The 576716-nt window shown below is 38.1% G+C and overlaps 8 protein-coding genes and 2 long non-coding RNA genes across 31 annotated transcripts in view; 4 read left to right on the top strand and 6 right to left on the bottom strand.

Annotated features, from left to right (window-relative positions):
- The window catches only part of cacna2d3a (calcium channel, voltage-dependent, alpha 2/delta subunit 3a), a 261628-nt gene extending 244543 nt beyond the window's left edge, over window positions 1–17085 (top strand). For all 3 annotated transcript variants that reach the window (XM_083554430.1, XM_083554429.1, XM_083554428.1), the window contains 3 exons: window positions 14204–14319; window positions 16002–16081; window positions 16467–17085. In XM_083554430.1, coding sequence (XP_083410556.1) covers window positions 14204–14319; window positions 16002–16081; window positions 16467–16559 — 289 coding nt within the window. In that variant the 3' untranslated portion in view covers window positions 16560–17085. The remainder of the gene's footprint in view (window positions 1–14203; window positions 14320–16001; window positions 16082–16466) is intronic.
- Window positions 17086–73323: 56238 nt separating this feature from the next.
- wnt5a (wingless-type MMTV integration site family, member 5a) lies at window positions 73324–86798 on the bottom strand. 6 transcript variants are annotated; one of them, XM_083553377.1, is made up of 7 exons: window positions 86110–86756; window positions 85796–85977; window positions 84186–84250; window positions 82448–82587; window positions 80630–80877; window positions 77842–78134; window positions 73324–75525 (listed from the first exon to the last, which is right to left on the bottom strand). In XM_083553377.1, exons 4-7 carry the CDS (start codon window positions 82570–82572, stop codon window positions 75067–75069), a joined length of 1125 nt encoding a protein of 374 aa, XP_083409503.1. In that variant the 5' UTR covers window positions 82573–82587; window positions 84186–84250; window positions 85796–85977; window positions 86110–86756; the 3' UTR covers window positions 73324–75066. The 6 variants fall into 6 exon arrangements, with proteins under 6 accessions (XP_083409503.1, XP_083409500.1, XP_083409502.1 ...); XM_083553374.1 differs by having other exon boundaries at window positions 85796–86756; XM_083553376.1 differs by lacking the exon at window positions 84186–84250.
- A 14716-nt stretch (window positions 86799–101514) lies between these two features.
- On the bottom strand, window positions 101515–325270 carry LOC310733293 (ERC protein 2). Of its 10 annotated transcripts, XM_083554436.1 has the most exons (20): window positions 325142–325270; window positions 319038–320037; window positions 311388–311813; window positions 301808–301879; window positions 298422–298466; window positions 296000–296155; window positions 292652–292759; window positions 291920–292087; window positions 270405–270572; window positions 255312–255449; window positions 251505–251645; window positions 242919–242942; window positions 241564–241757; window positions 235165–235252; window positions 210442–210602; window positions 176697–176844; window positions 166863–167051; window positions 157856–157926; window positions 123978–124115; window positions 101515–103256 (listed from the first exon to the last, which is right to left on the bottom strand). In XM_083554436.1, exons 2-18 carry the CDS (start codon window positions 319698–319700, stop codon window positions 157900–157902), a joined length of 2916 nt encoding a protein of 971 aa, XP_083410562.1. In that variant the 5' UTR covers window positions 319701–320037; window positions 325142–325270; the 3' UTR covers window positions 101515–103256; window positions 123978–124115; window positions 157856–157899. The 10 variants fall into 10 exon arrangements, with proteins under 10 accessions (XP_083410562.1, XP_083410564.1, XP_083410566.1 ...); XM_083554438.1 differs by lacking the exon at window positions 242919–242942; XM_083554440.1 differs by lacking the exon at window positions 292652–292759.
- LOC310733425 lies at window positions 150320–150699 on the top strand. The gene is made up of 2 exons (XR_014535737.1): window positions 150320–150509; window positions 150553–150699. It is a non-coding gene; the product is annotated as an uncharacterized lncRNA (long non-coding RNA).
- Window positions 325271–331513: 6243 nt separating the features above from the next.
- tlr9 (toll-like receptor 9) lies at window positions 331514–336152 on the bottom strand. The gene is made up of 2 exons (XM_083554431.1): window positions 336050–336152; window positions 331514–335286 (listed from the first exon to the last, which is right to left on the bottom strand). Exons 1-2 carry the CDS (start codon window positions 336062–336064, stop codon window positions 332107–332109), a joined length of 3195 nt encoding a protein of 1064 aa, XP_083410557.1. The 5' UTR covers window positions 336065–336152; the 3' UTR covers window positions 331514–332106.
- LOC310733436 lies at window positions 333412–335957 on the top strand. The gene is made up of 2 exons (XR_014535749.1): window positions 333412–335667; window positions 335796–335957. It is a non-coding gene; the product is annotated as an uncharacterized lncRNA (long non-coding RNA).
- A 341-nt stretch (window positions 336153–336493) lies between the features above and the next one.
- On the bottom strand, window positions 336494–368784 carry LOC310733304 (acylamino-acid-releasing enzyme-like). The gene is made up of 23 exons (XM_083554473.1): window positions 368579–368784; window positions 364974–365103; window positions 360917–361043; window positions 360728–360815; window positions 360480–360555; window positions 360239–360330; window positions 360047–360118; window positions 355740–355877; window positions 355482–355573; window positions 346258–346298; window positions 346030–346148; window positions 345885–345945; window positions 345672–345769; window positions 345199–345250; window positions 345020–345108; window positions 342394–342532; window positions 341978–342061; window positions 341709–341789; window positions 341102–341190; window positions 340655–340845; window positions 339143–339245; window positions 337706–337812; window positions 336494–336973 (listed from the first exon to the last, which is right to left on the bottom strand). The coding sequence occupies exons 1-23, from the start codon at window positions 368621–368623 to the stop codon at window positions 336868–336870; spliced, it is 2220 nt and encodes a 739-aa protein (XP_083410599.1). The 5' UTR covers window positions 368624–368784; the 3' UTR covers window positions 336494–336867.
- A 3362-nt stretch (window positions 368785–372146) lies between these two features.
- On the bottom strand, window positions 372147–376935 carry abracl (ABRA C-terminal like). Its single transcript, XM_083554635.1, has 3 exons — window positions 376786–376935; window positions 375251–375318; window positions 372147–372813 (listed from the first exon to the last, which is right to left on the bottom strand). Exons 2-3 carry the CDS (start codon window positions 375309–375311, stop codon window positions 372635–372637), a joined length of 240 nt encoding a protein of 79 aa, XP_083410761.1. The 5' UTR covers window positions 375312–375318; window positions 376786–376935; the 3' UTR covers window positions 372147–372634.
- Window positions 376936–381625: 4690 nt separating this feature from the next.
- On the top strand, window positions 381626–397439 carry slc25a27 (solute carrier family 25 member 27). Of its 2 annotated transcripts, none has more exons than XM_083554524.1 (10): window positions 381626–381732; window positions 381814–381910; window positions 382042–382230; window positions 395998–396082; window positions 396250–396372; window positions 396453–396565; window positions 396684–396768; window positions 396847–396939; window positions 397118–397220; window positions 397319–397439. In XM_083554524.1, the coding sequence occupies exons 2-10, from the start codon at window positions 381826–381828 to the stop codon at window positions 397388–397390; spliced, it is 948 nt and encodes a 315-aa protein (XP_083410650.1). In that variant the 5' UTR covers window positions 381626–381732; window positions 381814–381825; the 3' UTR covers window positions 397391–397439. The 2 variants fall into 2 exon arrangements, with proteins under 2 accessions (XP_083410650.1, XP_083410649.1); XM_083554523.1 differs by having other exon boundaries at window positions 381638–381736.
- A 4946-nt stretch (window positions 397440–402385) lies between these two features.
- Window positions 402386–508366, bottom strand: bsna (bassoon presynaptic cytomatrix protein a). Of its 5 annotated transcripts, none has more exons than XR_014535682.1 (13): window positions 507961–508366; window positions 483584–484079; window positions 464679–465884; window positions 433522–434013; window positions 425731–432321; window positions 421718–424079; window positions 420503–421294; window positions 415331–415430; window positions 413833–413967; window positions 413153–413209; window positions 409461–409621; window positions 406937–407030; window positions 402386–402955 (listed from the first exon to the last, which is right to left on the bottom strand). XR_014535682.1 is itself a non-coding variant. In XM_083554326.1 (11 exons), exons 1-10 carry the CDS (start codon window positions 508128–508130, stop codon window positions 413169–413171), a joined length of 12378 nt encoding a protein of 4125 aa, XP_083410452.1. In that variant the 5' UTR covers window positions 508131–508366; the 3' UTR covers window positions 402386–402955; window positions 413153–413168. The 5 variants fall into 5 exon arrangements, 1 of the variants encoding a protein (XP_083410452.1); XR_014535683.1 differs by having other exon boundaries at window positions 420510–421294; XR_014535685.1 differs by having other exon boundaries at window positions 420510–421294; window positions 422483–424079.
- Between the last annotated feature and the right edge of the window lie 68350 nt (window positions 508367–576716).

Below are 576716 nucleotides of genomic sequence, written 5' to 3'. Positions count from 1 at the left end.
TGTGTGTGTGTGGATGATTTTTATCAGTGCATGTGTGTCAGGTATCATGTGCTGAACATTATCCATGCACCTCCATGTAAAAGCATTAGCTTTGCAAATTCAATCAGAGACAGTAAGTCTCTGTGTATTGTGCCCTATGATTTCTGAGCTATTCGGCTGAAATATTATCCGCCCGTATGCACTGCCATTTCTCCCGTCTTCACAAACTTAAAAACACAACACCTCCGCCGATACCATATAATAAACATCACAGGCTTTTATTAACTCACACTGACATTTCAATCGCTGGCCTCAGCAAGGGCCAAGACACCAAAATTGAACGGTGGAGTTGTTTTTTTTGAGAAACGTCCACTTTTGTCCCAATTCAGCCCATATTTCACTTTTAGTGGCTCAAGTGTGCCGCAAAATAGCAAAACACAGCGATGCTGAGGATTGCTTTACAGTATGGTTAAAATACGCTTTTTGGAAAGGGGGAAATGTTTATTTGGAAGGAACCGATAGCAATAGTTTATTGCACAAATGTGTTTGGGTTGAGGTAAGTTAGTTTCATTGAAAGCAGGGGAAAAAGTCCATTAACATTTTTTAGGTGTAACAATTATTTAATCCACTTGGAAATTGTTACATTCATCTTAAACCTTGGTTCTATCTTGGTTCCGTTTTTATTTTATTTTTTTGGTTGTATTGTTTAAATGGCTGTTTAGAAGGACATACACCCCATGGTCTTTAATGGTCATTACAACTAATTATTGGTCAGAAAATTAGCATGAATACATACAGTTTTGAATTAAAATCCTTTTTTTTTTTTTTTTACATTTAAAGCTTGTAGGCAAACTTATACATTTTAATCATTTTTACTGAATGAAATGTCAGTGAATAGCTTAAAGATGTTATGAACCCATAAATGTGTTGAATTTTACAACAAACATTTTAATCATTACTCAAATCAAATTTATTTTATAGAAGGGAATTCTTTAGACCTGCCCTCTAAAAATAATCACTGCAGACGTCACAGAAAGTAAATTTCTTTTTATTTTTGTACACTTTCTGATCAGTCATTGGTTGGTAACAATATAAAAAAAAAGTTTGATTATTTGCATTTTTGGTTCTGCCTAAATTTTCTTTTGCACAGAAAGTCTTTAATTAGAAGAGTATGTGTTTTTCTATCAAACACACCAGCTTTTAGTGAAGAAGCCTAAAGAAGCCTACAGTAGGAATCTTCCTGAACTTGGACATTTAACTCAGGGTCCATCACAAGCGAACAACTGGTGCATTCTTAAAACAACAAAAAACATGTGGCACGATATACGGTAACTCCGTATGGCCACTGGCCACAACTCGGCTTGCATATATACAGCGGTGGAATGGCTTTGTCAAGTGCGTCCAAAAGCACATCCCACAGGCCTGCATCCACTCGACCTCCTCAAGGCCTGAGTAATATGAAATCAAGCTAATCTGGTTAAGTGTGTGTGCCCTGAGGCTAAGATTAGCTTAATCTCATTTGGATGGAGGAAATTGATTAGAAACATACACACAGACTCACACACACATTTTTATTGTTACTTTGTGAGGCACCTTCATTGACTTATTCGACAAAATCATGCTACACTTTCCCACAAAGAGATGTACAGCACGATTTGCTCTTTTGTATTCGATTAGAAGGGTTGCCAGTTTGTATATCTATAAGAAATTTTTTTTTTTTTTACCACTTTTTTTTTCTGAAAATTTAAAGAAAAGATGAAATGGTGTGTTTACCCTTTTGTATTACAATACCACTGAATACCATTGACGCAACTAGTGTCAGTATTTGTGGTTTTTGAGTTACAGTTGAGGTGAGAATGTTGTTGAAACCTGGCAACCTGTCGACAACTGCTCAGTTAGCTGTCTCTTGAAACCCCACATTAGTGAGTGTAGAATGTTGTTCTGTCCTTAAAGCTAGCAAAAATATGCAATATTGTGACATACCGTATTTTTCGGACTATAAGCCGCTACTTTTTTCCCACGTTTTGAACCCTGCGTCTTAAACAACGAATCGGCTTATTTATGAATTTTTCATGGGTTTTTCCCGGTTTTACAAACTTTAAGCCAAAAAAATGAACCCCATATCCTTAGACCAATGAAATTTCCGAAAAAGTTTTTTTTAAACGCAAGACGATGGCAAAAGATAAACTCCCAAGTGAAATTGTTGTGAAAGGAAGGAGGAAGACAGTGAACAATGACTTTTTTTGGTAGGCTACTGTTTAGATACAAGCCGTTGTAACGCGTTAAGTCTGGGTGAAGTGATAGCTCGCTAACTCCAGTTGCAACAGAAATCATATAAGCACAGACTTGGCAACAGCGTTACGGGTTAGTCAAAGAAACTTCAGAATTAGAAAAAAGGCTATTCCCAAAATACCGCTATGCTCCTAAAGAAAGCGCAACATATTTCACCCGTTACACCGTGTAACAGACACTGTCTTTCGTTAAAGCCTGTGTAAAGTTCATTAGTTTCAATGTAGACAGCGGCTATAGACAGGTGCGGCTTATTTTTGTTCAAAATAAAAATATTTGTAAAGTTCAGTGGGTGCGGCTTATATATGGGTGCGCTTTATAGTCCGGAAATTACGGTATATGTTTTTTTTATTTTGTATAATTTTTTGTGTTCTTTTTTGGTGAATTTATCTGTTCAATCTGAATAACATATTTGATTACAAGCTTAAGGCATATATAAGGAATTACGTCCAAAGTATCCCTAAAAACCCCTTTTTTCTAAGAGTGTGTTTTAAACATGTCCCCTGTACAAATGTGTTCGTTTAGACCAAGACAAATGTGGTGTATAGAGAAGTCATGTCAAGTATTGTCATTTCAGCTAAACACAGCTGTTCACTACACAATGAAATTATACAACATTCTTCCAAGGTCAAGCTGCTGCAGAAAACACGTGAACTAAATGATACTGCACAGAAAAATACAGTAGAATGACAGTATAATGACTAAAACAGGGTAAGAGGCACAGTGTGGGACAATGCAACACTGATCAGTACACAGTTCTAGAGTGAAATAAAAGTGCAATAGATAATATAATAATATATTCTGTAACTGTAAACAGAATATATTATATATATATCATAATAGTACCTTGTTACTGTATAAATAATTTAAGAGATCATTTAAATAATATATTTAATATTTATTTGTAAGGTTTTTTTAGTTATTGAGATTGGATTTAGATATGGTTAGATCATGGTGGACGCATGGCATTAATTATGGGCATTCACATCTACTTAAATTGAAGGTGTGTGTGTGTGTGTGTGTGAGTGTGTGTGTGAGTGTGTGTGTGTGTGTGTGTGTGTGTGTGTGTGTGTGTGTGTGTGTGTGTGTGTGTGTGTGTGTGTGTGTGTGTCTTAGAGAAGAAATTAGAATGTAGTCTACTTCAGTAATAGTTCATGATGGGTGTAGGGGTGAGGTTTCTTTTCTCAGCACTGTGTGGGGGCTTAACATACAGAAACGCTTATTATTTGGAACCCTGGGTCTGCAAACACACACACAAACACATACACACACACACACACACACACACACACACACACACACACACACACACACACACACACACACACATTTTGTGGCCAGACAGCACCATATGTGTATCTTTTATGGACTTCTGTCTAATCTCTTCTAAATGTGTGGTCACACATCACTGCTCAGTCACCTTTTAACTACTTCCTTAGGCCTGAGTGTTTCTACACTGCTACATGCCTGTACAGAAAGAGAGAGAGAGCGAGAGAGAGAGCGAGAGAGAGAGCGAGAGAGAGAGAGAGAGAGAGAGAGAGAGAGAGAGAGAGAGAGAGAGAGAGAGAGAGAATTTCATTTTAGAAGTACTAAAACAAATAGTATGGGTACTGAGATGAATAAATCCTTCTTTGTGGCATTAGTTACAAATTTTCTTCTTTACCTTCTTTTCTGTTGCTTTGAGCAGAGTAGATAGATAGATAGATAGATAGATAGATAGATAGATAGATAGATAGATAGATAGATAGATAGATAGATAGATAGATAGATAGATAGATAGAAATAATAAAGTATTAAAAATGTAAACATAAATGATCCCCTAAACTATTGAGGCATTTCACATTTAAGTCTTTATACAGATTTTAGTTGGGAATAAAAAAATAAAAAAAGGAGTTAGAAGTCTGTGAAGTGTATAAACGCAAGTGTCTGTGGTACAAATAGTTCCGAGCATTCACTGATGATGTTTCTTGGTGTTGAGATAAGGGTAAAGATAAAGTTTTTTCACCTAGAAACCCCTCACATTATTTATTGTTAAGCTTGCAGGAATATGATTTGCATATATACATGTGCAAATATATACATATGCAAATATATGTGTGTGTGTGTGTGTGTGTGTGTGTGTGTGTGTGAGTGCACCGAGCGCTTGTCACTGGAGCATGGTGATGTTCATTGCAGTCACACACCTGTGCACTTTGTTGTCCTTACTTTCTTAAGAGTACTGTCAGAAAGGGATGTGGGTGGTTTATCATCAAAGCCTTTTTTTACAAGGAGTATAAACTTTCGGTTACAGCCGCCTTGCCCCTATCACAATGATATACATCAGCCCTCCACCGCCAACATTTATAAAAACCTCATTTTAAGTGCACTTAAACCTGCAGGAATGCGCAGAGAGGCGTTTTACTCCAAACTTCTGATCCAGTCCAAAAAAATTATGAATTTACAATTTAAGTTTTGATCGTGTTTCAGGGGGCCATGCTGGGTTTTTTTGGGTTTTAAAAATGAAACCTTAATGGAGCACTTTAGCTTTAAAGCTGTGCATTAGAATAAAATAAAGCTGAATTAATTTGAAATCATGAGGATGAGGTTTAAACTGAGGTCATGCATTAGATGCAAACATAGATTATATGTAATCTGATGACAAAGTAATATTTGCTTAAGAGTCAGAGGTCTGTTGTTTGGATGCACATGCTGTGCATACTGTGTTAAAGTAAATGATTTAAACACTATCATTAGGGTTATTTAAGGGTATGACTTCACAAGGCTAATAAAGACTGCGATTAGATTTAAAAAGCGTTATAAAAAAATATTGCAACTTGTCAGAAGTAAAATGGTCAAATCATGAAAATAATATATCATCGAAATGAGATCATTGTGTGTATTTATGTGTGTGTGTGTGTGTGTGTGTGTGTGTGTGTGTTTCGGTCTACTGCAGCACCCTGAGAACTTTCATACTTGCCAGCCATTCGCATCATTTAAAGTATTTCGGACTCTGTGTGTGCCGCGGTGTGTTTGTCTGTTTGCACATGTGTACATGCATATGTGTGTGTTTAATTTGGAGTACAAGACCAGACGCAGCTCAAGTGGGAAGTGTGTTTATCACTTCCCATCAAGACGCAGTTCGTTGCCAGGATTACTATCTCTGTTTTATATCTTTAAATACGTTGGACTTAATCAAGCTTTTGTGAAGCTGATCTAAACTCTGGCTGTTTCCTGTCCAAGTGTACCAGAGTTCTGTGTCAGCTGTTTCGAATCACTTTTGCCGAGTATTTCGTGTCATATTGGCTGCATGTTGAATTGTGTAGGGTCTATTACAAGTTGAATAGAAATAGCAAAAGGTTACTCGAGGTTGCACCGACGTTAAGTTATTGTTGGTCGGATCTTGGTTTGCGGTTGGTGGTATGGGTTTGAAGTAGGTGTATTCTAGAAAAACCTTGGATTTGATAGATTTTTAGAACAGCTCATTTCGAGGCAGCAGTTATATTGGGTGTTTTAGTTTTTTGTTCTATTTTCATGTCAGTAGTTGGACAAGGATGAGGGAAACCAGGGCTACACGAATGGTCTGGAAAGCATGACTGTTAATCGTTTCTGTAGAAAGATTTTCATAACTAGCAGGAGTGTCACTCCAAAGGGCACAGTGCGGGACTGACTACTCGTGGGCACTCGTGGGCTCTAAGTGCACGTGGTTTTTAAGTTCACATTTTTAAAAGATCATTAGAGGACAAACAGTATAGACTAGTAATATATGAACAAAAAGAACTATTGTGTAATTATTGATATGGTGACATTTATTGTTAGGAGATGCCTATATCATTTTTTTTTGGAAAGAGACTGCATTGTCACTTTGTAACAATCAAGTGTGAAGCTGCTCAGAAAATGTCTTGAGGTCAGAATGACTTGTGGTTTCTTAGTAACATGACAAGTTGCATTTGCTACAAGCTACAAACTGTGACCACAAAGTTGGAGGCGCACTATTGACTAGAATGTCCTTGGATGTGGTAGCATGACATTTTTCTTCACTTGATCTAGAGGACTCAAACCTGTTCCAGCATGACATTTTTCCTGTGTACAAAGCTTGTTCCATGAAGAAATGGTTTACATTGGTTGCAGTGGAAGTTTGATTAGCCTGCTCTAGAGCTCTGACCTCAACCCTACTGAACACCTTTGAGATTAATTGAAATTCTGACTGTGACCCATCCCTCCTCACCTCACCTACTGTACATCAGTACTTGCCATTACTAACACTCTTGTGGTTAAATAAGTACACATCTCCACAAGCACACTTCAAAATCTAGTGTAACATCTTCCCAGATGAGTGGAGGTTATTATAAAAGCAAATGGAGAGTAAATGTTAAACGAGATGTTAAAAGCACCTATGGAAGAGGTGTCCACAAACTATAGTCCATATAGTGTAGATCTAAATCTTTCGAGTGATTTTGTAACTAGGAAAAATCTGATCTTTATTTTGGGTACTCAAACTAAATTGTAATATCTAATGATAGCTCAACAGTTAAGCTATTAAAGAATGCTTAATGCAGTATATCATTCCTTCTCTTCAATAGTGTAAGAATTTGTAAAATAAAAAAAAGTAAAAAGTACACGTAGACACAAAAACTTCTAAATACAGACAAGCAGCTGCTTTTTTTTTTATCATATGCCATATGCCATTTTTCACATACCAAACAATTTAAACAAAAATGGTAAATTCTTTCCTGAAAACAAACAAAAATATTGTCTGTCTCTTTAAAATAAAAAAAGACTGTCACTGATAGACTGTATACAGTAAATCTAAAAGTTCTATTGACTTCTTGACTGTTCTAGTGGAAGTTCTTCCCCAAAGAGTAGAGGTTAATATAACGGCAAACAGAAACTGAATGTGAAAAGGGATGGTATGTGACTATATGAACAAAACAAAACAGAAATCTTTAGGCCAGGTTTTCTCAAACTGTTGTCCATAAAGTGTTTTTTTGTTCATATAATCATATAACATATATAGTAAAAGTGTGAACCTTCAATGCAACACACATTTATTCACAACATTCTTTCTTTACTCAGATATTAAAATAAATAAAGAAACTTCACTGAAAAATAATTTTGAATCAATACATTTTTGTTTTACTGATGTGTCAAATCTCAAATCAAGCACCAAACTCCATTATGATGCACATATCTGACAATTAAAACAGTCTGTGAGGAAACACAGCAAAAGTTCTGTTTGGTGTCCAGACTGATTTACATAATTTAAATCACCATAATCACTTTAAAACTTTTACAAGAATATTTTGTCTTCATGCTCTATATTGAATACGGTTTCACTAATAATGAACATACATTTGCAGAAAAGCAGTTATGTTAACCATGCCAATGATTAGAGTATTAAAAATGTGAAAATAATAATAATAATTTAAAAAAATTGTTGTTGATTTTTTTATTTACCCCTTACGAAGAAATAAACAGTCAAAAATGTTTATGGTAGGTTTAATTTAACAGAGAGAAACAAAATAATAATAAAAAATCCCGAAATATATTATACATTTATATTATATATAAATTAATTTTGATATAGTTAATATAGTTTACTATATTTGCTAGAGTGAAATAAGTATTTGATTCCCTACCAACCAGCAAGAATGCTGACTCCCACACACCCAAATTACTCTTGTCCCTTTAGGAAAGAGCTCCTATCAACTCACACAGAATCAACCTCTTCTATTCAAATCTCTCCACCACCATGGGAAAGACTAAAGAGCTGTCAAAGGACGTCAAGGACAAGATTGTAGACCTGCACAAGGCTGGAATGTGCAACAAGGCTATCAGAATGTTGCCTGGGCCATATGTTGTGGGTAATTGTCATGCTGGATAACACATCCACCACCCATCTTCAGTGTTTTGGCTGAGGTCAGGAGGTTCTCATCCAAGATTCTGCAGTGCATGGCCCCGTTCATGTGGTGAGGTCTTCCTGTACCCTCAACAGAGAAACAGCCCCAAAGCAGAATGTTTTCTCTTCAATGTTTGACAGTGGGGATGGTGTTCTTGGGGTCATATTTATCATTTCTCTGCCTCCAAACATGGCAATGATGCCAAAGAGTTCAATTTTGTTCTCATCTGACCACATCACATCCTCCCAAGCCTTCTCTGAACCATTCAGGTGTTCATGTACATTCTTGAGCAGAAGGACCTTGGTGTGTCACCAATGGTTTTCTTGGTGACTGTGGTCTCAGCTCCCTTGAGATCATTCACAAGCTCCTCCTGTGTAATTCTGCCCTGATCCCTAACTTATCTCAGAATAATTCTTACCCCATGAGGTAAGATTTTGCATGGAGCTCCAGAACGAGGTCCACTGACTTACCTTGCATTTCTTCCATTTTCGAATTATCGCACCAACAGTGGTCTCTTTCGCACCATGTTTCTTGCTGATGGTCTTGTACAATCTTGTCCCTGATGTCCTTTGACAGGTTTTTTGGTCTTACCCATGGTTGTGAAGATGTGTGAATGGAAGAGGTTGATTCTGTGATGGTGTCTTTTATACACATAATGAGTTGATTTTAGGAGTTCTTTCTCAAAGATACAGGACTATTTTGGGTGTTCTTGGTTAATATGGGATGAAATACTTATTTCACTCAGTGAAATACAAATGTATATATATATATATATATATATATATATATATATATATATATATATATATATATATACTAGAAAAATTTTACATGGATGAAACTTGGATACATTTTAGAGAGTTTAGAGCAGCTTGTATAGCAGTTTAGATTTATAAGGTGTATATATATATATATATATATATATATATATATATATATATATATATATATATATATATATATATACAGTGAGGAAAATAAGTATTTGAACACCCTGCTATTTTTCAAGTTCTCCCACTTAGAAATCATGGAGGGGTCTGAAATTGTCATCGTAGGTGCATGTCCACTGTGAGAGACATAATCTAAAAAAAAAATCCAGAAATCACAATGTATGATTTTGTAACTATTTATTTGTATGATACAGCTGCAAATAAGTATTTGAACACCTGTCTATCAGCTAGAATTCTGCCCCTCAAAGACCTGTTATTCTGCCTTTAAAATGTCCACCTCCACTACATTTATTATCCTAAATTAGATGCACCTGTTTGAGGTCGTTAGCTGCATAAAGACACCTGTCCACCCCATACAATCAGTAAGAATCCAACTACTAACATGACTGTTAACTACTAACTAATATTTGGCCAAGACCAAAGAGCTGTCAAAAGACACTAGAGACAAAATTGTACACCTCCACAAGGCTGGAAAGGGCTACGGGGAAATTGCCAAGCAGCTTGGTAAAAAAAGATCCACTGTTGGAGCAATCATTAGAAAATGGAAGAAGCTAAACATGACTGTCAATCTCCCTCGGACTGGGGCTCCATGCAAGATCTCACCTCGTTGGGTCTTAATGATCCTAAGGAAGGTGAGAAATCAGCCCAGAACTACACAGGAGGAGCTGGTCAATGACCTGAAAAGAGCTGGCACTACCGTTTCCAAGGTTACTGTTGGTAATACACTAAGACGTCATGGTTTGAAATCATGCATGGCACGGAAGGTTCCCCTTCTTAAACCAGCACATGTCCAGGCTTTTTTGTTTGCCAATGACCATTTGGATGATCCAGAGGAGTCATGGGAGAAAGTCATGTGGTCAGATGAGACCAAAATAGAACTTTTGGGTCATAATTCCACTAAACGTGTTTGGAGGAAGAAGAATGATGAGTACTATCCCAAGAACACCATCCCTACTGTGAAGCATGGGGGTGGTAGCATCATGCTTTGGGGGTGTTTTTCTGCACATGGGACAGGGCGACTGCACTGTATTAAGGAGAGGATGACCGGGGCCATGTATTGCGAGATTTTGAGGGAACAACCTCCTTTCCTCAGTTAGAGCATTGAAGATGGGTCGAGGCTGGGTCTTCCAACATGACAGTTACCCGAAGCACACAGCCAGGATAAGCAAGGAGTGGCTATGTAAGAAGCATATCAAGGTTCTGGCGTGGCCTAGCCAGTCTCCAGACCTAAACCCAATAGAGAATCTTTGGAGGGAGCTCAAACTCTGTGTTTCTCAGCGACAGACCAGAAACCTGACTGATCTAGAGAAGATCTGTGTGGAGGAGTGGGCCAAAATCCCTCCTGCAGTGTGTGCAAACCTGGTGAAAAACTACAGGAAACGTTTGACCTCTGTAATTGCAAACAAAGGCTACTGTACCAAATATTAACATTGACTTTCTTAGGTGTTCAAATACTTATTTGCAACTGTATCATACAAATAAATAGTTAAAAAATCATATATTGTGATTTCTTGATATTTTTTTTTTAGATTATGTCTCTCACAGTGGACATGCACCTACGATGACAATTTCAGACCCCTCCATGATTTCTAAGTGGGAGAACTTGCAGAATAGCAGGGTGTTCAAATACTTATTTTCCTCACTGTATATATGTGTGTGTGTGTGTGTGTGTGTGTGTGTGTGTGTGTGTGTGTGTGTGTGTGTGTGTTAGGGCTGTCAATCAATTTAAATATTTAATCGTGATTAATTGCAACTTAATCGCACATTTTAATCTGTTCTAAATGTTCAGTGGGGGAAATAATTATTTGATCCCCTGCTGATTTTGTACATTTCCCCCCTTACAAAGAATTTAACAGTCTAAAATGTTTATGGTAGGTTTATTTGACACACACACACACACATATATATATATATATATATATATATATATATATATATATATATATATATATATATATATATATATATATATATATATATATATAATATATATATATACAGTGAGGAAAATAAGTATTTGAACACCCTGCTATTTTGCAAGTTCTCCCACTTAGAAATCATGGAGGGGTCTGAAATTGTCATCGTAGGTGCATGTCCACTGTGAGAGACATAATAAAAAAAAAATAAATTGAGAAATCACAATGTATGATTTTTTTAACTATTTATTTGTATGATACAGCTGCAAATAAGTATTTGAACACCTGAGAAAGTCAATGTTAATATTTGGTACAGTAGCCTTTGTTTGCAATTACAGAGGTCAAATGTTTCCTGTAGTTTTTCACCAGGTTTGCACACACTGCAGGGGGGATTTTGGCCCACTCCTCCACACAGATCTTCTCTAGATCAGTCAGGTTTCTGGCCTGTCGCTGAGAAACACGGAGTTTGAGCTCCCTCCAAAGATTCTCTATTGGGTTTAGGTCTGGAGACTGGCTAGGCCACGCCAGAACCTTGATATGCTTTTTACAGAGCCACTCCTTGGTTATCCTGGCTGTGTGCTTCGGGTCATTGTCATGTTGGAAGACCCAGCCTTGACCCATCTTCAATGCTCTAACTGGGGGAAAGGTTGTTCCCCAAAATTTCGCAATACAAGGCCCCGGTCATCCTCTCCTTAATACAGTGCAGTCGCCCTGTCCCATGTGCAGAAAAACACCCCCAAAGCATGATGCTACCACCCCCATGCTTCACAGTATGGATGGTGTTCTTGGGATGGTACTCATCATTCTTCTTCTTCCAAACACGTTTAGTGGAATTATGACCCAAAAGTTCTATTTTGGTCTCATCTGACCACATGACTTTCTCCCATGACTCCTCTGGATCATCCAAATGGTCATTGGCAAACTTAAGACATGCCTAGACATGTGCTGGTTTAAGCAGGGGAACCTTCCGTGCCATGCATGATTCAAACCATGATGTCTTAGTGTATTACCAACAGTAGCCTTGGAAACGGTGGTCCCAGCTCTTTTTAGGTCATTGACCAGCTCCTCCCGTGTAGTTCTGGGCTGATTTCTCACCTTCCTTAGGATCATTGAGATCCCACGAGGTGAGATCTTGCATGGAGCCCCAGTCCGAGGGAGATTGACAGTCATGTTTAGCTTCTTCCATTTTCTAATAATTGCTCCAACAGTGGACCTTTTTTCACCAAGCTGCTTGGCAATTTCCCCGTAGCCCTTTCCAGCCTTGTGGAGGTGTACAATTTTGTCTTTAGTGTTTTTGGACAGCATTTTGGTCTTGGCCATGTTAGTAGTTGGATTCTTACTGATTGTATGGGGTGGACAGGTGTCTTTATGCAGCTAACGACGATCAAACAGGTGCATCTAATTTAGGATGATAAATGTAGTGGAGGTGGACATTTTAAAGGCAGACTAACAGGTCTTTGAGGGTCAGAATTCTAGCTGATAGACAGGTGTTCAAATACTTATTTGCAGCTGTATCATACAAATAAACAGTTTAAAAATCATATATTTTGATTTCTGGATTTTTAGATTATGTCTCTCACAGTGGACATGCACCTACGATGACAATTTCAGACCCCTCCATGATTTCTAAGTGGGAGAACTTGCAAAATAGCAGGGTGTTCAAATACTTATTTTCCTCACTGTATATATATATGGGTTTATAATCACTCCTGTTCAGGTTCTAATATTTATTCAAATTTAAATTTCTCATAGACCATTCTCTTTCCTCAGCTTTTTCTTTTTCCAAAACTCTTCTTAACTCTGTCTTGCAAGTCTTCCAACAGTTAGCAATACAATACTTATAGTACAATCTCTATTTATAATCTTAATCTAATTTTTTTTTCCCAAAGCAGACAATAGCACATATTGTTTCTGACAGTTGTGTGCTTTATCTGTCAGTGGTGTGTTATTGTAGCTGTTCACATGCTAAATTGTGTTGGCAATTATGACAAATTTTGAAGTGTGCGTATGTTTTTTTTTAAGAGATGTACAAGGCAGAGAAATTCTTGGATTTTTGTAAACGTAATTCATTATAAGAATATGAAAACATGAGATTGGGCAGAACGCGCTTTTCAGCAAACAGTTGTGTCAGTGTGTAACAGAGCAGCCACATGGAATGCGAGTATTCAAGTATTCATAGTCCATTCGGCGGAGACTTCGAGGCATTGACATTTCATTCATCTCTGATTAATCAAGACAACATGTTAAGCAGTGCACCTCTGTGCTTGATTTAGATACAGCGAGGTCACTGTTGGGTCTTTGGTTCTATCTGGTTGTATCTGGGATAGTTTGAGCTCGCTGGCGCTGAAGTCCTATCTGAGCGGACAAGAATCCACCAAGCGTGTGATAAAACCGATGCACGGGAAAAACTATAAATCAGTCATGCTTTAAAAAAAACAGGGAGACAGAGATAAAGAAAGAACAGACAAATCATCCTCTCTTCTCTTCTTCCCCATAAGTCTTGCAGAAACGCATAAATCAGCCCGCTCTGAATCCATCACCCCGACATCTAAAAAAAATCTTTTATATTAAAACAAAAAAGAAAATCGAATTTGAGTGTGGTTCCAATTTGTCCTTCCCCTTGTATTTGAGTGTTTTATATTTTGCAACACTTCACTGGCCAGGCTTCGGCTTTCCTCTGTGAAGTTTGATTAAAGTGGTGAGCGAGGATGAAACAATGGCAGCACATCTGGTGGAGCGGATAAAAGTATGGAGAGCTACACTGAACTTGGCATGCACAACCTCATTAATAGATATACAAATCACACCCTCTCGGACCGTTTAAAATATGTGGTGTGTGTTGTCTGTGTGTGTGTATATGTGTGTAAGAGAAAGAGATGAAGAGAGCTGAGAGATGAGGTGGCTGTGAATGGATGTTATCTTTTTGGAATATGTACATATAAAATATCTAACGGTTTGAGTGGAGTCAAGGATTTGATATATGCAGTGTATCACAAGGCACACACACACACACACACACACACACACACACACACACACACACACACACACACACACACACACACATATATATATATATATATATATATATATATATATATATATATATATATATATATATATATATATATATATATATATAAAATCTTATCTGCTTGTTTTCTCTCTGTACTGTGTTTTCTGGAATCTTAAGGTCGTTTGTCATTCAGCAAATTCCCAGCAGTAACCTTTTCTTGGTGGTGGTGGACAATAAGTGTCAATGCAGAGAGTTTGGACCCATCACTATGGACCCCATTGAAATTATGTATATCCTTTAAGATATGAAAGTAAACAGGAGGAAGCCTGAAAAATCTGTGACACAGTACACACAAATGAAATGATATGCTACATCAAATCTTATATTGTTTTATTTCAGGCTGAAACTGTTGAGTCCTGCTAAGGTGTGTTAGGAAGCCATGTACACCTGCTTCTTCTTCTAGTTTAGCCAATCATGTGATAGCAGTTCAAGTCAGAAAATCATGCAGGTAGAGGTCAAGAGCTTCGAATAATGGTCACATCAAACATCCTAATCAAAATAAATATGACCTCAGAAATTTTAACTTAGTAGTTGTTTCATTTTACTGTTTCACTGAGATTTTCAAAAAGCAAAAAAGACTGAGTGAACTGAAGATAAAAATGCCTTGTAGATGAGAGAGGAAGTCGATTTGCAGTCTGTATAGTTAATTAAGCACTCTTTACAATCACAGTGAGCAGGAAAGCATATCAGCATGCACAAAACATTCAATCTTGAGGTCTACAACAGCAGAAGACCACATCAGGCATGGGAAGCAAGAAACTGAAGCTACAGAACTGAAAGTCGCTCTTTTTTATTTTTATATTTTCAACTGTTTGGCTGATTGGATAAATGCTTAAATTGGCACATCATTGTTATTATTATTATTATTATTATTATTATTATTATTATTATTATTATTATTATATTATTATTATTATTATTATTATTATTATTATTATTATTATATTATTATTATTATTATTATTATTATTATTATTATATTATTATTATTATTATTATTATTATTATTATTATTATTATATTATTATTATTATTATTATTATTATTATTATTATTATTATTTATACAATTTGCTGCCTACATTAATCAACATATAATGCAACTTTAAGTTTTATTTTTACATTTCTTACAAATTTTTTTTTTGGTTTAACTCTTTATTAGATTTAGTATCAGCCAACCAAATAAACATTTCAGTTAATGCATCTATTTAACACACGTTTTTTTTCTTTTCCTTTATCATGTTAAAGTCCTGGGTGCTAGGTCTGGTATAATTTTTCAAATTGATTTTTATTTATTTAGTCCAAGAATTGCAAAAAAAAAGCTCAAATATAAATGTTAGAGGGAAGAAACTTGTGAATTTTTCATTTGTAATTTTTTGTCGAGAGTTGATTTGGCCTCATTGTTTGAATAGAGATGAAAAGGCTAAGAGATGTTTGTGCTGAAATTAAGCGTGCTCTGCGGTGACTCTGCTGAGGTTCTCAGTACAATGAACGCTCTCTTGAGCAAAACAGATGGCGTGTTTCACAATGACCCAGAATGAAACCATGATCAACACCAGACACTCGCTCTCAAAATGCTCGTATGGGTCCAGTGTGTTTCTGAGGCATAAAATCTGACAACATCATTTCCCATCGCTGCTCTTTGTCAGCTCTGGAGATGTCTGTCTAAAGCGTATCATAAGAAAATGGTGCAAATGATAAATACCCGAGTGAAATCTGAGCTGATCTGAGTAAATTTCAATTACTTAGTGCTGTCTAACTTAGCAAACAAGCTGCCACTTTATGGTTAAGATGGATTCTTAAAAGAAAAAATAATCTCATTGCTGACATCCAGTTGGGGTGAATGTATTTTTTATAGTTATTTCTATGAAATGTCTGTTGCATGGAGTGGGTTTTCCTTAACCTGGCTGCACATAATGAATCCCTGAAATGTGAGCGCTTAAAATTGCAAAAGGACAGAAGACGTCCAGACACATGCCACCCTTTCCATCCTGAGGTAACGTCAAAAAGAAATATTCACCTAACATTTATTTGATGTAAATCCATGGTTAATTGCTGCAATAGATGCTGTTTTCGGGTTATTGTGTATAGAGACATTTGCATGTTTTCATTAAGGGCTTCATTTGGGTTCTCCAGTTTCCTTCCCAAAACATTCAGGTGGATTGGCTAAATGAAACTTCCCATTAATGTGAATATGTGCATGCATGGGGTGTATTCCTATCAGTTTTCTCAGGATAGACTTCGGATCCAACCTGACCAGGATAAACCACACAGACTATAAATGAATAAAAGGTTGAATAAACCTGTTATAATTTTAAACACTTGCATGTTCACAAATAATGTATGAAAATATTAAATGTAATCTGACCTGTTTTTCACAGGAAAACTCGATGGAATGTGGCCAGGCGTTCAACCTGACTCCGTCTGTAATGGTGACATTCTTTGCTTTGTTAATTGCACTGTTGCCAAGGTGACGAGAGTTCCTCATCCCCTAAAAACCATGGATCACCTCGGCCAGACTCGAGCTGATCCAGCATGCAAAAGCGATGACATAAACAACCCCTGACACTGAGCAAATAAGTAAACATAACTAAAATGGTGCAGCCTTGTGGAGATTCTTTCTTTTTTTTTTTTTTTTTATTCTTTCAATCTTGAATTTAAATTCAGGGGCATTTTTCATTAACATTATTCATTAATACTGAAATAAATATAATGGTAATATATTGAAACTTGGAGTATTGCTGGTGTGCTTGTTAAAATTATTGGAAAGTGTTTTAAAAAAAAGTCTAAATAAACAAAGAAATATGAACTAATGATGAACATTATGCATCAATATACTGTAAAACCAGTAAAGGTTCGCTTTAGAAATTACAAGTGTTAACCATACAACTGTGATCATGGACTACAATGTCTACTAATGTCAGTGGTTCTGTATGAGCTTTGCCTTATAATGAATGAAATTAGTCCTGTTTGTGTACTTTTTAAAATAAAATGATCCTTTAAAATTCATCAAAAAGTTGTGGTTGACACTTAAATGCATGTATGTGTGTGTGTGTGTATGTGTTGTGTGTGTTGTGTGTTTAAGAGAGAGAGAGAGAGAGAGAGAGAGAGAGAGAGAGAGAGAGAGAGAGAGAGATCAAATACCAGAACTTTTACTTACACTGCATGAGAAGAACATGTTCTCATCCTCCATGCACATCTGCACTCCATTAGGATGGTGCGAGACAGACAGAATGACCCAAGCAGAGAGAGCAATGTTCTTATTCTGCACTACACAAGGTATTAGTGTCTATGTGCTTATGCGAGAAACAAAAATGAGGAATCCCATTTCATAGAAAAAAAAATTGGAGCTCTCCACGGCCCATTGCTAATGAACAATAGCACCCTTAACCATATTTTCCTGTCTCTCCAAAGTTATTGACATTTTGAAAAATTAAGTGGTAGGAATTTTGACATCCAGAAAGCATCAAGGGCCAAATAGCACTCGAGGTGAAGGAATACACCATATATCTCAATCATTGATCTGTAATATTTGGACTATTACTCTGCAATATATTTCACTTGATTTTCTACAGTTATTAGCATCAGATTTACAAAATATTGGGCTTTTAGGCTTTTTTGCTAGCACAGAAAAATGTCAAATGGATGAAGAATTGTGATGGGACTTGAAATTACTGGAAATTTGGCTTTGGATAACTTGGCTTACATTTTGCTGACAGTTACTTAAAATTTTGGCAACAATCTATTAAAAAAAACGTTAATGGCAATTGCTTACAAATGGTTCTTCTGAATATACTTGGGGCAATTTTGTATTAAACCAAATATATAGAGGCAGCATTTTATAAAAAAAAATTTTCTCTTATGTCAACTTTTCTGTTGTTTTATAATATAATGACTTTATGGCATGTGACTTCTCACACTGCTGGCTGTGTCTTAATGCTTTATTTCTATATGGAATCGTTTCTAAAAATGAAGAGAATCTGTCATAACGCTTGTCCTTTTCCTTAACGTTCGCTTTTTTAAAGCCACATCGTGTTCACATCCATTTTTATCTCTCAACTCTGCTGTATTTGTGTTCTATGTCTCAAACCATCTCACTCTGTGCATGTTGTCTCCACAGTAACAGACCAGCTTAACAGATAGTGACTATAGCTTGTTTTGTGATACACTTGTCTAGTGATACAGTCCATTTTTTATCTTGAGGACTTGAGACAGAACATACTTTAATTTGTCACTCATCATAATCATGGTTTTGGGGAAGTATATAATAAAAGAATGAATCATTAAATAACTTCCAAAAGATGCAACAGTCACCTTATAGAGATGTCAATGTATCAGAAATCAAGAATTTATATTTGACATGATTACTAGAATTTAGATTATTATTAGGATTACAGCAATGGTGTCACAGTAATGAACAGGTTGGAAAAGCTACATGCTTTTCACTGTTCAATTACATTTCGATAAAAAAAAAAAAAATAGTACACAGATATTTAAATACTGATAAGCAGATGCATCTTTTGATCATTGGTTTCTCCAAATACCAAACATGTTGTTCAACAATTTTCCTATGGAATCAGTATAGCATTTTCTGAAATACCAAACATGTAAAAAAAAAAGAACAACAACAATTCAAACATTTCCTGAAAATAAAGCACATTATATAAATCATGTAACACAATTGTGTTTGATTGTATAAGAGTGAAACAGAGTGTTTAAATCTACAGTTTAAGATAGAAAGAAATCACTTCAAGCTTCACATCTTCACACCCTTCTGTCTATTTTTCCTATGACCACTATTGGCGCTGTTGCATTTTATTTTTTATTTTTTTGGCTTCCACAAAAATAATCCTCAAACCATTTGTTATCAGATATTAATCTGGTGTGGATGTCAAAACTGAAACTTTATACTGGTGTCTTTGTAAGTGCACCAGCTACCACACTGCCCTGCACCAATGAATCTGCTGCTTCACACTTGTAGCATTTATTTCTATAGCGCTTTTCACAACAGACATTGTCTCAAAGCAGCATACTATTCTTTTTCTTTTTCTGTGTCATTTCTCTGTCTATCCTAACTGAAGAACACACAATACATTCAGTATGATAGACTGCAAATGATTGAAAGAAATGTAAACTCTAATACTCTGTTTTTTTAGTAATGAATCATTTCGTAATTTAAACTGAAAGTGATCTGCTTTGACAAAAATACAGTAACGTACACACACACACACACACACACACACACACACACACACACACACACACACACACACACATAGACACACAAAATAATATCTTAATAGTGCAATAATATCTATTCTGTGTTCCAGCTGATTTTTGCTAGAAGATTGACATGTTTGGACTATTTATGTGATTGCTTTAATCATGGGTAATTCTGCTAGTCTTCATGCTGCCTATTTTCCCCCCTTAGCCCTACAGATAAGCCAAACCTCAGCAGTGTGACCATAGTTTCAAGACAAATTATGCAGAAATGAAAACAGATCAAGGGCACACACACATTAACTTGGGAGATTCCCTCACATGCTAGTGTTTTACCTCAGATAATAAGAACACACTGCCTCCTTTTTTTTCTTTTCTTTTTTTTTTTTTTTTATGTGCGTCTATTTCAGCGAACCCCTGCATTTCGCATACTTGTGGTGCAAAACTCACAAGACGAGAGGTGAAAGAGTATGAAATGGCGGGTTAGAATCGGGTTCACCGAGTGCAACTGCGAGGGACCTTTGGAGACCGCACAAGTTTTGAAATTATACTTATTTCCCCAGCGTTCGTCGTAATTAGATTTCAAGTTCGGTGTTGTGGAGGAAAGGTAAGACGTTATTTAAAATTGGTAGTACAAATGTTGTTACATCGAATCAAAGTGGAATGCTTAATGACTTGTGTGGTTTCGGTAGGATTTGGAATGAGGTGGTCAGCAGAGGGTCACGCTCCGGGCTGCTGTGGCACCGTGGTTAACGGAAAGGATCGTGACATCATGGCCTCAAGGTTTATTCCATGGCCTGCAGACAAGATGAAGTTAGGAACGATATGAGGAAGAAGACCACCCACATCAGAAGCACGGCGCACCACTCGACTCGTTAGGCTGGGTCAAAACAACAGAGAGAGAGAGAGAGAGAGAGAGAGAGAGAGAGAGAGAGAGAGAGAGAGAGGGAAAACAGCAGATAATAAGACATCTGCCTTGTGGTCAGAATTACCAAACTACTATTTCATTACCATCAGTGGTTCTTACTTCATTCCCATACCCATCCCACACTTCATTTAATACCAACCCACTGTTCCTATTGAATTTTTTTTTTTTTATTTGAGACCTTATACTGACTAACAGCATGTCTTTCATAATCGACATGTATTTTCCTAAAACTTATGTCATGGAGCGAGTTACTTATATTAAAAAACATAGTCTGGATTTCCATCAAATCAACGGTGAAATGCCCTTAATTTTCAAGATCTGGTAGCGCTGAGCTATTTCAGCACACAAAGACACTGTATGTCACTGCAGTGTACTTCATTATTGTAGATGTAGAAATTCTACAGTAGACAACATAGAATTCGAACTGGAAGCTTTAAACAAGAGGGATGGTGTTGAATTATGGAGGCCACTATGCTTTCGGAATATATAATTTAGTATTTTTTGATAAGTATTTTTGTTGACCTCCTGCCTTGCTTTTTGCTTTGATCTGCATTTTCATCTGTTATATATATCATCTTTGCATAGACCAGTGTGCATCTTTCCAATTCAGTTAAACTGAATTCTGCAATTTTGACTATATTAATTTTCCTGAACACACAATTTGGCTTTTTGACCAAATACTGTAGTACACTGTAAGAGATTATTTATAATCACATGATTCAGTGTCTTCCAAATGAGATTTCTTCCTTGTTTCATCTCAGGGAGTTTCCTTGCCACGGTGGCCTCTGGCATGCTCATTAGGGATAAACATGTGGGATACATTTTTAGTATAAAAGGAACGTTTATACTCACAATCGATTTATTTCTGTAAAGCTGATATTTGTGATAGAATGAACAACTAAACTGTATTGAAATAAGATGAAGGTATCTGTGCTGTACTGTATATACAGTACTGTACATTGCATGCTACATGGATGTGAAACTGGTTTTGTTCACTAGAAAAAAGCTTGTCTAAGGCTTGGTTTAATAACCTGCTTATTTGAAAGCTGATTTTAAGAAATTGTGCAGCAGCATGAATCAGGTCATGGCAGCCAAGCTATGGTTTGAGTACAATACCAGGAAAATAATAGAAAAGAATTTCATTGTTTTCAGCATCATAAGAGACTTCCCACATCATAAATTGTGCTCATAAATACACTCATCATGATACTCGAACAATAATGCGGCAGAAGCACAATGCATTAAATCATGCAGATACTTGGCAAGATCTTTACTTAATATTCACATTAAGCTTTAGTATTGGGAAAAAAGGTGACCATTAACCATGACATTGTTATTATTTTTTAATTCTTCAAAAATCGTTTGTTTGGGTTTTTACACACTCTCTAAAATGGTGCAAAAAACATGCAGTGAGCAACAGTTCTGCAGGCAAAAGCATCATGTTGATAAGAGAGGTCAGAAAATCATGGTCAGACTGGTTCAAACTGACAGGAAGGCTACAGGAAATCAAATAAACACTTTCTTTACAACTGTGGTAAAGAGCAAAGGAAGCTGAGGCTGTAGTGGGTGCAGGCTCATCAAAACAGACAGCTAAAGTTTGGATGAATGTTGGGTTTTTCCAAACTTCATCTATCGGGTTTTGTGAATCTGTGCCCAATGTAGCCTCAGCTTCCTTATCCTGTTTGACAGCAGTGGAGCTCCATTTTGCAACTTTTCTAAGACAGTGCTTTAGTGAGCAAGCCAGAGGATACAGTGAGAATAAGAATCTACCTGAGACTATATATAAAAACATTGAGAGGAAATAAGTAAGCCAGTTGTGAGTGGCAAGGAACAACTCCCTAAGATGATTTGATCCATTATTATAGTTCCATTATTGTTGAGTTTATACATTTTTCACTGACGGTCACTTAAGTGTAAAACTGTTCATAGCAATTGAGTTCCTAAGCCATTGTAGCAAATTGTTTGTATTAATTGAAGTCCAAATCCATCTTCATGGTTCTTGAGTGAAATCAGCTACAGTAATCGTGTGTCTTTAGGCTGTTCATGTAAAGCCACCTTCAGCTGAAAAGCAGAGAAGTCCATCAAGTAATATGGCATCAAGTAACAGTGAAACCTTTTTTTTCAGATACTCCTATATAAAATATACTGCACTCTTTATTAGTGGAAATGGACCATCACAGGGGAACTGCTTACCAGGTATTATATCGAATGGTTGATCATTTTCAATATTGTGTAGCATTATACAAACATGTTTTTGTGTGTGTGTGTGTGTGTGTGTGTGTGTGTGTGTGTGTGTGTGTGTGTGTGTGTGTGTGTGTGTGTGTGTGTGTGTGTGTGTGGCCCCAGTACAGGTGATGTAGAAACTTATGTCATCCAGAAATATTTAGCCACTAAAGCTCACATGGTCACAAACTGCTGCTGCTGACTAAGCATGTGATACCTGAAGTGCAGACCTTTATCAAGACACAGAAAGTGAATTATTCTGCTAGAGCCCTGACACTGAAGGATCTAAAATTTGCACATTTGATTGGCTTGCAGACTTCTGTGGTTAAATGAAGATTATGGTGGAGATTCAAAATAAATACAGTGCAAAAAAAATCTGTGAATTTAAAAGTAGTATGCACCACTTGAAAAGAGCTGTATATGGACCAGTAAACTCCTGTAAATTCCACAGTTTTTTGGTCAAATTCAGAAACATACTGGCCGGAAATGTCAAATCCACACATCTCTATACATGCCATCCTGAAACTTTTTGAATGTACTGTGGACAGTGTGACTGATGTAAACCTTTGTGGTACGACTATTTGTCGTTTCTCCCATTAGGGGTCGCCACAGAAGATCATTCGTCTCCATACTACAATGTCCTCTACATCTGACTCTTTCAAACCAACTACATGCATGTCTTCCTTCACCACATGCATGAACCTCCTTTTTGGCCTCCATCCTCAGCATTCTCCTACTGATATACCCCATGTCCCTCCTCTGCAAATGTCTGAATTATCTCTTAATCCCATCGCTTAATAGTCTAGAAATTACGGTAGATATAATCAGAAATGTACAGTGGATTGTATAAGCAGTGTAAAGAGAATACATAAAGTTCAGGACTTCTACTGCTGGGTTGTTACTGTAATACACTGGTTGAGTTTACCTAAAGGAATAATATTAACTTCAAAAGTGTCCTAACGCCACTGACATTACTGTTATCTGCTGTTCTCTCACTGTAATATACAATCTGTAGAAGTCCATTGTTCTCTCTCTCTCTCTCTCTCTCTCTCTCTCTCTCTCTCTCTCTCTCTCTCGCTCTCTGATTTGCTTTTTCTTTTATTTACCCCCCTTCTTTCTTTCTTTCTTTCTTTCTTTCTTTCTTTCTTTCTTTCTTTCTTTCTTTCTTTCTTTCTTTCTTTCTTTCTTTCTTTCTTCTCTTCTTTCCTCTTGGCAGGCATAGTGATAATGAGCAGAGCCATCCCACCACAGAGAAGAAAATCAAATAAAAGCAAAATGACAAATTTGCCCCCTGGGTGTCAGAAGAAACAGAGCAGCCTGTCAGCGTGCACACACACACACACACACACACACACACACACACACACACACACACACACACACAGAGTGCAGCACTCTACATACTCCTCGCTGGGCAGCCGGATTTCACCTCCAGCTGTACTAACACTCTCGTGTGTGTGTGTGTGTGTGTGTGTGTGTGTGTGTATGTGTGTGTGTGTGTGTGTGTGTGTGTGTGTGTGTGTGTGTGTGTGTGTGTGTGTGTGTTAGATGAACAATTTGCAAAAAATTATAAAGAAAATCCTGTGTCTTATTCTGCAGAAAATATGGATGTTAATATGGAGGTAATAAGTGTGCAGTGTTTCCAAAAGCCATTGTTTGTTTGTGTTTTTGTTACTCAACCTGTGTAGTGGAACACAATGCAACCAGATTCACCGCCTAAAGCTACAGACTGCGAAACACACCACATACGAGCTAAGTTCTTGATATGTAACATCTCGAACCCATATGAACACATTTGGAATTCCTTGTCACGCTTCACCATCCAAACGCAGCAGGCTTTCACTCCAAGTGAGTCCATATGATGCTCACCTCATCTCTGGTGGCTCCTAACAAGGCAGGGATGACAGAATGTTATACTTATTCTCAAAATAAGACACTCTTGATGGTACTCCACATTATATAGTTTTTGCATGTGCACATCGGTTTGCTCCAACTAATAAGACAATGGCTGAAATTATATTTAAAACTTCACAATGCAGGATTTCTGGGGAAGTTGAGCAGCATGAATAGAAACTCCAATCATCTCCTACATATAATCATGCTTGTCAGAAGTGAATTAAATAATGTGCAATACTTACTGCATGCAGTCACTTCAGATGTAACCCATGCAAATGTCTTGCAAATACAGCCACTAAAATCACAAGATCAGTTTTTGTTACTAATCACTTCTCATATATTAATGAAAATATTGGGTACTCTGTCCTGCATAGCATGTAAGAAATAATATGAGGAGAATTTGACAATTTTAATCCACAAAGGCCAGTCAGGTGCTGGTTCTCAAGACTGGATTACTGCAAAGACATCTACTTCTCAAAGACATTTGACCTCTGCAATTGATCCAGAATGAAGTTGCATGAGGTTGGTTACAACCTTTCCCACCACCCCGTTGGAAAAGACTGATGATGGATTACAAATCCAAAAATTAACCAGCATCCATCTACCTCACTGCACTAATCTCACCAAATACTGTGCTACACTTCCTCCAATCCTCAACCATTGCTTGAATAGTTACATTATCTCTAAGGGTACAAGGAAGGCATGGTTCAGGATTCTTTCCAGTCTTGGCACTGGCAAGGTGTAGCAAACTTTTATGTGAAGTTCAAAACAGCTGAGTCACTAGCAGTCTTTGAACAACATGTTAATGTCTAACTCTTACAGCAGTCCTTAATTCTGCAAAAAAACAAAACAAACAAAAACAAAAAAACTTGCAAGTAAAAAAGTTCCTTCCCAACAGAGTGCTGGTATTCTTAGGCTGTGTCTTAATCACCAAGCTTTAGAATGTATATATTATTAGCCGTGCATTTGGTACCTGGGCCTTCAGTGGGGACTTACCCAACTTAATCCATCTCTTACCACTGCTATCATGTTGCAATTATACAAACCATCAATACTATACAAAAGACGCAATATAACAACGTGTGGCATCAGAGAGAGAGAGAGAGAGAGAGAGAGAGAGAGAGAGAGAGAGAGAGAGAGAGGCATTTAACATATGGAGGGTTAATACCATTTTACTTAAGCAAGAAACCCAGTTAAGAAAACTCCAAACCTCTACACTATCGCAACTGTGCCACGTACATCATCTGGAGCAGTTCGGAATCAATATTTGTCTAATAACATGACAAAAACATTAAAAATTCAAATAAAATACACCCTACTTACCAGAGATGCATACTCATAATTTGCACTGCTCCTCAGAGGCTGTAAGCCAGTGGTACGGCTCGTATTTACTGGTCTGGAAGTGGCAAACAAACCCTTTCCCGGGCTGAGACAAGCTAGCTAGCTTCAGGGTTGGCCAACCTCTCACGATGTCTAGCTTTTCTTCAAAATGTATTTTTAAGTATGTCCGAGACCAAATCAATTTCTCTTCCTTTGTAGGCATAAAAAAATCCAACTCTGATGTATTAATGTGTGCAGAGTGCTACTGATGTGTTTTGCCAGTCGAACTTGGCTGTAACAGTTTTCCTATGACCAACCAACCAGAGGACGGAAAAATGCTGACGCTACTCTGTAAAGAGAATTTAAAATCTGATTAGTTAAAAACAGAGCTATTTCTTAGGAAGACTATGGTAAAAGGGCCAGCAGTATTGACTTTGAAGGCCCATGGCAGCATAAGTGATAAGGGCATCTGCTATATGCTGTTAATGTAAATGTAATGTAAACCAAGAGGGGTTGTTTTTGGAGTGTTTTTGCACCTTTTTATAGTAACAAATCCTTTCGACAGCAATGGATATAACAATAATGATATCTCTGTATGATCGCATTATTGTGGATAAACTAAAGTGATGAAACAAAGGAATAAACAGTCTCTCTACAACCTGGGAACTCATGAAATGAAAGGCTCTAATGAATGCTGAAAACTATTACATCATAACACATTTCACATATCTACTGGTTTTCATTTGACCAGCTTCAAAGGCAATTTGCTTGCACAGCTGATGAAGGATTTTGATAAAAATGTCTTGTTCTACTTTATTTTCTTATTATCCTAAATCTCAATTTGTCCACTTTGATTGAGCATGCTCCTGTTCTTGGCTGACAGTAGTGAAACCAGATGAGGTATTTGGTGTTGTAGCCCATCTGTACTATAATCTTTATTTTACATTTTATTCAGTGTCTGTATGATGTGATATGCATATTTCACTCCTGCTGCATGACTGACTGAGTGATTAACATCAAGTACAACAGTGATTGCTTTCTTTTTTTTTAGGATATTCCAAGTGGTTGTACTAAATATGCCCAATGCTTGTGCAATGGCTATGATAAATTTCCCGTTTCCCAAGCTTTAAAATGGACTTCTTTATTCCTACAGACAGCTATTTCTTAGTTTTTTTGTTTGTTTGTTTGTTTGTTTGTTTTGTTTGTGCCTTGATAATAACAAATGCGATCCGCAGCTGGGCAACAAGAAACAACTTGCCAGGCTCTAAATTGTTTAAAACATCTTGATATAAGTATTCAGAAATGTAAAAATAGTGAAACTGAAACAGAAAACTGCCAAAATAACAGTTTTTATAAAATTCCTTTCACAGCTGACACTGGAAATAGGATATATATGTACAAACTCACACATGAACACACATACAGATGCTTCCCACCTTGCAATCAAGTTATCTTCGTACCATAAATTTGTTCGTAAGTTGTTACTGTGTTCGTTATTGAATACGCATCTCTAATTATGATGTAAGAGCTATAAATACTATCAAATAAACAATAAAATATACTAAAACAAATCGAAATAATCAAAATACTGTATACAATATTTTGTATTAAGTAATAAAAAAAATTGATTAATTAAAAAATTCACTTAAATAAATGCATTTGCCCTAATCCAGTACGCATCGTGTAGACTCGTTATGCCACTAGCTAGTGACGGCTCTCCTCCATTTTGAATTCTTCAGATTATAAACAAATTTCACTTTGAGGACAGGTTTGTTCGTATCTGCAAAAGTTCGTAAAGTGAATGTTTGTAAAGTAGGGAGCTCCTGTATACACACAGTCACCGTGCACTTTATTAGAAACTCCTGTACAGCTGTATATTATCCTATAATAAACTACTGTATACACTTAACTTTAAACATAAATAATGGAAAAAAGTGTCATTTCTTACTGTGGTACAGCATGGTTTTGGATGCCAGATTGGCTGATTTACAAGAATTCAGAATCAAAGGACCAGTCTGCATTTTAGTCCAGGCTCACAACATTTCATGTTATAGTCACAAAGTGTAATCTATTGATTCGTGTTCATAGACACGAATTTCCCTTTTTTTCATGTCACTAAGGATGACTTTCTATGTAATATACAGATGGCCCCTGAGTTACGCTTATGATATTTTTGACTTACGATGTGTCATCGTAACATACCTCCATCGTAAGTAGAGGACTATCTGTATTTCAGTAGCAAATATTTTTGGTGCCTCCACCAAAGTTTTCTTTCTGCCACTGGACACCACAGATGCTGTATTGTTTTTTGTTTTTTTTCCCTCTAATTTGTCATTGATTTTTTTATTTGTATCACTTTTACTCAACATTTAAGCAGGAGATTTTATCCTTGTTTTTATTGCTTTATAGTTGGTAAGCTATTCGCTATTATAAACCATTATTAGTTGTTCCTTCCAGTCAAAATACAGTAAAAATATTTTTTTAATATGGAGTGACACAGAAAAAAAAAGGAAATTTGTGTCCATGGACACAAATCAATATATTAAAGTTTGTGACTATATCACAAAATGCCATGAGACTATTTATGGCATATAGCAGACACCCTTATTCAAGCACTGTACTGGGTATCAAATTTTTTTTTACAGCTGAGCAGTTAAGGGTTAAGGGTCTGACTCAAGGGTCCAGCTGTGGCAGCTTGGTGGAGCTGAGATTTGAATTCACAACCTTCTGATCAGTCCATTAGTTTAAACACCGAGCTTTCACATACTAAATGTCACTAGTGTTAACACAGAATGATCTGGAAAACAAACTTTCTGATGTGGAAATGCCTTCATGCTAAGACTCTTGATGTCACCCAAATGAGGATGGGTTCCCACTTTTGAATCTGGTTCCTCTCAAGGTTTCTTCCTCATAACATCTAGGGAAGTTTTTCCCCGCCACAGGCTGCTCATCAGGGATAAATGCACACATTCACCTTGACTGTTGATTTCCGTAAAGCTGCTTTGAGAGAATGTCTGTTGTGAAATAAACTTGAATTGACTTGACTTGACTAAGAGAGGTCAAAGAATAATGACCGTTGTCTGAAGGCTTTGCCTTTTTATCAGCATTATTTAGCATGATTTAGCATTGCACTGTTGTCACATGGCAGGCTGATTAGATAACTGCATACATTTGCAAGTGTACAGGTGCTCTTTATAAACTGCATGGTGTGTGTATGTCAAATAAAACATTATAATATTATGCATAATGTTGCATACAAGTGGCTGTGTCTCAGTAACACTTTAACCAGTTTAATCAGGTAATTAGTACTTTAATGCATTCTTTTTGCATGCACATTTAGATTTCTTTTCAGGTGGGGATATAATCTCCAGCATGAATAAATGACTCTCTGTTTGGGTGAAGCTTGTCTATGTGGAGTGTATGTTTTAGATTGGTTTCACATGCTGCTTTTCTTGACAAGTCTAAAGTAAAGTATCACACACTTATAGCACATGTTTAAGTCATTTACACTCAGTGATTGCTGTGCAGACAGTTTGTGTCTCACTGATTTATTCATGAGCCTTATACTAACACATTGCAAAACCACACAGTAAAAATGGCATATGGACATGTGTAAAAATAAGAACATGCAGGTGTCCTCCAGTCTCTGCATTTTTCCACCCACCCCAAAAAAAGAGGGCAGTATTTGCCCCATGGTGTGTGTGTTTGCATATATGTGTGTTTATTGCCCTGCAAAAAACTGGGGTAGGTTTCAGCATCAATCTGAGATTGTTAGACTTAATTTTTGAAATATGAGCCTGGCCAAATTTGTTGTCAGCTTTAGAACAATTGACATTTAAATAAGCAAACTAATCATATGTAAAATAAAAACTCATGCACTTAGTTACACTAGATGGGCAAAGGTTTGACTCTTCCAGCCGTTGGAGTCTCTGGATGTGGTAGAATTAAATTTTCCCTTTACTTGAACTTGGAAACCCAAACCTGTTCTAGCATGACAATGTCCCTGTGCACAATGCAAACTCAATGAAGTTATGTTATGCATGGTTTGAAGTGGAAGATATTGAGTGGTCTGCTATATAACATCGACCACAACTCTATTGAACACTTTTATGGTGAATATGAACGCTGACTGCACCCCAGGCCTCCTCACATCACCTACATCAGTACCTGACTTTACTTACACCCCTTTGGCTGAATAAGCACAAATCTCCACAAGGACACTCCAAAATCTAGTGGGACATCTTCACAGGAGAGTGGAGGTTATTCTAAAAGCAAATGGGTACTTAATGTAAAATGGGATGTTATACAGTCCCAAAATAGTCCCAAGAAGCATGAATTTGCACCACTGGTGAAATTAGGCCATGCTGAGAAAGAGAAAGAGAAAGAGAGAGAAAGAGAGAGATTTGGATGAGAGTGGTGTTTCCTTATTTACAATAGGAGAAATGTTAGGCTATTGATTTCTTCTCTGAACTCCACGAGTGAAATATGAAACGAGAACTAGAGAAGGATAAATCACTCACTGGATTACTGTTAATGTGCTTGTTAAAGCGCTTTAAACATTTCTGCTTCAGTGGCTTTCAGCAGCACTGTACTGTAAGTGCAAGAAAACAAAACCATTGTACAAAATGTCAATATATGAAATTAAAAAGTGGGAAAAGTGTGAAAGAGTGAACACACCTAAAACTTCACCTTCTCCTTAGTTCACCTCTCATTTTCCTCTCTGTTTTTGTACAGCAGGACGTTATGTTGCCGTTCACCTTAAATACCAGTGATATAAAGTAAATGTTTACTCCCCCTTTTACCCTTTTAACCTCGCAATGTCATTTAGCATTGGACACACAAATCCTTTCACTTCAGCCCAAGTGTTTTGAGTTTCTCCTACTTTTACAGTTTTAGATATTATGTCTTCATTGTTCATTTTGCTGAGATCATGCTCTGGTCACACACACACACACACACACACACACACACACACACACACACACACACACACACACACACACACACACACACACACAGAGAGAAGTGTGTTTAATCTCAAACAAATATGCAAAGGATTATGCAGATTCAAAAAGAGTACAAAAATATTGTGTGTTCTTTATAAAAGGAAAAGCACATAAATGTGTGATTGGGTGGGTAGGCAGGTACGTAGGTAGGTAGGTAGGTATTTTGCATTAATGCTCATTGAAAGGAAAGAAGTCACTGCAGTCACTGGCATAACATTTTTCAAAATTGCTCTTTATTAGTTCTTTCCAACACATACAGACTTTAAATCAGCTTTAGAAATGTTGTCTTCATTGATGTTCTCCTAAAATTTTAGGTTTGAATGAAAACTGCAGGTGCTTACATCATCAGGAAATTATGTCAGAGCTTTCCATGTGCTGAATGTGATGTAAATGTACAACACAGATCATTCATATGGAGTTTCACTGCTGTGAAGCCTGGAACTAAAGGATCTCTTGTCCCCTGCTCCACACACAACCTTGTGTTTTGTGAAGCGTGTCACAGTAAAATGATCAGCTGGTAAACACACACACACACACACACACACACACACACACACACACACACACACACGTATACAGTGAGGAAAATAAGTATTTGAACACCCTGCTATTTTGCAAGTTCTCCCACTTAGAAATCATGGAGGGGTCTGAAATTGTCATCGTAGGTGCATGTCCACTGTGAGAGACATAATCTAAAAAAAAAAAAATCCAGAAATCACAATATATGATTTTTAAACTATTTATTTGTATGATACAGCTGCAAATAAGTATTTGAACACCTGTCTATCAGCTAGAATTCTGACCCTCAAAGACCTATTAGTCTGCCTTTAAAATGTCCACCTCCACTACATTTATTATCCTAAATTAGATGCACCTGTTTGAGGTCGTTAGCTGCAGAAAGACACCTGTCCACCCCATACAATCAGTAAGAATCCAACTACTAACATGGCCAAGACCAAAGAGCTGTCCAAAGACACTAGAGACAAAATTGTACACCTCCACAAAGCTGGAAAGGGCTACGGGAAAATTGCCAAGCAGCTTGGTGAAAAAAGGTCCACTGTTGGAGCAATCATTAGAAAATGGAAGAAGCTAAACATGACTGTCAATCTCCCTCTGACTGGGTCTCCATGCAAGATCTCACCTCGTGGGGTCTCAATGATCCTAAGGAAGGTAAGAAATCAGCCCAGAACTACACGGGAGGAGCTGGTCAATGACCTGAAAAGAGCTGGGACCACCTTTTCCAAGGTTACTGTTGGTAATACACTAAGACGTCATGGTTTGAAATCATGCATGGCACGGAAGGTTTCCCTGCTTAAACCAGCACATGTCCAGGCACGTCTTAAGTTTGCCAATGACCATTTGGATGATCCAGAGGAGTCATGGGAGAAAGTCATGTGGTCAGATGAGACCAAAATAGAACTTTTGGTTCATAATTGCACTAAACGTACCATCCCAAGAACACCATCCCTACTGTGAAGCATGGGGGTGGTAGCATCATGCTTTGGGGGTGTTTTTCTGCACATAGGACAGGGCGACTGCACTGTATTAAGGAGAGGATGACCGGGGCCATGTATTGCGAGATTTTGGGGAACAACCTACTTCCCTCAGTTAGAGCATTGAAGATGGGTCGAGGCTGGGTCTTCCAACATGACAATGACCCGAAGCACACAGCCAGGATAACCAAGGAGTGGCTCTGTAAGAAGCATATCAAGGTTCTGGCGTGGCCTAGCCAGTCTCCAGACCTAAACTCAATAGAGAATCTTTGGAGGGAGCTCAAACTTCGTGTTTCTCAGCGACAGGCCAGAAACCTGACTGATCTAGAGAAGATCTGTGTGGAGGAGTGGGCCAAAATCCCTCCTGCAGTGTGTGCAAACCTGGTGAAAAACTACAGGAAACGTTTGACTTCTGTAATTGCAAACAAAGGCTACTGTACCAAATATTAACATTGACTTTCTCAGGTGTTTAAATACTTATTTGCAGCTGTATCATACACATAAATAGTTAAAAAAATCATACATTGTGATTTCTGGATTTTTTTTTTAGATTATGTCTCTCACAGTGGACATGCACCTACGATGACAATTTTAGACCCCTCCATGATTTCTAAGTGGGAGAACTTGCAAAATAGCAGGGTGTTCAAATACTTATTTTCCTCACTGTATATATATATATATATATATATATATATATATATATATATATATATATATATATATATATATATATATATATATATATGTGTGTGTGTGTGTGTGTGTGTGTGTGTGTGTGTGAGAGAGAGAGAGAGAGAGAGAGAGAGAGAGAGAGAGAGAGAGAGAGAGTATCTCAAAAAAGCCCTCCACCCTTCACATTTCAGCAACCATTTTGGTATATGTTTTCAAGAGAAACTTCTAAACTATACCACCGTAATTTCCGGACTATAAAGCGCACCCATATATAAGCCGCACCCACTGAATTTGACAAAGATTTTAATTTTAAACATAAATAAGCTGCACCTGTCTACATTGAAACTATTGAACTTTACACAGGCTTTAACGACAGTGCCTGTTACACGGGTAAAATATGTTGTGGCTCCTTTAAGAGCAGAGCGGCATTTTGGGAATAGCCTGCCTCCACATTTTCCTGGTATTACTGCATGTGTGCAAGACCGGGGAATATGTCCTTATTATTTTCTGATGCTCATTTCTAAGTTTCTTTGACTAATCCGTAACGCTGTTGCCAAGAAAAATAAAAAAGCACGAGTTTTGGAAACCTGTCTGTGCTTATATGATTTCTATTGCAGCTGGAGTTAGCGAGCTATCCCTTCACCCAGACTAAACGTGTTACAATGGCTTGTGTCTAAACAGTAGCCTACCAAGAAAGTCATAGTTCACTGTCTTCCTCCTTCCTTTCACAACTATTTCTCTCGGGAGTTTTTCTTTTGGCATCGTCGTGCAGCTCAAAACACAGGTGAGGTGCGTTTTTTTAGTTTCCGTTCGGAAATTTAATTGGTCTAATGTTATGTCGCTCAGTTTTTTGGCTTGAAGTTTGTGAAACCCGGAAAAACCCAGGAAAAATTCATAAATAAGCCGCTTCGTTGTTTAAGCTGCGGGGTTTAAAACGTGGGAAAAAAGTAGCGGCTTATAGTCTGAAAAATACGGTACTTTATAATATTAACAAGCATAGGTTGATAATGTGCATTTGATCAGATGTACTTGAGCACAACATTATATGTGATATGTCTTAAGTGTAGGCCTCGCTAAAAAGATATTTCTTTAATCTGCGCTTAAACAGTGAGAGTGTGTCTAAGCCCCGAACACTTCCAGGAAGGCTTTTCCAATGTTTAGGAGCTGAATTAGAGAAACTCTACTGCTTTTAGTGGACTTTTCTGAAAACTACTAGAAGTTCAGATTATTTAGATCTCAAAGAGAGTGACGGATTGTATCTTGTAAGACTGGATAGGTACATAGGAGCCAAACCATTTAGTGTTTTGTAAGTAAGTAGAAGTAGTTTGTAGTCGATTTAAAACTTAACCAGTAGACAGTGTAGGGATGATAATAGTGTTATACAGTCATATTTTCGCGACCTCTAAGTGAGAACTCTGGCTGCTGTAGCTTGTTTATTAATGATGCAGGACAACCACCTAGTCATGAATGCATGGACTAGCTTTTCTGCATCAGACATAGACAGCATGTTTCTTAGCTTAGCAATATTTCTAAAATGGAAGAAGGCTGTTTTTGTAAGTTGATATGATTTTCAAGAGACAGGTTACTGTCTAAAATAACTCCTTTTATTGTTGAAATAGTAGTTACAGCACATCCTTCTAAATGCATGTTAAAAAGCTGGAGCTTTTGTTTACTGGTTTTTTTTGGGCTAATGAGCAATATTTCTGTCTTATCAGAATTTAATAGTAGAAAGTTATGCGTCATCCAATCCTTTATTTTTTTGCAAACTCAGTTAACCTGGCTAATTGAGATGTTTAATCTGCTTTTGAGGAGATATATAGCTGGGTATCAGCAGCATAACAGTGGAACCTAATCCCATTCCTTCTAATAATATTTCCCAAGGGAAGCATGTATATTGTGAAAAGCAGGGATCCTAGAATTGAACCTTGTGGCACCCTATAATTTATTGCATTAGCCTAAATAGTTCTTCATTTAAATCTACAAAATGGTAACAATCAGACAAATAGGATTTAAACAAACTAAATGCCTGTCCCTGAATGCAGATGTAATTCTGTAAGCAATCCAGGAGAAAGTTATGATCTATAGTGTCGAATGCAAACTAAAGATCTAGTAAAACTAACAGACAGATGTAGGCTTAATCTGAAGCTAAACACAAGTTATTTGTGTTGATTCTTACAAAGCAAACTTGGAAAGTGCTAATTTAAGTGTTTTATCAAGAGGTAGGTTTTCAACGGTTGCTTTAAAGATAGCCAGGGACTACTCTGTACGGACATCTAGGAGAAGTTCATTCCACCACCTCGGTGCCATAACAGAGAAGAGCCTGAAGTGAGATGATGCTGGTACATTTTTGGCCTTTGTAGGCAAGCATCAGTGTTTTGAATCTGATACGTGCAGTTACTGGAAGCCAGTGAAGGGAGCGCAGCAGTGGGGTGGTGTTGGAGAACTTGGGCAGATTGAACACAAGTCATGCAGCTGTGTTTTGGATAATTTGCATTTGACAAAAAGCATTTAGGGGAAGACCTGCCAGCAGATAGTTGCAGTAGCACCTGGGCAGCCTGTGTGGACATAAATGGTCGAATCCTTCGGATTTTGTAGAGAATAATTCAACAGGAACGAGCCTGTTAATTATTCTGAGATCTTGATCTGGAGATAAATCACCTGGGATGACCAGCAGTTCTGTTTTGCTGGGGTTGAGTTTTAATTGATCCATCCATGAGGATATGTCTGTCAAGCATGCCGAGCGGAAGCTGTGGTATCTGATGGAGGAAAAGAAAAGATGAGTTGAGTGTCATCTGCATAGCAGTGGTAAGAAAATCCATGTGAGAATATGACTTCACCAATGGAGTGGGTATAGAGGGAGTAAAGGAGGGAACCAAGTACCGAGCCTTGTGGGACACCAGTGATGAGTCTGCACAGGGCAGATGTGATCCCTCCATGTTGCCTGGTATGAGTGACCTTCAGGTAGAAAGAAAACCATTCCCATGCTGTTCCGCGGATACCGAGGCTCCTGAGGGTAGACAACAGACTCTTGTTGTTGACTGCATCAAATGCTGCTGAAAGGTCTAGGAAGATAAGTACAGATAACAGCTTGGCTGATCAAGCAGCATGCAGTTTCTCAGAAACAGCCAAAAGGGTCGTCACTGTTGAATGTGCCACTTTAAAACCAGACTGGTTTGGATCATAGAGGTTGTTCTGTGAGAGATAGACAGACAGTTGGTAAAAAACAGTGCATTACAGAGATTTAGAAAGAAAGGAGAGAAGTGATACCGGTCTGTAGTTGCTGATGTCTTATGGATCCAGAGCAGAATTCTTTAGGATGGGAATGACCCTTGCTTGCTTAACAGTAGTTGGCACATAGCTAGATGTTAAGGACAATTAAGCTTTTCCTTGTAGAAGGCAGTGTTAGCAGAAGTCACATCCAAAGAAAATGTGAGGTCTACATGGAGTTGTGATTTTTTCCACTTCCTCTCTGCTGATCTTAGTTCTCGTTGATTGCTGTGCAAAACTTCTGACAGGCAGGGCGTGGGACAATAAGTCTTCTTGGGTTTTTGTAGTCAAGGGGCAGAGGAGGTCGAGAAGAGTTGGTTGAGAAGAGGAAGAGGAAGGAGTCAGTAGCAAAGTCTAAGGGTAGAGAGGAAAGGGAGACAGGGTCAGGAAGAAATGGAAGAGTACAGAAAGCTACAGAGGAGGGAGAGATGGTGTGAAGGTTAGGATGGTTAAGGGAGACATGTAAATTGTTTTTAGGTAGAAAAGGAAGAGTAATTAAAAAGGAAACCAGGTGATGATCAGAAATTTGAAGTTGAGTGGCAGTCATGTCTGTAGCTGGGGTAGGGTGGGTGAAAACCAGGTCAAGGAAATGTCATCCCTTTTTTGTTGGAGGGCAGCTATTAAATGTCAAGGAGAAGGTATTTAGAAGATGACTGTAGTTTGTCAGATGGGAGGTTGAAGTCACCAAGAGCTGTGAGAGGGGTGCTGTCAGAAAGGAAAGTAATGAGGAGTGTGTCCTCAGCTGTATGTAACAGTTCTTTTAGTAATTTAATTAGAATGATATCTAACATACATTTTATTAATTTGGCTTTGGTGATAAGATTGTATAGCTCTTCCTTTCTTATACTTGTAAAACATTGTAATTGTAATTGTGGAGCTTTAGGTGAGACTGGATCACAAGATGCTGTCAGAGGATGGACGTCCAAGATTGTGTTTCTAATACATAATTTTTTTCAGTGAAGAAATTCATAAAGTCCTCACTACTAAACTGCGATGGAATACTCTATTCTAAACTGTGATGGAATACTCAGATTTTTTTGTTATTATAGCTACTGTACTAAAAAATAACCTTGGATTGTTTCACTGTTTCTCCATTTTCTCTCCAGGTTACAGGTTGCTCTCTTGAGGGCATGAGTATGATTATTATACTATGGTGCAGATGTTTTTTCTGTAACCTTTTTAATTTGGATTTAGTAAGATGTTAAGATAGATCGGGCAGGTTACTTTTGATTATGTCCTTAGTGGTTGAAACAATAGTCCTAATCTGCGGTATGAGGTCATGTATGAAGTAATGATCTGTGATATTACTCTGAGCTAAAATATTAATATCGGTTACATTTGCTCATGGGATTTTATTAATTCTAGTTATTAAATCCGATTAGTCTGTCTAGTGATGTTTTGTTTAACCCAAAAGGAAATGAGTAAGTAATTTCTGAAAATACAACATTACGAAGGTTACTACACCAACCCTACGACCATTCTGATGGGGCTCATGCTTATAGGCATATCCTGACAGTGTAGACTGATTTAGACCAATGTTATCATTTGGTTTTATCAAGGTCTCTTTGAGATGTGCTGCATACCGTTTTAAACAAAATCCTGAAGTCCCTCTTCAGGATCTCTGTTTCCATCAGTCTGGTGTCATTCAGTCTGGCATGGAGGACAAAAGCTCTGAAGTTTTTATTCGGGATCGTGAGTACCTGCACAGCAATATTAAGAATACGAGCACCAGAAAAACAGCGAGTGTGTACCTTACCTTTGGCTGCAGTAGTGCGGATATGCAGGACAATAGATTCTCTAAATCACAGTATCACATTGTGTCTCACAGAGATGAGCAAAGCAGACTGGGACTTGGCTTGCATCTTCTGCTGCTGCATCCAGGGTCCGTGGTGCCCTGGTGCCAGAGTTAACGATACCTGGTTGGGCCACGTTCTAGGTGTGCCAAGCAGAGAAATTTTAAACGTGAGTCTCAATATCAGCATTGCTGCTGTAAATCAAGTATATGACACAACTGCCTGACCTTTTTGGGAACTATGAACTACCGGCTATTAAACCCAGACTCTCTTTCTGATGAAGGGACCACCTTGGTAACTTCCTTCCTTAGGAGAGTGTCTACATCTTGTTCCATGACCAGAGCCTTCTTATTCCATGACATCCGATCGGCATATACGACAGTGTGTTCGAGTTCCTGCCAATTTCCAGCAACTTCGGACAGCCATTGATATATATATATATATTGAGAGAGGCTACAATTCGCACAGGCTCACCAAAATTGGACAATAGAAGATTGGAAAAACTTTGCCTGGTCTGATGCGTTTTGATTTCTGCTGCGACACTTTGAATGGTAGGGTCAGAATTTGGCGACAACAACATGAAAGCATGGATCCATCCTGCTGGTGGTGGTGGTGTAATGATGTGGGGGATATTTTCTTGGCACACTTTGGGCCCATTAGTACCAATTGAGCATCGTGTCAATGCCACAGCCTCCCTGAGTATTGTTGCTGACCATGTCCATTCCTTAATGACCACAGTGTACCCATCTTCTGATGGCTACTTCCAGCAGAATAAGACTCAGACTGGTTTCTTGAACATGACAATGAGTTCACTGTACTCAAATAGACTCCACAATCACCAGATCTCAATCCAATAGAGCACGTTTGGGATGTGGTGGAACGGGAGATTTGCATCATGGATGTGCATCCGACAAATCTGCAGCAACTGTGTGATGCTATCATGTCAATATGGACCAAAACCTTTGAGGAATGTTTCCAGTACCTTGTTGAATCTATGCCACAAAGGATTAAGGCAGTTATGAAGGCAAAAGGAGGCCCAACCCGGTACTAGTAAGGTGTACCTAATTAAGTGGCTGGTGAGTGTATATATCACAAGATAATGCAATAGTGTTTGGAATACAGATAGTCGTCGACTTACGACCACGATTGGGACATATAGACCGGTCGTAACATGATTTGGTTGTAAGTAGAGTAGGTTATATGTACAGTACTGGAACATGAGCTGCGTGAACAACGATTTGGGAACGCTTTTGCGTTGTCCACACTGTCACTCACGTGTGTAATCAGTCCAATGGAAAGCTTGGTGTCACCAGCGGGGTGCTATGAAAAGTACAAAGCACATGGAGTAAAGCCAGCACTAGCTTCTGTGTTTTTTTTTCCAGGAAGCAGTCTATGTCTGTTTGTCTTATGGTAAGCGGTAAATAAGGAAAATTAAAGCAAGCAACAACTCTTACAAGCTGTGTGTTGCTTGCTTAAGAGTGGAGCAGGCTAGTTCGAGAGCCGACTGCGAGGAGGGTGCCCCCGCTCCTCATGGTTCTGGCCCTGTTCTTGCTGAGGCAGAGCAGCCTGCTAGTTCCTAGGACCAGCGTGCTAAATCTTGCTCGCAAGCTTTGGAAAGTGTCTTTTCCTTGCGACGAGAGGGGGGGTTCTGCGAACCTGTTTGTTACAAGGAGCTATTGAAGGTGGTGACTCGGGCTGTAGCTGTTGATATCAATTGGCCGGCCCATCACAACCTCCGCACCGGGGGTTGCCATTCTTCCTGGACCTGCACATTGAAGTGTCCAGGTCCTGGGCTAAGCTGTTTTTGAGTATCCCTATACTCTATTATCGTTGTATGTCAGTGCCCGGTTTGAAGAGAGGCTGTCTAGCTATTTCTCCTCGGGTCTCTCATTGTCCCACAAAAACCCCAGCACTGCCAACCAACCCCTTTGGGCTGAAGTCCTAAGAAATTACAGATATGAGGACCGTCATTTCCAATAAGAGGGCTTTTGCCAAGAAATGCTGCCATAGGATATTCTGAGGGTTATTACCTCATTATATGGTGCCTGGCCCACTTTGGCGCTCTCACAGCTCCAGCAAGTCCCCTTCTCGGTTTTCTGCCCTGTACCATAGCGGACCTGGAGGACTCGCCGCCTCTCACCAGAGGTTAGTCTCGAGAGACTGATTGCCTAAAGAGACTACCTGGCAGCCTGGAAAGCTTTGCCAGATGTGACTTGGCAGGTTCTGCGGACTGTAGACAGAGGCTATAAGATTTGTCTGCCCCAATTCAATTGGGTGTCTCCCATCCTGGTGGGACCTGAGGCTCTGGTCATGGAACAAGAAGTAGACATTCTCCTGAAAAAGAAGGCCATTGAGCTAGTCCCTTCATCAAAAAGTAAGTCTGGGTTCTACAGCCCCGTATTTCATAGTTCAAAAAAGGTCAGGGGGTTGTGTCCTAAACTTGATCTATGTCAGCTGAACCGCTGACTATAGAGACTCAGGTTCAAGATGCTTACCCTGAATCAGGTCGTGTCTCAGATTAGGTCCGAGGACTGGTTTGTCACGATAGATGCATACTTTCATGCATATATGCTTCAATCTCATAGGAAGTTTCTGAGGTTCACTTTCGGGGCCAATATTGCTAATATTGGGCTAAAATTACCAATATTGGGTCCTTCCATTCGGTCTTGCCCTCTCACCCCGCACCTTCACGAAGAGTGTGTATGTGGCCCTGGTCCTGCAGAGACTTCAGCGCATCCGCATATATATATATATATATATATATATATATATATATATATATATATATATATATATATATATATATATATATATATATATATATATATCCTATATTGACGATTGGTTCATTTTAGCTCAATCAGAGCACTTAGTAGTCCAGCATTGAGATGTCATGTGCAGTTGTCTCTTGCCCGCATTTCATCCATCCTTACGGCCATCAGGAGGGTGAAAGAAGGCCAGTCACTCACTTTCAAGCAGTTCCAGAGCCTTCTGGGGCTGATGGCAGCAGCGTCCAACATGGTTCCACTTTTCCTCCTTTTCCCACTTTTCCTCCTCCTGGTGGCTTAGGACCCGAGGGTTTTCTCGGAGGGGCAATCCACTCTGTACAATCATGGTCACGTGAAGAGCCCTTCTTAGATGTGTGGAAAGATCCTGGGTTCCTGTCTCACGGCCGTGTGCTGGGAGTGCCTGGTTACTGCGTAACGCTAACGACAGATGCTTCCCTCACTGGTTGGGGTCATGAGTGGTCGCTCTGCCCAAGGTCTTTGATGAGGGCTCATGCTAATGCTTCTAGCAATTCTAGATGTCTCCAGGTTACGTATGTAACCATGGTTCCCCAAAAGAACAAGATGCTGCATCTCCATGCCACATGCTTTCCATTTCACTGATTACACACGTGATTCAGAGCGTTGACACCTCGGAAGCATTTCCAAAGCATTGTTGGCGCAGCTTCTCATTCCCCCTGGTAACCATGGGTACATACGTAACATGGAGATACATTTTCCTATAACTGTACATCAATAAAACGTCAGAATGAAAATATTGATTTTCTTTCAATATTGATTTTATTTCATTTGCAATCCTGTATTATATTGTTTGGACTATGAGCAGTTTTGTAAATTGGCCCAGTGCTACAGCAGACACACTGAGTTTTTTTTTACAACCACACAATTTAGTATTATTATTATTATTATTATAATAGACGAAATTTTATTGTACAAGACTGAATACTTTTTTTTCTATTATTCAAGCCATTACCTTTGCTTTCACAATAAGCTTGATTTTTGTTCTTTCTTTACAACAAACATTTCAGTTGAAAGAAGTTGACAGAGTGTTTGGAAACATGATTTTCACACATAGAAATTGATTTAAAGTTTTGATGAATGTTATTTAATCTAAAAGAAATTGCATTAAATACTCTAGATGATTACTCTCAGATGTAAAAGAAATGTTATTGACAAATCATTGTTTCTTTCCCCTTTCCATAACACATTCTAATGTAACAGTATAAATATACTGTATTTTCTTTTATTCTCTCTCTCTCTCTCTCTCTCTCTCTCTCTCTCTCTCTCTCTCTCTCTCTCTCTCTCTCTGTTGTTATTCTACTCCTTTTTTACAATTTTCCTTCACAGACAGTTCTGAATAAAATGTTGGTGTTGTGTAAAATGAGATAATGATGGGTATAATGGGATTATGTTGATTCTAATGAGGTAGTTTTGGATATAATAAGGTAGTGTTGAGTATATTGTGATATTGCTGAGTAAAAGTAGGTACCGAGTTTAATGAGTGCTGAGTAAATTTAGGTAAAGTGTAAAATAAGATAGTGTTGTGAAACGTGAGATAATGCTGAATAATGAGTTAGTTTTAAATAGAGATAGTGTTGAGTAAAATGGCATTGTTTGTAGTGAAGTCGCTATGGTAAAAAACGTGTCAAAGAAAGTCAGCAAATTTGCAAATGTGTCAAAACAGATGGTTCAACCGATCTGCACATAATGAAACAAATGTGTGAGTTTATTTAAAATAAAGAAAACACTCAAATAATGAAATATCCTTTGCTGAACTATCAAGTCAGCTAATGTGTGCACTGGAATGAACAGGAACCGTAGCTCAAAACACTGGTGGCCTTATCTGACACAGTTGGCAATGTTTTTAAAGAAATGGGAGGAATAACCAAATATTAAGAAATAAATTACACTCACAGTGTTTCTCTAACAATTTCCCTTGCTGTCAGCTTGCTTGCCTTTTTATTTGGGTAAAGTAAAAAAAAGTCTAGACAGAAAAATTTGAATTCATCTCCTCTGTGGAGTTACACTATAAATAAACAATTCACTCCATCCTGGAAATGGTGGGTGGTGGAATAAACTGTAGAGACAGAGAGAAAACAAAAGTCACTATAGAAACAAACACTGTTATTGAGAGGAAGGTGAATAATTATACTTGGATTTGCTGTATTGTATTATTTGGACAAGGGACATTCCACAGTTTTGTATGCTGGCTCAGTGCTATAGAAGACACACTGGGCTTTTACAACCCCACATTATAGTTTTACTATGATTATCATGGCCTAAATGTTATTGTGCAAGACTGGAAAAATATAGATTTTATCCTCTTATTCCAACTTTATTTTCACAATCAGCCAGATTTTTTTTTTTTTTTTACAAAAAATAGTTGGTTTAGAGAAATTGATGTGGTGTTTGGTACAGTGGCTTTCACACATAGGGATTGATTAAAAGTCTCAGTGAATGCTGTTTAATAGAAGAGAAAAAAATGCTCTGATGTGTTGCATTAAATACTCTCGATTACTCTCATATGTGTTAGATAGAAATATAATTACTTTTTCTCTTTCCATAACACATTCTATTGTAATAAAATAAAAAATACTTTAGTTTTCTTTGTTCCTTCTTTATTGTTATTACTTTTTTATTACTTTTTTTACACACAGACATGTTTTATTCTTGTCGGATCATATGTTTGGAATAAGAAGAGATAACTGGCATATTCATTGCTTAACACAGTGAGACTTACATGATGTGTACTACTGAGGATTTAGCGTTTCATGCCTTTTTTAATGAATGGCAATGAAGTTGAAAAATGAAGAGTAATAGTCGTCTAATGGTCATCCATTTTTCATTTTTACATTACGTTCGTCGGGCAGACTTTGATCCAAAGCAAATTACAAATGAGGCAGAGGAGAATCCAAGCACTTAACTGTTAAAATATCTGAGAGTGATACAGTCGAAGCAACACAAGGCTAAACTGTTGCAAATTGACCAGAAACAAGCGTGAAATTGTTAGAGTATAAATAAAAGAGCATAGAGACAGAAATAGAAAGAAAAAGAACTAAGCAGAGGAGTTGAAGAAAATACCCCAAATGTAAATGTATCATTAAGCTTTGCATCTAAAAATGCACAAAAATAAAATGCAGTATTTTATATTTGAAAAGTGCAAAAATGCAATTTGCAAGCAGAGCATAAGTGTAGTACATTCACATCTATTATTACTAAAATGATTTTTTGAACTATAGTCTATAATACATCCAACTGTTGCTGTATTTTGCTATAGCAATTTTACCTGCTATCCAGCCAGCATGCTAGTAAAAGTTACAAAATAAAGACTACCACTACTAGGAATAGGATAATATTTCAATACTGGTGTTATATCGAGATGATTCACTTTTAAAATTTGGATCATTAAATAGTATACATTTTTACAGAACCTATTTTTACATTATTCATAGATTTTTAATATGAAAAAAATGAAAAGTCAGCATTGTGCAATTACACTTTCAGAAACCTATGATATCTCATGAAGAAACGTTTCATATCAGAATTGGTATTGGTATGGGATTCAATACTGATAAATCTGGTCTTTAATGTATTTGGTATTGATATTGATATAATCCATCCCTAGCCAGTACTCCTAGAATCAATCTAGATATCTAGCAACAACTTACTTTTTTCACAGTAAAGCATCTTCATCTTTACTTCTTGCAACTCCAAATCTGTCAGGAACAATTGTTAAAATATTCCAAAAAGATGGTGTTTGATTTGATTGTGCTACAAACTAACATAAGGTCTCCTCTAGTAGGATAACCTGTTCACAAATCCTCATGTGACACAAGACTGAATACCTTTTAAAGAATAGATATTAAAAAATATGTCATACAGCATATTTCTCCTTTGTATGTTTTAATTCGATGAGATTCAGATTTAACTCATGAAATTAGTTAACAATCCTAAATAACCAAGATTTGTAACAGCAATTACTGACATATTATCTTGATGTATTTAGAAAAATGAATTGATACATGATTTAAAGAAAATAAGGAAAATAATAGAAAAGCTGATGGTAAACAGCAAACATACCAGATCAAAAAAAGAGGAATTTACAGGTGCTGCACTCTGAGAATATTTTACTTTACTAATATTTATTCTTTTGCATATCCTGACCTACTTATACTTCCTTCGCTCATGGTGAAATACAACATGCTGCGGTGGTGGTTGATATTTTATTTCTTGACTTGCATTGTGCAACATGTAGAACAAAATAAAAACCAAAACATATTTTATGTGAAAAACATTCATTCATTTTCAGATAATTGTGTCTATTTTGTGTTTGACTATGTCCTATTTCCAGTATACCATGCAAAACCACATGTCCTATTCATCATGTTCATGTTTTTGTCTGCTTGACAGGATCGAACAAATATGTGTATCATGTATTGAAGCAGTTAAAATTTGATGCTTTGATTTTGATTCTCACATACTGACCACTGGATTTTTAACATGGCACCTCATGGCAAAGAACTTTTTTCGAGGATTTGAGAATTAGAATCGTTGCTCTCCACAACGATGGCCGAGGCTATAAGGAGATCAATAACACCCTTAAACTGCTTTACAGTACAGTGGCCAGGGTCATGAAGAGATTTTCCAAGACAGGTTCCACTTGAAACAGGCCTTGCATGGGTCGATCAAAGAATTAGAGTACTTGTGCTGTGCGTCAAGGGCGGAAGTTGGCTTCATGACTGAGGCTGCATGAGTGCTGCTGGTACCGTAGAGCTGTGGTTCATTGAGGGAAACATGGATTCCGACATTTACTGACATTCTGAATCAGAACATGATGCCATCCTTCCAGAAATTGCAGATTTCCAACATAATAACAACCCCATACACACCACCAAGGTGACAACTGCCTTGCTGAGGAAGCTGAGAGTGACAGCAATGAAGTGGCAAAGTATGTCTTCAGACCTGAACCCTATTGAGCACCTGTGGGGCATTCTTAAGCAGAAACCGGGGAAATGCCCCATGCCATGTGTATAACATTTACCAGCTCTGTGATGTAATTATGGAGGAGTGGAAGAGGATCCCAGCAACAACCTTTTTTGCTCTGGTGAACTCCATGCCCAGGAGGATTAAGACAGTGCTACATAACGTGCCACATAATAGTGTTCACACAAAATATTGACTTTGGACAGAGTTTTAAAATGATTACTTAGGGTGTACTGACTTTTGTTGCCAGTTATTTAGACAATAATGGCTGTATGTTGTGTTATTTTCAGAGGACAGTAAATCTATACTACTATACAAGCTGCACATGGACTACTACAAAATATATACAAGTTTCATTTTTACAGTGTTGTCCCTTGAGAACTATATACAGTATAATAAAATGTTTGCTGAGGGGTGTACCCAGTTTTGTGAGCTAACATACACATACGCTGACACACACACTGAAGCAGAGTGTAGAGATCTGTACAAGCATTAAAGGATGTGTGTATATTATTTTACATATCTACATTAGTATCTACAGTAAAATATCAAAAGGACAGCATTCCTGGCTGATTTAAGAAACAAGGTAGCACAATGTTTATATCCTAGATTTAAGCTCTTGCAGAGACAGTGTATAGCTTGATTTCAAAAGTATTGTTTGTTATAAGTTGAATCAGCTTTAACACTGCACTTAGCATAGTTATGTTATGAGAAGAGACTACAGAAAGAGATTTGGGTTTTGGTGATGTATGAATCCTGATTCATGTTGACACCAGATAGGAGACTGGAGAGGATCTAAGAATAAGATAAGACCTTAGCCGTATCTGTAATCGCTCATTCTTTCACTTATTCACTAATCCCCATAAAGTGTATGTCAGTGGAGATCACTATATGGAAAGAAGATTAAGTGTAAAAATTAGTGTGCGAATTTGAATGCTGAGGTAAGTATCATGTATCAGAGAGAAGAGGCTTTCACAGACAATTTTATCATAAACATTAAACCTACCATAAATTAACATCTGTGGTGTATCCTAATATAGCATTTTTTTTTTCAAACTGTTCTTTTGTCACATATTTATTGTGTGTTTATTATAACAAGAACACAGCAAATGGTTGTCATGCTCATTTACCACTGTTTTAAATTACATTAGCAACAGGAATAAACATGTTAGCAACAGGAATAAACAAGTATATGAACAAATATTATACACAGAACATTTTTCCAGGGTTTTCTGTCAGCGTCCGCAAGCTGGCCCCAGAGGTAAATGGCATAAAATTTACTTTGTCTTACCTATTTGCTAACTTAGATTTTAGCATTTCTGTATAAATGAGTGAATGAATGTAGGAAAATAACTTTTAATTTAGAATTTGGACACCACTACAAAAAAGCAAACACCTGATATAGAAGGAATATGTTCTGGTGGTTTGTGACTGTGCATCATTATGTGTCAACTTATCCCAGAATACAACAATAGAAAAATTTATTTATGAGAAATTACCAATTGGGTGAAGAAATAAATCCAAAAACAAATGATATCTTAAAAAATCAGACATTTGTAACCTGTAACTATGATTAATATTGTCATAATTTTTCAAGTTTGACATGATTGTGTGTATTTGTTTCTATGCTTTACGACACAAAGTTTAGAAATGGAATATAATAAAATACCACACACATACAAATATATATGCATGAATACGTAAGGTTTAGGTTTAGTATTTTTTTATAACTAAAAATCAAGACTTCAGGACAATTACAGCAGATATGGCAACATATTTGGACAACCATCAAACCAGGACAGCATGGAACTGTCTCACACATAAAAGAGAATATGACAATGCTCTGAAAGAAACAGATGAATTACACTAGTCTAAACAACCCAAAATGCAAAAAGTGGAAGTCACACTCTAACCTAGTATTTACTGTATATACATTAAATCATGTGATGATATGTAAATGTATGTAGTTGAACTTATCCTTGTTCCAAACAATCTTAAATGAGAGAAAATCTAGCATAAAATTGACAGACAAACAAACAAACAGTTGGTACTAGCCACAACAATGAGCTAACCTAAACAGTTCAACAACAGCAGAGGGGATGAAGTAAATATAACAGGAAAGCTGCTTAACAATAGCAAAACCCTAACATAAACCATCAAGTAAGCAATCAGGCAATCTAGCAGGCATGCAGAAAACTAAGCCACTGAGATAATGCTTGGGCTCCCATTTTAAATTTGCATCCTTGTGGTTGGCTCGCTTTGTTTCAATTTGTAAGGTCAATGCATAAAATCATGCAGATCCAGCTCAAGAGCTTCACTTAATTTAAGGCGGTTTAAACATTAAAATGAAGAAAAATGTGATCTTACGATCCTTGTCCGTGGCATGATTGCTGGTGCCATATGGGCTGCTTTGAACATTTAAAAAAAACTTGTGGAGTCTCTACAGACACTTTACACATAATGGTCCTAAAAAACAAAAACTTTATGTGAGCAGTAGTTCTGTGTGCAAAAACATCTGCATTTGAATGCAGAAACTTTGAAAAGGGAGGTCATAGAATGATGACCAAACTGGTTCAAACTAACAGGAAAACTACAATAATTCAAATAACCACTCTTTTTTAAGAACAGAAATTAGCTAAATACAAAACCAGCTCAGAGCTTGCAACATGTTAAACCTTGAGGTGAATGGACTATAGCATATGACCACATTGAGTTCCACTCCTGTCAGCCAAGACAGAAATCTGATGCTACAGTAGGCACAGACTCACCAAAAATGTCAGTTAAAGATTGGAAAACCTTGTCTGTTGTGTGTTCTGAAATGCTTTTCTGCTCACCACAGTTAAATAAATATAGTGGCTTGTGAGTGTACAGTGGCTTTACAAAGTTTTCAGAACCATTCACGTTTTGTACACTTATGTCATTTGTTAATTTCATTTTAAATTAAATAATATATTGGTTTTGGCACTAAATGTACACCCAATAGTTATAATACTAATTTTCCATTTAGATAACATTTGTATCCTGTGTTTTGTTGAAGAAGCTTTGGATAATTCCAGCTGTAATTCTTCTTCTGTACGTTTCTACAAGCTTTGAGAATTCTTCCTGACAGATACTCTCAAGCTGTATTGCACTGGATTGGGAGTGCCTGTGAACTGTCACTGTCAGTTCTCTCCAAAGATTTATTTTTTCAAGCCTAGGCTTCGGCTGGGTTATTCAATTACATGTCTGAAGCCATCGCATTATTGTCTTGGATGTAATATTTTGGTAATTATAAAGTTAAATGGTTAACCTTTACCCTAGGCCTAGGGTGAATGCACTGAAAAGTCTCTCCATCCATGCTGCTCAGAAATACTCCCATAGAATGATGCCACCATCATGCTTTGAGATAAGAATGGCATTACCAGTTGATGAACATTACCTGGCTTTCAACAGATATAGTTCTTGGAAGTCAACACAGTTATTTTTTGACAAGAGGAACACTTTTCTCTTTCTTCCAAGTCTTTGAAGTGCCTGCCATATGCTTTTACACAGGTCTGATATCCATCTAGACACTCCACATGTCATGTCTCCCCTTACTGAATGATGTCTGAAGTTCTTTTATTTTGACTATTCGGTTCTTACACACCTACTTGACTAAGGCCCTTCTGTCCCAGTTGCTAGATCAGATGGAAAATATGTATTCTCAGAATTAAATTTTTTTGTTGACTACTCTTGAACAAAAGTCATAGGTCATAAGACCATAAGGATGCAGATTGATTCATAAACAGTCTTCATTTTTAAAATGAGATGATGCTTTGCCACAAACCAAGATTAAATTAATTTATTGAAGAAGAATACAGAGAAGGAAAAGGAGAGGATCATGATCCATCATGCAGTGTTATGGCTGTCTAGGCCCGCCTGGAAAAATTTGTGTACTTTAGGTCCTAAAAGGTTAATGCAATAGTTTTCCTGGACCACTTGAACTAGAGTTTTAAAATTTATTCTATGCTTCAATTGCATCTCAATTGCTTTATTTCAAATCCAATTTGACCTTATAAAGTTAAACAGTTAGACCTTATACAGGCAGAATTACTGTCCACATACTTAGAATAAATACATAGAATTAGACAACATATTTATTCCTTAATAATACTTTTAAAGTTAGCTTGGTTTAAAATGGAGCTGGAGTTTTATTTTGTGCGCATATTCTCACCATGTCTAAATGGGTTTCCCATGAGCTCTCCTGTTTCCCTATACCTACCAAAAGCATGCCTGTGGGTGGAGTTGGTACCATGAGTTTTACTTAGGTCAGAATGTGTGTCTGCAAACCCTAAAATGGACTGGTGTCCCGAAAAAAGGAGTATTCCCACCTGGCGCCTAGCACTCTCAGGATAAGTTTCAGACCCACCATAACCCTGACCGGATGGCAGGTTTCTTGTAAATGTCCTGCAGTGACAATGTGTTGAATGTTCTAAATGCCTGTTGAGATATATAACCATTAGGATCAACAAAAGACAAATGGTTATAAAAGGCAAATGTATTAAACACATGTCAGTTAATACTTTAGTGCAAAGTTTCAGCTTTGCACTACAGTGTCCCTTGATGTGAAACAAGTAACATGATAAAATATCTGGTTGTGCAACCTTTATAGAACACCACCTAATGTGACAGATATACATATAAGCCATCAGTAATATCATCTGATGCGAACCATAATGGTAGCATTCTGTTGGTTGCCATATAACTCACCTACAGTGTGATAAATGTAGACTTCAATCAGCAGGACAAAGCTAAAAATGGGAGAAAAGTAAACATTAAGAATATCAAATAGTGGTGAATGGCCTTTCTTTGGTCAATAATTCATACTTGCACTTGTTAAGCAGCAACACGGGAAATGTAGAGTGATCTCATAGGGATTTGGAACCCATGTGCTCCACTTTTTTCAGATCTCGAAAAGCCAACAGTGTGATTTATAATGGGCAGGAAAAAATATGTGCACCTCGCATAAATCATAAGGCGAAATAGGACTCTTTTGCATATGGCACTTTTTAGGCCCATGTTCGAGGCATTTTAGGAAAGCAAGTGAGAGTGAAAAAGAGAACAATATGCAAGGGGGAATTTTAAAACTTAAGGTCCTAATATCTGAATTTTTTTTTCTTTTTTTGTCATTTGTGTAAGATGATTTGTTGCAGAGCTGTATATGGATGAAATATTGTAGGACTTGGGAGTATGTTTTCCTGTTTTTTCTTACCACTGAAGTAAAATACTGCACATCAGGTGTATATCATTCTTATATCATTAAATATATGACTTGAGAGCAGCAAAGCAGTGTTTTTCCCAGCTTACTGGTCTGTTACCTCTACTAAATCACTGTATACACATCTTGACCAGTGCCACCAACTCAATGTTTGTGCACAATGGAAAATGTGTCTGTGAAATACTAATACCGAATGTCCATAAAAACAGAAAAGTAGAGAGAGAGAGAGAGAGAGAGAGAGAGAGAGAGAGAGAGAGAGAGGCTCATCATTTCAACAGTTTATGTTAGCTGTATCAGCATGTTCTTGTCACGGCTATCAGGGTTAAACATAACACCTCCAGAAAGAAAGCTTTTAATTAGTTTCACTGTTTTTTTTTCCACCTAATTGTTTCCGCCAGTACAGTACTTTGATAGAGATTGTGTGCAAAAAGCATAATGCTCTATCAATCACTGCAACTTTCTGAATCATATATGAATGCTAATCTGATATTTTAGATAAAGAGTTTCTAAAGAATAGCCAGGCCAGCCTTGGATAGAATAGAAAGAAATGGCTAGAGTTTACAAACCTTTTCGAAATCCCCAGAAATCCTTGATGAAATCTCTCACAAGTAAAAACCTTTTAAGAATCTAAGGACCTTTTAAAAATAAAAATTATAGAAGTTTATAATGCTATTTCAAATATGCTATTCTTTAAAAACAAAAAACAAACAAACAAACAAACAAAAAAAAACAAGAAGAATAAAATCTAATAGCCTTTTCTTTGTCACCTATACATTAAAGCACAGTAAAATTCTTTCTTTGCATATCCCAGCTTGCTTAGATATTGGGGACAGAACACAGGGTCAGCCATGATATGGCACCCCTGGAGTACAGAGGGTTAAGGGCCTTGTTTAAGGGCCCAAGAGTGGCAGGTTGACGACACTGGGGCTTGAACCCCTGACTTTTCAATCATTAACCCAACACCTTAACCACTGAGCTACCACTCCCCGTAAAAATAAGTAAATAAAAAAAAAAATAAAGAAATACAATTTTTATTCACAGGGACTTGTATAGAATATGTTCCAGGTGAAACATGAAACTTATTGTGAAACATTATTTAACAGAAGACAGAAAAGCATTAGATGTTTTATATGGTTATAACGTCTCTAAGCAACATTCATGCCTTCATGGAAGGAACCTTCAGAAACAGTCAGTCATTTTTCTGCCACTAAAAAGTTTCAACACAGTCTCACTACATTTTGTGATATACAGTAATCCCTCGCAACATCACAAAAGTTTCATCTTATCTCACTGTAATGCAGTTTTTTACATGGAACATATCATTTGCTTTATTTTTTGCTGTATCGCGGGATTTTGCGGTAAATAGGTAGTATTGTTAAGAGTTATTAAAAAAAATTTTGCAGTAAAATAAGCATTTTCTAGCCTAAAAAAATTAAGTTTTCAGAAGAGCTGTAATGCTTTTCTTGGGTATGCAGTACATTAATTTAATCAGTAGTACTGCACACTTAATTCATCTTCATCATTCAAGTTGTAGCTTCACTGGTGAGTACCCAAATAGAATTTTTGATGTAAAAATTACTTTTTGGTTTGGAACGTAACCCCCACGATAGGCGAGGGATAACTGTAGTCATAAAATGTAATCTATTGATTCGTGTTCATGGATATGAATTTCCCTCTTTTATCGCGTCACTCAGCACGACCATCTTCATAGCAACAGAGGCTGAGGATCAAGGGTAATGCTGACAAAAATGCCAAATCTAATCTTTTTTCCCTATTTTAATCAGAGAATAAGGCAGAAAATATAAGGTTAGGGTTACAGTTATACTGTAATAAGGTTGTGTTTCTCTAATTAACGCAGTCTCCTTAATTAACCAGGAGAATATATTTATATTTTGACTGAAAGGATATAATAGATATAATAACAAATAGCTTACAGAATATAAAGCAGTAAAAACAAGGATCAAATCTGCTGATTAAATGTTGAATATAAAAAGAATATAAAATCAATAACAAATAAGAAAAAAACAATACAGCGTCTGTGGTGTCAGAAAGAGAAATGTGGCGGCGGCACCAAATATATTTTGTATTAAAATACATTACATAGAAAGTAGTGCTCAGTGACATTTAAAAAAAAAAAATGAAATTCATGTCCATGAACACAAATCAATAGATTAAATTTCATGACTATATCTGTGAGACTGGGCTCAAAGCTGATACTTTCCATTTTCTCTGTAACATGACAAGACCTCTTTTTTTACTAATTCCCTATGGAAGAGAGAAAAACTAGTGGTTATTAAAAAAGTAATCAATTGTCCAATTGATGCTATGCAACATTAAAAGTAACTGGACCAAATTTACTGCATGTTGTTAATTAATTAAACATTTGAATTATGATCAATCTGCTTTTGTGCAAGAGAAATAAAATACTTTGTGATATGCTGCCAATGAAACAACAGCTCTGGGGCATTGTATCACATCATTGTTGATAATTATATTACGACAATGTCCCATTGTGTTTTATTCCATAGTTTATTCACCAAAACCTTAAGGACATTTTCAAGGTTCCTCTTCGTAAGATCATGTGTTTATGTAGCTGAACATGTGTTATCATCTTGAAACCATTTTGGATCTATTTCTTCATGTGTATGAGGAACTTTATCATTGGTGCTGAATAGTGGAAACACTGTGGTGTGGAAAGACTATGTGTGATTCACACCTATGATGTCATTAGAGTTGTCAAAGATAATCAATGAATCCGAGAACAACACTTCTAAAAAGGCAGAATAAAGTGAAAAGTTTTACTACAAAGGTAGTTTTTCTTTTTAGTTTTCTAAAAAAGAACAAAAAGAAAGGGTTAGCTGGGGTTAGATGGTGAGCTGATTTAGTGTGTCTGTAGTAAGTCTACAGTTTAGGATTCCCATCTGTTATGAATCGGACATGATATACACCTTCATTCCCCGGTGTACACTCCACTGACCTGTCTGTGTGTTACCTTAAATTTATATTTCCTCAGAAACAACTTGGCATTCTTGATATACACACCCAAAACTATCCCCCCAAACATATACACACACACACACACACACATATATATATATACACACAAATCCTACTAATTCCTTAAAGTAAGCCTCCACACTGGAAAGTTTACATCCTTTACATGGATAATAATAATTTTATTCCAACTGTTGAAATCCTGAATGTTTGTTTTAATGTTAGTGTTTCAATAGTAACGACTAATTTGCAGGAACTTCTATGGCAGCTTCTGAATAAATATGGCAATACACAGATTCAAAAATGTGTTGTTAAAAAAAAAAAAAAAGTATAACATATTGATATGGCATGTTTTCACATGTAAGTGTTTTAGAAGGAGTTTCCAGCAGTAGTTTATAGTTTCTTGATGACATGACAAAACAAGTTTTTTTTTTGTTTGTTTGTTTTTTGGGGTTTTTTGTAAAGAAAAATACCTGACGCTAGAGAGGATATGACTGTTCATAGCTGTTATAAAGCAAGTAATAATAAACATATTGCATGTAACCACAAAAGGTTAAAATATGCATTTGTTCAATAATGCATAAAATGAAATTGTTCAGGCATTAAGGCAGTACAGATGTTATAGAGATTATAGCCATATTGTGTTATAGAAATTATGGCAGTTTAGTGTCAGAGATTTTGGCAGTATAGTGTTATTTAGATTAGAAAAGGCATAGGAGGAGCTGTATGAGAAGCTGGACACTAAGGAATGAGAAAAGGATTTGTACCATTTGGCCAGGAAGAAGGACCGAGCTGGGAAGGATGTGCTACAAGTTAGAGCAATAAAGGATGGAGAGTGTGTTGAGAAGATGGAAGGAGTATTTTGAGCAGCTGTTGAATATGGAAAATGGGAGCGAGAGAGAAAGAGAGAGAGAGAGAGAGAGAGAGAGAGAGAGAGAGAGAGAGAGAGAGAGAGAGAGAGAGAGAGAAAGAGAGAGAGAGAGAGAGAGGGTTGGATGATGTGGAGGTAGTGAAGAAGAAGGTGAATAGTATTAGTAAGGAGGAAAAGACAGCAGCAATTAAGAGGATGAAGAGTGGAAAGTCAGTTGGACCAGATGGCATACCAGTAGAAGCATGGAGATGTTTAGGAGAGATGGCAGTGTAGTTTTTAGCTAGGTTGTTCAACAAAATGGAAAGTGAGAGGATGACTGAGAAATGGAGAAGGAGTGTGCTGGTATCATTTTTTAAGAATAAAGAAGATGTGCAGACCTGCAGTAACCACAGCGGAATAAATTTGATCAGTCACACCATAAAGTTATGGAAAAGAGTAGTGGAAGCCAGGCTGAGAGAAATGGTGACCACCTGTGAGCAACAGTATGATTTTATGCGTAGAAAAAGCATTATGGGTGAAATATTTGCTTTGAGAATGTTGAAAGAGAAGTATAGAGGTATATAAGGTCAGTAGGAGTTGCATTGTGTTTTTGTGGATCTAGAGAAAGCGTATGACAGGGTGACGAGAGAGGAGTTGTGGTATTGTATGAGGAAGTCCGGTGTGTCAGAGAAGTATGTGAGGGTGGTGCAGGACATGTATGAGGACATTGTGACCGCAGTGACATGGGCAGTAGGAACGACAGACTGGTTTAAGGTGGAGGTTGGACTGCATCAAGGATAAGCTCTGAGCCCATTCCTGTTTGCAGTGGTGCTGGACAGGTTGACGGATGAGGTCAGACAGGAGTCTCCGTGGACTATAATGTTTGCAGATAATATTGTGATTTGTGGTATTAGGGAGCAGGTTGAGAAGAGCCTGGAGAGGTGGAGGTACGTGCTGAAGAGAAGGGGAACGAAAGTCAGTAGGAGTAAGACAGAGTACATGAGTGTAAATTAGAGGGAGGGCAGTGGAGGGGTGTGGTTGCAGGAAGTGGAGGTGAAGAAGGTGTAGGAGTTCAGGTACCTGGGGTCAACAGTGTAAAGTAATGGAGAGTGTGTTTAAGAAGTGAAGAAAAGAGTGCAGGCAGGGTGGAGTGGGTGAAAAAGAGTGGCAGGAGTGATTTGTGATAGAAGAGTATCTGCAAGAGTAAAAGGGAAAGCTTATAGGACTGTGGTGATACCTGTTATGTTGTATGGTTTAGAGAAAGTGGCATTGACTAAAAGACAGGAGGTGGAGCAAGATGCTGAGATTTTGATTGGGAGAGATGAGGATGGACAAGATTAGCAACGTGTTTATTAGAGGGACTGTGCATGTAGGATGTTTTGGGGACAAAATGAGAGAAGCATGATTGAGATGGTTTGGACATGTGCAAAGGAGGGACATGGGGTATATCAGTAGGAGAATGCTGAGTATAGAGCCACCAGGAAGGAGGAAAAGAGGAAGGCCAAAGAGGAGGTTTATGGATGTGGTGAGGGAAGACATACATGTAGTTGGTTTGAAAGAGGCAGATGTAGAGGACAGAGTATTATTCGCTGTGGCACCCCCTATTGGGAGCAGCCAAAAGAAGAAGAAGAAGAAGAAGTAGTGTTGAAGAGATTGTGTCATTGAAGTGTTGTAAAGATTATGTCAAGATAGTGTTATAGAGATTATGGCAGTCATTCCAACCAAATACAATGAAGTCCACTGTGGGACAAAACTACATTCCCCCAGGACTCAAAACTAACAACTAACAAATACAACATAGGCAGCATAGGGTTATAGATATTTTGGCTTTATAGAGTTATAGAGATTGTGGCAGGATAATGCTTGGGACTCAGACATAGTCTCAGAATTTATTAATTGGTTAAAAACATATTTTTTTATTTTTGTTATCATGTTTTTCTTCGTTAATGAAGCAGACCTGGATCTCTATTTTTGTTTTATCGTGGTGTTTTGGTAAACTGGGATTTTTGGATGCTGTCACCTACTCTCAAGTGTTCATTCAGGTTTGGTGATGATGCAGTGACTGTTTGCCTTATATCCTAGAGCTCCTTCATGTCTGTTTTACTTTCTGGTAAAATCTCCCCCAATTAGTTATGCTGTCATAGCTAGCCTTGCCAGAGTCTGTGCTTGCACTCTGATCACTCTGTACACTGTTCTTAACCATTAGGTGACAATAAGCATACCTAATAATATAATATATAAATAAACAATAAGCATACCTAATAAAATTTGATTTGATTTGAATAATCTATGTTTCTCTCTATCTCTGTGACTCTCTCTCTCTCTCTCTCTCTCTCTCTCTCTCTCTCTCTCTCTCTCTCTCTCTCTCTCTCGCTCTCTTGTGCTCTCTCTCTCTCTCTCTCTCTCTCTCTCTCTCTCTCTCTCTCTCTCTCTCGCTCTCTTGTGCTCTCTCTCTCTCTCTCTCTCTCTCTCTCTCTCTCTCTCTCTCTCTCTCTCTCTCTCTCTTCAAGTTTTCTTCAAGTGGAAACCATTCAGTGCTGCTGAGGATGATTCCACATGAATAGCCAAAATAAAACATGAGGTTACTGTGGCTGGTTTAACTGGTTAAACTGTGTCTATTTAAACTGGTTAAACTCAACAACCATAAAGATGCATTTGGACTGTAAACAATTGCCACAACTAGTTTTGAACTTAAGTGTCCATCAGTGAAAAATTGATAACCTAAAATTTGGGCTCCCTCTCAGGGATTCTGTCTTATATCATCACAGGGAGTTTCCATTGTTACTCTTGTCACTGGTTTGCTCATTAGGGATAAACTTACAGGGATAAACGCACTTTATGAATTTATATTATCAATTTATTTATTTATTTTATGCTTTTTTGGGACAATGACTGTTGAAATCACTATACAAATAAAACTGATTTGAATTGGAGGAATAAACACTTACAACATGCTTTTGTAGAAAAAACAGTCAGGATTGTGTTGGGCCACATTATACAGTCCCATTGTTGAATCTGCTGTTTGAAAGAAAAACATCAAAATTGGGAGAATGTGCTGATGGAGGTGATCTGTAAAGTCTCAGGTTTTGAGTCTGCTGCAAATGTTTGAAATTGAAATATGAATTTGTTATGAAGAGAAGCTGAAGTAAAGTCCATAGCATGTGCTCCAGAGGAAATATAAGTAAATTCGTTAGGGTTGAGGACACTTCTGTAACAGACAGAGGTGGGCAAAATAGCCAAAGACCTTATTCAGGTTAAATGAAAGAAATGTCTTAAATAAAAATAGAAAATATATTGTAAATAACCACTGAAATAAGTATGATTTGGGACAGATTAGCAGTAACAGTGAGATGATGATTATTATGATATGATCAAAACAAAATAAAAAACATGATACAATCAAAACCAAAATTTATAAATAAAGACACAAACTATTTTAAATTGTGTATTACAAGCATATTATATAATACAGAGTATAAGTTATAATACTGTAAAATAATGTAAACAATATTCATAAGTTCTCTGCTTGGTAACTAGGTAACATGGTTGTAGTAAAAATCAGGGTTAAGAACCTGTTTCCAACCACTGGAGTATAAAAATTTTAGGTAATAATCGGTTAAATAAAATAGACACTATTATTCTGACAAATGCTAAATTGAGATCATATTCATATTGGTACCATGCAGAAGCATTCGCTCCTCATAAACCTTTTAGTTTTTTCTTTTGTGTTCTAGCCTGAAAATTGATTTCAAATTCATTAAAATAATATGCCTAATTTCTTTGCAAAAATTATCTTGATCTTGACAGTAACGGTCAGTTAAAACAGAGAGCATTGGTTGCATTAATATTCACATATTTTTCACTATGCTTGTTTGAAGGATCATGAACTGTTAAAAAATGTGAAAAAAATAAATTATGATAGAAACCTACAGAATATGAGTTGTGTCTGTTTTTTGGTATTTTATTAGGGATAAGGTGATGACTGACTTTTGAATTTCCTTATGGCACATAAGTGTATTATAAGTCAAACATTTCTGGACATCAAACTTAGTCTCTTCTCAAACAGTTGGAATTTCAAAACTGTGTAGGATGCCTTTGTATGCTAGAATTTGGAACTAAAAGTTAAAATCTTTTCCAGCATGAAAATGGCTTACGCACAAATCAAGCTTTATAAAGACATAGTTTGCGAAGGTTGGAGTAGAGAACCAAGTCCTGCATCACTGAACACATTGGGGATGTACACTGACTGCACCCCAGACCTTCTGGCCCAACATCAGCAATTACCTTGTGGCCGAATGAGCAGAAAATCCTCACAGCTACACTACAAAATCAAATGGAAAAAAGATTAGTATAACAGCAAAGATAGATGTTCAAAAATAATATATGGGTTTAGGAGTCCACAAACCGTTCACCATATAGTGTATTGATTAATTAATACATTTATAAATTATTAATTAAAAAATTAGGATAAGATAAGATAAGATAAGATAAGATAAGATAAGATAAGATAAGATAAGATAAGATAAGATAAGATAAGATAAGATAAGATAAGATATACCTTTATTCGTCCCACAGTGGGGAAATTTCTTTGTTACAGCAGCAAAGAAAACAAATAAAAATAAATGCAAATATATAAAAAGAAAATACACATACTATAAAAATATATATATTTATTAATAATTTTCCATGTTATATTCAGACTCATTCAACTCAGTAGAGTACCATAGATATATCAGATCTTGTCTCTCATCTCAGCGATTTCAATTAGGTTTTTTAAACATAACCTAAGTTAGCTTTCTTTTTATCATTTACTTATAAAAAAAAGATGCTTGTTAAATTAACAAACTAGAAAGTGCAAAGTTTGTGTCCTGTGGCGAAAAAATTTAAAAGCCTTTATGCTTAACACACAAAGCACTGACACTCCTTCAATAACTACTCCGTAAACATTTGTGTATCATTGATTTCAATACTTATAGCAAATTTGGCCACACTTTAAGGTTCAAGAAGTTGAGAGCAGTGTGGGAAAATCAAAATAAAACTTTTTTTTAACTCTCGTTATACTATTCATTCTCATTCTCTCTCATTCTCTGTCTCTGTCTCTCTCTCTCTCTCTCTCTCTCTCTCTCTCTCTCTCTCTCTCTCTCTCTCTCTCTCTCTCATGTTAGTAGTCAACAAAGAGACAGAATTGGAAATGGCATTGCCAGAACCCATTCGTCAAGCTTTCCTAGGGCCAGTGAGCCTCCCGATGCCAGGAGCTCATGTTCTAGGCTGTGCGCCAGGTACTCATGGTGCTTGGCATAATGCCAGACCTTCAACCTTCCATCAGCCAGATTCCATTGCAGGGCACCCTATCAGCATGGGCATAGTGCAATAACATTCTATTGGCTAGTAGACACACACACACACACACACACACACACACACACACACACACACACACACACACACACACACACACACTCACTCACTCTTATTTTGCCTTACTTGTATACCTGCACGTTTATATCCAGATCGACATCCAGAAGTGCTTTGTGGTCTTCATTAAAATCATTTCCTCGTGTTAGTTCACTAGGTCAGAGTCTAACAATACTATTGAGTTTAAATTCTGTCACAGGGAAGATATTACCCAATGAAAAAGAAAACACAAGTGAAGGCACATAAAAAAAAAGAAAAGAAAAGAAATTGGGTTTGTACTTGAGTTTTTTATTAGTGCTCATATTACTTCTAATTATGAAAAATATATATATATACAGTACAGACCAAAAGTTTGGACACACCTTCTCATTCAAAGAGTTTTCTTTATTTTCATGACTATGAAAATTGTAGAGTCACACTGAAGGCATCAAGGGCTATTTGACCAAGAAGGAGAGTGATGGGGTTCTGCGGCAGATGACCTGGCCTCCACAGTCACCGGACCTGAACCCAATCGAGATGGTTTAGGGGTGAGCTGGACCGCAGAGTGAAGGCAAAAGGGCCAACAAGTGCCAAGCATCTCTCGGGGAACTCCTTCAAGACTGTTGGAAGACCATTTCAGGTGACTACCTCTTGAAGCTTATGAAGAGAATGGCAAGAGTGTGCAAAGCAGTAATCAAAGCAAAAGGTGGCTACTTTGAAGAACCTACAATATGACATTTTTCAGTTGTTTCACACTTTTTTGTTATGTATATAATTCCATATATAATTCCAGATGTGTTAATTCATAGTTTTGATGCCTTCAGTGTGAATCTACAATTTTCATTGTCATGAAAATAAAGAAAACTCTTTGAATGAGAAGGTGTATATATATATATATATATATATATATATATATATATATATATATATATATATATATATATATATATATATATATATATATATATATTTACACACACACACACACACATGTACATGCACATATACACAGCTGCTTTGAGAATGTTGAAAGAGCTATACAAATATAAAAATGAATTGAATATATATATATATATGTGTGTGTGTGTGTGTGTGTGTGTGTGTGTGTGTGTGTGTGTGTGTGTGTGTGTGTGTGTGTGTGAGTGTGAGTGAGTGTATAATGTTTTGCCCAAGTGGAGTAGAAAAAACTTGCCTTATTATTTTGGTGCTCTTACTTTATAAGGCTTGGTAGTCTGTTTGCAATCACAGAACTAATTTACGGAATGAATGCACAAGCATGTACCACACACACACACACACGCACACACACACACACACACACACACACACACACACACACACACACACACACACACACACACACACACACACAGTCATTTTGTTAGGCACCTTTTCCTTTTGTGAGGACTTTCACAAAGTAAGAAACAGACTAAAACACAATGCCTACTTTCACATTCTCTGTTTTCTCTTTCTGTAACAACTTTATATCAAGAACAAACATGAAACGTACACACAAGACACGTTGCAATTTGAAATGAACGTATGTATTTACAAAGTTACTAAAGATAGATAGGAAAAGTGCACACACAAGCTCACACACACAAAACACAAAAATGGGAGGCGGTGAGAGAGAGAAAGAAATTAAACGTTCATTTACGAACATCTGCAAAAGCAACATCTGGTAGGTTACACTTCCCATTTTTTCTATTTGCACATGATTCATATTAAGAGACTGAATTAGGGCTTGAACTATTTTGAATTGTAATATGATTAAATGGGTGTAAGTGTTTAATTTGGAGGCATTATGAGATTCAAATTAATTCTGGTAATTAAGTGTGCAATAAATACTGCCCATTTTTGGTTTTTTATGCGTGCGGTAAGTTTCCAAGATTCTTTGCTGTTTGGATTGAAGCATGTTTGATTTTACAGCGAGCCGCACACACAACATGATTTATGATTGGGCCGGAACAGGAATCATAGACACAAAGAAATCACAGAATCGTGAAATTAAATGAGGGTGAAGAATTTCCGTCCGAAAAAGCACTGTTGACTTTAATCAGCTCTCTGTGAAGGCCAAACCACTTAGGATTTTGTGAATTTCTCAGTGTGGAAGCTCAGTGCATGGCCAAAAAAAGTACAAAATGTATTATTTCAACTGATATATTTTTTTACTGACCTTTCATTTTACTGATCTTGCATTAATTTATTTTTTTTACATATTCACACTCACATATTCATATTCAACGTAAAAAAAAAAAAAAAGAAAAACACAAAACATTAGAGAATTTGTTTCTAATCAATGTTTAGGTGCCCCTGATAATAAGGTGAAATAAAAGTATGTTAAACAGAATATTCATATTGCAGCCTTCAAAAAGTGTGAACCAATAAAGAATTTTATCCATGTATAAGTCCCATATTATCACATCACCTTTATTGTCACTGCGGGTCTTAACAGTGAAATAAAATACAGCCTAGTATAAATGTATATATTTTAAATATATTAAATATTAAATAATAATAAAAAACATCCATCAGTTATAAGAAAAAAATATTAAACTTAATATATACATATAACATACTAATAAAATACTATATTCTTTGCACTATATTTTTACAATAACTGATTTATACTTCATAATTTATTATTTGCAATGATGATGTTGTTTACTTGGCAGGTGTACCATTCATATCTTGAGATCGCAACAAATCTCTCAAACTAATCTCTCAAGCTATAATATAGAATATATTCCATTTACAAATCTAGCTAATTAATATTTGATATAATTTCTAGAAAACATTAATAGGAGATAGTGTATAATAAATAAAATTATATTTATTATTATTATTGTCTTTTAAAAATGTAAGAATTTTTTTTTATGTGCCGTCATTTCTCAAAGTTCCTGCTTCACTTTTCTCTTGCAACATGTCTCAGTAAATTATGTAGGATAATGTCAGTAGTCTGGAAAGTGGCTCAGGGTTAAATTCTTTTTTTCTTTTTTTTCAGAGGGAAAAATCAATTACTCATGAGCTCAAAAAGGTTACTTGGAATCTAGTGAAACATGACAGGAGAGAAACTCAGCACCTGCGACTCATAATTCATATTTCATAAATGCTACTAAGTCAGTGAATGATCAAGGAACCTTATTTTAACACACTGTGCTAATACTCAAGTGACTACTGGTGAGTATGAATCCATGCCACGTTTAGCCCTAATTCAATTAGAAAACGAGAAGAGGAATGTTAAACATACATGTTCATGTGATCCATTGCTGTTTATGTATTTTCAATCATTTAGTAAAGAACTATGGCACTGATTTAGTACTCTTGAGCCCCTTTTTATGGTTTTTCATTTGTGCGGCCCATATTTTATACAGGGGTCATGTAATGTGAATCAGGTTCAGGTTATGTTCACTTACACAGACAAGGTCAACACACTCCTGACAGTAGAGATAAATACTGAGCATGTTTGAAATATGAACAGTAGAGCATAAATATAAACGCTCCAACATTACAAAAAATAAAATAAAATAAACCATGCAGCAGAATAAAATATTGCAGTATTGCATTACATAACTGGGTTGCTGATTTTTATATTTGTTAATACATTTTTTACTTTTATACAAATTACTTAATATTTTTAGACCCTCTACTATTAAAAAACTGGGCTCCAAAATATTCATTCATTCATTTTCTCCCGCTTATCCGTAATTCGGGTCGCGGGGGCAGCAGTCTAAGCAGGCCCCCGCCTTCGACTGCTGCCCAATCCTCACAGCACCGTCCCTTACGGTCCCTCCTGCAGGTGGTGAGCCCACGGGAAGGCGGCCCCACGCCACTCCGACGTCACAGACCTTGATATTTCCCTCGTAAGGGACCCCCGGAGCATAGAGGGTTAAGGGTCTTGCTCAAGGGCTCAAGAGTGGCAGCTTGGCGATACCGGGGCTTGAACCCCAGACCAAAATATACGCATTAAAATTATTACCCAATATATATATATATATATATATATATATATATATATATATATATATATATATATATATATATATATATATATATATAATTCTTTAATAATTAAAATATTATTTTATTATATAAAATATACTTTAATTTATTAACAATTTGTTAAAAAAATATAGATAGATAAATATATGTGTAAATACATGGCACTTTGATGCAGTCAAACAAGCAATTTTACTTCAACACTATAAACAAATGACACAGTACAAAGTAAAGTCATATTCAATATTATAACATTATATTAACTAAAACTGCTTTTCTATCATTTTTTTTTCTGTTTTTGGAGAAGAACATACCAATCAATCAGCCAGAAAAAAAGAGTGTTTTTGTTAAAAGAGTTAGTTTGTAGAGTGAAAAACACTGGATAGCTTTTACAGGCTCCATTACTTTACATAAAAGGCAGAGAGTGTATTCGAAATTCCTCACAGAGAGACGTGTACTGTAAACCCTGATACCTGTTTTTCTTCAGTGCATTATGTACAGAAATGATGAGAAATGCATAGAGCAGTTCTTTCATTTAGTACTCGTTTGTTCTGGAACCATTTTGTCTTACTACACGTATTACAAAGACATTCAAAAAAACCTCAGTGTTTCACTACAGTTCAACAAATCTGTCAATTAAGCATACAGCTCATACGGCTTTAATCCCTCGGACAGACACAGACTGTGTGTGAACAAGACAGAGCTCCTAGGGATCTGTTGGTATTCAAGTTGATGACAATTTTATCATTGTTTAAGATTGTGCAGAAGGATTCAGAAGCAGCAACAAAAAGATAATCTACATTATAATAATACTGTAACTGTATACAAGAATGAAAAAAATTACAACACACTTCCATGTTTTTGTAGCAAAATGTTACAATTCAGAATGTTGTGAGGTGTAGAAATTTAATTATATAACAACGGTGAATGAAAGACCATAAACCTGCTACTGAAGTTAAATGAATGAATGAATAACCTATTCTTAGACACCATAGAAGTCCTGTGTGTTTATTATAAAAAAGTTACTGTAAAATGATGTAATAATACAAGTTATGATCCTATTAAAGTCCTATTATTTTTTTGAATCACACACACACACACACACACACAGACAAAGAAAAAAATAGTAGACATTTTCATAGCTATCCAAATGAGATCATTTGATTTCACACCACTTTAAATGAAGCGTATTAGCAGCAGCGTGTATTCACACTACGACATTAGACAAGTCATAATTCATGTTTGGCTGTAAGGCATAACTGCTGTAAATTTCTAAATCAAGAAAAAAATTTTCATTTGGAAATGTGAATCTTTAAAACACAAAATATGGAGAAATAATTTATAGACATTAACATTGTTTTCAGCCTGGTTAAAGTTCCTGTTCTGCATTACAAAAAAGTACAATCTTTTCCCTGGATCACCTGCACTCACTTTTATTTATTTTCCTTGAGTGGAAACTGGAATAGTCAGAACATGTGGGTAAAGTCCCCCTTGGACCCTGTAAAACTAATACGCATTCAAAGGTGTATATTCTTGTTCGTTTCCGTTCCAGCTCTGGAATGGCTGTTTTCTTTGTGAGGGGGGAATGTAAGGGTTTCTCAGCTCCAGGCCTCACTGATTTGCTGATTGTTTTCCTCTTTGCCGTGACTCCTGTTTCCTCATGTAAGCCTTCACTACGATGCAGGCTAAACAATGTAAAAGGATTCGAGCAGCAAGTGCGACTTCCTAATACTGGAAAATTGTTGGTATTTTTATTGTGAGAAACAAGCCTGTGTGATCGCATTCAAATCTGAGTCAGCAGATTGTACTGTGTATTAAAATACATAATCACACATGATGACTGGTTTGGGCAGGAATTATAAAGTAAGGGAAATGCTGTTCAAAAATTTAATTGAATTAACAAAAACAGTTACTTTTACCACCTTGAAATTGTTGATTTTCCTACACTAGCACACGCTGAACTGTTTTTTTTTTCATATTACATTTATAATACAGCAATTTACATTTTGCCCATAACCAGAGCGACTTACAGTAATTTCATTTTTACAGCTGAGTTAACCTCAAACTTAATTATTAATATATTAAAAATTTTAATCTTCTTATATTAAAGCACATTGCAAAATAATTTTTTTTAATTAAATAATAATAATAATAATAATAATTATTATTATTATTATTATTATTATTATTATTATTATTATTATTATTATTATCTATAATAATACAATTATATATAATATAATTATATAATAATAAAAAATATATGAAGCTTTAATATATGGAAATTTAAACAATTTGTTATTTATACATTATATTTTATATTACAATAAAACAAATAAGGATATAAATAAAAAGGATAAAAACAAATATTTTAATTACTGCCAAAGTATGAGTGGAACTGCTGCCACTATAATAGCTGCCACTATTGGGCCCTTGAGCAAGGCCTTCTGTGCTCCAGGGGTGTTGTATCATAGCTGACCCTGTGCTCTGACCACAGCTTCCTAACATTGCTAGGATATGCAAAAAAGTTACCAAACACTGACACTGGAGACTAATTCCAAAAAATTTTTTAATTAAACACTGCCATATCATATTACTTCTTTTGCAAGACAACAAACCTTGTATTATTAGCCTTTGATTAAGTCCCTTAACTTTACCATAAAAATGATTACATACTAAACCTTGCAGCTAGAAGAACCATTGACACTGTGTTGTTATAGACAGTTGATCAACACCCTTTGACCAATCATAATCGAGAATTTAATAAAGATATATCATGAAGTTCTTTTATTCGATTTATTCGGGAACCACTGTGGATTCTAGTTCATACAGAGCCAGTGAATCTTGAAAACCCTGGCCATCAAACTGTGCAGTAATGCAAAGTCTCAGTGAAGTTAAAAAGCTTCAACTTTTAGCTCTTTTAAAGTAAAAATTTTTGTGAGGCTTCATGAATTATTGGATGACTGCAGCTACCTTTTTGAATCAGACTGAAGGGCCTTAAATTTGGAACATGTTACTCTAAGTAGAGAGCAATAAAATGCTTTAATTCGAATCCATAAAAACAATCTCTTTTTACAAGGCTAGATTGCTGTTTATGGACGTATACTGCATGTCATATTTCTATGCTTTGCACTGTTTTTTTTTATTGCTGTTTAAACATGTAACTTGTTTTAGATGTGTAAATGATAATGGCTTGTGTAAGCATCTAAAGACAGTTAAAAGGGTTCTTTTTCCATCATTAGTGGAAATGCTTTATATAAGGTTAACTAACGAAAAATAAAATACAACAAAGAGCAGCAATGTATTTATGACTGCTGAGTGGTTTTTACATGGAAGGTTTTGCGGTATAGCACTGTCACTTTGATTCAGACCAGACTCAGGTTGTGGGAATAATGTTCATTCAGTCACAGCTATAACTAACATTGTTGCAAAAATTTCATTCTCCAGCTTATGCCCGCCCCTTTTTCTTTTGCTGCGTAGTGTTTTGTTTGACGCTATGGGGTTTAAAAGACATGAACAATAGCAACCTTCACTAAAATATTTAATACAATTTGAGTTGCCCAAATGGGGCCATAATTTCTGCTAATGCAAAACAGAAAGAGAGAGATTAATTGATTAAGAAAAAATTGTATAAAATATTTCTGGGAAAATTTCTTGTATTGATTCGTATTGTTATGAGACTTCATACACTTCATAAAGTAACACTCTTTCTCTCTCTTTTTCTATTTGTCTCATGCAACTTTTTTCTTTGCCCAATTTCAGAGTCTACACTAAATAGGTCCTGCAAACTCTGTAGCCTTTACAAAAGCATGTTATAAATTTCCTTATGGTTTCTCAGTTTATGTGACTCAAGAGCAGGGTAAATACTGCCATGAATCCTGTGCAGAAAATTCACATGTTAAATATCATAATAAATGACCATAATTAATACATTTCTTTGTTTATCATTAACATAAACTTTTTAATTGTACACCAATTAATTTAACATGTGTAGATGTATTACTGCTTTACATATAGATCATATGATTTTAATGTTTATTTGTGCTTTTCATTCATAATCTTTTTTTATAGGTCTTATATACATATATGAATAGATATGTTGTGTAAGCGATTTTTTTTCCACAATTATTTTCATAGAAAGAAATTATATCAGAATTTAGTTCCACCAAATTTAATGAAAAACATTTAGAAACATTTGAATGAAAATAGAAAAACATCAATATAAATAATGAAAGTATAATAACTTGGTTGCATATGTGTGCACACTTGAGGATGTGGTTATATAATTTGGACCAATTATCTTTGGTCTCATGTTCAAAAAGTAATTATCATACATTAATCCACAAAATGATTCTGATTTAAGAAAGCAACTGATTTTGCATGGGTTTCTACACATCTTGGTCTGCAAAATGCTTAGAAAGCATGCATGATATCTCACTTGTTGAAGGGTATCAATTAGGACCATATAGTCCATCTTTAACATGCAGAGAAAGTGCAGCACCATAGTGACATCTGTAAGAACAGGAAATTTCTCCAAGACCCTTAAATTGACAAGACAAAAACTGGGAGACTCCCAAAACCTATGGCAACATTAAATGATCTGCATGAATACCTTCCAAATACTAATTAATCTCTGCACGTGACAACCATTACAACCATTTCTTATATTCTAATCCCCCTGAAATATAGCAAAATGTGTTTATGGTTTGATGATCTGATTCCAAGTTATGTATGGTGCAAAAAAATAAATAAATAAATACATTTACCAGTAGATCGCCATACCCAAGGTAAAACATGGTGGTGGCAGCTTCATGCTGCTTTATCTTAGTCAGAACTGGGTCAGGAAATCATGAATAGCTACAAATAAAAGTCAAATTAAGTTTGAAACCATCAGATATCTTTGATTAATGTGACCTTAACTTTTTTTTTTTTTGTTGAGAAATCTGAGGGGTGACTATGAAACTCACTGTGCACAAGAGATTCCCTTATAGTGTAATGAATCTAGAAGTGGTGTAATAATAATAATAATAATAATAATAATAATAATAATAATAATAATAATAATAATAATAATAATAATAATAATAATAAATAACAAATGCTTCAATGTGCACACTTCTGCAACCAGGTTATTGTGACATTGTTTTCCTAAAGAAAGCATCCAAAGGTTTTACAGAATATAATGTTTGTTCACATTAAGGATGGTTAAATTCACAAAACTGCCATGTTAATAAGATTGCAGTGACTTTTTATATGCATTGTAGACTATGACTATTTCATGCTAATTATTCACATATAGGACCTGCATTGTTATTGTTCACATTTTTCATTTTTTTTACTTTATATATTTTTACCATCAGTAGGTAATGTGATCTCTTTTATATGATTTATTTTTTCACATATTTATTATTTAGTATATATGTATTTGCATTGTTTTTGTTATTTCTACATATAGTTTACCAATGATTGATTGATTTAAACATTGATTTTTCAAAATTATATGTTGGTTAAATTTTCACATTTTCCTTTTTTTTTTTTTTTTTTTTTTTTACAAGCTTTTAAATCTCATGTCTGATTTTCTTCCAATTCTTTTATTGCCATATTCTCCACATATGGGACATCTGCTGATATTTTATCATATTTTAATGATGTCATGTGTACTTGAATTCACACCTGTGATTTCAGGGTATAAATATGGCAGAATAGATGTCCATTTATTTCTGTCACATCACATACATATCAAGTGTGAAAGGCTTGTGATCACATTCGAAATCTATGAGATGTTGTGATGGAGACAGGCTGCCTGGTTAAAACAGAGCACATGCTTCAGCAGAGGCCTTGTTCTTCAAAGCGTTTTGGCCAAAACAACAACAATAAAAAGCCTTGCCAGCTAGGTTTCAGCATTAGGCCTGTAAGCCATTTGATTGTTGCTTTCAGGGTCGGACTTTTGAACTTGTCTGGAGGGCTGTAAAGTGATAACTTTGTGAAACTGTAATGCTAATGTTTTGCCACATTTTTGCAGCTGTTTCCATCTTAAATGGGACCACCTGAGGTTTGGGGTCCGTTTGCTTTTGTGCATTCGTCGCTAAGCTACGTGCCTCACACTGAGCTCTGCAGTCTCCCTCGCCCCAGGGCCCGGCTCTATGCACTAATGCTAGGATCAGCACTGCACTTAGCTTGCATGGGCCCACCTATCGAAAAATCTCCGGTTTTCTTGTGAGCACACGCATGTGTGTGTTTGTGAGCCCTGGATTCAATTACTGGCCTGCATTAGGCAGCTGCTTTGGTTTAGAAAAACACAACTCCTCATGTAATTATCATGAAGAAGCTGCACAGGAATGTTGATCAGATGTGAGGAGGGCACTGTGCAGAAGAAATGAAAAGCACACAAAAGCTGAAAGCATCACACATTCTGCTCTGATCCTCTTTGCCTGTTCTGGGGCCTTGATGTAAAGGACTCTAGTGGAGACTCTGATCGCATTAAATGAACAGGAAAAATCAAACTTCAAGTAAGAATTTAACACATTTTGCACTGCTAAAGCATGCATGTTATTAAATCAGCCTAATTTACTTTATAAGAAAAAATGTGTTAAATGTCTTTAGTATTAAATTATTTGCACTGAAAACTAAATATTTGGAGTTTTGCCTAATCCTCCATCTCTAGTCATTTAACACTAACACTACTGTTCAGAAGAACCTATGATGTAAATATCCAGTGAAGTTAACAAATATTTGCAGCGGCAAAGCATCCAGAAATATTTATGACCATTGACAAACATAAATGACACTGACCTTCTGAGACTAAACGTGGGCATGTGCAGTGACGTGTCAAAGTATAACTTTATCCAAATATGGATCAACATGGTGCAGCTATTACTAATGGAAATGGAGACAGGAGAGTGCACGTAATCCTTGATAAAGTACACATTATAGACCGGCACTTAGCAAAGAGCACATGCTGTTACTGCTTTACCCAGTACTATATAATGAATATGCATTCTAGTAAATTACTGTATAAACTCTCTCCAGAATGTTTCATTTATCTGCCTGATTTTATGTCATCAAAAATGAAATGCGAGTCGCATCGCCATTGGCGACTTTATAATACAGCAACTGGTGACTTGCAGAGATAAAATTGCCAAATATGCGCAAATAGGATTTAGTGATCCCTTTAAAGCACCTGCTCATTTATGCAATGATCCATTACAGTGAGCATTAACAATTAAGCAACGCTTGAATGTCATAGCCATTAATGGCAATCCTCTGTCACCAGATCTGAATTTAATAGTGCACAACTAGTATGTGGAAGAATGTGGATATGCAAAAGAGTCTCGAAGGAATTTGTCCAGCACCCTGTGGAATCTATGCAATGATGAATTAAGGCTGTTCTGGAGTCAAACGAATGGGTGTTCCTAATAAAGTGGCCACTGTACTGTACATAGTTTTGTGTGTTGGGGGAATGTATAGTAAATTAACAAATCTCATCATAGTCCATTTCAAGTGTCTTTTTTTCTACACCACAAAACCACAATGTTGAAACAAGTTATCCTCTTGCTTGGAGTATACCTCTGCCATAAAGTCATCTCGTACGACCTTTTAAGTCGACCCGCTTCCATTTAAAACAGTTTGAGAGGCTCATGAAGTGCTAAATGATCTCTCTTGTGCATGTTTTGCTTTGTGGCCAAAAGATAGATATCAGTTATTTCTTCTCGCCATTTTTCTGTTTAGCCAGCACTTCTTGGTAAGACGTGCTTCCTCTTTGTCTGTTTTCCCAAGCAGATAGCCATCTTACGTAAACATCCACCCATGATCTGTGCGCTGCGCTCCACTGTGAATGCAGGCAGATCAAAGGAGGATTCAACCAATTCTACTGACTCACTTCAGAAGATATTATCACTTCATGTAATCCAAAGTACTTTGATTCAAATTTAGGGGATTTATATGTACCTGCTGGCAGATCGTATCTGGACAGACTACAATTGTAGTAAGACTTCTTTGGAGGTGCAGCTCTGCAAACGAGAGCTCTCATAGGAAATGAGAATGTAAAAAATTCCTATAAAATGTTTTATGAAACACAATATATGGCCAAAATATATGGACATTTGACCTTTACATCCCTAAGTTAGTCTTCTAAAAACTTCAAAGTTGAAAGCATTAGATTTCCCTTCACTGGATCTAAGAGGCCTAAATATATCAGCATGATGAAGCTCCTGTGCACAATGCAAGGCCTAAAGATGAACTTGAGTGGCCTGTTAAATAAATCCCACTGAACAAATCCTGGAGGAATTGGAACATCCCAGGTCTTATTATCAAACATTAATGCCTGACATCATTATGCTCTTGAAGCTAAATTAAAAAACACTTCAGCCAAGCTCCTGTTTTTTTTTTTTTTTGGTAAAGGGTTGTTCAATAAGCATCTTGTGGTGGTGCTCAGGAGTCTATATATTATTTTAGCCAAATAGTGCATATCTGTTTTGTCAAACCTGATGATGCAAATCTGGGGATCTGCTTCATGCAGAATCAACAAAAACAAAAACAAAAAAAACAACAGTTGTAGCTTCATATGACTTCCACACATAAAATGCCTGCTGTTTTACCACTCTGTATTAAACAGCACTAAAGGGTTCTTTCATTTGGTTGCAGATAAACTGAGTGTTAGACATCAAACGAGGGCTCGAGAGGCATCAGATGCCATGCCTGCAGATATTTTCAGATGAGATAAAGCATGGCAGCCCCAGAGCTCAAGGTCCCCTTGATGTCGGGAAAGTGCTCTTAATCTGAGCACGCCGATCCTCGGCTTGGACCGCTACACTCTTTATCGCATGAGGAATGAAAGTGGCGGTGGCTTTGAGAAGGCTGCATGACAAGCTCGGCCACCATGCCAAAGTGGATGAACTGAGGAAGATTAGTGGGAGAAAAGCAAGGGCACCTTCTTTCTAAAACGGGGATTGAAGGTTGCATTTGGGAAAAAGTTTTAAATCATAGTATTGTATAGTTCTTTAGGGAAAAGCTTGTGAGATTTTTAAAACCAGGCTTCCTTTTCCGAGAAGCGGAAAACCATCGCAGACTAAACAGAGGGTCAGGCATTATAACGGTGGCGTGACTTTTAATCAAGCATAGAAAAATGGTATCGTTTTTCATGCTTCCTAAAAAAAACTTCTCAATCCTACACTTCAGAGTGGTTTCTACATTTTCTTTTTATTTGTTCAAAAGCTTCATTTGGTTTCTCAACTCAAAGAATCGTTATTTCAGAACGTGTCATATGCAGAAGCATTGACACTCAGGATGATCATATGACATATAAAAATACAGAATATCTTACCTTAATAATTTTTGTACAAATATAGAAGAGCTATCACTTTATCTTACATACACACACGTTTAACGTGGTGTATGTAGTTGCATGAGTAAAATAATAGATGACTGAAAAAAAAAAAGCTGATTCAATGATTCAAGGGTTTGGTTTCAGATGCTGGACTTTGTTAATATTTAAAATTTATTAAAGAACATTAACAGTTTGATTAAAAAAAAAAATACATATATAAAAAAAAAATCATTCACAAAAAAATACCTTTTTAAAAGCCTCAATGTTTGTCAGCTAATAAATATACTGGTTGGATTTTATAATGAATTATAGTAGTAATGATAAAATGAAAGAATGAATAACTAGTGGTAACTGTATAGTAGTTAAATGAAAGTTTATGACAAGAAATCCCAAAAGGATGAATATTTTCGACTTTGATCGAACAAACAAAAAAAGGCAAGTTTGTCGGATGGATGCAGGTGCCAACGATGATGTGCCTTTCAAGAATAAACATGTGTAAAGAACCGAAGTGTATTTATCATTTTAAACAAGTGTTAGCCATTTCCCAGTGTCAATCCCTTATCATAAATCAGCACCACCATTGTGCATTGTTCACACTCTAAAGATAGCCTGTACATTTTCGTACTCAACCATGTAGCCACCCAGCTTCCAAAAGTGCTTTTCATCCCAAAACTATGGCCTGATTTTGTGTAACGTAGCTCAAGCAGCAGCACCTTCACCAGACGTGCCACTAGAAAACAGGTGCGTAAAACTTAAAAGCCGTGAGTGACATTTTATTCAGGCTGCTTGGGTCAGAGAGCTTTGGTTGCATGGTCACTCAGTGCAGAAACGTGTGTGTAACAAAAAAAGAACACGTGTAATAGTTCCACGCTACATTTATAGTAACGAACTGGAGCTGAAACACGAAGCATTCTTTACACCAGGATTAACGCAAAGACTTCCTGATCTAGAACAGAGTGTAGCTTGTGACGCTTAAGTGTGCTTGGGTTTAAAGACACATCAATCAGCTTATTCTTGCAGCACACAATAACCATGATATATCCACTCTTAGTGATATACAAACCCAGGCAGACAGTGGTTGAGACTGAAACGAAACACTATGGCACCGCATTACTCAAGTCACTCGGTGTGGTTGAGTAAAATGCCAGTGCGGCACTTGAACCTCTTAAAGGACCAAAATGAACCGATTTACCCTTTTGTGGATAAACGGGAAGGTTTTGCTTTTGTCCGGGTCGTCGGATTGCACTCACATGCGAAAAATTCCATTTTTGAAAAAAACATTGGGGGAACAAAAGAGAAAGGAAAAAAATAAAAAAAAAAGATCACAGAAAATAAATACTCTTTCTTTAAACTTCTTGTACCTATTGCTTTAAGAATGTAAAATATAAAACACACACAAAGAGGTCAGTCTTTTCTGAAACAGTATAATTGTTTTGATTCTATAAATATAATTTATATAGTTCTTTTCCTTTCCATTGCCCAACTTTCCCAAAGGTTCTTCCATCTCCTTGTGGAAAAAGGGATCCTACTTGCAGACAACTCGTGCTCTCTTTCAGCAAAAAAATTAAAATAAAATAAGATGCAATAAAGAGCAGGCTACTTGCACACAAACTGATCGACGACCCTTGTGCAGCGCTTGCACTTGACGTAGCAGCACCAGTGAAACTTGCAGTGGCAGCGTTCGACCAGTGTGGCCTTGAACTGGTCGTAGCCACGACCGCAGCACATGAGCGCGCAACCGTCCATGCCCTCGGAGGTCTTGTTGCAGAGACGCCCTTGCGTGCCCAGCGAGCCTGTGCTGTGGTTCTGCACACAGTAGTCCGGGCTGGGCTCCACATACACCAGATCGTGGGTGGTGGGCGGGTTGAACTTAGAGTGCACCTGCACCAGCTTGCCACGTGTGTTAACCTTCATGGCCGCTGCACTATCATACTTCTCTTTAAGCGCATCACCCACTTTACGGAAATCGGCCAGCTGGAGCCAGCAGGTCTTCAGGCTGCATGAACCCGAAACCCCGTGGCACTTACATGATACATGGGCCAGGTCAGATGCCATCTGAGGGAGAAAGTGGCAAAAATTTAGTGTTTATATTTAAACATTTTTTTTTTTTACATTTAGACAATCAAATCCTAATCCAACCCTTTAGATAACAGCTACAGTGATATTTAAAGGCAAGTCACATACAAATTTATATATATATATACACACACACACACACACACACACACACACACATATATATATATATATATATATATATATATAAAAAAGTAACTTTAAAAAGAATCAGTTTTAAATAGAAAATATAGTCATCTTAAAAGTTAACAAAGACCGGCAAACTTTTAATAAAAGTTAAATGCAAATTAAAAAGCACTTTAAAATTTATTAAAAATAGATCAAACTAAATTACTACAATTCATCTCAATCACCTTTAAATAAAAAAGTAATCTTTCATTGTGTTATTTAAAAACAATCAATGTAAGAGGTTTCCTTTTCTGTCTGTGTGTCTGTGTGTCTGTGTGTCTGTGTGTGTGTGTGTGTGTGTGTGTATATAGTTTGTCCCTGTGTATAATATTGTATGCTAAACCTTTTTACATTTAAATATTATTTACCTTGACCCTCAGGGGTGTAAGGAAATAACAATTAGTTCAACTCTGGCATTACAAGCTGCTTGTCTGCCTTTATGTCTCCTAAAATGTATCATGTGATTATCCAAGTTACGTGCAAAAGGTTCACTTTACTTTTCCACTCTATGTACTAAACTCATTGCTGGTCATTATCATACACTCCTTTTAATAATCCACACCTGCCTGCTAAACTTAATCCACTAAAACCAGGGTTTAGTTTCAGGTCTAGAAGAAAATTATTAGTCTTTTTATAACCAGCCTTAAAAACTCAAACTCAAAAAAAAAAAAAAAAAGTACATTAGTTTCTGTGCATTGTTCTGATTGTTTATACATTGTGTCAATGTTTGTTCTCGTCATCAAGTTGGAACACAGTCTGACAATCGCCACTACAGCTTAGCCTAATTCAGTCAGTAAGCACTGAGCGTGAGCTAACAAATTTTCCTTTAGAACACATGTGATTAAGGCATGTACCTGCCTCAGGTAGAGCATTCTCATGAATAAAGGAAAGTGAGGTCATGATCAGTGACCAAAAAAAATGAAGTCAGAGCTACAGAAACATGCAGATCAAAGGGGGGTTCTTGACACGCAGCAGGCTGGAGCAAGCTGTTACCCAGATGAGAGCTTAGCATGCATTCTTATTATTCTCATAGTTTCACGCTCAGCTGGATTTCAACCATATAACACACACCGCTGACATGGAACCTCGGTTTTCAAGATTAGAAACAGTTGGAATGTTAAATTGTCCATTATTCTACCTGCAGGTTGGTACTGACCAAAATGCTGTAGAAAACTGTTGCTATTCCAGTTATATAATATGATATGTTTAGCAGATTGAATAATACATTTGTGGTCTGTTTATTCATATCTAGGAAGTCATGCACTGTACATCCACTGTAACATTTTGAAATGGACAGAGCAACAAAAGTAAATGCATAAATACATTTCCTATTTCTATTTAGTCTGTAAGATTATTATTAAGAATGATATGAAATGCTAAAGATTCAATATGCATCACTTGGACAGAACATAAAATGACCATGGTTTTGTATAAAACCATGGTCATTTTTTTGTTCTGTCCGTACAGATTTGCATAGGCAGGTGAAAACTCTAAAATCAAACTTGGGTGCAAACCAGAACGACCAGTCTGAGAGAGTCTTAGTGAGGAGAGCTCAGCTCGAGAGAACTCTAGTAGTCAGAATGTAATTAGACTTCCAGTAGGAAGCTGAGCCAAAATACAGAGCTGTAGTGCTGAAAACATGCCATGAATTCTGGATATATGGACTGATGAGAAATTTAATCCTGGATGTGCTACATGAAATGTTTTGAGTTAAAACTAGTTACTTATTTAATCATTTACAAAGTGCAGATTCTGTGTTTTTGGCAAAGGTTTGTTTTTCTGCATATTTCTAGCCAGGGAATAGAAGTTTTATGAGTATATCTTCAGCTATATGTAAACCTCAGGCAAAATCTATTCCCATTTTCGATCATTTAATTGTTTGCATTTAAGAGCAAAATCACTTTTGCTCAGATTTGAACTCAAATGAACTAATTGCTGTAAAAAGGTCCTGAGAAAGTCTTACCACTATTCTAATATCCATTGGAAAAAGATCATTCTCTGATGACTTTTCACAAAGACATTGAATACAACACTCATTTTACATGTATGCATGCACCAGTGCATTACAAACATACTTCACCAGCAATCTCAGTAAGTATAGAGCAATGCATGAAAGCAAAAGCTCACCATCCGCCCAGCTTCGTTGTTATGGAGATTCATCAAGAGTCGTGCGTTCTCCGTGGTAGTTTTCTCGTATGCCTTTTCTCGTTCACGAGCATCGACAAACTCCCTGCTGAAGCGATAGCCGTAGTTCAGGTTGTCTCCACAACCTCCCCAGAGCCAGTCTCGTGGAAGATCTTTGGGCCTGGCCGCCCTGCTGCAGCCACAACTCGACAACTCACCCTCCCTGCATGCTCGGCTCACCGCATTCATTACGCCTGCAGCGCTGATTGCATATGTAAATGCTGCCTCGCGGCTTCCTGTGCAAAAAACAAACAAGCAATTTTAGGATCAGAGGAGAAACATAAGTGTGTCATCAAGTTTTGCAAACATATTCTCCTCAAGATAACATCTCAAGAACCAATTTCTCAAGCCGTTATAGAAATAGACTAAGTTATAGAAATAACTTAAAGCGTGTTATGTGTTTGTGTGTGCACGCGCATATAATATATATATATATATATATATATATATATATATATATATATATATATATATATATATATATATATATAAAAATAAATTAATTAAATAATATTCCATCCCGTACAAAGCTGATTCCGAAATATGACAATGCCCCCTGCTGGTGGACAAACCTTCCAGGAATTCAATGGCTCCAGCCATCTAAAAGAGCCCACGGTTTGCAAAACGGCCCTCAAATAACCTGACCCGCAACCATTCAGAGGCAATTTTCATATTACGCCTGAGGGATATCCAAAAAGACCACAGACTTTCCAGCATTAAAAGGTATACTGTATGTGAAGTGGACTATTCCCATCAGCGAGTCTCCATTACTTCAGAAGACCTCATAATAGCCTATTAAAAGCAGTAAGGTTCTTTTTTCACAGACATGGGATTTAGAATGTAATGAAATACTGGGGCTTTAGGGAGTTTTCTGTCACTGAAGTAAAGACACCATTCCATCTAAAACAATGCAGGCGATGAAATAAACGCTTGTAAGATATATATAAAAAAAATAAAAAAAATAAAAAGTGAGACGGTGCGGAATGAACGTTTAAATGTGATCCAGATGGAAAGGTTCTTTGGGAAGGTTTGGCCTGCAGCGGAAAGGTTACTACTTTTTTTCATATGTTTTAGAAAGGTTTAGAAAAGATAGCTGAGCTGGTGATAGACAGATTGTCCTTGAGATACCTCCCTTTTTCTCAGCAAACTAGGGTTCCATCCCCCTAGTGACCCTAATTGTCCTCCTCTCCATAATCTGCAGGACAAGCAGAGATGGATGAGGTGATCAGAGTGTCTTGGTTCTGCCAGGGTTGTGTTGGATTTCCGTAATTTGCATTCCAATAAAGATGTGTTACGATGTATGAGTTTAACTGCCCATGTCAAGGTTGACCCTAAAGCAAACAGTAGGATGAACTTATAAGGAGAAGTTGGACAGCTACAAAGACTACTGAGAATTTAAAAAACAAAAGCAATTTATGCAATGAATCAACTAAATCTGGTGATGAACTTAAATTAACCTAAACAGTGACACTTGCTGAAAATAATAACATGCGAGTTTTGTAATAGTTCTGCATTTCTCAACCTAGAAGTTCTAGCTGTTTATGTCCTTCAAGATTAGTATGTATCTGGGGAGGTTTATCTAAGATTAACAAACCACAGCTCTCAAATGCATTTTGCACTGACAATAACATGCAGTAACTTTATCAAAATACAACGCATCTATAAAGCACACCCTCAGTCCTCAGCCAGACCGCTTTGTAACAAAGGCACACCATTTTATAGTGAATATTTGAACCTAATCCTTTCGTTAGCTAGCCTGATAAATTTTTTTTCCGGAGTTGAACAGGGTTGAACTAACTAAGCCAAACTGAATATGATTTTATCATTAATGCGTTCCCATCAGGAAAGAAAAATAAACTTCTAGCATCTTTGCAATCCCTATACTATCAAACCCTCATAGAAGGGCGGGGTCAGTTTAGAACGCAGTCCGGTATAAATGTAGGCTAAACGCAATTACTCACCGTTTTCAATGTCGGTTTGCTAGCCATTTAGAGGCAGCCTTTATTCTGATTCATTGTAAAAACATTCTTCTTGACCACTGCTGTTAAAAATGGACTACCACGTGCACGCTCCTTGCATTAAGTACCCGTTGCCCCCTTGACTAAACAAGGAAAAATCGCCGTACTGCCAAAACAAAGCCAATCAATGGAGAAAAAGAAAAAAAGGGTGTGTGTATAATATATATATATATATATATATATATATATATATATATATATATATATATATATATATATATATATATATATATAAAAGATACTGTTACAACATCTTCTTTTGGGGGGAAAAAAGGAGCCAAGTACCAGCTCGACCCTCATCTGCAAATCACAGCAATACATTAAATGCAGTTCGATTGACTAGCTACAGATTTGATCAGCTCTATTTTCCGGGCTTTGTTTTTTTCAGTCATTAATCACAATCTGAACGGAGGTACACACACTGTACATTCGACTCAAACCTCTAGCCTGGAACCGGGAAGTTTCGAAAGAAGCTTGCACCTAATAAAGATTGGTACCAGCCAAAGATGTGGTTTTACATTGAGATTGATGACCTACACATTTTGTAGTGTCTTTTTAGTGTTATGCATGTCACAAACAGAGGCCTCAATCTGCTGATCTTATGGCATAAATAGAATAACTAGAATTACGAGAAGCATTTAACAATGTTCCGTTCATGTTTTGGTTACACCCCCACCCCCACCCCCACCCCCACCACTTTTTGATAGACTTACCAATCTGCATGACACGGCCAAATACTGAGGAATTATCCACTGTGCTGCAGTTCCAGCGTCGATGGCGGAACTGGTACTGGCACTCCCGGATCCCTGTCTTGGCGCCCTCGCCGATATACTGCATGTGGTCCTGGTACAGCTGGCACAGCTTCTTCTGGCCTTTGGACAAGCCTGCCAACTGACTGCAAAGCGGCTGAGCGCCTATGATGTAAGCCTCGGGAACCAGCAGTGGGTTCATAGCCAGAGACCTGCAACACGCACACAAACACAAGCACATTCAATTAGTCCACCAGGAAATCTGATACACTGTGGAAATTATACGAGGGGGAAGCGGAGTGACCCCAACAATTCACGTCTTGTACAAAGTAAATCATTAGCACGTGTGGGTACTCGCAGAATAGAGCAGGGACTCTCTTATTCACTTATTAGATAGAAGACAGAAAATATAAGATTAGATTTAAGAGGAGAGAAAAAGATCAACATTATCTACATTATAGGAGGCTCTTATCGAGGGTAAGGCATTTCATATAGGTCTGGTTCAGATAGGAATAGGAGTTTAGGATTAGGAGAAGAGAAAGTGGCCTTGTGTGTAGTTGGCAAAAAGCTTGAGCGAACACTGAAATTTAAAGATAAACCCTAGGATTGGGACTGCAGTTCAGATAACAGCCATACTATACACGTTGTCCATGTGGATACATCAGGAGAAGTACTGGGATAACATTACTGGGAACGAAAAAAGTCCCTGTTTTGTGCACTACTAAGTAATGTCCAACTCAATCAGCTGAGTTTGGTTGAAAAGACACAGTGGCAAGCATCATATGCGGTAAAAGTAAACAGGCAGAAAATCGCAATGAAATCAGACCTTCCATCTTGGAAAGGGCAGCCTGTTTTAAATACGAGCCCTTCATTTTCTTCCAGCAAATCAAACAATTAAAGATGTTACGAGACAGAATTTATTGCCTTCTTCCTTTGTGTATGGAGCATGCATCCAAGCAGACTCGCTCCATTCAACTTCACAATGAAACTGTATCGGATTCAGGCGTCATTGTGGAACCTATGAAGGCTGGAGTTGCTAAGATTAAAACAGTCAAAACCAAGAGGGATTTCCCTGAATATTCAATTCTGGACGGTTCTACACCACTATTTGCTTTTCCATTAGTTAAGAAGTCTCACATGGACAATATTGAAAACTGCGCTGATGCATTTTGAGCAAAATAAATCCGGTAATCAGCAGAACATGTTTTTTTCCTTTATATTCAGTATATCTGATATCTGGTCCGGCACAGACCGATTTTGCCTTTTTTTTTTTCTATTAATGGAAATCGGATGGACAAGCCCATAGAAACACACACACACACAAACACAAACCTACACAGTCCGTGCTTATGCATATTTGGAAATTCATTGCAAAACCACAGCATTCTATGTTTTATATAATATTCATCATTTTGGTTTGGCAATACAGGGAAAAAGAAAATAAAGAGAGGGAAATGTCAGAACTGAGCAAAGGCGTATGTGCTAAAGTCAGCATGTACCCCCCCCCATTTATTTTAGAATGCGGTGGGACACAAAAGATGGAACCAGACCGACTTCATCCACAATGTACAAGAGATGAAGAAGATGAAGACGATGAAGGAGATATGATGTGAAAGAGGGGAGAAGAAGCGCTAGAGGCCAAATCGTTGTCTCTTTTCTGCTGATCCATTATCCGTGCTTCGTCTGGCCAACCTAACAGTCCACAATTCTCTTTCTCGCTCTCACACACACTCGCACACAGCTGTGTTTGTCTTACGCAGTGTGTATATTCTAGATACATACCACCATGAGGTAGCCTCCACCACCACTTGCATGAAGAAGGCAAGAAATGTGATTGCAACCACTCCATGTCGCGTGCCCATGGCTTTGACCCAGCCTGAGGAAGATGGCCTGTTCATGACGAGCATCCTGAAATAGCAGCTCTGAAAAAAATAGTAAATAAATTAAAAGTTGGTTAGCTGGTGGAGAACAAAACAGCACTTTGTCAGAGAAAAATGTGTTACACAAAGGAGCTCTCTACGCTTTAGCTGGTACCCATGAACATGTTAGTATCTAACCATTTGAAAGCATCTTCTAACGTACGTATGTGTATACGTGCGCTTTCAACAGTGCATAAGATTCAGCAGCTGAAGGATTTCACAATACCTGCCTCTCGCAAATCATGTAGAACTAACAGATAGACAGAGCTGGAAAAACTTTTTCAGCTCCTCTCTATAGCGTTCAAGCTGCTATCCCAGATGAACCGGAGAGCAAATTTAAACAGTCCTCTCCCCGTTTTCACCGTTAGCGTTTCTAAATGAACAACAAACCCACTGGCCAACCCACCCAGAGAACAAAGAATGTGGACGGTATCTGATATTTTGTACAAATATAAGCCTTGTGTAATTTACTGGGGTTTTTTGTGACCTAGATGTTTTATTTCTATACTGAAACCGATGCTGATCGAGAGCACACATTTTTTTCCGGTTTAATAATATTAACCCGGATCCGAAAACATCACTTAGATGATCGTAATATGAAGTTTGTTGTCAGCCTACTGTTAGTTAAAAAGTATATAAGATTGATTTGATGGACGTATTTTAAATTACAGCAATGTGCATCGACCAGGGTCAGACAGGGCAGGCCTGTGCCGCTGCCTGCTCTGAGGGGAGCGGCTTAAAATAAGTAACTAATTATTTCCTTTCAAAGTCATTGAAAAGAGGTTGAGCTTTGCAGCTTATGTGGAAGAAGGACTCAGGGTGTCTCTCTCTCTCTCTCTCTGTCTGTAAAAGGTTTTGTTCTAAAACAGCACATCAGTTACTGGGCTGCATGCATGTATGATTATGCTTGATCTGGTATGGGTTAAATAAACTACTTTAGTGGATGATGTTACAATGTTACATAAACCCTGCGAAATTAGTCAGACTGAACAATACATATTTACAATTTAGATAGTCGTGTATGGCAGTACTTGATTATTGAAGCATTCTATATTTCTGCACTGCAAAGCCTATTATAGTGGTCATTAACAAACACCACATTGTGCAGCTTGGAATGGAACTGGAACATGGCCACATTAGCACGTTTAAAATGCACGTGTAAGCAGTGGCACGTATAAAATAACGTAAAAAAAAAAAGAAGAAGAAAAAAACAAACAAATCTCGTGCGATATTTGATTCAGGCCTACGTTTCGTTTCAGGCGACCAGATTCGACATAGTGAAATGTTTAATTGCGACCTTGAATTTAATATTCAAATTAATTTAAATATATTACATTTTATAGATATATATAAAAATATATAGATATACATTTACCCGATTGTCGGTATTAAAGCAGGATATTTTTTTTTTTTTTTTTTTGGCAAGTCAGATTCAGGGATATGGTTTAACTGCCTAGCGTCGCATGGAATTACTACAATTAAAAGGAATAAAGCCTTTAACCACGCAGTTAAACGAAGAAAAAAAATCCCTGGAAAATTTTGAAACGAGTGCCGGGGATTGTTTTTCTTTTTATACAGATATATATATTTTTTTTCTTTACCCAATCTTGATAGACTGCATTCCTTTGCGCTGAAGCATTTCGGTGTATTTCAGCTTAACGCGCGCCTGCAATTCACAGAAATTGTTTCAAATGTAGGGAACAAATTAAAGTAAAAAATGTTTGCGCAATTTCTGCAAACCCCCAAGAAAAAAAATAAATAAATGTTGAAGGTTTTCCAGGAGCCGGTTACAGTCCAGTTCTGATTTTGGAATCATTTATATTGAGACTCATTTGTCATGGTTTACATTTTGCAGAGTTTAGTACGAAATGAGGCCCCGTTAATAGTCATTAAACTGTGCGCCAAGTTCACAGTCTCTGCGCCGAACATGTGGTTTTATTTTAGCAGTTTTAACCCCGTTGATAGGATAGTTAAGAGTGTGTTTTCATTGAAAAGCGAGAGAGGGAGAAATGGCCACCGAATGTAGGTATATAGTAAAAAAAAAAACTCAAAAAAGGCTTTTCGCTTAAACTTGGCTTTGGGTCCAAATCTGCTTATTTGCATAAAAGAAAAGCCCAACGTTAACAATACATCACAATGATCAAAACTAATATGTATTTAAGTAAGAGTACAAATATTTTAATTTGATTTCAATGGGAATGTGCTAAAGGTTTAATAGCAGCACATACACGCAATAGTAGCACTGAAATTGTCATTGTGCGCCCTGACTTCTGACACCTGCACACTTCTCGGTACAAAAAAAATATTAATAAAAAAATGCTTCAATCGTTGAATATTGTTGCATAAAAAAAACCTCTTTCATTAATAAATAAAGTCAGCGATCTGAATTGATTGCAATGTATCCGTTATCCTGAAAACATCCTATTCAATGGGTGCATGTACAAATTCCTGATATTAGCCATTTAAATTTTCCTCTAAAATTAGCCAACACTTTGATCCACATTTTTTTCCTAACAAAAAAATAAAAATTGTTTTAAGACCAAATGCTATAAATACGCAATTGACACAAACTCGTTTCAGTTTCTCGATCATTAATGAGTAGCTAGATATAGATTAATATTAGAATAAACACGCAGGAATAAAGAAAAAACGAAACGTTAAAATGAAGAGAAAGCTAATTATCTTTCACCTCCTCCAAATGTTAAAAAGAAAACAGTGCAAAAAAAAAAAAAAAAAAAAAAGTATTGAACATTTTATTCCCTCGAAGGAGAAAAAACGTCATAAAAAATGCCCATTGAATTCTTTGCGTTGCGGTGCCCTAATGCGCATCAGTCCTGCGCAACAAAGGGCGCATAATAGAAATAGTTTCCGCTCTTAATGCGCAATTGTTTCAATTAAACATTGCTGGCCCACAAAGTGGGTGACAAAAGCTCATATAAAGCGGTAGTCACTAGAGGGCGCCAGCTCCAACAAAATAGACCTGCGAACGCCTCTTTCACTTTAATCTTATAAAAAGGTAACAAAGAATGTTGGATTTAATTGAAAACATTTAACTGTACACAATTTTGCACGCTAAAAAAAACGTATTACCTATATGTACACAAATTATTCTTTTTAAGAATATACTACATTTGTGTCTATTATATAGGGAGCATGAAATAAGCGCGTTGACAACAGAAAAGTAAAAAAAAAAAAGCCAAATTTCACTTACAATAAAGTGGTTCGTGCTGGAGGATCCTCTCGCAATGGATGGATTTGGAATGAAAATTCCAAAGCAAATCCCGCTTATATTTTTTTTATCCGACTTCCGAAGTTGTCTAGAAGTCCGAAAACGGTCTCAATCCACAGCGCGGTAAAGGAGCAGGAGCTCACAGGTCCGACCTCTAAGTGCTGCTGCTAGATGGGCAACGAAGTGTTTGGGAATGAGGGATGGTGAGTTCTCTCTCTTTTTTTTTCTTTCTCCCTCTCTTTTTTTTTTATTTTCTTTTACAGTGGCGTGGCCACGCACTTTGCGGAAACACTTACCGAGACATAAATTCACAAGGAAGCAGGGATGCCGCGGGCGAACGCGTCTTCTGGTCCTCACAAGTTCCCATGTACGATTTTTACACAAGATCCTGAGAGTCTGAGACGCTGCTGAACATGGGGAAAGGAAATCGCGTTTTCGACCCACAGGTTAATCCAAAAAAAAAAAAAAAAAAGAAAGAAAGAAACGAGGCGGTTCTGGGTGTTTTTTCTTTTCTTTTTTTTCTGAGCTGAGCTCTGCTCTACCTGTTCCAATATCCACACGGTGATGGGACCAATCGCGGCGCGTCTACTGGACTCTCCATTCCACCCGCAGCGCCAAACACTCCATAATGTCAACGAGTCTTTTAAAAAATAGATATATAAATCTATATTTATTTCCCCCAAAAAGTGTGAAAACAAATGGAGAAAAGGAGAGGAGTAAATTATTCTTAGTGTTATTTCCCGACCGGAGGCGCTGCTCTGACCAACTAAGAGCGGTGAAATGATGGGAGCACAAACTGGCGCACTTCTTTAGCTGTCACCTGCTTTCTTTCTCTCTCTCTCTCTCTCTCTCTCTCTCTCTCTCTCTCTCTCTCTCTCTCTCTCTCTCTCTAACTACCCGTCCCTCTCTTCCACTCTCTTTCTCTAAATCCCGCTACTGATGCGCGCACCAAAAAACCCCACTTTAAGTTTATGCGCATGCGCACACGTCTCTTTCAAACTTCGTCGGCTCGCGTAAAGGAACGCCGAATTAGAATAAAACCCGCCCCCCAAAAAAATCGGGCAGAGGAAGACTTCTCACTATTCACGTGGATTAGGCATTGATCGGGTTGTATTTAAAACAGTTGTAGTGAAACACGCGTAATCCGGTGCGTCATGGAGACACGAGACACGTGCGCAACTGTTTGAATGGAGAAGGGAATGAATCGGATTTCTTCGGTCGGGTGCGTGAAGGATCGCTAGCATGTGAATGAATGAAACAATGAGAGTGACACATTTCTCAGATACCCAGAGCCAAAGATGCTGCAGTGTAGAACCGCTGGAACCACACACACACACACACACACACACACACACACACACACACACACACACACACACACACACACACGAAGATGATTGCTTCTGGGTTTTTTTTTATATACAGGAAGAGTGGTTAAGTGTGTAAAAGGTGCAACAACTTCAGAACCACCGGGTACAACTGTAAAAGTGGGCGGAACAGCGTGGAACAAACACGGGCGTCTCTATGACCTAAAATAAACTCATAAAGTACCCGGGGCTATTGCAGCATCCGTGCCAAAGTCGAGTCTGAGGTTTTCATTGCGGTGTGTGTGTGTGTGTGTGGGGTGGGGGGGGGTGTCAGATTACCGCCCAGGAACACTGGAGAGACCAGACCGAACCTATAAGCGCGCGCGCAAAAGAGAGAGAGTGAAAGAGGGAGAGAGCAAGAAATAGAATGTGAGTGTGTGAATATGTGTGTGTGTGTGTGTGTGTGTGTGTGTGTGTGTGTGTGTCCAATCTGAAACTGCCCAGAAAATGGTTCACTTCACATCGGATGTATTTCTTAATGACATTTCATTCCATAGCTGCTGCGTCACAGACACATTAGAGGCGCGTAGAACCTCGAGCGACGTGAACTCTGCAGAAAACACCCTCAAGTTACCCGATCGCACCATGTAAATTCTCTAAACTTTATTCAAAAGCGATCTACAAATATATCATGATTTTATACTTGTTGAGGTAAAAAAAAAAGTTAATGAGAACCAGGAAAACAAAGGGAGAGAACGAGAGTAAATCGTTCCTACATAACCACACTGTCTTCTGTCATGTTTTTGATTGTGTTGTAAATTCACTTGGCCCAGATTCTGTCCTCATCCCATCTCCATATGGTGGTTTGGTTTTCCTGATGAAAATACAGTAAAACTGTAAAACGAGTTTTGGGTAAACTGGAGGTTTTAGTAGACTTCAGTGTTGGATTGCAGATTTAAAGTGTTATATCAGAAATTTGTGAGTAGGAAAAAAATATATATTGTGTAACTGATGACTGACAAATTCTATTTATTTCAGATGATTTATTAAATGGCCTCATTTTTTATTATTCAGAAAGTCATTGTAATCATTGTATTAATCTGATTGGTCACTCAAAAAATAAATAAATCAATGAAAATTAATGTTAATTTGATTTGTTAAATGGTGAAATCGAAATGTTTCATGCAGTAAAAAGAGTCGAACAGGTTGTAAAATTTTGTGTAGGTTTACTACTTTTTGCCTTCTGTTAGACCAGCCTACTGTATATATTGCTCATATAGACAATTAAGGAGTTGGGACAATTATTTGTTTGTTTATAGCAGATCTCTTAACAGGGAGATGTGCAACTTGACTATTTGAAAAAAACTATTTTTAGAAAGTGTCAAAGTGTAGAATAAGATGGTCAGCTTGAAATGGGCTGCTTTATACCATTTATAAATATACTATATAATCTAATATTTGTTATTATTTTTAAGTGAGAGGTATAACTAACAAAATACATGTTAACTCATGGCTTAAAACATGTTTTTTTATGGTAAGCTTATTGAATATAAATCCAGAAATCCAAAAATCATCAAAACCATGTTACTAACTACTGTAATCTTCTGGGTAAATATTTTATTATTGCTTCTCAGAGTCTCTTCTAAATTTGACTATTTAACAAACATTTAATATGTTAGTGTATGAAACATTGTCTTAAGGACAATGAAATAAAATAAATAAATATTTTTTTTAGATTTTTGCGCGACGTGGGGCCGCCTTCCTGTGGGCTCACCACCTGCAGGAGGGACCGTAAGGGACCGGTGCTGAGAGGATTGGGCAGCAGTCGAAGGCGGGGGCCTTGACAGCCCGATCCCTGGACACGGAGAAGTGTCTGGGAAATCTGCCTAGACTGCTGCCCCTGCGACCCGAATTACGGATAAGCGGGAGAAGATGAAATGAAATGAAAACTATACGAGCACCTGACATATACTCTACAACAAGTTTATTGTTACTATAGGATCCAGAATTATTGTCAGAGCCATTCAGTAATGGAAATTCAATAAAAACCTTCTGACCGATTTGAGTTGAGAACTCTACAGGGCTCCATATCAAATATAATTATCACTGACTGGTGCAGTAGATATTCTTAGGTGCAGTGGTCTCCATTTCAAACATTTTTGGAGATAATACGGTATATAGGATGACCTGGAATACTGCAATGAAGCATTTATGTTTTATTATACAATGTTACATGAATGTATTAAGGTAAAGTTAGCCCTTAGCAAACCTTGTGTGATAAGGATGGGATGATATGACATATTTTTGTATCACTTACAATTACAGGTATGTCTGGAATCCCTCTATTGAAGACAGTGTTTTTTAGAAAAGCTAAATGCTAAGGTTTGTCAGTACAGTATATTATAGTCGAGCCCTATGTGTGCATTCATTTACAATGTTCAATCGGCAAAGGTCTGTTCGACAATGTTCATCTGTGAATGCACAGACTTGCTTTTGTTTTATAAAAGAATGCAGGTTACTCGCTTTCTCAATAGGCTCCTTTGTGTTATGGTGTGGGAGATTGTTTAGATTGCTCCGGAGGGCTTTATTTTGTGTGTGTCTGTCATTGTCATTGTTTCGTTAAGAAACTGAGAAACGGATTTGTCTGGATGCACTGAGTCAAAACACTCTTCTTTTCATGTATTTATGCAGCATGGTAGGATGAGGAAGTATGTTTGTCTGTTGGGACAGTAAGAGAACAACTGAGAAACAGAATTGGGGGGGGGGGGGAGCACCAAAGAGCGTCTGAGATACAGATATGGACTTGTTGGATGATTAGACGATTAGTGTCTTTCACCATGAAAGGGAGAACAAAATCACAAAGCCTTGCTTAGACAACCACAAATTGCTCCACATCCTCCTCGCTCTCATTCTTTGCTTCACTTCCCCTTTAGCCATTTCTAGCATCAATTCTGCTTTCTTCAGTATCTATGTAACCTTTTACACTTATCTCTAGCAATGCCACCCAAATCCCCCTGCCCTTTCAAAGCTCACCACAGGGACTCAGTAAAACAACCGAGAATATCCGACCACCAGCCAACATCCACCCACTGCCCTACTTCCTTACATATACCCACACCCACACCCACACCCACACACACACACACACACACACACACACACACACACATACATAACCCCCTCCCGCTAAGCAAAATGTCTTCCAACCACCTCTAAACCATCTCTACCTCCCTCCAGCTGCCGCCACACACACCACACACGCTGTCTAACACGCTGTCTTCCCTTCTTCACTACACTTATGAACACCACCTCATTTTTCTCAGCCCCTTAACCCCCCCCCCACCACCACCACCACCCTTTGAGTGCAAAGTACGGCAACATCTGGATGAGTTTACGAGAGAGCAAGAGAGAGGGGGGGATCTTTGAGAAGGTACATACATGGTCAGCTAATGAATAATTAAACACTTAATAATGTTGGCATTATTTAAAAATAAACATGATTTTTAAATAATACATAAGAAAGGGGTCAGCATATACAAACAAACAAATATTTCTAGCTATTCGAACACATAATCACTATTCTTCTCTTTTATTGAACTTTTATCGGCATTACTAAACTTTCTTTTGGCTTCTCCCGTTAGGGGTCGCCACAGCGGATCCTCCGCACGTTTGATTTGGCACATGTTTTACGCTGGATGCCCTTCCTAACGCAACCCTCCCGAAGTTATCCGGGCTTGGGACCGGCACTAAGAGTGGCTGGGGATGGTTCCCTGGCCGGGGATCGAACCCGGGTCACAGCGGTGAGAGCGCTGCATCTTAACCACTAGACCACCAGGGGACCTTAATTAATGAAACAAATAAATAAACAATAAATAACTCTAACTTTTTTAGTTTTTTTAATAACAACAAAAAAGTCAAATCTAGATTCATATCCTTATTTATATCCACAACACAAATTCCCCCAAAAAATGTCAAAACCCAGAATACAATTATTAGCAAATTTCATAAACCCACATTTTATTCACAATAGAACATTAAAAACATATACAATGTTTAAAGTATACAGTCTTTTGAAATCTGGGAACTCAGGAGACTAGTTGAGTTGGAGTTTTGCAGACTATTGTCCCATTAATGTCTAATACAGGATTATACCTGCTTTAAGTCTTGCGACTTTTTTGTCATATTTTTAGTTTCATGATGCACCAAATGTTTTCAATTACAGCAAGTTCAGCACTCTGACTTTTCTACTATGAAGCCATGCTGTAGAAATAAATGCAGCATTGTCTTGCTGAAATGTGCAAGGCCTTCCCTGAAAAACATATAACCTGATGGAGGCATATGTTGCTCTAAAACCTGTATGTACCTTTCAGCATTGATGGTGCCTTTCCAAATTGGCAAGCTGTTCCAATCCATTAACACTAATGCACTCCCATACCAACAGATATGCAGGCTTTTGAACTGAGAACTGGTAACAAGTCAGATGGTCTCTTTCCTTTTTTGTCCAGAGGACCCGATGTACATAGTTAAAAAAAATAATTAAAAAAAATTCACTCTGTGTGACCACAGAACATGTTTCTACGTTACCTCAGTACATTTTAAATTAGCTTTGGCCTACAGAAGATGATGGCCTTTCTGGATCATGTTTACATATGGCTTCTTCTTCGCATGATAGAGCTTTCACCTGCATGTGTGAATGGCATTGCAAATGATTGCCTTTTGAGGTGTTAATGAGCCCATGCGGGGATCTTCATTTCAGCATCATACCTGGTTTTAATGCGTTGCCACCTGAGGGCCTGAAGATCACGGTCATCCAGTATTGATTTTTAACCCTTGTTCTATGTACACAAAGATTGCTCCAGATTCTTTTTGATGATATTATGCACTTTAAATTATGAGATTTTAAAAGTCTTTGAATTTTGATGCTGAGGAACATTATTCTGAAATTGTTCCACAGTTTGTAGATTTCGATTTGTGCGATTGGTGAACCTCTGGCTATTTTTACTTCTGAGCATTTAAGCCTCTTACAAAAAAAAAAAAAAAACTTAATCATGTTACTGATTTGTTGCCATTTAATCTGATTAGTTGCATATGGTTAATTCAGCTGTTTTTTTTTTTAATAACACACACTTTTCTAGACCTTTGTTGACTGTCCCAAATTTTCTCATACATGTTGTGGCCATCAAATTCAAAATTACCTTATTTTTTTCTTAAAATGGTACAATTATCAGTTTAAACATTTGATATGTTTTCTATGTTCTATTGTGAATAAAATAAGGGTTTTGTGAGATTTGCAAAGCATTGCATTCTGTTTTTATTTACATTTTACACAGCCAACTTTTTGGAATTAGGGTTGTACATATTTCAGTTGTATAAGAAATATATCCAAACATAATATGTACTATCTAAAGTTTTCCATAAAATGTAAAAAAAAAAAAAAAAAAAAAAATACAACTGACTTTAAGTATTTAGTAAACAAACATGATTATTCCTAAAATCTACATTGGAAAACATAATGCAAACAGGTCCTAGTTACCATCAATGTAAAAATAGAGGATATTGATTGCCACATGTAATATTTAACAGTTTTTACAAATATGGACAAAACCTTGCACCAAAATCTAACTATATGTCAAATTGTTAATCTTTAGGAGCATCGCAAATCCACATAAAACAATTAAAAACCAGTGAATGGTTACTTGATTAGCACCCCAAACTTTTCATAATACTTCAGTGTTATTAAACAATGCAATGCTTTTAATATCGCTAAACGTTTGTGTTATGTATACCTGATTTTTATTACAGCCTATATATGAGAAAGGGTATTGCCTCGGAATTGTGAATGTAATTTATTTTGTAAAATAATAAATCAAATGAAAACTTATACAAAAACCTGCAGACATGCTCTCACTGCTAAATTTTGCATTGAGAAGATAATTCTTGTTTTTTATGTTTAAAACAATAGAGTTGTATTCTTCTGAGTATTTCAGCTCATTTCCTCCAGCTTACCTGAACTGAACTTACCAACTTACCCTCCCACTTACTCGGTTACATCATATGGGTAAGCTTCTTCCTCTTCTTCTTCATCTTTTCTTGCACTAGTAAGGGGTCGCCACAGCGGATCATCCGCCTCCATACTACTCTGTCCTCTACACATGCCTCTTTCAAACTACCTACTTGCATGTCTTCCTTCACCACATCTATAAACCTCCTTCTTGGTCTTCCTCTTTTCCTCCTTTCTGGCGGCTCCATCCTCAGCATTCGCCTACTGATATAACCCATGTCCCTCCTCTGCACATGTCCAAACCATCTCAATCGGGCCTCTCTCACTTTGTCTTCAAAATGTTCTACATGCATGGTCTCACAAATAAACTTGTTTCTAATCCTGTCCTTTTTTCATCACTCTTAATGAAAATCTCAACATATTCAGCTTTGCTACCTCCAGCTCCACGGCCTGTCTTTTACTCAATGCTACTGTCTCTAAACCATACAACATCGCAGGTCTCACCACAGTCCTATTAACTTTCCCTTTTACTATCAGAGATACACTTCTATCACAAATCACTGTCACTCTTCTCCACCCACTCTAATCTGCCTGCACTGTTTTTCTCACTTCTCCACTACTTTGCACTGTTGATCCCAGGTACCCAAACTCATCCACCTTCACCACCTCTTCTCCAGCAACTGTACTCTGTACTGTACATGTACTCTGTCTTCTCCTACTGACTTTCATTCCCTTCTCTCCAGCATGTACCTCCACCTCTTAAGGCTCTTCTCAACCTGCTCCATACTCTCACCACAAATCACAATATCCTCCACAAACATCATAGTCCACATAGACTCCTGTCTGACCTTGTCCATCAACCTCATCACTGCAAAAGGAAAGGGCTCAGGGCCGATCCTTGATGCATTCCAACCTCCACCTTGAACCAGTCTGTCATTCCTACTGCACACTTCATTGCTGTCACACTGTCCTCATACATGTCCTGCACCACCCTCACATACTTCTCTGCCACACCTGACTTCCTGATGCAATGCCACAACTCCTCTCAGCACTCCTTCTACCTTTTCGGTACTTCTCCATCAACATTCTTAAAGCAAATATTGCGTCTGTAGTGCTCTTCCTCAGTATTAACCATACTGTTGCTCACAGATGGTCACCTTTTTCTTCTTAAAGACCAGTACCAGCACACTCCTTCTCCATTTCTCAGGCAATCATATGGGTTAGCATATATATCTATTTCAATGTTATGTGCATCCTTTTTGATATTAAAAATACTATTACATTTTTCATTATACGAGTGTCACCTATTATTTTTTGCCATTTCCCTAAAACAGACAAATTGAATATACATTTTGTCTGTGTATAAATTGTATAAATAGAATTCTGGGTGCTGTAATGAAAAGCACCTAATGTATAATTTTTCTTAAATTGCAGAACATTTCTCTTGTGTTAAATTGTTGGGTGGTGATCTGTTTATTTGAAATTAAAGTTCAAGTAAAAAAGATCATGGTTAAAGATCACGGGTAAAGATAATGGACACTGATCAATGCCTAAATGATAAAAAAAAAAAACATAATCTATTCCTAATCATTGTCTTGGCCTGGTTGCAACTGTAAGTAGAATGAACAGCAGATATGGCTGATCAGACCTCTACAGAGAAAAAAACATAAACATCTTTGCATGAACAAAAAATGGACAAAGCTTGACTGCTCAGTCTCCTGGAATGGGAAATTGCAAGCAGTGGAATGAAGAAGAGTTGGCAGCAGATGTGAAACAAATGCAAGAGCTGTTAGCAACAAATCAACAGTGCAATGAAGAGCTTAGTACAGCTTACATCCAGGGACAGACATTAATGTGCTTTCAGTGGCTGCTTCTTACTCTCTCAACTTAAGTGTTGAGGCCACACTGACTGAAAGCGTTGATAGCTTCCCATCAATGTGTTCTGAAGATCACAGTATACTTTAGGAATGTGGCACAGCAGTAGCAGGCATGACAGGCTGATACTAACATGCCCATGAAAACCAAATTAATGTTTAAGAGCTTTTGTGCTATTTGTCTTGTTGTGGTGTGAACGAACACTTCAGTATATGCTAAACAAATTACAAAATGTTTTTGCTGATAAATATATTAAAATTGTACAGTATATTTTATATGTACAGTATATTTTATATTTACAGTTTATATTACTCTTTTCACATTAAATGTGGGCTGTTCATGTAGTTTTTTTTCATTCTGCAAGTTATTTCCTTCTTCAAACCATCTGTTGTGTGTTGAAAAGATGATTGTTTATGTATGTTTCTGTGTGCAGTCATTTCCAAAATCTTGGTTTTGGCTCAAGCGTGTACAGCCTAATTTCAAAAGCCTCGCTGGCAATTTATCATCTAAACCAATTTGACCAGTTTAATCAGTTAATCTTCACCCTCGATCAACTATCTCGATCAAATAAGGTGTAACAAAACAAAAATCATGCAGCCACATTGGGTTTTGCGGTGGCTTCGCAACAAAGTTAGTATGCAGTTAATACGTATAGGTGTAAGACAGTAAACCTGCAAGAATTTGTAGAAACAAACATAGATGGCTTGTTTCTCAATACAGTTTAATTACACTGGACTGGCATCCATTGACCAATGAGAAGCTTAAAGCTCTCACTGCCATATTGCTACAAGGGAGAAAGAAAGTACATTTGCAGGCCAATTACAAACAATCCATGTCCTGGAACCAGTGGATAGTAAACCCTACAACCCTACATCAAACCTTACAATGATATGTGTTGACAAACTTAGAAATTCTCCACAGCTCAAAACAAATTTTTTACAAACTTTAAACACTCATCTGCATATTAAACCATTTTGCTAATCCAGTTTCTTTTTATTTAGTGGGAGTTGAATGCAACTAATGCAACCATAGTTCCCAGAGGGAACAAGACTGCGTCAACAATGCTTTGGGAACGCTTCGAACTTGTCCACGCTCTATATCACGTGTGTAATCAGTCTAATGGAAAGCGTGGGATCACTGGTGGGGTGATGTCACGACCAGGAAGCTATAAAAGCACATGGATTGGAGGCGGCGCTAGCTTCTGAAAAGGGAAGGAAGGCTGCAGGGATGCAGGCAGTGTGGCTTGGAGACACAGCGTCTCGTTCCTTGTTCATCGGGGAACTATGGTTACATTTGTAACCTGGAGACATTACCCGTTATGGACCTCAAGGTCCGTCAACAATGCTTTCGGAACGAGTGTTCAGTAATGCCATGCTGACCCGTTGCTGCCTAGTGTGGAAGAGCACAGTTAGGTCGAAAAACAGAGGGGCCAGGAGTGGCACTATGGTCAAGGCTGTAAAACCTGACAAAGGTCAGCGGGGTAGACCAGCCCACAGTGTTGCAGATGTTATGGTGAAAACTCTATTGGACAAAGCCTTAAAGGCTGCCACACTCTAAATAGAGTGAGCTCTGGACCGAAAAGTTGTGGGGAGACCATAGGACTCATTAGAAGATGTGATAGCATCCACAATCCACCTGCTGAGGGTTTGCTTGTTCGCAAGCTTGTACCCTTCTTCGGAGGGCCATAGCAGATGAACAGCTCTAGATCGTACCGCAGAGGAAATGTCTCACCAACGGGTCTTTATCCAGACATGACAGGTCGCAATGGCGGACACGTAAACCTTCAGGGTGAAAGTAGACAACCCTTTGGCGAACTGTTCTTGGAGGAATTCCAGCACTGCGCTGACCGGACAGTTAACTGGATCTAAGTGGTGCCGTTTGCACCATGCTGTGAACAGGTGCCATCTCGCACCATTGTTTATCGACTGATTACGCACGTGATTTAGAGCGTGGGCAACACGGAAGTGTTCCCAAAGCGTTGTTGACGCAGCTCAAGTTCCTGAAGGGGAACTGTTGTGGAAGCAGTCAAGACCATTAACTTGTTCCCTTTATGACTTCTTGTTTTAAAGGTAATGATTTATTTCTGGGAGGTTTAAATGCAGCCTTAATAAATGTTAGTGCCTGACCAGCTTATTTCACAATCTATCAGTTTAATTTAAAAGCTCTTCTGTATATTAAAAAAATATATTATTGCTATTAAAGAATAGAATTGTGCACATAAAATTTGAAAAAAAAAATACATAAAACCAAACGATTCTGGCAGACACAAAACTCCAGTCTTGAGTACTGCCAGCCTATTGGGACAATGAAATCAGGAGTGGTCCTATGCTCAGTGATTGACAAATGTACAAGGAAATAGATCATTTAGTTCAGACATCCCCAGATGAGCAAACCATTCTCTGTCTATTGTGATTGATGACCCATGCAGACAATCTTTTTGTACTATACAATAAACTGATCACCCATAAAACCACCTGCCTAATAATGTGTAGGTCCCTCATATGATTCCACAAGACCTCTGCTGTATATCTGGCAACAAAAGTTAACAACAGATCCTTGAAGTTCAAGGTGGGGCCTCCATTGATTGTCCATGTGGGTAGTACATGTCAAAGTAACATCTCAAATGAATCCCAAAGACCCAAGGTTTCCCAACAGAACATTGCTGGCTTGCTTTCTATTGTACATCCCAACAAACAACATGTCTTTTACATGATATTAAACAAATGTGATTCATCAGACCAGGCCACCTTATTCTATTACTTCATGGTCCCGTTCCGATGCATACATGCCTATTGTAAGCACTAGCATAGCCTCAAATACAGCATTCTGCAATGCAATGCTTCTACATAGCCACTATGCAGTTATATATACATATATAAATTATTGGAACTATAGTCAATGTTCATCTATGTAGACATGTAGACAAATTTAGCATTTGGTGAAAAAGGGTTTCAGATATCAGGCAGTCATTGGCTAAGATTAGCATTAAAGTAATAAAATATTCCTCATATTTGTTATTGTTATTTTATTTTCAAATGACTTCTAAACCTGTGAATTCGGAGGAATGTGTAAAAAGAATGACTGTAATTCATATACTTTCTTTCGGCTTCTCCCATTAGGGGTCGCCACAGCAGATCCTCCGCATGTTTGATTTGGCACATTTATTTATTTTTTACGCTGGATGCCCTTCCTAATGCAACCCTCCCCATTTATCCGGGCTTGGGACCGGCACTGAAAGTGGCTGGGGTTGGTACCCTGACCGGGGATCGAACTCAGGCCGCAGCGTTGAGAGCACCGCATCCTAACCACTACACCACCAGGGAACTGACTGTAATTCATAAACAGTTAACTTTTTTTTTTTTTCAATGAAAACCCTTTAGCTTAAAATCTATACATCAATCACATCTGGAATAGTTCATTTTAAATCCATTGTGGTGTTACATATTTAATATTTAAATACTTATGGACTTCACTATATATAGTATATTCCACCTCCTGACATGTGCAATACTGATAATATTAGTAATAATTAACGTTATTCACTTCACTTGCCATTGGCTTTATTGCTATAGCTGATCAGCATATTCACAATCTTAGCAACCAGTCTGTTGATATCTACATTTAGGTCAAACAGACTATAGTTCTGCCTGTTAATGTTACTGACAGGCCAACCATGCTTGTTAATGATCAGACTGGATCTCATTGTGGCAAAGCAGACTGACCACACACCTTGAAATGATAGGTTTAGCTTCTGGTAGTAAGTAAGCCCAGGATACTGGCATTTTCACAAACAGACAGTTCTTCTGAGTGCATGCTTTCTATGCATTGTTTGATGTAGTGCAAAGTGGAAAAGTTTTTTATTATATTTATTATTTTCACAGACAACTAGAAGCATATTTTTCTAGATATGTCAATATAGGATTCTAGTTGGTAGTTTGAAAACCTTTTAAAAGAATAGAGAATGCCTCTAACCTTCACACCAAACTATTATTCTGTCGTAGGTTTGTATGTGTTGTATCCAGTTTGTTCCTATCACTATATATAGACAGCTATGTGATTTGCTTGTGTTAACACTGTGTCTGCACTGAAGACCATTGTTCAAATATGCCATACTGCAGCCATATTATTTCTGTAAATATACTTGCAGCATTAATTTGTAATAATAATGTATTATTTTATTTGCTTTTGGAGATGAGAATAACTTGCCAAGATCCTAACCAATCTGGCTTTAAAGTGGTACCCACAACAGAAACTGTCCTTGTGACCATTATTGAGAAGATTCCTGTTACTAAATTAGACAAATTGACATTAGACTACTTCCTTTACACCCTAATGACAGCCTTTGACACAGTCAACCACAAGACTTTCCTGCCCATCTCCATGAGTATTGAAGTTTATGGCTCTGCATAGCAATTTTGCTTCTTAGCTGGAAGGGCGGTCATATCAGGTGACATGAAAGGGATCTACAGCTCCTCAATGCAGACTCTCCACTGGTGTTGTGTCTTCTTCTCTTTTTCCAGACCTATACCCATCTCTCTTTGTCAAGTCTTTTTATGAAATTAGTTTAACTGACACTGCTATGCTTACACTCTTATCAGTTCCTTTGTTCCCTCAGACACTTGTTGTTAAACAAATTTCATTCTGTCTGGAAGACATCTCATCCTGGATGACAGTTCATCAGCTTAGCAAGGCTGAGCTGGGGTGCATACCCAGAGATGCATCCTAATGCCTATATTTTGTGGTCTCCTAATAAATAACTCATGGATTCTACCACCTTCCAAACTTTCAATTTTAACCCTCGGCTGCAACTTGGGTCCTGGTAGCTCTGCCCCTGTGCACCATCTAACACTTGCAACCAATAGGGAATGCAGTTGTGCTACTTAACTTCAACATTCGCAAATTCTCCTGAACCAGCAAAAATGTACTCAGATGACTTATATAGCTGCCTGCATCAGATGTAAAACACTGGTGCTCACTTTCAAAGCCAAAAATGTACCAGCTCCTATCTACTCTAAAACACTCTGCTTTGTACCTTACTTTGAGCTGCTAGCATGGCTTAAGTGGACCAAACATATCTTAAGACATGCATTAAAACTGTTCTCTGTCCTAGCCTGCAGGTGATTTTCTGTTTTAAGAGTTGTCTGCATCATTGGTTGACTTCAAACAAAGCCTGAAAACCTACTTCTTCATTAAGCACTTGGATTAGTAATCTGTTTAGGTATTTTACAAAAATCTGGTCTTTCTTTTAATAAAATACTAACTCCCTCGAAAGGTTTTTGAGCAGCTGTTAAGTACCTGAAATAGTGAACTGTCATGTCCATATTGCCAACTACATTTATAGACTACAAAGCTCATCTGTGAGTCACTCTTCATGAGGGCATCTGCTAAATGTTACAACGTAATTGTTGTGTCCAGCAAGTTGTGTCTACATGGTGATGACCAGCTTTTCAGTGTGCACCATAAAGGGGCATTGCTGTATAAAGACAGGGTAGTCCATTGGGTAAAGGAAGTGAATGTTCCTGTATATTTGAATATAGGTTGTGAGGAGTGTGGTTTTTTTTTGTCAATATGGTGTTCACTGTTCACAGATTTTACAGACTGAAGTACAGATGTACCAACTTGTTTGTGACTGTTTTAAGGCATAATTAGGCCACATTCTGTGTGAAAAACCTTGTGTGTTGTATACAAAACTGCTGTACATGTCTAAACTTGTCTAAAATTTAAGCAGTGTGCATGTGGGACCATGGAAAATGTACTTCTCCCATTCGTACATATACATTTAAACAAAAAATCACACAAATAAGTGGAACCAAACAGAATGTGTGGCTGTGGCTATTCCATTCCCTGTACTAAACATTTGAAAATTAGCAGAGACCAGTATTACATATTATTATGTCTGCCTCCCAAGCCGGGATCAAAATTAGCATGTGCATGTTGGTGGTAGAAAGTGTTGCCAGGCACATGCTTTTTGAGCAGCATTAGAAAACTGACGTGTACAATTTTTAATACATTTTAACAGATTTTTCACAGGTTTATATTTTATAGGTTTGTATTATAATATACTAAAGAAAATTTGACAAAAAAACAACAGACTTACCCTGTGAAGTATCACATAATTTACATAAGCAGACGGAGACGACAAAGTTTGTCACCAAATACGGTTTTTGCTAAGTTTTGTAGGCTTATCAATTTGAACTGTTTTTTATTTTTATTTTATTTAAACATAACATTTCCTATGGGCTTTGGTGATTAAATTGAGGTATCTAATCAATTAAATAATAAGAAAAAAATGTAGCATTAAATGAAACTGACATACAGATTGTTTAAGGTCAGAGGTCTACTTAAGGATTTTATCCGAGATTTAGCTTTATCTGTTAGAATAAGCATTATTGTGGTCTGTCAGATTAATCTTAAAATCAATTTTAAGATTAATCTGTGGGCTTTAATGAATTATTAATGAATTATTATTAATAATAATATTTTTTGAGTGGTGATTTAAACAGACGAAACATCCAGGATTGTGCACTACTTCATCACATTTTTATTAAACCATTTCATTTATACACAACACACACACAATACAGCACAAGATACACCAACTGATAAAACTAAACCAGGCTACTGTTATTTCTGTGATGAAATAAAAATAATTACAGACACAGCCATGATGTTTGCTATATGTATTTTACATCAGTTAAATGTGACTTTGTTTCAACATTGTATCATGCATTACTTATTGAATAACTGTTCTGACTATTTTGACTTTTAACTCTGACAGTACATTCCAGTGTTAAGACAAATTTTAATACATTTCACACATCATATCATCTCATTACATTGTACGAGTCTCAGGGGCAAAAAAGGCACAAGGTGGTCTGTTTTAGAGAAAGTAAAACCCTTATTGAACTAGTCTACATCACTCACTGCAGCTTCTTAAAGCGGAAGCTCCTAGCAAGCTAGATCTGGGTTTTGTGAAGAATTTTAACAAGACCACAGTTTAAACCCCTAATTTTAAGTGGGCCTTTTTTTGGGTGGGCCAGGTCTCCTCTTTAGCTTCGCCACTGGTGATAGTGTGGTCAGCTTTGCTATTGCTAGATGTCTTTGCAAGGAAAAAACAATACTCCACAATTCCCAAGAACCCTGAATACACACAGAATGCAACCTTCAATTGAACACAGTGTTAAACAAATCATACAATGCATATATAATCATACGCATACCTTTTTAGCTAGCGAGGCCTCCTGGATAATTACGAATCTGTAGAATCAATCATACTAAGTTACTATTGGCACGTTTTGTGTAAAAATTAAACACCCTATTTACAATTTCCTTCCTTCTTCACTAGTTTTGGCTTCAGGTAGTAACTGTTAAAGACATTACAGCCAGAGGTCAAAGTTTAAGGGTCTGACCAGTGATTTAGTAAGCCTTTACCCTCATTAAGAAGCAGTTTTAGTACTATTTCCTTTGACACGTTCCTGAAAAACACACAACATATAACTGTCAAAGCAAAACACATACCGGTGAACTCAAAATATGTGATATATGTGTTACTACAAATGGGTCAGAATGCTTTTTGTAGCCTGTTGAAGTAAAAGAAGGATATTTTTCTCAACATTCAACAATCTATCCTGGTACGGGTGAAGCAGGCAGAGGATGAGAGAACATATGACCCATAAAATTTTGCTGCTTTTTTTGTTACATCACCGGATGAATCACCACTGTGTTGTTACAGAGACATTAAAGAAAATAGCGGTGGGAATCTTGCATACTATCAACAAGTGGAATGGAATACTGGAATACTGTAAATAATTTTATAAAGAAACAAAATGCTTAAAGAAAATACATATAAACAAAAATATAATAACATAACCAGAACATTTTCATATCAAAATCCTATAAGATAGACATAAAGAACAGCAAAACCATTTAGAATGTAAACGACCTTGATTACATTTTGTTTGTTATACATATTAATATTCACAACACCAATAAAAATAAAGGAATAACTAATGATGGAAGGGTGGAAGGGTTACATATGAAGGGGGCAACGTTTTTGTGGTTGGGTCATAATGTACGTGGGGTGTTTAAGGAGTGCGTATGGAGTAAATTGTGTTGCTGGTGGTGATAGGGGCCAATTATGGTACAAATGGTGACGAGGAACTTCAGAAATGTAGGCAGAAGAGGAGCATCTGATGAGAAGAGCAGCAGCTGTCAACGATTAGATTTCTGCCCACTTCCTTCTTAACGGAGAGCTGGAAATCTTGATAGAGAGTAAGAGAGCGAGAGAGAAAAAAAGTACGAAATTAGAGAGTTTAGAGAGAAGCAAAAGCAAGAAAATGATACAAACTCGACAGATAAAATATAAGCAGATTTAGCTCTTCTGAATGACTGAAACCATGTTCTTTGACAGTCAACTTGTTCACACACATATGCACACACACGAGCATACACACACATGCACACACTTTTGCGAACACTCTAACAACCTCAAGCAGGAAATGTTTATCGCCCGACTTCCAAACATTGAAAAAAAGCAACAGATTTTGTTTTACCACAACCAGACCCTGGGATCCTGAGTTTTTTATTTTTTCCAGCATTCCAAATACACCTACATCCACACCCTCTCCCTCTACCTTTACAATTCTCACAACACCCGTAACAGCCCTTGTTCCCCCATCCTCCACCCCTCAGGCTGCTCTCTCATTAGCACAAGGGCAATGCACAGTCTCTGCAGCCCTGCTCTGGGCTAGAAAAAGGGAGGAAGCATGCTCAGTAGCAGCCATAAAAGCTACGCTGCAAGGTGACATGTTGAGGCAGGAGAGTAGATGACAGCCCATGTGCTGTCCAAATGTTTGCTTTAGATAGAAAGGGTTACCCCGAAACACTCTGTAAGTGTATTGGTTCGCTGAGTCAGGTCAGTGGCCTATACTGACCTCTTGCCACTGCAGCACCTGTGCCAGGTCTGGGCTAATTAAATAGAACCGGAAAGAGGTAAAGTGCGTGCGAGCGGGTGTTGTATCTCCAGCCGTGAATGTGGAATTAAGTAGAGGTCTCAGCGGGACGCAAAATTCCGACAAGCATGCTCCACTAGGCTAATTATCTGTCTTTTCCCTCTTTTATTTTGATATAAATAGTGCTTTCTATGTCATTAACGTGTCCTCCTTTATGTCTTTTTTCCATTGACTACACTTACCCCTCCTCATTCTTCCTCTTTCTACATGGTCTCTTTTGAAGCTTTTTTATTGACACTGACATTAAAGTCATTGCTTAAAAAGCCTTTAGATTATTCCACTTCAACAATAGGGTCAAGCAGTACTTACACCTAAAAAGCCTTTAAAATTGTTCCTGAAATATAGCAGCATTTCTTTTTTAACCCTGAAAGTATCTTATTTAGACTCGTTACAATTTATCATCATGATACAGGATACAGGGATTTCTGTTGAAGGGCATACAAGCTAACATTGTGTCTGACTTTTTTAATTTTTGCTGGGGAGCCAAGCTGGGAAAAAAAATTCTGATAACAAAACAAAATATAAACAAAGATTGCAATCAATATTCCATATCCCATATTTTTGTCTGTCTGTCTGTCTGTCTGTCTGTCCGTCCGTCCGTTCGTCCGTCTCTCTCTCTCTCTCTCTCTCTCTCTCTCTCTCTCTCTCTCTTATACATATATATATATATATATATATATATATATATATATATATATATATATATATATATATATATATATATATATATATATATCAAGATGTGTGTAAGGTGCAATATATGGAGACTAATATGGAATATAGGATATTGATTTAAGTTTTTGTTTATATTTACTATCTATCTATCTATCTATCTATCTATCTATCTATCTATCTATCTATCTATCTATCTATCTATCTATCTATCTATCTATCTATCTGTCTGTCTGTCTGTCTGTCTGTCTGTCTGTCTGTCTGTCTGTCTGTCTGTCTGTCTGTCTGTCTGTCTGTCTGTCGATATTATGGGTAAAAAAAATTGTGCTACCATAAATTAGACCACAAATGTACTTTCATTACTTTTCACTAACCCAGGATTGTCAGCATAATTTTATTTTGTACCTTGCTTTTGTATTTCCTTTTAAAACAGGAAGTCAGAGTGATGTTATTTTGATCATTGTGTTGGCTTCACGTTTGACTGATTTATTCAGCAGCCTTAAGCAAGTAATATAGCCCACACCCAATGAACTATATCCTTAGACTTCGTAGTTGCTACGTAAAATAGCCCAAAAGGTAAAGAGATTAATGAGAGCTCTGATGGTGGATAAAGATGTAATGAAATTTTTGCCCTGCACTCTAAAACACTCAATTTGGCAAAGCTCCCATGAAAAATCCTTCCTATATAATCAAAACCCTGTATGCAATGAATAAACTATTTTTCTCCTTCAACAAAGCAATGGTTGTAGGCCCCAAAAACAAATAACATGTTTACTGCTAATTAGTTACTGCTGTGGTGTGAAACTCATCTTTAAAGGTGAGACCTTGGGGTTCTAGGGAGCATTTAATTGGATGATCGTAAAGGTTTCCATAGCTATAAGTCAACAAACAGCTTTTTCCTATAAGTTATAATAAACAAATATTTTTCCAGATAGTATTGGATTCCTTTTTTTGACAGCAAGGGACAGTCACAAAAAGCTCTGAAAAACTCATTTCGATTTCAGGAACATTTCCAGCATTGAATAGCTTTTAAAATCATGTTAGTTTTGCCACATGGTTGTCTTTAGTCAGTCAGCATATAACACGTTACGCTATGCAAGTGTTCATCTGTCTAAAGACATTTTTGTGTTCAGTAGCTGAACATATGCATGTGCAGAGCTAAGTGGGACTTTGGAAAAAGTCATATTGTGAATGAAGTAACACCTTTATGCTATTAAGGCTACCTCTCAAGCACGATCTGTAAGTCATTTCTACTCATAAACTTATTTGTAGCGTTTGATTGAACTGCAGTAATACATGTGGACTCATTTGTGTTACCCATCAGTCTTGAGCAACAGTATTGATTAGAATAGCCTCTTATTGAATGTGAAAAAAGCATATACTTCAGTTTTATATGAAATATCTATAACAGCCACATGGTGATTGGTTTTGAGTTTCAGAACGTTAGTGCAACATATCACTGTATTACCACTATCAAAAAATAGAATGTCTGTTGTTCTTTAGAAAAAGAGTTGCAGAGCAGAGCTGTTCTTTCTCTTTTGCTTCTTCTCAATCCAACACCCCCTCCTCTCCACTCATTCTGGTGGTGTTTTATAAAAAAAAAAAAAAAATAAATAAAAAAAAAGTATATGATATATGCCGGGTTGTGTCGAGGCGCCCCTGTGACTGTGCAAACCATTTTCAAAATAACCAGCCGTCCTCAATGGCCTTTCAAAACCCATCAGATTCCTTTACATGACAAAGAGAAGAAATGAAATAAACAAATCCCTCTGTTTATTCTTTTTTGTTTTCTCCCTCCTTCTCTTCGTTTCCAGCTTCAGTGGTGGGACACACAGAACTAAGAAAAAGAAAAGTGCCTGTGGAGGTCTATTTCACATTCAATGATTGGCTCTGTGATTGGTCACAACCTAGTCCATCTAGAATCATCCATTACACATAAATGAATAAACAAACTCAAAGTAATTAAATGGAGGTGCCATCATTTATTATGCAACTGGTGGAGAAAAAAGCAAAGCAAGGAAAGGGGATTTGTAGTGGAGGCTTTTTTTCTCAGGTTTCTCGGTTACCCGGCCTGCCTGCCCAGACAGTCTAAATTAATGATTTTGGGGCCCAAGAATCAACAAATAAGTCTGAGGTCTCGTCATAATGGAAAAAGGCCTTGACTTGGACACATCTGATGGATCTGGTCCATTTGAGGTCCTGTCAGCACCTAAGCAAACGAGACCTGAACTAGCCCTAGCTTTAGGTAGCTGACACGGGGTGAGGGGCACATGAACTTGTATATGTGCGAACTGCATACATGAGTCAGTGTTTGGTTGTTATGCATGTAACCATGGTTCCTTTCTGACATTTTCTTTTTATCGTGGTTTGATTTATACAAACTCAAAGAATTAATAGTGATTTACCACTGCTTATTTTTTATATCTATATTGTGATCTACAGTTTAGAAGATCAGTAAAGTTGAATCCATGTTTGCTATCAAATAAGTTAATGATGGTACACCATGCATGCAGAAAGTATGGATCAGAAATGTCAATGTAAATTTCAATGTAAAATTTGCAACACCAATCACGTGCAAGGCATTTTTAAGTAAATATTACTCTCAACAATTGCATTATTCAATCTTGCAAATTCACAGATTTAATGACTTTACCATATAGCTTTAATCAAAACTATACTTTTAGTATCGGAAATTAAATTTAGAGCTTGAGGGCTGTTAGGTTTATGGAATCCAACATTGGACTGTTTCAATATTAAAACAAGTTCCATGTTTAGCAGCTGTAATTAGCTGGTAGCTCTAAATTATTTCAAAAACCACTGAACCTTTGACAAACAGTTTCATTTGCAATAATATACTAGATACTATATATAGTAAATTTGCAAACTAGTTTAATATTTGGCATCATCTGTACTTTGAAAGAAAAATTTTGTATTAAAAAATTTGGCAAAAATACTGGTATTGGTGTCAATGATACTGGTTTTGGAAGTACATCGTATTGTATTGGGGGGAAAAAAACTAAATGTTGTATTGTATATAGTAAATATGTTTATAGTTAATAGTATTCAGAGAAAGAAACCAAAGAATTAAGTGAAAGTTAACATAACATTAAAGTGCATATTATCATCTGTGCTGAAAGAACTTACTTTGTAACCTTGAAAACGTCTTGAAAATATCTCTGCAAAAGCCCATTTAAGCCTTCAGATATATACAAAGATCTTAGCACTAATATTTCCAATGATCATAACAAGAAAAAATCTGCAGGAGAAATGAAAAGAATGCTTTTGTTTATCTAAAAGGGTTAAATTTGTGTGCCAGCAGCAAAGATCAGCTTTATAATGAAGCAGCCATGCCTGTTGCTAGCTAAGTTACTTGGGGTCATTTTCCATTTCCAATTCCAGGTTGGAACATCAAAGAAAAGGCTGACTAAGAGTAACAGGCTGTGAGCGGTAATTTGCCCAGACTTCACACAGTGTTATAGACAAGATCCTATTAAGAAGCAGAAAGAATGAGACATTCACAATGTATCCTTAAGCTGTGTCTTTGCCTTCTAGCTGAGCAAACTGCTCGACTTCAACAAAACATAAGCAATCGATAATAAAAATGATGCCTGATATTACAATATATGGTGATATAAAGTAGTAAAGTGTTGTTGTGGCAGTGTTTTGTCTGGGAGAGAGCAGTTTCCTCTTGGTCTGCTGGCTAATTAGTGCATACTACGTTTGCCAGGTTTCAAGGTGTTAATAACAGACTGCATTGCCTCCTCACTAACACCTGTGCAGAGACTGGTTCCCTCCTTTTCCCTCCTCCTTCCTTTCCAATTTGCCTTGCTCGTCTAGCCAAAGTAAAGCATAGCACACCTCCACTCCATTCCAGATCTTTTTCCCTGCTATTTTCGTCTCTCATTGTAGCCTGTGTAACATCACCTCCTTCATTTCTCAGCCCTTTTACATAGTGAAAAACATTAGAACCAAATTTGTCATGATGACTGGGTTTCCTTTTGTGCTAACAGCAGGAAATAAAATAAATAATAACTAATATTAAAATTTTTTAAAAACGTTCTGTGGAATCATATACCATAAAGCATTAACTAAAGTCTTTTCCTCACCCTTTGTGTTATATGATCTGGGTTTATCATATACTAATATCAATACACTAATAATAATATCTATATCATGACATTTGTATGGTATGTTCTGTATTTATATAGCACAGAACGATTTTTTAAACACAACATGATTATTTGTAACATTTTGGAAGCTTTTTTTATAAGGAAGAATCTTCAAAAGATAGAGAAGAAAAAATAAAAGGGCTGGTGAAGAAATGATTAATTATAGCAATGATAGGAACTAACTTTTTTTAGGCATTTTATGAACACTACATTAACGTGTTGAGGACATTCCATGGCATTTAATTTAAATAGTCAAAAAGCATAATGTGTCATTCACTAAACAATGAAAGATTATCATTATTAGCAGATTCATTCTGGATAAAATCACATTAGCGCTATTGCAAAATAACAGCCGTAGGAATGATAACAGTAACCCTATTTCACATTGGGCCTCATCACCAATTCTTCCCTATAACAGCAGCCCCACTGTGTTTAGTTCATTACTTCAAGGACATGTACAACTTTGTTCAGCTGTAGAAAACAAATAAATATCCATTTGCATGATTTTTTTTATTGATGTGATGCTGCAAAGTTCATTAGTTTAGCTATATTAATTTTTAACTGCATCAGTATGCTCATCATTACGTTATTAGTGCTCCTGAATTTTTATCATTCTCATGATTCAAGCCACAGTGCCATGGTATTCCTGTGCGTGCTTTACTCTGTGGCATGCACATCTGTGGCAGTGGTGCCTGGTGGTGTTTGGGGCCATGTGGGCTGACTTAACCAGGCAATTTAATCAAAGTTTTTTTCCTTTTTTTCTCTGTTCTTTGCTAGTACAATAAATGTAACCTTGTTTCATTTGCATGTGATATATTTATGAACTTTCTGTGAGAATGTAGTGCATCTACGTGACAGGGTCTGTTTTGATTTGCCACAATAACCTCTTCAACTTCTCAATTACTTATCCAGCTGACCCTGTACTTTCAGAGATCAGTTAAAAAGCAAAGTCCACAGACTTCTTAGCTCAGAACCTTGGTGTGAATAACCAATCCAACTCTGGACTGTCAGTGTAGTGCAGAATGTCTGCCTGCATGTCTTATACCCATTAAGCTTTATTCTGGTCCTACCTATCTATCATTGCCAAGGATTTCATATTTGTAGCCATTGTTGCAGTTGTACCCCATGATTGTGAACAGTGTGAATTATTTTGAACATTGCATTATACAGTATCTCTCTACCTACAGTATATACTCAGATATGTACTCTGATAGATCTCAGCCTTAGCCTCTAATGTGTCTTTTATACACCTCAGAATCTTATTGTCTATAATCCTTTATGAAATTACACCTGTTGGTCTCTGTGACACACTTTTTTATCAGTACAGAGAGTTTTGTCTGAGGGGTAAACAACATACACTCACATGGGTGCTGAAAAGCTATGGGAAACGTCTGTAAAATGTTTTAAACGGCAGTCGAATTGCCTCGTCCTGTAAAAGTAGGTGATTCTAAACAACATTTAGTAACAACACTGGCAGAATGTCTTACAAAAGCTAAAAACCTGATTTGCAAAAAAACGAGTATGCTCCTTACGCACACAATTAATAATACCATCAATATCTGATATCCACTCAACTAATGTTTCCATACTGCTTTAAGAAAACAATGATTGCAAAAAGGCCTTTGGTAGGGGAGAACGATCTACTCTTAAAGCCATAAGTGGCAAACTTTGATATTAAAACAGATTTGAGATGTGTATAAGTCTTGTACTCTGTGTATAATCTGCCACCATTAAGCTGATTAAGCCTTTAAACTTTATTAGAAGCATAATCATCAATATTTAAAGAGAAATTTTGTAGTTTGTGTAATCAAAGCAAATTCTATTGCATTGATATAAACTATACATTTCCAAACAGATTCTAAACAAGCATAAAAGCTCCAAGCGTACACTCCCCCATGTACATGTTTCCCACTAAAAATTGCTAAACTCAATTACCAGTCCAGAATTTTTCCTTTCTCCACCACCTGAAGGGAGGAAAAATAAGCCACTAAGGAATGAGTTCTCATGTCTGCCCTAAAAAAGGCGACTGACAGCTGACTCCAGTTACCTGCTCGCAGCCTGTCCTATCCACAGAGGAAGCAACAGAGATTTGCCCTCTCACTACACACGGTCAGACTGTCCAAGAAAGAGCAGGCTCACAGAAATATTGGCAAAGATCGGTTTTCCGCGTTGCCATAGTGACTGATGCTGAGTGGAGGCCTGGAAGTGCGGGATATTTCCTGACAGGCAAATGAGGTGAGAGGTGATGTGTGTGTCTGTCCTTGAATGTTGGCTCAAAATGCTTGTTAAAAGAGCATAGCTTTCTGAAGGAGCCATGAACTACTGCAATGCCAAACTTTAGAACTGCAAGGCTTGCAGTTCCCATTTTAAATATTCTTTAAATACATATAGTTCAGTGAGCTTCAGTATTTCCTTTTACACACAGAGTCCTTCATGGTACACATTAAAACAAGGGACAATTTAGTTGACTGGCTAATGTTTCTACACTCAAATATTTATTCAGGTACTAGAATATACAAGCAGATGCAAAAATGGCACTCAAGCACACAAGCTTTCATGTTGACATTTATACAAAGGCACAAACAAAAACTAATGTCCATGGCATTATATTAAAGACAAAAACAGTGTTGAAATTAACCAACCACATGTCATGTCCTCCTAAACAATTGCTTTATAGATTCTTTGTTACTTAACCTCATTTCATCTTTTTTCTCCTTCATTCCCCTCTTTTCCTTTGCCTTTTACAACTTCCTCCAGGTGGGGGCTGCCGCTCAGACCCAAACAAAACTCCATTTTTCAGTTATTGGCCCTCTCGGCATGTAATGGAGAATCAAGCTAATTAGCCCTCCAGCTGCTTTCACTTGCGCTTTATGTAAACAATACCTGCTTGCATCTCTCTCTCTCTCTCTCTTTCTCCCCCAATCTTTCTCTCTGCCTGCTGGCATTAAGGGGCCAAATGCCTGCTTGGCCTCTCTCCACCATTCCATACTCTACTTAAACCTCTAAACCTCCACCTATGGATCTCCCATGTACTGCCCCCCCCTCCTTCCCAGACCCAGACTCCAGATGAAGTCTTTAAATGTCAGCCTAAAATATTTTCTTTGTTTGACAGCTTAAACTCCAAACAAAACAAAAGCAGAAACAAAGTAAAAGCGTCTCATCTAAAGAACGTAGTAAAATGGATTTTACAATGACAGTTAATGGGCATAGGATGATGGAGGTACTGAGCCGTATCCAAATTGAAACCATTGCTTGAATTTAAACTGCAAGAAAAAGAGAGAGAGAGAGAGAGACAGAGAGAGAAAGAGAGAGAGAGAGAGAAAGAGAGAGAGAGAGAGGGGAGAGTGTGTGTCTGTGTGCACAGTCTAATTACATAATTTCCTTCATCTGAGCAAATACTCAGTGACCAAGAATAAATACAGGACTACAGTGTGATCAGAAACGCTGAGGGCCCTTGTGTGTTTTTGACTGTACTGTCTGGAGCAGAACACTTTTGTGATACACATTGCAGACCATAGACTGGGTTGAAGAAAGTGTGAAGTAGTATGCTTAACCAGGCTGGAAGGAGTGTAAAGCCAAAAGAAAAACCAAAATAAAAGATTGACGATATGAATAAAATAATGAATATCTACAGTAAGTAAGTAAATAAGAAAGTATTTATGTAATAGAAGCCAGTACTAAAAAAATATATATATAATAATAAAAATTATTATACGCAAGTATTGTATAAATAAGTGGCATCAAAAGTGTGTACACCCTAAGTGATAACTTAGTTATTTGACCATGCAAAGCAAAATCAAGGCAAAAAAATTCTGAGCTCACACAAACTCTCACAAAAGTCACCACCAGGGGGAGTTTATAATTGAATAAGATCTGCATATTAAATAAATAAAGACAGATACATTTAACTAGCAGATCCCAAAACATAAGAAAGGATGTAGAATAAAGAGCAATATATTAAAATACTCTAGTCAGTTCTGTTCTCAAAAGCAAATGAATGGACCACAGTGACATCTCATCTGTCATCCAAATTGAATTAATTAAAACGATTGAATGAGATAGATGCATTCTTACTCTCACTAATTCTTCCTGCACTTTTTTGTTTATGGTGTGATGGTAGATGGTGGTGGGCCTCTCAACTCTGCTGGCTCAGGTCAATTAATAACTACTGAGGTGGAATTGGAATGGTACACTACTAAGTATTTTGTAGTATGTTTTGACATGTTTGCTCCTACACACTATGCAGAGGTGCCAGGGGTTGTGTGGGGGAAGGGTGGGGGTTGGCGCGCGGTTGGTGATTCTGGAGCGGGTGGTGTTGGGGCATTTTTGGCAAGTGATGTTATTTGAACACTTATTTCTCACTGATGTTGCTCAGGGTAAGTGAGAAAGTATGTTCATAAAAAGAGCAGGATGTTCATGCAGGCCCTAAGTGTAGGTTTCAGCAACAATAATACAAGCCAAGTGGGATGTTATTTGGGTTACAAAAGCCTCATGGTCTCTTGTGCTGCCTTTGGCTCTCTCTCTCTCTCTCTCTCTCTCTCTCTCTCTCTCTCTCTCTCTCTCTCTCTCTCTCTCTCTCTTTCTCAATGTGTGTATGTGCTTATGCATGTATTCCTGACATAATGGGTAACCCTAAATTAGGATTCCTGTAATTTTTGACACTACTGCCTTTTAATCTGTTATTAATTTTCTACAAAAATATAAATAAAAATGAATAAATATTCATTTTGTTGTTAATAAAGTAAACTTCATTGTTATAGTATAAATAATTTCTTGGTTATACTATCATTTATTGTTATACACTGTTATAGAAGGGAATTGTGAAAAATCTTATAGATGAAAATTTAGTTTCTTTTTTGAGTTTGGTTTCAATCAATTTATACCCTAAATCTATGTATTTCTATAAAGCAGCTTTTTGGCAATGTCCATTAATAAACACGCTAAAGCAAATACAATTCAATCCATCTGCATCAATAAAACAAAAAGGAAATTAATGCAGCAAAACAAAAACATGGATTTCATTTGGGTCACCTGGCCAGGTCAAGTCAAGTCAAGTCAAGTTTATTTGTATAGCGCTTTTCACAACAGACATTGTCTCAAAGCAGCTTTACAGAAAACAACAGTGAAGGTGAATGGTGTGCGTTTGTCCCTGATGAGCAGCCGTGGCGACAGTGGCAAGGAAAAACTCCCTTAGATGATATGAGGAAGAAACCTTGAGAGGAACCAGACTCAAAGGGGAACCCATCCTCATATGGGTGACATCAAAAGTTTGGTCATAAATCTTTCAACAATACAGAACAATTTGTGATCATCATAGATCCAGCATCAGCTTCTCCATGCCAGGGCCTTTAAACACTCGGCATCTACTTCTCCATGATCATCCATAGGTCCATAATCTTCACGAGGTGGGACGTGTCAAAATACATTTGACCCAGCTTTAAAGCATTTCTTATGGGTATGAGATAAGTGACATAAGATCTGATGAAATCTATCACAGCACCATCAAAGAGAAAGAGAAATAGGAAAGAGAAACTGAGGGCACCCGCATTCTCAGATAAGGTGAGCGGCTCAGGCTGTCTGAAAAGCATCAGGACCCCCATAAGTCAGGCTGAATTAAGATCCAGTCAGGCTCCTAGCTGGATTGGCTCCTGTCTCATAAGGGCCAGAAAAAAGGGGTTTACATTCCTCTCACCTATGTGGGAGTAAAAAAATATATCTAATATCCCTCTTTTATACCAGTATTTATTTTTGTTTTACCAGCTTTAGAACCTAACCATTGAGTAACTATAGTAATACTATAATAACAATTTAAAAACAATCAGTATGAAAGTACTAAAAGTAAATGATTTTAAACGTTCTTTTTATTTATTTTTACTATATAACCACTAACAAAAGTTGAATGCATTAGCAACTGTGCATAGATTTATTTTTCATAATCCAGTAGATGCAGAAAACCTTTGAAGACAGCAAGAAAAATGAACCTTGAGAGGAACCAACAATAAAAAGAGAACCAATCCTGTTCTAGATGGTACCCATTAGTGCGATTCTAAATAATTACAGTATACATGTAAAGAGTAATGAAGGCAAACAGGTTGTTGAAAGGATTATCCATATGTGCCTGTAGATTTCAGTCCTGTGATGAGCCTTCATGATTACAGCAGCTGTTCTATAAAGGTGAGCAGGTGAGGTACACATGGAGCTCTAAGAAAGATGAGAGGTGTGATTATCCTTATGGCAATCCATATGAGACATGATTTTCTTTTGTACTTATTGTTTGTTTTGTTAGTTTGTAAAAGATTTTGCATCCTGCTAGAATTCTTATTTGGCATCTTGCAGTCTACAGTAAACATTGATAATTATTTATCCCAAATAAGTCATGGTTTTTTAAGGGTTCCAGTTGGTTAAAAAAAAACAAAAAAACACACAAGTTAAAACTTTTTTACTTTTGTTCTCTAGAATAGATTAAACCACTATTGACAGTCAAATCCTTAAGCAAAATATGCACAAAATAGCACACGTTTTTATTGCTTTCAGGCATTTATATTGAGCATGTTGTTGCTCAAATATAGAAAAAGAAAAGTGTTCATTTAATTATTATGAGCAATGTATCCTTAATTTAGTTTGTCATAAGTTGGTTTTATTTGGTTATTTAGATTGTATTGATCACTTCTTTTAAACATGACTGAATGAACAAATGAATGAATGAATGAATGAATGAATGAATGAATGAATAACTGGATTTTAGTTCTGTAGACCAGCAGGATTTGTGGTGCTGGAATTCGTGTGCTTTGGTCAACTGTGGAAATAAAGTGACTCGTTCAGGCACCTTGTTGGTCAGAAATGGATAAAATATTGCCCTTTTAAACAAGAAGTAAAGACACAATTGCTGCTCTGTTGTTCTGGCTCTAATCATTTCTTCCATATTTGTCTTTATTTATGGGCTAAGATGTAATGCTTCTGTCTAGTTTCATTCTAAATAACATAAATGCGGTTCTACTCTGTCTTACTTAAGAGCATCTCACCATAAAAGCTGCGACTTCAGCTTGATCATAGACATTATTTATACCCATGTTTTCTAAAGCACAAGTGGACGTTTCAAGAGCAGTTCCAAAGCTAACTCTTTGGAGCACTTAAAGTACAGAGACATGAAAGAGAACAGAATGGATGCTTTCTTGGAACTGAGGATTCACTAAATGGATTCCATTGCCCAAGCAAAAAAAACCCCAACAACAGTTGTTTAACACTATGTTGATATGTGCTGGAAAAGGGTTGCAGTAATCACGTTATCCCACCAGAATCCCAACTATAATAAAGGGGTTTATTAACTGGCAGACCAAGTGCAGCTCCAGCAAAGCAATCAATGGCCATAAACGAGTAGAGCATTAATGGGATATAGTAAAATAGATTATTTGCAGCATGAATGAACAGCTGACACATGTGCAGCAATCATGCTAACATGGATCTGAATGTCAAAAGAGTGCTTCCACCATCATGCAAAATCTGTGCAACAAGTAAATTTAAGTGTATTACTATGGTGGTCTTAATAAGGTGCCTACAGTGTGTATACATTGTGTAAGAAGTGTGTGTGTGTGTGTGAGAGAGAATGTTCAGTGATTGAGATATTTATATTTCATTTCAAATTTATTTAGAACCAAATCATTTGAACCAGTAAAGAAAATAAATCTGATCCTTAAGATCCCAATCTGCTCTTGAGGCAAAACATAGAGAGCCGAGTTAAGAGAGAAGGTGTTCACCTTTAAGCATAAAAAATAAAAGAGCTAGTTTGGGGTGTGTGTGTGTGTGTGTGTGTGTGTGTGTGTGTGTGTGTGTGTGTGTGTGTGTGTGTGTGTGTGTGTGTGTGAGTGTTTGTGTGTGTGCATGTGCATGTTAAGGCTATTGGGTTTAAGGCTGTTGAAAGTTTGACTGCCATCTTAGCACATATTCTAATTAAAATGATGACCAAAGTTCCACCAGAGTTTGGGGTAAAAGGACAAACCTGAATCATCTCATTTTTTCGTAGGAAGCAGGGAGATTCTATAAACAGAGCTAAGGAGAGTGCTAATCCGTTCCCATGTGCTTGCATAGTGTCCATGGTGTCATGAACAGACAATGAATACGTTCGACTAGACTGTGAGAAATGACTTAAGCAGCCCATGACTAACTGAGACCGCATTTCCGTTAAGCTTTGCTCACACAGTAATGATCATCATTATGTGACAGATGGGACAGTCATACTTGCTCTGTCTTATAACAACACTCGTTGTGCAATGGCTCCCTTTTAAAAAGGCCCTGCAGTAAAAAAAAAAAAACAGACAAGGACCCGGACAGAATGTGTTTGAATGAACATATCCTATGCTTTCACAGTCTTACAAATCCCACCTCAGTTCTTAAAAGTGTGCAGGTGACAAGGATCAAGCATGCAAAACACAAACACCCTACCATTTCTTTCCCCCCTCTCTTTCTTTCTTCCTGCTTTCCATGAAACCATGTCATTCATCCTGGACATGCCAATCATCTGTCTTACTTTCATGATTGTATCCAGATTGTTGCACTAGTTCCTGCTTTCAAGGGCTCGCAATATGCAATACTGCTCCATTCACAGAGACACCTTGTCCTTCTTACTAAACTTCTGGGCTGCTTATAGATTTTAAGTAATTTTTAGATGCACTAAAATCTCTAGATGGACAATGTACATAAAAAGAGTAAAACACGACCTACTAAATTCTAATTTAAATGACTTTATAATGAAATAGCTTGTCAGCTGAACCAAATCTAGCATTACTATGAGACAAATTCTTGTCTGTTTCCAGTAGAGTAATGCATTAAGCTCTCTTAGAATGAAGAGGTGGATTTAGCAGCATAATCTAATGAGGTCTTTTTGCACTTGTCTTCTGTGAGATAGATTGTAGCCCCAAAGAGCATAGCTATCAAAAACGATGCTATGCTCCGCATTACATTAAAGACCTAAACTCATGACAAATTTCTGGGAATTCTTCTTTGTGATTTAGTTGTTTTCACAAGGAATGTAGCAGTCTGCATTTGAAAAGGTCCATATGGCCTAGGATGTGGGCTATGCACAGATATAAAGAAGACAGAGTTCAGTATCTGCTTGTAAATCTTCTCGAGTTTGAAAGTTCTGGAAATATTTCTATGTTGCTGTCAGCGATTAAATTTACAGCCAAGGTGGCTCTGGCTGAGGAGTCTACAGTCTCGAATGAAAACAGAACGTAAAACCATACAATCAAAGAGCAAGAAGTCACATCCTGTTTGAGACCCCGCAAAAGAGCCCCTTCATGACGTCCTGGCCAATAAGAAGCCTTCCTGGGATTTAGAGCTCAATTAATAGCTTCCTCCTACATTTATGTCCCGCCTCCAGCAATAGCCTGTCTTCAAGAACTAGCTGGCGTGTTTGGCATAGTTCAGTTGACCACAGTAAATTAACATCAGTTGTGCCTCGGTATGTTTTAGTGCTCTTTTTCCTTTCTATTACTTTTCTAACTTTCAGCTTGTACATGGATAGAGTTTCACAGGTATAATTACTGCTCATTCCTATACACCTGGAGCCAGACATGTGTTCAAAACACACACATACACACCCACACGGAGGGAGAAAGAGACAGAGAGAGAGAGAGAGAGAGAGAGAGAGAGAGAGAGAGAGAGAGAGAGAGAGAGAGAGAGAGAGATAGGAAGAGACAGACAGACAGCTTAACACCTGTGAGAAAATGACTGTGGTGAGCTAGCTGGAAAGTCATGCTCAGACAGCTGAAGTGTACCGTGCCAAACAGCATTAACTAATCATTATCTACGGAGGGCCTGAATTGAAGAGTCAGTAAGTACAGGTTCTTATTTACAGTCTAAAGCAATTCACTAATGAAATGGATCAGAGGATGAGACGAGCACAAAACACTCACGCTGGAGTAATGCGTCGCAGCTGAATATTCATCTGCCACACTGGCACAAACTTTTACACTTTGTGCAAAGTGGACAAGTGAAAAAAAACGAGAGAGAGAAAGAGAAGAGAGAGAGGGGGAAAGAGAGGGAGAGGCAGTGAGGAGAGAATGGGAAGGTGGTTGTTTTTAAAGTAAGCAAACTGTCACAGAGGAGAGAATAACCTACAAAGTGCTCCATATTAAAACTATTAACGGGAAAACAGAGATCATTTATGTGAACTTTGAGGTGAAGAGGCTCTTACTTTCAGTTCTTCTCTCTCTCTCTCTCTCTCTCTCTCTCTCTCTCTCTCTCTCTCTCTCTCTCTCTCTCTCTCTCTCTCTTTGTCTTTCCCTTTCTATTTCTTTCATCAGCACATACACACTTTTTGTATTGTCATTCTCAAGTCTTCTAAACAGTCAATCTAAACATAATGTGTGTCTGAGGTGAAGTGGCAGATGCTATTGTCATGGAAAACAGAGGTCTGCATGCAGGGCATACTTTTCTTCAGCTTTTCCAGACAATGTGTGTGGGTTCGTGTCCGTGTGCATCTTTATGCCTACCTACTGGTACAATGGACATGAACACACACAAACACATACACACATTTGTCCTGCCATCTTAATAAGGACGATTAATTATTATAATTATTATTGCTGCTAATTAACGTTATACCTAATCTCCTAAATGTAACTCTGCATTGACATTTTAACTATTGTTTTAAAATACAAGCTTAAAAAAAACATCTTTTTCAGGGACTGGGCAATAGGATATTCCTCTCCTTGAGGGGTTATTTAGTCCCTTACAAGCTATAAAAACATGACCCAAACCCCAAAACAACACCCCCTCCCTTAACCACCCCACCTTGTTCTTGCCATCTGTGGAATACAATTTATGCTAGTGCTTAGCATTAATTAGCATGACCGGATAACAAAATCCGTATGAAATATGCAGGCATGTAGAAAGAGTGATGTAACCAAATTCCAAAGTCCAGACAAGTGTCAACATAGAAATCAGATGTTTAATTCAAGCAGTCATATTGTGGTTAAACAAGCAAAAAAAAGACGCTAAGAGCTCATGGTTGAAACATTTGCGCCAATGACTTCTTTTTAGTTTACAAAAAAATTTGACATCTTAAACATTAATGGGCTGCACATTTTTTTTTCAGGAGAGGAAAAAGAAAGGAGAGGATACATGCTACTTTACTAAGCACATCTAACAAATTTGTTTGAAAATCTTTAGCAAATACACTTTCTTAAATATAACTAATTAAAGTAATAACATTTTAGTATAAATGCAATATACTGCATATATAATAATATACATTACCTACAGCAATCAGCTATAACATTACAACCACTGAGATGTAAAGTACATAAATCTTGTTACAATGACACTTGTATCGAACGTTCTTTTTTATTCTTTATTACCGCATTATCTGTGTAAAATCAATTGTTAAAATCGCTGAATTGATTTAAATATATAGTTCGTAGCAGGTTAATATGTTAAAAACATGAAAAATAGGCAAACAGAAGGATCTGAGTGACTCTGAAAAGGGTAAATCTGTGATGTTTAATTGACTGTCAGAGCATCTTCAAACTGGCAGCTTTTATGAATGACCCTGTTAGATAGTGGTTAGTACCTACTCAAAGCTCATTGCACCTAAGGTGTTAAAATCAAAAGCCATTCTGTCTGGTCCCATCACACAGAAAAGCTTCTCATGCTGACCCCCAAATCCACTGCTATAAGCACCTATAATCTTACCACAAATCTGGAGGCACTCAATTGTACAGGACGTCTTCGGATGTGCTATAATAAAGTTTTGTATTCACTTGAACTTGGAAACCCAAACCTGTTCCAGCATGGCAATAACCCTGTGCACAAAGTGAACTCATTGAAGATCTGGTTTACATGCTTTAGAAAGGAAGATCTTAAGTGGCCTGCTATAAAGCTCTGATCTCATCCCTACCGAACACCTTTGGGATGAATTGGAACACTGACTGAACCCCAGGTTTCCTTACCTACATCAGTACCTGCCTTTCGTAATACCCTTATGGCTGATGAACGCAAATATGCACACTCCAAAATCTAGTGGAACGTTTTCCCCGAATAGTGGAGTGAAATATAAGAGCAAATTGGGACTATATGTGGAATGCAATGCTCGAAAATCACATACTGTACTTACAGTATGACCAGGTGACCCTATATATATATATATATATATATATATATATAAATAATAACGCATTAATGCAAATTCATTTTAACGGGAATATTTAATTAAAGCACGATTAATGCAGCACTCATTTCTGTTTAAACATCCTTTCTTTTCTCAGATATAAAAAAATAATACAATCATTGTTAATCATTAAACATTTGTTTACCTTATGCGCCAATTAGCTAAGTTTATATTATTTCCTATGAGAAATTTCGCTTTTTGTTGCAAAATATTTTGTCTTCAGGCGCTAGGTTGTGTATGGTTTAATAATAATGAACATACATTTACATAAAGCATCCATATTTGTCCATAACCATGTTCAGCAAAAGTACACACATCCTTCACTTAAGTAGAACTACAGCTACTCATGTCATGAAGTACTGACTATACTTTTTTCACTCAAATTAAAGTAAAGAAGTTTGGGCAGTAAAAACTTAAGTACACTGTTTTAGTGTCACGCTGGTAACTGCACCTCATATCATATTAATATATTAATAGAAAATAAATTCAAATTGTGTTACCTAATGAATGTATCCAGGGTGAGCAACCACCATATAGAACAAAAGCAGAGAAAAGATGATGGTGATCAGGAATGTATCTGTTCTCAGTCATGTTTACATCGTTGACTCCCTAGTATATGGGAGTCATGTGATAAAAGAACAAACAACTCGGACTAGAAGAGTAGAGAGGTAAACTATATATGAATATATGTTATAAATATGATTTATAGTAAATGTAAAACATGTGTGTGTTTTTTTTGTGTGTCATTTATTGACCCCTAGCTTGTAAAGATAAATAGACAGAAAGAGGGAAACACATAAAGGTTAATTCCAAAGAAGCTGTAATAATAGTTGTTGCATCTCTGCTCTTTCATTTAGTAGTACTTTATCTCACACAGCAAGAATTCTCACAGCACTACTTCAAAGACATGACAGTGCACAAATGCTCAGAGGGGAAAATGTGTGGCCTGTTAAACCTTTGCCCTGGCCCTGGACAAACGTAGCTAGATTACTGTGTGTCTGAAGCAGGTGATGCATGAGTACAGAAAAATATATCTCTCTCAAATCACTTCATGACCTAACTTCAACCTATATTTAAACAGAGCACATACATCACACACACACACACACACACACACACACACACACACACACACACACACACACACACACACACACACACACACACACACACACACACAGAGTGCATGCATGTACACATGGAATGCTCACACTCATACACACTCATGCCTACATAAGAAAATCACACTATAAGGACACTATAAGACTTCTAAGGCCTTCAAATTTCCCTAGGTTTTGATCTGATGGAGAATTTGTGTAAGCCGGACCTCACAACCTCACAGGTTCGGTACAAATAGTACTAGGGGAGTACAGGAGTAACAGCAGTGTTCATTCATAGTTATGCACATTGCATCACAAGCATTTGAAAGCATTTATACAGAAAACAGCAACAATAATAAGTTGCTATGTCTATGTCCTTGAGAGCAATATGAATTATTTCATTTATGTTTTTCAAATGTATTTCTGGCTAAACATCTATCTATCTATCTATCTATCTATCTATCTATCTATCTATCTATCTATCTATCTATCTATCTATCTATCTATCTATCTATCTATCTATCTATCTATCTATCTAGCTAGCTAGCTAGCTAGCTGGCACATGTTTTTACGCTGGATGCCCTTCCTAACGCAACCCTCCCCATTTATCCGGGCTTAGGACCGGCACTAAGAGTGGCTGGGGTTGGTTGCCTGACCGGGGATCGAACCCGGGCCGCAGCGTTGAGAGCGCCGCATCCTCTACACAGTATATTTCATAAACAATTTAGTAACATTCTTACAATGATAATGAAAAAAATTCAGCTGCTTTATCACTAATCCAATTCATACTGAATTGTCATGAAAGATCTGCTGCCATGCTATTTCACTTTGTACTATTTTGTGGATGCGTGGGGGGTAAAAAAAAGCTTTCCATTTAACAAATCAACATATAGTTTTCAATGGAATGCATTCACACAATAAAAAAAATACATTCTTATGAATCTCATGCATTCATACGTATTTGGGTGCGCTCGTTTCAAAGTCTGCTCTCACTGTCATTCGGGCTGATGCACATTTTCCGCTCATCTTAATTGCAATCAATTTGAAATGTTGTTCTAGGTAATTATGCTCAATTCACTCACAGTGTATTTAGTTAACATTAGGGATGGCTGGTATTTTAACCTAGTGTGGCTAGTCAGAACATTATATCTGTGAATATGTGGCCAGGAATAACTGTTCTGAGACTAAAAGCCCTGGCAGCATAACAAAAACAGTGCCCTGAAAAAGTGAGAGAGAACGAAAGAAAGAGAAAGAGACAGTGAGAGAAAGTGAGAGAGAACTGACACATTTGAATTTACTCAGCTGCTGGTGAGCTCATGAGCAAGAGGAAACTTGAAAAGGAAAAAAACTAAAAGTAACCCTGATTTCAACAGCACTGAAAATCATTAGGACAGGGGAGTAGCAGGAATACATAAGTATTCCTCACTCTGAGCATGACATGCTGCTCATAATATACAGAAGCATAATGATCATTAGGGTCTGAGTGATGGCATGTTAAAGAAGTAATATGAAGAGGCACTATTAGTGGGTAAAAGGTGTTTAACAGATGATACTATGTAGAGAAATTCATTCATTAATCACTGACCATTTAACTGTCGTTGGATGGATTCGTTTGCAACAATTAATAATAAACTCCAGAGCAAATGATGGCAAAAGACTGCTACAAACTCAACACTGTAGGGTTCAAGAAAGTACATATCAGGAGAAAAATGTAACAAAAAAAACTCCTTGTACATTACATGCAATGTAAGGGGAATAAACTATAGTGAGTAAATATAATTCTGCTTAATAATACTGCATTGGTTGAAAAATAATCAAGTAAAAAAAAAAACAAAGAATCATCTTGATGATTTGCAATGGTACCTGATCATTCACTCCTCTTCTCCTTATTTTCTTTCTCATCATCCCTTTCCCCTTCCGTTCGGGTTAAAGATGAGGCCCTCCTCACAGAGATAAGGATGAGACAGTGCAGTGATTATTATAGCTTCGACATTAGACTTCCTAAAAAAATAAAAACACACAAGACGCCCACAAAGACAAGATTAGGACTGTAAAATGAAAGATTAATTTGGGAAATTAATAAAAGTATAAATTCAGTTTCACTGACGTGCATATGATGCAAACGCGATGACTCAGGATGATTAAATAATAGCTACTTTACAGTACACATTTGTTAGGGCTACATGACGAGGTTTTTTTTTCAATACTCACAGGGTGTGTGTTTTGATTTGAAGCTTGATAGTACATCTGTTGTGTTAAGCCAATTTGTGCTGACTTGATTGCTTCTTTGTGCTCTTTGTAGCATCAAAAGCCTGAAGCACAGTAACTCTTCTCAAAGGCATGAGAAGCAGTGATGATCTAATGACTCTTACATGTCGTAATGCAAATAGTATCCTCTATGGAATCCTAACTAAGGACGATCCGTCATCTTTTCCCAGCCCTCTTGTTCATCCTTTCCACGGTTACACCATTCACATCTCATCCATCCTCTTTCCCACCCAACCCTCCGAAGCACTACTGCTCCTTGACCTCAGCCCAATTCAACTCTCTCATTATGCTATTAACACCAATTCAGTCATTTGGGCCATAAGGGTATGTGTGTATGTGTATGCTGAGACGTGGAGGCAATTACAGCTACACAGTACAGCTTTTTACTTTATTTTTTTGTACATTTTTTTTTCCAGAGACTGCAATCAACCAATCAGCCTTCAAACACAGGAGACCTAAAGCAAGCTGAGAGGTTGAAAGAGGTTGAAACCTCACGGAGACCCTGAAAGCTCCGGGGTCAACGGCAATTTTCACTATTCACTCGTGGAGAGAAGGAAAGGGCGGGGTGGGGGAAGGAATGAATAGAGAGAAGGAAAGAGAGAGAAAAGTTTTACTTTCTGCAAAACACCTCATCTTCTGTACGCATTATGAAATAGTGCAATTGATATCTTGAAGAGTGTTAAGATTTTAAATACCAAGTGTATAACGCAAAAAGTGATACAACCCATAATGTACAAGAATTATTTTTGTTAACGTTTTCAATTTCATTAGTAGCAATTTAAATCAAATTACTTGTCAGCAAATTCTCTTAACAAAATTGTATCTGTCTTTTTTTTTTTATTCTGCTTTCCCAAGCCTTACAAAGACTGCCTGTTCTCAGAAATAATATGATAAGCATCTGTACATTCACTTGTAGAGAATATTGCCACTGGTAACCATAATTTTTTTGGTGTAACTTAGACAGTTTGACATTTAATTATATTTTAAGATGAAATCCCGCACCACTTACATTCATACACATAAACAACAGCTTATAATGGGATCGTTAACCGAGTCGCCGGTTCCGTGTGACTGTATCCACACATGATCACATTTAGTGCCATGCGAAGGTAGAGTTGGTCTCAAATTTCAGCAGTGCATTTGAACATAAGTGTTTTAATGAATTAATTACACTTTCATTTAAGTGCAGTGCCTCTTGACTTCCTGTGTGACACAAACCTGAAATGCACCTCATCACCTTTTGGCATTTACGAAAAGGCTCCACACAAAACCTCCCCCCTCCTTCAGGCTTGTAACAAGCACCACATGAGGCCCCCCTTAAAGAAGCCCTCCAGCTCCAACAGCAAATTAGTCTAAGGAACAAGGAACCTAGGGCCTGGAGAGCTGATGTAGGAGAGCACTGAAGTGCATTTGAATAAATAAAACCAAATAAATTCATTTTAAAAATAGGAATTACAATATTTGCAAATCAAAACCAGGCTAATTATCAACATTTAGTAAGGTTTCGGTTTATGCTCAATTTTTGTGAACATGTTAAGACACTAGTCAGTGTCAATTCTTTCAGATTTACGTCACTTAATACACACAATAAAAAAAAAAAAAAATAGTTTATTATCAAGTTTACAGCCTCTAACCAAGCTACATTGTTTGTTTACAAAAACATTTCATATTTAATGTCTTAACTAATGTTAAAATTTTTTTAAAGTGTAAAAGAATGACCACATAATTTAAGATTGGACTATTTAAGATAAGAGATGAGTGTGTCATTATGCTTCATTACATTTAGTACAGTCTTGTTTTATGCATACTTTTCATATAAATGTCCTAAATGTTGTGAGTGGCCAAAAGCTAGCCACATGTACACACATGCACACATGTGCACAGATCCACACATCCTGCTTGTTCTGCAAACGATCACGGCTTAAGAGGCTAATTTCAGCCGATGGCTTACAGGTGGCCAGCACAAGGTGAGTTCTATCCATAAACACACACACACCCCCGACTGTAAGTATTCGGGTTGCACAACATTAAACCCAATCAGCAAATGAGAATCATTTCTCAAGGCTATGGGTTATGTTGCTTTATCAGAAGCTCAATGTATGTCCTCTTCACAATTTACTTTTCCATTTTATATTTAATGTAAATTTTCCTTGACCTTTTTTTTTTTTTACATATTTTAGACTGCGACCTGCAGTCTAAAATATGACCTGGTGTTTTTTATACACACCAATGACTTACTGCATACTTACACACATATACAGAAACACATATTCAGAGATGTGCATCTTTAGACAAGTGAAATGTGTACACACACCCACAAATTCTCAAGCCTCTATACACATTTGTACCCACGCCATGCTCTCAATGAACAAACAGCTCTGCTTTTTTACAACTCGCAATAGCGCACAAGTAGAAAAGCAAGAATGTAAGTACAGTAAATCCTATCGCATACACGCTTCTGCTTCTCTCATTCTTCCTGTCTCTGTGCAGATTGAGCTATGGGTTTCTTTGAAGTGTTGTTCCAGGGGAAGGTCTATCAGGCTTGCAAATCATATGCGCACACGTACACACACACACACACACACATACACGCACACACAAAATCACAGTGAGACATAGAGGCATAGTGAGACTTTGAAGTGGGTTTGTTATGCAAGCAATATGACGAAAGGTGTTTGGAGTGACTAACTGTTATTTCAGTTTTTTGTTGTTTTCCTTTTTAAAAGCAGCCAGGTCAGGCATGTTGGGACCTTCACCTTTAAAATGTGCTTGCTATGGAAAAAAAAAATTGAAAGGCAAACATGCGCTTATAATAATGAAGAAAAAATTAAACAAATAATAATCATTTACTTACTATTTGGCTTTAAAACAGCATCAATTCTCATAAATATGCTCTAGTGCAGCCTTGATCTATCACATGCACGCACACACACGCGCACACACGCACACACGCACACACACACACACACACACACACACACACACACACACACACACAAAGCTTGTATAGCAGAATACATTTACTATCTTCTGAAAAGAACTCAACATACAGTTATTATTGTAAAAAAATATATATTATTATTGTTGCAACAAAAGTGAGTACACCCTAAATGATAACAGCTGTACGTTTTGTAACCATGCAAAGCAACATGTCCTGTTCATTATGTTTGTATTTTTGTCTGCTTTATAGGACCATACAAATTTGTGTATCAGTTAAAATTTGATGTTCTGAGTACAATTCATACTGACCACTGGATGTTCAACAATGCAAGTCATGGCAAATTACTTTTTGAGGATTTGAGAATAAAAATTGTTGCTCTCCACAAAGATGGTAGAGGCTATAAGAAAATCAGCAACACCCTCAAACTGAGTTACAGTGTAGTGGCCAGGGTCATACAGAGGTTTTCCAAGGCGAGTTCCATTTAGAACAGGCCTCAAAAGGGTCGTTTCAAGAAGTTGAGTCCTCGTGCTGTGCGTCAGGTGCAGTAGCTGGCTTCAAATAGAAGCATTAGTGCTGCCAGCATTGCTTTAGAGGTTGCAGAAGCAGAAGGTCCGCTTGTTAGTGCTCAGACCATAAGCTGCACACTGCAACAAGTCGGTTTGTATGGCAGTCTTCCCAGAAGGAAGCTTTTTCTGAAGCTGGCTAACAAGAAAGCCTGAATGTCTGTATGCAAGTATGCTAAACACAACCTCTTCATGAGCATGAATTACTGGAACCATGTCCTGTGCTCTGATGAGACTAAGATAATAGAATATTATGCCTTGAATACAGTCAAGCATGGTGGTGGCAGCATCATGGTCTGGGGATACATGACTGCTGCTGGTACTGGGAAGCTGCAGTTCATTGAGGAAAACATGGATTCCAGCATGTACTGTGACATTAAGAACATGATGCCCTCCTTTCAGAAACTGGACGAACAGCAGTTTTCCAACATTATACCGTCCCTGAACACACCGCCAAGGTAACAACTGTCTTGTTGAGGAAGCTGAAGGTGATGGAGTGGCAAAGTATGTCTCCAGACCTGAACCCTATTGAGCACCTGTGGGGCATCCTCAAGTGGAAGGTGGAGAAGCGCCATGTGTCTAACATCGAGCAGCTCTGTAATGTCACTATGGAGGAGTGGAAGAGGATCCCAGCAACAACCTGTGCAGCTCTGGTGAATTGCCCATGCCCAGGAGTATTAAGGCAATGCTATATAACAATGGAGCTCACACAAAACATTAACACTTTGGACACAGTTTTAACGTTCACTTAGGGTGTACTCAATTTTGTTGCCAGTTATTTTGAAAATAATGGCTGTATGAGTTATTTTAAAAGGATAGAAAATCTGTAATGCTATACAAGCTGCACATTGACTACTCTAAAGTATTTGGTTGCTAAAATGTGAGGAGTGCAAATAAATATATTCCCTGCATTTGACAGGCATCCTATCCAGAGTGTATTCCTTGGTCCCAGCATCACCAAAATAAGCTCAGTATCCAACACAACCATGACCATTATAAAGTAGTAACAGACGATGGAAAAGAAAAGAAATATTTCTACATCAAAGATTTGCTTTTGTCTGCTAGGAATAAATTGAGAAGAGATCAAATAATGATCTTAGAGAAGATGTAAAGATTTGGGAAGGCACAGTGTGACAGATTGCATCCTTATGGCTTATGGATCCCTGTTTCATTCGTCAGCTCTTAGAGGTTACTCTTACATGTCTGTGAATGTTTCCTCTGGTCTGCTCATAATTCCCAAATTAAATGCACTAAAGCATTAAATCTTGAAATATATATATATATATATATATATATATATATATATATATATATATATATATATATATATATATATATATATATATATATATATATTTCAAGATTTAATGCTTTTATAGGGGAGCCTGATACGAATACCATTCTCACAAGTTAAATCTTCGAAAAGGTGTTATGAAATGTCAAGTAATTATGTTTTAATTACATAAACCATTAGGACTCCAAACTGAACTTTTTGCTATGTTTCCACATGGATGGTTTTAATTGCCGAATGTGTGCATCGCGGATTCTGGTGCTTGATTCAGCTTTCTGTACTTGTCAAAACCAAATTGAAATGTTTTTGTGTTTTGAGTGATTTGTACATACTCTGCCTTTAACATGATGTGTCAAAACTCCTCACCAATTTAAAAAGAAAATAAAAAAATAAATAAAAACTGCAAAAAATGTTTTAGTTTACATTGGTGTGGCTTGGCAGTGCTGGTTCTGGTGTGGCGGCTGTAAAAAGCAGCTGCGTGTAAACAGAGCCCACCATGAACGCACTTGTGTGGCACTCTGGGATACCGCAAACTGGAGGAAGAACATGCCTGTGCACATTGCCAAAGAGGTGAGAAGAAAGCAGGAAGAAAACAAGAAATGTGCAGATTTGAGCATGAGCCAAATCTTCACTCAACAGTTTCAAAGAGAAAGACCATGGGAGAGATGAAGACAGAAAGACAGAGAGACAGAGAGAGAAAAAGGGAAAACCCGCTTTTTCTGAGCTGGTATAGGAGCACACGGGTGCGAGTGGGGTTGAGGAGCGAGTGGCTGATCGGCCTGACTAATTGCATGTCTCTGTTGTCTCATCTGTCAAGCCTGTTCAATTGCACATAATCCCTGTGCTGATACACACTATCCCCTGTATGAACCACAACCTGGCAGCCTGTGTATACACAAACACACACACACACACACACACACACACACACACACACACACACACACACACACACACACACACACACATAGTCTTCCCACAGTAAACGCCACGCCAATACCCGAGCCAGTGTCACACATACAAGCCCCAAAATGCATCATGGTTTATAAACATAGCTGCCACAACTCTCAACCTGCTTCACCCGTGTATATATATATATATATATATGGGGGCCCAAACTTCTGTCTTGCATACCCCCCTTAAAACTGTTAATTGCGCCCCTAATTACACGGCTCTTCTTAATGCTGTAGATTAGAACCTTCCATTCACTTGAATGGGCTTCCAAACGTTCGGCGGTCAATTATTTTTGTTTAACAGACCGCTGCTAAAAATAATTGACCGCTGCCTGTTTGTCAATACCTATGAATGGTAACAAAAATAATAATTTATAATAATAAGTAAAAAAAACTTTTGTAATGGATTTATTCTTTGAATTGCAATGCATTGATTTTAGTGAGGTTAGTACACACCCAGCCATAAATGCAATGGTTCTAATAATTGACAATCTTTTCTTTCGGTGTTTCAGTTTTTGGTTTTGGCCGTGGTTTCCTCATTTTTGGTTTTTGGAATTTTCATTTCGGTGCATCCCTAAAATATTATCGTTGGTGTGGCCCTCTGACATAATTCAGGTTTCTCTTGTGGCCCCTTGTAAAAATGTATTGCCCACTCCTGCTATATACCCTCTCAAGCCAGTAGTTCTTGGTAAGGTAACTGCTAAGGTATCTGTGTAGTCTTGCCTGACATTACCAAGCTGTATACTCTGCATGATCTAATTCAGATTTTGGGTTTTGTGTACTGGTTTTCTGGTGTTTAATTCTTCTGACCTGATTGTTTTTTAAATGCATTTTTCTAACCTGTAACTGACCATTATATCTTTGTTTTAATTTTCTTTGAGTATCTCTCTGAAGTGACCAATGATTCTATAAAATATTGCTGGTATTTGACAAAAACCATCAGATGATTCATTGAATTGTTTATATTTATAGATTTTGCACTTTCTTTGGGCCACAAGTTCTAATAGCATCATGCTGTTCTCATCTAAGTACAGTTAATAATAGGGTTGCAAAATTGAGGTTTATATAACAAATTGTGCTAGTTTAAAAAATTTTTCACTGGCTTCCAAGATTTTGCTTTATAGCAAATAGTTATAATGAAATCCAATGTGTTGGCAACACAAAGTGTTGGTGTATTTGGTGAATATAACTGGTATATGATGCTGTATATTGCATGATCTGTGTTCCATTTTGGTTTAGTTTTAGGTACTGTTATATACACCTGCTATATTAAATACAATTAAACGTAATTTGACTAGTATGCCGGCTGATTGTATGTTGTTACCTCTTAACTGCTTATTCTGGAATTACTCCAAAATACACTAGATAGTAACACGCAGAATATAACAAGTAGAATGACCTTTTGAGTTTATTTTGTTTGAGGCTAGGTCATTATATCATCTGGTCTCACTAAATTCTAGAGACACAATCCACTGCTTTGTATTTATCTGGTTGTTTGCTTGTTTGTCTGATCAACGAGTTACTAATTCTTTTCACTTTTGTATAAATGACATCATTAATTATGTTACATTGTATTTATCTGTCTTTTTATCTCCATTTGTTTGAAAGTATAAAAAAAAAAGAAAGAACAAAAAAGGCTGAAGACACTGAAACATGTTTGTGTATGTAAGCTTCTGATTTGTGTACATTTTGTAAAGATATAAAAGAAATGGAGAATAGAAGAGTAGAGAAATTCGACTGCTATATACTGTACATACATAATGTAAACTATGCCATTTCTGTTATATCAACGATAAACAAATCTTATTTGAGCTTTCAAGAGTGGGATCGAATGGATCTGAAAGAAAGTGTTTTCGAAACACTGACAAAATGTTTATGCTCTATGCCTTCACTCACTTTTCCCTCACTTTATCCATCTATCACTCATTGGATTGTTGGAAATATCCATAAGCTGCCAGTCATGCAGTTTTTTTTTACATCAAAGTTGATTTGGTTTGAAATAGCCACAGATAAAATATAAAGCACAGTAACAATATAAAGCAAATAGTAATGTGGTAACACACACACACACACACACACACACACACACACACACACACACACACACACACACACACACACACACACACACACACACACACACACACACAGAAAAAAGAAAAAGAAAAAAAAGCTGTCATTGGCTCCTTACTGGGAAACCGCACACACACTGCTGATCTGCTTTTGCATCTGAGTTGGCTCAGAAATTAGCAGGCTTACACCAGGCCACTGTAGAGTATGATCTTACATCACTGATTAGAATTAGAAGCTGTCGTCCAACTGTACAGTGCCATGTTGTTAATATAACATGGCAGCAACCTACTGCTGATTACAACTAGATGGTAACTGTAAATGGAGCACATGCACACTTGAAAACATTGGTTGCCCGGTAATGGTAGTAAATACCTCATATATTTGTCTGGCCTCTGTGTGTGTGTGTGTGTGTGTGTGTGTGTGTGTGTGTGTGTGTGTGTGTGTGTGTGTGTGTGTGTGTGTGTGTGTGTATGTGTGTATGTGTGTGTATGTGTGTTCAGTATATCTTATCGAGGCCCAAAATACAGTATGACAGATATTCCTATTCCCACAAGCATAAAAATATTTGTAGGTTTTGACCTTGGGGAGAAATTTGGCAGGCCACCTTACAAGGAAAACTGCTTTTTAGAATCTTTGTGACTTTTATATAAACATTAAAACACAAGTTTTATTTTCAGTTGCTGAGATTAAGATAAGCATTAGATTTACGTCTTGTCATAACGTTAATTACCAGCATTAATAATTGTCAATGGAAAGATCATATGACTAGCCCTTTTACCTAAAAGCATTGTTGCTTTCATTTTGAAGAAAAAAATTAAAACAGAAGAATGACCAAATAACCAAAATGCTTTCTGTTATAGTGCCTGTAAAAAGATAAAAAAAAAATCCCTAGATTTTTACTGTTTTTTAAAGATGTTCTATTTGTTCACATTCAACTCAGGAGTTTAACAGTATGAAGATTTGCTTTGACCAAACAAATAAATAAATGTACAGATCTTAAACTTTATTTTCAGAAAAAAAAATTATTCCTTAGCATCAATAACAGATTTACACACTCTTGTTTGTTACTTTGCCATGTTTCTTGTAAAACTTGGCAAAAGTGTTCTTGGATTGTTGTATATCTTTTCGACCTTGCGATCCAGTTCATCCTAGAGCAGTTCAAAAGGATTTAGGTGCGGTGACTAAGCAGGCCAGTCCATGATAGATAACACTCCAGCCGAATGTTTGCTATCTAAATAATGCTTTTATAGCTTGGGCGTCTGTTTGAGGTCATTGCCTTGTTCTATGGTGAAGTTGGTTCCAATAAGCTTCATAATGTTGAAATATGGAGTATAAACCATGTTGGTTCAGGATTCTTTTCACCCACAATAAGTCTCCAAAATTCCCCGCTCAAATAACCCCAAATCATTAAGCTTTCACTTCCATGTTTGAGTCATGGTAAGCCGTCTGCTTACATCTTCTCTAACTTCTGTTGTCAAATATCAAATTTAGACTCATCTGTCTACAGAACATTCTTTAAGTCATTCACTGTCCAATTTAGTGTGTTTTTCTCTTTCACTTAGTCTTTTGTGTATAAATAAAATGAACATGGATGTGTCTTAAAGAAATCAATGTAGAACTATGTTTCCAAACTTTTTGAAGGTGCTGTGAGTGTTTAGATTAAGTTAAACTTAAGTGAAAATTAGCATTGATACAGGAAGTCATGTGAGGTAGAATAAGAAATTCTGATGATGGCATAGAGAATATGCAGGCTGGTGTGCTGATATTAATCAATTCAATTCAATACATTTTTTTTTACTTGTATAGCACTTTTAACAATCAACATTGTTTTAGAGCAGCTTTACACAGATAAAGCAGTTATAAAGTTGTATAAAAGAATGTATAAGTTTAGTGCCTATAAGTTTGTTGCTTATAATTTGACTAAGTTTAAAATACTTTGAAAAACAAAAGCTGATTTAAACACTGATTGAAACATCTCCCTTTTACACTATTATATTTATCGCCATTTGTCACCTCACCTACACATGTACATGACTTTACTATTCAGTACATGGATAAGCACAAATGTCCACAGCCACACTCCAAAATCCAGTGGAAAATCGTTCCTGAAACATGGAGGTTATTACAACAGCAAATGGGGACTTAAAAAAGAGGTGAAAAGGGGTGTTTGAATAGTACAAATTTGATGGACAGGTGTCACCAATCTTTAAAGTCAATAAAGTGTGTGTGTGTGTGTGTGTGTGTGTGTGTGTGTGTGTATACAGTACACTGTCTATAGCTACATAATGCATACAGAAAGTGAAAATCAGTAGTGTAAGAGAAATCATGTTGAATTAATGAATGAGTGTAACAGTAATGTCTCGGTCGAGTTAAACATGCTCCTGTGGTTCCAGTGACCACTGTTCCTGCCCCTCTTCCCTCTGCGGATCTTCCCACTTTGTCCAGGCCTGCCTCTGGATAGTGTTCTTTGCGTTTGGAGCCCACTCTGTGCAGCTGGGGACGGTTTCTCATCAACGCCTTGGGTGGTTCAATGAAATTCCGGAGTAAGAACAGGAGCTTTGAGGATGGATTTGGACTGTAGTTAATGTCAACAGTCTGCTACATTGTCTCAGGACTACAGTTTGCCTCTGTTCACCATCACTGTACCCCACAACATCGTATATCTGCATTAAATGGACATTCGGTGCAACCCAGATGAGGATGGTTTCTTTCTTGATTCTGATTCCTCTCAAGGTTCCTTCCTTATGCCATCTCTGGGAGTTTTTCCATGCCACAGTCGCCACTGGCTTGCTCAACATTTTATATCACCACATTATCTGTGTAAAGCTGCTTTGAGTCAATGTTAATTGTTAAATGTGCTATAGAAATAAAAAAATTAATTGAATTGAGTTAATGTAATTGGCTGATTTAGAAGATATGCAAACAGCAGTACTTGTGTACAATAATAAGACATAATATTATAAATTTTGGTTTGACTGGATATTTTGCTTATTATATCCTGCTTCTCACCTATAAAGTCAAAAATGGCTGTTCACTTGCTTACCCTAGTGAACACCTGTACACACCTTCTTAAGGTCTTCTAGTTATGGTTTACAGGTCATTTAGTGTTAAAGCATCAATATTTTTGTGGTCAAGCTTTCTTTTCATATACAACATTATTCAAAACCCATCTTTTTTCTTAGTGTTTTTAGTTTTTTTTTATCAGAAACTAAGAATTATTTTGACATCTAAATGTACCACTATTTAACTGCATTGCCTTGGTGTGTACAAATATTTGTTTATTTGATAAATAAAATGTTAGTATTTGTACATGTTAAAATACGATTAATAACTGCAAATTTTTTCTATACTCTATATTCTCATTAAATGATTGTTTATTGCAAATGAGGCTCTTAAAATTATATTTGTAATTTTTTTTTATAATTGAATATTATAATTATAAATAATAAATATATTATAATTTAATATTCTTAGAAAGATTTTGATTTTCTTATATTAAACGTTTGATTGATTCGAATTAATTAATAATCAGTTATTTAGGGTTTTCGCCAATTAAATTTTTTGTTTGTTATATCAGATGTGCCATTTGGGATGACTATTTTTATATTTGTTAAAACTGTATCTACATGTACAAATGAGTTATCTTTTATTATATACTTGTTTTATAAAATTTATTTTACTGATGAAAAAATCCTAAAGTAAGCATTTATCTTTTTCTTCTTATTATTTTTCTTATTACTATTCTTTATTCTTCTTCATCTTGAACTTTTTTCCAAAAAATATCCTCAATAATCTTTCAGTATGCAAACAGCAGAATGGGATTTTCACTCCTGTATCATTTATAACTGACATAATATTAAGTAAACGCTTAACAAGATCATTTTGCATTTCAGAGCCTCATCCGAATCAGTGAGAAGAAAAGGATGAAGAAAAGGCGACTAGCAAATTACTAACTCCAAACATCATTTTGTAAATGAGCAATTATAAGGGAAAACAAGCTAACCACATGTTTAACTTTTGCTTTCTTGCTTTGAGTTAATTTGCTTTAAAAAGTATACAAGGCAAATTACAAGGTTTTGGGAAGCTGCTGCATACACAGGGTGTTTTGTGTGTATATGTATAAGAGTGGCTTGTGGCCCCATGTGAGGACAACATTTCGGATAAAAAAAATATGTGGTAGTTTCTCTCTTGTGTGTATGTGTGTGTGTGTATATATATATATATATATATATATATATATATATATATATATATATATATATATATATATATATATATATATATATATATATATATAATCTTATAATATATTTATTTCTCTACATAACATATATATATATATATATATATATATATATATATATATATATATATATATATATATATATATATATATTACTAATAATAAGAAGTTATGTAGAATAATTGAAGAATATTTAGAAGAAAAAGAAAAACAAGGCATTAATTAGTTAAGAAAGATTAAACTCTCTCTCTCTCTCTCTCTCTCTCTCTCTCTCTCTCTCTCTCACTCTGTGTGTGTGTGTGTGTGTGTGTGTGTGTGTGTGTGTGTGTGTGTGTGTGTGTGTGTGTGCTCATGTAAATTTACAGGCAGAGGAAAAACAGACCATTTATTGGCCAGGCTGCTAGCTGAGTGTGGCTTTTTTGAACAAACTTTAACAAGTATGTGAAATCCAGATGCAGGCATGGGAGGCTGAATTAAAATGCTGGAGCTTGATGTCTGACAGACAAAACTCTGGCCCTAAGGGGGATGTTTTTGACTGCACACACACACACACACACACACACACACACACACACACACACACACACACACACACACACACACACACACACACACACAATAAACCAGAACTCATATAAAACAGCAGGGCCAGGTTGTCTAAGAAAGCTATAGAATATTGAGTGCATAGAATCACATTAGCTTTGGGTTTATACATGCAAGTTATGCATGCACAGGCAGCCTACACACACACACACACACACACACACACACACACACACACACACACACACACACACACACACACACACACACACACACACACACACACACATTTGCAAGTAGGGACAGTTCATAGTTGCCAATCTACCTTACAATAAACACTTTCTTAAACAGCTTGCAGGTAAATCATTTCAAATGAACTACAGTGTCAAGCTGCATTATACCATAATATACAAGAATGCAAGTCCTTAAACTATAAAAATTATTCATGGAAGTAAAACAATAAGGGGAAATTTTATTTTTGGAATAAAAAGTGTACAGTACATTTAGATCAGACAATAAAAATGCACTGAGAGTGTCCAACACGCTGTGCATAACATAAGGCATACATTAGTGTTGATAACAGTAAATAAACTGTACTTATTTATACATTTTAGACTGAAAAAAAGCTTTATCAAAAAGTGGCTAACTCTTAATATTTTGACATAAGTCTATGATGCTGCTGGACAGAAAATGATAATAGCAGATTTTTTTGGGGGGAAAACCAAATGCACGGATCTGTAGAAAGCTATGGATCCTTCTACACAGTGTGTAACAGTCTAAATAATATTTTAAATAAAATAAGATAAAAAACACATACTGCATTAACTTATTGCATGACCTTATAAATAAATTACAGCTATGGAAATCAAAATGTGGTCCTACATTTGAAATGTGGGCAAAATAGCTGGGAAATGTGTTATTTCTGAAAGAATAGATTTGCCATAAAAGACAAATTAGGCACTAATAAAAAGGGAATGTACATAACTGTGAATAGGTTTCTTTGATGTCATATAGGTGAACAAATGAGTGGTTAGATTAATATGGGTATAAACTGTGTCAGGATTAATCCCCCGTGAACTGTTTCCCATCAACCACAGCTCATCCATAGCCCCAAATTCACATACTACACTTATCACTTGCACTGGTTTTCTGTTTCACCTAATTATTCTTGTTCTCTTGCCTTGTTTTATTTCTGTATTTCACAATCATTAAAATATGAAATCCTGCACTTGCATATGCATTTATTACATGACACATTGCATATATTTTTTTTTTTCAGGTTAATTTAAAGGGATGCAGAATGTTTGCTGCAGGTGTGAAATAACATCCTTTTATTATTATTGTATACTGACCAAGGTTGGCACCACTTTTAAAACTTAAATAAAAAGAGTAAAAAAATTATTTCATTTATATCAACCAATAAGTTTACTCAGATTTTTACACAATGGTCAAAATATACAATATAATTTCTTCATAGGAACAACAAAGGAAGTTTTTTATTTTTACCTTATAACAAGTGTTTTTTGTTAAACCATTCCTAACTTGTTTTTTTTTTTGCCTCTGATAAATATACAAGTTTCTAGTATATGTATGTTGTCTATCTCCAATAGGTTTACATTTTTCTTCTGTTTAATATTGGTATGTTCTTTTTATGTCTCTAAAATGTGTACATTTTACTACTACTTCAGCTTTACACCAGTTTTCATAGCACAGTACAAATCATTATAGAAACAAGTTATAGAAAAGTTTCTTCAAAGGGAACCAAATGAGTCACTGTCCCAAAAATGTTCAAACTCCCTCTCTGCTTGTTAGCAGCCTGGACCCGATGTTTATTTAGTTGTCTTTCTCTTCGATTAGTCAAGCAAAGTGACTCAAAAGAAGAGACGATAGAGAAGGGAATAAATCAGGCATCCCATTACACAGGCCTAATTTAAAACGTCTGTTCATTTGTTTGTGTATAACTTAGCCGCACCCTATCCTGCATGTATAACATGTACAAGGAATTTAAAGCCTGAAACAGGAAAGAAAGGAGACGGTGTAGGGAAAGAAAAAGAAAAAGAGAGGGAGACAAGACAAGCTATAATAACAGGAAATGGTGAACAAGAAAGACATAAAAGACGGTTTGGTGTGAAATCATGCAAGCACCCAAGCAAACATATAAGACGATAGTTTAAAATGAAAAGAATGAGAGAGAAAAATAGGAGATGAAAAAGAGTGTTCACTTTTCTAAGATATAATATACTGGACAAAAGTTAATCACCAGGTTTGCAGATATGGGAATTATACCAGGTCTGTAATTTGGAGGTGATTTATGACTTGAACTTTTGTCCTCTTGAATGGCAGTTTTGGAGTGACTATGGTTTTCAAGTTCAATTTGCAAACTTTTTTTTTTTTATCTAAAAAAAAATTACAAAATAAAAATAATTTGTGACAAAAATTATAATTTATTAAAATGTTTTGCAGATTTAGCTTATTACTTATTATAATCCACACTGTCATGTATGTTACTAGAAAAGTAATAAGGAATTTTTAGAAGATAAAATGTTTTTATCCTACATAAATTAAACAACATGGTTCAATAATTTAGCTTTCCTTTATACCACTGAATATAGGGACATACAAAGATTCCAATCAAAGGCATGCTTTGCCTTGCAAACCATGTAAAGGTTGCATTTCAAGGTCTGAAATTATACCTACATCACATATTTTCTCAACAATTAAAGATCATATATGTGCATAGAAACAACTACAGCATTCATAAATATGCACATATATGAAGCTGGTATGTATTACAATACACTATAAAACTCCCATATGTTTTGCATTGCTTTGTATACTTCCATCAAAAGTGAATGTCTCTTTCCTTGGCAGTTGTTCTAACACACACAAAAAAAAATCTGAGTGATTTTGTTTGATTTCATGTCAATGAAGCTTTATTGAAATTCAGTCCAGATTGCAATAACATCTGATGATATCAATATGCTAATCAATTAAATAATAATGATAATATTAAAAAAAGTTTATGATAATGATAATGTATACAATGGAATAAAGAATACTGAATAGATCAAATGAAATCACTGCTTCAAATGTCAAATCAAATGTCATTTAAAACAAACCTATAAAAGCATGTGCATTTATTTTATGCATGAAAACACATTTTACTGGTTATATACAGTGTATATAGCTTTTTCAATTAATAGCAAAACTACACAAGCAAAGAAATCATATAGCACCAGTCTTATCTACAGTTGGATAAATGTAAAAGTGATGTTATAGCTCACTCCTAGCATGGTTGGTTTGCTTTAAAAATGTATGTACAAAGTGGAGTCCTAAATGCAGTATGTCTGCCTTCCAAAGCCCAAAAGAAATGATGTCAAATCCCTATTTAAGTCAAAGCAGAGGCAACATGGGACAGAAAGCCTGACTACGAGACAGACAGAACAAAATGAGAGCCAGCTGTAAATGAACAAATAAACAATCGCATTGGGAATTACTGCATTCAATCAAGAGCAATTCAACGAGCTGATCATTTACAGTCACTCACAGTAAACTGGAACATACTGGCTATTCCTGGTCATTATTTCCCATCTTTTCTATTCACCAGTTCATTTCCTTTCTATTACTATTTTCAACCTCATTACCTGCATATAAGACTTATTTCCTTTTGCTTTTTGATTTGTTCTTCTCACTGTTCACTGTTTGTTTTCAACTTGGACATGTTTTTTAGATCAAAATATAGTTATACCTTTCTAATCATATTCTCCTTTGCTGTGTCACACCTTTTAATCAGTCTGACCTACATAGCAATGCCTACCACCATGCTATTTGCCAGTGCTTCATTTCGGTCCTATCTCAATTGAAGCAAATCATCCAGGTGAAGCAGAACAAGTGGTACTTTTATATACTTTTATATACCCTCATGTCTTCACGCTGGCTCACAACACACTGTGCAAAAAACAAAGGGTATCGTAGCATTAAATGTTTGCACAACGACAACCTGAACACATGGGGGAAACGAGGGGAACATCTTTCCTATTTCTCAGTCTTTTGTTTCAGTAAGCAGCTAACACGCAATATCATTTGCAAAATAGCAGCTCTATAGAAAGAGTTGTGCTGGACTTTGTTATGTACTGATTAAAAAATAAAGCGTAATTACATGCCAATTATTCAAGTTAAACAGTCACACACAAGTATAGATGCTAACGACACCTAGCATAACATATAAAATGTGGCTCATCTCTACACTAGTTGTGTGGAAAACTGTGAAAAGATAACTATTTGTATGTGTAAGTGTGCTGACAAGTAGGTACAGAGGACTTGAATTAAAACCTACAAGTGAACACTGTAGGTGTTAATTCAACACTGGAGCTTTTGGTGTGTGTCTGTGGGAGTGTGTGCGTACAGATCTCAAGTTGGCTGTGTTCCGGTAAGATGAGGAGAGGAGAGCATGGACACTAATCCTCTGCTGAATGTCGTCTTACAAGTGCAGCTTTTACACGAAAGCTAGATAAAAGACGCCATGACCATGCTTGAGCCTCTTACACACACACACACACACACACACACACACACACACACACACACACACACACACACACACACACACACACACACACATACATGCACTTAAATCCAACACCCGAACCTAAAGTATAAAATTCACCTCAGAATTGGCTGTGAGGCAAAAAAAAAAAAAAGCTCTGGGAATGATCAAGCTTTTAGCTAACCCTCCCGGCCACCCTTATTCTGTTACATTAGCCACACACATGCTAATCTAAAGTGACAGTGCCACAGACAGGGGCTTAACTCCCACACGTCATAACATGCTTCCCCCTCTTTAGCACGTGCTATTGACAGGACCGCACACACTCTGGCTCAAAACACCCTCACTGAAATATTTAACAGCGGTATCACATAATTCAATAATCTCCAGTGTTAATGGTTATTTTTAGTGCTGTGGGTGTGTTTGTTATGTCTGCCATATCAAAATGGTAATCCCTGCAGACCAGTGGTTGTGTACAGACTGAAAGGTTACAGTACCATAGTCAGTATTAATTTTTGTATTTATTTATATAAGTGAATCACACAATAGGTTATAATTTAGAAAGCTTTCAAAGCAATATCGTTTTTCTTTCTCTTACAGGTGTGAGGATTTAATGGTGCTTCCCTTTCTCTTGGCATGGAGCAGGATAAATAGGTTTTTTAAATAAAGGCAAAAATGGAAAGAGAGATGAAAGCTCCTGCTGGTTTAAGTGCTTTATCTGATTTCAGTGTATTAGACTGTGGAGACGGTTTTGGCTATCCTGGACTGATCAGCGAATGTGGGCTAGAAAGAAAATACTGTAATCCCTCTAAATTGTCTCAGAAAAAAAATATTAATGTTATTTTTGTACTTTTCTGCTTCCTCAAGTGTCAATCTTGATCAGAAATGTTTAAATACTGTTAGGCAGGTTTATACTGCAACTTACCTAAGATGGAGGCTGTGTCTGGGAGAGATTCTCTTTAATGTCACCACATAGAAAAAACATAGCATGAGAATGCAAGTGTGTATCTGGGCTTGATTCTGTAATTCAGTGGAGTAAAAAACTTTCTAAGCAGCCTAAAGTTTTAGATTCAGGCATACAACTGTTTAACTAGTTGTATTGGTCATTTTTATCAAAATAAATCTCACTTACAAGTTTAGTAAGACAAACATGTGTGTGCGCGTGTGTGTGCGTGTGTGTGTGTGTGTGTGTGTGGATGTTCCTATGCCTCAAAGTCCTGTGATATACAGTATATAAAACTATCTGCAAATATTTATAACATATTAATCACTTTAAAGTGATAGAGATTACTATTAGTTACTATCAGGTTTATTGAAGTTATTATGTCGCTATTCATATCTTTAATAGCTCAATATATCCAGCAGTAAAATCTTGCACTTTTACCATTAATGCCAAGAGTTGTTAAAAAATTCAGAAATAAACTTCAGCAAAAGAATAATCTATAAATAAAAACATAAAAACAGCTTTACTTGCTGAATATGCTTATAATAAATAGTAGATTTTGGTTTGAGTGTGGCTAGCAGAGAAGAAAAATTATCCTGGACATCCTTGATCTCATGGTGCCAAGCGGTAAACCCAAACTGGAAGAAAAGCTGCAATCTGCTTCTTTTGTCCTATTTGATATGAATATACAGATTATGTAAGAAACATCACGTGTCAAAGCATACTCTATAACTCTGTTTCTCTTCAGAATCAGATAAATCAAAGAAATCGGTCAAGAAGAAAATATTGCAAAAAAGATACAAAATTATTCTGTGATTAACCCACCACAGATGAAATACCCATGGACCAAAAATACCCATCACCAGAATCAAAGAAAAAAAAGAGTAGCATCAATGAGAATGGAGAGAAACTCCTCTCTACCTGCATCAGTTAATGACATATCAGTCAGCTTGTATGAAAGTTGAAGCTTAAACGTATATAAGTAAATTGTACTTTAGACCACGAATCTGAGAACCAGGTAGGCAGCATCTGCATTGCAAAGAAAGTTAGGCAAAGAAAAGGCAAAGAAAAGAAAGCCTCTTTAAACCAGAAACCAGATTAGAGAAGCCAAGGACAGAAAGAGTATCCAGAAGCCAACTGAGCAACAAGGAGACGTTTCAGAGTTGAGAAATGGTCTGTCAACAGAATCAAAAAAGGAACAATGCACAAGGAAACACGAAGGTAAACACTGCAGCATAGAGAGTCCAAAAATGAACAACAATACAGGTTATGGCAGGAGAATGTGAAGAAACAAAAAACAGACCTGCATCACCAAACCCAACAAAAATAACACAGTTTGACTAGGCTGTAAACTTAAAAAGCTAACAAAGCAACAAACACCAAAAAACATCTAACAGATTAGAAATAGCTTGGCAGTAGGACATACATGCCTGCAGAAGATCCAGAGATTTCCCAAGAAAATATTATCTGTTTGAGAAGATCAAGAGGAAGAAAAGAAGCAACTTCTATTAAACTGGAAGGAGATTAATAAACTGAATCTGGAATTGAATCCTAAATCATTCTCACTAGATTTCAGAAACAGGCTGAAACTCGGTTTTGTGGTCAGTAATCAGGTTTTTGCAGAGATTCTGCACAAACCAAAACACTATGCTGAGTATCATTATTGTGTGACTGTACTCTTTCTGTGAATGCTGATATCTACGAGGTGGTATCAAAATGTTTCTAGACTAGCTCTGTTTACAAGAAAGTATTATTTATTTACATTTATACACTATCACCTTCAAAATAGTCCCCTTGCAAAGCAATACAGTGCTTGCAGCGTTTCTGTTACTTTTGGAATCCCCACAATGGTGTTAAAACAGCGACCTTTGAGATGGATCTTCAGCTTCAGGATGATGGTCAAGTCTGCATGAGCCAAATCTAGTGAGTAGAGTGGGTGCGGAAGTGAGATTGTCATTAGACTGGACTCTCTTTCCCAAAGCATTGTTGACCCAGCTCGAGTTCCTTAAGGGAATGTCTCTAGTTTACATATGTAATCCTGGTTCCCTGAGGGAATGAGACGCTCCTCGGACCAGAGGGCCAAAGCAGACAAACAGTTGCTCCGACATTCTCCACAGACTTGTTCTGTGAAAGTATAGGTCCAGTGTTCGCACTGGACACAGTCGGGTCAGCTTTTCCTGGTCTGGGCCTGGAAAGAAGGAGGAAGAATGCCTGGAGCATTACAAGTCATGGGACAACCGAGGTTACCTTGAGAACATACCCTGTTCTAGGGTAAAAGAAGGCACTGGCCATGCCTCGAGTAAACTCCAGGAAAGAGGGGGCTACAGAGAGGGCCTGAAAATCTCCCACTCTCTTGAGAGAGGCAATGGCCAGGAGGAACACAGTCTTGACTGTGAGGAACCTCCAAAGCACCTGCGTCAACACCTCGAAGGAAGGTTCCGATAGGGCCTCCAAGACAACAGCCAAGCCCCATGCAGGCACTCTAGGTTGTGCCGAAGGCCTCAGTCTCCGGGTACCATGGAGAAAACGTGTCACCAACAGGTCCTACCCAGCGACTGCCCCGCAAGAGGGGCATGGTACGCCGCAATGGTGGAAATGTAGACTTTTAGGGTGGAAGAAGCCAACTCTTTGGTGAACTGTTCCTAAAGGAATTTCAGCAATGAACCAAATGGGCAGTTAACTGGATCGAATTGGTGCAGATCGCACCATGCCATGAACAGGCGCCATCTCGTGATGCATGACCTCCTCATGGAAAAAGCTCTGGATGGTACACTTCGGTGGAGAGACCGGAGGTTAGGAGCTGTGCCCCCTCAGGGGCCACAGCCAGAGCTTCCACAGCTCTGGGTGGGAGTGAGCAATTGTGCCCCCTGCCAGAGAGAGAAGATACTTCAGTGGATACTTCTAATCTCAACATAGTAGCTCTGCACAAATATGACCATTACATTCAAAGTAAAAAAATACCAAAAGGAGAAGTTGAAGCTTAAATCATAAGCAAGAAAAGTGAAAGCAAGGGCAGCCTTCTTGCAGCTTAGGATCTGGTACTTCAAGGAATTGACTTTAAAGACATCATAGACATAATGGACCATCTTGTCAGCTACCACAAAACTCTTCAGCAACATGTGGATTAGCCTACAGATTTGATTCCTTCAGAAATTAATATCTGTGGACAATGCAACAGCCAGAGGATAAAGAAACTATGAGAAGATATTGATGATGGATTGGCTACATGCTTTGCAAGCCTATCACAAATGTGCCCATGTGAGCACTTACTTCGCATCGTAAGGCAAGCAGAAAAAATGACCACACAAGCCCTTGAGTCAATCCCTTGTATGTGACCTTTAGTTACATCATTTACATTTACATTACATTTGCGACATTTAGCAGACGCCCTTATCCAGAGCGACGTACAAAAGTGCTTTGATTCTCTAGCAATGAATGGATCTACACTGGTACGCAAGATTACAAACTTAATATAAATATAACTCTTGAATTCTACAAAGCAAACTGTACGGACATCTAGGGGAAGATCATTCCAACACCTTGGTGCCAGAACATCATGTATGATAATACAAATATTAAACACAAATGTAACTCCTTACCTTTCTCTTATTAAATTTTTCATTGATTCAGAAGAGGCTTTGTTTCTTGGAGGATGCATTTTTTTTGTGTGTGTGTGTGTCTGTGTGTGTGTGTGTGTGTGTGTGTGTGTGTGTGTGTGTGTGTGTGTGTGTATACATGGCCTTTTTCCGGAAACTTTTCCAGGTGCGCTGACGATGCACTTGCAATCGGCTTTGTGTTTTAGAGCCATCACAGCTTAGTAAATGCTACTTTAATCCTTTCTAATGTCCTTCACACACATACACACACACTCCTTCTTCCTTACACGTACACATTCTCTCTCTCTCTCTCTCTCACACACACACACACACACACACACACACACACACACACACACACACACACACACACACACACACACACACACACACACACACACACACACACAATTCCGCTTCTATTTGCTATTTTACTGCTACCTAAAACACTAACAGGTCAGAACATGTAAACTCTATTTGAACACTATTTAAGGTGTATGTGTACTTGTGAGTGTTGTGTGTTTTTGTGTGTGTGTTTGTGTGTGCGAGGTGGGGGTCGGGGGGCGATTAGTGTAGGTGTGGTTTTTCAAGCACACCTGAATCATAAAGCGTCTCTGAAATTTAAAACAATACCCTTTCTCTCCCCCATTAGTAATGGGAAGAACACCAAAAATTCACTTCACTCCATTTATCTCTCCTTTACATATTTAAATTGGAATTCCTGTTTATAAAACACACATTAAGGATGTTTAAAAAAGGATGGATGTGTGTAAACGTTTTTAGAAACAGAGAGAAGTAGCTACGGAGTAAGCATAGTTCCCCCTTAGGAACTCCAGCTGTGTCAAAAACACTTTGGGAACGCTTCTGCGTGTCCACACTCTGAAACACGTGTGTAATCAGTCCAATGAAGAGGCACGACATCACCCTGCCGGTGACCAGGAAGCTATTAAACTGCATGCGGTGGAGTTGGCACTAACTTCTGTAGTTAAGGAAGTGTGGTGTGTGTCTGTACTACCAAAGGTAAGAAGAAAATAATGGATAATGGAGCATGCACGGTTGGCTCTTGATGCTTCACTCCTGGAGAGCACTCTTGGAGAAGGGCACTCTCGCTCCTTGTGGTTCTGGCTGGCAATCAAGTTCCTGGGGTTCGCAGGTGGACCTGGCAGAGGGTTTGGAAATGGGCTTGTCCCTTACTCCTGCTTTACCTGCTAGTTCCAGCGCCTTTTCTCACGGATTGGAAGCAAAGGTTTATTTTACCTGTGAAGGGGGTGTTGAGCTTCACCTCTCTTCTTCCGAGGAGGGGGAGGGGATGGATTTGAGCGAACCCATAGACACACCCTCCCAGCCAGTCCTTTTTGAGGAGCTTCTGGAGGTAGCGACTCGTGCCGTGGCCAAGCTAGTTATTTAAGTCAAGTCAAGTCAAGTCAAGAGGCTTTTATTGTCATTTTTACTATACACGGTGGTACACAGTACACAGTAAAAACGAAACAACGTTCCTCCGGAACCCTGGTGCTACACTAAACAACAAAACAACAACAGCATAGAGCTACAACACAAACATAAAGTGCATCGAGTGCAACCTGGTGCAAACAGTGCAAACAAAAAACAGTACAGACAGACAGTGCAGACAGACAACACAAGACAAGACCAAGTATATAACACAAAAAACCAAGTATAGCGCCGACTAGTAAACCTGCTGTATACTTGATTATACAGTACTGTGTAAGGAGAAATGTAAAAACTATACCCAGGAGAGAGTACAAACAGAACAGAACAATGTAGTGCAAAACAACAGCAGCAAGGAGGTGCAAAGACAGCATGTAAAACTTCTACTCTAATACAAAGGTGCAAAGACAGCATGTAAACATTCTACTGTAATACAAGGTGCGAGTATAAATAATAATAAATAGATAAATGGTGGTGGAGTGGATCGAGATGAGTGATTGTGTTTAGTCCAGGTTGTACAGTTCAGTACACACATTTGAGTGAGTGTGTGTGTGTGAGTGAGTGAGTGTGTGCGAGTTCTGTTTCAGTTCTGTGTATTAAGAAACCTGATGGCTTGTGGAAAGAAACTGTTGCACAATCTTGTTGTTGCGGCCCGAATGCTTCGGAACCGTTTTCCTGATGGTAGGAGTGTGAAAAGTGTGTGTGATCGTCCACAATGCTGTGTGCTTTGTAGTGTAAATGTCCATGATAGAGGGGAGAGAGATTCCGATGATCTTCTCAGCTGTCCTCACTATCCTCTGTAGGGTCTTGCGATCCGAGACGGTGCAATTCCCAAACCAGGCAGTAATGCAGCTGCTCGGGATGCTCTCAATGGTCCCTCTGTAGAACATGGTCAGGATGGGGGGAGGGAGGTGGGCTTTCATCAGTCTTCTCAGGAAGTAGAGACGCTGCTGGGCTTTCTTGGTAATGGAGCTGGTGTTAAGTGACCAGGTGAGGTTGTCTGCCAGATGAACACCAAGGAATTTGGTGCTCTTGACGATCTCCACAGAGGATCCATCAATAATCACTGGAGATTGGTCGCTCTGTGCTCGCCTGAAGTCCACAACCATCTCTTTCGTTTTGTCCACGTTCAGAGACAGGTTGTTTGCTCTACACCAGGCAGTTAACTGTTGCACCTCTTCTCTATATGCTGACTCGTCGTTCTTGCTCGTTAGACCCACCACGGTCGTGTTTTAGCGAACTTGATGATATGATTTGAGCTGTGCGTTGGTGCACAGTCATGACTCAGCAGAGTGAACAGCAGTGGACTAAGCACACAGCCCTGAGGGGCTCCAGTGCTCAGTGTGGTGGCGCTGGTGCTCTTTGGGGCAACCAAAGAGATCGCTAGGGCCATTGGCCGTCTATAAACACCCTTGTAGCCTTTTAGAGGCACCACTGACCAAAGCCACCTTGCTGGAGCAGCTGGCAGCATTTCAGTGCTTGCTCCCACACCATTCTCTTGGGGCTGCTCGGTGGGCGCAGCACATCCACCCATCTTGATGTGCAGAAACAAGAGAATTGCCACTCACACTGCCCCTGTTAGGGATCGCGGGTGACGAACTAGGCCAAAGCCCAGGTAGCTGATGGATCTAAGGACCATCATCTTCAGTAAGAGGGGTAAAAAATCCTGACCCTTCAGGACTGTCTGGGGATCCTGCTGGAGAGAGGCAACATGCACCTCAGCATACGGTGCCTGCCCCACCTTGGTGCCCTCATCTCCAGCCCGGCACTGCAGTGGAATTGGGGGTCTCGCTGGAAGCCACAAGAGCTATATTAGGGCATAGCTCCAGCTCTAGGCACACCAAAGGTCAGTCTTGAGAGACTGATTCCCTTAAGAGGGATGTCTAAAATCAGGTCCAAGGACTGGTTTGTCACAATAGATCTGAAGAATGTATACTTTAATGTACCCATCCTGCCTTCACATAGAAAGTTCCCGAGGTTCGCTTTTGGGGGCGAAGCTTACCAATATTGGGTCCTTCCACTTGGTCTTGCCTTCTCACTCTGCACCTTCACAAAGTGAGGCTCTATTGGTTGACACTAGCTCAATCAGAGTATTTGGCGGTTCGGCATAGAGATGTTGTTCTTGCCCACATTGAGGTATTGGGGTAAAGGCTAAACACCAAGAAAAATGTGCTTTGCGGACACAGCTGTCTCCTGCTCAAATCGAATCCATCCTCATGGCTGTCAGGAGAGTAAAAGAGAGCCAATCACTCACTGTAAAGCAGTTTCAAAGATTGCTGGGTCTGATGGCAGCGGCATCTGACATGGTTCCGCTTGGCCTCCTGCATATGAGACCCCTCCAATGGTGGCTTAGAACCAGGGCATTTTCCCGTAAGGGCAACACACACCGCACAATCAAGGTCATGCAGTGAGCCTTATAGGCCTTAGACGTGTGGAGAGATAGCGGGTTCCTGTCACAGGGCTCTGCAATGGGCGCTGTTGTTGCAAAACAATAACAACGGATTCTTCCCTTATGGGATGGGGAGCGGCAATGAGTTGCCACACTTGGGGGTAGGGGCCCCATCTGCTGTGGCACATAAATTGCCTGGAGATGCTGGCCGTGCTCTGAAGCATTTCCTTCCAGATCTAAAAAGCCAACATGTTCTAATCCATATGGACAACACTTCTGTGGTATCTGACATCAACCACCAGGGGGGTCTGTGATCTCACCTCCTGTAGAAGCTGGCACATCAGATCCTCCTGTGGGCCTAAGGAAACCCAGGATGGAATCAGACGCCCTTTCAAGAGTCAGGAGTCAAAAAGCTTTTATTGTCATTTCAACCATATACAGCTGATGCAGTACACAGTGAAATGAAACAACTTTCCTCCAGAACCCAGGTGCTACATAAAACAACATAAAACAACAATCACAGAAACAGAAAAACACAGGGCCAAGAACTAGTGGAAAGATCCTCGCCACATAAAGTGCATGTGTGCAACTGGTGCAACAGTGCAAAAGACAACACAAGACAGTGCAAGACAACACAGGACAGTGCAGGACAATACACAATACACAAAACACAAAATAGCTCCGCCAGTAAACCTGTCGTAACAAAATAAGGTGCACAGTAGCAGAAAAATGTAAACAGAAAAATGTAAACAGAATTGTGCAATTCAACAATAGCAGCAATCAAAATAAAGTGAACAGTGGCAGAAAGATGTGGACAGAATATTGTGCAAAAGAACAAATCCCGAAATATGTGCAAAAAACGGCATGTAAACATTTTGTGGTAATGATTAGTGTGAGTGGTACTGAATAATGGGTATGCGAAGTGTATGATGTGTGTTGAGTCCGGTTTGTACAGATCAGTCACACAAAGTGAGTATGAGTGTGTGTTGAGTCCGGTTTGTGCAGATCAGTCACACAGTGTGTAAGTGTGTTTGTGTGTGTGTGTGTGTGTGTGTGTGTGTGTGTGTGTGTGTGTGTGTGTGAGAGAGAGAGAGAGAGTTCAGTTCAGATGTTTGTTGAGGAGCCTGATGGCTTGAGGAAAGAAACTGTTACACAGTCTAGATGTGCCGGCCCGAATGCTTCGGAACCGCTTCCCTGATGGTAGGAGAGTGAAAAGTGTGTGTGACGGGTTTGTTTAGTCGTCCACAATGCTGTTTGCTTTGCGGATGCAGTGTGTAAGGGCCAAGGGCCTTTCGAGGCAAGGGCCAAGGCCCTGTAAATGAAGACTCTGCCCTGAAGTGGTGAAGCAGATTTGCCAAAGAATCTACAGAGCACAAGTGGATCTGTTTGCGACTCAAGAGACTCCACACTGTCATCTCTGGTTTTTCCTTACTTATCCAGCTCTCCTGGGCTGGACACCATGGTGCAGGTGCACCTGTATGCCTTCACCCTGTTGCACTGCTCCTGGGAGTTCTGGAGAGACTTTGCCTGTTGTCTCCCTCTATTCTGAAAGGGTTGTCTCCCTCTATTCTGAAGGTTTACATGTCCACTATCATGGCCCATCATGCTTCGCTTTCTAAACAGGGTAAGAACCCACTAGTGACACGTTTCCTCCGCAGCGCCCGAAGGCTAAGGCCTCCAGTGTAACCTAGAGTGCCTGTGTGGGACTTGGCCGTTGTTTTGGAGTCCCTGTCCGAGCCTCCCTTTGAACCTTTGCCCAAGGTTCCTGTGAGGTTTCTCATGGTTAAGACTGTGTTTCTTCTGGCCATCTCCTCTCTCAAGAGAGAGATCTTCGGCCCTCTCCGTGGTCCCTTTTCTCCTGGAATTTTCTTATGGCCACTGCCTTCCTCTACACCAGAATGTGGTATGTTCCCAAGGTGCCCTCTACTCGGAGTGTGGCAGCCTCTAATGCATTGTCCTCTGGAGTTTCTCTCCAAGACATCAGCAACGCTGCAGGCTGGTCTACCCCGCTGACCTTCATCAGGTTTTATAGCCTTGAACTTAGTGCCACTCCTGGCTCCTTTGTCCTTCAATCTAGCTGTATCCATCCACACTAGGCAGGGACTGGTCAGTCTGGGGGTATTGGACACTCTTTCCCAAAGCGTTGTTGACGTAGCTCGAGTTCCTGAAGGGGAATGTCTCCAGGCTACGTATGTAATCCTGGTTCCCCGAGGGAACGAGACATTGCGTCTCCAACAGGGTAACATACGCAACCTGGAGACGATGATGCATGTATTCATGAATTAAACAAATAGATGGATGAATGAATTAATGAATAAATTAACAAACAAACAAAAAAGATTGAATATACAAACAAACAAATAAATAAATAAATGCATAAATTTACAAACTGTCTAAAAGGTGGCTCAACAGTTCAAATCGATTACTCAAGTCACAATATACTGGAATTCTACTTTACATCAAATGATATCACTCGAATCGAAAGGAAAGGTATATGATAATCAGAGTAAACACAGTAGATCTACCATGAGGCCTGCAAGGGGTTAATTTGTTAGTTATCTGTATACAGACACTAACAAAGCCCAGATGGCCAATAAACAAAGCAAGCCAAGTCAGTAAACAAACAAAAAAACCTTCTTCTATATAAAGTGACACCTAAACACTTTGGAGAAAACATTGAGGAACAATGTGTTATTGTGGCTTGAAAGAAAAAAAAAAAAAAAAAGCATCATGCTTTGGCACACGGTGCCTTATACTGCTTTTAATTTGCTATGCTTATTAAGAGATCTCAACTAGCAAAGCTTCCATAAGAACGGTGCTGCAAAGATTGCTAACACATTTGCAATGTTTCAGTGTTATTACCCCATTTTCAATCCTTTACTACCATGCACAAAGGAGCTCGCTGTATATTACAGCACACCAAGTAACAATTACACACATGTATGCACCACAAGATGTGGTGCATACATGTGTGTACCACAAGATGTGCACACACACACACACACACACACACACACACTCACACACACACACACACACAGGCATGCATACATTCACACATAGTAGAATCATCTACATGTACATGTACATATTCATGTGTAAATAACCTCAGGGCTCGCTACATATCATTATGTGTATAAATCAATTTATTTACTGTAAAATTTATTCTCCTGTAATTGAATTTTATTTTTGTAACTCATTCAGCTTTTTCTTAGAAAATTTAATTTTCCTGTTGAGATTTTAAATCTCATAATTTGTAATCTGTATAACATTATCCTTTTGGCAAAAAAAATTATAAATAATAAACACGTCATGTTTTAATTTGTCAATGTTACAATGTAGATGTGCTTATTGAATGAATATTTATGAATTCGGTTTATACATCTTGGTCTGGATTACTCAGATTACTTGCATCTTGCAGGATTCTGAAGCTTGTGGCTCTGAAAAGTGGCAATACAAAGTATAAGGACTTTTGAATTTTTAAAAGAAAAGAACAAATTTCAAGTTTGAGGGGAAACTACATTTATTTTATGACATACTCCCCTGCTACATTTATTTACTATTCCCAGCATTTAACTAACACCTGGGAAAATTCGACATAGAAAGATTTGTCAGCATGTTTGAACCATCTTACTGTAGGACAGCCTGCTTACTGTAGGACAGCTCCACTTCATCATCAAGTAACCACCACATCTAGGATCGTCACTGATGGGCGTACGGCCATATTTGAAACGTTTACACCATTAAAATATCTTACTGCTGCGATTCTTCTGTAGACATTCAGAGGAGTTTGTGTACCTTCATTCACAAGAAACTTCATCACCACATGCTGTTCCATGCATAGACTAACACTGTTGTCTGCCATCTTGATTATGGTCTCTGGATTGGCCCACGACATTTATTTATCAGTAATAGGACATGCAAGCCACTTACTACTGTGTGCAGTGCCACCATGCTAACATCCATTTTTATACCTGTAATATTAAAAGACCCTGTTATACTTTAACACTCCTCATATAAGGTTTTTGGTACGTTGTGAGCATAGCGTGAGACCAACATTAGGAGTCCATAAACTTGACGTTATACTAAATAAGCTGAGGCTTAATAACAATGCTGTGCTCATTGTATCTATATGTGCCTCTTGAGTATTTGGAAGGAAACCAGCACATTCAGCTAGCATAACTGGATAACAGTCATGCTCCACTATCATCCACACTGGATGATAAACAAGTAGACTTTGGGAAACAATTAAATTAATTAGATCCTGATGGGAGTATGGTGTTGCAATATTCCTGATAGAATTTTCTCATCAATATATTTATTTATTTATTTACAAAAAAATTTAATTTCTCCTCTTTATCATTAAAATCAGATGCTGTGTATTTTCTGGTGTTTAAGTACAAATGTCACATTCAATAATCTGCTCAGACATTCCTTACAAATACAGTATTGTCTCTTTCCTGCTTTGTTTTGTGTTTGTGTCCCTCCTCGGGAAAAACATTCCTCTTTGATTAGAGAGGCCAGGAAGGCAAAAAAGAAAAACTGTAAAAGCATCCTGAGACCAGCTAGTCATAGCTAAGCACATACTTTTCGACTTTATGTCTGCTTTGCTAATTAAGTTTTATAAAGGAACCTGCTAAAAAAAAATAAAAAATAAATAAAAAGTAGTAGAAACCGAAATTGTAATGCCTTGCGTTAAATAGAGGGGGGAAAAAACCTTGAACACTCAAGCAAAGTTTTGTCAGTATGGTGCAAGCACTCACACATGCACTGAGAAAACCCAGGCAGTGAGATGAGTTATGCTGATAAGAGTAAAGTAAAGCGGTGGAATACAAATCTGCTGGATTATGGGACTTGTGGGTGGATGAGAGGTGGAGGGTTTCGATTACCACAAATACTGTGTGTGTGTGTGTGTGTGTGTGTGTGTGTGTGTGTGTGTGTGTGGTTGCAAAGCCAGACTTCCCAACCACTGACTGCACTGGGAGTAATTAATTATCAAGAGTGAAACTGATCTATATGTTTTAATAATTAATGCAGTCAAAGTTCTGTTCATCATACCTTTAAGAGTAGAAAGTTTTCTTTTGCTGCAGACACACAGTGAGAGCACTCTTACAAACTATCACCAGGACAGCAGGGTTACACTTGTGGTTTCTTTAAAATAGTCAGGAACGGCATGTATTTTCTGACATGTAGTGAAGTAAAAAGTAAAATATTACACATTAAAATGTAAAAAAAAAATGTTAAAGTTTCCCAAATGATATCCACATAAACATCCGTGCTGTACAGGAATGAAGTAATGAACTTACTTTATTACTGTAAACCCTTAAAGCCAGTGGTGTAAAGTATTCAAGTTCTATAAATGTACTTTGTTACTGTACTTTGGCTAGCAAAAAAGGCAACTTTTATCTTTTACTCTCTACTCTACATTTATAATAAAATTTATAATTCAATACATGTTCTCTTTACTCCACTATATTTATATTGATAATGACCGTTACAATTACATTTTGCAATCAGTCAGTCAGCTGTGAATATTTGGTTAGTCCAGCATTGAGGTGTACAATTTGATTTGTATTTTAGGAAATAAAACCTCAAAAATTGACTGTGTTAGGCTTTCACTAACACGTGTCTTGGTGTTGAGAACTAGCGCATCTTTGAGTCTACGTTCAATATGAGTCAAATACTCAAGTACTGCTTAAGTCAGATACTTTAATGCGTGTTAAATCACCAGAATATATTTTATAGTCTTGATTCTTCAAAGTAGCCAGCTTTTGCTTTAATGACAGCTTTGTACACTTTTGGCATTCTCTCAGTCAGCCTTATGAGGTAGTCACCTGGAATATTTTTCTAAAAATCTTGAGGAGTTCCCAGAGGTGTTGAGTACTTGTTGCCTGCTTTTCCTTTACTTTCTTATGGCAAACTCATCCCAAACCATATTAGCTGGATTAGATCAGATGATAGTGGAAGCACAAATGTCTCTTACATAACCTGGAATTGTGTGTGGGGGGTCAGTAAGCTGTTGGAAAACAAATGATGGTCCCACGAAGTGCAAACCAGAAGAGATGGCATGTTGCTGCATAATGCCATGGTAGCCATGCTGATTGTGTGCCCTTAATTTTGACTAAATCACCAACAATGTCATCAGCAAAGCAAAGCAACACCACACCCTCACACTTTCTCCTTTAATGCTTCACAGTAGAAAGCACACATTCAGGAACTGTTTGTTCACCCTCTGTATGTCTAACAAAGACATGGTGGTAAAATAAAAATTTTCGACTCATCAGACCAAAGAACAATTTTCCACTAATGTCCATTCCTTGTGTTTCTTGGCAAAGCAAGTCTCTTTTGCATGTTGTACTTCCAAAGTAATGGTTTCTTTGTCACAGCTTGACAATGAAGGCCTGACTGAAACAGTCTTCTTTGAACTGTGGATGTTGAAATATGTTTGCCAATTGAACTCTTAGAAGCATTTACTGTATGTACAGCTACGATTTCTGAGGCTGGTAATTCTAATAAACTTATCCTCTGCAACAGAGGTAGCTCTTGATCTTAATTTTCTGTGGCAGTCTTTGTGAAACTGTTTCATCACTGGTACTGGGATGCACAGAAATAATAAATAACTTACATTATTTCTGTTTGATTTATTATTTGATTCTGAACTATGTTTTATTTTGGAAAATTACCGGATTCTCTACGGCACATATGTCTATTACTCACGCTTGATGCATGTCATGATGCTTGCCTCGGTCACATGTCTTACCTACATCCGCTACCTTAACACATAATACATTACTGTTAAATTAAAACCCCCAAGCTAGCAAAATGAACAAAAAACAACACAGTTAATTCACGTTTATTATTTTTAGAAAATACCAGTTATTATGCCAGTCGTATCGTTTTATTTTGTTGTATTTACCCCCACACCTTAAAGGCAGGTCCATGAAAATATTGTCTGACATTAAACCGGTCCGTGGCGCAAAAAGGTTGGGGACTGCTGGTCTAAAGCACATTAAGAAGGCAAGAAATGTCACAAATGAACACTTTATAAGGCACAGCTATGAACTAAAAGCTGTTCAAGGTGACTGCACCGTAAATCTGATGAGAGAATGACATGAGGATGCCAAGCTGTCATCAAAGCTTTGGACAATCTAAAATATAAAAACATATTCTGGGTTGGTTGACGCTTTTTGCTTAATACATTCCATACGCGTTCTTTGATCATTTGAATGTTTTCGGAATTAATGTTCAATGCTAAAAATAATAAAAATAAAGAAAAAACATGGAAGTAGAAGGTGTGCTCATACTTTGACTGGTACTGTATTTTACTAACAGTAATGCAACCTTCTCAAACAGTCTATCATATCTGACCATGGTGCAGAGACAGAAATAATTTTTTTACAGTCCAACATTCTTCACTTTAATGTTTTTGCCATAAAACGACCTGAAGCCTTTTAATTAATATACATACACACACATTCATACAGATACACACTAACTCACTAACTACAGGTAGGCTGGGTTGTTAAATTTTACAGGTGTTTGTGTGTGTGTGTGTGTGTGTGTGTGTGTGTGTGTGTGTGTGTGTGTGTGTGTGTGTGTGTGTGTGTGTGTGTATGTGTGTGTGTGTGTGTGTGGGACAAGTCTTCTGGTTCTTCTCACTCTGTCATTTTAACAAGGTATAAGCTGTAAAATGTTCATAGTCTGTGGAAAGCAAACATGTATGGGACTTTGTGGCTCAACAGTAATTCCAGTTTTGCTTCAAACACTAGCTTGGGTCCAATGCACACAGCATTTTTTTAATGCAAGTGCCATTGAGAGTTTAACATTTCCTGAATAAACCTTGCTTTATTTTAGCTAGCCCCCAGGGGCTAATTCAATTACAAGCAAAGCAGTGCAAGCAGCAGAGAGAAAATGAGTGGGGGTTGATTGTCATCATTATCACTCACCCTTTTGAACAGAAGATGAGCAGCAGGCCAGAGTAGACCAGGAATCAAGCCCAGATGCCTTCTTCATCATCCTAAAAAGAAATAATGATTTTTTTTAAAGAAGCAATACATTTATATTTACATTGTGGCATTTGACAGAGGCCCTTATGCAGAGTGACTTACAAAAAGACTCAGTAGCAATACATTCTAATACATGTTTAATAGTTTATAGACTATGTTTATTATTATTCTAAAAAACTCTTCTGGGATTGAATAGTTGGAAAATGAAAGATTTGAATTTTTATTATTTTAAATAAATGTATGCACATATGTATGTATGCATGTATGATTATATATATATATATACATAACAGTTTTAACTATATGAATAGTGACATAGGACATAGTTTAAGGGCTAAAACAAAAGTCAGAGGTAAACCACACACAAGCCAGATCATTAACTCGATATTTTCAGCGACACATTAGTGTGTTGGTGCAGCAGGTTAGAACTGCCAACTCACAATGTCTGTATCCCTTGTACAGTTAAACGCTTGACTTACTCTTTGTGTGACATTTTACATGCTCTTACTTCCTTACTCCAAAAAAAACAAGGCAGTAGGTTGCCAGGCCACACTAATGTACCCCTATAAATGTGTGCCCTGTGATCCTATCCAAGGTGTCCCACCCAGTGTTCTTGGGATGTGCTTCAAGAACAGCCACAAACGTGATCATCAACCAGGATTAAATATGGCTAGCAGAAGATGAATGAATGAAAAAATTTCAGTTTCTCATACAAAATGGAAGTTGACTGTTTTCTTGAATAAAACAAATAATATATATATATTGATAAATGTTCAAAGGAAGTACACTTCCTGGTAGTGGAGTCAGGCTTTTGGACATTGTAGAGCATGGCTTTATAGGTCATGTATCAAGTATGTGAAAGCCTCACTGTATATTTCATAGTATTCCACTTAGGGCATTTAAGTATGGCTTTGTGTAGAAAAGAGACAGAGAAGGAACCGAAAGACTCCGAAGATTAATGTAATACATTCGATATGGACCATCGTTAATCACACTGATTATTGTAGTGGACTGATGGGAGTGGGGGGGTGCATTGGCCAGCTTGCATAAACAGAAAGCCAACAATGTCACGCACATTGTCAGTGTTAACCCAATGTGGGTTTGCTTTTAGTATCTTAAAATGTTTAGTTATATAAATAAAAAAAATGATTGTAGCAAAAGAGAAAGTTTTATTTTTATATATTTATATTAAAATACAGCATTATGTAAATTCATAAAATTTTCAGCGCTGATCATTCTGCTAAACTATTTGGAATGAAAAGACAACAAAGACCGGAGAATCTTGAATTAAAAGTAGCACAGTTTCTTTGAAACAATTCAAGTATAGCAAAATGCAAAAACTGGAGATGCGATATTTTCTTTAAAGACACACTGGTGGTTTAACTTGCACTGATGGGAAGGAAGGTATTAAGTACAAATCCATTATGCATTCACAGTATTTAAATCATTTCACATCTGAGATGTTCTTGGATCTGCTCTATCCATCACTAACCTCATTTTTGTCATTAGGGGATTTGTGTCATAATGGATTATCCTTGTTGACAGTCTGAGTGCTCATTATAGCATTTGACTCAATAAAGCAATCTGGCCGGCTCATAAATCATAACTTATTCATTTCCAATATTAGCTGATAGACATGGCCAAAAATGCTGGTGGTTATGGAAACAGTTATAGTGTGTGTGTGTGTGTGTGTGTGTGTGTGTGTGTGTGTGTGTGTGTGTGTGTGTGTGTGTGTGTGTGTGTGTGTATATGTAGCTGGGTGGTGGTGGGGGTTTGTTTGCAATGGCTATGAGACTAGATCCATCTGACAGCTTTGGCCAAGCAGGGTTCTCCAGTTCTTCGTCATCATTAATCACCCTCCCGTTCACTCTTGCACTCTCATTCAGAAGAAAACAGAGTGATTAATCATGCTCAGTCAAAAGAGGCAGATAAAGGAGCGAACGAGGATGAGTGTGTTTGAAAAAACAACAGTCACACCTCAGGAGCTTGACTCTGACCTACGATGAACTTCCCAGAAAAGGTCAGGGGGTCACATATGGAGACGAAAGGGCAGAAATGCGAGAGAAATGGATGATGTGTGGTGTGTGTGAAATGAGGACTTTTTTTTTTTTTAAAGAATGTACTTGCATAAAATGCACACTTGCATCCCAGCACTCAATTTAACCTTTGTTAAAACCATCCACTAAACCACTATATGTACCTTATATTCATTTAGCTGTGCTTTCCCAGAATGTTTGACATGTCACTCACTCTTCCAGTCCATTATACACTATTCCCATCTGCACTTTTATGGACTTACTGTAAAACATGACCTGAGCAGACTTTTACAAGCTTGTCTGTTATTCCCCATATACCTTTAACAAGATCACAATGTTTTCAGTACAGCACACAGTTTTTTAGCTAGCCTCTCTTCACCAACTTAAATCTTGCCAAAGTAACAGAGAGTCTTTAAAGTTAATTTTCATAAAAAAAAAAAAAAAAAAAAAAGTTCAGCTGGTAAAGACATATTTATTCATGTATATAACACATACATTTGGCACATCTCTAAAGCATCAAATGGGTGGTATGGTAACATTTACCAGTCAGCTTTGTGTCATGGTGTTGTGATAAGATTGCTGCTTGTAATCATGAATTTACATACCCTTTTAAGACATACACTTGTACATCATGTGATCATAGGCATGCTTATACTGGGCATATAATTCTATACTTTTGTCATCCACAAATGCAGGTTATGGAGTTTAGCAGGTTAGCAGGTTAGAAGTCATGCGTGAACATGAATCAAAACCCTCTTCATTCTCTCAGGGCCAAAGCTTGCTTAAAAAGTACTTAGGCAAAATGGAAAACTGTTCCGTGAAAACACACTTTCAATTTCTTTTTGGAAACCATGTATACTATGTCCTCTGGACTAAAGAGGAGAGGGACCATCTGGCTTGTTATCAGAGCTCAGTTAAAAAAAAAACTGCATCTCTGATCGCATGGGCGTGAATTAGTGCCTGTGGAATGGGCAGCTTGCACATTTGGAAAGGCTCCATCAACATATTAATGCTATATACAGATTTTAGAGCAACAAATTATTTTATCCAGATAATTTATTTTCAGGGGAGACCTTGCATATTTGAGCAAGACAATTCTAACCACATACAACATCTATTACAATAGAATAACTTTGTAGTAAATGAGTCTGGGTGCTAAACTGGCCTGTCTGCAGTCATATGGGACAACATTCCTCTTCCAAAACTTAAGCAAGTGGTCCCTTCCTTTATTAGATATATATATGAAGAGAAGACATGATGCTACACAGTGTTAAACATGGCCTTGTTCCAACTATTTTTAAATGAAATGATTTTTGTTTCCTGAAATGGTATGTTTTCCTGGATAAAACATTCGACAATTTTTACAATAACACACAAACAATTTAGTGTGTTATTGTGAATAGAATATAGGTTTGAGATTTGCACTGTATTTTAATCTACATTTTGGAATTGCTGTTGTAATTGTCTGAGTATTGATAATATAAGTGGCAACCTTTTTTGGAGCATTTCATTAGAATTTTTACTTTATTCCCACTTGAGCATGATTAACTTTTAACACTAATTCCTGGGCAAAACAGTTCATTCTGTTTTGATCTCAACATGGATATTTATTTGTATATGGCAAAAGTTACCTCATAACATTTTTAAGACCTTCATGTTTTGGTATTTACTTTTTGTTGTGGCAGGCTGAATAATCTGATAATGACACATAATTCGATTAAAGTGTGAAAATTATGAAATGCAGTAAATACATTATACCCCTGTTACAATAAAATACATTTCTGTAAAGAACACTGTTTAATACTTGAATGTAAAATTACATGATTTACAGTGAGATGGCTACTGGAAACTAAACTGGCAGGCAACACAACAGCCATTCATTTATTATAAATTTACAAACAAGGGTTTTGTAGTGAAGGCTAAGCAGGTTAAAACAAAACACTTTATAAGCTGATCATTCTACCCTGTGAGTGTATATAGGTACAACTAAATATGATTATTATTTTTTTTATCAGAATGATCATTTATCAGAAAAATCCTAATCCACAACCCTTTTGCAGTGTGTGTGTCAATGTCCATGTGTGTGTAATTACCCTTATTTGTGGTCAGAGTAAACCTCAACATTGACTGAAACTCACTGTTGTGGTCTCACACATTCTCTAGTGAATGAGTAGCTTTGAATAAATATTAAAATAATTATGTATCCTTTTGTGGACATAAGCATGATTGTGTCTTGTGTCCCAACATTTCTGAGTAAAAACTAAGCTTTTAAAAACAATATAAAAGATAACTGCTTCCATATATCAATCATTTATGAATAGTAAATTTGGAAACAATCAAGAACTGTAAAAAAAAAAAAAAAAAAAAAAAAAAAAACATAGAAATGGCATCATAAACTAATTGCACTGTTACCCAAGTAACCAATTGTTCAAAACAATCAAATCAAATCATATCATGCATCTGGCAACAGTAATTGTTTTTCTTCATGGTTTCTCCATGGCTCAAATCAAAAAATGAGTTTTATCCAGCCCCAAACCAACCTCTAACACATTTTCACTCGATAATAAGAATCTGTTCAACTTTTAAAGGTTGTTTGCAATCTGAGAAACAAAAGATGGCAAAACAAGCTTTTAATGTCTGAAATTATTAAAACACAGCATCAATCAATTTTTTGATTCTTACATTTTCCCTTCAGCAACATGGTCTAAAGCAAATCATAAGAACCTGCCTGCTACTCTAGGGTTGATGTAAGGAACACAAATGTTTGACTTTGGCAACCTCAAACCCATATATATATATACAGTACGTCCTTTCTGAGAAATTAAATATAATTGTAACTTTTTAAGACAATATCTGCCATATTCAGGAAATGTCCTATGAAATTTGTGTCAAATAATGAAGGAGAACTCCATTACTACTTCTAGCAGGGAGGAGTAACATTCTGAGGTGCTGTGACAGTTGTCTTGAATTACAATAAAACAGTAGGAGATTAAATATATGCCTTAGCTACAAAAACTGATGACGGCAGCACTAAAGTCTTTAAAACATTAGATAACTCTTATTATAGCTAAATGAAGATTACACTTTAAATAAAGCAGTATAAACTAGTGATTTAATGATGGACAGAAAGTTGAAACAAAAATACATACATTTGACATACAGTGATGCTGCAATGAGTAGATTGAGGTGTTTTGAGAGGCACACTCACTTCAAGAGCGGAACAGCATCACTGAAAGACACGGAGATATCAGGAAGACCTTCAACGACCTTCAACTCCCAAAAATGTTTCTATTCGGCAACTTGTGTATGATAATCATCAGAGAACTATCCAAATGATCTCGCCCTATTCCGCACCCACCCTACTCACCAGATTTGGCTCCTGCAGGCTTCAAACTCTTTCCGAAGATGAAGATCCAGCTCAAAGGTTTTGACACCATTGTGGAGATCCAGCACGAATCGCAGAAGGAACTCAACATGTTTCAAAAAGAAGACATCCACAACACATTCCAGAAGTGGTAGGAATGCTGGAGCACTGTATTTGTGTGCAAGGGGAATCTCTTGAAGGTGATAATGTGTAAACATAGATAAAAAACAGTAAATTTCAGCAACCATTTTAGTATATCTTCTCAAGAGACAATACTATAGAAATGAAATGAAATATATTTTAGAGTGGTCAATGTGCTGCTTAATTCTCTCTCCTCTGAAAATAACTTAACATACAGCCATTATAATCAAAATAGCTGACAAAAAAAGTGAGTACACCCTGTATGTGATAACAACTGTATGTTGTGTAATCATGTAAAGCCACATTTCCTATTCATCATGTTCATGTTTTTGTTTGCTTGACAAAACTATACAAATTTGTGTATCTTTTATTAGAGCAGTTAATAATTAGTGCTTTAAGTTAAATTCTCTCATACTGTTCATGGAAAAGAACTCTCTGAGGATTTATAAATTAAAATTGTTGTTCTTCACAAAGATGGCCTGAAACTGAGTTAAAGTACAGTGGCCAGGGTCATACAGAGGTTATCCAAAACAGGGTTCACTTGGAACCGGCCTCGCAATGGTCGAATAAAGAAGTGGAATCCTTGTGTTGTACAGTATTTTTTTAACATAATAATAACCCCAAAACCACTGCCAAGATGACAACTGCCTTGCTGAGGAAGCTGAATGTGAAGCTGATGGAGTGGCCAAGTGTATCTCCAGACCTGAATCTTATTGAGCACCTGTGGGGAATCCTTAAGCAGAAGGTGGAGAAGCGCCACGTGTCTAACATAAAGCAGCTTTGGGATGTCAATATGGAGGAGTGGAAGAGGATCCCAACAACAAACTGTGCAGCTCTGGTGAATTCCATGTCCATGAGAATCAAGCAATATAACAACGGTGCTCACACAAAATATTGACACTTTGGACACAGTTTTGACATGTTTAATTAGGGTGTAGTCACTTTTGTTGCCAGTTATTTTGACAATAATGGCTGCATGTTGAGTTATATGTTGAGGACAGTAATTGTACAAGCTGCACATTAACTACTCTAAGCATATCAAATGTTAATTTATATAATATTGGCCCATAATAATAAAATTGTTGCTGAAATGTGAGGGGTGTGCTCACTTTTGTGATATTTTTTCTCTCTCTCTCTCTCTCTCTCTCTCTCTCTCTCTCTCTCTCTCTCTCTCTCTCTCTCGCTATGTGTATATATATATATATATATATATATATATATATATAATTCTCTGGCCAATTGTAGGCATTTGTGAGCTCATGTATGTGGAGAATTTTGGCAAATACAGAATTTCCACAGGTGTGTTATGCTGCCCCACCAGTTGGAAAGGATCTGGTTAGTTGTCTCAGAGGAAGCATGTGTTAGCTTTTACCCTCCCTGCTTGTTAGTTGTCGAATGTTAGGGGCAAGCTGGCTGGTGAGTGGGAGTCTTATTTAAGCAGTTAGACATGAAAATGATGTGGGTGAAGTGGCACAGCAGGGGTGGTATGGCATTTAAAATCAGCCCAAAGTGCACTTGCATTGTCATCTGCCAAGAGCGGCTCTTAGCACAAACACAATGTCAAAATGATATTTTCCTGACCTCAAGCAAAGATTTAAAGGCTTGTCATTTTAATTACTTGTTTTTTTGTGGGAGTACACAAAATGTCATATAAGTATTAATGTCATATAAGTAACATGAACTATATATAAGATATTCTAGCATCATCTAAGCATACTGGCATATACTTACAGTATTGTACATTTTGTTTTGTTTTGATATTTTCTTAACATGATGCCTTTTTCATAGAGACTGTGCTGAGGCATCAAGAATGTCAAGGGTCTTTTGTATTTTGCAATCCTAAATACACCTTGTGATAATGCATTTGCTATAATATTACCCTTTATTACAATTTCGCTGATATTTGCTAGGTTTTCACCAAAAATTATTTAAGAAAACATACAATACCGTAAATCCATTTCTTTAAAAGGTTTCACTCATCACTCTGAAAGTGGGCCATTGTAAAAATACTATAGGAATGTATTATAGTTTGAGTTTGTTTGAAAACAAAGTCTTATCTTTGTGTGTGTGTGTGTGTGTGTGTGTGTGTGTGTGTGTGTGTGTGTGTGTGTGTGTGTGTGTGTGTGTGTGTGTGTGTGTGTCTGTGTTTGTGTGTGGGCTAAAGGGAATTTACTGGCTCCCTGAGTGCTATAAATCTTACTGTTATTACTGTATTACAACTGATGGAGGAGAAAGTGTGTGTGTACGTGTGAGTACAAGTGAGTGTTTCTGCACATATGTATATGCAGAGACGGAGCGAAGGAGTTCAAAATTATTCTTTCTCTAAATTGATATGATTATGACCTGTCAGGCACTGTGTCTGGAACATTGCCTTCACACAGCCCTCTTAGTGCACACATAAACACACTACCCACAGTGATGATGGTGATGATGATGATAGTGATAATTATGAGGATGAGAACGACAACGACAACGATGACATTTAGCTTTCTCATTACCTAACCATTTGATTATTCTTGGAGCGACTAGGAATAATACACTTGAAGTTTGTGTATAAGTTGTGATAACTGAAATGTTCACACAGAAAATCTTACCCACACTCCTTCTATACACACTGATCAGTGTGAATCTGGGTTAGGCATCTCGCAGATAAAATACCGTCTCTAACACTTATAATCGAGCCGTACCCCAGACTTCAATAAAATTCCTTTTTAGCTTCCTGTTCTCAAGAGCAGACCAATATTTGCTAGTGTGTACGTGCGTGCATGTGTGTGTGCGTGCGTGCATGCGTGTACCATTTAAGCTACATTTCCTGCAAGCAATATTAAAAAAGAAAGAAACCAGCATTCTGATATCCATAACACCCACATGGCAAGAATTTGCAGAAATTGCTCGCAAAAGAATAATCAGAGAGACTTCCTCTCTCTTTCCTTTGGTCATTTATGGGCAAATTCTGCTGCTTGTGAAAGAATTCGGTGCCGATCTAATCTAGGGCACACTTTCATCAAAATTGCAAAGTAATGGTGGAGCAACAGCAATTGTAGTCAGTTACTGGAACTGAGTCCCTGTTCACTGCCAGAATGGGAGAATTCAGGTCTAGTCAAGTCTAGTTAATGCGCAAACTCAGCGTACAGGCTAATAAAACACCCAAAAAGCTGTTCCTAGTGTACCAACTGCACATTAATCTGCCAAGCACAGGCCTAAGGCCATGCAGGGCAGAGAAGCTTATAATAACGACATCAATGATGAGTGTATACTACACACACACACACACACACACACACACACACACACACACACACACACACACACACACACACACACACACACACATATTTTGTAAAACACAACATATGGAACAAAAAATATCCCCAAAATTCCAAGTATGGGACAATTTGTGTCTCACCTGCTCAGGTTGTTCAGGCTGCTCCGGCTGCTCAGGTTGAGAATTGCTGTGAGTGGAAAATCCTCTTGACAGTCTGCGATGTTGTGATGGACCCGGGTGACCAGGATGTGGATGATGAGGATGATTGGGATAATGATGGGGATGACTATCTTCATAATTCTCAGCAATGAGCTTCATCCTATTTTGAGTCTGAAAATCAAGCCATTTTCAACACATTAAACCTTTCAGAAAGTGTCTACAATGACAAAATTGTATCTATTTTAACATTTGTAACATTTTGACCAAAATTTAATGCAAAAGAAAAAGCAGAGAAATTATTATATTTGAAAGTTATTTGCAGTATATTGTTAAGTAAATCATATTTAAATTACTCAGAGTGTTTTGATATTCCACTCGTATATGTAAGGCATAAAACATTTTTATGTGTGTGTGTATTAATAGTTCATGTATTTATAATGAAAGAATCATTCACAGAGTAGTGTAAAACAGTTACAGATCAGAAGCTGACTTATTCTTTTATATTTTATATATATATACATACGCTGTGATGTTCCTTGTAAACACTCTGTCACAATATATAAATATATATAAAATACCATATTATTCCTCTCATACTACAGGAATTTGCCAATGACAAATTTGATTATTTATTAATGAAAAATGCGCATGTGGAACATACAGTATATAGAACAAGTTAGTCCTCTTTTTCACTTATGTTATAGTGGCTATAAATAGTTTCAGTAGCTGCTTCTTTTTTCTCCTTCCAGCTTGTATACCAAAAAAAACTTTCCCATTGAGTAATTTCTTTATTTGCAAAATACAAACACCACAACATTTAAACAAATAACTCCTTTAGTAAATTTTCTGTAAACTTTCGTCTGTAGCAATTACCCACAAACTATAGGACATACACTTAACGCAAGAATCAGGTGTTTGTCATTAGGTTACAATACAGCTTAATTTACATTTTTTTATCAAATTAATTGTGACTTAACTATAAAATAATGGCACATAAATTTAGTCAAAACCTTTTCGTTCTATGCAAATAAACATTCTCCACTGTCCAACATTCTTAATTTTATATTTGCAAAATTAGCGTCGCTTTAAAACTTAGTCTGCAGGGCATGTTTTCATGCAAATAACTCAGCACTGTCTAATTAATTTCATCTTTGTGAATATTTTTTTCTCATCTGCATGTCTTTTATTACTTATCTACAGTGTCATAACAAGTCTAAAAGAACAGATGAATAAAACATGTCTGATTTAAACAGAATAATCAATCTCTATATAAAAGGGCAAATCCAAGCACTCTACATGCATCTGATTTTAAAACAAACTCTTGGTTTTCACAGTTTTTAGCAATTCGTTGTAAGGTTGAGCCTGCACAAGTTAAGCTGAATTCTTATTAAATATCATATGCATTTCTTAAAAAAGATCTATTTAACAATACCCCTGGAAATGTTGGTTTCCTTCCATCACCTATCGTTTCAATATGCTTATGATTTTATACAATAAACTGCTAGTTTCTTCAAAGGTAGGTCACAGCTACTTAGTGTGTATTATTGTGTCATATCATGTGTTTTTATTGGCATAGCTGGTCATGCAGAATCTGTAGTTATACAGTGTTTTTATTAGTCCTTAATCATTTTTGAAAGGCACATGCATGCTATTTTGTTTATATGCAACAAAGTATTTATTTTATTATTATTATTATTATTTTATTTTAATTTTTTTTAATTTTTTTTTATTTAGGTATTTAACAGTAAAAAGATTTACTTCAACCAAAGAATTATATAAATGTACAGATGGTAAACTTTATTCCATTGAAAAATCCTCCTCCAGCATGAACAACAGCTCTACTCACTCATTTGGACAGTCAGTTGTTCCAAACATTCAGCTGAAATACTTTGCCATGCCTCTTTTAAAAATAAAAAGTGAGTTTGCAAGTTGGAGATTTTTTATTTTAGTTATACAGCTGAGCAATTGAGGATTAAGGGCCCTGCTCCAGTGCTGGAATTTGAACCCATGACCTTCTAATCAGAAGTTCAACATCTTATCCACTGAGCTACCACTTCCTGTTAGCACCAACCTAAAACCTTCAAGCTTCCACCTCCTTGTTTGACCACAACAATTTCTTTCAGTTATTCACTATCCAATTATTGCATGTTTTAGCTTTTAGCTTTATTTTTTTTTGCACATGAACAAAAGGAACATGCATGTGCCTCATAAACTATTAAAAACTAGGTTTTTTTTTTACTTTTGGCAGGAGCTGTATAATGTTTCAGACTATATTCAATTACTTGTTATGACAGATAATATATGCAAATGTTGACATGCCTTTATATACGTCTAAACATGTAGTAGACCTCCGACATTGTGGTGATGTCATACATTCTCACTCAATGGCAAGTGAAAATAAACGTAATGAACTGTTTTGCTTTGACATAAAATAACATTACTCACTGCAGAGAAATTACTAATTTATATTCTGATCCTCATGAATCATCAAGAAACACTTTTAAGATACAGAGAATTGGTGTAGTCAAACATTTAATCCTTAAACTCAAAGTTTTTTTAGTTATTTTACCAAAAAGCATGATCCTTTATTAAGTATTCCGTAATTAACGAAAGTTGGCCTATGATGAATTTTGATATGGCCCGCCATCCCAGATACAAGTAGAGGAAGAAAAAAAAAGAAAGAACAAGCAATTGACATAGAGCTTAATCTCTTTGGCGTTACCTTCTTCTATGTGGGACTTTCAGTTTGATGAACTTGTAGAAGTGTAATCTTAATAGCAAAATAACTGACTCTAACCTACATGATCTTCTGACTCCGTATAATATATATAATTCACCTGCAGCCCAATTTGGAAAAAATGTAAAGTAAGAAGCTGCTTCATGTCTTTCATTAGAGGTCACTGATATTACAAGCATATGACTTATATGCTTATATTTGCTTATAGCTTGAGTAGCTGTATAAGACACTGAACTCTACTGTGCAACAAAATGCGATTGTTTCTATAAATTCCATTAAAACCTTTTTAGAAACTTTTGAAAATAAAACTGCATTAGTTAAACAAATTACAGATTCATGTTACTTATTTATTTATTGACTGATTTATTAATTTATTATAAAATCATAAATTAGGGGACCATGCCAACTTAAATTTTACTATAATACCAAATCATTTTTGATTTTTATCTCTTCATTGGAAAATGTTTGAGTATCTCTGGGCTAAATAATTGGTCTAATAATGGTTTTCTAATATATTTCCTTCAAAGGATGTTCTGTTCCCTATCCTCACCACCTGAGGTCTCTCATTCAGGAAATGCATCAACCAGTTGGACAGTTTTACTCACTAGCTGGCTAGAAACTACTAATCAATACAAAGTTGTATAGTAGTATAAATAAAATAAATACAATACATTGTAAAAAAAAAAAAAAGAGAGACAGATTTAGGCACAATATATTTTTATGCAGCATGTATATGACTGTAGTACACTATGTAAATAAAAACTGTCAGATAGCTTTAGATGCAGATGAAAGTCAAATGTACTGCTAAATATGGCAGATCAATAATTAGGGATTATAATAAGTGACAAGTCAGGTGATTGATAAACAGGCAAAACTAGGTGGAGGCAGAGATCATTAAACATATAAACTAAAGTTAAAACTGGGAAATATACAAAGAGAATCTAGGAATTGTTTAGGCTATTAGTTCAAAAAAGAGACTGATCTGATAAATACAAATAGGACTAGGGTTATGTGATAGCTAAAGTGATGTGGATTGTAATTTGTGAATATACAAGTCATTATGGGAATAGTGGTTTGGGATTTCAGTGGCAACAGAACACCCAACCCACTCCTCAACAGTGAAGCTCTGTAGCAGTATGATCATAGTGATATGCATAAAGTCTTTGATCACATGAGGCTGTAAGACTGGGCAGGGATTAAAGGCCATTCATCTAAAGATGTATTTGAATCTCTGTTCATTGGGGCATCAAAGTGCTGTAAATGCTGATAGCCAAATCGCTTTCATTGGGTTCATATCCCTTATGAAGAAGTGTTTGATTTTGCTATGCCACAGTCTACATTTGAATATGGATCTCATTGTGTCAGTTGGCTGTCCTTCCAGATTCGGTGGCATTAAAGGTGTATCACCTGGAAAACATTAACACTAGGAAAATGAGTTTCCAGAAAGAAAATGGGTTACCAGAAAGCAAATTGGTCTCTTGCAGTATTGGTTAGGTTGTTAAAGTTTGTAAATTAAATAGGTAATGATGGTCAAATTCACTATATTGTTTGATTTCATGATTTGGTTATTCAAGACTTAAGCTGTCTGTGGTTACCAGGATTGTTGTCATGTTTCAAGGACTGCCAAACTGTTACTCTTGAGCTCAGTTTTCCTAAACTTCATATGCTGAGCTCAATTGTTAATTACTTTGGATTGAAGCTTTTGTCAAATGAGTAAATGAAAAGGCGGGAGAGAAGGTCTAGGATGAAAACAAACACTATAATATACAGTGGTCAATGGCAAATAGGTAGTGGAATAGGTACAGTACAGGTAGGTAGCCCCCAGCTAGGAAGGCTCTGGGGAACTTTAGCCTGTGCACACATAGAGCATGACTTGAAAGAAAAAAAAAACATTTTGGCCAGCATAGTTTCCCACTAGTATTTTACCAAAAAAAGTGATGGATGTGTACTGGTGACTACTGGACAGTATGTGGCAACTAATGCATTGCTTCATTGAGGAGATTGTTGTGGGTGTACATCAGTTTTAGTTTCAGGGCACTGACATGTTGGGAAATGTGCTCTAGTGTGAGTGATTTTTTGGTTCACTTTTGAGGTGATAAATATGGTAAAGCAAGATTCAAAATGATGGATTCTGGGTATTCCTATACTGAGGGTGCAAAGTATAGTCTTAAGACCTCTGCTTTTGTGCTCTAGCAGTGTGGGCTTGTGTTCATCTCGTGTGATAAAACTTTAGTTTCAACAAGAAATTTTTAGCCACCTCAAGCTAATGGCTTTTGTTTTCCAGAGATAGTTTTACTATTATCAACTCTCAAGTTCCAGCTTCATGACAATAACATTGGCAGGTGATTTCCTTGGTGCTAACCAGAATCCACTTTGTGGTAAATAAAAATGTAGGGCTTAGCCTTCATGAAGTATGGAAAGCGAGCTGAGATTTCCACTAATGCCTCTATGCTTCTTGCAAATCCAAGAAATTTTGCTACTTGACAGTGAATGTGGCTTATACATCCTTGTGAAGAGGTAGAATTTGAAGAATGGTTCTTAATGTGAGGCATTGTTTCCATTTCTTTACTTTCTCTCAGGTCAACTGCTTTTACAGCATCTATTAAAATCATTTATTTAATAATTATATATTTAAGTTGGTTTGCAACAAAGTTACTTTGCCAAATTGGTGAATCCAAATCATATCATTAAATTATAAATACAATTAATTATGGCTATCCAATTAATTACATACAATTAATCAAATAATATTATAAATTATTATTATTATTATTAATAATAATAATACCATATAGTATTAATATATATTTTTTTATTAATTTGAATAAAGAAAAATATATTAATACAATTTAATATTTTCCAAAGTTTTGTTTATGTCATTTGTACAGTTAGACTTGCATATACATTTTAGCCCCAGTGCATGTATCTGTACAGAGAGTTTACTGATTTTGCAATTGATACTTCTTGCTGTTTTTTCACAACAAAGGAATGGCTTTGATCAGTTGAATACACGCAATGCATATAAATTCCAGTGACACCCTAACAAACAGAGTGAGAACGAGAGGAAAATCAGAGGGTGAGGAAATCAGCCATGTCTCCTCGAGTCACAGATCTCACTATATTCCCATGTTCTTTTGCTTGACCCACACACACACACACACACACACACACACACACACACACACACACACACACACACACACACACACACACACACACACACACACAAAGTGTACAGTTACAGCACTGCACTGGTGGCTATCGGAATACCACCTCCATCGTTTGCCTCCACATCAAAGCGTGGAATTCCAGAGAGCATCCATCACACAGCAGCGACTGGCAGAAAACTCTAAACTCAGACTGATTTATGGGAACCCGCTTTGCAGGTAGTGAGAAAAAAAATACAATGCATTGAATGTGTGCTTATTCATGCACAGTGACCGGATACCAGAGCTCACAGAGCGAGCAAGGCAAATTGCATGTAGCTATAGTAATATATAGCACTTTTCATAATTATGTATAACTAAAAACATCCCTAGAAAAGGCATTCTAATCTGGTTTGCACAGGAGAACTTGCACAGGGTACAATTTATGTGGTGTGTGTGTGTGTGTGTGTGTGTGTGTGTGTGTGTGTGTGTGTGTGTGTGTGTGTGTGTGTGTGTGTGTGATGAGTGCTGAGGAGATGGCGATCTCCAGTATTTGACCTTGACTTGTTTATCAGGTCCTGGTCAAGATATCTGTCAGCATATCTTCTAATGGCTGACACACTACACTATGAAGTGCAGATTGATATGTATGTGTGCGTTTGCGTTTGCGTGTGTGTGTGTGTGTGTGTGTGTGTGTGTGTGTGTGTGTCCAAAGAAATAGCATGTGAGAACCACAGAAAATGAGCAAAAAAAAAAAAAAAAGAGGGACAGTTATCACACATCACATGCACAGAGGAATTTGAGGAATTTTACACACATGCTATAAAAAGGAAGCAATGTACAATTCCACAACTGGTGGTTGTGGTACGCAGTGTATCTGATTTTGATTTTAAGCTTAAAAGTGTGTGATGTGTTCCTAGAGTAGAATTCTTTTCAACCATGTGCATATTTGCTCTTGATTGGACTATAATCTGGTTTTATCTGGGCCTTGTTGTGAAATTGTTTTGATGGGGCAAATTCCTATTACCATATGTAGCGTATTACCATTACAGTAGCGTAATATTAGCATATAAAACATTTCTGTTTGCAAACCCGTTTTATAAACAGGCAAGCAGCGTTTAAACTATTGTATGTAAGTTACATCACATTTGAACTTAATTATCTCTTGGTCACCTTACATTGAGTGCAAAAATTAAGCTAAACAATAGGCTTGATCAATAAATAAATCAAATAAATGTACAGTATTAATGTCCAGTCACTCTCAACAAACACACCTTTCACACCTGTCAAAGCTTGCAAAGTCAGACAAGTGTATATTAATAAAGTTTATTTTACATTTACTTATTTATTTTACATAAAACTAAATTGGATTAGATTCATGTGATACATAGAACCCGGACGGTTCATGTAGCAACAGTGCAATATAAAAGACTCCCGTTTATTGTTTCATACCTGCGTTTATATTTTATAGTGTTACTGCTGACAGAGAGAAAAAAACCCTCTAACAGAGGGAAGATGCTCTTACAAAACATCTGCATTTTTTGCCTATTAAAGACATGTTCTAATGCTTAAAGTGGTCTACACTAAGAAAACTCAATCTGTTAATGACAGAAACTTTGCATACTCATGGAGGTACGATTTGCATTACATAAATCAATTGACTTAACTGTTTAAGCAGGATTATTCTTTGCCTGAATATTTATATACATTTTGACCTACTGGCAGAATCATATTATGAATCACTGTTTTACTCTGTAATCTTATTTGAAGATAATTCCTTAAACAGTGAGTTTATACATAGTGCCTGGCTTATATAGGTATATGTTAATGTACTGAATATATAATATTTTAATATTATTCTCTTTTTTTTTTTTTTTTTTTTTTTTTTTTAGTAATACAAGATATAACTGATAACCATAACTGATGCATAAACAATGATACAATACAGATAGTTCACTTTATTTCTATGGTTTAGACAGACAGCAAATTATCAATTACTTAAAGTGCCTTCCGAATTCTAATGTATGGCCCTTTCACAAACAGGCCTTAGTAGTGCAAAAAAAGAATACAAAAAAATATTAAATAAAACCATAATTTTTTTTCCTGTTCTGTCTCCATAAAGATGCAGTTCTACCTCTGCCATGTTAATCTATATTCTTTGTTAGTCTCAGGACATGCCAGAACGTGATTGAGAAACAGTTTAGGGAAGAGAAATCAATATACTTATAAAAAATCTGTCACAAATTATTGGCAACATATAGCGCATCTACTAATAATTATATATAAATAAATCAAGGTTTAGCTATGCAGGTATGTTAAAAACGATGTATCACGTTCCAACGACAACTTTTACAGTATACCGATGCACAGATGCGAACCGCTGAATCTTACCGTTCCTTATATACATATCCATTATACAGTGAAAAAAATAAGTATTTGAACACCCTGCTATTTTGCAAGTTCTCCCACTTAGAAATCATGGAGGGGTCTGAAATTGTCATCGTAGGTGCATGTCCACTGTGAGAGACATAATCTAAAAAAAAAATCCAGAAATCACAATGTATGATTTTTTAACTATTTATTTGTATGATACAGCTGCAAATAAGTATTTGAACACATGTCTATCAGCTAGAATTCTGACCCTCAAAGACCTTTAGATTATTTCTCTCACAGTGGAAATGCACCTACGATGACAATTTCAGACCCCTCCATGATTTCTAAGTGGGAGAATTTGCAAAATAGCAGGGTGTTCAAATACTTATTTTCCTCACTGTATATAAATTTGCAAATAAACCATTTATAACTCTGTTTCTAAACTTTTGCTATGTTAAGATAAGGATTGGGCGGAAATTGTTATTAAACAGAACAGTCTAGTTAAACCTCATACAGTAATGATGGAATATGATTTGCACTGTCCTTAAGCACCAAAAAAATATGAAAAAAGCATGTGTAGAAATTAAAAGGACATGGGGGGATACGATACAAATCATCTGTGTGTTCACTATTTAATACAAAAATTGTCTATTTGACTTATTAGGTGGCACTGATGTTATATTTTCTATTGCATCTGTTTAGAGTTTCTGAGCCATGAGAAAAACAGGCAAAAGCATGTGTTTAACCTACAAAGAAAATTCTTCCTCTTTTCCCAGAATTCTGTCTGAATCAGCCTTGTTAGCGATGGCCACTAGCAATGCTACTGATGTGGTCTGTTGTGACCTACATGATTGATTACAACTTATTAAACCTATATGAGTCAAGTAATCAACGAACAAGTCATAGCCTAAACACTAAGGCTGACTTAATAACAATGGAGTGTAATTAAACTTCCTATAAATCTGGAGAAGGTACTGCAAAACATCAAGCATTCATTTGGAAGTGCTATAAAAAAAAGTACTAATGGCAATAAAAAGCTGAGCGTATGAGAGTGAGGATGATGGTTCACTGGTTTTTCAGTGAACGGGTGAAATTACGAGTGATACACCAAATATCTCAAATTCCACACTCCCCATATTTGATAGGTCAAAAGTCCATTTAAGGAATAGGATGTAGCACATACAATGCATTTAATGCAGAAATTCTGAAACATGGAAACATAGGTGTATGTGGATATATCAATTTATGTAATATATTCACTTATACCATGTGCTGTCTGAGCACTTAATTCTGATTGGGTGGATGGAACACAGATTTGAGAGATTAGACTATTTACATTATATATATTATATATATCATATATATAATATAAGTATATACCGTAGGCTAGTAGGTATAAAGTAATATAGTAGGATAGAATTAAAGATGAATACAGTAAAAAATTTCCTCATTTCCTTTTTATTTTTATAGGATTTTTCTTTATGTAATCTTTGGTTTTTTTTTTTGTTTTGTTTTTTTAAGGTGTTTCCAGAACACACAACTGATCTGATCAACTTTTACCTGTTGTTTGAGCTGGTACATGAGCCTGTCCTTTTCTCTTTTCAAGGCCATCACCTCCTCTTGACTTGTCTTCATTTTGGGAGCAGAAAGTTCTAGTAGGGCGATGTTTGCATCCTTTTCACTGATGGCTGCCAACAGAGCTTGTTGCCTGGTGGGAAATTGAGGATAAGAGTGGTTACAACCTACGGTAAGTCATTACATTAACAAAGAACAGATACAAACACACAATACAGTAAGTTGCGCACACATGTACACACACAGCCTCGCAGCAGGGGAGAGTATCCAGCCAGCAGGTGCGCTAAGATTGTTAGCATACCGATGAACCGCAGTATCCACAACCCCCTGCTCCCTTCCCGTCATCACAGGGATTTTTGTCTAATGGCTGAGTGTTTGCCTGAGGTCAGACAGTGAATTGTCACCAATCTCCGCTTTGTCATTATACCTTACAGACTAACTCATCTGTTTCGCTTTGATACACACATACATACACACCTACGTTTTATGCTCCGGAAATGAGCTCAAGACTGGTCTAATCATGACTCAGATACAGTGACTACATTGAAAACTACTATACAGCATGTGTTGCACTGCCTTCAAGCATTACTATTGAGAGCTCATTGTTCCATTACATGGTGAGTATAATAATATAAAAAATTTTTTTAAAATAATTGCACATGAGCTTTTTGTTTGTTTGATTGTTTGATTGTTTTTGGTAACATGAACTCTTTCTATGACCTGAAAATACTAAAAACAATTAATAAAATGAATTTTTTTTTAAATGTATTTTTTTTATGGTTTGCTTATCAGCTCCCGAGCCAGATGTTTTGTGGAAGCTTCTGGCAAGCTTTCTATCATCTCTTAAATGTGACCAGGCAGCGTAACCAGGCTTCATAACAATGCTTTTCCTAAATAAAAAACCTGTAATTTTTACTTGACATGTATTAGCCACTTCCCGTAGGCTCACTACCTGCAGGAGGGACCGTAAGGGACGGTGCTGTGAGAATTGGGCAGCAGTCGAAGGCGGGGGCCTGCTTAGACTGCTGCCCCCGCGACCTGAATTACGGATAAGCGGGAGAAAATGAATGAATGAATGAATGTATTAGCCATGTAATATGTTTATCATGTTTACTTTTTTTTACATTTGTTATATTCCTGAAAGACCAGAAAAGTTTAGGATCTACTATATAAATTTGGTTCACTTGAAGTGCTTTTGATTTCGCTTAAGCAGCATTTCATTATAATGCCTGGACGATTTTCATTTAACATGAAGAATGGTCATTTAAGAATGAACAATAAATGTACAATTCCAGAATGCAATAATTTGCAAATCTAATAAACCATTTTTTAATTCACAATAGATCATAGAAAACATATCAAAGATATAAACTAAGAAAATGTACCATTTTAAAGAAAAAAAGAAGGTAGATTTTCAATTTGACATCCCTAACATGTCTCAAAAAAGTTCAGGCAAGTAAACAAAAGGCTGGAAATGTAAGTTCTACTAAAAGCTGAAGTAACATTTTGTAATGAATTTCGTTAGTTAGCAAATTAGCAGAGGTTCACAAATCTGCAAAATAAAACTGCATCAACAAATTGTGGAATAAAATCAGTATAATGTTCCTTAAACTGCAAGACTTTGCAAATTTGCAATCTTATCATCTACAATAAAAAAATCATCAAAACATTCCAAGAATCTGAACAAATCTCTGTGGGCAAGGGACAAGGCTGAAAATTAATATTGCATGTTAAAGCTCTATCATGCAAAGAAGAAGCCATATGCCACAGCGGATCATCCGTCTCCCTACTACTCTGTCCTCTACATCTGCCTCTTTCACACCAACTACCTGCATGTCTTCCCTCACCACATCCATGAACCTCCTCCTTGGCCTTCCTCTTTTCCTCCTTCCAGGTGGCTCCATCCTCAGCATTCTCCTACCGATATACCCATGTCCCTCCTCTGCTCTGCTACCTCCAGCTCCACCTTCTGTCTTTTAGTCAAAGGAAGCCATAGGTGAACATGATCCAGAAATCTGTGAATCTAAACCAAAGCTCATTTAACACGTACTGAGGCGGAGTGGAAAGTGGACAGACAAATAAAAACATCAGCTTGCACTTCTAAAAATGCACCATCAATACAGAAAGGTACATACAGGTTTTAGAGCAGCATGTGCCTTAATCTGACAATGTCATTTTCCTGGAAGGCCTTGCATATTTTATCAATACTAAACTGCATACTGCATCTATTACAATAATCTGGTTTCATAGTTCGGGTGTTGAAATGCAAACCAGACCTTTTAACAACTGAAAACTTTTGGTGCATTTAAACAAAAAAGACCCAGGACTGTTAAGCAGGTAGAATTCTGTATCAGACATAAATGGGACAGCATTCCTCACCAATATGCCAGCAACTGGTCTCCTCAGTTCCCAGACATACAGTATCTTACAAAAGTGAGTACACGCCTTACATTTCAGCAACCCTTTCAGTGTATCTTCTTAAGGGACAATGCTATCAAAACAAAACTTATATATTTTAGAGCCGTCAATGTGCAGCTTGTCAAGTCACTATTGTCAAAATAGCTGATAACAAAAGTAAATACACCCTAAGTGAACATGTCAAAACTGTGTCCAAACTGTCAATATTTCTAACTAGCATTTAGTATATAGACTGTTGCTATATATATATATATATATATATATATATATATATATATATATATATATATATATATATATATATATATATATATATATATATATATATATATATATATATAACGCTAGAAATGTTATATTAGAATTATTTAATTGCAACAATTAATTCTGTGATCTGAATTAAATATAATTTCATATGAATTCAACTATTTATCTAATTAAATACAAGGAATAGCTCAGAAAACCAAGAGCACTTTATAAGCTCTAAAATCGTATTGCATAACGATTCTGTACACCTAATTAAGATACAGCATGCATCTGGATTCTTCCTCTTCATCTTCCTCTTCTTTCTAAATAATGCATTCTAGGATGGCTAACTGCTGATATGAATTAAAAACCATAACTGTTTAGTAAATAAACAAATGCCCCGAAATGTTGAACGATCGATTTCCATTCATTTTCCAACACCTCTGGTGTTATTTCTCCTATGTTTTGCTAAAAGTAATTCAATTTCTTCTCTTATTATACACACAGTCTCTCATACACACCCCCCAGAAAAAAAGGTGGGAACTATTTTGGCATGTGCTGTGCAGTGCCTTAAAAAAGAAAAAAGACACCGCAAAAGAAAATGAGCATATCGTAACTGCTCCCCTGAGCCGGATTACGCTATGCTCATGTTGTTACGCTGTTAACGTATACCAGAGACATAGTCTTTGCCAGCAGAGGCCTGGGTTGGAAAAGGGGGCTTGTATACATTACTGTTTCATGGAAAAGTCTAAATACAGGTGACTGGTGATCCAAGGCTTTTTTTCTTTCTGCTCTTATGCAGCGTATATGGGCATGGAATGTAGTTCTATAAGTCATAAATTCATAAACAACGTCATTGTGAGAGTCAGCAAATGGTGTTCCATGACAACACAGGATGTTGAAGGCATCTAACAAAAGAAGATAAGTGAAGGTGCAGTCTAGTGTAGTAAAGGGCAAATAAGGTAGAATCTTAATTAGTCTTATTGTGCAAACAAAAGTAATTTTGGCAAAATGACTTAAAAACAGAATCTTAAACAAAAAAAAAATGTGTAAAACAAACATTTTGTAGAAATTATAAACCTCATTTTAACCGTTATATCATTTCATATCATATCATATACAAATATCATATTATTTATACACAAAAAAATATCCTATTCAACCATTTAACCCATGTTTGATTTAACATTAACATTGATTTATATGAAAAAACAATATACTAAAATGTAATAATAATTTACCGGAAACTAAATGCCGGTAATTTTTTACAGTTATGAATTGAGTTTCATTCTCTGGAGCATGCTAAATACACAAATCAGCCATATCATAAAAAAAAAAACACTGACCGGTGATTATGACTGAATGCAAGACAGCACAAAGCAATAGTTTTTTTGTTTTTGTTCTGCTCTCTTGACCATCCAGCTTTCCACTGTCTGCTCCCTGGACAATCAATTGGACTACATAAGCCTCTAGCAGACTACACAGAGAAAGTTTAGAGACTGCTCTGTTTTTGTTTTCATAGAGACATGGCTCAGTGACAAGAGTTCTGGACACTGCAATTGAGCTCAACAGTTTGTCACTGACAGAAACGCAGCTTTGTGCAGTGGAAACCTGGCCAGTCTCTATTCCCCAAAGCTCTTGAGCACACTGACTGGCACATGTTCTGGGAGGTTGCAACTGATGCTACCTGTAACTCCACCAACTTGGAGGAATACATAGCATCAGTGACCAGCTACATCAGCAAGGGCATCAATGACACCAAGGCCAATTACAACTACATGCTATATACAAACGCTATGGATGAATGCAAAGCATTATTTGAGACCGTGCCTTCAGAGCAAGTGGCAAAGAAGTGAGGGCAATTGAAAAGATGAAGCTCATATAACATCACAGTATCCACAGCCACTTTAAGATCACTGGTGAGACATTTGGTATAATCTGGTGAACTGGTCAAATAATAAATATGCATTGATGATGTTTCTTGTATCTTTATCTTTAATCAGCTGAAATTTTTTTTTTAAATAAAATGTACAAAAAATGAAGCTTAACCTTGAGGATGACTGGCAAGCAAAATAGCAACTTGGGAATCACCTTAGATTTTGCCATGATGTCAGCCATGCTTTAGTAAAAGCAAGGCATCTTCCAGTTGTGTGATTAATATAGCGAAGTCTGGCACTAGCCACTGTGTGAAAGTAGGAAAGAGGCCAATAAGCTCCTGCCTGATAATGATGAGAGATGTATTCCTCCAGAAACAAAGGCAGTATTTTGATTAGCTGGTCTATAGCCATACCCCAAATTCAGCAATGCAACCATTATTTCTCAACATTGATTGTGCTAATCGCACTACCTGTTGGAAAGACAGGCCTAAATTGATGCAGGGGTTTTAAATCACAATTAATTGGAATAGGTATGCGGCCAAAAACTAATGCAGTTTTGTGGTCTACATTAATCTGCTACGAGTCAAAAGGTGGCTTCATTTTTCAGCAAAAGAAAATAAAACATTGTTGTTGATGTACAAGGTGACTGCTTTCTGAGTACAGATGTTTTATTTGCTATTTTTATCAGGGTCAATCAGTAAGAGACATTTTACTAAGTCTTTTTTGGCATTTCTTTTATTTCTTTCTTTTTTTTTTTTTTTTTTTCCGAAAAACCCTTGAACTTATAAAATGTTACATGATGCTTATTGCTTTTTAGAGTGGCAGTGCATTTACAATAATAGAAGCAGAATGTAGTTTAAATATTTTTGTTTTCATCAGTATGTCAGCTCTGTACTGATTGGATGGTTAAAGCAAATCACATATTTACAAAGCATTTTAGAGCACACAACAAATTGAATCTTAAGACAGATAATAGCAGAAACCAAGAATCTGGGCACAGGCTTGCAGAAATTAGACAGTTGGTCTTTTCCTAATATTTAACTGTCCAGTTTCAGATTTTATTCATTCTAAAGTTTGATGGGAACATCAGCTCAAGCTTGAATTTTTTCATTGTGCTGCTACATAAAATATGTCTTTCCTGTATCATGCTTTGTGTCACGCACTCACTGATGTCAAATAACAGATGGTCATTGGCATTAAGGGTTTAGGATGGGGTCAAATAGTCTTTCGGGCCTCATGAAGAATTGAAGGCAGCAAGTGCCATCTGGGCTAAGAAATGGAGACATGGATGAGGAAGGAAGGAAAGGACATAGGGTGATTTACGGTTCCGGGCAGCACTAAATCTTAGCAGTCCATTTCACATTGCTATTCCACCCATCAGGCTTGGAAAATAGATGTTTACAATGTGCTATGACTTTTTACTTTGCATTATTTCACCAGTAGCAGGAAAATAATTAATTAATTTATATATATATATATATATATATATATATATATATATATATATATATATATATATATATATATATATATATATATATATATGCTGATCTTTTATCTCCCGCGGTTCATATGTTGTGTCTCCCTCATGACCCTTTGACCATCACCATCTCACAACCTGATGAACTTCTTAAACAGCCTACAAATTATCCCATTTTCACACAAAGAATAACGTACAATGTGCAAACGTATTTTGACTCGCTGATTTAAAACAATCAAAATGACCACAAACAGAAAGGTAATAATTTTAAATGAAAATCTCTGTCTATGCATGTTTTTGTCAAACATAGGTTCTTACAAAAATAGTAATCCACACATATAATAAAAATATATTTGAATAACATTTACAGTAATTAGTTATATTGTATGTGATAACAATAAAAAAAAACTATAATGTTAGGGATGTAAGTTTTAATAACGTATTTTTGTAGAAAAAATTAAATAATGTACATGATTCACACTTTTGGGCCAAAACGAAAGTAGATTTTAAAACATAAGCCAGAAAGATCAAGCATGTACTACAGTAATCTCTGACACCCAGAAAGAGATTCTACATCAAGTCCCTTCTTGTATCTACCAGAATGCACCCAAGTAACTCCACCCTAAAGCCCCTGAAGAAACTTCCTTTTACATGGGAACTGTCATGTGTAACACCCTAATTTGCCAGATGGTATCTGTGATTCTTTCAGAGTTCATTACAGCCAAATCCCCTGTGTTGATGCTGTCAGACCGCGCTTTGTACTGAGCCTTTGGTGGTTTTTGGTGCTTAGTTCATCAGTTATCACACTAGGGTGATAATGTCAAGTGAACTAGGGGTTGATGTCACTGTGTTCTAATCCCACAAGCCCTCAGTGTAAGTATCTGGCAGGAGATGAGGCTACTGGATTGAAACTACTGGACAACCTCCAGACAACCTTCAGCTGGTCTCTGGACAAGATCAAACCAATCAAGTGCTCGGCTCAGGCTCCTGTGAAAACCAGTTAAACCTTCGCCTGGCAGCCTGCTGTCTGTGAATCCACCTAACCGCAATGTGACATGCAAATGCAAAGCTAGTTTGGAGTAAAAAGTGTGACATGTGGCTCCTACTACATTTTCCCAGGCTTCACAGGATAATTAGGATTATATTAGTGACAGACATTTTAATGCTGACAGAAAGTGAGAAAAAGAAAGAGTGCAACTGAATCACTAAAAGTGTTCCATCATGGTAGGAAGGGCTAGACGTGAGATTAAGTGTATGCAACTGTATGAAAAATAGTGCCACTTCCCAATACTTTCCAGTGCAGAGACTGCTCACACTTAGCTTTGCATTCCACACTGACAGACAAGTTAAAGGAACCCAGGCCTTCATGGGCGAGAGGGCTGGGACTCCCTCCTGTAAACAGTGTGCTGAGTAATGCCCGTTACCTCACGCACACATACACACATGCACACATTCCCTGGCCTGTGTCTACTGTGGTAGAATCAAGTCAGGCAGAATCAGAGACACGTCTAAAGCCTGCTCTCTGATCCCCCTTCAATAGTGCAAGAGTGATGGTAACATAAAACAAATTCTCTCAAGTGCACTTCCCACAACCTCAAGGCCTTCTCCATTTACTGTACCATCCAGAGAACACATATGTAGACATCTACTCCCGAGCTCTCACTTCATGCACCCTAAAGTTTCAGGAATGAGTAGCCCAAATGTTTCAGTTAAGATTATAAACAGCTTCCTCTGTGGCAAAATGTGGTTAAGGTGGGGAAAAGGTTTACATACTGGTTTATTTACTCTAGCCAGAACATACACCAATTGTCCACTACATTAAAACAATTGGCAGGTTATGTGAAAAAAAATTAAAATTTAGTTAAATGCCACCTGTAACAGGGTGAGATATACAAGTTGTCCCCGATGGTTCAATCGATCTTACAATGGCGATAGAGATGCAACAGAATTGTAAAAATATTTAAAAACATTGGGTCAATACCAGGATGTACACATCTGCCTTGTAAGATGCTTTACTCTGACCAGCGGTCGATAGATTTTAGTTGTCTGTTTTAGAGCGTGTATTTTTTTTCTGTGTTTTTGGTGTTTCAAAGACCAATTTTTTTTTTGCCCGCTGCCACATACATATATACTGTATAGCTTATACAGCACAGTAATGTAAATTGCTCTGTTTTGCTAAATTATGTGCTGTACTTTGTTAATAATCTAACAAATTACAGAACATTATTTTGCAAAACAGAGTAATTTACATACTATCCCATACTGATTACCATTCTTTAAGCTTAATGGATACGCTAGGCCATGTCCCGACAATATTTTCAAGTTACGATAGGGTAATCAAAACACATTTCTATCGTAAGTCGGGTACTACCTATATTTAGAAGAAAGCAAACTGTCAGATGTCAAAAGTTGCAATATTACAAGCAGGATAAATGGACAAGTGCAAGAATCTGAGAGACTCTGAAAACTAGACAACTGGCTAAACAACTGGGTCAGAGCATCTCCAAAACAGTAGGTCCTGTAAGATATTCCTGGTATGCAGTTATTAGTGCCTAACAAAACTATACTAACCAAGGACAAAGTGTGGGGAGTGAAGGCTACTCTGTCTGGTCTGATTCCACACAGGGGCTTCTGTAGTACAAAATGCCAAAACAGGTAACTCTCTGATAGAGTAATTGGCTGAACAGAAAGGGCATTGCAGCTTACTGCATATTCTAGCTGCATAGCTGCCCCTTTTGGCTGACCACTGTCCACTACCACAAAACACCTACAATCGGCATGTGAGCATCAAAACCGGAAACTGGAGCAATAGTAGAAAGTGTCCACTCTGTTAAATAACTTTTTTATTACACCATGTGGACAGCCAGGTGTGCTGTGGGTCCTGGCATTCATGTGGATTTTACTTTTGACACATACCAGCTATCTAAACACATCTAAAAGCCACACCTCACAACTTACAATGACTTGTTCCAAAGAAATGCCACACACCATCAGCCATTAAAAAATAGCACACTGACACAAGATAAACACATGATTACCATGTATGGACCAAGATCAGACTAAGTGACTGGACTGGAATAAGATTTCCAATAAAACCGTTTAAAAATACACATCACTCAACAATTCACATAAAATGAATATCAAAGTGAATAAAGATAAGAAAACATGAGAACTTTGCTTACTTAGGCCTTTGATCTGCTAATCCATTACTGACCCAAACTGACAGAGCTCCAAAGAAAAGTACCAAATTACCTCCCCATGGCCTTTGACCCAGTGGAGTGATGTTTTTTGCTTATTTTTCTTTTTGTGCATTGGTCCTTTTCACCTGTTCTCACAGCTACTGCTGTAGATAAAAAGATTGGGGAACTTCCCTATACTGTACTTCGAATGCTCAGTGGTCCATCTCAAAATTATTATCACACATATGATGATACTTCTACTGATCAATCAACAGGCCAACGATACAAATTGGTAGGCAAACACAAACATAAAATTATGGTTGAGCAGGTAGAAAACAACATGAACAGAGCTAGCAAGAACATGAATGATAAAACAAAATAAATAAAAAATATCAGAAAACATGAAGCATATGTAATAAACAGTTTGTTTTGGTAATTGGCTGTAAACTAAACAATTTATTTTGCAATGACCGAAACAAATATATATAATATGCAAGAATAAGTAATTGTGCTAAGAGTGGACACATGCGTTGTGATGCCACAAATGGGCCAAGTGAAGAGAAGCTGGCATTGTTTCAGGTCAATGGCCCAGGCTCTTTGGGGACAGGGTGCTGCAAGCAGGTTTGGCAGGCCATGCTGTTGAATTAGCTGGTTGTGGGTGGAGGCCATGCTGCTGCCCCCTAGAATGAGCAAATTGTAGGTGACGGCCATGCCACTGGCCCCTGCCAGGTAGGTTGTCAGAGAAGGTTGTGCTATTTCCTGCTAACATGGACAAGCCATGGGAGTAGGCTGCACCATCAATCTCTAGTATGGGCAAGTCATGGGTGGCTGCCTTGTTGACCTCTGACTGGGGCTTGGCTAGGAGAGTTGTCTTGTCAACCTCTGGCTGGGGCTTGGCTTGGAGAGGTGCCTTGGCAACCTCTCTGCCTATTGACCCCAATCAGGAACATGACATGGAAGACACTCTTGTTGACCTTGTGCTGAGTTGTAGTAGGTGCCTGTGAATGTCAGAAATGTATGACTTGGAGGAAGGACCCAAATGCAGGATGGCAAGAGTACTCTCAGAGGCAAGCAAACCGGTGAGATAATCTGGCAGGGAGTAAATGCCTTAGTTGTTAGAGTGGCGCAGGAAAAACGGCAAAGATCCTAAAACCATAAGATTCAGTCACAATATAGCTTCTCTCACCTAAAACCTTCCTGAGCAGGTCAACCAGTGGCGGGCAGTCAGGGCCAGCAAAGACTTCTCTGCTGGCCTAAACACTATCAGAAGCAGTGACCTACATTTACAACATAAATTCTAAGATTTAAGGGAAACTGTTACAGCCAAGTTCGACTGGCAAAACACTTCTGTAGCGTGCTGCACACTTTAATATATTAAAGTTAATATTTTTTATGCCTACAAACAATGAGACATTGATTTGGTCTCGGAAACATTTAAAAATCCATTTTCAAGAAAAGCTAGACATTGTGAAAAGCTAGCTAGCTTGTCTCAGCCTAGGAAACAGTTTGTTCGCCACTTCCAGACCAGTGAATACGAGCGGTACCTCTGAAGAGCGGTGCAAATTATAAGTATGCATCTCTGGTGAGTATGTTGTATTTTATTTACATTTTTATGTTTTTGTCATGTCATTATACAAATATTGATTCTGAACTGCACAGTTGCGGTTGTAGTGTAAAGGTTTAGAGCTTGCTTTAGTAAAATGGTATTCACCCTCCATATGTGAAATGCCTCTCTCTTTAAAAAGTCACATGTTGCACATGTTGAGTTTTTGTATAGTATTGATGATTTCTATAATTTTGATGTGATAGTGGTGGTATTAAGAGGTGGATTAAGTCGGGTAAGTCATCACTGAAGGCCCAGGTACTGAGGTCAACAAAACCTGCGTGTTTAATGTTCTTTTCACATTGGATAATTTAAAGAGAGCAAAAACATGTTATTGAGACTTCTCAGGCATGGCATTCACCAGACTCACAATAAAATTGGCATTGCATAAAGAAATCTTCAGACTGGTAAAAGACATAATAAAGAGGTTAAAAAAAAAAAAAAAAAAAGATCCACTGAGGGAAACTGTCAGAGTTGAGCTAAGGCATGAAGATAACTCTGTCCTTAGCAGCTGCCCCCATTATTTTACAGTGGTCTGTTAGCTATAATGCACCTGATAGCTGAGGTATATGCAAGTGCAGGATAAGAATGTTTATTATAATAAACAGGCAAACGATCGAAAATGGAAGGCAAACACAAATATTTAACAGGTTATGGTTGGGTGATTAGCAAACAGTGTGAACAGGGCTAAGCAAGGATGTGAACAAGAAGCAAAATAAGATCATGAAACCAGGAAACATGATATATGAATATATCTGTATATAAAGGCAGGGGTATACATACAGATCATTAAACGTTCAACATCATCTATTAATGTCTAAGGCCTCTAAACTTTGTTTTGAAGCATAAAAAATTACCACACTACACTTTATAAACCTGAACAATGTTTATCTATATGTGAAACAACAAATTAGTAGTTCTTTAGCATAAGGATGGGTACAGACAAGATTACTGTGTTCAAAACTAATGTGTTTAGTCATGCCTTTTTATTTAGTGAGAAAAACAGGCATATGGTAATGACAGGTTGAACAAACAATTGCAAACATGTACATGGGATGGGAAAACCCTGATGAAAGAAATGTTGTGTGTGTGCGTGTTCTTGTGTTAACATTTGCTTGTGTGTGTGTCTGTCCGATCAGCCATCCTGTGATAATGGAATCCCTGCTTTGTGATAAAAAAATGACATAACTGCCACAGGTGCAGAATGTGTCTGTGTGTGTGTGTGTGTGTGTGTGTGTGTGTGTGTGTGTGTGTGTGTGTGTGTGTGTGTGTGTGTGTGTGTATGGCCTTGATCTTGTGCTACTGCCTTGGTAAACACACTCTTGACTCAGTCTGCCTTGTAATTACAGCAGCAAGAGGAGAACATCATTTAGTCAGGGAAGGAAGTCTATATACACACACACACACACACACACACACACACACACACACACACACACACACATTTATGGACACTCATATACATTATACTGTCCCCTGACACACACTTCAACTTGAAAGCAATTTATTTCACAATCCTCTTACGGATTTTTACCTCAGGCCAGGTTCTATAGCTAACTTTGACAGTCCTCTCTTTCTCTTTCCCTCTCTCTGTCTTTATCTCTCTCTTTTTTCTCTCTGCCACTCTCTTATTTTTTTATCAGTTTCTGCTTTCTCATTCCTCAATCATTATAAAGAAAAAGAATTTCATTAAAACAAGCAAAATCAAATCCCTATATGCTGACAGAGGCATAGATTTGCCTTATGATAAGAAACAGAACTGGCTACTGGGGAGTGTTTTAATCCAGTAAATACTTGATAAATTCTGAATAGTTTAGTAGTACCTTCCTGCACACTATACTGTATATGTAGGTTTGTTTGCAAGAGAGCTAGATAAAATAATGACTCCTATTTTTGTTTATAAATGTGACCAAAAGCATTCAGCATTCACACTAAGAAGAGATTTGACAGGCATGTTTACACATAGAGAGCAGACTGCTTCCTTCGTTCTGCAACATTTCACCAAAAATGTAACTACCCAATATACATAAGTACTCAGACACAGGGCATTTCATGAATAGTCTTTTTGAATAGAAATGGAAAGATAGCACTTTGATCATTCAGATTAGTTAGCAATGCCAGCTTTAGTTTTAATGATGGTATATCATATATTTTAAGCCTACAAGGTTGCATCATGCTTTGACAAAAAGATGTAGAAGTCTATGAGTTGGTATCAAAATGTCAAGACTAATGGTTCTAACAGGTACTATTCTGCCTACAAGGACACCAAGTGAGAACAAAGAGCAAATGTGAAATTCTGCATGAAACTGGTCAAATCTGTCACAGAGACGTTTGACATGACATACATTTGACATATGCGATGCTTCAATGAGTTGTTTGAGGTGTTTTAAATCGCACTTAAATTATGTGGAAGAACATCACTGGAAGAAGATGAGAGATTAAGAAGACAAGCTTAACCCCTGAAAATTACGAAACCATTAGGCAACATGTGCATGATGATCATCAGAGTGCCATGCAAGGAGACTATTTTGAAGTTGACAATGTCTAAACGTAGATAAATAAAGTTCTTTCTTGTAAACAGAGCTAGTCTCAAATCTTTCTAATACCAGTTCATAGATCAAAGCTTTCAGATACACAATAGGGGAAGAAAAAGAAGAGATGTGAAACAGCCTCCTATTACCATTATGTTTGTATGTGGACATTACAAGACACTTGCAATAGCTTAGTTAAAGTGTAGCTAAAAGTAACACAAAACATTGAGCAACATCAAAGAAATAGTCAACAAGGCCATCAACGTATGACCTTTAGGTCTGGGAATCCATTTCTTACTGGCAGTGCTCTAAAAAACCAAACTAGACTCCATGTCCTATTGATATTTTCAAACTGATTTGTAGCAAAGCTTTCAATACTTCACCTTCTGGAATATCCTCAACCAGAAAAGTTCAATTAGAAATGATATAGCCATGTTCTCAAGAGAGATATAAGCTCTCAGGACTCAAGAATGTTTAATTCATGTTGCTGAAATGCAAGTGTGAGTTTGCCAAAAATAAGACAGCCATACAATTGAAGCAATCTGTCCCTGTTTTGCATAACTCATGAGAATAATGGGCAAGGCTTATTGCCTAGATGATGCCTTGCATCATTACCTTGAGAAAACATGCTTCAGGGGTCCTACTAGTAACTGCAAAGTAAACAACTTTTAGAGACATGTTTGTCTAATATGCAAAGTTGAAAAAAAAAAAAAATTTATGTGGCTGCTGATGTATGGAATTGTAATCAGTGTGTGTAAAAGTCAAATGCATCTATTTAGGTTTGTCAAAAGCAGTCACGTTGTAAAAAGACTACAAATCACTGCTGGCACTGCTGAAATAAAAAACATTGATGCTCCCTGATAAAGTACTGATGTTGATGCTATAGATTTGCTTATAACCATTGTGCATGATAAGCAAATTTAACACAGTATTTCAATATTGTATGCTGTGGGTACATCAACTTTTGGTGAGGTATGTGATTCTGACCTCTTTTTTCACGATGTATTCACATTAGTTTGCATGTACCAAAAAATGTGTACAGAAATGAACATATAATGTGCAGTTCACCAACCATCCAGTGTTCCCAGGATATGCTTTGAATTCACCATTACCCAAAAGAGGATAAAGCAGTTACTGAAAATGAATTGAATCTAATCTTGAACCCTAGTTCTTTTATCTGGGCAGAAAAAAAAAGTGTAAACAGAAATTTACATTGACTGATGTCCATTGGAAGGATGCTTGTACAATCCATATTTACCACCAGTACCTATATCCCACTAATGTAAGAAAGGTGGTCAGGCCATGGTGTGAAAGCTTGTTCTAAGGTCAGAAAAACATTCATTACTTCTTCCTCAGGAAGGAGGAATTGGGAAGAGTCTCTCAAAGCATGTTATTATCTGGAGCCACATTTGGCAGACATTTCCTAACTGACAGTTGAACTACAATGTTTAACTTTGGTTTCAGCACTGTGTCAGAAACACATCAGATTTTGTCTTTACAAGCTCACATGCACTGCCGGCAGACTCGCACTGCTATCCACCCTCAAAATGGTAATGGTTTGAACTGTGCAACTCATAGTACAGCATGCACAGTTCTACTCAATTTGGTCATGAAGGCTTTCACTGATCTATGGTGTGAGTCAAATGCTATTAGTTTGACTGGAGAAAGCGATATATTCAGCCATTTATATGTTCAGGGATATTTTTAACAGATACTCACCTAAAACTGGTACACTGATGAGGAGGTTGATGAGGTTCTGATGAGGTTGGATGATAAGTCATTAAACATAATAGCTCTTTACTAATTTGATTTATGGATGCCACCAAGAATGTTGAAATGAATCCTGCAAATATATCTTATAGTGTCACACTTTTAAATTGTCTATCTAGGTGTTAAATGCATGCAGAAGGGGGAATAAAATAGAATACCATGTTACATGTGTAACTATGGTTCTATAAACACATAATAGCCACATGTTGTTTATAGAATATTTTTGTTATGATGCTCCACTTACAATTTTTCACACATTACAATATATTATAAGCCATGAGTTAGCCTGGTCACATGATTTACTTGTGCTAGTAAATGGCTATACAGGGTGTTGCATTGACAATGGTGGATGTGCCTCGTTGCATCGTGACACAAATTATGTCGACTCATAGAGGAGAAAAATGTCTTCCTTGTGTTGCACATGAGATCATTGCTCCTAATTCAGGTCTATATAAGTCCCTGTCCTATATATGATGATTAATGATTTGCCATAATGCTACAAAACATTGAAAATTACATTGAATCACACTTTCTCACACAGAAAATGACTCAGACTTCATCTACAAAACCTGTAATATAGCTGTCAGACCACACACTGACCTTGTGAACTAAAAAATTACTTTAAACATCATCTGGGAATGATCTCAGTTTTATAGATTCAAGCTGATATATATGTTAGAAAAACAAACACCTTCCCAACAACACAAACAGGTGCAAGGTTTGTCAGGCCATTAGGAGGTCCCAGTACTTAAGGTATGAGTTAATACTGACAACAAAAGAATATAACTATTAAAGAATAAGTTTAGTATTACAATCCCATCATTTCTGAAATTAGTGAAGATCTTACCATTGAATAATAAAGCTTTTTGCCAATTCTGCAATTTTTCAAATGCTAATCATAAAAGGGTTCATAGACTATTTGTTGTAACTATAATGCTATATAAATTTCCAAATATTTTCCTGTGTGATCAATAAAAAAAATTCTGATTCTAAATCTGATATAATAATACTTATTACTATAACAAGAAAAAAAAAAACTAAGCTTGTTTTTAGAAACAAAAAGGCACTACACATAAATATATTTTAATCATGCTTGTCCCAATAATTGCACCTAAATTACCTTTATTTTTTTATCTATTGTATTATTCACTAAACTCAAGACAAGGAACAAAATAACTATACTTGAACCAACACCAGAAAAGTTAACTAAAAGCATCAATAAAACAAAAAGAGAGTATATAGATTACAATTTTCCTTGATTTTTAAAAACATTTTAAGTTTAAAATAAAAATCATGCGTTTTTATATTTTTAATGTATATATCTTTTCCTTGCTCTTCTCAACAACACACTAAGGTTGATGTGGTTTTGGCATATTCAACTAAAATTAACAAAAGTCCAGTTTCGTAACATTCCTTTCTTGCAGACTTCCAGTATCCAAGCTAATAAATTTACTTAATGACGAAAACATTTAGCTTAGTGATTAGTTTATGACATTAAATAAGACATAATTTTGAACTTGTTATGTTTTGTCTTGCACTGGCGCTGCACATTACCACTTTGGATCTGCACCACAGACTCAACAGAGGAGAACAATGTTTTGAACTGGATGCCTGGAGAATAAACCAATAGTTTTTCTTATAACTTGTTTTAGACAGGCTTTTATTTTTTATAAATTTGCACACCAGATTGTAAATAAAATGGAAAATGTATGAACACCTGTGACAACATCTAGCTTTACAAGTGATATGTAGATGAACAAAGAAGACTGTACTATGTTTTGCTTTATTTTCGGAAATAGAAAGAAGAACACCAGATTGTCATCTAGAAACCAAGCACATCTTTTATGACCAGCTGAACTACAAGCACACATTCAAAATCTTTCACAACATTAGTACATTTTAATGGTGTCCTCCACTAAACCGTATTTGTCTGTATAAATCATTAGTCAAAGTCATGATTTGAAACCTACATTGGTACCTCCTATATTGGGGAGGAGCAAGTCAGGGATGTACTGCTTTGAAGTAATAAATCATTTAAATCGAATAAACTTAAGATATGTCCTGTAAGCTATATTAAAGCATAAATTAAAAGGGATTTCTGCTTCAGAGTATAAGAATATATAAATAATATACCATGACTTGACAATTAAATATACTTTCAATATATGTCAGTATATACAAAAAAGCATTTATTCAAGTGTAACTCCTTATAGGATACTTAAATTATTGCTTTAAAATACACATTTATGAAAATGCGAAAAGGTATAATTATCAAGGTGCGTGAAAGTAAAACTGGCCTTTTAATAATCTTTATATATGAAGTTTTATTTTTAACCTGAACTGAGAAGCATGTAAAAACAAAGATCTCCTCTCTAAATGTCTATCAATCTCTCATTCAAGCTGAAATAATAAGGTTGAAGATTAGTTTCGCGTTCCAGATTTCTGTCTTACTAAAGCAGCTCACACCTTAGACACCTACACATACAGGATTCTGACTCAGACATTAATGGGCATAGAAAAACATCCCATATATAAGCAAACACAAACCTGAACCATGCCCTAATGCCAGTCCCTAAAGTAAAGCTTTACTAAAGTAACAGACATATTATAAAAAAATAAATAAATGAAACCAAAAAATATTTATATATATATATATATATATATATATATATATATATATATATAAATATATATATTTGTACAAATTGGCAGGCATGGCTGAAAGTGATATGTTTGATAAGTGTGTAACAGATTCATTACTGTTTTTTTTATTTGTTCATTTTTTGTACAGAAAAAGAATTGAACAGCAGCCTGAGCCATTCTAATTGCAGTTTGTTATCTCTGGCACTAGGCAGGCTGCTTAGAGGCAACAAGCTCAAACAAAAAGTCAGTCATGTTGGCTGCCGGCAATTACCAGCCTCAGGTCTCACCGCAGCCCACTAAAGTTAGCTGCCACAGTTAGCATTCCAGCCATCCATCCATCTTTCACTAAACAAAAGTCAGATGGTTAGGGAATGGCCAAACCAAACTCTATAATGATGAAGAGGATGTCAATGGAATGTAGGGGAAGAAGGCCACACTGGTGTCAGAAAAAAGTGACCATTTTCAGAATGCATATTTAACAAGAACATGCAAAAACAGGAAACATTTAGAATGTATTTATATATATATATATATATATATATATATATATATATATATATATATATATATATATATGTGTGTTATAATGACATCATTATTTATAAAGGAAGAAGCTCACCATTGTCTGATCTGCTGTCGCTAAAAGATTATTATAAAATATAACATTTCAATCCATTTTTATAAAAAAGTTTAATACGTTCAAACAAGGTCATTCCTTCTCACATTTCTGTGTAAAAAGCCCAAGTACCTTTTAAAAAAATAGCATACACATAAATCTTGGATTTTAGACTAATGGATAGTAAATAACCTTTTTTTTAAATAATAGCTTTTTATGCATAGTTATCTGGTAAAGATGTAATCATTACTGACTTTTCCAAAACTAAAGTTTTCATTTGGCCTGTTCGGGATGTGTCATTTAAATACACTTTCGCCTCAAGGCTGTATCTATAGCACATGCTTCCAAATCTCATCACCTACAGCACTAGAAACATCAACCGAGACAAGATAACTGTCATAGAATTATCCTGCTTTCTGCACATTGTCAACCTGATGTACAAAATATATGATATATATAGAGGAAATAACCAGATAGTGTGAAGAGAAAACACCAAATCTGGCAGTCAAAACAGTTTTTTCCAGGAGTACAAAAAAAATGTTGTACTTAAATTTTAAATATGAAATATTTTACAATTACATTATAGAAGCTTTCACTTTGTGTAGCCGAGTACGTTTTCAGGCATGTATAGGGCATTTTAGTGGCCTTTTGGGTTAACCAATAAATTTCAGCTTTGCCTACCCCTGACATAAATAATAATGTTGTTCTATAATGGCTAATCGAAACATTTAATAGCAAATATTCACATTCCCAGGTTCTGCTTTAAAAGTCACTACCACTCACAACTTTTGCATCCTATCCACACTGACGCACTATAAATTGAACCTAGAACTCAGAGGCAGTGACTCACTTTTGGTCCAGCATTCACCATAAAAGGTGCATTAAACCTTCTGTGGCTACAGGACAAGCACAGCTTTTTTTGTTTTTAACCACCTCTTAAGATAAAGAGCCCTTTTTTTCTCTGGCATTCAAAGAGAGTGCATTTTTCGGCAAAGGACGAACGAGAACAAGGAGAGGGGCTTATATGTAGCAGTTGTGTACCAATAAACGTAATGAATTCCATGTGCCATTTAGTTTTTTTTTTTTTTTTTCCTGGGGGCTAATTCTGACATTCCTTCGTTTTTATGTCATTCTTCTGGTGGGTCATTACTGTGGCCCACGTACCCCCCAGAGAAACTTAATAGCACTGAGAGAAATGCGTATCACAGCAAGATGATACTGATAAAGCGTGTGTGTTTGTATTTTTATGTGCATGATGCTTTTTGTGTAGTGTGCATATGGGTATTTATAACCAAGTATCTTTAGAAGTGTGTGTATATTTAAATCTGTTTGTGTTCTCTTGCTTACATGTGCATTTGTGTATGTGTGCTGTGGCTAAAATGTTCATAGACGGCTACCTTAGCTATTGAGTTACACACATATGTTCTTTATGGGCAGCCTAATGGAGCTGGGCACTTCCTCTGCCCCCAAATGCAGGCTGATGTGTTACAGTATTGTTTGAAAGGCAAAAGAGTGGATTAAGGGAGTAAGCAAATGAAGCAAGATTAGAAAAAAGCCTTTTTTATCTGATAGAAATCTGAGCTAGAATGTAAAAGAAAGTAACTCTACACATTCCATCAACCTAGCTTGAACAAACACACAGCTGGGATGTTGATATTGAAGATGGATATGTGCATGTGTATGCACCTATTTGTGTGTCTTGCACGTCGTTTGGTTTTTTTTTTAGCCCTTTGTCTTTGAAGATTTATGGATGATGTGTGTAAAAAAATACTTTGAAGAAATGTATGTGTAGCCTTATTTTTGTTTTTATAAGACACTCCTTTAACTTATATGTCTGTAAATGCGACATGCTTTTATTCAAAACAACACAACTGTGACCATCATGTGTAAAGGAACGCTCTTATGTGAGAACAAACACTTTGGGTATGTGCCCTTCAAATACAAATACAGACACGCACACACACTATACTATGAGGATCTTCTATTGAGTGCATTCTTTAGCCACCCCCCAGTCAGCCACCAAGTCCAATCCTCGCACATTCATATCATACCTGCCCTTCCTGTCCTTTTCAGCTATTTTACCTATGAAATAATGAACAATTAGACTGGGTGTAAATACGTTCCCGAAAGTCGACACAGGACATCTATGTGTACATGCATGGAAGATGACACACCCTCTGCCCCAGAAACTTTTTGTCTTCAAGCATAGCACAGTGTCAGTGAACCAACAAAAAACATAAAAATAAAAAAGCCACAACATTCAGTTCTGGTGGTGCAACAATATCAAAGTATGCTTTACTTTTACTGTAAAGGGTCGATGCATTAATCAAAACAAGTGTCTTTCTTTCTTTCTTTCTTTCTTTCTTTCTTTCTTTCTTTCTTTCTTTCTTTCTTTCTTTCTTTCTTTCTTTCTTTCTTTCTTTCTTTCTTTCTTTCTTTCTTTCTTTCTTTCTTTCTTTCTTTCTTGCACATTTTGTACAGTCCAATTAAAAGAATGAATGAAAACAGGTCGGAAGTCTTACGCAGCTTTAACCCCTTTAACTCCCCAGACCCATTAAGAAGTCCAGACTCTCAGAACTTAATTCCTTTCAGATTAGTTTCACAGTGAGTAATTCACAATAGGTACTTAATGACATACTCTAAGATGAATAACTGAATAGTAAGCAGGACATCAGGAATCATGTCAGGAGGTTATGTAATATTGGAGTTGAGAGCTATCTTATCAGGCATAATAAGGCATAAAAGACAAAACATAATTATGTCATGTGATCTTTGGGTGCATCATTACTCATTACATTAGCAAACCTCCAATCATTGTGAAGATTATTTACCAACCATTTAAATCTTCATGTTTGTGTCTAATAAAGAAATAAATTGTATTTACAGTGTTATAAGAAAAGTGTCGAATGGCCTGCTACATTTTGCTTCAGTTAAGTTCAGTTCAGTTAATTTTTCACTGCTTGACTCTCCATTTGTACAAATCTGTATTTAATTAAAGCTGAAACAAATCCACAAATGCACAAATGCTTTAAACAACGATGACTCAACTTGCTATGTCTTCATATAAGCTTGAGCAGGTGCCTGCAGCTGTAGTTCATATGCTTACAGCTTTTCAAATGTACAAGAAGACTGAGCACCAAAGCTATATAACATGAAACAGTGTGTGAAACTGTAACTGTAACCTGAATGCCTGGAGAGAAAAAAAAATGTTGAAAGGAGGGAAAAAAAAGATGCACTCTTAGGGCAAGTATGCAGTGCAAAAAAGATACAGATGGTGAACCAAAAGATTTACACTTGAAGGAAGAAAGAATGAAGTGATGGACTGAGAGGAGAATCCAGTGAAGAAGAACACATGGATAGGGCCCCCCATAACCACATATGCTAAGAATAGAGACATCAGAATCTGCTCAGGAACTTGTTTGTAGGGTTGAGCAGGGAGTAGAATAAGTGGGGAAAATCAAGCTGTTAAAACCTGCTGTTGCACAGTTGCCTGTCATATGTGACTCTGTTAGCCACATGCTCAAAACCTAAAACTAACCTTAACCCTGCCTCTTTATATAAATTTGCATTGTGGAACACACACTTGTCTTTTCTCATTTTATTTTATTTTAATTTATTTCAAAAGTTTACTCAATGACAAGCTGCAGATCTTCTCTGAAGGTCATCGTTACATTAAATAAGATCCACAATCTTTTTTTTTTAAACATGGATGCAAATTTACTCTTACAATTACCCTGAGGCACCTGAACTCATGCTCTTTAACTTAAACTAAGCAACAAACAAATGTTCCATTATTGGTTCTTTAAATAACTAAAAGGAGAAAAAGTTTAAAAATAGAGAAATAAAATTATTATATAAATAAAATTCAAAAAATCTTATAGATGACATCAATCAACCTTTGTCCTCTAACAGTATAATACATATTTCATTGAAAAATACACACATACACAGAAGTTATACAATATTATACCATATAGTAAGCCCTAGAAATATCTAGAAAGGTTTAGTGATACAAGTCTTTATCCCTCACATTGTATATATATACAATATGTGTGTGTGTGTGTGTGTGTGTGTGTGTGTGTGTGTGTGTGTGTGTGTGTGTGTCTGTGTGTCTCTCTCTCTCTCTCTCTCTCTCTCTCTCTCTCTCTCTCTGCGTCTTAGTGCATATGTCACGCAGACTAAGGCAGAGGATCAGATCCCACTATTATTGTCCGTTCTAATTTCTACTTCATGAAATGCAGCCAAAATGCTCAGTGTATGATAGGAGATGGAGAGAAATGGAAACTGTACAAGGTCTCTTCACTAAGGAATTTATCAATCTATTACATGGTTTCAGTGAAGCCATTATGGTTTTGGGTTTCTTTCCAGATCTTCTGTAAATGAAGGTCTTTTCTATTTGACAAATGGCTTTTGCCAAAAAGCTAAAAAAGAATAATGAAGTAAGCAAAGGAAGAAGGTGGATATCTGCAGGAAAGAGATTTTTTTTTTACATTTATTCTTAGTGTATAAAACTTGGACACTTTCCACAGGAAAAAACAAAAAAAGTTGTCTACAATTATTTTGTAATCTTCATCAATTAAAATTCTTATCCGAATAATAACATTTTACTTTTAATCATTTTACAATAATATTTTACCATTTTCCTCAAATGTGGTTGAAAACGAACTAAACCAATATTTTAAGGTTAAAAGTTCTGGAGTTTGCACCAGAATTAAGTAACAATATTAACATATAAGCTAATGTCAAATTTCTTATACATGATGGTAGTTAATTATTCTATGAGTAGGATCTATCAAAGTAATTACAACTACTACTCAGGCCTTCCTTTGTCTTTCAGAGAAGTGCAACTCCAGCAGTAATTATTGCTTTTTTGGCCAGTGTCCTCACTGGTGTGGCATTTTGCAATCACTGCCTGACTCTAAAGAATATCAGACTTATAATTTTTTAATTGTTACAGCAGAGAAAACAAAGTGCTTCACTACCAAGTCTGCCCTGCAGCGATAAAAACCTGAAACACATGGAGTTTAATCATGCTAAGCTCAACAGAATATAGATGTCACAAAGAGTAAAGGGTTTGTGTGTCTATTAACCCCTTGGACAAGTCACTGTTACAAGTGACATGTAGCTCAGTGGTTAAGACATGGTCTGATCGAAAGGTTGTGAGTTTAAATCTCAGCACCATCAAGTTGCTACTGTTGGGCACTTAAAGCAAGACCTTTAACCCTCAAGTGCTCAGTTGTATAAATAAGTTCATTCTCAAAGTTGCTCTGGATAAGGCCAAATGCCGTAAATGTAAACATGTTCTCTACTGCACCTCGGAACAACCTTTAAACATGTATAACATTTAGAAAACACTTCAAATATAGTTACACTCACCCAAGTTCACTGTCACTCTCTGTCATACATGTAGCAACATAAACCACCAAAATTATTGCATCAATACCCGCTTGATTCATTTTGACTTGATTAGAACTTAATCAGAACTTTGGGTTTGATCAAGTATCTCATTCACAGCATGTACAAAATATTTCTCACTTTTTTAACAAACTGTTCTTGCCACTAAAAACAAAGTACTAGCCTGGGCAACCAAAGGCATTATCTTCAGAACTGCGTGCATCCTTTGGGAGCAACATCTGCCACTGAGCTTAAGGGAAAGCAAGATTAAAGACAAGGTCCTTAGGCTGTTCAAGTGAGGAATCGGCATCCTGAGCTAAGCATTGTGACAAAGCGATGTCCTAAAGCCAGCAGGGAGGCAGTGTGGCCTCCTCAGACAGACAGGAAGTCAGAGCGACAGAGGAGGGAGAATGGGATATGGTTAAAGGGTGATCATCACCAAGCAACTTCTAGCCTGTTACTCCCAAAGCTTGCAATTCCTCTCTAGGATTGTCACATGCTTGGATAAATAATTTTTTTTTTATATCCTTTTTAAAAGTCTGGCTTTCTGTCATGTAATATGAGTGCATCAGATTGAAAATTGAATTCTAACTGCAAACATATACAAAACAAAAACAAGGAAACAAAACACTAATTTACATGAAACTTAGACAAGAAAACCATAACCTGGACTTGAGCAAAAAAATGAAAATAATGGGAGGAAGAAGCAAAACACATTGAATTTTTATGGGTGGTTCATTTTAACAGAGAGAAAGAATATAATTATTTATTATTGACAAGCACCTACTGTGTAATTCTGGGCTGATCCATTACTTATCTCAAAATCAGTCTTACCCCAGGTGAGATTTAGCATGCAGCGCCAGAGCGAGGGCGAATGACTTATCTTGTATTTCTTTCATTTTCAAATTATTATTATTTATGATAATATATAATATTATAATTATTATCCGGGGGTGGATGAGATCCGCCCTGAGTACCTCAAGTCTCTGGATGTTGTGGGGCTGTCTTGGCTGACACGCCTCTGCAGCATCGCGTGGCGGTCGGGGACAGTGCCTCTGGAATGGCAGACCGGGGTGGTGGTCCCTCTTTTTAAGAAGGGGGACCGGAGGGTGTGTTCCAACTATAGGGGGATCACACTTCTCAGCCTACCTGGGAAAGTCTATGCCAGGGTACTGGAGAGGAGAATACGGCCGATAGTAGAACCTCGGATTCAGAAGGAACAATGTGGTTTTCATCCAGGCCGTGGAACACTGGACCAGCTCTATACCCTCTACAGGGTGCTGGAGGGTTCATGGGAGTTTGCCCAACCAGTCCACATGTGCTTTGTGGATTTGGAAAAGGCATTCGACTGTGTCCCTCGCGGCGGCCTGTGGAGGGTGCTCCGGGAGTATGGGGTCGGGGGCCCTTTACTAAGGGCTGTCCGGTCCCTGTATGACCAAAGCAGGAGCTTGGTTCGCATTGCCGGCAGTAAGTCAGACTTGTTCCCGGTGCATGTTGGACTCCGGCAGGGCTGCCCTTTGTCACCGGTTCTGTTCATAATTTTTATGGACAGAATTTCTAGGCGCAGCCAGGGGTCGGAGGGTGTCCGGTTTGGTGACGACACGATTTCGTCTTTGCTCTTTGCAGATGATGTTGTCGTGTTGGCTTCATCAGACCAGGACCTTCAGCATGCACTGGGACGGTTTGCAGCCGAGTGTGAAGCGGCTGGGATGAGAATCAGCACCTCCAAATCCGAGGCCATGGTCCTCAGTCGGAAAAGGGTGGCTTGCCCACTTCAGGTTGGTGGGGAGTTCCTGCCGCAAGTGGAGGAGTTTAAGTATCTTGGGGTTTTGTTCACGAGTGAGGGAAGGTTGGAACGGGAGATTGACAGACGGATCGGTGCAGCTTCTGCAGTAATGCGGTCGATGTACCGGTCTGTCGTGGTGAAGAAGGAGCTGAGCCGCAAGGCGAAACTTTCGATTTTCCGGTCAATCTACGTTCCCACTCTCACCTATGGTCATGAGCTCTGGGTCATGACCGAAAGGACAAGATCCCGGATACAGGCGGCCGAAATGTGCTTCCTCCGCAGGGTGGCTGGGCGATCCCTTAGAGATAGGGTGAGAAGCTTAGTCACTCGGGAGGAGCTCAGAGTAGATCCGCTGCTCCTCCACATCGAGAGGGGTCAGCTGAGGTGGCTCGGGCATCTGTTCCGGATGCCTCCTGGACGCCTTCCTGGGAAGGTGTTCCGGGCGCGTCCCACTGGGAGGAGACCCCGGGGAAGACCTAGGACACGCTGGAGAGACTATGTCTCCCGGCTGGCCTGGGAACGCCTTGGTGTCCCCCCGGAAGAGCTGGAAGAAGTGTCTAGGGAGAGGGAAGTCTGGGCATCTTTGCTTAGACTGCTGCCCCCGCGACCCGGCATCGGATAAGCGGGAGAAGATGGATGGATGGATAATTATTATCATATTATAATAATATTAAATATTAATATTATTCTAATTAATATTAAATATACATTTATTTGTATTTAATTGCTTGAAATAAGTACTTGATCCCCTACCAACCAACAAGAATTCTGACTCCCACACACCCATATTAGTCCTGTCCCTTTAATTATATCATTATGTGTATAAAAGACATTCGTCATAGAATCAACCTCTTCCATTCAAACCTCTTTACCACCATGGGCAACACCAAAGGACTGTCAAAGGACGTCAGGGACAATGTAGTAGACCTGCACAAGGGTAGAATGGGCTACAAGACCAGCAGCAAAAAGCTTGGTCAGAAAGAGACCACTGTTGACATGATCATTCAAAAATGATAGAAATGCAAGATAAGTCAATCGCCCTCACGATCAGGGGATCAGGGCAGAATTACATGGGAGGAGCTTGTCAATGATCTCAAAGGAGCTGAGGCCACAGTCACCAAGAAAACCACTGGTAACACACCAAGGTCCTTCTGCTCAAGAATGTACATGAACAGGCCCGCCTGAAGTTTGCCAATGAACACCTGAATGATTCAGAGAAGGCTTAAGAGGTTGTGATGTGGTCAGTTGAGATAAAGCTACCATAAAAAATCTAGACTGTTTATTTCTTTGTAAGGGGCTCAAAGGGGGATCTAATAATTGTTTCCCCCACTGTACTAACATACTGCTGTTCGGAAAACAGTTGCTTAAAATTAAATATTGTTGAAACAAAATAATCACAGATTATCTTACATCATGGTTCACTTGTGCCTGAACCCTTCCTGCCAGTAAACTCCTTTCACTGCCCATTCTCAAAATCCATGGTTGCGTCTGACAAGCGTTTTTCTTTTCACCAGTCCAACATATTTTGCACTCCAACCTAAGGTTTATCCGCAATTCAAAAGCCAAACATTTTTCAGAACATTTTGTGTAGAAGAAAAAGTTGGCCATGATTCTTTCCTTTCTTGAACATACATAACAAACAGCTTCCAAGAACACAAAAATATTGGTGATCCAACTTGCTCTTAAGAATCCATACATCCTGATTTGTGTGGGTTTTTTTTTTGGAGTCATAAATATAGACATTGAATAAAGGAGTAATTATTTACCATAGAGGTCGTCAGCCACCAAATCCCTTATGCTAACACTAAAGCAATATCATTACAATGCCAATTCAGACTGATTTCACCATAACAAACACTCAAGTGTTTATGGCAGGTCACATAGGGTTTCCTTCTAATAAAGATTTCTGGGTATGACATACATTACATGAATAATAATTCATAATATGAATTATTTACATTAATATAATGTATTAATATTATCAATACATAATATGACTTATTTACAAAGTACATTTTATGCATATTTGGGCCCAGACATTTGCGTGCCTCTCTATTTAGAATTGGAGTTCCTTGAAGTCAGAAAATAAATAATTAAAATGATGGCAAACAGGTCTACTAGTATACAGTATAACAAATACATGTATATTTTTATATTTATATAATGATTTCAGAAATTAGCATTAGGTGTACTTGAAATTTCAGTATGAAACCTAGCAATATATCAATGTTTGTCAAATTGAAAGAGAAGTTTGATGAGATGTAAAGAAAGATAAAAGAAAGTTTGGCAATACAGCAGTTTACTACAAAGTCAAACAGAGCTACTGCAAAAATCCTTAAGATTTCAAAAGGCAGGAAAGAAGACAGGATTTTCTGGGTTTCTTGACTGTGATTGTGTGCGAGAACGTATAGCTTTTACACAACATGACATTTGTGTAAAATTAAAAGTGCATGTTCAAGCAGTTATTAAGATCTGTCACCTTACTATTGTGATAAACTATGATACATGATCATGTAATTGAACAAAATTCCGGGTTAAATGCACATAGACCACCCCCACCCCACACCACCGCACCCCCATGAAGAGGCACCAATAACATGGCTCAACTGCTCTCCCCTTGAGAGTCATGTGACCTGTTTTGGCGGTCTTTTCCAGCTGTATTTCTCCCAGACTTCTTTACTTTCAGCTAAAAGGCCAAAACTGCTTTTGGGATCGAAGCACTCACTCAAATTAGTGTCTCAATCCTCAGAAAATCTATCCAAATACCACAACCTCAAACACTGTCGTACTGTTCAAGGAATATAAGAGAGGGGGTGAAGAGTGAGGGAGAGAGAGAGAGAGAGAGAGAGAGAGAGAGAGAGAGAGAGAGAGAGAGAGAGAGAGAGAGAGAGAAATCAGGAGAGAGGGCACAGTTGGAGACAAGGGCGCCCTTGGCTTTGCCATCTGAATCCACTTAGATGTAAATTGGTTGTCTATCTGAATTAAGGGGAGCTTTGTGAGGGCAGCTCCACTAGCCTGTCACTCACAGGAGAGCATGCTTTCTTTCCCTCACTTACTCTCTCTGAAATGTTAGAACAATTTCTCATGTAATAAAATACAGTGAAAGAAGAACATCATCCTGCTATTTATAAAAGACAAGAATTATTTTGAATTATTATAAGAACAAATTCTTTTGAAGAGCAATCAACACACCCAGATAAACATGTATGTTTTAATTGGATATTTAAAATGCCTACAGAAGTTAATATTTTTCAGAACTTTATTTCAAAGTTTAAAGGCAGTATAAAAACAATTACTAACAAGTTCTTATAAATTTGTCTACCTGGTTTTGTTTTTGTTTTGAATGATGTTCAGAGACCTATGAGAACATATAAAGCTCCACCCAAGCTCTGGATAGAACTCAAAGTTGTGTAACCATGCCCCTGTCAATTAATATGATTATTTAAGATATGTGATATGCATACCCAAAAAAAAGATATAAGTACCAGAATACCTTCCTTTTAAATAGATGGACCTCATTACGCTAAACTCCATGATGCCATTAAAATAATTGATTAACGCTTCTGGCCTCAATACACATTTTATATAATACAAAATAATACATATATAAAAAAATGCATATTTAAAAGATACATTACATGTATATATTTATGTATGCATGTATAAATGTACATTCAATGCATCTTATGGCAGAGCGTTCTTTAAAACACTCCAGGGCACTGAAAGACACTCAAGCAGTCATTTATTGAACACTATATATATATATATATTAAATAATTCCCCTGTGTGTTCAATAAATGACTGCTTGAGTGTCTTTCAGTGCCCTGGAGTGTTAAAGAACGCTCTGCCATAAGATGCATTGAATGTAGTGAGCAATGCAGTCAGCTACAACCACCAAACCAACACATCACTGAAATGCTTGCAAAACTTGTTTCAAACACTGTGAACACTAGTGAGGTATGCTGAACCCCTGATACTTCCCATGACTCCAAAATATTTATACCTAAATTATCTGAAAGCAAGTCCAGTTACTACAGAAGATTTCTCCTACAGTATTCAACATTCAGTACATTATACACAATCATTCCAGGTTTACCAGTGATGCTTTACCTTCCTGTTAAAAGGAGTTTAAAGAAATGGACAGGCACAATCTGGGAAGTTCAGGTGAAGGTAAGATATGCTATGAGTAGTTCATTTTCTTGTTCAAGGAGGTATTTGTTGGACCATTAGAGGTTAAGGCACCTGGATAGAAACTTGTAACAGGCCAGCTGTTGAACACATGTCCATCTTCAATACATTGGCAATGAACGATGATTGAATCAATAGGCCTTGATTCCTGTTTATTAAAGAATACTGCAGGAGAAAAATCACACATAATTATATGTGCTAGCAGAAACAAGTCTGATCAATCATCTTTGTGAAAAGAGACCACATTACTCAAATCTGGAAAACCCCGTTTCCATACGAATTTAAAGCCTAGCACTTTGCACTTTGGAGTCATCCCTCCATGCATGTTGCAATGACTGAATACATTAAAATGACCCAAAGGCAAAGTTACATCTATCCATCCGGGTCTCCCAGTCCCAGCAGCAAGGAGTCCCCCAAAAACTTCTATCCTATTGCGTTCTTTTTTCAAATAAACTTTACTCTGCATAGATTAATTATAGTATGATGTGCAGAATAGCGAATAGCCATTGGCTGTAAGGGGGCCTCCATCTTTTTGCTCTTTACATCAATCATTGGAACCAAGAACAGATTAGAAGAGTTCAACAGCTTTTGTTGCCAAGCCAGGTGGGCTCTCTTCTTTACCACATTTAAGTTCAAAGTGTCTTACAGACCTGGAAGTAATAACAGCAAAACAGATGCATTGTTTGATTATGCAACCCATAATCAAGCCCACCTGGCTGGTTTCTCTTCTATTAATTATTGGCTTGCTATTGGTGGCCTAGGCTTCATGTTGACATTCAGAAGTTCATGGTGTTTTATTCAATGTGTCCCAATCCAAGATTCTCAGATAGCTTCCAGCTGGCAAACTTTAGCATATACCCATACCTCAAAGACGTTACATTCCTCTGTCAGTAGATTTTGTCACAGATTTCCCAGAAGTGAATATGAACATATTGGTTGTGGTAGATTGTTTCTTTAAAGTGTGTTGGCTGACACCTCTTGTTGCTTCATATAGAGGTTGGAATCACCATCCTCCTGTTGTTCCATCATTCAGAATTTAATGGTCAATCATGAAGCTGGCTTGTACCTCAATAGAAAACAATTGGTTTCTCCCTTTGGCCAAATATACCAAAAACTCTCTGTGTTGTTAACCATGTTTCTTCCTCTGTACACCAGGTGATGAGGAAGTACCAGTGGTTTATGACCAGCACAGTATGAAAAGTATGTAAGTCATCAACCATAAAACTAGAAAGGGTGCTTAAATACTAAAAGGTCAAGGCATCAGAATACAGGCCTGGAGAGAGGCTCTGATTATCCTCCAAATAATCTTAGACGTTATCTCCACAAATGTAAACTTTAGTCATTTTATTTTTATATATATATATATATATATATATATATATATATATATATATATATATATATATATATATATATATATATATATATATATATATATATATATATTCGATTGTTTAAATTACAGTGTATTCAGTAATGCCCTACATGTGTGCCTTTTACTGTCCTTTTGTTAAGTGTTTGTGTTACAAAAGATTTCTTTTTGGGATCGCCACACTCACACATTCTCACTAAAAATAAAATTAATATATATATAGCATTTACTCCTGCTAAAGAAACAGAATTAGACAGAGTTTGGGACAGAGATTTCCTGCATCCTTACAACTCTTAGAACCTGATGAAAGCAAATAATTGTAGTTTTTCCATGAATCTTCTCAGTTTCATAGCTTAATTTATAACACTTTTAATTTTGGAAGTAATGAGACCTTTATAGACCTTTATGTTAAAGTTTTGTATTCCACAGCTGTAAGTTCAGCAAATCCTGTGTTTTTTTATGTAAGAAGGAAACTTCGAAATTTTACAGTGTAAAGGGTTTCAACCAGAACAACATCCAAAGACAAACATACACCCACCACTTACACATTTAAACACACACACACACATGCACACAATAATGTGTAGTAAAATATACTGAAACAGAAAGTTACTGTAAATGTATAATGTCAATCACAAGTATAGAGTGTATATGATCCACACAAGTATTCCTAACTACTCATCACATGTGTCAAAAACAACCACACAAAAACACGTGCACACACACTTGAAGTGTTTGTATTCTACACAGACAATGTATTTACAGCCTGCTATAATTAAATGTTATCTTTGATTGACATTTACATCTATTTTTCCCTGAAGTTTCCAATACTGGAAAATTTAACATATTGCAAATAGTGATACTTGAGTTACTAACCCATTTGCATTAGACTTCCTTTGCATTAGACTTTCCACTGTAAATTTGTTGGTTTTCTCACCATTTTCTTGTAATAATTCTGAATTCAAACTCAATCAAATTAGGCTTTTACCGTATTTTCCGGACTATTAGCCGCTTTTTTTTTCCCACGCTTTGAACCCTGCAGCTTATACAATGAAGCGGCTAATTTATGGATTTTTCCTGGGTTTTTCCCGGTTTCACAAGCTCCAAGCCCAAAAACTGAGCCCCCTAATATTAGACCAACAAAATTGCCAAACAGGTTCAGCTGAACCAATGAAACACTTTATATTAAATCAGATGCGCTCCCACTGATTTGGGCCGCACCACATCATAAATATGGATGAGGTTTCTCTGAGGTTTGACCTGCCGCTCACTTGGACTGTCAACATTAAATGTAAGTCATTCGTCATGCTGAAAACAACCGGGCATGAAAAAACACATTTCACCTGTGTTCTGTGTGAGAAAAGTTTCACCGATGGTGATTTTTAAACGCACGACGATGCCGAAAGAAAAACTCCCGAGAGAACTTGTTGTGAAAGGAAGGAGGAAGACAGTGAACAATGACTTTCTTGGTAGGCTACTGTTTAGATACAAGCCGTGTAACAGGCACTGTCTTTCGTTAAAGCCTGTGTAAAGTTCATTAGTTTCAATGTAGGAACCTGTGGCTTATAGACAGGTGCGGTTTATCTTTGTTCAAAATAAAAATCTTTGTCAAATTCAGTGGGTGGGGCTTATGTTTGGGTGCGCTTAATAGTCCGGAAAATACGATACCTTAAAGTCAGTAATGCTTAACTAAATTAACTTTAATTGTTTATTGCTCACACTGATGATTATCATGGTTAAAATTTTTTAGGTGGTTAAATGAAAGTTGTGTATTTTTTCTAGAACCTTTGGTTCATTATTTTAATATGGTGATGTTTTACCTGGGTGAAGCACATAACACACAGAGCATACAGATGCTTTAAGACTAATGCTTGTCTATGGTCTGAAAAATGCAAATAAACATGTTCCAGGTTTGCATAATAAAATCACCTGACTACAGAGAACATGGTCATATGTTTAGCTTATTATGCAATTATAGAAATGACTAGTTTAAAACATCCATTGTTTATTTTGACATTTTGTTTGTCGGTCAAAATGTCTGGAACATTTTACACTACAGCAGCACCATGGGATTTGTCCTGTGGCGAATTTTGTTCATTTAAGCAGCTCACATCGCAGACAAACTACAAAACACACACCATGTTTGATTCACTCTGGGTAGTTGGATCTATTCAGTCAATTCTCTTTCGTACAGCGATTCAATTGGTTTAGATAAAAAAGTACTGGGACTTACCTTGAAGTTATTAATCCATAACCAAACGTGATTGCCAAGCAACATTGTGCTGGCGCTTTCCTATCTAGTATATAGTGTTTAGTATCTTTATTGGAAGATGAAGATAATGGTGACTACACAAGTTTCTGCATTTAATATTTTAATGTCATCCCTATAGTTGGCAGTTACTAAGTTCATTAATCTGCTTTAGTGAAACATTGACAGCCTGGGAAACAGCAGGTAAAGCACTGGTACTGGTAAAGCACTGGTAAAGCACACATCATGTGTGTCACTCTGGTCTGAATTAATTTACAAAGTATTTGCAAATTGTTACATTTGTATTCCTAATTTATTAGGTGTGAAGCATTGCTGATCATTTAAATTTTTTAGTGAAGTGCACTAAAGTTGAGCTTACTTCATTTCTAGAATTTCTTCCAGCTGTTTCCGACGCTCCTGCACCATGCTGCTGAGGTGACTTTCTCTCTCAGCAAGAGAATTTTGAGTGGAGGACAGTTGCTGCTTAGTAACATCCAGTTCCTGTCTTGTCTTCTCCAAAGCACCCATGAGGTCTTCCAGCTGGAACAAAACATCAGTGAAACACACAAATCCACATGTTAAGCAAAAAAATACAGTATATAAACATCAGAAATGGCTATCAAAAAGTACATACAATAATTTTTTTATGTAATGCAACATATATGAAATGGGGAAAATCATTTATGTAGAATAATTGTTATTTTGTTTCTTTTTGTTAAATGTAATATAATGTAATATACACACAAGAGACAATTTGAAAAAAATTATTAAAATTGATGAAGGTATTTGCAAATGTATATGAGAAGTTGGTATGCATTGAAATAAAATGCAGTTGAAATCTAGTATTCTGACATCTTATTGCAGCATGAATATTCCTAGTAGTCTCACATTTTTATCAGAAAACTTTACTTTATTTCACAATACAGCTTCCAGCCTCATTAATCAGCTACTTCTAAGATAGATTGATTCAAGACATCTTGAAGCTGATATCACGTAAGAAAAATGTGCTCGAGTCACAGGAATCATGCAATATTAAGATATGCCTCTGTTTTCCAGCAAACTACACCCTGCACTGAAAATTTTAGAATTTACTTGAGAAAATACTTGTGACAATTTGCACAAATAATTTTTAAGTAAATGTTACTGTAATATCAAATACAACACACTTGATATTATCAAGTAAAATTTACTTACCACTAAAACTAATACTCATCTGAAATGGAGTACATTTTACTTAATTGATTTCTTTTTTATTTGATTAAGTCATTCTTTTTTATTTTTTTTATTGGCAGGAACATTGTTGATACACAGTTGATGAAAAGGTCAGGGGTGCACAAAAATCGACCCTTTACCTTCTTTGCTCCATGGTTACTGTACCATGATCATGACTGTACCATGACAAGAATTTCACTGTTCTGTAGTTTTTTAACAAGGAACTTTTTTAGAAACATACACAAAAATGTTTTATTAATAAGATGATGGGATGACGCATTAAGCCATAAATGTTTATCTACAATAGTTTAGTATAGGTAATTTCTGCTTTATTTAAAAAATATGCCTGAATGCTAATTTCGTGTTTGCTTTTTCTATAAAACATAATCTCCATTAGCAACATAAACTGCATTTAATACACCAATGCATTTGTTTTGACAGGAAAAATAAAATATAGTGCATATATCAAATGAGTAAATATGTATATAAGTGCATAAATTACACAAAAACAACATGATGAGATTCTAACCTGACAGAACTACATAGTATTGACATAACTGAAACAAATCTGTAATGAATTACAGAGAAGTCATGAAAATAAAACAATTTGCCCTAACTGTTCAGATTGTGTATGCTCTGTAGACAAATGTGTGCCAATGTGTTCAGTCTTTGAATGAACAAGGACAACCTGAGTATAAACAGGGTTCTGACTGGCCTTTGTGAAAACCCCAACTGTCTGTGAGACAAAGCACAGTTAGAATGTACTGTCAAATGGTGCACGCTATACCTTTTCAGATCATTTACTATTTCTACATTTACTATTTTCTACATCCAGTGACTATAAAGCATTTAAATATTATAAGTAAATGTAAAAAAAAAATTGTGAAAATGTATGACATGTAATTTAAACCATATTCTAGTTCCAATTCCAGTTCTTAAAATTTTTTTATTTCACACTAAAAAAATGTTTTTACTGTGTGTGCAACATGTAAATGTCTCAAGTCTGTAGGTATAAATGAAGTCTAAACACCAGTTTGTGTAAAATTGGTATTTAATCCTCAGTACATGCCCCTAACTTACTACTTATACCGATTTTGTGATACTAATTATGAAGTTATCAATGTGAATAAACTGGATATATATTTATAATTGTACATTTGTGTCTGAATTTTCTTACAGCCGCTTTGTGAAATGTCAGAAAGATATACAATTTACATTTTACAATTCATATGGACATACTGTATAAGAGCCATGTTTTCGGATTGTATGTTAAAGCTGAAATACTATATTTTTTCAAGCAAAAATTTTAATCATTATCAAAAGTATTGTTTGCATACGTACGTTGTTTTATGCAAACCTATATATCGGATACCCTTGATGAAAAATCAGAGTTTAAAGCATCTACGTGTGACCCTTGGTATGATAAACAAATCCCATAACCTCTGTATGTACAGTATAAATCACAGATAGCTTTTGGTTCTCTCTTTCTTTATCTCAGACACAGACATCATTAATAATGAATACAATGTATTTTAGACAAATGAGTGGCTTTGTGGATGTAAGATTCAAAGCCTCATAGCGCTTTTAGCCTGTTTGCATGCTAATGTGGCTCAGATTTAAACATTTTCTCTCACTGGCCAGTTATAATCCACTGCCCACTCCCAAGTATCCCATTGGCTAAGGCCGGTTTTGCCAAGGTTTACCTATCTAAATGCATTGCCTCCCATGCTATTGAGCTCTGGTTCACGCTTTGTACCTCCAGGGCTCAGATGTGAGGATTACATATCAGACTTGAAATCTTATTTCATAAACCATTTACTTTTTTTCAAATGAATAAAAAACCCCACTATTTATTAAACAAGATTATTATAAAAACATTTTAATTTGAACCATACAGCTAATCTGAATGAATGCACAATGCACAAAGATTTATGACCAAACTTTTGATGTCACCCATATGAGGATGGGTTCCCCTTTGAGTCTGGTTCCTCTCAAGGTTTCTTCCTCATATCATCTAAGGGAGTTTTTCCTTGCCACTGTCGCCACGGCTGCTCATCAGGGACAAACGCACACCATTCACCTTCACTGTTGTTTTCTGTAAAGCTGCTTTGAGACAATGTCTGTTGTGAAAAGCGCTATACAAATAAACTTGACTTGACTTGACTTGACAATGTCACTAAACTTGCATAACATGGGGGAAAAAAAGAAAGAGTGTGGCACAGACAGTTCTTGTTAGGTTTTTCAGGTGACATAGGTCTTTTAGCTTATTCACTTTTGTAGGAGTTGGAAGAAGTGGCTTTCCTTCATAGGCTTTTAAATATGACTAACATGTTCATGGCATAAGGTCAACTTTAGATGGCTTTAGCAGGATTGCTGTCTGAAATAACAGGCCAAACCTAACCTCTATGTATCAAACCTCATTTCTCTCTATACAGAACAGTATCCATTTCTGTCTTTTCCCTGTGTCTCCTTTTCTAAATCTGATTTGAATACTTTTACTTTATTGATCTTGTAAATTATAGTGTCTTTTATTTTAGATTCCAAATTGTTTGAATGTAAACAAGGTAAAGGAGTTATGCAGCAAGTTGGTGAGGATAAACTTTGAAACAGTCTATTTGACAGAAGCACTCTGCCCAACATAAGCTTAAACCAGACTGGAAAAACATTACAGCGTTATGGTTGGCCAGTAGTTACAAACTGTGCACTTGCTTTCTTATTTTGCTCTTTTAGATGTCATGTGCATGGAATGAGTAGTTGAGATGCATGGGTGCTCCAATTACTTCCTCCTTCTACTCTCTCTCTCTCTCTCTCTCTCTCTCTCTCTCTCTCTCTCTCTCTCTCTCTCTCTCTTTCTCTTGCTGTCGCTCTCCCTATGTCTTTTCTCACTCACTTTCCCACACAAATATTTAATCCAACCAAGCATTACATCCTATTATCAGACCTGAGCGGTCAAAATAATAAAACAGTTTTACCTATAATTAAACAAGTTTAATGTAGACATTGAGTATGTGCATTTAATAATGCAGATATATGGTCCTGTCATTTGGTGCATGCTAATGTGTACATACATGAGAGGCTGAAAATTAGGTTACACCAGTTCATCGGCATGTATGATTATAAGTGGGAAATGTAGAAAAGACAGGTAACTTGATTCCTTTAAAAATGGCACTCGTTTTAAGGTTAAGTACAAAGTTCAGCTTTGCCACAGCACATTCAGATCATCCATTGGCACTGAAAGAAAGAAAGAAATTGAAGTGAAGCTGCACAATGCACAATGCAGAAAAGGACACATGCACATAGCCCAAAAGCTTAGTTTTTCTTAACCTGAAAAAAAAAAAAAAGGGCAACCAGTTGTAACTAAAGAGTGCACTGAATGCAGGCAACAGCATCTTGGCAGAGAGAATGACAGAAAGGTCTGCTGAAGAGTAGAAGAAATAAATATGCTGGTGTGGGAGAGATTAGTAAAAAACAAGCTTGATAAGAAGTTTTCACAATATCTAATATTTCACATTTTTTTGGCTGCTTTTAAATGCATGCTGACGTCCCTACTAACCACTGAAACTTCAAGAACTAGTCCCAGATATAATTGAGTTATTCTTACTGTATTTTATAGCTGATAATGTATAGCATTTGCTAAATATTATGTTTAAAAAAAGAATAATGAAAATAAATATTTTAATTTCAATACATATAAATGATTTACTTGGATGGTTAGAGGTTTATGTGATCTAAACGTGTATTGTTTTGCATATCAATTTTGGTTGCTTCATTCTTATTAAAATAGTGATAGTAAAAAAGTTATAGCTTGCATTGTAAACACAATGAAAAGTGTCGTGAAAGAGAGAGCAGTATTCAAGATGCACACTTATCAACTTTATAATGAACTGGACAACTGCATATTTTCCAATCACCCAATCAACATGCAGCAGTGCAGGGCATAAAATCATGCATATACAGGTCAAGAGTTTCAGTTACTGTTCACATCAATCATCAGAATTAAAGAAAATAAAGTATAGCATGATCTCAGTAACTTTAAAAATGGTGTGCTTGCTGATGTCAGATACATTGGTTTCAGTATTTGGTGATCCAGAAATTTCATGCTCAATAGTCTCAGGAGAGCAAAAAAAAAAAAAAAATCTACTGTGGGCTGATAAAAAAGCTCAGAGTAACAGGCCAGACTTGTTCATGGTGGTAGAGGGTTTACAGTAACTCAAATATTCACTCTTTTAATTGTGGGGAACAAAGTAATTTCAGAACACACAAGTTTTGGTGTGAATGGGCTAAAACAGCAGAAGGACATACCAGGGTCCACTCCTGTCAGGAACACTAATTTGAAGCTACAGTGAGAACAGGCTAACAGAAACCTGACAGTTAAAACTTGAAGAATATCTTTAGATAGTCACTGCCTTTATCAGAATTATGGTATACTTTGTACTGCTGCCATTTTGCTGATTATCAAACTGCATGTGTCCGGATGTTTCTAATGAAGTGGACCCTACAATAAAAGCCTCTGTATCTAATTTACTAAGGAAACTGTATGATAGATCATGGAAATTTGGCATCGGTGCTAATCCAGTATAAAGTTTTTGCTCACCTCCTAAAGCTTTTGCCTTCTGAACACTGCTAGACTAAATAGTGCTGCCACATGTGCATGTACCTGTCTCTGTGCTAGAGCATGTGCATGCTCCTCCTGAACCCACAAAATCTCTCTATGCATAGAGGCGTTCATGCTTTCACGCAGAGCTTTCTCCAGCTCTTTGATTTTCTTAGCTGTCTCTTGCACCAAATCTTGGGTAACATGAGCCTGGGTGGAAAAAAGTGTAACATGGCAAAAACATTTAACACAAACCAAATTTATTCTTGGAACGTTTTTGCTTTCGAGAAACATGATTGTAAATGTAAAAATAATTAAAAAAAATATGATACAAAAAAAACACTTTTTGTCATTGCAACTACATATTTAATAATTTACGAACAATTTAAGAAACAAAATTGGTTAAGCATCAGAGAAAAACACTGGAAGCATGTTTTTTCTCCCTGAGAAAAGACAATAAAGTCAAGCTCATAAAATATGATTTCCGCTTATAAACTGTTTGACAGAATAAAAAAATCTAAGAAGATAGAAAGGGAAAGTAAACCATTTTACCAGGAAATAAAGTGAGCTGGATTAACGCTGTGGATAAATTATTATGAAAATGGATGGCATCCACTCAAGAGAGTGATGTACAGTAATTTATCCCAACAGTAGACATGAAACTTGAGAGTAGAAATGTAGAAAAAATACAAACTGACTCATCACAATGTAACTGCTTATGTCAGGTTCTGTGTGAGATATTTGATTTGTATTTGAATAAACATAAGTCTTAATTCTTCATTTAAATGAATGATAAAATAAAAAAAATGCAATGTTTCAATCAGAAATACATTTTGTAATAATTGTATTATGCATATAGGTGATTCATATGTGGCTGGAAATTTGGAACCATTGCAATTTGGTTGGAATATATTTGTGGTTTATGCACCCTCATTTGATTTGGTTATGTTACTTAATATTTTATATCATGTAGATTTGTACTTTGACTGTTTTATCTAAATAATGAGCACTAAGAGGCATGAGTTTTTTATAGCTTGTGTGTGCTACTGCACTGTGAGGAAAAAATCTCTATGTCTTTAATACTGCTTATCTCTTGGGCAGCTTTGTCATGCATATCTGTATGTATAAAATAGTTTTTCATAAACACCAATCAATTTTCTAGGAAAAACAAACCCTCCTCTGCACATGTCTAAACCATCTCAATCGGGCCTTTCTCACTTTGTTTCCAAAAGGTCTACATGCACTGTCCCTCTAATAAATTCATTCCTAATCCTGTCCAATCCTTCAGCACTGCCACCTCCAGCTCCACCTTCTGCCACTGTCTTTAAACCAACATAGTAGTTTATAGGTCTCACCACAGTCCTATAAAAACTCTTCTCCACCCACTCCACCCTGCCTGCACTCTTTTCTTCACTTATCTAACACACTCTCCATTACTTTGCACTGTTGACCTCAGGTACCTAAACCCATCCAGCTTCTCCACCTCTTCTCCCTGCAACCGTACCAATTTACTGCCCTCCCTCTCCTACTGACTTTCATTCCTCTTCTTTCTAGCACATACCTCCACCTCTCTAGGCTTGTGGTGTTTATTTACAGCGTGCTCAAGTGCAAAGTCTAAAATATATATAATACCCCAGAAAAGAAAAAGTGGCAAAATAACAAAACAAAGACAATTACGAGGAAAGTAAAGAAAACTATATACAAAATAGGCACACCTGCTCATGTGCATTCACTACAATGGTTCTCAGACTCTGTTATCTCCACAATGCAACACTGCTACAACTCCCCTTCGAATTGAAGTGGGAGACTGGTTTATAAAGTGTAAGCCCCTCCCCTTGGACTCAACCATTTCACCCAAAGGGGTTTGGTAATTTGTAGCCAGTCACAGAATGGCTTATTAACATTATAAATATCATGATAAGTAATAAACATGATAACAATAATAATACTAATAATAGCAATAATAATAAAAAATAACAGAAACTATAACAATACCAATAATAATGATAATTACACAAAAAAAATGTCCCATCAACATAAACTTGCCGACTTCCAGTTTTGCCGCGCATGCGCGACGCAGCGCTGCAAAAGCACATCGTCCAGATACGCGGCCGACCATTCTTCCCCGCCTTGCAGCACTTGGTCCATCAACCTTTGGAACGTTGCTGGTGCGCCGTGTAGGCCGAAGGGAAGAACCGTGAACTGGAACAGTCCTAGTGGGGTCCTGAACGCTGTGTAAGGTCGGGATGTCTTTTCCAGAGGCACCTGCCAATATCCCTTACACAGGTCTAAGGTGGTCACGTACTTGGCTCCCCTGATCTTTTCCAGCAGATCATTAATGCGTGGCATCGGGTACGCGTCGAACTGGGACTGGGAGTTTAATCGACGGAAGTCAATGCAGATGCGGAGGGTGTTGTCCTTCTTCGGTACGATGACCACCGGACTACTCCATTCACTGCTTGATGGCTCTATTACTCCCATCTCCAGCATAGTCCTAACTTCTGCCTTCAGTGGTGCCACCAGCCTCTCAGGTACCCGATACGGTCTCCGTCGAGATGGGGTTGTATTGGTCAGGCGGATCTTGTGGTGTACCAGGTTGGTCCGTCCAGGCCTCTGACAAAACAACACCGGGTACCGACCAAAGAGCGTTTGCAGCTCAGCCTGTTTGGGTGCCTTCAGGTGTCCGAGGTCTACCTCTGCTGGCTGTGTCTGCCCGCTAGCCTTTGGTTCCGGATGATCCTCCTCCTAATCTTCCTCCACCTTCTGATTGAGCAGTACCAGGTCTGCCTTTTTGCTGGGAGGCTCTTTCCACTCCTTTAGCAGGTTGATATGGTAAGTTTGTTTTGCCTTGCCTTTGTCTGGATGATGGATTTCGTACGATGTCTGCCCCATCCTCCGTACCACACTGTAGGGCCCCTGCCACTTCATAAGGAGCTTACTCGTGGATGTTGGCAGCAACAACAGTACTTTCTGTCCTAGTCGTAGCTCTCTGGAACGGGCTTGCTGGTCATACCACGTCTTCTGGTACTTTTGAGCCTTTTGGAGGTTCTCCGCTGCCAGCTTCCTGTAGTTTTCCAGACGATCCCTCATCTCTAGGATGTACTGGACTCTGCCCTTTTCAGCCTTATTTTCTGAACAAGGGTCCTCCCAGTTTCTCCGGAGGAGATCCAGAGGTCCTTGGACCTGCCAACCATACAGGAGCTCGAAGGGTGAGAAGCTAGTCGATGCTTGTGGCACCTCCCGGTAGGCAAATAGCAAGAAAGGTAGCCATTTGTCCCAGTCCCTTCCAGTTTGACACAAACTTCCGCAGCATGCTTTTGAGCGTTTTGAGCTTTTGAGCGTTTTATTGAAGCGCTCCACCAGTCCATCTGTCTGCGGGTGGTATGGACTGGTCTTGATAGCGGTGATCCCCAGCTGTTGGTGTAAATGTTTCATCAGCCTTGAGGTGAAGTTGGTCCCTTGGTCCGTGAGGACCTCTTCTGGGATTCCCACCCGAGAAAACAGCTGAATGAGAGCATTTATGATCTTAGGGGTGGTGATGGAGCGGAGAGGAAATGCCTCTGGGTACCTAGTGGCGTAGTCACTGATGACAAGGATATACTGATATCCTGTACTGCTCTTTTCCAGTGGCCCTACTATGTCCATAGCGATGCGTTGGAATGGGACGGAGATTACGGGCAATGGTTGTAAAGGGGCCCTGTCTCGTCGTCGCACAGCACTAGTCTGGTGACAGGTGGGGCATGTGGTGCAGTACTTTTGTACATCCGTGTACAACGCCGGCCAGACGAATCGTGAGCTGATACGTGCGTAGGTCTTCTGCAAAGCCAGATGTCCCGCCCAGGGAACTGTATGTGCTAGATGCAGCACCACAGGGCGACAACATCTAGGGACCACCAACCTGGTTACATCCGAGGCTTGCATATAAAGTATAAGTCATTGTTGTTAATGACATACTGCTCCCCACACACGTCCGCTTGCTTGCCTTGCAACGCTTTCTTAAATAAAGGTTTTAACGACTCGTCTGCACGCTGCAGCTCCACGATGTTCACTGGTACAGTCCATCCACTGACCTCCAGTCCTTTGGTTTTAATCTCCAGCACCGGGGTACCAAGTCCTTTCTCTAGCCGACGTTGGCGACGTGATTTTCTGGGCCCCTTGGTCCCGCCCTGCAACAAGCTACTGTCCATGTCAAGGCAACGGCTGCAGTCCCATCTTAGCTTGGGCCCGAGTGATGACTGGACAGGCTAGCTGGATGTTGGATTTCGCTTGTTCTTCCTCCCAGTTTGCTAGTACCAGTTCGGGTAATACCGGTACATCCCGTCCCAAAATAATATCTGCCGGTAGGGTTTCCACAGCAGCCACAGTGAGTAGGTAGGTCTGCCCGTTTATGGACACATTCACCTCGGTTTGGGGGTACTGTTTCACCTCTCCATGCACACATTGTAACTTTGTGTGATTCGTAAAAGACACATTGGTCACGTGACATCTTTTCACCAGTGACATTGAACTCCCAGTGTCCAACAAAGCCTTCAACTCCTTCCCATTAACGGTCACTGGAACGAGTTGGGGGTTCACCATACAGTTCACTGTACTGTCCTCCTTCCTTGGGACATAACAAAACCCTCTCAGCTTGGCCTTTCTTGCTGGGCACACGGTTGCTTTGTGTCCTGGCTGTTGACAATAGTAGCACGTGAGTTTCTGTTCTCTGGTGTCTTTGTCCCCCTTGCTGGCTTGAATGTGGCGGCGAGATTCTCCAGCGCTCCATCCACTGGTAGAACTCTTTTGGTCACCTTTCACCAGTTGGAAATGACGACTCTCCTGGTGAGCGTTCCGATACTGCTGGGCAAGTTTGCCAGCAGCTAGCCCAGTTCTTGGCTCCCGTTCCTTTGCCCATATCCTGATCTTGTATGGCAGGACACGGAGAAACTGCTCCAGGATGACCATCTCACCAATCTCCTCCTTGGTGTGTAGTTCCGGTCGCACCCAATGGCGGTACAAGTGCCTCAGCCGATTATACGTCTCTGAGGGTGTCTCTGCAACTGGGGTCGCAGTCGCATGAAACCGCTGACGATAGGTTTCTGGAGAAACGTTAAACTTCTCCAAAAGCGCCTTCCACTGTAGACCACTGCTTGGTCTTCATCCATCGCCAGGTAGGCCTCCAGTGCTTGCCTGGTCAACAGCGGAACCAGCTGGTAGCTCCATTCGTCCTCCGGCCACTTCCAGGTTCTGGCGAGCCACTCGAAGTGATGCAGATAGTTCTCAATGTCTTCCCCTTGGTGGAAGCTTGGCAACTTGGGCTCGGTTCTGAGCATTGGCTGACTGGTGGGCGTCGGTGTGCTCTAGACCCTCAGTGCAGTAGCACTTCCACGGGGAGCTGGTGTAGGAAGCTCCAGTTGTGGGCTTCCTGTTGGAGTGTGCGAAACCCTTGGGGACAGGCAAATTCTCCGGGGTGCTGGTGTGGGCAGCTTCATTCGTGGGCTCTCCAGGCCCAGTTATAAGGAAGCTGGTTGGATGGCTTGCTGCATGGTCTCCTGCAGAGTCTGCAGCGCTTGGAGGTAGCGTTGCTCTTGCTGCTCCTGTGCTTGCATGAACTGCCGGAATACCTCTGCCATCCCTTCTTCGAATGGTTTAATGGGCGGCCCTGCTCCAGTCCTGGATGCCGTACCCTTGGGTCATACAGGAGGCAACCAATCCTCCTCTCTTTCTTCCTCAGTTAAATCCACTGTTCCCCAGGCTCCATCTTCATCAGTGGCTGCCTGGGTCTGGGAACGAAGCACCATCCTGGCCTTGCGTCCTCTTGGCACTGTCCTGCGAGTAGCCATCCCACTTCTGACACCAAATGTGGTAGAGCGGCCTTACGGGTTCACCTTCTATCCACATGATGGCAATACTCGCTGTGATGTTCCGTGTAAAGTGGTGTTTATTTACAGCGTGCTCAAATGCAAAGTCCAAAATATATATAATACCCCAGAAAAGAAAAAGTGGCAAAATAACAAAACAAAGACAATTACGAGGAAAGTAAAGAAAACAATATATATTATACAAAATAGGCACACCTGCTCATGTGCATTCACTACAATGGTTCTCAGACTCCGTTATCTCCACAATGCAACACTCCTACAACTCCCCTCCGAATTGAAGTGGGAGACTGGTTTATAAAGTGTAAGCCCCTCCCCTTGGACTCAACCATTTCACCCAAAGGGGTTTGGTAATTTGTAGCCAGTCATAGAATGGCTTATTAACATTATAAATATCATGATAAGTAATAAACATGATAACAATAATAATACTAATAATAGCAATAATAATAATGATAATAACAGAAACTATAACAATACCAATAATAATGCTAATCACACAAAAAAAAAATGTCCCATCAACATAAACTTGCCGACTTCCAGTTTTGCCGCGCATGCGCGACCCAGCGCTGGCGCTTTAAAGCCAGCTGCTATTCAGCGCTCCGGTTGGCTGCTATCCAAACCCAACCCGGAAGACCGACGCAACAAACAGGTGAGTACACAAAGTTTTAGGAAGTCCTTCCGTTTGTGTTTGTGTGTGGGTGTGTGGGTGTGTGTGCGCTTATTGTCCGGGATGAGAGATGAAAGAATGAAGTGTGTGTGTGTGTGTGTGTGTGTGTGTGTGTGTGTGTGTGTGTGTGTGTGTGTGTGTGTGTGGGTGTGTGTGTGGGTGTGGGTGTGGGTGTGGGTGTGGGTGTGGGTGTGTGTGTGTGTGTGTGTGTGTGTGTGTGTGTGTGTGTGTGTGTGTGTGTGTGTGTGTGTGCGAGCGGCATGCTACCTGGCGTGTGTGTGCACCCACAGCGCTGTAGCGAGAAACAGAGGAGAAGTGAAAGTGTAGTGTGTGTGTGTAGCGTCGTGCTGACCATAGGGACAGTTCACTCTGTCACAAGGCTCTTCTCAACATGCTCCCCACATTTTCACCAAAATACAGAATATCATCTGCAAACATCATAGTCCACGGAGACAACTGTCTGACCTCGTCTGTCAATCTGTCCATCACCATCCTTGATGCAGTCCAACCTCCACCTTAAACCAGTCTGTCGTTCCTACTGCACACTTCACTGCTGTCACACTGTCCTCATACATGTCCTGCACCACCCTTAAATTCTTTTCTGATACATCGACTTCCTCATACAATACCACAACTCCTCTCTTAGCACCCTGTCATATGCTTTCTCTAAATCCACAAACACACTGAGCAACTCCTTCTGACATTCTCTAAACTTCTCCATCAACATTCTCGAAGCAAATACTGCGTCTGCAGTGGTCCTCCTTGGCATTAAACCATACTGTTGCTCACAGATGGTCCTTATCCAGATGGTGCTTAAAGATGGTAACCTCTTCCCCTTAGCCTGGCTTCCACTACTCTTTCCCATAACTTCATGATGTGACTGATCAACTTTATTCCTCTGTAGTTACTGCAGATCTGTACATCTCCCTTATTCTTAAAGATCAGTACCAGCACACTCCTCCCCATTCATCAGGCATCCTATAACCTTCCAAAGTTTTGTTCAACAATCTGGTAAAAAACTCCACTTCCATCTCTCCTAATCTCCACGCTTTTTCTGGTATGTCATCTGGTCCAACCGACTTTCCACTCTTCATCCTCTTAATTGCTGCTCTGACTTCCGCCTTACTAATCCTATCCACTTCCTGCTTTACCATCTCCACATCATCCAACCGTCACTTTCTCTCTCTCTCTCTCTCTCTCTCTCTCTCTCTCTCTCTTTCTCTCTCTCTTTCGCTCTCTCTCTCTCATTTTCCTCATTCATCCACTGCTCAAAATACTCCTTCCATCTTCTCAACACACTCTCCCCACTACTCAACACATTTCCATCTGCATCCTTTATTGCTTTAACTTAAGCACATCCTTCCCAGCTCAGTCCCTCTGCCTGGCCAATCGGTACAAATCCTTTTTTCCTTCCTTAGTGTCTGAATTCTCATACAGCTCCTCATATGCCTTTTTTTTTTGCTTTTGCCACATCGGTTTTAAACTGGTGCCACATCTCCTTGTATTCCTGCCTACTTTTATCATCTCTCTGTTGATCCCACTTCTGTTTCTCCAACCTCTTTATCCTGCACTTCCTCATTCCACCACATGCCTCTTTGTCTTCTTTGTCTTCTTCAGCTCTGTTCCCTTCACCAACAAGCCCATTCCTAGGTACACTCTCCACCACTTTATTTAACTTCATTTTCCTTCACCTAGTTTTCCTTAGGTTTGTTATCTGCAAATTTGATTTGGCACATTTTACGCTGAATGCATTTCCAATGCAACCCTCCCCATTTATCCGGGCTTAGGACTGGCAGAGGGCACTGGCTTGTGCAGCACTAATGGCTGGGCTGGTGACAACGGGCCAAACTGATACATTTTCACCATAGGAATCTGTGGATATCTACAGGATCTTTAGATCTAAAACGATTTGAATATTAGCCATGTTAAATATATTTCATCTGGTGCCTGTATTAACTGTCTTTAAGTATAAAATAAATAATGATGCACCACATATTCCACTCTGTCTGTGGTATGTACCATAGAGTGTTGTTTACCAAAATGTTCATCTTCATTCTTGTGGAAGTTTAAAACATGCTGCACTTCTATTTGATGGCCACTTCAGGCTTGTGCTAATAAAAAAGTTATCCTGTGGCAAAATTGTGTTAAGGATGTTTTAAATGTTTGCTTAGCCATGTAGTGACTGTTGTAATGCATTAACTTTTAATACTTCTCAATTTTAACTGGATTATCTGTTTGAAAATTGTAGGAGTGGATCATGGCTGCATTATGCTCACCTCTAAAGCTATAGAAAATGTTTTAACCTTGGTCTTTGGTTACCTATTATCAAGTTATATAATGCTATTCTTTTATTTGTATGCTTTAACAGCAACTGCCTCACCCTAAAGTTTGAGTGTTGACAAAATCTCAATCAGTTGCATTATTCTGAACGTAATTAATGCCTTAAATTGACTTAAATAATCTGCTTTAAAGATACATACTATTTCTTGCCCATTGCTTGGACAAATAGTTCATATTATTAACGCTGTAATTAAACAGTGAATTATGTACAATCAGTCAGATTCAAATCCATGTGAATGGAAGAGATAGCAGAAGACAATAAGGATATTTTGACATATTAGATCTTACTTTAAATGAAACCCTTCTGGTATGTAACATGTTCATTCTTTATTTTTTCCTTTATTTATATTCTTTTTGAACTCAAGAGCTAATAATATTACTTTGAACTTCAATAAAATCTTTTAACTACAGATTTAGCAATGCTACAATTTAGTACACATTTGAAACTAGTGTTTTTAACTGCAGTGTGTGTGTGTGTGTGTGTGTGTGTGTGTGTGTGTGTGTGTGTGTGTGTGTGTGTGTGTGTGTGTTACTTGTCTGCAATTCATTAAGCCACTTTAATTTATTTCTTAAATGTTCTTAATGATGCAATACAATGCTGCAGTGCCCCAATGACACCCACAAACACAACCACGAATTTGACCTTGCTAACCATTTGAAATGTCTGATATATTTCTGCACCATTATACTCTTATACACTACAAAGCATGCCTTTCACATGCTGACATGCATACTCACACACACTTCATGGTAAAATGCCCAAAAGTGCAACCAAAACAAAAACAGAACTGGAGCACTAGCCTGAGTCCCTGGCGTGGGAGTGACACAGTCAGGTTGTGTGCATCACAAGCCTGGCACGTTGATTGGACTTGACAGCTTGGCTGTAACCTAATGCAGCCGGATCAAAAGAGCAAACAGCGATGCTGGGTAGATGTAGGAGGGGGCAAAAAACTGAGCCCTTTTGCTAACGCCAAGCACAACCTTGGTACCTACACGAGTTCAATATGTTCCCTTCACATTCAGTAGAGGAAGGCAGAGATAATTGTGGCTGGAAAGGTTAGGGGGTTGGCATTCAGCACCTTCGTCTCTACAGACTTTGGTAATTATGTAATCTGACATTTAGAGTCTCATCGGAGAGAACATAATCAGTTAAACAAACTGCCAGAGAGTGAGAAAATGCTGATTTTCCTCTAAATATCCAAGGAGATTTTACAGACCTACTTTTGACACCTAAAAACCAACAAAAGGGGGGCAAACACCCTAAAACCTGTTAATGTCATTCTTTCAGAGGTTTTTTTCTCCAATATAAAATTCATGCCAGGGATTCCACAATCCACACAGGAATTCATTTGCCATGCTGCCTTCGTTGTTGGATTTGCTTTAAATTCTGTCACTGTCCAATAATAAGCATGTACATAAAGTGGCTCACACTATTTTGCTTGTTAAACATTTAATTTTAGGTTTAGCCGTCATTTGTTATTATAATGACCTATAATATATTATAATGACAGCAAAAGGATGTTCACTAGATTTTGAAACATGGTTTGGGGAATTGCCTATTCAGTCTCAAAAGCATTAATAAGGTCAAACACAGGATTTAGATGTGAAGTCGGCTACAATGTTAAGTTTGCAAAGGTGTGCAGTAGAGTTGCGTAGAGTCAATGTTTTGTCAAGTTTACTAAAGTTCTTTCATTCCAATATTGCCAAACCATTTCTTTATATTAAAGTATCTCCAATTTTAAACTTTTCTTTCTCTATATATAGAATATGGGAAAAAGCTTCTACACTGGCGATCAAAATTAGAGAGCAATTTATAAACAATTGAACAATTCTGAAATAGTCATCTTCATTGCTCAACAGTTAAAGGAGTTTTTGTCCTGTCTATACCATGCCACCAGAACACCTTTTCCACAAAATAACTAAGCATTTAAAAAAAAACATTATTTTGTAGAAAACACACTAATCAAAATTAGAGAACACTTTTAGATACCTCCCAGTTATTGGTGTTAATCTGGCACCTGGTGCTAATTTCTAAAGTGACTGAAAGCCTCCGGCAGCAGGTTGTCCAGATGAAGGCCAAAGGGATGACCCTATCAGCCATATCAAGACAAGTTGGTCGTTCCAAATCTGTGATTTCAAAAATATTGACTCTTTACAACATCACAAACTCATTCAAGTCCGCCAAGAAGGCTGGTCGTCCACGGAAGACAAGTACAAGTAAGGACAAGATACTGCGAAGGATCTCAATGGGCAATTGTTTCCACACTGCAGCTGGAATTGCTCACCAGTTCAGCGCTGAACAGGGTAAGAATCTGTCTCGTCATACAGTGTCTCGCCGTTTAAAAGCATTTGGACTGAAAGCCCACTCTGCAGTGACCAAACCTCTCATTAGCAGAAAGAATCAAAAGGCTAGACAAGCATGTTGTGTGGACAAAGGAGAACTGGTCCAAAGTTCACTTCAGTGATGAAAGCAAGTTTAATTTATTTGGGTCCGATGGGAAACGTTATGTTCGGCGACAATCTAGAGAAAGACTGAACCCAAAGTGTGTAAAAAAAGTCTGTGAAAAGTGGAGGAGGAAGTGTCATGGTTTGGGGCATGTTTTCTGCAGCAGGAGTTGGGCCTCTTATACAGCTACATGGCAGAGTAAATGCAAATGTTTATCAGAACCTTTTTCAACAACATATGGTTCCTTCCATGCGTTTATCACCCAATCAGCCCGCAGTGTTCATGCAGGACAACGGTCCATGTCACACAGCAAAAAGGGTAAAGCAGTTCCTTGAAACTGAAAACACTGAATTAATGACATGGTCTGCCCAGGGTCCTGAACTCAACCCAATAGAGAACCTCTGGAAAATCCTTGGTGACAAAGTTATGGCCAAGAAACCCACTACAGTCACCGAACTGTGAAGGAGACTGGAAGAAGAGTGGAGCAAAATCACACCAGAGCAGTGTGAGAGACTAGTGCTGTCCTGTGGCCGCAGATGTGCTGAAGTCATTCAGAGCAGAGGCCTGTACACTTCCTACTAATTGCTGACTGTTGTAACCTTCAGAACATTTTGTTGTAATCTTTTTCCATGCTACAGTCATTGTTGTTCTCTAATTTTGATTAGTTTTCTGCAAAATAATGTTTTTTTTTTAATGCTTTAATTAATTTGTGGAAAAGGTGTTCTGGTAGCATGGTAGAGACAGGACAAAAACTCCTTCAACTGTTGAGCAGTGAAGATGACATTATTTCAGAATTGTTCAATTGTTTATAAATTGTTCTCTAATTTTGATAGCCAGTGTATATACCACTTGCAATTGACATGTCAATGACCAAGTAAAAAAAACAGGAGGTAACACTTATTAACTTATTTAATATAACCACATCCCTCAATTCCATGTGCTGTTAACAACACTGTTCACTGCTAACTGAGCGGCTTTCTACTTTTGATATTTAAAATAAATTTAACACTTACATATGGATTAAAGTCAACTTTTAAACTATATTTCTGACTTGATTTGTATTTTACAGGCTGTTTGATTAGTCATTTATATAAATTCCCTGTAATGCTACTTCAATAGCTCTAACACAAGGCCAAAAAAAACGGTGTTTGTGAGTTAATAGTCTTAAACAGTTTCCTTAAACAGCTCAGGTTTCTTTGCATGTATGTGTCTCAAGTTATCAGGGTTGTTAATTGTGAATGCGTAGTGTAAGTCCATTATTTGTTCACTGCATACAGCTGGCTGCAATCATGCACCTTGAACTCTGAGGCAAAATCAAATTATTTTAAATTAACTTTAATGAAATCAAGGTAAAAAAAAATGTATGGCTATACCTAATGCCTTAACTATATTTCACACAACAATTACTGGAAAAAAAATGCTATACCGAATACCCACAGCTAAATACATTAAGGTGCTGCAAAAATAAATTCTCAAATAGGTCTTTTAGTAGTGTTTTGTAGTGTTTAATTGTGCTGACTATAATGCAAATATTGTGAATGTTCCACAATATTAAAAAAACAGTTACACATATAATGTACAATAAATAAATCATTGATGATGGCACCACCACTACCACCACCAATAATAATAATAATAATAATAATAATAATAATAATAATAATAATTATTATTATTATTATTATTATTATTATTATTATTATTATTATTATTATTATTATTATATTAATTGTTGAGATCATGGTAAAATACATATATTCCTCTTCATCTTCCGGCTTCTTGCATTAGGGATTACCACAGCGGATTATACCATACCCCTCTGTCCTCTACATCTGCCTCTTTCAAACCAACTACCCTCATGTCTTCCCTCACCACATCCATAAACCTCCTCCTTGGTCTTTCTCTTTTCCTCCTTCCTGGAGGCTCTATCCTCAGCATTCTCCTACCGATATACCCCATGTCCCTCCTCTGCACATGTCCAAACCATCTATAATCTTGTCTCCCTCACCATGTCTCCAAAATGTCCTACATGCGCTGTCTCTCTAATAAACTTATTTCTAACCCTGTCCATCATTGTCACTCCCAACGAAAATCTTAACATCTTCAGCTCTGCTACCTCCAGCTCCACCTCCTGTCTTTTATTCAATGCCACTGTCTCTAAACCATACAACATTGCAGGTCTCACCACAGTCCTATAAACATTCCCGTTCACTCTTGCAGATACCCTACTATCACAAATCACTCCTGTCACTCTTCTCCACTCACTCCACCATGCCTGCACTCTTTTCTTTACTTCTCTAACACACTCTCCATTACTTTGCACTGTTGACCCCAGGTACCTAAACTCCCCCACCTTCTTCACCTCTTCTCCCTGCAACTGCACCACTCCACTGCCCTCCCTCTCATTCACACACATGTACTCTGTCTTATTCCTACTGACTTTAATTTCCCTTCTCTCCACCACGTATCTCCACCTGTCCAGGCTTTTCTCCACCTCACCCTACTCTCACCACAAATCACAATATCATCCACAAACATCATAGTCCACGGAGACTCCTGTCTGACATCATCCGTCAACCTGTCCATCAAAACTGCAAACAGGAAAGGGCTTAGAGCCGATCATTGATGCAGTACAACCTTCACCTTGAACCAGTTTGTTGTTTTTACTGCACACTTCACTGCTGTCACACTGTCTTTATACATGTCCTGCAACACCCTCACATACTTCTCTGACACACTTGACTTCCTCCTAACATTTCTCTAAATCCACAAACACACAATTCAACTTCTTCTGACATTCTCTATACTTCCCCATCAACATTTTCAAAACAAATATTGCATCTGTGGTGCTCTTCCTTTGCATGAAACTATACTGTTGCTCACAGATGGTCACCTCTTCTCTTAGCCTGGATTTCACTACTCTTTCCTATAATTCATGGTGTGACTGATCAACTTAATTCCCCTGTAGTTACTGCAGGTCTGCACATCTCTCTTATTCTTAAAGATCGGTACCAGCACACTTCTTCTTCATTTCTCAGGCGTTCTCTCTCCTTCCCAAAATCTTGTTAAACAATCTTGATAAAAACTCCACTGCCATCTCTCCTAAACATCTCCACGCTTCTCCTGTTATGTTACCTGGTCCAACCGACTTTCCACTCTTCATCCTTTTAATTGCTACTCTCACTTCCTCCTTTCTAATCCTATCCACTTCCTGCTTCACCATCCCCACACCATCTAATCTTCTCTATATCTCAAATTTTTCTCATTCATCAGCTGCTCAAAATATTCCCTCCATCTTCTCAACACACTCTCCTCGCTAGTCAACACATTTTTATCTGCATCCTATATTGCCCTAACTTGCAGCACCTCATTCCCAGCTCAGTCCCTCTGCTTTACTCCTTCCTCCTTCCCTAGCGTCCAACTTTACATACAGCTACTCATATGCCTTTTCCTCGGCTTTTGCCACATCTCTCTTCACCTGCTTACTTGTACACCTGCCTACTTTTTTCATCTCTCGATCCCAATTCTGTTTTGCCAACCTCTTTTTCCTAACGTTCTCCTGAACTTCGTTAATCCACCACCATGTCTCTTTCCTTGATTTCTATTTCCAGATGTCACAGCAAGTACCTTTCTAGCTTTCTCCCTTATCACTTCTGCAGTAGTTGCCAAATCATCCAGCACCTCTTCACCACCACCAAGCCCCTGTCTGACCTCTCACACTACAGTCTTCCTCCTTCAGTTTACACTATCTTGTTCTTTTTCAGTTCTCACTCTTTTTTTCTTCACCTGCAAAACCATCCTACAGACCACCATCTGATGCTGTCTAACTACACTGTCCCCTGCCAACAACTTGCAGTCTCCAATCTCCTTCAGGTTGCATCTCCTGCATAGAATATAGTCCACCTGTGTGCACCTTCCTTCTCTCTTATACATCACCCTATGCTCCTCCTTCTTATTAAAATAAGTGTTCACCACTGCCATTTCCATCCTTTAAATCTCCCATTTATGTCCAAGATTTAAGAAAAGATTGTCACTGCCCAGTTATGTTCCTACTTGCAAGAGAACAATATCTTTGAAGAGTTTCAGTCAGGTTTTAGGCCCCATCATAGCACAGAAACTGCCCTAGTTAAAATTACTAATGACCTGTTTTTAGCTTCAGACCAAGCCTTCGTCTCGCTGTTAGTTTTACTAGATCTTAGTGCTGCGTTCGACACTATAGATCATGATCTTCTCCTAGATCGCTTACAGAATTACATCAGCATTCAGGGACAGGCATTAAGCTGATTGAAATCCTACCTGTCCGATCGTTACCATTTTGTAGATTTAAATGGAGAGCTATCCAGGCTAATGCTAGTAAATTATGGTGTGCCACAAGGTTCAGTTCTAGGACCCCTGCTCTTCACAATATACATGCTTCCGTTAGAAAATATTATTAGAAGGCATGGAATTAGCTTCCATTGTTATGCTAATGATACCCAGCTATATATCTCATCTAAACCAGGCAATACAGCTCAATTAAATCGGATAACTGAGTGTTAAGGAAATAAGAGATTGGATGACCCATAACTTTCTTCTTTTAAATTCTGATAAGACGGAGATTTTGCTCATCGGCCCAAAAACTAGTATACAGAAAATCCAGCATCTTAACCTGCATTTAGACGGCTGTTCTGTAACCACTAGTTCAACAGTAAAAGACCTGGGAGTTATTTTAGACAGCAACTTATCTTTTAAAAATCATATCAACCAAGTTACAAAAACAGCCTTCTTTCACCTTAGAAATATTTCTAAGCTAAGAAATCTGTTGTCTATATCCGATGCAGAGAAGCTCGTCCATGCGTTCATGACCTCCTGGATAGACTATTGTAATGCATTACTAGGTGGATGTCCTGCATCATTAATAAACAAGCTTCAGTTAGTTCAGAATGTGGCAGCAAGAGTTCTTACAAGGTCAAGAAAATATGATCACATAACCCCAATCTTATCGTCCCTACATTGGCTTCCTGTTAAGTTTCGAATAGACTACATGCACATTATCAACTTGTGCTGTTAATATCATGAACAGCAGCTACGCTAATTGCTCTCCACTGCTTCTCTTTCTCTCCCCATCCCGAGGCTTCCTGAGGTTTGGCCAGCTCCAGTCACCTCCCACCTCGTGAAGATTATGGACTTTAAAGAAGTAGATGCCGAACTCGCAAACAACCTGAACCATCTAGAGACGTACCAGTGCCAATTGGATCCCACTACATGTGTGGAGTTTTGACATTGGACCTCCTGGAGTGTTTAAAGGCTCTGGCATGGAGAAGCTGTTGCTGGATCTGTGATGATCACAAATGTTGAGCTCAGTAGCTCCTACTTTTATACCTAAGACTGTAGAAAGAACATTTACTTATAATCTTATACTCCAGTACTCATGTTAGTTCTCTCTCTCCAGTGTTCTGTATTGTTGATAGATTTATGATCAAACTCTTGATGTCACCCAAATGAGGATGGGTTCCCCTTTTGAGTTTGGTTCCTCTCAAGGTTTTTTCCTCATAACACCTAAGGGACTTTTTCCTTGCCACAGTCGCCATGGCTTGCTTATCAGGGATAAATGCACACCATTCACCTTGACTGTTGATTTCTGTAAAGCTGATTTGAGACAATGTCTGTTGTGAAAAGCACTATATAAATAAACTTGACTTGACTTGACTTAGGCAAAATCTACCACTATCTGCCCTGCCACATTCCTCTCCTCAAGGCCATACCTACCCACCACCTCCTCATCACCCCTGTTCCCTTCACCAACATGCCCATTAAAGTCTGCCCCAATCACCAATCATTAATTCCTAGGTACACCTTCTACCACTTTATCTAACTACTCCAAAATCTTTCCTTCTCCTCCATCTCACAACCCACTTGTGGAGCATAGGCACTGATGACATTCATCATCGCCCCTTCATCCTCCAGCTTCACGTTCATCACTCTATCAGAAACTCTCTTCCCCTCCACTACACTCTAACTGTACTCTACCTCCAATGTTCCTGGCCTTACTCCCTTTTCACTTGGTCTCCTGAACATATCTCCCTTTTTCCTCTCCATCATCTCAGCTACCTCTCTCCCTTTACCAGTCATTGTACCAACATTTAATGTACCAACCCGAACCTCTACCCTGTTGGCTAACGTTACCTGTGGTGGTTGTTGGTGACCCGAGCCTCGATCGATCTGGTATGAAATTCTGATTCGTGATCCGCATATTTGATTTGCTACATTTTATGACGGATGCCCTTCCTAACGCAACCCTCCCTATTTATCTGGGCTTGGGACCGGCACTAAGAGTGCACTGGCTTGTGCAACCCTAATGGCTGGGAAAGGTACATATATACTAAGTATCCATTATTACACAATTGTACGAGCAACTAATAATTTCGAAGGCATGAGCAAACCCACGCTGCCGGTTCCCTGCTTTTGGCCGAGGGTAGCATCAGTCACTTAGTTCATTTCGTTTCGCTCGGTCGCTCTCCTTGTTCAGTGCAGCAAGAACTTAACTTTTTATATATTTTTATACTTATATTTTTATTTTACTATAAATCATGAAAAATGTCTCCCAAGTAAATCAGTGATGGTGCTGGGAAAACAAAAGTAAATAGAATTACCATTGAAACCAAGAAGGAAATAGTCGAAAAGTACGAGCGTGGTGTGTGTCTCACACTCGCAATCAACCACTACCACATGGGTAAGTGTTAAATGATGTTTACGGTACGGTAATTTGCGGTGTATTTGTTTGGTAAAATAGGCTACAAATACTTTTTATGTGCAGAAATAAAAGATGGAATGACGTTTCGGAATGGATTAAATCACTTTTACAATAACTCTTACTGGGAAAACTAGTTCGAACATACGAGCAAATGGACCTACAAGCAATATTCATGAACGAAATATGCTCGTCCAACGGGGTTTTATTGTATTGTATAAGTATAAGTAAAAAACACTATAAAAACACTGTGTTTGTCTATTTCTGTGAATGTCTCCTATATAACATTTGCTAAATTCTGCTGTTTAAGTAGAATTTATAATAGCTATTTTATTTTATTTTATTTTATTTTATTTTTGAATCTATCATTCATATCTTTTGGCCGCACCATGCTCCTTCTGCAATCTATAGACAGTGAACGTTGGCTAACCTGATCCTAAGCATATTTTTACGGTCTTAGCTTACTTTAGGAAAGCAATACAATACTGTTTATTTCCTGTTGGAATGTGGTACTAAATGCTGTAAAGTATTTGTTAAAATATTTATTGTGGTTGTGTGTGTGTGTGTGTGTGTGTGTGTGTGTGTGAGAGAGAGAGAGAGAGAGAGAGAGAGAGAGAGAGAGAGAGAGAGAGAGAGAGAGAGAGAGAGAGAGGGAGTAAAAGAGAGAGTAAAAAATACAACATAAGGATGAAAACATAGAATAAATCTTACGTTAAGGGTTATGGGAGTAAAAGTATGCATTTATTTAGAATCAGTAAACACATACACTGAAGCACACTACAAACAAGAGGACTTCATCTCGCTCTCTCTCTCTCGCTCTCTCTCCCCACCTATCTGTCTATGTATTCCCAGGGTAGCCATTTTGTAGTTTGTGTGGAGTTCATTTCTGTCTTGCTAAATCTTTTTCTTTCACAGAGATGGCTAGGAGCCTACCATATGTGCACTAAGAGGAAATGTAATACATATAACACACACACACACACACACACACACACACACACACACACACACATATATATATATATATATATATATATAAACACACACACACAAAGCAAAAGCAAAAAATTGAGAACAATAAAGAAGTTAAATAAAGACAAAGAATTCCCTCTTGATATGTGTGTGTGTGTGTGTGTGTGTGTGTGTGTGTGTGTGTGTGTGTGTGTGTGTGTGTGTGTGTGTGTGTGTGTGTGTGTGTGTGTGTGTGTGTGTAAGGAAGAGAGACAAACAGTTCAAAAGTGCCTCTGCCTACCTGTGCTGCTCCATCAGGCGGTCTTACATCTCCTGTCCGGGGATTTGTTGTGCTTGACAGGTTTTTATTGATCTGTTCTGTCACCTGCCTGTAAAGACAATGTTAGTACAAACAATATGACACATTTTGCAGTCAATGTGCATCAATTTTCAAATAAAAATAATTAATAGGCAATTTTGTATAATGGATAGTAATTACTGACAATTTAAAAAAGCATGTTTGTGTGTGTGTGTGTGTGTGTGTGTGTGTGTGTGTGTGTGTGTGAGTAGGATCCATCAAGGGCCACAGAAAAATAATATATAATAATTTTAATATTACAAAAAAATAAACATTGACATCCTTACAGAATAATCATGTTTTATATTGGTTTCTGGCAAAATACTTTTTCACACACACACACACACACACACACACACACACACACACACACACACACACACACACATATATATATATATATATATATATATATATATATATATATATATATATATATATATATATATATATATATATATATATATATACATATTTATGTAAGCATCATAGGAATTTAATTCAAAGGAGTAATCCAAATCCCTAATGGAAGTCAAAACATCCTTGAAAGCATGAACATACACTATCACATGCCCCTTGAGGTCAAAGCTGGTATAGCTGGTATATTTATTGCACAACATCTCAAGTGTGAAATTAAATAACAATCTTTGTATAAATTGTTGATTTATTGATCTGGAAAATTTCTTTTTTGCCTGCTTCAATTAAAATTTAATTTTCAAGACAACATCAACAACATAAATAGTAAAATTAAATAAATTTTGTATAAATAGTTGATTTATTATTTCTAGAAAATTTCTTTTTTGCCTGCTTCAGTTAAAATTAATTTGTCAAGACAACATCACTTCCATGTTCTGTGGCGGTGTTCCAAATGACACTGGCCAGAGATGGAACCGATTTTGTAAGCATTGAAACATGAATGATAACTACTGTATTTTGTAGATGAGATAGCATATAAAGGAAATAGGGAAAGAAGGTTGGCCCAATAATTAAGTTCTTAAAAGCCTTTTTACCCAATAAGGAGTAGACGATGTCAGGGTCAGACGTTCCAAAAAACATTAAAAAAAAAGTCAGCAAGGCTTGAAGCGAGGCCAAAGGAGAGATAAATAACAAATGTGGGCAAGTAGATAGCAAATGTGAGCAAGTTCAGCACGCTGAGTGGGAACACTTACTGGGCTAGACAGGAATTTTAACAATCAACTGGTAGTTGCAGTCATTGGGTATAATTGCGAAACTGAGTTCGGTAACACAAAGAATCGACATTCTAAGCCTATAATAAAAAGCTATGTGATTGATGGCGTTCAAGTAGTGGCAGATCGTTCTCGTGAGGTTGTTAAAGAAGTGTAGAGAAGGATAAAACAGCAGCAGTTCCACAACCGGAAAAAAACACAGTATGTTAGTTGTTAGCCATTGTAAAAAGATTGGTTGAATCAAGGCAACGGAATTCATAAAAAACAAACCCACTGAAGTGATGGGCTAAGTTCAGCACTATGGCCAGACACTTGTCCATTTTATTTTATTTGGATAGAAAAATAGAACCAATCACTTCCTGAAAGTTTAAAATTACACGATAGTGGGTGGGGGGTGGGGGGTGAGTCTTGAGGATGAAGAAGATAGGGGAAAAAGTGAGGGGTCAGGATACCATTGTATGATAAAATATAGCAAGTAATACAGCTTGGCTATTGCAGCTACCGCATTGGAACATTCCCTTCAATGCTTTAAAATTACTTCTGTATCTGGTGTGTATAGTTGATTCTGCAACCTCATGACACCACTATATTTAAGACTCATTATTCCATTGTTAAATAAATAAATTAATCAAGCATTTTTAAGGCTTTAGGTAAGCAATTTTATGCTCTTTAAATCAGTGAACTTCCTAAACTGACATTGTACATCAGTTGGGGGAGGCTGACAAATGCTGGGTGTGTTTGCATAGTGATAAAGTGGGTTTATAATAAAATAAATATGATTAAGGAAGGAGGGGGGTATATAACACTGTTATCAGTGGCTTATCCCAGAAAAAGAGACAAGAGATAAGAAAGAGGAAGAGAGACAGATAGAGAGTTGCAGAAGATGCTCTTTCTGACTGAAATAGGAAACAGATTTCAAGAGAAATAGAGTGGCAGCCAAGACGAATCTACTGCAGCCAAACACAGCTTGCCAAATTCAACAGCCTTCTGAACATCCCTGTTATCCATCTCCCTGTAGTACAACCACACACACGTACATACACATGTGCACCTCTTTGATAGTGGATTTTTAATATATAGTTATTACATAGTATATATATATATATATATATATATATATATATATATATATATATATATATATATATATATATATATATATAGTTTGTTTAAACTCACACAACAAAAATCTTTGGGCTCTCTTTCTTAGGTTTATCCAGTGCCTTCACCCACGTCCCTTCCGACCTTGTCAAAATTGTCATGTGAATCACATGTTCCTGACCCAGAAACGTACTCTGGTGGCCTGGGGAAGTGCAAGTCAATCCTGCTCCTGTGTTGCCTTGTGTTCTACCAGTGACCACTGATGAGGAGAATGTCTTCGTCCCCATTGACCTGGTTATAGGAATTGCTTTGGCATAGATTATGTCCCTTTGAAAGCCCTGTATGCACTCTTCTTCATCAAGGAATTGTAGAAATTGAGTATTTTGTGGAATTTTGCATTCTAACATGGGAACCTGGATGGAGTGCTGCAACTCTCAAAAAGGCATTTCTGGATGGTCCCAGAGATGTTTTAAAAGAAAAAAAAACTAGTTTTAAAAAATGAGTCAGGCTCTCTCAACTAGCTAGTACTCTTTGCTGTCCAACTTGACAACAACATGTGGGAGCAGCACAGTGAATAATCCAACCAAGCTGCCATTTATCCATTTCTTCTCTGGGGACCTCAGTCCACCATTTCACAGTCGATTAGGCCACTGGCCATACACCCAATAATTGATCCCCATCCAACTTTGCCCTGTTTAAGGAAGAATCCATATACCTGCTGGGGCCCAGCTTACTCCCACTGAACATGACCTACTGAAGGTGGGTGAGTGTGTCTACTGTGGCCAGTTGGGTCTGTTCCTATACACCTGCCAAAGCCTAAAAGCTCAGCTAGATAAAGCAGCTTTTTACCGGTCAACCTGCTTACAGTCTGCCCCAGGGACTACCAGATACTCTACTGACCTTAAACATGCAGACATGTCTATTGTTATTTTCAAGTACCACTGGTCCTCCTCCTACTGCCACACAGACCATATGATTTAACGTTTTCTTCCTGTAGCCCCTCTACCTTCCTAGAGATGAATTAATCTGCCCCATCCATTGAGGGAAGCCATGGAAAAAAAACTCAGTGATTTACTGGCAGCAGGTCTTATCCAACCCTTGTCTTCCCCCAAGGTGCCATATTCAAGAAAAATGGCATTCCTTTGTTTTGCAATAACAATCATGCCATGAGCAACATTACATTTAAGAACAAATACCAAGTACCCAGGTCAAGTCTTACAGCAGTTGATAAAGAATCAGCTGTTCGTCAAAGCTAAAAAATGTAAATTCCATGTGTTGTCACTCAGTTTGTCAGCATATATCATCAAAAACAGGTGAGTCTGAGCAGGCCCTGAGAATATTGTTGTGGTTGTGGTTTATGGTTGTGAAATGGCACACTTTTTAGGCTTTGCCAACACCTCTTTATCTGTGACTACATCCAGGTGGGGTTCCTTCCTTACTTGACTCGCCTCCATTTTTCTGGACTGTGGAGGCCTGCCAGATGTTCAACAGTTCATCATAATGGTAGACACCTCAGACTCTACTTTTGGATAGGGGTGGGGGTGGTGCCATCCTACCGTTTAACCCCTGCAGAATTCCACCTGTGTTCTTTGTTCTCTTGCCACCTGTTATTTCCAGTATAAATATGTGACCAAGGTGAAACAAGTAATGCGAACAAAGAGTTGAACAAAAAGCATGAGGTGATGAGATGTTGTAGTTATTGCATTAGAGCATAAATGTATATAGGTACAACAATTATAGCTGCAATGTCAGACACCCAATTAAATAAACACAGAAAGAGTGGCCACTACATTAACTCGTTTTGATCTGATGAATTGGGTACACAGAGAGAAAAAAGGAAAGAAATAACAATGGGGGGGGGGGGGGGGACAAAAGTGTGAAAAATTCATTTCAGCAATATCAATACCAACAATACCATCCCCATCCCTACTGTGAAGCATAGTAATTGCCCCATCATGTTGTGGGGGTGTTTGCTGAAAGGTATCTGGTGCACTTTAAAATACTAAAACAAACCCTCAAGCCATCTGCCAGAGCAATGGTCCTAAGCATATCTTCAAAGCTGTAAAAAAATTGTCCATAACAAAGCCCTAACCTAAGTCCTAACCTAAACTAAGCAAACTGAAACAGAAGATGGCTGTTTGAGCAAGAAGGCCCACAAACCTGACTGAGTAGGTAAACACAAGCTCTGTCAGGAACAATTTCAGGAAAAATGGGCAAAATTTTGACAATGTATTATAAGAAACTTCCCCAGGCATTTTATTCAAATTCAATAAAAAAAAATGCAATGGCAATAAACATCTTCTCGTCTAGTGAAACTCTATGATAATAACTAGAATACATATATATATATATATATATATATATATATATATATATATATATATATATATATATATATATATTCTATTTATCATCGTAAATTCTTATGAAAGCAGATGGCACACTAATTTAATGTATAAAAGTAAAAAAATTTAATATAATAAGCTTTCTATGTAAATACAAACAACAGGCATGACTGTAAGTGTATTTAAAAAAAAAAAAATATATATATATATATATATATATATATATATATATATATATATATATATATATATATATATATATATATATATATATATATATATATATATACTAACTGAATAGCTTTTTTGATGAAAGGGGACCTGTGAAAAATGGCCAGACTGGTAAGGAAGGCTATGGTAACTCAAATAACCACTCCTTATTATGGTGACCAAAAAAGCTTCTAAGAAAACGCAAGACACTGAGACGTGTTTTTTCTGGAATGGCTACAGGAACAAATGCCATACACGGATCCACATCCCTGCCAAGAACAGGAATATAAAGCTACAGTGGGTGTAGGCTCACCAAAACTGGACAGTTGAAGTTTGAAGAAAAAAAAAAACATTACCTGGATTCTCTGTGTAGGTGTATTAGATAGATTTTGGTGTCAGCAGCATGAATCTATCGGCCCAGCCTGTTATTAGATTATGCAGCTGCTGGTGTAATAGTGCAGGATTTCAGAGAATCTTTGTATTGTTGTATTATTGATAACTGGTCCAATGAGCATGACATTGCACTCAGTGTACATTACTTGTGTCCCTAGTCACCAAATCTGAACCCACATGAACACATGAATTTGGGATAAGAGATTAATTGCATGAATATGTAAAAATGTGACAAACAGCAGTAATTAAGATATGAAATCATTCCAACATTAAACAGAATCTCAAAGGAACTGTGCCAACACCGTGTAGAATCCATAACATTAAGAACTGATGTTTGACAGCATAGCGTTTCCTACTCAGTATTATTATAGTATTCCTAATAAAGTGGCCACTGAGTGTATATCCACCAACTGCAAAATGGAATTAATCTTCATAACACACAGACCATAGCTGACAAACATATTAGCACTTTTCAGGCCCCCCACAGCGTATACTATCAAGAAACCACAACCCCTTTCTAGTTTGGAACCAGAGTCTTTAATCCGGGTACACGCCGACACTAAATCATTCTGTGTACCTCTGCGTATGCATGGACTGCTGTGGGTGTGTGTCACTGTTTGTTGTCCTAACCCAGCCACTGCCAATGTGTAAATCACTGGGTAATTGTGTGCTTGTTTGCCAGTAATTAGAGAGAAGGAGAAGATATGTGTTTCTTTCCTCATTCTTTCTGCCACAGTGAAGGAGTGAAGTGGCTTCTGCTGCTGCTGTGTTGGCTGCATAACAAACTCTATTAAAGATGCATCATTCATGTTTCAACAGGAAATAAGTTCTAAGCCATCGAGTTCACGAAGACACATGATAGCTCACATTTGCAGTGTACAGTTACACAAGTATTTCTAAACTGCCGGATAACTGATGTATTAACTACAAGCTGAGGAACAGGTCATGGTCATATTGTTCATTTGCTCACAATAAGAGTTCATAAAAAAGGTGTTTTAAACACAGTCCAGAAACATAGGACATAGGATATACAATAGACTTGAAGTCATGTAAAAGTCAGTAACTAATTAAAGATAAGCAAAATATATGTTGGATATAAGAGTTACCTCTCTAGCTCAAAGATTGCCTTGTCCTTTTGCGTACGCTCCGACTCCAACTCTTTAAGAAGCCCCATAAGTCTATCCACCTCTGCTTTAGATTTTCCGGATTCTTCTTTATGGAAGGTCAACTCTTTTTCAAGGACTTTTAATTGCTCTGAGATCTGTGAATTCAGCTGTGATGCTTCTTCACGTTCAAGGGCCTTCAGACAGAAATTAATTGTCAGAGATTAAAAAATGATTTAAACAAATATAAAAGAAATGCTGAACATGAACAAACAATAAGTTAATTTAATAGGTTAATTACAAAAAAAAAAACAGGTGTGATGTAGCATGTATCCCACGAGTGAAAGACATTCTAAGACAAGACCAGGAATTTTCCCAAAACTGTGTGTGAATTTAGTAGGCTATTTTCTTCCAGAAGGAAGTTTACACCATCTCATTACCATTAATGAAGACAGGAATGTTAAAGCTAGTCTATTTATATTCTTTACTTTTCTTTTACTTGTGTTTTCTTTTACTGCCTCTAACTTTCTTTCGGCTTCTCCCATTAGGGGTCGCCACAGAGGATCATCCGTATTCATGATCGAAGTTTTTACGCTGGATGCCCTTCCTAACTTCTATTTATCTGGGCTTGGGACCGGCACTACTGCCTCTACTTTGCAAATAATTATTTTATTATTTGCTTTCTCTGGAGTTTCTCTGGTAAATGCAAAATTTGTTCTGAAACATCAATATTAAAATCTAACGATATAAGAACGAGACACACATACCATGCTTCTGGAAAGTATTCACAGCACTTCACTTCTTCCACATTTTCTTATGTTACAGCCTTATTTCAAAATTAATTAAATTAATTATTTCCTCAAAATTCTTAAAACGATACCGCATAATGACAACATTAAAAAGAAGTGTGTTCAAAAACTGTATCAAAAATATAAAACGATGATCTCATGTACATACGTATTCAAAACCTTTGCCATGACACTCAAAATCGACCTCAGGTGCATCCTGTTTCCACTGATCATCCATGAGATGTTTCTACAAGTTGATTGGACATGATTTGAAAAGCATACACCTGCCTATATAAGGTCTCAAAGTTAACAGTGCATGTCAGATCACAAACCAAGCCATGAAGCCCAAAGAATTGTCTGTAGACCTCCAAGACAGGATTGTATCGAGTTACAGATCTGGTGAAAGGTACTGAAAAATTTCTGCAGCATTGAAGGTCCCAATGAGCACAGTGGCATTTGAACACTTTCCAGATGCACTGTAAACTCCCACAGGCACAAACACATGCACCAATAGATCATGCAATGAAGATGGGGTTTTTTTTCTGCTTTTTTTTTTTTTTTGCATCTTACCAATGGCTTTCCTTGCAGCAGACTCTATATTGGAGATAAGATAGAGAAAATAGAGGTGTTTAAATAACTCTAACACACACACACACACACACACACACACACACACACACATACACAATTAAGAGCACACAATAGTGGTAATGTATCTGTCGCAGACATCAGTCACCTCGGCTCAAGCCCCTGTTCAGGTGGACATCGTGTACAAAAAAACAAACAGTTCATTTAGCCATATTCAGCCACGTGAACCAGAGGTTTTTTTATTTGAGTTTCATACACTTTGTGAGCTTTTTTCAGTAAAGTAAGTGTGCATGGCTGGTGTACCCCGTTATTTTGTCAATTGTTGATTATCTGCATATTTTCTTCTCATCATAATCTGTGATCATGGTACATAGACTGAACATATCAGTTTTTAAGGGTTTCTACTATTAAAACTGCCAAATTAATATGTGAAATCTAATGGTACTATTAAAAAAACCATCAGTTCTGTACTGCACACACTCAATTCTTGGAGCAAATCTGTTTAGATACCACAGGACTGCTCCTTGTGTATTATGATCATGAAAATATAACCACATGGACAATTCACTTGGTCCAAGATTTAAAAAGGATTAATGTATGCCATCCTTTTTGCACTTGCTTGTAGAAGTTTGAGCTCACCTCTTGTGCACTGGTCCAGCACTTGACTAAGCCTTGACATCAACATATTAATGTTCTCAAAATAAAAGCAGGCTAATGCTGCATTAATTCCAGGAGCTCCTAAAATGGGCTTACATTTACTAGTGCAGAACGACAACACATAGGTATTTTACGTCATACACCAGGTGGGCTTAAATTGCAACTGATGTTAAAGCAAGGCAAACAAGGTCTGCAACTTGACATATACAAGTCTTCTATGTGCATTCAGATATCTGCATGGCAGATTTTTATTATCAGATTTATCTGCCATATATTGTGGGAGAATGAATGCCCCAATGCCTGGAAGCCTTAGCTAATAATTTTGTTCACACAAGTTTTATAGCAAAAATAAATTTCCTACTTTTACATTTGGGTATTTTGTTGTTGCAGAAACTAGTTGACTGAAACTAGTTGAAACAGCCAAGCCTGCAGATGAAGCCAAATCTACAGTCAACTCCACACTTCATTAGACCACAATAGAAAAAAGCTTTTTTCCCTTTGTTCTTATTGGTTTGTTATCGCTTTGATTGAACAGCACTGCAGAGAGGATTTGCTCGAAAAAGTAATGAAAATAAATAAATTGGTGAAGTAAATAAGATTATAATAATAAGAAAAACAAGTAGGAGAAGGTGAAATAAATATAAAACAAGTCATGTATATGTAACTTCAAACACAATACATGCTTGATTTATAGTGCTGGATTTACACAGTTCAAATTAATTGTTACTGAAGGCAACTAAGCAACATATAAACATGAGTTATTTTTTCTTTGCGGCACTTCTATTATGTGGTTTTCTTTTCCAAGTATATCTCCCCAGAGCTTGTCTTTCATATGTTATTTATTTCCATTCCAATTCATTATGAAATTAAACTACACCCTCATTTGCGAAAGCTTTTACAAGAGCACGACATGTACGTGAACTGCTGATAGCACAAAGCACCAATTGTTAAAGGAACCTGAGAAAACAACCTGGAGATGTGTGTTGACCATAGACATATCTTTCTTTTGCTATTAAACATTGTTCCCTTATTAATTTTGTTGTGATAGCTGGAAGTGATGTGCTTTTTTAAACATTGGAAAATGACTGTTTTTATTTGAGTAGAGCAGGATAAATCATAAAATGCGTTCAATTAAAAGATTGAAAGACATGCGCCTCCCAGGTGTTGCTTTCAGCTGACAAAAACATTCAGTGTTACTGCAATAAAACTGTAATGATCATTATATAAAGTGTTTGTTTAGATGAATGAGAGCTCTTCTCCAAATACGCAGTAACCTAAATAAATCTATAAATCATCAAGAATTAAATCATCTAGGAGCATACCTCACCTCAAATATTATAAACAAAGCTTCAGAGGCAACGTTGTAATAGTTCTGAGCAGCACATAAAGAATTGTTGATAACCCTCTAGATATTTATATAACTCTTTCATTCAGGACTTTTATTTAAATTCATGTTTAAACTTGATCCTATTATATTGTCAGCTAAATTACTTAAGAAAACTACTAAGCTCTAAATGAAAGTCATTCATGTTTTGTAAGCAACACTGGGAACACTTTGTAAAAACCAAAGAACCTGAAAGAAAGGGAGTCCAATCTTATCCAGTATGACCCAGTGTGAAAAGCCACACCTAAGGCTACTATTAAACCAAGGCCACCTGATTAAACTGGCAAAATCAGGTGTGGCTGACACATTAGCATGGGGAGAACATGCAACTCTTCACATTCATTAACCCCAGCTCAAGAGCCAACTGGAGAACTTGGAGGTGTGAGGAACTGTGCTGCTATGGAATTAAACTCATACACATTTCAGACAATAATAATATATATATATATAATATAAATTATATACAGTATATTTATACTTCCTCCCTCAGGATGTGTGTGTGTGTGTGTGTGTGTGTGTGTGTGTGTGTGTGTGTGTGTGTGTGTGAGAGAGAGAGAGAGAGAGAGAGAGAGAGAGAGAGAGAGAGAGAGAGAGAGAGAGACTACTAAACCAGATACAATATAAACTCCAGCATCCCTGGTTTGTATATAAACTGTAGATAATCATATATCATATTATCACACTTGGGTCACACAATTCAGCCATTCTGTTGCAGCTACTTCATTTAACTTAAACAATAACGAACAAAAAAAAACAGATGGAAAAATGTGCATTTTCTAATGAGCCAGCCACAAACCTGGCCAAAATCCATCCACTCCATGCTTAGTTTACACTACCCATAAAGTGCTTTGTACACCAAACAGCGTTCGGCATCCAGACTAAATGGCACTCTTAAACAAAATGTTCAGACAGAGCTTAAATTCTCAGATGAGGCATCAGAAAGTCATCACAGAGTCTCGGTGTATGTATGTGTGTGGTTTGAATTACACATACTTTTACGACATTACAGCTTTACATTATAACAAACACACCTAAGTATTTTCCAGGGTTGCGTAAGCTTCCGACCATACAAGTAAACCAAGGAGGACTCATCGTGATGGTGACAGAGCCACAAATGGATACACATTACACAGTGTATACACAAATTAAGTACTTTGTGTTCGAATTAGTTTGTGCTAATGGTGTGCAAAAGGAATGCAAAATGTGAAGCTAATATCCAAACTCAACGCATCGTTATTCAGACGTCAGTCTTTATTTCAGAATACAGACGTAAGATTTTCGGAACCACGTCTCGGTCAAACCAAATAAATTTATTAATTAATTAACTGGGTTGTTCCTTTAAGGGACTATAAAAATAAAATTACACTTTTTTGAAGTATAAGTTTCTATTCAACAATTCTAAAGGACATAACAAATTCAAATCGTGATGATAAATAGTATGTTCATGATGAATTGATTTCCTGAAGTGTCTGGTGGTTGCATTTAAATGTTAAAGTAGCTTAAAAAAAAAAAGAAAAAAGCAGGTACTCCTTAAAAAGCTGATAAATAATGACTGTGAAATACATACTCAAATTTAAACCTAATTCACAGTTATTAAAATTAGATTTCCAATTAGGACTATTCATGAAGCAATTTGTTGGTAATATGTTAGATTCTTGATAAGTCTTTATCTGTTTATCTGACCACCTTCTTATTTATATATAATCAGATTAGCATTTAATATCATTTTTTCCTATTTGTATGTTATACTGTATTACATTCTTTATTATTAAATGCAATTGACTTTTTGTATTCCTTTTTTAAAGGGAGGGTTTAAAATGCAAGAGCGTATGTTTTAAAAGCAGTGGTTTTATGTTATTGAAAAGGCCAATCTCAGACACCTCTCCTCAATAAAAACCTATTTTGTCAAGAAAAATCAGTGAACACCATCTCCATCCCTGCATTATTCACTTAAGTAACTGAACACTACCTGCACATGCCTGTAATCTGCAACCTTTGTTCTGTTCATCTGTTTTTCGATGCCCATATGCTCTTTGACAGCCACTGTGTATCTGATGACTTCATGCCTGTGTGATAACCATCAGGAAGGCTTGGCTTGCAATTCCAAAACAGTCCCATTTTGTTTATTTTGCACAGCAGCCATATCACAGCACCACATCACAGCATGTACTATGGGTCTCCAACTTCTTCAAACTGTTACCCTTCTCTATCAATTGTTCCTCACATCTCAAAATCCTGTTTAAAGTATGAGTAGGCCAAGCACAGGACCCTTCAAGTGCAAGTAAAGATGATTGTGGGAAAATGACTGGGCAGAGACACATCCGAGGACAAGAATGGAGAAAGAAAGTGCTATATAACGCTCCATAAAAAAAATAAGTATGGATAAAAAACGTGAACAAGAGATGAGTTTGAAAAACAGGAGAAAATGTGCACTAGAGGCTTTTCAGTCATGGAACAAGGAAAAGACAGAATGAGGGCAGAATGGGAATTTGGGAGACTTTAGTTTTAAATGGTTCCTCTGTAATGAAAAAAGCAACATTGAGAAGAGATTGATCAGGGAAAAAGAACAGAGGAAAAAAACAGTTCTGGATTTTATTCATAGACCAGGGTGAATAAGGGGAGAAATCAATCATCATTGATCATCATTGTTCACTATTTTTGTAGCATGTCCCAATAGAAATCACGAAAAGGAGAAAGAATACATTTCTATGTTTACCAAGGAAAATGACCTAATATTAATATTTACCCTTTAATTTAATACTATCACATTACATACATTATAACTGTTGACCAGTGCCACTGAAAGAAAACACGAGACATCTGTTTTGAACATAAAGCAGAGAATAAATGCGTACTTTTCTGTTCAATTGCCTTTAAATAGTCTGTTTTTGTCATCGACTATTTTAACAAGCCATGCCACTGCTTTGCTTGAAAGTATGTGAAAAAGCTTTCTTTATTCAAGCTTCCATAAGCATTGTTTTTATTTATTTATTTTTTTTCATACTTGCTCCGCCTAAAAAATGTTTTGAAGTGATTTGTTTGATTCTTTATTCATTATGTCTAAATGCTTTTATTGTAAAATGGCAGGTTTTCATGATGTTAAAAAAGTTAAATAAGACAAATAATTTCAGTGAATTTTCCACCCTCGATGTGAAATTGCAATGTAACAAAATTACATTAAACACAATCAGAAACCTTTTAGGGAAAGCAGAAAACCTGTTGTTATGGAGTTGTGCACATTACAGTTGTGCACATTTGACATGGCAATATTTACCTTCTCTGTCTTACATTTCCAGTGCACAGGTTGCTTCCAGGTCTAGACAATTTAAAAGCATTTATCTTCATTTGGTTAAGCCATGCCTTTGTTAACCTGCATGTATATTTTGGGTCATTTAATTTCTTTTCAGCTTTGGTTTACTACCAGGCAATGAAATAAATTGCAGTAAAAATTGATTAGTATTTGTAGCTATTCATGATTAATGCGATATGACTTTACCTAAAGAAAAAAAAAAAAAAACTCTAAAGCATGATGCTGCTTCCACAATGTTCTTTTGGTGCTTTGCTCTTTTGCACCAAACATACTTTTTGAAATTATGGACTTATTAAAGATTTTGAGATCAGACAATAATGTGTTTTGCCATTTAATGTGAGAAATATCTTCCATATAGCCACTCTACCCCACAGCATATAAAGTATATGTGAAGAATATGATTGATGTCACATGCAGAGGGTCAGAAATTATCAGGTTGCTGTAGGTCTCTTGGCACTCTTCAACCATAACCCTAACCCTCCCCTGGTATTCTTTTGTTTTGTCCTTTTATATATTTTTGCCCAATCCTCTACTTCCTCTTTAGCCATGACTACATACCTATACATGGATCTAACTCCATAATCAAATTTGTAGATGGCACCACATACTAGGCTTGATCGGTGACAACAATTGTGGAAACGATTCTCCAATAACAATCTCACACCAAAAGACCAATTAACTTATTTTGGATCATCCGAGGACAAGAAGGGGTCATAAATCCACACCCATTTCACAATGAAGGGGTTGAGGTGGATTATATGACCAGAAGTTTCTGGGTATCCATATCGCTAAGGATCTCTATCCTTATCAAGAAGGTTTAACAGCATATTTAATTAAGGAAATCTCCCTCCAGGTCCTACTTATCTTTTACCACTGTACTATTAAAAGTGTCCTCACAAACTGCATCACAGTGTGGTCATCTAGAGATTAGTGAAATGTCTCAATACATCACTGGTGTCCAGCTACCTTCCATTATAACCATTATGACAAATCCTGACCTTGGTCACTTAACTGTACATTTCCACTCTGATCTATTAAAAAACTGTACTGTACTGTACCTATTAATGTACCTATAATGGCAGTAGCCTTTTTTGTATTTGTTTTCCCTAGCTTAAGTGCATTCTTCTGATTAATTTATAGAATGAAAAATAATGGTTCCCAAATGATCTAAATATTCTTTAAAAGTGTGCACTATGTGATTGAAATGATTATATGCACATTCATATGTTACCCAACTTTTGAAGCCTGTTAATACTGTAATTGAAGCTTTAAAATGCGGATGTTGTTTATGGGATTTTGATTATGGCAGAAAAAGACAAGCGGGACATTCCTTAATACTGTTTGTGGCACAGAGTCAACACAAAATAAGATATAATTTTCCTGGAATGATATGTGTGCATATAAAAGAAAACATTCTCATAAATTTCAGTGCTGTGAAAGATTCCCCCTGGCATGTTCCCTGGAACAATGAGGAGTCTGCTCTAGCAAAAGGAGGCATGAGGACTAAAGGATAGATCTATAAATTACAATTGTTTATTTCCCTCCCATTCTCTTTCCTCTCTCACTGGTAGTTTTTCCTCAGTAGCATGTGTACACAGGTGCGATCCTGAGTATATAACAGTCTATTTTCATTACTGATGTTGACAAATTCAAAGATGTTCTTTAGTTCAGTATAAATTATTATACAAAATACGTTCCCATATGAGCACATACAGTAAAAAGAAAAAGAAATCTGTAAAAAAAAACATGCAGTTATAGGAAAATACTCCATGCTCTAGGTTGGTTAGATGTGGCCTAATGTCAAGCAGAGTTACTATTAACACCCTAAAGTATTTCAATACAGCAACACCTCTTAAAGTGTCTTATAGCTTTTATGCCACAGTAAATTGTATAATAATATACATTTTAAAATAATTAAATGACATAGCATTCAAATTTTCCCATTTATAGTCACATTTATCATTATCGAATAGCTGCAAAATTGGTTAGTTCTTGTTTTCACTTACATCATATCAATAATAAATACAATTTCCTTAACTTATTGATCTTTAAAAACACTTAATAAAAATACTCTTTTATGGACATAAAAAAAAAAAATAAAACAAACAAATTAGGTTAACAAATTAGAGCAAAATGTTGTTGCTTATATTTACAGAGGATACCAATATTAGTGCATTGTATTATATCAGCACAATGTAGTTAGTGCATCTTTCATCTCTCTCATGAAGTTATTAAAACAAAACTGCTGAGTAAGCAAAATGACTGTTACATAGTATAGACACTGGAAACTGCTTTTCTAAATTTTATATAAACATTCTCTAATATAAACATCTAATATAATCTATTATAATATAATATAATATAGCTTTAGGTTATGATGAATGTGTCTGTGTTACTACGGAAACAATAATAGCATAATAATATCATAAATAAATAATTACTTCCAGCAAGCAGTTCTATAATTTTTATAATTTCCAATAGCTGCAACACTGGTAGTAATGGACTTTAAAGCAAGGTCTATTGCTAGCCTAAATTTCTGAGATGTTTAGAAATGAGTTAATATACATTGTGTTGAAAGAAATGTGTAGAAATGAGTTATTATACATTGTGTTGTGTTATCTTAATATTCTAGGGTCACTCTTCACATGTTTGTGTTTTATCTACATTATATAGTTTTAAAACTAAACTTTTTATTAACAAATTTTATTATTGAATTTTAGTTTAGTTTAATTTGTAAACTCCCCCCAAAAAAAAAAAAAAAAAAAGAAATATTAAAAATGGTTTATAATGGGACATAAAAAAACATTACATTTACTGTATTACTGGCACAAATAAAAGTTAAATTTTTTTTTGTTTGTTTGTTTTTTTCCCCAGAATTTTGCCACAATGCCAATTTTTGCTTTGTGGGTTAATTTTCCCGAGATACACAAATTTCTTTATATGATCGAAATGCTATGGAGTCATTGTTATTTGACCTGTTTGGACTTCAACTTTCTGGTTACTTCTTTCTGATTTCTGATCATGGGAAAACGTTCTTTCAATTTACTGAGACTGTACTGTATATGGTTAGAATGAAGATAAAAACCTATTTTAAATCTCAAAATATGCCCTAATTTCTGTATATCTGTAAATGTTCCAAACTTTAAGGCTCCAATCTGGCATGTGTTGTGTGTGACCAAGCTGTTTAACAGAAAAATAGTTAAACACAGACACTGACCTCTTTCTCCAAGAGCTGTGCCTGCAATGACACAACCTTGTCCTTCAGCTCCTTGTTCTCCTTCTTAAAGACTTCTACTTCCTCCTGTTTATCCCAGTCTCCTTTCTCTCTCTTTTCCTTGAGCTGCTCAATCACCCTTTCCTTAAAAAAGAGGGAAAAAGGAAAAGAATATTAAAGCATAAACAATATGTGAGTCATTACAAATTCAATGCTTCTGTTTCCTTACTTGTGTGTCTTACATTTCTTACAGCTGTGTACTGCACCAGTGCAGAAAACTTAGAAATGTATATTGGCCAGTTATAATAGGATTTGTAGGTGAGAGCAAAATTAACAAGTATCTATATGTAATAACTAAAAATTTAGGTGCTTATTTTGCATTTAGCATATGGGTACAAACTTGTTACCACCAAATATATAAAAAAACAGAAACACAACATTGGAAAGAAAAAATAAACAATAAGCAATGACAGTTTAGGCAATTTTGAGCTTCCAGCTATAGTGTAATGGTTTCAGGAAGGACCATATATGGGCGATGTCTGCATATTAGACACTTAATCCTGCCTTCCTTTTTTTCCTGCAAGTATGTAAAGTTTTCTTACAGTAATCTTGCACAATGAATGCTTAATGACTTGCTGTGCTAGACAGAACATAAAGTTGGCTAGGAAGAGTTGCATCATATTGTGCATGACCAGCTAAGGGGAAAACTCTGCTTTACTACACCATGTGATTACACTTGCCCTTTCTACGAGCGAAGGTAAGTGCCAGGTGTTACCTCTTTAAATGTACACCATAAGGCATTCTGAAGGCATTCTTTGTCAGATCAGACCCCCCTCCCAGGTAGTTGAGAGGGTGGCCATAGAGACCCTTCCTGCAAACACAGCTGACAAGTCAAAGAAAACAGTCAGGAGCCATTCCTAGTAGGGCACTAGCGGTATGGGGAAGTACAGCAGAATGTTTGGAAACAGTTGAAGAAAGGCCTCAGAGATATTGCTGCAGCAAAATAATAGACCATGATCCAAGGCTTCATACTCTAACTGGAGGGAAGCCTTAGTTGCCTGCATGCTGTGCACAGTTACAGTGAGGAAAACTCTATCCATATATTAGGTCTGTCTTGCCACCTATACAGATGGATTAGCTGGTGACAATGCACACAGACAATTAGGATCATGTCACACAGGCTTTTGTTCAAATTGTGTAGGTTCATTCAGACTTATAACTTCATAACTACAGTTTATAAGTAGCATGTGGATAGATTTATGACCACATTGAGCTTAACCAATGAGATCCATCATCATATCTGATCCACTTCAGGATTGAATAGCTACTGCTCTATTAGGTTGGACTGCAAACCATTAGAGGAGTGGTACAAAAGAGGTTAGTCCAAGAAATTAAGTGTCTACCCCTTGTCCAGCTTTATAGTAATAGTGCAGCCCTAACCTTCAAAACAAAAAGCTATTCAATATACCTAACCTCACTAATTAATTCATGATTCATTTATTAACTATTCATTTAAAAAAAGAAGGAACATTTTCAAATCTAGGCTGGAAACGTTTTATATTTATTCAAGCATATTGTTAATAGGTTTTTTTTCCCGTGAAAACCGGTCTCTTAAATGTAAGGAAGCTGGTCCCATGGTGCTCTCATACATTTGCTACCTTCTTGCTCTCTGTTTTTCCTTATGCTGCTATAGCTAGTCTTCTTAGAGTCCCTGTCTGAACTTTGCACACGTACATTACACATGTACCAACCCACCACCTTCTCTTTTTCCGGATGAGATTCCTGCCTTGCAATTCTGCCTGGATAATCATGATACAGTAGGCTACTTCTGCTGCGGATTATCCTTTAACCCCCATGGACAGGCTGAAGGTCGGATAATGACTACCTTACAGATGATTGTAAATGTTAACACTTGGAAACCTGATGATAGCCTTTCTAAAAAAAAATATATGCTCAAGCCTCATTTACTATACAGTGGACATTAACGTCAAATGGATATTATAGACTAAATGTCTAAACTGAATGTCAGTGTCTTTTTTTCTTACCAGTAACTTCTAGATTGCATTTATGGACCTACCTCTATTTGTATGTGTATATATGTAAAGCTGTTTAGAGACATTGTTAAAAGGGTTTTATTAATAATTCTGAATTAAAATGGATACAAAAAATAACAATGTATTTTTTACAATTATTAAAAAGTATTAAATAACAATGATAGTAAATCAATGCTAAATTGACAGTCAGTTTGTCTAAATTTTTGCTTCAGATTGCTGATTGATTCCAGTTGAAATGTAACAAATAATGTCTAACTATATAGTTAGCAACTATCTAAAGTACATTTGTCAAACCCGAAATGCATTCGGTTTATATGGACAAAAAAAAGGTAAATGCTCAACATTTTAACACAGTCTACAATTCATGGCAGATGACTGTCATTGTATTATATTCATCATTATATTATAAACCATGCTCAGTTTTTCTTTTGCTCCAGCAAGCATGTAGATTCCAAGCAGAAATGTTAGTTGGCTAATGCATTTTCTTATCACATCAATATGTGATACTAAAAAGAAATGTATGCATAAAAAAATCTATTTACATAGTTTGTATTAGTTCTTCTTTTTCTCAATCTATTCATTTTTGTAATTCTATAAATAAAAATGTGGTTCTTGGGGGTCTGCCCAAATGCCAATGTAGCCCTGGCAGAATTCGATTTCAATGCCTTGGATCAAAATTTAGCTTGTATGTAGCATGTTTTTTATTGGTTTGTTTTTTTATTGGTAAGTTTTCGTTCTGTTCATTGTTTCATGTAAAATAAAATGGTATGTGGCTTGGTATAGGGGAGGGGCCCCTGAGTGAGAAACAGAAATGCGCCTGAAAGAATGGAAAATACGTATATTTGTTAATGAGTCTGTTCTGAAATCATGTGGTGAAGAAAATATAAAAGTACCTCTCGAACACCTACTGCGAAGCAAGGTTGGACAATTCCATGTTTATTAGTAACAGCCATGATTAAGCGACTTTAATATCACCTGACAGACTCAGTGTGAGAATCCCACATACAAAACAAATAACACTGAACATTAACAAGTGCTCTACAGGTAAACAAATGTTTAACAATGCCATTGAAATTCCATTGGCCATGACTCAGATATTCCACCCTCTGGAAAGCTGCTTCCTTTCGTAACTTTCAGGAAAATTACAAGTCTGGTTTGGTAAATATTCCACTTAATGACCTTTACCGAGCAAGGCATATGGCAGCGCCGGCTTTCTTATGCATTTTAGCCTGTGAAGTTTGAAGCCAGCTGCCGCAAGAGCTACTGAGAGCTACAGAGCACATAGGGGAAGCAGATGCATTTTCTAAATGCACATAGTAAACAAAACTTTGCAACTAACTCAATAAATATATATATATATATATATATATATATATATATATATATATATATATATATATATATATATATATATATATATATACACATTTGCTTGTTCAGTTTTAGTACCTGTGCTAAACAACCTAAAGAGGACAGCTGTTGGTGTTAGTTTGGGTATCACTAATGCCCTGACAGCCTGTGTAACAGAACCAACTTTATAATTTGTCATTATGCCTACAGTAAGGCAGGCACAAGTGAATCTAGATTAAAGTAGGAGAATTCAAATACAGGTCCTGACATCTGTTCAAGCATAGCAAAGTAAAAGGTTACGTGATGTTCCAAGCAAGTGCTTAGAACCATTCGGTAAACTACATAGCACTATTAACTCTCCTTGTTCAGTTCACATTCTCATCTGCCTCATTTAATTCATCTCTACCTTCTTAGCGAGTGCTTCCTCAAGAGTGGAAAGGGCTGTGTCTGTGTTGCTGGAGTCGGTCTGTAGAGATTTTACTCTGTCCCTCAAACATCCCAACTGTTTATCCTTATCCTTCAACTGGTCCTGTAGGTTTTCAATCTGTAAGAGAGTGAAAATAGTAAAGACACAGAGAGAGAGAGAGAGAGAGAGAGAGAGAGAGAGAGAGAGAGAGAGAGAGAGAGAGAGAGAGAGAGAGAGAGAGATATTTAATTAATTTATATTTTTATTTTTAGTGTTTAAGAAAATCATCTGTGGAAAATTTTTTTTTTTTACAGGAAACATCAAAATAAGATTCAATGATAGGGATTAATAAATAAAAGCTATTCCAGACCTTCCCAGAGAAAACATGGAGATCATCGGTCTGTTGCACTACAAATGAATGAAAACACTCCGGCTCAAAGTGTCACCCCATTGTAATATGCACCAAAGCAGATCTCCAATTAAGACATAGCCATATTCCCATACTCTTTAAAGAGGGCCTTGTCTGTATTTTCGTCATGGGTATGTTAACAGATAATACCAAAAAATGACTATAACCATTTGTAAATGAATGAAATTAACTCATGCCGTCTGTGCCTAAATTGCAAAGTCTTGAGTTTTATGGCTGAAAGGGGTTTTATCTGACAAGCTTAACAACAAGAATCGGTGGGGAAAAAATCCACAGAGGATAGAGATAACGTTGTTCCAGCACTATTATGCCACCCAGTGAAAAACATAAAGCAGAGATTAAGTGATATGTGGCCATGAAGTCCAATGCGAGAAGCTACGAGTCAGAGCACTTGGCTCGGACTTCTAGTATGTTTCTAGTACAAAATGTTCTGTCATTGCCATCCTAAATTGACTTGTTTCATGTGTAAAGGCTAATGCACTCAATGTGTTTTGTGCAATGTGTGTGGGTTGTTTTAATAAAATTCTGACCATGTACTATTGAAGAAACGGGTATTAATTTAATCAAATCTGATTTGCAATGCTTCTATGATTGTTATATAAAATTGTATTTTACACTTAATGCTTATCTATTAATTTAGATTGATAATTTTGTACATGGGTGTAAAAGGATGTTAGCTGATGGGTGAAATAAAGTTACATTCCAAAACAACACAATGCAAACACACAATGCAACATGGCCACCCTAACTCAGTCTGTGTGGTTCCCATGGTGCATTAGAGAGCCTTATTTCAGGGCAAATTTAGCATGGTGCTTTGGCCAGAAGAAAAATCGTTCCATTCCTCCCACTGCTACATTTTCTTTGGGGCCGCTTGGTCAGCAAAAACAACGCCACCACCAAAATATTTAAGCGCACTGTGCAGCCACTGTGCAGTCAAGCACGGAAAAAAATGCAGCCTGAACCCTGAAACCATTTTCTGAAAAATGAGGTTATCTTATTATGTGAAAGATGGCATCAGTGCACTCTGTAGAGATGGTCATGGGAAATTTCCTAGAAATAGACACTCTTTTCAGGCATAAAGTGTTTGCTGCTTTTTTTTTGTTTTTGCTTTGTTTTTTTTGCATGGTGCTTTGTTCATTGCTCACTTCTGTTAAAAAGATACAGTGACAAAAAGAGACAGAAATAAAGAGGAAAAAGAAAAGGGATAGAGGGAGTGAAAAAAAAGAGAGATGGACCACCTACAGCTGGAGTGCTTGGACTGTAAACTGAGCTGGTATATCATAAACATTGAGACATCATTGCCTGTTCAGGGCTAGATTGCTCTGAGCTGCTCTTCATACCAACAAGTAGCCTTTTACCAGGCCAAGCACAAAGGAGAGACTTCACAATTCGCCCTGGCTCACAAAATATAATACCAATGCTATCATCTGTGCACATCCTTTTTGTAACCTTTAAGTCTCATAATAATGACACCACAGTCAGAATGACATGAATGAGCATGGATTTAAAGTTAGAGAGAGATGGCAAAAAATGGACAGAGTGAAAAATAGAAAAGGAAGAGTAGAAAACTTATGAAAACCCAAGAACAATATTAGGAAAAGGTGGCCTATCCACCCCAGTCCCACCTTCTCTCTCTCTCATATACTCTCTTGCTGTAGCAGTATGCAAGTTGTAGTGTACATCCGCCTTTTATTTTTACATTTAGTTCAGTTTTTAATGAATTTGCAGCTCTAAAGATAAAGTTTTTGATAGAAAATATCAGGCAGGCTATAAGCTATTGGAACAGATTGGGATAGTTTGGGGTGAAGATAAAGATGTGACAGTGAATCTTTCACAGAAAGTCAGTCAGAAAAAAATGGTACATGTCACTATCTTTGTAAAGACCTTCTAGTGACTTCCACATATACACTATCAATGCAGCAATTTAACACTATGCCTGTATCTTTCCTAAGCTAACATTATCTCGAAGTATAACCATAGTAACCAATTAAACCACCTGGCTCTATTTATTTATTTTTGTATATTTTCTCTTTAAAAATAAAATCCACAGTTCTTTACGGGGACAAGCTAAATGACACAATAAGGTCAAAATTGACCTTTTTCTATGTTTGTGAGGACATTTGTTCCTCATCAATGGTGAATCAAAATCAAACACACACACACACACACACACACACACACACACACACACACACACACACACAGTCAGCTTTTGCCCTCCAGTGGTTCGGTTATGCAGCTACAATTGGAATGCATTTGTGCTAGAACAAACGCTAGAGACTACACGTTTTTCTTTCTTCTTTTCTTTCTGATAGGAACAGAATGGGGTTGAAAGATTAAAGGCTTGAACTACCTCCCACCTCTTTCCTTGGTTGACCCTGTGTGATGTCATTTCCACACTCACTCAAGGGCACATCACTCATATGCATTATCAGCCAGCTGATGGCTCACAATGATGACATCATATTCAATATAATGAGCATGACTTAAAAGTACAAGTGGGAGGGAGATGCCAAAAACTGGACAGGGCAAGAAATGGAAGCAATACTGAACGGAGCCCCAAGAAGAAATCAGACAAGAGCAGGAAAATTGAAAGGGGGAAAAAAAGAATGTGAGACATTTTCCTCACGAGGCCCTCAAGCTCCTCAGCACCAATTGCCTCCCATTTTTGACCTACCAGTGACACATATTCATATTGTTTTAGATATTTTTGTTATAAACCCTTCTGTGCATTTTTTTCAACAGTGAACTGCATGAACCCCCCCCACTATTGGGATGGATAAATGGAGAAGCACTAGAGCCAAGCCAGTACAGGAGGAACGTACATCATGGGAAAAGGCTTTGATATTTCACCTTCAAACAGCTATTATTTTCTCATCTGTTCATTTGAGCAGAGGGAACCATTTAAGATTTGATCTAAGATTTGTCATGATTTAGGAGCTCTTTCCATACTCATTACTTTTATTTGTACACAGCAGTAGAATGGCCACACTCACTTACATTACTTACATCTTAGACTGAACTGCAGTTCTACAGAATGCACTAAAAATGGATTCCGTCAAAAAAAATAAAAGAGAGAAAAGCTTATTCTCTTTTCATCAAGTGCACCTTATGCATATATATACTGTAAGATTGAATTGTACTAATATTTCTCTTTTCCTAGTGATGCCATGCAGACAATTAAAATCACATTCTGTTGCAATTATATTTATGAATTATATTTAGTCATATACATTTTGTTTGTTCTGAACAAAATGTGATCAAAGTTATTTATTTATTTATATACATGTTTTTTTTAATTATTAAAAAAATTAAAAATGATTCAAAATGAATTATTTTGCCTTGTTACAAAAAAAAGATTTTCTTTGACATATGGAAAACAGTTCTATATAATTGTTTTCCTATTACAAATTTTAATTAAAGAAAAAAGAGCCTATGCATAATGACGTACGTGTGTGTGTGTGTGTGTGTGTGTGTGTGTGTGTGTGTGTGTGTGTGTGTGTGTGTGTGTGTGTGTGTGTGTGTGTATACGTGTGTGTATACGTGTGTGTGTATACGTGTGCATATGTATAAGTGTGCTAGAACGTCAAATAAGCCTATGCAATCAGCTGCCACGTTGTGTCTGGTCAAAATTATGGTATCCTAGATGGTCACAAGAAGCTTGGTCAGAAAAAAGTATGGAGAAATGTGCAGTTCAAAACAGGAACATCTCGGAGACGCAATTCGTTACGGATTTTCACATGCATTTGGTAGCGATTCAGTTAGCCTGTGGGCTAGAGGAGTCAATGTGCATTTGTGTGTGTCTAAATACAAGGCATCCTCTGTGTTGAAGAAATTCTGCCCAAACTGGAAAAAAAATGCAAGGATTTTGCCTTCTGTTTGTGTGTGTGTGTGTGTGTGTGTGTGTGTGTGTGTGTGTGTGTGTGTGTGTGTGTGTGTGTGTGTGTGTGTGTGTGTAAGTGTATGTGATATATATATATATATATATATATATATATATATATATATATATATATATATATATATTTTATTTATTTATTATTTATATATATATATATATATATATATATATATATATATATATATGTGTGTGTGTGTGTGTGTGTGTGTGTGTGTGGTGTGTGTGTGTGTGTGTGTGTGTGTGTGTGTGGTGTGTGTGTGTGTGTGTGTGTGTGTGTGTGTGTGTATATATATATATATATATATATATATATATATATATATATATATATATATATATATATATATATATATATATATATTTAAAACAAACCCACTAAATAATTGCACTGACAGTCAATCAGAGAGTGCAAATACATTTTGGGGTGCAATACTGCCACAAGCCTCTGTCAACTGGAAAGAAACCTAAACATTACCTTGCTAATCTCATGCCTGCTAATCAAATGTCTACAATGCATAATGAGTTAAATAAGAAGAGATACATCTGTGGTATTAATCATACCAGTATGTTAATTAGATTCTCCAAACTATTTATGATGCTTCACACATTATTTTTCCTATAATAAATGTGGACTCATTAGAACTTTGAATGTGAAATCCTGTAATCCCTTCTGCATTTCTCACATTTTTAAGTGCCACCAGCAAGGTTAAGGGGAAAAAAAGGGTGAAAGGCTTAGCGTAAAAGGCTAACACATGCACCACCTCCACCACTTCACTTCAGCACCCCTACATTAACTGTGTCCCTATCACTACTATCCAGCCCAGGAATGTTGTCGTGATTGCCTGTGCAATTATCAGCCACTTTTGGTTGTTTTTCTCCCTTTCCCTTTCATTTCTTTCCTTTTCTTCCTTTCAAAGCATTTTCTTAAAGCTTTGATCCAAGCTGGGAGAAAAGGGAGAAAGAAAAAAAGGAGACACAGAAGAACTAGTAGAAGAAGAAGAAAAAACAATTGGCCCACCCAGCCAAATGTCTACAGCTGTGAGTCCAGTGTTGGCTCACAGCAAAGGGCTTAAAATGGGTTCTATCAAAGGGTTATCACCCCTCTCATCATGCCAAACTACCACAGGGTCCTTCTCCTAAAGCGGATGGCAGTCTGACAACAGACTAATACTCTATCAATCCGCTCCTTCATCACAACCAAAGAACATCTCTATCTCTGCTACAGATCTTCCACCACGCACTGGTCCCCCTTGAAGCATAGACTTTTCATCAGCTACGGGTCTGCCTGGCTGCAGTCCTCCTCATCTGGGAAGTATTATTGGAAAAAAGGGGACAGTCCTTCATCAGGGGGGATCCCCCAGGGACCAATGCTTAGGCTTATGACCAATTGCCATCTGGTAATCATTGATAAGTCATCAATGATTGAGTGAGTGGCTGGTAGTTAGGCCCAACTTGTAAGTGATCTATTATCAGGCTGGTTATCAATTACTGGAAGTCTCCTTGGATCTGCATTAGATCTGAGAGAGCAAGAGACATAGAGATACTGAAGGGAGAGATAGAGTACTAATGAAGCGGGCAGAAAGAAATGGTTTCTTTTAAACTTTCAACATTAACTTTCAATATATATATATATATAAATTACTCCCTGTGCACCAAAAAACTGCTCTGACCCATCAGGGCATTTGGAGGTCTCAAAAAGACCCCCAAAGCTGTGCTGTGGTATACAGGCAAATGTTTTAAGTCCTGTAATTTGTGTATTAGGGTCTTTATGGGTTGGACATGTTTGTCCAGCACATCCCACAGTTTATTTACTCCCAATTAGGTAACATAGATGTCATGAAAGGTTGTACTTTGGTCTACAAAAATGTTTAGGTAGATGCTATACGTCATTCACATTAATTCCACGACTCAAGGTTTCCCAGCAGGACACTGCTAAGAGCATCACACCATTGGCTTGCCTTCTTCCAATATTGCATCTTGGTGCAATTGATTCCTGATTTAAGCAACACACCCAGCCATCCACATTATGTAAATATAAACATGATTCATCAGAACAGTGCATTTTCTCAATGTCCAATTCTGATGTGCCCATTGTAGCTGCTTTAAGTAATGGCCAGGAGACCACATGGGCATTTTGGCCAGTCTGTGGCTATACAGCTTCAGTGTGCTATATTTTCGGACTGTTTTCCTATTCAAATAAAGCCAGCATTAACCTTTTTCAGCAGTTTGTGCTACAGTAGTTATACTGTGGGATTGGACCAGACATTCGTCCCCTACGTGTTGCTGTTTTATATATGCCCTTACCGAACATCTAACTATTTAAATTTGGAAGAGTTGCTCAGATCCATATTTTACTCATTTCATCCATGCCTCACGCTCAATGCTTAAAATTTTTTCACTTGTTGCCATATATATCCGACTTTTTCACAGGTGGAATTGTAACAAGATAATTATCATATATATCATAGATACACAGTATATAAAGAGATGTTGAGAGCAGGAAAGCAATAAAGGAGATGGTGTTTAAGTTAGACCGTCAAAAACAACTGTGTCTAGAGAGTATGCCAGCCAGCCACCAAGAAACCAACCACCAACCACACATCTGTATTGTGATACGAACACATAACCCATGTATGTTTGTGTTTGTGTGTGAGTGAAAGCTTAAAAAATTTCACAAACCTCTGTATTGTAATGAAACCAATGTAATGAACTATGACAAACTGGCTGAGTGACACTTTATTTTAACTGTACCTTTTAGCCCTGATATGAAGTTGCCATGCATTATGTCACAGTCTGTCATAACAGACATCCATTAATATTAAGGTGTTATGTGACTATTAACAGTAACTGTTGTGATGAAAATATTTAATGTTAGGCCATGTGAAAACAAAGTAAATTCTAGAAATGTCTGTAAAACTTTAACATTTAAAAAAACTGAAATATTAATTCAATTCAATTCATTTTTTATTTGTATAGCGCTTTTAACAATGAACATTCTCTCAAAGCAGCTTTACACAGATAATGTGGTGATAAAGAATGAAAAAGATTCTTTATAAGTAAGTTTGTCCCTGATGAGCGAGCCGGTGACTACTGTGGCAAGGAAAAACTCCCTGAGATGGCATTAAGGAAGAAACCTTGAGAAGAACCAGACTCAAGAGGAAACACATCCTAATCTGGGTTGCACCGAATATCTATTTATTACAGATAAACAATGTTACAAAATATTACATGTACATAAGTTTTTAGACCCTTTACTAACTACTGCAGCACCATTGATTACAATTACAGCTTTAAGTCTTTTTGGGTCTGATGCATCAAGCTTTGTACACCTGGATTGGAGGATTTTTTGCCATTCTTAATTGCAAATCCTCTCAAGATGAGTCAGATTAGATGGGAAGCATCAGTGGACAACCAATTTCAGGTATCTCCAGAGATGTTCTTTGGGGTTCAAGTGAGGGCTCTGGCTGGGCCACTCTAGGACATTCACAGTGTTGTCTCTGGGCCACTTCTGTGTTGTCTTGGCTGTGTGCTTAGGGTTCTGGTCATGTAGGAAGTAGAACCTTCTATGGAACAGGTTTTTATTAAGGATGTACCTCTACTTTGTTCATTTAGCTTTTTCTCAACCCTGACCAGTCCCTGCAGCAGAAAAACACCCTCACAGCATGATGCTACCACCATCATGCCTTACTTTTGAGATGGCTATGATCTGGGTAATGGGCGGTGCCTGATTTCCACCTGACATCAATTTTGGTTTCATCAGATCATAGAATCTTGTCTGAGAGTCCTTCAGGTCCCTGTTGGCAAACTCCAAGGGGGCTTCCATGGGTTTTGAACTCAGGAAAAGGCTTCTAACCTTCTAGGCAGTCTGCCATAAAGCCCAGATCAGTAGAAGGCTGCAGTGATGGTTGTCCTTCTGGCCCCATTTCAACACAGGAAGGCTCAAGTCAAGGTTTAGAAACATCCCAGCAATGTATAAGATAAATGGGAGGCAACCAAACTAATTTCCAAATGTTGTTGCAAAGGGTCTGAATAATTAAGTACATGTCATATTTCCAGAATTCTGTCGAATTTAGTCACATTTGTTTGCTGCAATTGAACAAAAGCATTATGTCAGATATTTGACTATTATACTTATTTCTAGACACTTTTAGTAATAACCTCTCAAATGTTTCATTCAGCTGACAAATTTCCATTTTCAGTATAAACATAATAATTATAGTTTTTCTTGCCACAAGTCTTTTATGAGATTAGACCGAACACTATTGGTTTTCTGTGTGTGGAGTATCCCTGTGTTCGACTGCAGAGTGGTGTGAGCCAAGTGCTAGGCAAATAATTCACACCTCTCCAAAATAACAGTAGTATAGAGATAAAACAGATAACACAACTAAAGCTAGTTGGATAGTAAAACACTACATACAAATTTAACAATCAATTTAGACAGCTTAAACCTAAAAAAAAAATAATTTGAATAAGTGCAAATTACTTATCATCTGCATACTGTATAAGCCAATAACTACTACACTATACTATTCTAATCCGCTACTACTTTTTACTGCAATAACTACTCCTTAAAATTCAATGTACTTGGCCTCTTGTAAAAAGCATAGCAGTAATTATTTCTAGAAAGAAACAAAGATATTCCAATAAATTAAAAAAAGCAAAACTAGTAATAATCTTATACTGATAAATATTAAAATGTTGCTAAGACACAAAACCCGAGTTACCACAAAATTTTCTTTATGTACTGTATAACAATGTCTACATTTGTTATTTAATAATAGAATTAGAATCACAGGCATAAATGCTTTAAATAGATTTTTAATGAATCACAAAAGAATGGTCACTCATGAACCAATATATAAATAATAATTATAAAAAATATATATTTGTAAAATAATTAATTATGTATAAAAGACATATTTATGTTACTGGTGCTTGTCCTTCCTGTTGTCAAATGTTACAAAATTTTAATAAAAATATACTATCAAAGATTAATGTCTAAATCTTTTTCAGTGACAGTGTTGGGGTTAGTCACTTTCCAGATGTGCGCTAATTTGTTTGCTTGTTTATCTTCTTCGCTAGTAAATTAGTCCCATGTTGCTTTTCTTAAAAGGATCTGTAATTTGATTGTCTCTGTGTGTGTTGGTGTGCAACGAAGCAAATGGACTAACAACAGTAACATACTCACTCTCAATACTCATTTGTTTCCATTGGGAAAGTTTGATGTCCAACATCAGGTGGTGTTTCATTCATTGTCCATTTTCTTAGTACAACATTATCACTAAGGGGATACATATTATGGCTGAACTAACAAATGTGTTTTAAAGATTAACAGTTAAATACAAATTGCTCATATCAAGCTGTATAAACAGTTAAAGCCTGTATTTAAAGTTTTGTTTGGTACTCCTAGCCTTCTTATTTGTAATTTATTTTCAGTATTGCCAGGTTTTGTTCAATATAATATTAGCTATCGTATTTAGAGATTCTATCAAATTATATGATTTAACCCAGCCATTAAAGTTGCACAAGCCAGTGCAAAAGGAATGTCAGAAGGAGTTGCATTGTGTGTTTGTGGATCTAGAGAAAGCATACGACAGGGTGCCGAGAGAAGAGTTGTGGAATTGTATGAGGAAGTCTGGTGTGGCGGAGAAGTATGTGAGGGTGGTGCAGAACATGTATGAGGACAGTGTGACAGCAGTGAAGTGTGTAGTAGGACAACAGACTGGTTTAAGGTGGAGGTTGGACTGCCTCAAGGATCAGCACTGAGCCCTTTCCTGTTTGCAGTGGTGATGGACAGGTTGACAAACGAGGTCAGACAGGAGTCTCCATGGACTATGATGTTTGTGGATGATATTGTGATTTGTGGTGAGAGTGGGGAGCAGGTTGAGAAAAGCCTGGAGAGGTGGAGGTACACTCTGGAAAGAAGGGGAATGAAATTCAATAGGAGTAAGGCAGAGTACATGTGTGTGAATGAGAGGGAGGGCAGTGGAGTGGTTTGGTTGCAAGGGGGAAAAGGTGGTGAAGGTGGATGAGTTTAGGTACCTGAAGGTCAACAGGGCAAAGTAATGGAGAGTGTGCAAGAGTGAAAGGGAAGGTTTATAGGACTGTGGTAAAACCTGCGATGTTGTATGGTTTTGAGCCAGTGGCATTGACTAAAAGACAGGAGATGGAGCTGAAGGTAGCAGAGCTGAGGATGCTGAGATTTTCATTGGGAGTGACGAGGATGGACAGGATTAGAAATTAGTTCATTAGAGGGACAGCATATGAAGGATGTTTTGAAGACAAAGCGAGAGAGGCTAGATTGAGATGGTTCGGACATGTGCAGAGGAGGGACATGGGGTATATCAGTGGAAGAATGCTGAGGATGGAGCCACCAGGAAGGAGGAAAAGAGGAAGACCAAAGAGGAGTTTTATGGATTTGGTGAGGGAAGACATGCGGGTAGTTGGTTTGAAAGAGGCAGGTGTAGAGAACATAGTAGTATGGAGACAGATGATCCACTGTGGCAACCCCTAATGGTAGCAGCCGAAAGAAGAAGAAGATTAAATTCTATGATTTCTATTCGATGATATATGATTGTGAAAGTGATCTTGAAAGTGCACAGATAGTGCTAGTGTAGAGGATGCACATGAGAAAAAATATTTATGTTCTATGCAAAACTGATGCTTAAATGACAGCTTAGAGTTCTAAACAAAGTCATATAAATATTTTCAAGCATGCAGGGTTCCATAGAATAATCTCAGAACCAACAAATAATGATAAAAGACACAATACATTCTTATTAATCTTATTATTATAAGTTAATTTTTACTATGTAAGAACAATATTAGTATGTTTTTAGTGATTTTATATTTTACATTTGTTTTGTTTTGTTTTATATTTCATTTGTGTGAGACATACTGACTTTTGTCAAACAAGCTTTATAGATTAAATATCCAGGCTATTACTGAAATGTGAAACCTACTTTAAAACAAGCCTGGAAAAGTGCAGTTTTATAAGACTGTTTATAAACTGTAACTGTTAACAGCCTTTTTCTCTTATTTTTTCTTTATTTATTGAACAAGCAGAGAACAACATTTCAACAGAACTACCAGAAAAATTGTATTTGATATATTTGTTTAAATGTACCATTTTTCAAATGTTGTCAATTTTTAAAATCACACATCTATTGCACAACAGATATTAATTTGCTCATAGTATTAGTGACTGTAGTACAGAAAAGGTGATCAATTTTAAAATATTATAACATTAAAAATGATTTTAGCATGAAGTCTGAAGGCATTTCTCGACCCCTATAATATGTATCACAATATAGCGAACAGTAGTGTGGCATTAAAATGGTAACCTTCCTTTTTTTTTTTTTTTTTTTTTTTTTTTTTGTAGACCTTCAGAGGGGGAAAAAAAAAAATGGCAGTATAAATCTTAAATCTATTTGAATTCAATACCCAATAATAATTGTGAAATCTCAGAAATTTGTTTTGACGTATAGCTCCTTATATAATGCTAACACAACATGCTGTATGCTCACATTTAACACTTCATCAGGTTAAGAATTAATATGCTACCCAGAGTAAAATATGTCTTATATTTGAGAGCTCATAAACAAAAATGCTTTTTTTGTCATAGAACAAACACAAAATGCTGTTAATACAAATAGATATCTCTTCATTTATACACATAAATAGCTTTTCTTACTTTTTAAGCTTTTTTTTTTGTCTATATTATTGTGCACACTGGAGCTTTCATTTGTTCAAGATGTCGATTAAAAATGCAGAAAGAAATGCCAAGATTGTTTGATATAACAAGTGTGAAGTTTGGATCAGCACCTACCAGACTTGATACATTATATGATTTACTGAACATATGCAGGTCCACCATTCTAGCCTGCATAATGCAGATAATGCAAAAAGAACAGACCTTAGATGACCAGATGAATATAATATCAGACAAAAATACAATGGAATTGATTAAATGATTTGAATCACATACTAGTTTCTGAACAGCTATTTTAAACATTTTGTGGCATTTTCAATGGACCAATTTGTGAGGAACTATTAAATGGTCTCTGTCATTTTGGTCGGCAGAGAGCGCAAACTTACGGGAAGCTGTTCTAGGTACAGAATAAAATGCAGTGATGCATATTTTTATGGAAAAATAATTGACAACTTGGTGTTGTGATGCGGCCTGGCGCCAAACTATTACCATCAGTTTCTCTATTTTGTCTCTGTTAAAACAACTGACAAATGCAGCTTGTCATGTTACAGAGAAACTCCAATGCCCTTTGTCCTTTAAAAAATTCCCAATTCTAGTATTGCTTATTTAAGACTCCCTAAGAATCAATAGCATTGAAGTTTAAAAATAAAAATAAAAATAAAAGACTGAATGCACCATATCTGCAAATATTCTCTGCAACACATAATATGAAACTTACTTATTTAAAAAAAATGCTTCCAATGTTTGTTACTGTTATAGAAAGGATAAATGTGAAATTTGTTTTGCTATAACTACACTAACACAACACGTTAATAACACGTCACGTTTGTCTCGAAAGAATCAATTCAAATCTGTATGAAACATCTGAAATATTTAAGAAACACATTTGAAAAATGTCTTTGATGAGAAGTCTTGAATGAATGTTGGTATAATGTAGGGAAGAAAAGTTAGGCTAAGCATTATAGCTGCAGTGTTTGAGCTGGATGTGCAAATGTGTATGCAATGATTGTGCAAATCAAGTTATGTTCATTTTGGCAAAAAAAAAGAACATGAAGCAATGGAAGGGAAATACAAATTTAAAAACATGGTGTGTGTGTGTGTGTGTGTGTGTGTGTGTGTGTGTGTGTGTGTGTGTGTGTGTGTGTGTGTGTGTGTGTGTGTGTGTGTGTGCGTGTGTGTGTGTGTGTGTGTGAGTGAGTGAGTGCGTGGGTGCGTGTGAAAGAGAGAAAAAGAGAGAGAGCGAGAGAAATATTGGTACAAATGCTGACACTTGTTTTACGAGGCCTCTGCTTTTAGATTTCTAACTCTGTCCAGACAAAATATCCCAATTTCCTGTTTAAAAAAGTCCCACACCTCACAAGAAAAACAAGCTGGATCTAGCGCATTAGATAGACAATACCATAACCAAAGACTGTGCCAATTCCAATTCATACCTCATAAATAATCTGCAATCACTGAAACTTGTTAGCACCCTGCTATAAGCTGAGGTGAGGCTCTAGGGGCTAGTCAGGTATGTATGTGACTGTACATGAAAAAGCTTTAAAAGTCACTATAATAGGTTGGCCTTGGAGAGATTACTGATCTGTGGCCTGTGGACCTCATAACAGCCAAGTCGGATGCTTAGCCAAAAGTATTGGACTCTCTGACCTGAAATCTGTCATTCGAATGGCATTGTTGTTACAGAGAAAGTATACAGTATTAACTGAGGCCTAGGAATTACTCTACTGATTAAGGCTTCAAAGAGAATCCTAATAAAAGTTGTGGATCAACTACACTAATTCAGTTAGTTCGCAAAAAGATTAAGACACCGATCACACAAGAGTGTGGGAAGAAAAACATAGATCAGGATTAAGGAGGTGAAAGAGAAATCAAGGCAAAAAAAAGGGTTTGTGTTTGCGTATGTCTTAGGAGAGGTCATTGTGTCTGGATCAGAGCAGCAATAGGATGTTTCCCTGCAGGTAATTGTGCAGTTAACCTTATAACAATCATTAGGTTCATAAGAGAGAACACAAGAACGTTAAGCACACATACACACACATGCTTGAATGCAGGCTTTAGAGGTCAGTGTCTGTGCTCATTAAGTCTTACCAGGCTTTGCCCTTTTAATCAAAAACTGTAATTGAATCACAGAGACAGCAGGTTAATCTATTAAAGGGTAAGTGGACATCCTTTGGGTACATTAGCCCTGATGCTCCATAATGTAATCCAACAATAACAATAACACAGTTAAACTCACATGTATCATATTTGCCTTGACTCAGCTAATTAAAATAGACATTTCTTTTACACAAAGAACTTTAGGCCAAAATGGCATCCAAACCCATCCTATTTTACAGCCAGGCCAAGGCTGCAGAAAGCTGGTCCAAATGTAGCATGGCCCAGACCAAAGGACAGGGTAAGTAAGGCCATAGATGACCCAGGCCAAAACCCAGGACAGCTAACGAGCAAACAGAACCCAAAGCAAACAGTAACGAGTGCAGGGCAACCTGGGTCAGACTCAGAACAGAGAAACATGAGCCAAAAGCAATCTGGGCTTTGGAGGGTCCAAACCGAATAAAAGCCCACAACTGCTTGGGACAATCCCAGACAGGAACAGGGCAGTGGAGCCAGGGGGGCAGCCAAAACCAACGCAAAATAACAACTCACTAGTGCAAATGTGGAAAGAAACATTTTACAAAATTAGAGAATAGAGTTTGCCATTAGTCCTTTTGTAGTTTGATAAAGTGTTTTCTTTGAAGAAATTACAGCAGAATTAAGCTGGTTTGTGCATGGCAAGAGAAAATAAAGGAAGTAATAATAAATTGACATTAGTACAGCCATCATCACTCTAAACACAATCTTTGCCATCATTCTGTCAACAGCATCATTGTGAAATCTGCACTCATTTCAAAGCTTTTAAAATCATACTTCTGATATCAGCACTAGTGGCACCCTTGTTTATGTAACTACACTTACATAAAGTCATAGTCATCTCCAATATTATTGTCATTTTTATTCCAGCAGTACATATGTTTGTCTTTCATTGAGGTTCAATGCGGGTGTTTTGGCACTAACCTTCTTTTGCAGGACAATGATCTTACGCTCTTTCACCTCCAGCATGTCCTTCAAGTCGCGAATTTCCCCATTCAGAGTGCCTTTCTCGTCTGTTAGATCTTGAAGCTGCTTGCTCTTTTTATTTAGGAAGGACTCTTTTTCTTCCAGACGCAACCTCAGAGCATCAATCTGAGTTAAATAATCAAAAAGAATACATGAATGCCCATAAATTGTTGTACTGAACAGTGATATTAACTGATCAATTAAAAAATAGAAAACAGAATAGTAATGTCTATTTGCAAATGTCGAATCGTGTACAAAGTGTACGATAGTGTACAAAGAAACATAATCCATATTGATGTACAGCATGCACACACACACACACACACACTGCGCATCACATATTTACTCATTTCTTAAAAAAAAACTGATGCAATTTAAAGAGAATCTTCTATGAGAGTATAAGAAATACAAAATAAAGAATATTTCATTGTGGAGGCTGTATAAAGCCATTGCTCAAATGTCTAAGCAGATGATAAATCGAGTAAAATGACACATGATTCCCAGAATTTTAACTAGCTGCTTTTAGCACATGCTTAAGAAAGAATGCACCCTTTCTTTCTGCTACCACAGGTATACAGTTTCCATTAGATCTAAGAGAGTATAAGAGTGACTGAATCTGAAATAATAAGAGATAGGGGGCAGGCATGCTTACTGAGGTAAAGCCCATTACAGGAGAATTACAGGAGAGCAAAGACCTACTCAGCTTAGGATGGAAAACTATTCATCTCATATTGCTTTTCTGGCAGCGGCCCAGCCTCATGATAAAGAACACTATCTCAGTCTGTCACTCTCTCTCTCTCTCTCTCTCTCTCTCTCTCTCTCTCTCTCTCTCTCTCTCTCTCTCTGCCAATCTATCTGCTGGCATCCTTTGCTGCCAATGACACGGGTAATCCGCAGTCAGTTGGCAAGCAATAACTTATGAAGAATTTGTCCGCAGTTCAGCAGGAAATCACTCATGTCTGCCTAGGCTAATTTTTTAATCTGTCATACTACACTGCATGTGGGCCTCTTTATATAAAATACAGCCAATGTGCACAATAACCAGTAAGAAAAACTACAATTGCATTTTTTAGGCACTTTTTTCGGATTAAAGAAAACATGCACTTAGAACGACTTGCATGACAATGTTTATAATCTATATGTGACCTTCTATTGTACAAACTGTTATACTGGGTTATACTTCTTTAATAAAAAAAAATATTAGAATAACATTTCTTTCACCTGCTGCTAATAGTGGCACAAGGTGGAATTTACTTTTACCTGAAAAAAGAGACTACTTTAGCAGCACTTTAGTCTTTGAATCTGTCTATCTCTCTTTCCTCCTTATCTGCTTAAACAGATCCGGTTTAAAAGTTTTAACTTTCATACTAATGCCTTCCTCAGCCTCATCATCTATATCTATATTGGATTTAAAATGACTCAAATGCCACTGGAAATTGTAACTGAAATTGTAACTGAAATAAAAAAGGACTTGTAACAAATTAAACCTTATTGCAGGGCTTTGTGAAATTATTAAATGTCATTATTTAGAGCTGCTTCTAATGTCTGTTGCACAAAAAAGATTTGCATGATTTACAGACTATTCAAATCAACATAGTAGACTAGAAATAACATTTATTGATTGGAAGCATTATACCTATAAGTCTTTCTTCTTGTAAATCTATGGTTAAGGTAGGATCTACTATTTTGATTTAACCAGCCGGTAGTAGATTTTATTAAAAAATGAATAAAACAGCACTGGTGTTATAGATTGTATATTTATAAAGAGAGAATGATTCTGCTATAATACTAATATAAATTTTCTATTAGTTTAAAAATTTGACCAGAAACTATATGTTCAGTTTCACATACACTTACATGAAATAAATAACATAAATAACATGTTAGTTACTCTCTTACTTGCAAGCATGAAAATATATGCTGCACATAGAGATAAAGAGCAGTCTGTGCAGTAGTCCATGAACATTCCAGAAAGTTATCACTGTGACAATTCAATTTATTAAAAAAGCTTTAAATGATGCATTGCTGTGATTACTTGGTTTTATCGTGAGCTATAGGAGAATGTGTGAGTCATGGTATGTTCTCAAATGCAGATAAAATTGGCCTTTAAAGCACTTCCCAAAAAAAACCTAGCCTGCATGTCTTTTGCCAAATTAGCAAATCACTTCAGTGTCTTCCCCGTTTCAATTTTCTTTCAAAATTTCTCTAGGTCATGGGTCACCATGGCATTGGTATAAACATACCCAAATGCACTCACCAGCTACTTTATTAGGAACATCCGATCATTCATGCAATTATCCAATCAGCTAATCATGTAACATGGGCACATGACATAGAATCAGGTAGATTATAGGTCAAGGGTTTTAGTTAATATTTGCATTTAACATAAAAATAGGGGGGAAAATGCAATCTCAGTGACTGTGGCCGGTTTGACTATTTCAGAAACTGTTTAAATAGAATAATGTAAAAAATAAAAAAACATTTATTTCTTAACATTTAACAGTTCTGGTGGTGAAAATGCCATGTCACTAAGAGAGGTCAGATATTAAGAAATAAACAGACTAGTTTAAGGAAAGCTATTTAAACTTAAAATTAATACTCTTTACAAACAGCAGAACAAACATTTCAGCAAGGATGACACAGTGATCCTTTAGGTGGATGAGCTACAACACTAGATGACAATATTGGGTTACACACCGATCAGCAAAGAACAAGAATATGAGGTTACAATGGGCATAGGCTTAACCAAACTGGACAGCTTAAAACAGTAAAAAGATTAGGTGACTTTTTATTTTATTTTTAATTTTTTAGCTAAATTTTATGAGCCAAGAAACTACTGTGGCTGAAAATCACAGCAGATCGGCAGTTTCTGAAATACTTAAATCAACCTGCCTGGCACCAGCAAGTCACTAAGATCAAAATTCTTCTACATTCTGGAGTTTGATGTAAAAATAAACTAAGCCTGATTAACCTTATATGTAAGGTTTTTTTTAACAAAGTACATGTAGAGTTAAATGATAATGCAATAGTAAACTCCAGGCTTATGATGTTGTAAATTGGACTCATATTTGTAAGGTTTAAAGTACGGCTTTCCAAGAACGAGTTCTGAGATCAAATTAGACAGACAAGATAACAATACAGTCTCAGTTTTATATATATATATATATATATATATATATATATATATATATATATATATATATATATATATATATATATATATATATATATATATGTGTGTGTGTGTGTGTGTGTGTATATATATATATATATATATATATATATATATATATATATATATATATATATATATATATATATATATATATATATATATATATATATATGCTTCAAATGTCAATCTAAATTAAGAATAAAAAGATTTTTCTCTATCACATCCACAGGCTTACATACAGTATACACAACGTATGAGCTAATGCATTTGCATTTAGGAATCAGAGAGTGAGATTGTGCAGCCTGTGTAGTGGGAGATCTGGATAAACATGGTCAATCTGTTCTACTGGTCAGTATCAACAATGCTGAAAATCTGGATGCTATTCAGGGACAATCTTAAATCCCATCTCTACATGATATCATTATGAGATCATTGTACACGTCTATGTGCATGTACGTTTGTGTATAGATGTATGAGTGTCTGTGTGTTTTTATGACACATGCAGCTGATTGTGTGCATGTGGGTTTTTCGTGTCTCTGTGTGGTCACATCTGCACGCTGGTGCATACAGTTATGTATTTTATTGGAAGCTTCAGGTGGTTTAAAAGACATTCTTTAGCCAACTCTAGCTACATAAACATGGCAAGCACTTCTTTTGCCCAAGACATATGCATTCACAAAGCTCTGTAAACAGACCTCTATGTGTGTTATAATACATATAGTATTTTAAATCACTAAAAGATCAGTGGGAAAGGGATTTAAGTAGCTGATCGTTTTAGAAATTGCACAAGCTTCTTAGAGCTGTTGCATCCCTTAGCTTCATGGTAGAGTGAAGACATGCAGAGACAGCAAAACTAGCATGGCATTGTTGCTCCTGTATGCCAAAATGCTTTATTAGCAACAGCCAAGGCCACAAGCAATCTTGCTCAACAACGAGATACTCCTATTGGCCATTTTTGGAGAATTACGTACATCCATGACTTAGGTTTCATCTATGTATAAGTGTGTGTGTGTGTGTGTGTGTGTGTGTGTGTGTGTGTGTGTGTGCCTTAAACCCAATGTGGACAAAGGAAAGTCCAGCCAGGGAAGATTGCATCGAGGCGTGTCTAGGAGCACTCACAGACACACATGCACACATTAAAAACATCTCCATTGCAATAGCCTCTCCTGCTTTTCACTCAGCACCACATCATTTAAGGAAGTCCTTGATACGTTTTCAAGATCTTGCGGTTTGCAGAACTATTAATTCTTGGCCAGGACATGAAGTGTGTGTTTTCTTACACACTCCTCTCTTCTTTCTTCATCCCCTAACCACTATATGGTCAGAGTGATCATGACAGCCAACTCTCTTTTTGGCCTTTGGTTCGCAGAGGGAATGAACGAGACAAATAAAAAAAATCGAAGGATACTTTGAAACACAAGAAAACTGAAATCTTCTTCTGAAAATCTTCTGAAATTCTGCTTATTTCTAAAATTGTTTTATTCTTTACACAACACCCGAGAGCTCTTCCTCAGAATCTCACAGGCCAGAGATCTTCTACTTAGCATATAAACAGAACTACACATAGGAGATTATAAATTGCTAGTGGTTCTTATGGATATATTCTTATGGCAGATCCAACCCTATAACCATAAAAAAAAAACACAAGTGACATTTTTGAACCATGGAGGATCCCTGCTCATACCAGCTGTTAAGCATTTCTCTTTTGAATTGCCTCTTTCTCTCCATCTGTAACAGCAAAGTGGCACACCACACTCATTAAAATGCATTTATTTGAATACATTTGCTGTGAAATTCATCATTTTCCGCTTTGCAGTGCAGTACTGCAATAATTGCTGTTTATGTAACAATTAATAACATTCTCTCAGCTGAGACGCCGCAGAAAGAGTAGAAATAGCCCGAATCTACCTCAGATGTGGGCCTAGGAGGAGGTAATTCTTCAAAATATCTGCGATTATATTTGAAGTGGTTCTGCAGCCTGACTCCAGCGTCTGTCTGGTCTTCATCAGTAGCTCTACAAACTTCCAAAGACCTGACGAGTCAGACAAATTATGCATAAAAATGCAACTTTTTGGATGAGATTACAAGTGAAATATTGAATTGAGAGTTTCAGGTCTATAAATGTGCAAAATATGCTTGGGAAAACAAAGAAGGACGAGTATTACTGGATATAATCTCTAAAAGTCAGGTGTCGTGTAGCTATGAAACATCTTTCTATTCATGCCAAATGCACATGGACATCTGCCAGAAATAGCTGGTCATCTAAGGGGAAGTATTTATTAATGAATCATGAGTAATTGGTTTAAGTGAGTAACAAGTAAGGGATGCATTATAATGAAAAGCAAGTGCTTCTGCATTTTTTTTCATTCACACAGTCATACATTTGTTATGGACAGGCATATCAAAAATCTATTGTATCCATCACCTCCATACTGCATACAAAAGATTGTTTTTATTTCAGTCAGCTTTCTTTCGATTGCCTTTGATTTCACCCCTACAGATTGACATCTAAACAAAACCTACCCCCACCGCCCCCACCCTAACTATGCCCTGAGGCAGTTTAAACTCAATGCTCTTAAACAGATACTGAGTTTATTACAGACAGATCTAACAGAGAAAATGTGAAGAAAATAATTTATTCAAGATTTTTACCAGTGTAGGCAATATTGTTTTTAAGTTCTATAAATGTTCTCATGTTATCCTGATCTAGGTGCATTAATTTATAACTTGTTAATGCCTGTTTACCAGTTAACAAATTATTATATGATCAAGCACTGTAAATTTGAATTCCAGTGAAAGCTACTATCAAATTTGTCATCGAATTCATCAATAATGTTTTGAGCATTTACACCATTAATTTGATAGCTTTTATTTATCTACCCCTAAGGTAATGCTTAATTACTACAGGATAGTTTTTAAATTACAGGTTACTTAAATAATGATATTTTGGTTATTTTAAATAGACTATAATTATATATTCTATAAACTAAGCTTCAATTAATAGGATTGCTACATTTAGAGACTCCTTAGAATATTTCATGTATCCTGTTAAACAAATTATCTGCCTTTTTTATTTTAATTTTTTTTGCATGCATCAAATTATAAAGTATATGCACACCCACTATAGGACATCACAAAGTGTCTTTCAAATTATTCAACCCCTTTTAAAATCATCAGATTCATTTGAATTACTAAGGACATTTGCTCAGATTAAGTGGCCTTAAAGCCCTGACAGTCGGTTTCAATAATTGTCAGCAGATCTTAAAAAAAAAAAAAACATTCTTACAAGTATTCCAAATTGTTTATTTGAAAAGCATCACTCAGATCATAATGCAGCCACCACCTTATTTCACTTCAGGAAAAGTGTTAATTGTTGTATAAATTGTTATACAATTTGGCTACAAAACACAGCACTTAAAATTTGTCCAAATACAGCACCTCATCTTAGTCTTGTGACAAAACCACATCTTCACAGGGTCATTCATACTTTCACACAGCTCTTTTGAGCTTCCTTTAATCCACCTTTCGATACATTCAGTAATCAATAGTCCTGAGCTCCTGAAGAAACTATCTAGCACAACACCTTATTCTCAGCTGCTGTAGTTTCTAATTTCTTCAGTTACATTTACATTTATATTTGCGGCATTTAGCAGACGCCCTTATCCAGAGCGACGTACAAAAGTGCTTTGCGTTTTTAGTAATGAATAAATATACACTGGTACGCCAGATTACAAACTTAATATAAATATAACCCTCGAATTCTAGAAACTTGGAAAGTGCTAATTTAAGTGTTTCAGGAAGAGGTAGGTCTTCAGTTGTCGCTTGAAGATAGTCAGGGACTCTTTGTGGACAGAAATGGTTGAATCCTTTTTTGATGTTGTAGAGAAGAAATCTACAAGAACGAGACACATTAGCAACATGTTGGAAGAAGGACAGTTCATTGTCCCAGTTACCCCAAGGTTACAAGCAGTGGCTGAAGGGGAGAACAGAAAGTCATGAAGTGTTATTTGGAGATCTTGACCTGGAGATGAATCGCCCGTTCTGTTTCGCTGTTACACTCTTGGCCTTACAGATAGTGGGCCTGATTTAGCTTTTGCTTTGTTGATATGATGCAACCTTCACTTCTTCAACTTATATGAATCTGAAGCAGTTGGATACTTGTGCAAGCCACAATTTAAAATTTTCAGATGGTACAGACGCTGCCGAGCCTTCTTCACCAGGGTGTTAATGTGACAGGACCAAGACAGGTCCTGTGTGATATGGACACCTAGGTATCGGAAACTGTCCACTTTCTCCACTGTGGTCCTGTTAATGTTTGCGGTTGGTATGACTGCTCCTGCTTCGTGATGATGTTCACTAACTCATTAGTCTTGCTGACGTTCAGTAGAAGACTGTTATCCTGGCACCATCTTTCCAGGTTTTTAATCTCCTGTAGGTACACTGTCCCATCGTTGTTGGTGATCAGGCCCACCACAACAGTGTTGTCAGCAAAATTGATGATGGTGGTGGAGTTTGGAAGTGGCCACACAGTCATATGTGTACAGTGAGTACAGAAGGGGGCTCAGAACACAACCCTGGGGAGCTCCAGTGCTGAGGGTGAGGGTGGATGAGGTGTGTTTGTCCACCCGTACGGCTTGTGGTCTGTCTGTCAGGAAGTTGAAGATCCATTGACACAGCGGCAGGCTGAGTCCCACGACCTCCAACTTGAGTGTGGAGGGAATTATGGTGTTGAATGCTGAACTGTAGTCCACAAACAGCATTTTTGCATAATTCCCTTTTCTGTCCAGGTGGCTCATCGTTGTTTGAAGAAGATGAGCAATGGCGTCCTCAGTAAAGCAGTTCTGGTGGTACACAAATTGTAGAGGATCCAGTGTGTCTGGTAGTGATGCAGTGATGAAGTCTTTCAAAGCACTTTATCACTACTGAGGTCAGGGCTACAGGGCAGTAGTCATTGAGGCAGGTGGGCTGGGGTGTTTTCGGGACAAGAACAATGGTGGACAATTTGAAGCATGAGGGGACAACAGACTGTTCCAGGGAGAGGTTGAATATCTCAGTGTTAGTTGGTCAGCGCAGGCTTTTAGAACCCGACCTGTGATGCCATCTGGTCCTCCGGCCTTCCTGGTTGCAACTGGGTGGATGAAACCCAGTTGATTTCAAAGAGATCACATATCCCCATTTCTGAACATTAACTAAAGGTCTTGAACTGTATCTGCCAGATTATTTGTATTGTGTTGCCGGCAATATATTTTTATTTGTATAGCGCTTTTAAAATATACGTTGTCTCATAGCAGCTTTACAGCGATAAAGTGGTTGTATAAAAATAGGTATAAGTTTAGTGCCTATACATTTTTCCTTCTAATTGTTATTTTGTCCCTAATGAGTGAGCCAGTGGCAACTATGGCAAGGAATAACTCCTTGAGATGGCATGAGGAAGAAACCTTGAGAGGAACTTCATTCAAAACGGAACCCATCCTCATCTGAGTTGCACCAAACGTCCATTCATTTGAATGTTCAATAGGTTAGACTGATTGGATTACTGCATAATTAAGCATGTATACAGGTGTGCGGTGGATGTTTAAATGTCCAGTTTCATCCAAACAGTTAATAGTGAGATGAAAAGAATGTAGGATGGATAGGCCACACATTAAGAGAAACTGTGTTTTGATTATGTTTTCTAAATATGTTCCATGTTAGGTGCCTTTAAGTAATGGATACAGAACCATCATAAGCTATAGTGGTGTTACAAATGGTAGAAATTAAAATGGTAGAAATTCTCAATGGGTTTCAACCTAAAGGTAAAACTTTAACTGAGCCTTAGATGACAGATATAAGTTTGTTTTAAAGATGAAAACAGCCTGATACATTCAGCCCAGATCATTGCTGTCTACGTCCACATCTCTTGGGTTAACCACTTGATGTTCCCAGGCAGTTTTGTATATAGTCTCTACAACTTGCCTGAAGTCTGTCCTAACATCTCCATAATTTGATTTGACTTTGAGAGACAGAACTCTATCAAGAACATCAGAAGGTACCAATGGAACTTGTTTGTCTCAATTCAGAGGAGCAGTAGCTCTAAAATAAGGTTCTCCTAGATTGCTAAACTGGATTTTTATACCCCCACGTGTCCCCAAATTTTTTAACAGTACTGGGCTGGTCCACTGTTTGAATCACTACCCATAATATGTATACACTTGTTCAGTACAGATTGTCCATGGTCTTGTCTTTCACTCTTGATGCACAGACCAGTTTTCTTTATCATTTTTGGCAACATGAACGTCTTCTTCCATGGCCGCTCCAAATTCCTTTCATGCCTTTCAAGTGTTCTATTTTGCAACTGTATTTGCTACAGCCCTTCTGGTTGTCATGTAACCCTCATCTGAATCAGGTTAAGCATAGCACAGTTACACAGAGGGTTGACTTATTATCCCACAGTTCCAGGGATCCTGGTTCAAAACTATGTGTAGTTGTGCTTGTTTCCCTCCACCTGCATGGATTTCCTCCACATTCTCCAGTTTCTGTCATTATCCCCAAAACATACCAGTAGCTAGACTGGCAACAACAAATACGCCGTTCTGGACAGTGCCATGTGTGATGCATTCAAAACAATGACTTTTGGACCAAGGTGCTTTGTCATCCACTAAGTTACACTTCTAAAAGTTGCAAGGAAATATTATGAAGAGCAAATTACAGTAGTTAAGGAACATTGCTTGTATCACATTTTAAACAACTGAGCAGGTAAGAGGTAAGGGCCTTAAAAGGGCTATGCTTTCAACTTATCACAACTTTCCAATGCCTTAACCGCTAAGCGACCACTGTGACAAGCACAGACATGTAATAATATTTTTTTCTGCCCAGGTTCACGTGGCCTTTCCTCCTGATCATGCCCCAAGAATTCCCAACATAAGACATCAGTTGCAGTAGAGAGTCAATAGCAAGCGCCCTTTGATGCACCTGCTTTTACCTTCTCCAAAAATCAGATCTGTTCAACAATGGAAGTTATGCATAAACGTTTCCTTTTACTCACCAAATAACACACGGCAAGTCTACGCTTTTTGTTTTATTACTACTTCTCACATAAATGAATGCATATGCAGTGCTTATTTTCAATTGTAATTAAAAAATACATTTATGCAGCCAGACACAAACAATCTGTCTAATATATCCTCAGATATTTATATATATATATATATATATATATATATATATATATATATATATATATATATATATATATATATATATATATATATATATATTCATAGATATAGATTCACCTTTTAATAGACACTAGCTGGTCTATTTATTTGTTTGGGTGATAATTCACAGTACACACTATTCAAAATAAAGTCCATCAGTGTTATTACTTTGCAGCAACAATTACCTCACCACAAAAATACATTATTGTTGTCCAGGATGATCACAAGGCTTCCACTGCTCTACAGGGAAACATTTAAAGCTCACTTCGTGGTCATATTTTCCACCTTCACATACACACAGTCTCACTTACAGCATCCTATCTGCCATTAATCATCATTATCACCCAGCTCGGAGCACGGCGATGGGACATGCTTCAAATTGGTATAAGCCGCTCGACACTTGATTATTTTTCCTGCCCTCTCCCAAATGCTTCCCCCCTTCACATCCTGCACCTAATCTTCGTTTTGCCCCTGACGTTTTTACGACTCGAAGGTTTCCGTCTTCAAACAATGGCAGGTAGCAGGAGGATTAATCAAAGGTAAGATTTTTTACACTGTAAATTTTCATTACACAAGCCTACATTCTGCACTTAGGCTGATCGTATGACTACGGAAGAGAAGCAGACAGGCTGTCTTTTTGCAGATCACAAACAAAATTTTCTTTCACACATGCAGAAAGTAATGTCTAATAAACACATGAAAAACATTCTGTGTTTGGGAATCAAGTCCAAGGATTGATACCCATAGGTCCTAAGAAAATACACAAGGCTGTTGCTATGGCCCAGATATTTATATGTAACAGATGATTGCAATGTTGTTAATGAGGCTCAAATGGTTCAAAAGTTTTAAAATGAGTTTTAGGAAATTAGATGTGGTAACGTTATTACATAAAAAATCTTTCTTTGTACATTAAGGTCAAGAAGGTTAAAAAGAAATGATCAGTCATTGAAAAAAAATATTTAAGTGATGTAGCGGAATTAACAAAAGTGAATGCAGCTTCCTTTTCCAATTGCTAAAAACAGCATGAACGTAACTATCTTTCTAAAATAAGCGCTTCTACCCCTCCCCAATACAAGTTCCGAGAAACACAGACAAACATACACCTCTCACACAGAGAGGAACATTTAGATCCTGGATGACCTCTGACTCCAGGCCAAGGGTCAACCACACTTTTCAGTGTGGTTGATATGTCCATTACACTGTCAACTCATTGGCTGGATGAATGGAAGCAAATAGAGCTAATTAGACAGAGGTTTTTTTCTTTCTTCTCCTTTTTTAGCTACCTCTAAAACTTTTTTGGCACCCAGATGGAAATAAAATGTGTTTGCTGTTACTGTTTATGTGTGTGCATGTGTGTGCATGTGTGTGTATGCGCGTCTGTGTGTGTATGTGTGTTTTTTATAAACTAAAGCAGCCAAGGTGCAAAGGTGTTTTCCTTTAGGTGATTGATGAAAAGAGGTAAAGAGGAGACTTTAACCTTATCAATCTCTTGGCTTTCCCTCTTTCCGTCTCTTTTGTGAAAGCAAAGAGACCACTTTTGCCGGAGCCTCTGGACGTGCCTCATATAGAACAGATGAGGACAGATGAATGAAACTTGGACAACTTGACTTTGTGTGGGTTTTTGTTGGGAGGGTAATAAAGCAAAAAAAACCTCTTTAATTATGTCAAACTTTCTAAATTTTGAGGCCTTTGCATTCAGTGTTAATAAAATAACATACCTGTGTGCATTTTTACACACAAATGGCACAAATGGCCAAGCTCAAGTACAACAAATCTGGTGAGACAGTTCATATACAACACACACGAGTCAGAGAGAAACAGAAAGAGAGACAGAGAATGTGTGTGTGTGTGTGTGTGTGTGTGTGTGTGTGTGTGTGTGTGTGTGTGTGTGCGTGTGTGTGTGTGTGCGTGTGTGTGTGTGTGCGTGTGTGTGTGTGTGTGTGTGTGTGTGTGTGTGTGTGTGAGTGTAGGCTTAACGTAACCTGGGGAAATTGCTACCACATGTCAACAGCATAAGTGATGCACAGTGGACCCCCTTCATTTACTGAAGCCCCTTGGGCAAAGAAAAATAAAGAGGAGACGGTGAGAAGGGGGAGGAAAGGAAAAGAGAGCAAGAGACAAAGACTGAATGCTAGCACGAGAGGGGGAAGGGAAAAGTGAAAAAAATGTCAAGGTATGTCAGTTAGAGTCAGTCATGCATTTTGTGGTTATTTGATTAGTTGATTAAAAAGGTTTTATCTCAGGCACTGATAATTAAGAGGATAATATAAATATGCTATATACTTATATAGATGTAATGCAAAATGGACACACTGCAATACACACTACAACAATGTTCTACAATGATTTAAACAAAATATACAGTTTCTCAATATCATAGTGTATTATTATATATTATTAATACTATTGTATTAATATTATTATAATTCGTTACATCTATAAAGCTCTTATTAGTAAGGTGTGTTATACAAGTGACAACTACAAAGCAATGCCACATTCTGGCACATCTGTCCTGTGTGTGCATATAAGAATGGATGAATAAGCAAAATGGGTCAATAATGTAAATGGTTGTGTGTAAACCATTAAATAACTCATCATTGCCTCTTTTTACCCTTAGTTACAGTTCTTTATTGCTTTTCCACATGGACACTCCACTGCTTCCAAAACACAGAGGCTCTTTTCTTTGGACGGGGTGTGTGTTTTGCACTGGGCTGCTTTGCTCCCACTGCTCACTGCTCCATCTGACCTGTTTGAAAGCGAGCCACGGAACCTCAGAACACTGAACCAGCTTCCACACTGAGGGGAAACCAGGACAAAGGACAGAATTCGAAAGCAACACTTCTGTGAATAGTCTTCAAGAGACATCAAGTGTGTATTGGTGTCTGAGAGATCTCTTTTTTTAGGTGCAGTAGTGTAACCAGGATATAATGCAAAAAAAAGATGGAATAGATTTTTGTGGATGATTTTGTATATGGCCTGCATACAATTCCCATGAGCATCAGGTGTGATCATTATTTGTGACAAAATTGCTTTGTTACTGCAGGGGGATTATAGTAGGGCTGCAACAACAAATCGATAAAATCAATAATAAAATTTGTTGTCAACGAATGCTTTTATCGATTAGTTGGGCTGCTAATGTTACAGATTAGCATGACAGCAACATAACATGCGATAGTACAGGGTCAACCGCGTGCAGGAAAAAGTGTGCGTCCCAAATCATCCAAGGCATAAGAGCATTTTATATTAAACAAAAGGCATTGAAACATTTTATATTAAATGCAAGGCATGGGTTCATTTAAAATAAAACGCAACAAAGAAATCTGTACCTGGAAGTTATGCAGTATGGAGGTACCACAGTGATGCACGAGCACGTGAAAAGAAAATACCCTGGTGTCACGGATGAAAGCAAAACATCACGGTAAGGAGAAAGTGTATAATCCTCGTCATGTAAAAAAGGTTTTGTTTAATTAAGTGCTATTGTGTAAACTGTTTGTTTGTATCTTTGGGACAGTTGCACTGGATCTGTTCTGCTGTGACTCGCGAGCATCAGGTTGCCCAATCAGGTCACTCGACGTGATGAATTCAATTAAAACAGCGTGAACAAACACTAAATCTAAAAGCAGCAAATAACAGCAGCAGTAAACTAGAACATTTTTAGCCACTGTTGTGGTTTTCAGCAAATGATGATGTATTTGTACACCAATGCGCATATATATATATATATATATATATATATATATATATATATATATATATATATATATATATATATATATATATATATATATATATATATATATATATATACACAGCATATACATTTCTTTATTTAATTATGCTCTTAGCTTGCTGCGTTTGATTATCTTTTTATAGCATTTGTTTTCTACAACAGTAACTTATCTGTTTTCAAATGCATTTTATGCATATTTATAATTATACAAAATTACATTTATTATATATTCTAGATGCTTATATCTTCACAATACAATACAACAATACAAATGTTGATTTACACAAATTGCTTAACCTTTCATACTCAAATGCTGTTTTTTTTTGTTGTTGTTTTTTTTTACAGAAACATCATAGTATGAGTGAATTTGTTAAAGGAGAAATCCCCCATTTCCTCCTCAACAAACATCCACTATAAGCTTTGAAATGTCTAAATTAAAGATACCCTAAATTACGGTTTTGAATTGTTATAATAAGTAAGTAACATCTAATTTAAAAACAATAATTTCTATCTGAATAATTAAATAATAATAATAATAATAATAATAATAATAATAATAATAATAATAATGTCTAATTAATTAATTATCAAAATAATTGTTAATTGCAGCCCCAGATTATAGTTTCTCTGATTTTCTGTGCAAAACACAGAAGGAACATAAGAAGGAAATAAGTGAAACAAACATGCTTTCAAATGTTAAAATTATATAAAAATGAATTAAGTCTGTTTAATACTGTAATCTTTCTTTGCTTGAGAAAATATAGACACAACTGCAGAATACATAAGTAAGGAAAGTATCTTGCCATTTCTCTATATTGCTTCAAAACAGATTAAAAAGATTGATGACCTGACTACATCTGATTAATGTTCAAGAATAAAATAAAATGCAGCTTTCAGTATATATAAAAATCCTACTCAGCCTGAAAGACTGTACAATGCTTTAAAATTGAACAGCCAGTTGAAAAATCTGTGTACCGCCTTGGAGACCACAGCCATTTAAATTTGGTCTTTTTAAAAACCCATCAGAAATCTGCAAAGATTTCTTTTTAACATTGTGCAGACTTATTAACAACAACATGAGTTATATATAATAATATATAATATATAGTTCCCTTTAGAAACAATTCTTTAAAAGCAAAAGCTGCATCCACATGAATGTTTACTAGATAAAGAATGCACATACACACCGTCTTGTCATGTTTCTTTTGCGCATCCAGATTAGCCCAAGCTTCTTGTGCAAAGAACAACTAAATAGATAATCTCATTTGTCATCAAATAATATTTTATAGCTAATGCGTTCAGTCCTTTTACACACTTGCAAAGAAATACAACTGGATACACTTCTCTTTTAAAAACTTAAGATGTTCAAGAAAGCACTAGATAGATAGATAGATAGATAGATGGATGGATGGATGGATGGATGGATGGATGGATGGATGGATGGATGGATGGATGGATGGATGGATGGATGGATGGATGGATGGATGGATGGATAGATAGATAGATAGATAGATAGATAGATAGATAGATAGATAGATAGATAGATAGATAGATAGATAGATAGATAGATAGATAGATAGATAGATAGATAGATAGATAGATAGATTTATAAGGCCACTAGAATTGAGCATGCCATATGCCTAACTCATTAAGTTCAGCTGATAGTACAGTCAGCAAATGACAGAAAGATATAAATCCCTTCAATAAATTCTTGGAAATCTATAAACTATACATCTATAAACCTCTTTCCTCTTTATGCCAGCTAATGTCTTTGCTTAACTGTTTTTTTCTATATGAGGGGTTTTAAGCATTTTACATCCACTGATCCTTTTTCAAGAAAAATTTTCAAGAGCAAAAACGATTAATTTATTCAAACAATGAAACCTTTTTAATTCCAGAATCTTTCAACATTTTTCACTTATACAGACGCAGAACAACTGTAGCTATTATTTAGTCTATTAGTTGTATAGTTTTAGCTTAACACCTGTAATTTATATATTTATTGATATTTGTTAGATCAATGTTAGATTATTAAAAAAAATTATGCAATATTATGCTTACACAACTGTTCCATCTAACATTGATAGTCTACAGTACCTTTGCATACCTAAAGCTACAAAACTCAAAACGTAAAAAATACACATTCTCAGGAATTTTTTAACCAGCAATATCCATCTAGATGTTTTGCTACATAGCAATAAAGATTTCTTCAGCTGTTACAAAATGTGGTTTATGCTACGCCACGTTAAGTAAAATAAAGTAATATTTAACCAACGTGTCACTGTGCTTTAATAAGCAGTGAAAATTGCACAATTGCCCTCAGTCGAACTTTCTTTTTAGCAGCATCCAAGCCAGACGCCGAGAGACAGTGCCACTAATAGCCAATTAAGGTTTCGTTTTTTGACAGTGAAAAAAGTTTGCGTGTTGTATATGAATGTGTAAGTAAGTGCACACAAGCAGTCATCCGGAAAAAAAAAACCTGCCTAGAACAATGGTCAGAATTAAAGTCTCCAAAAACAGTATTTAGTGGTTAGAATCAGGGATGCAATTGATGTGTATCGATGAAGCTCTATAGCTAAATTTATTTTATGCAGAAACAGATTGAACCATATGGTAAACAATTTAAACGAGGCATGACCCCTTCTGGCCAATCAGTCACCATATTTTTACCCTTAAAAATGCAGGAAAATACCTCCTTAGATATATAATACGTGGATTTGGTATTACACTGCATTTAATTTGCAGCTGATACCTTAGTACAAAAACCTATGACTAGCATGTGAATAAACAATGCTGCAATTTTTACATGTTTGTATATTAAACTATTGTATATTAAAATACCAAACTCCATGTCTGTTTTTCATGTGCCCTTTTGTCCTATGCATGTACGCCAGCAATTCATAAAAAGAGAATTATGTGAGATGGCTAACAGTTTATAGCATACTACTGTCCAGTTACAAATCCAAATTCAGATGTGAATAACCTCCCCTTGAAATATTTCCAAAAACCAAATGCTTTTTCATAAATGGTTAACACACATATACAACACTTATTATGCCTTTTATGAACACCATTTAGTGCAATTATTACAAAAATATGTTATTCAGCATCAAAAAAGTGGAATTGTCAGCAATTGGACTGAAGCGTGATTATAAAAGGTCAACCAGACTCATTACCATTACAAATTTAACCACCCAAAACTGATCTGGTAGTCTGTTTAATCACATCTTATTGACCCCCAGCTGATACAGGAAATAGGATTAACCAGTCAGGATCATGCACAGTTTTTATTTCTGTATTAAACTATAATTCAGTTAGCTAGTTTCTAATTTTAGAGAGATCAGTACTAAAGATTTACTGCATGAAAAGTAAAAGAAAGTTGGATCTGATTTTATTGGTGGCTCCATCCTCAGCATTCTCCTACTGATATACCCCATGTCCCTCCTCTGCACATGTCCAAACCATCTCAATATCACCTCCCTCACCTTGTCTCCAAAACATCCAACATGCGCTGTCCCTCTAATAAACTCATTTCTAATCCTGTCCATCCTCGTCACTCCCAACAAACATCTTCAGCTCTGCTACCTCCAGCTCCACCTCCTGTCTTTTACTCAATGCCACTGTTTCTAAAACATACAACATCACAGGTCTCACCACAGTCCTATAAATTTTCCCTTTCACTCTTGCAGATACTCTTCTATTACAAATCACTACTGTCAAACTTCTCCACCCACTCCACCCTGCCTGCACTCTTTTCTTCACTTCTCTAACACACTTTCCATTACTTTGCACTGTTGACCCCAGGTACCTGAACTCCTCCATCTTCACCACCTCTTCTCCCTGCAACTGCACCACTCCACTGCCCTCCCTTTCATTCACACACATGTTCTCTGTCTTACTCCTACTGACTTTCATTTCCTTTCTCTCCAGCGCATATCTCCACCTCTCCAGGCTCATCTCAACCTGCTCCCTACTCTCACCACAAATAACAATATCATCCACAAACATCATAGTCCATGGAGACTCCTGTCTGACCTTGTCCGTCAACTTGTCCATCACCACTGCAAACAGGAAAGGGCCCAGGGCCTATCCTTGATGCAGTCCAACATCCACCTTAAACCAGTCTGTCGTTCCTACTGCACACTTCACTGCTGTCACACTGTCCTCATGCATGTCCTGCACCACCCTTACATACTTCTCTGCCACACCTAAATTTCTCATACAATACCACAACTCCTCTCTCGGCACTCGGTCGTACGCTTTCTCTAAATCCATAAACACACAATGCAACTACTTCTGACCTTCTCTATACTTCTCCATCGACATTCTTGAAGTAAATAAGGCATCTGTGGTGCTCTTCCTCAGCATGAAAACATACTGTTGCTTACAGGTGGTCACCTCATCCCTCAGTCAGGCTTCCACTACTCTTTCCCATAACTTCATGGTGTGACTGATCAATGTTATTCCCCTGTAGTTACTGCAGGTCTGCACATCTCCCTTGTTCTTAAAGATCGGTACCAGCACACTCCTTCTCCATTCATCAGGCATCCTCCCACCTTCCAGAATCTTGTTGACCAATCTTCTTAAAAACTCCACTGCCATCTCTCCTAAACATCTCCATGCTTCTACCAGTATGTCATCTGGTCCAACTGACTGTCCACTTTTCATCCTCTTAATCCCTGCTCTCACTTCCTCCTTAATAATCCTATCCACTTCCTGCTTCACTTTATCTCCACACCATCCAACCTTCTCTTTTTAATTTTCCTCACTAATCAGCTGCTCAAATATAATCTTCTCAACACTCTCTCCTCACTAGTCAATGGCACCATTAATAAAAAAACTTTATTTTCGGCTTCTCCCGTTAGGGGTCGCCACAGCGGATCCTCCGCACGTTTGATTTGGCACATGTTTTACGCTGGATGCCCTTCCTAACGCAACCCTCCCCAATTTATTCGGGCTTGGGACCGGCACTAAGAGTGGCTGGGGATGGTTCCCTGACCGGGAATCGAACCCGGGTCGCAGCGGTGGGAGCGCTGCATCTTAACCACTAGACCACCAGGGGACCTAAAGTTTCTTTTCGGCTTCTCCCGTTAGGGGTCGCCACAGCGGATCCTCCGCACGTTTGATTTGGCACATGTTTTACGCTGGATGCCCTTCCTAACGCAACCCTCCCCAATTTATCCGGGCTTGGGACCGGCACTAAGAGTGGCTGGGGATGGTTCCCTGACCGGGAATCGAACCCGGGTCGCAGCGGTGGGAGCGCTGCATCTTAACCACTAGACCACCAGGGGACCTCATTAATAATAATTAATAATCATATTCAACATAACAATAATTCATTCAATAATGTCACCAGAAAGTGTCTTAAATAATAATAAAAAAATAAAAAATTCATACTATTAACACTTCCAATTAAAATGTATAAGTAATAAAACTATGACTATACAATTCATTTTTAATTTACTACATTTCCTCATCCCCCATTTATAAATTCCTGGCTATGCCAATGCATTAGTGAATCTCATCTTAATTTTTATATATATATATATATATATATATATATATATATATATATATATATATATATATATATATATATATAGCCAAGAATTTATAAGAAAATGGAATCTTGATTTTGTTTTTGTTCCTAGTTCTGTTCTACTGTCTCGTAGAAAAGCACTATTATTTGCTGAGTAGAACTGCTACAACTTGTTTTAAACAATTACAGTTCCCAAAAAGGCCACTAAAATCACACAAGCATGCCATTCCAAAAAGGCAAGTAAAAATCACATAGGCATGTCTGCCTAAAAGTAGCTAAGGAAGATTAACAGATTTGTTGGCTTTTCTACTAATAACAATTGCTGCTGCTGTTGAAATGCTGTTTCTCTGTAAAATCTAGAGAGCCAATTATTGATTGTTATTTGGCCAAGCAAACTATTGAAATGAAATGTCTAACCACATCAATATCATTTTAACTTATGTTACACTAACACTATAAGCTTCATTAAAATCCAAAACATGAATGAGGACCAGTGTAAGCAGGCATGAAATTTACCCTCATTTAATCTGACAATCAGAAATCTATTATATGACCATAGCCTTCCTTAAACTGCTGCCACAAAAAAAACTATATATGATGGTTTTTTTTGCTGTAGCATACTGGAATTAGCCTGTTGTAGCACAACAATGCCCCTGTGCACAAAGTGAGGCCTTGTCATGGTTGGAGTGGAAGAACTCGAGTGTCCTGCACAGAGATCTGATCTCAACCTAAATTAACACGTTTGGCATGATCTGAAATGCGAATAACACATTTTCACCTGACATCAGTGCCTGACCTCTCTGTGGTTAAATGTGCATAATTACAATTATTATATATAGTTGAAATGGTTGAAATCATGATTATGATAATAACAAAGGAACTAAATTGGATGTTTAAAAAAAAACAACCTGTGTCCAACTTTTTGGATATACAACCTATAAATAATCCATATACTTATGAAATAAAGCTTAATAAAAACAAATGTAAATTCAGTGAAAAAAAAAAAACTTTTGTTTTATATCATTCTTTAAATAATTATTTATTTAGTGAAGTCTAAAAAGGAAGAAAAAGGAAAGAGGAAATAATATCCTGTCATATTTGGCAATGAAAAGAGACTCACATATTTATTTAGTTACTAGCATTTTATTCTTTTCATACTTGCTTATACAAATAGAGCAATTGTTCTAACACGCATTATAGTAGAAATTAGGTGATTAGCTAAGCCTGACACTATGACTCATGGTGCAAACAAACAGCAATATCAAAATTACAACCAAAAGTGTAGGCAGCATTTCAGACTAAGCTTACGGTTTGCTTGGTCATGTTTGAGGAAAGTGGCGTATTGATAACACGTTTGCCTTGAAATCAGGAAAGCAAGATTTAAAATCTGAGGTACTACTGTATACTAAATATAATAAATATAATATACTACTGTGTATTAAATATTTATTTTGTTCAATCTACTTTAAATTTCTAAGGTTGAGGAAAATTACCCACAGCATATAATCTTATATGAGTCTGCACTTAGCACTTGGGTGTTAAGGTGTGAACCATGAAAACTGCTATCTAACTTTCAAGTAGATCTAATAAATTATTTTAAGAGTGATGTCTTGCTTATCTTTCTTTCTTACCTTCTTACTGTATATATTTAGACTTTTTTAGATGAAAAAGGCATTAAAACATATTAGAAAACTAGAAAATATAATATAATGAAATTTAAAGAAAATTTAATTCAAAGTACATAATTGCCTATATTAATTAGCATGAATCTTTGACTTAATGTAATAACTTATATATATATATATATATATAATAACACACACACTCACTAACCTCTGTCTGCATGATATTTGCTCTTTGCTCCTTAGCTGAAAGGGACTCCTTCAGGACATCAATGTGCTGCTTGCAGTCTGAATTCTGATTGGTCAATGTATCCAGTTGAGTCTGCAATGCCAACATCTCTGACTCTTTTTTTGATAAGTCCTGCTTCAGCTGATCAGTCTGAGAAATGAAAAGGGGGCAAATATTGAAGCAGGGGTTATAAAAATGCACAGTATTAAATAAGAGAGAGTGAGTTCTAAAATTGAATTCACATAAGAACGCACAATGCACAAGTGTCTCACTAACGAAGGAGTCATAGAAGGCCAAAACACATAGTCATTGTTATATTCAAATATCTGGCATTTAGAAGTGTTAATACCAACATGCAAAAGCAGAATGAAGTCAGATTTTTACTATGCTCACACTTTCTTTGCTTGATTCTGTTGGGTCAACAAAATCCATGCCAAACTCCCAACTAACAGCGTTTCTGAGAAATATCATTTGACTCATTTAATTTTTTTATTTTTGCAAATTGATTTTCCAGTGATGCACACAATGGCATACTTCCTCTAGAAGGAATAAGCAAGAAGTAATAACTTGCTGTGATTATGGAAAACAGTAGAGAGAGAAGAGAGAAAGAAAAATCAATAAAGGAAAAGAGAGAGCGAGAGAGAGAGAGAGAGAGAGAGAGAGAGAGAGAGAGAGAGAGAGAGAGAGAGAGAGAGAGAGAGAGAGAGAGAGTACTTTCATTTGCTCTGAAATCTTCTGTTGCTGAGGGAGCAGGTATGTTTGGTTGAGCGAGCAAGTAGTCACTTGTTGAGTTGCCAGACACACAGGTGAGTTAAACCTATCCTAAAACACAAAGAAGACAAACTCTAAACACACCTATTGCCAAAGGTTTAGAATACGGGTGAGCATTACAAACAGGTAAGTAAAAAGTCCATTAGCCATTAACTAATTATAGTAATTATAACTAACAGATTTTCTGTATTAGTAAATATTTTATGTCACATTTCAGAATTCATGTGGCTACATGTGGAAATAACAAAAAGTAAGAAATTAAGCTCTGCTTTGCAACTTGTTGAGTTGTAAGATATGTATTTGAAATAATTTTTATTATCTAATTGTATTTGCATCATTATTTAAATCAAATAAAGTCAGAATTTATTTAGTGTCAAATATTACAATAAACTAAATGAAACATTTACTGTGGTTTCTAATTTATTTAATCAGCTTTAGTTATTTAGTATGATTGATAACAGGAAGTAGTTTTGTGGACATTCCATTCCATTTTAAATTGTGAGAATACACAATAAGAATACACTTTAATACAGGTATTACATAAACCACAAAACAAAAATAATTACACATTTATTGAACACTACTTGGTAATGTGTGTGTGTGTGTGTGTGTGTGTGTGTGTGTGTGTGTGTGTGTGTGTGTGTGTGTGTGTGTGTGTGTGTGTGTGTGTGTGTTGTTGTGTGTGTGTGTGTGTGAATGGTTAAAAGACTTACTGCTTAACTGTTAGTAATGCTTACTACTGCAACACATAAGTAGGGACTTAGTGGTTAAAACTGTAGCTTATTAATCGGAAGTTTTAAAATCCCAGCACCACCAAGCTGCCACTGTAAGGTCTTTTGGCCAAGGCCCCAAAACCTCCACTGCTTAATATGTTTCCTGTCTTACTTTCCTGTAATGCTGGATAACAAGCATCAGCCAATTGATGAAGCATAAAGTTAGCTAACATTAACCCTTACAGTAACATGTCACAAAGGGTGGCTTGCCCACTTCAGGTTGGTGGGGAGTTCCTGCCGCAAGTGGAGGAGTTTAAGTATCTTGGGGTTTTGTTCACGAGTGAGGGAAGGGTGGAACGGGAGATTGACAGACGGATCGGTGCAGCTTCTGCAGTAATGCGGTCGATGTACCGGTCTGTCGTGGTGAAGAAGGAGCTGAGCCGCAAGGCGAAACTTTCGATTTACCGGTCAATCTACGTTCCTACTCTCACCTATGGTCATGAGCTCTGGGTCATGACCGAAAGGACAAGATCCCGGATACAGGCGGCCGAAATGTGCTTCCTCCGCAGGGTGGCTGGGCGATCCCTTAGAGATAGGGTGAGAAGCTTAGTCACTCGGGAGGAGCTCGGAGTAGATCCGCTGCTCCTCCACATCGAGAGGGGTCAGCTGAGGTGGCTCGGGCATCTGTTCCGGATGCCTCCTGGACGCCTTCCTGGGAAGGTGTTCCGGGCGCGTCCCACTGGGAGGAGACCCCGGGGAAGACCTAGGACACGCTGGAGAGACTATGTCTCCCGGCTGGCCTGGGAACGCCTTGGTGTCCCCCCGGAAGAGCTGGAAGAAGTGTCTAGGGAGAGGGAAGTCTGGGCATCTTTGCTTAGACTGCTGCCCCCGCGACCCGGCATCGGATAAGCGGGAGAAGATGGATGGATGGATGGATGGAGTAACATGTCACCTGGATTTTTACTTAAGCAGCATTTACAGTGTAATAAGCCCAGTGTTTCTGTATGTGAAAAATTACCTCAGGACAAGATGTTCTTAATTTGTATATTAATATAGAAGTATTGACTTACTGACATTCATAGATTCAAATGCCACATATTACTACTTTTTCTATGATAAAAATCTAAATCTAAATCTAAAAATTATTGTGTGTTTTCTTCGAGGAGTACATTGTTGAGTCAAGTTTGCTTACACGGTACAGGAAAAATAAGTTTCATCAATAAATCCACAAATGTTATTAGTTTACAATAACATGATTCTGCAACCTGTTGGACTTGCCACACATCAACTCTTCTTTTTGTTAAAACAATCTCTCTCCTCATGAAATGAGAGAATAAAGAAAAAGGTATGCTCACATCTTCCTTCTTTGCATAGCATGCCAAGAGTGTGCATTCAGATCGGGGTCAGAAGTCCACATGATAGCATTTGAAAAATTATGGCACTCCAAGTTGGCCTTCATCAAAAGGCCATTGTGAACAGACACATAGAGGCCATAGAGAGGTAATTGGGCTCGCAGGAAACGGTCCGAAACTCAACCTGCCACCCTTATCTGCTTCTGAACCTTTGATTTCTACAATTCATCAGTGCCTTGGCCCCTAGCGCTGAAAGCAGTGGACCCCTGGCTGATAGGACAGATGAAGGGTGTGTCATGTGTGATTTAGAGTGATGGGTATGCATGAATGAGATTGTAATTCAAATACAAAACAAAGAAGAAAAAAAAGAGCCTGTAAAAGTGCATAGGAACCTTTAAGTGCATGCACTGGCTCTGGAAGTGTAACATAAAAGCAGAGAAAGCAATAATAAACAATTAAAACTTTTATTTTTTATTTTATTTTAGCCATTAGATTAAACCGTTCCGCTGCAAGACTCATCATTTCAAAGCAAAACTTACAAAACAAAAATTTCTTCAGCAACATTAAAACAGCCTCATAAAAAACAAGTGACCGTTACAGGTATTATGACAAGTCTGGAAACTCTAGTGCTTTATAAATAAGTCATGAACACTTTCAGGCTAGAGTAATTTAATCTTTCATTCTAGAAGGGCTGATTCTCAAGTCTCAAAGGTCACCACAGAAGAAGTTCAGTCATCTGATACTGCTGGTGTAAGCCAACACTGGTACTGCAAACCCTTTGTATGTCTTCATTCCTGAGTCAAATCAAGGATCTATTTAATCATGTATTTTATCCTGGTAAGTTTCAGTGGCTCCAGAGTCTTTGCTAGGACATCAAGGTACCCACATACAAATAACCACACAATTACACCATTAAAAATAAAATGATATCTTTATCATATAATCTCAGGTTCCAAGTTGTCAATTTTTTGTAGAATCATATCTAAACATTAGTAAGTTATTTATCATTCCATCAAATCCACATGTATGTCTTTAAGTATTTATTTATTCACATGATTGTATTTATTTATTCCTTTTTACATCTTTGCTTGTACTAATTCATTACTACTTTCATTCATTAACTTGAATTCACCAAAGCCCACATCCACAAAACAGCACTTTTAGTCAATTCCAGGGAAAATGAGGAACTCATTGATCTTTGTCTTGGGTGAGGGATAAACTCTAACCTTGCTCTTCATGAACTTGGAGTGGTTCTTGTAAACGTCAATCTGCTTGGGCCTCTCATCTCTTTTGTCCATGTTCAGGTGACTGTTGGTCTTCAGCATCTGGATCTCATCTTCCAGTTCACGGATGTTCCGCTCCAGTGAGGAAATTTTGGTGTCCTACATGGGATATGTGTGAAATGTACATCAGCCGCACAATTTTTGGAAGTAAAGACCGAAACCATCCGAAGGTCTTAAAGGAGGAGCAGATTTGGGTTTCAGCTTTAGTGCTTGCAGAGGTCAGCTTAAACTAGCAATGGAGACATGGAGCTATGAAGAAGATGGAATGTGTACTAAGCTTCATATGAGACACTACAGATCCAGAATTGTAAATGGTAGAAAAAAAGTGCTTTTTTTCCTATCAACAGCACAGAGTTTCCAACATTTTTTATACAGTACGTAAGCATCTGTCATCAGGAATATCTCAAAATCACAATAGTTCCTGTTGTATCAATTTAGGAGTGGCATGCAAAGGCATAATGTACAGAAAAAAATCAAATGTACATTTTTTTATTAATGTATTAATATGATGGACTAAATACAGTTGAGAATCGAAGATTCAACAAACATTAGCAAAATAAAGTAATATCAAACTAGACAGAAAGACAAAAAGATATAGAAGTCAGCAAGGTTTAACCACTGACACACAATAAAAAAAAAAAAGATTTACTAAACTAAGCTGCATTAAATAAAACACACACACACACACACACACACACACACACAAACCAAATATTTATACCAATGAACATACACTCACCTGCCACTTTATTAGAAACAACATACTAATAACCCAGATTGCTCTCAGATAAGCCTTGATTCTTTGTTCCATGGATTCCACAAAGCGTTGGAAACATTTCTTTCAAGATTTTCATCCATGTTAAAATAATTATAATTTGCGTCACAATTATTGGACATTTCTCAGCTACATATTTGTGATGTGAATCTTTTGTTATACTAAATCCCAAAGTTGAGCTACTAGTTTTAGATCGGGTGACTTTGGGTTATTATTCTGAAAGTATCCATTATAAGATGTATAAAATATAACTATAAACAGATGCAAGTGATACGATAAGTAATGGGATTCAAATGATGCTTAGTTGTCTTTTCTGAGTCCAATGTGTGCCAAGAAAGATTCCACACACTTTTGCAACAGCTGCAGCAGCCTGAATTGTTGACACAAGGCAAGATGGTTCCATGGATTCATTAGGTCCACTGTAGCATAAGTCCTCTTCTTGGCTGATAGAAGTAAAACCCAATGTGGTTTTCTGCTCTTGAGGAATGTTTTATCATGTTGTGAATTCCAGAATGCTTTTCTGTTCACCATGGCTGGATAGAGAGTATATTGGAGTTACTGTAAACCTCTTACAAGTCTGAAGTCTTCTGGCTATTCTCTATGAACCCTCATCAGAAACTATTTTATTTGACAGCACAATTACTTACCCGAACTGATACCTTAATATTTTTTGGTTTTGCCTCTAACAAAAACGTTTCTCAAACACACAAATAAGCCCTTTTTGAGATTACATTTTGTATTATATGGATATTAAGTAACGAGCAGCTGTGCATGTGTTTCTAGAAAAGTAACCAGTGAGTGTATATATTATTCACAGCCTCAACAGCCACAACTGGAACGTTATTTCAACAGCGAAATGCCGAAATTAAAAATGAGGAATGGAGAACAAGAAATAAATACATTTGACACCATGAGAATCTGAAAATGCTCATTCTTACTTCCTAGCAATTTGTTACCTAGTGCTATTTACTGTGAAAATGAGCACTGGCTAATGCAGATTTTCATATACAGTGAAACCTCAATACCTGCGACCTTTCATTTGGAACCGGACTAAAGTTTGGAGTAACATTTTCAAACACTTTGTACTAATAAATTACATAAAAATGTTAAAAAAAACTATTTTATTATTGTATTATTCATTTAAAGTATTAAATAAAACATTTATGACAAGTAATTCACATTTTTTGTTGAGTTTACAGTACAGCACATGTACAATTCCCACTGAAAAAGGAACCATCAAAAGGAGAGTCAAAACCTTGCAATTAACGTAACCCCCACGAGTATTGAGGTTGCACTGTACATAGTAATACAATTTAGCATTTATACTTAAGTGGTACTGTTGTGGCATCAATATGTTTTATAAGACCTCAAATAAAGTATAAATAGTATATAAAGTATAAATATAAACTGCAAAATACCTCGAGATTAAATAGAGCATAAAGTGTAAAGCACAAATATTTCTTTAATTACATAAAAACACAAAGCAAGTAATGTAATGACAGTGGCTGACTGTATATGAAAAAGGGATTTTACAAAGAATTCTTGTGTAGAAGAAATGGAAGCTTTTGATAATAATTATGTGTACTATACCTGCCAAATAACATCAGGGTCAAAACCATAAGGATGTGCTGTGCTCTGGAACAAATTACAAAATACACATACTTCAGCACACTTTATAAACACGTATAATATTAAAAACACGTATAAACAGACCAACTGTTCACAAAGAGACATGTTCCAAAGCAAATAAAAATGATGGCAGGTCACTTTTCAAACTAAGCTGGAAGATGAAGCAACTCTGTGGCTGTTTTACATGAAGACGACTCATACTTATTTCTGTCTGACACTTCATCATTTTTCAGCTATATGCAGGTGACATAGGTGACATTTATTTCATTTGCTACATGTTTAAGACACTATATGTGTGGCAGCCTAGGAAAACCAGTGACATGTCTACAAGTCTCTCCTATAAAGTACTTTAAAGTTTAAAATTATAATAATATGTATTATATGTAAATTATTTATTTCAATTACATTTGCCCTTTACATGAACTAGGAGATCCAAACCTATTCCAGCATAACAATGCCCCTGTGCACAATGCAAGCTTAATGAATATGGCAGTTGGAGTGAAAGATCTTGAGTGACCTGCAATAGAGCTCTGAACTCAACCCCACTGAACACCTTTGGGATGAACTTGAACACTGACTGCACTCAAGGCCTCCTAAATGTACATAAATGCTCGAATTTACAAATACCCTTGTGACTGAATGAACACGAATCTCAAAAAACCACACTCTTCATTCTATTTACATCATACTGTTCAGCGTAACTCATTCTGGAACATCTTCCTAGAAAAGTGAAGGTTCTTATAATAGAAAATTGGGCAGTGAATGTTCAAAGAGAACAATCTTATGGTCAGTTGTCTACACACTTTTCCCTATATAGTGTATGATCTATTTGCAAAAATGTGTGGGTTTGTTTGTGTGAATTTGTGCCAATTTGGCAATTTTCTTTTTCCATTAGCATACTGGTATATTCCACAAACTTGCCTTCTGCCTATGATCCACACCCAGTCCACCTTTCAGCAGCTTGTATTTTTAGCAAGCCTGATTTTATACTTAGTGTGTTGGGACTTAGTGTGCAAGGTCACTGTTGCAAAATTTCTCTTCACTTCTTATAAGTTGTTTTTAGGCAAATTTTTATACCACAGTTGACCAAACTAACAATGCACATCTAACATTTCATTGTAAGTGATAGTCAGCATTCCCTATTTGTATACTATATACACTGTAAACACAAAGAAGACGCACTGTGGGCGTGTTACCGTTTATTCAGGACTGTGCAGCAGTAATGGCAAGTCAAGGCGAGAGCAAGACGAGTTTCTCAAAGTGGAAATATGCTCATTATTTCACTTTAGTTGAGTATAAAGACAAAAACTTTTTAGTCAAATGTAAGCTGTGTCTTCCTGGTTCGAAGGTCGTATCTACTGCGATAGCAGCAGCTCCAGAAACTCCATGCCTCAACGAAGCTAGAAGCTAACCCAGTGTTCTGTTCTACATTGTTGATCGTTTTCATTCTTAAGCTGTGAAAGGAACATGTTTAAGGGCTCAACACAACAGCTTTTATGATGCAGAAGCCACTTTAGTTTTAGATTCTGAATATATTATTCAGCTTGTTTTGTTATTTATTTCAGAAATCCTTGTGATATATTTGGTTTGTGCAGGTCTGACTTTAATAAAATAGTGTTTAAAAATTACTTTATGTTTAAGTCAGTTTTGTGTTTGTATAAACTATAACGCATAAAAGAGCATTAATGGGAACTTTAAAGAACGTTCTTTAAAAAAGTGGTTGCCACTCATTACAGTACAAATAGACAAAATAAAAAAACATCTCTAAACGTCCCCCTTCCAAGAGCATAAGATATTTGCACAATTGTATATTGAATGTACTAAAAGTAACAATATTTAAAAACAGTAAAGTGTAGTTCATTAATGTTTTCAGAATATAAGGCCTTTGTAGATGCAGTTCCGAGTGAGAAATTAGTCACAATATCAGAAAAAGTGCTTGTTCATTGATTTTGGTTAAAAGGAGAAAAAGAGAAAAAACCCTCAGAAAATAAAAAGCTCATTTAATGCTAACAGATGTACATTTCCCATTGGAATAAATAAAGTATCTATCTATCTATCTATCTATCTATCTATCTATCTATCTATCTATCTATCTATCTATCTATCTATCTATCTATCTATCTATCTATCTATCTATCTATCTATCTATCTATCTATCTGTTAAACATGCACCAATTCATGAATATTGACATATTATCCTATCCAAATTATCCCTTTAAATCTACTGCATTTGATATCCATGAATATTAAATGTAACTACATCCATGATGCATGTGAGTGAGTAAAAAAAAATACATAAGACCAAACATAACACAAGCTCTACTGAAGCATCACCATAGAAACCAGTCTCTTATGCAGCCCTGTGCTTCCAGACTCATCTGTATGATTTTGTGTTTATGTGTTTAACGAGCACAGACAGAAGCCCTTTAAAAATGATATGATGTACCTAAAGCCCAGGCATCTAAGTAGATCTGAGAACATTTGCCACAGATCTGTGTGGAAGTATAAGTGTGGGTGTAAGTGAGAGTGTGTGAAGTGGGTAAGCTTTTTTTCACAGCTCTGCACTCACTTCAAAGTCAGCACACAGAGTGAAAGCTTCCATATGTGACATTTGAAACAAATTGAATAAGTGTGCTCTCTTTAAGCAGAGCAACATGAGCTCTTCCTGCCATTGGCCTTCACTAGCAAGCAGTACCATATGGACAGACATCAAACTGTCCTCTGTTCGTTTACTAGTCTTTGGTGAATTGTGTTAGCAAATAGTTTTTGTAGTTTTTTTGCAAGTCTAAGGATTGGAGATGATAATTAATATCTTATCCTTGATTATTAAGAAACGTGTGGCACCAATGTGCTGCTTTTTTCAAGCTTTAAAATCTTCAAAAAGAAACTTTAATCAATGCTAACTATATTTATGTTCACTTTATTAACAGCAGGAAACATGACAGCTGTCATGAAGTATAAGAAAGCCAGATTCCAGCACTTTGTAGTTAGTTAGCCCGGTCAATGATATTCATCTGTTTCAGCTATTCATGGCAGTCTAGAATTTTTTATTACTGGCACCTTGCAAACATCCAATGATCTACAGACCGCTTTCTTTCTTTCCCTGAGCCATTTCTGATTCCTTTTTGAATCCTTCAATTCTCTGAAGTAGCTTTATCTTTACATTGCATTTGAACTAATTCAAAGATCATAACATGGATGAGTTTTGTTTATTTTGAGACACATTACTAAAACTTTCTTTCGTATAAAAATAATATTAGTTTGAACTAAGTCTCAACTGTAATACTATCATCAATATGTCAAACAAGTCAAACAAAGGCCAACAATGGTAATGCTAATGCTCTTACCTTCATGTCAATGACACTGTGTAAAGCTTTGCTCTTGGGTGGATCTGTCTGTTGGTTTCTCCTATGAAGCTCCTGAGGAGGAACACGATAGAAACAAGCTTGCCTGCTCATCATCTTCAAACACCAGCACCCTATTTTTCTGTTCCAATTTTCTGCTACACCCACACACTCACACTGTGTAACTCTTGACAAATATGCTCAGGGTCTACTCTTCAGACTCTATTTCACATCATCTTTTACTTTTCTTTTTTTCCCCTGTCTCTCCCTCTTTCTCTTACACTGATGCTGCTAAGCACTTTGGTTCCTCATTGCACAGCTACAGGTGCATCTCTCTGTCTCTCTCTCTCTCTCTCTCTCTCTCTCTCTCTCTCTCTCTCTCTCTCTCTGTTAGTCTCTTGTCTCTTAGCATCACGCTTTCTGTCAACGGTCACTGTGCTCTAGCTCTCATAACACATGCTGCCGGCAAATGTGCAATCTGTCTGTCCGCCTATATCAATAATTAATGTGATTCATGCAAGCTTGTGCACACTCACAAACACACACACATACACACACACACGCACAATAAGCAGCTACATTTGCAGTACACCTGCTCTTTATAAAATAAATTCATGCACCTGCTGGTTTACAGAGATATAGTTGCCGCCCATCTTGTTTTAACCTGGACGGTTCGGGCTGTGTTTCTGGTCTGAACTGTCATTTGTCTGTTTTATAAGCATATTTGAAAATTATACTGAAAATATGTTGGTCAGTTCATTTGTCACTCCCCGCCTTTCCCCTTTTCACTGACAATTTTAGATCAGATGTGTTGGTAGCATAATTGTTTTCTTTTAAAGCATCAGCCAATCATAAAGAGTGAAGGATGACAAATTAACAAGGAGGGCATCTTAAAAAGTGGGGAAATAAACAGAATCACAGAGAAGGACGGAATCTAATTACTTTTTGGACTGTTGTGCTTTGACAAATTTATTCCATTTGAAAAGAACTTTTACTGAACAGTCAAATATAAAGTACCTGGGACAAACATTATGGGTGAGTCTAGACATTAAATGTGCGTAGGGATGTCCTTTATATTTTGGGCATGTTGAAAGGTTGAAATGCTGGACAGGAAAATACATGTATAATGTATACATGTATAATGTACAATATATATATACATATATAATTTGACATTTTCAATGCCTTATTGGCATTTTATGATTATATAACAGATATAGAAATATTAAGAGGGGTTTTATGCATGTTAGGAAAATAATGCTAATCTATTAATCTACACTAGAGTGCTAATCTAGACTGCATTCATGCCTGTGTTTATGTATCTGTTGTTTAACTTTACATGTATAATTGTTGACTTATTGTCAAATGCTTTGCCTGCTATTTACTTTGGTCATTTATGAATAATATAAAGTTTATCATTAAACATCATGTAATTTGTATGTTAATGTTGCACTTAAATGACAATATTGCAATAACTTATTTGTATGCTCTTATAACTACTGTGATTTGTTATATTCTCTTTCAGATTACATCCTAGAACACATTATTTCACTTAAATTGGTTGTATTTTGCCAGGAATAATATTGGCTGTTTTATACTTTGGCTACTTACTTACTGATACTAACTGGTTTGTTTCAGAATTAGTTAACAAAGCATCACCATTATCTAAATAATTGTTGGCTTTCAAGTAAATTTCAGGTTTATTGTTATTTATATGTTGATTTGCTTTTGCTGCAGCTGCCAACAAGGTTTACAAACTGGCTGATGGTAAACTTAATGACAGTTAAACCGGTCAAGCACCGAAACCTGGGACTTTTTCCAGAAATTACATAAATGTTATGTAATTAATGCTGGATTATCAGGGATTCTTTTAGTCCAGGCTCCAGTCCTGAAAGGCCCATATCCCCGCACACATTTTGGTGCAGGAAAACCACCCTCCTAATCATTGACAGCTTGATGATTGAGGCATGAAGATTAATCAGTATAGTGTCTGTAGAATATGTATTATGTGCAGTTACTCACTAGGAGGTAAAAGCCATCATCTTAGCAAATGTTTGTAAAACATCACCTTTCTCTGCAGCCACCATGAAATGATACTTTTCAATAATTTAGCATTGATTGGTATATGTATAACTAATTCACAAAAAAAGTGGTGGGGGGTCGTTGGCTGGAGTAAAACAGAAATCAGCATCTATCTTTCTCTGGCTCCATTTGTGCGACGCACCACTATAGGTAATGACCTTTCACCTCCCTGTGGTTGACGGACAGCCAGGACCTAAAGTTGCCCTATAGATAACTACACTTGTCAGCAGCTTAAGAAGACTTTGAAATCCCTTCCACTTAACTCACACACTCTGCAGAACACACACACACACACACACACACACACACACACACAAATTGAAATACAAATGTTTTGCAGAGTTTATCGATAGGGAAGAGCAAAAATGTGGTAATTAAATAAATGAATGTGTAGAGACTGATAACTGAGTTAGTATCAGTGGTGTACTGTATACTAATCTAGCTATATAGATATACATATAAAATACCTGTAAAGAAGTATTCTGCTTCCTATCAAATTTTGAAATAAGGTAGATTTGTTCCTTTTTGTTTTAGGAATGCATTTTAAAACTGAGACCTTTTAAACATCATTGTGTCTTTCCTCTGGTATTTAGTTTGCCTAAATAAACTCTAAGCTAGAAAAAACGTAAGCTTACAAAAGAGTAGTTAGCTTTCAGTGAAGGCTTTCTTCCCATTACTTTTCCTAAGGCCATGAACTCATCCTTTTATTAGGAATTACAAGGGTTTACCATGCTAGACCATTTAAGTAGCTGATATACCGATCAAAACCTTGTTAACCTAAAGGTCAAAGTTCGGCTTCTGGGGTCTCAATTGTCCCTGTAGACTTGGACCCGCCTATCCCAATGATGGCAAGACCTGGTACAGACCTCGTTGTTTAGGATTCCTTCTAGCTTTTTTCAGGTTTAAGGAATTGGTAGAGATTGAGCAGCATAGTTTGATGTATCTGCCATTTTAGCACAGGAGTAGAGAGAGGATTAAATCCCGTCAGAAAGGCTTTGACCTATCCTGATCAAACGGATTATACTTGTCATAGCGGTCTTCAAAGAAGCTGCAGCAAAAACATGCAGAGAGAGATCAGGAAGGGGAAAAGCTGTGTTTTTGTACATAGGTAATCCACTTTTTTGGGGATCTGTGTGTGTAGGCCTGTTTTGACCAGCGCTACCAGAAACCTAAAGAATCTTGAGACTAATCCAAATCTAAAAAAACAATCAATTAAATATATATATAAATTTAAATATATATTTTAAACAATTGTCTTTTACTAAAAAAAGGTGGCACCAAATATATCTTCACAGAATAATCTTTCACATCTAAAAACATATACAATTATTTATTGTGCTGCAAAAACAATACATTATTTGTTTAAAACTTAAAAATAATATATATTAATCATTTGAATGATAATCAGCTACCATCTTAAACTTAGAATATGAAAAACACCTAATACCCTTATCCATTCTGTACTGAACAAGCATTAGACCATGATGCACAGCCTCAGGAGCATGTATATGTATATCTTTGTCATTTGGTATTTACTATTTAATTATACATTCACAGAAAAACTTTATTAGTGGATTATTCCTTAATTCCTTTTTTTTTTTTTTTTTTTAAGAAATCTGTCTAAAAATTATTCCAATTATTCCAATATAAATCTTACTGTTAATCTCTGAGAGCAGAGCAGAGCAGAGCAAAGCAGAGAAGAGAAGAGAAGAGAAGAGAAGAGAAGAGAAGAGAAGAGAAGAGAAGAGAAGAGAAGAGAAGAGAAGAGAAGAGAAGAGAAAATGATTTTTGCTTTCAACTGCAGGCATTGAAAGCAGGTACAAAGTTAATGTGCTGATCCACGTTTTTTTTAATACAAAATACACACACACACACACACACACACACACGCACACACACACACACACCACACACACACACACACTGCGATCACAAGCCCTCCTACAATCTTTCACACATGCTGCCTCTCAGCTTGTGTAACAGATTAATAATTTTTCCTGGAATTCGGTTAGTAAGAATGAAATGGTAAATGTTCCACCTCTCAATGCAGGCATGAGTTGAGTAAAAGTATCCCAGTGTAGGGGAACAAACTTCAGAAAAAAAAAAGAGAACTGTGAACAGATTGGACTTGATAAAAGAATAAGACACACTAATAGCCAGCTTGGCTGACATGTTCGATGTTCCCACATTTCCTTCATTTGAGCATGTTGAAGCGGAACTGAAAATTCAGTCCAAAATGAAAACCACACTTCTCCCAAGAACATCAAGGTTATACCCGAGAAAAACAAGGCTCAGGCAAGCCCCAAAGAGAGCTTTTATTTAATGAGACATTTACCTCTGCACTGTGTATCAGCTTTGCTGCCAGCACTGTGAGACTTTCCAAACCAAAAAAGACTACAACCCCGGAAAAACACAAGCAGCAAAAAAAAAAAAAAGGGAGATCACTTGAGAAAAAGCAGTACTCTACATCCTGAGAGGTAAAGTGAGATACAAAAAAACATGAAGTTTGAAAGAAGTGCAAACACATTAATAAAAATTCAAAACACGATTCAAATATTAACTCAAAATGGAAATGGTAAGTCACTAAACATTATATGCGTATTCCTGATTGCATATGGTGCATGACTATTACATAAATAAAAGCATTAGATGATTTCATATGTACCGCTACTGTATACATTAATTAACCCACTATTTGCAATGGTATCTTAGGCTGATGTGTGTTGTCGACATTCAGAAACACCATTTTATATGCAATTAGGACCTCTAATTAAAATTTCTAATTAAGTTTGATGTGTTTCTTTTAATTTGTCATAGGGTTTTATATTTGTTGCATTTTTTTTTTTTTAGGTTATGTTGTGGTGAACTTGTGGATATGTTTTCATAAAAAAATACATTAATTTAGCAATTTACATATTCGCAAGCCACTAACTTTTATAAGAACAAAAAATTTGAATAAGTCATGTACCCATGAGTGCATTTTGGGCCTTACTAGAAGGTCATTTTTGTCTGAAATACACCTGCTTTGTGTTGTAATAATAGCATTAGCTACACTATGTTTTTTGGATACAATGTAAATAGTAACCCAAATCTCCGACATCGTGAATACTGTTATTTTCATTCCTATATCTATATACACTCTCAAGCATTCTACATTTACAACAGATTTCACACAGCATGCAGATGCTTATATACTACAGGTCTACTAATTAGAACATTTTGTAGAAATAATTCTGCTGTATTTCAAATCATTCGTCATTACAATGAAAGCAACAGACGTCTGCCAGTAACACATCTCTCAGTCTTCGCTCCAAAACATTTTCCAGACACACTTGTGCTCTCTTTGCATGCCTCTACCTTTCTCAGGCCCTTTTTGCACACGCTCAGACAAGCGTGTTGAAAAGTGTTTTTCTACAGTCCACCAAAATTCTACAGCAGGCTAAAGTCACTCAGCTCCTGGATCCACTTTAACCACTTTAGTCTATATGTGTGGGTAAGTGTGTGAGTGTGTGTGAAACAAACATATCATGCCTGCCTTCACACTCATGAAAGAAAAAAGAAAACATACATACATACCCAAGGGAAAGGCCAGTGGATATGGGAATTGTTGACAGAAATCCCACTTTGCTACTGATCCAAAACTACTTTTGGTGTTTTTCGACATGGGAGTTCAACTTAAGGCTTGGGTTGGGTCACTGTATCCAGATCAGTGCAACACTCCTTCTGGAACAGGTTGCTCTGGGATTTGTTGTGCAAATATACTTCGTTCTTCAGATGTTGATTGGTGCATGAAAAGATGTGCTGAAAGCAGGATATCAGCAGTCAAGGGCAGAGGAGCAACGAAGAGAGGAATTTAAAGTTCAAAGCAGAACACTGCACCAAACTTTGAAGCTGTGTTTTCCAGTGAAATTAAGATTTTTTTTAGACTCAATATTTTATCATAATTTTTGGCATACAAATATCTTCTGATCTCTATTGCATCATGGTTCAGGAATGCTTGTAGATATTGCTAAAACTGGTAATAAAAAAAAAATAAATAAATAAATAAAAAAGACAAAATAATAATATCTAATATCATTGCAAAATGGCAGTACCAATAATACAGCTATTTTATTGAAAATATCTGACAGGTAGTCGTCGACTTACGACCACAATTGGAACCGACAAATAACGGTCGTAACACGATTTGGTCGTAAGTAGAGTAGGCTATATGTACAGTACTGTGAAATGACGCCGGAAACTGGTACGCACTGCCGGAAGCTGGTAAAAAAAAATAACGTACGCCGCGGCTAGCGATTGTGGAATGCGTAATTACGATCGCGTAAAGTCGAATGGTCGTATGTTGCATAGGTTGTAAGTCGATGACTACCTGTAGTTGCTTGATGCACAAAAAATGAGGAAAAAGGCGCTTTGACCCAAAATTGATCAAATGCTGCCACACAGTGGTCAATATATGAAGATCTCTATTATTAATAGTGGAATCCATTCAGAACTACAAATATTTAGCACCACACATAAAATACATTTTTAGACATAATCTCAATTTGGCCAGTTAATAATTCACCTACGTATCCAGTAATGCATCTATTCATTTTACACACAAATGTGCTACATGTAATTAGAGGCAGAAACAGGTATCATATTAATTGTACTATGTTTTTAAATATTAGAGTCATCCAAATGCCTTTTCTCACAAACTTGTATTATAAGTCATGGTTTTGATAACAGACAGATATCTATTTGAACAAGGCCATCAGCAGACAGTTACTAAGCAACAGCTCTAACTAGACATATTAAAGAAAAAAATCCACCTTGAATAACTTGCAGATAAATCTTTATAATCAGCAAGTGGCATTCAGTGACTGTCAAGATATATTCATCTTTTAGACTTTTTTTTTTTTTCAGTTATGCTGGTCTATTTTTTACATTCATTTAAATATAATGTTGTCCACTGATAGCAGCATCATTTGGATTTGGCCCTTGCTTTATTACTTAAGAGCATGATACAGCACCTCTCAAGTCTGTCCAGCTCTTGTGCCATATCATCTAGACACTCTCATACATGTTTTTTGGAACATGCTCTTTTGTTTATGGGCACAGTGAAAACGGTTCCTTATATTTTGAAATTCCTTCATTTGTTTTTTCTTTTTTTAAACAGCACTGGGACTGTGCTATGTCTCACAATGACGTCCCTGCGGCACACCACCAATAAATTCTTACCGCTAATAGGAAAAGCAAAAATACCCCAATTTACTGACAAATTAGCACCAGCTTGCACATATTTCAGAAAACACACATTTAAAGAGTTTATGGTTGGATTCTTTTCTTAAGATCTAAAACACAGCAATAATTATAGCATACTGTTACCCAGTTACACTGTTAATTATTCTACATAATCTGGTTATTTTAAAATTTAACAAAGCCAATTTTGTATTCAAAAAGAGAGCAGACATTGTGGAAAGGGGTTGGAGGGAAAGGCGTATCAAAGATGTAATTACTGCTCTCGAATGTTCTCTCATTAATTGCCACATTAAATGTCTGCCAAGGCGGCCACAACAAACACACAAACATCAATGACAATGCCTTTAAAACTTTCAAGAAATTCATAAACTTGGTAGAACCACAGTTAGACCAAACCCGCAACTAGTGCTCTTGATTGCAATCAGCTGTTTGTTGTCAATGTGTCCTTCCATGATTTTCACTGTGACTGCATAAATAGTAATGAGGTATATGGAATCATTTTAGATTTGTGTTTATGGCAAACACAAACATGAAAATGCATACAGTTTTGGAGTATGCAGTATTCTAATAATTTTGTCCTTTGTTGTGGTTTTTTGAGTTATGGGTTGTTTAGTCAATACATTCAAAACATTTTAAATTAACAGTTGCAGTAGAGCGCAGCACAAATGCATGCTAGGAAAACTCCTTCCAAACTTGCTTCCAGTAGTATTAGCCCACCAGAGAGTGCCAAATTCCATCGTGTAACTTTAAATAACTACAATTGCTGGTAGGTAAGTAGGTATAGGTAGGTAGGTAGGTAGGTAGGTAGGTAGGTAGGTAGGTAGGTAGGTAGGTAGGTAGGTAGGTAGGTAGGTAGGTAGGTGCAAATACCAGGCATTCCTTTCCTGTTTTGTCTCTAGGAAGATGCAGCTCTACCTCTGCCACGTCAATCTATATTCTATGTGACTCTCAGGACACGCCTCATTCTCTGCAGTTTTGTAAAACGTCAAATTCACGTAGCAGCAGTGGTGCTAAGGTAGATAAGTGGGTAGGTAGGTAGGTAGGTAGGTAGGTAGGTAGGTAGGTAGGTAGGTAGGTAGGTAGGTAGGTAGGTAGGTAGGTAGGTATGGGTAGGTAGGTAGGTAGGTAGGTAGGTAGGTAGGTATCGGTAGGTAGGTAGGTAGGTAGGTAGGTAGGTAGGTAGGTAGGTAGGTAGGTAGGTAGGTAGGCAGGCAGGCAGGCAGGATTTATATTTATAGCATTTGGTAGATGCCATTATTTAGAGCGACTTACAGTTATTTAAGTAGTTGAGAAATAAGGGCCTTGTTCAAGGGCCCAGTAGTAGTCTCTGAGTAATAAGGATTTAAACTCATGACATTCTGATCAGAAGTCCAACATCTTGAGCTACCACTTCTCAATCCTTCACAATTGACACTTCTCACAGAGGCCCAAAAACATAAAGAAACACCATTTCACTAATCCTTATCAAGAATTAATGAAGTTTTTTGCAGCATTAATCACAAACTTATATTCCCTGTGAAAGTGGATAAAAACTCAGTTAAACAGCAAGCGCATGTAACTGTTAACTTACATGCATTCGCGCTCCAGATAAGCAACACAAACATTGTAATTTGGGTTAATGCTAGGCTCTGAGATGGCACTTCCCGAAATATATGTTAAACAGTTCTTGCACCTGAGGTGGCACTTGTAAGAAATCAGTAACAGCTCGTACTGGCACACACAGTTTCACTTATACATGTCCCAGACCTCCTTACAAAGGCAAGACACTACAGGCTGAGAAGATTTACAGGGTAAAAATAAACCTCCTCTTGACAGTAAGGTTATTTGTATCCTCTTAATCACTTTATCCAAGATCCTGTCAGAAATTCGAAGAATATGTTCGTGAGATCACAGAAGACTATAAGATTGTGCTATCACAAGTGACATCTTCACTTTCTCACCACTAAACCAGCGCAGTGCCTTGCATAAGTAATCGGCTGCATGTCTTATCAGCTCGGCACATCTTGATGCTGATCTTTTTTGCCCCTTCTGTTTAGGCCATTAATATTTCTTGGCTTTGTAACAAACATTATTCATAATACAATTTCTGCACAGCACTGAAGTTATCCCTTCTCCCATCATTCCTATTCCAATCAATCAACGGTTTGATATTTAACTGATCGGTTGGATTGGGTACATTGAAGTATTACTGAGTAGTAACAAATGCTTCAAATTAGAATATTTTGTAACAATCTGAATATTTTTTCCACACATGACTCACCTCTTTTAGATGTTTGTTTTCCTTCTCTTTTTGCTCTAGAATGTTCCCCAGATGGCCCAGCATGTCCTCAGCACGACATAACTTCAGTCCCTCATCATCAGGCAGCCCAGACCTGGTAAGACCCTTTTCCTGAAGCATCTCCAGCAGCTTTTTGATGGATTCATCTCGGGTGTTCAGTGTATGTTTCTGTTTTTTAATGCGCTGGTCCATTTCCTCTACAGTTTTCCTAAGGAGGAAAAGTTCCTTGGTTTTCTGCTCATGCTCAGCCTGGAGATAATGAAAGTTGTTCTCTGTGGGCTCCAGGTAAGGGAAATGGTCCGAAAGTGAAGCTAATGAGCCTGTACTGTTCTCTTGCTGCAGGAGGTCATTCAAGTCTTTGTGAGAACAGAGCTCATCTTGTAAAGCGTGGATGGCCATCTGGAGGTGCTGGAAAGTAGAATATGGAACATTAATCTTCAGCTACTAGATAAACAGCCAGATAGATGAAACAACAAACATGGAAACATCCACAAGTTTAAAAAAAGAGCATAAGTGTTTTTTCATTCCATTCCAGATCTCCCTTTGCTATAATAATAACTTTGGCTCTTCTGCAAAAGCTTTTTACTGGATTTTGCAGCATGGCTTTGGGGATTTGTAGCTATTCAGCCACAAGAGCATTAGTGAGGTTGTGTTTAGAGGGGTTTAGTTCAGGGCTCAGTGCAGGCCAGTGGAGGTCTTCCAACTTAACATGAGCAAACCATGTCTCCTTGGAGCTCGCTTTGTGCAAGAGGCTTTTTTTAAACTGGAACAAGTTTGGGTCACTTAGTTCCAGTGAAGGGAAATCTTAAATTTACATTTAACATTTGCTTGACCCGAGATCATTAAAGCTGAAATGGGTCCTTACCAATCAACATATACAGCACCCCCTCCTCCCCCTCCTGCTAATCAGCTGTCTTCAAGAAACAAAAGACAAGAAACACTCCAGGCCCAGACTGTGTTTTGGTCTTTGCTGACCAAATGCAAGTCTCTGCTGACCCCCTTTTTTGATGCATATGTTCAGTAGATCATTGGAGCAGTGTGAAGTATCCTTCTGCTTTAAATGCTACACCATCAGCTGGTTTTGGCCATCTGAAGGACATCACTGGACCTGTGCTGAACCTTTTTCAGTGTGCTTACAGAACAAAGAGGTCTGTATAATGCAGTAAACACTGGACTGCATTACATTCTGAAATACCTTGACAGGTAGTCTTATCATGGAATATTAGTTTTTTATTAAGCATACTTTTGTGAGTTTTTTTTGCAGAGCACAGACTTTCCAACAGATGGGGGTAGTATTTTACTGTGCTTAAGGTATTTCACATCTTGTGAGTGTCTGCTTTTCTAGGCAATGTAAAGGGAAATAATGTACCGAAATACTTTTTAAAATAAATAATAATGTTAAAAAAACAATTACAAATTAAACAGAGAAAAATTATTTGTAGAGAATTAGTTTTTCTATACGTTGTAGTATTTAAATAAGCAGCAGATGGCTGTTTCATCATTTGATAGTTTTACTGTAGAGTTTATTGAAGATGTAGAAAAAACAATCAAGAAGCAAAAACATACTGAAAATGTAGGATATTTAAATAGTTCTTAGATTAAATTAAATAAGACCTGTTATAAACATCTCCCTTAGAGATATTGATTGTCGTTTTCGAGCTCTGGCACAAGCAATGGGTTCCACAGTGGAGCACTGGTTGCAAGCTACTCTAAATGTAAACCAGCTTATGGCAGGGTTCCATTCACACACTGACTCACACCTAGGAGCAATTTGGAATAGACAATCCACCCGCTGTAATGCATGCAGGAAGATTGGAGAACCAGGAGGAAACCGAAACAAACATTATTGTATTCATTTTATCAGTCAATATTTTTGCCTGCATTGCAGTATACACTGTGGACTGCATGCCCCTGGATTAAAAAAAACTAGTTAAAAAGTGTATTCTTTAATAATCACAATAATATTATAATAAGATTCTTATAATACTTAAGGAGTAATCTTATCGAAACTACTTTTTTTCCAGAACTCCATTGCTTATCCCCAGCTGTTAAGGTTAAATAAATAAACTTATGTAAATATGTACCAATGCACTCCCAAGAAAAAAATGGGTGTGTACAGTGAGGAAAATAAGTATTTGAACACCCTGCTATTTTGCAAGTTCTCCCACTTAGAAATCATGGAGGGGTCTGAAATTGTCATCGTAGGTGCATGTCCACTGTGAGAGACATAATCTAAAAAAAAAAATCCAGAAATCACAATGTATGATTTTTTAACTATTTATTTGTATGATACAGCTGCAAATAAGTATTTGAACACCTAAGAAGTCAATGTTAATATTTGGTACAGTAGCCTTTGTTTGCAATTACAGAGGTCAAACGTTTCCTGTAGTTTTTCACCAGGTTTGCACACACTGCAGGAGGGATTTTGGCCCACTCCTCCACACAGATCTTCTCTAGATCAGTCAGGTTTCTGGCCTGTCGCTGAGAAACACGGAGTTTGAGCTCCCTCCAAAGATTCTCTATTGGGTTTACGTCTGGAGACTGGCTAGGCCACGACAGAACCTTGATATGCTTCTTACAGAGCCACTCCTTGGTTATCCTGGCTGTGTGCTTTGGGTCATTGTCATGTTGGAAGACCCAGCCTCAACCCACCTTCAATGCTCTAACTGAGGGAAGGAGGTTGTTCCCCAAAATCTCGCAATACATGGCCCCGGTCATCCTCTACTTAATACAGTGCAGTCGCCCTGTCCCATGTGCAGAAAAACACCCCCAAAGCATGATGCTACCACCCCCATGCTTCACAGTAGGGATGGTGTTCTTGGGATGGTACTCATCAATCTTTTTTCCTCCAAACACGTTTAGTGGAATTATGACCCAAAAGTTCTATTTTGGTCTCATCTGACCAAATGACTTTCTCCCATGACTCCTCTGGATCATCCAAATGGTCATTGGCAAACTTAAGACGTGCCTGGACATGTGCTGGTTTAAGCAGGGGAACCTTCCGTGCCATGCATGATTTCAAACCATGATGTCTTAGTGTATTACCAACAGTAACCTTGGAAACGGTGGTCCCAGCTCTTTTCAGGTCATTGACCAGCTCCTCCCGTGTAGTTCTGGGCTGATTTCTCACCTTCCTTAGGATCATTGAGACCCCACGAGGTGAGATCTTGCATGGAGCCCCAGTCCGAGGGAGATTGACAGTCATGTTTAGCTTCTTTCATTTTCTAATGATTGCTCCAACAGTGGACCTTTTTTCACCAAGCTGCTTGGCAATTTCCCCGTAGCCCTTTCCAGCCTTGTGGAGGTGTACAATTTTGTCTCTAGTGTCTTTGGACAGCTCTTTGGTCTTGGCCATGTTAGTAGTTGGAGTCTTACTGATTGTATGGGGTGGACAGGTGTCTTTATGCAGCTAACGACCTCAAACAGGTGCATCTAATTTAGGATAATAAATGTAGTGGAGGTGGACATTTTAAAGGCAGACTAACAGGTCTTTGAGGGTCAGAATTCTAGCTGATAGACAGGTGTTCAAATACTTATTTGCAGCTGTATCATACAAATAAATAGTTTAAAAATCATATATTGTGATTTCTGGATTTTTTTTTTAGATTATGTCTCTCACAGTGGACATGCACCTACGATGACAATTTCAGACCCCTCCATGATTTCTAAGTGGGAGAACTTGCAAAATAGCAGGGTGTTCAAATACTTATTTTCTTCACTGTATATATATATATATATATATATATATATATATATATATATATATATATATATATATATATATATATATATATATATATATATATATATACAAGGATACAGATCATTGTTGTGTCACTAGACAGTCTAGCTGAATGACAAACAATGAGTCATGGCAAAGTAGGTAGAAGCTACTTAATTAGCTACTTAAAAATAATAATTTGTATGTAATTCAAGTAAGAATAACAGATTCAAAATGTCTAGTGACCTTCCCACATAGAAACATTGGGACAAAGTCAATTCTGAGTCCTGTGAAATGTAGGTCCACAACTAATGATTATTTTGTAACTGTGAAATCTAGCATTTTGTTTCCTCTCTTAAATGAAAAACCTATTTTTAAAATATACTATATTAACTATAACAAATCAGCTACTACTATTTTAAGAGTTTTGCATGGATATTTAAGCAAGATTAGTTCTCTGATAACTTTCACGGACACCGACGAGCTCTTCTTTCTCAAACTTTTATTTTTTTCTGAACCCAGAAATATTTCTGTACATCCAGAAATACATTATTTTCAAAATACAATAACTTTAAAATACAAGATAAATTCTCTCCTGAATTTATAACATTCCTTAAATTCAATTCTCATACATTTTAACACTTACACTACTGCTACTACTACAGAACTCTTAACTCGGCTTAATTAAACAATATAGTTATACTACCTGAGAAAATGTTTTTGATGGCTGGTACCAATATTTTAGAAGTTGCTAATCTCCTGGAATTTCCTTGCAGCTCCTTACAGTCTTCAGTGTTTACACAGAGTTAATGCTAAAAGATACTCTGAACTGAAGGTTTGTGGACTATATTGTCTCATATAAGGACTTTTTTAACCTGTAGTGAGCAGAGGCATCTCAGAATGCACAACACATTAAAACCCTTGTGGTGGATGGTTTCTAAAAGCTGAGGACTCTTTTCTAAGCCAAGGACAAAAATTTGAATGTATAATAGACACAGGCACAAAATAGAAAATAAAAAGTGTTTCAGTAACCTTGTGTTCAGTTTTATATTCAAAAGTAACCCCAAATTAAGATCAACTGTTTTTGTAGCATTTTATTTGCCCCTTTTTGGTTTCATATACAAAAGCTATGGTCCACAAAGAGTCTACAAAGCACCTAGAAGATACCGATAAACAAAAACATCCAGTATAAACATCCAGAGCCAACTGAATCACTTCAAGCCATTGAGCAAAATATGAGACGAGACCATAATAATCCCCTAATTCCAAAAGGTATTGTTGTGCAATGCCAAAATAACACCATGCCCATAGTGCAGCAGGTGGCAGCGTTCTTAGGGCTGGTTTTCTACAGTCAGAACTGAAGCTTTTATCATAATAATTATTTAATTTTTTTAAAACAGTCAGTTTAGTGGAAAACTTACTATCTGCTAGCATAGTACATGTCACAGCAGGTGAGTCGAGACAGATTCAAATGCAGGGAGCAGTTTAATGAAAACAAGCTGGATGAATGATCCAAAGTAAATTCCATAGCTGTAACCCAAAAACATGCAAAGTTCAAACAAGGTGCAAACAACGAAGCAAATCCAAGAATCTAAATCCAGGGACAGACAGAAATAGCGAGTAGAGCGGAAGTTTGAGCTTTACTTTGCAAAGGACAAGTACAACTGATGCTTCTATATACTATATATATATCTCATAATAAGTGTTTTGTTACTGGTGTGGGTGTGATTAGTGAACAGTACTGGGCAATTAGTAATCAGGTTGATGTGAACGCTGTTGCTGGGAAATGTACAATAGTCTCTGGGAAGCCTGCTTGCAGCTATAGTGTGTTTTGGGAAGCAAAGTTCTTGAAGGCTGTTGCAGATTATCTGATCGTTAGTTGAAGATTTAAAGGACTTTGTATGTCACAGAATCTCATCACAACAATCACCCAAAGCATACTAAATCAACAAAGAAACATCCCGAAAGAAAATCAGAGATTTGACAGAGCCAGATGCCAGACCTAAATGCAAATAAAAATGTATGGGTGGCCTGAAACAGGTTGTGGACAGGATATGTCCTCACAGTTTTAAGATCTGGATTGTTTCTGCAAGGAAGAGTGGGTAAATATTTCTATATCAAGATGTAGCACACCATTGCACACTAATGCAGCTAAGCTACTGAAAGTTTTTTTTCATTAAAAGAGAAAAAAGATTGGACATGATTTATTTTAGCGTCATTCTTTTGTTTTTAACAACAAAGGTGTGCTTAACTGAGTGCACAATACCAGTACACAACTAACTAAGGGGAAGCCTAATACTGTAAATGACATCTTGAGCATGCCCAGGTTTATACAAAGAGAGGCAGGGCTGACCAATAATGTATGCCTCATGGAACACAACAATGCCCAGTTGTGTGCTGAATGGAGGACAAAATTACAATCATCAAGCCACCCACATCTCAGTAGCACAATATGTACCAATAACAGTTCAAAGTTCAAAGTAAAATACCAGGTTTCAGGAAATAATTGCCATGGCAACATACAAAGAGAACATGCAGCTTGGCACAGGCTGCTATCAGAGCAGCACAAAGTGCCTATTTAACTCAGGGCAGTTTGAGCTGACACCTGTTACCCCCTTGTGCTCTTTGCATTTCGAAAAGTCTTAATATTCAGCAGCTACATTAAATAGATATACAGAATGATTGCGCTATTGTGAGGGAGGAATTTAAGTATAAGGGTTTCCCGAAGTTTAGACGCATTAAGGATCAAATATAGCAACATTTTATTTATTGATTTACGAATTTAAAAACTCATTAATTCACTTGTAAATAGCAGAAATTCAAATAAATTACTAGTTAAGATTTGGGTTTTATTGACCTTGTTCATACTGTTGCACATTTCATTGATGAGATTGTAGACAATGTAATAATATTTAAATCAGGTTCCTCTTCATTAAACGCAGCATAAAAACACAAAACGGAGCAAACACATGGCGCATCTCTCCCTCGTGCTCTCCACCGATTTACAGGACAGAGAAACTTTCTCAAGCTGGCCCACTTGAGCCTGTTAATGCTATGCATCTTTTAAATTGTGCTTGAATCAAAGTAAATGCATTGTTGTAATAAATTAACATTAAATTTAATTAAATTGTAATATAACAAAGCCAAATATGCATCTATACTACCTTTTAAAGGGGGTGGGGGGGGCACAAATTATAAGCACTATTTCTGTTTACCAAAATACCTTTTGAGTCAAGACTCAACTTATTGCTTATGACAGAGAGCAAAATAAACACTGAAAAGCTGTTTGTTTAATCCAAGAACACCTGATGTGAAGTGGGCATACAGCCTGAATAGAATCATACACACACATTCATACAGGAGGGAAATATAGCATAGCCAGGGTACCTACTGGCATGTTTTTCGGATGAGATAGGAAAAGAGAAAAAACTCATGGGAACCTATTTGGACATAAAGATAACAAGCAAACCTTTTAAAACAATAACTTAAGCTCGGAATTTAACCTGAGACTCTGGAGCTACGAGGTGCCTATGCTACTTGCTTTACCACTCTGTTACCATCTATGTTAATTTGATGACTGGCAATCCAGCAAATCCTACCTTTTATCTTTAATTCTGTTGCATCCAGGTGTATTCTAACTGATGCTGTGAAATGCAAAAAAAGGACCTGGTAAAGTGCATTTAGAAAGTATTGAGACTTTTTTCCTTATTGGGTCACATTCCAGGTTAAACGATTATTTTATCATTAATCTGTCAAAAGATCTTCACCATTAAATTGTTAAATGTTAACAGGATTGGCTGCAAAATACCATAAATGAATTTAGGTGAAACTGAAAAAAAAAAATAATAATAAAGCATGCAGATATTAATTCACTTTATACATTATGTACATGCAGCCTTGTGGATTTTTACCTGGTTCTTGTCCTTCATTGCACTCATCTGCTCCTTCACCATGGCCACCTTTGACACACTCTCTTTTCTTATGCCACGTTTCTTCTTCAATTCCGGACTCCAGAAGGTTTTGATACTGTTGACTGGACTACTAAGAGTGTTGTCTCTTAAATCTAGCTCTCTCCGGAACATGTTGTTATCCATTTGCAATTCTCTTAGATGCTCTATCAGGGGGTTTCCTTCTCTCCTTGCTACACCTCGCACAGCTTGTCGTAACAGTGGTGAGGAAGGCCACTGGTGCTGTGGGAGGAGGCGTATGGCTCCATGATCTGAATATGCTACTGAATCTAAATGAAGATGCCCCAAAGATGAGCTAATGCTGGCACTACTGCTTATGTTGGGAGCCTTTCCATGGCTTGTGGTGCGGCCCAATGTCATAGTGCCTTTTGGGTAGGCAGTGGAGGCTATAGCCTCATAATCACTCACATAGACAGGGCCAGAGGCTGCATAAGCAGCATTGAGGGACTGGATGTTCTCCATTGACAGGGTCTTTCTGCCAACTCCACAATCACTGCCTTTTCTGCCAGCATTTGCCTGATGCCGGCCCACTTTGGGAGAAGAATGGAGTTGAGGGGAATGCAATGGATTAGCCTCAGCATGGCTAGCTGACTGTGCACTATACATTAGAGTTTTTAACTAGTAGAGCTGTAGCAATATGAACCTTCAAGCTTGCTCACTTGTTTATCTTCTTCTTTTTGAATGCAGCATTCTCATAAGGAAACATTTTTGTTTTGTTAAATGTTTGTAATGCTTTTAAAATGCAGTTAAACTGTCATCAACAGTCTAGTTTGGCATGATCTGATTAGTTCACTTAAGCCTAATGAAAACGTTAACGTAAACGGTAAAACCTCATTTGTGTAATTTTCTGCAAACGATGCGATAAACTAGTGTTGCAGCAGCATACAGGTCTTTCTTACTGACAGCCTGGTAGTTAAGGGCCTCAGACCTTCTGTTATATAACCTGCAGACAGAGAAAGAGAAAGAGAAATTCAGAGAGAATGAAAGTAAGCAAAAGAAAACAGATTGTCAATATACTAATGCCATGATTGTTCATTCACATGTACAATTTAGTGACCTAATTTTGTATATTTTCAACTGCTTTGAATAATCTACATTACTTTAAATAGACTATTAGAGAGATTTGCCAATTATAGTTCATTATATCATTATTATGTACACACTGCTGATTAATTTGACACAGAATATTTGAAAATAGGCCCAAAATCATAGAACTCTAAAACGTTAACATTATGTTGTGCCTGTTCTGTATAGCAAATGGGGAAATAAATAATGTTGTGGGATTAATGAGGGATGGAATGAAGTGTAAACACTTGTGCTTTAGAATGGCTATTAGTCCTATCAGATGTAGCTGGCATGCTTGAGAAGATACTAGCTGTTACCCATATTTGTTTCTACAAAGATTTTAGGCAAATAATCTTTTTTACTGCTGCCCTTTAGCCAACTAACATAAAGAGACACATTTTCATCACCGCCACATTCATCCAGTAATCAGCCATTCATGTGGCAGCAGCACAGTGCAAAGAATTAGAAATATATAATACATTCAAATAATTTTTTTAAATTAAGTAAAGATGTACACTGTAAAAAAAATCCTGTAAAAAAAAACTGGCAGCTGTGGTTGCCAAAAATCAACTGTAAAAAATAAGATTGAATTGTACTTCATTGTAAAGAAAAATTTGTCCAGTTGATGAACAGTAAAATACTGTCAGCGAACGTTAGCTCATTTTAATTGAAGAAACTAATGCGAGCATGTTAGTACAAAAAACAGAATAATGCAAAAATCATTAAAAGTATTAATTAAATTGAAACTTTGTGTCAAATCTCTTGCAGATTACAGCAACACACATTCATGTGCAATTGAAATTAGTGAATAAACACTGCATCAGGAACTACACAGTTACTGCCTTTATATAATACATAATAGCTTGTTTCTCTGTCTATCCTCGACTTAAACACAGGCTCTACTCTCCTACACAATGGTAACCCACAAAACAAACAACAGGAAATTGACTGTTAGGTTTTACAGTATTTTTACAGTAAAATACTGGCAGCAGGGTTGCCAGTAATTTACTGTAAAAATACTGTTAGGTTTTACAGTATTTTTACAGTAAAATACTGGCAGCAGGGTTGCCAGTAATTTACTGTTTTTTGGGGGGTTTTTTGCTTTCAGAAATACATTTTACAGTATATTATTGTTAAAATACATTTTCAAATTGTGTTTTTTTATTTCACACAATTAAACCCTTTAATCCTACAGAAAAATCCTACATTTTAAAAGATTATTTATGTGTGTCCACACAACAGAGTGCTGAAGTATTGCCAAACTGCCACTCTTGGGTCCTTACGCAAGGCCGGGTTAAGGGCCCTAGGGGCACCTTGTCATGGCTGACCCTGTGCTCAAACCCCAGCTTCCAAAAAAACAAGCTGGGATATGCGAAGAAAGAATTTCACTGTGAATTTCTATTCTATTCTATTTTATTCTATTCTAAAAGTAACACTAAAGCAGTGATAAAGTTAATGAGATAATTAATTGACTAATTTAATGAGGATTAAGCTTTAGTGATTAACACCTGTGAACAAGCAGAATCATTGAAGGAAAGAGAAACAAGAGCAGAGAAACATAAATTATAGCCAAAGCCACAGATAAAATCAAGTGAAAATATAACGCATAAAATGTATTAATATCTCAGCAGAGAATGAATAAACAACCCCCAAAACAGCATGACCAGCTTTACTTGCTACAAACCAGTGAAACATTATTTCTATACTCCAGCTTTAAAGGTTTTGTGCATAAAATTTTTTTAAAATCTTTATTAATTGTTTGTCAAGTTATTTTGGAAAATCATATTACTATCATTAACAATATGAAATGAATTAGAAATCACCCATAAAATCAAAGATAAGTTCCTATTATTATATTTACCAAAACCACTAAATTACTATTTCTTTTGACATTTCTAGTCATAACAAATGTGCTTTGCAAACACAGCTACAACAGCCAGAGAAAAACTAATGTTAAAGTGTCACGGGCCAAGAGCCCAACTAAAGCAACCACTGATCTTCAAAAATAGTCAAGTCAAACAAAATATTTTCAATAAAATATAAACCAATGTTAAGTCTTAAATAATGTTTTTGTAGATATTTGACAGTAATCAAGTCAAACTGTAATAAGTGAAGCTGGTAGTGCTGTTTTTGGAGTTGTTAATCATCCTGTTTAAATTCAGTTGATTTCATCTATGGCTGTAACTGTATGTCAGCTGTAGTTTTGCTTCTTGTTCTTTCTCGTTCAGCAGGTTATTAGGGGGTAATTAGGTGTTTATTAGGGTCTAAATTCACTCATTTGTTTTCATTCACTCTGTCAAGTGGACTATACTAGTAAACTAATGTAGGGAATAGTTTTCACAATGCAAAATTGCAAAAAAAAAATTAAGTTTACTTGTATTTAAGTTAACATGTTAAACTTGTAATTTCATGTTTTATAATTTACAGGTTTTTACACTCTCTGTTTTGAATTCTTTCACTGTTAAAACTACGTTAGTTATATCTCAGTGATTGTGACATGGCTGTTAATGCCAGATGGGCATTCATATTTTTCAGCACCATTGAGTAATTTCACACCATTCTGTGTAAGCTCTAGATACTGTTGTGTGTGAAATTTCTAAGAGATCAGCAGTTTATAAAATGCTCAAAGCATTTTAAAAACCTTTCATATTTAGGAGACTTATTTTCACTGCTGAAACTAATAAAACCAAAAACCATGATCTAAAGCCCACCTCAAAAGAAAGCAATTCTTTACAGCTCAGACCTCTTTAAATCAAGTAGTCTTTTCTGAAAAACTCATAAAATGGATTGAGAAAATCCGGCTGCAGTCCACAAGAGCACCTGGGACTTAATAATTCATTTTTCAACAAAATGATATCCCAATAATAAACACACGTTGCACTTGAGTGGTTTCAGACCAAAGTATATATATGTGCTGGATTTTAATCATGGTGGTCCCTATTCAAATAAAATAATAGAGTGTGATAGTGTACAGGTGTCACACTTTTTGTCATTTATAGCTAATTATATACAACAAGCTGCTGCCAAAGGTGGTCCTATTAAACAGCAGGTCCAAAAATAAGACAAGCATGTCCTGAGAATTTATTTATTTATTTATTTTGTTTATTTTATTCATTCATTCATTCATTTTATCCCACTTCAAAAATATATAACTTCATATTGCCTGTATTTTAAATTGTAGCTAAAGTTAAGTTAAAAATCTTAGCATATTTTTACACTTGCTCCATTTTAACGCTCCAAACTGCTCTGAAATGGATCGCAAGCAAACAAGGTGTGGCTCATTTTGTGGGAGTGAAAATAATTCACTCCAAATTTTGCTTTATGTCTTAAAAAAACCTGGTGCTTGCTGACCATACGTAGCTGCATTTTTCTGTCACACTAAATTGAAAACAAAGTGAAACCACACATAGAGGCATTCTGGTATTTGTGTTACTGAACATAAGCATGTCTCATTGATAGGAAAAATAGTTGCTGTATTATTTTTGGAATATATGTACAGTAGAGTGCATATGTATTTTTCAAACCACAAGCAAGTCTAAGGCATGAATCATTGGGTGGTTTTGATGGTTCAGCAATTCTCCATGCTGCTTGCCTTTTCCATATGCTTCTGATATTTCAATTCAGTTCTTTGTTCTGCTCACTCTACTTTTATTCTTCAACCAAATTGCAGCATCATGTATGATAATTATTTCAAATCATCCACGTTATACCGTGGGCTCTGAGTTCTAAATTAACTCTGTATATTTTATTTATCTAAGAACAACTGAGTCCTGTTTGGAGTCCACTTGAACTTTTAACACCAAAAGCACTAAGGTCACTTGTAGCGTGTTTTAATTCAGGTTGAATTTACCAGCATTGAGTGTGGTTAATAATGTAAGATATATATGTAAAACACCCTTCATCCCTAAGCACTGATTCCATAAACAGTTCCACTATACTGAGAAAATAAGTTCTTATTTAACTTTAATAAAAACAGAGATAAACACATCTTTCTGTTTCACGTGTTGATTACTCAGTACAAAATCCTACAAAATAGATTCTGAAATGAAATCATCTCATTTTTCTTGCTGCTTGCTGAAACAATTCATGAAAGTCCATATACCCAGAACACACTGCAACCTGCAAAACACTTTGTTTGAGCATCAAAAGCACTGTACTTAATCTGATCAAGCTTGTCTCACTTGTCGCAGGCTAGTAGCAGGAGGAAGTACTGCATATTCCTCAAGTTTTATGTCTGAAAGATCTATTTTAGTGGTGAGAAATTGTAAGCAGTGAAAACTGAAAAAAAAAAAAAAAGGCTCAAGTACTCATCATAATAACAGTCATCCTACAGAAAATTGCACAGGGTAGACAGATGGGGGGGTTTGAAATCCTGCCTCTCAGTTAAAGTGATTGGATGTTGAGCCCATGTAAATAAGCCTGTTCTGGGAGTGGATAAGAAGATTGTTAATGACCGCACATGTCAACCCCTTTGGATAAAATAAATAGATCTGGTTTGCAAGCAATACTACTCGATTGTATCAATATATAGACACTTGTTATACTCTAAAAGCCGATATTGTGCTGTATTACAAACCACGATGTGCATATCACCTTGAAATTCTCTCCAGCCAAGCAAATAGATGACATAATGATGACAGAATGATGGTGGTCACTATTTTTCCATGATAATATCATTTTTTTCCAAAACATTAGATGTCCCTGTATCCTCTTTAAACACAGTTCGGTCCTGCACTTTCAGCTTCAGCGGGTTTAATGTCAGTAGCTGATATAAAATCAAGATACAAGCAACGAGATAGAAGCTATTACTTTGCCTTTGAGTAACTCACGTTATTAAATGTTTTAAAGAAAATAAGATCGGAGTTGCAATTTAATGAGCACGAAGAGATCAACGACAAAACTGGGCATATATCTTGCGACTCTGTATTCATAACGAAAACTCGAATGTATGAAAAAAAATGTAATAGAAAGAAAAATCTCACCGGATGAAGTACGAAGCTGTGTTCTTGGTCAGTCGCGAAAACGTCCCACACATATCGCGCGTTCACGCGGCCGCGCGTGTCCGCTGACATAAACGTTGCGGGAGCGCGCGTCGCTCGCTCATGTTTACTGAGGGTATGGGATTTAGGAGAGGTGATTTAAAGGGGCAATAGGAGGAAATGACACACGAGGGCGTTAATAACCATCATGACAAGGCAAAGTTAGCAGTAAAACAAGGGCTCCTCAGCTATTATTATAAATATTATAAATTACTTTACCCAACATGTATTTGATTTTCATTGTCAGCAGTTTTGATCTTCATTGTAAACTGTTTTGAGTAAATTTATAATATCCGCCATAATATTACAAGTCAAATGGGTTGTACTGTAATTGCAACTATACATGCAATACAGCACACAGTAAAACCTTCCTCCAGGACCAAGGTGCAACATTAAACAACATAAATGTATACTGGGTGACACAAATCTGTCTAAAATATACAGACCTACTGTATACACAGGACTACATAAAGTGCATGTGCACATATCATTTAAAGCAAATAATTAAACTGGACAATAAATGCTGTGGAAAAGCAGCACATTTAGTGGTCTAGTACCATTTTGTTTGCATATGTGTATCAGTCTAGTCTCTTTATATTAAGAAGTATGGTGGTGTGGTCATGGGCACCCAAGGATCATTGAGGTACGTGAATTTCTAATTAATAAAAACGTAGACAATCTTAATTCACCTTATACACTATTTGGCTAAAACACTCATTCATGATTGTTAAACATGCAATCCAGATTTACTCCTCCTTTGCTGCCATAATAAGTATCACTCTTCCAAGACCATTTGAAATTTGTATGTCATTTTCTTTGGTCTTTATTACATACAATAGAGTCGTTAAATTTATTTGATCTTTTTTTATATTTTTTATTACCCAACATATTTGCAGCAGTCAAACCAGCACACACACACACACACACACACACACACACACACACACACACACACACACACACACACACACACAAAGATCAATTACCTATAAGAAGTTCTAAAATTGAATTTTGTGTGAATTGTGTGATTTTTTGAGTAGGGTACGGGTACAGGCGGGGCACAGGTGAAAAGAAGAGTAGCATTGCTATCTCATAGCTCCAAGGACAAGAGTTTAATTTTGAACTCGAATGTTGCTTGTTTACCTCCAACATCAGAAAAAAAAGAACATTCCTGCAGATGGACTGGCAGCCTTGCCCCCAGGAGCAAATGAGTGTGTTAATATGTGTGCATGGCACCCTGTGTTGGCCTAGTACTATACTGAGCACATATTATTTAATTTAGATTGTACTTGAAAGACAGTATAAAGTTAATATAGAGCAGCGGTGCACTCCAAAAGTGAAGAGGCACATTTAACAGATATTAAATTAAACAGTAATTTATCTAATGTATTCTTAATTCAGAAGGCTGCTTGTCCAACTTTCTGTTTCAGCACTGGACAGCTCATTTTGATGCATATCCTGCTCTGTGGTAATCCAAGCCTCAGAAGCATTTGATCAACACAAATATAAAATTAACAAATTTAAATTAACATGATGCCCAGCCTTATATTAAATCACAAAATGGCCTCTATTGGGACCATGTTTTCATTAACAACTCCCACTGTTTTACAGCACATAAGATTTAACAGCAGCCACACAAGTAGACATGTGTTATCATTTCAGAAATAAGAAAAAAGATAGACAGACAGACAGACAGACAGACAGACAGACAGACAGACAGACAGACAGACAGACAGACAGACAGAGAGAGAAAGAGAGAGAGAGAGAGAGAGAGAGAGAGAGAGAGAGAGAGAGAGAGAGAGAGAGAGAGAGAGAGAGAGAGAGAAATTAAGGCTCCAGTAGGTGTAGCTATGACATCATAAATAAATTAGAGAGAGTTACGCAGGCATAAAGGGGCAAAGAGCCCAATGTCAAGTAATCATGTAGCTGGTAGACAGTCAGAGGATTTGATGGGGTGTAATCTACTAAAACATTTAACTTTTTCTTTAAAACCCCTAGATCTGCACCTTTATCTGAGAGAAACTTTTCCACAACATTAATTGAAAATTATTATTGTAAGTATTAAGTATTAAGTATTGCATAGCTTGTATGAAAAAGCTTATTTCATTTCTAATAAAGAAAAAACCTGCAAAAACAGATTTTTGGCAAATTTGTGGAGGATGTGAAGGTAAAAAAAAAAAAAAAAAAAAAAAAGACAGCTGTTCACTAAAGTACTGTGGGGTTAAATAATTCTGTGACATCATTGCAGGTCTGGGTCATTGAATGGCTGACAACTACCCAGCAGCCGCAGCAAATCATCTGACCTAATCACGCACATCATTTTCTTGTTTAACTAATGACAAGCCCTGTTTAATTTTTATTGGCAAACCTTTATTATGTGTCATGTTTCACTTTGGTTACGCTTATGTATGTATAATATTATTTCGTTTTTTTACTTAGTTATTTATTGGTTGATTAAAAATCTAGGCATGCAAGTCTTGTTAATTGTGTGTTTTCTCCTTAATAGAAAATAACAAACAAATTGAGTTGCATCTGTCACTCTCTCTATTGCAAACACATTCAGTGCGTTATAAGTCGGTACTAGCATTTAATAAACTATTCAAATCTATACAATATTTTACTAGGCAGGCAATTAGGCAAGAATAAAATGTCAGTAATATGATCACTCATTTTCCCTACTGGTTCTTGTAAGTATCCTGATGATCCTGAAGCTTATTTATGTACCCAATAAAATATCCAGAAAGAAAGACATTAAAGTACTATTATCTCTAATTTTTAATAAGAGACATTAGACTAAATACAAGGGTCTAACCATCAAGCATTATAAAATAATTTGGTGAGGCCTATACTGTGAGTGTAAGATTCCAAGTATCTTAGTATGAGCCTATTTGCTCAGCTATGACCTTTACTAGGGTTTTAAAAGCAAACAGGAAAAAAAGAGGGCTAATATTATTATTATTATTATCTTACAGTTTGACAAACAACAAAGGTAATGTTTAGTGTTTTAATCAGGGGTTTGGTCATTGCTAGTTAAAACATATATGTGCCCAGTAATTGCTTATAGAGTTGTTATCTAAAAAGTAAATTGTTGCAGTATTTATTACTAATAAGCATAACAACAAAAATATCTGATATTCTAAAAAGAACAATGGAGGTTCAGAGATTATATAACAATTTGTTTGGATGCATACAACATCCACACAACATCTTAACATCTCATGCAGATCATTGCCTATTGCCTACTTTAGCGTCTTAGACAAGTTAAGAATATCCATTATCGTTTAATACAAAGCTGATTTTAGTCATTCATGTGAAAGAGTAGCAATTTGTGTGCATCTAAGTATGAGTTTTTTGTCTTTCTTTGAATGTTTTATAGAATTCTACAGGATAAACTGCAAAATATGAATTTATGTCATGCAGTTGTCAAAAACCAATATCTTGATATGATACAATTTAGCTTTAATTGTTGTATAACTTTATCAAATGTAAACCAGTTATGAATGACAAACAGAGTGAGACATTGTATGGATGAAATACCTGATTAAAAAATGTAAAACATAAAAATAAATATGAAATAATGTCAGCCTGTTACTCACTGATTTATTTGTAATGAATAGCAATAGGACAACTTGCTCTCTCTAAGAGGAAGAGAATAAAATAAATTTTAAAAGTAAAATGTTACAAAAAAAAACACTTCAGTAAAGACAACATAGTAAGAATCATTCTGCTTAACTTTCATATGTACATGTGTTTACATGTCAACAAATTCCCTAAGTTCAATTTCTCTAGCCACACCCAGGCCTGATTACTGGCACACCTGTTGCAATCAAGAATCTCTTAAATTGGACCTAGCTGACAAAGTGAAGTGGACCAAAAGATCCTCAAAAGCCAGACATCATGCCGAGATCCAAAGAAATTTAGAAACAAATGAGAAAGTAAGTAATTAAAATCTATCAGTCTGGAAAAGGTTCTAAAGCCATTTCTAGAGCTTTGGGACTCCAGCGAACCACAGTAAGAGCCATTATTCACAAATGGCAAAAACATGGAACAGTGTAAAACCTTCCCAGGTGTTTCCGACTGACCAAAATTTCCCAAGAGCACAATGACAACTCACTTAAAAGGTCAATAAAGACCCCACAACATCCAAAGACCTGCAGGCCTCACTTGCCTCAGTTAAGTTCAGTGTTCATGTATCCACCATAAGAAAGACACTGGGCAAAAATGATCTGCATGGCAGTTTCAAAATGATTCAAAACACACCAGCAAGTCCACCTCTAAATGGCTGAAGACCTTGGAGTGGAGTCCTGACCTGAATCCTATTGAGATGCTATACTCATAATAATACAGCGGTAAAATAAGCACCTTAACATTTTTCTCAGTAAATATATTTCTGAAGGTGCTATTGACATTACATTTGTATCAGTTGATGGTAACAACCCATGCAATCCACATATGTAAAGAAATCAAACCATAGATGCCCTTAAATTATGTGTAATAATGTGAAATGACACAGGAAAAAATTTATTGAACACGCTTACTGAAATGTATTGAATAATTTTTACAAAAGCCTTTTTTAGGTAATGACAGCTTCAGGACGCCTCCTGGTTCCATCGGTCTCTTCTATGAACTCTGTCCTTAGTACGTTCCATTGATTTTAAATTTAATTCAAGTCAGGTGATTGGCTGGACCATTCTAGCAGCTTTATTTCCTTTCTCTGAAACCAATTTACTTGGCTGTGTGTTTAGGATCATTGTCTCGCTAAAATGACTGCCCTCGTTTCATCTTCATCATCCTGGTAAATGGCAGCAGATTTTTTTTATCAAGAATGTCTCTGTACATTTTTCCATTCATCCTTCCTTCAATTGTATGAAGTTTGCCAGTACCACATGCTGAAAAACAGCCCCACACCATAATGTTCCCACCTCCAAACATCACTGTTGGTATGGTGTTTTTGTGGTGATGTGCAATGTCATTCGTCCTCCAAACAGGTGTGTATTATGGCAGCCAAAGAGTTCAATTTTGGTCTCATCTGACCCGACTATATTTTTTCAGTATTTCACAGGCTTGTCCAAATGTTGTGCAGCAAACTTTAAATGAGCTTTAAAATGCTTTTTCTTCAACAATGGAGTCTTGCATGGTGAGCGGCCATGAAGGTTAAATGCATTAGTTATTGTTTTCTTTGAAACAATTGTACCTGCTATTTCCAGGTGTTATTGAAGCTCTTTACAAGTGGTCTTTGGCTCTTGGACAACTCTTCGATAATTATTTTCACTCCGCTGTCAGAAATCTTGCAAGGAGCACCCGGTCATGGCCGGTTTATGGTGAAATGTTTTTTTCTACTTCTGGGTTATTGCACCAACAGTGCTCACTGAAACAAGTTTAACAAGTTTAGAAATATGTCTGTAACCATTTCCATCAGTATGTTTTGCAACACTATTGTTGCGAAGGTCTTGAAAGCGCTCTTTGCTTTTACCCATCATGTTTCTTGTGTGACACCTTGGTAATAGGACAACTTTATATAGGCTATCAGTTGGATTGAACCAGCTGATATTAATTTGCACTGACAAGGGGCAGGATTGCTTTCTAATTACTGATTGATTTCAGCTGGTGTCTTGGCTTTCCATGGCTTTTTTTCACCTTTATTTCTTCGTGTTCAATACTTTTCCCCTGTGTCATTACACTTTATTACACATAACTTAATTTATGGACATCTATGGTTTGATTTCTTTGCATGTGTGGATTGCATGGGTTGTTAACAACATCTGGTAAAGATTTAATGTCAATAGAACCTTTAGAAATATATTTCCTGAGAACAATGGTGACGTGTTCAATACTTATTTTGCCAGCTGTGTAAATACTCTTATTGTCTTTAAATAGCCAGTTCACATATTTTAGAGACAGTATTTTAATATTTTATAACAAGGGTATAATACATAACAGTATTTCATGCAAAGAATTATAGTGTATAAGGCTTAATGGCCATTCCCTAAATAAAAATTGAGTGCTTAGGAAATAAAATAATTACCCAGAATCTACCACAGTTTGAATGAGGAGGCTCTTTTCTGATTTCACTGCTGTGATGTGTAAGAGAACTGATGAATGTGTAGCAAATGACCTGCTCCTTAGGGCAAATTCAGAAAACCCTATGAGTTAGTTTAGGCTGAAATTCCTTAGCAACCTTAGTGCATGTGTGAGTTAATTATAGACTTGTCTATTAGGTGGACTGTTTTTTTTTTTCAGTGAAGAAACATGGGATGATTAAGTCATATACAAAAATAAAAAAATATTAAATTAAATTAAAATTAAATAGACAAATGGCAAAATGTATTTTTAATTAGAAAATGTATTTTAACAATACAATAAATGACTAATACATCTTTATATGTGCATTTTAGCTTTCCATTTATTATGCTGCACATGGCTTGCAAGTCTTGTTACACAGGTCTTATTGTACATCAAAAATGTATACATTTAGAATATATGATGTTGCTATGAAGGTGGCAAAAAGAAACTTTGGCTTATGCAAAAATGATTGTGGTATAAGTCTGACATTAATATTATTTAAAGACCAAAAGCATAGCATAAAGCAAATGATGTTCAAGAAAATTTACAGAATAATTAAAACACAAAATATGGGTAGCTTGGTGTTCAGCAGGTTGTTAAAAAGCCTAACAAGGCTCCATGAGTTTCAGTCATTGTCTGTGAGGTGTTTTGAAAGCTTTCCATGTTGGTTTCCTCCAGGTAATGTATTTTCTTTTGAAACTATCGAAACAAGCCTGTTGGTTGATTGGCTCTACTAAATTGCACCTAGGTGTAAATGAATGTCCATATCTGGTTCATGATGCATTCCTTCCTCTGAGATTCCGATTTTCATAAATATCATATCTTGGTGCATGGTTTTACAGAATTTAATTCGACAGGAAGCTCTCTGTGACTTTTTTATCATAGGATCTCACATTGTCCGATGCTAGAGCAATATGAAAGTTATTCCAGAATAGAGGATGGGCTTGAGGATTCTTAGGCCATGAAAGAACTGATTTTTTACAGAGCCTCTTTCTCATCTGCAGGTACTTAAGCTTAGGGAAAAGAGGATCCAACAAGACAACAACTGCGACATCTACTTTCTCATCCAGCAGTCTTTGTTGGACCAGAAGGAAAGCTTGCTTTATTACCCCATTCACAGTAGAACAGCCACCCTGGTTAGTCAGAACAAACACTGTTTTCCTGCTGTTGTACACTGCGTTGTGTAGATTCTCAATGCATGACACTCCTGGTACCCAGTCCCGTTCCTCCAGGCAGAGTCTGAATTTCCATCTACCTCTGTTTTCCAAGTTTATCAACATCTCATTGTAGATCCAATCTCGAACTGCCTTGTTCTTTATATCAAAGACAACAAATGCATCATGTTGGTTTTTCACATTGTTTCCATGAAGTGGGGTGTAACCCTTATATCCTGCCCACAATATTTGCACACCATACCACAGGTCCCAGCCGTACAGATGCTTCAGCAGGGGGACTGCAGTTCCAGCAATAGTAAGAAGGAAAGTAAAGAGGAAGGAAACACTGCCAAATATCTCCTGGCAGGAGCGAGGATCAATTGAAAGAACATTTACTCCTGTCTGTGATTCAGGAAAACCACAGCGAACATCAGTAGTGAGATGTGGGATGTACACAGGACATTTTCGCAAAAAATCTGTAAACCAATCTGTGGCACAGCTACATGTAAAGGGGTTAGCATGCAATGTTAGCTTGCAGGAGGTCTCTGAAGTGGTACAAATGGTAGTGCCTTTCTGTATGGATGGGGGTAGAGCATGCATCTCTAAGATCTTCAACTGGTTGTGATTTAGCATCAATTCTTTAAGACCTGTTGCTTGACTAAAGAAAGATTCCGGAATTGCACTTAGTCGGTTATGACTAAGATCCAGACTGATAAGCTTGATGCCAAAGTAGATAGCGCTGTCTGGTAACTTAGAAAGATAGTTTTGACTAAGATTTAGATAGCAAAGGTGACTGAGAGCCGAGATATTGCCCCAGGGAAAATAATTAATGAGGTTAGAGTCCATCCTGAGTACACGAATAGTTGGAGGAAGGTTAACTATTGCTTCTGGGGAACATGATCTAAGCTGGTTATCAGAAATGTCCAGGTATGTAAGTTTTGTCAATCCCTGAAAAAAATGTATGTACTGATCACCCCTAGTGTCCCACATGATGTCCAAACGATTTCCAGAGAATAATAGACACTTTAGTGAAGTACTATTAAGAACGTTAGAGATTCGCATGCCGATGTTGTTGTTTGCTAAACTAAGAACTTCAAGTGAAGTCAAGTTCTTTATGAATGTGAAGCGGTGCCCAATTCCCTTCATTTGAAAATGAAATTCATTGTTACTAAGATCAAGAACCTTAAGTGTGCTGCTTAGCTCCTGGAATGCTTCATTGAAGTAAAGGTCAATACGGTTATGTGCCATGTTGAGGTATAAAAGTTTGGTAAGAGGATAGAACTGTTTTCCATTTAAAGCTTGACTCATATAGTTATAGGACAGGTCCAAGCACGCAGTTTTTTCTATTCCTTTAAAAGTACTTGGTTTCAGCCATGGGATATTGTTTTGTGATAGGTCAAAAAATAGCTTTTTATAACAGAAACAATTTTGAAAATTCAGCATTGAATAATCTCTCGGACATTCTTTGTCTGTGCAGTGAAAATAGGTCATCCCGAGTTTTGATTTAAACACAGACATGTCGTGAAGCTGAAGATCATCCTCGTTCTGATATCTATCTAGGGTCAGGGCCGTACTAGAGGTTACAGTGTAGTACGATTTGATGGTTAACATGTTCTGTGAAAGCACAACCATTCTCAAGGATCTCAGTTGGTCAAATACAGTTAAATTACAAGAAATGATTAAGTTTATTCTCAGGTTAAGATATTCAAGCTGTGTTAGGTTAAACAAAGGTGTAAGGCTTTTGGTAGACAAGTTATGAAATAAAAGGCCACTTAAAGTAAGCCTCCTCAAGGACTTCATTCTGCTAATAGAAGGTGACAGTATCAGCTCTGAAAATGTTTTTAGAGGTTGATAATTAGAGCTAAGTTTCAGGGACACAACACCCTGCAGTTCCTCAAAAAATGTGCCATTACGAATGCTGTAAGCAAGGAGATTGTCTGAGAGGTCAAGTGACTTTAGTTTCTTCAATTGTGCAAAAAGATTTTTAGGAATGGATTTGATTGAGTTTCCCCGTAGACTGAGTTTAACAAGCGACTCTCGCTGCTCAAAAAATGCTTTTTCATGCAGGCCTAAGGATGAATTATTTGGGCATGGAAAACAGGGATTGGTTGCATGATCACATCTTTGACAGTTCCACTCAAGGTTAAGGAAACTAAGTTTTGTAAGGTTTGTAAAAGAGTCTTCCCGGATCTCTGTGATCCTGTTTTCTCCTAGGTCCAGGCTTTCCAGTGAGGGTGGCAGTTGCATGGGAATAGAGGTGATGTTATTATTGCCGACAGTGAGGTTCTGAAGCTGAGGTAAATCTTGAAGTACCCGTTGAGCGATGAAAAATGATTCATTACAGGGGTTAGCATAGTAGCAATTTTTTGCAAGAAACAGCTGTTTAAGGTAGGGTGTTCCTAGTGGTTGTTCAATGTGGAAAATATTGTTAAATTCTAATCCTAAGACTTCAAGTTGATGGGGCAAAAGAGGAATAGTCTTGAGGCTATTCCCTGCCAACTGAAGGAAGGTCAAGTTCTTAAGATTAACAAAAGCATTGCGATCAATTTTCACTTGGCATGAAGGTAATTTCAATGCCTTGAGGCGACCAGGCAAACAATTCCACATTAGACTTAGACTCTGCAGATTAGGAATATCTGAGAAATCATCACTTGTTACTTGATGTAAACGATTTTCATCCAGGTTCAACGATATGATAAAACGGGATTTAAATTTAGGGATGTTCATGAGCTCTCTGTGCTTACAGTCCAAAAGTATGTTTCCATCGCTGACTGTGTTATTGTCACAAGGGTAGAATATAGGGTTTATTGTTTTGACGAAGTTCAACTGATCCAACAAAAAAAACAGGTACAATCCAGATCCAAACATGACCTTTAAAACATAGAGACTCATGTTAGATGCAAATTTGTTGAAGTAATAATTATAGCACATCACAACACTAATACTACTGTACAGTTTTGTCATGGATTTAGTTTTTCTGCCCTAATTATATCATTTATTTTTCACATTGTCATGCTGCATTTGCTACATTTTTCAGTACAATTTTGACCCACAATATTATATTCTATATACATTTAATCTGTACCATATAAAGTAGCTTCCTCAAATACATTTATGAATGTATAGCGATTATATGTACAGAATTAAAAAGATTTAACACAAATTTACATTAACAACATAAAGTTTATACAAGATAAGATAAGATAATTTAAACATAAGATAAGATAAGATAAACATTTTATATTTGTTCAGGTATATATATTTGTAAGGTATATCCTTAAACAAATATACACTGAACAAATATAAAATGGTATTTGGCATGAAACTTTGCTGGTTATATTTATTTTGTTTAATTAACAGCTATGGAATGCATTGTTCAGATGTCCTAAAGAAAATAAACAAATACTTGCTTGTCTCCTATAATTTCACAGTTCAAATTATTTCTATTTATTTATAAAAAACATGTTAATTGTGCCATAAAAAGTGTTTGTTAAAAAAATTACTTGAATATAAATAATTTGCATAATTTGTAAAAAATAATTTTTTTATATATAAATATATACATCAATTATCATGAAAAATTTTTGTTTTTATAATGAACTTTATTTTAAATTAAATTAAAGCCATTACTCACCAAGAGCATCTGCATCTTTACCTGCAAATCTGAAGTTCACAAATGAAAGAAAGCTTCACATTGCAATCACAAATTTACAGAAGTGAAATTCTCAAATAACACCACGCAAATTACCCTACTTATAGGCACAGGTGGGCGGACCATGTGATGGAAGACTTCACAAAAACGTAGATATTTTTTGTCCCAAAAGTTAAAAGGGAATAATTTTTTTTTGGTCTTTGGAAAAAATGGTGCAGGTCATATGATGGCATAAAAAGAACAGTATGTTTTCATATTCTACATAACAATAGTTGTACATGTAAAATTGTCTAAGAAAAAGAAATATATGCATTTGGAAAGTGAACCTTGTTTGCAAGCCACATCTGTTCTGTGGGAACAGATGTCATGACAATTTTGTGACAGTATCTTTGACTTAAATCAAATCAGATAACGTAGAATAAAATACACATTTCTAAAATGTTTATTTTGAAAAGGAACAGGGATTATCCACAGTGTATCAAACACTGACAAAAAAAGGATCATAAATGCTTAAGTAACAACCTTTTTTTCATGAAAAAGAACATTAGTATAGTAATTAATAGTGTCAAAGATCAGTTTTAATATGTTGCTGTGTTCAGTACAGTGTAAAGATCCCTATTTCAAGCAGTCTGCTTTAAAGTTCAAGCAAAATATTAGTGTACCTTTTTTATGTTTCACATACTAACATACTCAACAAGAAATTCTTGGTTATTACTCCTAGTTATCATATTTATCAAATAAAGCTCAAAGAACATTTTCCCATTTCCTTATTATTCAAATTTAAATAAAGCAACCGGTGATTATAGCTTGAGATGCTCGATGATCCACAGTGCAATGTTCATAAATCCATCTGATTCTGCATCAACTTTGGACAAAGAATGGTTGTTTTCTGGATACCATAACAACCTATGGACATATATTTTTTTAATAAATACATGTAACAGAACATTTGGTATTATTTGCACACAAATTCCAAGTTACTACCATTGTGTTTACTTTTAGTTTCTTCGTTTTCCAATTTCCAATTTACTAAAATACCATATTTTGTATATCATGTACAGTAAAACCCTATTGTACAAGCAACTAATAGTACGAGCAAACGGAGATACGAGCGACCTTGTTCGCTAAATTTTACCCTATTTTGCGAGCAAATTTCGAAGGCACGAGCAAACCCACGCTTAACTTTTTTTAGTGTTATATTTTTATTTCACTAGAAATCTTGAAAAATGTCTCCCAAGAAAATCACTGATGGTGCTGGAAAAACGAAAGTAAATAGAATTACCATTAAAACCAAGAAGGTTACGGGCGTGGTGTGCGTCTCACACTCGCAATCAACCACTACCACATGGGTAAGTGTTAAATTATGTTTACATTACGGTAATTTGTGGTGTATTTATTTGTTAAAATAGGCTACAAATACTTTTTAAGTGCAGAAAAAGCGATCGAATGAGGTCTCGGTTTAAATCGCTTTTACATTCATTCTTATGGGGAAAATCAGTTCGAACGTACGAGCAAATGGACCTACGAGCAAATTTCAAGAACGAATTATGCTCGTCCAACGGGGTTTTACTGTTTCACACTTTTTTTTTGTTGTTTGTCTAAGACAATAAATTATCATTGACATGAAAGCCTTTTTACCTGACGGGTACTTGCAAGGCCTTCAGAGCTTTGTAGTACTCGATACCCTGCTTATTAGGCACACGTTTATCTTCTGCTCCCAAAGTAAGCAGCACAGGAGTCTTTACCTAATAATAGACAAAGAGTGAGAAAAGTGGGCTAAATGTGAATTTGAATACATAACTATATTGTATAACTGCACCCTTACTTTGTACTCTTAGGGAACATTTTTAGATTTCCTAATAGTATATGCTACATTAACGTACCAATTATGTGTACATAGTTTGTTACATAGTTTCTTGTAAAATACTGTGGTATTTAATACATTTAAATCTCCTGAACATAGAAGTAGTTTAATGCCTGCTTCTTCTTCTTTTGGCTGCTCCCATTAGGGGTCGCCACAGCGGATCATCCGTCTCCATACCACTCTGTCCTCTACATCTGCCTCTTTCACACCAACTACCTGCATGTCTTCCTTTACCACATCCATAAACCTCCTCCTTGGCCTTCCTCTTTTCCTACTTCCTGTTGGCTCCATCCTCAGCATTTTTCTACCAATATAACTCATGTCCCTCCTCTGCACATGTCCAAACCTGGTGGCTCCATCCTCAGCATTTTTTTTACCAATATAACTCATGTCCCTCCTCTGCACATGTACAAACCATCTCAATCTCGCCTCCCTCACCTTGTCACCAAAACATCCTACATGCGCTGTCCCTCTAATAAACTTATTTCTAATCTTGTCCATCCTCATCACGCCCAACGAAAACCTTAACATCTTCAGCTCTGCTGGAAAAAAAAAAAAAAAAAAAAAAAAAAAAAGGAACTCCAACATTCCAAAACTACATTTATCCTTCATCCTTCGGTCCGGAGTAAAAAATATTTCCATAATTGCATCCTTGTAAACAGGTCAGTGGACAGCAATATCTTATATTGAATTCATTTATTCTAATGAATTGTACATAATTAGTAGAATTCTTAATTCTGTTTGTTCTATAAATGCTACTGAGGTGTTCTCTTTCCAATACTTTAACTACAGTATACCTTTCCACTGTGAATGAAATCTGTCCATTGGGAACTAAACATACAGCAATAGACTTTACTTTTACTACACGTTTTCAGTAAAATCGTTCCAGTGAAACAAAAAAGTTGCTATTAATGATATTTGACAGCTCAAATAAATGTTTAACAGTCAATGAAATGTACAATTATAAATCAGGGTTACAACTTGCATTAATAAGATAAAAAAAAAAATAGGCTAAATACAAAAAATAAGAATGTTGCTTATTTTAGCAATCGGCATATCTCTGCATAAAAATGTACACAATAGTTAAAGATTTTACAAACATGGCAAGAAGTCATGTGAGAAAAATATGTGACTGGGCAAGTAATATGGCTGATATAGTTAGCATGTGAGTAATGAAAAAGACACAAACGCTGAAACAAACGCAAACTGACCTGTGTAACATGTTTGATGGGTGACTTATTTATCATTTGCTCCAGCATAGTGGGGCTCAGCATAGTGTTTATGTTATAATCAAATCCAGCTTCAACTGCACACCTGCACACAGACACAGAACACCAAAAGAGGAAGTGAAAACGTGCCTTATGTAAAAGATGTTACCCAGCATTGATTGTACTACATTTCATAAATCTTTTCTTACTGAAAGCAGCACTGAAATGCAATCAGTCCACAGGATACTATTTCTCATAGAAAGTATATTGTATCCCCCCATATCTTCATTTAGAGCAATTACTAATACAGTATTTAATCTAGGGCTGTAGATTTCGATGATCTTAATAAACGAGTATTCTGCCTATTAATCAAGTAATTGGATAAGTGTATATATATATATATATATATATATATATATATATATATATATATATATATATATATATATATATATATATATATATATATATCAAACATCAATACTAAATATACAAAAGAAAATAGGACAGGTCTAATTTGGAATTTGTTTTCTTTTTTTCTTTTTTTTCTTTTTAGAAAAATTAACATTTTATTGCATACAAGGATATCTGAAAACTAAACCCATTTAGTACATTGCAAATACAAAATATTATATATACATATATTGTATATATAATACACTGTACAGTGGTTTTTTTTATGTTTTATTTTTAAATGATCCCAAACTTTGGAAACTTTGTCATATATTTGGCCTGAATCTATTGAAGCCTGTTTCTATTAAAAAATGGCCTAATTCCAACTTTTGTTTCCATGCTATTCTGACTTTTTCCCTTGCAATTCTGACTTTATTTTACATAAACATCCAACATTTTTTTAGTGTATTCACCGGAAGTTTGTAGCTGTTGGTGTAGGAACGAGGCTTCTCTGCTTTATCTGTCTTGTTCAGTCTCCTCCAGAGCTGATTGTTAGTTAGAGTTCTCTCCAGGGTTCAGAGGCTTAGTTTAATAACAAACGATTCTATTGATTGCATTTCATTTTCAATGTGTAAAGCTTTCTGGCACTACAGAGGGGGTGACGCTGCCCGATTGGCAAAACATTTTTGGAATTGCAAGAAAAGTCAAAATGGAGAGGAATATATATTGGTAGAAAAAAACTTTTTTTAATGTGGTGGAAACAGGCTTCCATATAAATCTTCTCCTTGCCCCTCCCTGTTTTCTCCCCATTCCTTAATTTTTTTTTCAATTTGCCACGTGTTTACCTGTCCAGAGTGCTCCAGAGTTTAGCTGGTGGTGCGTCAGTAATAATGTTCCATGATGAAACACTATGCTCTGTGTGTAGTTAAATGGACTAAACGAGGCAAATAATTAGTTTAAATGTGCTTTGAATTACTCAATTTTTTTTTTTACTATAATTATATCCACTGTTATTAAACAGATAGAAGTTGGCTATTGCAAATTAATAATCACATGCACCCACTTTATTACACACTTATATAACAGAGAAAATGAGAGAACAAGCAGCTGTTCTCTAATTACCAGTCAGGAATGTCAGTACTGCCAATCATGGATGCCAGGTTGGTGACTGGATTCAGAGCAACACATGCTTTGTAAAAGTCTGGGTATTGACCAATTAGGTGACATGCCAAGAAACCTCCATGGGAGCCCCCAACAACGACAACCTTCGCTCTGTCGAAGTCGTCTCGCTTTAAAATCGTCTCAACAGCAAACTAGAATGCAAGCAGAATTATTTTACAAATGAGTTTAGTGCTACAATTTATATTTACAAATATAAATACATCTTAATCCAACATAAGACATCTGATTACTCAGCATTCCACACAGTGCCATTATTACAATCATTATTTCTTGCTGTAAATTAGTGGTAACAATAAGAATTGTTATAATGATAATAATAATAACAGTTATAATAATAACAGTAATAATAATAATAATAATCCTGGCTTTATAAACTGCTGTCTTTACCTGCACATCTTTGACATCTTGGGTGCCGACATTCCCTGGTAGTGAGTAGATACTGTCCTGACCGTAGCCAATAGAGCCTCTGTAATTAACTGAAAGAAGCTATAATTAGACGAATCACACTCACCACACTAAAAAAAAATTTTTTTTTACTTGACATTGTCTTGACAAAAGCACAAAAGCTTATCTTATGTTTGATCACACACTATCAAAACACTACCAAGAAAATAATTACTGATTTTTCTACTCTGCTTCTTAATAACATCTTTTACAGGATCTCATGTGGGAGACTTCCTCCAGTAACAAGAAGACTTGCTCAAAGTATGTACAGTTCTTCTTATGACACAGACTACACTAATAAATATTTATAATTATAAATATATAATTTTATAAATATTTTTAACATGCGTGAATAAATCCAACCAGCCCTGTAATTGATTTTAATTTCCGTGACCGAACACAGGAGTCATCTCGGTGGCAGGGATTTAAATCCCCCCCCCCCCCCCCCCACACACACACACACAGATTCTGACTATCACTATAAGCAAGACTTTACAATTTTTGTGATTTGATTTAAATAGTCGGGGACACCCCTAGTAAATATACACACCATGCAAGACACCAAAACCCATTTTGCAGAGAACTGCTGAGCCTAAGAGCCATTCTGTCACTATTACAGAGTGAGGTCCACCTAAAGAAAAAGACAGACATAAAACAAACATTGCAATCAGATTCTGATGATTTATTGTTGATTTAAATGTTTGCAATTTTGAGGTATTAGCAATATTATAATTAGTAGTCAAACATATGAATAATCATTCTCATTTCCACATTACAAAAGTTATTTATTATTTATTTATGTCTTTTTTAAGAACGGACCATGTGGCTTGACAATGAGTGGTAGTTTTCTTCCTGCTTTCACATCCTTTGGTGTCATTAGAATGCCATCAAAGTCCAGACCAGCTGCAATGTAAAAAAAAAAAAAAAAAAAAAAAAAAAACATGCAATCTCAAAATACTCAGATCTATCAGTTTACATATTTGTACAAACATTCTTACAAAAGATTGTAGATTTCTTTACTAATTAAACAAGAGTATGAATAATAATTATGAGTAATTCCTGTACCAGTTATAGTAAGTTTATAATATCACACTTGCATATGTAATAAGTATTTGATTAGATTAGATAACTGTAATTGGATGCTGTTACATTAATGGTTTTTCATATATAAGCAGCTAAAAAGCAGCCTTTATTCATAAGAACATGTAAAGAGCTAAAGGAGACTCTTAACTCACGGTATTGTTTGTTGTCCTCTTCTGGAGGAGGGATAAAATGAAGAACCTGCCAGTCAATTTCAGGTTGCATCTGAGAGTCCTCTAGTGTCACCCATGGTACCTCGTTTTCTGAACCGCTTGCTGGGAGAAAGCCTACCCTCTACACATAGCAAAACATTCCATTAATATGTCTAGAATATGACACATCTGAAATATGACAAAAATGTGCTTTATATTGTTATTGCAGACACATCAGAGCTCAATTTAAAAGACAGTTGCCTGTGAAAATATAACAGTGGGGGAAATAATTATTTGATCCCTTGCTGATTTTGTAAATTTACCCCCTTAAAAAGAAATTAACAGTCTAGAATGTTTATGGTAGGTTTATTTTAACAGAGAGAGAGACATAATATAAAAAAAATATTTAAAAAAGTTTATAAATTAATTTGTATTTAATCGAGAGAAATAAGTATTTGATCCCATACCAAATTAGCAAAGATTCGGACTCCCACAGACCAAAGTTAGTCCTGTCCCTTTAGAAAAGAGCTTTTAATATGAACTCATTATGTGTATATAACACCAGTCACAGAATCAACATCTTCGATTCAAACCTCTCCACCACCATGGGAAAGATCAAAGAGCTGTCAAAGGACATCAGGGACATGATTGTAGACCTGCACAAGGGTAGAATGAGCTACAAGACCATTAGATTGTTGCCTTGGCCATTTGTTTTTGGTCATAGTCATGCTGTAAAACCCATCCATCACCCATCTTCAGTGTTTTGGCTGAGGTCAGGAGGTTCTGTGGTAAAGTCTTCCTGTACCCTTGGCAGAGAAACAGCCCCAAAGCAGAATGTTTCCTCCTCCATGTTTGACAGTGGGGATGGTGTTCTTGGGGTCATATTCAGCATTTCTCTGCCTCTAAACAGGGCGAGTCGAGTTGATGCCAAAGAGTCGAATTTTGGACTCATCTGACCCCATGACATTCTCTGAAGCCTTCTCTGAAGCATTCAGGTGTTCATTGGCAAACTTCAAACGGGTCTGTTCATGTGCATTCTTGAGCAGAGGGACCTTGGGGTGTTACCAGTGGTTTTCTTGGTGATTGTGGTCTCAGCTCTCTTGAGATCATTAACAAGCTCCTCCTGTGTAATTCTGGTAAAGGTAATCTTTACCTGAGTGATTCTGAGAAAGGTAATCAAACCCCATAAGGTGAGATTTTGCATGCAGCTCCAGAGCGAGCGTGATTGACTTATCTTGTATTTCTTCCAATTTCAAATTATCGTGCCAACAGTGGTCTCTTTCTCCAAAAGCTTCTTGCTGATGGTTTTGTAGCCCATTCCAGCCTTGTGCAGGTCTACAACCTTGTCCCTGCTGTCCTTTGACAGCTCTTTTGTCTTTGCCATGGTGGTGGAGAGGTTTGAATGGAAGAGGTTGATTCTTTGACGAGTGTCTTTTATACACATGATGAGTTAATTTAAGGACTACTTTCCGAAAGGGACAGGAATAGTTTGGGTGTGTGGGAGTCAGAATGATTGCTGGTTGATAGGGGATCAAATACTTATTTCATTCAATCAAATAATATATATATATTTTTATATTCTTTCTCTCTTTGTTAAAATAAACCTATCAAAACATTGTAGACTGTTGATTTTGTAATCCCCTTACAAAGAAATGTAAGGGGGTTACAAAATCAGCAGGGGATCAAAAAATGATTTCCTTAACTGTATATTTGGATAGTGCTTGTGTGATGAAGGCTATCCTATTCAAAAAGAAGCATGAGAAAGTTGTCTTCTTCTGTTTCTTATTTGGCATGGAATACATTTTTTTTTCAAGACAGCATGCATTTCAATGAATATGAAGGAATTTTTTTTTGAAGAAAAAGGTTGAAGAAAATGGGTGCAGTTATTATTATTAATAATAGTAATGTATTGATTAGTTATTACAGGTAAATATGTATTTTATTTTTAAATACAATATTATTATTATAGATAATTGACATGGTTCTACATTTTGTAAATCAAGTGGTGTTTTTCTTACTAGCAAAAAGCAATTATTTAAGTTACTCAACTTTTTTATCAGCTCAAACAAGTCTGGCTATTTACCTTTGATTTCTCTCATCAGCAGGCCATTTACATATACAGAACTACAACTCACTGGATTTCTCTTTTTTTGTCTTTTTTTTGGAGACCAGTGGTCAAGGTTTTTTTTTTTATGTAAGGTTGGGGGTTCAAGCCCCAGTATCGCCAAGCTGCCACTCTTGGGGCCTTTGAGCAATGCCCATAACCCTTTGTGCACCAGGGGCACTGTACCATGGCTGTCCCTGTGCTCTGACCACAACTTCCTAACATCGCTGGGATGTGCGAAGAAAGATTTTCACTGTGCTGTGAAGTATATGAGACAAGCATATACTGCCTTCCTTTCTTTAATAAAAAACTTAAACCAAATAAATTGGTACAAACAACATTGCGTTGTACTGTTGCCAACCGACTGAAATAGACAACTGCATAAATATAGACCACAAATACAAAATCTATGCTGTTTTAGATTTATACAACTTTACTTGCTTCATGCAATTCACCTGTCTTAGTTTGTAGTTCTTGTTTCTTTACTTAATTTATTTATGTTTGCTTGTTTGTTTAATTATTTACCAGACTTGGAGGACAATTTGGAGATGAACAGCTGACTACCATCAAATCCCTGTGAATAGTCAGTAGGCACCAACTTCCATTGTCTGACACTAAAAAAAAAAAATAAATAATAAAAAGACTGTAACAATTACATAAAATCATGGGGTAAAGTTAGCATGAGAAATTAAAAATGCGCCTACTAGAGGTGAGAGATGTAACTTGGCCTGTGGAAGTATCAACCACTAGGATATCCTGAAAAACAGACAAATAAAGAAATTCAGAATTAGAAATTAGAACTAATAAAAAAACAAAAAACATATAGAAACTTAAATGTTATTTTCATTTCATTTCCAACTTAAGTAAAATATGATTCTTCAAGCCACAGTGCATCAGGATTTAAATCCAGTTTAAAGTCAAGACAGGAAAGTTTAACAAGTGTTATCTGCTCTGCATTTTTTTTGTCACTAGATGTATGCAATATTCAGCATCAAAGATAAGTCACAAATACTACATGAAAAACAAGCATGAAAATACATTTGATTTAATAACCTGTATTGTTTAAAAAATAGAACACAAATTAAAAAAAAAATCAGGTCCCAGAAATAGATCAGCTTTACCCTGCTGTGCACAACAAGACTATGATGGAAAAAGTCTCCTAGCCAATCAGTTTTACCTTACGGCTTCTCTGAGCAGATGATATAAGAACTCTCTGGCTGTCAGCTGACCAGCATTGATGAGACAGCATAGAGTTGTAGATACCAGTAAAGCCATCTGTATTTAAATTATAAATGAAAAAAACAAAGAAAACCATGAAGAAAAATCCCATAATTATTAAAAAAAATCTATAATGATTTGCTGTGGTGAAAACAGCTAAGCACACTATTACCTTCTCTGGGTCTCTTGACCACATCAACTACAACAGATGTCTTCTTTGTATACCAGTCATACTACAATAATCCACAAGTAAAAACAAATGAAGAATTATACAATCATTCCAGGAGTAAACACAATGCACAAGCACATAAACGCACCATGCAGAGCTTGTTGCATTGCTGATGGGGGCCGTACACGTCACACTCAAAATAGACAATGCGGCAGTGATCTGGACTCAGACGAGGAGACATGACTGCGGTGGAGTCCGATAACTGTTCTAAAAAGGAAGAAAAGGCAGACTGTAACAAAATAGGTGTATGCACATACCGATGACACAAACGTAGCTATTTCAATAGTAAACCATTTAATAAAGAAGTACTGCATACCACATTTTCCACGAGTGAGATCCACATAAAACAAAGAAGATCTAATGAACAGAAAATAAAGAGTATAATTATAATTGGGATGCATCTTGAAAATGCAGTCTACCTGTATATACAAGCCAATTTGTCTTTTTAGGCATTTAGAAAATCGTTTATTATTGCATATAATATAACAACTATGAGGCTTAGTGAGCACAACTTATTTGCATTTAGTGATATCCAAAAATCTCCACAAAAGGTTGACACACCAGAGGTGGCAAAAGTATACACATCTTTCACATAAGTAGAAGTACAGATACTCATGTTTTAAAATACTCTGGTAAGTAAGAACCAACTATACTTTTTTTCCCAAGTTAAGGTAAAAAAGTTTGGGCTCTGATATGTACTTAAGTAAAAAGTAGCCATTACTACTATCTGTTTTAGTGTCACGGTGGTAAGATAAGATATACGTTTATTTGTCCCACAGTGGGGAAATTACTCTATGGTAACTGGACTTTATGTCATATTAATATTAGGGCTGTCAATCACACGATTGTCATGAGTAACACGATTAATCGCAACTTTATCCCACATTTTTATCTGTTCTAAATGTACCTTAAATTAATGTTTTTCATGGTTTCAATACTCTAATCAACAAGCGCATGGACAAATATGGATGCTTTATGCAAATGTATGTTTATTATTAGTGAAACAATACTCCACATAGAGCATGAAGACAAAATAATCTTGTAAATGTTGTACAGTAATAATGGTGTTATAAATTACCATCAGGACAAAAACCGAACCTTTGCTATGTTTCCACAGGGACGGTTATGTTACCGGTTATGAGGAATGGTATCTCTTCTAACTTTCATATGGATTACATAATCAGAGAATACTTGTTTAATTTTCGTTTTGACATTTAAAGCTTTATTTCCATATACTTATGTATGTGAGGCGAGTATACACTAAAATTCAGGTTGTTTAATTTGTGTGCCTGTGAAAAGAGATGACAGAGACGGCAGAGAGCGCACCCTGTCTGTTTTTCCTTCATTTATAAAAGAACAGCGTTTTATTGTTATTAAGTGTATACAACCCTTTACAGAGTCGAATAATGTATCGCTCTTATACGTACAATAAAAAAAAAAAAAAAAGACTCTCGTAATTTCCGGACTATGAAGCGCACCATTATGACAAAGATATTTTTTTTACATGAATAAGCCGCACTAATGAACTTTACACAGGCTTTACCGAAAGACACTAAATGCAATATGTTACCAGATTAGGAGCATAGCGGTATTTTGGGAATACAGCATGCCACTGCATTCTTTCGCTATTACTGCGTGTGTGGAGACCGAGGATTATGTCCTTTTTATTATCTGATGCTCATTTCTAGGTTTCTTTGACTAACCCATAACGCTGTTGCCAAGAAAAATAAAAAAGCATGAGTTTTGGAAACCTGTCTGTGCTTATATGATATCTGTTGGAACTGGAGTTAGTGAGCTCTCCCTTGACCCAGACTCAACGCGTTACAACGGCTTGTATCTAAACATTAGTCTACCAAGTAAGTTATTGTTCACTTCCTCCTTCCTTTTACAACTACAGTGGTACCTTGACCTACGAATGCATTAATGTACGAGTTTTCCGAGGTACGAGCGGTCACTCGGTCGATTTTTTTTTCGGTACGCGAGCAAAAAATTTAGGTACGAGCTCGAGATGCCACTGCTAGATGGCGAAGCAAAGATTGTGACGAAAATTAAGATAAGCAAAGAAGAAAAAGTTACAATTTTAAAGTTTAGGGATACGTAGTGTACAGGAGTGATAGTAAAAAACGAGTTTTCCCTCCGCCTCCGCTTATCACCTCTACCCCCCTCCACACACACACACACACACACACACACACACACACACACACACACACACACACACACACACACACACACACACACACACACACACACACACACACACACACACCCCACACCGGCGTTTTCGTTCGGCGTTTTCGCTCAAATCGTCTCATCTCCAAGGAAAATACACTGAATAAAACCTTATTATATCTTTACATACTCTTTCTATTTTTCTATTTAGAAATGTATTTTACAATTTAATAACATGAAACATAAAAACGGGGTGTCATTTTGAGGGTTGGAACGGATTAATGCCATTTTAAGTATTTTCAATATGGAAAACTGATTTGATGTGCGAGCAAATTGAGATACGAGCTCGTCTACGGAACAAATTAAACTCATAGGTCAAGGGACCACTGTATTTCTCTCGGGAGTTTATCTTTTGTCATCGTCGTGCGCCACCAGTGGAAGTTTTTCTCCCGATGCCGTGCAGCTCAGAACACAGGTGAAGTGCGTGTTTTCGTTTCCGTTCGGAAATTTCATTGGTCTAAGGTTATGGGGTCCAGTTTTCTGGCTTGAAGTTTGTGAAACCGGGAAAAACCCAGAAAAAATCCATAAATAAGCCGCTTCGTTGTTTAAGCCGCGGGGTTCAAAATGTGGGAAAAAAGTAGCGGCTTATAGTCCGAAAAATACGGTAATTCATTAATTTCGTCATTATGAGGGAAAAATGCTACAAAGTGAGTAAAAAGTGAGAAGAAGAATTTTAAAGTCAATGTAAAGCTTGACCGGAAGTCAGTGAAGCTGCTGCAAAACCGGAGTAATGTTGTGAAATGAAGCAGTTTTAGTTATGATACGAGCTGCCAAATTCTGAACCAGTTGAAGCTTATGAACAGCATTTTGAATTAAACCAAAAAGAGGGGAATTACAATAATCGATATGGGAGGTAACAACAATTAAAACAAAGATAGCAGTACAAAGGGAAGGACAAAGACTTGTAAGTTGATATTACGTAGATGAAATTACGCAGACCGAGTGATGTTATTAATATGTGATTAAAATTACAGTGTACTGTCTAGGAGGACTCCAAAACTCTTAACCTGAGCAGAAGGGGAAACAAAAGAATTGGTAATTGGGGAAAAAAGATATAAAATTTAAATATACTATTGATTTATTTCCAAAAAGAAGAAATTCTGTTTTCCCACTATTTAAATGGAGAAAATTTGAAGAGACCCAGGTTCATTAAAGCAGTCAAGTAGGGAGAGAGGAGGAAGGGTAGAATTAAGATTGCCAGAATAACAGAGTTAATTGTAATCTGAATAACAGTGGAAAAAGAGTACAATATTTATTAAAGATATTGCCAAGAGGAAGAAGGTATATGATAAAAAAAAGAAAAGGTCCCAGAACAGAACCCTGGGGGACTCCAGTTTTAACTGGGAAAATTTGTATCTAAATTAGTGTAATTTAATGAACTAAGAGTGCCCTGATATGATTTAAATGAGCCCAGGAGGGTGTGAGTAATGCCAATTGGAAAGAAGTCGATTAAGAAGGATAGTATGAGAGATGGTGTCAAAGGCTGCACTTAAAATAAGAAAGATAAGAATAGTTACTAAACCAGAATCAGCTGCCATGAGAAGGTCATTAGTCATTTTTAAAAGTGCAGTTTCTGTACTATGAAAGGGGTAAAAACCAGACTGGAATAGTTTATACGAGTTATTACAAGGTAAAATGAGAGTGAAGCTGAGAAGCAACTATTTTTTCGAGGATTTTTAGAAAGGAAAGGTAAATTGGATATAGGACGGAAATTATTGAAACCATTAGGATCAGCACCAGTTTTTTTCAGAATTGTAGAAATAGCATCGGCTTTAAGAGCCATAGGAACAATTCCAGTGGTAAAAGAGGAGCAAATGATAGCAGAAATAAGAGGAAGCAGAGAGGGGAGACAGGCCTTTACCAGAACAGTGGAAAGAGGATCCAGCGAGTAAGTAGTAGGCAGACTTATGTATAAGATCGAAAATATCTGAGGTGATGAGAAGCTGAAAAGCAGAGAATAAGTGAGGAATAGGGTAAGATTTAGAAGAAGAGGTAAGGGAGGAAGGTGAACCTAATGGCAGGTGAATTTGATCTATTTTGCCATAAAAAAAAGGACACTAAAGTGTTGCAGAAGGCAGATGAAAATAGATATGACGGTAAAGAACATGGGGGTCTAAAAACAGTATTGAAACGTTTAATTCTTATTCACTCTGTTGTGTTCAGTGAAATTGCATACTGTTGCGTAATTTATTTTATCCTTATATTCTATTTTTCATGTTTACTTGTTGGACATTCATTAAAAAGCATTCCACTACATGTTGTACTCTGTATAAATGTAAATGTGACAAACAAATGTTGAATTTGAAAAATAAATTCTAGAGATTTTCTGATAGTGTTTAAACTTTGTCAAAATAGACTCAAAATCAAGTGAACTAGATATAATTGAGTCAGGGAGAGAACCAGTCCTTGATCAGACTTTAAAAAGTCTTATATGGTTTTTAACTAACTCAAGGAATAAATAATCTCTGAGGACACATATTTGACATGTTAACTGTTACATGATTTATATGCCATGATTTTTTATGCATTTGAATACATGAGGTATATGAAATTTATATTATACTATTTTTAGAGCACAAGCACCCATCTGTGACCACCCAATGCCACCTGCAAAATAAAAAATATAAATAAAAAAAATCTGCTCCTGTAATTTATTTTTGTTTGGCTTTGCTCAGCCACATTCCTAATGTAAACCTCTACAGTAAAATTACAAGACTGTAAAAAAAAACAACCTTTTAGAACTTTATATGATTTACAAGAATTAACATAACTAACCAAATGGAAGACATTACTAATAATAATAAGTGGAAGTAAGTGTTTGGAGTTTCAGTTTGGTTACAATAGAAACATGCAGTCACACTAACTAGTCTTTCGATAAGATTGAAGAATCATGCTCTCTCTGTGTGTGTGTGTGTGTGTGTGTGTGTGTGTGTGTGTGTGTGTGTGTGTGTGTGTGTGTGTGTGTGTGTGTGTGTGTGTGTGATGAGTACAGAAATTACAAGAATTACAGAAAGTGGTTTTCCATTTCTATGTCAGAAATGGAATGGCACAACTCATGACTTTCTAAACTATTCTCTGGCAGGTCAAACGTCAGAGGAACCTCATCATTTATGATGTGGTGCGGCCCGATTCAGTGGGAGCGTGATTTGATATAAAGAGTTTCATTGGTTCACCTGAACCCGTTCAGCAATTTCATTGGCCTAATGTTATGGGGCTACGTTTTTTGGCTTGAAGCTTGTGAAACCGGGAAAAACCCAGGAAAAATCCATAAATTAGCTGCTTCGTTGTTTAAGCCGCGGGGTTCAAAGCGTGGGAAAAAAAGTAGCGGCTTATAGTCTGGAAAATACGGTAATGGTTATCATCTAGTATAGTATCTAAAGATTGGTGGTGCTCCACTATTCATTTAACTGTTTAATGACCTCACTTGCATATTCCAGTGGCCTTTAATTTTTTTCTTTGGACACTATTTTCTTTTAAAGATGTATCTTCCTGTTCTTACTGTTTTCAATGATAAATTTAAAGTCACTCCAGTGTTCATCATCAACACTAAATCCACAGATGTCGATGCTTCGCAGCTGTTGTACTTTTGTACTGAATTTTGTTCAGTGTATTAAGCAACTAATTTCAAAGCACCACATTCCCATTGAAGATGTGTTTATCTTTATTGGGAATGTGATGCTTTGAAATTAGTTGCTTAATATACTGAACAAAGTTATAAATGCAACACTTTTGTTTTGCACCTGTACCAGCTGTGCGCAAGTGGAGGGCGGAGCCGGACGGAATGTGGGGTAAAAAACACCTGCAGCTGATGAGACTAATCAGTGCGCTCTGTTTCAGTCTGGCGATGCCAATAAAGAGGAGAGCGATGCTAACCTTCGAGAGAGAGAGACACCAAGCATTGAGATGAGCGTAAGGGTCGGCAAACGGGGACCAAGCAACGGCGGGCGACAGTGAAAGACTTGTGAACTATTGCCTGTCTACCTTTCTTCTAGTATGGTACCAGTGAATTTGTTACAGCACCATTTTTAATGAGCTGAACTAAGACCTTTTCTATGTACACAAAACTCAAATGTTCCTGCAGTCAGCATGCCAAATGCACACTCCCTCAAAACTTGCGACATCTGTGGCATTGTGCTGTGTGATAAAACTGCACATTTTAGAGTGGCCCCTTAATTGTGGCCAGCCTAAAGCACACCTGTGCAATAATCATGCTGTCTAATCAGCATCTTAATATGCCACACGTGAGGAGGATGGATTATCTCAGCAAAGAAGAAGTGCTCACTAACACAGATTTAGACAGATTTGTGAACAATGTTTGAGAGAAATGGGTCTTTTGTGTACATAGAAAAAGTCTTAGATCTTTGAGTTCAGCTCATGAAAAATGGGGGCAAAAACAAAAGTGTTGCTTTTATAATTTTGTTCAGTATAGTATTCTTGCTTGTGTTAGCATTTTCCCTGTTTATTGAGGGTGCTGTTAGAGGAGTCTTTGCACCTGGTGGAAGTTTTTGAGTGAAAAAAAAGGGACTGTGTCAATGAAAAATAAATTGGATCAGCAACAGGACACAGTCAGTGTACTAGGTTGTGGTGAAGGTCAAGAAAATATGATCACATAACCCTAATCTTATCATCCCTGCACTGGCTTTCTGTTACGTTTCGAATAGACTTCAAACTACTACTTCTTACTTTTAAAGCACTAAATGGTTTGGCTCCCATGTATCTCCAGTCTTTTAACACGCTACAATCCGCCACGCTCCCTGAGATCTCAAAACTCTGGGCTTCTAGTAGTTCTTAGAATAGCAAAGTCCACTAAAGACAGTAGAGCATTTTCAAATTTACCTAAACTCTGGAATAGTCTTCCTGACAGTGTTTAGGGTTCAGACACACTCACCCAGTTTAAGTGTAGATTAAAAACATATCTTTTTAGCAAAGCCTACACATAACACGTCTCACATCATAACCTTGTGCTCCAGAAGATCTGATCACATGCACATTATCAACTTGTGCTGTTAATATCATGAACAGCAGCTATGCTAATTTCTCTCCACTGCTTCTCTTTCTCTCCCCATCCCGAGGCATCCTGAGGTTGGCCAGCTCCAGTCACATCTCACCTAATGAAGATTATGGACCTTTAAAGAAGTACTCGCCGAACTCGCAAACATCCCAAACCATCTAGAGACGTACCAGTGCCAATTGGATCCCACTACATGTGTGGTTTTGACATTGGACCTCCTGGAGTGTTTAAAGGCTCTGGCATGGAGAAGCTGATACTGGATCTGTGATGATCACAAATGTTGAGCTCATAAAACTAGGAGCTACTAACCATATAGACTGTATAAGACTGTAGAAAGAACATTACTTATAATCTTATACTCCAGTACTCATGTTAGTTCTCACTCTCCAGTGTTCTGCATTGTTGAAAGATTTATGATCAAACTCTTGATGTCACCCAAATGAGGATGGGTTCCCCTTTTGAGTCTGGTTCCTCTCAAGGTTTCTTCCTCATTACATCAAAGGGAGTTTTTCCTTGCCACAGTCGCCATGGCTGCTCATCAGGGATAAATGCACACCGTTCACCTTGACTGTTGATTTCTGTAAAGCTGCATTGAAACAATGTCTGTTGTGAAAAGCGCTATAGAAATAAACTTGACTTGACTTGACGGTGAAACTTAAGCACTCTATTCAAAACTCTTTATTTAATGGCCAACTTCTATCCTCACCAACAGTTGTGAGCTTTATGAAATGACCAAATAAATTAGACCACCAGTACAGGCGGAGTAAACAAGGTACAGCCACAGATTTCCCGCGTTTACTCTTTGTAGAGTGATAAGTTTGGCAAAACCAGGAAAGCTTTGGAGTACAGTCTTTACTTCTCTGTAATAAATAGGAGCCATTGGAGGCTTTTTGTGTTACTTAAAACTATGCCCATATATCAACTTTAGCTAAAGCTTTTTCTGGCACTGAACAGAGACCCTGAGGCAGACCCAAGACTCACTGAAAAGATTGTTATCTTGGGAATGTGAAAGACACACAGTTTCCCGGTTTCACGAACTTCAAGCCAAAAAACTAAGCGACATAACATTAGACCAATGAAATTTCCAAACGGAAACGAAGAAAACGTACCTCAACTGTGTTCTGAGCTGCACGGCATCGGGAGAAAAAACTTCCACCAGTGTTGATTTTTAAACACACGACAATGCCAAAAGATAAACTCCCGAGATAAATAATTGTAAAAGGAAGGAGGAAGACAGTGAACAATGACTTACTTGGTAGGCTACTGTTTAGATACAAGCCGCTGTAACGCGTTGAGTCTGGGTTAAGGGAGAGCTCGCTAACTCCAGTTGCAACAGATATCATATAAGCACAGACAGGTTTCCAAAACTCGTGCTTTTAAATTTTTCTTGGCAACAGCGTTACGGTTTAGTCAAAGTAACTTAGAAATGAGCATCAGAAAATAATAAGGACATATTCCTCGGTCTTGCACACATGCAGTAATACCGGAAAAATTCGGCGGCAGGCTATTCCCAAAATGCCGCTCTGCTCTTAAAGGAGCCACAACATATTTCACCTGTTACACTGTGTAACAGACACTGTCTTTCATTAAAGCCTGTGTAAAGACAGCGGCTTATACACAGGTGCGGCTTATTTACGTTCAAAATAAAAATCTTTGTCAAATTCAGTGGGTGCGGCTTATATATGGGTGCGCTTTATAGTCCAGAAATTAGGGTATTCTCCGCTTGCTGAAACCACAACATCCACTAGGAAAACAAAAAGGAATGTTTAAAAAAATAATGAATAAATGAATTAATTAATGATTTATCCTAGTTACAATTTTTACTTTCACAACAAGAAATGGATCCTTTCCAGGTTTCAGATGTAAGCATATCCCAGAACAACCACACCTATCCACAATAGCACCATTTTAAATACTATTCAGGATTCTAGAAGTAAATCTAAAAAGAAATTTTTAAAGCATTCTTGATCATTCTGGATTAAGGCCTAATTCAGATTAATTCAAACCCTATTAAAATCTTTTTAATAATGGTTACATATTTGAAAGCAAAAAAAAACCAACAGGCTAAACCAAATGTAAAATAATACCCGACCCACCAAACCCTGGTTTTCATTTAAGAAGTGTTTTTTTTTTTTTTTTTTGTGCATATAGCATAACACACACACACACACACACACACACACACACACACACACACACACACACACACACACACACACACACACACACACACACACACACACACACACACACACACACACACACACACACATGCCCACACACACATATTCACTCACCGTCTGTTGGGGCAGTATTTCAAACCTAGTCTGAATGGCTCGTGCCACCATCCCACAAAAACTACACCTGTGTCATTAGGTGCCCAGAATGCCTGCGGGATAAGAGTACAAACAAATGACCATAACAGACTCAAAAACAAATTCAGATACCGATGTTGATGCTTGTAAATGTAAAGTGATTTACTTCAGCACACACACACACACACACACACACACACACACACACACACACACACACACACACACACACTAACGCACCTGTCCAGGGGAAATGTCATCTGGTACCCCCTCCAAGACAGAGACATTGTTGCCCTCAATATCCAAAATACAAAGTACAGGTGTGCTCTTACTGACCAAAGCTTCTCCCCAGTCCTCATAATACACAAACTGACTGCCCTGTAAAAAAAAGAAAAAAAAAAAAAGAAAGAAAATTATTATTATCAATAATAGTAATAATAATTTATTTATATATTTATATATATTTATATATTTATATATATATATATATTTATATATATATATATATATATATATATATATATATATATATATATATATATATATATATAAATATATATATACACACACACACACATATATATATATATATATATATATATATATATATATATATATACACACACACACACACACACACACACACACACACACACACACACACACATATTATAGACACCAAGACATTATACACTTCTATACTTGAGAAAACTACATTTTAATCCCAAATACTATGTGAAATAAGTATTTTCAAACATTTTGCAGCCAGGCAACTCTTTAGCTATAAAATAAAATTTCATGGCCCCCTATAGTACAGATTTATTTGATACATTATTCAGTGATTATGTTCATAATCAAAATGTCTTCAATAACATTTTGGTTATTAATTTTTCATTTTTAGTCCTCGACAATACACCGATCAACACGCTTTGAGAACTGTGGTTAACGACTTCCACCACAGTAGCAAAATGCAAAATAAAAAAATTAAAATGTTCACTGATACTCTCCAAATGATTACAACTTTTCACGCTCTCTCATTACTCTGACTTAATTACATTATTTCACTTCAGTATAGAAATAGAAATACAACCAGTAGAAAATGTATTTGCATATACAATCTGCTTTGCTTTGCAGTGACTCTTCCTGTCTAGCAGACAAGTAGACACAAACCATAACATCAAAATGATCCTGATCCAAAACTCCACAACTACACTGCTTTAGTTTAGGACAGGAAGAGCTGTATGATGTTATTAATAAAGCCAAATCAACATGTCTGTTAGATCCCATTCCAACTTTACTACTAAAAGAAGTGTTACATACAGCTGGTGAGCCTCTTCTGAATACAGTGGAACCCCGTTGTACGAGCAACCTATAGTACGAGCAAACGGAGATACGAGCAAACTCGCTCACAAAATTTTACCCTGTTTCACGAGCAAATTTCGAAGGCACGAGCAAACTCACGCTGCCGGTTCCGGTAATTGATGACGTATCACTCGGTCACTCCCGTTGTTTAGTGCAGCAAAAACGTAACTGTGGCAGCGGGGGCGTGGCCGAGCGGCGGTTTGTGAATGGAGGGCGGGTTCAGGAGCAGATAGGCAGGGGATTGCTTTACCTGAAGTTAATGTGACCTAATGATTGTTTTTTCTTTTCAAGTGATCGGAGGGTGCTTTTAAGGAGGAGACCGCGCGCGTGTGTGTGCGCGCCTGAGAGTGCCTGAGACGTGCTGCGTGGGGTACTATGCAGACCAACACAAAAAAAAAAAAAAAAAGTGGATGTGAAGCCTTTACATCTGACCTGTTGTGGCGTTCCTTATTCCCGTATTCATACACTCTCCCACAGTAACTTTTTTTAGTTTTATATTTTTATTTTACTAGAAATCTTGAAAAATGTCTCCCAAGAAAATCAGTGATGGTGCTGTGAAAACGAAAGTAAATAGAATTACATGGAAACCGAGGAGGTTATAAGCGTTTTGTGCGTCTCACACTCGCAATCAACCACTACCACATAAGTAAGTGTTAAATTATGTTTATATTGCGGTCATTTGCTTTGTATTTGTTTTTAAAAATAGGCTACAATGACTTTTTAAGTGCAGAAATAAGCGATCGGATGAGATCTCGGAACGGATTAAATCACTTTTACATTCATTCCTATGGGGAAAATCAGTTCGAACATACGAGCAAATGGACACACGAGCAATTTTCAAGAACGAATTATGCTCGTACAACGGGGTTCCACTGTATTAATAACTCCTCACTATCTTTAGGTCACGTCCCTAAACCCCTCAAGTTGGCAGTTATTAAGCCCCTCATTAAGAAACCTAATTTGGATCCAAACACACTAACAGATTACAGACCCATTTTAAAATTTCCCATTTATGTCTAAGATTTTACAAAAGATTGTGTCTGCCCAGTTATGTTCCTACTTACAAGAGAACAATATCTTTGAAAAGTTTCAGTTGGGTTTTAGGCCCCACCATAGCACAGAACTGGTCTAGTTAAAATCACTAATGACCTGTTTTAGCTTCATATGAAGGCTACAAAAATTATCTGGTAGTTCTGCTATAAATCATGAGCTTCTCCTAGATCGCTTACAAATTTACATCGGCATTCAGGGGCAGGCATTAAGCTGGTTTAGATTCTACCTGTCTGATCGTTACCATTTTGTAGACTTAAATGGAGAGCTATCCAGGGTAGTGTAAATATATGGGGTAAATTATGGGTGTACCACTATAGACATGCTTTCCTTGGGAAAGACATTAGAAGACATGGGAATAGCTTCCACTGTCATGCTAATGAGACCCAACTATACAGTATATCTAAAACCAGACGATACAGCTCAATTGGCTTGGATAACTGAGTGTGTCAAAGAATTTTAAGATTGGATGACTTATAACTTTCTATTATTAAATTCTGATAAGACAGAGATTTTGCTCATCAGCCAGTACACAGAGGCTCCAGCATTTTAACCTGCATTTAGAAGGATGTGCTGTAACTACTAGTTCAACAGTAAAAGACCTGGGAGTTATTTTAGACAGCAACTTGTCTTTTCAAAAACATATCAACCATATTACAAAAACAGCTTTCTTTCACCTTAGAAATATTGCTAAGATAAAAAACACGTTGTCTATATCTGATTCAGAGAAGCTCATCCATGCATTCTTGACCTCCAGACTGGACTATTGTAAAGGTGGTTGTCATGCATCATTAATGAACAAGCTACAGTTAGTCCAGAATGCAGCAGCCAGAGCTCTCACAAGGTCAACAAAATATGACCACACTGGAAAATATTCCTACACTGGCTACCTGTTAAGTTTCAAATCGACTACAAACTACTGCTACTTACTTACAAAACACTAAATGGTTTGGCTCCCATGCATTTTTCCAGTCTTCTAACACGCTACAATCCAAGCATGCTCCCTGAGATCTCAAAACTCAGGACTGCTAGTAGTTCCTAGAATAGCAAAGTCCACTAAAGTTGGTAGATCATTCTCACATTTAGCTCCTAAACTTTGGAATAGTCTTCCTGAAAGTGTTCGGGGCTCGATAAACTCTCCCAGTTTAAGTACAGATTAAAGACGTAACCTTTAAGCTAAGCGAACATATAACACACATCACATATCATAAGCTTGTGCTCCAGTACATTTGATTACATGCACATTATCAACTTGTGCTTGTTAATATCATGAACAGTAGCTACGCTAATTCCTCTCCACTGCTTCTCTTTCTATAGCCATCCCAAAGCATCCTGAGGCTGCGTCAGCTCCAGTCACGTCCCACCTTATGAAGATTGTGGACCTTTAAAGAAGTAAATGCCGAACCCACAAACATCCCAAACCATCTAGAGACGTACCAGCGGCAATTGGATCCCACTTCATGTGGAGTTTGGACATAGGACTTCTTTTAGTGTGTAAAGGCTCTTGCATGGAGAAGCTGGTGTTGGATCTATGATGATCGTAAATGTTGAGCTATTTTATTAGATGCTCAGTAGCTTCTGGTTCCATAACCTCAAATGACTGTATAAGACTGTAGGACATTACTTATAATCTTACATTAGGGTGCTAATGTTAGTTCTCACTCTCCAGTGTTTTGTATTGTTTTTTAAGATTTATAAATTACACTCTTGATGTCACCCAAATGAGGATGTGTTCCCCTTTTGAAACTGGTTCTTCTCAAGGTTCAAAAGGGGAACACATCCTCATTTGGGTGACATCAAGAGTGTTTCCCTTGCTACAGTCGCCATGGCTGTTCATCAGAGATAAATTCACCTTAACTGTTTAATTCTGTAATGCTGCTTTGAGACTATGTCTGTTGTAAAAAAGAGCAATGGAAATAAACGTGACTTGAAAATAATTTACAAATAAAAATCTATTTCAATTTGTCATCATCTGCTTGAAAAGGTATATATAATTATAAAACATCATAACATTATAATACCAGATACTAGATATATCAGACACATCTATACCAATAATCATTTTGACATCAAATTATATTAAAAAAAAGAGGAAAATTACACCATTATGATGCTAGCCTTTTCACTGCTTTTACCTTGACAGTATCTTCTTTCTTCTCAGCCTTTATTACCTCCTCATCATCAAGCAAACTGGATTCAGATTTTGTCTGTTTAAGTGAAAGTGAGCAGCAAACGACAAAGTAGGGTTTTATCATTAAAAAAAAAAAACATTTCCTCAACAAATAAACAATAATCAGATTTCATCTCTTTCATGTGAAGTTTGAAACCTGGAAGTAGGACTCGGCCTTGGGACGCTTTTTCTCAGCCACATACAGGAGATGAGTCTCAGAGTGGGACCAGACCAAGCATCCAAACTGTTCTACAAAAAGAAAAGAAAACATAGCAAAATCATGCTATATAAACATTAAAGCTCTGATGCACTTAGAAATATCTACACTCTAATCTAAACTTTATTTCTGGATTAAGTGGTAATAATTCTTTTGTGCAATAAAACTTTATCATTCTTACCATCCTCATACACCTTTCCATGCTTTTTTAGTGCAGTCAGGTTGAGACTTTTTATCTTACTGCTCTTGTGCCAGATCTAAAATCATCCAATATATGTATAAAGACAACGCAGGAAGCACTTACTGAGCATGTATCTATCTACGTGTATCTATAAAATATGAAGACCAGCGCATATATAACATGAAAATATAAAAAAAATGTGTATGGGTTTCACAGGCAAAAATATTAACACATTCATGGTGGTTCACCTCAAGAAACTGCTTCTCCTCTCCTTTAAATGAACACTCCCTCACTACAGCCTTCATTTCCCCGGAAGGAGAATCCTGGCTCAGCAACCTGGACACAAGCAGAGTACACAGTACTGTTTAGTAAAACGTGACACATATATTCACGAGAAAAGTCATTGATACTGTGAAAAGTCGGTAAAAAAAACATACTCTCCCTTGATTTCTGTGCAGTTACCAGAGGGCCCAGAATAGACTATCAATTTATCATCATGAAACACAATGTACTGGCGGCAAAATTTAACAATCTCATTCCTCTCCAGATCGCGTTGAGTCCACTCTGGGAAAAGAAAGTAAAATAAAAAGATATTTTTTATTATTACAATTTTGTCTTTACATCACCATTGGTAATAATACCCCTATTAACAGACAGCATTCAATAAACTTCTAAGATGAAAATAATTAATTTACTAGACATAAAACAATATTTACATCAATATTCAATAATATCTCTGGCACTCAGATATCTGGGCACTGATCAGTTTATTTCACAGTGCCACTGAATTCTTGTATCTAATTGGTCTATATACAGTATCCCATAAAAGTGAGTACACACCTCACATTTCAGCAACCATTAGTATCTTTTCAAGAGACAATACTAAAAATGAAACTTGGATATGTTTTGAGTACCTAATGTGCAGCTTGTATAGCAGTACAGACTTACAGTCCTCTGAAAATAACCCAACATACAGCCATTATTGTCAAAATAGTTGCCAACAAAAGTGAGTACACCCTAAGAGATAATGTATGTTGTGTAAACATGCAAAGTCACATGTCCTATTCATCATGTTCATGTTTTTGCTTGACAGGACCATACAAATTTGTGTACCGTATTTTTCGGACTATAAGCCGCTACTTTTTTCCCACGTTTTTAACCCCGCGGCTTAAACAACGAAGCAGCTTATTTTTGAATTTTTTCCTGGGTTTTTCCTGGGTTTTTCCCGGTTTCACAAACTTCAAGCCAAAAAACTGAACCCCATAACATAACCAATGAAATTTCCGAACAGAAACAAAAAAACGCACCTCACCTGTGTTCTGAGCTGCACGGCATCGGGAGAAATTTTTTTTATTTTAAACGCACGGCGATGCCATAAGAAAAATTTCCGAGAGAAATAGTTGTGAAAGAAAGGAGGAAGACAGTAAACAATGACTTTCTTGGTAGGCTACTGTTTAGATACAAGCCGTTGTAACACGTTGAGTCTGGGTCATGGAAAAGCTCGCTAACTCCAGTTGCAACAGAAATCATATAAGCACAACAGGTTTCCAAAACTCGTGCTTTTTTATTTTTCTTGTCAACAGCATTACGGATTAGTCAAAGAAACTTAGAAATGAGCATCAGAAAATAATAAGGACATATTCCTCGGTCTTGCACACATGCAGTAATACCGGGAAAATGCAGTGCCAGGCTATTCCCAAAATACCGCTATGCTCCCAAGGAAGCGGAACATATTTCACCCGTTACACCGTGTGTAACGTGTCTTTCGTTAAAGCCTGTGTAAAGTTCATTAGTGTAGACACCTGCGGCCCTCCTGTTGCCCTCCACAAAGATGGCCTAGGCTATAAGATCAGTAACACCCTAAAAGAGACTTGAGTGCCAGAGTTTTGGCAGGTTTTTCAGCCAGAAGAACTTGTTTTCAAGGTTGTTTTTCTTTTTCCTGCTTCCTGTTTACTCTGTAATACAACAAGAAGCAATTTTTCTTTTTTTTCCCCCAAGGCCGAAAAAAAAAATATTGGTGAAGGAACAACTGCTCAAAGCTGATATAAAATAACATACTATAAACTAACTTTTATGGAGGTTTCAAAATATTAAATGTAACTAAACTGTTGAACGTTTTTCATGTCATTCATATTGAGTTAATGGAAAATATTAAACATCAGACCACCCACTGTTGATTCATTTTCAATAGCATGTCCTGTCATGTTTTGTTTCTAACTTCATTAGGTCACAAAAGTTTTGAAGAAATAATCCTAAGTACATGTTACGAATTTCCATTGACCCCATGCCTTGTCTTTTTATTTATTTTTATTTTTTTAACACATTTATGTTATGCTATTTATGAGCATGTATGTAATGCAAGAAACTAATATTTATTGTACTGATTTACCAATGTAGTAGGAAGGGTTGTGATACAGCCCAAATTCATGTATTTTTAAAAGATATGAAAGCAACATTCATAAACTGGCACATCATGGTAGATTTTAAAGGTATATGAGCATTTTTGCAAATGCCATCTGTAATAGGAAACCTGGTTATTCTTAGTAGTTAACAAATGTTAAATTATGTGATTTGATACACAGTGCTAATTCTTTTTTAGTGGAGGTCGAAAGACAGTTGGGATTTGCTGATTTTTATTCTAGAAATTATATCTAGAGTGTGGCATGTGCAACTTAAATATACTACAATACCATGTATTCATTTAATTATGGGTAAATTAAATACAAACCCGATTCTATAAAAGTTGGGACATTGTACAAATTGTGAATAAAAAAGGAATGCAATAATTTACAAATCTCATAAACCTATATTTTATTCACAATAGAATATAAAAAACATATCAAATGTTAAAAGTGAGACATTTTGAAATGTCATGCCAAATATTGGCCCATTTTGGATTTCATGAGAGCTACACATTCCAAAAAAGTTGGGACAGGTAGCAATAAGAGGCTGGAAAAGTTAAATGTACATATAAGGAACAGCTGGAGAACCAATTTGCAACTTATTAGGTCAATTGGCAACATGATTGGGTATAAAAAAGAGCCTCTCAGAGTGGCAGTATGTCTCAGAAGTCAAGATAGACAGAGGATCACCAATTCCCACAATGCTGCGGCAAAAAATAGTGGAGCAATAATCAGAGTTTTTCAGAGAAAAATTTCAATCTCTGTGCGTAAGGGTCAAGGTCGGAAAACCATACTGGATGCCCGTGATCTTCGGGTCCTTAGACGGCACTGCATCACATACAGGGATGCTACTGTAATGGAAATCAAAACATGGGCTCAGGAATACTTCCAGAAAACATTTTCGGTGAACACAATCCACCGTGCCATTCGCCATTGCCGGCTAAAACTCTATAGATCAAAAAAGAAGCCATATCTAAACATGATCCAGAAGCGCAGGCGTTTTCTCTGGGCCAAGGCTCATTTAAAATGGACTGTGGCAAAATGGAAAACTGTTCTGTGGTCAGACGAATCCAAATTTGAAGTTCTTTTTGGAAAACTGGGACGCCATGTCATCCGGACTAAAGAGGATAAGGACAACCCAAGTTGTTATCAGCGCTCAGTTCAGAAGCCTGCATCTCTGATGGTATGGGGTTGCATGAGTGAGTGTGGAATGGGCAGCTTACACATCTGGAAAGGCACCATCAATGCTGAAAGGTATATCCAAGTTCTAGAACAACAGATGCTCCCATCCAGACGTCGTCTCTTTCAGGGAAGACCTTGCATTTTCCAACATGACAATGCCAGACCACATACTGCATCAATTACAACATCATGGCTGCATAGAAGAAGGATCCGGGTACTGAAATGGCCAGCCTGCAGTCCAGATCTTTCACCCAAAGAAAACATTTGCCGCATCATAAAGAGGAAGAGGCAACTAAGAAGACCTAAGACAGTTGAGCAACTAGAAGCCTGTATTAGACAAGAATGGGACACCATTCCTATTCCTAAACTTGAGCAACTTGTCTCCTCAGTCCCCAGACGTTTGCAGACTGTTATAAAACTAAAAGGGGATGCCACACAGTGGTAAACATGGCCTTGTCCCAACTTTTTGAGATGTGTTGATGCCATGAAATTGAAAATTAACTAACTTTTCCCTTAAAATGATACATTTTCCCAGTTTAAAAATTTGATATGTCATCTATGTTGTATTCTGAATAAAATATTGAAATTTGAAACGTCCACATCATTGCATTGTTTTTATTCACAATTTGTACAGTGTCCCAACTTTTTTGGAATCTGGTTTGTAAAAAACACAAACAAAAAATATTTTGCATACAAAAGCTATCTTTGATATGCCTGATATTAATTTGTAAAATAAATGAATGAAACAAAAGGGAAGATTGTGATATTCTCACATGATTTTTGTTGTAAGTGAAACTTCTGTTATTGACCCAAGTAAGATGATTGTTGTCTGGTCCCTCTTGTCATAAACTGTTATATAAATAAAATTTCTTAAATTATGTGTTATGTTACAGCTTTATGGGAAACCCACCTGTGTAAATGTTGTTGTATTTTCCTCCATACTGAGACGTGATCAGCGGCCCCACATCGGCACGGCTCAGGGACGGGAAGTGACTCTGCTCCCTGTAGAGCTTTGTGATCTCCTCAGGGCTGGTCATTACCTTGTAACACAGGGGGGGAGGGGGGGGAAGCAATTCAGGGACACAAGTTGGAAGGGAGATATATCCTAAAAGGTATCAAACTGTAAAAAGTAGCAAATGTACTGACATAAAACAGACACATGCTGCTTTCAACATTTGAATGTATTGTAACTGACATAATGCAGAGCTTCAGAAGATTTTAATAAAGATAATAGCCTTTTTAAAATCCATATAATTACTCATTAATCTAATCACCATTACAACTATAAGAAACAACTTAGTAATGGTTGACTGAAGCTAATCATTTTGGATGCAGCATATCTGGCTGCCTCTGAACATTTGATCGAAAGAGTAGACACATTTCAATTAGGTCCTTTCAATTGTAGCGTATTACTCACTGTTTAATTACCTGCTAACCACAAAACACATGGTGGTGATGTCTCATATTTAAATCAGATAATGAACAGATAAAATAGAAATACTTCATCATGGTCATAGCAGATTTTGCAGCAAACCAAAAATATAAGTGATAAAAATGTGTTATTTATATACAGTAAGTTTCCACAAACCAAAGTATAGGGTGCGTTATTATGATCTATGAATAGAAAACACACAAAAGAAAAAAGTTACTAGGGATTTTAATTAAGTGTAATCACTGTGTGAACCTACAATCTGCTAGAAATCACGTCAGTCATTCCAATCTGTCTGTTGGTGGCGCTATTGTTCTTGGTTGATCATAAATCATAAGTAATCTACTTAAAGCCAATTTGAGCAGCAAATATGTTGATACAGGAAAAAAATTAAGCCTTATTTATTAATTTTTTTATGTATTTTTCCATAAATGAGAGTGCAGGCTGTGGACATTTATACCTGAGCATAAGCAACATTTATAGATTTTTTTTTTTCTGTGAGCTGTATGCAGTGCAAATATTTGCATTGTACAACCTTACTACTGGTGAACGCCAGTGTTTTGGTAATTTGGGACTAAGTTGTTCAAGCTAACTGGAAGTCTTAAAATAAAATAAGTGAGGAGGAAAAAAATTAAGCGATGCAATGAATATAAATTAAATGTACCAACAAATATTTCAATGATGTTTTGGAGGATTTGATATGCCAAAATTGTGTTTTTATTAATCTTCTTTATAAACATGGCAATAAGTTAGACTGCAAAATATAGAACACTATTTAAGCGTGTTGCTTAGTACACAGATAGTTCAGTGTATTTTGTTCATATAACTTTAGAGGTTTCGCTTTTTAAAATCCCCTGTTATGCTGCTTCTACAAAAAATAAATACATTTTAGAAAATATTGCCGAGAGAGAAGGGCTGAATCAGTTGTGAAATCCAGCAAGGACACAGTGAAAATTTAGGTGAAGGATGGAAAACTCACTGTCATCATTAACAATCACTCACACCTGCTTCATCCAACATTCACTGCAAGAAGGTGGCTATTGTGCATGAGGTTACTTTAACCTCTGTAAAAAAAAAGCAGCGCTTTCACAGGTCTATTACCTGCAGGCATCAGACTGCACAGTGAGGGAAAAAATTATTTGATCCTCTGCTGATTTTGTACATTTGCCCACTGACAAAAAAATTATCATTCTATAATTTTACTGGTAGGTTTATATGAACAGTGAGAGACAGAATACCAACAACAACAACAAAAAAACATTTTTAAAAAGTTATAAATTGATTTGCATTTTAATGAGTGAAATAAGTATTTGATCCCTTTAGTCAAGTCAAGTCAAGTCAAGTTTATTTGTATAGCGCTTTTCACAACAGACATTGTCTCAAAGCAGCTTTACACAAATCAACAGTTAAGGTGAATGGTGTGTATTTATCCCTGATGAGCAGCCGTGGCGACTGTGGCAAGGAAAAACTCCCTTAGATGTTATGAGGAAGAAACCTTGAGAGGAACCAGACTCAAAAGGGGAATAAATCTTTCAACAATACAGAACACTGGAGAGTGAGAACTAACATGAGTACAGGAGTATATGATTATAAGTGATGTTCTTTCTGCAGTCTTATACAGTCTATATGGTTAGTAGCTGCTAGTTTTATAAGCTCAGCATTTGTGATCATCACAGATCCAGCATTTACAGAACTTAGTACTTAGTACTTGGTGGCAAAACCCTTGTTGGCAATCACAGAGGTCAGAGGTTTCTTATAGTTGGCCACCAGGTTTGCACACATCTCAGGAGGGATTTTGTCCCACTCATTCAGATGATTTTTGGCGAACTTTAGACGGGCTGTACATGTGCTTTCTTGAGCTTGCGGCACTGCAGGATTTAGATCCTTCACGGCGTAGTGTGTTACCAATTGTTTTCTTGATGACTATGGTCCCAGCTGCATTGAGATCATTGACAAGATCCTCCCACATAGTTCTGGGTTGATTCGTCACCGTTCTCATGATCATTGGAACTCCACGAGGTGAGATCTTGCATGAAGATTAACAGTTATTTTGTGTTTCTTCCATTTGCGCAAAACCTCACCAACTGTTGGCACCTGCTCACCAAGCTGCATGGCGGTGGTCTTGTAGCCCATTCCAGGCTTGTGTAGGTCTAGAATCTTGTCCCTGACATCCATGGACAGGTCTTGGCCATGGGGAAGAGTTTGGAATCTGATTAATTGATTGCTTCTGTGGACAAGTGTATTTTATACAGGTAACAATATGAGATTAGGAGCATTCCCATTTAATATCATCCAATCTGAGCTCATTACATGTTTGAAAGAAATCTGGGAGCCAGAAATCTTATTTTAATCATTAAAATGCAAATCAATTTATAACTTTTTTTTTAATGCCTTTTTCTGGATTTTGTTGTTGTTATTCTTACAATTGCAAACCAGGGACACCACACAAGAGCTGCAGTTTTGGAGATGATCTCACCCAGTCGTCTAGCCATCACAATATGACCCTTGTGAAACACGATCAGATACTTACGTGTACCCATTTTTCCTGCTTTTCACACAACAACTTTGAGGACAAAATGTTTACTTGGTGCCTAATACATCCAACCCACTAACAGGTGCCATGATGAAGAGATAATCAGTGTTAATAATGTGATAATGTGATAATGTTATGTTTAATGTCTGACTCTTCCTTTCAATGTTTCTTCCTAAGAGCACACTTTGGGATCATGTTTATTGTTATGAGACACAAAGTACAAATAAAAGTGAAATGAATGATTAAACTGTGCCAATATTTTAGAAATCACGCCATTATCCCAACATTATAAACAGCCTCAGAGCAGGAAATAGACACACGGAATTACACTAGTGACGTATTTTTCGCCTTTAGTGAACAATATGGAAATATTAATTTGAATACAAGATCCAGCGATGCACAATCTAGCGATCAAAAAAATGCATGTTGATTCGTCATTAATAGAAATGCCAGTTCTATTTAATACATGTAATTATGTCATTGTTATTAAAGTGCAGTGTAGTGACCAGACACCCGGAACTTTTACCCCACAATGCAACCTGATTTACTGTACCTTTAGATCCATGTCACTGCTGAGATTCGCTTCCGTGTTTTTCATAATCTGTGTTTTGCTTGAGAATACAGAAATAATTGTCGATCACAGGTCCACTGTCTGATTCATGTAATCAGAACGAAAGTACATGTGTCCTAACAGCAACAAGCAGCACAAGACTCCTAGTGAATGCTTCCTAGTCTTTTTCACTTTTGCAGAATAAAAGTCCTCTACGTAAGGCATGGAGAAAGCTGTTGTTTACTGACCATGTGGTGTTCATGTGATAAGCAAATTTGCCAACTAAACCTTTTTATTTTTTTATCATTTTATTTCGTTCCTTCAATCAGAAATAGTATAAAATGTTACTTTTTTAATATGCAAATCCCCCAACTGTTATATCTTCTGGTTTGTGTTTTTTGTTTTTGTTTTAATAAACTACCTAATTCTGTTTCCTGTACATAACCTAAAGAGATTTTGTAATGCTTGCTTATGTACGTCCAGTACAAAATTAACAAATCACTGTTTGGGACTAATTATTCTTTTAAATCACATTAAAGACACGTTCAAATGAGCAAATCGCTCATGAACAACCCATCATTAATTTGCAGGGCGAAAAGAAAAACGAGCGAAAAGTGTGATTTGTGTGGATCTCATAAGGATCAGGCCATGTCACTTATTTTTCTTTTTTTTTTTTTTACCATGGCTGTCGATATCAATACAGATAGCATTCAATACCGATATCCATTATTATTAACTACTCAACAGACTACAAATGAACTTCTATTTAGTTACACAATACACAATATTACCCGTCATACAAACCAAAATGAATCTGTTACATCATGTTTCTTTTTATTTTTTTGTTTGTTTGTGTTTTGTTAAGAGAACAAGAGAAGAGAATGATGAGGTTTTTCCTTTCTAAGCTGTTTTTTTCTCTGACTGATTGACTCTACTGGTTAAAATAAATCACAGACTTCTTTGTGTTATGAACAAAGGCAGAGTAGAAAGAAATCATTCCTATTCCCGTTACATTAAACTCACTTGTTTAAAAAAATCTGGGGTTGGATTGATATTTTAATGTGAGAATCAGTCAATGCGATAAAACACCTCTACTGAAATTATCAATACTTTAGGATTGATCTAACTGTCTCAAGTTTCCAAAACATTTGCTGTATACACACTGACTGAGTCCAGAGCAAAATAGTTTCACTACTTTATTGCCATCTCGTTAATTATCTTAACTTTTCACAATACTCTGCATACAATCTGTCTATAGAAAAATGTTGTAACATTGCATGAGAATGAAAGAGGACAGGCCAGATACATCACATGAGAAACCAGGGGAACAGTACCATTTTAATGGAGTAAACATTTCGTGACCAAATTATATTGTTTAAGTTTGATCATGGGGATAATTAGTTAGCAGGTTAAAATTTGACATCAGGTTGATATCAGGTTGTCTGTTTTTTTAAATACACCTTTTCATACATGTTGACATATCTAAAGAATCTATGCACAAATTATTAAAATATTAATAGTTTAAGCTTTAAAATTATGCTGTGGATGAAAGGCTATGACAATATGTACAGTAACTTACATCTCCGTGCTAAAAAAACAACAACAAAAAAAAAAACATCCTAAACTAATCTGCTAATTCAAGTCACTTCATACATTACAATGATTTTTTGACGTAGGAATCATACCAAATTACATACCCAAATTTAAAAAAAGTTGTGTAAAAGATAAATAAAGACAGAATGCCATAATGTAAAAATCTAATAAACCCATATTTTATTCACAATAGAACACAAAAAAAAAAACATATCAAATGTTTAGAATGATGTAAAGTTCCATTTCAAGTAAAAATACAATTTGATTATTGGCTGGAACACGTCTCAAAAAAGTCAGTACATGGCCATGTTTACCTCTGTGTAGCATCTCCCTTTCTTTTAACAACAGTCCATATACATATGGGAACTGAGAAGAATAGCTGCTGGAGTATTGGGAGGGGAATGCAGTCCCATTTGTGTCTTATACAGAATTCCATCTGCTTTAAAGTCCTGTGTCTTTTTTTTTTATGATGCGCCAAATGTTTTTAATTGTGAAAGGTCTGGACTGCAGGCATGAATGAATCCATGTTGTTGTAATGGCTGCAGTATGCAATTTAGCATTATCATGCTCAAATATGCAAGACCTTCCCTAAAAAAGATGTCATCTGGATGGAAGCATATGTTGCTCTAAAACCTGTATATACCGTTCAGCATTGATAGTTTCACTTTTCCAGATGTGCAAACTGACCCTTCCATTGACACTAATGCCGCACCACACCAGCAGAGATGCAGGCTTTTGAACTGAGCACTGACGATAAACCAGACGGTCCTGTTCCTCCAACTGTTTCTTTTTAGTAATATACTTTTTCAGCCTCGAGTCCCAACGTTTTTTGAGACATGTGGCCATCAATTTCAAAATAACCTAATTCTTTCCTTAAAAAATTTACATTACTTTAAAAATTTAATGTTTTCTGTGCTCTATTACTATTTTAGATAAAATAAGGGTTTGTGAGATTTGCAACTGATTGCATTCTTTTTTTTTTTATTGAAACACTTTTATTTATTTTATTTACTCAGCATCCCAACTTTTTGAAAATGGGCTGTATTATTTAGTTGATATATTTCCCCACCCACCATTAATTTTATTAAGAACACCTGTACAATTGCAGCAGCATAATGCAAAAATCATGCAAATACCAGTCAAAACAGTTATTCTAGGCATTTTCCTTATCAAAAAAGAATCTTCACAGACCAGTTGCTCACTTTTGTTTTCCGCACCATTTTGTGTAAGCTATGTCTGATAACACATTTAAACCAGCCTATCTGGCACCAACAATCATGCCATGGTTTTTCCCCTCTATTCTGATGACTGTTGTAAATACCTGTAACTTGGCCTGTATCAAGTTTATCTACCGATCTACTGCAACTTTTGCATAAATAAGCAAGTGTTTCCGTTGTCTTAATAAAATATGCAGTGAGTGCATACTATAATTAATATGCACACTAATCTAATCTTGTTTATATTGTATAAATCAAATCCTAAGCAAGTCAGCGCATTCTGAATCGTATTGTTTGGTTAAAAAGTCTGACAATAGTTTGATAGAACAGACAAATCCAGAATCAGGTCATAACCACAATAATCCAATCTATTTATGTCCATGTATGAACAGTGAGCTCCAGGGCCTTATTTGAGTCAAATCCTAATCTAATTAACTATAGTTTGATCCAAGTCATTCTAAACTTTCCTTTTTTTTTTTTGATGATCCTTTGTCCATAGCACCTCATGGAAACTTATTGTATGATGCCATCTCATTATACTCATTTAACTGCTATGCATATTACATTTTACAGTAATAAAGTTGAGTCACCACAAGAAAGGACACCTGAAGTTAACCTTTACCGACTCCAGACAACCAAACACATAGAGACTATGGCTTAAGAGTTGATTTGTTTGATATCTCATATTTTAAGGGCATTACGCAAATAGTGTAAATACTTTTGTTGTATTAATTAATGTCAGTATCTTAAGACACAATACGTTTGACCAAATAAAAGTTTATTCAGAATTAAACCAGCACCAAAATGTTATGCCTGAGATACTTTTAGTTTCATCAATACAGTAGTTCTTATAAAATTTGTGCTATAATCTTGCCATAAATCATTAAAGAGTCTAGGTTAAAGCTTCAATGTAAAAAAACAAACAAACAAACAAAAAAATTCTCAAGTACTCAATATAACAATTGTCTTAATTACCTAGAAGTCACAAATAATACGCTTATGACGAAAAAAAATAAAAAAATCTGATAGCCAGTTTCACAGTAATAATATTGCACTGGAAAGTCCTTGGCTAGGTCTTTTACAAAATATCAGAAAATAATTTATATTGATTTCAAGACTACTTGGAAAAAAATTTAATAACAGAATAGTGCCGTTGCTCTTTCGAAACAAGGTGTTTGGTCAAAAAGCGCTCATTCCCCTCAGTGGAACCGTATACAAAAGTATACAAAAAGCAGTTTTCGTTTTATTCCTACAGTAAAATAACATCAACATTGTCATGAACTCCTTGTAGTAAGAGCTCGCCCTGAAATGTGATGATCTTCTTTCGCTTGGCTGCTTTCAATGTTCCAACGAGTGCCTCGAAGAGATTGGCACACTTGTCATCGTTGAACAGAACACCGAATTTGACACTGATTTTACCATCTGCATCTGTAAAAGAGGAGCAGTTTTTAGAATATTAAGAATAATATTATACTGAGTTAACCAAAGCTTTGATAATCATAATGGCCATGAATTATTTACTGTTTTTATCAGAAACTTCAATATTAGTAAATAAAGCTCAATTATGTCCACTTATTAATAGTATATTAATACTATCCAAGTTTTACTATTACCAATATCAACATTGTGTGGATTGTGACCAATAACTGGTCAGTTACTTCAAATAAGCTGATTGAGAAGACACTGAACCAATAACAATGGCAAAGTCATTTCTAACAAATGACCCAAAACAAGTAAAAGAAAGCTAAAAAAGAGCCGCAGATAACCAACGGAGCTAGCTTTTGTGCTAGTGCTCAGAACTGCTACCAACATTTGTCAAAATACATTGGCAAATAAATAAAGGTTACAGTTTATCAGAATCCTTTCAAATAAAATAGTACATATAGTTAAAGTTGTATAAGTGCAAATACTGTAGCTATTTCATAAGGGAAACACACACACACACACACACACACACACACACACACACACACACACACACACACACACACACACACACACACCTCACTCTAATATTGGAGAAGCATCACAATGCCAAGATTCACAAAAGATTTAGAAGCAAGCTAGGTCTTTTTAGGCTAAATGCAAGACTGTGTGAATGTGAGATTCAGGGAAGAGGTCAGACAGAGGCTTGGTGGTGGCGAAGAGGTGCTGGATGATTGGGCAACTACTGCAGAAGAGATAAGGGAGGCAGCTAAAAAGGTACTTTGCACGATATCTGAAAATAGAAAGGAAGACAAAGAGACGTGGTGGTGGAATGAGGAAGTGCAGGAAAGCAAAAGGAAAAAGAGGTCAACCAAACAGAATTGGGATCGGCAGAGAGATGAGAAAAGTAGGCAGGAGTACAAGAAGATGCGGCAGCAGGTGAAGAAGGATGTGGCGAAAGCCAAGGAAAAGGCATATGGGTAGCTGTATAAGAAGTTGGACACTAAGGAAAGAGAAAAGGATTTGTACCGATTGGCCAGGCAGAGGGACCGAGCTGGGAAGAATGTGCTGAAAGTTAGGGTCATGAACAATGCAGATGGAAATGTGTTGACTAGTGAGGAGAGTGTGTTGAGAAGGTGGAGGGAGTATTTTGAACAGCTGATGAATGCGGAAAATGAGAGAAAGTGAAGTTTGGATGATGTGAAAGTAAAGCAGGAGTGGAAAGTCCATTGGGCCAGATAACATACCAGTAGAAGCATGGAGATGTTTAGGAGAGATGGCAGTGCAGTTTTTAAATTTAAAGATTGTTTAACAAGATTCTGGAAAGTGAGAGTTGGCCTGAGGAATGGAGAAGGAATGTGCTGGTACCGGTTTTTGAAAATAAGGGAGCTGTACAGACCTGCAGTAACAGCAGGGGAATAACTTCGGGATTGTGATCGTGCAAGACATGTATGAACACAGTGGGACAACAGTGTTGTGTGTAGTAGGAATAACAGACTGGTTCGAGGTGAAGGTGGGACTGCATCAAGGATCAGCTATGAGCCCTTTCCTGTTTGCAGTGGCGATGGACAGGTTTACAAAAAAGGTCAAAAAATAATCTACATAGACGATGATGTTTGCAGGTGATATTGTGATTTGTGGCGAGAGTAGGGAGCAGGTTGAGAAGAGGCCAGAAAGGTGGCGGTGTGCTCTGGAGAAAAGGGGAATAAAAGTCAGTAGGAGTAAGACAGAGGATGTGTTTGTGAACGAGAGGGAGGGTAGTGGAGTGATGTGGTTGCAGGGAGAAGAGCTGGTGAAGGTGGATGAGTTTAAGTACACGAGGTCAACAGTGCAATGTAATGGAGAGCTTGTTAGAGAAATAAAAAAAAAAAGTGCAAGCAGGGTGGAGTGGGTGGGGAAGAGTGTCAGGAGTGATTTGTGATAGAAGGGAATCTGTAAGAGTGACAAGGAAAGTTTGTAGCACTGTGGTGAGACTTGCAATTTTGTATGGTTTAGAGGCACTGAGTAAAAGTTTGAAGATGGTTAAATTTTTTTGGGAGTGACGAGGATGGACAGATTAGAAACAAGTTTATTAGAGGGACTGTGCATTTTGGAAACAAGGTGAGAGAGGCCCAACTGCGATGGTTTGGTCATGTGAAGAGGAGAGACATGGGGTATATTGGTAGAAGAATGCTGAGGATGGAGCTGTAAGAAAAGGAGGAAAAGAGGAAGGCCAAGAAAAAGGTTAATGGATGTGGTGAGGGAAGACATGCAGCTGGTTAATTTGAAAGACGCAGATGTAGAGGACATGGTAGTATTGAGATGGATGATCCTCTGTGGAGACCCCTAATTGGAGCAGCCAAAAAACTTCAAAAAGTGGTGCACCTGCTCCCCCAAACAATCAAGCATGCATACAAATAAGACAAGGATTAATGATATTCAATGGGTTGCCTATACTTACTTTTGCTGCCAAGTCTCTGAATCTCATTCACAAGGAGTGTGACTTCATGCTCCACATTCATTTTTCCACTGAAACAGCAAATGCATTTTAACAGATGTCAGAATAATTATAGAATTTGTTTAAAACATGATTAAATGCACACGTTGACAAAGTGTTAACGCTAAAATACGTCAAGGGAGAATCGCCAGACTGATCTGAGCCGAGATAGATATATATATATATATTATATATATTATATAATATATATATATATATATATATATATATATATATATATATATATATATATATATATATATATATATATATATATAGGAAAGCTATAGTAAATTTAGATAATTCTACATTTGTTGTGAGCACGCCAACATCAGCCAGCTCCTCTCTCCAATCACAAATGTCATGTTAAATGCCTTCTGTGATTGGAGTATTTATGCACTACATCTCACACCCCTACCATTTTCCGTACCTTCTCCCAGAGAGCTTTTTGTTATATTTAGCCTACCTTTGGTACATACAAGCTGGTAAAAGAGCAAAGTAGGTCTAAAATTCTTATTTTGCTAGTGACAGAGCTGAACACAGTTGTAAGATACATTTATTGCATACACTCATAAAAAGGTGTTCTCCCATCTACTGGCTATTAGGAAAAAAATACCCAGGGAGTTTAACAGAAAGGTCAACAAAATGAATCCCAAAGGGGGAATATACAAAATTCATGTAATTCCAGCATGACTCCAGCCCTCCAACTGGGCCTGTTATAAAGCAAATTGCTTTTAAATATCCCTATTCTTCTTCTTATTATTATTATTATTATATTTTTAACCCGTGTGTGGCTAGAACAATATTAGGTTATAATTTATGTAGTCATTTAAACTCAAATCCACAGCGTGCAATTAATCACTGCGTGTCCCCCCCCCCATTATTTATTTTTTATTATTATTATTATCATCATCATCCTTTTTTTTTTTTTTTTCTTTGCAGGGAGGCGCCCAAGCCAACACAACTGCAGCGAGTCTATCTAATAGAGCACATTGATTATTTTAATTAAATTTTATTTTGACTTGCAGGTTCCGTATACAAATAAAAAAAAAAAAATAGGTTAGATGTATTAATTTTTTTTTACAATTTGGTTGTAAAACCAGCTTGTAAATCTTGGAAGCCAAAGCCACAGCTGCTCCATTGTGCCGGTTTAGATGCACTGCTCACTGCTCGTGCCAAAACCCGGAAGTTGCTCAGGTTAAGAAAAAAAAATAAAAAATAAAAAACAGAACACAGAATTAGAAATCACCATTATTATTTGAACGAATGTTTTTTCAACACGTATAAACCCATTCATGATGCTCATTACAACTAGATTTATGCGAAGAGTTTGTTCAGGAAATACCGTGAACACGCCGCTTATCTACTGCTATAACCAAGCAAAAGCCGGGTGTAGTCTACCTACACAAAAAACGTGTACTCATTCAAAATCATTCTGTACAGCTGTGACACCCGACGAACCTGGCTTTATCGGAGAATTGTGTAAACCATGGGCTTACCTAGGTGTAGATTTTTTTTTCAGCGCCTGGAACTGAAGCGTGACTTGATGGTTTCATGTAAGAAGAAAAACACCATAAATGGAGATGGCGCTGACGTCACGCACCAACCTTCAGCTGGAGTGGCGTCTCCAGGATCATCTCATAATCGCTGGAGTGCAGCGAGCAGAACACACTAGCAATTAGGTTTCGACCTAGTCTTATATAAAATTGTTAGATTTTTATTATGCCCAAACTAACAAAACTTAATTCTTGGGGAGGTTTCCCATGCGATCTACGATGCCCGTGGTGCCTTTTCTGATCAGGGAAGAATCACACAGCACACAAAATGGCACAAATGTTCTTCTTCAGTTTATTGCAGATAACAGACAAGTATATATACACATTGGAAAAAAACCTGAGCTAAAACTGTTCCCGATAGGGTTAGAAGACATAGTAACCAGAGATGTGTGAGCCCACACAAATACTTTCTGTATACCTTACACACTCACATCATAAAGATCCTATAGACACTGAACAGATAACATAGGAATGTGTTTAGTGGACCAGTGTGAGTCTCATCTTAACACTAACAACAATACAAGTCAAAAGTTTAGTCACACCTTCTCAATCATTGATTTTTTCTTTGTTTTTATTATTTCCAGCATTGTACACGAATACTTAAGGCAACAAAAAAATGTTAAACAACCCAGAATATGTTTTATATTTTAGATTTTCTGGTAGACTTTATCATGCCCAAAATAAAATTAATTATTGGAGAGCTTTAGGAGAGGTCTCAGATGCGATCTACAATGCATGTGGTGTCCTGTCTGATATCAGGGACGAAGCACAGGTATATTGCACATACACCATAGAAATGTGTGTTAAGAAAAAGTGTGAGGCCTTCTTAATACTAACATTATCCAAAGTAGCAACATTTAGCTTTGATGGCAGCTTGGCACACATGGTATTCGCTCATCAGATTCACAAATTAGTTCCAATTTACAGGTGTGCCTTGCCGATAATATAATTTTTTGCCTTCTTAATGTGCTTTGGACCATCGGTTGTCTTGCACAGAGGAAAGGGTGAGTAAGGAGTCAACAGCCCTGTTATTGATACAACAACAACTGTATGAATACAAATTATGGCAAGCAAAACTCTTTTATTTAAAAAGAAAAGACCAAATCTTTTAAATCAAATATATTAGATAAAAATTGTATTACTTAATTATATTATATAAATTATATTACTATTATTACTAATTAAAGTAAGTAATCCGAAAAAATTTAATTAAACACGTCTCCAAAACCATCAAACACTATGATAAAACAGGCTCTCTTGAGGACTTTCCTAAGAAAGGAAGCCCAAGTGCTACCTCTGCTGCAGAGGATAAGGATATTTTCAGAAGCCACTGATTAACATCTCAGATTAGAGCCCACATAAATGTTTCTCAAAGTTTAAGTGAGTCAGCCTTCATTAACAAATTGTGACAAAGAAACCAATACTCTGGAATTACAATAAGCAAAAGAGACTTGCTTGGGCCAAAAATAACAAGGAATGGACTTTAAATCAGTAGAAAACTGTTGTCTGATGAGTCCAAATTTAAAATTCACAGAAGTTAAAATTTGAGATTTACAGAAGTATAGTGAGTAAACGGACGGTTTGTGAATGTTTAGTTCCCACTTTGAAGCATGGAGGAGGAGGTGTGATGGTGTGGAGATGCTTTGCTGGTGACACTGTTAGTGATTTATTAAAAAAATATTTAGGCACACTTAACCAACCTGGCTATCATCTAGCTTGCAATCAGTGAGACCATAATTTATTTTACAAGAGGTCACACCTCTAGGTTATGTTAGAGCTATTTGTCTAAAAAGGAGAGTGATTGCTGCAACAGATGACCTGGCCTGCAAAGCTGCCATCAAAGCAAAAGCCGGCTACTTTTAAGAATCAAAAATATAAAATGTCTTCTTCTTCTTTCAGGGTTGCCACAGTGAATAATCCGTCTCCATACTACTTTGTCCTCTACATCTGCCTCTTTTAAACCAACTACCTTCATGTCTTCCCTCACCACATCCATTAACATGGGGTATACTGATATACCCCATGTCCCTCCTCTGCACTTGTCCAACCCATCTCAATCTTGCCTTCCTCACCTTGTCTCCAAAATGTTGTACATGCGCTGTCCCTCTAATAAACTCGTTTCTAATCCGGTCCATCCTCATCTCTCCCAATAAAAATCTCAGCATCTTCAACTCTGCCGCCTCCAGGTCCGCCTCCTGTCTTTTAGTCAATGCCACTGTCTCTAAACCATACAACATTGCAGGTCTCACCACAGTCCTATAAACATTCCTGTTCACTCTTGCAGATACCCTCCTATCACAAATCACTCCTGTCACTCTTCTCCCCCCACTCCACCCTGCCTGCACTCTTTTCTTCACTTCTCTAACAAACCCCAGGTAGTTAAACATTCACCTTCACCACTTCTTCTCTCTGCAACCGCACCACTCCACTGCCCTTGTTCACATACATGCACTTTGTCTTACTCCTACCAAAGTTCATTCCCCTTCTCTCCAGCACGTACCCCCACCTCTCCAGGCTCTTCTCAAACTGCTCCCTGCTCTCACCACAAATACTATAATCCACAAACATCATAGTCCATGGAGACATCTGTCTGGCCTTGTCTGTCAACCAGTCTGTCGTGCCTACTGCACACTTCACTGCCATCACACTGTCCTCATAGTTACTGCAGGCCTGCACACCTCCCTTATTCTTAAAAATCGGTACCAGCACACTCCTTCTCCATTCCTCAGGCATCCTTTTACCATGCTTCTACTGGTATGTCATCTGATCCAACTGAATTTCCACTCTTCATCCTATTAATAGCTGCTCTTGCTTCCTCCTTACTAATCCTATCCACTTCCTGCTTCACCATCTCCACTTCATCCAACCTTTTCTCTCTCTCTCTCTCTCTCTCTCTCTCTCTCTCTCTCTCTCTCTCTCTCTCTCATTTTCCTCATTCATCAGCTGCTCAAAATACTCCCTCCATTTTCTTAACACAGTCTCCTCACTAGTCAACACATTTCCAACTCCATCCTTTATTGCTTAGGCTTGCAGCACATCCTTCCTAGCTCGGTCCCTCTGCCTGGCCAATCGGTACAAACACTTTTCTCCTTTTATGCCTTTTCCTTTGCTTTAGCCACATCTCTCTTTACCTGCTGCCGCAACTCCTTGTACTCCTGCCTACTTTTCTCATCTCTCTGCCGATCCCAATGCTGTTTCACCAACCTCTTTCTCCTTATGTTTTCCTGCACTTCCTCATTCCACCACCACGTCTCTTTGTCTTTCTTTCACTTTCCAGGTGTCACACCAAGTACCTTCCTAGCTGTCTGCCTTATCGCTTCTGCAGTAGTTGCCAAATCATCCAGCACCTCTTCACCAAAACCTGTCTGACCTCCTCCCTGAATCTCATACTACAGTCTTCCTCCTTCAGATTCCACCATCTTATTCTTTTTTCAGTCCTTACTCTCCTCCTCGTCTTTTTTTACCTCCAAAACCATCCTCCAGACCACCATCTGATGCTGTCTAGCTACACTGCCACCTGCCAACAGTTTTCAATATCCTTTAGGTTGAATCTAGTACATAGAACGTAGTCCACCTGTGTGCATCTTCCTCCACTCTTAAACGTCACCCTATGATCCTCCTTCTTAGGTTTTTAACACTGCCATTTCCATCCTTTTTGCAAGAACTACTGTACCACCATCTGCCCTTCCACATTCCTCTTTTTAAAGCCATACCTACCCATCGCCTCCTCATCACCTATGTTCCCTTCACATACATGGCCATTAAAGTCTGCCCCAATCTCCAAACTTTCATTCCTACGTACACCTTGTAACACTTAATTTAACTCACTCCCAAATGTTTCCTTCTCCTCTATATTACAACCCACTTGTGGAGCATAACATTCATAGTACATTCATCATCACCCCTTAATCTTCCAGCTTTACGTTCATAACTCTATCAGAAAGTCTCTTCACCCACACTAACCCCCACTCTCCTACACTTCTCCATTCCCCGCTGTCTCTGTAGACATCTTCACCCTCTTCTTCCCCTTCTTCGGCCAACAGTAGCACAGTTTCCACTGGTACTCTGTTGGCTAACAATACCTGAAAGCCCGTCCTAAGGCAACCCTCCCAATTTATCCGGGCTTTGGACCGGCACTAAGAGTGCACTGGCTTGAGCAACCCTAATGGCTGGGTTTGAAAATGTAAAACCTATTCAGGGTTATTTTAGCATGTTTTTGTTTACTACATAATTACATACATGTTCTTTTATAGAATAATATTCAGATTTATTAAAATATTGCATACAGGGTCTATTCTTTACTTACACTCTGCACTCGTAATGATGTTACTGTGCACTACAACTATTACTACACTAAAAAAAATATATAAAAAATAAATAAATAAATAAAAATACTATGCTTGCTAACATTGTTTCCATTCCTGTGCAAAAATACAAATTAGTTTTTGTATGTATATTCCAGACCAAATTGTATCACTGTTATAGACGTGGTAGATTTATAAATGTCCGTTACTGTTTTAATAATAATAAAGATCATTCTATTCCTTTTATTTCTAGTGTGCTTTTAAGGGACGCGAACTTTACTATAAAATGTCTCCGAAGCAAAAACAAAAACAGTCTATGGACATTATTTAAACGAAGGATTTTTAAGGTTGTACCCGAAATCTTAAATCTTAAACCATATACTTTTACGTTTAAAGCGTTGTTCATGTTGCTATATCCAGCGAACTATGCAGTGCCGTTGTCTCGGCCGCGCTGTACGCTGGGAAATGTAGTTTACTCTTGTTCATTATTACGCACACAATCTCATATGTTAACGTTCTTAGGACTACAGTCTTCCGGTGTTCAATCAAATTCTCTGTCGGGTAACAACTGGACCGGTATTTTCAGGTTGGTGAGTTGTGTAAAAGTTGCGTTTAAGGTTTGCTCAGTATATCAGTGTATTTCATGCTGTAATCTGACATTTAACAGCTGACCCATGCGATGGGACCCGTGCAAGAAATTTCACAGTGGCCCAAAGTATCAAAGTTCACTGTGTCTGCATGTGCGGCCAGTGTTGCAGAATTGGGTAATAACGTTCTTAAATGTTAAAACAATGCATTTTTTAAATAATCTGCTTGCAATTTTGCTCTGCACATATTTGTTTGTTCATATTTGTCCCTCCATGAATGTCTATCTTGTCTGTCATTTGTCATTTAGTCACATTCCCCCTTGATCTTACAAAAACAAGGCTTCAGATACAAGGTGAACATGCTCTTGAGAATCTCAAGAGAGGAACCGGGAAAACTGTGTATAGGGGGATGCTGAGCACGGCTTTGGGAATAGTGCGAGAAGAAGGACCACTGAAATTATGGCAAGGGGCAACACCTGCAATCTACAGGCATATAGGTAACCATCAGCACTATGAAAATTCGGTTTGGCCAGTGAACATGAGTTTACTGTCATCTTATAATATAAACCTATGTGAATGAACTGCCATATAGATTTGTCAAAATCTGTTTATCAGATGCCCACATGAGGAGTTTGAAATTGGTAACCACGGTAAATATATAAACAGGTACGATGGTTCGACTTGCGATTTTTTATGACAATAACAATATGACAAAATTGTAAAAATATTTAAATTTTTACACGGTAGGCAAACATAGCAGCAAATATACTTAACATGCATCATACTTTAGTTTATGTGTGCATCTCCCGCCTGACTTTAGCCAGTTTTGGAGCATCCATCCATCCATCCATCCATCCATCCATCCATCCATCCATCCATCCATCTATCTATCTATCTATCTATCTATCTATCTATCTATCTATCTATCTATCTATCTATCTATCTATCTAAGTATAGTATAGTATAGTATAGTATAGTATAGTATAGTCCACCCCACACACACCAGTCTCTGTGGTGGGCCAATACCTTGCTCAGAAAAAAATTGGCCTCCCAGCATGCACTAAACGTACAATTTTAAGGTGGATGAGCTACAACAGCAGGCTCTACCTTTGCAAGCCATTGGCAAGAATCTAAGTCTATCAAAGGGAGAGATTGCTTAAACTGGAAAAAGACTAAGTGATGACCTGACCATGATGAGCTCAGATTTTGGTTCTTGGCTGATGTTTGATTTTCATCATGCACGAACAAAAAATGAATTCTTGGATGGGTTTCCAATACGATCTACGATGCCTATGGTGTCTTTTTTGATTAGGGAAAAATCACACAGCACATAGAATGGTGCATACTTTCTTCTTAAGTTTAATGCCAAAACCTGAGCTAAAACCTTTTCTGATTGGGAAAAAAGACATGTTAACAAGAGACGTTCCATATACCTTGCATACTCGCATCATAAAGATCCTATAGACACTGAACAGACAACATTGAAATGTGTGTTAAGATAACTAGTGTAAGGCACATCTTAATACTAACAGCTGACAAATTTAAAGAAAATTAAAGCAATTATCGATTTCTTAAACTGGCCCTTCAGCAGCAATGTCAATGCAACAGTAACAGTCACAGGGATAATCATTCTGATGTTTGATGTGAACGTTAACTGAAGCTCTTAATCATTCATTCAATCATTTAATCATCTACAGTTGTGTGGTTTCTTATTTTTTTGCATGTTTGTCACGCTTTAAGGTTTCAGATTATTAAACTAATTTAAATATTAGTCAAAGATAACACAAGTGAACACAACATGCAGTTTTTAAATAAAGGTTATTATTATTGAGAGAAAACAAAATCCCAAACTACATGGCCCTGTGTGAAAAAGTGTCTGCCCCCAAAACCTAATAACTGGTTGGGCCACCCTAAGCAACAACAACTGCAATCAAGCGTTTGCGATAATTTGCAATGAGTCTGTTACAGCACTGTGGAGGAATTTTGGTCCCCTCATCTATGCTGAATTGTTGTAATTCAGCCACTTTGGAGGGTTTTCGAACATGAACCACATTTTTAAGGTCATGCCACCGCATCTCAATAGGATGCCATGCAGACCATTTTTGCCCAGTCTCTTTCTTATGGTGGAGTCATGGACACTGCACTTAATTGAGGCAAGTGAGGCCTGCAGTTCTTTGAATGTTGTTGTGGGGTCTTTTGTGACCTCTTGGATGAGTTGTCGCTGTGCTCTTGGGGTAATCTCAATTACTTTCTTTCTCATTTGTTTCTGAATTTCTTTGGATCTCGGCATGTTGTCTAGCTTTTGAGTATCTTTTGGTCTACTTCACTTTGTCAGGCAGGTTCTATTTCTTGATTGCGAACAGGTGCACGTGCGAATAACTGTTCATTCATTCATTCATTTTCTTCCGCTTATCCGTAATTCGGGTCGCGGGGGCAGCAGTCTAAGCAGGCCCCCGCCTTCGACTGCTGCCCAATCCTCACAGCACCGTCCCTTACGGTCCCTCCTGCAGGTGGTGAGCCCACGGGAAGGCGGCCCCACGTCACTCCGACGTCACGGACCTTGATATTTCCCTCGTAAGGGACCCCCGGAGCATAGAGGGTTAAGGGCCTTGCTCAAGGGCCCAAGAGTGGCAGCTTGGCGATACCGGGGCTTGAACCCCAGACCTTCCGATCTGCAACCCAGCGCCTTAACCGCTGGAGCCACCACTCCCCCTTTATGCTATATACGAAACGAATAACTGTTTACTTGTGTTAATCTTTTACTAATATTTAAATTAGTTTGATGACCTGAAACATTAAAGTGTGACAAGCATGCAAAAAAAATAAGAAATCAGGAAGGCAAACACTTTTTCACACCACTGTACATGATTTTCTGCATGGTCTGCTGAACAGCTGAAATGTGATTGGCTGAATAGTTAACTAAATGTACAGTAAGTGAGCGTATATGTACGCTACCAGTCAAAATATTGGACACACCTTCTCCTTCAGTGTCTTGTCTTTATTTTATATATTTTACTTTCATCATTGTACAGTAATACTAAAGACATCCAAACAATGAAAGAACATACAGTATATAGAATTATGTAGTAAACAAAAAAGTCTTAAACAACCCAGAATATAGATAGATAGATAGATAGATAGATAGATAGATAGATAGATAGATAGATAGATAGATAGATAGATAGATAGATAGATAGATTTATGTAAAAAAAAAAAAAAAAAAAAATATATATATATATACAGTGAGGAAAATAAGTATTTGAACACCCTTCTATTTTGCAAGTTCTCCCACTTAGAAATCATGGAGGGGTCTGAAATTGTCATCGTAGGTGCATGTCCACTGTGAGAGACATAATCTAAAAAAAAAATCCAGAAATCACAATATATGATTTTTTAAATATTTATTTGTATGATACAGCTGCAAATAAGTATTTGAACACCTGTCTATCAGCTAGAATTCTGACCCTCAAAGACCTGTTAGTCTGCCTTTAAAATGTCCACCTCCACTACATTTTTATTATCCTAAATTAGATGCACCTGTTTGAGGTCGTTAGCTGCATAAAGACACCTGTCCACCCCATACAATCAGTAAGAATCCAACTACCAACATGGCCAAGACCAAAGAGCTGTCCAAAGACACTAGAGACAAAATTGTACACCTCCACAAGACTGGAAAGGGCTACGGGGAAATTGCCAAGCAGCTTGGTGAAAAAAGGTCCACTGTTGGAGCAATCATTAGAAAATGGAAGAAGCTAAACATGACTGTCAATCGCCCTCGGACTGGGGCTCCATGCAAGATCTCACCTCGTGGGGTCTCAATGATCCTAAGGAAGGTGAGAAATCAGCCCAGAACTACACGGGAGGAGCTGGTCAATGACCTGAAAAGAGCTTCAGACGAGACCAAAATAGAACTTTTGGGTCATAATTCCACTAAACGTGTTTGGAGGAAGAAGAATGATGAGTACCATCCCAAGAACACCATCCCTACTGTGAAGCATGGGGGTGGTAGCATCATGCTTTGGGGGTGTTTTTCTGCACATAGGACAGGGCGATTGCACTGTATTAAGGAGAGGATGACCGGGGCCATGTATTGCGAGATTTTGGGGAACAACCTTCTTTCCTTTAGTTAGAGCATTGAAGATGGGTCGAGGCTGGGTCTTCCAACATGAACATCACCCGAAGCACACAGCCAGGATAACCAAGGAGTGGCTCTGTAAGAAGCATATCAAGGTCCTGGCGTGGCCTAGTCAGTCTCCAGACCTAAACCCAATAGAGAATCTTTGGAGGGAGCTCAAACTCAGTGTTTCTCAGCGACAGGCCAGAAACCTGACTGATCTAGAGAAGATCCGTGTGGAGGAGTGGGCCAAAATCCCTCCTGCAGTGTGTGCAAACCTGGTAAAAAACTACAGGAAACATTTGACCTTTGTAATTGCAAACAAAAGCTACTGTACCAAATATTAACATTGACTTTCTCAGGTGTTCAAATACTTATTTGCAGCTGTATCATACAAATAAATAGTTAAAAAATCATATATTGTGATTTCTGGATTTTTTTTTTTTTTTAGATTATGTCTCTTACAGTGGACATGCACCTACGATGACAATTTCAGACCCCTCCATGATTTCTAAGTGGGAGAACTTGCAAAATAGCAGGGTATTCAAATACTTATTTTCCTCACAGTATAGTGTGTGTGTGTGTGTGTGTGTAAACATATAAACAGTAAATAAATATAAAGGCTATAGCAGTAAAGATATTTGTGGACATTGTTGAAAAGTACAAGTATGGATGGTCACCAAGTTATGATGGTTTGACATACGATTTTTCGAGGACGATAGCAAGATAAAGAAATTTAAAACAACAGGCACAGGCAGCAGCGAACAATGTACGATACTTGAACGTGCAGCTGGGATGAGCGTATCTCTCACCCTATGAGATGCCTCACTTTTACTAGCGGTTGATGGAGTAAAGTTCTCTTAGTGTGTATTTCTTTCCGTTTCAAACGGTTTTAAACTGCAATTTTAGTGATAAAAGTATGTCTCCAAGTGCCCAAGTATGTCTCCTGCTTGTAATATAAACAAAAGAAGAGAAAAGCCATCAGTTTAAAGCACAAAATGAAAATTATAAATTAACATGAAGGAGGGAGCACTGTCACAGTCATAGTACCATCTTCGACTTACGATCTCCATCGTAAGTAGAGAACTATCTGTAAATGGTTAGAAGGCTATGGCAGTGAAAAATGTGCAGACACTGTTGTAAAGGTACAACAAGTAGAAGGTTATAAGGCTATAGCGTTGTTCGTCCTTGTTGCTGATTTGACTTACCACGGAGGTGTCATCTGCATACTTTATAAAGATGTAGTTATGCAGAGTAGCACATTAATGGGTAAACAGGGAGTAGAGAAGTGGGCTCAGAACACAGCCCTGTGGGATGCCAGTGTTCAGAATAAGGGTTCAGGATACCTGTTTGCCCAATCTAACAAATTGAGGTCTGTTGGTGAGAAAGTCCATAATCCATCTGCAAGTGGAGGTGCAGATACCCAGATCACTAAACCTTTTGATCAGTACAGTGGGGAGGACTGTATTGAATGCAGAGCTATAGTCATTGAACAGCATTCTGATGTAGGTGTTGTTTTTATTCAGGTGGGTAAGGGGCTGAATGAAGAGCCGTGGAAACTGCATCCTCTGTTGACCGATTCGGCCGATAGGCAAGCTGGTGTGGGTCCAGTGTAGGTGGCAGTGAGGTGATTCAGAACCAGATTCCCAAAGCACTTCATAACAATATGGGTGAGTGCAACTGGATGAAAGTCATTCAGGCATTCGGCAGCTGAGTGCTTAGGCACTGGAATGATGGTTGTAGTCGTCAGGCATGTAGGAACTGTGGCTTGGGCCAGTGACAGGTTGAAAATATCAGTGAAAACCTGTGCCAGTTGTCCAGTGCATGCTCTTAGAACACGTCCCAGTATGCCGTCCCGACCGGCTGCCTTGCCTGCATCCACTCTGCTAAATGCTAAATAGATGTCCGTCGTTGACAGTGAACGTGAACTGTTAGCAGTAGAAGAGTCAGCAGTTGAGGTAAAATGTCCTATGCCTTGTTTAAAATGAGGAAAAAAGTGATTGAGTCCGTCCAGTAGGAAAGCACTGCTGGTTGGTTAAGATTGTGGTGTCGGTTTGTAGTCTGTGATGGTCTGGATGCCTTTCTTGTCTGGGGTCAGAGTTGTGGAAGTGCACTTGTGTGTAGAGTTTAAATGTGAGCTTTTCTCTCCTAATACCTCTTTTCAGGTTGGCCCTGGCTCTGTTGTAGTCCTCTGCGTTGCTAGATTTAAAAGCTTGCTTTTAACAGGAGACAGACCTCAGAGTTCATCCACAGCTTCTGATTAGGAAAGCATTTCACGCGTTTGACGGTAGTGACATTGTCAATGCACGTGTTGATATGGTCTAAAACAGATGATATGTAAAGTGTATGTCTGTGTGAGAGTCCAATGTGGCCTGTGAGGCCAGTCAGTATCCTGAAACTGTTTCTGTAGAGAAGAAATAGCTCCCTCTGTCCTTTTACTGTCTTCACAGCCGGTTTCACCCATTTGATCAATAGTGTGTATTTGGGTAGCATGAACAAAGAAAGGTGATCAGACTGACCCAGATGGGGGAGGGGAATTGCCGTGTATGCCCCAGGTATATTTGTGTATACTTGATCCAGTGTGTTGTTCCTTCTGGTTGAACAGGAGATATTGTGATAAAATTTTGGTAGTACAGATTTTAGGTTGGAGTCGTTGAAAGCTCTAGCAACGATAATAGCTCCTTCGGGATGTCCAGATGTTGTTTGCTGATAGTTCCTTAATAGCTAGTCTAGATTTAGCGTCTGGGGGAATGTACACTGCAGTCACAACAATGGACGATTCTCTCGGTAATTAAAAGCGCCTGCACTTCAAATCATTATCATCAAATACTTTAAATGAACAGAGCAATGACTTTCGGTAACAGTACAGTCTGTGCACCATGATTTGTTAATATAAATGAACATACCTCAACCTCTGCGCTTACCAGAGTCCACTGCCGTCCTGTCCGCCCGTAAAACACTGCGACCCCCGAGCTCAATGGCGCTGCTGGGAATGTTGTCGTTGTGCCATGTTTCCGTAAAAATCATGACATTACATTCCTTAATCCGCTTTTGTGATGTTTACGGCATCAGTTCCTCCATTTTGTTCGCAAGATACCATACGTTAGCAAGGAAGATGCTTGGTCTTGCTGCTAGCCGAGCTGGATTAGCGGTCCATGGTGTTTGAGTGTTTTCCTGAGTGAGTTCAAAGTTTGTCAAAAGTCAATCTCTGTAGTTGTGACCAACGTCTAGTCTAGTAATATGTTTATATGTCTTAAGATTTTTATGTACAAAATATTTAAGTACAAAATAAATACATCTAGCTTTAATGGCAATAGTCACCTGGAATGCTGTTTCCAACCATCTTTAAGAAGTTCCCTTAGGTGTTGAGTGGATTTGGACCAGGTGATGGTGGAAGCCAGGTCCTCTCCTTCTTGGACAAATAGCTCTTACATAACCTATATGTCAGCCCGCTTGAGCACTTCAGGCATTACCGCCTCAATCACCGAGGAAACGCCCCCCTCCCAACCAGCTGCACGGAAATGGCGTCTAATTTTCTGGCACTTACGCCTGAATCCTCCAGACAGTGCCAGATTGTCTTTAGGCTTGCCCTGATCACTCTCCAGCGTATTCTCTGTTTCGTCTGTTCTTTTGTTTCTGACCTGACCATTCTGTCCTCCGGTTTCCGGCTCGGCTCGGCTCGCGCTGAACGTGCTCCGCTTTCCGGCTCGGCTCTGCTCGCGCTGAACACGCTCCGGTTTCCGGCTCGGCTCTGCTCTGCTCGCGCTGAACGCGCGTTTCGGTTTCCGGCTCGCGCTGAACGCGCCCCGACTTCCGGCTCGGCATCCTTACCCTCCGCGCACATCGGCTTCATGAATTGGCTCCATGAATCGGCTCCATGAATCGGCTCCCTGAATCGACTCCCTGAATCGGCTCCCTGAATCGGCTTCCCGATTCAGCTCTGCACAGCTTTTCTCCCCTGCTCTTTTTGCATCTGCCTTGGATCCTATAACCTGAACTCGCTGACAGAACAATCTGGCCAACATGGATCCCGTGGATGTACCTGCCTCTGGTAGCAACAAATCCAAAACCTCTCTACTGGCGTGCAGGAAATCATGGGATTTTTGCGCACACGTTTTGGTGACCGACTCACCACAGGTGCTTCGCCGCCGTCATCACCTGCTGCCCCGACCCGGCAGGCCCCTGCTCCTCCCACCGCCCCTTCAGCTATGCATGAGCCTCAGCTCGCGCAGCCAGCCCGGTTTTCGGGCGACCCTGACTCCTGTCGATCGTTTATTATGCAGTGCAACCTGATTTTTAGCATGCAGCCCTCCCAATTCGGTACAGAGAGCTCCAAGGTGGCCTACGTCATTTCCCTCCTGTTAGGCCGAGCCCTAAGGTGGGCCACTGCGGAGTGGGAAAGTCAATCAGCCAACTGCAGATTGTTCGCCGCCTTTTCTGCCGAACTCCGAAAGGTCTTTGGCACATCTACGCCACGCCAAGATGCCGCCCGCTCCCTAGTTTTGGCCGCACAGGGGCATCGCTCTGTTGCAGAGTTCGCGGCTGAGTTCCGGACCCAGGCCACTGACAGCGGATGGGATCGCATTGCGCTTTACGATACTTTCCTCCAGGGCCTCTCCTCTGCCGTTAAGGACGAACTTGCCGCTCGTGATCCACCCAAGGATCTGGATTCACTGATCTCATTGGCTACACGCATCGATCGGCGCATAAAGGAACGCCGCCGGGAGCGTGGTTACCTCGCTCAGAACCTAGATCCTCACAGTCCTTTAACTGCGAGCAGTTCCCCACCTCGTGTTTCGGGTTCTGGCACCCGTTCTTTCTCTCCGCCGCAAGCCATGGAGATAGGATGCCACCACCTGACCCCCGCTGAGAAGGAGAAACATTGGTCTCTAGGTCTATGCCTCTACTGCGGAGGTAAAGGGCACATGGCCGAATCCTGCCCAGTAAAAGGCAAGGCTTGTCGGTAAAGGGGGGAGCACCCACAAGCCACTTCTCCCCGCTCCCTCCAAACCCACTATCTTGGTCCACTTTCAGGTTGGCCCCGGAGGCACGGAATTGGCTGCCTTCGTCGACTCTGGGGCTGATGCCGAATTCATCGATCTCAAGCTTGCCCAGCAACTGCTGGTTCCCATGGAACCCCTACCTGAAGCTCTGCTGATCAGAGCCCTGGACAGCAGCCTTTTAGGCCGGGCCACGCAGCGCACTTAGCCTCTACTCATGTCAGTAGGGGAACGACATCAGGAGTGGCTTTCCTTCCTGCTCATCTCCTCTCCCCAAGCCCCCATTATGCTCGGGTTCCCTTGGCTTCAGAAACACAACCCACGTGTTGATTGGATGACAGGGTGTATTCTGGATTGGGGTGTTCATTGCTTCGGCCACTGCCTTGCTCTCCCTCCACCCAAACCACTGCCGGCTGTCACTCCCGAGCACTCAGATTTAGCATCGGTTCCTGAGATCTATCATGGCCTTGCGCGCGTGTTCAGTAAGGCCTTGGCTATCTCCCTGCCTCCCCACCGGCACTTCGACTGTGCCATCAAACTGCTTCCCGGAGCCAGTCCCCCTAGGGGGTGCCTGTATCAGTTATCCGCCCCAGAGAGGACTGCCATGAACCAGTATATCCGGGAGTCCCTGGCGGCAGGTATCATCCGACCATCCTCCTCCCCAGCTGGGGCAGGTTTCTTCTTTGTCAAAAAGAAGGATAAGTCCCTAGGCCCATGTATTGACTACCGGGGTCTTAATGCGATCACTGTCTGGAACCGTTACCCCTTGCCGCTAATGGCCTCGGCGTTCGAGCTCCTGCATGGTGCCACGATCTTCACTAAGCTGGATCTGTCCAACGCGTACCACCTGGTGCGTATCAGGGAGTGGGATGAATGGAAGACCGCCTTCAATACCCCAGCCGGTCATTACGAGTACCTCGTCATGCCGTTCGGCCTAACCAATGCCCCCGCCGTCTTTTAGGCTCTAGTCAACGAGGTCTTTTGTGACATGCTCAATACGTTCGTGTTTGTCTACCTAGATGATATCCTGATCTTCTCCCATTCCATGGACGAACACGTCCGGCAGGTGTGTCAGGTCTTGGAGAGATTTCTCAAGAACGGGCTCTACGTAAAACCCGAGAAATGTGAGTTCCACACCTCACATACCTCGTTCCTAGGATACCTGCTTTCAGCCGGTAATATCCGGATGGACCCTGCCAGGGTCCAGGCAATCCGGGACTGGCCGACCCCCATCTCCCGCCGCCAATTACAAAGGTTCCTGGGCTTGGCAAATTTTTATCGCCGCTTCGTAAAGGGCTATAGTTCGGTGGCGGTACCCCTCCACCTCCTGACATCTTCCCTCCGCTCGTTCTTTTGGGGCCTTGAGGCTGAGGAGGCATTTCTGGAGCTTCCTCATCTTTCCTGACCCGGCTCGGCAGTTCGTTGTTGAAGTCGACGCCTCCAGCGTAGGAGTAGGGGCGGTGCTCTCCCAGGTCTGCCCTGAGGATAACCGCCTGCATCCTTGCGCCTTTTTTCCAGGCGCCTTAGCTCCTCGGAATGTAACTACCCGGTGGGTGAGAGGGAGCTCCTTGCTGTCAAACTGGCCTTGGAGGAATGGCACCATTGGTTGGAGGGTGCGGAGGTCCCCTTTCTGGTCTGGACGGATCATCGCAACCTTGAGTACCTCCAATTGGCTAAACGACTCAACCCCCGACAGGCTAGATGGGGCCTTTTCTTTGGCCACTTCCAGTTCTCTCTTTCGTACCGGCCTGGGAGCCGGAATGTCAAGCCTGATGCGCTCTCTAGAGTTCATGCCCTGGAGGAGGAGGAGCCATGCCCAGAGACCATCCTTGCCAAGTCTGTGTCGGTCAACACCCTTAGTCTCGCCTTGGAGAAGCTGGTCAAGAATGCCCGAAACAGGGGCCCTGTCCCCGAGGGTTGCCCCACTGGTCTCCTGTTCGTCCCCGAGGGTCTCCGCTCTGGAGTTCTTCAGTGGTGTCACAACTCCCTGTTCTTCTGTCACCCCGGTCAGCCTCACACCTTGTCTCTGGTCAAGGCACGCTTCTGGTGGCCTTCCATGGTAAAGGACACCCGGGACTTGGTCGCAGCCTGCCCCGACTGTGCCCAACACAAGAACCCTCGTGGCCGCCCCCAAGGTCTACTTCGGCTCCTTCCTATCCCGAAACGCCCGTGGTCGCACATCGCCATGGACTTTGTTACCGGGCTGCCCGTTTCCAATGGCAACAAGGTCGTCATGACGGTCATTAATCGGTTTTCTAAGATGGGCCACTTCATCGCTCTACAAAAGCTGCCATCTGCCAAGGAAACCGCCAAGCTGGCCCTCCAGCACATATTTCGCCTCCATGGTTTCCCCAGAGATATCGTCTCGGACCGCGGACCCCAATTCTCGGCGCAGTTTTGGAGGGAGTTCTGCCGCCTCCTGGGCATCTCGACCAGCCTCTCATCTAGGTTTCACACCAGACGACCGAGAGACTCAACCAGGATCTTGAAACTGGTCTCCGCCTCCTTTGCAGTCGGGAACCCTCCTCCTGGTCGGACAAACATTTGTGGATTGAGTATGCCCATAACACTCTTCCCACTGCTGCCACAGGACTTGCGCCCTTAGAGGTGGTCCATGGTTTCCTGCCGCCAATTTTCTCCAACCAGGAACCCCGGTCCGCTGTTCCTTCTGCCGCGCTTTTCTTCCGACGCTGCCATCGAGGCTGGAGGACGGCCCGAGCAGCCCTGCTCAAAAATAGCATAAGGCTTTGCCAGGGGGCCAACCGTAGGCCCCACTACCGTGCCGGGCAACGTGTATGGCTCTCTACTCGGGACCTTCCCCTTAAGGCCACCTGTCGGAAGCTCGCCCCATGCTTCATCGGCCCCTTCCCCATTTCCAAGGTCGTCAATCCCGTGGCCCTCCGACTCAGGCTCCCCAGGACGCTTCGGGTCCACCCTACATTTCATGTGGCTAGGGTTCGACCCGTTCGGGCCTGCTCCCTGGTGCCCTTCGCCAGACCCCCTCCGCCCGCCCGGGTCATTGAAGGGGGTCCTGCCTGCACCGTGCGCTGCCCGCTCCGCTCCCATCGTCGTGGTCGGGGCCTTCAGTACCTTGTGGATTGGGAGGGCTATGGTCCTGAGGAACGCTCCTGGGTCCCCTCCCGCTTTAACCTGGACCCTGACCTGATTGCTGGCTTTCATCGGGCCCCGTCCAGGGTGTCCGGGGCCGCCCTGGACGGGGGGTACTGTCAGCCCGCTTGAGCACTTCAGGCATTACCGCCTCAATCACAGAGGAAACGCCCCCTCCCAACCAGCTGCACGGAAATGGCGTCAAATTTTCTGGCACTTATAAGGACCCCTGAATCCTCCAGACAGTGGCAGATTGACTTTAGGCTTGCCCTGATCACTCTCCAGCGTATTCTCTGTTTTGTTTGTTCTTTTGTTTCTGACCTGACCATTCTGTCCTCCGGTTTCCGGCTCGGCTCGCGCTGAACGCGCTCTGGTTTCCGGCTCTGCTCGCACTGAACGCGCTCCGGTTTCTGGCTCGGCTCTGCTCGCGCTGAACGCGCTCCGGTTTCTGGCTCGGCTCTGCTCTGCTTGCGCTGAACGTGCTCCAGTTTCCGGCTCGGCTCTGCTTGCGCTGAACGGCCGTTTCGGTTTCTGGCTCGTGCTGAACGCGCCCCGACTTCTGGCTCGGCATCCTCACCCTCCGCGCACATCGGCTTCATGAATCCGCTCCATGAATCGGCTCCCTAAATCGACTCCCTGAATCGGCTCCCTGAATCGGCTTCCCGATTCAGCTCTGCACAGCTTTTCTTCCCTGCTCTTTTTGCATCTGCCTTGGATCCTATAACCTGAACTCGCTGACACTAAATGGGTGTTTGGGTGTCATTGTCCTGTTGGAAAACAAATTGTGCAAACCAGGTAGGATGGCATGTCCCTGCAAAATGCTGTGGTGGACATGCTGGTTAAGTGTGCCCTCACCTCCATGCTTCAAAGTGGGAACCTCTGTACATCAAAAAAAAAAATAAGACATGGCGGTTAGAACCTAAAATCTGAAATTGTGTCTCTTTGGATATTGAACAGTTTTCCACTGATATAATGTCAATTGTGCTGTAAATTGGCTGATTCTGAGGCTGGTAATTCTAATAAACTTATCTTCTCCTGCAGATGTAGTTCATGACGTCCTTTCCTGGGACGGGCCTTCTGGTTCTGCTTCTGGTTCTCTTAATAATGTCATAATGTCATATTATGTTGTTTTACAGCAGTTGTTGTAGCACTGATATGGCTATTGACTCTTTTCTCACCCTTTCCTCTGTACAAGACAACTGATGGTCTAAAGCACAAGAAGACAAGAAATGTCAAAAATAACTCTTAGCAAGGCACAGCTGTGAATTGAAAACCATTCCAGGTGACTTCCAAGTGAATCTATTGAAAAAACACAATGAGTGTGCTTATTTTGGGTTGTTTAACACGTTATTGTTTATTACATAATTACATAGCTGTTATTGCATAGTTTGGATGACTTCAGTATTAATGTACAAAGTTGAAAATAATAAAAAATAAAGAAACACCACTAAAGGAAAAGGTGTGTCCAAACCTTTAACTGTATGTTTACTTACTATTTTGGTGTAAAACAAAAGGAGAAAAAAATAGATTTGTTTCATTTATCTGAATCTGACAGTTTAGCTCATATTTATAATTACATTTAAATTCCTAGCTGCTGAAGTAGACAGTGCAAAAAGTAACAAATAATTTTTCAGTTTAAGCATTTAATTATGCCAATTTAACAAATTGTCATGAACAGTAAACATACATGTTTTTATATTATCTGATAGTGTGACTGTAATTCTTCCCTCCAAATAGTATGTTTCCCATATATCATATGTACAGCAATATCTGTAGAAAAACATGCATTATTTATCTATTACCATAAGTCATCTATCATTATAAGTCATACCATGAGCTTAGACTTTTTACAGGCATCCACACACTCCTGTAAAAATATGTTTTGCATTTCATAATTTCAGTCATTCATACTTAAGGTGTATGCGTGCTGAATGATAAAAACCATGTGTGGTTAAAAACTTATAATTTTTTAAGCTATTTAATAATATTATTTAATATAATGTAATAAAAATGTCATGTCATCTGTAATTTTTTTTTATTAGTTTATTCAGGGGGCAGGATGCTAGCCTATGAACAGCTTCGGGATTTTGTGTTGGGAAAATCAGAAGATGGCAGTTTTCCTCTTTGGTAAGAAGAGACTGTTAAACCTTGTTGAATGATCTATGTAACCAGGATGAAACTAAATAGATTTAGGTGGGAGTGAGACTTGTCATATCCATGTCACATCCGTTGTCATAACTGATTACCAAATCAAATATTTAGCTTTGTGACATTGACCATGCTATTGGGTGCAGGAAGGCTGCATTTGGTGGCATTGTATCTGGTGCTCTGGGCCAATTCTTGGCCAGCCCCACTGATCTAATTAAGGTACAGATGCAAATGGAAGGGAAAAGAAGATTGGAAGGAAAACCTCCAAGGTAGGAAATCATAGCAATCATAGCTTTATGGTCAAAATTGATTCTAGGCCTCATGCATCAAGTGGTCCTTTGTTCACCAGAGTTCATGGGGTTATTCATGCCTTTGTGAAGATTGCGAAGGAAGGAGGGATTCGTGGCCTCTGGGCTGGTTGGGTGCCCAATGTACAGAGAGCTGCTTTGGTCAATCTAGGAGGTAGTGCATTGCAAAAATCTCATATTATAAAAATCAAAGCAAAGTGATTTTATATGAACAAATGTTTGCCTCCATAACACACATTTTTCAAATTATGGCTATTACTTCTGAAATTCAGACCTCACAACATATGACAGTGTGAAGCACATTCTGCTAAGGAATACCTCAATCGGTGACAACTGTCTTTGTCATGGAGTGGCAAGGTATGCTTTTTCCCTTTACATTTGTAGAAGTACTACAATAAATACTACAAATAGAATGTCTGTCTGATATTTTTCCAGCACTTGCTCTGGCCTAGTAGCAGCTATGATGGGAACACCAGCTGATGTGGTTAAAACGAGAGTAATGAACCAACCTCGGGACTCAAATGGAAAGTCAGTTTGTTGTTCATTCTGCACAGAATTGTACCTTTAAACTTAACAGGACTTAAATTAACATAATGCTAACAAGCTTATATCATCATCATTTCATTAGTAGCCCAACTATTATAGCAAACCTTTATGCATTACGTAAATATACACTGCAGTAAAATATCCCTCTGTATTTTTAAAGGGGTCTGTTGTACAAGTCATCCATAGACTGCCTGGTTCAGTCTGTTAGAGCGGAGGGATTGCTAGCACTTTATAAAGGCTTTGTACCAACCTGGTTAAGAATGGTACTCTACTTATTACATTAATTATATGCTTCTATTATAGATTTTACCCCATTTAGAATAGTACTTTAATGTCAATTCTTTTTTTTTTGTCTTTACAGGCTCCTTGGTCTATGACATTCTGGATAACCTTCGAGCAAATCAGACGTGCTTTTGGCATCAGTTCATTCTAAACAAATGAATCAAAGGAGCAATAAAACAAATTGTCTAATGAAAAGAGAATTTTTATTTTTTAATTTTCCAACATTCCATCAACTACTTATTTTTCTTTTTAACAAGAGACATTAATTGTATGTAATACAGTGATGAAAGCATGAATGGGAAATTATTAATATACTCTGTCCCATTAAGTTCTTTGTGTATATGACCTACTAATGCTAGGATTTAATGTAAGACAGATTTTAAGTTTTTTTTCAATCAAAACTCTGATAACAGTAGTTACATGTAACAAACATGAGGGAATGGTGTTGTATTTCCTGGAGGGTGTTGAGAGTCTTTACAAGCTCACTCAATGGCAAGGATTAATTGTGGTGTTTGTCACTCTGATCTTGAAATATGGCTCCAGTGTGGAGAGCTTGTTTGTCAGGAAAGCTGAAACGAGAGGCAGGTAACAGGTTTCAAACAAAATAACTTGCTTTATTTTTACCACTGACACATTAACTTTTTAGTTACTCATAGAACACACACATTCTATTTATTTTGCTCTCTCTCTTCTTTTCTCTTTGTCTCTCTCTTCTAAATCTCTTCTTGCTCCACTTTTCATTTGCCCCTGCTCCCTAAAACGCACTGCATTCGTTAACCAAAATTTAACACAGGTGTGGGATACCATTTACCTTTCCACCTCCACTGTCCATTCACAAACTAGCACTTAACCATTCCCCCACTGCCATAGCTGCAAGGTCCTCAGTGTGGACCCACCATGTAGAGTTTGCAAGCGTGCAGTGCACCCAATGCACACAAATGTTGTGCCTTACTGGTTTCCTCCCACCTGCCAAAAACATTTCAGGAGGAATGTGCAAATGCATGTGTAAGGTGTGTGAATGTGTGTGGAATCAAGGCCCACCAGAACTGACTGAGAGTTATGACTGGAAAAAACATAGCTTTGTCTTTCCCTCTTTTTTTAAAGAATATTGTACCGCATACAGTGGGGAAAATAATTATTTGATCCCTGCTGATTTTTTTAAGGAATTTACTAACGGTTTGATGTATGTAATATGTAAAAAAAAAAAAACACACAAACTTGTGGTTCAAATTCTTGTTTATTCTTTTTTCCTGATTGAAATGTATTTTAGGGTCATTATTTTATTCATCACATAGCATGACATAATGCACCAAGCCAACTACAACTGTTTACAATTTTACACTGAAACATACACAAGGTTTACAATGGAAACATGGATGATAGCTCATTGCACTTACAACAGTGAATGTACTATATATATATATATATATATATATATATATATATATATATATATATATATATAAAATTTATATATTATTTATTTATTTTGATCCCTCAAACACTCTTAACTATTATTATGATTACAATTTAATATTTTATGTTTTTCTTAAATTTTTCAAGTTGCCCCTGTTGAACCCACAAATTAGATGGAAGCTAGGGTCTCCTTTTTTGTTTTTTTTTTTTTTTTTTTTTTTTTTTAAATATACAAACACAACATGTATAGAAACTTTACACAGACCAGGAAATGTTTCCGAATATTGTTTTTTTTTCCCCCTCCAAACAGTCCACTTGAGCCACCATATACAATGCTGTTTTGATGTTTTGTTGGTAATAGCTGATGCTTGACCTTTAAAAAAAAATAGGCATTATAGGCAAACCACACTTTTTGGTCTTTTAATACACGTCATTTGCTTGTTTCACATAATGGATGTTTGCGTGTGCGTGCAAGACTTGATTTTTATATAGGTGTGGTATTTATAATGAAAATGGCTGCCAGTGAATAAGAAGGGATGAAAGGTAGTGGACTGCTCCTGAAGACGTATGCACTTGTTACTTCAGTATTTCTAAAAAATAAATAAATAAATAACATTACATTTTCCCTGATATCTGAATGACAGGATTGTTTGCAGCTTTTCATCACATCCCTCACTGCAATAAGTGTTTATACACCCTTTGTCAATTCTTAAAATCTCATTTTTGACCTAATGCTAGAATAAATGCTGGGGGTTTTAATTAAATAAATTACATACAAGATAAGGTTTAAATGTCCAGGGTGACAAAACACAGTAATGGAAATAAAGATCTTTGTATGCATGTGAAAACAATGAGAGAAGAGTGTGATATGGTTTTCCCTGTTTCAAATTCCCATCTAAGTCCTAGTAGCCTCGTAGGCTCAGAGCAAAAAACAAGATGGCTTTCTTAGTATTGGAAATGAGCCCTTACAATGATGCATATTAGGTCCCCCTTTTTTCACCTTACCACATTTACTGTGTGCTTTCCTGAGGTGAACAAGATTAGAACACGAAATAAATAAATAAATAAAATCAATTTTCACAATGTCTGCACATCATCTTTGTCATGATGTCTAATAAAAAGTTTAGAAATATATAAATATTTATATATTTTTGTATTTCTTAATATGTTTTAATTGTGGGAGATTCAACCCAATTGCCCTACAGGCAATATATATGAAGTAGTCAGTGGCAATTACTCAGACATTTATACACTTATTGCCTATTTCTTATGATTACATGTTATACATAGATTCTATTTAGATATTTTAATAAACTTTAAATATGTTTTGGTACTAAAATAATTTATATTTCTTTCTGAAAAACAAATCGAAGTAATAAATGTTTATTATGAACTACACTGATTAAAGAATAGTGTAATGTTCTAGCCTACCTACAGTTTCCACCATTAAATTACCAAAAATTGTATTTTTGAGCAAAACAAAAACGCTGCGATAACAACCAATAATTTAATGCAGTATTCATCAATCATTTTGTTTTGATAGGGCAATAAAGCAAAGGGGCAACAATAGCAATAAATAGGCTGAATTACACTGAATTATATGTACATCTGTTTTCATATAACCATGACAGATTCAGTATTGCACAAATGTTCCCATAGCCTGTTGTAAATTAAAAGTTTGAAAATTACCCCATATTCATTTTAGAAATTAATAATATTACGGAAATGGTGTTGTTATATAGTTCTCTTCTTTAGAACTTTTGACATTTATATAAACATTTCTTATTACAATCTCTGTTTAATAACAAGTGCATCCACAGGCAGCTAATGGCTAATGAAAGTAAGTGCAGGACCGCCAGATAAGGTTGTGATTTAAATTCTGGATACACACAAAACAGCATACTGTCATATGTCAAGATAGAGGGCTGACATTTCCCCCATACTATTTATACAGAAGTATGCAGTTTTTTACATAGCCCATGACTATTTATGGCTCACACTATGGCTGCCACTTGAAAAGTTACATGAACGGGGACTTAAACATGCCACAAAGAGAAAACAAACTCTTTACATTATAAGTACTTATTTACAACAGGTCAACTCCAAATTTTTATCATTATTTTTGTTGGAGAAGCTATCTGTTATTTTTCTGCCATGACTGGTATTGAATGATGTCTCTCCTAACACTTTTTCCCAATAAGAAGCATTGCATAGAACATTTGTAATGTAAAGTTGTCTCTCAAAATCACCTATGCTTATTGTTCTATTTTTTAAATCCATTTTTCATTTTTTCAAGTGACCACAAATCCAGACATGTACATACATGCAACCACAATCATTCATTCATACTAATTTACATTTACATCAAGATGAGTCTTTTTTTTTGTTTTTGTTTTGAAGCATGCTCTCATCCTAGCTTAGGTGGCTACATTTTTAGTCATACCACTAAAAGGACTTACTAGCCTGACCCATCACAAGTACAGGATCTACTGGAAGATCTGACCTGAGAAGCTTCTGTTTAGAATTCTGTACCCCTGTTTTTGCTGCAATTTGGGATAGACCCCAAATGCATATCTGTTAGTACATGTGTTTTTTTGAAGATCAGTCCCTAAGCACATTTTCATGTATTTCATAGGAATTCTCATTATCGTAAAATTGCTTAAAACTAAAAAAAAGTTAAATTATGGCTAATTTGTTATTATTCAAACTATTGCTTACAGTATATCTGATTCTGAAGAATTTGTGGGTTTTGCCTATATAAGGCTGGGGCGGTAGATCAAAAACTTCTGGAAATATTTCAGTTTAGTAGATTTAGTAGACACATTGCTCTCCTGACCACTAGTGTATAAACATCTGATTGTGCTCTTGAGTGAGTATCTGCCATCCACTATTGCTTTTTTTAACTGATAGAAAATGAACAAAAAAATAACTGTAATCCAGTTACAGACTAATGAAAACCATAAAAACTGTAAATAAATATAATATAAAATAAATTATAAACGACATGACAAAATAAATCCAAAAATATAAATAAACATCCCAGCCTGTACGTTGGCTTGTTATTATCATTATATAAAAACCAGTAAAAATCAAAAACACTTATTATACTTATATTATATTATGACGCAAAAGAATGTATTGAAAATGTATTGAAATTAGTAGTTTAAGGGGACATCTCTCCAGGAAAAGGAACATTTTAAATAATATTTAAAATAATATAATATAAAAACTATAGATGCAATAATATAAATAATAGATGCCAATAATATGAAAAGAATAGATCCACAATTAAATAAACAGACGTATTAGAGTCCCCAAAATGGTGAAACAATTGTAATTGACCCCAAGTCCACACTGGGAATGGTTACTTAATGGCTTTGCAGTGGTTTACTTACAAACAAGACTTGACTTGTCAAAGCCTCAAAATCACTCTCATACAATATTTCAGTCTTGTGTCTGTAATATAATTGTTTTCTCTTAAACCATGCAATCTTTTACTCTTAGTTTTTTTCTAGATTCTCATATCTTATGCCTACTCTCTTCAAATTGGTAAACAGTGTAAGGTCTTGAATATAAAGTTACATGCATTTGGATTCCACTGTACACTTCTTAAACACATTTAAGAGAATAGTGAAAAAAACAGTCTGCATTCAGAGGACAAAAATGACTTTTTTCCATTCTGGAATGTAGAGTTAAAAACCGACCATATAACACAGACAGTTGCCATCACTTTCTTTTCTTTTCTTTTCTTTTCTTTTCTTTTCTTTTCTTTTCTTTTCTTTTCTTTTCTTTTCTTTTTCGTTTTTGTATTCTGAAAGGCTATCAAGTTAGAATTAAATAAAAGTCATTAACTGGACAGGAAAAACCTATGAAGTTCTTTCATTCAGTTTAATTTCATTTTTCTACCATCCCTGAGATGAGAGGAGAGTCAAATTTATCATCTAAGTAGCTACAGGAACATGGAATAACAAACCAGTGCACTGTGACCAGTTGGATATTTTAAGGTCTGTTTAAACTTCTCTCCTGTAAAGTCTTTGTGAGAGCCAGTATCTATGCAAAGCACACTTGCATTATCAGCATGTGAATGTCTTACTTATTATGAAGCTAACCAATTTTCAGATACCCATTTAATGTCAATTTTTTTCTTTGCTTTATGCTGCTCATTACAGGGTCCTCTGGAAGTTGACTGGTTCCAATAGTTGCAGTAGAATATCTGGACTTCCGGAGACAGCTGGAGAATCTTTGACTGTTTTTGCTTGCCAAAACAGGGATGCTTTTGCAAGTCCAACATTTAAGCACCCTAATGTAAAGAAGAAAAATAGATGGATTAAATTGCAATTAATACATTGGATTGATTACCATTCTGAAAAGAATTCTGGTGAGTAAGTATTATAAGTGTGAATTTAAACAAGAGATGCATGCAGTACTCTGACAAAATAATCATGATAAAGAACTTTTCATAGGTTTTTTTTTTATATAAATTAGGCCTATTCTAAGATATAAAAGACATTTTCTGCATATCCTTTCTGTAAAATTAAGAGATCAGGAAAGAAGAATATAATATAATAATATATAATTATTATAGACTGTTTAGTAAAAGTACATGGGATCTGATAATGCCTTTAATAAATGAATGCCAGTTACTTTAACAAGAATTTTTTTGCAATTATGTAAAGCAATTAAATATGTTTATTAGAACCACAAGAAAGAAATTTGGGCCTCACTCAAGAAAAATATTGAATTTAAAGGTAAAAGATTAACAGATAAAAATGTAGCTGGAAAACCATCATGGCTTAGTACTTTTCTCAATCTGCATAACACTGATTAATTGGCTTACTCCCTCTAATTAAACTGGACAGACTACTTCAGCATGTCTTTCACCACACACAAGGTTCGATTCTTCACAGTTACCCAAGGTAAATTATGCACAACTAAATATGCCTTCAAATTTAGCTACAAAGAGATAATAGAATTAACAAACAGCGTTTTTTGTCAAGATGTCTATAGACTCATTCTCTTCTTCTTAATTGCTCAGACAACTAGAGTAAAGACACATAATTAATACATCCCTACACACACTGAATGAAGGACTTATAAAAGAAGGAACAATAATGTAATGTCCACGAACTCCAGAAATATCTCTTAATATTACTCAGATAATATTATCAGTCAAGTACCCATCATTCCATGCCTTCCATTGCCATCACAACATTATCTTCATGTATCAAAATGGAGAAAGAATTTACTGGTCATTATTCTGCCAAAGAGCAGAATGAGCAGAAATGAGAAGAAAAGAGTTCAAAGTGGAAATTTACTAAGAAATATAATAAAATATTCTACAATACCATGACAAGTGCTTCACATCTGCATTTAAAAGTGGCGGGCGGTTAGGGCCAGTCAGGCCTTCTCTGCTGGCCTAAACACTACCAGAAGCACTGATCTACATTTACAACCTAAAATCTAATATTTGTTCCATGAAATTGTATTAACAGTTTATTCTCTTCATTTCGTAGCGTTTCTCTTGGCTGCACTGCTTCCAGTACGTGTATGTAGATGTTAGATTTTTTTTTTGTCCAATCAGATTTTAAACTCTATGTGCTGCCACATCTGCCCAGGGCCTTCACACTCAGTAGTGCTGGCCATTGTACCCTAGTGTATATTAGCAATGGGTCTGTTTCTTTAACCAATCAGATTTCAAATTCGCCTCAGCATTTTTCCGTCCTCTGATTGGTTGGTCAGAGGGAAACCGTTACAGCCAAGTTTGACTAGAACACGTCTATAGCTTTTTGCACACATTTGAGTTAAACAGCCCACAATGGCTAAAGGAGAAAGAGAAAATGATTTGGTCCCAGATATTCCTAAATATCCATTTTCAAGAAAAGCTGGACATCGTGAGAAGAGGTTGGCCAACGCCGAAGCTAGTTAGCTTGTCTCAGCCCGGGAAAGGGTTTGTTTGCCACTTCCAGACCAGTGCCTATGAGCATTACCACTGGCTTACAGCCTCTGAGGAGCGTTGCAAATTATAAGTATGCATCTTTGGTAAGTAGGTTGTATTTAATTAAATTTCTTTTTGTTTTTGTCATGTTTTTGGACAAATATTGATTCTGAACTGCTCCAGGTGAGGTGGAACAGTTTCTTGCTTTAGTAAAAATGCGTATACTTACGTATGCGAAATGCCAGGAATGCCACGCGTTGTTATATTGCGTTTTTGTATAGTATTGATGGTTTCTATAATTGCGACGTGAAAGTGGTGGTATTAAGAGGTTAAATATGCCTGGTCCCCACTGAAGGCCCAGGTTATAATTGCATGGCCTGCCACTGGCATTCTCCCTACAAATGTGCAGATATCCCTTCTGGTTCTACTCCAACCATATTTTCCTCTCTCTACCAAGGTGTGCCTGTATTAAAGGGGTACAGTGGGTGTATCTGTGAAGGTACTGCCCCAATGACAGGCTTTTGTACCCCTCAAGGTACAATAATTTGCACATGTTGTGGCAGTTGTAGGGTGTACACTTAAAGTTTCTGTGCATGCTTGGTTTCACTATTTTATGTTCACAAATAGTTTTCGTTTGCTCATTTGCTTACTAACACAAATCTGTGTTAGGATTGGCATCCTTATGCTCAAAATTAATTATACTTCTCCAAGTGAAAATATCTTGACTTAAAACTCAAACTCCCAGTACAGTCACCACTCACAACAATCAGAGCTACTGGTTGTACTCGGACATTCAAGACATTCAAAGACTTTGCAAAATATAGACTTTCTGTGAGTTCTGTGATGTTACCAACATCTTTAGATTACTCTGTTTTGGCCTGTTCTCAGTATGCATTTGCATCTGTCATGTAAGGACTACACAGCCAGATGTAAATGCAGGAGAGTGTCACTTTAATCAGAAACGCTTTATCTCTCCTTTCCTTTTAAGAAATGGTTCATAAATTGAAAATAAAAATTGAAAATTCAGACATTTAGGGTTAAAACCTGAGAGAAGTAGAACTCATCAACCCCAGGCAGAAATGCATCATTGTTTTGTGAAGCAATCCAAGGAAATGGCAAAAATAAAATTACAATCTGTATTAATTGTTAAATGACTACCAGTCCCTAATAAATAACTTTACCAACCCCAAAGACAATGATCAAATCGTGTTAAAATGTTTTCTATACCAATTTTTCCACATGATTAGGTAAAAATGCTATTACTGTATTTTCCAGACTATAAGCTGCAAATTTTTTCCCCACGCTTTGAACCCCGCGGCTTAAACAATGAAGCGGCTAATTTATGGATTTTTCCTGGGTTTTTCCCGATTTCACAAGCTTCAATCAAAAAAACTGATCGCCATAACATTAGACCAATGGAATTGCCGAACGGGTTTAGGTGAACCAATGAAATTCTTTATATTAAATCAGATGCGCTCCCACTGATTTGGGCCGCACCACAGCATAAATATGGCTGAGGTTCCTCTGATGTTTGACCTGCCGCTCACTCAGACTGTCAACATTAAATGCGAATCATTTGTCACGCTGAAAACATCCGGGCATGAAAAAACGCACTTCACCTGTGTTCTGAGCTGCATGGAAAAAGTCCCAAAGAAATTGTTGTGAAAGGAAGGAGAAAGACAGTGAACTATGACTTTCTTGGTAGGCTACTGTTTAGATACAAGCCGTGTAACAGACACTGTCTTTCGTTAAAGCCTGTGTAAAGTTCATTAGTTTTAGTGTAGGGACCTGCGGCTTATAGACAGGTGCGGCGTATTTATGTTCAAAATAAAAATCTTTGTAAAATTCAGTGGGTGAGGCTTATATTTGGGTGCGCTTAATAGTCCGGAAATTACAGTAAGTAAAATTTTGTTCTTATAAAAAGCAAATAGTTTCTCCAAATCTTTGAGTGGAAAATCTTTTTATTGCAATGTAATGTTTCTTTGAATAGAATAAAAACTTAAAACTTTCTTTTCGGCTTCTCCCGTTAGGGGTCGCCACAGCGGATCATCCGCACGTTTGATTTGGCACATGTTTTACGCTGGATGCCCTTCCTAACGCAACCCTCCCCAATTTATCCGGGCTTGGGACCGGCACTAAGAGTGGCTGGGGATGGTTCCCTGACCGGGAATCGAACCCGGGTCGCAGCGGTGGGAGCGCTGCATCTTAACCACTAGACCACCAGGGGACCTTTTTCTTTGAATAGAATAATTTAGCAATAATTCTAGTGGTAACTGCATTTTGAATTATATAAGCTATATCTTTAATAGATACTTTGAATTCCCCAATGTGACTGTGAGTTCTTACTGTCTAGGCTGCCAGAGGAAAGCTGTGTAGTGCCTCTGTGATCATGTAACCAGATTTATGGTTAATGAAGTCTTGTGATTCCTGTTCTGGCTGGCTGAAAGAACAGTAAAATATTAATTTAGTCATCAAGGTAATTTCCAAGTATTTTCCAAATGCTTGATGCACTATAATGAGAATACAGTTTGTGCTTTTTGAAGAAGGTGCTATAATTATATACAGTATCTCACAAAACTGAGTACACCCCTTTACATTTTAGCAACCATTTTAGTATATCTTCTTAAGGGACAATACTACAGAAATAAAACATATATTCTATGATATATTTTAGAGTAGTCAATGTGCAGCTTTTATAGCAGTATATATTTACTGTCCTCTAAGTCAGTAGGAGTAAGACAGAGTACATGTGTGTAAATAAAATGGAGGGCAGTGGAGTGGTGCGGTTGCAGGGAAAAGAGGTGGAGAAGGTGGAGGAGTTCGAGTACCTGGGGTCAACAGTGCAAAGTAATGATGAGTGTGTTAGAGAAGTGAAGAAAAGTTTGCAAGAAAAGAGGGTGGAGTGGGTGGAGAAGAGTGGCAGGAGATACTAGCGTATCTGCAAGAGTGAAAGGGACAGTTTATAGGACATGGGATAAATTGGTAGGGGAAGGCTGAGGATGGAGCCACCAGGAGGGAGGAAAAGAGGAAGGCCAATGAGGTCGTTTATGAATGTGGTGAGGGAAGACATGCAGGTAGTTGGGTTGAAAGAGGCAGATGTAGAGGACAGGGGGGTATGGAGATGGATGATCTGCTGTGGCGACCCCTAATGGGAGAAGCCGAATGAAGAAGAAGATTTACTGTCAGCTAAAAATAACCGAACATACAGCCATTATTGTCAAAATAGCTGGCAACAAAAGTGAGTACACTCTAAGTGATAAGAGCTGTACGGTAAATCGTTAAAGGCACATGTCCTAATGATCAAGTTAATGTTTTTGTCTATTTGACAGGACCATACAAATTTGTGTATCTTGTATTACAGCAGTTAAAATGTTGTGCTTTGAGTACAATTCTCTCATACTGCACTCATACTCTAAATGTACAACATGGCACCTCATGCAAAGAATTCTCTGAGGATTTCTCCACTTGTTAGTGCACCAAATACTGCACACTGCAAAAAGTCAGTTTGCATGGCTGTCATCCAAGAATGAAGCCTCTTCTGAAGCTGGCTCAAAAGAAAGCCGACAAACAGTTTGCTGAAGACAACCTGTCCAAAAGTATGAATCACTGGAACCATGTCGTGTCTGAGGAGACTAAGACAAACTTTTGTGGCTCAGACGGTGTCCAGCATGTGTGGCGTTGCCCTGGTGAGGAGTACCAAGAAAAATGTGTCTTGCCTACAGTCAACGGTCAATGGTAGTATAGTGATCTGGTGCTGCATGAGTGCTGCTGGTACTGTGAAGCTGCAGTCCATTGAGGGAAACAAGGATTTCAACATGTACAGTGACATTCTAAAACAAAGCATGAAACTGCAGTTTTCCAACATGATAATGACCCCAAACATACCGCCAAGATGACAACTGCCTTTCTGAGGAAGCTAAAGGTAAAGGAGATGGAGTGGCCAATAGGTCTCCTGACCTGAACCCTATTAAGCACCTGTGGGGCATCCTTAAGCGGAAGGTGGAGAAACACCATGTGTCTTACATACAGCAGCTCCATGATGTAATTATGGAGGAGTGGAAGAGGATCCTAGCAACAAACTGTGCAGTTCTGGTGAATGGGGGTTAAGGCAGTGCTAGATAACAATGATGGTCACACAAAATATTCACACTTGTTTTCACATGTTCACTTAGGGTGTACTTACTTTTGTTGACAGTTATTTTGACTATAATAACAGTATGTTGAATTATTTTTAGAAGACAGTAAATCTGTACTGCTATACAAGCTGTACATTGACTACTCTAAAATATATCCAAGTTACATTTCTATAGTATTGTCCCTTGTGAAGATATACTAAAATGGTTGCTGAAATGTGAGGGGTGTACTCTTTTTTGTGAGATGATGTACCTTAAGTGTATCATATATGTTACATAATATAATATAATTCAAAGAAGGTGTCCTTTTCACAAGTTTTATATATATAAATATAATATTTTAATTGTAAAATATGATGTTCTGTTTCTACATAATTATAAATGGGCTTTTACATTGATGCAGGAAAATAACATCATATTTAACATTGGAAACACAGGACAATAACCTAAGGATTTTGTTAAGCGTTTTTAAACAATGTCCTCTATTAGAAACATTGATAATAACCAGAAGCTAATTTATTTCCTAGTATTGCTGCACTTAACTCACTGACTAATTTTACATTTATTATTATAATCATTACTGTAGCTTGTACCATTTAATTTAATCAGCAAGGTTTCTGGGCAACCAAATTATAAAACTTTTAAGAACTAATAAAAGTATGATTTGTTCACCCCTGTATGAAGAAGACCTTTGTATAATGAAACAGTGGATTTTAAAATGTAACTATTGCCCTTACCAGTATAGTACAAGATTACTTCTCTCCCTCTCCCTCTCTCTCCTTTTCTCTTTCTTTCTTACTCAAGTGCTTGTAAATTAAAACAACGTAGAGAAACTTCATAGGTTTTTCCAGTGCAAAGCCTTTTAACATCAGCCATCGTTTTTGAAGACACCCTGAAACTGAAAAAACACATCAAGAAAAATTCACACATGCACAGAGTTTAGCAAGAGAATAAAGAATATATAACAAGTTCAAGAAGCACCCTTTAATTAAATCAACAATTTCATAAGTATATCTGACCTAATACTCAAATGCACTTAACAAATTAATGTAAAGCGCTTACATATAAATCCTAAATCCTATTTGTTATGTAGCTTTATGTTGATTTATGTAGCTCCAGGGTTCTGGAGGAACGTTGTCTCATTTCACTGTGTACTGTGTCAGCTATGTATGGTTGAAATGACAATAAAAAGCTTATTGAGTCTAGACTATAATGTAAAATTTATCTCCACAAGGATTATAGGACGAAAGGTTTTTGACACAAACATTATTTAAGGTACACATAATGCATGGCATACTATATCATTTTTACAACAGAGATACATGAATGCAACTTTTAATAATTTTTTTTTTTTTTTTTTTTTACCAAAATGTTTATTAGACTTGAACAATCCTATGCTGTAACCCTGTACAATTTCAAGTATTTTCTAACATTAAACACTGTCTTTTATGGAACAAATGTAAATATAGAGATTTCTGTTATCTGTCAGTCTGCTTCATTAATAATAATATACTGAACAAACATTGCATTCTGGGATTTTATTTGAGATGTTTCTATGTCTAGCAATTACAGTTTAAATTCTCTATGATAATGAGAACAGAGGTTTGTGCCTATGCTGCCATCAAACTTGATTTTTTTGGAACTTTATTAAACAAAAAAAAGAAAACATTCATGTTCAATTTAAATGCATGAGAAAATGTGTAATTTCTTTCACTTTTTTAGAAAATGTAAGCTTCTTTTTTGCTTTTCTCTGAGAAGGATAGATAAATGTCTCTAGGTTACGTATGTAACCCTAGTTCCCTGAGGGAACGAGAAGCTGCGTCGCAATGCTTTGGGAATGTGGCCACATTGTCCATGCTCAAAAATGATGTGTGCAATCAGTCAAAATTGCACATGGAGTGAAGCCGGCGCCAGCTTCTTTGAAGAAGAAGGAAGCCCTAAATGAATGCTGGCAGTGTGGCATAGAGACGCTGCGTCTCGTTCCCTCATACGTTACCTAGAGACGCGTCGCAAAGCTTTGGGAAGGAGAGTCCAATACTGCAACACTGACCAGTCCCTGACTAGTGTGAATGAACACAGCTAGCCTAAAGGACAGAGGAGTGGCACAGAGGTTGAGGTTATAAGACCAAGCCTTAGAGGCTGCCACACTCTGGGTCGAGTGTGCTCCGACTCCAAATGGCATAGGGAGACCAGAGGACTTGTAGGGTCTGCTTATAAGCAGGGAGATAAATAGCAGTCCAGTGCTTAGCCAGTCTTCTCTAACCCTAACCCAAGCTTCTCTTGGTCTGGGGTCTAAAATGGAGGAGGATTGCATGCCTAGAGCCTAACAGGTCGTGGGATGACCAAGGGCACCTTGGGGATGTAACCCGCTCTAGGTTGCTGAAAGGCACTGGCTATGCCTGGACTAAACTCCAGAAAGGAGGGGGCCACAAAGAGGGCCCCGTAAATCCTCTGTAAAAACTCTCCTCAGAGAGCAGATAGCCAGCAAGAACGCAGTCTTAACTGACAAGTGTCTCCATAAAGCCTCAGCCAAAGGCTCGAAGGGGAGCTCAGATAGAGCCCCCAGCACAAAGTGAGTGACTGCCCTTCTCTGACCTTTCTGACGGCCGTAAGGATAGATGAAATGCGGGCAGGAGAAAGCTGGTGATAGGTGGTGCTCTGTCATTGATAAAGCACACTCTTTCCGGCATTCCCGGCAGTCTCGATGCACAGGACCCATCGAGACTCATCTGGCAGAGCTTCCCAATCTGGAAGGTGGTCTCTTAAGGGTATCAGTCTCTCAAAACTGGCCTCCGGTATGCCTAGAGCGGGGGCAGTGACCTGACGCAGCTCTAGTGGCAAGACCTCCTGTTCTGCAATGACACCGGGCGGAAACCAATGAGAGCTCTCACAGGATCTGGCCGTGTTCTGAAACACATTTCGTGGCAAGGGGAAGGAAGGCAGTGCTACACACCTTCCAGTCACCACCCAGAAGATCCTGTCATGACCTCTTTTGTTTGAAGCCCTCATATTGAAGATGACAGTCCTCAGATCTGTCACCTCATGGAGCTTTGGACCAGAGTGCTTACAGGGGGAGAGCGCATTGCGACACTCTGTCTCACCACTTTCTGGTGGGAGGTGCTGGGTTTAGGTTGGGGCTGCGCCCGCCGAACAGCCCCCTGCTGCTCTCATGGGGCTGTTTGGCGGGCCCAGCAGCACGGCTTTGTCAAAGATGTCTCTCTGGATGTTAGGGTGGCCATGGACCGGCCAATGGCATTCTCCGCTCCCAAACAAGCCACACAAAGGCTGCAGGCAGGTTGAAAAGCGTGCTTAGATTTTTTTGATGCCTTCATTTTTACTTTTTTGACAGACAGAAAAACAACAAAAAATGTCACACAGAGCGCTAATGCCGGCTTCACTCCATGTGCATTTTATAGCTTCTTGGTTGTGACGTCATGCCGCCGGTGACAGCCTGCCTCCAAATTTGACTGATTGCACACATTATTTCGGAGCATGGACAACACGGCCACATTCCCAAAACGTTGTGTCGTGGCTCGAGTTACTGAAAGGGAACAACACTGCACAGAAATATCGTTTAGGTAAACGATATTTCTGTGAGGCCAAATGTACTGTGAAGCATGAGAAGAGAGGTAAATTATTATTCACAGAAGTTTCAATAGGTTAAGTCAGCCATTATAGATTTTCTTTTAAATTCGCATTTCTACTTTGTTTCCATGTAAAGTTTGACCTTAGGAACAATAAACTTTTGTCCAGTGCAAACAATTCACTCCCAAAAGTTTTTAAAATTGTACCCAGTAACTCTGATATTTACAATTTTAGTTTCCAGGTTTTTTGAAAATATATATTTTTGTAAAACATCTTAATTCTAAATTCAGTTATATTATCTCTTTACAGTTGTAAGAATGTTAAAAGTAAATTGTTATCATATTGTTAACTGTTTTCATTTAATGGCCATTTCAATTCTTTTTATAATAAACATTATCGATGATGAAGCTGATTTCACTTTACATGTGAATATCTTTTTAATTTCTTACTTGTTCATCTGTCTAAATACCTACTGTTCTAAGTATCAAAGTTATTTTTCTTTTAGTTATTTATTGACAAATATCTACAGTATGGTAAGAAGTAATCACACCATACCGCTGTAAAAATACAATATATTCCTGCTGTTTCATTACAGTACTGTACAATACTGTGCAATTACATATTACAATGTATATAGTAATAGAGTACTGTATTGTAAATGTTGATTATGGTAGTAGTCCTGTAAGAACACAGTACCCAGCTGCCAGTATATTCCCATAAATGAACACTAAAATGATTTATGGTAAAATAAACATGGTGCCATAAAGCCACTCTTGTAGGCATATACAACAGATCTCATTACGTGTTCATCTTTCATTTCCTTCTTGTATTTTAAGTCACTTACCTTAAATTGCACTGCCTCACCAGAGAGACGTGAACTTTTTTCCAAACCCAGAAATCGCTGTTCATGGAAAAGAACATAAAAAGAAGGAATTAAAACTGGTAGAAAGAAGATGAGTAAAACAAACTCATACAAAGACCAAAGCTCAAAGGCTTAATATTAAAAGCACATATGGTAACACTTTAGAACACTAAATGGCATAGGAAACTAACCATTGACTAAGCAGAAAGGAATAAATAGTTATGGCTAATTGATATGGTCATTAATAAATCAACGATTAACTACATTGCCCACAACAACATTAAATATTATATTATTTAAAAACAGGACTGTTAAATTAATTTAGGTTTGAAATAGCTTCCACATTTAAAAACATTTATTTTACTCCTTGAACCAACTTAGTTTAAGAAAGGAAAGTTCAAGAAAAGATACATTTACAAAGAGTGAAGTAGCCCTGTTAAACTGTTCATTTGTAAAGCTTTGACTTTCACTTAAGTGCCTGGTCTCATTAATGTCCGAATATAAGGAACCCCCAAAGCCATGCTTTAAAATCTAGTGGAAAGCGTTCCTAGAAGAGTGGAAGTTAACAGAAAAGAGGGGACTAATGGACTGTTCCAAAAGTACTAATGAAATATGTATTCTAAATCTTGTTCGAATACACAAATAACTTTAAATGACTTTACCTTCTCCAAGTTTGCCTGCCTGTTCTGCAGCACCTCCAGGCAAGATCTTTGAGAACACGCTTTCTCCTTCCATACCAGGCTGAGCAGCGGCAGCAGCACTACCTATTCCACCAGGTCTTGGAACTGGCTTGGAGCCTACAGAAAGCAAAAAGGAAATTTAGTAATACCACAAATATTACAGTATACTATACAGTGGGGGAAAATAATATTTTGAATAATTTGATGGGCTACAAGACCATCAGATTGTTGCCTTAGCCGTGTGTTTTTGGTCATTGTCATTTGAGTAAAGAGACCTTAGTTTGGTACCAATTATTTTCTTGGTGACTGTGGTCTCAGCTCCCTTGAGATCATTAACAAGCTTCTCCTATTTAATTCTGGGCTGATCCCTTACCTTTCTCAGAATCATCCATACCCCATGAGGTCAGATTTTGCTTGGAGCTCCAGAGCGAGGGCGATTGACATCATACATGACATTATCATGTATTGCTTCCATTTTCGAATTATCGCACCAACAGAGGTCTCTTTTTTACCAAGCTTCTTGCTGATGGTCTTGTAGCCAATTCCAGCCTTGTGCAGGTCTACAATCTTGTCCCTGACATCCTTTGACAGCTCTTTGGTCTTGCCCATGGTGGTGGAGAGGTTTGAATTAAAGAGGTTGAATCTGTGATGGGTCTCTTATACACATCTTCTTCTTCTTTCGGCTGCTCCCATTAGGGGTCGCCACAGCGGATCATCCTATACGGGGTCTCTTATACACATAATGAGTTGATATTTATCGTTCTTTCTTAAAGGGACAGGACTGATTTGGGTGTGTTGAAGTCAGAATTCTTGCGGGTTGGTAGGGGTTAAAATACTTATTTCACTCGATCAAATACAAAATCATTTATATATAATAGAAATTGATTTTATTTTTCTGAAATTTTTTTATATTCTTTCTTTTTCTGTTAAAATAAACCTACCATAGAAACCTAGACTGTTAATTTTTATTGTAGGGGATCAGCAGAAGATTATTAATTGAATAATTATTTCCCCCACTGTATATTTGCAGTCTTCTTCCCTACCACATAAAGTCTATTTCTAAATGTAAGAAAAATCCTGATTTTATAATAAAGGTGTCAATTTGTCACATGTCCTTCTGAAACACAAATTGTCATGCAACAGGTATTATATTAAAACTAAGGCTTATGACTGAAGAATATACAGTAAATGCCAATGTTTAATCAATATGCATGAATCATTGTATATTTCTGGGTATTTGTGGGTGTGGGATATACATATTCCCAATAATTATCCTAAAAGTTAATCAAGTAACATTATCTCCATTTTATTAAAACCAACTAGTACCACAATTTTGAATAAAACAGAGTCAGAGTTTGAGACAAATAATTGGAATCGTATTGTGCTAGTACTGAGTCACACTGGAAAATACATACAAATGTTTGTGTGGGTGAGTGTGTGTGTTTGTGTGTACATGTGTGTTTCATGTCTATACACTTACCTATCCCCAAGATTGGGGGCTGGGCTGCTTTGGCAGGTTGTGGGGTGGCTGCTTTTGCTCCAATTGCAGTAACAGGAGCTGTGACAGGCTCTGGCTTGGTCTATAAGAGGCCAGATAAATGTCATTGTCATTTAAAGAAACCAACTCATAACTTTACAACACTTAATTCTATTTAATGTTTCCAGTGATGTATTAAAATTGGGTTTCATGCACGCAGAAAGCAAGCCAAAGCAAATGGATCACCAAAAGTACTAGCAGAAATGAAAAAGTTAGCAAAGGTCAAATTAAAATGTTATATAAAATAATAAAACAACATTTGTGATTTAATGAAGAAAAGAAAATTAATTTTAATGAGTTAGAGAGAAACTGTATTCTAGTAAGTTGAAGTCATGGGCAATAGGGCAAAAAAAAGTCACCAAACTCTTTCAATAGTCAGTTTTACTTTTTGTTGTTCTTTGTGCATTTAGCTTAAAAAAAAAAATTAACTGCCTAATATTGTATAGGTCATGTTTGTTTCAACAAAACATATCTGACACATCAAGATGTACATTTTCCAAGACAAGGTGTACTGTGTTCCCTTTCAGGAACTCGAGCTGCGTGAACAATGCTTTGGAAATGCTTCCGCATTGTCCACGCTTTGAATCACATGTGTAATCAGTCCAATTGAAAGCGCTGCGTCACCAGCGGGGTGATGTCATGACCAGGAAGCTACGCTCCGTGAGCCCGTTTGCTACGAAAATCTATTGTGGGTTGTGACCAGTGCTGTATCCAAGCTGGATATAGAGTGGCTGGCCAATGAGCAGGGGTTGCCCGTCCAGCAACCTTGATGAGCCCTTTTTGCAACCTGCATCACAATCTCGCCATCTTTCTGGACCTACATATTGAGGTGTCCAGGCCCTGGGCTAAGCCATTTTCGGCCTGCGTCTTAGTCCTAGGGCTTCCCTATACTCGAACATTGTTGGGTGTGGTTACAGGTCGGTGCCCTGTGTTGGAGACATGCTAGCCAGCTATCTATTCCCTGGTGTCTGGCCTGGGAAGCCCTGCCAGACGTGTCTTGTGGGTCCTGCATACTGTAGACAAAAGCTACATGATGTAACACTCTCCTGAGAAAAGGGGGCCGTTAATCAGACAGGGAGTCCAGGTTCTACAGCCCGTATTTCATAGTTCCCATAAATAACGGAGGGTTGCATCCTATATTAGATCTACATCTGCTGAACCACTTACTATCGAGACTCAAGATGTCGTTCTTGCTCACATGAAGGAATTTGGTTTACTGAAGGCAAAAAATTAGTGTGCTTTCTCCACTACAGAGAACCACTAACTTAAAAATTGTGTGGGATTTGACCCTTATGCATGCGGAGTTGTCTCCCGCCTGCATTGCGTCAATCCTTATGGCCATCAGGAGGGTGAAAGAAGGCCAGTCAATCAATGTCAAGCAGTTGCAGAGACTGCTGGGGCTGATGGCAGCAGCGCCCAACATGGTTCCACTTGGCCTCCTGCACATGAGACTCATTCAAAGGTGGTTTAGGACCCAAGGGTTCTTTCAAAGGGGCTATCCACTCTGTACAATCAAGGTTATTCGGCAAACCCTACATGCCTTAGATGTGTGGAAAGATCCCGAGATCCTGGCTCAGGGCCCCATGCTGGGAGTTCCTGGTCATTGCGTAATGCTTACGATGGATGCTTCCCTCATGGGTTGGGGAGAGGTCTTCAGGGAGGGCCCCATCTGCTGTGGCACATCAATTGCCAAATATGCTGGCCGTGCTTTCAGCTCTGAAGCACTTCCTTCTGGACCTAAGAGGCCATCATCTGTTGGTCTGTTCGGACAACACCACTGTGGTCTCCTATATTCAATTCAATTTAATTTAATTCAAGCCGGTGGCAACTGTGGCAAAGAAAAAACTCCCCGAGATGGCAAAGGAAGAAAAAGTGAGAGGAACCAGTCTCAAGAGGGAACCCATCCTCGTCTGAATTGAATTGAATTGAATTTAATTCATGGCATGGTGCGATCTGCACCAATTAGATCCAGTTAACTGCCCAGTTGGCGTAGTGCTTGAATTCCTTCAGTAACAGTTCGCCAAAGGGTTGGCTGCTTCCACCTTAAACCACTGGGTACAAACCCGTTGCTGACATGTTTTCTCCATGGTACCCAGAGTCTGAGGCCCCTGGCACGACTAAGAGTGCCTGCGTGGGACTTGCCCGTCGTTTTAGAGGCCCTGTCGGAGCCTCCCTTCGAGCTGTTGGCCGGGGTGCCTTGAAGGTTCCTCACAGTCAAGACTGTGTTCCTCCTAGCCATTTCCTCTCTCTGTGGCCCCCCTTTTACTGGAGTTTACTCCTGGCATGGCCAGTGCTTTTCTTTACCTCCTACGAGTCCTCTGGTCACCCTGCTCCTTTCGGGGTCAGAGCGCACTCGACCGGAAGTGTGGCAGCCTCTAAGGCTTAGTCCTCTGGAGTTTCTCTCCAAGACATTTGCAATGCTGCAGGTTGGTCCAACCCACTGACCTTTGTCAGACTTTATAACCTAGACCTCAGTGCTACTCCTAGCCCCTCTGTCTTTTGACCTAGCTGTGCACTTCCACACTAAGCAGGGACTGGGCAGTTTGGTGGTATTGGACACTTGTTCCCAAAGCGTTGTTGCAGCTCGAGTTTCTGAAGGGCAACCTCTCCATGTCACGTATGTAGTCATGCTTCCCCGAGGGAATAAGACTCTGCGTCTCTAGGCCACACTGCCAGCATCCCTGCAGCACTTCCAGCGCTAGCTTCTGAAAAGGGAAGAAAGCGCTGCAGGCATGCCATTCAGAGCGTGGACAGCACAGAAGCGTTTCCAAAGCATTGTTGACACAGTGTCTCATTCCCTATAGGGGAACCATGGTTACATACATAACCTGGAGACGGTGTCTGTCACCAGATCTTATAATCCCCGAAAGTTCTGTGTTGGGCCTGATTGGATTTGCCAACTTGTGCCATCTCTTTGCATTGTATAACCTTTTAATTAATTCATTCATTTATTTATTGGATAATTGATTGATCGATTCATTGATTGGTTGCTTAAAGGAACATGTGTTTCACAAGCTACCAAGGAACCTATGCTGAGTTGTTTTTACTTAAGTAAAATCTGCCCACCATTGGGGTGAACTATATAGTACATACGTAATTTTATTCATTTAAATAGGCAGCCCAGAATATTCAATCAGTTCAGAGTACAGTAAAACCCCGTTGTACGAGCAACCTATAGTACGAGCAAACGGAGATACGAGCAACCTTGCTCGCAAAATTTTACTCTGTTTCACAAGCAAATTTCGAAAGCACGAGCAAACCCACGCTGCCGGTTCCCCGTTTTCGGCGGAGGGTCGCATTAGTCGCTTAGTTGATGACGTATCACTCGGTCGCTCCAGTTGTTCAGTGCAGCAAAAACTTACCTGTGGCAGCGGGGGCGTGTCCGAGCGGCGGTTTGTGAATGGAGGGCGGGTCCGGGAGCAGATAGGCAGGGGATTGCCTCACCTGAAGTTAATGTGACCTAATGATTGTTCTCTCTTTTCAAGTGATCGGAGGGTGCATTTAAGGAGGAAAGCGTGTGTGCGCGCGTGTGTATGCACCAAAGACGTGCTGCGTGGGGCACTAAGCAGACCGACACAAAAAAATAAATAAATAAAAGTGGCTCCCGTATTCATATGCTCTCCCACAGTAACTTTTTTTAGTTTTATATTTCTATTTCACTAGAAATCTTGAAAAATGTCTCCCAGAAAATCAGTGATGGTGCTGTAAAAACAAAAGTAAATAGAATTACCATGGAAACCGAGGAGGTTATGAGCGTTTTGTGCGTCTCACACTCGCAATCAACCACTATCACATGAGTAAGTGTTAAATTATGTTTACATTACGATAATTTGCGGTGTATTTGTTTTTAAAACCAGGCTACAAATACTTTTTAAGTGCAGAAATAAGAGATCTCGGAAAGGATTAAACCGATTTTACATTTATTCCTATGGGGAAAATTAGTTCGAACATACGAGCAAATGGACACACGAGCAATTTTCAAGAACGAATTATGCTCGTACAACGGGGTTCCACTGTATTGTGACTTTGAACATAAGGAACGTATATAGCATAAATACAGTATTAATAAGGTAACATTTGGACTTAGGTTACAACTACTGTATGAGCACTGTAAAATTTATTTCCATAGGGTAAGACGAAAGATAACATGAATGATAAAAGAAGATCGACTATAAAAACTCGTAAGACTCTTATGTAGTGGTTATAGTGAAAATTGGTTTTAATGGAGTCATAGATGGCAGAGAAAGCATCTGCTAAAAAAGAAAAAAGAAAAAAAAGAAATAAAGAAACCTACAGTATTCATTTGCACCTGCCTTGGACCACTCATGCTAGATACATTTAAAATGACTTGTCTTGTATTACATATTTTGTCAGCCTTAGTGTGCCAATTAAATTTGACAAGCATGTCTGTCAAAAACTCCCCATCCTGGGCAACTCTTTGTGGCACATTTATAATGTAAATTAGCTTATTACTTAAATGAAGGCCTCATTGGCTGACACATATCCATGATTACATATGTGGAACATTACCATCCACATTACCAACATTTTCAGGCTGTTATCATGGTCAATTGTGATTATTATGTTATATAATATTATAAATGTTATATTACTATTTTTATATACTGTATACTGTATATACATTATGTTTTTTTTTTTTTATGTATTCAGTGTTTGAGTTATTAGGGAGGGATGCTTTAGGGATTTACAAGCACGCCAACAAGATAAACTTGATTAAATAAGATTTATGATGAGCTATTGTTTAGCAGTTAAATATGACTGTACAGAACAGTCATAATGTGATAAATATTTATGTACACATTTTATTTCACTTTTATTACAAGTAGATCTTGCCATATGTAAAACTGGCCATCGAATTGCATATACACTGGTTATCAAGTGCATATAACAGTTCTATACATTGTCCTGTGCAAAACACTGATTGCAACTTTAGTGAAACACCTTTGTGTAAAGTTTGACAGCCAAAAACATATACTCAAAATCAGTGCCTATCTTCACTAATTTTGTTGTAGATGAATGATAATCAGGTTTTTTGAAGTGTTTGTAAAAGATTTGAGACTATTTAAGATTCAATAGATCATATTTAAATAAAACTACTCACTGTAGCAGGTGCTGGTTGCACTCCTGCAGCAGGTGCCCTTGTTGCGGGACTTGTCTGGCCAGGTTTAGCTTGGTGCTGCTGGACTTGTGTTTGCTGTGATGGCACAGGGCCTGCTGCAGCTGTCTGCTGTCCAGGCCTAGTTGCTGATATCTGTGCCTGCTGTTGTAACTGTGTTCGCTGGCTCTGCTGTGCCTCAGAAATTTGCTGGGGCCCAGGCTGCCTGCTTGAGTTTGAGGGTCCACTTGCAGTCCTTTGTGCTGAACCAGTTGAACTCACTTGTCTAGAAGATGATAGGTGGCCTTGGAGGTCTTGTTGCTTCCTGCTGGAAGTGCCTTGGAGGTGGGAAGACTGTTTCCCAGTTCGTGAGCCATGGTGGTGCCCAGAAGGGTCACGGGAATAATCAGAGGAGTGGTAGCCCTGAGCGCGAGAGTCTCCTCTTTTTGCTGAAGAAGAAGACATAGAACGGGAGTCATGTCGTGAGGATGGGTCTTTTGAAGCGCGAGATGATCTAGAAGAACGAGGCTCATCACAGTGGCGGGAGGAAGGGTGTCTACCAGAACTTCCACTGCTATGGTGTCGGTGCTCTCGAGAAGATGTGTGACGGGAGTGACCATAATCATCCTGTGGCCAAAGGTCTTCCTCTGGAGGTTCATCGTAATCATGGTATGTGTGTTTGACATGGCCACGCCTCCCAGAAGAGGAATGGCTGCTGCTATAGTGGCGGGAACCACGGACATCTCGCGGCTTCTCAAACCAGTCAGTCTCCTCCTGGCCAAGATTGTAGGCTTTGGAAAATCAAAAGTACATCTCAATCAATATTTCATTGACAAAAAAGCATGCATGCCAAGACCATGCAAAAAATAAAAATCTAAATCAAAAAGAGAACAGAAAAGAAAATTTGCTTAATAAACATGCAAAGCAAATAAAATTAACAACATAAATAAAAATAACTGTTTAAACAAAAACACTTCACAATTTGCAGACTTTTTGGCTACTCATGCACAAAATGCACCATAGGTAGGCATGCACCAAAATAAGACAAAAGCTTATGCAAACTTGACAGGCAGACAGAGGAAAGCTGGTTGCCTGAAGGCACGACACAGACATGCACTGGGCTTTCACTCCTTTATATCTGATATTTCACTTTGTCTGGTTGGGTGGGGGATGTTTAAAGTAGACAGTGTCTTTGGCATTCAGCAGCCAATTACCTTCACTATCAGACACAGCGCAATACATATCGTCTATAATGTACATATCATCGGGTTTGTAGACATGGGTCCGTGGCATGTCTCGAATATGGTCTTGAACATCAGGAAGAGAGTGGCTTGAGCCATATGAGAAAGATGGATCGTAGCAGGCCTGCCTACTGCCCATGAATTTTCCCATAGGACTTAGTGGGCTCTCCTCTTCAGAGTACTGAGAGCGCAATGCGGGACGACCACTTCGGCCATAGCTGCTTGTGTATGAACGATCTGTGTAGTCCCGTTCATAGGATCTGCTCCGGTAGCCTGTGTCCCGAGAAATCTTATCCATGCCATAACCAGCTGAGCGGGACCTGCCATAGCCATAGAAATGTTCATCATCATAGTTGCCCTGATGTGGGTCATACGTGGTTTGTCGCAGCCCATAGATTTCATCTTGGAGTTTTCGTGAATGAGAACCTGTACCATAGCCACTTGTAGCAGAGGTGCTCATGGTGTATAAGGCCAGATCAGCCTCCACATCATGAGCTTCCTCAATTGGAGAGAACTTGGAGATCTTCTGCTCTAAGCCTTGCTTACGATGCTTGCTTCTCTTGGTAGACATGACAACTGGAGCCAGGGTCTTTGAGGAGTGCCTCTGGGCTGCTCTTGTGGTTGTTGCATGCTTGTAGTCATCATAGTAATATGTGGATCCCCCACCCATGCTACTGCTGCCCACTACCCGGCCATGCGTATCTCGCCCTCGCGCTTGGTAGCTGCCAGTGCTCTTACCCCTGCCATGGTGATGGTCGTACATCTCTGCATCACGCTCGTCTTCTGGTCTGCTGTAGGAGCTCCCCCCTCGTGTGTGGAGTCCATCACCCCCATGACGCCCATAGCTCTCACTGCGGTGTGGGTCTGAAGTGGTGCCCATGCCCTCTTTGGTTAGCTCATTAATATCATCAATCATTACATAATTGCGAGGGGCATTCTGCTCCAGGCTGGAAGAACTGTATAGGCCATCACCTGTATAAGTAGATGGACTGTCCACTGAGTGCATATGATCAGAAAGTGTTTGCACAGTCTGTCCATATGTGTTGGCAACACTGGTGGTATACTGTCCATAGGAACTGCCTGTGGTTGTTGTGTGTCCATAGGTATTGGGTGTGGTTGTAGTGTACTGACCATAACTATTTGCCGAGGTGGTTGTATATGGCCCATATGAATTTGTGGTAGTTGAGTATCCACCATACGTACTTGAAACTGGGCTGGAGTATGGCCCATAGGTACTTGCCACGGCTGTGCTGTACTGACCGTAAGTTGGAACCAAACCAGATTGGCTATATGTTGAATCTTGGGCAGTGGTTGTTACTACAACAGAAGGATTGCTTATTACCTCATAATTAGTGGGCATCTTGTGTTCAAGGTCAGCCAGTGAGGTTTGCTGTGGCCTCTGATGGACAGTTAATATATCTGCCAGTGGCTGGTATGTACTTGCCTGACTGACCGGGTAAGGTGGGGCCTGGCTCGGGTATGGTGTGGTGTGGGTTGGGTAAGGAGTTTGACCCACAGGTGGTAGAGAAGGTGGCTGGAATCCAGTTTGAGGTAGCATTGTATGATCTGTTGGATAAGGTGGTTGGCTAAGTGGAAAGCTCTGGGAGGGGAAAGTCCCTTGAGCATGAAATGGTAGGGTAGAATGATGAGGCATGGTCTGTAGGGGTGTGGGCTGGGGTAGAGCCTGTGCCTGAGAGACTGTAGGATATGGAGGCTGGCTGAATCCAGTGCTTTGGAATGTAGAAGCATGTAGATTGGATGCTGTTGATTGGCTCTGAGGGTACTGATATGACACAAAGGATGATGCAGGGGGAAACTGTGCAGCACTGTTTAGCTCACTGGCAAATTGGCTGTGTGGTGCTGTGCTTGGTCTGGTCAGAAGCCCATTACTCTCAGATGTGGCTGCAGCTGCCAACCGAAGGTTGTTTAGTTCAGAATCTGACATGTAGTCTCTTGTGTCACCCATACAACGCAGGTATGCTATGTCTCTTCTCTCCCTTTCTTTCACAAGAGTCTCCTTCCTTTGTGTAATGCCCATCTCTAGGTATCGGAGTTTGGCATCAATTTCTTTCTCTTCTTCCTCCAACTCAGCCTGTTGTTTTCTTAGTTTGGTGGATTCTTGCTCAACAGCCTTTAGTTCATGAGTCAAGTCCTTCAGAAGGCTGGCTTTGGCTGCTAGTCCTGGACGAGAACCCAGCTTCAGAGACGGCAGAGAGGGCACATACATCTGGGGCAGGGCATGGGTGACCATTGATAGCTGAGTCTCCTCAGGTGGGGGGCTTGGCAAAGTTCGCTTAACCTTTCTCAGGAGGGAGCTCTGCTGGAGTGCCATCAACTGCAAGGGCAGAGATAGATAAAGGGGCCAGGAAGAGGGGATGGGTAAAAAGCATGCTCAAATCACAGTACAGTATTAGATATTCTGTTGAAATAACAAGACTAAAAATATTATTTAGTGTCAAGAACTCATAGTGTTGACATCAATTTGTTCCTTGCCCTTTTCTATCAACAAAATAATCGAAAGTGTTTCCCAATCTTGGGTCTAAACACTACAATGTAAAAATAGTGTTTGTTTATAATCTATTGCTAAACATTAACACCTAAGAACACTGGGCTATCGGTTGCGCTTGCGCAACCCCGACGACTAAGAGGTTAAAAAAGAAGAAGAGAGTAATGGTAACCTTATTTGAAAAACGCATTAACTAAGTTTAAAACTGCAAGAAATGTATGATTTCTTTCCAAAAATACTCATTATTATAATCTGTTGTAATTGTTAGCAGTTGAAAAGTAAAGCACAAATGTGTTTGGTTTGTCATAGCTGGCAAAAAAAAAGCTATTTTTAGATTTACCCACATCTATATAAGTGAATGGCTTTCAGTCATAAATACTGCATATTGAAAGTTAATAAAATAGGTAAAATTTACCAAATGATGGTTAATTAACAATTAACCTGTATTAGGGTTTGCATTATTTTAGAACTCATGCACAAAGTTCTTCTTTAGTAGGAAAAACCTTTTTCACAGTGCTTTTACAATGATATTGTTGAACGTGTATTCTTTTTTCTACACATCTATATTGGTGACACAGTCAATACTATATGTAAGTATTTGTCTGGCTATAAATGCTAATTGAGTTTCTTTAGTGTCCATATTAATACTCTAAAGTTCATTAAATGAACAAGGCTCTATACACAGTGCCCTCCAATAATGGTTGCCCCCTTGCTAAATATCAGCAAAGAAAACTGTAAAATATTGCCTTTATTTTTAAACCTTTTGATTTTCTTTTCTTAAAATGTTAAATCAAATACTCTGCTCTCATAGACACAAAACAATTGCAAACACAACAAACACAGTTTTATATAAAAGTATCTTTATTAAACATATACGTGGCACAATTATTTGCACTATTTGAGTCAGTACTATGTGCCAATATAAGAGTTCTGGGTCTTCTCCTATAATGCCAAACGAATTTGGAAAATACATGGTAAAGCATTATTATTTTTAAAGAAGTCATGCACACTGACCCACCTCCTTATTCCAATAAGAACAGCATAACAATTTGTAAAGTGATTAGTTGTGGCGTTTGTTACTGCATTATTTACTCAGTACTGCATATTATTTTATTTGTATTTGTTTTATTGTATTTGTATTTTCTGCTCATTAGACAAGCCACATATCAATCAACAGTTTATAGATTTATTTGAATATTATTTTATCTATATTTAAAGTACCAACATATATCTACTAATCAGCAACATCAGACAATTGGAAGAATAATAACTATCATAATTAGTTTAATTTAACCAAGAAATAAAATGAATTATCTGGAATTTTCCATGAGTAGCAAAAACCTGTTCATGTGAATTAATACAAATTTAAACTAATTAGAACATATTCACTTTACTTTATAAGAGGATAAGATGACATTTTAATCATTCGTACAAAAAATCTAAGATTACTTGATTACCTATAACTAATATGCATACATACCTGACTTTGAAGTGCCTGTTGCTGGTAAAGGGATATCCTTGCCTTTGTTTGTTCATCAGTTGTGGGACTGAGGGGCTTGGGATCTGACAGCGATCTCTGAACATTCTTCATTGGTCGGGGTAAACTCTGGTGCCTCTGTGGTGACTCGGCTGTATATGACTTCTGCTGTGGAGTAACATGGGCTTTATTCAGCCTCTCACTTGATGAGAAGGATGTTTCTATGATGCGATGTGGTGATGAAGGAGATACAGGAGAATACAACACCTGAGGGGATTTGGGTGGTTGCCGAATCACACTAGACAAGGACTCATTGTGCAGATGATGCTGCTGGTAGCCAATGTCTAAAGGATCTGGTTTACATCTCTCAAACTTTGAAACAGCCTGTTGACGAGAAGATAGTGGATCTGATGACCCGACAAGTTGTGCACTGCTGGAATACGGACTAATGGTGGTGGCCACATTAATTTGTGGAACCACCACACCTTGAGAGTGGGACTCAGGGTCAGTCTGACAAGCTAAACTTTGCCCCTTCTGGGTTCTCTCTGGACCAGATATGTAATGGACAATTTCAACTTTGTTGGGATCTGAAACAGTGACATGGATTGCTGGGGATATTCTTCCTAGCTGTTCTGTCTCTGTTTGGCAAGAGCAATCCTGAATAGTCTGGATAGCAATACTAGATGATGCAACTTTGGCAGGTAGAGTTGAAGTTTCAGTTTTAGTATCAGCACCTGATTCAGAGTGCCTGGAGTACCGAGAACGCCTTCTTCGGACAGGTTGTTCCCATTCCGCTTTATCCTCATCATCATCTGTCTGAACACTGCAATCCACACTACGCCTAGTCCTTCTTCTTCTAGACATTAGATATCTTTCCTCTTCATCCTCGTCATCTGTTTGTACACTGCTGTCTACAATTCTTGAGGGCAGAGAAAACATTGTTACCTCTCCCTCAATACCATCCTGTAGACGGGGCATTGATCTTTGTTTTCGCATAGACCTATTATCCGCTTGCCCTTCATTATGCCTAAGACACATCTCCGATGCAGAGTTGGGCAGTGACCTAGATTGCACATGAATATCGCCATGTTGTAAATCTGGGAGCATATCTTTTGGCTGAATAATTTTACCACTTTGGTCACATATACGTTGGGTACTAGTTCCTGTAGTTACAGATGCAGTCTTTTGTCTCTTTTGTTCGACAAGATGCTGCTGAAGCTGCTGTTGCAGAGACTGTATTTGGTCAAGCTGCTGCTTTTGCTGAGCTAGTTGCTCTCTTTGCATAACCAGTTGACTTTCTCTCTCAGCCTGTTGCTGCTGTAAAACCTGCTGTTTAATAGTCTGCAACTCTTGAATCTCCCGTTGCACAATCATATGCTCTTTCTCCCGATTCCGCTGCAATTCTACACGTTCCCTCTCAAGCTCCTCCTGTAGACGCAACTGCCTCAATTTTTCTAATTCTATTCTCTCTCTCTCTAATTGCAATAATGTTTCCTGTTGCCGATGGAGGTGCTCTTCTTCTATCTCTTTTTCCTGTGAAAGACCTCCTAAAGTTGAAGCAGAAGCTGCAGTTGATTGTGGAGGAGGTGGTGGCTGTGATGAAACACATAGTTGTGGAAGCTGACTGTGGGAAAGACCATGTATATGAAGATGGGGCTGAGAAAGGTTTAATGGCTGCTCCTGAGACTGGCTTGTGTTGACTGGAGCAACTATGTGAGTTGGCTTTGTTGTGGTTAGGCTACTTTGTACAGCAGAATGCAGGGTTGGTGCTACAGATGTCCCAGTACCCATAGAGCTTACTGAAGATTTTCCAAGATATATAGGTGCATCCTGCTCTGTGGTAATTGCGACTGGGTCATTTTCAGCAGAAGTTGTAACAGGAACATGGGTAGGTGTTGGAAAACGATAAGGTGTTTGTCCTGTGAGAGACATTCTAGAGGGTACAGGCATTCTATTGAGGCTGGCCAGATGCACTGGCATCATATTTGGTGTAAGGTATGGTCTGTAAACACCTCTTAATAAGGGGTGCAGTACAGAAGCTGGCTGAGTTGTTATTGGCACAGTGGAGGCAATGGGTGTGTTGATAGTTGAATAGATCATACCATCTGCTGATCTAATTGCTGAAGGATACATGGCTCTAAGGCTTGCTTGTCTTGCATTAATGAGACTGGTGAGAGCTTGGGAAAAGGGCTTTCCTTCTGGACCATATATAAAGCTGGGTCTTATACTCTGCTGCAGATTAATTCTGCCTGGTGGACCACCTCCTCGACCTAGCTGCAAGAGATCAGGGTGGCTGCCATATCTATCAATTGAATTGAGGGCTGCACACATTCTACTAATCTCTTTAGCAGTAGTGGCACTATATTGGGCAAGGTTAGATTCCGGTAAACTAGAAAGGTCACAGGATGAGTATCCATAATCTGAACTTATGTTAGAAAGGGAACTGTATCTGCGAATGGGGAGAGTTGGAGCTACCACATCACCTTGATGAAGATCTGTGAAGGAGCCATATTGAAGTCCCATTCCAAGAAATGCTCCTTCATAGCCTTGTTTAACTGAGTTCAAATCCATTGATAATTCTACAGGGGCTTGCATATCAGATTTAGAAGAGTAAGACCGGAGCCCTGCTTCTGCAAGGTTGGTCTCAGACAAGGATGGTTGTAACCGGCCAGGAAAAGGAAGTGTGTATGATTTCAAAGTGAAATCATGATATATTTGTTTATCTTGTTTCGACTCTGTTTCATAGAGATGTGGTGGTGCAGAAGGAGGCCTTGATGGTTCATTAACATTTGCCATCTCATCTCCCATCGTTTTTGGGGAAAATGGTCCACCCACACAGCTACCACCAAAAGGCAAATTATAAACTACATCACAGCAAGCAACTTGACTCTCTTTCTTGATTTGCCCAGTTAGATCCCTTGCACCCTGGCTGTCCTCTGATTTAATTAACTGTGTCAGACGTTTTCCTTGTGCAGCACTGTCCATCTGGACCATCATAACTTGAGGTTCAACTAGTGATCTATTTTTCAACTCCATAGAACTGCCAATGTTATAAGACTCAGGTGCAAGAGTTGGAGATATTGCACTGACCACAGGGGTAGTGCTCGTATGGGTGACAATTAGATCCTTCTTTAATAATGGAACTTGACTAGATAGACTTAACTTTGCAAAAGAAGAAGCTTGCTGTTGAAGTTGATGGTGTTGTTGAAGTTGCTGCTCTAAAAGTTGCTGTTGATGTTGAAGTTTCTGCTGTTGCCTAAGTAACTGTTGTTGTTGAATACTTAAATCTTCAAGCTTGGCATCAATATTTGGTATAGATGGGTCGATTGGTTGTTTGTTCTGTACAAGGCATACCACTGTTCCCACACCCTGGCCAATGTCTGTTCTGTTCTGAAGGGAATCAGCATAAACTACAGGATGCTTGGGCTGTGATATAAACATTGAGGCAGCAACAGTTACACTGACTGTTGTTGCAGTTGAAACAATGACATGTTGCTGTTCTTGAGCATTCAAGTTCATTATGAGAGGCTGGACAGTTGTGGAATGGCGAACAGGGCTCCCTTCTGCACTATTTGCATATTTTCGAGATTCTGGAATGAAAGATGTTGAGTCCATTTCCTGATCTGTTATAATAAGTGGAGATAACTTTGTAGCTGTTCTTAGATCTGCCACACTTGCACTGTGTGTCTTTCGTCCTGGCTCAACTCTTGAAGTGCCAGGTACTGTCGAAATACGGCATAGGGATATATTTTCCATTGAAAGTGACCCACGAGCATAAGAGCTAGCAGCAGTCACCATGCTTGTACCAACATTGACTCTCTCAACTTTATGGGTTCTGAAGAAATTATGCAGAGGTGACTGCTGGTGTGGTGGTGTGTCAGGAGGGCTAACAGGTGGTGAGTAAGCATCAAATGATAAAGGGTGGCTAAACTTTGTTGGGGAAGATAAAGGAGAGGTGGCAGTGTTAACTGTAACTGGCTTTGGCGGACTTGTTGGCTCTGATCCAATTGTTATAAACATAAAAGTGTCATCCTGAGAGGACTGTTGTCTAAAAAGCCGTGGTGAGATAGCTCTATGAGGTGTCTGAGTGGCCTGTGCCAAAATAGGAGATGTGGGGCCAGAACATTCAGGTGGTACCCCCGGGGGACTGAAAGTCTGAGTTGAAAATTCAGCTGTTTTCCTGGAAAGAGATCGGGCTTGTATATGAGTTGAAGGTGAAGTTGGAGAACGTGGTGGACTACCTATGTAGTATGCATGGACATTATGAGAACGCAATTCATTTGCTGATTCAAGTTGTGTTTCACTATCTCTTATTTGGATTCTGTCTGAGGCTCTCCTTCCCTCCCGTTGATTATAAGCCTGTGCGATTTCAGCTATTTTGTTGGGCACACTTGTACTGGTGGAGGTTGTGACAGAGCTGCTTGTATGTTGGCCATACAGGGTGGACTGCTGTGAAGTCATTGTTTGACTAGTAGTGGTTTGTGAGACATGAACAGCATCCCTGGTGTATACTCCATATGCAGTAATAGTAGTGGCAGCAGTTGAAGGTATGATTGCATTTTTGCTAGCATGACTTCTAATTCTATCTTTATGTCCATCCTTAGAGAAGTGTTGAGTTACTCTGACATCAGGTATTCGTCCTCCTGTTCCAGTTTCAGAAAACGATACTGGGGCTGAGAGTTGTGTAGGACTAGTGCCAGGGGTGAGGAGGGCACTACTCTGTTCCAGGAGTTTAGCAAAAGCTGATCCTGTGTCTAGCAGCTGTTTATCCGAATAAGACACATCTATTTCCACTTGATCATCCAACTGCTTGGTAATGTTTTGTGAAGTCTGACGTATTTCCTCATAGATATCACTTTCCTCCTCATTCTCGTAGCCCGCATCCTCTTGGTCAATATAATCATAGTCATCTTCATAATGTTGTCCATTTCTTCTATCATCTTCTTGATAGGCACTGGTGCTAGAAAGTTGTGCTGACTGCTGTTGCTGCTTCTGTTGTTTCTGTAACATCTCAGCTTTTTTCATCATTTCTTCATAAACTTCCTCTGCACTTTTTAGAGGCTTTCCAGTTGAGGAGGTAGTTGCAGTAGTAGAACAGGATGTAGTTTCTGGCTTTTCAGTAGGAGAATACAGTAACATGAATGTAGGCAGATTGTACTCACTACCAGACTTGTAGAGCTTAGATGACATTTCAAACCCCTCAGCCTCTGAATCAATAGAAGGTGAGTATTCTGAGCAGGAAGATCGATGAAGTTCTTCCATTTCAGCAGCTTGCCTCAGCTCCTCTGTTGGGGATGCATCTTCAATTGGAGACAGGTTGCTAGGAGGAGTTTTGGACCGCTCTCTTCGTCTTTGTGCCCTCAGCTCCTCTTTATCTCGCTTAGTTTTTCTGGCAGTACTTCGGATTCTTTGCTGCTCCACTTCTCGCATTTTTTCTTGCTCCCTCAGAAGTTCCTCTTCTTCTCTCAATTCATCTTCTTCTGATGAGTCTTCTATGGTTGGCAATAAGGGGCCATGAGACCTGTGTCTGGCTTTCCTCTGTTGCTTAGCCTCTTCTAGACGTTGTCTCCTGCTGGGACTGCTATCACTGTCATCCTCCATGGAGGATATAGAAGTAGGAGATGTTCCTGAGTTGTAGCTGGAAGTTGTAGGAGGAAGAGTAGAGGAATACTCCCCTCTTGATCGTTCCTCTGGGGAACCTGTAAGGCTTTCCATTTCAAGTTCAGGCTCTCTGTCCAGATTCAAATCATTTTCACTGTTTAATTCCATATCTCGGCTGTAACTATTGGTGTTGTTAAGCTCTATGGTTTTGAATCTCCGTAGACCTCCTTGTAAACCAATTAGGTCTTCCTCAGCTGATCCTTTGTAGATTTCACTGTTAGTTTTGCTCTCCTCTTCAAAGCTGCTTGAATGATGAGTGAAACGGCGTTTTTCTTTCCCTGAGTCACTAATGTGCTTATGTATTTTTTTTTGCTTTTGGTAACCATAGCCTTCATCATCTTCCTCTTCTTCATCTTCCTCCTCTTCTAATTCTTCTTCATCCTCTTCATCTTCGTTTTCTTCATCTGCGCTCATCTCCATGATCTGCCTTCGCATAAACTCTTCATCAGTTATGTCAGCAGATTCAGCCTTTTTCTTTTTTTTGGACTCTCCAGTAGAAGTTACTGTTCTGAGCTCTCGTTTGGCCTCCCAGTCAGTTGGGTCCTCTTCCTCTTCCATGATATCTTCTAGATCTTCATCTGAGTCATAATGCTCTGGACTAATTGATATTGATTGAGACCTGTGCTTTCTGTCATCAGAGTCTCTGAGGTGCCGATCTCTACCTCGTTGTTTGTCCCAACTTTTCTCTCCTTCGGAAAAAACCTTTGAATCTAAAAGAGGTCGCATGGAGCTCTCCAGTTTAGTTATTTCAGAAGGGCTTGGAGGTGTAAGGTTCCCAGACATACTCTTCTCACTTAACTTAATTTCTTCCTCATGAATAAGGCCAGTAATTTCACTGTGTGAGCTTGATATCCCATCTGAGGAGTAGCCGGTGTCACTCAGACTTTGCGGACTCCGTGATAGGTCATGGGTGCTGTTTGTTTTGCTTGTTTCCTAAGGAACAAAAAAAAATGCTAATTAGAAACTGATCACTTATGATCAGATTATACTGTTATACTGATTCTGGTTTAGACAACCAGCGATGTAAGTTTACTTTTTACTTCTTTTTACCTTGCTTGTTGAGTAATTTTTATGATATAGTTTTCTATTTTAAAAGGAGTAACTATGAAAAAAGACTTTTATCAGTCTCTTTAAAAGTTAGTGTTGTTTCAGGCTAAAAATCATGCATTTAGGAAAACATAATTATTTTTAAAAAGTTACTCTCGGCTTTAAATAAATGTTTTACATGTATTAGGTGGGTCAGAGCTATATTTAAAATGTATTCATCTCATTTTAGATTTTAGACTTCAACTTAAGTTGACTTTTCACATAAGTGAAATCTTTATGAGGTTGAACAGGGGTGAATACATGTATATTTAATTAGCGTCCAAAAACCTGCAACCTCAACAGAATCATTATTTGCTTCTTTTTTAATGCCAATTGACAGGTTAATAAATTGGACACACATTTGCTTAAATATCCTATTTTATTATAGCTTCTCAATGGACAATACTTGAGAAATAAAAAATTTTAGAGTATATTTTATAGGTTGTCTTTAGCAAACTGTTTGCGGGCATTCTTGTGAGCGTGCTTGCAAACAGTTTGCTAAACACAACCTGTAAAAGAGCATGAATTACTGGAACCATGTCCTGTGGTCTGATGAAACTAAGATAAAATTGTGTGGCTCAGATGGTGTCCTGACACCCTGGTTAGGAGTACCAAGAAAACTGTATCTTGCCTACAGTTAAGCATGATGGTAGCATTATGATCTGAGGCTGCATGAGTGCTGCTGGTGCTGTTGAGCTACGGTTTATTGAGGGAAACATGCATTCCAACATGTACTGTGTACAGTAAATCTATAAAGCTATACAAGTTGCACACTGACTACTGTAAAATATATCCAAGTTTCATTTTTACAATATTTCCATTAAGAAGATATATTAAATGGTTGATGAAATGTACTAATTATACAAATAAAACTGAATTAAATAGATTTGAATCATGCTCGGTATTTGTCAAATGCACTCCACTGGGCCAAATTACCAGATGCGTTAAGTTGTAAATAATGCTGGAATGTTTTGCCTTATTTCTTAGAAAGTATGAGAATTCAGAAAACTTTGCTCTATTAATCAATGCTCTGATATAGAAAATTACCTCACAGTATCTGGATCGCTGAGAGTCTCTTTTCTCATCCTTAGTTGTGGTGGTCACAATTGGTTCTGTTCCTTTCATAGATTTTGTGTCTTCATTGGCAGCAGAATTCTGCTTAGGCTCACTGATCAATTTTGGCAGAGCCTTTTCTTTCTTCTGTGTTTCACTGACAGATTTAGTTGTGGTAGGAAGGGCCGAAGAGGGCTGTAGGAGAGGTTTTGTATCTCCTGCCAGTTTGACACTAGTTGCAGCAACATGAGCAGCTCCCTCAGTTGTCTGAGTTTTGTGCTGTTGCAGCATTGTGCTGGGACCTTCCTCTTGATTAGTGAATACTTTTTGAGATGTTGGCTGTGGAGCAGGCTGTTGATGAACTTGATGCCGGGGTGAGCCCACTTGGTGTTTTGGAGATGGATAGGGAGCATGAAGAGAAGAGTCATCCAGCCCACCAGACATTAGTCTTTGGGTCTGACAGTTAAGACAGAGCCATTCTTTTTTCTGAAAGATAAATAAATAAAATAATGAAACGTTTACTTATAAAGAAGATGTGTTAAACAAACAAACAAACAAACAAACAAAATAAGTGGAACAAATAATTACAATGTATGGCATTCTGTCTATAAAATACAAAAATAAAACATTAACTTATGTTAAGATGTCTTTCAGACAAGGTGCAACATTTATTACCACTAAGAGGTGTAACAGTACACATATTCATACCAAACTTTTTTTGGTACAGGGCTTTTAGCTCAGCACACATGTGCACTGAATACAATCCTTTTTACAGCAGAACATATTTCAAATCTGAGTTCCCTTAAGTTTGTTTAGTTTCCCCCTCGCAATTTTAGCACATTTTTAAAATAATATTAAACTTGAAAACATACACAACAATGCTAGAGTTATAAAAAAAAGAAACTAGAGTTAACGCAGTGAGACAGTGGCTTCTTTTTCTGTACTGGAAATGCGATTTGTCGTGCGCCAAAATACGTTTGTTTTGCCCATGTTTGAAATTGCAGCCAGTTCTAGTTTAATGACAATCTAGCAATATGGATTCTTCAGCGTTTACTTCAGAAATTTCTATTAAAAGAATGAAAATCCTGACAATTTTGTATATCTAAGGAGTGAAAAAATGAAGGATGGAAGGAATGAAGACATTTATTAAAGTATGCTAAAATAAGCAGAACAGAATCTGTATTACCCAAATGGGGTTTAACAAATGTAAAATATTTAATTAAATATTACCACTTTTTTAATTAGATTTAATCAATTTAATCAATATAATACAAAAGTGTATTGCTTTAATTTGATTTATACTATTTTAATATTTATAAAATATTATTTTATAGATTATTTAACCAAGCAGGCATTTTATTTAAATTGTTTATAATGTTTATATCATCAATTGATCAGGTTTCTAAAAAAATAGATTTAATAGCTTAATAGTGATTGCATATTATGTCATTGCATTATTATAGTTAATAATAAGCATGTTGCAGTTTTAGAATTATGTGTGCTGTGTCAGAAAAAAAAAGGGAACTGTTGAATAGGAACATACAAATAATAAACCCTGAATGCAAAATTAAAGTTCTATTAAAAAAGAAAAATTAACAAGCTTTAAAGCTTTAGAAAAAGTCAGTTATTTGTTCCAATATGCCACCCAAAAATATTGCATAATTGCATGACTAGTTGCATAACTAGACATGTGGCCACCGCAGAAAATATAGTTTGCTAACTAAGAACATGAGAAAAAAATTTTTTTTATTATATTTTGTGAACCCCTGTTCAGATGTCAAAGTCAATGTCTATTTAAAATCAGTCGTGAATACCTGGCACTAATTCACATCACTTATTTAGCTAATTATAGACTGCAGTAAAGACCTTACAAATCACCATCTGTGATATGCTGAAAATGAGGGAGCGGGGAGAGAGAGAGAGAGAGAGAGAGAGAGAGAGAGAGAGAGAGAGAGAGAGAGAGAAAAAGGAAAAAAAGACACTTTCATAAACATACGAAAGTAAGGCAATTAGTTGTTCACTAAGGTTAATATCAGTTACTATTTTAGGGGAGAATATCTTGCCAACTTAATTTTTTGGCTGCCAGGGGGAAATCTGAGGAAATCTTTCGAAAGCCACAGTAAATAGGCCATAGATGTGGGTTACTGCAGACTGAAAGAGGTGAATCTTTAACATGCAACTGTCATCATGTCAGAATATTGTATTCTATTTCTAAAATCAGCTTAACATTAAAGTACAAAAGCATATACACTGGGTTTAGTATTAAAAAGTATATATTTTTAACTGTTGGAACATGCTGTCAAGGCCATGAACTGTAATCCATTGTACATTTAGAATTATATTTAAAAATGATTAATGGATTTTTTTTATTTAAAGTGTGTCATCTATTTATTAAAAAAATAGATGACTTGCAATCCTGAGTACAGAACTAAAAACAGGAAAGTTTTTATTTAAATTTGTTTTTAATTTTATTAACAAAGTTGTATTCTGGTATCTCATCAGTGCATATGTCAGGCGGTTCACTTGCGTTTAATAGGATTACATCCTTACTAGCACAGTAAAAATGACAGCAGAATGTACAAAACTATGAGAGAGAGAGAGAGAGAGAGAGAGAGAGAGAGAGAGAGAGAGAGAAAGAGAGAGAGAGAAGGGAGGGGGTTGGAAGAGCAAGGGGAATGCTGGCAGTGTTCTATGTAATTACAGGCTGTCACTTTGATCATTCTTTTTTCCCTTCCTCCACCTAACCCAATTGTCTTATTAATATCAGATCAAAGAAATATCTAACTAACAGTACACAAATAACCATCAACATCATTGTTAACAATATAAAATTGGAGAATTGAGTGTTAATATGCTGTAAATTTGAATGCAAATCATGTAAAATTTAATCCAATTTGATTTGTTACCTTATTAGAATTTTTAAAGCGCTTAATTTTTTTATGTAAAACATAAAAAAACATGGGTGAAGCAAAACATGCCTCATTTGCATGTTGCATGGAAGACAAAACAACTAACACAAGCTGACGGTGTTTAGTAAGGACACTAGTATAGGATATAGTATAAGAATAGCTTTAATTACAACATACAAAAACTTGTTTTATATTGCTCCAGCTTTAAATTGTTTTGCAAATATATTTGTTTGTTGATGGCATCTTGAAAATTATGTTAATATGGATATGTTTAATATCTTAAACATTTGATATGATATACTGTTAGTACACACTCATAACATTCTTTCAACAGAATCAAGAGGTACTGTGTTCGCCTGGAATATTTTTTTTTTCATTTACAGGTGTGCCTTCTCAAGAATGAATGTTACATTTCTTCTCTTTTTAATGTGCTTTAGACTATCAGTTGGCTTATGCAGAGGAAAGGGAGCACACAGAAACAAATCCATATTATGGCAAGAAGCATTCAGTTAATAATAGAGAAAAATACAGTCCATCATTAAGAAATGAAGGTCAGTCAATCAAAAATCTCAAGAACTTTAAATGTATCTCCAAGTGCAGTCACAAAAACTATCAAATACTAAAAATGAAACAGGCTCTCATGAGGACAGTCCTTGAAAAGGAAGACCAAGTGCTACCTCTGCTGCAGAGAATAAGTTTTAGAATTACCAGCATCAGAAACAGCCGATATACAAAAATACTGTGTTTAAGTTCAAGTGGCCTTTTTAAAACATATTTCAACTGTTCAGAAGAGACTGTGGCAGTCATCCCTTCATTGTGGAATTGTGGCAAAGAAACCATTACTTTGAAATGACATGCAGAAGAGACTTGCTTGTGCTAAGAAACACAAGGAATTAACATTAGATCAGTGGAAAATTTCCCTTAGGTCTGAAGAGTCCAAATTTGAGATTTTTTATTCTAACCACTGTGTCTTTTTTAGACATAGACATAGAAAGGATGGTTCCTGAGTGTGTCCTTCCCTCTGTGAAGCATGGAGCAGGAGGTGTGATGGTGTGAGGTACTTTGCTGATGACACTGTTGGTGATTTTAACCAGCATGCATGCCACAGCATTTTGTAGAGACATACCAGCCTATCTGGTTTGCACTTCATTTGGGATCATTTTTTTCAAACAGGACATTGACTATAAACACACCTTAAGGTTATGGGAAGGTGAGAGTTTTTTGTTCAAAAAGGAAAATTATGAAGTGCTGCATCAGATGACCCAGCCTCCAATCATCTGATCTAAATCCAGTTGAGATGGTTTGGGATGAGTTTGCCATAAGAGAATAAAGCAAAAGCAGGCAACAAGTACTCAACACCTCTAGGAAATCTTTAAGATTGTTGGAAAACCATTCCATGTGACTATATCATAAGGCTGACTGAGAGAATGCTAAGAGTGTGCATAGCTGTCATAAAAAGCAAAAGGTGGCTACTTTGAATAATTGAAAATCGAAAACATATTTTGGTTATTTTACATGTGTTTACATGTGATAGTTTAGGTTTTTTTTTAGTTCTGAATTAATTTTTTATAATATATATATATATATATATATATATATATATATATATATATATATATATATATATATATATATATATATATATATATATATACACAGTGGTACCTTGACCTACGAGTGCATTAATGTACGAGTTTTCCGAGGTACGAGCGGTCACTCTGTAGATTTTTTGCTTTGTTACGCGGCGAAGCGAAGCCATAAAGCGAAGATTGTGACGAAAATTAAGATAAGCAAAGAAGAAAAGGTAAAAAATTTTAAGTTCAGGGATCAAAGTGTACAGCAGTGATAGCTTAAAACGAGTTTTCCATCCTCCTCCGCTTATTGCCTCTAACAATTTTATATCTATATATATATATATATATATATATATATATATATATATATATATATATATATATATATATATATATATATATAGAAAGTGTTTGTGTGCATGTGTGTGTGTGTGAGAGAAAGAGAGAGAGAGAGAGAGAGAGAGAGAGAGAGAGAGAGAGAGAGAGAGAGAGAGAGAGAGGGAACGTTTAAATGACAACCGGCTCCCACCCCCGATCCCTTCCAATTAACCGCTCCAGTGAACCATCAGTATTGGACTGTTGGGTGTGAAGAAATATAGAACCATTCAGATTTACCTTCTACATGTCCGTACAATCTAAAGAGGATCATCACATAAACAGAGAAGGAACTAACCTGTTATGTTCCTACCAGCCTGAATTTTGTCATTAAGATATTATGCCCCTTAAACACCATTTTTAGCAGTTTAGTATGCATGGATAAGTGCATACCATATTCAGATGACCAAGATGCATTGTCAACAGCACAAAGGATGCGGAGGGCTGTCTCCAGATTTCGGTTGAGCCTTTCAGTTTGTCCATTAGTCAAGCCGGAAGGCTGACGGAGCTGCCCAGGAAGTGACAAAAACCTTTCCAAAAGTTGGCAGTGGATTGTGGGCCCCAATCAGATGCAATATTCCTGAGGAGGCAATGGAGTTAAAAGACATGCTGTAGCAGGAGTTGGGCTGTTTCCTTGGCAGAGGAAAGTTTCGGGAGAGGTATGAAGTGGGCCACCTTGGAAAACTGATCTATTACAGAGAGGATGGTGGTGTGGCTGGCTGAGGGGGGTAAGCTGTTAAAGAAATCCCGGGCAATGTGGGACCAAGGTCGACGGGGAACTGGGAGAGGGTGAAGGACACCCACAAATGAGGTTCTAGGAGTTGGGAGCAGGCAGCCACAAACTGCTGAACATCTTCCTTGATAGTGAGCCACCAAAAGCGTTGCTGCAGAAGGGACAAGGTGTGAGGGGTACCCGGGTGGAAGAAGAGCCGAGAGCAGTGACACCACTGGAGGACCTGGGAGCAGAGCTGATCAGGAAAGCAGAGTCTTCCCTCTTGGCAGCCATCAGGGCTGGGCTGTCCAGAAGTAGCTCTGTGCACCTTGTATTCAATATCCAGATGAAGGGCTCAGACTGAGACGAAAGGGTGAAGAATATAGCTGGGCATATTCCATCAACTTTTATGATAAATTACTGGAACGAGTTTGACCTCTGAGTTCAGAAAAATAGCTGACAAGTGTAGGTAAGTCGGTGCAGGCGGCCCACAATGGAGCTAAAACCCTGGATAAACTTCCCGTAAAAGTTTGCAAAGTTTAGGAATTTCTGCAGTTGCTTGCACGTGGTCTCCCTGCACCAACTTACCTACACTCATCAGCTTTTTTTATAAGGTAGAAGCCATTATTTGATGGTGTGCACCTGGGCAGTATCTATTTGCACATTAACTGCAGATCATATAGCCCAGAAGGGATGTGCTAGACACATGAAATTACATTTCTTTGCTTTTAAATACAACTGGTTTTGAAGCAGGTGGGTGAGAAGAGTACGTACGTGGAGAAGGTGTTCCTCCAAAGATCAGGAAAAGAATAATATATTGTCTGGTAGACGAACACAAAGCGGCAGAGAATGTCCCGAAAGATGTCATTACCTGTGTACTGGAATACAGCTGGAGCGTTAGGGAGTCAGAACAGCATGGGCGTTGCATAGGTACGAAGTAGGTAAAAATGGTAGCCCCCTAAAGGAGCTCAAAGGCTTGGGATATCAAGGGCAGGGAGAAGTGATGCGGTTGTGGTTCCTGGAAGCAGGTTGATAGCACAATTACATGGATGGTGATGAGGTAATGATAATGGAATTCGAACATGGCCGGTGCTGATGAGGAAGGAGGGCTGTGGAGACGAGGGCTTGGTGCATTGGGTGACCTGGTAGAGAATGTGGCCATCAAAGGCTCAGACCAGAAAAGGTGATGGGAGGGATTCTGACTCAATGCTCAGTTGGAGAGCAAGTTATTTATCATGGAATTTAGCATCATGGTAGGCATCATATTGCGCTGTGAAATCCCACCGCTCTCTGCCGTGGTGGTGTGGAAGTCCATGGCATATTCTGCTACCGATCACCGGCCCTGGGTGTTCTGGAACAGGGATTGGGTGGCATTCTGCCGGGGAGTAGCTGAATCATAAGTCTTATGTAGTTCATCAGAAAATACATAGAAGGAAGCACAAACCGCGGCCTGGTGTTCCCATTTAGCTGTCCCACAGTTTAGCCTTGCCCAAAAGCAGGGAAATCACATAGGCAACCTTGGTTCATTTATCCGGAAAAGACGATGGCTGAAGCTAAAATGTTGCAGCTCAACAGGTACAACCGCCACTCCCCAGTTTGCCCTGCAAAGCACTCAGGGGCTGGGAGATTAGCTTCATACTGAGGTGTCGTTGCCGGTAGTGGTGATGTTGGCCTTAAGCGGCAGGCGTCTGAGCAGCGAGGATCTGTCTTTGATAGAGTGCTAATTTGCGAACCGATTCTGCCAGTTCATGTATCTGGCACTTGTGGTAGGTGGCGATCTGGACCAGAGAATTCAGCTGAGCCTGGAGGTCATGAATGGTACTGTCAGGTGCAGGTAATTAGTAGAGTTTATCAGTTTTTAATAAAAAGTTGCTGGCAAACTACTTAATCAGGGAAACTTAAGAGCACAGAAATACAAACTGGAAACCCCAGAAGTGTGTGTGCTGCTGGCTGACAGTGTCAATACTTTGTGTAAGCACCACCATTATCTAACACTGCGTTAATTCTACTGGGCATGGAATTCACCGGAGCTGCACAGGTTGTTGCTGGGATCATCTTCCACTCCTTCATAATGACATTACAGATCTGCTAAATGTTAGACACATGGCGCTTCTCCACCTTTCTCTTAAGGATACCCAATAGAACCCCCTCTTGAGGTGCTTAATAAAGTTCATGTCTGGAGACATACTTGGTTACTTCATTACCTTCAACTTCAGCTTCCTCAGCAAGGCAGCTGTCATCTTGGTGGTGTGTTTGGGGTCATTATTATGTTGGAAAACTGCTGTTTGGCTCTGTTTCTGAAGGACGGGCATCATGTTCTTCTTCAGAATGCCACAGTACATGTTGAAATCCATGTTTCTCTCAATAAACCACAGCTCCCCAGTACCAGAAGTACTCATGCCGCCCCAGACTATGATGCCACCATGCTAAACTTGTTGGCAAGACACAATTTTCTTGGTACTCTTCAGCAAGGCAGTACCAGAGCTGCTGGACACTATCTGAGCCCTATCTTAATCCCATCAGACCACAGGACAAGTTTCCAGTAATTCATGCTCTTGGACAGGTTGTCTTCAGCAAACTCTTTGCAGGCTTTTTGGTGAACCAGCTTCAGAAGAGGCTTTGTTCTGAGATGACGGCCATGCAACCAGACTTATTACAGTGTGCGGCGTATGGTTTGAGCACTGCCAGTGGACGGCCAACTTCTGCAACCTCTAAAGCAATACTTAAAGCACTTATGCATCTGTTTTAAAAACAGCTTCTGCATCTGATGCAATGCACGAGGACTGAACTTCTTTGATTGACCCTTGCAAGGCCTGTCCCATCTTGGAAAACCACTGTATAACCCTGGCCACTGTACTGTGACTCAGTTTCCGATCTTCTTATAGCCTAGGCCATTGGTGGGAAAAAATTTTTTCCATGTTGTGGAGGGCCGAACCAAAAGGCTGAACTTAATTCTGCATAATATTAATTGTATTTCTTTATGAAAAGCAGAAAAACTTTTTGACAAACTGGTAAGAGTATATGTTATGATTAGGCAATGAAAAAATTAAGTTGTCTTACAAAAGAAAGTCATTTATTCAATCAATTTTCACAAAATGAGAAAATTTTCACCATTGTGAATCATATAATTTTTCACTGGGAGAAATCTTGTCTCTGCTGGGCTTTAACGTGTGGATCAAAGTCAGGTTGAATGTCTGAGGTGGAGATTTGTTTGTTTGTTCACATATTAGGTAGAGCCAAAGAGAACCAACATCTTCTGAGCATGTCTTCTCATGTTTGGAAAGTTATCTTCCTTGAGAGAAGAGTAAAAATCCAGCAGTGAACCTGACTTAAAGTGCTCTGCCAGTGTCGCATTAGACTACAGGTCAATTAGTTTTAGCTAAAATTCACTGGATTATGTGTGCATTATCCACACTGCAGGTAAAGGAAATGAAAATCATCTGCATTTCATCATCGAGTGTTCTGAGATCCTCATATCACTTTGAAAACTAACCAGAGAGTGCTACTAACATGGATGCGTACCTGCGGATGTGATCAGTTGTTGGTGTGACTTCTTTTAGGGTTTGCATGTGAGTGAGAGTGTTGCTCTCCAGTTGGCTTGAAAGAAACTGCAACTTTCTCATGAAAGCCTTTACCAGGCTGTGTATTTCATGAACAAAAAGGCCCTCGCCTTTCAGTTTGGTGTTTAGTTCATTCATCAGTGCAGTTACATCAACAGCAAATGCAAAATCTTTCATCCAGTCCTCACCTGAGAGCTCTGTGATACCTTTCTTCTCGCAAAACTCTTTAATCAATGCTTTCAGGTCCCAAACTCTGGCCTGATGAAGTGAACTATTTTAGTCACAACATCAATAACATGGTTAATTTTTAGCACTGATTTGCACAACACATGCTGATGTATAATACAATGCAAAAATACCAATTTCTGATTTGCATCGATTTCAGTCACTTATTCTTGCATTAGTTTCAAAAGTCTGACATTTTTCCCCGTCAGATTTGGACAACTGTCCTTTGTGACAGCTGCCGGTTTGTCCCATTTGTGTCCATGCATGCATTTATCACTGTGAACAGATCGCTACCTGCGCAGCATTTATTTGTTTATTTGTATTGTGTATGCATGTGAATAAAAAAAAATCTAAATGAAAGTAGTGCAGCTTATGTCCATGCATTAGGTAACATTTAAAAATGTGTTTATTATAAAATTTACAGTAAACCTCACGCGGGCGGTCGGAGTCAACCAATGGGCTGTATGCGGCCCATGGGCCGTATAATGCCCAGGTGTGGCCTAGGCCATCTTTGTGGAGAGCAACAATTCTAATTCTCAAATCCTCAGAGTTTTCTTTGCCATTAGTTGCCATGTTGAACATCCAGTGTTTAGTATGTGAGAATTGTGCTCAAAGAACCAAATTGTTACTGCTCTAATACAAGATGCACAAATTTGTTTTTATTGTGGCCAGCCTAAGGCACACCTGTGCAACAATCATGTTGTCTAACCTTGACATGTCACACCTGTGAGGTGGATGGATTATCTCGGCAAAGGAGTAATGCTCACTAACACAGATTTAGACAGATTTGTGAACAATATTTGAGAGAAATAGGCCTTTCGTGTACATAGAAAAAGTCTTAGAACTTTAAGTTCATTTTAAGAAAAATGGGGGCAAAAAAAACTGTTGCATTTATAATTTTGTTCAGTGTATATACTACAGCATGATAAAACATAAATATTTTGTATGTCTAGAAATAAAGAGCAGAAGAGAGGTGCAATTGGCAAGAAAGTGTAAACCAAGTTCTATTATGTAGTTAATTTACAATAATACTAACATGAGTTTATTGGAGGGACAGCCCACGTAGGATGTTTTGGTGACAAGGTGAGGGAGGCGAGATTGAGATGGTTTGGACATGTGCAGAGGAGGGACATGAGTTATATTGGTACAAGAATGCTGAGGATGGAGCCACCAGGAAGGAGGAAAAGAGAAAGACCAAGGAGGAGGTTTATGGATGTGGTGAGGGAAGACATGCAGGTAGTTAATGTGAAAGAGGCAGATGTAGAGGACAGCGTGGTATGGAGATGGATGATCCGCTGTGGCGACCCCTATTGGAAGGAACGCAGGAATGCCCGGTCCCTCTCGGGAATAAGATGCCTTTCTGTGGCTACTAGGTCTGACATGGACCGACCTACGGTCTTAGCCATTTCCTTGGTGGCCCTAAGGGCTATGTCGGCAGGGTGACGTAGCTCCTTAACATCGTCAGCCCCAGAGTTGAATCCCTCATCCATCTCCAGCAGCAGGTCAGCCTGGTATGCCTGCAACGCACTCATTGGGCGGAGGCAACCCGCAGCATGACCAGCTGCCACGTAAGCCTTGCCTACTAGAACTGAATTGGCTCGCAACGGTTTGGTCCCTTAAGGGACGATGCTACGCCGGGGAAGAGATAGCTAGCTAGCGTCTCTTCAACCTGTGGGATCTCCCCATAGCCGCACTCCTTAAACCCAACATCGTTCGCGTACAGCAAGGTTCATTGGGAAAAGAGGCGGGCCACATATGGGCTCTTCCAGGACCTGGACACCTTGCAAATCTGGGAAAAAAGGCAGGCCCCGCCGTGGAGGCTGTGACGCAGGGCACAGGAAGCGCTCATCCAGCTTACTGGGTATGTGCTGCTTCTGCTTCTCCTCCAGCCAAGCTAACTCGAGCTTGGATATGGCCCGGGTTACTACCTCCAGGAGCTGCTCATACAGCACAGGCTGTGAGAAATCCGTGGGCTCGCTAGCCTCCAAAATCTCTCCCTCCTCGGAGGAAGAAAATTGTAGCGCCGCGCTGCTCACGCCGGGGGAAAAAAATGCAGGAGGGAGTGCCCAGTCCCCAGGGAAGAGCGGGGCCCGAGCCGCGAGCTACAATGCGAGCAATTGACTCACTCAAAAGTCGACTGGCCATGCTCCACTCCCAAGCAAGCAACGCATATAACCCCCCCCCCCCCATTTGAGACAATGTCCATTGTGAAAAGCACTATAAAAAATAAACTTAACCTACAAGGTAACAGGCATTCTATCCTCCTCCGTTTCAGGCCCCACACCAGGAGAAATTGACCCGGCTGTGTCCGGTACATGCACTGGACACCTCTGTCCACAGGACGGGTTACTGGAGGAATTCTGATCATCTGTTTGTCTGCTATGGCCCAAAGAGAAGACGCCTCCCTGCTAATAAGCAGACCCTCAGCAGATGGATCATTGATGCCATCGCATCATGTTATGAGTCCTCTGGTCTTCTCACTCATTTCGGGGTCAGAGCTCACTCCACCTGGAGTGTGGCTGCCTCAGAGGCTTGGTACCCCTCCAAGACAATTTTAATGCTGTGGGCTGGTCCACCCTGCTGACCTTCGTCCGGTTCTATAACCTGGACCACAGAGCCACTCCTGGCCCCTCTGTCCTTTCCACCTAGATTTGCTTAAACAAATTAGTCAGGGACTGGTCGGTCTGGCGTGATTGGACACTCGTTTCCAAAGCATTTTGACACAGCTCTTGTCCCTGAAAGGGAACGGTTCTAGGTTACGTAACCCTAGTTCCCTGAAGGAATGAGACGCTGCACCTCTAAGCCACAATGCTTTCTTCTCCTTTAGAGAAGCTAGCACTGGCTTCACTCCATGTGGGTTTTATACTTCCTGTTCGTGATGTCACCCCATGGGTGACGGCCAGCATCCAATTGTTGACTGATTGCACGCATTCTTTCACAGCTTTCAACCCTCAGGGAACTAGGGTTACATATGTAACCTAGAGACGTTCTTTAGAGGCTAATGATGTGGTAGGAGCTATAATCTACACTGCATGTTAATGATAATCTTTTCCCGGCACTTCCTGCTCACTACAGTTATTCACTATCCACATTGTCCAAAATCAGTTAACCTGCATATCTCTCTCTCTCTCTCTCTCTCTCTCTCTCTCTCTCTCTCTCTCTGTCATTATAATATTTTTCTTTTGTCAATCTCTCTTCTATTTTAATAAAGGACATTTAAAGATAAAGGGCAGCTCCATTCCAGTGAATAGACACTAGTCAGAACACATGAAGTACAAATTAAATTATTTACTGTCAAGCTAGAGACATGCTTTCTGCACTCTCTTATTATAGCTTCACTGGATAAAGCAAATTGGCTGGGCAGATTGTGAGGCGGTAAAGAAACCAGAGAAATTGACTGAAAATGGATGAATGCGGCTGCTAATTTATGGTTGCAATTTCTCCTGCATTTTCTCCCCAAGGCATGGCAGGCATGCTTGCACAATTACACACACACACACACACACACACACACACACACACACACACACACACACACACACACACACACACACACACACACACACACACAAATCATTTGGTAAGAGAACTGGGATAGAATTAAAATCTAGAATGGAAATATAGTGATCATGATCATAGTGTACATGATCTGTACAATTACACAGTATGTACACTTACTGTACACTTATACAGCTGATAAGTGAGGCACTGCACTTCGGGCTGGAGGCTAGAAGAAGATTTAAAAATACTATTTTAAAAATTCCCCCAAAACATCTTAGTGATATAAAAATATCTTATAAGACCAGATCTACTCACAAGTTTTCACCAGAATTAGGAAAAATGCACATTCAAACCTGGCTAATTCTATTTTCAAGGGAGCAACTGGTAAACAATAAAATAACCTAATGGCACATTCAGTGTCATAGAAAATGCTATAAAATTACTATTTGCCATTTAAAATTTGCTGACCTGTATCTAAGCTTTTGTTAAGGTGTGCTGTATGTATTCAAGTATCCAGTCAAATCACTATAAAAAAAAATATTTATTGGTCATATATCGATTTACTTTCCTGCTTTACTTTATTTTAATGTGAAATATCTTTAATTCTTTTTATGAATGCATTAAAGTATATTAAACACAAAAAAGCAATTTTCTACAATAAAGCATTTGCAAAGAAATGCATGCCTATAAACAATGACCTCAACTCCAGACATATAATCTCTTTACATAAGCAATATGTCAAAATTAATACACATAACCATACATCAAAAGAGTTGGCAAGACAGCAAAGACACTGAGGACAAGAGAGATGGATATAACTGGTGAAAAGAAAAGTGATCGACACCTGGCTACATTCCCTGCTCTTAAAAAAACACTACTTCATCATCTGTATCCTAGGAAATAAAGGGCAAATACTAAGTAAATGCACAATGCACACCATACAAACACATACATGACATTACATATACATTATTATTATTCTTTCATCATATTTTTCAACACACATGCCATGACCCTCTGATTTTTTGTCATTTGCTATTCTTGTCAACCCTATCTTTTTATAGGTACTATATAGTACTCTTTGGCATATATTGTATCTCTGTTAACCATGCAGGTATACTCCATTTGTCAGCCATGTTTTTTACTCTTCAAGGTCTTACTTCACAAATAATTTTAGTAGCATTATGATTCTTTAATAATTTGCTAAAAAGATGGAAATGGCAGTGGTAAATACTTATTTTAAGAAGAAGGAGGAACATAGGGTGACATATTGGAGTCGAGTAAAGGTGCACACTGGTGGACTATGTTCTATAAAGATGAGATGCAACCTGAAGGAGATTGGAGACTGTAAGGTTGGCAGGGGACAGTGTAGCTAGACAGCATTGGATGGTGGTCTGTAGGATAGCTTTGGAGGTGAAGAAGAAGAGGAGGAGAGTGAGGATTGAAAAGAGAATAAGATGGTGGAAATGAAGGAGGAAGACTGTAGTGTAAAGTTCAGAGGTCAGACAGGGGCTTGGTGGTAGTGAAGAGTTGCTGGATGATTGGGCAACTACTGCAGAAGTATTTATACTGATTTATACTGATTGGCCAGGCACAGGGAATGAGCTGGGAAGGATGAGCTACAAGCTAAAGCAATCAAGGATGTAGATGGAAATGTGTTGACTAGTGAGGAGAGTGTGTTGAGAAGGTGGAGGGAGTATTTTGAGCAGCTAATAAATAAGGGAAAATAAGAGAGAGAAAAGGTTGGATGATGTGGAGATGGTGAAACAGTTAATGGATAGGATTAGTAAGGAAGAAGTGTGACCAGCGATTAAGAGAATGAAAAAAGGAAAGTCGGTTGGGGCCAGATGACATACCAGTAGAAGCATGGTGATGTTTAGGAGAGATGGCAGTGGAGTTTTGAACAAGATTGTTTAACAAGATTTTGGAAGGTGAGAGGATGCCTGAGAAATGGATTGGAAGACATGTATGAGGACACTATGACAGCAGTAAATTGTGCAGTAGGAACGACAGACTGGTTAGAGGTGGAAGTTGAATTGCATCTAGGATAGCCCTTTCTTGTTTGCAGTGGTGCTGGACAGGTTGACGGACGAGGTCAGGCAGAAGTTTCTGTGGGCAATGATGTTTGTGGATGATATTGTGATTTGTGGTGAAAGTAGGAAGCAGTTTAAAAAGAGCCTGGCGAGGTGGAGGTTCATGCTGGAGAGAAGAGGAATGAAAGTCAGTAGTAGTCAGAAAAGTGCATGTGTGAATTAAAGGGAGGGCAGTGGATTGGTGCAGTTGAAGGGTGAAGAGGTGGTGAAGGTGGAAGTTTAGGTACCTAGGGTCAACAGTGCAAAGTAATGGAGAGGGTGTTAGAGAAGTGAAGAAAATAGTGCAGGCAGGGTGGAGTGGGTTGAGAAGAATGGCAGGAGTGATTTGTGATAGGAGGGTATTTGTAAGAGTAAAAGGGAAATTTTATATGCTGTGGTGAAACCTGAGATGTTGTATGGTTTAGAGATAGTGGCACTGAATAAAAAACAGTAGCTAGAGCTGGAGGTAGCAGAGCTTAAGATGTTGAGATTTTCATTGGGAGTGACGAGGACAGAAAACAGAAACAGAACAGAAAACAGGGCAGCCGAAAGAAGAAGAATAAGATGTTTCTTTAAAAATACATCCAATGGCTTTTGGCATTTTTTATGCAATTATTATGGCCATTTCATATGTCTGTATTCATATGCATCCTGAAGGTTTTAGACTGAACAGAAAACAGAATTTCTAACATTTTCAACTATTTATATGTTACAGTATATTTACTGCTGGATAGATATGACATTAAATCAGAATATCTGAATAAAATCAGGTGCAACAACAACAAAAAAGCAAAAAAGCAAATCAACATTCCGTAACCATGCCAGTTAAAAAAGAAATAAGTACACCATGTAATTCAGTAAGATGTAGAAACAGCTGAAATAAACTGTTGTGTAGGAGTTTATTAGTCTCTTACATCTTTTGGTAAAATATTCACCCAATTCTGTACAAGGTCATTGATGTTTAAGGGCATTTGTTTATGTGCCTTTATTTGGGAAATATTATAATTTGCACAGCCTCATTTTTTTACTTTATTATTTGCACTGCCTCACATTACATACCCTGCACAAGCTGTTTAGTCAATGTCTTCATCTTTATTTATTTTATTTTCCTTACTTTTAGTTATTTTTTTTAAGCATTTATATTTTTATAGCATCAGCACAACATGACAAACTCCACGTACATCTAACACTTGGTAATAAAAATGATTCTGTTTCTGGTGTCTTTCTAAAGATCCTGCCACAGCATCTAAAAAGGTTTTAGGTCTGATATTTGTCTACACCTTGATGTTTCTTCTGTAGACATCTGCTAGTGTGCGCTAGATCATTGACCTATTACAACATTGGCTCAGTTTAAGCTGCTGGGCAGAATTGTTTCAAGAATATTCTGATATGAATTTAGAGTTCATTGCTGTCTCAATGACTGTAGTTTCCCAGCCCTCGAGGGTGCAAAACAAGCCCAAATTATCACCCCTCCACCACAATGTATTATTGTTGGCATGGGGTTTGTGGCAATGTTCCGTGTTGGGTTGTTGCAAACATGGCACTGGACATCACCTTTTTGGTTACATCAGCCCAAGGTATGCTGTCTCAAAATAGTTTTGCAGAATTTTTGCAGACCTATGTCATATTGCTACATCAGTTTTTTATAGAAAAGGAGCTTTTCCATATGGGCTTTTCACCTGATGTCATGAGCATAAATATTACATGTCCTACTGAACAATTAATGCTGCTTTTCTTTTTATTTCTGAGCAGCAAAAGGTTTGGCTAAATAGAGATTGATGATCAACCAAAAATATTATTAATTAAAAACTGATGTGTAGCAGAATTACAATAATGTGAGGTCCAGTAACCAGTGTAACTCTAAAACAGGTAGAAGTAATGGCTACATTTTACTTAGGTACATGTCAGAGCCCAAACTTCTTTACTTTAATTTGAGTGAAAAAGTGTAGTCAGTACTTTTACCAGAGTTTTTTAAAACATGTGTATCTGTACTTCTACTTGACTATTACTCATAATCTTACATTCCAGTGCTAATGTTAGTTCTCACTCTCCAGTGTTCTGTATTGTTCAAAGACTTATAATCACACTCTTGATATCACCCAAATGAGGATGGGTACCCCTTTTGAGTCTGGTTCCTCTCAAGGTTTCTTCCTCATAACATCAAAGGGAGTTTTTCCTTGCCACAGTCGCCATGGCTGCTCATCAGGGATAAATACACACTGTTCACCCTGACTGTTAAATTCTGTAAAGCTGCTTTGAGACAATGTCTGTTGTGAAAAGCGCTATAGAAATAAACTTGACTTGACGGATATGTGTACTCCTGCCATCTCTGCCTTAATGGCATATCCCAGTACACTACAGTCAAACACAGCATTTAAAATATATTGATATATATATATATAAAAAAAAAAAATATATATATATATATATATATATATATATATATATATATATATATATATATATATATATATATATATATATATATATATAATATTTATATCAAATAAGTATTTGAACACCCTTCTATTTTGCAAGTTCTCCCACTTAGAAATCATGGAGGGGTCTGAAATTGTTATCGTAGGTGTCCACTGTGAGAGACATAATAAAAAAAAAAAAAAAAAATCCAGAAATCACAATATCTGATTTTTAAACTATTTATTTGTATGATACAGCTGCAAATAAGTATTTGAACACCTTTCTATCAGCTAGAATTCTGACCCTCAAAGACCTGTTAGTCTGCCTTTAAAATGTCCACCTCCACTACATTTATTATCCTAAATTAGATGCACCTGTTTGAGGTCGTTAGCTGCATAAAGACACCTGTCCACCCCATACAATCAGTAAGAATCCAACTACTAACATGGCCAAGACCAAAGAGCTGTCCAAAGACACTAGACAAAATTGTACACCTCCACAAGGCTGGAAAGGGCTACGGGGAAATTGCCAAGCAGCTTGGTGAAGAAAGGTCCACTGTTGGAGCAATCATTAGAAAATGGAAGAAGCTAAACATGACTGTCAATCTCCCTCGGACTGGCGCTCCATGCAAGATCTCACCTCATATATACATATTGCGAGATTTTGGGGAACAACCTCCTTCCCTCAGTTAGAGCATTGAAGATGGGTCGATGCTGGGTCTTCCAACATGAAAATGACCCGAAGCACACATCCAGGATAACCAAGAAGTAACTCTGTAAGAAGCATATCAAGGTTCTGGCGTGGCCTAGCCAGTCTCCAGACCTAAACCCAATAGAGAATCTTTGGAGGGAGCTCAAACTCTGTGTTTCTCAGCGACAGGCCAGAAACCTGACTGATCTAGAGAAGATCTGTGTGGAGGAGTGGGCCAAAATCCCTCCTGCAGTGTGTGCAAACCTGGTGAAAAACTACAGGACGTTTGACCTCTGTAATTGCAAACAAAGGCTACTGTACCAAATATCAACATTGACTTTCTCAGGTGTTCAAATACTTATTTGCAGCTGTATAATACAAATAAATAGTAAAAAAATCATACATTGTGATTTCTGGATTTTTTTTGAGATTATGTCTCTCACAGTGGACATGCAACTACAATGACAATTTTAGACCCCTCCATGATTTCTAAGTGGGAGAACTTGCAAAATAGCAGGGTGTTCAAATACTTATTTTCCTCACTGTATACATACATACATACATATATATATATATATATATATATATATATATATATATATATATATATATATATATATATATAGAGAGAGAGAGAGAGAGAGAGAGAGAGAGAGAGAGAGAGAGAGAGAGAGAGAGAGAGAGAGAGAGAGAGAGAGAGAGATCAGGGGTTTATTGGCCTCAGTTCTTTATTGTTGAGAAAACATCTAATATATAATATGTAGGACACTAGATGGCACTAATAACTTTTGCTAAAATTTTACTTGGCAGGTTTTTGGAGTAGTCAAAATATCAGATTTGTATTAATTTACCATCTCAGCACTTGCTGAGCCATTTCCTATAATTCTCAATCTGAAGCAACAGTTTGTGTGCACTGCTAATAACCTTCAAGACTTCACAAGAGCCAGACTTCACACTGAATGAAGGGGAAGTTTGTTTGAAGATAATGTGTGATGGGAAACAAGTCTATTACAAACTGTCCTGTGGTGGAGTGTGCAACTTTATGGGCTGCCATGAAATGGAGTTCTTTAGGAAGCGGTGGTGACATGGAATTCCAGGAACTGGAATGTGCAACTGACACATCTGGTGATACATTTCATTCATTCATTCATTTTCTCCCGCTTATCCGTAATTCGGGTCGCGGGGGCAGCAGTCTAAGCAGGCCCCCGCCTTCGACTGCTGCCCAATCCTCACAGCACCGGTCCCTTACGGTCCCTCCTGCAGGTGGTGAGCCCACGGGAAGGTGATACATTTTAATTCAGCAAAAGAAATAAAGGCAGACATTTTTGTTATGAAAATCTGCTTATATTATAAGCATATTATATACTATATGTATATTATAATGATCAGACTTGGGTGTTCTCATTCTGTAAGTATTGTCCTTAATTATACAGTGGAAAAGCTGCTGAACAAGCAGATCCAAACAAGACTCATTGAGAAACACAAATAAGGTGAACTACAAAAACCATTAAACAAAAGCTAACACAAAACAAACAAAAAAAAAAACCCAGACGTTTCTCTGACCTACAGTATTTGCTATGTACATATTTAAATCTACTGCAATAGCACTGTTAAACTTCTGTCAATAATCTAAACTTTGAGTTCCAAATTCCAGTCCTGGGCATGTAATACTCTTGGAATACATAAAGTTTCTTTCGGCTTCTCCCGTTAGGAGTCGCCACAGCGGATCCTCCTTGGAATACATAAAATTACTAAATAGAATAATTTCTTTTTGCAGCAGTTGTGTCAAGCATAAAAAGTAATAAAATGAGACAAAATTAATAGAGAAAAGAAAAAAGGAAATGAAGACAGAGGAGAACAATATGACCAGGAAGACAGCAAGATAAAATGAGAGGAGAAAAAAGACCATGAGCTAGAAGGAATGAGAACTGACTCATTTCATTGGTTTGTCTATGCTATGACTAAGGATTTTTTTTTTTTTTCACAATGAAAAACTTTCATGCATACAAATTCAAGCACTAGGTAACCCTGACTACACATCTTTGTTAAAAATAATTTCACAGTAAACATTAAGAATGGTGCATTTGTAACTAGCACAGTACTAGAATTGTGCTAGCCCCAGAATGTGCAGCAACAGAACTCAGATTTGAGTGATTCACTAGTGAGATTATGCAATACCCACAACCTACTGAAAGTTTGTTGCACGAGGCATATCAGAGTCAGAGATCGATGACACCAAGCAAGAATGTAATAATGAAAATGGTGTCTTCTTTTGAAAATGATATTCTTAATGCTGGCTGAGAAATTAATCTGTTGAGGATCTGGAACTGTATGATTATATTTACTATTGTATTGACAAAACCACTGACAGGTGAAGTGAATAGCATTGATTATCTTGTAACAACGGCACCTGTCAAGAGGTGGAATATGTTTGGCAGCAAGTGAACAGTCAGTTCTTTATGTTGATGTATTGTAAGCAGGAAGAGTTGCAAAAAAGTAAGGATCTGAGTGATTTTGAGAAGGCCAAACTGAGATGCTTGGCAACTGTGCTAGAGCATCTAACTAAAAAACTACATATTCCCAGTATGTGGTAATTGCATTTTTACCCAATGGGAGTGGTCTTTTTCATTAGGATGATATGCGAAAAACACGACAAAAGAATCAGGAATGTTTTAACCACATGACAAAAAAAATTAGCATGTTGACTTGGGATCCAAACTCCACATATATTTCAATCCGATTGAGCACTTGTGGGATGTGTTACATACAGCACCTAAAGAATCTGCTGCTCACATCATCTCACACAGATACTACATCACAATTTTAGAGGTCTTGTGGAGTGGATACCTCGATAAATCAGAGCTGTTAGGCAGGTGATTTTAATGTTATAGCTGCTGTTCAGCTGATGTTATAGCTGAATAAATAAAATGCCTAAATAATGTGTAGTTTCCTGTTTTCTAATCATTAGCCACAACTTTCTTGTTTGTGTCAGCATTTCCATCTCTTTCCTTCTAAACAAACTTTTATTATTGTTTTAATTTATTATATTTTATCCTTCCTGTCAGCTGTGCTCTTTCGTTTTTAAATAGTACTTTTTTTTTTTTGTTTAAAAGCAGCAAGCGGAGGCCATTTCCAGAACTGTGAACAAAAAAGCTAAAGAAATTACAATAAGGTGTGTAATTTTATCTTCAGTGTGTTGAGTACTGAATGTTTATTTAGTCTTTTTCCTTCAATAGTAATAATTTTATTTGTGAGAGGTGTAAACTAGTTAGTTCTCTGATGGAAAAGATCACTCATATACCTCACATACTTGTTTTTTCATGTCTGACATGTTTTGCTTTCTCAGTCAAGCACCCACTGAGAAAGCTAAAAGATGTCTGGTTATAGGAGACTATATTTTAAGACATGTAAAATTAGCTAGGCCTTTAGGGGCACCAGCAGCATATGGACTGCTGGACATAGCAGGCCATTTTTGGTTTCTAGGCAATCACAGGTTTTCCAAGACTGAGGCAATTTTGAGGGCAAGGCTGGCCTGTTAGGGTGAGACAATATCCATCCTATTCGTGCAACTCACATTTATGAAGTATAACTCTGTGAATATGCAGAGCCAGGCCAGTCATCACCAAGGGTCCACCATACTGAGGACTGTTTCTGTTCCCTGGATGAAACCAAAATGTAAAAATTCTCAGAAGGTTTGGTTTAGTAACAATAAACTAGATAAGACTGCCAGCACCTTTGATCTGAAGATAGGATTGTTGAATATTAGATCACAAGTGATGATTATAAATAAAATTATTACTGATCAGAAGTTTAATGTACTGTATTTAACAGAAACATGGATTATATCTAATGAATCTTTTTCATTAGATGAATACATAAAATTATACTAGTCATCCTGGGTATATCTACAATCCTAGCTACTGTTTTAGATGAAACACTAATTGTTGGTTATCTTCATTTTCATTTTAATAATCAAAAGGTCCGTCTAAGAACAGCAGTTGTGTGTATTCTAGATTCAGTAGAAATAATTCAGATTGTAATAGAAACAACACATAATCGCTGCTACTGCAATGAGTTTAAACAAAAATCTTTCTACCTTCATAGTAGATAACAAGCATTATCCTAGATTTTATTTATTCAATGCTATAGCAAAGTTAACTAGCAATAAAAGCAACACACCAACATGTACAGCATCAATAGGGAGCACCAATGATTTTAAATGAGAAACTTTTTTTTAGGATAAATTTAAATTTCAGGCAAAATATCCAGATATTTCATTTATATTCAGGCAATAAAAAATTTTTTTTAGATAACAATATATTTATACTTCCCGTGGGCTCACCACCTGCAGGAGGGACCATAAGGGACGGTGCTGTGAGGATTGGGCAGCAGTCGAAGGCGGGGGTCTGCTTAGACTGCTGCCCCCGCGACCCGAATTACGGATAAGCGGGAGAAAATGAATGAATGAATGAATATATTTATAACGAATCAGCAATTACACTGTTTTTCTTCCATTTATTAATTTAACTTATTTTCACATTAAAATCATCTTCTGATACATCTCCTTAATAATGTGAGGAATGTGTAAAGGACATTAGACAGTCAATGCTTGTTAACTACCTTCTGCTAAGTCTTTTGATATGACAGAAGCACTTTTACGAGAACCTCATGCAGCTAGAAGTAAGCTCTCTAATTACCTAGTGTCTCTCGATAGTCTTTCTGTTTCATCGTGTGCAGCAGTAAAAGACCTTGGTGTAATTATTGCCTCCAGTCTTTCCTTTAAGGCACATGTAGATATCATTACTACTATAGCTTTTTTTTATCTCAGAAATATTGCTAAATTAAGAAATATGTTGTTACAAGATGCAGTGAAACTAGTTTATGCTCTTACAGTTCAACTAGGTTGAACTATGGTAATGTCTTACTCTCTGGATGTTCTAGTAAGAGAATAAATAAGCTTCATTTAGGTCAATGCAGCAGCAAGAGTCCTTATAAGAACAAGAAAATATGACCATATATCTTATCTTATATCTTGATATTGTTATTTGTGGTGAGAGTAGGGAGCAGGTTAAGAAGAGCCTGGAGAGGTGGAGGTACAAACTGGAGAGAAGGGTAATGAAAGTCAGTAGGAGTAAGACAGAGTACATGTGTGTGAATAAGAGGAAGGGCAGAGGAGTGGTGCAGTTGCAAGGAAAAGAGGTGGAGAAGGTGGAGGAGTTCAGGTACCTAGGGTCAACAGTGCAAAATAATGGCGAGTGTGTTATAGAAGTAAAGAAAAGAGTGCAGGCAGGGTGGAGTGGGTGGAGAAGAGTGGCAGGAGTGATCTGTGATAGAAGGGTATCTGCAAGAGTGAAAGGGAAAGTTTATAGGATTCCGTTTAAGAGACAGGTTTAGAGACATTGGCATTAAGTAAAAGACAGGAAGTAGAGCTGGAGGTGGCGGAGCTGAAGATGTTGAGGTTTTTGTTGGGAGTAACAAGGATGGACAGGATTAGAAATGAGTTTATTAAAGGGACAGCGCATGTAGGACGTTTTGGAGACAAAACGAGGGAGGCGAGATTGAGATGGTTTTTTACATGTTCAGAGGGGGGACATTTGGTATATCAGTAGAAGAATGCTGAGGATGGAGCCACCAGGAAGGAGGAAAAGAGAAAGACCAAGGAGGAGGTTTATGGATGTGGTGAGGGAAGACATGCAGGTAGTTGGGTTGAAAGAGGCAGATGTAAAGGACAGGGGGGTATGGAGACAGATGATCCGCTGTGGCGACCCCTAATGGGAGAACCCACAAGAAGAAGAAGAAGATCTTATCTTATATCATATCTTATTCAGTCTACACTGGCTCCCAATTATAATCTCACAATGATTTAAAAATACTACTGCTGGCATATAAACACTGAACAGTTTTACTGAACAGTCTCAATGCAGTATCTGAGGCAGCATTGGTCCATTATGATCTACCACACCTACTTAGATCAAAATGTGCAGGCTTTTGTCATTAGGTTTTTCTTAGGTAAAGAAACAGATCTGGAGAGATAGTGTGTCATTACTGGTTTTGCCCTTGTCCCTAATTGCACCCTGACCACACTGTACAGTGTCTTCAACTTTTATGTAAATACAAGGATACACTATATTCCTTGTCGCCTTGTTTTTGGACTATTTTCATGTATTTTTGCACATTCATCCAGTAAAGTATTTGTGTGGTCAGACACTGACTTTGGATGGGGAGTCCTGGTTCGCAACCTCTGTTCCAGTTATCCCAACTCCTGAGGTGTTTTCTGGGATTAAATTTAGGGATCTGTGCAAGCCCGTCAAGTTCTTCTACACCAAACTCATCCAACCATGTCTTTCTGGACCTTGCTTTTTTCATTTTGACACAATCATACTAAAACAAAAATGGCCCTTCCCCAAACTGTTCCCACAATGCTGGAGCATAGCACTGTCCTAAACACTTTCACTTTTCAATAATACCCCTTAGAGTTGACCAAGGAATATCTAGCGGGGATGAAATTTTAAAGTGAAATTATTGCAAACATTGCATCAGACAACACTGAATTCACTGAATTTAATCTTTAGAACAACACGTGTTTCACAAATATTTATAAAAGCATGGCTATGTGCTTAATTGAATTTATACATATGTCTTGCGGCAATGGGTCGGATTAAAATGATTGAGGTGTGCCCCAATGCTATATTGTATATTGTAAATTAAGCTAAATTTTTAAAACATCTGCTTGTTTTTCTATGTGGAGGTCAAGAAAATCCTGGCATTGACTTCGCTCTGTTTCTCTTGTGGTCAATCATTGTAGAAGAAGCTATGTAGAAGAAGCTACAAAAAATAAAAGCCACTTGAGGAGAGAGAGACCTCTATTTATGACCTCTACTTTTTAGTATTTTACAGGAAACTTGTGTAAACAGTTATTCCACACATTAATTATTGATCAATGCTGCAAAATGTTTAACATTATTCAAAAATATTATCTAGTTTCTATCATATTTAAAGTCATTACGTATAATGTATATGTTGAAATGTAGTGCATGGCTTTGGCAGACAGGTTAGTTATTTTATGTTTATCCTAAGTGATTTAGAATGTGCCACTGCCCTTCTGAGCTCAACAGCGACCCACATGTTTCTAATGTAAATTTGTGTTTTAAATTTTAAAGGCAATGTTCCCAAATTGAGAGACATAGACAGATATGTTCATTCCAATCTTGTTTTTTCATTCTGTGAACATAGTTCTAGACAATGCTAGATCAAACCGCGTCAGCAAAATGTATGAGTCTGCATTAGACTGTAAAAATAGTAAGTGGCACAGATCATTTTGCATATTAGTGTTCAGCTTCTGTTAAAGAACTCATTTAAGAGATTGTCAGTTTGCAGGAAGGTGGCTGGTAAACAACTTGGCCGAGACTAGCCAGATTGTACAATCCATGGGACATTAAAGAATGTGGTATGACAAAAAGTCTTGGTTGTCTGGTTGTGCTAAATGGAATACAGTTTTCTGTTTCCCCATGATATTGTGGACTTGTTTGCCCAGCAGTTGGCTCATAGCCCCTTTCCTGTCCAGTCATCCTGCTCAGAGTTATGTATCTTAAGAGATGAGAATTTTATAAGAGATTTATAAAATTCAATAATTTCTGCTATTGCTCCAGCAGAAAGAAAAGACATTGCACTGTAAGAAACACAGCAATTTCATTATTCATTGATGATCATATGTTAGCAGTCTTGGAATAGTAAATTCCCCTTGGCATTTGGTCTTGTTACTAAAAATCATTTATAGATATTATATTTATAGTAATTTATGTATGATAAAAAGTTCTGTTAAACTTTTTTCTTTTGAAGTTTATAAATTTGTAATCCTATGATACAATGAAAAAGATAGAACTTACAAAGAACTTATAAATATTTTTTTTAGATGCTGTCTATGACCTTCACACTTTCATCTTCTCTACCGTGGTTCCTGCCCTTCATCCCAGCAGGGAAACACCTTCTCCATCCTCCTGTAATTAATGCAGGCTTGCTCACATATCAAGAGTAACCTTTACAGCAGATACAAATAATGTTTACATTTGTAATTCTAATTTGATATGCCCTGCTCATTATTTTAGTATGTGTTCAAAGTTTTATCAGTGTCTACATATAGAATGCATAAACTGTCATTTGTAGCCTGTTTTTAATGGCTGCTAATTGAAATGCAGTTTGCTGCACAAATCAAACAGCATAAAAAATAGCAAAACCTAGTAGCTGTGCTATCCTAAGTATGGACTTCTGCAGTTCACTCAACCGATGATGCCAATACCACTATGCTCGGTCTGGCTGTCATCCATTTGGACAGATTTGTTTGACTACTGTTCATAGACATCAGTTAAACATAGAGCACAACAAAACACACAGAGAGGATGCACAGCAGCTAAAGATGGTTGCTGATTTCAGGAAAACACAGAGGAACCACTACCCTTCTGCTGTCTGGCTCTAAACATGGCTCCACTATGTAGATCATCAAGAGTGGAGAACCTCACCTGGGAGGTGGTAGCTTAGTGGTTAAGGAACCATTTCCATCTGAATGTCAACAAGACAAAAGAGATGGTTGTGGACTTTAGCACAAAGCCAGAGAGAAGCTGCCACCCACCCAGACACGATCAATGAGACCTCAGTGGAGAGAGTGGACACTTTATGGTACTGGAATATTAACATCACACAGGACCTGTCATGGTTTTGTCACATCAACACCCTGTAGAGGAAGGCCATCCAAACATTAAACATTTATTTTTGTTGTGGACAGGGAAATGCTTTAAAATGCTCTTAGAAGGCCAGTACAGATAAAATAAAGAGTGGCTTCTTCCTAAAGGAAATCAAAAATCTTTTCACTTTTTATTTGTGTTCCCTCATTTTATAATTAACGTAGTATGCTCAGCTGTAAAGACAATAGCTATTACTGTTTTTTTATTGAACCTATGAATCAGTATGGATTGGCCTCAATTGTCAACACTGACTAAAATATTTATAATTTATTTCCCACTATAAAGATTCTCAATAAATACTAATTATTTATAGTACTGCTTTTTTTAACCAAATCTTTCAATTTGTGGGTCTACAATCTGATAATTAAAAAAAATATATATTTGTATTTGAGTAAATGCATGTATATAATCTGTGTGTGTGTTTGTTTGTTTGTTTTGATCACTGAGGGAAATGTCTATAATGAGTTATTTAACTCTCTTTTCATTTTAATGTTTCCAAAAAAGAAAGAGAATAAAAGATAGAGAGAATAAGTGACAAAAAGAAAGAAATGTAGGAAATAAGGTCCCAGTGCTGGCTGGTCAATTAAATCAAATGCAATTGTTATGCAGAAAAGGAATCAGAACAGGATTGTAATGTAAGCAATGTTTTAACTCTCCAAAGAAAGTGTTTTGCTGTATTGAAGATTTACAGCTCAATGCAAAATTTGCCAGGCTTGAAAAAGTTTGGGATTATGGAGTAGCTCTTAATAGCATACTATAAATTTACTCTTAATTAATTAACTATTAAACAATTTTCAACTCCCTCTGGAAATCAAGAGAAGACAGTGGAGTACTGAACCAAGAGCCCACTGCAAACACTCTTTGAATTAGATCAAGCTAAAACCACATTGAAGATCTCTTGCACATTTCTTTTCTTTTAAATGTATGGTTTCTGGATGCAACTTTAGATGACTTATTATAGAATCATGTAGCGTAACAAAAATATCACTATGAGAATTGTTCAGCTAAAGGGCCAGAGTGTCTTAAGGGCCAACAAAACAGCAGGATACTCTTGTAACAGAATGTGCATTTATGTAAAAAAAAAACAACAAAAAAACATGGTACATGAAATAGTAGTAGGGTATTTGCTGATACTTACTAATCACTTTCTCCCTACATTTAAATCCAGTGATGCCTACAGAATTGATACCATTTGTGGTAGGACCAATCTCCTAATGGGCTTTAGGAATCTTTATTGTTCCTATAAACATTGGAGAACACTTTCACAACAACTTTGACTCCTAATGTACAGTATGTAAAAGGGTATCCAGACCATCATTAACCACAGACCAACACCACAGACTCTCCCAAGTGCCTTTCTCCCTAATGTACTTGATCACTTATATGCCCACTTATAAGAAGGTGGCAGGCATTACACTATAAATGGCGACCATTATATTTTTGACCATCCCCTCTCTCTTTCCACGAAGGGGTAAATATCGCACTGTACAGAATTAATGCATGTAAGGCCACTGGCCCTGATAGCATACTTGAATATGTGATCAGGACATGTCCTGGAGCGCTATCACAGGCCTTTACTGACAACTTCAACCTGTCAATGAATCAGGTGACAGTCACTATATGCAACAACAACATATATATCATATATCATACTGGTGCATTCTACCTATTCTGCCATCTTTCACTTTACCTCAATGTAATGAAATGCATCATCAGCACTTTAAAATGCAGTTGGATTTTTTGCCATTTACCATTTACATGTTGTTATATACTGTTGTATTTGAAGATTCTGAGAGATTAACAGTTTATGAAAATACTCCTTATGAAATCATTATTTTTGCATTCTGAGGTTTGATGTGAGCATTACCCAAATATTATTTACACAGTGCTGGTGCCACAAGATTGGCTAATTATATAACTCCATGAACAAGCAAGTGTCCATGTGCTCCTGATGAGGTGGACATGAGTTTATATGTAGTGAGTTGTTTGGCAAAAGCCATAGCTAGCTAAATAAACATCCATAAAAAATTGATAATCTAATAAACAAATGTAATAAGCTGAAGCATAGAACATAAAGTTTTATGAAATATATCAAGACATTATAGCAATTTTGTTTTTTGTATCTATATACAAAAATGAAATCAAATTGTGTTCTGCATTTGACACTATTTCACCAGTTTCATTGCTTTTTCACACTAAAGTAGAAACAATCAAATTCAAATTAAATTAAATTACAATAGATACACTGCTGCCAGCATTGCTGTTTGTATCTATATGAAATTTAAAGGACATACTCACCAGCTTTTTACAGCTTTCACCTGGAAGGTTAATGTATCATAAGCATAAAACACTGCTACCAATCAGCTTGAATGCTATAAACCTGAACATCTTTCTGCACATTTTCTCATTTTCATGGTGGGTGCACATAATTTCTATATTAAATCAATATGTTCCTATATATTCATATTAAACACAATTCAGACTGGTGAGTACATCAGAGAGAAGGCTTCTAGATTGTTGCTATAATATATACCATATAGTATATCAATATATGATCTTGACTGTATCATAAGTATAGTTCAGAAAGTTCAAAGAACAAAGACCTTTACAGATTAGCTAGGGGACATTTTGTCATTAGATTTAAATTATAAATAAAAGGGGGAGTTGGTAAATACTAATACTAACACTATAACTCTAGAGCAGATAATATTTCTATTTCACAATATTTGTTTGTTGCTCATTTAAGCCTGCTTTCATCTAAAGATAAGTGAAATTTTGTTTATATATCCAAATATGAAAGGTTCACCTTCCTTTTTTACTGTTAAAGATGATAAGAATATTTTTATATTGTTTTGATATATTAAAAATACATTTACTGTGCAAGGCTACTTGTGAACATCTTGATGAACATTTTAAATACCTTATTACCTTCTGCACATATTCTTCTCAGTTCCTTTGGTCAATAGCACAAGTTCTCATTTGGATTTTAGATTGTTTAAATTAAAACAGGTTTCTAAGAGTCACAAAGGTCACAAAGAGTCTAGCTAGTCAAGTAAGTCCATGTGGTGAACTGCACATTGCTGATACATCATTAACTTTCTATATTTATTAATTTCAATAGTCAAGTCATAATGTGGCCAAATACGGTAAACAACAGACTGGCAAATGCCCCACACCCTAATATTTTGCTGCACAACCTTTAGCAGTCATTGCAGATTAGATACATCATGGCAATGTTTCAGCCTTCTCTTATGCAATGTGCAGAACAGCACTGCCATTCAAGATGGTGCCCACCATGGTGTACCTGTCTGTGTGTACTCCTGCACCTGCATCATTAATTGAAGGATGGAGAGACAAACTAGTTTGCAAAGATTTTTAGCACATCCCAAAAGCACATCCCACAAGTCCTTCAGTTGGGTTAAGGTCAAAGTGACCAATTCATGTGTGAAAAAGATTCCTCATGCTCCCTGAAGCACCCTTTTACAGTCTGAAGCTGATAAATCTTGACATTGTCTTTCTAGATTGTGCTTGTGAGATTGCAACAGAAAAAAAAATCCTTTGATAGGATAACCTGGTTAATTGGTACATTCAGGTAGTCAGCTGATTTTATTAACGAATAATGTTGATGAGCTTAAGCTTGGCCAATTGTAGGGATACATCACCTGACATGATGTTTTAAGAAATCAGAATCTAAACTGTGCAAAAATTGTGGTTAAAGGAATTTTTGCCAGCTAAAACATATTAAATCACTGCAGTAATTATGATCTAATCTTAAGAATGAGCTGTTTTCTAAAATTATCATTATTGTTGTTATTAGCATTAGTACAAATATTATTATTATTATTATTATTATTATTATTATTTTATTTATTTTTCAAAATAGAACATGACCACTGAATAATTAGGCCTTATTTAAGTAGAACTTTACACAAGAGCTAAAAAGCATAAAGTGTAACTGGTCAAAGAAAGTTTAAGTCCTAACAGGTTGTCTCCTATAAAAATTGCTTAGTTATGTTAACCTAGATAAAGAATTTTGAGACCCAGTTATGACATTTTATTTATTTACAAAAAAATAAATTCATACAGTGTTTAGAGGTAATAATTAATAACTAAATGCAGGTGTAAAGGCATAATAAATATAAGTAATTATAAACAAATGAAATTGTCTAAATATTTTAGAGACACCACTGTCCTCTAGTGAACAAAGCCAAGATTAAAGAGGATTTGTTATTCCAATCCTATATTCAAGAATGTATCTTATGCATAATCAATATTCTGTTGCTTATGTAGTCGTATCAATAGAAGCTCACCAGCACAGAACATGAATGCATTGGAAATCTGTATACAAAAAAAACTAAGTATGTGTTGTGCACTTACCTCTATAAGGTGAGGTGTTGGATTAAAGCCACACATATTGCAGACCTGCGTCTGACATTGGGTGCAGAAGTTGTAGTTGGGTGGCTCACTGGTTCCTATATTAAGTTCAGTCTTACACAAGGGGCAGGTGACTTTGGGTTTCTGCATCTGCTTCAGTGGTGACTGATGCTGCTGTGGAGCTTTTTGATGATGTGCCTTTGGCTGCTGCTGTGGTACCTTCTGATGATGTGCCGGTGACTGCTGCTGTGGCAGTACCACTTGATTATGTGCCGGTGACTGCTGCTGCCCTGTCTTTTGATGGCTAGTTGGCAACTGGGATGCCTTTTGTTGATGTGATGCAATAGGCTGTTGCTGTTGTTGTGGCTGTTTTTGTGGGGGAGTATTTGAACCCTGGGGAAACAAGGTTCCTGCTGTTCCACGCTTGTCTGATCCAGGAGCTCCAGCCATAGCTTTAGAATTAGCATCACTAAAAATCACCTTAGTACCCTGGGTGCCCTGTTGTCGAGCAGGTGAGGATTGTGCTGAGGCTCCTCCTCCAGGTAGTGGATCAACTGAGATTAGTGTGCTTGCCTGGTTCAGTAATGATGCCCCAAACCCAAATAACTTTGTCAAACCATCCTGAGAAGGGGTCTCGTGCACTGAGGCTGGGCGGCGAGCTGGGGAACTTCCAGCACTGCGAATTTGCTCTGATCGTCCAACATAGTGAACTGGAGATCCACGGCCAAGGTCTGGCTGTGACGGTGCTTTTGCTAAGCCTGGTAATGGCACAGCACCAGGGTGAGGGATCCGGGAGCTAGTTTGAGGTGCTCCACCTGGGCCTTTTTGCCTAAATTCCACACTCTGACCATGGGACTTCAATTGTGCTCCTTGATGCACAATTTGAGAAGGTCCAGTTTGGGCTGAAAGGCCTATTTTTTTAGGTCCTTTCTGGTATGTACCAGGAGATTCACTTTCTTTCTTAGGGCCCAGTGAGGCCTGACTTTGAGCTTGTGGTTGGATTTTGGAATGAGGTTGGGTCTGTGGTTGATTCTGAGACTGAGATAGTTTGAGCTGAGCTGAAGGCTGGGAATGAGGAGGTATTACAGTGTCTGCTTTAGGTTGCTCTGAGGAACAATGAATCTGCTGCTGACTCTTAGAGCGGGGTGTGGTCATATCCATTCCTAGGGCTCTCTGCATCTGACAGTTCAGACACAGCCACTCCTGGACCTGTGTGAACACACACATAAATACACATACATAAATTAGGTGCGTACAGAGTGCTCCAATACAAAATGTAGACATGTTAAAGAAAATCTTACATAAGCAGCTTGGCGATACCGGGACTTAAATCCCTGATCTTCCAATCAGCAAACCAGCACCGGACCCCCTGAGCTACCACTCCCCATAAAAACACCATATACACAAGTATGCACAAGTATATCAGTGTATTTGAACATCACCAAAATAGGATTGATATTAAGCATTTAGAATGTTATTGAAGTTTAGACTTTGTAATAGAGTTTCAGCGTTCAGTGTTTTAGAGTTTAAATGTTTTTAAAAGTTGCCTTTCTGTTAAGTGTTACCATTGGTCTGCATCTTGAGGTAAATCCATTGTATTTACATTTAAATTTTAAACTCTTGATTGTAAACATTGACAATGATATGTTGTGCACTGGTTTATCTTTGCCTAATCATCCACTTTAATTGTCTTCTGTGGTCGTCCAGGCCTTTTGATGATGCTTAGCTCACTAGTACATTATTTCTATTTAGTAATGTACCAAACTGTCGATTTGTCCACTCCTAACATTTTTGCTATATTTCTGATAAGGTCTGTTGAATTTTTTAGCCTGATGATGGCTTCCATCAGTCGTGTGAACACCCCTTTGACTGCTAAGTGAGAGTTCCCATGTAAAGCTACCAATTCAAAATTTATCACATGGAATAAACTACCAACAATATATCCCATTATTTTGTCATGAAACAATTAGAAAATAGGCAACACCTGGCTATGAAACTGCTTATCAGTCATGTATACAAGGTACAATGTAAAAAAAAAGCTTTAATTCCTAAATTAAAAAAGTTTTTTCTAATAATATTTGAATTAAAACCTTAAATATAGACTTGTCAGATATTGATTGCTTCAATTCAAAACCTTTTTGGTTGTATATAGGACAAAATGACTAAAATAGAATCACTGCCAAATATTCATGATTCATGACTGTATAAACTAGAACATTTAAATAATTGTGAAGTGACTATCATTGATTATCTTGTTACAATGGCATCTGTCAAGCATGGTATTTATTAATTAGGAAGTGTTGGAAGACAAAAAAATGGTCAAGCATAAGATCTGAGTGACAAATGTAACGCCTAGATGATTGAACGTCTTCAAGAAGTTGTCTGTAAAGTGTTCATTGGATGCAGTGGTTTGGACAAACAAAAAGTGGCAAAAAAGTTGACAAAGATAATGCTAGCATGTTAATATGTTTTCTCAGTCCAGGTCAACAGCTTCATGGTCCTTTTCTGATGCTCACATGCTCACCATGAGCAATCTGGGTGGAAATGGGACCAGACAGAATAGCCTGCACTCACCCCAGATATCAATGAGCCATGGATATCCTGTAACAGGTTTATTGATTCTTCTTTAATGCATATCAAAAACACTCCCAAAGTAATCATTTTGGAGAATCTCAGTCCCAATCTTCTAGCAATCACAATTTTAAAGTCGCTCAGATACTTATGCCAATTTATCTGCTTTCAACACCCTGACTCTGAAAACGGAATAACATTAACTGAAAAAAATATATATTTCTGTCAGACAAAAAGCTCTCTTTCTCTGCACTTTCTCTTAAGCTCTCTCAAAAGAAAGAAAAAACAAAGTAGGTATATATGTGTGTTTGAACCAAAGAGCGGAAGAGAAAGTGTAAGATAGATAAAGAGAGAGGGAGAAGAGCAAGATGTGAAAGAAATTCATGCAAACCAAATGTTCTAAAATTTGTCACATCCGCTATTCCCTTAATTGGTTTCCTTTCAGGAACTCGAGCTGCGTCGCAACGCTTTGGGAACGCTTCCGCATTGTCCACGCTCTGAATCACGTGTGTAACTTTTCCAATGGAAGGTGCGGTGTCACTGGTGGGGTGACATCACAACCAGGAAGCTATGAAATGCACATGGAGTAAAACCGGCAGCAGTTTCTGTTTGTTCATTAAGCCCTCCTTGTTTTTTTTATTTCAATTGCTTGTCCATTGTTTTTAAAAAAATGAAGGGATTGGATAAGGCTATGCACACTTTCCGGTTGTGTGTTGCCTGGGAGCGGTAAGTTAGTTCTCGAGGAAGACGACCGTGAGCACTGCGCCCCTGTGGTCACTCTTTGAGGATGGTGCCACTGGCAGTTCCTGGGGTTCACAAATGGACAAGACAGGCTTGTCCCTTTCTCAAACTTCACCTGCCCGGTCCAGCTCATGTTCGCAGGCGTCGGAAACACGCTCCCTATGACAAGAGCAAGGGTGGAGGGGGTGGCACTATGCAAACCCGACATAGAAGAGCTCATGGAGGTATCTAGCTTGGTCAGGAGACGAGTGGAAAGCCCCTCCGTCCAACAAGCTCGACTAACTTTCTTCCCCCAGCGTCACATATTCTCCATGTCGGGGTCTACCGTTCTTTCCCGACCGCCACACCAAGGTGTCCAGTTCCTGGGCGAAGCCTTTCTTGGTCCGCCCCTTCAGCCCCAAGGCAAAATATATTCTATTATATTCTATTATATTCTATTATATTATATTATATTATTTATAAATAGAATTATATTCTAATATCATGGGGCTGAGAAAGTACTATTAAGGAGCAATGCACCGGGTTGAAGAGTCCTAGCTAGCTATCTCTCCCCGGACATCGCTTCCTCACTAAAGAACCTGACACTAGCCTTAGTCACCAGCACCAACATAGTACAGAGGGGCTTGGTGAGTAAGGCATATGCCTTGGTAGGTCAGGCCGCCGGATGCCTGCACACCATGGTGTTGCAAGCGTATCAGGCCTACCTGCTACGATAGCTAGACTATAACATTTTGTGAGTATCAAATGATTGAAAAAGTTTTCATTTTGTTTAACAAAAAAAATAAATAAATAGTTTGACAGCAGCTTCAAAAATAGCTTGACATCCGCTTCAAAGTAGCTTTCTTTCAGGTTTTACTTTGTGTACTTTAATCTTTTTAGGGTGATAATACATAATTAAAAACAGGATGTTCCGGGTATGTGGCACACACTTCCGGTTTCGCGGCACGCACTTCTGGGTCGGCGGCCATCTTGCCCTTTTTGCCCTTGCCTCCCATTACTTAAGGACACCCATGACTGTAGCTCAGGGCCAGATTATCTTACCGGCTCCCTAGCCCCTGCGATTACTCCTGCCACCCTGCCTGCTCTGGTTCCTGATCCTGATCCTGACCCCTGTTCTGCTTTGTTTCTGGTTTTGAACTCCGAACTGTTTTATCGGCTTATGTTTCTGCTCTTCCCTTCCTAGTTCTGTTTGCCGGCTTTAATTTTTGGACTGGTTTTTTTGTACTGTGTTTTTGCCTTTCCCCATTGCTCAGTTGCCTTTCAATTGAAACCTGTTTTCTCTGTACACCTGTGTGCATCCTGCATTCAGGTCCTCCCTCCCAGTCTCTACTCACCCAGTCACCTGAGTTCACTGACAGAATAATCCAGCCTTGCATCGTGTCCTGTGAGTTTCTGACACACACATACATGCACATACGCATGCAGCACACACATGCGCGCACACACACACACACACACACACACACACACACACACACACACACACACACAGAGCCACTTAATTCCTTTTTTACTCACACGTACACACTAATTTGCAGAAATTTAGAACGGTGCCAGATGCTATCATCCAATGAACACATTTTAAAATAGATTTAGTTTCACACATTGTTCGCATAACACTTACTGTATGTTAACACCAAAAGAGCCAACAATGATGAAACCCAAGTGGCACAATTGGAATTAGAATTTATCCAGGCAAATGCTAAATCTTAACAGAATCTACATTTCATTGTACAGTAGGATGCAGGAACAAGATTAACCAAGAAAAACTTGTTTTTAAACAAAATGAGATACATCCTCTCTAATATGTAGGATTGTTAGTATTTACATTCAGCAATAGTTATAAGGTAGTGCATTTTTTCACTTCTTTAACCTCTCTCAGTACCTTAAAATGCCAATAAAACTAGTTAGCTAGGTAACTAGATAGCTGGCAAGATTACAATCTAATGCACAAATTTTTGTCTAGAATTGACGGTTTTGTTTGTCAGACTGCTACAGATACTCCGGACATTTCACTCTGAAACTATACATAGGGCAAGGTCAAAAACATTCTTCTGCTATACAGTGAGGACATCATCATATCAAAAGATGAATATGAGACAATCAAAAAATTGTCTGCTTTAGTTTTCTAAAAATTACCTCTGGTTGTGATTTTTTCAAAAGAACAAGAAAATTTGTTATGATATATACTGTATGCTTGACTTTTTATACCTACAGTAAGTGTGCCATGCTAGGTTGATTGTTTAAACAATTAATAGCTCTGAATGTCTATCCTGTTCTTGAGCTCTGACTTTTGTCTGTGGAATATGCAATTTTTGTTCAAAATGATAAACAAACATGAGGGCAAGATATCAGCCAATTATAGAAATGTAAGCCATTTTTAAGCTTAAAATAAATCTCTACATTTTCCATAGCCAGTTTAAATGTTAATGGTTTTAGAATGGCTCATTTAAACACCAGACCTTATCTCAATTGATCATGCATTTCACTTTCTTAAAAAGAGACTGAAAGAAATTCTAGTAAAATAAAAGATTTTGTTGATGCCACTTGATCCCTGGCTTGATGCAGTGCGTGTCAGCCACAAAAGGAGACATGTTATACATCTTTTAACACATCTACATGTAAATATAACAAAATTATACAGTGGGGCAAATAAGTATTTAGTCAGCCAGCAATTGTGCAAGTTCTTCCACTTAAAAAGATGAGAGAGGCCTGTAATTTTCATCATAGGTACACTTCAACTATGAGAATCAAAATGAGAAAAATAAAATCACTGATTTTTTAATAATTTATTTGCAAATTATGGTGGAAAATAAGTATTTGGTCACCTACAAAAAAAGCAAAATTTCTGGCTCTTACAGACCTGTAACCTCTTATTTAAGAGGCTCCTCTGTCCTCCACTTGTTACCTGTAATAATGGCACCTGTTTGAACTCGTTATCAGTATAAAAGACACCTGTCCACAACCTCAAACAGTCATACTCTAAACTTCACTATGGCTAAGACCAAAGAGCTGTCAAAGGACACCAGAAACAAAATAGTAGACCTGCACCAGGCTGGGAAGACTAAATCTGCAATAGGTTAGCAGCTTGGTGTGAAGAACTCAACTGTGGGTGCATTTATTAGAAAATGACATACAAAGACATACAAGACCACTGATAATTTTCCTCAATCTGGGGCTCCCCCGTGATCTCACCCCGTGGGGTCAAAATGATCACAAGAAGGGTGAGCAAAAATCCCAGAACCACACAGGGGGACTTAGTGAATGACCTGCAGAGAGCTGGGACCAAAGTAACAAAGGCTACTATCAGTAACACACTACGCCCCAGGGACTCAAATCCTGCAGTGCCAGACGTGTCCCCCTGCTTAAGCCAGTACATATCCGGGCCCGTCTGAAGTTTGCTAGAGAGCATTTGGATGATTCAGAAGAGGATTGGGAGAATGTCATATGGCCAGATGAAACCAAAATATAACTTTTTGGTAAAAACTCAACTTGCCGTGTTTGGAGGAGAAAGAATGCTGAGTTGCATTCAAAGAACACCATACCTACTGTGAAGCATGGGGGTGGAAACATCATGCTTTGGGGCTGTTTTATTGCAAAGGGACTAGGATGACTGATCCGTGTAAAGGAAAGAATGAATGGGGCCATGTATCGTGCGATTTTGAGTGAAAACCTCCTTCCATCAGCAAGGGCATTAAAGATGAAACGTGGCTGGGTCTTTTAGCATGACAATGATCCCAAACACACCGCCCGGGCAACGAAGGAGTGGCTTCATAAGAAGCATTGCAAGGTCCTAGAGTGGCCTAGCCAGTCCCCAGATCTCAACCCCATAGAAAATCTTTGGAGGGAGTTAAAAATCCGTGTTGCCCAGCGACAGCCCCAAAACATCTCTGCTCTAGAGGAGATCTGCATGGAGGAATGGGCCAAACTACCTACAACAGTGTGTAAAAACCTTGTGGAGACTTACAGAAAAGGTTTGATCTCTGTCATTGCCAACAAAGGATGTATAACAAAGTATTGAGATGAACTTTTGTTATTGACTAAATACTTATTTTCCACCATAATTTGCAAATAAATTCTTAAAAAATCAGACAATGTGATTCTCTTGATTTTCTTATTTTGTCTCTCATAGTTGAAGTGTACCTGTGATAAAAAAAATTACAGGCCTCTCTCATCTTTTTAAGTGGGAGAACTTGCACAATTGGTGGCTGACTAAATACTTTTTTGCCCCACTGTATATTTATTCTGTTTATTCCCAAAAGACTTTAGTTTATAGCAAAACTCTAAATGATTATTTTTTGCAATCCAATTACTTTTAAAAAGAACTGTAGATAAAATAAACATCAACAAAATTTTAAGCAATATGCACCAATAAATATGTTTCTTAAGCAAACCTTCTTAAAATGTACATAAAAGTTGCCATTATGAGATTACAAGTTTCAGATTTCAGGAATTCAGGCCACGTGTTTTGGGCACGCAAGTAGCGAGTGCTAGTGTTCAGCCAATAATCACCTGTTAGCCTAGAGTTCACAATGTTTTTGAGAACACCTGATTGTGAAAGGCAAATTCAATCCTTCTTCCTATGTGTGGTCCAGAGCATTGTGTTTGAGTGAACTGAGAGTTGTGTCAGGATTATTTATGCTAAATGAATACCTTTTTAAAGTGGGTATTGGATTACATTATATGTATACTCCTGAATGTCTGTGTCTTTATAGATAAAATATCAAGACATAGATAGGTTTGGTAAGTTGTCAAAGATGGATTGCTAGTATGTGTTGTTCTTTTGGCAGCATAAAATAATTCACTGCCAAATGTGCAATAGCTGGGAATTCGCTGAGGAGACATGATTTTCTATAACATTCCAGTTCCAGTAAACAAAGATAATTTTTTTCTTTTTAGAAACATAAGGTCATAAATGAGCAAAAAGTTTAGTGAAAAATGGTAGGTGGGTAGGCCCAAGGCTGGCAATGTTAAAATCAAGCACATGCAATTATTGTGATAATGATACTGTGATAATCTCAGCTTTATAACTTATTTTTTTATATGTTTACAAGTTTGATATCTTCTTCTTTTTCTTCTTCTTCTTATTAGTTTTTGTAGTAGTAGTAGTAGAAATAGTAGTAGAAGTAGTAGTAGTAGTAGTAGTAGGTAGAAGTAGTATGCTCTCATATATCACCTGTACTTGTTTTAGGTGAAACCTTCAAGTGCAGAATGGCTTAAAATGCAGTGAGGAATTGAAAGCATGAAAGAAAAAAGTGCAGTTATTCAGGAATTAAGAATGTCCCATATGCACATTGCATATTCAATGGTTTCAGGAACAAAATGATACACACAATATACCCCTTTCTTTTCCAAAATGGAAGAAGCATATGCTAAGTGGTTTTCAAGAAGCCATGATTATCTGGTATAAAGGGATTATGTTGCGTGTTTCTGAGCCAAGAAATAGTCATGCATATCCAGCCCTCCAACAGAGACCAGCACCAGTTTCATAGTTCGTGGAGACAGTGAACACTGCTAATGAAGGTTCACATAACATTATTTGTGGCATAAGTTAACATCAACAAACCATAAACATTGCAATAATACACCTAAACTAAGTACTACCTGTTAAATTTTGTTGTTTAAATGTCGTAATGAAATAATGAATATGTACTAATGTTTGATCAAATCCCTATCAATCAATTCCAGAAATCGTAGTTGTAATAGTAGAAATAATAATAATAATATTATTAATAATAATAATAATAATAATAATAATAATAATGATAATAATTTTCTTATCTTAGTAGAACATTCTAATATTTGGGACAATATTTATAAAATAATTCACCAAAATAATTAATTGTGACAGCCCTTCATGGATCATCAGGATAATTATTTTCTCTCCCTAAGAAATTTAAAAGGTCTGTTTCAGAAAATTGCACTATGCACATACTGTATGCACACAAACAAAAATCAGTCAAAAATCTTAAACATACCTACAGATTATTACATCAGATTGCATAGGAAATAATGAAAATATACAACTGTTGGTTACATAATTTGTAAATGACTATTTTCAAATAAACATTAGCTATATCCTCTCAAGGTTTCTTCCTCAACACATAAAAGCTATAGAAATAACTTGACTTGCCTTGACTATATACCTGCATTTCTAAAGAATATTAGTGGATAATGTTAAATTAAATTTAACATTAAAGAGAAGGGAAGCACGACAGGGATGCAGGGAGTGTGGATTGGAGACGCAGCATCTCGTTCCGTCAGGGAACTATGGTTACATATGTAACCTAGAGGTGTTCCCTTTCGGGAACTCGAGCTGTGTCACAATGCTTTGGGAATGAGTGTTCAATCATGCCACACTGACCAGTCCTTGCCTAGTGTGTGAGAGCACAACCAGAGCGCAAGAGAAAGGAGCTGGGAGTGGCTCTAAGGTCGAGGTCGTAGAACCTGATGAAGGTAGACCTCAGTAGAGAGACCAGCTGCTAGGAACTGTGCCCCCACAGGGGCCACAGCCACACCCTCCATAACTCTGGGTGGGGGTGAACCAGAGTTCCCCCCACCTGGGAGAGGAGATCCCTTCTGGGAGGAATTTCCCAAAGAGGTTTCTCGAAGAGGGACACCAGGTCCGTGAACAATGGTCTGCCCGACATCGAGGTGCCACCAGGAAGAGACGGGCTCCTTCCCGGGCGAACTCTCTCCAGAACTCCCGGGAGCAGCGCGACAAGGGGGCTGGGTGAGTAAAAACAAACCAGAGGGGACAGTACAATATCACCTAAGTTGCAAACAGATCCACCTGAGCTCTGTGTCTGCTCTCCGATTGGACCACAGGAGGATCTGCCCTGCCAACCTGTATAGGGGCGAGATTGGAGACCCCCTGGTGGTCAATGTAAGAGACCACCAATGTACACTCCTCAGGTCTGGGAGGAAGTGTTCCAGAGCCAGAAACATCTCCTGCACCTCCAGGCAGTTTATGTGCCACGTGAGATGGAGCTTGTTTCACCGACATTGGGCGGAACATAATCATGACCGCTTCCTACCCTGTGAGGGACGCATCTGTCTATAACATTACGTGACAACAAGGAGCTCCCAGGACAGGGCCCTGAGACAGATGGTTTCCACATATCTAAGACTTGGAGAGCTACCAGCGAGACCTTGATATTACGAAGATGATTGCCCCTGCGGGAGAACCCTCTGTCTCTGGATGGGTCTCATATGCAGGAGACCGAGTCAAATCACACTGGATGCTGCTGCCATGAGTCCCAGCAGCCTCTGGAACTGATTCAAAGTGAGTGACTGACCTTCTTTTACTCTCTTGACTGTCGTGAGGATAGTTTCAATCCAAGCGGGAGACAACTGTGCCCGCATAACGGTCGCGTCCCCCACCACGCCTAAGAAGGTGGTTCTCTGTACTGGAGAAAACACACCCTTCTAGGTGTTTTAGTTTTAAACCCAGTTCCTTAATACAGGTGAGAACGACATCTCAATGCTGGACTGCCAGAAGCTCTGAGCTAATATCAACCAATTGTCGATATGTGAATGCCCTGAAGCATGGCCGGGGTCAAAGGGCAGGCAGAGGTGGGGGAAGACACCCGCTATAGGTGGATGTGCCCTGAAGCACATCTTGTGACAGGGTTAGCAGTCTCTAGTCAGGGCCTGCAGGGCCTGCTTGCTGGAGAGGATGACTCTCAGGTCAGCCAGCTTCTTGGGCTTTGGCCTAGAGCAAAGCGGTGCCTGCCGAGCGGCCCCATGGGAGCAACGAGGAAGATACCGCTAGAATGCTGCAGATTGGTTCTTGGCCTCCTGGAACTTGTCGACAACTGCACCTACGGCATCACCAAAAAAGCCAGGAGGGGCTATCATGGCATTTAGCAAGAAAGCCCTGTCCCTGTCTGGAATATCCGAGATGCATTTCTGTGGCTACTAAGGCTGACATGAGCCAACCCACCGCCTTAGCCGTTTCTTTGGTAATACCCTAAGGGCTAGGTTGGCAGTGCAACATAGCTCCTAAATATCGTCAGCCCCAGAGCTGAATTCCTTGCCCATCTCCCGCAGCAGGTCAGCCTGGTATGCCTGCCACACACCCATCGTGTGAAGGCAAACCGCAGCATGACCCGTAAGCCTTGCCCACTACAACCAAAGTGACTCGCAACTTATTGGGCAGTACCAGGGCCTTAAGGGACAATGCTGCACCTGGAGAGAGATAGCTAGCTAGCATGGTTTGTTGGGAGAAGAGGCGGGCTGCATATGGGCTCTCCCAGGACCTGGACACCTCAGTGTGCATATTGCAGAAAAAAGGCAGGCCCCGGCATGGAGGATGTGATGCAGGCCACAGGAAGCACTCATCTAGCTTGCTGGGTGTGCACTGCTTCTGCTTCTCATCCGGCCAGGCTAGCTCGAGCTTAGACATGTCACTACCACAGGAGCTCCTTGTACAGAACAGGCTGGGAGCAGTACATGGGCTCGCTAGCTTCCAACATCTTTCCCTCCTCGGATGAAGAAATGTGGAGCGCCGCGCTGCTTGCACCGGGGAAAGAAGCCGCCAAAGGGTGTGCTTCTCCCAGGGAGCGAGCACTCAACCCGGCAGGTGAGGCAGGAGAAAGTGACGCACCGATCTCCATGCCTTCTGTAAGATCCGCTTGCAAGCCTCACATCATCCGGCGCCACTTTGACTCGGCAAAAGCAGGGCCCGAGCCACGAGGTAGAGCGCTCTTCTTGAAAATGTAAGTTATAATAGACACATCGGCTGTGTGTCCCCTGTGTGTATATATTTTGTTTGTGACAATTTTATAGTGGGCAGTTGGTCAGTTTGTCCACATCTTCAATGATTGCATGTCTGTCAACGAATACACTAAATACATTTTCTTTTCTACAATTTGTTTTGTATCCGACCATCTATTTAAATGTCTACAGTAGTCTTAGTAGGGTCATGGTAAGAATCTGCTAAAAGTATTAGAAAAAAATGTTTGGCCCAAATGACTGAAAGTCTCAAATGAAACCTCTGGCCTTTGCCTTTTTTAATGCATAGAAACTAATGATATTAACCAATTTATGTTTTACCATAAATTCACTTCACATTTCAAACATATCTCCTAGGTTTTCATTTAGATTTGTTAATATTTCTAACCAAAGCTGTATGCTTTTAGCAAGACCACATTTGTCTTTTTAAAACGCATGTACTTCAAAATGGTTGCCAATGAATTATATCAGTAAATCAGTAAATTCGTCTGTTGCCTAGAAGTCTAATTATAGCTCTGATGTCATAAAGATTTGGGGACTGTTTAGACTTGCCTAAAAATGCCTGTGAAAATAAGACAGCCCAAATCTTTTATTCTTTTCTAGTGCAATAGACATCATGAGATCCATTTTGCCTTGTGGTGTAATTTTTTCAATTTGGAATTGGAGCATGGCACCACGGCTTATCTTGCATTTGAATAAACCACAAGACTTTTGGAACAATGTTCTTTAGACAGATGAGACATCTGAGATAATGCACAGCGCCTTATTTGGCAAAAAAAAAAAAACAGAGCATATGAGCACCTCTGTCAAAAATGGTGTAGGAGGAATTGGGTTTGTTTTGCAGCCACAGGACCTGAAATCCTTGAATTCATTGAGTTAGCCATGAACTCCTCTATTTATCAACATATTGTAAAGTCAAATTTGCATTCTGACCAACAAAAATAAAGGTGGTTCTACATTCTGTTATATTTTTTCACAAATGAATTCTCAATTTTTGTTTTATTTTTGTAAAAAAATAAAACAATGACAGTGTAATGTCATGTGTTGTTTATCTGAATTTGTATTCAACAAATTCTAAGACATGATAAGGACCAGATGATTTTAATCATTCTAATATGTGTAATTATATAATTCATAGAGGGTTTACTAATATTTTAATATTAGAAATTTAATATTAACCCTAGAATGCTTTAATTTCTATTACAGGCAAGGTTTCAGGGGCTCCTGGCAGCCAGACAAACAGACCATGCTTAGCTTGGCACCTTGACAGATGGGCACAAGTATATACCTGAGATTTAGCAAAGTAACCAGCATGTGAGCTCACCAGGGCAATTCTGCTAAATCATAAACCTTGAAAAAGATGTAAATAATTATCCAAACAAACAAGTCTTTGTTTATGATCACTGTTATAGAGAGAGAGTCAAATATCTTATTATTGACATACAGAATAGATTAATGCATGTTCATTGCATCATTGTATTGCATCACTGCATTTTCTTTGCAATATCAGCTTGTGCGCCAAAGAGTAAAGCCAGCACAACTGTCTGGCAGTTTGATGTAACCACAATATGTCATGTTGAAATTTATGCTATGGGCTATATATACATTTGAAAAAAATATGATGTGCCAATTAAGGCCAAACATATTAACATTCCATTTTCACTAATTAACAGCATCTACACATGGACAAAATGTGTTATGAATAAAGTTGTGAGTCCAAAAAAGTTATCATGAGTGTTTAAGTCTGGGTTGAAAATCAGACAGTGTGTTTAAATTCCAGCACTGCTTTGATACCATGGTTGGGTCCAAAGACCCTTTACTCCTTGGCTCAGGTGTATCACTCCTTAATTGTAAGCCTTTCTTTATTATAAACAACAACCAAAATAAGCAAATGTATTGAATTATGGTTTGTTTTATACTATGTAAGATTACAAATATGTTTTGTAATTATTTATTGTATTTACTGTAACTTTTATAATACATTTCTGGCAACTGTGATTACAGTAATTTGCCTCCAGTAAATAAAATTTACAGTCTTATTTTTACATTGTTCTTGTATTTAAAAAATACTAGGTAGGCACAAATTGTCACATAGTTATGTCATCGTTGTGTATAATAGTGATTAAAAAGCACAGTGGATAAACCAAAATTGGCAGGCATAAATCAAAATGTAAAACAAAATCATGTGATTGGCAAACAATACTACAAAGACCAAACAAATGCAAGAAGCAAAAAAAACCTAAAAGTGATCAAAAGCTATGGAAATATGAAACAATAAATATTGAATACAAACAATCTGATAATTGACAGAAAATCAACGAGTTACTTAAGCGAGACAGAGGGTAATCAAAGAGGTATATATAAACACATTATAAACACAAGTGAGTGAGAACTATATAAATATATAAATAGCTGTGCAGAAAAAGACACATGAACACATGAACCAATGATGGGACATTGGTGGAGACATTACATAAACAAACACAAATGACACTGCAAACAAAGAGTGAAATGCAGAGGTCTTTAGCAATGCCAGTCAGAATACACTATTCAGTGCTGTAAACTGAGTGAGGGGGGAATCTAGAATAGTTAACATAAACCAGTTATACATACTGTTTATGTTCTGTATCCTAGTCAGGGTTGTAAAAGTCTGAAGATTAAATCATGTGAAAGACAAATATATAGCATTGATTGAAAGCCAGTCAATCAAAAATTACAATGGAAACTCACTCACGTCTAAGAAAAGTTTTGAGTACACAGTCCACCTTTTTTTGGAGGTGGAGGAATGCAGTGAAACTGGAGAAAAAATGAAGAGGGATGACATAAAAGGTTTACTATTCTTTCACTCTTTTTGCATTTAAAATCCTTTTGCCTTTGATATTGCTTTTTTTCCATTCTAAATCCATCCACAGTAAATGTCACAGTAAATTTCTTCCTATGTAATATTTTATGTTACCCTCTCGGCCTTTCTTCACTTCACACCAGAGCACAAAAATCTCCAACATAAGTACATTCAGGCATGAGAGCTGAAGTCTTTTAAAGTACTACATTTGTCAGAGAACCATTTAATAAAAACTTTCTTTTGGCTTCTCCCATTAGGAGTCGCCACAGCAGACTATCCGCATGTTTGATTTGGCACATGTTTTTACGCTGGATGCCCTTCCTAACGCAACCCTCCCCATTTATGCGGGCATGGGACCGGCACTAAGGCTTGTGCAACCCTAATGGCTGGGGTTGTTTTTTCTGACCGGGAATCGAACCTGGGCCGCAGCGGTGAGAGCGCCACATCCTAATGACTAGACCACCAGGGAACCATGATAAAAAAAAAATACCTTAACTTGCAAAATTGAAAGAATATTGTAGTTTTTCAGATTATGAGTGGCTGCTCCACTCGGGGTCTCTGGGGGAGGTCTAACGTGGCACATAATCTGCCTCGAGATGTTGGCCATCTTCAAGCTCTGAGGCATTTCTTCCCAGACCTCAGGGGCCACCATGTGTTGGTCTGTACGGACAACGCTTCAGTGGTTTGCTATATCAACCACCACTCTTGCCCTCTGTACAGTCAGGTATGCCAGATCCTCCAGTGGGCCCAAGAGAAGCTGTTCTTCTTGAAGGCAGCGTATACCCCAGGCTGCTTAAACCAGGGAGCAGATGCCCTCTCGAGGCTAGGACTAAGGTTTGGGGAATGGCGGCTCCATCCCGAGGTGGTGAAGCAAATCTGGGAACAATTTTACAGAGCTCAGGTATACCTGCTTGCGTCTCAAGAGACATCACACTTTCCCTCTAGGGCTGGATGCCATGGTACTGGCACTCCGCTCCTGGGAGTTCTGGAGAGAGTTCTCTAGGATAAAGTTAATCTCTTCCTGGTGGCCCCATGTTGGCCGGGCAGGCCATGGTTTGCGGACTTAATAGCCCTGCTTGAACCCTCTCTGGGAGCTTCCTCTCAGAAGGGATCTTCTATCTCAGGCAGGGAGCACAATAATACACCCACGCCTAGAGCTGTGGGGCCTAGCCGCCAGCCTCTCCACTGAGGTGGTAAATTCTTCAATCCCGAGCTCCCTTCATGAGGATGTTGTACGACATGGTGTGAATAACACTACCTAGACCCAGTTAACTGCCCATTTGGCTCAGTTCTGTTATTCCTTTAAGAAAAGTTCGCCAAATGGTTGGCTCCATCCACCCTGAAGGTTTATGTGCCTGCCATTGTGGCCAGTAATGCCTTCGTGGCAGGCAGTCACTGCATAAAAACCCGTTGGTGACACGCTTACTCCACGGCACCCGGAGGCTGAGGCCTCCAGTGTGACCTAGAGTGCCTATATGGGACTTGGCCATTGTCTTGAAGGCCCTGTTGGGGCCTCCCTTTGAGCCTTTGAACTGAGGTACCTGTGAGGTTCCTCGCGGTTAAGACTGTGTTTCTTTTGGACATCTTTTCTTTTAAAAGAGTAGGGGATCTTCAGGCCCTTTCTGTGGCCCCTTCTTTCCTGGAGTTTACTCCAGGCCTGGTCAGTGCCTTCCTCTACCCTATATTAGGGTATGTTCCTAAAGAACCCTCGGTCATCCCACCACCTATTAGGCCAGACCTGGGCAAACTACGGCCCGTGTGAGGCCAATCATAAATTACAGGGATGCACCGAAAATTCAGCCACCGAAAATTTTCGCCCGAAATACCTAAATCACCGAAACAACACGGCAGAAACACAATTGTAATGATGCAAAAAAAAAAAGCACAGCCAGCACACGGTTATCTGGATAAGAGCCATCATGTCTGCGGTGTGGACTTATTTCAATATTTCGGAGAAAATCCCACAGATAGCGATTTGCAAAACATGCAATGCTGAAATTAGCAAAATTTCACTGCAAAGAGTTTCTCCACGTCGGGTTTAATTTATCAACTGAAATCCAAACATCCCGATTGCCATTCTAAATATGAGAAGAACGCGGCGCAGAAAAGTAAAGTCAATCCGAGCATGCGCACTCCGTCTGTAGAGGACGTTTTTTAAAATGCAAGAAAGTTTCCCAGTGATAGTGCCAAGGCAAAAGGCATAACACAAAAAAATTATGGATTTTATTGACTTAGATCAGTGGTCGCCAGTGGATCGACAGATTGATCTTTGAAACATTCCCTGTGGATCCTGAAAATAATAATTATTATAATATAATATTATTTATTACACAGCTCTTCTTAATGCTGTAGATTAAAACATTCCTTTCACTTGAATGGGCTTCCAAACGTTCGGCAGTCAATTAGTTTAACAGACCATTGCTAATAATAATTGACCGCTGCCTGTCTGTCAATACTATGAATGGTAACAAATAAATAACAATAATTTATAATAATAAATAAAAAACTTTTGTAATTGATTTATTCTTTGAACTGCAATGCATTGACTTTAGTGAGGTTAGTACACACTCATAGCCATAAATGCAATGTTTCTAATAATTTACAATATTTTTTCTTTCGGTGTTTCGGTTTTGGCCTTGGTTTCCTCATTTTTGGTTTTTGGTTTCGGAAAAGAATTTTTATTTTGGTGCATCCCTAAAATATTATCGTTGGTGTGGCCCTCTGACACAATTCAGGTTTCTCATGTGGCCCCTTGTAAAAATTAATTGCCCACCCCTGTATTAGACTCCAGGCATTCTCTCCTTCTCCCTCCAGGCCCCAGACCAGGCGAAGCTTAACCGACTGTGTCCAGTGAGAACACTGGACATATACGTCCACAGAACAGAACTGTGAAGGAAGTCAGAGCAGCTATTTGTCTGCTTGGCCCTCTGAGGAGCTCAGCAGATGGTAAATTGTAAATGCTAATTCTTCCTCTTAAGGGTCTTCTGGTCTCTCCGCTCCATTTGGGGTCAGAGCACACTCGACTCGGAATGTGGCGGCCTCTAAGGCCTTGTCCTCTGAAATTTCCCTCCAAGACATTTGCAATGTTGTGGGCTAGTCCACTCCGCTGACCTTTGTCAGGTTCTATAGCCTCGATCTCAGTCCAACTCCTGGCCCCGCTGTCCTTCGCCGTTGCTGTGCTTGTCCACACTAGGCAGGGATTGGTCAAACTGGCTTAATTGGATTCTCATTCCCAAAGCGTTTCTGAGGCAGCTCGAGCTCCTATTGGGAAACATCTCTAGGTTATGTATGTAACCATGGTTCCCCGAGGGAACAAGACGCTGCGCCTATATGCCACACTGCCTGGATTTATTTTAAATGTTTTATATATAAAAACCTAATACTTGTGGGTGTGTGTTGTTGTGCGTGTGTATGAGAGTCTTTACTGTATACTTGTGAAAATTAAAGTTTTAAATGTTATGGTTTTACATACCAGATCATAATAAAAAGTCTAATTAACTTCAAACAATCTCAAATAAACAAACACATTACATATTACACTGTTACACCTTATTTATTTACAAACATCCAGCCTTGTGTGAAAAACTAAGTGCACCTTTACTGCTACTATAGGATTTAAGATGCTAAACTGCTTATGTGCTGCTAATAAAATGCCCTTGATTAGTTGATCATTAATTAATCATTAGGTCATGTATCAGGACAATGATCCCAAGAACACCATCTAATCCACAACAGAATGGCTGAAAATAACAAAATCAAAGTGTTGTAACATTGTACAGAAGTCATACAGAACACAATAACTTTAGATTATTCCTGCTTAAAATATTTCTACAAGAATCTGAATCACTTTTTTGATAAAAAAAAAATCTACATTTGTAAGCAAATGTAGATGTTAATGTATTTGTTTATATTCGACATACAATCCATATATAAGATATAAAAATAACCAAGTAAAAACATCTAGACAGTTTTAGATCTCAGATGCTGTATAGTTGACTGAGGGAATAATTCTGTTTACCTCTGTAAGGTGTGGATTGGGGTTGAAGCCGCACTGATTGCACACAATGGTGCGACACTGGGTGCACTTGTTGAAATTGGGTACTCTGTCAGCACTGGTCAGCTCTGTTGTGTTGCAGATTGGGCACAGTTTGCTGCTGGGCATGGGTGCTATCTGTGGCACTGAGTAGGGTGAGGTGGGAGCACTGCCTCGGTCAGGAGACACTGAAGGCGATCGACCTGTTCGGCCTACACTTCCCCCACTACTGAAGTCTACCTGAAGGTTCCGTCTGGAGGCATGCTGACCAGGACCTTGGTCTGTACCCATGCCCTGCGATGTTGCCTGATTCTGAGATTGAGGGGTTGGAGATGGTCTTGGGCTCTCATGGGTGGCCAGTCTGTAGGTGTCTCCTCGTCCTGGGATTCCTCCCATGCCTCCCATGCCCAAGCCACCACCCACCCCTGTGACACCACTAGAGCCACTGCCTGTTTTTGGAGATGGTGGAGCTCCAGCCAGCCTGAAATAGAAAGAGAGAGCAAATGAGAGAAAAAGAGGGAGAGGGAACTTGATATAACAATTTAAAGTTGAGTCTCTGTTGAGACTCATGAATCATTGTTGCCAGCTACAAGAAGAGAATACTGTGCCAAAAGTTTAGAATTACCTTGTCTTTTATAATTTTTAAGATACTTGCATTTTCCGTTTGTTTATATGCAACAAACTAGGTAAAAAGCAAAAACACAAGAATTGGACAATTAATGACTGGAATAAAGATCTAAATGTATAAATCTGATATTTTTGGCTCTAACAAAAGAACTTAAGTAAAATAGAGCAAAAGACAGTATATAAATTGTATGATGTTTCATTTATATATTGTGATATGATGTTTGTATGGTGCGCATATATATATATATATATATATATATATATATATATATATATATATATATATATATATATATATATATATATATGATGCAACATACAGGAAAATAAGTATTTGAACACCCTGCTATTTTGCAAATTCTCCCACTTAGAAATCATGGAGGGGTCTGAAATTGTCATCGTAGGTGCATGTCCACTGTGAGAGACATAATCTAAAAAAAAATCCAGAAATCACAATATATGATTTTTAAACTATTTATTTGTATGATACAGCTGCAAATAAGTATTTGAACACCTGTCTATCAGCTAGAAATCTGACCCTCAAAGACCTGTTAGTCTGCCTTTAAAATGTCCACCTCCACTACATATATTATCCTAAATTAGATGTACCTGTTTGATCGTCGTTAGCTGCATAAAGACACCTGTCCACCCCATACAATCAGTAAGAATCCAACTACTAACATGGCCAAGACCAAAGAGCTGTCCAAAGACACTAGAGACAAAATTGTACACCTCCACAAGACTGGAAAGGGCTACGGGGAAATTGCCAAGCAGCTTGGTGAAAAAAGGTCCACTGTTGGAGCAATCATTAGAAAATGGAAGAAGCTAAACATGACTGTCAATCTCCCTCGGACTGGGGCTCCATGCAAGATCTCACCTCGTGGGGGTCTCAATGATCTTAAGGAAGGTGAGAAATCAGCCCAGAACTACACGGGAGGAGCTGGTCAATGACCTGAAAAGAGCTGGGACCACCATTTCCAAGGTTACTGTTGGTAATACACTGAGACGTCATGGTTTGAAATCATGCATGGCACGGAAGGTTCCCCTGCTTAAACCAGCACATGTCCAGGCACGTCATTAGTTTGCCAATGACCATTTGGATGATCCAGAGGAGTCATGGGAGAAAGTCATGTGGTCAAATGAGACCAAAATAGAACTTTTGGGTCATAATTCCACTAAACGTGTTTAGAGGAAGAAGAATGATGAGTACCATCCCAAGAACACTATCCCTACTGTGAAGCATGGGGGTTTTAGAATCATGCTTTGAGGGTGTTTTTCTGCACATGGGACAGGGTGACTGCACTGTATTAAGGAGAGAATGACCGGGGCCATGTATTGCAAGATTTTGGGGAACAACTTCCTTCCCTCAGTTAGAGCATTAAAGATGGGTCGAGGCTGGGTCTTCCAACATGACAATGACCCAAAGCACACAGCCAGGATAACCAAGGAGTGGCTCTGTAAGAAGCATATCAAGGTCCTGGCGTGGCCTAGTCAGTCTCCAGACCTAAACCCAATAGAGAATCTTTGGAGGGAGCTCAAACTCCGTGTTTCTCAGCGACAGGCCAGAAATCTGACTGATCTAGAGAAGATCTGTGTGAAGGAGTGGGCCAAAATCCCTCCTGCAGTGTGTGCAAACCTGGTGAAAAACTACAGGAAATGTTTGACCTCTGTAAAGGCTACTGTACCAAATATTAACATAGACTTTCTCAGGTGTTCAAATACTTATTTGCAGCTGTATCATACAAATAAATAGTTAAAAAATTCATACATTATGATTTCTGTATTTTTTTTTTTTAGATTATGTCTCTCACAGTGGACATGCACCTACAATGACAATTTCAGACCCCTACATGATTTCTAAGTGGGAGAACTTGCAAAATAGCAGGGTGTTCAAATACTTATTTTCCTCACTGTATATGTATATATATATAGCATATCAAGGTCCTGGCGTGGCCTAGTCAGTCAAATACTTATTTTCCTCACTGTATATGTATATATATATATATATATATATATATATATATATATATATATATATATATATATATATATACATATACAGTGAGGAAAATAAGTATTTGAACACCCTGCTATTTTGCAAGTTCTCCCACTTAGAAATCATGGAGGGGTCTGAAATTGTCATCGTAGGTGCATGTCCACTGTGAGAGACATAATCTAAAAAAAAATCCAGAAATCACAATGTATGATTTTTAAACTATTTATTTGTATGATACAGCTGCAAATAAGTATTTGAACACCTGTCTATCAGCTAGAATTCTGACCCTCAAAGACCTGTTAGTCTGCCTTTAAGATGTCCACCTCCAGTACATTTATTATCCTAAATTAGATGCACCTGTTTGAGGTCGTTAGCTGCATAAAGACACCTGTCCACCCCATACAATCAGTAAGAATCCAACTACTAACATGGCCAAGACCAAAGAGCTGTCCAAAGACACTAGAGACAAAATTGTACACCTCCACAAGGCTGGAAAGGGCTACAGGGAAATTGCCAAGCAGCTTGGTGAAAAAAGGTCCACTGTTGGAGCAATCATTAGAAAATGGAAGAAGCTAAACATGACTGTCAATCTCCCTCGGACTGGGGCTCCATGCAAGATCTCACCTCGTGGGGTCTCAATGATCCTAAGGAAGGTGATAAATCAACCCAGAACTACATGGGAGGAGCTGGTCAATGACCTGAAAAGAGCTGGGACCACCGTTTCCAAGGTTACTGTTGGTAATACACTAAGACGTCATGGTTTGAAATCATGCATGGCATGGAAGGTTCCCCTGCTTAAACCAGCACATGTCCAGGCACGTCTTAAGTTTGCCAATGACCATTTGGATGATCCAGAGGAGTCATGGGAGAAAGTCATGTGGTCAGATGAGACCAAAATAGAACTTTTGGGTCATAATTCCACTAAACGTGTTTGGAGGAAGAAGAATGATGAGTACCATCCCAAGAACACCATCCCTACTATGAAGCATGGGGGTGGTAGCATCATGCTTTGGGGGTGTTTTTCTGCACATGGGACAGGGCGACTGCACTGTATTAAGGAGAGGATGACCGGGGCCATGTATTGCGAGATTTTGGGGAACAACCTCCTTCCCTCAGTTAGAGCATTGAAGATGGGTCGAGGCTGGGTCTTCCAACATGACAATGACCCGAAGCACACAGCCAGGATAACCAAGGAGTGGCTCTGTAAGAAGCATATCAAGGTTCTGGTGTGGCCTAGACAGTCTCCAGACCTAAACTCAATAGAGAATCTTTGGAGGGAGCTCAAACTCTGTGTTTCTCAGCGACAGGCCAGAAACCTGACTGATCTAGAGAAGATCTGTGTGGAGGAGTGGGCCAAAATCCCTCCTGCAGTGTGTGCAAACCTGGTGAAAAACTACAGGAAACGTTTGACCTCTGTAATTGCAAACAAAGGCTCCTGTACCAAATATTAACATTGACTTTCTCAGGTGTTCAAATACTTATTTGCAGCTGCATCATACAAATAAATAGTTTAAAAATCATACATTATGATTTCTGGATATTTTTTTTTAGATTATGTCTCTCACAGTGGACATGCACCTACGATGACAATTTCAGACCCCTCCATAATTTCTAAGTGGGAGAACTTGCAAAATAGCAGCGTGTTCAAATACTTATTTTCCTCACTGTGTATATATATATATATATATATATATATATATATATATATATATATATATATATATATATATATATATATATATATATATATATATAGTAAATCTCTACAGAATTACTGTCCTCTGAAAATAACTCAGCTTACAGCCATTATTGTCTGAATAACTGAAAATGTGAGTACACCCTAAGCAGTAACAGCTGTATGTCATGTGACCATGCAAAACCACATGTACTATTCATCATGTTTATGTTTTTGTCTGCTTTACAGGACCATAAAAAATTGTGTATCTAGTTTAAATTTGGTGCTTTAAGTATAATTCTCTCATACTGACCACTGGATGTTCAACATGGCCCCTAATGGCCACTTAGAAATATTGCTCTACATAAAAATGGCCTAGGCTATAAGATTATCGGTAACACCCTGAAACTGAGTTACAGTACAGTGGCCAAAGTCATACAGAGGTTTTCCAAGACAGATCCACTCAGAACAGGCCTCACAATGGTAAATCAAAATAGTTGAGCCCTCGTTTTTTCCATCAGATGCAGAAGCTGTCTTCAAACGCATGAGTGCTCATAGCAGTCCTTTAAAGGTTGAAGAAGCAGAAAGTCCGCTTGTCAGTTTTTAGAACATATGCCACGCACTGCAAACACTGTCGGTTTGCATGACCGTCATCTCAGAAGTAAGCCTTTTCTGAAGTTGGCACACAAGAAAGCCTACAAACAGTTTGCTGATGACAACCTGTCCAAGAGCATGAATTACTGGAACCATGTTCTGTGGTCTAAATAAAACTAAGATAAAACCACCATGTGTGGTGACACTGTGGTGAGGAGTATCAAGAAAATTGAGTCTTGCCTACAGTCAAGCATGGCGGTGATATCACCGAAGAAGCACCATGTGTCTAACATTTACAAGCTCCATTATGACATTATGGAGGAGTGGAAGAGGATCCCAGCAACAACCTGGGCAGCTTTGGTGAATTTCATACCAGGAGGATTAAGGCAGTGCTAGATAACAATGGTGCTTATACACAATATTGACACTTTAGACACAGTTGACACATGTTTACTTAGGGTGTACTCACTTTTGTTGCCAGCTATTAAATCTGTTTTTTACCAGGCAGTACATTTTGTCACACATCATTGTTTTCCCAACCTTATCACTTTTAAGCTGTCATTATATATTATTATAATTATAATTCCAACACATCTCTCATATGCAGAGAATGACTCAACAGAAAACAGCCCTCAGTCTGCATCTCTGATTAATCAGCAAAAACGTTTACCATGAAACATCTATCAGCCATTTGGGAACCTTGCTGCACATTTTTATAATTTTCATCTCCATGAGAGAATATAAAACAGCTGAAAAATAGGCACATACTGCTCTCATGTGAATGTAAATTCATTTTGTTTTCTTTTGGTGATATTCAGCATAGGCATGATAATAAGGTTAAAAGCTCAACTTTTAGCATACATATTTTCAGGTGTTCATATTCTGTTATTCTGGTATACTGCTATACATTTATCCTTAAAACAAGCTGTTATTTATTTGACCTCTTTTTGACATAATTTATATTATAGGGTATACCATGCTAATCTTCAGTGTACTTTCTAACAAGTATTATGTTTTGAGTAAAAAAACAACAACAACAATAACAACACATTTCATGAAACACTCATTGTTATAAATGCGGACAAATTATGCTTATGTTTAGGTTTAATAAGACACATACACACACTGCATTATGGGAAAAAGTACACTCAGACACTCTAAAATAGTAACAACAAAGAGGCTGTTGGACCAAACTTTTTAAAGTGTACATGTTCAAGAATTTACATTTTAAAATGTTCTTTGGTATGAATTCTGGATTTTGAGAACAAAGCAATGTAGATGTTCAACCTGTCATGTTTTTAAGCTATTGACCAGTGCTGGACCAGCAACAAAAAAAAACCTTACACATACTGTACACATCTCCTGTTCAAGTAAATTTATGTGAAAAGTTATAGTTAAGGGCAATGTCTAGGGCACTGTTACAGCCCATAATTTTCTTTTGTTAAATAAAACTAAATCCAATCACATAATCTAAGTTTGTTTGTTTGTATATAAATTTTGTAATAAGAAGGACTCTATCATTGTGCTTTATGTGGTGTAACACTTTTAATCATAGCCAATCTTAAAGACCGAATATGAGAGTAGCTCTATCTGTGTTTTTGTGACTGTGGAATGTTAAGACTATTAATTTCCAATTATACTGATAATTACCAGCCATTAAACACTCTATATGCAGTACATCCTTAACAGGCAACAGGGCAGTGGATCCTATTTGTCATTCTGCTGGCTACATTATGTTACTACTGGGAAGTTTATCACGGCACCACAAGTTGCTCACATTAGCAAAAGTAAATTTGCTTACCCTTTTTATAATGCTAAAGTTTTTTTTTCTCTTGTTGAAACCCAACTGGAGAACAAAGGGGTTTCTGTATGCTTAAACACTTTGAGGTACACTCCATAATATGAATGAATGAATGAGTTTACAGAAAACAGAAAACATTAGTCTAAGAAAGAAGAGATGTCATGTGCCAGGTTAAAACTAAAAAAATGCTAATTCCCACCTGCAGTCCCTAGACAGATGTTACATTTACAAAAGGTCATAAAATACATACAGTATAATACATGGAAGCATTTTTTTCACTCACATCATTAAAAACACTATCCACTTCATGAATCTAGCATTCACTCACTCACAATCTACCTTGTTCATATCACAGTCATTCAGTGCTTACAAGTTTGCTTTGTTAATAGCCACTGTTTGGTCAGGGATGTAAATGTGCTATAGTTTGTACATAAAATAATTTCATTTGGAAGAGTGTTCCAAAGGCTCCCTGCTTTATAAAAGAACAAATGTTGCCCATAAGTGGTTTTGCGTCTTGGAACGCTGCACTCTCCTCTGACTGTTGACCGTGTGGCTCTATTAAGTCTATCTGAATTTAGTGTGACCAATTTTCTCAGAGGTGGAGCAGCAATATTATGGATAATGAAGTTTTCAAAACTCAAAATATTATATTTACTCAGTACTTTACAATGACGGTAATGACGAGGCTTTTTATCATGGATTTTTATTGCCCGTTTATATTATGATTCTAGTAATTTTAACGATGTTTTATACGCCTGAGACCAACTAGACATGCAATAGAGTAGATGCGGAACAATCATAGCATTAAAATAAATATTTGAGGCTTTCATAGTTAATGAATTTCTAATATGTTTATATTTCATCAAATAAAATTTTAATTTATTACCAAATTTTTTTTTATGACTTTTAAAACCTAGATTCGAATCAAATATTAGACCTAAATATTTTGTTTCCTTTACATTTAAAATTTTTTGCCCATTTACTTACATTTTTTGAGTTAGATGTAACTTACGTTTATTTGAGAAAAAACATTGACCCTTTTATCAACATTTAAGGTTAGACAAGACGTCTGCAACCATTTTACAACGTTTTGCATCACTTTTGATAATTTGTCAGCAATATGGACAGGTGTCAGCAATTTGTCAGCAATATGGACAGGTGATGTGCATAAAGTTCAGGAAAACACTGTCAGTTTATTTAAGAATAATCAGTTTGGGCCAAAGTATATAAGTACACAACACATTTCTGAGTAGCTTTAAGCTATCTCAATACAAAGTGAGTAATTTATATTTACTATCTATTTGTGTATGTTGTGCAGTGATCATATGACTACAAAGATTTGGGTAAATACAGTGAACATCAAAAGAAGATGCACTGTATAGTTGTCAAAAAAGCTATTTATTCATTTAATTTTAGATATTAGTTTTACAGCATTTGGAAGGTATTATACACTGTTCAAACTTTTAAAGATTCTACCTTTTCCTTCACTCATATAATTATGAATACACATACTTATTAGGACTTATCTAGAATTCTGGGTTATTAAGTTTGAGTATTATGTTTCAAAATAATCTTCATGAACTCCACACTATTATACTCAAAATATCAGTAAACCCTGTTAGTATATCAGCTTGCACATTTTTTGCTGTTCAGAATCAGAATAAAAATAGCATTATTACCAAATATCCTTACTCACACAAGGAATTTGACTTGGTGTCAGGACCTTCCATTGCAGGAGAAGTACAGACATAATGTAACAGAATAATAAACCAGACAGTTAAATAATGCAATATATACAGAGTAAAAATATTGTTTAATAAATGAACAGATGTTATTCAAAAGTGTGCAGTTTACAAATGGACCATTGGATACTATGTACAAATGTGTCAGTTATGATGGACAATGTGTAGTTATGAATATTTAAATTGTTCATGCTGAGTATAGCCTGTGGAAAAAAAAAAAAAAAAAAAATATATATATATATATATATATATATATATATATATATACACTTTTTTGTGCCTGGCTGCTCTGGTGGACGGTGCTCTGTAGTGCTGACCAGAAGGAAACAGTTTTAAGATAGAGTGGGCTGTGGGTTCCAAAGTAATTTTCTTAGCCCTTTTCTCCACTCTGGATGAGTAAAGATTGGGCAGTGGGGCACCAATAATTCTCTCAGCAGTCTTGACCATCCACTGTAGCCTCTTGATGTCTGATTTGGTAGCTGAATCAAACCAGACAATTATAGATGTACACAGGACAGACTCAATGATGGCCGAGTAGAATTGTTTCAGCAGCTCCTGTGGCAGGTTGAATTTCCCCAGTTGGCGAAGGAAGTACAACCTCTGCTGGGCCTTTCTAGCAATGAAGTCAATGTTATTGTCCCACTTTAGGTCCTGAGAAATAATGGTACCCAGAAACTTGAATGACTCCACTGATGTAACAGTGCTGTTAATGATTGTTAGTCGGGGGAGTGCTGGAGATTTCTCCTGAAGTCCACAACCATCTCCACTGTTTTGAACATGTTGAGCTCCAGGTCGAGGTCCAACCTCCTGTCTGTAAGCAGACTCATCTCCATCCTGGATGAGGCCTATGACTTTAGTGTCATCCACAAACTTCAGGAGCTTGACAGAGGAGATTTTAGAGCTGCAGTCATTTGTGTTCAGTGAGAAGAGCAGTGGGGAGAGAACCGGAGCACCAGTGCTGATAGTGAGAGACCTGGATGTGAGCTTGCCTAGCCTCACTGTCTGCTGCCTGTCTGTCAGGAAGCTGGTGATCCACAGACAGATTGGGGTGGGCACAGAAAATCTGGGTCAGTTTGTCTGAGAGAAGGTCAGGAATGATGGTATTAAAGTTTGTAAAATGAAGTCTACAAACAAGATCCTTGCGTAGGTCCCAGGTCTGTCAAGATGTTGCAGTATATAATGTAGTTCCAGGTTGACCTGTTTGCTCTGTAGGCAAACTGAAGGGGATCCAACAGAGGTCCAGTGATGTTCTTCAGGTAGGCTAGGACCAGTCTTTTAAATGACTTCATGATCACAGACGTGAGAGCAACAGGTCTGTAATTATTAAAACCAGTGATTTTAAAGTTTTTTGGGGACCAGAATGATTGTGGAGCATTTGAAACAGCAGGAAACTAAACACAGCTTCAGTTGTTGATTCTCCACAGACTGTGGGGGTGGTTTCTTGTACTTGGTGATGTTTCCTGGCTGAAAACTGTTTTTCCAACTTTTCAGAGTTTTTTTCAGCAATATGATCTTCTTTGTTAGTTTGTTCCTGGCCTGGTTATACTAGATTGTATTCCCACTTCTCTAAGCATCCTCTTTGGCATTATAAATCTGTTTGAGTTTCCCAGTAAACCACGGTTTATCATTATTGAATGAAAAGAATGACCTGGTGGGGATGCACATATCCTCACAGAAACTGATGTACACAGTTCCAGTCTCCATGAGCTTGTCCAGATCGGTGGCTGCAGCTTCAAAAACTCTCCAGTCAGTGCCATCAAAGCAGGCTTGTAAATCCTGCTCTGCTTCATTATTTCATCTTTTAACAGTTCTTAGTACAGGTTTAGCTGATTTTTAGTTTTTGCCTGTAGGTTGCTATAAACTAGACAATGATCAGAGAGCCCCAAAGTTGCTCGTGGGACAGAGTGATATGCATCCTTTATTGGGGTGTAACAGTGATCCAAAATATTACTGTCTCTGACTTGACTTTCTTTCGGCTTCTCCCGTTAGGGGTCGCCACAGCGGATCCTCCGCACGTTTGATTTGGCACATGTTTTACGCTGGACGCCCTTCCTAACGCAACCCTCCCCAATTCATCCGGGCTTGGGACCGGCACTGAGAGTGGCTGGGGATGGTTCCCTGACCGGGGATCGAACCCGGGCCACAGCAGTGAGAGCGCTGCATCTCAACCACTAGACCACCAGGGGACCTCCAAAATATTACTGTCTCTAGTGGGCCAAAAACGTGTTGGCTGTATTTTGTCAGTTCACGGGAAAAATCTTAATTGTTAAAATCTCCAAGAATGATTAAAAGAGAGTCTGGTACCTTTGTTCTGTTTCAGTTATTTGTTCAGCCAGCCGTTGCAGTGCTGCACTCACGCACACGTCTGGAGGAATGTACACAATCCCGAGAATGAAAGAAGAACACTCACGAGGCGAGTAGAAAGGTTTACAATTCATAAACAGTGCCTCTAGATTAGGACCGCATATCTTTTTCAGCGCTGTTAGATCCAAACACCAAATTTCTTTGATATAGAAACACAATCCACCACCTCTCTTTTTCCCAGTTAACTCTGCAATGCGATCCGACCTAAACAGCTGGAAGCCCGGCAGATGTAGCGTGTTGTCCGGAATGGCTTCACTCAGTCAGGTTTCAGTAAAGCACAATGCATCAGAGTTTGAAAAGTCCTTGTTTAATGTTAAATGCTTGTGAGTGCAGCTCGCGGAGTTTAACCAGCGCGCTGGCGCGCTTCCCTCTTCTGCGTCTGTACACGCGTTTGAACAGCAGCGCCGCACCTCCAACTAAAATGTCCAACAAAACAACTGTAAAGTCAAAAATGGGAATAATATTTTCCGGGATGTGTTGCTTAATGTTTAGGAGTTTGTTTCTGGTAAAACTTATAGAGGAAAAATGACTAAACACAGAACAAACAAACAAAAACAGAAGAAGAATTGCAGAACAAGGCATACATTTGTTTGAAAGTTGTCAACGCTTTCAACACTGTAAATATATATCATTTTAAATGAATGCACATTCCTAAGGCTTAGGAAGACACAGTCACTGTTGTTGTTTTTTTGTGGTTATTTAGTATTTCGTATTTACACATTTAGTAAATTGTGGTCTAAAATAATTTTTTATCTATTGCTTGTTTGCATTATTTATCTATCATTATTTATCTAATATCAAACAACAACCATAGCAATATGGGCAGGCAATATTAAATACATGCTTGCACAGAACTATACATATTAAAACATTGACCTGCAGTCTGTTCCCAGCAGCACAAGCCCTTCTCTCTGCATAATAACAATATCTGAATGATTTAAAATGCTGAAACAATCAAACCATTTACCCAAGGAACTGCATTTAAATGCTGAACATTTGGTGATGTAAAAAAATGTTTACCTTTATATGATGATAAAAAAGGTAATTTAGACAAAAATATATATTTTTTTGCATTTTTACTTACAATAAAACCTAATCTTATATTAAAATTTCGGTTTTCAACATTGAATATATAAAAATTGCTGACTGCTCTGAATGTGGCCACACGTCTATGCAGATGCTCTGCTCCTGCAGAGCACTTTTCCAGAAGGGCTTCGCCAAAGCGACTCATGTCATGGTGTTTGCAGTTTGATCCAGCGCTTTCTCCCATGGTTTGAAAGCATGCCTGGGGGCAGTGATGATTGGCCGGCCTGCCCAAGGTCTTTGAAGTGGGCCTCATCTCGTCTGGCACATCAACTGCCTAGAGATGCTTATTAGGGTAATAAAATTCAGTGCTGATATATATATATATATATATATATATATATATATATATATATATATATATATATATATATATATATATATTTAGTTATTTTTTTTATCCAGTATTCATTTAAAAAAATTTTGGTTGATCAATAGATTTTCGGCAAGTATGATATATTTCCACCTGTGAAACTACACACTGCATGAAGAGCGCTATATTATATTTATTTCTTAGCATTTATTCATTATGTAAATATGTATTTATTAAAATATTCATAATAATTCTATTTAGCACATTTTCAATATTCAGTACTTTTTTTTATTAAGGTAATAAAGTTCAGTACTGGTATACATACATATATATATATATATATATATATATATATATATATATATATATATATATATATATATATATATATATATATGTATATATATGTATATATATGTATATATATATATATATATATATATATATATATATATATATATATATATATATATATATATATATATATATATATATTTAAAACAAATGTTGGTTGATCAATCGATTTTCGGCAAGTATGATCCAACCTAGCTATTGGTATCAATAAAATTCACAGATTAACCTCTAACATCTTTACATTTGGTTTCTTTCTTGCATGATAGAGATTAAACCTGCATTTGAGAATGGCATAGCAAACTGATCCTATGTATTGATTTTCATTACAGCATCATGTCTGTTTATTGCAGTTCCGCCTGAGGGCCCTCAGATCACAGGCATGCAATACTTACTGTCGCCCTTGTCCCATGCACACAGTTATTTCTTTTGCTGATATTATGAACTATAGATTAGATTAAATTAAATTAGATTAGATTAGATTAGATTAGGTTAGGTTACATTAGGTTAGATTATATATTATGTCAATGTGCAGAGCAGAAGTACAGGGCCAATGAATTAAAGTGATTGATGATGAGATATCCAAAATCTTCACAATTTTTTGTTTAGATGCATTTTTTTTCCCGCAGATTGGTGACGCTTCATCCAATCATACTCTTTTTATACTCAATCATGTTACTGACCTGTTGCCAGTCAACCTAATTAGTTGCAAAATGTCCCTCTATCTGTTTTTGCCCTATTACAAGTTTTTTAGATGTGTTATAGCCTTCAAAATCATAATTAGCTTTTTTTCCCCCCTAAAAATGGTATATTTTTTCAGTTTAAACCTTTGGTACATTTTCTATCTTTTACTGTGAACTTTTGTTGAATTGGGGCTGTATTTTATTTGTTTATTTGTTCAGTGTTCATTAAAAGGGAAATGTTAGTCAGTGAGGTAGTCTGAAAACCAAATGCTTCCAGGTTGCAATAAAGTTATGATTATGTCACTGCATGTAACTGTATATTTGCATGATGTGTGTGTCTGTGTGTATCTGTATGTGTTTGTCTGTCAGGGGCAAAATAATAAGGCTTTGCTGAAATGTTGAGTCGAGTGACAGTTGAATGATCTAAATTACTGCTTCACTGCTTCTGCTTTGTAAACTAGATAATGAGTGTAGGTTCTGGTTATATCACTACTGAATAGCCTCATCTGTAAATATTTTGATGTTCATGACATAAAATATCAACATTAGTTTCATTTACATTAGACTGAAGGGAGTGACATTTTCATAGTTATGTCACTGCTTTGCTGACATATAATAATGTCATCTTGGCTTTGATGATCTAGAATAATTATTGGTAATCTATTTACTAATTTTTGCTGCATTTACTTTTTGACATGTTTCTCAAATGTTTTCCTTACATTCCAGTTAGAGTAATTCTCTACTATCCTACAAAAGCTCACCAAACAGGGAGGGCAAAGGCTATGACTGAAAAATGTGAAGCCAGTCATCCACAGATGAAATTATTATCTGTAAATTTCTGCATCCACACATGAAGTTATAGATGCCCATGTAAGGCTAGTGTGGCTTTGATTGATTTGGTGAGTGCCTTGCAAGCATGGCCAATTCTACTCTCTTGGGGTTCCAGAGTGTGACATTTCACTCACATCTGGATGATCTCTGGATGATACGGTGAATAATTTCTGTTGTACTCAGCCGACTGCATAAATCAGGAAAACACAGAAAGCCTTTGAATAAGTGTTTACAAAACAGTCCATACAAATAAATAATCTAATTTGTTGGCAAGCAATCCGAAATTATAATCATAATCAGGCCCTGACAGCCTTTGATCAAGTGATTAGCTGAATGTCGAGAAGGAAGAGATGTATATATAAAAGTGGTAATGGTAGCAGCCCAAAAATACCTTTTCACAAGAAGTGTCTCTAAGTTCATTTTGGTTTGGGTGCCAGACAGGATAAGCCTGTCAAAGAAAAACAAGTACATTTTTGTTTTTGTTTTGTTGTTTAATGAAATTTGGAACTTAAAGAAACCTTTATGATTACCAAGATCAAGTTTAGAAAAAACCTGGGTATGTATTGTCTTTTCAAAACACAAACACAAACTGTCCATTCCAAGCATATGTTCACTCATGTAAATGTAATGGTTTTGAAAAACCCAGTTTTAGTTTCACTACTACACTCACTATCTGTATTACAGCATACTGTAGTTACTTCCTGAATTTTACTTACTATTTATTTATTTTTGCATAATAAATGATCTGATAAGAAATTTGTACATTACATAAGGACGATATCTAAAAATTATCACATTGCCCCTTTTGTTAAAAGGTTTCCATTGATCAGCCTTTTCATACAACCTACCCTGACCCCATGTGCAAAGAGTATATATAAGTATAAGTATGAGTGTAAGTATAAGTATGATGTATAGCATGGTGGTCAGTGTAGCAATAGTGATCAGTGTAACACACATCTGTTTGAGGCCTCTTTAAAAATTGAAAAAAAATAATTATATACATTTTTATTTTTTTCCCTTTGCATTTGGATTTTTTGGTCAGAAAAGCTGTTTTGTTGCCTAGAGGATAGTTTTATACTGTACATTTCTACATAGTTAATTTACCTGGATTGAGAAGCCAGATGCCTTGGTATCTAGTTGCTTGCCTCACTCTGACATATTAAATTCTTCACTCTTTTGACAAGAGTGAAATTTACACTACTTTACATGCTTGAACTGATCCAGACCTTAGAACACACTAAACCGAAAACAGCTTAACTAATCCCTTACTGCTAAGGATAAAATGACTGTGGTGGTTTCTTTCAACTCGGATGCTGAGACATATGCAGGTTTCCTTGTCCAAGTTTGAGTATATTTCACACTTGGCTCCAAGATACTGGCTAAAATTCAGGTGATGGATTCACGTCCACTGATTTCTAGGGCATTACCAAAATCTTATTACATAGTCTGTTTGCCTAAAAGCTCCAGGATTCTGGATTTATCACCACACCAAGCTCAGACTGCTGTCTGTATAATGTATTGCATGTTATTCCCCTGTTCACATGGGTTTTCTTAAGGTTCTCCAGTTTACCTGTAGGTGGGTGGATTGCAGGTAGATGGGATTTGATGTCTACCTATTGATATGTATATGTATATGCGTGTGAGTGTGTGCTTGTGTGCAAGCGTGCGTGCATGGATGTATGTGTGTGTTTGTTTTGCTCTGCAGTGGACTGGTATTTAGAAAACATATTTTTCTATAATATATCATTATTTCACAAATAAAATAAAAAAAATAATTTTAAGGCAAAGATTGAGTACTAAGGTCACAGTTTTTGAAAGCTGGCAAAAATATAACAAACTCAAATGTACCACAATTTTTGTTTAATTTTATAAAAGTCTAGGTTTATTTAAAAACTGTTTTAATTACTGTTCAAACAACGTATTTATTAAACTACAATTCTATTCTGATATATATGTTCCAACATGTTTTTGATTTTTTTAACAGCTTACACACTGAACTTGTGTAAAAATGTGCATTTTTTGGCCATTTGTTCATTTGTTGTCAGTCGTGTTGGCAACACACTAAAATAAATGTGTTTATAAAAGTGTGTTACCAACACGGCTGTCAAAATGAACAAATAATAATAATAATAATAATAATAATAATAATAATAATAATAATAATAATAATAACAATTATAATAATATTTAATTAAATTAATATTTAATAAGTTTTTGCTGCTGCTGTTGGTGTATTACAAAAAGGTATTTGGTGAATCATTTTATGGTAGAGTTCGTGATTTTTGGGAAAGTGAATGACTCAGTTGCTTTGAAATATCTTGAACTAAATCCGGAACTGACATTTTTCACAAAGATTTTCTCAACATATCTAAGATGCATTAAGATGTTCCTCGAGGACATTGCGATATACATATAAAGTGCCCTGCAAATGTATTTATTAAATAACAAATAATGCATTGAAATATCAAACTAATGCATTATAATACACTAGAACACAATTATTTATTGTAAGGTGACTGCTTTTTGTTACTAAAAATGTTTGTAAAAAATGTAAAACTTAAATTAAATACGTATTCAACCCATGGTATGTGGAAGACAATTTACACCAATAAAAAAATTACCGTAAAAGGCATATAACGTCTTTATCATTGGCATTAAATTATTAAATTGGCATCATGTTTTCTGGATTAAATTTCCATTGTTGAAAGATCCAGGTTGAAATGGCCAGGTTGTGAATAAATATAATAATAATTTAAAAATTTAAATAAACATATCCAAAATTTAAAGAAAGAGTATAAAATAATATTCAAATGTTTGGATATCCCAGTGAGCACATTTGGTCAATAATCAGGAAATGGAAGCTGCACCACCCAAAGAAAAGGCCATCCTTTTAAACTCAGTACTAAAAGGAGACTTGTGAGAGATGCCCCAGACAGGCCAACAATCACTTTGAAGGAGCTATAGAGTTTAGTGGCTGGGAGTGGTGAAATAATGCACCAGTCAATTGTATCAAGATCACTAAATAATGCTGGCCTGTTTTGGAGGGTGGCCATTACTCAAATTGTGCCGTCTGAAAGCACATCTGGATCCAACTGTCATGTAGAAGAAGGTTTTGTGGTCAGATAAGTTTAAGATAGAGCTTTTTGTCCACAACTCAAAGTGGTATGTGTGGTTCTAACCTAACACTTCCCATGCGTCAAGACACACCATCCAGTGAAGTATGTTCATCAGCAGAGGTTGGGCTTCTTAATACAACTGAAGGAAGAATGGATGGGTCAAGAAAACCTGCTCTAGTTTGCTAAAAGCCTGAAGCTTTACTTTCACATGGTCAATGATTCCAAGCAACAATTGAGTGACTCAAAAAAAAAATTATGAATTGTCCTACAATAGCGAAGTCTTAGTCTTGACCTCAATCCTATTAATTATCTGTTGTTCTATTTTAAAATTGCATTTCACATGCAACACCCAACCAACCTGAACAACCTGGAGCAAATCTACTGACAAGATTTGGCAAAAATCACTTTATCAGTGTGTGCAAAAACTTAAAGCTGTTATTGCAGCTAAAGTATGCTTGACCAAATATAAATTTGGGGGGTTGAATACTTATGCAAGCAAGATATATGTATGTAATGTAATACTCACTGAAATATAAGGACAGTGAATCTCCATCTGTAACTTTCCATAGTACACTAACATGTTTTGTACATTTATCACATAAACGTCTATACTTATAACTTAATTTACTCTCTTGTACTTTAAAACCCCTAAAATGGTGACCAACACCAGTGGAACTAAGTGAAACAGACAAGAGTAACAATGAAATACTCCTAATTTAGCCGACAGCACAGCAAAAGTAAAATAAGCATGTTGCACAAAATAAATCGATTATTGCAAATACAGTGGGGAAAATATTTATTTTATCCCCTGCTTATTTTGTAAATTTACCACTTACAAAGAAATTAACAGTCTAGATTTTTTATGGTAGGTTTATTTTAATAAAAAAATGTAAAAAAAAAAAAAAATCTGGAAAAAAATATATAAATTCTTTTGTATTTGATCGAGTAAAATAACAATTTGATCCCCTATCAACCAGCAAGAATTCCGACTACCACACACCCACATTAGTCCTGTCCCTTTATCAAAGGATCCCTAATATCAACTTATTATGTGTATAAGAGACGCCATCACAGAATCAACCTCTTTCATTCAAACCTCTCCACCACCATGGACAATACCTAAGAGCTGTCAAAGGATGTCAGGGAGAAGATTGTAGACCTGCACAAGGCTGGAATGGGCTACAAGATCATCAGCAAGAAGCTTGGTAAGAAAGAGATCACTGTTGGCGCAATAATAAAAAAAAATAGAAGTTATACAAGATAAGTCAATCGCCCTCGCTCTGGAGCGCCAGGCAAAATCTAACCTCATAGGGTAAAGATGATTCTGAGAAAGGTGATGGATCAGCCCAGAATTACATGGGAGGAGCTTGTTAATGATCTCAATGGAGCTGGGACCACAGTCAACAAAAAAACCATTGGTAACACACCAAGGTCTCTCTGCTCAAGGATGTACATGAACAGGCATGTCTGAAGTTTGCCAATGAACACCTGAATGGTTCAAAGAATGATTGAGAGAATGTGAGGTAGTCAGATGAGACCACAATTGAGGTCTTTGGCAACTTCAACAACACGATCCCCCACGGTCAAACATTAAGAAAACATTCTGCTTTGGGGCTGTTCCTCTGCTAAGTGTACAGAAATACTTAACCTCATGAATGGGGCAATGCACTGTAGAATCTTGGATGAGAACCTTCTGGCCTCAGCCAGAACACTTAAGAGGGGTCATGGATGGGTCTTTCATCATGTCAATGACCAAAAACATATGGCCAAGGCAACAACCTGATAGACTTGTAGCACATTCCAGTCAACAATCTTGTCCCTGATGTCCTTTGACAGCTGTTTGGTCTTGCCCATGGTGGTGGAGAGGTTAGAATGGAAGAGATTGATTTTGTGACAGGTGTCTTTTATACACATAATGAGTTAATATTAGAAGTACTTTTTTAAAGCGACAGGAATAATTTAAATCTGTGGGATAGTATCAAATACTTATTTTACTCAATCAAATACAAATTATTTATAACCTTACCTTTTTTAAGTTTTTAACACATTTATTGGATATTTCAAACTTTTTTAACAAATAAAAAACTAAAAAATTGGGCGTGCAAAATTATTCAGCCCCTTTACTTTCAGTGCAGCAAACTCTCTCCAGAAGTTCAGTGAGGATCTCTGAATGATCCAATGTTGACCTAAATGACTAATGATGATATATAGAATCCATCTGTGTGTAATCAAGTCTCCGTATAAATGCACCTGCACTGTGATAGTCTCAGAGGTCTGTTTAAAGCGCAGAGAGCATCATGAAGAACAAGGAACACACCAGGCAGGTCCGAGATACTGTTGTGGAGAAGTTTAAAGCCGGATTTGGATACAAAAAGATTTCCCAAGCTTTAAACATCCCAAGGAGCACTGTGAAAGCGATAATATTGAAATGGAAGGAGTATCAGACCACTGCAAATCTACCAAGACCTGGCCATCCCTCTAAACTTTCAGCTCATACAAGGAGAAGACTGATCAGAGATGCAGCCAAGAGGCCCATGATCACACTGGATAAACTGCAGAGATCTACAGCTGAGGTGGGAGACTCTGTCCATCGGACAACAATCAGTCGTATACTGCACAAATCTGGCCTTTATGGAAGAGTGGCAAGGAGAAAGCCATTTCTTAAAGATATCCATAAAAAGTGTCGTTTAAAGTTTGCCACAAGCCACCTGGGAGACACACCAAACATGTGGAAGAAGGTGCTCTGGTCAGATGAAACCAAAATCGAACTTTTTGGCAACAATGCAAAACGTTATGTTTGGCGTAAAAGCAACACAGCTCATCACCCTGAACACACCATCCCCACTGTCAAACATGGTGGTGGCAGTATCATGGTTTGGGCCGGCTTTTCTTCAGCAGGGACAGGGAAGATGGTTAAAATTGATGGGAAGATGGATGGAGCCAAATACAGGACCATTCTGGAAGAAAACCTGATGGAGTCTGCAAAAGACCTGAGACTGGGACGGAGATTTGTCTTCCAACAAGACAATGATCCAAAATATAAAGCAAAATCTACAATGGAATGGTTCACAAATAAACATATCCAGGTGTTAGAATGGCCAAGTCAAAGTCCAGACCTGAATCCAATCGAGAATCTGTGGAAAGAACTGAAAACTGCTGTTCACAAATACTCTCCATCCAACCTCACTGAGCTCGAGCTGTTTTACAAGGAGGAATGGGCAAAGATTTCAGTCTCTCGATGTGCAAAACTGATAGAGACATACCCCAAGCGACTTACAGCTGTAATCGCAGCAAAAGGTGGCGCTACAAAGTATTAACCTAAGGGGGCTGAATAATTTTGCACGCCCAATTTTTCAGTTTTTTATTTGTTAAAAAAGTTTGAAATATCCAATAAATTTCGTTCCACTTCATGATTGTGTCCCACTTGTTGTTGATTCTTCACAAAAAATTACAGTTTTATATCTTTATGTTTGAAGCCTGAAATGTGGCAAAAGTTCAAGGGGGCCGAATACTTTCGCAAGGCACTGTATAATCTGTCTGTCTCTGTTAAAATAACCCAACCATAAAAATTCTAGACTGTTCTTTTTTTAAAGGCTAAACTCACAAAATCAGCTGGGGATCTAGTAATTATTATCCCCACTGTATATGGCAAATATTTAGAGGTTACAAATTTATTTCACTTTTCTAGAAATACTAGACACACAGGGGATATGGGCTCCCTCATAAAAAGTATTTATCTTATCTTCATAAAATGGGCAGATGAAATCCTGATGATGCAACAGACACTCATTGACATCTAAGAGGAAAAAAACCCAAGTCTTGTGCATCTGTGAGCTCAGGTAGGCAGAAAAATGCAGGTAGATCTTTGCTCTGTGTTCAGCTTCTGTACTTTAAAACAACAAATACAGTAAGAAAGGTTATGATTGGCATCACATGTACTGCAAGAAGCATGTGACAGCCCTCACTCTTTCTAGCTAGTGGCTGTGGTATGGTAGAGTAGAGCTAGTTAGCATCAGGACTTGGCAAATGATCAACTTCAGTAAACATTATTTGGTATTTTGTCTAACCTGTTTAATAGTAATAAAACAAACTCAACCAAAATAGTAGTAATAAAACAAATTGCATCATCAGTCACATTTAATGAATCTCTAAGCCACAAATTTAGGCATTATTTTTTTCAACCTAGAATCTCTGCTTTCAATAGGCCTGTATTACTTGACTACACTCCAAACACACAATAAGTGCATTTTCTTTATGGACTGTCGGTAGACGCATGAAGCTGTTCCGGAAGCAGTTTCAGTAATTGCTGAAATGTCCAATGAATGCTTTTCAGGGAGTAAAAAAAATAAAGCTCTGCTTCTTTTCATGGCTCACTTGGTTATGTGGCACTGCAGGCTACATGGTATATTAGTATAGGGGAGAGTGCATCATTGTCAAATGACAAGCCCGTTTGTGGTAGCTGAATTAATCAAATACATTTGACCAGAAATAATAGCTGTCACTTATTTTGGTTGCTGCCAGAAAAGAACTAGGTATTTCAATATGATTAAAGTTGTGCATACCATAACACATTTTACATTCTCCACACTCAATCATCTTGACTGTCACACTCTCCTTTGACTAGAAAGATAAACAGCCATGATCTTCTTCTTGACACTATCATGGTCTGATTAACAAGTGCAGTCAGGAGTCATTATCATATGGTCAAGTTTGAGAGGAAAATCTGTCTGCAAATTGTGTTCAATACCTTCATCTGTGTTTTCTCTCTATCTTCCTATCCAATTACAAACAAAATATAATATATTATTGGTTTAGCATCTATTGGCACGAAACAATAACAATATATGTTAATTACAGCGCTATATATATATATATATATATATATATATATATATATATATATATATATATATATACACTGAGGAAAATAAGTATTTGAACACCCTGCTATTTTGCAAGTTCTCCCACTTAGAAATCATGGAGGGGTCTGAAATTGTCATCATAGGTGCATGTCCACTGTGAGAGACATAATCTAAAAAAAAAATCCAGAAATCACAATGTATGATTTTTGAACTATTTATTTGTATGATACAGCTGCAAATAAATATTTGAACACCTGTCTATCAGCTAGAATTCTGACCTGTTAGTCTGCCTTTAAAATGTCCACCTCCACTACATTTATTATCCTAAATTAGATGCACCTGTTTGAGGTCGTTAGCTGCAATTTCCCCGTAGCCCTTTCCAGCCTTGTGGAGGTGTTCAATTTTGTCTCTAGTGTCTTTGGACAGCTCTTTGGTCTTGGCCATGTTAGTAGTTGGATTCTTACTGATTGTATGGGGTGGACAGGTGTCTTTATGCAGCTAACGACCTCAAACAGGTGCATCTAATTTAGGATAATAAATGTAGTGGAGGTGGACATTTTAAAGGCAGACTAACAGGTCTTTGAGGGTCAGAATTCTAGCTGATAGACAGGTGTTCAAATACTTATTTGCAGCTGTATCATACAAATAAATAGTTCAAATATCATATATTGTGATTTCTGGATTTTTTTTTTAGATTATGTCTCTCACAGTGGACATGCACCTACGATGACAATTTCAGACCCCTCCATGATTTCTAAGTGGGAGAACTTGCAAAATAGCAGGGTGTTCAAACACTTATTTTCCTCACTGTATATATATATATATATATATATATATATATATATATATATATATATATATATATATATATATATATGAGGTATATACACGCAACAATGAATTAGAAATGCTATATGTTACAAACAATTTTGTTACGCTAATTTCAACATTTTAGTGTATTTATATACACGATCATTTTAGTTAGGGTGTAAGAAACTAAGAGCATTATACAGTTCTGGGACAAAAGTGTCCATAGACATCAAAAAATACTTTTCACATAATGCAACACCACTGTGAAGGATTTGCAGCCAATTTCATTAGATACAAATGCATGCACACAAATGTTATATTTGTTATAAACGCCTCCCTTGAACTCATCCTTTCGCAGCACGCCATGACGTGTTCTCATTAACGGAACAGACCAGGTGCTGATATAAAGGTTTATATCGCACCTGAATGGGAAGGTGGGCGGATGACGCGCACAAAAAAAAAGAGGAGGATCGGGAGCAAAAACGATGCACGAAATCTCGCTCGCTGACGTTAATGCTGCTTTAGTGTAGTACCCTTTTAATAGTAAAGCCATGTAAGCTGTTCTCCGATCCACGCCTAGTTTTAGATGCTAATTTGATAAATGGCCATTTCAATATTCCACTAGGTTTGCTCGCCTATAGGCTTTAGTCGGACTTACAGCCCCTGCATGGGCTCTTATGTAATGCATGTGGAGTCAACAACCCATTGCTGTTCAATTATAAGAGGAAAGAGTCAAGATTTCATTGAGAATTTGCACGTTTTCTTTAGGCCTACACTGCAATCATATACAGGTGAATCAAAAATAATAATAATACAGCAGTTTTACAGCAGTTATGAGAAAAAGCATTTCAATGAACGATTTAAAGACATATGGTATATTATTGCGTGCGATTTTGAGAACTAATTTGAGTATGCCAAGTAAAATAAGGTTGATGCTACGCACGGCGAAACAGCCAGCGCTTCTCATTCACACACACACACACACACGAATGCACACTACAACCAGCGCGTCAGCCTTAAATATATCCTCCTGCGGAAATGCTGCACCGTATTTGGTCTGGTATGGCATCCAAATCTAAACGACATAGATCGCTTCATCTTAAAACGGTTTTGGAGGATCCGTGTACAGCGATACAGTAAACCTTAGAGCACAGAGAGAAGAATATGAATGGCATGCAAAGCATACACACGTGCGCGTGCGCGCGCGCACACGCATACAGTACACGCACAATCTCACACAAAAACACACACACAAACACACACACACACACACACACACACACACACTACGACGACGACGAGTGAGGGCGTTGCGCGAGCGTAATTCAGTACTGAGAGCAGAAAACAAGGACACGTCGCGCTTTGGTGAACCTAAACCTACATGCACACATTATGACTAGTGCGTGAGGCTGTAGCTTCAAGGCCTTTTAATCAACGTTACAACCATACACAATTGTGTTTTTTGCCAGTCCTACATCGGTCTTAACGTTAACAGTGCATGGTTCAGACTTTACCTGTTCATCACCGCCCCACTTCCCATAACAGCTCCACCACCGGCCGCAGCGCCATTCACGGGCTTGATATGCTGTCCAGGGCTCGGTGATGCTGAAACGGGTCCTAGAGCTCCAGCTACACCGAGCACAGAGCTTCCTTCCCCTCCTTCGAGGCTGGCTTCGTTCCCCATCGCCTTTTTATTTTATTATTTAAAACGACCGAATATCTCAAGCTTTTTACGGTTCTGCGTAGTATTCCGTAAAAAGAAAAGGGAAAAGAGAAAAAAAAAGATTGCGGACTCAAATAGGATGCTCGTCTTCCGCCATCATCCTCACGCTCTGAGTCTGAGCTGGTGCTGAGCGCGTGAGCTGGAGGAGGGAGCGAGAGATGAGCACGCGCAGCTGACGCGCATCCTCCACAACGCACAGGCGCGCGCACTCGCGCCATATGCACACGCCTTTTGCCGCTGAGATGGAGGAAGAGAATATAGTTTATACGTTACGTGGCAAAGACAAGTGCACGAAAATGAAATGAACAACATGAAAAACATCGCGAAAGATATACCGGTAGCTTACTGATTGGAGAGAGGTTATTCATCTAAACAGACTTTTATAATAATAAAAAAAAAGTCTCAACGCAAAATGTCATTTTGTGAATAGTTGTAAACATTTCCCCAGTAAAAGCATTTAAAAAGGAAAACCTCTACATCTGACTAGCAAACTGTTTTCTCTGTATCAGAGAGGTAATGTTTGAAACGTATACATTATTAACCAATGTGGGAAGTGTTTAGACCATACAAAATTCCAGTCAAGGCAAAATGATTAGATGAGCGCAAGAGTATATATTTGGGGTTTCCTTTTTGTTTTTAAATTCTATAATTTGGCGTTGAAGCATGCAATAAAAAAAATTATTTAAAGGACAACATCCTAGTTTTATTATGGATATAACCATGTCTTTAACCATGCTGATGCATTAATAGTGTAATGTCACAACAGTGAAAGGTAAGTTATGGTAAACAGCAATGTTTTCTTTTCAAGCCATTCAGGGATTACCATATGAAACAATGATTTTCCCTCCAGGCAGATACTAGACCATTGAACAGGTTTGTTTTCTGCAGCAAACTGCACTCCCCAAGGCTAAAGCATGAAATGACAAAACACCTCTAAATATAGGGCTGCAAAATCTTCAAACTAAAAAGGTGGATTCAGGGGGTTTAGCATGTTTGTTGATTAAAACTATATAGCTACACTACATGGACAAATGTTTGTGGACACCTGATTATAAGATGCATGCTTTTTCAACATCCCATTTCACAATTAGTCTCATTTGCAGATATAATAACCTGCACTATTTTGGGGAGATGTTCCACCAGATTTTGAAGTGTGGTTGCAAATCTGCACTACTTCAGCAAAAAGGGCATTAGTATATTCAGGTACTGGTGTAAGGTGAGTAGGGCTCGGGTGTGGTCAGTGTTCCAACTCAACCCAAAGGTGTTTAATAGTGTTGAGGTCAGATCTTTGTAGCAGGCCATTAAAGCAAGTCATGCTGGAACAGATTTAAGTCTTCTTTTTCAAGTGAAAGAAAAATGTGATGCTACACCTAAAGCCATCCTATACAATTATATGATTCCAGCAATGTGGTAACAGTTTGGGGAAGAACTACATATGGTTGGAAAAGTCAGATGTCCTAATGCATTTGTCCATATAGTTTATATCAGTCCTTATATTTAGGATATTGTGCAAAGTATTCAGACCCCCTACATGTTTTTATTTTTTATTTTGTTATGTTGGATCCTAATACTACCATTGTTTAAACTCATTTTTTCTCATTAATCTACACTCATTACCTCATAACTACAAAGTGAAAACAGAATTCTTGACATTTTTGTAAATATAACATTAATACAAAAATAAAATAAAATAAAAAAATGAAAATTCACATCTGCATAAGTATTCTGGTGCTTTACTAGCACTTGGTCAAGGCACCATTGGCAATAATTAATTCCTCAAGCCTTTTTGGGTATGATGCAACAATCTTTGCACACCAGGATTGAAGGATTTTTTGCTATTCTCCATGGCAAATCCTCTCAAGGTGTATCAGGTTGCATTGGGACCATTACTGGACAGTCACTTTCAGGTCTCTCCAGGGATGTTCAATAAGGTTCAAGTTAGGGCTATTGCTGGGCCACTGTAGGACATTTTCAGTGTTGTTCCTAAGCCACTCCTGTGTTGTGGCTGTGTGCTTAATGAGAATATATCTGTACTTGCTCCAGTCAGCATTCCCTTAAACCTGACCACAGGCTTCCATCTAGCCACTCTGCCATAAAGCACAAATCAGTGGTGGGCCCTAACCCTAACCCTAACCCTTCTTTCCCAATTGCTCAGATTGGCCAGGCAACCAGCTCTGGGAAGAGTCCTGGTTGTGCCAGACTTCTCCCATTTGCTCTTGGGAATATTCAGTGCAGCAGTAATTTTTTGTAGCCTTCACCAGATCTGTGTCTTGCAACAATCTTGTCTCTAAGCTTTGCAAGCAGTTTCTTTGACCTAATGGCTTTTGGTTTTATGCATTGTCAGCTGTAAAGTCTTCTATATAGAGGTGCCCGCCTTTCCAAATAATGTCCAATCAATAAACTTTACACAGGTAAGCTCAGGTCAATGTGTAGAAACATCCAAGCAATGATCAAGAGAATTGTGGTCTGAATACATATGTAAAAGCAATATTTAAATGAATGAAAATAAAATAAAATGAAATAAATAAAATCAGACATTTCTAGAATTCTGTTTTCACTATGTCATTATGAGTTCTGAGTGTAGATTAATGAGAAAAAGAAATGTATGTTTGCTGTATCAGTCTGCAAAATAAAAAAAAAAATTTAAAAGTGAATACCTTATGAATGCACTGTAAGCATGGTTCTGGCTCTAAAAGTCAAGCTTTAATGTTTTTTACTACTAGAGTGTGCATTTTGCTGGACTAGGCACTTCCAACATTGGCTTAACACACTTGTTCTCTAAGATGGATATAATTAAAATACAGTAGTAACTAGAGTGCATTCAAGGAGATTAAATTTAAGCATCTGCCAACAAACTACTCTATTTTATAATGTTAAAAGTTGTGTCCAAAGTGTGACTGAAGAGCTGGGGGTTGCTATAACTTGGGATCTGATTGTACCAAAATGGATTAATGCGGAGTAGTGTGTTTATACTGTAATTTTACCATCCTACCCTTGATCCATTATGCAGCTGCAAAATCCGTTTTTCAAGAATAGGCATCTAATAAAAAATTTGTTGGCCTCACCCTGAAACTACCAGTAATTAAAAAAATTATTCTCGTGATCTTTATTCCTCTGATGGTGACTGACATAAAAAGACTGAGAGACTTCTGTGACTTAATTATATAAAACTTTCTTTCGGCTTCTCCCATCAGGGGTCGCCACACTGGATTCTCCACATGTTAGATGTGGCATATGATTTTACGCTGGATGCCCTTCCTAACGCAACCCTCCCCATTTATCCGGGCTTGGGACCGGCACTAAGAGTGGCTGGGGTTGGTTCCCTGACCGGGGATCGAACCCGGGCCACAGCGGTGAGAGCACCGCATCCAAAATAGATATAGTCACATAATAGCAGTTAGATAAAACTGTAACCTTTTAACTTTTCCGTTAGCATGTAAGAAAAGTTATATTGATATATTTCCCAGGATGGGAAATTCTCTTTGGATGGGATTAAAAAATGTAATTCTACATTTGCCTTTGATTCAATTTAGAGTTGCACACAGGTAAAACAAAAACAATATAGTGTCACAGCTGCAACACTTGCAGCACATTGCCACTGGCTCAGGTTGTTGTTGGAAAAGTTGCCAAATTTTGCATCAAAAATTGCATTTTGATTTTAAAATGTATTTTGTCAGTCTTCTTCTTCTTCTTTTGGCTTCTCCCATTAGGGGTCGCCACAGCGGATCATCCAACTCCATACACCCTGTCCTGTACATCTGCCTTTTTCACCCCAACCACCTGCATGTCTTCCCTCACCACACCATAAACCTCCTCTTTGGCCTTCCTCCTTTTCTCCCTCCTAGTGGCTCCATTCTCAGCACCGATATACCCCATGTCCCTCCTCTGCACATGTCCTAATAATCTTAATTAAGCTTCCCTCACCTTGTCTCAAAACGTCTTACATGCGCTGTACCTCTAAGAAACTCCTTTATAACCCTCTCCATCATCGTCAAACCTTAACATCTTCAGCTCTGCTACCTCCAGCTCCTGTCTTTTACTCAATGCCACTGTCTCTAAACCATACAACATAGCAGGTCTCACCACAGTCCTCTAAACTTTCCCTTTCATCTCACAGATACCCTTTTATCACAAATCACTCCTGCCACTCTTCTCCACCCACCCCACCATGCCTGCACTCTTCCTCAATTCTCTATTACACTCTCCATTACATTGCACTGTTGTTAGCAGGTACCTGAACTCGTCCACCTTCTCCACCTCTTCTCCCTGCAACCGCACTACTTCACTGCCTTTCCTCTCATTCGCACACATGTTTCATTTCCCTTCTCTCCCGCACATATCTCCATCTCTCCAGGTTCTTTTTTAACCTGCTCCCTACTCTCACCACAAATAACAATATCATCCGCAAACATCATGGTCCACGGAGTCTCCTGTCTGACCTCGTCTGTCAACCTGTCCATCACCACTGCAAACAAGAAAGGGCTCAGAGCTCAGATCCTTGATGCAGTCCAACATCTACCTTAAACTAGTCTGTTGTTCCTACTGCACACTTCACTGCTCTCACACTGTCCTCATACATGTCCTGCACCATTCTCACATAGCACACCTGACTTCCTCATACAATACCACAACTCCTCTCTCGGGACCCTGTTGTACACTTTCTGTAAATCCACAAACACACAATGCAACTCCTTCTGACCTTCTCTATACTTCTCCATCAACATTCTCAAAGCAAATAATCTTTCTGTGGTGCTCTTTCTCAGCATAAAACCGAGGAATCTCTCTTATTCTTAAAGATTGGTACCAGCACACTCCTTCTCCATTCCTCATGCATCCTCTTACCTTCCAAAATCCTGTAAACAATCTTGTCAAAAACTCCACTGCCATCTCTCCTAAACATCTCCATGCTTCTACGTCTACGTATGTCATCGGGTACTACCGACTTTTCCACTTCATCCTCTTAATCGCTGCTCTCACTTCCTCCTTACTAATCCTATCTACATCCTGCTTTGCCATCTTCACACCATCCAAGCTTCTCTCTCTCTCTCTCTCTCTCTCTCTCTCTCTCTCTCTCTCTCTCTCTCTCTCTCTCTCTCTCTTTCTCTTTCTCTTTCTCTCTCATTTCACTCATTGTTACAACCCTAGGTAGCAACATGTCCATATCGGTGTTTCTGTATGTGTGCTTTGTGTGCAGGTCCGATCCACCCCAGAGTTTGAGGCCTGCCCTAGTCTGGCTGATCCCACCTCCTTCACGATGACATCATCCACCAGTTTCCTATCTAAGGAGGAAGAAGTGATGCAATCATGGAGGGTCATTTTGGTGTTCAGGGTATGGCTTTGTTGTTGATGTTAGTGATTTTGACCTTACTGACTTTGAGCCTGTTTTTGCCCCTTGGATTGCTGTTGTTTGTATATATATTTTTTGTAACATTCTAGGGAATGACGTACCTGGAACTAGGGTCATCTCCTTACCTGAAGAAGTTTCAGAGCCTGTGAGTGTTTCCTCTGCACCTAATGACATGCACTCCTCCGTGTTCCCTGTTTGTGTGTTGACACAGGCCCAACAAAGAAAATTGGTTGATGTGGTTGATCTTTCGGTGTCTTTCCTGTCTCAAGAGGAGCCAGTTGAAGAGTCTAGCAAACAGCTTGATGTGTTGCATGAGGGATGTGCTAATCATGGCTTTGAGGTAGACCAACCAGTGATGCGTGTCCAGTTAGTGGCTGCTCAGAAATCTGACCCTTCATTAACACAGTGTTTTAAGTTGGTAGCAAATCAATCTAGTTCAGAGAGGTACCAGGCAATGTATTGTATTGAAGATGGGGTGCTGATGAGGAAATGGTCCCCCGTCAGTCCTGATGATAAACACTTGAAAACACTTCAGCTTGTGGTTCCTTGTTTATTTCAAAAGCATGTTTTTAGTTTGGCTCATGATCATCCTTGTTCAGGACATGCAGAAATTTGCAAAACCTATCAGCGTATCTTGTGTTATTTTTTCTGACCTGGTATTTAGAGTGATGTTATAAGGTACTGCACGACCTGTCATTCCTGTCAGATGGTAGGCAAACCTAACCAGGTTGTTCTGCCTGCTCCCCTAAACCCCATTGTGGTCAGCACAGACCCACTCTGGTAACTGTTATTTGTTAACTGTCATGTGTGCTGCCACACGATTCCCTGAAGCGTTTCCCATGCGCACACTCAAATCAAAAGCAGTGGTTAAAGCTCTCATTAAGTTTTTTACTTCTTTGGACTCCCGAGGTATGTACAAACCGATCGTGGGACAAACTTTACATCACAGTTGTTCTCACAAGTAATGTGTGTGTTGCAGATTTCCCACCAGTGTTCGAGTCCTTATCATCCAGAGTCACAGGGTGCCTTGGAGCGCTCTTACCTTCTGTGTTGAATCGGGTAAAGCTCGGGATGAGGGGGTGCCTCTTTTACTGTTTGGAATATTTCTTGGCTTTAGCCCATTGGACCTTGTTTGGTCACACTGTGGTCATATCTTTGAAGAGTTTCAGTCAGGTTTTAGGCCCCATCATAGCACAGAAACTGCTCTAGTTAAAATCACTAACGACCTGTTTTTAACTTCAGACCAAGGCTACATCTCCCTATTAGTTTCACTAGATCTTAGTGCTGCGTTCGACACTATAGATCATGATCTTCTCCTCGATCGCTTACAGAATTACATCGGTATTCAGGGACAGGCATTAAGCTGGTTTAAATCCTACCTGTCCAATCGTTACCATTTCGTAGATTTAAATGGAGAGCTATCCAGGATAATGCTAGTAAATTATGGCGTGCCACAAGGGTCAGTTCTGGGACCCCTGCTTTTTACAATATACATGCTTCCATTAGGAAATATTATTAGAAGGCATGGAATTAGCTTCCATTGTTATGCTGATGATACCCAGCTATATATTTCATCCAAACCAGGCGATACAGCTCAATTAGCTCGCATAACTGAGTGTGTTGAAGAAATAAGAGATTGGATGACCCATAACTTTCTGCTATTAAATTCTGATAAAACGGAGATTTTGCTCATCGGCCCAAAAAATAGTACACAGAAGCTCCAGCATCTCAGCCTGCATTTAGACGGTTGTTCTGTAACTACTAGTTCAACGGTAAAAGACCTGGGAGTTATTTTAGACAGCAACTTATCTTTTAAAAATCACATCAATCAAGTTACAAAAACAGCCTTCTTTCACCTTAGAAATATTTCTAAGCTAAGAAATATGTTATCTATATCTGATGCAGAGAAGCTCGTCCATGCGTTTATGACCTCTAGAATAGACTACTGTAATGCATTACTAGGTGGATGTCCTGCATCATTAATAAACAAGCTTCAGTTAGTTCAGAATGCAGCAGCAAGAGTTCTTACTAGGTCAAGAAAATACGATCATATAACCCCAATCTTATCGTCCCTACACTGGCTTCCTATTAAGTTTCGAATAGACTACAAACTACTGCTACTCACTTATAAAGCACTAAATGGTTTGGCTCCCATGTATCTATCCAGTCTCTTAACACGCTACAATCCGTCACGCTTCCTGAGATCTCAAAACTCTGGGCTTCTAGTAGTTCCTAGAATAGCAAAGTCCACTAAAGGCGGTAGAGCATTTTCACATTTAGCTCCTAAACTCTGGAATAGTCTTCCTGACAGTGTTCGGGGTTCAGATACACTCTCCCAGTTTAAGTGCAGATTAAAAACATATCTTTTTAGCAAAGCCTACACATAACACACATCACACACATCACATCACAACCTTGTGCTCCAGAACATCTGATCACATGCACATTATCAACTTGTGCTGTTAATATCATGAACAGCAGCTACGCTAATTCCTCTCCACTGCTTCTCTTTCTCTCCCCATCCCGAGGCATCCTGAGGTTTGGCCAGCTCCAGTCACGTCCCACCTCGTGAAGATTATGGACCTATGGATGATCATGGAGAAGTAGATGCCGAGTGTTTAAAGGCCCTGGCATGGAGAAGCTGATGCTGGATCTATGATGATCACAAATTGTTCTGTATTGTTGAAAGATTTATGACCAAACTTTTGATGTCACCCATATGAGGATGGGTTCCCCTTTGAGTCTGGTTCCTCTCAAGGTTTCTTCCTCATATCATCTAAGGGAGTTTTTCCTTGCCACTGTCGCCACGGCTGCTCATCAGGGACAAACGCACACCATTCACCTTCACTGTTGTTTTCTGTAAAGCTGCTTTGAGACAATGTCTGTTGTGAAAAGCGCTATACAAATAAACTTGACTTGACTTGACTTGACACTGTGAGGGGTTCCTTAAAAGCATTGCAGGAACAGTGGTTGGCAAAGGTTCCTTCTTCTCTGGGAAAGACCATTTTAAAAGATGTTTGACTTCTTCGTGAGCATTTGCAGTTAGCAAGGGAAAGGCACGCATTGCTCTCGGTTCTTCCTAAGATGCGATGAAAAAGCGGTATGATCGTAAGGCTGTCTTATGCTCCTTTTGTGTTGGAGACTTAGTATTGGCCTTATTACCTGTGCCAGGATGGTTGGCAGAGCCTTACGAGGTAAAGCAAAAATTTAGTCCAACTAATTATGTTCTTAGCACACCTGAACGTAGAAGTAGTACCCGTGTGTGTCATATTAACCTGTTGAAAAAGTATCGTGCTCGTAATTCACCTATGCAGTCCAAACCGACTCCAACCATAGTACTGGTGGTTACTGTTTCAGCGGACGGGTGAATTTCTCCTGCTGAGTACTCCCCTGAGGTTGATGAGTTACACCTTGGTAAAAACTGCATGTCTTCTCTTCACTTACCCAACTCTGAGGCCTTAGAGCGGTTGTCAGAGAAGTTGGAAGGGTTGCCCCCATTGTTCCAGAAAGACATTAAGGAGCTAATAAGCAAGTTTCCTAAATTGTTTGCTGGTGTGCCGTCCCATACTAATGTTTTAGAGCATGACATTGACGTTGGTGGTCATGAATTAATTAGACAACACCGGTATCGCGTAAGTCCTACGAAGCGAGCAATTATGAAGCAGGAAACAGATCATCCATTAGAAAATGGTTTAGCTGTTCCGAGTGTAAGCCCCTGGTGCTCCCCTTGCTTGTTGGTACCAAAAGCTGATGATTCTGTTCGTTTCTGTACAGATTTTCGAAAGACTGTGACAGGCTGATTCGTTTCCTCTTCCACTGATGGAAGATTGTGTTGATTCTGTTGGTGCATCTAAATTCACTACTAAGTTGGATCTCCTTAAGGGTTATTGGCAGGTTCCCCTTTCCCATCGTGCAGCTGAGATCTCTGCCTTCGCCACACCAGACAATTTTCTTCAGTATACCGTGATGGTGTTTGGCCTTCGTAATGCACCAGTGACCTTCCAGTGGTTAATGAATAGAGTCCTGGGGGATGTTTCGAACTGTGCTGCTTACCTAGATGATGTTATCTATTCAGATACCTGAAAACGACACTTGGAAAAACTAGAACTAGTCTTTACACGTCTTTCAAATGCGTCTTTAGTTTTAAATTTGGACAAATGTGAGTTTGGCAAAGGAGTTGTCATATTTGGGTAAACAGGTAGGACAAGGGATGGTAAAGCTGTTAAGTGCAAAGGTTCAGGCAATATGCGTGTTCCCAGCTCCTAAGACAAGGCGTGAACTCTGTCGGTTTTTAGGAATGGCTGGATATTCCTGGTGTTTCTGTAAAAAAGTGGTTTTGCCCCTTACCAATTTATTACGGAAATGTGTTTCATTCAAGCGGTCCCAAGAGTGTCAGTCAGCCTTTGAGGCAGTTAAACTCTTCTTGACTAGCTCCCCAGTTCTGTCTGCTCCAGACCTGTGCAGACCATTTAAGTTGGAGGTTGATGCCAGTAACACAGGTGCAGGAGCGGTGCTTCTACAAGAGGATGATCAGGGGATAGAAGACCCTGTTTGTTACTTCTCAAAGAAGTTTTTAAAACACCAGCTTAACTATAGCACGATTGAAAAGAAAGCTCTTGCTTTGCTGTTAGTGATTGTCTTACTCCTGTTCACGTTGTAACTGACCCCCAACCCCCTAGTGTTCTTGAACCGCATGTGTAATAACAATCAGCGATTAATGAGCTGGTCTCTCATTATAGAGGGATTTAACTTAGTGATTTTTTTTATTTTTTATTGTGAACCCAGTGGGTTCACACTTAGGTGGGGGGGCGTTACAACCCTAGGTAGCCCCATGTCCATATCGGTGTTTCTGTATGTGTGATTTTTATATTGTAATATATTCGAGCACTGAACATATTTATTTCACTGGCATTAGGGGTGTGGCTGCCATTTACTTTGGGTGAGGAATTGTTTTGTCTTTGTTTTTGTAGCAGGGAGTTAGGGAAGCTGTTTGTAGTTTCCTTTTCTTTCTTTTCAGGAAAGGTAGCTTCCTCAAAATAGTCCTTTTTATTTATTATTTTGGCCTTGGCCCACCTTGAAGACAAGCCTGTAAGTTTGTGTACATATATTCAAGTGTTACAATATACCAACACCTGTGTAGCAAACACTTGTGGTGTGTTTGGGTTGCTGCTTTTGTAAGATCCATTCTTTTGAATCACTAGCTAAATCCACCATCTAAAGCTGCCTAGCTACACTGGCCCCTGCCAAGACCTTACAGTCTCCAATCTCGTTCAGGTTGCATCTCCTGCATAAAACATAGTTCACGTGTGCACCTTCCTCCCCTCTTATACGTCACCCTATGCTCCCCCTTCTTCTTAAAATAAGTGTTCACCACTTCAATTTCCATCCTTTTAGCAAAATCTACCACCATCCCCCCTTCCACATTACTCTCCTTAAGGCCATACCCACCCATCACCTCCTCATCACTTCTGTTCCCGTCACCAACATGCCCATTACAGTCTGCCCCAATCACCAATGGTTCATTCCTAGGTACACCTTCTACCACTTTATCTAACTCACACCAGAATATTTCCTTCTCCTTCATCTCACAACCCACTTGTGGAGCATTTTTTTTTTTATGGTGTCCTGCTTGAATCAATTAGAGTCAGAATACTATTTATGTGATTTTCAATATTTACAGGTGAAGTAACTAAAGCTGACATTTTACCTCAGTTTATAAGTGAATACAATATTTACAATAATACATTAAGCTGCAAGCGAACAGTATGATTCATAATCAATGACTGTGTATATGGTCCTACACAATAATTGGGTTTAAAAATAAAACAAACATCTCTAATGCCCTCTAGTGGCTGGCTGCATCACATATTTTTCTCGAATACTTATTGAAAGGCTATTCCATAACTGTGGGGCTTTATAAAAGACTGATCTACCTCCTGCTGTAATCCAAATTTTTTTGAGGTATCAAAAAAATAGCCTGAACCTTTTGATCTAAGTAGGCATTGGGGATCATAATCGTACAGAAGTTCACTTAGATACTGTGGCGAGAGACCTTTAAGTGGTTTATACCTCAGTAGTATTATTTTAAAATCAATGCCAGATTTGATTGGAAGCCAGTGTAGACTAATTAAAACACGTGTGGTCAGGTCTTGTTTTGGTCATGATGGAGTCATTTTCTAGATCTACTAAGGACTCTTGCTGCTGCATTCTGGACTTATGAAGCTTATTTTATGCACTTACTTGAACACCCAGACAGAAAAGCATTACAGTAGTCTAATTTAGATGTAACAAAAGTATGAACTGTTTATTCTGCATCCTGTAATATTATCTTTCTAATTTTTGTAATATTTGTAAGGTGTAAGAAGGCTATCCTGGTAATGTTATTCACATGAACCTCAAAGGACAGACCAGAGTCAATAATCACACCAAGGTCTTGGTGGTCACACACTGAAAAAGAAAGACCATCCAGAGATGCTACTTAATCGGAAAGTTTACTTCCAGCTGCATGCGGTCCTAGTAAAAGTACTTCCGTCTTATCTGAGTTGAGTAGAAGGAAGTTATCAAGCATCCACTCTCTAATGTCCTGTACACACTCCTCAACATTTTTAAGCCATGTTTATGTATGATTTCACCAAGAGGCAGCATCTACAAAAAGAAAAGCAGTGGGCTTAATACAGATCCTTGCGGAACACCAAAGTTTAATTAAGAGAGTGAAGAGGAATCACCATTACCCTTCTTTAGGTCAACAATGTATATATTTTTGCACCAAATTTGCATAAAATGTCTCTTCCCAGCACATTTGCTGGAGTGTCTGGCGAACAGGGGTACTTGTGGGTCCTTTCACTCTCATGTCACTTTCATGTTGTATGGCAGTGATCTGTTCTGTTTCACATGTTCCCTGTCTTGTTTATTTTTGATGTTCCTCTATTTTCTATCCTTTCTCCTTAAAAAAAAAAAAATATTCATTTATTTTTTATCATTCATTTGAACCAGTGGTACTGGGTTGTCCTGAAAATTTTATTAAACAGGTAAACTTGAATTAATAACTATTATGTGCATGTTTTAAATGTAAACATTTAGGATATATTGAAATAAATTGAAGAGTCAAACAGTACCCCTCCCAAAATAAATTTACATACCCTTATTTTCATACATTTAATTTAATCAATTTGATTTGTTCTTATTTAATTAATTATTCAATTTTATCAACAAGATTCAATATATATATATAAAACTTTCTTTCGGCTTCTCCCATTAGGGGTCGCCAGAGTGGATCCTCCGCATGTTTGATTTGGCACAAAATATATAAATTAAACAAAATTCTATTTATATATTTTGCCAAAAACTATATTACAAACTATCCAGAGGAATAAATAGCACAACCCATAAAAAAAACAGCAAAAAACAGCACAGCTTGGACTACACACACACACACACACACACACACACACACACACACACACACACACACACACACACACACACACACACACACACACACACGTCAGCAATTTCTATCTCTCCTCCTATTGGAGAGGCAGCCACAAGAGGAATCTACCACACCTACAACAATTCATACAATTCTGTGTACCACAGAGTCAGCACAGACACAGCTTGGCAGAGCTTTACCCGTCAACCCAAAGACAAAAAATGAACAAGAATCTTTATAACTTTTTTCCACATATATTTAATATATTTTATATAGTTTATACTTTTTATTTTTATTTATCTACCTTTTTTTTTATTCTCTTGGATTATTTTTGCCGGACCATCGTAAAAAGCATTTCACTGCATGTCGTACTCTGTATGTGTATGTGACAAATAAAATGTTATTTGATTTGATTTAATTTAATATCACCATGAAGGGGTCAGAATTTTATATGCAGCAACTATTTATTTGTTAGTTTGTGTATATTCTTAATTAAATATTTATTTACCTACTTACTTACTACGTTAGTCACCTAGCATAAAACCAACACCTGGTAAGGATCTTCTCAGGGGCAAAATACATACATTTCTTAAATGTAATTATTACATTATGCAAGTATAGAAGCTTGAATTCCAGGAACTCCAAGTCACCTTTCCATGACCCAGCCATCTCCCCCGCGGGGAAAGAAAGTAAAAAAATGTATTGTTTTGTTGCATGGCAGTTCTTGGGGTCTGGCCACATGAAGTTGCAGGGCAGTTCTCGGGATCTGGGATCATGAAGGGATTTGACCATCCTTACACACTTTTAATCATCACACACTTACACACCCTTTGACCATAACAAATACGTCATCAGGCATTCAACTTGTCACACAACAACATATAACAACAAAACAACACAAACCCGGACAGACTCGACAGGGGTGCCCCGTCACTACTACACAGAGTCGTTTTGCTAGCCAAAACTTTACAGCGACAATTATCACGTGTTTTTTCACCTGCCGGTTCAGACCAGGTTCGTGGGGTTAATCAGCCCACTCACCAGTGGTATCAACAGGAATGTTTCCGCATTATACACTTGCCCATTCAGACTAATTCAAAAATGTACAGTCGATGTACACTCTTGGTTTTATGTGTGTTGGGAGGTCATTGACCACTGCTCCAGTTTATTTATTGCGACCAAAAGAAGATGATTCGTAAAAGGTGATTGTTGTTGTGATCCTGTTAAGTTCCTAGCTGAGAAAGGAAAGTCTATGACTAATATACAGATACTATTTACTCCACCTAGTTCCAGTTCTGCCTCCCCTGAGTCTATTATATGTGCTGTTGGTGGACTCTTGAAAAAGACAGCAAAACAATCAGGTGAAACTAATGCCTACCAATGATTGTGCATCTTTTATGGTATTGTCCCAATCCATACTGGAGAGAAGAGCTTGGAAAACTGAATAGAACAATCCAGGTTGATGGCTGATGGCTCATATTCATCAGCCATCAACCTGAATAGAACAATCCAGGTTGATGTCTGATGAATATGAGTTTTCTGAGAAGAAACAATGTAGAAGGATTATGGAGATTCCAAAAGGCCCAGCTCTTGACATAGTAAAAGCTGTCCGATTTATAAGTCCTGAGGCTAGTGCTGCTCAATATCTGGATGCTTTGGAAAACACATTTGGAAATTCTGAATCAGGGGAGGACCTGTACTTTGCTTTTCATCTCTTAATTCAGGTCTCTGGAGAAGCTTTGTCTGACTTTTTGTGTAAAATAGAAACATCTTTTGCTAAAGTGGTGGGGAAAGGAGGATTGACTCCACAGATGATGGACAAAACAAGGGTTGATCAGAATTGATCAGATGGGCAGTTAAGGCAGATCTGATGCTTTTGCAGCTAAGACTAAGGGAGAGAATAGATCAGCCACCTACATTCTTGGCACTTCTTCTTCTTTCAGCCGCTCCCATTAGGGGTCGCCACAGCCGATCATCTGTCTCCATACTACTCTGTCCTCTACATCTGCCTCCTTCAAACCATCAACCTGCAACCTCCTCCTTGGTCTTCCTCTTTTCCTTCTTCCTGGTGGCTCCACCCTCAGCATTCTCCTTCTGATGTCCCCCTGTCCCTCCTCTGCACATGTTCCCAAAACGTCCTTTATGTGCTGTCCCTCTAATAAACTCATTTCTATTCCTGTCCTTCCTTGTCAGTCCCATTGAAAATCTCAAAATCTTAAACGCTGCCTCCAGCTCCACCTCCTGTCTTTTACTCAATGCCAATGTTCCTGAGCCATACTACATAGCAGGTCTCCCCACAGTACTATAAACTTTCCCTTTCACTCTTGCAGATTCCCTTCTATCACAAATCACTCCTTCCACTTTTCTCCACCCACTCCACTGCCCTTCCTCCCATTCGCACAGGTGTACTCTGTCTTACTCCTAGTGACATTCATTCCCCTTCTCTCCAGCACCTCCCTCCACCTCTCCAGGCTTATCTCAACCTGCTCCCTACTCTCACCACAAATCGCAATATCATCAAACATCATGGTCCACGGAGACTCCTGTCTGACCTCGTCTGTCAACCTGTCCATCACCACTGGAAACAAGAAGGGTTTCAGAGCCGATCCTTGATGCAGTCCAACCTTCACCTTAAACCAGTCTATCATTCCTACTGCACACTTCACTGCTGTCACACTGTCCTCATACATGTCCTGCACCACCCTCACATACTGCTCTGACACACCTGACCTCCTCATCTTCTTCTCTCAGAACTTTTCCTAGATCCTTCTGACCTGCGCTATACTTCTCCATCAACATTCTCAAAGCTAATAATGCAGCTGAAGTGCTCTTCCTACTGTTGCTCATAGATGTTCACTTCTTCTCTCAGCTTGGCTTCCACTACTCTTTTCCATAACTTCATGGTTAGACAGATCAACTTTTTTCCACTGTAGTTACTGCAGGTCTGCACATTTCCCTTATTCTTAAAAACCGGTACCAGCACACTCCTTCTCTATTCCTCAGGCATAACCTCACCATCCAAAATCTTGTTGAACTGGATAAAAACTTCACTGCCATCTCTCCTAAACATCTCCATGCGTCTGCTGGTATGTCATCTGGTCCAACTGACTTTCCACTCTTCATCCTCTTAATTGCTGCTCTCACTTCCTCCTTACAAATCCTATCCACTTCCTGCTTCACCACCTCCACATCATCTAACCTTCTCTCTCTCTCTCATTTTCCTTATTCATCAGCTGCTCAAAATACTCCCTCAACCTTCTCTAACACACACTCCTCATTAGTCAACACATTTCCATATCCATTCTTTATGGCTCTAACTTGCAGCACATCCTTCCCAGCTTGCTCCCTCTGCCTGGCCAATTGATACAAATCCTTTTCTCGTTTCTTAGTGTCTATCTTCTCATACAGCTTCTTAAATGCCTACCATCATCTCCCCTTCCACATTTCTCTACCTGGGGCCATACCTAACAATCACCTCCTCATCACCTCTGTTCCCTTCAACAACATGCCATTTGACATTCAACATTTCCTCCTCTCCTTCTCCTCCTTTGGCTAACAGTAGCCCAATTTCCACCGGTACCCTGTTGGATAACAATACCTGTGGCGGTCGTTGGTAACCCGGGCCTTGACCGATCTGGTATAAAATTCTGGTTTGTGAGCCGCATATTTGATTTGGCACGTTTTATGCTGGATGCCCTTCCTAACGCAACCCTCCCCATTTATCCGGGGTTGGGACCGGCACTAAGAGTGCACTGACTTGTGCAACCCCAATGGCTTTTTGTACCCTAGAATAGGTTACAACTGCAAGGTGCCCTCGATCGTCCCAAGACTCGTGAGGTTACAGGTATTCTACCCTCCATTTCAGGCCCCAGGCCAGGAGAAACTGAACCGGCTGTGTGAGCACTGGGCACTAACGTCCACATGACGGGTCCCTGGAGGAAGTCTGACCAACTGCTTGTTTAATAAGCAGACTTTGAGCAGATGGATCATTGATGCCATTGCATCCTCTTATGAGTCTTCAGGTCTCCCTGCTTCATTCAGGGTCAGAGCTCAGACATCTTCAATGTTGTGGGCTGGTCCACCCCGCTGACCTTTGCCTGGTTTTACAACCTGGACCTCAGGGCAAAACACCTGGCCCCTCTGTCCTTTAACCTAGCCGTGCCCATACACACTAGTCAGGGACTGGTCAGTCTGGTGTGATTGGACACTCGTTCCCAAAGCGTTGCAACACAGCTTAGGTTATTAAAAGAGAATGTCTCTAGGTTACTTATGTAAGCCTTTTGACTGATTACATTATTTCAGAGCATGGAAAATGCAGTCGAGTACCCAAAGTGTTGTGACGCAGCGTCTCATTTTATCAGAAACTAGGCTACATATGTAACCTAGAGACATTCTCACTTTGATCTGTCCTGAACCCCAAGGTCCTTAGCAATGTTCTGTGATAATTGGAACCAATGCAAGTTTTTTAAGCACCTGACCTTGCTTGGTCAGGATTGGTTTAGGATCAAACCAAGTAACATTAATGAGAATTCAGTCAGCATTCCTTAAAACTGGAGTGCCTGAACCAGATGAGGGACAGATCAAGTGGAGAGGGAAGGAGTCTTAACTATTCCTTACAACTTATTCTCCGACTGTCCTGTCTCCTTCTGCCACTGGTCTAAACCACTTTAGATTGCTGGTATGTAATTAGACTTCTAAAGACATTAGCATTCTGTCTGACACTGTAATTGCTATGGTCATTTCCACTAAAACAGTTACTGTTATGCCTAGTACTTCATATGTCTCCAAAAGGTTAAATCCACACATTTTCAAGTTTGGTGATTCTCCTATTCCTGTTGAATATTGTAACAGGCTTAGAATGAAGGTAGCAGAATGTGGAAATGTGTTTTTCCTTGAAGAGTGGAATGTGGGAGGTGCCAAATATCCGGCTGAGTGAATGCAGACCATTTAAGGTGCAATCCAGGCATATTGCACCCACAGATATTGACGACATACAAAAGATATGCTGCCAGCATCATAACTAAATTTAGAAGCTTTTATGGCTTGCCCATAGTTATTAACTGAAAGAAGAACAGAGCTATTTGTATGTATATAGACTACCAGACATTGAATTTCAGAACAATACATGATCAATATATCACTCCTAAAATAGATGATGCTCTATATTGTCTGGCTGGAAGCAAATAGTTCTGTTTTTGACTTGCGTAGTGGCTACTATCAAATTGAGATGGCAGAAGAGGACCGGGTAAAAACAGCATTCATCTGTCCACTAGGGTTTTACCAGTTTAAATGCATGTCAAATGGTTTTACTGGGGCTCAATTCAGCCACATTGTTTTGGTCCATACCCTAGAAGAGCATGAGGAGAGGCTACTGAAAGTGTTGGATTGGCTGTTAGAATTTGTGCTGAAAGTATGTACAGATAAATGCCAATTTTGTCAATCACAAGTCAAAGATGTCCACAGAGAAACCATGGAAAGGAGAAGTGTAGGAGAGTGGAGGTTAGGGTTGATACTTTAAATGTTGGTACTATGACAGGTAAAGGGGAAGAGTTAGCTGATACGATGGAGCAGAGAAAGGTTGACGTGTTGTGTGTATAGAAAAACAAGTGCCTATGTTCCACAAGTGGGTTGTGAGATTAACTTGAAAGAAAAGAGAAAAGAGTGTGCCTAGGAATGAAAGATTTGTAAGTGGGGCAGGCTTCAATATGCATGCTGGGAGGGGAACAGAGGAGATTAGGAGGTGATGAGTAGGTATGGCCTTAAGGAAATGAATGTGAAAGGGAAGATGGTGGTTGATTTTGCTAAAAGGATGGACATGGCAGTGGTAAATACTTATTTTAAGTAAAAAGAAGGAGAATAGGGTGACGTATAAGAGCGGAGGAAGGTGCAAACAGGTGAACCGTGTTCTATGTAGGAGATGCAACCTGAATGAGATTGGAGACTCAGGGGACAGTGTAGCTAGACAGCATCGAATGGTGGTCTGTAGGATGGTTTTGGAGGTGAAGAAGAAGAGGAGGAGAGTGAGGACTGAAAGAAGAATAAGATGGTGGAAACTAAAGGAGGAAGAATATAGTATGAGATTTAGGGAATTCTCTGAAATGTGTTGACTAGAGGAGAGTGTGTTGAGAAGATGGAGGAGTATTTTGAGCAGCTGATGAATGAGAAAAATGAGAGCGAGAGAGAGAGCAGGTTGGATGGTGTGGAGATGGTGAAGCAGGAAGTGGATAGGATTAGTAAGGAGGAAGTGAGTACAGCAATTAAGAGGAAGAAGAGTGGAAAATTGGTTAGACCAGATGAAATACTGGTAGAAGCATTAAGATGTTTAGGAGAGATGGCAGTGGTGTTTCTAACAAGATTGTTTAACAGGATTTTGAAAGGTGAGAGGATGCCTGACGAATGGAGGAGGTGTGTGCTGGTACCGATCTTTTAGAATAAGGGAGATGTGCAGACTTGCAGTAACTACAATGGAATTAAGGTGATCAGTCACACCATGAAGTTATGGGAAAGAGTAGTGGAAGCCAAGCTGAGAGAAAAGGTGCCCATCTGTGGGCAATAGTATGGTTTGATGCCTAGAAAGAGCACCACAGACAAATTATTTGCTTTGAGAATGTTGATAGAGAAGTATACAGAAGGTCAGAACGAGTTGCATTGTGTGTTTGTGGATTTACGTACGACAGGGTGGCGAGAAAGGAGTTGTGGTATTGTATAAGGAAGTCAAGTGTGTCAGAGAAGTATGTGGGACATGTATGAGGACAGTGTGAGAGCAGTGAAGTGTGCAGTAGGAACGACAGACTGGTTCAAGGTAAAGGTTGAACTGCATCAAGGATCGGCTCTGAGTCCTTTCCTTTTTGCAGTGGTGATGAACAGGTTGATGGACGAGGTCAGACAGGAGTCTTCTTGGACTATGATGTTTGCAGATGATATTGTGGTTTGTGGTGAGAGTAGGGAGCAGGTTGAGAAGAGCCTGGAGAGGTGGGAACTGGAGAACTGGAGAAAAGGGGAATGAAAGTCAGTAGGAGTAAGACAGAGTGCATGTGTGTAAATGAGAGGGCGGGCAGTGGAGTGGTGCAGATTGCATGGAGAAGAGGTGGAGAAGGTGGACTTGTTCAAGTAACTGGAGTCAACAGTGCAAAGTAATGGAGAGTGTGTTAGAGAAGAAAAGAGTGCAGGAAGGGTGAAGTGGGTGGAGAAGAGTGGCAGGAGTGTTTTATGAGCAAGAGTAAAAGGGAAAGTTTATAGGACTGTGGTTAGACCTGCTATGTTGTATGGTTTAGAGACAGTGGCATTGAGTAAAAGACAGGAGGTGGAGCTGGAGTTAGCAGAGCTGAAGATGTTAAGGTTTTCGTTGGGAGTGACGAGGATGGAATAAGTTTATCAGAGGAACAGCACATGTAGGAAGTTTTGGAGACAAGCGACATGTGAGGAAGGCAACTTGACATGGTTTGGACATGTGCAGAGGAGGGAAATAGGTTATATTGGTAGGAGAATGCTAAGGATAGAGCCACCAGGAAGGAGAAAAAGAGGAAGGCTAACGATGAGGTTAATGGATGTGGTGAGGGAAGACATGCAGGTAGTTGGTTTGAAAGAGGCAGGTGGGTATGTAGATGGATGATCCGCTGTGGTGACCCCTAATGGGAGAAGCCGAAAGAAGAAGAAGTAGAGTAAGAGTGGGTTAATATGATGCAGCTTTGTTTTTATGCAAGAGAAACATCACTGAACAAGCTGATGAGATAATCAGTCATCTAATGGGCAGGGCAAAAAACATAGTAAAGGTAGCTTTGCATAGTAACTCTACATTAGACTGCAAACATCACCCTGACATCACCTATAGCATACTTAAGCAACACTTCAGTGAGGTGTCCAATTTTAGTAAGCCGCTTGCTGATTTCTATAGCACATTACCTAAACATAGTTAGAATCCTTTGGATTATTTGCTTCATTTAAACAAGGCCGTGGATATTGGCAATGAAGGTCTTGGAGCTCACGGGGGAAGAATAAACAATTTGAAATCTGAGGTTGCAATGATGTTTGTGAGGAATTGTTCAGTTACTGAACTGGCACACTTTTCAAAATGTATCTGTTAGAAAACTGGACAGCGAAGGATATCCAGGAGCTTTTAGACATTTTCCAGCATGAACAAAAGTCCAGAGCAAGCACTGATGCATATTCAACTGGTGAAAATGCTCAGATATCCTTACAAAAATATGAAAATGTTGATATTGGTCCTGAGGCTGTACTGGTTAACATAAACCCGATGCAGTAGAGCTGTCCGGTTTAAATAGAATAACTGATATGCTGGCGCAGCTTTTTGATGTTTTAGAGAAAAAGAAAGAAAAAAAGCCTGCATATGTGTCATTTGGGAAAACACGTGGAAAAAAGGGATGTAGTATTTGCATTGACACAACACATACTACTATTGACCATTGTAAAACTGATCACTTGTGTTTTAAATGTCATGCTGCTGGTCATTCCAAACGTTACTGTACTAAAAAGGCTTCACTTTGCGTCCTGTCTCAGGTACATTTAGTGAAAGGAGTCACCTGCATTCAGAGAGGGGAAGTGTGGGTGATTCTGAAAAATCCCTCAATGTTAATACCTACTTTGAGGCTTTATTTCTTTCCATTAAGGACTTTTGTCCCAATTTGCAGAGGGTTGTTTTTCAGAATATACAACACATTGCATGTTCAGATACACTTTTCTACACTCCTGTTCTTATTAATGACTCAGTCACTGTCAAAGCAATGTCGGATACTGGCTCTATGGCCTGTACCTTAAGTCAGGGGTCCCCTTTTTTGCGCCACGGACTGGTTTAATGACGGACAATATTTTCACGGACCGGTTTAATATCGAACAATACTTTTATGGACTGGCCTTTAAGGTGTGGCGGATAAATGCAACAAAATAAAATGATACGACAGGCATAAAAACTGGTATTTCCTAAATCGAATAATAAACGTGAATCCACTGTGTTGTTGTTTGTTCATTTTTGGGGGTTTGAATTTAGCGGTAATGTATTATGTGTTAGAGGCCGGAGCAGCCCCTTTAAGAAGGCAGAGGATGTAGGTAAGACATGTGACCGAGGCATCATGACATGCATCAAGACTAAGTCATGGACAGATGAGGCAGAGAGAATCCCTTAATTTTCCAAAATAAAACATTGTTCAGAATCAGATAATAAATAAAACAGAAATAATGTATGTTATGTATTCTTTCTGTGTGGCCAATTGACCCGGGGTCGGGGACCATTGCCTTAAGTGACACAGTCTTCAGTAAGCTGAAAGAACATTGTGTTTTGGATGCAGTTAAGGAGGAGGACACAGATGTAGTTTTAATTGGATGTGGTGGCAAACCGGTGTTCTCAAAAAGTATGCTTGAACTTAAACTGGATGTTTATAGCTGTTATTTTATTATCCCATGTCTTGTTGTTCCAGGTCAAAAAGATGACCAAATTTTGGGAACAAAATGTCATTAAGCATATTGTCCACTGACTGAAAAAATCACACAGATATTGAGAACTAATCTCTGCACCCAGCAAACATAATCGAGAGTGTGATGAGTTCTTGTCGATGTTGGCTGCTGTACAATCATGGACATGTCCTGATCTTGTCAGTACAGCATTAACCATTCAATAAAACATTTGCCTGGTCAAGAACACCTAGTTTGGGGTAAACTTTCTGTGAAATCCTGTGGCCAACTAGGCAGTACCGTTTTGTTGAAACCATCTAGACTTTTTTTCTGCCACTAGAGATGTTCTGGTGGGTCGTGTTGTCACTCTGCTTTAGGGTGATGGCTGCATACCACTTAAGTTGATCAATCTTAGCGACAAGCCAATGACGCTTATGCGGAACTCTAAAGTGGCCAATGTTTATCCTTGCATTGCGTTGGAGCATGTGTGTGAAACAGCGTCTGGGTTTTCGCTTGTTCGACTGTTTAGAAGTCATCGGATAAGATGGATATGTCTGAAGGCTCAGACAATTGGCCTCCAGCCTGTGAGGTGGCTTTGTCTGCTTTGAAGACAGCTCTGTTTTCTAATATAGTTCTCACACACCCTGACTTTTCCAGGCCCTTTATCCTAGCTACTGATGCTTTATTTAAAGGGTTGGGTGCTGTGCTTTCGCAACTATGTACTGGAGACTGCAACGCTTGACTCATCGGGTTTGCGAGTAAATCACTATCCAGAGCACAAGCCAGAAATCCAGCACATCACCTTGAGTTTATTGCACTTAAGTGGGCTGTATGTGATACAGTTAGCCATTGGCTTAAAGGGCACCGGTTCACAGCTAAGACAGATAATAATCCCCTGACGCATATCTTCACCAAATGGAGGCTTGATGCCTGTGAACAAAGGTGTGTGGCTATACTTTCAATTCAAGTCAAGTCAAGTTTATTTCTATAACGCTTTTCACAACAGACATTGTCTCAAAGCAGCTTTACAGAAATCAACAGTCAAGGTGAATGGTGTGCATTTATCCCTGATGAGCAAGCCGTGGCAACTGTGGCAAGGAAAAACTCCCTTAGATGTTATGAGGAAGAAACCTTGAGAGGAACCAGACTCAAAAGGAGAATCCATTCTCATTTGGGTGAACCCATACTCATTTGGGGATCATATACTTTCCACCTTTGAATTTGACATTAAAAATATTTGTGGGCCAAAGAACACAATAGCTGACACTTTAAATAGGCAACCTTTTGTTGATGGTCGTGTTGGCTAATGCATAGTTTGGGAACCTTATGTCAAGTTGGTAGCAGAGTCAGAGCTCTGTGCAAGATGCAAGATGCTTTCCAGTGGTCAAATGCCAGTCAGTGAGTAGTTGACAGTGTGTAAGTTTTGCCGGGTGCCTGTGATGGGCAGGAGGTCAATTCGGGTGTGGATGTGTATGGTAGTTTTTTAAATGTGGAAGTGGCTGCTGTTTTTTCTAACCTTCTTCATTAGGATTAGGGAGCAAAATTGTTTGCTACACCTCTGTCTGGATATGTCCTGACATTGTTTTTAATGTTTTTTCTCCATACTCTTATCAAGAACTGAGAGACAGACAGCTTAAGGATGAGCATTTAAAGAGGTTGAAACACAATGTTGACCTTAAACGCAGGCTTTTTCTCTCAGAACCGAAATTTTGAGGGGTTGTCATGATGAGGCAGGACACCAAGGCAGGTATCACACTCTTCACCTGTCTCACCTGTCAGCGTTTTTACTGGATAGAGATTGAAAGAGATGTCTGTGAGTATGTGAAAGTTTGTGTCATTGTGTGCTTGCAAAGGCACCAGTACCAGAAGGTCAGCCTTTACTGGAGAGGATTAAGACTTTTGCTTCGCTTGAATTAGTTTGTATTAATTTTTGGGACAGCCAAGTACTCTTAGAATAGTTCTGTTGACGTTTTGTTCGTCACTGACTTTTTTACGAAGCTTGCACATGCTTTTCATTGTTCAAATCAGTTTGCCAAATCAGTGTTGAAGAAGCATTCGGATAACTATATCTGTTATTATGGTTTTCCAGACCCATCCACTGACCAAGGTGCGAATTATTTTTGCGAGCTCTTCAGACACTTGTTTGACTTTTCTGGGATAGACAAATGTCACAAACAACCCAATGGGTAATGGCTCTGTTGAAAGGTTTAATCAGACACTGGGTAATATGATAGGGGCCATAGAGCCAAGACCAAAGCATGATTGGCCCCAGATACTTCACACACTGACTTTCTAGTACAATTGTACTGCATATGAGACGACAGAGTTTCCTGCATTTTATTTAATGTTTGGTCATATGCCAAGACTGCAGGTAGACATGATTTTCAAGAGTGTATTTAGGGATGACCTGACTCTCTTGCCAGGTATGTTGTATCTCTGAACCGAGACTGGAAGGAGGCTCTTGCTGTTGCTGAGGCCAACAGTGGTAGAGAACAGTCTCCCCAGGCCAGGATGTTCAATCACAGGCATAAGGGTGTGAACATCAAAGTTGAGGACAGGGCTCTGTTAGCCAATATGAGTGAGCGTGGCAAAAGCAAACTTTCAGACAAGTAGGAGGGTGTGGTATATACTGTGGTTGATCAGGATTCCAGGACTCACATTTACAAGATAAAACACCCTGTATCATGTCAGCTCAAAGTATTGCACAGTAATATACTTTTTTGTATGAATTTTCTCCCTTTATGTGATGTTGTGGGGGCTACTGGTAATGAATGTGTGTTTTCTGTGGGTGATGATGTTTCCAATGATGGCTTAATAGCTTTTGACAATTCGGTGTCTAAAAGTGAAAGTCCTGAAGCTTTTGGATCTGTGATTGATAGTGGTCCCAAGATGGAGAAGTCATGTAATGCCCATGATTTATCTGTCACTGCAAATGTGCCACCACAAAGTGCGATACATGGAAGTACTCTTTGGGACCATCCAGTTCATCAGGAACGTCCTGATCAGGCCAATGTCTGCAATCCTAATTTTGCTGTTAATGGCACGGTGGGTGGTACTGAGTTGTCAGGTTGTTGATCAAGGTTTGGTTGATTCTTGAAACCAGTGAATTGCTTCATTTTTTTTATGAACCAGCAGACTCTGTTCAACACCAGACAACAGAATAATGGTAAATGGTCTTTTTCTGTTCTTTATTCTAAACATTAGAGGGCACAGTTTAGATTGTTATGTCAATTTTGGTGTGCATACAGATATAAGTTGCCAGGATGAAGTGTAGAAGGCACTTTATTTGGGTCATGATTAAGAAGAAGTTATATGCACAGCACTTTTTTCTTGTCAGTTCTTTGAATGAACAGTTTTTACTGATCAATAGCATTTTTCTAAGATAGGCAATTTTGGGATTTTGTCTCTGTGGGAGTTATGTTTTTTTTTTGTTGATGTGGTTGTTATACATTATTTTGGCACATTCAGTAAAGTAAAATGTAACAGAAAGAAACTATATTTATTTTAAATGGTGCCAAAATACCAAGCTGTGAAATAGTTATTTCTATTACATACATATTGTTTGTGTAATTCATATAGCATGTGCAAGTTTCCTGCTTAGGCATGATGTCCAAGCATGATGTTGTCAGTCTTAACAGTCCCAACACATTTCTCTAAACAATCCCCAATCTTACCCTGCTTCCTGGTTCCTACTGGTATGTTTACTTTCCTCTGGTGCAGCTGTTTATCATTTCTGCTAAACTAAAAACAATATCTTGATCATTTTTTTTCTCCAGACGACAGGATAAAACAGCATAAAACATCTGAACAGGTATGTTGCAAAGACTTAAATGCTACTTTTTACAGAAGTGTGTGTCATAATGTGCTAAGATGCTGTTTGTCACAAGTCATACGGGTGGGCAAACACACCTCATCCACCCTCACCCTTGGCACTGGAGCTCCCCAGGGTTGTGTTCTGAGCCCCCTGTTGTATTCTCTGTACATATGCGACTGTGTGGCCACTTCCAACTCCACCACTATCATCAAGTTTGCTGACGACACTGGTGTGGTGAGCCTGATCTCCAACAACGATCAGACGGCCTACCTACAGAAGGGTAAAAACCTGGAGAAATGGTGCCAGGAGAACAACCTTCTACTGAACGTCAGCAAGACTAAGGAGTTGATAGTGGACTTCAGCACGAAGCAGGAGCGGTCCTACCACCCGCTAAACATCAACGGGACCCCAGTGGAGAGAGTGGACAGTTTCCAGTACTTAGGTGTTCACATCACACAGGACCTGTCTTGGTCCTGTCACATCAACAACCTGGTGAAAAAGGCCCGGCAGCGTCTGTACCATCTGAGATGCTTAAGGCACTTTAAACTTCCCTCTCAGGTGCTAAAGACTTTCTACACCTGCACTATTGGGAGCGTTCTGACAGGTAGCATCACTTCCTGGTTCAGGAACAGCACCATGCAGGATAGGTGAGCCATCCAGAGGGTGGTGCATTTAGCTGAACGTACCATCCACACATTTATATTTACATTTGCGGCATTTAGCAGACGCCCTTATCCAGAGTGACGTACAAAAGTGCTTTAAGTCTCTAGCAATGAATAAATCTACACTGGTACGCAGATTACAAACGTAATATAAATATAAATATAACTTTTGAATTCTACAAGACAAACTTGACACCGAGCTCCCTAAACTGCAGGACATCTACAGCACATGGTGCAGGACCAGACCTCAGCCATCCCAACAATGGACTCTTTACTTTGTTGCTTTCAGGGAAACGCTTCCACTCCTTGAATTTGAACACAAAGAGAATGAGGAGGAGCTTCTTTCCACAGGCCATTCAAAGTTTAAACCAGGAAACACCCAGGATCTAGAACTGGTCCACTCGCTCTCCATCTTCACACTTTTTCTGAAAAATTTTTTTTTTTGCACTATGACACTTTAATCTCTGGACTGTCACTTTAACTCTGGACTTGAACAGCGCAGTCAATTAATTTGGGCTGATTGAACACAAGCCATGCAGCTGCGTTTTGGATCATTTGCAGTGGACGAATATCGTTCAAGGGAAGACCTGCCAGCAGAGAGTTGCAGTAGTTGAGGCTTGAAATGACAAGAGACTGAACAAGCACCTGGGCTGCCTGTGTGGACAGAAATGGTCGAATCCTTCGGATGTTGTCGAGCCACATTAGCGACATGTGGAAAGATGGACAGTTCATTGTCCATAGTTACCCCAAGGTTACGAGCAGTGGCTGGATGGGAGAGCAGAGAGTCATGAAGTGTTATTTGGAGATTTTGACCTGGAGATGAATCACCTGGGATGACCAGCAGTTCTGTTTTTCTGGGGTTGAGTTTTAGTTGGTTAGCACTCATCCATGAATTCTTTCCTTTACACGGATCAGTCGTCCTGGTCTCTTTACAGAAAAACAGCCCCAAAGCATGATGTTTCCACCCCCATGCTTCACAGTAGGTATGGTGTTCTTCGGATGCAACTCAGCATTCTTTCACCTCCAAACATGACAAGTTGAGCTTTTACCAAGAAGTTCTATCTTGGTTTCATCCCACCATATGACATTCTCCCAATCCTCTTCTGGATCATCCAAATGCTCTCTAGCAAACTTCAGACGAGACTGGCCCGAACATGTACTGTCTTAAGCAGGGGGCACGTCTGGCACTGCAGGATTTGAGTCGCTGGCGGTGTAGTGTGTTACTGATGGTAGCCTTTGTTACTTTGGTCCCAGCTCTCTGCAGGTCATTCACTAGGTCCCCCCTTGTGCTTCTGGGATTTTTGCTCACCGTTTTTGTGATCATTTTAACCTCACGGGGTAAGATCTTGCGTGGAGCCCCAGATCAAGGGAGATTATCAGTGGTCTTGTATTTTCTAATAATTGCTCCCACAGTTGATTTCTTCACACCAAGCTGCTTACCTATTGCAGATTCAGTCTTCCTAGCCTGGTGCAGGTCTACAATTTTGTTTCTGGTGTCCTTTGACAGCTCTTTGGTCTTGGCCATAGTGGAGTTTGGAGTCTGACTGTTTGAGGTTGTGGACAGGTATACTGATAACGAGTTCAAACAGGTGCCATTAATACAGGTAACAAGTGGAGGACAGAGGAGTCTCTTAAAGAAGAAGTTACAGGTCTGTAAGAGCCTGAAATTTAGCTTTTTTTGTAGGTGAAAATAATTTGCTAATAAATTCTTTAAGAATCAGACAATGTGATTTTCCGGATTTGTTTTTCTCATTTTGTCTCTCATAGTTGCAGTGAACCTATGATCAAAATTACAGGCCTCTCTCATCTTTTTTAATAGAAGAACTTGTACAATTGGTGGCTGACTAAATACTTTTTTGCCCCACTGTATATGCTATAAATGGACATTCAGTGCAACCCAGATGAGGACAGGTTTCCTCTTGAGTCTGGTTCCTCTCAAGGTTTCTACCTTATGCAATTTCGGGGAGTTTTTCCTTGCCACAGTCACCACCGGCTTGCTCATCAGGGACAAACTTACTTATAAAGAACATATTCGCTTTTAGTCACCACATTATCTGTGTAAAGCTGCTTTGAGACAATGTTCATTGTTAAAAGCGCTATACAAATAAAAATGAATTGAATTGAATTAGTTTTTGAGAACAGGGATGATGGTGGAGGTTTTGAAGCAAGCTGCCACGTGGCATATCTCACGTGAGGTGTTTTGAAGATAACACTGGAGATATCTGTTTATAACAGTAGTTCGGGTTAGATGGGAAAACAGAGTCTGGTCTGGCTGCTTTTTGGGGTTTTTGTCTCTTAAAATCGTATGTTTCTCTTAAGGTTGGAGAGTGTCCTTGTTGATTGTTTTTTTTAGAGGCCCCAGTCGCTGCTGTAGTGGGGGTGGGGGTGAGGGGTGAAGTTGATGGGAGGTGCAATAGCTGTGGTGTTGTGGGGAATAATATTTAAGCTGTCCCATTGTCTATCAAATTGACAGTTAACTTTATCCAGGCTGTTGGCAACACAACAGGTTTGGAGAGCTTTTATTTCTGCCTGTATGGAGGAGTTAGATGGACCATGATATGGTCAAAGGTCTGGATAAAGTAAATAGTTTGTGATATGTTATCAGGGTGGTTGCATTGAGCGTGTTTGATTAAACAAAACGGAGCTGTACATAAGTTTGTTTGGACTATGATTTAATAGAAAGACGAGATTTATTGCTATTATTTACAGGTATATATTTTTTCATGTCATTTTCTTATGGTGGCAGTTGCTACCCCGTTGCACCCTGGTAAATCCACCAATTCGACAAGGAAAATAATACATGAGTCCGGTGTGTACGCTCCACACTGGACCTGGTCGGTGAGCGTGCACTGTGCCTTTTGCACGTTGGCTTGCGGTAGAATGTAAACACCATCCAGAAAGAATTAATGAATTAACTTATACAGCGAGTAGAAGAGCTTATAGGTTATAAAAAAAAAAGGCTAAAAATCACTGTCACATTGCTGCACCAAAAACTGTTAATGTAGAAACCTATACCTTCACCTTCATCTTGCCTAAAATCTTAGTGTTGCGGTTCACTATTAAAAGCTGGAATACTGCCACCTGCAGTGCAGAGTCCGGTATTCATTCACACAGCCACATTTCTGTGAAGCGCATAACGGAAGACGAAGAAAAGTCTCGTTTTTTTCTCAGCAGAAGCTGTAGTTGCTGTAAGTTTATGTTCTTAGTCGTGTTCACCAGACTAACATTTAAAAAAAAAATTACCTAACACAATATAAACTCTACAGTAATGTTAATAAAACCCATGGCAATCATGCAAAAACCATCAATAATTAAATCATTCATATTTCATTACTCTTTTAACTGTACATACACAATATGTATATACAGTATACACCTGCATATTATTGGCTTCAGTAACCGCAAGAAGTGGGAATGAAACACCGCTGCCCCCACTGGTAATGTACTTCATGTAAAAAGAAAACTTCACTACTTGCAGTGTTTTGCAATGGCAAGTCGTGTGATTCGTTTTCGCCTGATGCGCATTCTTAATGGCCCAATCTGTATGTGCACACCTTGCCATTAATGGGCTGATTGTTTCTATAACATGTGCAGGGTCCCTGCTTAGGCAAGATGCAGTTCTAGCGCATAATCCTCTTCTATGGTTGTGAGTCATGTGCGCACCAAAAATGTGGATTGATGAAGAATGCTTGGATGTCAGTCCATATTAGTCTTAACACAAGCATGCATAGTTTATGTTGAGTTATATGTTTAAATGCCATAGTTGGTCTCTGTCAAATGGCATGATGGCTTTGTAAACCGAATATCGCGGGTTCAGTGCTTGTTTGGTGTATCATACCGCTATGTTCAATTTTGGCTTCTGCATTTCAATCAGATTTCTGTTCAACTTGAAAAAGCTTCTTGATTTTGCCTTTGTGTTCTCCAGGCAAAGCTCAAATAGCAGGGGATTTGTGTTATGAAATAATTTGCAAGCATGTATCAACTGGGATTGTAGCTCAGTGGTAGAGTGCATGCTTCGCATGTATGAGGTCCTGGGTTGCATCTCCAGGCTGTTTCTTTAAAGACAATATTTAGGCAACCTCCTAAATGTTTCTGCTTCCAATTGTAACCTATCTCACTAAAGCCCATATTACATGAGATACTTACCAATTTGAGATAAAACAACAAACATGCTGCTTTGATGAAAAACCTTTGTGAACAACAGTTTTAGCATGGCTTCAGCACCAAGCACTCCTAATGTGTATGCAGATCATTAACACTTCTATTGCCTTCGTCCAATACCCATTTAAGATTTCTAAATTAAGAGCTTAAGCTTCTACTGTGGAAGCACGTTTGGTACCACTTGGACTTTGTTCATCTCATTCCCATTGAAGGTTTATTTGAGACCCACTGTGAAGTGCCGCTAGAATCGTAAAAATCAAAGTAAAAAAAAGACAGCATAAGCAATGTGCCATAGTGTATTTACCAAGTCTCAGTAGATGCACCTTCTTACACCATACACCTTCTATGTTTGGTGAACTATTTGGTTGTTTTACATGAACTGGTTCCCTCTTTATTTGTGATGGCCAAGAAGAACAAAATTAGATTCAGTAGCATGAAGTAAAAAATTTAATAAAAATAAAGAAATTCTGGTATGTTGCATATTGGAATTTTGACTTTTCCCAATTTACACTGGTGCACACCTTTTTGCTTTTGATGAGCTGATTGTTTGCATACCATGTGCCGGGTCCCTGTTGAGGCGAGATGTCCAAGTATGATGGCGTTATTTGTTTTTGTTTTTTAAATGAGTTGCTTGGTTTGATGCCAATCTCCAGCCGTCAGTTGCCTGGGAATTTAGCTCAGTGGTAGAGCACATGCTTTGCATGTATGAGGTCCTTGGTTCAAACCCCAGCATCTCCAAGCTACTTCATTATAATGCATAAAATGTCTATAAGTTTTAGGTACGTGCATATTCTTTTGTTGTGAGTCATGTGAATTCCAAAAACATGGATTGATTTTAAATGTCAGTGCATATTACTCAACACTTTAGTTTGTGGTGAGTTGGTATGTTGAATGACACACTCAGGCTCTCTTAAATGGCATGATGGCCAAGTGGCAAGGCGTCGGTCTTGTAAACTGAAATTCGTGGGTTCAATTCCCATTCCTGCCTGTTTGTTGTATCTTTGCTCACTTTCATCTTGTCCACTTCAATAAAATTTCTGTTCAACTTGAAGCAGCTTCTTGATTTGCCTTTGTGTTCTTCAGGCAAAGCTCAAATCGCAGGGCATTTGTGTTTTGGGATGTTTATTATGGTTTGTAATCTGCAAGCATGAGGTCCTGGGCTGAATGCCTTACACTTCAACAGATACAGCTGGGGATGTAGCTTGGAAGTAGAGTGCATGCTTTGCATGTATGAGGTCCTGGGTTCAAACCCCAGCATCTCCAGGTTGTTTCTTTAAAGACATAATTTAGGCAACCTCCTGAATGTTTCTGCTTCCAGTTGTAACCTATCTCACTACAGCCCATATTACCTGAGATACATATCAAGTTGAGATAAAACAACCAAGTGAGACCTTCCAACATGCTGCTTTGATGTAATAAAAATGTAATAAAAAATAAAGAAATTCTTTTATGTTGCATATTGGAATTTTGAGTTTTCCCAATTTACTCTGGTTCACACCTTTTTGCTTTTGATGACCTGATTGTTTGCATACCATGTGCCGGGTCCCTGTTGAGGCGAGATGTCCAAGTATGACGGCGTTGTCCTCAGCAGTTCCAATACATTTCTGTAAACATAATCATGTTGTTTGGTCGTGAGTCATGCGAGCTCCAAAAATATGGATTGATTATGAAGGCTTAGATGTCAGTGCATATCACTCATCAAAAGCATGCTTTAGTTCGGTGAACTATTTGGTTTTTCAACATGTACAGGGTTCCTGTTTGTTCATGATGGCCAAGGAGAAAAAAAAATTTTCTCAGCAAATTTTCCGGGTGCATGCTTTAAAAAACTGTTTTTTTTTTTTTTTTAAATGACTTGCTTGGTTTGATGCCAATCTCCAGCCGTCAGTTATAGGAGCTTACCTGGGGATGTAGCTCAGTGGTAGAGCGCATGCTTTGCATGTATGAGGTTCTGGGTTGCATCTCCAAGCTACTTCTTTATAATGCATAAAATGTCTATAAGTTTTAGGTGCGCGCATATTATTGTTGTATGGTCGTCAGTCATGTGAGCTCCAAAAATATGGATTGATTATGAAACTAGAATGTCAGTGCATATTACTCAACAAAAGCATGCTCTATTTTAATGTGAGTTGATATGTTGAATGACACTCTCAAGCTCTCTTAAATGGCATGATGGCCAAGTGGCAAGGCGTCGGTCTCGTAAACCGACGATCGTGGGTTCAATCCCCATTCATGCCTGTTTGGTGAGTGTTAGATTTTTATCATGCCCAAAACGAAACTTGGAGAGATTTTCCATACGACCTGTGATGCTCCGTAGTGCCTTTCTGAATTCAGGGAAGGAGAAATACACAGCACACAGAATGTAGCAATGTTTCCTCTCTTCAGTTTATTGCAGGTGGCAGACACGTATTTATACACACAGGATGATACAGTCCACGCACACACACACACGAACACGCACACACATATTGGGGAGAAAGCTGACCTAAAGTCGTTTTCCTGTTTAGACAAGAGGATATACCAGCCCGAGATTTGTGAGCCCAGATAAGACTTTCTGTTTACCTTACAGACTAACATCGTAAATATCCTATAGACACTGAACGGACAAAGGAATGTGTGTGAGATAGTGTGAAAACAGTTTTAACACTAACAATGGCCACTTTAAATCATTTATGATTTAGCATCACACACCAAAACATATGATGTTCATCCTGGGAACAGAACCTGTGACATAAACTGCGAATTGAAGGATATACCATTTCATTCTTTCCCTACATGCAAATAATCCTTAATCACCAACACTCAAATCAAGGCCTTTATGGCCTGTCTTACCATCGTCATCAACATACATAGTACAATTCCAACAACATACAAGAATCATTCCTAAAACAAAATAGTGTTCAACACTCGTAAACAAATTCTTAATCTTTTCCAAAAACTTTGTTCAGCAGTTGTTTCACGTTCTCCAAGACATCATGAGACCATTGTTTCTCATTGTTTGTTCAGTATGTCTATAATCAGTGATATAAGGTATACATAACAGTTTCTTCTCTGAATAATGTATTCAAAGAAAAAAAAAAAATTCGGAGTCTAGTTACATCTATGCACATATAGTTATAGAATTTAGACCTAGAGCGGGTATCAGGGTAAGCTAGACTAAACAGTCAAGTGAGTTTGATCTTCACTCCGGAGGTGGCCCCCTTTCTACTAAAAAGAAAAGATCTTTCAGTGGGCTCTCAACTGTTTCAGCCCTGAAAACTCAGTTAGGCAGGCTTCTTCTCTGCCAACAGACCAATTAATGCATAGATCAAGTAGGTGCTGTTTTGATCCTGCTTGCGTGTATCCACTGTGGCTGATAATCAGTCAGAACTCCAGTTCTGGTTACAGCTAGAACAGTCGCTGGACCCAGATACTTCAGTTCACCGACCTTGATGGGCTTCAGACGTCTTATCAGGACCTGCTGATTAGGCACAAAAGGGTGTGTGGGCTTATCTGTGGGCAGAGGAAGAGTTAGTGAAACATCAGCACTGATAGAATTAAATTTCTCAACCAGGGCAGAAACGTAGTCGTCCACCATCACTTCCAGGTTACCTAAGAAAGAAATGCCAGTGCGTCTCCTGACCCATGGGGTCATGAAAGGTTAGAACATAAAACTTTCAAAGGATTAGTTTTGTTAGAGATAGGGTTAGTTTTGTTAAAGATAGGGTTATTTTCATTTCTGTGAGTACTACTGGGAGAACAACAGTCCAATTTTCGGCCTGTTTCAATGCAGGCTTTAGTAATACGCTTAATGGTTCTGTTTGTTCTCTCTACCACTCCAGCTGACTGTGGATGATAGGGAATATTAAAATAACAATCAATTGCTAAACTTTTAGCCAAAAGTTGTCTTACCTTTGAAGCAAAAGGTGTGCCGTTATCAATTTTAATCACGCTAGGAATACCAAACCTAGAGATGATCTCTTTTGTTAATATTTTGATAACCGTTTTAACATTCTCTGTCGCACATGCAAATGCTTCTGGCCACTTAGTGAATCTGTCAACTATAACCAACAGGTGTGTCAAATTTCCTACAGGTGGCATATGTGTAAAATCTATGGCCACTTTGGCAGGGAGTTGAACAGCTTTTAAAAGGTCGCCTATGAGATTAAAATGTGCTATGGGCTTTCCATCAGCTGTTTTAAAGTCTCTTTGCTTCCATGTTTTAGCAAAATCATGCACAACACCATAAGCATACTTAGAATCAGTGTATATAATCACTAAGTGTGACCAATTCTGCAGCTTGTGCCGATGTGTATGGTAATGATTCAGCTTCAACTATTACATCAGGTAATCTCACAACCGCATATCCACATAAATACACACTAGAAGGTTTTAAACATGAACATCTACTTATAGACAATCCCCCTCTTCCAGGGCCGTATCTAAAAGATCGGGCCTACAAGAAGTCTCACGTTCAATTTGTCTAAGGCAATCATGTGCATCATCAAAACCATCTAAGTCAATATCGTCTAGCAGATCACGCAGAGCTACTACAGCTGAATGCGGCTGAGAAGAAGGCTTAATAGTTACGATTTCCGTTACCAAGAGTGTAGTTTCATAACCAGATCTACGTTGTGCTGTCACATGTTGTTTGTCGAGGTTGTATAAATTAGCTGTTACCTGATTTGAGGTGTACAGTACCAAAGGATGTGACAGCACCGTTTTCTCAGCATCCCGGACCATCAGAGCCGCAGCAGCCACTGCACGCAAGCACGAAGGCAACCCTTGTGCTATATTGTCTGAAGATTTGGAAAGATACGCAACAGGGCGATATCTGTCACCGTGTTCCTGGGCTAGGATTCCCGCAGCCGTACCACCACGTTCGTGCACATAAAGGTGAAAAGGCTTAGCATAATTCGGAAGACCTAGAGCTGGAGCAGACTGTATAGCCTTCTTGAGGGCAGCGAAACTGTCAGTCATTTCATGAGTCCGCAGAATGAGATGTGATGGAGGAGCTTTGTGATCAATAGCACTACGCAAAACTTTATCATGCTGTGCGCAGTCAGGGATTCATGCTCGGCAGTAGTTCATCAGTCCCAAGAAGCTCTGCATCTGTTTCACAGTCAGTGGTCTTGAAAACCTAGTCACAAACTGTACTCGGTCCTGTGACAAGGATGTCATCTGCGTATTGAAGAATGCAGGTTGTTTCCGGCAGGCGTATATCAGCCAAAGTTCAGTGCACTACAGCGGAGAATACGGCTGGCGAGTCAACAAAGCCTTGAGGAAGACGTGTCCAGGTGAATTGACGTCTACTATAGGTAAAAGCGAAAAGCGGCTGTGTCTCTGAGGCCAAAGGGACACTGAAAAAAGCAGAACAAAGATCAATCACAGTAAAAAATCCGTGAGTCGCTGGTATAGAGTTAATGGTAGCTACAGTGAGGAAAATAAGTATTTGAACACGCTGCTATTTTGCAAGTTCTCCCACTTAGAAATCATGGAGGGTCTGAAATTGTCATCGTAGGTGCATGTCCACTGTGAGAGACATAATCTAAAAAAAAAATCCAGAAATCACAATGTATGATTTTTAAACTATTTATTTGTATGATACAGCTGCAAATAAGTATTTGAACACCTGAGAAAGTCAATGTTAATATTTGGTACAGGAGCCTTTGTTTGCAATTACAGAGGTCAAACGCTTCCTGTAGTTCTTCACCACATTTGCACACACTGCAGGAGGGATTTTGGCCCACTCCTCCACACAGATCTTCTCTAGATCAGTCAGGTTTCTGGCCTGTCGCTGAGAAACACGGAGTTTGAGCTCCCTCCAAATATTCTCTATTAGGTTTAGGTCTGGAGACTGGCTAGGCCACGCCAGAACCTTGATATGCTTATTACAGAGCCACTCCTTGGTTATCCTGGCTGTGTGCTTCGGGTCATTGTCATGTTGGAAGACCCAGCCTCAACCCATCTTCATTGCTCTAACTGAGGGAAGGAGGTTGTTCCCCAAAATCTCGCAATACATGGCCCCGGTCATCCTCTCCTTAATACAGTGCAGTCGCCCTGTCCCATGTGCAGGAAAACACCCCCAAAGCATGATGCTACCACCCCCATGCTTCACAATAGGGATGGTGTTCTTGGGATGGTACTCATCATTCTTCTTCCTCCAAACACGTTTAGTGGAATTATGACCCAAAAGGTATATTTTGGTCTCATCTGACCACATGACTTTCTCCCATGACTCCTCTGGATCATCTAAATGGTCATTGGCAAACTTAAGACGTGCCTGGACATGTGCTGGTTTAAGCAGGGGAACCTTCCGTGCCATGCATGATTTCAAACCATGACGTCTTAGTGTATTACCAACAGTAACCTTGGAAACGTTGGTCCCAGCTCTTTTCAGATCATTGACCAGCTCCTCCCGTGTAGTTCTGGGCTGATTTCTCACCTTCCTTAGGATCATTAAGACCCCACGAGGTGAGATCTTGCATGGAGCCCCAGTCCGAGGGCGATTGACAGCCATGTTTAGCTTCTTCCATTTTCTAATGATTGCTCCAACAGTGGACCTTTTTTCACCAAGCTGCTTGGCAATGTCCCCGTAGCCCTTTCCAGCCTTGTGGAGGTGTACAATTTTGTCTCTTGTGTCTTTGGACAGCTCTTTGGTCTTGGCCATGTTAGTAGTTGGATTCTTACTGATTGTATGGGGTGGACAGGTGTCTTTATGCAGCTAACGACCTCAAACAGGTGCATCTAATTTAGGATAATAAATGTAGTGGAGGTGGACATTTTAAAGGCAGACTAACAGGTCTTTGAGGGTCAGAATTCTAGCTGATAGACAGGTGTTCAAATACTTATTTGCAGCTGTATCATACATATAAATAGTTTAAAAATCATATATTGTGATTTCTGTATGTTTTTTTTTAGATTATGTCTCTCACAGTGGACATGCACTTACGATGACAATTTCAGACCCCTCCATGATTTCTAAGTGGGAGAACTTGCAAAATAGCAGAGTGTTCAAATACTTATTTTCCCCACTGTACATCGGGCACCAAAGGAATAACTAATTTATCGATCTCACGTAAGGATTGTGTTAGCCTCCAGCATTTTTTATCTGCCTTTAAGACAGGATTAATCGGTGTGTTATACGGTGAATGTGTCTCGATCAAAACACCTTGTGACAATAAATTGTCAATAACTGGAGCAATGCCAACATTCTTCTCTTTCGACAATGGATATTGTTTAACAAAAATCGGATGGTGTGTTTTCATTAGTGTATGATACGGTTTTACCTGGATTAAACATGCCTCGTCTTTGTGAGAGGCCCATAATTTAGGGTTAACTTCACCTAAATTTGGTTCATTAGGCACGACTTCTGTACTACCATGAAAGAAATCTTCCAGATGTGGCTGTGGCTCAGCTGAGAGCATGAGGACAGAAGGAAAAACAGTGAGACATAGGTTTCAAAAAACAGAATTTCCATTCCCATTTTATGCATCATATCTCTTCCTAAAATGTTTAAAGGCGAGTTTGGAATAATTGTAAAGCTATGATATAAATTTGTACCAGTTGGTGTCACCACAGGCAAAAGGTGAGTTACAGGACATGAAATTGGAACTCTATCTATTCCCTAAAAGATGAACTTCCCCTTTTTCCTAGGACCTCCTCCTTGAGTTTAGTGCTGAGGCTGGAATGCACCACTTCCTGTTGCAGTGCAAAGCATAAAGGGTTAACTTAACCTGAAGCATAGCAGAAACCTCTAGCAGCATGTAAATCTCTATGAAAAAGTATCTAGATGTGACACAATTTCACTCCATAATGCCAAATGATCTAAATAAGGATTAGTCCAAAAACCAGCACAATTAAAATCTTTGGGATATTCTTCCAGCAGTAAGCGAGAAATGTTATGACCCATCATCTTTACACAGAACAAAGAACAGACACACAACACTTAATACACAGACAATACACAAAACACATAACACTCAGACAATACAGCTGTGCAGGCACCAGGGAGATCACAGTCTTCAAACAAAAAGGCAATCCAGTCTCTCCAATTGGATCACAAATTTTGTAAGTTAGGAGAAAAAAATAGACTTTAAAGCCAAAACAAGATTGAAGTCTTTTGAAAAATTGTAAAGTCTTTTCAAAATGTCCGTTTTTCTTTAGTTCCTTTTCTCTTTTCTCACTTTTTTTTTTTTTTTTCTTAAAACAATTAATTTTTCATTTATCTATTTTTTCGGGAATATAAAAATTATCGTGGATTCTTTGGATCACAGAGATTTTCCATACGACCTGTGATGCTCCGTAGTGGCTTTCTGAATTCAGGGAAGAAGAAATACACAGCACACAGAATGTAGCAATGTTTCCTCTCTTCAGTTTATTGCAGGTGGCAGACACGTATTTATACACACAGGATGATACAGTCCACGCACATACACACACACGAACACGCACACACATATTGGGGAGAAAGCTGACCTAAAGTCGTTTTCCTGTTTAGACAAGTGGATATACCAGCCCGAGATTTGTGAGCCCAGATAAGACTCTCTGTTTACCTTACAGACTAACATCGTAAATATCCTATAGACACTGAACGGACAAAGGAATGTGTGTGAGATAGGACAAAGGAATGTGTGTGATAGTTCAATTACATTTCTGTTCAACTTAAAGCAGCTTCTTGATTTGCCTTTGTGTTCTTCAGGCAAAGCTCAAATCGCAGGGGATTTGTGTTTTGGGATGTTTATTATGGTTTGTAATCTGCAAGCGTGAGGTCCTGGGCTGAATGCCTTCCACTTCAACAGATACAGCTGCGGATGTAGCTCAGTGGTAGAGCGCATGTATGAGGTCCTGGGTTCAAGCCCCAGCATCTCCAGGTTGTTTCTTTAAAGACATAATTTAGGCAACCTCCTAAATGTTTCTGCTTCCAGTTGTAACCTATCTCACTACAGCCCATATTACCTGAGATACATATCAAGTTGAGATAAAACAACCAAGTGAGACCTTCCAACATGCTGCATTGAAGAAGAACAAAATTAGATTCAGTAGCATGAAGTAAAAAATGTAATAAAAATAAAGAAATTCTGGTATGTTGCATATTGGAATTTTGACTTTTCCCAATTTACACTGGTGCACACCTTTTTGCTTTTGATGACCTGATTGTTTGCATACCATGTGCCGGGTCCCTGTTAAGGCGAGATGTCCAAGTATGACGGCGTTATTTGTTTTTGGTTTTTTAAATGAGTTGCTTGGTCCACCTGCAGGAGGGACCGTAAGGGGCCGGTGCTAAGAGGATCGGGCAGCAGTCGAAGGTGGAGGCCTCGACAACCCGATCCCTGGACACGGAAGCTAGCTCTAGGGACGTGGAATGTCACCTCGCTGGCGGGGAAGGAGCCTGAGATTGTGCGTGAGGTTGAGAGGTTCCGACTAGAGATAGTCGGGATCACCTCTACGCACGGCCTGGGCTCTGGAACCACACTCCTCGAGAGAGGATGGACTCTTTACAACTCTGGAGCTGCCCATGGTGAAAGGCGTCGGGCTGGTGTGGGTTTGCTTATAGCCCCCCAGCTCAGCCGCCATGTGTTGGAGTTTACCCCGGTGAACGAGAGGGTCGTTTCCCTGCGCCTACGGGTCGGGGATAGGTCTCTCACTGTCGTGTGTGCCTACGGGCCAAACGGCAGTATAGAGTACCCGGCCTTCTTGGGGTCTCTGGGAGGGGTGCTGGACAGTGCTCCGACTGGGGACTCCGTCGTTCTACTAGGAGACTTCAATGCACACGTGGGCAGCGACAGTGACACCTGGAGGGGCGTGATTGGGAGGAACGGCCCCCCTGATCTGAACCCGAGCGGTGTTCAGTTATTGGACTTCTGTGCTAGTTACAGTTTGTCCATAACGAACACCATGTTCAAGCATAAGGGTGTCCATCAGTACACGTGGCACCAGGACACCCTAGGCCGCAGGTCGATGATCGACTTTGTGGTCGTTTCATCTGACCTGCGGCCGTATGTCTTGGACACTCGGGTAAAGAGAGGGGCGGAGCTGTCAACTGATCACCACCTGGTGGTGAGTTGGATCCGATGGCGGGGGAGGAAGCTGGACAGACTCGGCAGACCCAAGCGTACTGTGAGGGTCTGCTGGGAACGTTTGGCCGAGCCTCCTGTCAGAGAGATCTTCAACTCCCACCTCCGGCAGAGCTTTGACCAGATCCCGAGGGAGGCCGGAGATATTGAGTCCGAGTGGACCATGTTCTCCACCTCCATTGTCGAAGCGGCCGCTCGGAGCTGTGGCAGTAAGGTCTCCGGTGCCTGTCGAGGCGGCAATCCCCGAACCCGGTGGTGGAAACCGGAAGTAAGGGATGCCGTCAAGCTGAAGAAGGAGTCCTACCTGGCCTGGTTGGCTTGTGGGACTCCTGAGGCAGCTGACGGGTACCGGCAGGCCAAGCGAACTGCAGCCCGGGTGGTTATCGAGGCAAAAACTCGGGCCTGGGAGGAGCTCGGTGAGGCCATGGAGAAGGACTATCGGCTGGCCTCGAAGAGATTCTGGCAAACCGTCCGGCGCCTCAGGAGGGGAAAGCAGTGCCCCACCAATGCTGTTTACAGTAGAGGTGGGGAGCTGTTGACTTCAACTGGGGATGTCGTTGGACGGTGGAAGGAATACTTCGAGGATCTCCTCAATCCCGCCGTCACGTCTTCCATTGAGGAAGCAGAGGCTGAGGGCTCAGAGGCGGACTCGTCCATCACCCAAGCTGAAGTCACCGAGGTAGTAAAGAAACTCCTCGGTGGCAGGGCACCGGGGGTGGATGAGATCCGCCCTGAGTACCTCAAGTCTCTGGATGTTGTGGGGCTGTCTTGGCTGACACGCCTCTGCAGCATCGCGTGGCGGTCGGGGACAGTGCCTCTGGAATGGCAGACCGGGGTGGTGGTCCCTCTTTTTAAGAAGGGGGACCGGAGGGTGTGTTCCAACTATAGGGGGATCACACTTCTCAGCCTACCTGGGAAAGTCTATGCCAGGGTACTGGAGAGGAGAATACGGCCGATAGTAGAACCTCGGATTCAGGAGGAACAATGTGGTTTTCGTCCAGGCCGTGGAACACTGGACCAGCTCTATACCCTCTACAGGGTGCTGGAGGGTTCATGGGAGTTTGCCCAACCAGTCCACAGGTGCTTTGTGGATTTGGAAAAGGCATTCGACTGTGTCCCTCGCGGCGGCCTGTGGAGGGTGCTCCGGGAGTATGGGGTCGGGGGCCCTTTACTAAGGGCTGTCCGGTCCCTGTATGACCGAAGCAGGAGCTTGGTTCGCATTGCCGGCAGTAAGTCAGACTTGTTCCCGGTGCATGTTGGACTCCGGCAGGGCTGCCCTTTGTCACCGGTTCTGTTCATAATTTTTATGGACAGAATTTCTAGGCGCAGCCAGGGGTCGGAGGGTGTCCGGTTTGGTGACGACACGATTTTCGTCTTTGCTCTTTGCAGATGATGTTGTCGTGTGGGCTTCATCAGACCAGGACCTTCAGCATGCACTGGGACGGTTTGCAGCCGAGTGTGAAGCGGCTGGGATGAGAATCAGCACCTCCAAATCCGAGGCCATGGTCCTCAGTCGGAAAAGGGTGGCTTGCCCACTTCAGGTTGGTGGGGAGTTCCTGCCGCAAGTGGAGGAGTTTAAGTATCTTGGGGTTTTGTTCACGAGTGAGGGAAGGGTGGAACGGGAGATTGACAGACGGATCGGTGCAGCTTCTGCAGTAATGCGGTCGATGTACCGGTCTGTCGTGGTGAAGAAGGAGCTGAGCCGCAAGGCGAAACTTTCGATTTACCGGTCAATCTACGTTCCTACTCTCACCTATGGTCATGAGCTCTGGGTCATGACCGAAAGGACAAGATCCCGGATACAGGCGGCCGAAATGTGCTTCCTCCGCAGGGTGGCTGGGCGATCCCTTAGAGATAGGGTGAGAAGCTTAGTCACTCGGGAGGAGCTCGGAGTAGATCCGCTGCTCCTCCACATCGAGAGGGGTCAGCTGAGGTGGCTCGGGCATCTGTTCCGGATGCCTCCTGGACGCCTTCCTGGGAAGGTGTTCCGGGCGCGTCCCACTGGGAGGAGACCCCGGGGAAGACCTAGGACACGCTGGAGAGACTATGTCTCCCGGCTGGCCTGGGAACGCCTTGGTGTCCCCCCGGAAGAGCTGGAAGAAGTGTCTAGGGAGAGGGAAGTCTGGGCATCTTTGCTTAGACTGCTGCCCCCGCGACCCGGCATCGGATAAGCGGGAGAAGATGGATGGATGGATGGATGGATAAATGAGTTGCTTGGTTTGATGCCAATCTCCAGCCGTCAGTTATAGGAGTTTGCCTGGGACTGTAGCTCAGTGGTAGAGCACATGCTTTGCATGTATGAGGTTCTGGGTTCAATCCCCAGCATCTCCAACCTATTCTTTATAATGCATAAAATGTCTATAAGTTTTAGGTGCGCGCATATTCTTGTTGTATGGTTGTCAGTCACGTGAGCTCCTAAAATATGGATTGATTATGAAACTTGAATGTCAGTGCATATTACTCAACAAAAGCATGCTCTATTTTAATGTGAGTTGATATGTTGAATGACACTCTCAAGCTCTCTTAAATATGATGGCCAAGTGGCAAGGCGTCGGTCTCGTAAACCGAAGATCATGGGTTCAATCCCCATTCATGCCTGTTTGGTGAGTCATTCTTCTTTGTCACTTTTATCTTGTCCAGTTCAATTAAATTTCTGTTCAACTTGAAGCAGCTTCTTAATTTGCCTTTGTGTTCTTCAGGCAAAGCTCAAATCGCAGGGGATTTGTGTTTTGGGATGTTTATTATGGTTTGTAATCTGCAAGCATGAGGTCCGGGGCTGAATGCCTTACACTTCACCAGATCCAGCTGGGGATGTAGCTCAGTGGTAGAGCGCATGCTTCGCATGTATGAGGTCCTGGGTTCAAGCCCCAGCATCTCCAGGTTGTTTCTTTAAAGACATAATTTAGGCAACCTCCTAAATGTTTCTGCTTCCAGTTGTAACCTATCTCACTACAGCCCATATTACCTGAGATACATATCAAGTTAAGATAAAACAACCAAGTGAGACCTTCCAACATGCTGCTTTGATGGAAAACCTTTGTGAACAACAGTTTTAGCATGGCTTCAGCACCCAGCACTCCTAATGTGTATGCAGATCATTAAAACCTCTATTGCCTTCGTCCAATACCCATTTAAGATTTCTAAATGAACAGCTTAAGCTTCTACTGTGGAAGCACGTTTGGTACTACTCGGACTTTGTTCATCTCATTCCCATTGAAGGTTCATTTGAGACCCACTGTGAAGTACCGCTAGAATCGTAAAATCAAAGTAAAAAGAGACAGCATAAGCAATGTGCCATAGTGTATTTACCAAGTCTCAGTAGATGCACCGTCTTACACCATACACCTTCTATGTTTGGTGAACTATTTGGTTGTTTTACATGAAATGGTTCCCTCTTTATTTGTGATGGCCAAGAAGAACAAAATTAGATTCAGTAGCATGAAGTGAAAATGTAATAAAAATAAAGAAATTCTGGTATGTTGCATATTGGAATTTTGAGTTTTCCCAATTTACACTGGTGCACACCATTTTGCTTTTGATGACCTGATTGTTTGCATATCATGTGCCGGGTCCCTGTTGAGGCGAGATGTCCAAGTATGACGTTCTCAGCAGTTCCAATACATTTCTGTGAACATAATCATGTTGTTTGGTCGTGAGTCATGCGAGCTCCAAAAATATGGATTGATTATGAAAGCTTGGATGTCAGTGCATATCGCTCATCAAAAGCATGCTTTAGTTTCGGTAAACTATTTGGTTTTTCAACATGTACATGTTTCCTGTTTGTTCATGATGGCCAAGGAGAAAAATCGTTTTTCTCAGCAAATTTTCCAGGTGCATGCTTTAAAAAACTGTTTTTTTTTTTTTTTGTAAATGAGTTGCTTGGTTTGATGCCAATCTCCAGCCATCAGTTATAGGAGCTTACCTGGGGATGTAGCTCAGTGGTAGAGCGCATGCTTTGCATGTATGAGGTCCTGGGTTCGATCCCCAGCATCTCCAAGCTAATTCTTTATAATGCATAAAATGTCTATAGGTTTTAGGTACGCGCATATTCTTGTTGTGAGTCATGTGAACTCCAAAAACATGGATTGATTTTGAATGTCAGTGCATATTACTCAACACTTTAGTTTGTGGTGAGTTGGTATGTTGAATGACACAATAAGCCGCTCTTAAATGGCATGATGGCCAAGTGGCAAGGCGTTGGTTTTGTAAACCGAAGATCGTGGGTTCAATTCCCATTCATGCCTGTTTGTTGTATCTTTGCTCACTTTCATCTTGTCCAGTTCAATAAAATTTCTGTTTAACATGAATCAGCTTAATGATTTGCCTTTGTGTTTTTCAGGCAAAGCTCAAATTGCAGGGAATGTGTGCTTTGGGATGTTTATTAAGACATTTCATTGGCAAGCGTGAGGTCCTGGTCGGAATTCCTTACACTTCACCAGGTCCAGCTGGGGATGTAGCTCAGTGGTAGAGCGCATGCTTTGCATGTATGAGGTCTGGGGTTCAATCCCCAGCATCTCCAAGCTACTTCTTTATAATGCATAAAATGTCTATAAGTTTTAGGTGCGCGCATATTCTTGTTGTATGGTGGTCAGTCATGTGAGCTCCAAAAATATGGATTGATTATGAGACTTGAATATCAGTGCATATTACTCAACAAAAGCATGCTCTATTTTAATGTGGGTTGATATGTTGAATGACACTCTCAAGCGTTCTTAAATGGCATGATGGCCAAGTGGCAAGGCGTCGGTCTCGTAAACCGAAGATCATCGGTTCAAGCCCCATTCATGCCTGTTTGGTAAGTCATTCTTCTTTGCTCACTTTCATCTTGTGCAGTTCAATTAAATTTCTGGGTTTTCCCAATTTACACTGGTGCACACCTTTTTGCTTTTGATGACCTGATTGTTTGCATCCCATGTGCCGGGTCCCTGTTGAGGCGAGATGTCCAAGTATGACGGCGTTGTCCTCAGCAGTTCCAATACATTTCTGTGAACATAATCATGTTGTCTGGTCGTGAGTCATGCGAGCTCCAAAAATATGGATTGGTTATGAAATCTTGGATGTCAGTGCATATTGCTCATCAATAGCCTGCTTTAGTTCGTTTAACTATTTGGTTTTTCAACATGTACAGGTTCCCTGTTTGTTCATGATGGCCAAGGAGAAAAATCGTTTTTCTCAGCCAATTTTCCGGGTGCATGCTTTAAAAAACTGTTTTTTTTATTTAAAAATGAGTTGCTTGGTATATTGCCAATCTCCAGTCGTCAGTTATAGGAGTTGCTTGGTTTGATGCCAATCTCAAGCCGTCAGTTATAGGAGCTTACCTGGGGATGTAGCTCAGTGGTACAGTGCATGCTTTGCATGTATGAGGTCACGGGTTCAAATAGCATGATGGCCAAGTGGCAAGGCTTCGGTCTTGTAAACCGAAGATCATGGGTTCAAGCCCCGTTCATGCCTGTTTGGTGAGACATTCTTCTTTGCTCACTTTCATCTTTTCCAGTTCAATAAAATTTCTGTTTAACTTAAAGCAGCTTCTTGATTTGCCTTTGTGTTCTTCAGGCAAAGCTCAAATCGCAGGGGATTTGTGTTTTGGGATGTTTATTATGGTTTGTAATCTGCAAGCGTGAGGTCATGGGCTGAATGCCTTACACTTCAACAGACACAGCTGGGGATGTAGCTCAGTGGTAGAGCGCATGCTTCGCATGTATGCGGTCCTGGGTTCGATCCCCAGCATCTCCAGGTTGTTTCTTCAAAGACATAATTTAGGCAACCTCCTGAATGTTTCTGCTTCCATTTGTAACCTTTCTAACTACAGCCCATATTACCTGAGATACATATCAAGTTGAGATAAAACAACCAAGTGAGACCTTCCAACATGCTGCTTTGATGGAAAACCTTTGTGAACAACAGTTTTAGCATGGCTTCAGCACCCAGCACTCCTAATGTGTATGCAGATCATTAAAACCTCTATTGCCTTCGTCCAATACCCATTTAAGATTTCTAAATTAACAGCTTAAGCTTCTACTGTGGAAGCACGTTTGGTACTACTCGGACTTTGTTCATCTCATTCCCATTGAAGGTTCATTTGAGACCCACTGTGAAGTACCGCTAGAATCGTAAAATCAAAGTAAAAAAAGACAGCATAAGCAATGTGCCATAGTGTATTTACCAAGTCTCAGTAGATGCACCGTCTTACACCATACACCTTCTATGTTTGGTGAACTATTTGGTTGTTTTACATGAAATGGTTCCCTCTTTATTTGTGATGGCCAAGAAGAACAAAAATAGATTCAGTAGCATGAAGTAAAAATGTAATAAAAATAAAGAAATTCTGGTATGTTGCATATTGGAATTTTGAGTTTTCCCAATTTACACTGGTGCACACCATTTTGCTTTTGATGACCTGATTGTTTGCATATCATGTGCCGGGTCCCTGTTGAGGCGAGATGTCCAAGTATGACGTTCTCAGCAGTTCCAATACATTTCTGTGAACATAATCATGTTGTTTGGTCGTGAGTCATGTGAGCTCCAAAAATATGGATTGATTATGAAAGCTTGGATGTCAGTGCATATCGCTCATCAAAAGCATGCTTTAGTTTCGGTAAACTATTTGGTTTTTCAACATGTACATGTTTCCTGTTTGTTCATGATGGCCAAGGAGAAAAATCGTTTTTCTCAGCAAATTTTCCAGGTGCATGCTTTAAAAAACTGTTTTTTTTTTTTTTTGTAAATGAGTTGCTTGGTTTGATGCCAATCTCCAGCCATCAGTTATAGGAGCTTACCTGGGGATGTAGCTCAGTGGTAGAGTGCATGCTTTGCATGTATGAGGTCCTGGGTTCGATCCCCAGCATCTCCAAGCTAATTCTTTATAATGCATAAAATGTCCATAGGTTTTAGGTACGCGCATATTCTTGTTGTGAGTCATGTGAACTCCAAAAACATGGATTGATTTTGAATGTCAGTGCATATTACTCAACACTTTAGTTTGTGGTGAGTTGGTATGTTGAATGACACAATAAGCCGCTCTTAAATGGCATGATGGCCAAGTGGCAAGGCGTTGGTTTTGTAAACCGAAGATCGTGGGTTCAATTCCCATTCATGCCTGTTTGTTGTATCTTTGCTCACTTTCATCTTGTCCAGTTCAATAAAATTTCTGTTTAACATGAATCAGCTTAATGATTTGCCTTTGTGTTTTTCAGGCAAAGCTCAAATTGCAGGGAATGTGTGCTTTGGGATGTTTATTAAGACATTTCATTGGCAAGCGTGAGGTCCTGGTCGGAATTCCTTACACTTCACCAGGTCCAGCTGGGGATGTAGCTCAGTGGTAGAGCCCATGCTTTGCATGTATGATGTCTGGGGTTCAATCCCCAGCATCTCCAAGCTACTTCTTTATAATGCATAAAATGTCTATAAGTTTTAGGTGCGCGCATTTTCTTGTTGTATGGTGGTCAGTCATGTGAGCTCCAAAAATATGGATTGATTATGAGACTTGAATATCAGTGCATATTACTCAACAAAAGCATGCTCTATTTTAATGTGAGTTGATATGTTGAATGACACTCTCAAGCGTTCTTAAATGGCATGATGGCCAAGTGGCAAGGCGTCGGTCTCGTAAACCGAAGATCATGGGTTCAAGCTCCATTCATGCCTGTTTGGTAAGTCATTCTTCTTTGCTCACTTTCATCTTGTGCAGTTCAATTAAATTTCTGGGTTTTCCCAATTTACACTGGTGCACACCTTTTTGCTTTTGATGACCTGATTGTTTGCATCCCATGTGCCGGGTCCCTGTTGAGGCGAGATGTCCAAGTATGACGGCGTTGTCCTCAGCAGTTCCAATACATTTCTGTGAACATAATCATGTTGTCTGGTCGTGAGTCATGCGAGCTCCAAAAATATGGATTGGTTATGAAATCTTGGATGTCAGTGCATATTGCTCATCAATAGCCTGCTTTAGTTCGTTTAACTATTTGGTTTTTCAACATGTACAGGTTCCCTGTTTGTTCATGATGGCCAAGGAGAAAAATCGTTTTTCTCAGCCAATTTTCCGGGTGCATGCTTTAAAAAAACTGTTTTTTTTTATTTCAAAATGAGTTGCTTGGTATGATGCCAATCTCCAGTCGTCAGTTATAGGAGTTGCTTGGTTTGATGCCAATCTCAAGCCGTCAGTTATAGGAGCTTACCTGGGGATGTAGCTCAGTGGTACAGTGCATGCTTTGCATGTGTGAGGTCACGGGGTTAAATAGCATGATGGCCAAGTGGCAAGGCTTCGGTCTCATAAACCGAAGATCATGGGTTCAAGCCCCATTCATTCCTGTTTGGTGAGACATTCTTCTTTGCTTACACTCATCTTGTCCAGTTCAATACAATTTCTGTTTAACTTAAAGCAGCTTCTTGATTTGCCTTTGTGTTCTTCAGGCAAAGCTCAAATCGCAGGGGATTTGTGTTTTGGGATGTTTATTATGGTTTGTAATCTGCAAGCGTGAGGTCCTGGGCTGAATGCCTTACACTTCAACAGACACAGCTGGGGATGTAGCTCAGTGGTAGAGCGCATGCTTCGCATGTATGCGGTCCTGGGTTCGATCCCCAGCATCTCCAGGTTGTTTCTTTAAAGACATAATTTAGGCAACCTCCTGAATGTTTCTGCTTCCATTTGTAACCTTTCGAACTACAGCCCATATTACCTGAGATACATATCAAGTTGAGATAAAACAACCAAGTGAGACCTTCCAACATGCTGCTTTGATGGAAAACCTTTGTGAACAACAGTTTTAGCATGGCTTCAGCACCCAGCACTCCTAATGTGTATGCAGATCATTAAAACCTCTATTGCCTTCGTCCAATACCCATTTAAGATTTCTAAATTAACAGCTTAAGCTTCTACTGTGGAAGCACGTTTGGTACTACTCGGACTTTGTTCATCTCATTCCCATTGAAGGTTCATTTGAGACCCACTGTGAAGTACCGCTAGAATCGTAAAATCAAAGTAAAAAGAGACAGCATAAGCAATGTGCCATAGTGTATTTACCAAGTCTCAGTAGATGCACCGTCTTACACCATACACCTTCTATGTTTGGTGAACTATTTGGTTGTTTTACATGAAATGGTTCCCTCTTTATTTGTGATGGCCAAGAAGAACAAAATTAGATTCAGTAGCATGAAGTAAAAATGTAATAAAAATTAAGAAATTCTGGTATGTTGCATATTGGAATTTTGAGTTTTCCCAATTTACACTGGTGCACACCTTTTTGCTTTTGATGACCTGATTGTTTGCATATCATGTGCCGGGTCCCTGTTGAGGCGAGATGTCCAAGTATGACGTTCTCAGCAGTTCCAATACATTTCTGTGAACATAATCATGTTGTTTGGTCGTGAGTCATGCGAGCTCCAAAAATATGGATTGATTATGAAAGCTTGGATGTCAGTGCATATCGCTCATCAAAAGCATGCTTTAGTTTCGGTAAACTATTTGGTTTTTCAACATGTACATGTTTCCTGTTTGTTCATGATGGCCAAGGAGAAAAATCGTTTTTCTCAGCAAATTTTCCAGGTGCATGCTTTAAAAAACTGTTTTTTTTTTTTTTTGTAAATGAGTTGCTTGGTTTGATGCCAATCTCCAGCCATCAGTTATAGGAGCTTACCTGGGGATGTAGCTCAGTGGTAGAGCGCATGCTTTGCATGTATGAGGTCCTGGGTTCGATCCCCAGCATCTCCAAGCTAATTCTTTATTTTGCATAAAATGTCCATAGGTTTTAGGTGCGCGCATATTCTTGTTGAATGGTGGTCAGTCATGTGAGCTCCAAAAATATGGATTGATTATGAGATTTGAATATCAATGCATATTACTCAACAAAAGCATGCTCTATTTTAATGTGAGTTGAAATGTTGAATGACACTCTCAAGCGTTCTTAAATGGCATGATGGCCAAGTGGCAAGGCGTCGGTCTCGTAAACCGTAGATCATGGGTTCAAGCCCCATTTATGCCTGTTTGGTAAGTCATTCTTCTTTGCTCACTTTCATCTTGTGCAGTTCAATTAAATTTCTGGGTTTTCCCAATTTACACTGGTGCACACCTTTTTGCTTTTGATGACCTGATTGTTTGCATCCCATGTGCCGGGTCCCTGTTGAGGCGAGATGTCCAAGTATGACGGTGTTGTCCTCAGCAGTTCCAATACATTTCTGTGAACATAATCATGTTGTCTGGTCGTGAGTCATGCGAGCTCCAAAAATATGGATTGGTTATGAAATCTTGGATGTCAGTGCATATTGCTCATCAATAGCCTGCTTTAGTTCGTTTAACTATTTGGTTTTTCAACATGTACAGGTTCCCTGTTTGTTCATGATGGCCAAGGAGAAAAATCGTTTTTCTCAGCCAATTTTCCGGGTGCATGCTTTAAAAAACTGTTTTTTTTATTTAAAAATGAGTTGCTTGGTATGATGCCAATCTCCAGTCGTCAGTTATAGGAGTTGCTTGGTTTGATGCCAATCTCAAGCCGTCAGTTATAGGAGCTTACCTGGGGATGTAGCTCAGTGGTACAGTGCATGCTTTGCATGTATGAGGTCACGGGTTCAAATAGCATGATGGCCAAGTGGCAAGGCTTCGGTCTTGTAAACCGAAGATCATGGGTTCAAGCCCCGTTCATGCCTGTTTGGTGAGACATTCTTCTTTGCTCACTTTCATCTTTTCCAGTTCAATAAAATTTCTGTTTAACTTAAAGCAGCTTCTTGATTTGCCTTTGTGTTCTTCAGGCAAAGCTCAAATCGCAGGGGATTTGTGTTTTGGGATGTTTATTATGGTTTGTAATCTGCAAGCGTGAGGTCCTGGGCTGAATGCCTTACACTTCAACAGACACAGCTGGGGATGTAGCTCAGTGGTAGAGCGCATGCTTCGCATGTATCCGGTCCTGGGTTCGATCCCCAGCATCTCCAGGTTGTTTCTTTAAAGACATAATTTAGGCAACCTCCTGAATGTTTCTGCTTCCATTTGTAACCTTTCTAACTACAGCCCATATTACCTGAGATACATATCAAGTTGAGATAAAACAACCAAGTGAGACCTTCCAACATGCTGCTTTGATGGAAAACCTTTGTGAACAACAGTTTTAGCATGGCTTCACCACCCAGCACTCCTAATGTGTATGCAGATCATTAAAACCTCTATTGCCTTCGTCCAATACCCATTTAAGATTTCTAAATTAACAGCTTAAGCTTCTACTGTGGAAGCACGTTTGGTACTACTCGGACTTTGTTCATCTCATTCCCATTGAAGGTTCATTTGAGACCCACTGTGAAGTACCGCTAGAATCGTAAAATCAAAGTAAAAAGAGACAGCATAAGCAATGTGCCATAGTTTATTTACCAAGTCTCAGTAGATGCACCGTCTTACACCATACACCTTCTATGTTTGGTGAACTATTTGGTTGTTTTACATGAAATGGTTCCCTCTTTATTTGTGATGGCCAAGAAGAACAAAATTAGATTCAGTAGCATGAAGTAAAAATGTAATAAAAATTAAGAAATTCTGGTATGTTGCATATTGGAATTTTGAGTTTTCCCAATTTACACTGGTGCACACCTTTTTGCTTTTGATGACCTGATTGTTTGCATATCATGTGCCGGGTCTCTGTTGAGGCGAGATGTCCAAGTATGACGTTCTCAGCAGTTCCAATACATTTCTGTGAACATAATCATGTTGTTTGGTCGTGAGTCATGCGAGCTCCAAAAATATGGATTGATTATGAAAGCTTGGATGTCAGTGCATATCGCTCATCAAAAGCATGCTTTAGTTTCGGTAAACTATTTGGTTTTTCAACATGTACATGTTTCCTGTTTGTTCATGATGGCCAAGGAGAAAAATCGTTTTTCTCAGCAAATTTTCCAGGTGCATGCTTTAAAAAACTGTTTTTTTTTTTTTTTGTAAATGAGTTGCTTGGTTTGATGCCAATCTCCAGCCATCAGTTATAGGAGCTTACCTGGGGATGTAGCTCAGTGGTAGAGCGCATGCTTTGCATGTATGAGGTCCTGGGTTCGATCCCCAGCATCTCCAAGCTAATTCTTTATAATGCATAAAATGTCCATAGGTTTTAGGTACGCGCATATTCTTGTTGTGAGTCATGTGAACTCCAAAAACATGGATTGATTTTGAATGTCAGTGCATATTACTCAACACTTTAGTTTGTGGTGAGTTGGTATGTTGAATGACACAATAAGCCGCTCTAAAATGGCATGATGGCCAAGTGGCAAGGCGTTGGTTTTGTAAACCGAAGATTGTGGGTTCAATTCCCATTCATGCCTGTTTGTTGTATCTTTGCTCACTTTCATCTTGTCCAGTTCAATAAAATTTCTGTTTAACATGAATCAGCTTAATGATTTGCCTTTGTGTTTTTCAGGCAAAGCTCAAATTGCAGGGAATGTGTGCTTTGGGATGTTTATTAAGACATTTCATTGGCAAGCGTGAGGTCCTGGTCGGAATTCCTTACACTTCACCAGGTCCAGCTGGGGATGTAGCTCAGTGGTAGAGCGCATGCTTTGCATGTATGATGTCTGGGGTTCAATCCCCAGCATCTCCAAGCTACTTCTTTATAATGCATAAAATGTCTATAAGTTTTAGGTGCGCGAATATTCTTGTTGAATGGTGGTCAGTCATGTGAGCTCCAAAAATATGGATTGATTATGAGATTTGAATATCAATGCATATTACTCAACAAAAGCATGCTCTATTTTAATGTGAGTTGAAATGTTGAATGACACTCTCAAGCGTTCTTAAATGGCATGATGGCCAAGTGGCAAGGCGTCGGTCTCGTAAACCGAAGATCATGGGTTCAAGCCCCATTTATGCCTGTTTGGTAAGTCATTCTTCTTTGCTCACTTTCATCTTGTGCAGTTCAATTACATTTCTGGGTTTTCCCAATTTACACTGGTGCACACCTTTTTGCTTTTGATGACCTGATTGTTTGCATCCCATGTGCCGGGTCCCTGTTGAGGCGAGATGTCCAAGTATGACGTTCTCAGCAGTTCCAATACATTTCTGTGAACATAATCATGTTGTTTGGTCGTGAGTCATGCGAGCTCCAAAAATATGGATTGATTATGAAAGCTTGGATGTCAGTGCATATCGCTCATCAAAAGCATGCTTTAGTTTCGGTAAACTATTTGGTTTTTCAACATGTACATGTTTCCTGTTTGTTCATGATGGCCAAGGAGAAAAATCGTTTTTCTCAGCAAATTTTCCAGGTGCATGCTTTAAAAAACTGTTTTTTTTTTTTTTTCGTAAATGAGTTGCTTGGTTTGATGCCAATCTCCAGCCATCAGTTACAGGAGCTTACCTGGGGATGTAGCTCAGTGGTAGAGCGCATGCTTTGCATGTATGAGGTCCTGGGTTCGATCCCCAGCATCTCCAAGCTAATTCTTTATAATGCATAAAATGTCTATAGGTTTTAGGTACGCGCATATTCTTGTTGTGAGTCATGTGAACTCCAAAAACATGAATTGATTTTGAATGTCAGTGCATATTACTCAACACTTTAGTTTGTGGTGAGTTGGTATGTTGAATGACACAATAAGCCCCTCTTAAATGGCATGATGGCCAAGTGGCAAGGCGTTGGTTTTGTAAACCGAAGATCGTGGGTTCAATTCCCATTCATGCCTGTTTGTTGTATCTTTGCTCACTTTCATCTTGTCCAGTTCAATAAAATTTCTGTTTAACATGAATCAGCTTAATGATTTGCCTTTGTGTTTTTCAGGCAAAGCTCAAATTGCAGGGAATGTGTGCTTTGGGATGTTTATTAAGACATTTCATTGGCAAGCGTGAGGTCCTGGTCGGAATTCCTTACACTTCACCAGGTCCAGCTGGGGATGTAGCTCAGTGGTAGAGCGCATGCTTTGCATGTATGATGTCTGGGGTTCAATCCCCAGCATCTCCAAGCTACTTCTTTATAATGCATAAAATGTCTATAAGTTTTAGGTGCGCGCATATTCTTGTTGTATGGTGGTCAGTCATGTGAGCTCCAAAAATATGGATTGATTATGAGACTTGAATATCAGTGCATATTACTCAACAAAAGCATGCTCTATTTTAATGTGAGTTGATATGTTGAATGACACTCTCAAGCGTTCTTAAATGGCATGCTGGCCAAGTGGCAAGGCGTCGGTCTCGTAAACCGAAGATCATGGGTTCAAGCCCCATTCATGCCTGTTTGGTAAGTCATTCTTCTTTGCTCACTTTCATCTTGTGCAGTTCAATTAAATTTCTGGGTTTTCCCAATTTACACTGGTGCACACCTTTTTGCTTTTGATGACCTGATTGTTTGCATCCCATGTGCCGGGTCCCTGTTGAGGCGAGATGTCCAAGTATGACAGTGTTGTCCTCAGCAGTTCCAATACATTTCTGTGAACATAATCATGTTGTCTGGTCGTGAGTCATGCGAGCTCCAAAAATATGGATTGGTTATGAAATCTTGGATGTCAGTGCATATTGCTCATCAATAGCCTGCTTTAGTTCGTTTAACTATTTGGTTTTTCAACATGTACAGGTTCCCTGTTTGTTCATGATGGCCAAGGAGAAAAATCGTTTTTCTCAGCCAATTTTCCGGGTGCATGCTTTAAAAAACAGTTTTTTTTTATTTAAAAATGAGTTGCTTGGTATGATGCCAATCTCCAGTCGTCAGTTATAGGAGTTGCTTGGTTTGATGCCAATCTCAAGCCGTCAGTTATAGGAGCTTACCTGGGGATGTAGCTCAGTGGTACAGTGCATGCTTTGCATGTATGAGGTCACGGGTTCAAATAGCATGATGGCCAAGTGGCAAGGCTTCGGTCTTGTAAACCGAAGATCATGGGTTCAAGCCCCGTTCATGCCTGTTTGGTGAGACATTCTTCTTTGCTCACTTTCATCTTTTCCAGTTCAATAAAATTTCTGTTTAACTTAAAGCAGCTTCTTGATTTGCCTTTGTGTTCTTCAGGCAAAGCTCAAATCGCAGGGGATTTGTGTTTTGGGATGTTTATTATGGTTTGTAATCTGCAAGCGTGAGGTCCTGGGCTGAATGCCTTACACTTCAACAGACACAGCTGGGGATGTAGCTCAGTGGTAGAGCGCATGCTTCGCATGTATGCGGTCCTGGGTTCGATCCCCAGCATCTCCAGGTTGTTTCTTTAAAGACATAATTTAGGCAACCTCCTGAATGTTTCTGCTTCCATTTGTAACCTTTCTAACTACAGCCCATATTACCTGAGATACATATCAAGTTGAGATAAAACAACCAAGTGAGACCTTCCAACATGCTGCTTTGATGGAAAACCTTTGTGAACAACAGTTTTAGCATGGCTTCAGCACCCAGCACTCCTAATGTGTATGCAGATCATTAAAACCTCTATTGCCTTCGTCCAATACCCATTTAAGATTTCTAAATTAACAGCTTAAGCTTCTACTGTGGAAGCACGTTTGGTACTACTCGGACTTTGTTCATCTCATTCCCATTGAAGGTTCATTTGAGACCCACTGTGAAGTACCGCTAGAATCGTAAAATCAAAGTAAAAAAAGACAGCATAAGCAATGTGCCATAGTGTATTTACCAAGTCTCAGTAGATGCACCGTCTTACACCATACACCTTCTATGTTTGGTGAACTATTTGGTTGTTTTACATGAAATGGTTCCCTCTTTATTTGTGATGGCCAAGAAGAACAAAATTAGATTCAGTAGCATGAAGTAAAAATGTAATAAAAATAAAGAAATTCTGGTATGTTGCATATTGGAATTTTGAGTTTTCCCAATTTACACTGGTGCACACCTTTTTGCTTTTGATGACCTGATTGTTTGCATATCATGTGCCGGGTCCCTGTTGAGGCGAGATGTCCAAGTATGACGTTCTCAGCAGTTCCAATACATTTCTGTGAACATAATCATGTTGTTTGGTCGTGAGTCATGCGAGCTCCAAAAATATGGATTGATTATGAAAGCTTGGATGTCAGTGCATATCGCTCATCAAAAGCATGCTTTAGTTTCGGTAAACTATTTGGTTTTTCAACATGTACATGTTTCCTGTTTGTTCATGATGGCCAAGGAGAAAAATCGTTTTTCTCAGCAAATTTTCCAGGTGCATGCTTTAAAAAACTGTTTTTTTTTTTTTTTCGTAAATGAGTTGCTTGGTTTGATGCCAATCTCCAGCCATCAGTTATAGGAGCTTACCTGGGGATGTAGCTCAGTGGTAGAGCGCATGCTTTGCATGTATGAGGTCCTGGGTTCGATCCCCAGCATCTCCAAGCTAATTCTTTATAATGCATAAAATGTCTATAGGTTTTAGGTACGCGCATATTCTTGTTGTGAGTCATGTGAACTCCAAAAACATGAATTGATTTTGAATGTCAGTGCATATTACTCAACACTTTAGTTTGTGGTGAGTTGGTATGTTGAATGACACAATAAGCCGCTCTTAAATGGCATGATGGCCAAGTGGCAAGGCGTTGGTTTTGTAAACCGAAGATCGTGGGTTCAATTCCCATTCATGCCTGTTTGTTGTATCTTTGCTCACTTTCATCTTGTCCAGTTCAATAAAATTTCTGTTTAACATGAATCAGCTTAATGATTTGCCTTTGTGTTTTTCAGGCAAAGCTCAAATTGCAGGGAATGTGTGCTTTGGGATGTTTATTAAGACATTTCATTGGCAAGCGTGAGGTCCTGGTCGGAATTCCTTACACTTCACCAGGTCCAGCTGGGGATGTAGCTCAGTGGTAGAGCGCATGCTTTGCATGTATGATGTCTGGGGTTCAATCCCCAGCATCTCCAAGCTACTTCTTTATAATGCATAAAATGTCTATAAGTTTTAGGTGCGCGCATATTCTTGTTGTATGGTGGTCAGTCATGTGAGCTCCAAAAATATGGATTGATTATGAGACTTGAATATCAGTGCATATTACTCAACAAAAGCATGCTCTATTTTAATGTGAGTTGATATGTTGAATGACACTCTCAAGCGTTCTTAAATGGCATGATGGCCAAGTGGCAAGGCGTCGGTCTCGTAAACCGAAGATCATGGGTTCAAGCCCCATTCATGCCTGTTTGCTAAGTCATTCTTCTTTGCTCACTTTCATCTTGTGCAGTTCAATTAAATTTCTGGGTTTTCCCAATTTACACTGGTGCACACCTTTTTGCTTTTGATGACCTGATTGTTTGCATCCCATGTGCCGGGTCCCTGTTGAGGCGAGATGTCCAAGTATGACGGTGTTGTCCTCAGCAGTTCCAATACATTTCTGTGAACATAATCATGTTGTCTGGTCGTGAGTCATGCGAGCTCCAAAAATATGGATTGGTTATGAAATCTTGGATGTCAGTGCATATTGCTCATCAATAGCCTGCTTTAGTTCGTTTAACTATTTGGTTTTTCAACATGTACAGGTTCCCTGTTTGTTCATGATGGCCAAGGAGAAAAATCGTTTTTCTCAGCCAATTTTCCGGGTGCATGCTTTAAAAAACAGTTTTTTTTTATTTAAAAATGAGTTGCTTGGTATGATGCCAATCTCCAGTCGTCAGTTATAGGAGTTGCTTGGTTTGATGCCAATCTCAAGCCGTCAGTTATAGGAGCTTACCTGGGGATGTAGCTCAGTGGTACAGTGCATGCTTTGCATGTATGAGGTCACGGGTTCAAATAGCATGATGGCCAAGTGGCAAGGCTTCGGTCTTGTAAACCGAAGATCATGGGTTCAAGCCCCGTTCATGCCTGTTTGGTGAGACATTCTTCTTTGCTCACTTTCATCTTTTCCAGTTCAATAAAATTTCTGTTTAACTTAAAGCAGCTTCTTGATTTGCCTTTGTGTTCTTCAGGCAAAGCTCAAATCGCAGGGGATTTGTGTTTTGGGATGTTTATTATGGTTTGTAATCTGCAAGCGTGAGGTCCTGGGCTGAATGCCTTACACTTCAACAGACACAGCTGGGGATGTAGCTCAGTGGTAGAGCGCATGCTTCGCATGTATGCGGTCCTGGGTTCGATCCCCAGCATCTCCAGGTTGTTTCTTTAAAGACATAATTTAGGCAACCTCCTGAATGTTTCTGCTTCCATTTGTAACCTTTCTAACTACAGCCCATATTACCTGAGATACATATCAAGTTGAGATAAAACAACCAAGTGAGACCTTCCAACATGCTGCTTTGATGGAAAACCTTTGTGAACAACAGTTTTAGCATGGCTTCAGCACCCAGCACTCCTAATGTGTATGCAGATCATTAAAACCTCTATTGCCTTCGTCCAATACCCATTTAAGATTTCTAAATTAACAGCTTAAGCTTCTACTGTGGAAGCACGTTTGGTACTACTCGGACTTTGTTCATCTCATTCCCATTGAAGGTTCATTTGAGACCCACTGTGAAGTACCGCTAGAATCGTAAAATCAAAGTAAAAAAAGACAGCATAAGCAATGTGCCATAGTGTATTTACCAAGTCTCAGTAGATGCACCGTCTTACACCATACACCTTCTATGTTTGGTGAACTATTTGGTTGTTTTACATGAAATGGTTCCCTCTTTATTTGTGATGGCCAAGAAGAACAAAATTAGATTCAGTAGCATGAAGTAAAAATGTAATAAAAATAAAGAAATTCTGGTATGTTGCATTTTGGAATTTTGAGTTTTCCCAATTTACACTGGTGCACACCATTTTGCTTTTGATGACCTGATTGTTTGCATATCATGTGCCGGGTCCCTGTTGAGGCGAGATGTCCAAGTATGACGTTCTCAGCAGTTCCAATACATTTCTGTGAACATAATCATGTTGTTTGGTCGTGAGTCATGCGAGCTCCAAAAATATGGATTGATTATGAAAGCTTGGATGTCAGTGCATATCGCTCATCAAAAGCATGCTTTAGTTTCGGTAAACTATTTGGTTTTTCAACATGTACATGTTTCCTGTTTGTTCATGATGGCCAAGGAGAAAAATCGTTTTTCTCAGCAAATTTTCCAGGTGCATGCTTTAAAAAACTGTTTTGTTTTTTTTTTTTTCGTAAATGAGTTGCTTGGTTTGATGCCAATCTCCAGCCATCAGTTATAGGAGCTTACCTGGGGATGTAGCTCAGTGGTAGAGCGCATGCTTTGCATGTATGAGGTCCTGGGTTCGATCCCCAGCATCTCCAAGCTAATTCTTTATAATGCATAAAATGTCTATAGGTTTTAGGTACGCGCATATTCTTGTTGTGAGTCATGTGAACTCCAAAAACATGGATTGATTTTGAATGTCAGTGCATATTACTCAACACTTTAGTTTGTGGTGAGTTGGTATGTTGAATGACACAATAAGCCGCTCTTAAATGGCATGATGGCCAAGTGGCAAGGCGTTGGTTTTGTAAACCGAAGATCGTGGGTTCAATTCCCATTCATGCCTGTTTGTTGTATCTTTGCTCACTTTCATCTTGTCCAGTTCAATAAAATTTCTGTTTAACATGAATCAGCTTAATGATTTGCCTTTGTGTTTTTCAGGCAAAGCTCAAATTGCAGGGAATGTGTGCTTTGGGATGTTTATTAAGACATTTCATTGGCAAGCGTGAGGTCCTGGTCGGAATTCCTTACACTTCACCAGGTCCAGCTGGGGATGTAGCTCAGTGGTAGAGCGCATGCTTTGCATGTATGATGTCTGGGGTTCAATCCCCAGCATCTCCAAGCTACTTCTTTATAATGCATAAAATGTCTATAAGTTTTAGGTGCGCGCATATTCTTGTTGTATGGTGGTCAGTCATGTGAGCTCCAAAAATATGGATTGATTATGAGACTTGAATATCAGTGCATATTACTCAACAAAAGCATGCTCTATTTTAATGTGAGTTGATATGTTGAATGACACTCTCAAGCGTTCTTAAATGGCATGATGGCCAAGTGGCAAGGCGTCGGTCTCGTAAACCGAAGATCATGGGTTCAAGCCCCATTCATGCCTGTTTGGTAAGTCATTCTTCTTTGCTCACTTTCATCTTGTGCAGTTCAATTAAATTTCTGGGTTTTCCCAATTTACACTGGTGCACACCTTTTTGCTTTTGATGACCTGATTGTTTGCATCCCATGTGCCGGGTCCCTGTTGAGGCGAGATGTCCAAGTATGACGGTGTTGTCCTCAGCAGTTCCAATACATTTCTGTGAACATAATCATGTTGTCTGGTCGTGAGTCATGCGAGCTCCAAAAATATGGATTGGTTATGAAATCTTGGATGTCAGTGCATATTGCTCATCAATAGCCTGCTTTAGTTTCGGTAAACTATTTGGTTTTTCAACATGTACATGTTTCCTGTTTGTTCATGATGGCCAAGGAGAAAAATCGTTTTTCTCAGCAAATTTTCCAGGTGCATGCTTTAAAAAACTGTTTTGTTTTTTTTTTGTAAATGAGTTGCTTGGTTTGATGCCAATCTCCAGCCATCAGTTATAGGAGCTTACCTGGGGATGTAGCTCAGTGGTAGAGCGCATGCTTTGCATGTATGAGGTCCTGGGTTCGATCCCCAGCATCTCCAAGCTAATTCTTTATAATGCATAAAATGTCCATAGGTTTTAGGTACACGCATATTCTTGTTGTGAGTCATGTGAACTCCAAAAACATGGATTGATTTTGAATGTCAGTGCATATTACTCAACACTTTAGTTTGTGGTGAGTTGGTATGTTGAATGACACAATAAGCCGCTCTTAAATGGCATGATGGCCAAGTGGCAAGGCGTGGGTTTTGTAAACCGAAGATCGTGGGTTCAATTCCCATTCATGCCTGTTTGTTGTATCTTTGCTCACTTTCATCTTGTCCAGTTCAATAAAATTTCTGTTTAACATGAATCAGCTTAATGATTTGCCTTTGTGTTTTTCAGGCAAAGCTCAAATTGCAGGGAATGTGTGCTTTGGGATGTTTATTAAGACATTCCATTGGCAAGCGTGAGGTCCTGGTCGGAATTCCTTACACTCCACCAGGTCCAGCTGGGGATGTAGCTCAGTGGTAGAGCGCATGCTTTGCATGTATGATGTCTGGGGTTCAATCCCCAGCATCTCCAAGCTACTTCTATATAATGCATAAAATGTCTATAAGTTTTAGGTGCGCGCATATTCTTGTTGTATGGTGGTCAGTCATGTGAGCTCCAAAAATATGGATTGATTATGAGACTTGAATATCAGTGCATATTACTCAACAAAAGCATGCTCTATTTTAATGTGAGTTGATATGTTGAATGACACTCTCAAGCGTTCTTAAATGGCATGATGGCCAAGTGGCAAGGCGTCGGTCTCGTAAACCGAAGATCATGGGTTCAAGCCCCATTCATGCCTGTTTGGTAAGTCATTCTTCTTTGCTCACTTTCATCTTGTGCAGTTCAATTAAATTTCTGGGTTTTCCCAATTTACACTGGTGCACACCTTTTTGCTTTTGATGACCTGATTGTTTGCATCCCATGTGCCGGGTCCCTGTTGAGGCGAGATGTCCAAGTATGACGGTGTTGTCCTCAGCAGTTCCAATACATTTCTGTGAACATAATCATGTTGTCTGGTCGTGAGTCATGCGAGCTCCAAAAATATGGATTGGTTATGAAATCTTGGATGTCAGTGCATATTGCTCATCAATAGCCTGCTTTAGTTCGTTTAACTATTTGGTTTTTCAACATGTACAGGTTCCCTGTTTGTTCATGATGGCCAAGGAGAAAAATCGTTTTTCTCAGCCAATTTTCCGGGTGCATGCTTTAAAAAACAGTTTTTTTTTATTTAAAAATGAGTTGCTTGGTATGATGCCAATCTCCAGTCGTCAGTTATAGGAGTTGCTTGGTTTGATGCCAATCTCAAGCCGTCAGTTATAGGAGCTTACCTGGGGATGTAGCTCAGTGGTACAGTGCATGCTTTGCATGTATGAGGTCACGGGTTCAAATAGCATGATGGCCAAGTGGCAAGGCTTCGGTCTTGTAAACCGAAGATCATGGGTTCAAGCCCCGTTCATGCCTGTTTGGTGAGACATTCTTCTTTGCTCACTTTCATCTTTTCCAGTTCAATAAAATTTCTGTTTAACTTAAAGCAGCTTCTTGATTTGCCTTTGTGTTCTTCAGGCAAAGCTCAAATCGCAGGGGATTTGTGTTTTGGGATGTTTATTATGGTTTGTAATCTGCAAGCGTGAGGTCCTGGGCTGAATGCCTTACACTTCAACAGACACAGCTGGGGATGTAGCTCAGTGGTAGAGCGCATGCTTCGCATGTATGCGGTCCTGGGTTCGATCCCCAGCATCTCCAGGTTGTTTCTTTAAAGACATAATTTAGGCAACCTCCTGAATGTTTCTGCTTCCATTTGTAACCTTTCTAACTACAGCCCATATTACCTGAGATACATATCAAGTTGAGATAAAACAACCAAGTGAGACCTTCCAACATGCTGCTTTGATGGAAAACCTTTGTGAACAACAGTTTTAGCATGGCTTCAGCACCCAGCACTCCTAATGTGTATGCAGATCATTAAAACCTCTATTGCCTTCGTCCAATACCCATTTAAGATTTCTAAATTAACAGCTTAAGCTTCTACTGTGGAAGCACGTTTGGTACTACTCGGACTTTGTTCATCTCATTCCCATTGAAGGTTCATTTGAGACCCACTGTGAAGTACCGCTAGAATCGTAAAATCAAAGTAAAAAAAGACAGCATAAGCAATGTGCCATAGTGTATTTACCAAGTCTCAGTAGATGCACCGTCTTACACCATACACCTTCTATGTTTGGTGAACTATTTGGTTGTTTTACATGAAATGGTTCCCTCTTTATTTGTGATGGCCAAGAAGAACAAAATTAGATTCAGTAGCATGAAGTAAAAATGTAATAAAAATAAAGAAATTCTGGTATGTTGCATTTTGGAATTTTGAGTTTTCCCAATTTACACTGGTGCACACCATTTTGCTTTTGATGACCTGATTGTTTGCATATCATGTGCCGGGTCCCTGTTGAGGCGAGATGTCCAAGTATGACGTTCTCAGCAGTTCCAATACATTTCTGTGAACATAATCATGTTGTTTGGTCGTGAGTCATGCGAGCTCCAAAAATATGGATTGATTATGAAAGCTTGGATGTCAGTGCATATCGCTCATCAAAAGCATGCTTTAGTTTCGGTAAACTATTTGGTTTTTCAACATGTACATGTTTCCTGTTTGTTCATGATGGCCAAGGAGAAAAATCGTTTTTCTCAGCAAATTTTCCAGGTGCATGCTTTAAAAAACTGTTTTGTTTTTTTTTTTTTTCGTAAATGAGTTGCTTGGTTTGATGCCAATCTCCAGCCATCAGTTATAGGAGCTTACCTGGGGATGTAGCTCAGTGGTAGAGCGCATGCTTTGCATGTATGAGGTCCTGGGTTCGATCCCCAGCATCTCCAAGCTAATTCTTTATAATGCATAAAATGTCTATAGGTTTTAGGTACGCGCATATTCTTGTTGTGAGTCATGTGAACTCCAAAAACATGGATTGATTTTGAATGTCAGTGCATATTACTCAACACTTTAGTTTGTGGTGAGTTGGTATGTTGAATGACACAATAAGCCGCTCTTAAATGGCATGATGGCCAAGTGGCAAGGCGTTGGTTTTGTAAACCGAAGATCGTGGGTTCAATTCCCATTCATGCCTGTTTGTTGTATCTTTGCTCACTTTCATCTTGTCCAGTTCAATAAAATTTCTGTTTAACATGAATCAGCTTAATGATTTGCCTTTGTGTTTTTCAGGCAAAGCTCAAATTGCAGGGAATGTGTGCTTTGGGATGTTTATTAAGACATTTCATTGGCAAGCGTGAGGTCCTGGTCGGAATTCCTTACACTTCACCAGGTCCAGCTGGGGATGTAGCTCAGTGGTAGAGCGCATGCTTTGCATGTATGATGTCTGGGGTTCAATCCCCAGCATCTCCAAGCTACTTCTTTATAATGCATAAAATGTCTATAAGTTTTAGGTGCGCGCATATTCTTGTTGTATGGTGGTCAGTCATGTGAGCTCCAAAAATATGGATTGATTATGAGACTTGAATATCAGTGCATATTACTCAACAAAAGCATGCTCTATTTTAATGTGAGTTGATATGTTGAATGACACTCTCAAGCGTTCTTAAATGGCATGATGGCCAAGTGGCAAGGCGTCAGTCTCGTAAACCGAAGATCATGGGTTCAAGCCCCATTCATGCCTGTTTGGTAAGTCATTCTTCTTTGCTCACTTTCATCTTGTGCAGTTCAATTAAATTTCTGGGTTTTCCCAATTTACACTGGTGCACACCTTTTTGCTTTTGATGACCTGATTGTTTGCATCCCATGTGCCGGGTCCCTGTTGAGGCGAGATGTCCAAGTATGACAGTGTTGTCCTCAGCAGTTCCAATACATTTCTGTGAACATAATCATGTTGTCTGGTCGTGAGTCATGCGAGCTCCAAAAATATGGATTGGTTATGAAATCTTGGATGTCAGTGCATATTGCTCATCAATAGCCTGCTTTAGTTCGTTTAACTATTTGGTTTTTCAACATGTACAGGTTCCCTGTTTGTTCATGATGGCCAAGGAGAAAAATCGTTTTTCTCAGCCAATTTTCCGGGTGCATGCTTTAAAAAACAGTTTTTTTTTATTTAAAAATGAGTTGCTTGGTATGATGCCAATCTCCAGTCGTCAGTTATAGGAGTTGCTTGGTTTGATGCCAATCTCAAGCCGTCAGTTATAGGAGCTTACCTGGGGATGTAGCTCAGTGGTACAGTGCATGCTTTGCATGTATGAGGTCACGGGTTCGATCCCCAGCATCTCCAAGCTAATTCTTTATAATGCATAAAATGTCCATAGGTTTTAGGTACACGCATATTCTTGTTGTGAGTCATGTGAACTCCAAAAACATGGATTGATTTTGAATGTCAGTGCATATTACTCAACACTTTAGTTTGTGGTGAGTTGGTATGTTGAATGACACAATAAGCCGCTCTTAAATGGCATGATGGCCAAGTGGCAAGGCGTGGGTTTTGTAAACCGAAGATCGTGGGTTCAATTCCCATTCATGCCTGTTTGTTGTATCTTTGCTCACTTTCATCTTGTCCAGTTCAATAAAATTTCTGTTTAACATGAATCAGCTTAATGATTTGCCTTTGTGTTTTTCAGGCAAAGCTCAAATTGCAGGGAATGTGTGCTTTGGGATGTTTATTAAGACATTCCATTGGCAAGCGTGAGGTCCTGGTCGGAATTCCTTACACTCCACCAGGTCCAGCTGGGGATGTAGCTCAGTGGTAGAGCGCATGCTTTGCATGTATGATGTCTGGGGTTCAATCCCCAGCATCTCCAAGCTACTTCTATATAATGCATAAAATGTCTATAAGTTTTAGGTGCGCGCATATTCTTGTTGTATGGTGGTCAGTCATGTGAGCTCCAAAAATATGGATTGATTATGAGACTTGAATATCAGTGCATATTACTCAACAAAAGCATGCTCTATTTTAATGTGAGTTGATATGTTGAATGACACTCTCAAGCGTTCTTAAATGGCATGATGGCCAAGTGGCAAGGCGTCGGTCTCGTAAACCGAAGATCATGGGTTCAAGCCCCATTCATGCCTGTTTGGTAAGTCATTCTTCTTTGCTCACTTTCATCTTGTGCAGTTCAATTAAATTTCTGGGTTTTCCCAATTTACACTGGTGCACACCTTTTTGCTTTTGATGACCTGATTGTTTGCATCCCATGTGCCGGGTCCCTGTTGAGGCGAGATGTCCAAGTATGACGGTGTTGTCCTCAGCAGTTCCAATACATTTCTGTGAACATAATCATGTTGTCTGGTCGTGAGTCATGCGAGCTCCAAAAATATGGATTGGTTATGAAATCTTGGATGTCAGTGCATATTGCTCATCAATAGCCTGCTTTAGTTCGTTTAACTATTTGGTTTTTCAACATGTACAGGTTCCCTGTTTGTTCATGATGGCCAAGGAGAAAAATCGTTTTTCTCAGCCAATTTTCCGGGTGCATGCTTTAAAAAACAGTTTTTTTTTATTTAAAAATGAGTTGCTTGGTATGATGCCAATCTCCAGTCGTCAGTTATAGGAGTTGCTTGGTTTGATGCCAATCTCAAGCCGTCAGTTATAGGAGCTTACCTGGGGATGTAGCTCAGTGGTACAGTGCATGCTTTGCATGTATGAGGTCACGGGTTCAAATAGCATGATGGCCAAGTGGCAAGGCTTCGGTCTTGTAAACCGAAGATCATGGGTTCAAGCCCCGTTCATGCCTGTTTGGTGAGACATTCTTCTTTGCTCACTTTCATCTTTTCCAGTTCAATAAAATTTCTGTTTAACTTAAAGCAGCTTCTTGATTTGCCTTTGTGTTCTTCAGGCAAAGCTCAAATCGCAGGGGATTTGTGTTTTGGGATGTTTATTATGGTTTGTAATCTGCAAGCGTGAGGTCCTGGGCTGAATGCCTTACACTTCAACAGACACAGCTGGGGATGTAGCTCAGTGGTAGAGCGCATGCTTTGCATGTATGCGGTCCTGGGTTCGATCTCCAGGTTGTTTCTTTAAAGACATAATTTAGGCAACCTCCTGAATGTTTCTGCTTCCATTTGTAACCTTTCTAACTACAGCCCATATTACCTGAGATACATATCAAGTTGAGATAAAACAACCAAGTGAGACCTTCCAACATGCTGCTTTGATGGAAAACCTTTGTGAACAACAGTTTTAGCATGGCTTCAGCACCCAGCACTCCTAATGTGTATGCAGATCATTAAAACCTCTATTGCCTTCGTCCAATACCCATTTAAGATTTCTAAATTAACAGCTTAAGCTTCTACTGTGGAAGCACATTTGGTACTACTCGGACTTTGTTCATCTCATTCCCATTGAAGGTTCATTTGAGACCCACTGTGAAGTACCGCTAGAATCGTAAAATCAAAGTAAAAAAAGACAGCATAAGCAATGTGCCATAGTGTATTTACCAAGTCTCAGTAGATGCACCGTCTTACACCATACACCTTCTATGTTTGGTGAACTATTTGGTTGTTTTACATGAAATGGTTCCCTCTTTATTTGTGATGGCCAAGAAGAACAAAATTAGATTCAGTAGCATGAAGTAAAAATGTAATAAAAATAAAGAAATTCTGGTATGTTGCATATTGGAATTTTGAGTTTTCCCAATTTACACTGGTGCACACCATTTTGCTTTTGATGACCTGATTGTTTGCATATCATGTGCCGGGTCCCTGATGAGGCGAGATGTCCAAGTATGACGTTCTCAGCAGTTCCAATACATTTCTGTGAACATAATCATGTTGTTTGGTCGTGAGTCATGCGAGCTCCAAAAATATGGATTGATTATGAAAGCTTGGATGTCAGTGCATATCGCTCATCAAAAGCATGCTTTAGTTTCGGTAAACTATTTGGTTTTTCAACATGTACATGTTTCCTGTTTGTTCATGATGGCCAAGGAGAAAAATCGTTTTTCTCAGCAAATTTTCCAGGTGCATGCTTTAAAAAACTGTTTTGTTTTTTTTTTGTAAATGAGTTGCTTGGTTTGATGCCAATCTCCAGCCATCAGTTATAGGAGCTTACCTGGGGATGTAGCTCAGTGGTAGAGCGCATGCTTTGCATGTATGAGGTCCTGGGTTCGATCCCCAGCATCTCCAAGCTAATTCTTTATAATGCATAAAATGTCCATAGGTTTTAGGTACGCGCATATTCTTGTTGTGAGTCATGTGTACTCCAAAAACATGGATTGATTTTGAATGTCAGTGCAT

This window comes from Silurus aristotelis (assembly GCF_946808225.1).
Source record: "Silurus aristotelis genome assembly, chromosome: 11".
Classification (NCBI taxonomy): domain Eukaryota; kingdom Metazoa; phylum Chordata; class Actinopteri; order Siluriformes; family Siluridae; genus Silurus; species Silurus aristotelis.
Note: the sequence above shows the minus strand (reverse complement) of the source record. Positions and strands in the feature narration are given on the sequence as shown.

Coding starts and splice junctions, on each gene's coding strand:
- wnt5a (XM_083553375.1), bottom strand. CDS start 82,572: ATGCTCGTCATGAACAGGCCATCTTCCTCAGGCTGGGTCAAAGCCATG. Junction 80,878..82,447: donor GTGGAGGCTACCTCATGGTG/GTATGTATCTAG, acceptor TGCGTGTTGCAG/GTCTCTGGCTATGAACCCAC. Junction 75,526..77,841: donor ACAACGAAGCTGGGCGGATG/GTGAGCTTTTGC, acceptor TTTCTCCCTCAG/ATGGCATCTGACCTGGCCCA.
- LOC310733293 (XM_083554436.1), bottom strand. CDS start 319,700: ATGTATAGTGCACAGTCAGCTAGCCATGCTGAGGCTAATCCATTGCAT. Junction 298,467..301,807: donor ACAGTGTCATTGACATGAAG/GTAAGAGCATTA, acceptor AATTTGTTCCAG/AGCACAGCACATCCTTATGG. Junction 210,603..235,164: donor CGCCTGATGGAGCAGCACAG/GTAGGCAGAGGC, acceptor GTTTTGTTCCAG/CTGGAAGACCTCATGGGTGC.
- LOC310733304 (XM_083554473.1), bottom strand. CDS start 368,623: ATGAAAAACACGGAAGCGAATCTCAGCAGTGACATGGATCTAAAG. Junction 360,331..360,479: donor TGGAAAGGTGTATGAGGATG/GTAAGAATGATA, acceptor TTCTTTTTGTAG/AACAGTTTGGATGCTTGGTC. Junction 346,149..346,257: donor TCTCACTCGTGGAAAATGTG/GTATGCAGTACT, acceptor CTTCCTTTTTAG/AACAGTTATCGGACTCCACC.
- abracl (XM_083554635.1), bottom strand. CDS start 375,311: ATGAATGTGGAGCATGAAGTCACACTCCTTGTGAATGAGATTCAGAGA. Junction 372,814..375,250: donor TCAGAGACTTGGCAGCAAAA/GTAAGTATAGGC, acceptor CCTCTTTTACAG/ATGCAGATGGTAAAATCAGT.
- slc25a27 (XM_083554523.1), top strand. CDS start 381,653: ATGTTAACGTTCTTAGGACTACAGTCTTCCGGTGTTCAATCAAATTCT. Junction 381,737..381,813: donor GGACCGGTATTTTCAGGTTG/GTGAGTTGTGTA, acceptor GACATTTAACAG/CTGACCCATGCGATGGGACC. Junction 397,221..397,318: donor TACCAACCTGGTTAAGAATG/GTACTCTACTTA, acceptor TTGTCTTTACAG/GCTCCTTGGTCTATGACATT.
- bsna (XM_083554326.1), bottom strand. CDS start 508,130: ATGGGGAACGAAGCCAGCCTCGAAGGAGGGGAAGGAAGCTCTGTGCTC. Junction 465,885..483,583: donor CCAATCCACACCTTACAGAG/GTAAACAGAATT, acceptor GTGTTCACACAG/GTCCAGGAGTGGCTGTGTCT. Junction 413,968..415,330: donor GCCCCCAATCTTGGGGATAG/GTAAGTGTATAG, acceptor TGCTTTCTGTAG/GCTCCAAGCCAGTTCCAAGA.